Below are 543,942 nucleotides of genomic sequence, written 5' to 3' on the forward strand. Positions count from 1 at the left end.
TGATTTAAAGCTGGTCATGGTGATTTAGGGATGAAAATCCCCTTACTTTTTAGTGCAATTTGCCTGTCTTTAAGTGCCACTTTGAAAATATATTCCCTGCTGATTAAAATTGATGAGGTAGTCTGGGGGAAGGAAAACGGTGTTCAATATTCTCTACTTTCTGAGTTTTGGAAAATTGCCTGGGAATATTTCTAAATTTCAGAAGCTTTCTGAAAAAAATCTGTAAAACTGAAAAGCAAGAGGAGAGTTCGAGTGAGACAGGTTACTTCTCTGCCTAGCTAATGAAAATCAAGTAAATCCACTTGTTCTTAAGCTGCAGTTTCTCTCTGGGAAATCAAACCATAACATGATACTGGGTGCGATGCATAGCATCGCCTCCCTGTCTTTTGCAGGAGCCAGAGCAAGACCTGCCATCAGCAGCCCCAGTTTCATGTGGGCTTCATCTTGATTTTTCTGTCCCATCTGTGGTCATGGGTTTGTAGCATAACTGAGGTTGGAAAGGACCTCTGGGTGTCTCTGATGCACCATAAAAGCAGGGCCGGCCCCAGGGAGATCACTCATGGCCTTGTCCCCCTGGGTTTTTGGTATCTCCAAGGGTGGAGATTTCACAGCCTCTTGGGGCAGCCTGCTCCAGTGTCTCATGGAGACGCTTTCCTGGATTCGCCTTCTGGGTTTGTATATGGTTAGGGCATTGGCAGATTTGAGTTGCCTAAATATTGGTATCTAGTCCCATTTCAAGTGCCAGTGGGGCTGTCACCTCAGGTAATACCCGCTCACAGGGTTGTACTGGGGCCCGAGGTGGGGATAGCTGGAGATTATATGGCAGCCCAGACCAAGAAATATTTCTGATGGAGACCACCCTGCTGTGCAAAGCACCAGCAGTGCTCAGCCCTGCTGCGGTCCTTGTGGTACTGTCCTTCTGCAAGACTGCTGCTGTGGCTGGGCAGCGTGGGCTCACCGGCGGAGGTGCGGCTGGGGACACCATGGGGCTTTCTCTGAGGCATCGCCTGAGGAGCAACAGCAGCCAGAGGTGTCATGATCTTAAAGGGAAAGCAACTCAAGTGTCTGCAGGGAGCGCGGCAGGAGGGCATGAACAACCATGCCAATGGACAGCTGTGCAACCAAGTGATAAGTGGCATCTCCTGTGTCTGCAGGCTGGCCAAAGTGCCTGTGGCCTCGCAGCTTCCCAGCCTCTTGCTGCCCAGCAAGGGTCTGACCTCCTTCCCCGCACTGATGCACCGCGCTGATGCGCTGGGCTGCCTGAGGCACACGGGTGATGCTGAGCTTGGGCTCAGTCCCAGAGAGCTGGAGCAGGAGCCCCCAGAGCTGCCGGGTGGGATGGAGGTGGGTATGGTGCTGCCGGTCCGTCCTGCTGTGGATCAGCAGAGCTGCAGCCGTGGCATCGCGTTGGGTTTGGCTCTTCACCCAGTTGAAGGCCTGGCCTGTTGTGGCAGGAATACCTTGTAATTACAGGAGCTACAGCCTGAGCAGGACGTGACAGTCAAGGGTACAGCTCCGTACAGGTATAACATGGATAGGTGACATCCTCAGCTGGAGGGCTAACTCTGGAGCATGATGAATACTCAGATGAGCTGCAGGGGACAACCACAGTCAGGCAAGCCATAAATTTAAGCTCTTTATTCTCTGCTGAGGCTAACCTACAGTGATTGTATGAAAAAAGTGATATAGGTGCACACTCTACCTGAAAAGGTGGGGTTGACAACACTAAGGTTTCCCTGCACAGAGCATCTGTTTTCCTTGCCTGAGGTCATTGCAATAGACACAAACATCTGCACTTTCTGCTTCATGAGGTGACTACTAGGTGGGGAATTTTTCACCCAGCAGTGTGGAAATAAAAAATGTTTGACAGAGGCAGAGTCTGAATGGCATGTATTGATAATCAAAGGCACCAGCCTGCATCTGGGGTGTAGAAAATGCCGTAGCATGCTGAAGTTTTTCTAAACAACCTCCTTGAAGTTTGAATTCTTGAGCTTCCAGATGTCTCAAGGCCCAAAGGCACTAAAGATAAAAATAATAATGTACAAACAGAATTTTAAATAAAGCTCTCTCCAGAGAGGAAACTAAAAAAGAATAAGGCTTTGCTCCTGTAAGGGAGAAAAAGAGCTGAACACACAGGTCCTTTGTTGCATTAGACCTTGAACTCATCTACATGGTGCTATCACTTCCAGTGGCTCCGACTCCGAGTGTCTAACACCAGGTTAAAAACAATGCACAACTTTGTTAGTCAGCTTTATTTTGAGGGAGGCTTCCAGGAACTAGAAATCCTGCCTGAACTTTTAACAGTTTTATTTTTGTGAAGCAAGAAAGCAAAGTCTGGAGGAGGGACTCTCCATGGAATTAGTCAAGGGAGCAGCTCCCTCCTCGCTAGCACAGCCCGTGCCTTCAGCACTGGGCAGAAGACCCAACCCAAAGAGCTGGCCATCTGTCTGAATTCAGAAACAACTAGAGAATCTGAAACGCTCTGTAAATTTGATACCAAAGCTCTTGCCTAGGTGGGTAAGTCTCAGTCCTGATGGGAATGGCCAAATTGCAATTTGTTTGTGACGTGGGTCTGGGCCTTTAATTCCTATGGAAATCACTGGAATATGAGCATGCATCTAACATCACCGTCTAGAATATTTCACCCTGGGAGAGACCACCTGTGCCTGTCTTCAGACAGATGCAATTCAGCAAGGGTCCTCAGTTAGGTTTGATCCTTGGACACCTTCCAAGACACCTTTCCCTTTCCGTTGACTATGGAAGGGGTTTGGATACTTTAAGAGGATTTTTCATTAGAGATGGAGATTTCATATTCAAAACCCACCTGGCCATGACTCTATGCAACCTGCTTTAGGTGAACCTGCTTTACCTGGGGGTTGGCCTAGGTTGTCTCCAGAGGCTCCTTTTGACCCTGACGGTTCTGTGATCCTGTGATTCTGTGATTAGGAGTAAATATGTGTAGCAACTGGTTGATGTGTCTGGCACCTGTTGCTTGTTTCTGGATGGAGACTTGAAGGATGTGGTTATGGCCAAGAGACTTCAACAGAAATGTAGCAGATGCCTGAGGATAATCCTGCACCAATGACCCTAGGTAGGATGGAGCTTATTTAAAGAGGTACCCTTGGTCACATACAAACTTTGAGTAGGGAAAATAGAAGTTCCAGGCATCTATATAGGAAAAGCTTGTCAGCTGGTGCCTAAGTGAATTTTACAGAGAAAGTAGCTTGTTTCAGCACACTAAGGCATTGAACAACAACTAAAAGATTTATTCTAAGTTTCTGGCTCAGTGGCAATCTTATGAATGGGTAAAAGAATGAGAAAAAATGAAGAGGAGAAAAAGCTGCTAGCACCTCAAAGTACTCTAGGTTTAAATAGCTCCTTATGCATCGTTACATGAGCATTTTGATGCCTGACAAATAAAGGAGCACATACCCTTGGGAAAAAATGTAAGGAATTGTTTTCCAGGAAAACCCTTTTAAGGATGATTTGCATGCTAGAGGGAGGAAGCAATCTCAGCTGTGCAATTCCTATGGTATTTCAAAAATTACTCAGGATGTACCTGTGCTCTAATGACTCCCAGGACTATAAAGCAGAATGAAAGGAATAAAGGATGAGTCTGAGAACATTCCTTTGGGAAATTCATTGTCCTGTGATGAGCAAGAAGCTTTTAACCCTTGGAAAATGTCTCCTACAAACTGCAGATGTGAAAAATGTTCCCTACACAGTAGTTCTCATGTGGGAGCTAGTAATTAATGAGGTCATACTGCACGCCACACGGTTACAGAGAACTGGTCTAAGTGTTGCTGAATATAATTTAATTCCAACCTGGAATTAAAAATCACTTAAATCTGAGCAGAGGATAACACTGGGGATCCCCCATCTTTGGTAGGGAGATGCCCGTCATTTTTGTATGCCTCTCTTCCTGCATCTCATGTCCAAGGGAGAAGGAAAGAACTGACCACTGCCCTTCAGTACCTGGGATTTGGTCCTGCCAGGCTGCTGCAAGCTGCTTTGGGGTACAGCAGGCACCAGCAACCTGCTCCTCTTATTTGTCCTGCCAGAAACAGCAAAATCAAGGACCTGAAGTTTTTGGTTCCAAATGTTGAAAAAATCAAATGAGGACTACAAAACTCATGAAACAAGCCTTGAAAAAATAGCTTGAAAAATACTCTGTGGGATTGTTTTATTTTCTGCCTACAGCTTATCTATAGCTCTGGGGGCCAGCAGCTTTTGTTTTAAGGTGATAGATAAGCCATCCATGCAGTTGTGTAAGGTCAGGAGGCAGGAATATTAGCAAACATGCTAAATCTTTCTAACACCAAAGAATTTACTGTTATTTACACACAGCCCTCAGTTTTGTAGTGCTGTTGGTGAAAAAAAAAATAGGGAGCAGTATCTCTGGAGAGCTGTTCTCCATAGTGCTGCATTCCTAGGGAGCTCTTGAAATTTCCTTCCCTTCTGCTTCTCCATGGTGGTATCTGAATGACTTCTCATTGAGCCTAAAGCACATGAGTAAGATCTGTCAAAACCAATTACAGCTTTACTGCTGCTGAGACACTGTAATGTCAATTCTTCTTACATTTAGCTTCTCAATATCCCCACTCTGAATTCAGATGTTTGCTATAATTTAATAAAATACTCTAACAAATATATTTGTGTCAAACAGAAGTGTCCTCAGTGGTAAGTAATAAAACACTTAATCCAGCTGCAGAAGCATGAAGTGTAATATTTCCTGTAATCATTTCCTTTTCTGTGTTACAAGATGACCTTAAAATCTCACAGAATGCATCGAGCTCCAGTGCTGGAACAGTTCTGATTTCCTTTTCATCACCTAATGAGCATTTCTCTCTCCAGTTCAAAAGGAGAAGATGTAAAAGAATAAGCAGTGTGTCTATCACAGTACTGAATGATCTCAGCTACACATTGCTCTGTTTGTTTTAAGTAATTAATACTTCCTTTCTCCTTGTTTTGAATTTTTAAAATGCCAAAAAATCTGGAAAGACAATTTAAAAAATTGTTCTCATTTGAAGAGAATATATTTTGGTTTGATTTTTAATTCAGTTAAGAAGCAAATACAATCTTATGGAATAGAGCAAGAATCTCTTTCCTCCTGCTGCTTTTTTTCCTGCTTCTTTTTCTTTTATCCCAAACTACTGGGACTCCAGATCCTGGAGGAGCTCTTTATGTTTTACCCTACAGCTTGTTGGAAAGGCAGGAAGGATTTTGGGTGGCTTCCCCCCAAACTTTGGATTGGTTGCAAATAGGAAACCTTTCCTTTCTTGGCGTTTCCTCCCTGGAGCTTATCAGCACGAGAAAAATTTTGATTAGGAGCTGCGAGTAGTAAGTACACCAGAGTGCAGCGAAGGGCACCAAAGGTGTGAACATGCAAACACTGCCGCTCCAGCCTGGTATTGTTAATGACTGCTGCCGAGAGAGGGGGCTGTGCAACGTACTCGCATGGTTTTTTTCTTTGTCTGGTGCATAGAAATTTCTTTTCTTTCTATGCTGTGGAAGATCCTCTCCCAGATCCTCGTCTATTTACACAACCACTTAAAATACATATATTTAAAAAGTGAAAAATGAGAGTAAGAAAAAAACAAACAAAAAACTAAAAACCAACCCAGAGGGACACATAGATTAGCTAAACTTCAAAGCCATTCCTTCCCCACTGCCTCCTGTGTCTACACATTTCTCAGTTATGAAACACCGGTGCTTGATTTATCTCGCTGCAGCTAGCACAGCATGACCTTCCCGTGTTTATTCTGGATAAAAAGAAGAATCTGCGTCTCAAGGGAGCGCAATGGGCACTGCAGCTTCTAGGAGAGGTGGCTGAGGAGTCACAGCTTGGCCATGGCTTTATGGTGTATGCTCCTTCCCCAGGCAATTCCCAGCACTTGGTGTTCTCAGACGCTCTGCTTGCCCCTTTCAAGCGCATGAGTTCACCAGCCACCACAGGTGGGACTCACCAGGAGTCCGCAGAGACCTGGGAGGTCCACACTGAGTGGCAGGGTTTGCAGAGAGGTAGGTATCAATTGTTCCTCAGTGGGACTCTTCTCTCGCTACCGAGATGCTGGAGCTGTCAAGACCTAGTGAAGCTGATCAGAGAATTTCAGGCAAGCTGGAAAGAAGATAAAAACAGAGGTGTAATGGGAAATCAACTTCTCTGCTGTTTTTATGGCTATTGCACATTGGATGTTATCCAGCAAGTTTTGGTAAAGGTGAAGGAGTTTGGTTTCTACAAAAGCTGTATGTTCTGTGTTTTTGATATCCCCCATCTTGCTGAATTTGGTTGCCAGGGATCAGAGTATGGTCAGGGTCAGCACTTGGACAAGTGAGCTTGAGGGACCTCCTTGTGACCGGCAGGAGATGATGGGGATGTGACCTGGGGGCACTTCTTAGAAAAGCATCGTGGCCTTGGAAAGCAACTCTGAAACTGATGTTTGCCGTTTCTGGAGTAGCAGTAAGGCCTCTCCTGGATATCAGATCTACTTGCCAAAGCAGAAATTGATGTGCCTGAGAACTGGGACAAAAAATCCTGAAGCCCCTGTGCCCAACATAAGCTGAGTTTTGGTTGTGCTTCAGGTGTGAAACCAATACACAAAATAAAGGACAGGGTCAGATTTCATCCCCTGACTTATTGCCAAATCTACAGTGCTGTCTAAGCATCTAATTCCAATTTCCAGTGATTAGGTCCTGGGTTTAGACTTGGTAAGAGGGAAAAGCACTGGGCACAGCCAAATTTTTGAGTTGCATAGAGGATTAATAGCCAGCAAGTAGGTCATTCTCTCAAGTGTGGAAGAGCCAGGTGCTGGTCCCCCTGCTGCTTCGCTAGAAGAGTGCATTAACTCGAGGCTCCTGCCTCCCCAGGGACTCACCTGCCTCTTGGGCATTCAAAGATGTCGTAAGCTGTGTCTGTCTCTGCTGGCATTTATCCACTTTCCATGATAATTGAGATGATGGAGGAAGGTAAAATAAATGAGAAAGCCTGGGAGGGGCAGCAAATGTAAAGCATTATAAAATTATTATACAAATTTGAAAAGGTGTAAATTATCTAAAGGCTCAATACTTCAAGTTCCAGCTAATTATACGCCCTCATTTATTCTTAAAGAAAATTCAGGGCTAGATTTTCAACTGATACAGTCCATTTTGTTGCCAATTTTTTAAAAATTAATTATGCAGAACATCACTTTGTGAAGAACGGGTTGGCAGCATGACACCAGCTATAGCTTTAAGGCTGAGCTTATTATTCAAGCCACTGGCTTCTGACAGATGTAGAGGTCCAGGTTAAAACCTGGTTTTGTGGCCCTTTGGGTGCCTGGTGGTCAGGCAGAGTGGCCAGCAAGAACGACAGCTGGTTTACCTTGACATAGCTTCAAAGGTTTTAGCCTAACTATACTGTTGTGTATCAGCAGAAGAACTCAGCTGCTGTATTCAGTTTTCTTCTCTCATTTTCACCTACTCCCATGAGATCTGGAGAAATGTCAGCCCCCTGTAGGTAGGGCACTTTTTCTTAAAATATTAGAATAATTCCTCAAGATTCAACAGAGCCTGGTGTAATTGCAATCACAGCATCCAAGTGGAATTTGATCTAGACAGACTCTGCGGATCTGTTAATTTCTCTGCCCTGATTAAACAGACATGTCAGCACGTCTCTATTCTCAGTCACAGACTCCTTGGAGTTCATTCTTCGGAAACCTTAATTACTGCCGCGCCCAATTCTGGGAAGCCCCTTTTTCGTGTTCTCCACGTCACATTTCCTCTTCCCAGTGTCTGTGAGTGACTGAACAGCAGCGTGTCTCTGCAGGCTGCTCAGAGCAAAGGTCTGGGCTGGGACCTGTGTTGTTCTGCTGGTGCGTTGCCCTTGCTGCTCCTGGTGAGGAGCAGGCTGCGGGGGGAGTCACATACAGAGACAAGGAGACTGCCAGCAATATGTTCCTTCACTCTTTTTGCAGATACCTGCAATATATTATATGAAAATGAAATACACATTTAATTGGTGTTGAGGCTTGTGAAATAATTTGGCTTCCCTGACTCTGAACACATTTTTTTATCAGCCAGGCTGATAAAGGCTACCCCCAGACCTCTGGTACTGGAAGCCATTCAGATAAATCTATTTAACTGTGCAAAGATGAGTATTATATGAAATAAGATAGTACTTCATCATTTCAGCTTTTTTTTTTCAGTTGAAAAATTGGTGAAGTATAAGGAGCACTGTCTCCTCCTGTGCATATGCAGGCAGATGTGCACAGCCACCCACCCCTGTGTGTGCCTTCTGGACACGGTAAAATTCCTGCAGATTTTTTTTTGTATAATGTCCAAAGTAACTGTCTTTTAAGTCCAATTTGTGATTCCACCGTCTCTGGTTAAAAGAGGAAGAGTTTTAGCTACAATTTCTGTAATATCACCCGGTTCTCTGGAAAATCAGTATCTTACTTTAGGCAGTTGTGGAGGGTTTGGACCCTGCTGGATCCATAGCTGCAAACACCCAGGTGTTAGATGCATAGTCCAGAAGGGTCCTTGGGCAGCCGCTCTCTGGCCACTCACAAAACATCCCAAGTCATAAAACATCAGATACTTTCAGCAGACTTCTGAGCACAAGATCAAAAAGTACAAGCACAGATAAAGAGGAAGGAAGGGTTTTGTCAGCTTACGGCAGCTGTATTTATAACTGGAATTTTTGCCTACACTGATGTGTAAGGAACCCTTTCTGAAACTTGTTTCGCAGTTGCCAAGAAAAATGAAAAATAAGAAAATAAATTTTTCACCTTAGCTTTCCAAGAAAAAATGAGGAAGAAGAAGGTCATGTTAAGCAATGTGAAATTTGACGTGCTTTTCAAAATTAATAGCTTTAACCTCTTTTTCTGTTATGGGACAAAAATACCTTCAAATCCACTTATTGGAAAAAATTCTCAATGTTTTCAAGTCGTACCAGTGTGTGCAGACTGGCGCCCGAGCTGGTGACAGCAGTGGTGCTGCTGCTGCCAGCACAGGGTCACCACCTCCAGCCTGGCAGCTGAGGTCCCCAGCCCCACACTCCCCTCTGAAATGAGCTGCTGTTTGCAGTGGGAGATGAAAGCGACAAGCTTTTCTCCTGCTCAGCAACAGGGTGAGCTATTCAAATTATTTGGCAGAATTAAACTATAGCCCTCACCTTTTTCACTGACTCTTGAGCTGTTGAGTTTGACATTTTCCCACTACGAGACACATTCGTGGAAAGAAGTCTGTGATTTTTTAAAAGGTTTGAGAAATATAAATAATAGCAAGAAATAAGTTTTCTACCTGGCTTGTCTTTATGAGCCACTGGGTGGATGGTTCCTACCTCCAGGCTGAATTCAGGCAGGCTTCCCCCGGCTCTGGCAGGCAGGCTGGCCTGCTGCCTACAGCTTTGCGGCCCCGGGTATCGAGAGCTGGGGCCAGGGCTAGGGAAAAGGTGCAAGGTCAAATCTAGGGGAGGTAAGATGTCATCCTCTGCAGACACTGCTCTCCCAAAAGAGACGCAACTTGTTTTAAGCCCCTCTTTGACCACTGACACAGGAGCTTTGCTGTAGCAAGGAGTGATCCCCCATAAGCGTACTGCTGGGAGTAAATTTCATGGCTGGAAGCGGAAGCAGAAAAAAACCCACCTTACCTTGTCTTTAAATATGCCATCACATGGCACCCAGGCTGAAGAGGAAGTAAGACCCCCACTTCCATGTGCCCAGAGGCCTCGCCTCTCTCTGACAGAAACAATCCTCCCTCTCCTGTCAAAGTAATTGTAGGATTTTCTAGTGGGCTTCCGTGATCCCGTACAAACCTGCCCCTGCGCATTCCCCCCCTGTGCCAGTTACCCCAGGGCCACCCCTGTGCAGCAGTGCAGACACACTGTGCTCCATGAAAGGAGACGTGCCGGGGCAGAAGAAAGAGGGAAAAAAAGCCCTAATTGACAGGAGTGGAAAAACCCAATTACAGAGATGAAAGAGGCAGGCCAGGCATATGTTTCTCGGCTTTGGATCATCAGACCTGCCAGTTCTCATTATTTTCTAGCAAGCCTCACTCTCTCCCAAGAAGGGGCTCTAGCAATATACGGCCTTTTGGAGGATTGTTGTGCCTGACTCACCTGAGCCGTGCTAGCAAAGCACCAGCTGGCAGAAGCAGCAACGTAGGTGCATTGTTACCACAAAAAACAAAAGATGGATTAAAGGTAGACCAGAGAAAGGAGGAGGGAACAAGAAGACGAGAGGGGGAAAAAAGCATGTCCCAAGAGAATAAACTAATCAAAACCATGGCATTAAATAAAGCAAAACATCTCCCATTAATAATTGAGGAGGCACGCCAGCGCGCTGCGCACACTGTGGGTATCTCATTTGTCTGAAGAATGGAAGGAGCAAAAGACAGTGAAGCAGGTATGAAAAGCATCATTTCCCTGTATCTCTAATGAGCACTGCTGCTTCCTTTTTTTCCCCAACAACTCTTCCCCCATTACGCTCCTTTTCCCTCTCTCCTATTTGTCATCTACAAGCGTCTTACTCTCAAGAGGACTCTGTTGTGGTGACAGGTCTGAAGGAGGCAGCAGAGCTGCCTTGTCCTTGGGCGATATTCGGGGCTCGTCCCCTGATTAGGAGATTTCTCTGAAGGGAGAGGAGGGCTCTGTGTGATGCAGCCTTGTGATCCTGGAGAGTGGTCCAAGTGTCTGATATATGTGGAGACTGTATTTTCTTGAGGTGGAGAGACACAGGTATGGATTTGTAAATACCTAGCTTTCTGCACACAACATATAAAATACAGCTTTGAAACATTAATTGGGATAAATCAGGCATTTTAAATTAGGAGGGGGCAAGGTCAATGTTATAACCCAATCTTGTCCCTGTCAAGTGCACTTATATAATGCTTTCTTGTGTGATTGAACATCATTTTCACGCAGAGCAACAAAAGGCTGGGATGGTAGCTCATGGTACCCTGCCTTTCTTGCTGCAGCTGTAGGTGGTTGCAGACAGCACATGAGGTTTAATCCTGTGGCTAAAGGGGCCAAATACAGCCCTTCAGAGCTGTATCCCATGTGTCCCTAGGACAGCTCCCCACATGAAAGGTTTCATGATGGATAGTGGCACACATGTCCCTCATTCCAGGATGCCTTCTTAGGAATCTGTTCCCCGCAGCTCTGTTTAGCCTGTCTTTTTTGACACATCTGTGTTTTATGAGTCATAGGAACCACCACAGTTTACATGAAAGAAAGGTTAATCTTGTTAGAGCCTGACATTTTGGTACTATCCTTTGCTTTGGCATATCCCAAAATATCAGCACCAGCAAGGACATGCGGAGGCAACAGTGGGACCCTTGTGCAGGAACACCGTCCCTCTGGACAAGACCACCTCTGCCAGAGTGGCAGCCACGGGCTTCCTGGGAGGAAAGCTGAGGGACTAGACAGGATTCACCTAGGTCACCAAATATTTCCCCACAGCACCAGGCTCCTCTTTCAGCTATACACTAGTGTGCTTTTGGGAAAACAGCCTGACGTAGAGCAATCCTTTATTTGGCCAAAGCAAGCTGCTCCCAAGAGACATGTCTAAAGCTGTCTTCTCCTCCCATACAGCAATAAATGGTCTGCACTTCAGAACTAAACCCGAATTTGAATGACCTGATGATCTCTTGTTGCTTTTTGAATGTCCCCACAATCACAGTGAGAACCTCTTGTCCCTGCTGTGCAAACCTCTAGATTTTGGTGGCATCGCTTTTGCAGGCAGATGCATTGCTGTCTGCTACCGTCATGGTCATGCTGTTCTGACACAATGAGTGTGGGAAGTGGCATCACCCCAGCTCAGCAACACCCTGGGAGGTAAATCATGGCAGGCAGGAAGAGTGTCAGGGAAGCATCTCTGTTAGGCCCTTCCTTACACTTCTTTCGAAGAGCAAGATTATTTCTGCTTCATAGTTTTACCTGAAAAATACCTTGTGAAGGATCTTAGGTTATGAGACAAAAGTGGTTTCTTCTCATGCAGTAACAAGGAACAAGCTGTGAATGCATTGTAACTGAGCTTCATGCATTTTCGAGAGAGTTGTAGTAGGGCTGACCCTAAAGTCATTGAAGTCAGTGCAGAGACTCCTTGTCCTCCTCCTCCTCCTGCAGAGTTCTGGCCAGACCCAAAGTGTCCATCCACTGATACAGATCAGGAGTGCCTCAAAGGAAAGCATATACCAGTTTAGAGGCGCAGCTGGAGAACGAGCACCATTGCTCAGCTGAACTGCCCTATGATGGAGCTCTGGGAGGATTTATCCCTGCATCGCTCCTTATGCTCTCTGCTCGGATTGATCGAGAGAACCTCACCGAGAAGGGGAACTCAGCACTGTCTATAAACATATACCCATCTGAAGGGATCACAAAGATCCAAAAAAAGCTCATCTCCATTCAGGTTCCTGTTTGGGTTTCCAGGGTCTGAAAGCACATCTGTTGCCTCAACCTCCTGCCTGGTCAACAGAGAGGAACAGGAAACTCCTGCCATCAGCCTGCCATCAGCAGGCCCCGTGGGGTGAGCCCACCTCTCCCACCCCAGTGCAGGAAGCCCAGGGCCACCCAAGATGCCTACAGCTGGCTGCAGAAACACAAACAGTGGTGAAGAACAAAGTTGAGCCGGGAGCCGGGGCTTTTAACAACTCCTAGCACTGGTGACCAGCCTGTGGGCCGTTCAGGGAAGCAGGACTGTGCCCTGTTTTGTCTCCAGCTTCATTTCTGAAGCCATGTAGCAAGGCAGCAAGCATCGCCTTTCCCACACACCAGGACCAGCTTTCAGATGGGGAGGATGTGGGCAGACGCAGGAACCCTGCACGCCCATCCTGCTCCGGGCAAGATAAAGAAGCTGCTGTGCAATGCCATGTTGGATAAGGGCAGAAGTTTTTGGGAATGTTTCTACAAGCAGCTAATCTTCCAGCCATACATATGGGGATCCAATAGCACTTTTTGGACCCTGGAAATGGAGCTATTCCTATTTCAGTTAACAGAAACAGAAGCAAAACTAGATCTGTACGTAGGTCCCAATGGACAGAGTGACACTTCCAAGATCATAATGTGTACCAAAGTTGCATGCAAGAGACCCCAGCAAGGAACAAAGCCTTGCCCTGGTAAGGTGCAGACTCTTCTTCAGAAACCACATAGCCTAAAGCTACACCCACATTAGCCATTTGCTTCAAAGCCTTGGTGAGATTTTGAAGTGACTCCCCTGGCAGCAGCCCCCATGCAGGGTTTGCTTGGGTTTTCAGATTGGGTTCGTTGTGCACAGCTTGGATTCCTTCTGAAGGACATGCAAGCTCTGTGCTCTCCAGCTCTTCATGGAGACATATGGGTCCAGTGAGACCAACAATTGCTCTCCAGATAGCCTGAAAATGCCCGAGTTGTGGGGACATTCAGTGCAAGGCACCAGACTAGACTGAATCCCCCTGAGCTACCCATAGTAGAGCTGAAGAGCTTCATCACCAACAGCTCCCATCTCCTAATATCCCACCACACTGAATTACTTGACAGTGAAGATGAAACCTTGTAGGGGAATGAAGACAGTGGGTTGATTGACATTGATAATATACAGCTGTGGCCTTGCTTTGATGATGTGCAGCTGTGATCCTACACCAAAGTGGTTAAATAGCCCTGAGGAGTGTGGGAAAAGAGCCTAGATGAAACAGAGACAAGGTGGAGTATGGTCTGGCCTCTGGAGAATGGAGAAAGAGCATGGACAGTAGAGTTTGACCAATGGTAAGCTTTTGGCTGCTTACTAGTTTGGTTGTGTTATTTCCTGACCACTATAACTCAAATTGAAACAAAATCTTAAGTGAAAAAAGATAGCAATTAAGTCCTAAATGCCTGAATTGCTTCTGATGAGGTGTTTTCTGATGACACCCTGCTGTACTGATCAGCAGCTGTCTAGGATCAGAGAGCTTAGCGTGAGGGAAAAGAGCCCATACTCTTCAGCGAGTCCCAAATTCTTGGTTTTCAGTCCCTCTGAAGGGTATGTGGGTGGAAGTGAGCCAGAGGAGGCTTCCAGTTTAAAGGAACCCTGATAGGAAACTGCTAAACTACCCGCAGCAGTGTGTAACCTGTCACTGGAATCAATTGCACTAGTAAAGAAATTATGTTAAAAATCAGTTCCGCATTAAAAAGAGGCTCTGGGGAGCCCAGTGAAAAATTACTTGGACTGGAATAGCTAATTACTATACCTGTGCAAGTATGTCTGTTTACTAGTGTGTCTGTTGAGTGTGTTTGACTTCCACACCAGGAAAATCAGCTGAAAGTGTAATATAAAATAATTGGTGGGCACATGAATAAATATATTGGGGTCATAGACATGACTTTTGTAGAGAGAAACCACACACCCCAGATGCGCCAGAGCTCTTCAAGCATCTCAGAGAGGATGTGTTTAGGGTACAGAACAACTGAGCAGTCTTAGCTGGGATAGAGGTGTCTGAAGGGCCAGGGCTGAGCAGAGCTGTAGTGTCTTGGTGGAAAGCAGAAGGTGCCTCAGGCCCAGCTGCTTGCTCTTTCATCATCAAGAATTGCACCCCCCAGGTGTTTGAAAGCAAGCTAGTGGACATAAGAGGGCACAGCAGCAGGGGCATGCTGTAGTGACTAAGCTGTTTTTGTCACATAACATAGACTTAAATTGTGTGGCTCCTTGCTGCAGGATGATCGTGAAAATTTACAGGGGTTCAAAGAGAAATTAGAAAAGTTGATGGAAGGCAAATCCATTAGAGATTGTTAAATACGAAGGCTCTGAGTCAGGAAACCTATAAGCCGCATATTTCTCGGTCTGGGGAAAGTATTCATGGATGGCTCACAACCCTCTGTCTTACTTTTGTCCTCTTTCATGGAAAGCTCTTGGTCGCCATCAGACACGGCACTGGGATGGACCCTCACCCATATATCCATCCTTATGGTTTTATTGTGCTGTGCTCAGGGATCACCTTCAAAATGATTGAGAAGTACGTTTAAAATGAGCAATGGAAATGGGTATTCTCAAAGCACCAGTGAAACTGTGGCAGTTGTAATGAGTTATCAGGGAAACCAAAGTTAAAAATGGGTTTGAAAAGAAGCTGGACAAATTAATGGCAAATACATCCCTCCTGTACTATTAAACATGATGGCCCAGAAGCAGCATGGGACTTGGAAGTGCCTGTGCCGCTGGTGGTTAGAAGCTCTGTGGAGGTGCCAAGGGTAAGGATCACACAGTTTCTTAATCTCCTCTCTTAATAGCCAGTGTTAGCTGCTGTAAAATCTATCAGTTGAACTTTGGTCCAAACTATTGGGGCTATTCAAATGCCTTATGTCCGTTTCAGTAGACAACATTAGAGAATGTTATCTTAGCCCTGATACCTGCAGGAGCCCGTGCAGAGAGCTGCTCTGATGGCCATCCCATGAAAACCTACTTTTACCAGCTCCAAGCTTTATCATGCAGGGGAATGACTCCAGCCCAAATATGTGGGAGGGGGAATGATGCATTGCCATAGGTGTAGCCATGCTAGTAATTGCTGGTTGCCTGGACATGGTCAGCCCAGTTCAAGCAGAAGCCTGAGCCTTCAGTTCAAGCTGAACTTGCCAAGCTACCAGCTCTCCAGCTGACACAGAGCCAGCCTCCTCCAGCCAGTTCACCTCTGAAGCACTCGCCCAGCGCACAGCCTCCTCTAGGAAGGAGAGACCATGCCACAAAGGAAATTTTGCTCAAACTGAGCTTGAAGCACTGAGAACAATTTTTCCCTTGGCAAACCACAGGCATTTCTGCAAGCTGCACAAAAATCCATAATCGCCAGACAGCAAGATCAAAACCAGATCTTGTTGCAAAGGGAATCCATTTTAAAAGTGCCTTGGCATTATGAAGATACCACTATGTTGGGGTCTGCAGTGGGTCTGCAGACAAGTTAGTTGACTTCAAAGACTTAGCTGTGTACCTTTAAGACTGCCACAAATTGTCAGGTATGTAAACAGGGTGTGAAGAATCGGAACTTAGAACAGCAGCATACGGGCACCTACAGCAACAGCAAATAGCAAGCAAGAAGAAGGACACAAAAACCTGTCAGGGTTTAACACCTGTACTGTCTGAGATATATAAATAGTTTGTATAAACAATAAAGGTGTGATTTTGTCTGAACCCAGCCATGCAGACATAGTGTTTCTTTTCAGTCCGCCTCGACTTGCGTCACCACACCACTGCATTATAAAGCCAGAATATTCAGCATTTCTCTAAAAAGACATTTCTTCCTCAGGCTGCCATCCCTGCAGCCCAGTCTTCCCTAATCTGTGAGGGGGTGTTCGTAAGGTATGTGTTTTTTCAGTAGGGAATCTTTGACCCACTGAGCTCTAAGAAAAAGTCTTTTATTTCCATGAAAAGCAGGTACTGAGTTTGCTTTAAAACATGTATTTCCTTAGAAAAATGGATAGGGGGGAAAGTCCATGGTCTGCCTGGTGGTCAGCTCTGTAGAAACCAGTGGTATGAAATTGGAACTAAATGAAAATAAAAGATTTTATTGTTTTCATGTTTGTAGCACTGCAAACCTCATTACTATAGTAAAATAATACATTTTTTTCTAATCAAAAGGAGCATTAGATGAGAGCTACTGGAATTGAGAGGAAATTAAATATGTGTTTAAGTGCTATTTTTTAATATTTAAAAGGCTTTCTAGGAAATGTATGGGGTTCTCTTTATGACTGATATTACTAAAAAGGATGCTTGGGATTCCTACAAGAGTAAAATACCTTCACTCTATATGGCAAGCGTCAGAAGCGTATGTCTCAGTCCTGACATATTTTTGATTCTACAGCCATATATTCATAGTATGTCAGACACCCTAAGAAGTTGCTGAAAAAATGTGTTGATGGAAGAAATAAGAGTTGAACTCCTGTAGAGCCCCTCCAGAATACCAATGAGTAGACTGATCCATCAGAAATACCCACAAAACCCTGTTGTATTAAGGAAAACCCTGTTGCTGCAAGTCGTATGATTAACATAGCTGTCAGATTCTTATCTTTATCTCTCTCCCTTTCTCAAATCATAGTTTAAAACACATTTTTTTCACAGTCATCTGCCCCCAAAAGGCAAGCCAGTAATTCTATGCACTCCAGAAGCAGTTTCACTCAGAGGAGCTCAAAGCACCTTACAAATAATACCCAGGCACTGGATGAAATCAATAGACCTGCTCTGAAGTGGATGACAATGACATAAGATTGAAGTCCAAAGACACACAGCGACCTCACCGCAAAGCTGTTGACTGCTGGGCTCTCATCATCTCCTACCTCCTCTGTGAACAGGGGGGCAGTAAGAAAACATTAATATCAGCAAAGCAGACAAGATGGGATGCAGTTGTCACCTACATCTCAGTGATGACATTCTGCAGTAGATAAAGGCAATTCATAAAGGAAGAAAGTAACCAGAATTTTCCCCCATAGTTGGCTTCTTTCCGTGCATAAAAAGAAATCTGGAAGTTCTTTTGTCTTGCTTTTCCTCAAAAAGATGCCTTTTTTAAATGCATCTTCATAAATTAAGAAAGTACTTCTGTTCTTTGATTTTGGAGAGTGACTCGGCAATCTCTGATGCATATGATAAACTTTGTTCAACCTTTATTAAAAAGGTAGGGACAAAATGACATTCTATCAAAGGCTTTTTATGAGCACTTTTTCCCCCAGGTGTATGAAAGACAATTAATGGAATGACACAGAAAAACAAGGCAGAAACCTTGAGCCTGGTGGTGATATTTGTGTTCAGTATATTGGATTTCAGTAGTTTTAAAAAGCTGAAAATCATCTCTTCTCTTAGGCATTTCATTTGCTTGTTCTTTGATGTCAATTTTCCAGTCTTATAAAGACTTTTTAATAAAATGCGAGTTTTAAGAGTCTATAATTTCTAGCTAAAAAGACAAGACTTTGTTCTACTCTTCAATTGTGGTTGGAAAAGGGCTCCTTGGCCCTCTTTTCATTAATTCTCCTGGGAATGTCTATGGACTTCCCTAGTTTCAGCACTGATCAAAAACATCCAATGTGCCATTGTTTCTGTGCAGTCTTCAACTCAACACAAGTCATGACAAATCCCAGCTTTTTCAAAGTCCTTTGTGATTCCCAGACCAAGAATCTGAACTTCCATGCTATCAGATCTGTGCCCTTATGAAAACATCAATGAGGCCCAAGAGTTAAAAGGATTTTTTTTTTTTTAAATAAATCATAAATAAGAAGGCAATGTGATTTTGCTGTGTCTCCTGGATTTTACTTCTGTGCATTAACTGGCTTCTCTGAGCTTTCCTCTTTGATCTGGAGAATTATGGAAACTCTTCCTTCTTTAAGTCAGCTGAAGTTCTTACTCAGGGCAGACTGCCTTAAGCCTCACTGAAAAAAATAATTCAGATTTCCAGGACTCCACCTTATTCGTTCAATGCAAACTGCTGGAACAAGGAGCAATGGTTCTTAGCAGCACTTCTGGTCAATATTATCTCACACTTTTTGTGGAGCAAGCAAATTCTTAGCCAGGTAAAACTGTGATGCCAAGACTGTTACCAGCCACCATGAGCTCTTCCTGGGTTGATGCTCAGTGTCAACCCAAATTTAAGTTCCTGGTCACGATGCTTCTGTCACTGTAGAGTCTTCCTTTGGTGAATTGTCAATGAGGAGCTTCACAAAGAACATGCTTTAAGCTAAGGTCGGAATTCAGCCAAAACAGATCATGTACACCAACAGTAGGAAGACATCCCATCCATACAAGATACAACAAGATGAATAAAAGAGAGAAATGAGGGATTAAGGCAGATTACAACTGACAATAGGAAATGTTCACATGTTGTATGTGTTTGACTGCTTCTGTCTCACCTGTAGTTAGGTCGTTAACTCTTCAGTATGGAGACTGTATGTGTTGGCAGCAGAAGTAGGTCCCATTTTTTTACAATGAAGCCTTAAACTGCTGCAACCTCTGGAGGTGTTACATATAACCACTAATATTGAAAAAAAGATTAACGTGAGGGAATTTGAATAGTAATGGAAGTAGGAAAAAGCTGTGCAGAGTTTCAAAGGGTAAGTCTGAAAGGACTTAAGGAAATTAATCATTATTACTGTTGTTATTATTCATTTATATTGGGCCATAAGTGCATGTGTCAAATCTGTGAAGCGGAAGTCAGAAAAATCAATATTTTCTTATTGCATTTATATATTTTTGTCAAAGCTTCATAAATTTCTGCCATTTTTGGAATCAGATTTTGAACTTCATGCCAAATCCAGCTGTTGTGCATTTCTAATAGAAAGCATCGCTGCCATTTATTGTTAGGCATAAAATTGAAAAACTAACCATAAAAGGATGCTCAGCACTGTAACTGACAAATCCATCTCAATGAAGGCTGTTATCTAGGGATATATAAATATTGAATAGGGAGATGCTTGTTTCCTTTCAGCACATTCTCCTGGATAATCCATTTGGCATCGCAATATCAGAAGCTTTACTTAATATATTAAATAGATTTGTTTCTTTGGTCCCTACTCACTCTGACTGTGGGTTGCCTTCTCATTAAACTACTTGTGTTTCAATTGCAGGTGCCATGGGTAGGAGAGTTATTAAAATACACCAGGCTCTGAGCAGATCTGTCCCAGCCTGCCACTTGCCTGTATGAGCTGCCACTGTTCAAAACAGCTTTTCTAATTACTGTTGGGTTCCTTATCAGTTGGCCACCAAGGTGCTCAGAGCATGGCCAGCGACTGGAATGGGTGGGACCCTTGTAAGGAGAATGAACATCGGGAGATGTAGCAAAATCATTAACTCACACCTGAAACACCAGCAGATGATATACATCCCAACAGCCATCTGTGTTTGAAGTCCTTCTCTGTATGGAAAACATGTACTTAGATTAAACGTGACAGACTTTCTCAGGGGATGAAGATCCTATGTGAAGATGGTATGGAGGACTACTGTGCTATAAATAGCAGCCTTGGTGGATATCTCAACAGATGACTAACTGGTTTATCATACAGACAGGCACAGGAGAAAGCTGCAGAGTCCCGTTGCTCATACCCAGTGATCCTGCATGAGGCTCTGGCTTCGTCAGTCTTCTTTCTGCCACCTGAGTTGGTTGACAAATACAGAGTTAATAAAGGAAGAGAGAGAAAATTACCAAACTTTTGCATGAGATTATGTGATGCCATTGCCCATCAGAATGATGTCTGTCATCAGCTGGTGAGCCAAGGGGTCCCCTCTGCCCTGTATTCCTGTGAGTAGTGCCAAACACCCATTTGATGGCTTTTGGTGCTAATACATTCTGGTTGAATTTTCAAATCCCTTTCATCCTCACTGTCTGCGTTGCCAAGAGGAAAGCAGCATTTTGAAGGCCAGCAATATTGCCTTTATTTATGTGTATAAGATTAATCCATGAACATGCTTTCCCTATTCAATTCCAAATACATGCATGTAGGGTAGTATTGTGGTGTTCAGCATTGGGCCTTGCACAAATGCAGTACTAGGAAGGAATCCACAGCAGAAACATACATGATGGAGAGATGGAGAATAAGGGGTTTAATGGTTAAGCCAGATTTGGCCACTTCATTTTTCTTGCAGTTTCATAATTCTGGCAAAAGCTGAAGGCTTAAGAAGAGTTCTGTAAGTGTCATTCAACAGATGTCCCAACAAACCCTGGTAGGTGGGCAAAAGGAAAAGAAGAGGCATATAGGAGAGTGATTTGTGAGTCTGAAGACCTGAGTCTTATTTTTGGCTCTTCAGTTTACAAGTTCTGTGAACAAGATATTCCATTTCCCTCTTCTGTGTTTCTCCTTCCACTCCTGTAAATTGTGTAGCCTAGTTCGCAAGCTGCTTGGGCTGAATTCTTCGAGCCAACTTGGTTTCCTCCCGCAGGGAAGTGTGGCACCCAGAAAGCATCACCTCCTGACTGTGTGGTGCCTTTGGAAACTGTTATAAATTAGGAATATTAGCATTAGGCTACATATGCTATACATTTTAAAGGAGACACTATTTTGCAAATGTTTAAACAGATGTACCAGGAATATTTTTCTTTTTATTTTTACTGCCTGACCATCTGTAAAGCCAGGTGTCCAAATTACATGACTTAAGAAGATTAAAATGGAGACACATATAGCTAATACATTTGGAAGCTGATGAACTCACTTAAGCTGCCTCTCAAGCACACAGTTGTATGGCAGTTCTGAAGTGTGATGTCTTGGTTGGGTCTAGAAACCTTGTATTTCTACACCAAGGTAAGCATTTATTAGTAAACTGTGCAGAGCCAAACAGAGTGTCACAGATTGTTAGGATGCAAAAGTTATCAAGAGGCAAAAGGAACCGGGCTTGGCTTGGCTTGGCTCACTTGGAAGAGCTAAGTGAGGGTGTAAGAGCAGCTTCCTGATACTTGGAGGAGCTTATAATGGAAGATGAAGCCAGACTCTTCTCAGAGACAGAACGGTTACGCACTGGATGGATGAAAGTTCTCAGAAACTTTCAAAACTCAGTTGGCCACAGCCCTGAGCAACGTGACCTAATCAGGAATCTACCCCACCTTTGTACAGTGGACCTAGAGATCTCCCAAGGTCTGTCCAACCTGAATTGCCCTGTAGGTCTGTGCTTTTGCGATATGAAGCTCCTCTTTCTATTTCTGAGGGGGTGCATATGATGCTTATTTCTTGCACAAGATTGTTCTGTGCCAGAATAACAAAGTACCTTAAAATGCTTACTATGCCTCACAGCTCCTGATGGAATGTGGCGGTGCTATTATTTCATTAGCAAAATGAGGAACTGATGTCAACCTCTTTTCAAAACAGGAATTAATTTCAACCGCCTTTAGCCTTTAGTAAGGCGTCTGATGGAATTGCACTTTAGCAGTGGCTCCATGCAAGCCTTCGCTACACAAAATCACCTCTTTAACCAGGACTAGGAATAGAAGGTCTTTTAGGGCTGAGAGAGGTACCTTGCACCCCTCTGATGCCGGACAAAAATTTCTGAGTGGGGAATAATCGACTTAATGGACTTGTGTGATTAACTGCTGCCAATTATCAGGAGACAGCTGGGGCTACTCCTGCTGTCCTGTGGCTGTGGGGAGTGAATTCCACCTTATATTATTAATATATTTTTCCAAAAGGATCTTCCAAGTTTAAACCAAATTCCACACTTTTTCCCAATCTGTAAAATTCTTGTGGTGTTAAAACACTAGTATTGGTACTTGTTAGTGGGGAATTATCCATCCTCTAGAGCTCCTATGTGCTGAACCTGGTGTCCCCAGTTTGAGTGGTGTGTTAGTGGAGGGGGTTTGGGCTGTTTTTTTGCTACCTGGCAGAGGAATCAAGAGATGATTACTTCTAAGCACATCTTTTGAGAACTTTTTTTTTTTTTTTTTAACTTGGCAGACCTAAATCACTGCAGCCCTAGACCCACAGTAGTGTAATTAACTCTAGCTTTGCTGTGTCTATTCCTCTTCATTCTGGGAACCAGCTGTTTCCCCTGTGCTACAGAAATTGTAATTGTGTGAGAATAAGAAAATGGTTAGCCATCCTGCTTGTGTGTCTTGGCAAAACATTTTAGCCTGTGTCATGTGAAACTATGAAACATTTGTGGATTTTCCTTTTTTTTTTTTTTTTTTCTTTTCTTTTTTTCCTGATGACATTAAGACCCCCCCTGGGAAGCTCTCACTTAACAATGAGATGTGTACAGTACAGGGAACACTGATGTGGGTCACTCCTTATATGTGGCTCTAAGCAAGTCACATAGAGATGGCTTTCAAAGGCATTTTGTGTAGATCTATATGAATCAGACCATTCTCAGGAAGTTCTGAGATGAAAAGAAAAGAGCAACAACAGACAGGGACTCAGGTGTGTGGAGGCCACAGATTTCCTCCTTCCACAGCAAGACCTCCCCCATACCTTGCTGTCCAGCCAACACCCACAGAAACTGCACAGGCTACACGATGCTCTGTGGTTTGTGCTCTGTTTATGGCCCATCACTGTGAGGGCAGTGTTCGGTAACCTCTTGTGAGAGCTCACTTCAGCCCCGTACATGCATTGTGTGTGGGTTTCTTTCATTCTTTCAGCCTGCACTTGCTGGTAATAATGAGCATAATAATTCCACCAGGGAAATTTACTGAACTGATAGAAACATAACTAGATTAAGATGGAATTTTATAAGAGACCTGTTAGAAAAAAAAATGCAGGAAGAAAAGGACTGATGGAAAAATAACATATTAATTTATGCTAGTGCCATTAAAATCCTAGACAGCCTAATTTCCATTTCTCTGCCTGCCCCCAGTATGCCAATATGTGTATTTCTGTGGTAATTATGTCTGTGGGCTGACATGGGGATGATAAAAGTACCTTGAGAGAAAAACAGCTGAGCTCTTTGAACTTGCATGAAGGTTTTGCAATGGGCAAGCTATTCATTCGGCCAAAGAATGAAGCTGCTGTGTGGTCCTACACCTCTGCTCAGAGGAAGGTGGTCCGCATGCTCCCTCAGAGCTTGCCTGTCAGGAAAATGGCCAACAGCAAAAGCCAGTCGCCCAATGGAGTGTTGGTGTTTCTATTCTGCTGATGTTACTCTGAAGAATTGTCCCTTTCGTGTGAAGCATGGAAAATTTAGCTCTGTGGTCGAGCAAATTGGGTGAGGTTGGGGTTAATCCATCAGCTAAGGCTATTTTCCTTTTCTGCTGTGACCTCACCGCTTTCCTCTAACCCACATGGTGGGCTGTGAGAGCAATTCAGCCAGCTGGTCAGAAACACATCAGCCCTTCTGAACAGAGCTCGGATGAAACCCATCTGGAAGGCTTTGCTAGAGAAAGCAGCTCAGCTTTTGCTCAAGAAACTCAATGGGCGATTTCTAACTGCCTGCGTGTTGCGCTGTCTGGGGAGGTAAGTCTATGCCGTGGGCATTTAGGCAATGCCTTGCGGTATGTAGAAAAAGTCACTTTGGCCTCTGTGGGCGTTGGAGACTTACAAGTTCCCTGGTGGTTCAGAGAGTTTGTAGAGGTGAGATTTGCATAACTTTCAGGCAGAATCAATTAAGATTTGTGCTAGAGAATTGGAGAAGACACGTAGGATAAATGCCTGGGGTAGGAATTTGGCTGAGTGACTTAATGACCTCATCTATACTAGCCTACTCTTTTTCCTAACAGTGAATTGTCAGTGAGTCCCTTCAGTTGCAGAGCAAGCCTTGCTCTCAGCAGAGAGCCCTTTAGCTGGAGTAGTGACTTGCACATCACAACTCATTGTGTACACCATGTGGTGATGTTCAGTATTCAGTACCCTCAGAAACAGCCTCCTTGCACCCGCTTCCAGCCAAAGGACACTTTACTGTCACGCACACTAACAGAAGGACAAGCATAGAATTAGCCTATGCTGAGGCTAGCCCAAACCTCCCAAGTGTACCTAATATAAAAAAATAAAATCAAATCCCAAACCAGATTTTGAAGGAGACAGCTTCAAAAGCAGACTGCTGGAAGTGCCTGCAGCTTTGGAGGAAAACAGTTCCCAATCAGCTGATGCTCCCAAAACTGTGGTGTGTGAATTGACATCTGCACACTGATCTATAGATACTCTTGGAAAAAGGAAGCGCGGTTCCGCTCTGCAGATACAGGGCATGACTCATTCGCTAATTAGAAAGGACACTGAGAGTGTGTGAAATCGTATTGCACTGTGTATTTCCATTTGTGGGTCAGGCACGATCAGCAGACCATGAGACTTAACAGCTTGGGAACATGTTAAAATTAATAATGAAATACAGCTGCATTCATTTGTAATTTGTAATCTGTTATTATCTAGTAGGGGTAGAGGTTTTGTAAATACACGGTAGGAATTTCATACAAAAGGCATTTTCAGCAATATGAACTTTAAACTGTTGCAGTATTTTGCTTATGAATGATTTCAGGGCTGAACTTTTCTTGGGGGGAAGCATCACCCTGGACATGTGAATCCTGTTCTCAGTCCTAAGAGCTTTGCTTCTGTTTCTCCATCTTCTCTAGTAAGTGACTCCTACAAAATGAGCATAAAACCTCTTACAAGAATGGCAATGTTCTCATGGCCAGGATTGCACCTGCTGAAAGGCAAGGGAAAATCAGGAGTGCCAGGCTCTGTCTGCACCAAGGACAGTGTTCAAACACAGTTCTGTCTTTAAATTCCATGATTGGAAGTTAATATCTGAATGCCAGAATTCCTTCCCCTTCTCTTTCCTTTTTCCTTGCCCCTTTCCCTTCCTCTTCTCCTTCCCATTCTTCATTTCCTTGCTGTATTTGTTTGACTGAATCCCATTCATACTGATAGGAGTTGTACATAAAGGAGGAGAAAATAAACTGTGTTTCTTATTAATATTTCTGGAAAAACTATTCTGCTTACCAGGTCAGACAAGCTTAACCCTGAGCTCAGGAGTTAATAAATGACAAAATGAGGATAACTTTGTTAATCCTAACCCTGCCCCTTTTCACATATGCACTCTCACTATCTTTTAAAAAAATGTGCTCTTGGTGTGTGATGTAGTGGTTTTTCATTTCTTCACATCTTTTTCATTGTGTATGAAATTCAATGTATTTATACCTCAACTGAAAATAGACCCAACATTTTTCCTGCACTGAAAATAGGATCTTTCCCTATAACCTTTGTGGGGCTTCTCAGTGTGATACTCACAAATATTACTACTTCTACCCTAAAACAGTCCTCTTGAGTGAGAAATATCATTCTTACTACACTAGCAGGGAAATGAGGCACAGAAAGAAAAAAAAAAGACTTGCTGGAAGTCACACAGTAAATGTGTTGGACAGGTAAGAATGAAACATGCTTTGTCTTCCTCATCAATCTGGCTTCAGTCATCAGCCATTGTACAACAGCTCTCAGACTGCTCGCCACACAGCTTGGTCCTGTTGGCCTAAGAAAAAAAATCTGTATGGGCTAGGAATCCAAAAAAAGGAGGGGAGGCAGAGGTCAAAGAGCCAAAAGGGATTTTTGTTTTTGCATGCCTCTAGAGGTCTTGGTTTCCCTTCCTTGACTGTATATGGACCCTTAATTCTGAAGAAGAGCTTTACTAGCACCTAAAATCCAGATGCAATGTAGACGCCTGCATTAGATAACATGGATTCCACCCTTTGCTGCCAAACATAGACTGAAAACTCCTGTTATGAGTCATTATTTCTACCCCATGCTCCATGTTTGACTTTGAGGAAAGTGGCTCAGAATCACCTCTCTTGATTAATGACGTTTACTTAACGCCCTTGAGGTCTGCTGCCTCTTGAGACAGTTCCAGGAGGAAATGTATCTTTCCATAGATCTGGATTGCCTTCTGGATATGTCTGCCCAGTGACTAGGAAGTGAGCAAAGCTGCTGGTTTAGGATCACGGTGGGGCTCTCAGCTAAGAAGAGAAACTCTGGAAACGACCAGGATAGAAATAACATACACAATGTCTACGCAACATGGGTTCAGCCCCCTTGCCCTATTCCTGCGTTGCAATCCCACTCTGGCCAGAATGGTTTTGCTCCAGAAAATCACATCAGACGGGAAGATCGGTGATGAGCTCCTTGTAAGAACGGTCTGTTGCCCAAGTTTTGTGTGTGAGTCACCTTTTGTTACCCAGTGCACGATGCTGATGCACAGATCAGCCTGCTGCAGAGACTGTGTTTGGTCTCCCCTTTACACAGTGCTGAGGAAGTTGTGCCTCTTTTTGGCCACCGCATCCAAGCATGCGCTGTGGACTTGGTGACAGCAGATCCTTGCTCCTATTTTGACCGGTGTGACTTTGGTGGTGGTGTAACAGTCTAAATCTGGGACAAGGTGATGGAAAACAATGGGCTGCAGTTTCAAAGGGTGCCCATGAGCCAATTAATCAGTCTTCTTAGAAAAGTTGTGCTAAAGAAAATAGGTCAGTGGCTTCTCTCATTTATACCATTGTAGGCTCTTGACTCCGATGGACCAGAATTGATTTTTCAGCAGCAAAGTCTCAGGACTGCTGTCTGGCTGAAGCACTGTTCCCTCTATCGATGTGAAGTCTGCTTTTGCAAGGCTTTGCATCCCTTGAAATGATTTGAAAAAGGCTGTGGGAAGTCAATAAAGAACAGACCATTTTTTCTCCACACATTTCCTGTTTTAGTACCAAAAGAAAAAAATTACTCTGCAGACAATAGGAACGTTTATGGCCATTGAAAAGATAAAGTCTTGCCTTAAAGCAGGTATTATTGTTTCTTTCAGGGTAATGAGACCTCTGTGTGAGCACTAATAAAAGCTGCAGTATGTGAACCTAACTCTTTTTGTACCTATAAGAAAAAACATGTATATCTTAAAAGGTTATGTGGACATAAAAAAAATTCTAGCATAGAAGCCACATGAAAGTCAAGGTAACCTCATGAGAAATGTAACATAAAGTAGCAAACAGAGGGCAACATTTCATGACAGAACATATAGATCATATGGAGCACATAATGAAACACATAGATTTTATGGTGAAATTGCATTCTTTACTGATACATGTGTTATGTGTATGGGGTATTAAAAAAATGGATGTGCTTTCCGAGCACAACACTCCACGGCATGTAGAATTGAAAGACATGACATCAGTGAACTAAAACTACAGGGTCACGGAACGGGGAACAAAACCAATTTCAACTCATATGGTGGATGCAGGATAACTATGGCTTCCCCAAGCCAGTTCCCCTCCGCAAGACATACCTTTCACGCTTTTTGCTGCAAAAGATGTAGCTGGGAGACAAGATTACAGGGTGAAGCCTAGGGAATGGTTTGAGCTGGGGTAATCAGAGGCATAGGCAGGACCTGACAATTATGCATCATGCTCTGGATTCACTTTTTAACAGCTGATCCCTACTGTTGGGTTAACATATGTGCATTAACATTGTTTAATGTTAATATGGTTTGTGCTCTTGTAAGAAATCCTGGTGAATTCAGGCTGGGATGTGGGTTTGATGTAGGACTTCTCTTCCCGCAGAAGGTGTGAGGTCAGGGCACTCTTTCTAGGCTAATTTAGTCTGTCATGTGATGCAGAAAAACTAGGTCAATTAGTCCACGCTGAGCAGTGTGCTGCCATTTAAACAATGAGTAACACCTACAGCCTTTTCATTTACTAATGCTTGTATATCACCACCTTTTTCTCTCTTTTATTGACTAGAAATGCGATGTAGTTTCAGCTTTTGCTCAAGGGGTAGCTCACATTCTCTAAATTAAGGAGTAGTCAAAAGGTAGGTTTGGGGACCAAACTGGGTTAGTTGTGCCTAACCTAGTATGACCTTCAATTATTTTACTATCACCATGACTTGCCTTGAATGAGAGTCAGCAATGCACAGGAAATGTAATTCCTTGTTTACATCTGGATTAAGTGCTGTTGTGCATTCCTATCTTGGTATGAACTATCATGCATAGAAAAGGATTGCACTGAGATACTTACATCGCTCCCTAAGAGAACAGGGTTGAGTCCTTATCAGGATTTTCTGAAGTCTGTAGGATCTAATCTGCCCAAAGGAGTGCAGGCATTTCCTAAGTGAACACAAGCTTGGAGTGCGGAGTGCTGAACCTGCCTGCTGAGGATGTTAAGGACCAAGAAGAAACAGTTTGAACTGAAAGCCTAGGAAACTCCAAATAAATAACTGAATATGAAGATCTACTGCAAACAAGTGATTCCTCACCTGTAATTGCACTGTGATAGGCTGTATGCATGGAGGCTGGAGTACCATACACTAAGGTAGAACATCATCCCAGATGGACACAGAGAAGGCATGAATGAACTTAATCTTTGAATGAGTAGATAGTTTTGTTTTGTTTTGGGTTTTTTGGTTTTGTGTGGGGTTTTTTGTTTGGTTTTTTTTTATTATTATTTTTTATTTTGAGGTTCAGATTTATGATTAAGCTTCATTTTTCTATTTTAAGAGACTAGGCTAACATCAAGACGTTCCATAATTCTGAATGTGTTAAGACTGGTAGCCCAGTTTCTGAACCACCCATGGAGTTATAGGCTTATTTGATAATTTAGATTGCAGGGACCTCAGGAAGTCCATAGTCCAATCTCTGACCCAGAGCAGGTCTGACTTCCAGATTAGGTCAGGTAGCTTGGGGCTTTTTGTCCCACTGAATTCTGAAAATCTCCAGGGATGGAAATTGCACAGCCTCTTTAGGCATCCTTCCCCAGTGCTTAACCACTCTTATGGTGAAGAATTTTTCTCTTGTGACAGTTCTACCTTTCTTTGTCCCAGCTTTTGTTCAGTAACTTTTTTCCACTTTTCACTGTGAGAACAGACTACCTCTATCTCATCTCTATCCTCACAATTAGAAAAAACGCTGAGCTCCAACTTCCCAACACCTTCCTCAAAGCATCTGTGGCGGAATGGATACAACCTCTTGTGCCAGTAGCTTAAGAGCTAGCAGCAAAGAGGTCTCAGACAAAGGAGTGTCTTCACTGGTCTGGTGTTAGCCACACAGCCTTAAGGCATCCTGCAGCACGTGGGCTCTCTTGGAGCCTTAGTGCAGGTTTTGGCAGCTGGAGTATGAAAATATTTCTGTTTCGTAATGCCAGAAAATGTTGGTGTCTCTTTCAGTGGAAGGCTCTTAAAGAATACAGAAAATAGCTGCAGGCACAACAGTAGCTAGGTATGAGGCCGGTGAAAGATTTCCAGCTATTTGTGATCTGCAGGGAATAGGGAGCAAATTTTCAAGGGAAACCTAGACAAGAGCCCAGTCTGCTCTCTCTCTCTGGAGCCCCTGCATGTAGCAGCCACTCACTGTGCCTTAAAATCAGCTTTTTCCTCTCATTGTGCCTCCTGGCATTGCATGTCTGCTCCTAACAAGATGCTGGACATCACATTGCATATGGCTTTCATTTGTATCTGGGTAGTATTGAAGCAAATAATAGAAATTCTGCATGGATCTGGTCATGGAAAGATTTTAATTCTCCTCACATCCATCTCTACTGAAAGCTTTGATGGTCAAAGTCCTTGGCTTAGTTAAACCATGGAAGGGAATTGGGTTCGTCATCTGAAGTCCTTCCTAATGTCAGGATAATCATACCTGTTGGCAGAGGGACACCGGCAGGGCGGAAGGTGAAGAAGGACCATTCTTTTCTGCAGGGCAGTAGGGAGAAGTGGAATTGGGTCTCTGTCCATAAGTCAGGGCTAAACCCCCATTAGTGAAATGATGACAACCTATTAGGGCCATTCAGATGCATCCCTTTGGAGCCACGGAGAGCTGTTTAGAAAAGATTAAAGCTTGCTACAAAGGCTGTAAATGAGAGTTATCTGCACATGATGACTCCAGCCTGACCCCCCTGCCTGCAGCACTGCCCCAAGCCAGGGGCTGCACCGTGAAACACGTTCCCTGCTCTGAAAAAGGCGAACCCTGACACTCTATGTCCTATCTCCAACAAGTGTGTGATCACCCAAGGGCAGGACAGGCTATGGGACAAGTGCATGTTTGTGGAGAACCACTGTAGGCCTGAGACTTGTCAGAGCTGTGCAACCAGATAAAAGGGATCATGGTCCCTGCCTTGTGTTGGCAGGCAGGGAGTCTGCAAGGAGCAGTAACTGTGTCCTTTACTGCTGCTGGCTCTGCTAGCGCCATCTCCCCTGCTGCAAGCATCAGCAGGTGAAATGGCAAGCGCTGGTACAAGCACTTGATTTTGTTGGTTTGACTTGGGTGCGTGTATGCTGATTCTCTACAGACTGTGTGATGCCAGCCAGAAATTGCAAGCTAGTAGACTGAAAGAGTGGAAGAAGAACTTTTTTGCATCTAAAATACCTACCAAAGAAGTCTGGACATCTATGCAGAGCTGGGCCTTTTCTGCTCAGTGATTTTCCAGAGAGTTTTCCTTCATTTGCTGCAGCAAAACTGATAGTAATTCCTGGAGAGATGGAGCAAAGCAGAGTAGCAACACCACATGCTCAGCAAGGCACTTGATTGTTTTTACTGCTTTCATCCAACCATGCAATTCAATTTCTCACTGTGACTCAAATATCATTCTGTCGATCTGCTAGGGCTGGAAAATTCATAATGCACTGTGGTTGAGGAGAAATTTCTTCCTTTGAAAAACAAACCACTTCCACCTGATTAAGTTTTGTGGGTTTTTCCTTGACACAGCTAGTGATGGATTACTGGAGGAATGTACCCAAGTGTAAAAAGAGCAAGGAACTTTATTATAATATCTGTAACATTTTTAATAAAGGCACACTGAGCAAAGTAAAGGAAGTGCCTTGCAAACTTTATGTCCCCAGCTGACTTTGATATCTATAGATCTGCTTATGAATAAAGATACTCATCTGTATGAGAACTGGTAGGAGTGGGATACTGCCATGATTTAGAATTATGAGCAGTACAGATAGGAATTAATGAACTTAGGGCATTCTGCATCTACTTAGGCCCCTGGTGTGGCATTGTTTCAGATAAACTTAACCTACTTTGAGATGCCTAGCTTGTCTGCTGGAAACAGCCGGATGCAACAGCACTTTCTTCCAGACAGCACTTGAAAGCCACGCTGCAAAGCCCCACGTTAAGCCTGCAGAAATGAAAACATGTGGGCTGATCTTTCAAACTCATGAAAATCATGCGCCTCTTACAGTGTGGTTGATGTAAGTGGTAATAGAGGGAGAGTTCCCTTCCATTCGTCTAAATGTCTTGACTCTAGTGGAGGCCCTGCTGATTCACGAGCAGGTCAGAGGAGTAGGGCTGGGGCTTGGGAATGAAAAGCCCTCAGCAAGCAAGCCAGTGCTGCTCCTCTTGCTTTTCCATATGCTGCTTCTTGGCAGTGCCAGGCATGAGGCTGGTGCCCTCCCAGGTGACAGCCTTGGGGATGGCTTATTGAAGAGTGCCACAGAGAGGACTGTGACAGGGAGTAGTTTCCTCCTACTGACTGCCAAAAAAAGGGTGAAGACCTGAAAAGAAGGGGGTGTGACCCACAAATCGTGTGGACCTGGGTGTCTTTGCAGATATTTTGAAGCAAAGCTCGTACGGACAGGTAGGGTAGGTTGTCAGCTGGAGCTCTTTTCACTGTGCTTATTCTAACTCTGATTACTATGCCCTGTTGACCAAAAGAGATCCTGTAAGTCACTTTCCAGATGCCTCTCTCAACATTTTGATCATGACTCTGAAGTTTCTCAAAGGTCATCACTGATTTTTCTTATTTATCCAGATTTTGGAGAGCTTCATCCCATCCAACTCAAACAAGCACAAACAGCTCGAGGCTGTCAGGTGATGATGTGCAGACATACCTATCATATTACAAAACCAAACCATGTCTGCATTAATTTCCTTTTCCAGCATGATCAATAGCTATGAGGTTTATTGACTTCACGCAGCACCCAGCTTGACAATAAAGTATATATCACTGTGTACAGACCGGACACCACATTAATCCTTATCTTTGTAGTCAGACAGCCCCAGTCAGACAGACAGAGGCTGAATCTCTCTAGCAATAGGGTTAGAAATTAAAGGATAGGGGTTTTAAGGTAAGAAACAATAACACTCTTTTTTATTTCAGTTGCAAAAAAGCTTTTATTTGACCCTTCTTTTCTCTCAGTACAAAGTGTTGTGCAAGGAACTCATTTCCCTTTGCTTGCATTTGAACTCCTGAAATTTTATCTTTGGGCTGGGTACAGGGTTTCATACTCAGCACCACCTTGACTGCAGTCTTGCTGAAGTTCATCAGCTGTGATCTGAATGAAAGCAGTTCTATGCCTCTATTTGCTTAGGCTCTGAAAAAGCAATGTATTGAAACTTGGCAGTCAGCATATCTGTCTGAAAAAGGAAAGTTCTGGGATGAATGTCAGTGCTCAGCACCTTTTCTGTATTTTACATGGAACAAACCCAGAAATACCCCTGACTTGTCAGTCCCAGCCCAAAGCCTTGCTGCTTGCTCCTCATTTGCCTTGTGTTCCTCCCTGCCCCTGCGACCAGAGTCCTTTGCTTGCACTGGCTCTGCAGCAGGATGGTGCACACATTGCTCTGCCCCTGTCGTTGGGGTTATTTCATGAAAGACATAGGTTTGCCCTGCACATACTTCGACTGGAAGTCTCCCACAGCCCGGGCTGGCTGGGGAGTGAAAGACAGGAGGATGGACTATATCAAAAGATGTGTTTTAAAAAGAGAAAAATGCAATGTGCTCAGTTCTTGCCAGGGGTAGACATCCTAGGCTCGAGAAATGGTGCTAATCTGGATCCAAAGATGGAGATTTCTGCTTGCAGGCCTGGATGCAGTCCTGTGCTCAGCATTTGTGTTGTCTATCCATAGGGAGCTCTTTGCTTCATTTCCATCTCCTTTTGACATAGGTCTTCTGAGGAGGCTGACCCACCCAACAACACATTGCAGAGGGAACTGCCATGCCCAACAGTTGTATCTGCAGTGCAGCCTCTACAGTCTAACTCCAGAATCAGAAGCCAGAACAGCCCGGAATTAATATTTTCTTAGCAAATGCATTACCTGCATCTTTTTATTTTAGGAGTTCTAGGGAATCCATGATAACAACAGTAGAGTGGCTGGTTCATTTCTGAGCCAACATAAATAAGAAACAGATCCGCATTCAGTCTCTCGAGAGCCGTGGTGTGACAAGTCCAAGGAGGACCACTCTGAAGAACAGCCAGATCCCAAAGAAGTTTCATTTAGAGCTCAGTTTTGCAAAGCATTGAGCCACCTGGCCTCTGTCCAGCAAAGCACTTTAGCTCATGTTTAACATTAAGCATGCAAGTAATGCTATTGACTGCAATGGGCAGTTGGCAAAAACAGTCTTTATTGCCTCCCTTTGGGTGTTTCCTGACTGTATTTCCAGGGGTGTGACAAATGCTCATCAGCCTTTGCAAAGGACACGGAAAAAGGTGAGTACTGAATACATCTTCTAAAATGCAGCAAATACCTTTGCCACCCTCAAGGGACTAAGATGCTTCCACATGAGATACAGCTCTTTCGCATACTTGCAGGTGCTGTAATAATACTCTTCCTACTGTTTCTGAGGCCAAGCTGTAATTTCAGCAAATGTGTATATAACAGTTTGAAATCCACAAACTGGCCCCTTTTCCATGAGATTTTCCATTCCAGAAACTAAATGAGGAAACTTAATTTTAACAAGGATAATTTTAGAAGGACTCCTTTCTTCTCATTTGCAAAATGCAGGAAAGAGATGCATCTTCTGGTGTAGATTGTAGTGGAATTTAATTGGCTTCAGCTGAGCTACATCAATGTATATCCCAGCACAGTAGCTCCAGCCTTCATTTAGTAGCCATATATGTAAGTGCATGCTTACAGAACTAACATTTCTTGAGGGACTCACGCACCCATTTCTTCACCCTATTTTTATACCACAGGAGCAGAGATGTGTGGTCACAGTTGTACTGATATAATGAGAATAGTAAAAAATTACCACTGACTTCTAAATGTTTTATTGACATTGGTCATTTTACAGATGAACGTCTTTTTGGTGGTATTTCATGGATCCTCCTCATTCAGACATTGCTCCCAGTATAGATAAGAACCCTTATAAAATTCTTCTAGGTATTTCCATGTGAAGGTTAAATTTGGCAGTACAGCTAAGTAATTACACTTTGTCGAAGTATGTGTGATTTATCTGAATAAGATTATCCTTCTACCTTGTTACATTCCAGAAATTTGCAATGCAATGTTAAAATGTAAACCATGAAAACAGTTTTATTTGATTAACTCTGTGAAAATTTATATTCGCAGATGCTATGATCCCCTCTGTGTGTGCATGCACCTTAAGCAAGCCACCTCACTCCTGAATTGCTAGGATGCCCAGTTCAAAACCTTTCTGTTCAAATTTAGTTGATTTAGGAAAAACAACCAAACAGAAGGCTATGGGTGTGAATGGGTAATTCCTCCCATTGATCTTTTCAAATAATTACTGATTCAAATTACCATAGAGAAGTGTATTTTCAATTCCTCACCTCCTGCTTAGAAGAAAGGAAACCTAATAGTATTCAATTATTGTATAGCATTGCTACATGTTACAAAGGCTTGACTCTATTTTAGAGGCAGGAATGATTTCATTAGCAATATTGTTACCATGGTGTCACCGCTGCTTTGGAAATTTATTATATTGTAGTAAATAAAATTCAGACTCCACAATAGCTTTCACAGACAAGTTTAATAAAAATTCCACCTCGTTATGAATATATGTATAAAACATCTGTAACTCTCGTGGCTTAGAGGAAAGTGTCATGCGCTATTAGTACAGGAGCAGCGGAGGTAGGAATGACTGAAAAAAGGGTAATGAAAAAAGCAGTGATTTTCCATGAATCTTTCCCTCTTCCTTTTGGAACTGAGACATTTTTTGGTTTTTTTTCCCCTCATCTCCCTTCATCTGATGTGGAAGTCTGGTCCGGCAGCATTAGGAGGCTTTTTTGATATCACTTTGCCACCTTTTATTGTAAGTCTCAACCCTTGTCTCAAATCCTCAGCCCTTCCAGGAGCTAAGGCTGCACGAGACAAGGGATTTTAATGACAGAGGTGTGACTTCATGGATGAGGAAGGCTTGAGCTTCTTTCTGCAGCAGAGATCTCTGCAGTGGTTTCTTTGTGCTGTAAAGTTGCATAATGGTTAGTATTTTTGCAGTTTATTCCCCGTTAAAGCAGTTGTTTCATATCAGTAAAATAGCACCTGTTACAAATTACTTCATGCTTTTGAAATAATTTAGCTGTTTTTTCTGCCCTTCAGTGAACAAGGAAACTGTTATGATAGAAAGGTTTTCTATCTTATAAAAATGCAAGCATAAATCAATGCCAAGATGCAGTCACTGCGGGATTATTGCTGAAATGGGACCCTGCAGGCCATCTAGGTAATGGTATTGTGTTAAGCAACAAAGAAGAGTGATGTTATTAGAAAAAAAATAAAAGCAGGCAATGAACTTAGTGAAAATTATGGTTTTGAACAGGGGGATTTGCCTTTTACAACAGGTCTGTAAGCAGATTTGCACCCCTGACCGCAATGCTGTTAACTGCCATGTGTGTCAACATTTGTAAATAGATTTCTAAAGAAATAGAAAGAGTTATATTTGTATAGATCATTTTGGTAATAGAATTTAGATGCAGGTTCAAAGGTAGTTAGCATTCTTGGTACAAAGATTTCTTGAAAAAGAGTCAAGGGGGGAAGAACTTCCCCTGTGTTTTTCTCATTTGATGCCTTAAAATAAGCTTTAAAAGATGGAGGTTGGAGTTTTCATCTCCAGTGTTTCTGCTACACTCTGCATCTTTGTGGATGCACTTTCAGATATCTTAATTATAAACCTGTATTCCTGTAACTGGGAAAGATGTCAGAGAAAGTTAGGTCAGAATAAGTTAATACTCCTAATAAATAAGCAAACTTAAACAAAACAAGACCAAACTCCTCAATTCCCAAATGCCAAAGATATTTAATTAATGTGGGCCTTGCTTGCGTGCTGATAACCACTAATGAATATGAATGGCTCTGAGTAATCCAGGAAAGGATTGCTTAGAATTTTGTTTACACCTAAGGCATTGTTTGAGGGAGCTCAGCACAGGGGCAGTGAGCTGAGACACAACGCACAGGACTGCTGAGAAGAGGCTGATTTTGATTTCTCCCCTTCGGCCACATAATGCAGCGATCCCTTGCAGGGACCTCTTGCACGGCCACCTGCCACCAGACCCTTGATGCTGCCAGTGGGTCCCTCTGGGTCACGTCACAGCTCATCACCCCATGGGATGAACCTGTGACAGCCCGGAGGAACTGGTCACCTGGGATGCTCTGCCACAAGTGTGAACCAGCTTTGCAAATGTAAAGTGGTGATACAGCTGTGAGTGGGGTGGTTGGGTGTCCCCCCTCGGTTTCTAGAGGGAGAGGGCTCTGTTTTCAGCGAGCCTTGGCAAAGTGAGTGGGACCACTTGCTGCTTTGTCTTAAACGTCCGCTCCCCTGGTAGTGGACTTGGAGAATGAGAGAGGATGAAAACAAGCCATAAGTGGGGCTTGCTTTGCTTGACATTTACATATGGTTGAGCACTTTACTTTTGCTGATTTTCCTCTTTCCCATGTTTTATCGTGTTTGTTTTTTATAGTCTCAGGAGGGAGACTTCCAAATACACTGTATACCCTGATCAACCCCCCCAGTTTAAATTTTTTCATCCTTCAGTAGCTGTGGAAAAAACTATCTGTAATTCTTCTAGAGATGGGTATCTTCACACACCTGGCACAACGTGCAAGGTCTGACCCCAAAAACATGCATATATGTCTCTCTCCTACTTTCAGTGGGCATCTGGTCAAAGGAAATGTCCCGCTGTCTCCTTGCAAGCTCAGTGTAGAGGGTGCTCTGATTCAGATTGCTTTCATTAGGATAATTCCTTTCTTGTTTCCCATAGAAGTTAAAGGTTGTCCAATCAATAAGAAATTTATTCTACAAATCTCCACCACTTAATAGAGAACGCACTTTCAGGAGAAAATGTTCAACAACCTCTACCAGAGAACAGATTTTCAACAGAATTTTAAAAATTAGTTTGCAACCCTTTAGTGATTGTGACTGTTTCTCAAAGGATATATGGGAGATGAAGCTATTATGAGAGGACATGCAAGATTTGAAGCTAGCAGCAACAGCAAGAATAAATTGTTGGTGTTTATTTTCTCCTCCTCCTGGAACAGATGGGCACAGCACAGAGCCAACATTTGACTTGGGCTGTTTGGACACACTCACATACCTGTCCGCAGGGGTTTGCTTTCTGCCCGCAGTGCCTAAGCAATTCAGTACATCTATATCCTGTTACGGAAGGTATATAAATACCTGTGCCAGTTGCCACAGCTGCCAGCCTCGCTATGAAAGCTGGTCCTTACGTGCTCCCAACTCCAGCCCATGGCTCTCAGCTTTTGGCAAACTTGTGTCTTCATCACATCTCCTTTTACTCCCTGCTTTTCAGCTCATGCTGGCCCTGAGTATTTCACATGTTCTTCACCCGACATTTCCTTTTTGAGGTGTCTTCTCACTTCAGAGCATAACTTACGTGGGGGGATTCCTGTTGCTGAATTTCGGATGTCTGCAGAACAGATGACTCAGCTGGAGCCGGCTGGCTAGGCTGTCGGTAGTCTTTTCTATCACAGTCCTCCCTTCCTACCACTGTTTGGCAACTGGGAAAAATGTGCAGTGGTTCGGTTCATAAGACCTACTTACTGGCTGGGTGATTAATTTCATTCAGAAAGACTGGGCGAATTGTTCCTTTCAAATTCTTGTAACCCTCTATTGACTATCAAGGAGACCAGCTCACAGTAAGATGACTACATCTTTGAATTATGAACCACAACCCCCACCCCAAATGCATATCAATGGATGGGAAACGTGTTCCAGCACTAGGAGTGAATAGAGCTATGTGTGAAATTGCAGCTGCATGGGGGCCACTGCTGCAAAAGAAAGAGAACAAGAAACCCCCGTGACAGTGGAAGAAGAGGGTGGCATAACTCGAAACTACGCAACCTAAAGCTTGTAAAGAAATTTCCTTCCCTTTGAAAGGAATACACTCCACTTAGAAGCAAAATCTGTCTTTGTTAATGTTATTGCTTCTCCTATCAGCTGAAGTAAGCGCATCTTATTGGCTCAGCCACTGTTTTCCCTCGGTTGTCAGATGGCAGCAGAGGGGAAGGAGGGTTTTGCAAACAGACCATGGGCTGCAAAGCAAAAAAGAATGGGGGCTGAGGGTCAGCAGGGACTGCCTCATCCAGAGTTTGGCCACCATGAGGAGCCCTCAGCAGGTGTTTTAACTCAAACATTCTTACAATGGAAAATAAACAGTAGTGCTTGTCCACAACGACAGCAAGCGCTTGTCCACAGTGAATGCATCTATATGCAAAGGCCCTTCTTGCTGGATGTGTTCAGTGTAACGCTGGATAATGAGATGTATATTGCTTCATTGGCAATTCTCCACCAGGCAACAGTTTAAATCTTTGCCCCCCATTTGTGTGCTGTATTTGGTCCATAATGTACTTATTTTCAAGTGTCATTTTTAATTTAATGCATGAGAGAACTTATTACCCCTGGCAGAGTTAAATAGTTAAACTAGAATCTGTCAATTCCTCCTGAACTGTTGACAAGTGGAATAATATTGCACTGTAATTAGTTTATATGAAGACTTGTGGACTAGTTGAAGCCCTGGGAGTCATGCAGTGATTTCTGCTCTGCATGCATCAGGCAAAATGGGCATCTGGGTGTTTCTGTTTTAACTTCCTATGACAGAAAGAGGTGACTTGGACTTAGACAGGTTTGGGCCCCTGAGTATCCCAGAGTTTGGGGATGTTTAATTATTGAGTTTTGCAATGTTTGGAAGATGTTCCTATGTGCAAAACTTAACACAAACCTTAACCACAGCACTTCACTGTCCCTGAAGATGGCAGGTATGGGTCTAGGTGTGAGCTGCAGCTAATGCCTCTAAAAGACACCTCCATGGAGAGTGCTACAACTTAAAGAGTTTTCTCATTTGCATCTTTCATGATCTGAATGAGAGTCTGTGAAATAACCTTTTGGGGACCTCTCCCCCTTTCCTCGCCTTGCATGAGGGGTGTTGTGTGCTGTACCTTCTTTTGCTTGGGTGCCACTGTTGAGGTGGGGGCAGCTGCCAGTTTTGCTCAGCTGCTGGGAGCCGTGGCACACGCTATTCTGCCTGACAGAGGCTCCTCGCTGGTGTTTATTTTGTTCTTCCTATTAAGAAATGAAAGGTCGCTCTGGCTGAAGTAGCTGATACCTCATTATTGTTTATGGGAAAACATGCTGCTGCTGCTGCGAAGAATCCTTAAGCAGGAAATTAATGAGGAGGAAACCAGTATTCCTCAAAAAGACCCCAGTGCTTTGGATCGCTCCGAAGAAAAGGTGTCATGAAATGCTTTCATACAGCCCTACACACAGTGAACAAGATTGTCATTTCTTTATTGCTAAGGATATTTGAAAAAAGCATCACAGCTTGTGTTTGGGTGGGGGAAAATAATAATAGTACCAATTCTTATGTAAGATTTTGCACCAGGAGATCTTAAAACAAATCGGTACCACTGGCCGCATTTCACAGGAGGAGAAATTGAGGCACAGAGAAGAACAGCCTATTCAAGCTCACTCAGAGACCAGTGGCTTTGCCAGAAATTGAGCCCAGGTCTCCTGAAGCCTAATTCAGCTCAGCTGAGACTTCTGATCTCTGTGTATACTCCAACTTAGTGTTTTCATTGATTTTTTTTTTGTTTGAAGTGAGCAAATGTTTATTTCCCAAAAGTGAAGCTCTTTTGCTTCCCACATAGCAATTGTGATGGCAGATAATCCTACCATGCTGCTGTCTGAGAGCATAGCATCCTCTCAGGGTAATTTTCCAGTCTTCTGGTTTGCCTTATCCTTGGCAAACTTAGTAGCCTTGCCATTGTGATTAACTGCGGTGGTTGTTCCTGGGGTGGAAATGTGGAGAAGTGGGAAATGGCCAAGTCCTTCAGGCATGTCCTGTCTTCCAGCTCTCTTTCACCCCAATGCAATGCTCATGGCAAAGGTCTCATTCTCCCTCTGCGAAAAGTGACCCTGCCTGCTGGGTGCCTCTGCACAGTGGTGGGGTGGGACCCTGCAAGCCCTTCCCTCTAGCCTTGCAGGGTGGAGATGTAGCACTCCACAACCTCTGCTCTTGGGATGAGCAGTGTCAGGGCCCACTGTGGAGGGACCCAGAGAGAAGGAAGCAATGATTCTCCAGGAATACCACCAGACTTGGGTACTGCTGCAGGCAAGGACCTTGCTTTGGTAGCTTCACTCTGCTCGGCAGTGAACCCATAGCTATAAAGAGCAAAATTACAAGGGTGAGCCTTGCATTTCTGAGAACAGCTTTCCAGCAGGCAGCCGGCCAACTTTGTGAGACAGAATTCCCACATCAGGTGAGATTCTTGTTGAGTTCCTATTATTAAGGTGCAGTATTTTTAGTAGGAGACTGGTCTGAAAAGAGAAATTACTTTGAGCTTTCCTGGTTTAGTTCTACCCATATTAAATAAAAGCAGATTTCAAAGGTCTCTGTAATAGAAAGTGTGACACAGAAAGAGTCGCTGCATTGTGAAGGCAGTAATTGATGATGGTTGAAATTGTCAGATTTGCTAGGAGCACTGATCATCTAATCAAGGGAAGCAAAATAAATTTCTCTGAGACCATCATGTTTCATTGGATGTGACTGGAGTGAGCAAGCTTGCAGCAGTGCAGCCACCATAGGCTGGCACAGCAAGCCTGGAGCTACATTACAGTGTGGTGCAGCAACAGATGAACATGCCTGCATCCACACCTTTAAAATTTCAGGCTGAGGATATGGGGATGCAGTTGAGTGGAGCAATGTTGCAGCCTTGCTCCTCAGATATGATTCCTTCCTGCTGTTTGTGCTCTGCTCACAACTTCAGGCGATCACCTTCCTCTAGGGATGAGATCAAAGCCTGGGTCCTTTTGGAGGAACTGACTCATGTTGCAAGTATGGCTTCTGTTGAACCTCATGACATTTGCTTGCCTTGCCAGACTAAGTCAAAGCCCCATTCCTCATTTCCACTTCCCATGTTTTAATGCCAGGATGGCTGACTGCTCCCACAGTCCTAGGAGGATGTTTGTACTCCGTCACCTTTCTCACCACATTTAAATGTTGATGCTGTGCTTGTTATTGTGCAGTTGAATATAAAAAGTAAGGTTCAGGCTGTGGATACACTTCATACTGAGAGGAGGGAGGGGAATTTTACCCCTCAGTGAGTCAAGGACTGTTAAGGATGTGACATCTGCACTAGCAGGGCTGTTCTTGCATCTCCAAGGAAGTGGAACAATGCTTGTTTTTAAAGCTGCATCAGTTTTTTCCATCTGAAGATGCTAGAAAGAAGTACCTTTCAACAGGAAAGAGCAAATCTGGCCAGACATTCCTGAGGGCTCCTAAAAGGAGTGACATCTACCATGAAAAGGTTATTTGAAGGGTGCAGCCCAGACTGGACCCCTGACAAAAACTGTGTCTGGATGGTGTGTGCAGCATGTCATCAGGATGCTGAGAGCCAGAGAGACCAGACAGAATTAACCTCCTTATAACCAGATTGTTCAAGTGTGTTCTTTCATATCTTCAAACTATTTATTTTAAGGACGTTGATAACTACAATTTTATTATTTTTTTTATTTGTGTAAATAAAGATTATTTTTTTCGCTTTACCTTAATACAAGTTACAGGAGATTTCTGGTTGCATGCAAAGTGACAAGACATCCCTCATACATGACCCCACTGGGGTCAGGAAGAGGAAGAAGTGTCTTCTGATAACCAGGGCTGTCCGCAAGGGCCTTTGGGCTGGGGAAGGAGCCTGGACCCAGAGTGTCTCCGGGATGCCCCCTATAACAGACTTTCCAGACTAGTGTGCTGGTCTGTGTTTTTACAAACAAATGTCTCACTAAGCCTGCTGGTAGAATCTCTGCAGGTGTCTACCTGTCTGCAGGTGTCTTGCAAGCTCAGCTGGAAGGAAGGGAGTGCCTCTACATCCTCTTCAAGAATAGCTTATGTTCTCCTTTTGTACTGCATTTTATTCATAACCAGTGCTGCTGAGTGTCCCTGTGGAGCAAATAAGAGATTCAGCCCATAGATACTACAGATTTGATGTACAAGACTGATTTATAGGATTGGAAATTAATTAGATTGCCATGATAGAGTGTAAGTGCTCTGTCACTCTTAATAATTGTGTGATTAATGTCAGTTAAAAATAAAGCTACCATGGTAAAAAACAGTGGAGCTGAAGATAGCTATCAAGGACAGAGAACCTGATTTTGCAGAAGAGGTTGTTTAGTCAGGTATTATAAAACTATGGAGATGACCCATGAGCAACCATAAGTCTTGGGTGATGTGTGCCCATCCCAGCTGAATGTAATGTGGCCGTGCACTCTTTATACGGCATGCAGGAGATGGGTGTCAATGGCCAAAGCTGTGCTCATCCTTTCTTCCTGTGCCAGAGGACATATTGTCCAACATGTTGCTGGCACTAGACATATTTACTCACAGAGGTCATTGCATCGGCCTGAACAGCACATTTCTCACAATTAATGGGTTGCAAGGCTGATGTATAAAGCCAGACGTTATTTAACAGACCTTGGAACATCACCGAACAGTCGTACTGGCTGTACCTACCTGCTTTTCACCCTAAAGAAGTGAAGTATGACTATTAAAAGTATCTATACTAAACTACTGATGATTTGTGGCTTATTTCTAGTTGTGGGATGCAGCCGCTACATGTTTTTGGTCCTTCTCCACACCACATCTGTAAGCACACGTGCTGTATACATAAGCTCAGTTCTATACTTCACGTATTTCCATTTGCTGGATGAGGAGCCCTGCCCCAAGTGTAAAGACCCATTTGGCCCTGTGCTGTTGCGTAAATGTCACCCTGTTAGAGAGGAGCCAGGATGGCGTCAGGGACACGTAAGAGGCAAGTGAAGCTGGAGAAATGTGAACCTGTTGTTTTTGAAACCTGGTGAGTAGGAGTCTGATCCCTCAACTCCAATATTAGTTAATGGGATCTGAATGCCTGACTCCCACACACAGCTTTGAAAATTTACTCCATCTGCTCCGTTTCTTGTTATCTTGCTTTTTTCCCCTAGCAGCGAAGACAGAGCCCTCTCCTTTCCTGAGATAAGCTTTGAGAACTGTGACAGTTTCAGAACAAATGTTAATTTTACCAAAGTCAGTTTTAATACCATTTAGGAATTTGGTTTCTTCTCTAGAGGCACTGTATCTACATTTAAAAATAGATCTGTGTAGCGGATGAATGCACACATTCACAGATGCAAAGTAGCAGTAATGGCCAGATTAAAACCTTATACTGTACTGATTTTATCACCTAACTTTGAAAAATTGATAGAGATCGTCTAACAGGTCAAAGGGTTACATTTTATTGATCTCCTAGAGTTCATTTTATTTTTCTTCATGTCCCTCTTATTACATCTCTGGTGCACATGAACACATAAGTTGTTATAATTCCTTCAGAACATGCTGACTAGCGTCAGCTGAATCCAGAGTGACTTGCTGGTGCTTCTGATTTAACAGGAAGATTGTGGATGAAACAACAGCCAAAATCTGTATTTTTTTGCTAAAATATTTTTTCACCCTTTGTTCTTTCAACACCTTTCTTCACTCTTCAACACGAAAATGGTATCCAGCTTTATCTGTCTCTTATCTGATTTTGGTGGGGTATTTTTTTGTCTTTTCCATACTAATTTTTTGGTTTCTTTTTGTTCTTGTTGGGGTTTTTTTTGGCCTTATTAAATGGCTCTAGTAGCAATAGCAATGACATGACTCCCCATTTCACTTTTAACATTTCACAGTCTCAGATAAAACAGAGCAGAAATTTTAACCAAGTTATTGATTTCCACAGAGTATCCTAAAATGCTGCAGAAACTATATTCCTCTCTTTACAACTCAGTAAGGGAAACTCAGGCACTCTTTTGCTGAGGAAATGCATGACATCCTCTTCTAAGTTAGAGCCCTGAACTAAGCTTTGTATTAATTAGCAAAGCAATGAAGACATTCTGGCTCATTATTTGTTAAAAGGCACACAGCACTGACACTTTTGCAGCAATCACTCAGCCATTGGTAACACCAAGGATACAAATTGCTTTCTAGGTGTATTCCCAGAACATAAAACAAATACATCACATTTTTGTTTAACAAACATCACTAGCTAAGACAAGCTACACAGGCTTTTATTTATGCCATTTGCAGTAAATGTAGCATTAAATATGTTGTTGGGAGAAGAACTTGCCTAAGAACACTTGAGTCATAATGCAAGCTTGGACCACGAAATTGATTTTAAGTTAATCTGACATTTTAAAGGAAATTGTTATTATCTAATTCACAAGGAGCTATTCCAAATGACTGTAAAGAAAACTGTTTTCATTTTGCTTAGATCTGACACTGTAAAAGGTCATCTGTTTCTAAGCAGACCTCCTCAAATTACAAAATATACTTGGGAAGATTTGCATTAGTAGAGTTAGAGTATTTAACAGTATTTTAATGAAAACAGTCAGTGTTCTTTGTCTCTGAAGAAAGGGAGGATGGAAAGATAAATCCGAGAGGCTGAAGTTCAATTACCTGTTTCTGTGTGTGTGTCACTCACAAGGCTTAGCATATAATTAACTTTTTTGATTTTCTGTTTGTTTGATTAAATTCAGAAGTGGAAGGAACATTTTAGGTCAACCTAAAAGAAAAGTAATCTTTTTCATTTTCATTACTTTTTTTCAAATCAAATCAAACATTTGTGTTTTTTTTCCCCAAACAAAACACATGCATCTTTATTATGGACGTATAATATTAGGTAGATCTCTAAATAACCTCATCATAAAGTATAGAATATACTGATATAAAACATTCTGTTTCAATTTTATTTCCTTCTCATTATTTTTCCCCTGGATGCTGTGAGCCAAATGTGACTGCAGTTTGTGAATAACTTCAATCAACCCAGTTCTGTGGGGTTTTTGGTGTCTTTTGTTAATGTGCCTGCACTTCTCAGCGCTTTCATTGGAACCCATCTGAATACTTTCAGACTTCTCCCTTTAAGCTCGCTGGCTACAGAGTAGGTGTCCTGATTTTGGCTCGGATAGAGTTAATTTTCTTTTCAGTAGCTGGTGCAGTGCTGTTTTTTGGATTTAGTATGACAGCAATGTTGATAGCACACTGATGTTTTTAGTTGTTGCTGGGTAGTGTTTACACTAAGTCAAGGGCTTTCCAGTTGCTCAGGCCCTGCCAGCGATAGGGCTGGAGGGGCACCAGAAGCTGTGAGGGAACACAGCCAGGACAGCTGACCCCAACTGGCCAGAGGGATATTCCATACCTTGTGACATCATGCCCAGTGTATAAACTGGGGGGAGCTGGCCAGGGGCTGCTGGTTTCTGCTTTGGGGACCGGCTGGGCATCAGTCAGCGGGTGGTGAGCAGCTGTATTGTGCATCACTTGGAGGTTTTCCTCTTGAATTTCATTCCTCTCTCTTCTTTTCATTACAATTGTTGTTATAATTGTATTTTATTTTATTTCAGTTATGAAATTGTTCTAATCTAATTCCACAAGTTTTACCTTTTGCCCAGTTTTCCTCCCCATCCCGCTGCTGGGAGGCTGGGGGGAGAGAGTGAGGGGCTGCGTGGTACTTAGTTGCTGGCTGGAGTTAAACCATGACAGTAGGGATATGGGAATTTTCTTGCCTCAAAAAAAATGTTCAGCGACTTTTGTTAGGTTGTATTTGCCCTGATGGTCTCATGTACTACATGACCAGGAGGGGAGTGGGTTGCGTTTAGCATGAGAGCAGCCATGTGGACCTCCAGGGAGAAGGGAGAGAACTCGCGCTTCTGAGCAAGGAGTCCAGCTGGGGTCACGTGCAGAGGTCCTTGGAGGGACTATTTTGAAGCACTACTTCTTGGGATCTCAAGGGAAGGCAATGGCAAATGCTCCTGTTCTCTTCTAAAAAATACCATGTATTAGTCATGCAAATCGAGTGTCATCCCCTGGTGACACAAGACCCAAGCTAACACCAGATTTCTTTTAAGCTTTGACTATGTATTTTAATGACCACTCTAAAGGCACCGCTTTTCTGTGCTCCTACCTGTGCCACTCCACATTCTGCTGAGGATTTTGGGGAAATGACAGCTGTCAAGTTGTGATAGCAGTGCAAAATTAACAGTCTAAATATTGCATCTCAGCATGGCCTTTGCATCTTTGACCACTTAGGTGTTGCAGCACTGGGACGGGCACTGTCACAGAAATAACACTGCTCTCAGCGCAAGTGTGTACCTCCCCAGGTAGCAACATCTTGCAGAAATTAACAGGCATTTGCTTATCCAAGGAAAGGCAGTCCAAGTGCAATTCGTACCTCTGAGCTACCAGCTATCTGTGTGTGTGTAGAGAAGCTGAAATATATTTCCTCAGTGAGAAGCTGATCTAAATCATCCTTAATTTCAGTAGGAAAATCTATTGAGCTCAGCAGGCTCTAATTTAGACACCCAACATAGCTGAAGATGCGGAATAAAATATTATTTTACATTTGTTTGCTTTAGAAGGGACGAAGCACGTTTTTTCAGCCACTTGCTTAAGAAAAGTGGCATGTTTAAACTGCTGGTGCAAGGTTTACAGTACTTTGCAAATCAAAGAGCTGTGACTGAGAGGCAAGAGAACTTGGTGTAATAATACTGTGTTTGAATCTGGAAAATTAATGAAACACAAATGCAACAGAATGACACTATAAAGCATCAGGATTACCTGTATGTATGCAGCCAAGTGTTGTGCCACCAGTGTCCCTCGGAGTGTGTGTTTTGCCATACTTGCTTTAGGAGGGTGACACGCAGCTCTCCCATCTCCACCTTGTTGCTGCTGTTACGTGTTTTCTAGAAGCTCAGTGGCAGGTACCACCCAAAGCATACTATAATAATATGCAAGAAGATGTCTTCTACAGGAGGTGCAATGTCTCTATAGTATCTCGGAGACAAGACGGTTGGTTTGAGGTCCTTCTGTGGAGTGAGCAAGGCGGATGAACCTCCTTGCTGTTCTGCAGCTGTTGAAATCCAGATGAGTCCCTTTGGAGTTGCATCTGCAAGATGATGTGCCCATGCTCTGCAAGGAAGCAGGACACATCTCCAGGTAGCTGTGGGTGGCTAAGCGCTGCCAAGGGTTGCAAGTCCTGCAGACAACTCCGATGGGTTACTAGAGTCACAGAGTCTGAACTCCCTTGGTCCACTGTGGGCACCAGGCATGGCGTCCCACAGTGTTCGGGGGGGGGGGTCCCAGCCTCTTGGTGCTTGTCTAAGGCAAGTGCCCTTTAAGTATCTTTCATCTGTACCTTCCTCCACTTTCTGGGTTTCTGCAAACGGAGCCAGGATGCCTCAGCCCAGCAAGGGCTTTTGGTTTGTGGGCTCCTCTGGTACCACATCAACTTGGTTGCTGCCAAAATCTCTGTGGACAAGGAAATGGGAGAGCTTTCCATCTCCTCACTGCTTAGCACTGTGGGGTGTGCTGGCCCTCCATTGGGCAGTCCCAGGCTCTTGGGGGAGAGCTTACACTCATCCTGATATCCCTCGTGCTTATGCGATTTGAGATGTCAAGCCCTCTGTTGTCATCCCTGGGCTACACCAGCATCAAATAGCTGTCATCTCTCTGGTCCATGCCTGGGGTGAGGAAGAGGAGCTTGATAAGGTGATTTAATGGCAAAGCCCAACACGGGGATGGGGAAACGTCAGTAGTTCTCTTGCAATAAGCCATAGATGCAGGAGAGCTGGGGAGCAGCATTCTCAGCTGCAGATGGACACCAGTAACAGTTCCTCCAATGGTTTAATCTTTGATCTCATTGACTGTCTCCTAGATTGGAGAATAATTTCTTCAGATGTGTGTGTCAGGTACCTCACTCATGACCATCAAATGAGAAGTGGTGAGGAACACGTCAGCGTGCAGGTCTGTGTCACTGCCTTCATACCTGCAGTAGATCTGAAGGTGTGGTCACTCTGTGGACCTAGTTGTTCATTGTTGTGCTCCAGAAAGGCATTTAAATACTGTTATCTCTTTTATCTTTCCCCAGAATGTGGAATTTACTGTGAATAATGTGCACTATGGTCACCCCTGATTCCTAGGTGTAGAGCATCCCAGCCAGAGCTGTTATCTGCCCAGCTCACTCACCAGAGACACCAGATGTCCAGAAAACCCTGGCTGATGTGGTAATTTCTCAGTATCCCACCAGTTTATGTTCCTGGCAAGAAAAAAAAACCAACCAACCACATCTGGGGAAAACCGGACATGCAACATCCCTACATGGGCCTCAGCCCCAGCTCCTGGCTGCCCAGAGATGCTGTAGGGAGGACCTGGTTAGATAAAGTGGAGACCAGAAGTATCTTTCAAAATTGAGTTATATGGGCAACCATAAATATGTAACGACTAGACTCTGGGATTCATAATAACAGTATTCATTACGAAGCTGTTTTACTGTGAAGTCACTGTTGGCTCTTTAATACTGTTAAGCATAAAATACAGTAACTGTTTTGCAAACTAATTGCCGAGAAAGCAGAGGCAATCTATCTTAGTATTTGTTTATATGCAATGAGGTTTTATAATCTAATTTGCAGATTACCAGCCATGATATTTAGGACAATTAATGGACTGAGTTGAATTGCTCACTCCCTTATGTGAGGTTTTCACAGAAACATATTTCTGGACTAAGGAAGGGTACTTAAAAATCTGCACTCTCTTCTGTTTATTAATGGCCATAGTCTTCCAGAGCTGTAGATGTTACCTAGTGAGCACAGTTCTGCTTTTATTACTATTCCTATAAATTAGTTACTTGTAACAATAATTCATAAGTGAATAAAACCAATTTTCCTTTTTATTTTAAAATTGACTTCTGTTAAATATGACACTGCTAAACTCTGACTACATTATGAAATAGCAATTGAATGATAAACTCTTAACGTTCTGGCAAGCAACAATATACAGATTGCTGTGAATATTCTAAATGTGGAAAGCCTTTGCATCTTACTGCTGTGAGTGCAATATTTTTTTCATCCTTCTTAAACTACTGTTAGTCCCTTCATCTCACTGTGGTTTGTCAGCTCTTCAGTGTGAGCAATGCATCTTACTTAGGTCGTGTCATAGCAATCACTGATGAAGTAGCCATGGTAGCACAGGAGGTTACAGTACTGTGCTGGAAGCCAGGTGAAGAGGTTATGAAAGCATTCATCACTTTCCTCTTCTTTAAGCCCAGGCCTTGCTCTGATGTGGAAGTGGTAACAGATAATAAAATTCCTGCTCTAGTAATGTATGCATACAATGCCCAACACCGCAGGGTCATCAAAACCTCTGATGGATATCCAAAATGTAACTGTGGTACAAACAAATAATTTTGACAGAGATCAAGAGAGGATGTCCATGCTGACTTTCCCATGTGAGTCTGCGCTGTTTTTATTCTTCAGCCCAAGGCAGACGAACTACCTCTTTGGGTACCCCATCCTTACCACAGCTCTTGATACGGTTTTCTTGTTTGTCTAAGGGAACCTTACTAGGAATCACTTTTGCTTCTTTCTGGGCTTACCTCAAGTTCTGGCAGAAGGGAAGGGTAAACCTAAGGGAAGGCAGGCAACCTCTGGAAGATGAACCTGATGCTGGGAGCGTCCTGAGTGGTCAGCAGCCTCCAGGACCTGGGACTCGCTCCAAGCCTGTGATTTGCATGCATCCTCAAATGCACACCCAGCACCAGAGTGGTGCTTCCTGGCTCAGGCTGCAAGGCCTGAGCTGAGATGTCCACAGCAGGTGTGACCAGCAACATTGGTAGCTGGTAGCTCCCAAGGCTGAGGCTCAAGCTGAGGTTTGCTGACAATGTCAAAATAGTTGTTTAGGATTCTGTAGCAGCCAATGGAGAGATTCCAGGCTCTCCAGAGAGCACTCATCCCAACTGAAGATTAATAGGATGTGTAACCTACCCTCTGGAGCTGCATGTATTAGTCCATTGACTGGTGTGGGAGCCTTAATTGGCTATCTTTGGCTAGACATCTTTTACTCATACATTGTTTTTACTAGGTTAGGGGACTCCTGGTCTAAGGACAGAAGCTGTGAATAGACTGGCATTCAGTAACCCACTAACACTTGCCTTCAGGTAGATATTATTCAACTTGCCTGACATTCTGCCCGAGGGCATTATGTAGCAAAGTGACTTATTACCCAGCCAGACAAAATCTATATGAAGATATGAAGTCCACACTGTACAGAAGCTGTTCTGAGGCTGAAAGGTAGAAGAAAGGGGTTTCACAGGGAGGGCATAGGTGGTACTGAAGAAATGGACATCCAGTTCCTGGTTGCATTACAGACTCTCTTTGAGAATATAGGCAACACTTACAGCACTGCCCTAAAAGGACCTGCAGGGCCTATATTCAGTGTAGAGCCTTCAAACCTTCACTTTCCAGGCATTCAATACTGGTCTACTTGATGTGCTGAGGTTTTTGTTAGAGAAGTTTCAAAAGGTCAAATGTACCTTTTGGAGCCAAGGACAATGCATGGGGCAAAGACTGAAAGTTCCAGTCGCTCCATAATGCCCAGCCACTTCCATGTAGTCTGGTACATATGTACTCATCCCTGTTTGTGTCATGATTTTTTTTTTAAATGGGAGTTGTGTGGACTTAAACATGGATACAATGCATTAACCCAAACGTATTTAAGAGGTGAATGAGTGCCTAATAAGATGCACTGAGAGGAACCGGATTCGAATGCTCAAGCCTTGCCCAGAGGAAAAGGCAATTACATGACATGCACAAATATGCGGCATAGTATAGTGAAGGGTGTCAGGCCTCATCTGAAGTAACGTACATGGTGTTGGTCAAGGCTGTTCAGGAAAGACAGATCCTAGTTGGTGTGGGTAGCAAAGGGCTTCTAATGGAAAGAGACAGTCTTTTCCTTGGCAGGCTGCTAGAAAACCCATAGAGGGCAAAGAAAAGGCTCAGAAGAAAATTGGTACATCTAGACATAAATTGTCAGGAGCTACATCTACTTCAGTTAAAACATAATGTCAGCACAAAGATTAAGAACTGGTTATGAATAAATGTAGATTGAAAGTTATAAATGCACAGTAAAACAAAACTTGGCAGGTTTTTCAGCACAACTATGCAGAGGTTGACTGTAGAAGAGGAACTAACCTCTTTCAAATGAATGTTAGAAGAAAAAAAATAATTGAAAATGGAATCAGTTGAAAAGTGCTGCTTTATTTCACTAAGATTGTACTTGTGCAGGGGCAAATCAGGTCAAGTAGCACAAGTACAGCCCAACAGATCATGCAACAGCCCTAGGGAATGCATTTTCAGAAAATCAACATAACTGCAGCAGTGATGCACACTTGCAGACTCCACAGCCTGTGTTGGGCCTTTGTGTTCAGCTGGACTCAGGATATCTGAGTCTGCTGAGGCCATCATCTTATAAATGTCAAATTAATATTAAACAATCATTATATGAAACCTAGGGCTTTCAAATTGAATAAGATGGTTACTGAATGTTAATTACTATGTCACTATTAAGTCATATTTTAAGTTAAGACATGTGTTTTTTTTCTAGTTATTAGCCTTCAGGTTTTTAAAAATTAGGGTTGTCCCAGGGTGCCATTAGCGTTAAGTTCTTTCATGCTAAATTAAATAGAATATAAGCTGGAAGAAATCAGAGGTCAGCTTTTGGAATAATTTTATGTTAGATTTTTCTTTCAGTCTACATCTCTTCTTGCAACAGGTTGAAATGCCATAGGATGTTTCATGAAGTAGAAGAAATTCAGAGTTCTCTGGCAACTGGGCTCTTCTGGCTTGCTCAGTGTGGGCTGTGACAACTGAGGAATGGGAGCTCAAACAAAACTTCTAACTGGGTCTGAGTTGTATGGGTGCCACGCAGTTACAGAGGTTAGCCCAGCTGTGGGCTGAAACAGCTGCTCATGGATGGTGGGAGATGCTGGACAGCAATAATCCATGTCCAAAGCTGCCCAGCCCCTGCTGAGTTCAGAACAGAAAGGTGGTACTGATGGATGGGGAGATGCAAGAGGTGCTGCTGGGTGTCAGCTCCCACTGACTAGAGGTCAGCAGGAGATGCTTTGCCTCCCAGATGTCAGCTGCAGATGACCAGGGTTCCCAAAATCTTGCATAGCACAGGCTGAAGGGGGACCTGGAAGACAGGAGTCTTTCTCACATGGAAAGGAAGAAAAAAGTAGCCCAACTTTATCTCAAAATTGAGAGAGGCAGTAGCACCTGAGGCAGCTGGACTTGTGCAAGAGCGGTAGGTCTGCCCGTATGTCAGAGTCCCTTCACTGATCCTGATGGGAAGCCACCCTACTTCCAACAGGTATTTCTTGTATGCCACTGTGGTATACTTCTGTAAGCCTGTTACCGCTGGCATAACTCTCTGGAAACTTCAGTTCTCATACTTATATACAAGAGCTTTTTCTGGTCTGCTTAGGTCTCTTAAAAGTGGTCTCAGGCTGGGCATTGCCTCGTCGTTGGCACAGAGGCCACAAGAATCCACAGTTCTCTCCCTGGCCCAGGCAGTGGCTGCTAGGGGACTCAGAACTAGTATTCTTGCTTTGCCAGGTCTCACCCTCACAATTGTCGAAGAGGCGTGCAATGACCTTTTCTTGCAAGGATCATTGTTCTCCAGTGAGAGACACCATCATGAAGAAGTACCTTCAGAGGGTCCAAGAAATATCCTTGCCTCTAGCTATGGCGGTGTATCAGGAGAGTTCTGTGCTATCTTACCCTTGTCCTTACAAGAAGATATTTCTAGGACTCTTATTATTCCAAAGCAGTGCGTATCAAACCTAATTAGTTTTCAGACATAAGTCTTCTTGAGAGTGGGACTGCTTAGCAATGAGCAGCCTCTGGGTTGCTTGCACAGCTCTAAAGACAAATGGTCCAGAGAGGTTCAATCAAGGAAGCACTCAGCACTCGGAGGGAGGCAGAGTGTCTGGTTTATACCACTTGTGAGCTGCACAATTTTCTTAGTGAACAGCTGCCAAAAACAGCAAGGCAAGGGAAATGTGCCAATCAACAGCTAAACTGGAAATTAGAGATGAGTTTGAGCTTAATTCTTCTCTTAGATTGTGTCATAAACTGAGTGTCCACCTGACCAGGATAGATTTCTAACAATATTTTCCTGTAACTAACTTCCTCTAACAGAGGAAGGCAAGGAAATATTTTCCCAAACATTTGGTAGAGAACCCTTCACTAACTTCCCCCTCCAGAGAGAGTGGTGTGGAGCAAGAGGATGGCCAGTGATCCTTCCACATGTGGTGGCTTCCTTTGACAGTCTGCTGACTCCAGAAATTATGTTTCTCTTCCTATAGAGTATTTCTTTGGCAGTTTGGAAAACCAGCCTTATCACTGCAATTATAATTATCAAAAGCTTCTATAAGAGTTGCCAAAAGAAACAGTCCCAGCCCTGCTGGGATCTGTTTGTGGGGTATGACAAGTGATTTTTAGAGCAATTGGGTTGATGGAAGGGGGCATAGGAAGCTAAGGAGAAGAGCTAATGCAGCAAGTTCCTTCCAGATCTTTTTTAAAGCAGAGTGAATAATTCACAATGAATAATTTACTTGTGGGCATCAGGCTTTTATCTTCTTTGGGGATGTGCTATAAGTAAAATGTAGGTCCTCAAATTTGTCTGCTTGAATTACGTGTTTCTTTTTGTGTAATTCTCTGTTATTCTGGTTAGGCGTCTATAGACATCCCAGCTGTGTTGCTTTGTTGCAGTTTGTTGTATGAAGTGGTTCTTCCTTTGTGGATTAAAGCAGAAGCACTTCTGCCATGGCCATTCATAATGCAAATTTGATTTCTGTGATTAACATGTACTTCAAACTAATCACCTAAGTTCCAGAAAACAGTTGAGATGCATGAGGAACACCCGAATGGCTGAAGGAAATTCAATAAACTCAGACAGCTTTTCATACTCTTACATCATCTGTTCTTTTCACCCCACTGAAATCTCATTGTCCTTTAATTTTAAGGTTAAACATTTACAAGCATGGCATAGACTTTGACATATTTCAGGTTCCAGAGAAGCTTGTTGGATGGGCGAGGGTCTTGTAAATGGGTGTGATTCTGGTCACATCATTGCTTGAGGTGGTACCTTTAACTTCAGTTGACTATTTTCCTGCCAAAACAGTAGAAGGACTTGCTTTCTTGTAAGTCCTTGTAAATTGAGGCAAAGACTTTAACTCCTCTTGATCAAACAACTTTGTACACACCTTTGCTTAAAAAAATGAGCTCCTGGCAGTTGTCATATCACTAGACAGCATTTCACTCAAACACACATATGTGACGCAAGAAAGCAAATCAAAATTCATATCAGGATTTTGATCTCTCACAAATTTCACAGGTGATGAGAGGAAGTACTTTCATTTTTAGTGGTTGAAGTATATATGTTAGCAATAAATGGTAAATTTACTTTCATATCACTGAAAACTAGAGCTTCTGGTTGGCTCATGGAAGAAAAAACCTAGGAAATAAATTTAATAAGAAATACAAGCTCTGTACCAGCTGAAATCAAGTCTTGCCATTAACCCTGAGCTCTGTATTGCCTTCATTCATATCGTTAATAATGCCATCTTCTTCAGGGCCTGCAGAGTCACGTCTCCTGCTGAGGACAATTGGTGCCTATCAGGTTCGGTGTGTCCATGACCAGTCAACACAACATGCTTTTAGCAGAGGGTTTTCCTACCACACTGCGTTACCAGAACTTCAAATCACAGCCCCAGCAGCCACCAGCTCTAACGACGGTGACCCACGGTAGCATGGAATATCTGTGCCTATATTATCCCTGTCAAAGCACTGCCAGTGATGACACTGGAATTGGAAGGTGCCTCGCTACACACCAGTCTTCAAGTGCTTTATGTCTTCCTACTGGTATCAATTTTTCTATTAATCCAGACTTTGCCATGACAGGTTTTAAGTGATTGTAAGCAGTTACTCTATTCATCAGTTGTAGCGCCTGTTTCTTTTAAAGTGTGTGTGTGTGGAAATACAGCTAATAAAGTCTTTTCTTTTGCTAATGCCATAGCTTTGGGCCTTGAAACAAACCCACAAGTATGTAGTTTTAACCATCTATCCAGTAAGTTCCTTTTTAAAACTGTTCTTCTTACCTCTTGACAGCCTGCAGTGAATAATGATCTATATTTTTTCCTCTTGTGCTATGAAATTTATTCACTTAAATAGTAGAAAGTGGCAAACCTGTAGATAATTTTGCAAGTGTACCCTGAAGCCATAGATCATATACTTTTGCACAGATGGCTCCCTACATATGATCATTACCATGAGACTTGCAGAGTTCAGGAAAACCTGAATTTTTTTCAAGGACGCCACATATTGTAACTACCTCTTAGTTGCTCTTTGACTGGGATTTTGCCCTGCTCAACTGTAGAGTGAATTCAGGAGCTAGAGGTGGAAAAGACATCCACACTTCCAGACTCTTCATTTTAGCTGAGTCAAAAAATGTAGGGATAGGCCAGTTCCTTAATATCGCTTGGCAAAGGAGAAAACTTGCTTGTTAGACTCAAGAGCTACGGAGTGCATTCTTTCTGCAGCCACCTCCTTACAGTACTTCAGGTTGGGTTAGTGTAGGGAAAAAAATGTAATAGCCTTGGGATACTTGGCATGGTACTGCTGAAAAAGATTTAGTTATGGATTTTATAGTTAGATGCCTTGAGATGTTTTTTAAAGCTTACCTTCATCTTTTATTCTGCATATTTTCCCCTTTCAAGAGTCATTTAAGTAGCCTGCTTCTCTTCTCCTTATAACAGTCAACAACCTGTTCATCTTCAGGGGTGAAGACAAGCCTCTTTGGAGGGATGGGAGCAGATCACATCATATGGTAGCTCATACCTTCAGATGACTGTGAGGCGAAGAATAAACCACTGCAAACAGCCAAGATGGGCCTTATGGTTACAAAACGCTGTGAAACTGCCTCATCTCTCTGGTTCTTCCTTTGGTCTGATGGAAGCAAATCACTGCAGCCCAGAGCTCTTCGGTGCTTGGGTACCTAAATGCATTTGAGAAGCTGTGTCCCCATTCTCCATCAGTGGAGGTGACTTACATCCAAGAGTGGAGATAAGCATGGCTGCTGACCTAAGTGTGCTTTCACAGGAGATATGCTCACTGCAGTGAAGGAGGTGAGACCTCAGAATCAGTGCATCTCAGAAACCATGCAGTGAATGCTACCCCCAGGTGTGCCACAAGGGACTCTCCTTGAGTGTTGATATCTGTAACCCAAAACCAAGGAAGGGGGACCCCAGAAAATGCCTTCCCATGTGCCCATGAGTGTGTCTACACTTTCTCTTGAGGGGTGCCCCCTCTGTGTACAAGCAGCTTTCCCCTCCCACACCTCTCAGTGGACAGCCTGCTGGGGGAAGGAAGCCCCTGCCATCACCATGCGACACCCAGGCTTGGTGCTGCAGCTTGTGGGGAGCAGGGCAAGTCTCACTGGTCTGTATATTTACATGAGAAACCCCAAGCTCCTCCATATGCCACATGCTATACATGCCTTACAAGAAGGGCAGTCCCCTGGCTCAAGAGTAGTATGCTGGGAGGTATGGGTCTGCCACAGATGTCCTGAATGACCTGCCTAGGGCCGTGTCTGCAGTCTCCCATGCTTCCGTGTCCCCTTTGCTAAAACATGGTGACAGGTGAGCAACAAGAGGTTGGGCAAATAAATACTCCAGAGTGGTAAGTACCACAGCTGAGCTGCCAGGTGTAGCTTGCAGAGCACAAGGGCTGGAGTGCTTGCCTTCACAGAGATGGTAATTTGATTTTCTTCTCTATCCTGGTGCCAATTTCTACAAAAGTTGCAGGAATGTCATGTGTCAGAGATTTCAGCTCCGGTTGAATTTGTCTGAAACTTTTAATTGAGTTCCAAAATCACGGGGGTGGGAGTTGGAAGATGAACAGACATTATCATTGCATGAAGCCTAACATTTTAGGAAAGGAAGGCAAATTCTGCTTGTTCAGAGGGGAGATGCAAGAGCTGTTGCATTGAAGTCCAGAAGGCTTTTGAGCCCTAGAGAACGGGGTTCCTGCAGGTCCGGCAGCGCACATCTACATGGGAGTGCTGGCCTTTCTACCAGGATGCTCTGTTTATTTTTAAAGACTTTCAGAAAGCCATCTTCCATTTACAGCTAACATTTAAACAAGGGGCTTATTTTCAAGGCTAATTTGTCTTTATGTCTTAACCAGCCACATTTTCACAATTAGCCATCTCTGGCCCCCTGAGCCGCAGGAGCCCAGCGGGGGGACTGCAGCATGTTGCCCTAGGAAGGGGTGGGGGGTGGGGGGGCTGCCTGGCTGCCATTCCCATGTGGTGCAGGCAGCGTGATCAGAGCGCTAACACAACAGCCTGTGTAATTACATGTTTCTAGGAAGTGTGTTAGCTCCACAGGGAGCTGAGTCCATTTGGAGAGGAGGAGGAGGAGGAGGAAAAGACTTTATTTGGGGGGGGCAGGGGGGGTGAGGTGAAAAGGGTCAGTGCGTAACCCAGCTCTTGCTCGAACATGATAAAGGTAATTGTTGCTCTCAAGTGAGCGCCGGGTGCTTCCTGGTTCTGGCTCCTCTCCCCCGTTGCTCATGTCTGTATTACGCAGGCATCTGCTTTCAAAACCAGGCAAAGCAGGGCTTTGCAAGAAGAGAGAAGAGATTTGACCCTGTTGGAAGCGGTACGTTGCGATATTTGACACTGTTTCTGCGCTAGCATCGCCATGGCAGGGAGGAAGATGCAGAGGCAGGGACACAGCAGTTTTCTGCTACCTAGGCATTTATTTAGGTGGAGGAAGCAGAGTGGCAATTAAAAGCAATTAATTACAGTCCGCATGCTGGGGCAGGGGGAGGATGGCTTGGACCTAACCTGTCAGGTAGGTGTTTGATACGTGTCCTGTGTTGCTGCTGCTTGCTGTGGCGGTGTGCGCCTGAGCTTTAAATATCCTGCAGTTCCTGATATCTTGTTTCTCCAGCAGGCTCTCCATTTCATTTTCGTCCTCTCTCTAGTGTAAAATTTGGCCTAGCTTAAGCTTCTTTCCCTGGCTGAGAAGGTTATTTCCTTCCCTCCTCTCCTCCCCACCCCCTCATCCATCCTCTCCTCCTCTTGCAAATGCTCTCCGACCTTGATTTGGGGCTTCTCTCCCTGCAGTTAGCTGTGGGCTCTGTGGATGCTTTGCCGTGAGGGAGGGCCGAGGGCTGACCAAGTCGTGGGGAGGATTTGTATGTGGGAAGAGAGGAGATGGCTGTGCAGCGTGCTCCTGAATCTGCTCTGAGCTTGCTGATGGTAAGTGCTTGCTGAAATCTGTTTGAGGGGTGGGGGGGGTGGGGGGGGGTGTGGGGGTGAGGGGAGCTGCACCACACGGATTCAGGGCATCAAATCCACGGGCGGATTTTGCGTGAGCTGCCACTTGGCTTTTACACCTAGGTCCCAGGGAACTTTGCAAAGGGTTCATCTGGTGCTTGCACAGAGACGTTCCTCCTGTGATGGGGTTTAATGCATCTGGACCAATGTTCAAAGCAGGGTTTTGAAGTGACCTCTCTGGCAGATCTGACACTTGCATTTGGGGTTTATCCTGAGCTGTAGTTTTTCATTTTGTTCATCACATCAGAATTCTCACGTCCTTCTGCTTCCACCTGCTTTTGCCCTTGCTGATTGTGAGGCAACTTAAACGATGAGAGGGAGACCTTGATTTCTCTGTCAGCTGAGAGGCATGCTGTTAGCTGTGACCAGGTACTCAGATGTTGTCTCATTTGGAGAATGGTCCTTTAATGCAGTGAATCGCCGTTTGACTAGCTGCAGAGTGTGTCAGACCTGCTACCGACTGCAGTCCACAGGGTAATGACTAGTATTTATCTATTTGCTACAACATGTTGAGCCACTGACCTACTTCTCAAAGTTCTGCATATTTATAATATTTGAAAGAAGATTATTTAGCAAAACACGTGGCTCAGCCCAGAAACATGCCACTGTCCGGCCGCAATTAAAATAAACCCTTTTGGTGGGGTATTAGAGAGTTGTTTAGCTTTACTGATTTCATTTTTCTTTTTGCTCTCTCCTACTCTTGTTGCCATTTTCTATGCAGCAGCACCAGGGATGATTTTAGTGTAAGATCTCTGCTGGGTGTTTTTCTGCCTAAATGTCACCCTAATATTTCTGCTGGAGAGTTGTTACAAGCAAAGAGCATATGTCTGTGCACATGCGTGTGCGTGTGAGAGCATAGAGATATATGCATTTTGTATCTATATTTATGTAATTATTATTAGTGATCTCTCTTCTGATTGTATTAGGAAATGGTCCTTAGCACTAAGAGAAACGATGAGTTTAGTAAAGGGAACGCTGCAGGGTAATAGCCCTGTAGTGCCTAAGGTTGTTAACAAAGGTCAAGTTGAGAAAAACAAATTTTATGTCCATTACTCAAAATGCTAAACATGCTATTAAGGTTCTGCATGGTTCATTTTATATTTGCCAGTGACTGACTTGCTGTGTAAGCTCATTTCATTTCCTCTTGCTTACCTCCGGCCTTCCTGGCTTTTTTAAATGTCCTCTTTCTATTTCTCTTTCAAAGGTAAATTGATGGGTGCCTGGCATCCCTGTGTCATTGTTTGGGCTATATATGCTTTTAGTTTCCCTACCCTCTTAATTCCCAAGTTAAACCTCTTCTTCCCTGATCTCTGTACTCCCTGAACAGACCTTGTCAAACTCTGGTACAGTGCCAAGCTGCCCACAAATTTTCTCTCTTAGAACATGGCTTTCTGCGGCTACATGGCCTTGCTCCAGTTGTCATTTTGAGTTGGGTCGGGTGTTTCTACAGCTCTGGCCTGTAACCTGGACCCCTTGGGTCTCCCCACCTTGGGCATAACCCTGGGCAGGGCTGCTGTGGTCTCCCAGCCCCATGTGGACAGGCTGGCTGGGGCTGGAGGTCCACAGCCAAAGGAACTCCTGCCTTTGACCCTGTGGATGGTTGGGAGGGTAATGGTGGGGTTGTGTTTCTGGGTTGTGAGAGGACTCATGTAACTCTGTGGGCTCTGCTCCACGAGGGTCTGGTACTTGAGGCTGGTCATGGGTGTGGAAAAGATGATTTGATATGTCAAATGCCCCGCTTACTTTGTGAACTGCTTCTTTTGCCTTAGATTTTTCTTGGATTGTGAACTATATAGTTAACTACAGAAACCTTGTCCTTTCCCTTCTGCTCTGCCTTGGCTTTGATTGCATGCTTGAGCAGGCTCCCCTTGAATCAATAATAAATTCTTGCATAATTCATCCTACAATGAGCAGCTATAATGGCATCTCTTCTAAAACTGCCACCCTCCAGAGATTAAAGGATTAGATGTCTTTGGGAAGCCCACAGAAGTAGCTTTTAGTACTTTGATGGGCTTTCTCCATTGAAAGAGTTTTCTTTTAGCAATGAGGACCATTTCAGTACTGCATTCCCCCTGCAGTAGGATGCAGAATGAGCATCCAACCATCCACTTTTTATGTGACCTGCTAAGCAGCAGCATTTGGCAGCGTTGCATCATATCCAGTTTGAAAGTATGTCCTTCTCAATGGGGGACCTCAAAGCACTTTGTGTTGCAGGTAAAGGAACCAAGGCAGAGCATCATTAATTGACTTCCCTGGAATTTGATGCACTGAATTGAGTGATTGAGATCAGGAGTTTGCTCATCCTGAACTCCTTTCTGCTCGGTTAAGAAAGATGGACACCTCCAGGGTGTAAGGTTTCCTTCCTATAGGAGGACCTTCTATAGGACATGGGTATCTAGCATCAGTATGCCCCAGCAGGGAGAGCTGCACATGGGACCATGTGGCATTTCTGGGTGCCAGCCGTGCTGACAGCTCACAATTACTTATCTGTGCCTGGTGAATGCTACTCAGGACATGGAGTTGACATGGCCTAAACCAGCTCCCAGACGGCTGGTCAGCGGAGAGCTGCACATTGCTTGTGCAGCCATCAGCATGCCAGAGAATGTCATTAAACCTGCAGTCTTAGGTGGACAGGTATTTCTTCAGCTTAGTGAGAAAATATTGACCATACAATGAAATAATCTAAATTGAATCTGGTTTTGGTGTGATCTTGTTTTCTAGCCTGTTTAATATTCAGGTGGGTATTTTTTCCTGGGTTTGGTAATTATCTTTTTTTTTCCTCCCAGGCTAGGGAAAAGGCTCAATGAAGGAGAATTTCAGTCTTAAACATACATCTTCCTAACATAAAGATATTTTTTCATAAAAAGCCTACAATCTGAAAATATACCTACAACCTGTCCATTCTGGTAAATGACTTCTATTACAAATGACTCTGGATTGTGCTGGGTCTGTAGGACTCTCTATCTTGCTGGAGAGATAGCAGCAGATGAAGGACGTTGCCTGGTTCCGCATGGAGGAAACTGGGCTGAACTGTGCCCAAAGTGGCTCTGCCGTGCCTGTAGCATTATCAGATCACTAAAACAGAGCTTCCTCAGCTTCTCTGAACCAAAAGGAGGGAGCATCTAAGTATGAAATAGCAAATACCATGTCTTGTTAGGAATGATAACACCTGCCGTGTTAAGATCATTAATGCTGATGGGAGTAAGTGCAGTGCCAGTAGGATTTTATGTCTATCTTATTAGTATATTGTAAAATTTTAAAGCTGCAGACATATTGATTGTACAGATTTTAACAGCACAGTAAGTTATGATACCTGGTGTCTCTTGAGACAGCATTACTGCATCTCATGAAAACAGATCTTAGGGACTTGACCTTCAAACTACCGTAGGTCATAACAACTAACACTAATTAATCTGTGTTCTATGACAATGGAGGTTCAGATGAGCAAGGTATACAGCCCAGTGTATACCAATTAATCCAAGATGCTCTTAAAATGGTAGAGGAGCATGATTTCTGTTTCCAGAAAAGCTAGCTCCTCTCACCCCTCCATCAAAGTGAAGTTTTCCCCGTATTTATCATCCAGCTTTGCTCTCTCTGGTCTGTATATATAAATATTTTGCTTGAAGAAATAACAATGTACCATTTAGAAAACAAGTGTGCTTGTAAATTATGGTAACTGCTTGTGTTTGGAGGAGCATCTTTCCTTTTAGGAGACTGTGTGACGCTTTCATACTCATTCTTTTGTGTCTGAGTTGCATTCAAATTGAGGCTGGAATGAAGGCGCATGTGAGAGATCTTAGGTGACCTTCACTACACGGGACTCAGTTATCTCTATAGTTCAAGGGGAAAAGGGCTGCCAACAGGGAATTTGGAGCCTTTAACTCAGGCTGTGGCATTCACAATGCCCAGGACGAAGAGTGAGAAATTGGCCTACCGGCCCATCATCAGGGCTGCCAGCCTTGGTGTTTCCTTGTTCTGCTGGGCTGAAGGCATTGCAATGGATGTCTAAAGCAGACACCTGCAACACAAAGACACGTGACTGCTCCATTTCTAAACTTTAGCATAAATAATGGGCATCTGAGTGTTTTTCCACTGAAAATCCCAGTTTGCTGCTGTGCTTCCACCCCTCCTTTTAAAAAGGGTTCTGCTGAATCACCTTTCCATACCTCAAGCAAAGCTGGAGTCCTCAAAACAATGTGAACATCCTTGATCTGATCATTCTGAAATGTAGCACTGAACTCTGTCAGAACTCCCTTAAAACATGCTCAGGGGGTTAAATGTACCCTTACAAAATGCTGCAAGGGCCATGCCCTGCTTGGTTGGCTTCTGAAGTGTTGGACTTGACAATGTTCTGGGTATTTCATTAACCATTTCACATGTTTGATTGCTAAGTTTTTATGGCAAAAGTTTGCCCTTGTGAAGGCACATTTGATAACTAAGAAGATACAGAGCTTCTAAGACCCATTTAGACCTCGGACTGACCCACACATACCATAAAGCTATGTTCTGTCCCACTCAAACCTCTTGACAGATTGCAGCAGCTCAGCTTGGAGGATCATATTAAAACCTCTGGGAGCAGCAAGGTTACAGTGGAAGGATGAGGTCATTTTCTGCCTCTCTCATCTCAGGCTTAAATTATCTCTATGTTGACAGTATGCAAAAGCCCTTGACATTCAAACCTCCTTGCTGCGACCTTACCTACAGACCGCATTGACCTGGAAGGCAAGCTGCACTTGGCATGCTCCTTCCACGGAAAAAAACCCTACTCATTCCTTGCCATTGCACGTGTAGAGGTTAATGCAGCTCTCATCTGATGTTGAAGCAGTGTGACTTGTCAGCAGTGCGTGACCAATGCACGTGTCTGGGTGTAAACAGCATTGCTTGGGAATGAATAACGCCTTCCCCCAGGAATCAGCTGCACCGCTGACATCTGGCCCTCTTCAGCGTCATGCCCCAAATGAGGTCTGTGGAGATATTTGAACAGCGGAGGGAGAGTGATTATGCAGCCCGTTCCATGCTCCTTTTGCAGATATTTCCGCCGTGCAGGTGTGTGGGCTCCATCCGCAGCCTTCCCAGACGGTCTGGGTGGGAGATGATAATGCGCTGCGGCACCTGGAGGCTGCCAGGGAGGAGCTGTGCCGGCAGGAATCCCTGTCTCCTGGCTCCTTCCTTGCTCCAGCCAGGCAGTAGTTTGCTAATGGGCTTCATGAGCAGCAAAGGGCTGAGCTGGGCCAGTTGCTCTTTTAGAGGATGGGATGAGGCTGGCAAATTCCTGCTCGGCACTCTGTGGCTACTTGCTACTGTGGACCGGGAGTTTATCTGTTTCTTGTTTATCAGTTCCCCTGTAGCACTGGATTGTATCTGAACTTTACTATATGCCTCTTTAAACTTGTAGTAAGACTTCAAACACAGTGATTTAATTCAGTTGAATGAGATTAAACACTCCCTGGGATTACTCTTGGCTTCCCTGTGGTGGATGTCACCTTTTCACCTATCTGAGCTGCAGGACGACAAAAGCATTTTCCCTTCGATCCTGCTCTAGTGCATGCCATCAATTTTCTTTTCCTTGTCCCTCTGCGTGAATGTGCTGTAGAAGCAGACAACAATGTTTGCATATCTGAATTCTCCCATTTATTACTACACTTTAAAACAGGAGTAAGAGGGATTACTGGTTTATTATCTGGGTTTTTTTTTATTATGAATATGGCTCATGCCTTTTATTCCAGCTGCTCATTCTGAATGACTGATAAAATTATCTCATCAGAGATGTGACCATTGATTTTTATTCTTTTTTAATGACTCTATAGAGCATCGCTATTTGTAGAAGAGAATTAGTGAGCACTTGAGTAAATGGTCATTATGATTAATTGGAGCCTTTCTACAATTATGAGGAAAGTAACATATTATCAGATTGAAAAGATCACTAAATATGACAACTCTGTTTGACAATGTATAAAAGAATAAAGTCACTGACTTTTTTTAAGATAAAATGCATTGGAAATCTTGACTGATATCCATAAACGAAAATAAAACAAAAGTGCTGTAATTGCCACAATTAAAATGCAAGGCTATGAATAGCTACTATCACATAGGAAGTACTTGTAACATTAGGCAATTGCAATTTTTCAATTCTTTGCCTTCTGATTATGAATGTCATACTTCCATAATTACTGTACTCGTAATTTCTCAGTGTGGCACCAATCCAGCCTTGTGACAAGCTAATGTGGTCAGATCATCAGGGCTCAGAGACATACCGCAGTTTCGCGTGGATCCTTCCTTGTTACATCCCATGAAAATGCAGATTTTTGTGATTTGGTACCCTGTAGGTTGTGCTCCGGTGTCTGGTCCTGTGGGCTCTCATGAAGTCCACCAGCACCAGAGCCAGCCACTTAGTTTCATGTTTCCTGCCAAAAACAGAAGCCTCCAGAGGGATGTGGGGTCAGTCAGGGGGAATGGTCCAAGGTTGTGGGCTCTCCCCAGATGGCATGCTGTCCCCAGCTCTCCACAGCCACCAGGAAATGGATGTTTCCACTCCTGCCATCGCTGGCGAACCTTGGGTAAACTGCTCTCCTGCACCCCTCCAGGAAGATGCATACTTTTTTTCCCCCCACGTCTTATTTGTCTCTACTTTTAAATGTCAAGAAGCACAGAAACTTGCAGAAATTAGTTGAAACCAGTCATTTCATGAACAGGTTTTAACAGTGCTGAGTATCAAACTAACATGAACCCGTCATTGCCTTCAAGTGATATGAATTTTCTCATTTAAGTGAATTCTTGGGTTGGCCTGAAGCTGAAACTCTCAAAGCAGGTGAAGTGAGGCTCCTGTTTGCCTTTTTGAAGGGTCATATCTTAATAGGTGGTCCTACTGAGAGCCCTGTTAGCACATGCTTGTCCAGCAGCAATGCCTAAGACCAAGCGGCATTTCCAAAGCCTTGCTGGAAGGCAGTGCGGTACCTTATCTGTCTGGAGAAGCCTCCCAGACATGAAAAGACCCACAGAAGTGTCTGTCTGTATTTCATGGAAACAAAAGCCACAGTGAATGCCAGAAACCTATTTACAGGAATGGATCTACACATCAAATCTTACCGGCTTTTTACATCCTTCATGAGATTAAAACTGGTAATCCCCAAATTAAAGCCAGCACCTCCTAGTGCTAGTTCTAGTGCCTGGTTTTAGCTTTTCACATATCCAAAAAGCTAGTGATTGTGCTGAAACACCAATAACTGACCAGGAATGATGGACTTGTGCCCAAGGTGCTTTGTTTTCAGGGCGTGTTGCAAAAGCCTTCATGAAATACTAAAACATAGTGAACAGAAGTGGGAGAACATAAAGTGAGGAGCAAAAATAATCTAGCCAATATTCTTTGTAAATTGGTTACAGAGATACTGGTGCACCATGCCATTTGGTAAAAACTGAATATCCCTTCCCCTTCCTGCCCTTACCCCGGCACACACTGCCCATCTCCTGCCAATGATGGGTTGCTCTCTGCAGCACGTCCTTCACTGTCCTCCATTCTCTCAATCCATTTACAGACCCCAGAGAGCTGAAAATTATTTTTAGGGAGGTTTTGCTAGTACAGAAGCAGAATTCACACAGAGCCTTGCTCCATAATATTTTTCTATCTGTGGGCAGGCTGTGATAATCCTCGTACTGCAAGACACTCAGCTTTGGCTCCCCATAATTTGTGTGAAGTTAATGGAGGAGTGTTGTAGAACATATGTTTGGCTTAATATAGGTTCAAGCTTTTTTTAGTGTAATATCCTAAAACAAAATCCAGGACAGCTTCACAGTAAATAAGATTGATATGTTTTTCATTTTTGAGTAATATGAGGCTAATTGAGCAGTAGTGGTCGAAGCACATTGTATTTCCTGGTAATTAATAGCTGGATGTGATAGTTGACTGCATAAAACTATGCCTTGGGCCATTAACCCCAGGTCATTAATACTCTAGGAAATGTCGTGAAGGTCATTATTACTGTTGTTATATAAGCTATTGTAATAGAAAAAAAGTTAGGATGAGCTTTTCAAAAGCCCATTTTCCTTGTTCTGGTCTCATCTCAGAGATCTGGGAGTAAAGGCTGTTCTCAATTACTCTGCATTTATATTGATTTTCAGGGGATTAGAGTTTGCGCACTTTCTTAAAAACAGAGACCAATTAATTGGAGCGTTTGAGAGGATGATGATCAACCTTTACCTGGCAAAAAAAGAGCTGTCCTTCCCAAAGGGCTGGCAGCGGGTTGTGTTCTTATTGGCAATCCCAGGAGGTTGGGCGACTGAGCAAACCCCCGACTGATCCCTCACGTTGGCTTGTTTTGCAGCAAGGCATGGACACTGGTTAGGGGGCTGTGGGCAGATGGGGTGGTTGTTGCTACGTGCTGGACAAGTGGTGTTTGTGTCCTGCTACCTCAGGCTCGGACTGAGTTTCCAAGGTTTTGATGATGGTCCGAAATCATCCTTCCCATGAAAACCAGCCTTTGCTCTAGTTATCCAGCTACCTCCGGGGGGGGCTTCTAACTTCCAGATCAAGCAGGAGCTATAGGGATATTTCCTTTTGTGCTGTCCCTCAAGCTGCTCTGTAGGCCAGAGTCCCCAGAGCAGCAGGGTGATATTTCTACTGCAAGCTAGAATTAAAAAAGGACAGCTCTGAGAACTATTAATTGCATTTCCTCCCCTGGCAGACTGGTGTGGTTAAGAATTCATTATTTCCTAGTTAAAGAAAGTACTAATGAAACCATGAAAAACTTCTTTTAAAAAAATACCTTCATTTAGCAAGATATTAATAATAGCATTTATTTACTGTATTACATACAGTTTTATGTTGAATGCTGTTTTCTCTAGTCATGTGTTTAAAATAGGGTGAATATTTCACGTGGACTAAAGTCCTCAAATCATGTGGACTAAAGTCCTCAAATCAATATTCTGACTTTAATGAGATTGTGAGGAAGCACTTCAGCTCTAAATAGACAAAATTACAGATGGCAGAAGATACAGTGATGACAAGAAAAATGATGGGGAAGTTTTGTAACTTGCTGAAGTTACTAGCAGTGTGGTTTTTCGCCACTTTGATATTTTGCTTTGGAATCAGGAGTTAAATAATTCTATATGAAGAGATCTGTGCTGTGCTTTTGATCGGTAGGGAAGCTCATTTTGTCACTGTGCTTCTGCAGCATATAAGCAAAGGCTTATTCGTTGAGAGTCCTCTACTGATGGATTGCTCCTCTTGAATTCTCTTCCTCCTCTGTATCTAATATCAGATGCAGGCTCTGCTGTCTACTGCCTTGCAAGAAGGAAAAAACTAAACATGCTGTTCACATTGGTTCCAACACAAATGTTTTTGTATTGTGGGAATATTCTGACCCATTTTTTCATCAAAGTTTTACTAATAGACTTCTTTGATTAGGTTGTGCTTAGGTCATTTTAGGGAGTTTCTCATTTTTGGATGCATCATTTACATTTGAAGAGCTAAATAAAGAATCACCCATGTGAAATTTCCCCAACAGCTTTGATTCACCAACAGGAATTAAACCTTAGCTGCAAAGTCCAGAGGCTCCTGGTGTCTTGGACATGGATCCTGCTTGGCTTGTCTCTGTTTAGTGATTTACCTGAGATACCACTTCCAAATACAGATTTCAGTCATTAACTTTTTACATCTCTCCCAGGAAGATGCAGCTGTGCTCACATTGCAAATAAAATGTGTCTGTTGTGGCTAGTCCCAAACACATTTTGCATGATGAAACGTAAACCTATGTCAGAGTTACTGGACATTTTAAAACTGTAGGGCCACACGGATAAATGAAAAACCCAGCAGTTTTGTACTTAATGGGAGTCAGGAGCAAATCCTTGTATAATAAAGCAGGGGTGGCTTAAATGCTAAAGCCTATACAAACAGAATAGTATTGAATAGAATCTCTGAACAAGAGAGAAGTCAACTTTAATTTTTAATAATCTTTAATTAAGCAAGCATTCACAACACTTCTGGTATTTGTGCATTAACACAACTGTCTCTGGGTAGCCAGAGTCATTCTGTTGTATGTGGGCTGGTGTCAATTGATTTCTCTGCGGTCAGTAGCTGTAGCTGAGTCCCTTTAAGTTCCATAAAACTTCCCCCCTTGCAGAAAATCATTCTTGTCTGAGGGAGGAGGATTTGATCTTTCTTCTTTTAGGATCAAGCTGGGAGGAAAGTGTAAATCCATATTATTCTACTTATCTCCGTGACATTTCCAATTTCTACAGATGCAATCAAAAGAATTTGGCTCATTGATCTTCAAACTCTTTGACAATTTCACACTTTGAGCTGAGTGGTGTGACCAGCACAGTCGCCTTATTGCTTTTCAGCAATAAAAGTTTTTACCTAGATCAAGATAACACGGTTGCTGCATATGAGATACGAATCATGGAGATTATTATTTGTTTACTGGTAGGATACTTATTTTCAAACTGAAATGAACGCTTAGATGAGTCATTGCACACATACCCTGCCTTGATATTTTTAGGTGCTAAAGCCACTATTTCAATGAGGCTGGGGTGGGGAAAATTGTCCGTAATATTTCGGATGTACAATTAAAGTGCCATCTGCCTCTGTGATGCAGCAGATGCATAATTGATATTCACTGCTGATTTGCCACTTGATTTTCTGCAGACACTGAATGCTGGAATTGTTTATACGGTATGATCCTAAATACCCATGTGAGAACTTTCCTCCTCACATGTTCCCTACCAGAAGTATCACCCCCATCCCTGATACTCAAAATAATGGAGTCATTAAAAGGTAATTTATGGTTAGCTAAGGCAAAACCCTACAGGAATACAGTGAGGAAGTATGAAACAAGTTTTCAAAATGAGTGGCTTATTCCTGTAGAATCCTGGTTTAATATAGGAAAGCTTGTTGGGAAAATGGAAAATGCTGATCCCAAATCTGATTACCTTTGTGCACTGATTTAAATGTAGGATGTAGCTAGGATTAAAGGAAAAGAGGTGGATTTAATTTTTTCTCCTTTTTTTTCAGAGATGGGAACCTTCTTCAGGGGAAAAAATTTATGTAGAGTGAAACCCAAAGGTCAACAGCAACATCAAAGGAACAATTTTCTCTAGGGCAAAGACTATTTAAACAAAAAACGGAGGCAGAAACCACAGCAGTAAATTCTGAACAGATGGGAAAACAGAGATGTGCTACTTTTTTGTTTTGTTTTGGTTTTTTGTTGTTGGTTTGGTTTTTTTTGTTCCTCCCAGTGTCATTACTTTCAGGAAATGCAATCACTAAAATCGTGGTCAATCAGCAGGTGTTAATTTTACCCTGTGACTAGCTTCTAAGATTCTCCTTCTGAGAATATTCTAGACCTAAATCTGCTCATGCAGAAATAAAAGCAAATATGATCAGTAACTTCAATGGCAGGGGTTAGTGGCTCTATGTTATATTACTGCCCCTCTTTTTGGCAGCAGTGGCTTTTTAGCATATTAGTTAAAGTCACTATGAGGCAGCAGTGATTGTCCAGGGCTTTGCATTTGGCTTTGAAGGAAAGAAAAATTGGCGATACAGAATCTGAACCTGGCTTTGCTGCAAGTGACATTTTGGGTCATCATTTCTTAAGCCAGCACCTGGCTCGCAGGAAAAGTCAGCTCTCTGGGCACTCAGAGAAACCAAGTTCCATTTTGTTGCAGCCTGTTCCCTTTCTGCAAGCCGTTGCCTGTACATGGCATCCAGCACAATGGAAAAGGAACCCCTGGGTCTAACCAAGGCTGAACACTTGCTGTCATATTTCAGTGTAGCTAACGGTAATAGCTTAATCATATGTAAAGGGCATCATGGCTGATAGTTACAGCATGGAACTCAGGTGGCAGCATAAGCAAAGAACCAAGTGAGGGGCTAAGGATGCTGCAGAAGGAAAACACAGGAGATGCTGGGGAGTGTCTGGGAAAGGGGAGATGGGGTCAAACCGGAGGAACTGGGGTGCAGTGCACTGCAGATCAGCCTGCTTCTGCTCAGGTTTTCTTTCAGATCTCTATTGCTGTCTGAAGAAACTCACCAAGTTAAAGACAAACAGAGGGACAATGCAGGAGAAACTGTAAATCTGACTATGTTAATGCTGTTAAACTTTGAAGCAGGGAGAGGAATTGCTTTTCTCTGCAAGACATTTAGTCACAGCCATGCTAGGTGCTCTGTAATAAATGCACACAGAAATCCAGCTACAGCACAACGTATGGTTAATTTGACCCATGTAACTTCTTGTTGAGGTCTAGTTGGGCTCTAACGTGGAGAGATGACAAGATCTGAAGAAATTTCACACTGTTGCTTATGTGTGCTTGTGGATTTTATTTTATTGCATTATATTTTATTCCATTTTATTTTTCTTATTTTCACTGTCTTTCTCTGATTCATGTAACAAGCTTTTGGCTATGCTTGTTGCAGAAAGATTCATCTTCAAGTTTGGTTTATGCTTATGGAGAAGGTGATGCATGAAAGGGACAGTTGCAGTCTCACAGCACATGTAGTGCAGTGCTCGAGCTGAGCCTGGAGCGTGTTGGGAAGCACACAAGAAATTAGGAGACAGCTTGATAGAGAAGGATAGGCAGAGAGGACTGGACTGTGATTAAAGGGAGCTGGAAACTCACACAGATATGGGGGCAGCATAAAGCTGGGATCCCAGGTCTTGCGGTCTTGCGAGGAGCAGGCTGAGCATTTCCCTGTGACACACATCTGCTGACTCAGCACCATCGCTGTCTCGCTGCTACTCCCTTGGCTGAAACATGGCTTATTCTCTCAATTGCACTGTACTACAGATAAATAAATCAGCTATAGAGAAAATGGCCTTGAATGTTACTGACTGTCTGAAGTGTTAACACAAAGTGTCAACAAAATGAGTTTTCTATTGCTGTTTAATTCACATGCTTAAAAATAGAACTCCAATGACATATAAACTTTCATTCAAATAAAAAGGTGAAAAATAGTCTTCATTTGATACTTATCACCTTTGCAGTTCCTAAAAATGACTTGAATAGCACACCCAGGTCCTTCAGCAAAGACAATCCCAGGAATGGCTTTGCCTTTTCCCATGGGAGGAGCAGTCCCCACCACCTCCCCCAGACACTTCCCTATGTGCAGTGCGTGGACCTTGTGTCCCCCCACAGTTTGCAGGGGTTTTGTTTGGGCATGATGAGGACAGTTAGCAGATCCTCTGGTGTTAACCAGCCAAGTGGCTTCTGCTAAAGTTGTATCCCAGTGCTTCCATGCCCCTTTGTCCAACACTGTCAACACAGCCTTTAACAGTCCATTACAACTCTCAATCTTTCCAGAGGCCTGTGGGTGACAGGGGACGTGTTACACCCGCTCAATGCCGTGTTTCTTTGACCAGGAGTTTATGAGGTTATTTCAGAAATGAGTCCCACTGCCCAATTCAATTATTTCTGGGGTACTAGTTTTTGCCTTTCACAAAATTTTACTTTCAAGGCCTAAGATGGTGTTTCGGCAGTGACATGGTTTACAAGGGTATGTTTCTCGCCAACCTGTAGTTGCTTCCACCATGGTGAGTATGTAGCACTTGCCCTGGCATGTTCATGGCAGTGGTCCCACACTGTCATTTTGCCAGGCCTTGCCATATAAAAAAGCCAGCCACCACCTTCTATTTCAGGGAGATTTTTTTCATGTGGCTTGCTTGATTGCAGCATGTTTCACATCTCTGAGTGACCTGTGTGATGGCCTCCATGGTCAGGTCCACCCCTTGATCACGAGCCCATCTGTATGTTGCATCTCTCCCTGGATGTCCCAATGTTTCATGGGCCCATTGAGCTACAAACAGCTCACCCTTACACTCCCAGTCCAGGTCCACCTGAGGTACTTCAATTTTGGCAGACTTGTCTACCTGTTCATTGTTTTGATCTTCAGTGGTGCAGCTTTTGGACATGTGAGCATCTACATTATGTACCTTTAGAGTCATGTTTTCTACCCAGGCAGCAATGTCCTGCCCGAATGCAGCAGCCCAGATGGGTTTACCCCTATGCTGCCAACTGGTCTTCTTCCACTGCTGTAGCCACCCCCATAGGGCATTAGCCACCACCCAGGAGTCAGAATAGAGATAAAGTACTGGCCACTTTTCTTGTTCAGCAGTCTCTAGAGCTAGTTAGATGGCTTTCACTTCTGCAAATTGACTTGATGCACATTCTCCTTCAGTAGCCTCAACAGCTTGTCATGTGGGACTCCACACAGCAGCTCTCCACTGGCGATGGTTTCTTACCACATGACAGGACCTATAGTAAGCAAAGCATAACACCTTTCATCTTCTCATAACTCATTATATGGTGTGCCTCTTGGGCATGGACCACCTCCTCAGGCAATGTTCCAGAATTCCTGCCTTCTGGCCAGTCTGTGATCTCTTCCAGGATTCCTGGGCAGCTGGGTTTCCCCAGCTGGGTTTTCTGTGTGGTCAATGTTACCCACTCACTCCATGTAGTGTTGGTTGTGTGATGTGTAGAGGGGATGTTTCCTTTGAACATCCAGTGTAGCATGGGCAATCATGGTGCCAAGAGGAGATATGCTTCTGTGCCAACAGCTTCTGAAGTGGCTCAGACCCCCTCATGTGCTGCTAGTATCTCTTTTTCAGTTGAGGTGCAGTGGGCTTCTGATCCTCTACACCCCTGGCTCCAAATGGTCAGTCTCGGGTTTCTCCCGATGTTTTTGCCAGAGGCTCCAGATGATCACACTCCCCAGCTGAAGTGTCAAGCACATTTTGCACAGCTGGTCCTGTCCAGACAGGTCTGAGAGCTACCGCACAAGCTGTTTTCTGTTTGATATGCTTGAAGTTGTCTTGTTGCTCAAGGTCCCACTCAAAATAGGTCTTCTTTTGGGTTACCCAATAGAGAGGGCTCCCAAGCTGACTGTAACCTGGTATATGCATTCTCCAGAACCCCACAAGGACTAGGAAACCTTGTGTTTCCTTCTTGTTAGCTGGTAGAGACACAGTTGCTATCTTGTTGGCCAGAAGATAGGCTCATGGTGATGTCCATCCTGCCATTCTATTTCCAAGAACTGAATCTCCTGTGCAGGTCCCTTGACCTTGCTTTTTTTATGGGCAAACCAACTTTCAGAAGAATTTGAATTACTCTTCCTCACCTCTCAAACACTTCTGCCTTCTTGCCCCTAAGGACAAGTTCAGCAAAAAGCTTTGCCTTCTGGATCCTTCCTTTCCTTGTGGTCCTGGCAGGAGAGGGCAGTGTGTTCTCAAATGCTTAAATATGGATCCCTCATGAGAGCTCATGTTTCTGCAGGCTTAGGAGGGCCAATAATGGAGATTTCCCTCTTCAGAGGCAAAACCTCCATGGAAAACAAAGCAATGTGCTTGGGGGTGCTAGAATGGCTAATGGCACCTGCTAGCAATTCAGATCGCAGCTACCTCATAGCAGCTCTGGTGACACCTCATTCCTCTGAAGGCATCACCTGCAGGTGACAATGTACATTCATCAGGAGCCGTTAAAGTTGTTCTGGCCCTCTGCAGCACTGCTCAGTTTGTTAGCAAACTACAGCTTGTGATTTGCTTTGGATCTCCAAAAATATTTGAGCAATCCTAGGGGACTAGTCCCTCGTTCCTCCAGATGGTGGGCTGGAAGTTCCTCCCAGTGGGAAGAAACAAGTTTTCTCTCCTGCATGTCTCTTCCACTACAGCTTTATTAGATTCATTTCTGGTTCTGCCAGTCTAAATAAGGTAGCAGCTTCCCCTCAGAGAAGTGTTCAAAGCTTCACATAAAGTGTCTTAATTTTTATCGTGTAGTGCTGTACGTGGCAACTATGAGCTGCAGCATTTACAAAAACATCACAGCATGAGAAACCACACTGAGGGCTTCCAGAGCACAACATCGGGGGGTGTGGGGGGTGTGGGGGGTGGGGAGGGTGTGTGTGTGTCTGCTGTGATTAGAAAAAGCATTATGCTATTGCCAGAATCAAATTGTCTGAAGATGTCTTGGTAAGCAGCAAGTAAGCTGTACTGAGTACTAATTAGGGAGTACAAGAGAGGTAACATTACATCTTCAAATTGCTCTTTGGGTTACGCTGGGTTTTGTTAAAATTCTCATCTAAAACCTAATGCAAATTTTCTCATGATATAGGCCACTACTGAAAAAAAATATAAATTTGGTTCTACACATAAATATTATGTTGCCCAGCTTTGGGGAATGTTTCCATCAGAAATTTCCCTTAGAAGTGTGAGGGGCTTTGCTGGGAAGCAGAAATTGATGGCTTTCTTGTCCTAGGAGCTCTCTGTCTTTCTAAAAATAATCTTTTCTAGCTGTGGGGAAAAAAGCCTTCACAGGACAGAAGTCAAGATAACTGCAGCTGAAAATTAAGCTTGCAGGGAATATGGGATGGCATCCTGTGGAGCGACCTGTGCTGTTGAAGGGATCAGGCCATGCTAGGTACCTGCATCCCAGCTGAGATGCAGTAGCTGGCTGTGGGGATGCTCCCCTCCTTCTCTTTGTACTTCTCCTTGACAGTCTGAGTGAATTGATTTTCCTTTGCTTCGCAGCAGATAAAATTTAACTCCAGGGTGTCAGCTGGGGAACTGTAACCTCAGTGGCTTCCACTGTAACAGTTGAGGTGGTGTTATCATTCCCAATAGGGAATAATGCAATAGCACTACTCATGCAACCTTCTAAGAAAACAGAAATGTCATGTTTTGAAGGTCTGTCTGGTTTTTTTTAGCACACGATGGGGCACCCCTGGCAGAGGTAAGAGGATTGACTTCCTTTTCCCCTTAAAACCAGGAGTCAGCCTCCTGTTAGGAATTCACTGCCTTGTTCCTTCCCACATCCCAATGATAGCTGGGATCATCTAAAACTTATTCGCTTGCTCACAGTCATACATCTATAGGCTACCTCCCTGCTATTGTGTTTGCATTAGCATGACACTCAGATTTTCATTGGAGGCAGAAGCTTATTTTAACAGCAGCTTTGCAAATGTGGTGAAAAAATTTAATATTTCCTTTTCATCCTTGAGTCCTAATCTTCTAGATCATTGTAAATTGGACATTTGTCTCCCTTGGCTGGCCAGGATGACTGCATCCTTTCTAAGTTTTCGTCTGGAGAAATTTATAGTAAGATTTAAATATAAAGTGAGTGGTCCCCTTTAAAGTTACATATGCTAAAGGAATGTGACTTATGAATCCTGTTAACAGTAGCGGCTGCTTGGGAATGTCAAGCACTTTGTCAAATCAAGATTTTGCTGTAACACATCTTGCACTAAAAGGGTTGCTATAAATTTTGTACTGTGCCAAACATTTGTATGTACCTCCAGTATGTGGGCTGTGTTTGATGCTTATAGAAGTCGAGTGTGTTTTGCTTTTGTTGCTGACTACTGGAGGAACATGTGCATATGTTTGTGTAGCTGAACAGAATTAAAACTCATCTGGACTGGAGTGTTAACAACAGAGAATGCTGCTGCCTGCAGTAAAACCAGGAGATAATATTAAACTGCAAATAAACCATCCACCTTCTGTTGGGAAGACCAGTTTTATTTTCATAATTTCCAGTGGCCAACACAAGTAGCATCTTCTGGATAGAGCAGATTCAGTGGAGAGTAGAAATTTACTTTAAAATCGCCTCTATGAAATATTCATATAAAAAATTGCTTCATGCAGTGAATATTTGAACAATTAAGAGTCTGTTCACTGTCGCTTTCTGGCCTTGGGCTAAGCTAGGGGGCTGGCTTGAGGATGGTGGTGTTTGTAGCCTGCCAGCTGACTGGTACCTATGGGATCATACTGGAACAGACGGGAAGACCAGCAAGCCTAGAGGACTGTCATGGGTTAGCCCCAGCCAGCAGCTCAGCCCCACACAGCTACTCGCTTGCTCCCTACCCCCAGTGGGATGGGGGAGAGAATCGGAAGGGTAAAAGTAAGAAAAACTCATGGGTTGAGATACAGTTTAATAACAAAAATAAAATAAAATAAATAAAAATACTAAATTGTAATGAAAAGGAAAATAACAAGAGAGAAATAAACCCCAAGAAAAATAAGTGATGCAAATAAAAAAAAATTGCTCACTACCAACTGACTGATGCCCAGCCTGTTACTGAGCAGCAACCCCCAGCCACTTTTCCCCCCAGTTTATATACTGGGCATGACGTCATATGATATGGAATATCCCTTTGGCCAGTTTGGGTCAGCTGTCCTGGCTGTGTCCCCTCCCAGCCTCTTGTGCCCCTCCAGCCTTATCTCTGGCAGGGCTTCAGAAGCTGACAAGTCCTTGAGTTAGTGTAAGTAAGCACTGCTCAGCAACAACATAAAACATCAGTGTGTTATCATTGTTCTCATCCTAAATCCAAAACACAGCACCGCACCAGCCAGTTGGAAGAAAATTCACTCTATCCCAGCTGAAAGCAAGACAAGACAAAGCAGCAGCTGATAAGTCCCCTGCATCCAGGCACCAAGGAGTTTCTTGCATTTCGGTGTAGCTTACACACAGGACTGCACAAGTCCAAGCTCCACCAGGAAGCCTGGCTCTTCTCTGCTGCCCTGCTTGATGGTGGCAAGGGATGGTTATGGGGACCAAAGAGCCACCAGTGCCTGAGCAATGGCCAGGAAAGATGTCTTTGTGAGCCCGAAGGGATCTGAATAGCAGGGTGAAGTGTGGTCATGGGTCCAAATATTGCAGCAAATATATTCAGACCTTCTTGCATGAGGATGGGTTGTCACAGCTTCCCAAGTCTCTCTTGAGAAGGGGACGTGGTACTGCCATGGCTGGGGGCAGGCATGTCTTCAGATCACGTATTGACCACAATGTCATGTTTTTAAGCAACATTGGCAATTTTAAATGAAAATAAAACACCAACAAAACAAAACTAACCCCCAACAAACAAACAAACAAACAAACAAACAAATGGTTTGGGGATTCTTTGGGGGAAGCCTGTCCCCTAAAACCCACCCACTTTTCTTCCTGAAATGAAAATAATGGAAAAATAGTATTTTCAACTTTGCATGCTTCACCAGCAAAATTCTGCCTGTGCAAATTCCTGGTGCTCTTGAGCTCTTTTGTGGGTTTACTCTCTTTGAAAAAATATCTTTGTCTTAATATCATACTTATTGTTTGACCCCTGAAGGGATTAGGGCTTCTGCAAGGGGTGGGAGCAGCAGAGTGATCTTGGGCTCAGCCTGTCCCTTGGCACCTTTCTGAGTTGGGACATGAGTGTGCGCTGAAGTGGTCTGCTAGCAGGTTGGGTTTGGATGTTGTCTCAAACTACCTCTCTAATGATGAGGCCATTTCACAGTGAATCAGTGAGGTGGCTGCTCTTGTGGCTAGATCTGAAAGAGGTTTTAAAACTAAGTCCCCAACATGGCTTTAAAAAAATACGAGGGGAAGCAGGGGGCTGCAATTTTGCCTTCTTACTCGCTTTTCTTAGGAGGGCTAAAGGGTTGTGTTTCTTTTGGGTTGCCCGTTTAAATCCTGCTGAATCAGGACAGAAAATTACTGAACGCATGAGAGGAGTGCAGCAATCATTTGGGGTCAGTGAACTATAGATTGCAATATTCGGCAGAGTTATTGCACTTGCCTGTGAGCCACAGCCGAGTCCCTGCTCTGCCCGCCGGCAGCCGTGGGAGAGGAGGGGAAGGCTGCTCTGCATTTCGTGCACTTGGCCTTTTCCATTGTGCCCCCTGAGTTATCAGCCCTTCCTACCTGCTGAAGCCTTTCACACAGCATTATTGATTATTTTTAATTAAAGGGATCAGAGTTATATTCCCCGGTTGTCAGTTTGGTTTGTGTTACTCTGTTGATTATCGTGACTCACTGAGATGATGAAAATAGCCATCATGGTCATGCAGTTTAGAGGCAGAAAACCTGACTAGCCAAGGTAACTAGTTTTGTTTGACTTGGCGTTCGATTTTTTTTGCCTCCCTGGCTCTGCCTGTATTGTAAGAGGTATTTCACTGTTGCTTCCCTGAGGCAATCTACCAATAATTCAATGGCAGCTGCCTGTTCTTATTCCTTGGTTTCTAAGCCTCTGGATACTAGACTTGAATTTTGAGGACTTGTTTTCAAGCACTGGCATACATTTTCTGTATGCCTGTGGGCAGTCTCCTTCACTTCTCGGTCTCTTCTGGTTTTGTAAATGGGCTCAGTGCCCTTTTTGCAGGACCACTTTATGCATCTCCAGTGTGTGAGGTATTTTTGCAGTCCACTAATCCAATGATGAGAGAGAGGAGAAACATAACAGGTAGCTGACCTATGCACAAAGATGAACATACACCGAAAAAGGGGGATCTTGCTGGAGTGGATTCAAACTCTGCCTCCTCACCAAGGGAGACTGGTGTGAGCAGAGGTTCATGCCACAATGGGCAAGCCCTAGGCTGCTGTTGGCCATGCTAGATATGACTCCTAGCTCCCTAAAACCATTTAGTTAGCTGAAATAGACAATCTCACCATTGCTACCATGACTCAAGATATAACAGCAATGGGAACTTTCAAAGTAAACTTTATGACCAAACTCTGCCAGCCTGCTTACTGATGACATGCAAATTACAGAAGTTCAAACATTCACATTCAATGCTTATAGCTGTGTCTTTGATTGCTAATGATGTTGATTCACAAAGAAAAAGCTTTCTAAAATAGACTATTTCATGTACCACACCAAAAGCAAATGAAAGGATGTTGCATATAGCATTTTTTTGGGTCATGTTAAGCCCTGTCTAAACACCTCAGGACTCATAAATTAGGGGGAAATAAAATGTGAATTACCAACTAATGAGCTAGTCTTTAATTTTTAAACAGAATTGTAACTTGAACAACAAACATGCACATTTAGCTGTGAACTTCTGCCCTTAATTTTACTATGCAGTTGTCAGAGTTCTTTATTATTTATTCATGTTACAAGATCAGCACAAGCATTTTACACCTCCTAAAATGCTCATACTAGCAGCAGGTTGTCCACCTATAAACTTCTGATGTGAACTACCTTTGCTGCCCATCCTCGCAATCAGAGACTGTTTGAAGGTGAAAGACAAGATGCCAAGCCCCTAACATAGAAAAAGGCCCTTATAACCTGATACAAGAAAAAATGAAAGTGATTTTTTTTTTTTGAACTGCATTTTCAGACAGGCTTTCATCAAATATTCCAGCAGCCATTTTCTGTTTTTCTGCTGATTGTGAAGATGCCGAGTACTGGTGAAAGATAAGTAAGAATTCCTTTTTGTTCTGGGCTTAAATAGCAGCCTAATACTTTAGAAAAATCTGATCATCAGTGGCCTCGTTGGTCTACAAGAGTGAATGAAATTGCTTGGCTGGTTCAGAGTCTGGGCTATGAACATCACTTGACCCTGAGTAAGGAAATCGTGCACAGGGTTGAATTCAGCTGGTCTGATCATCTGCTCTCCAGTGAAAGCCAAAGAAGGAAAATGGGTATGTCTGGGACACTGACCTGTTTTGGAGAAATTAGATGTTTGAAACTGGACAGACTGTGACTTTGAAGTATCCATTTTCCTTTTATTTACCATAAACGGAATATAAGGGACTGGGTTAAAGCTAAAGGAGGGGAATCTGTCCTTGGTGAACTCTGGGTGCAGTCCCTGACATCTTCTTACATACTTTTGTAGAGGTGTGATGCCATAGAAGAAGCAAACTGCATCACTTGGAGCACTCTCTCAGTTCTAAACACTTATTCCTGGAGTACAAGGCTCAACACCAGTATAGCAATGCAGTTTGACCTTATGAGTAGTTTAGGCAGTAGACTTTTTAACCAATAATTCCATACTTACATTATCTGTCTAAAATACGCTTTCAGGCTTCAGCGTATCTCTGGTTTACAAGGAACCTGGCTAGCCTGATGCATGGGTATATGTATAAAAAGATGATGGCCCAATGGATAATTAAAAAAAGAAGAAACATCACTGAAATAAATGTGCATTTTAAAAAGCAGAGAGAAATATCTGATCTTGAAGCCCAATAAGAAGACTGATGAGCAGATCTTGATGAGTCAGCTAGGTCCTATTTGCCAAACTATTTGAAGTTTATATTATCAGGCAAACAGAGGAAAGGTTTATCCCCACATATTCTTCTTTGGAGTCTCTACAAACAATATGCTACAGCTGAAATAAAATTATGACAGTTGGGACTATAAGTACTGATGCTATTATTTGAGAAATGCAACTACATCAGTTTTCTGCTGTGTACCATATAGAATTTTGTTTGGAAATTTAAAGCCATTTTGCTCTTCATAATGTTGCCTTTGTCTTTTATAACACTTTCAATCTCTTCATAATACTATATTTTGCTGTGAAGAGGCTAAAACCCAGCAACAATTAATATTAATAAATGTAAACTGGACCAGGAAACTTGCTGTGGCAGACAGCCAAGTTATAAAATATTGTTTGCTTTGACTCTTAGACAATGCTGCTGAGAAAGGTACTATATAAACTGTTTTTCCAGATAAAATTAAATAGTTATCTGGGTGTCTGCAGATAGAAAATACTATCAGGATTGACTTGGTTCTTGGGAGTTTTTATTTTTAAATCTACCTTGACAAATATGAAATAGAGAAATAACACCAGAAATGTAAACAAGGAATGCAGAACAGCATTTCTTCAGTGGTTTTAAGCAAGACCCTCATACATAACTCCCAAAGGAGGTGATATTCACAGGCAACCTTAGCTAGTGACAGTCAGCAAGATGCTCCATTGTTCCATAGGAAAGTTGCTGCTGTTGTGGCAAATTACAGCTTTTCTGTAACAGAGTAAAAGGTTTACCCCATTTGGGAGCAATTGGCTTGACATGCTAAGATGCTTAGGACTTCACACTGTGTTCCTTCTCACATTGTCTTGGCAGAAGGACCTCATTCAGATTTGTAGGTCAACATGCCAGTGGCCCTGGATGTGCACAAGTGAGGGTAGCTGCCAGCCTACTAAAGATGCACTTGAGGTGCAGGAACTATAATGTATGGATTGATTTGAACACTTTGTTTTTGTAGGCAAAAAAATTCTTTGGCAACTTGGACACTCCTCTGATTTGCACTAAATTTAATGTTGTTTAAAGACAGTGTAAACAGCTGGGGAAAAATAAATGACTGCATGTTAAACTAACCTCAAAAAAACCCTGCATCTGCAGAATATTAAAATCTGAAGAAAATTGAAAAATCGCTTGTCAGAGATCATTTAAAGTCACTGAGGATGGGATCCATGTCCCCTAAGAGGCAACTCACAGATTCAGCTGCTCCGTCAGGATGCCTATACATGCAGTACAGGTTTATGTTATTGCCATTAGTGGAGACCTAGCCAGTGGAGCTGAGAGATGGTCTGAAGAGGCATCTGCTTTAGGTACAACTGAATCCCCACTTAAGGTATTCATTAATGTGTAATGGGTGTGATTCAGCGACTTAGCCATAGGCATCCAGATCCACTTCACATGCCTTAAGATATCCAAGGTTTCCATCCACTTGTGTCTGCTGGATGCGACCCAGGACCAGAAGGATACCTCCAGACCTCTGGAGTAGCAGCTGGTGGCAGGGCAAAATCCCAAAAGGCAGCTCAAATGGACCTATGCTCCTGTGGGGGGGGCACCTGGGCTGTGTTCAGAGGGTTATTGTGTGGTGAAAGGAGAACTGAGAAACTTCAGGCTCGCTCTTAACCATAAACCATAGGTGCTGAGGACATTGTCTAAGGTGTGAGTTTGCTGGCTCTAATTTGCATTTGTCTAGGCATTGATGGTTCTACAGGTGCAATTTCTGTGTCAGCCTTGCCCTTCTGTCTGGGCTGAGGCTCAAGTCTGCATCCTGTGGTCCAGGGCAAGATACTAGACCCATTCTGACAGATGAGTATTGGTGCACGTCTCTGAATCCCTGTAGTAACTCGGGGCAAGATTGCATCCTGGTTCTGTGCATCCACATAGGGCAGGCGTGCCACAACTTAGTCTTGGAGAATACTTTCCTGATACTTTCTCATACTACTACGTATAGGAGTGAATGGGGTGGAGACTGCAGGGACAAAGGATGCAGTTTATAGCTAAGGGGAAAAGCAATGGTTAGAGTGATGTTTCTACAGCTTAGTTCCCCACTGAGCAGGGCAGCTGAATGCCAGCTCTTTCCTGGGGAGGATGGAAGGAGATCGTACCCAACAACACATCCCAGCCTCTGTGAACAAGTACAAGTGACCCTCACTGCCCTCTTTCCTGGCATTAACACATTGATAGCTGCGTGTTTATTAGCTTTGAAAACAGATGCTGTTAGTAACAAGAAAATCTGTGGGAGGAAAATGGTAGCAACAGACACACGCTTTAAAAATTGTGCTGAAACGTTCTAATGTCGTTGTACTTTTTTAATCATTTTTTCCTACCATCTCTGCCAATGCCACAAGTAGGACATAGCCACAACATTGTACCTCCAAGACACGGAATCTGTATTGCGTTGGTGTTAGCTACTAATAGGATTCCAGTACAAAGCACTTTAATCCATTGCTAAGTAAGTGACAGTGTAGTAATATGGTTAGAGGAAAGGACATGGCTAACATTGCTACTTCTGCTCTTCAAAGACTTAGTTTTATAATCCTTTGCAAAAGCCTTTGTTCAGGTTTCTGGAAGTAGTTTGTAACTGCCCACACACGCCTTTAAATATTGTCTTAAGCCCTACCGATGTATTTGCTGCAAAATTCAGTCTATAATTAGTTATGCTTTCAGCCTCTGAATCACCATATAATCGTATGTTGTGTTGGAGCTGTAACTATTATCTTTAATATTTCAGTAGGGTAATTGCAGTTTTAAAAAACAGTGAAGTTGTCACCAGCAGATCCGTAATTTTATCATCACTGCTAAAGCTTCTGAACTTGAATATGGCACCTGGTCAAGTATAACGTGTCAGCCTCATGTCTGAGTAGGAGATAATGCATACTTCCAGTCTCGTTCTAACCTCACAGGTTTCTGTGCTTGTGTGGGCATATATTGGCACACTGTCTGCTGATCATACTGGTGCTTCTGAGCTGGTGGATTTTTCTGAGTTTAAAGCCATATGTGCTTATGTAGTTGAGGTCTATTGTAGTTGAGGACTTAACGCTTTCCTCACCTCAATCTTATACTGGGTCATTCAATCTGGATAAGTTTATTCCTTTTCTGTACACAATGAATGAGACTTTAGTTGTTTGAAGCACTTGGTTGAGATGCATCTGAAATTTTTCAGTGCCTATAGAGTATAAATCTAATGAGCCTGGGATGCCTGTATAATAGAAATAGAGCTGTTCAAATACAGACTCTTGTCGATGCAGCCTAGGTTTGGCTAGGTGAGTTGCACCCTAAACTCCCATTGAGTAGACTTCAAATTGTCTCAGACAATTTGGTCAGAAGCTTAGACCTATGCTGTAGATGTGTAATCTTAGGTGACATAGATCCTGTCATTGATAAGATTACCAGACTGGAAGCTCTTTCTCCATTAACTCATTAAAAATGCACATACAGCACTCAGCACAGTAGTCCTTGTGTTCTGTTGAAAGAGGTCCTGCATGTTTCTCTTTTCCCATAATGGTATCCATACGACCTGTCTGGATGCCAAAGTCTCAGCCTAAAGGAGACTTTTAATTCTGCCCAAAAATATATTCAAAACTGAGGTCTTACACAGTGCTGCTGAATGGGACGGTGCTCAGCATCCTTACTGCAGCCCAGTGAGACTTACCCAAGTGTCTGAAGCATGTTGGATCCAAGCTGGGAAATGGAGATCTGGGGAAGCCACGTTGCTGAGGTGTTGCTTTCATTTTCTGATTTTTATGAACTGCTAAGCTGCAGGGAAGGTGTGTATGGCAAATGGGCAAAGAATTGGGTATCATTGTATAAAAAATGCAAGTGCTAGGACAGGCATGAATTACACCTGTTCTATTGCTCTGCCTGCAGTGCAGTGGGAAATTGGGACACACTGCACTAAGTAAAACACCGGTTTGTCTTGTTCCTTGTTCAGAGACCCTGGCAAGGCCACTGAGCCTGTGACAATGAACATCTCTTCTAAAACTCACAGCTGTGTCTCTGCATGGCCAGATCATGGACTCGCAACTCTTGCTTCTTTTCTGCAATATAAATAATGAACTATAAAGGCTGATGCTTTCACAAATGATTTAGAGACCTTATTCCCTTGACGCTCAAAGAAAACCAGGCTGTTGGATTGCTGTAGAGCTCATGAAAATGTTGTCCCTCTAATATTAGTGGGTTGTATTAAGTAAATATCCTGGAGGTGTTAGCCTTACAGTCAATGGAACTTTGGCTTCTAAATGTCTTTGCGAGTCCATTGAGACAGGCTTTGTAGGAAGAGTTAATATCTTCTACTAAAGCAAGTGATATCTGAGGAAAAGAGAAGAGGCTTTGGGGCATATAAGCTATTCTTCAGGTCATCTGTATTGTGAGTCTAGACCTTAGTTTCAAAGTGATGTACGAGCCCTTCAGAATGTCACTCAGTGAGAAGATTTACAATGTCTGACTTCTTTCTCCCCCTCCTCTTTTTAGTGCTGGTGTAAATCAGAAGTGGTTCAGTGGAGCTAGGCTGTGTCAAGCTGTCCAAAACACAGCGGCTGTACAGTATATTACCAGTACTTGCTTGGACAGAGACAGTAACTCTTACCTTTTTAGCACATCTTTAAAGATGTTGGACAATTCTTCGCTCCCTGCCGTTTTCTTTTCTCTGGTGGTCTCAAAGTAGAGAAAAGTACATAACTCCTGCAGAAAAAAAAAAAAACAAACAAAAAACCATCAAAAAAACAAAAAACCAACCAAACAAAAAAACCAAGCAGCACCCACCCTTTAACTGGAAGACGGAAGCTAAAATATTTCTTTACAAATACTGTATGTTGCTAAATAAGGCCATGGCTATTTTTACCAAATACTGGCTTTTTGGAAGCTTAATTGTCTTCATTCTGCTCATATAAATCAAAATGATACTTGTTGGCAGGATAAGCCAAAATAGAAACTAGTTGTTGTATTGAGCTGTGAAAGTTTCAGATAAACCAATTTTGTTTCTTTTTCCTTTTTCTTTTCTCCTCGGGATATACCCCCCCCACCCCCACCCCCCGCCCCTTCCTCCCCTGCCCCAACCCCTTAAAGCAATTATAGCTATGTCCTGTGACCTGCCCTCATCTTTCGCTGGCTTGTCTGCATACTGCAAGGCTTGTCACAGAATGCATGGGTCTCTCTGCTAGCCCTGCATGCAAAGGCTGTGAGGCTAAATGCAAGCTCTGAGGCTGTGTCCTATCTTGTTGCCAGGGAACAGTGACTAAGAAGTGTCTGAGCTAAACTCAAATTTAGGAACCATCTTTGCAATGAGCTGCTTATGTGACCTTGGGCAAGCAATTTGTGTGGGGTGAGATTCCTCCCTTCCAGTGTTAGACTCTCAGTAGTTAAGACTCCAGTTTGATGGAGGACTTTATGGGAGGGGAGTGCAAGAGAAGGAGAATGGTCCTCTACTATCGATGTATGTCTAAAAATGGGACAAACCTCCCACTGGGGACATCTGCTTCTCTCCAACTATAGCGTGAGCCCAGATGTGTACCATAGACCAATACCTAACATTTGAACATCTATAGGGCTGTGAAAGTCTTTGAACTCTGTGTTAATTCCTGTCTGGCCCAGATATAATCTCTAAAGCCTCCACAGTCATCACAAAGGTTTGGTGGTAGGTGACACGTAGCTGCAACATCAGCAAGAGTTTTTTTGTACATCCTTAGATTTCGGAGGGTTGTTGGAGGTTAGCGCTGAAGGGATGACTAATTCCTCCATCTTCCTCACTGTATTTCTGAAGCCTGAGTTATGCTGTTGAAAGTAGTTCATGGTCATGGTGGGTCCTTATCTCTAAGGACTGCTGACCTGACCCACTCTGGAGATCCTTTTCTTTGAAGGTGGCAGGAAGGGAACTTTATCCAGCAGCAGTGATGGGGTGTTAGTGGATGGCTCATGGCAACCATTGCCCAGCAGCATTGGGAGCCAAATGAATCCAGGTGAGCAACAGCAAGCACAGGACCAGTCTGTGGCAGAAAGTTGATTCTGGAATAAATATAGCGAAAATCTGCCTTGAGGTGCCTGGAAGGTGGGACCTGCAGCTTGAATAACTTCTTTCCAAACTAATTTGATCCTGGTGGGACAATTCTGCAGCTGTAAGTTCATGTTCTGCATGTAAATGTGTGCATCTTGGTCTAAAGGATTTCAAGTGTCCTATGAAGGCATTTGGAGACATTTGGGTGAGAAAGTGAATGACCAGTTCACAACTTCTGATTTCAGATCAAGCAAGTTTCCCCCAGTAGGAGAATTAAGAGACTTCTTTCCTTATAGCCATTTCATTTCAAACTCTATTCTATTTGATAGAAACCTGTTTCATTCCACCAAAGGGGAAATCCTTTTTCTGGTCTCTTCTTATGAACTTAAAGGTGAAAAAATACTTCTGTTGATGCTTTGACAGTTTTCTGAAGCATCTACCTTAGCTTTGATTTTCTCTCCTCTCCCTATTAATTTTTAACACTTGTTAAAAGATTTGTTCTATTTGTGAGTTGTGAGAAGGTGTCTTAATTTACAGACAGCTCAAGTATACCTTGCTGTACTTTCAAAGTGTAATTTTTTCCCCACTTCAAAAATTTAATTCACGTCCTTAGCTACCATACAGAAGCATAACTCCTTTGAATCTTATGAAACTCTCCTGATACACACCTGACAAGGCTTTTGACCTTGTTAGTTATGAAATATACCTGATTTCTCAACAAGAACTTCACACTTGAAAGAGTCCTTTGTCAACTACAGCCAAAGCCTTGGTTTTCATTAGAGGAGAAAAAAAATCCACTTTTGTTTATCAGGAACTGAGATTGCAGGAAATACCAAAGTTATCAATATTTGAATAGACAAATTAATAATTTTTATCCAGAAAATATATGAAAATACAACTTTCGTTTTGGAAAACATAAAAAAAAATTTTCTGCCAACCTCTCAAATGCTGTTCTTTTGAAACATTTTATATATTTGAAAGTTTTCTCCTCTACTTACCTGTTTTTCCACACTGAGCATGCACAAGCTTGCCTGAGATACTAGTAGTAGACACGAAAATTAAACAAAGAACTCACAGTCCAGGCTTGACTGTGACCTATGGGAGAGATTAACAGTATTAACAGTAACATTCCTTGGGAGAGTCCTGATTTTGTTTTTATCTCTTTCTGTACATAAAATGACCAGAGTTTTGTCTCCTGTCTCCACCCGTCAGTAAAGAGGAGATATTTGGGGTTTTTTTTAATGTTTTTCAGTTGAAGAACTCCACAAATCACAGGACAACATGCAGGCACTTTTGGTCATCTCAGCTGCAGTCAAGCCAGGATGAGGATAAAGGGGTAAAAGGGCCACAGTTGCAGGCTGTTGTCCCAAGGGTAGTGCGCTGCAGTTTTAGTGCCAAATCAATCTGGTTTTGCTGGAGAAAGTATTTATTTGGATCTGTGCAATGCACAAAATGTTGCTAAAGTTTATTAGCTCAATGAAGGGCCATGCTGCTGCTGCCATATATTCTTGTAAAGCGAGGATGAAATACTCAGGCCATGGTCAAAGAGACCATGAGATATATCCTGTGGGAGGTTGATCAGGGCCTCTCTGAGAGGGTCTGGACTGGATCTGTACTGCTGATATTCTGCAACCCACTGGTTTCTCTCAAAGGGGAATTTGGTGTTTACGGGTAACCTTTGACATGAGGTGTGTCCCTTGGGCAGTTGGTGTAGGTTAAAACAGCAGGAGCAGACTCCATCATCCTGCCACGTGCTACCTAATAAATGGCAGATCAGAGAAGCACTTTAAAGATGTTTTTCAGCTGTAAAATTCACTTCAAGACTTCACCCGTTCCCCTGCTTTCTTCTACCTGCCCTCCCTCCCATTTCCTTTCCTATCCACCCCCCACCCCCCACCCACCCCAGCCTGTGATATTTGATATCAAAGAGTTTCGGTTGAAATGAAGCTTTCATTCACACTCTCAGTCTTTGCTTTGTTCCTCCCCAGACTCAGGACACTGAGAGCCTGCTCTGGGGACAAGGTATTTGCTGGTGTTTTGTTACTGGAGCATCACAAATGCACAATTCACCACTCCGGGGCTCTGCTTGCTTTGGTCCATCTCCAGAGACAGACCTGTCTGGTGGCCTATGACCCTGCTCCATCTACTCCAAGGCTCTGACAGGTGCCACATGGATGAAAAGAGCTTTGAATACCTGACAGAGTGCCTCAACTCTCACTTGTTTGTCATGTTGGAATCTTCTTTTTGGGGGCAGAAATACTCTGTCAGCATTTGTTCAGAAAAGGTGGCATTGAGATATAGTTGTCTTGCTCTGTGTGCTAATCTGGGTTGCAAATTAATTCCTCCGGAGCATGCTACAATTGTTCATGCAAGTACCAATGCAATGTACCATTGCTTCTGCAGGACTCTGCAACCAGCTCTCTTTTCTACTCAACAGACAGAGGCACAGGACAGTCTAGATGTAGAGAAAGAATCTTTCCTCTCTGGCTTCCCCTCCTTCCTTCCTCTGCACACTTGGGCAGTTTCGGTGGGATGCTCTGGTGGCACAAGGGGTTACTTTTGCGTGCACCTTTTAGCTTGAACCCCCCAGTACAGTTCCCACCATTTAGCTACAAAACCATATAACTTTTTCCCTCTTCTGCTCAAAGCTCTGCTCTGACTTTCTCCTTTTCTTTCTTCCTTTCTAAATCTTATGTCATCTCTGCTCTTTTGCTCTGCATGACAAATTTCTATTGCTTCATAAGGTGGGGGGAGAAAACGTAACAACTGCTTCTCCCACATCCAGATCCTTCCAAACCTGCTTGTGGTTGGTCTGATCTCAGCACAGCCACAGAAATCAAGTGCTCTGCTAATTTGAGTTTAGAATTGCACAAGATCTTGACAACAAAAGTATATAAAGACTGAAGCAGACACATTTCATAAAACTGCAGTTTTGCTAGAAAGTAGATCTTCATATATCCTGGAATGTATACATTTTTAATGGACTGATTTCCCAAATCTTCAAATGTGAGAGCATAAAACTTTTTGTTCTTCTTATATCAAGCACATCAATTGTCCAAGGAAATCACAATGATTATGCATTGTTGCAGTAAGCACATGTATACTTATTGACATTTGCTAATTAAATTTGTTCTAACAAGTAAGGCATACCCTGAAGAAGGTGTAGTGTAAACATGGGCTTGAGAGGGAGGAAGTGTTGGGAAGGAATAATAGTTAGAAATATGGTAATTATTTGTTTCTTGTGATCCATTTAAAAGGCAGCCAAAAAAAAAAAATTCACAGAAAGCTTTGAAATGCAAAATGTCCCTGTTTCAGTGGCCTAAGGTCTGCCCTAAACAAGCAGGAGAATCCCAGCTTCATGTATCCTGAAAAGTTAAAACCACAGGATGTCTGAATTTCAGCCTGGGTGCAGATGTAAGATAGATATCGACAAAAGTAAGCTGAATCAGTTTATGTCATCTTTTACGATGAGCACCAGTATGAAAGATCCCGTTCCTTATGATGTTCTTATTGATCAGTGCTTTTATATCAAAGCAGTTAATAGTAAAGCTGTAAAAATCAAAACCTATTTTTCTTCCTTGTTCAAGAAAGGGCAGTTTTGGTTGCATTTGTTGCCTTTAAGTAGATCTTTTTTAAAAAAAAAATTAAAGCAGTGAAATATCCCTTTTCATTGTCTCCATAAGATATGAAAAATTCTTTCTCAGGTATGACCTCAGCTGGGGGATATGCAATAGCACTTGCAGACAACCCTCCTCCATCTCACTCTCAGGTATTGCATCTTTTCCCTCTCTTCTCTCCTTTTGCTCTTCTCACTCAGATATGAGCCTCCAGGTCACCATCAGGCTCAGCTGGAAAAGCATGTCCCCTTTCCCCACCAGGTAAGGACTGTAGGGTGTAGTCCCGTGGCATCACCTTAGCAAGCCTGAGCGCAGTTCAGTACCTTCATCTCCGTTTTTTGCAGAGCAGCAGATGGTCTGTGAACTCTCACAAATCAAAGTGCCACTTGTTAACAAAAGAAATATCGTGGGAAGTTTATTTTAAAATTATAATGCCTTCACCTAAACTGCTGACTTAGCAAGGTGTCACTCATACTGCGCCAGAGCCCCTGTGTGTTGAGACGTTCTCGGAGAAGCCTCAGCCTTTCCATTCAGTCCGGTCTTCGCTGTCTCCACCTAAACTAGCTGCTCCGGCCTCCCCTTATAGGCAGCACAGGCAAACAGGTAGCTTTGAAGCATGGGTCAGCCATTTTATGTACCTTTTTAAGGTGAAATGACTTTGAAGTCGTATTTCTAACTAAAAAGGAAGCAAAATAACTGCCATTTATATGTGGGAGTGTGGGAGGGGTCTGATGGATATCATGCAAGTTGTCTTTATCTCCTTACCATCTAGAACATGTCCAATAAAGTTCAATATGTAATTTCTCTTGAACTAGGCACTGCTAGTTGGTGCTTTTTCAAGTCTCTTGTTAGCTCCTGTCAATATGAAGAGTCAATATTATTTATGTCCCAGAGCAATATTTTCTGTGTGAAAAAAATCTATATCTGACGTAGTCTATAAAGACTGCTCTTTCTAAACTAGGAAAAAGGATGTGTCAGTTTTAACACTAATATATTCCCTACATTTCTACTATTGCCATGTTTTATTAGCCTAATCTGAGTACTACAGGTTCACGAAAATGCTGCCACACCCGGCATAAATTTGCCTTTTCCCACTCTAAAGATGCAAACCACAACAGATAAGATAGTACCAAGAGTGAGAAGTAGTTTGCTTGACAGACAACAGTGCTTCCTAATTTAGGGCTACTGAGGCTTCAAAGTAGCATTCAAAATGGGGCAATACAACACTGGGAGGAGTGGTCGATACCCCAGATGGGTTGTGCTACCATCCAGAGGGAGCTCAACAGCTTGGAGAGATGGGCTGACAGGAACATCATGACTCAGCCAAGTGAAATGCAAAGTCCTGCATATGGGGAAGAATAACCCCATGTGCCACTACAAGTTACAGCTGACCAGCTGGAAAGCAGCTGTGTAGGAAAGGGGGGTCCTGGTGGACACCAAGATGACCATGCACCGGCAGCGTGCCCTTGCAGCAAGGCAGACCAGCAGCCTCCTGGCTGCGTTAGGCAGAGTTGCCAGCAGGCTGAGGGAGGTGATCCTTCCCCTCTGCTCAGCACTGGCAGGACACATCTGGAGTGCTCTGCCTAACTCTGGGCTCCCCAGTACAAGAAAGACACGGACATACTGGAAAGAGTCAGGCAGAGGACCATGAAGATGATGAAGGAAGCTCTGTTTAGATGCAAGAGTAAACTTTTTTTCTGTGGAGGTGACTGAGCACTGGCACAGGCTGTCCAGAGGGGCTTGTCTCTATCCTTGGACAGGCTCAAAACCCAACAGGACATGTCCCTGAACAAACTGCTCTAGGTGACCCTGTTTTGAGTAGCATGTTGGAGGAAATCATCTTCAGAGGTGTCTTCCCACCTCAAGCACCCTGTGATGTGATAAGCAAAGCTCAAGGTGGTGTGCTGAGTCCAGCCAGGCTTGGGCTTCAGATGCAGAATGTGAGACATGCCTTTGGCAACCTGCTGAGAGCATACGCTGATACTGCAGTTCCCTCTTGAGAGCATCTTTCTGGGGCTTGCACCAGTGCTTCTGCTGCTCTGAGGTGTAGGGCATGAGGTCAGGTGGTCTGATACCTTCTGGGCTTCTAGCTACACTTGGAAGTCTCAATGTATGTCAAATGTGACATACTTGTGCTCAGTATCAGGTTTTGCAGACTGCAGGTGCCTTTGCTGCAATGCAAGACTGGATGGAATACTCTTTTCATTGGCCTAAAAAGAATGTTTTTTGAGAATTCCTTTGGAAATATGTTTAGTGCAACTATTGCCTAGAAAAAGCAGAATTTCACTGTGTGGCATAAGCTGCTTTATACATTCCACAAAGCGGTGTGCTACCTGCAACTTAGTTCATTGTTTTAACTCCTCTGCAACGTGCCTTCAGACGGTGCTGCTGAATGTGTGCTGCATAGCAAATCGGTCTGTACAAAGCTTTACATTTCCATAGGGACAGAGGCTGTAGACATTCCAATGCATAAAAGAATACAAACTTAAACCTTTCTCTCCACAGATTAGATACTCTCCATTTATTCACCAGAGCCCAGAGTGCAGCAGGTAGTATAGGGAGAACTCCAGCAATTCTCATTGCTGTATTATTTTATGAAGATTAATGAACAGAGAAGTGAGCAGGAGAGCTCAGCAATCTGATAAATCAGGGTGTTCAGGCCCGTTTGTAGCAAGCAAATAGGTCTGGGAACAGCATGATACAGATGAGAGGTGTTCAAATGTGTTCACTGGTTTCAGAGAGCTCCAAACAAAAATCCTCCAGTGTGATCTGTCATTTGTTGTAATTACGGATTACAACCAGCAGTGGAAGGCATCTTTGGAGGGTACCATGAGGAACAGCTTGCTTTTACTGACAGAGTGAAGTCCATGAGGAACAGCTTGCTTTTACTGACAGAGTGAAGTGTGGACTCTGTGGACTGAAAGAAGCTGTTTTGTTTTATACGTGGAGCGAGAAGAGAAGAGAAATCTTTTGGAAGGTTCAGGGTTCAGTGGTTGGGTTTTTTTTAGTTTTATTTTTTGCAAGCATCTTCAATTTGAAAAGATTCAAACTATGTGAAACGTAAACCTTTTTTTTTTTTAAAAAAAGGGCTTATTCAATTGAAAGATCTGAATTGTTTTTTCATGCTGCAAACCAAACTGCTTGCGATGACATTTGAAAGACCAATACCTGATATTTTTGGAGAGTTCAGGAGGTTGCAATTAAAATAACATATTTAGTGTCTTGACACTAAATATTTCTTGCTTAGCTGTTTGCAAGATCTGTGCTTAATAGTTAACAGAACCAAGTTACAGCTAGGTATGCTGGAATAATGCCATGCCTGCAGAAATGTGAAGTCTGCGGGATTTTGCAGGTCAGTGATGACCAGTGCAGAAGGCAATGGTGGAGCTAGGCAGAAAGAACTTCACCCTCCCCTTCATCTTGCTGCTTTCCAGCCCTGATGGAGACCTGTGGTGACAGTGTCCATATATAAACCCCAGGTCAGCTCTCTCAGGTCCCAGGGCAGGGTGCGGCCACTAGCTCAATGCTCTCCATGACTGATGATCTCCTCAGTAGACACAGCGGGGTCAAGCAGTGGAGTGGTGTGGACAGCAAGAAGTCCCATTAAAGCCAATGGCCAGGTATGGGCAGTAAAGGGACATTCCTCAGTTGCACCATAGAAATAGAAGGAACCTGTTTCTTCACCTCAGGTGTGGGCTAGGAAGGCGTTGGACAGCCTCTTCTGTAAAGACTGTTCTAGAGCAGAAGGAATGAGATGCCCACCATGTGCATGTACAAGGCAATTTGTTCCTTTCATTAGATAGTGATCTTGTTTTGGGTAGAATCATATTCTGAATTCCAAATGATTTAATTCATTAGTTCAGAGAGGGAAGGCATATTAACTGACACCTGGGAATGTGAAGGTTTCTTGTCTGTTCACATAATCCTATAAGCAATCTCAAAGAACACATAGCCGTATCTGTATCTTCTCCCACTGGTGAATAGATGCTCCTTTTCTTGTGAATTTATCAGGCTGGTTTTGTTCTCCATCTTTCAGATGAGGACATGGTATTAGGACTACTGTGGGCCAATGTTAGCTCATGTGCTGCTTTTCAGCAATATGGTGCAGATATAACTGCTTTCTGCTCCCCTTGCTCTGCACAGTAAGCAGAGTTATTTGGACAACTATCTGATTTTTTTATCATTCAGTGTTCACAATGTTCATAGTAGAAATTGCAGACAAATTCAGACATATGTGGCTTATGAATGTTAGAGATACTTGGCTTCAAAACCTGCCTCTTGAAATGAAATCATTTATATGGTCAAAGAAACATTAATTTCATGAGGTGGATGATAGGAATCTTCCTTTATGGCACTTTAGTTCAATGGTGCAAATATACAGACTAATATATTCGTGTATGTGTAGATGTTTATTTCAATATGAAGAATTTTTACTGCCAACTGTACCAAAGCGATAAGTGAAGGTTGTAAAATAGGGAATTATTCCAATGTAATTAATTTTTCATTGTCTGTACATGAATATATGTGCTTTATTGCCTCTTCAGTAGGCAGAATGGAAAATGTACACAGTTTTACCTATGGGCAATTCAACACAGTAATGAAACTATTCAGGTATAAAAATGCATCTCTCTTCTTTCTCCCTGTCACACAAGTGAGAACTGGCCCCTGCTGAGGCGTTGACCCAAAGTTGGCTCTTCATGAGGGGAGAATGAAAACCAGGGTGTTTTTCTGCATTTAGTTCTATATTGTTGGGTGAGTTGAATGGTGTAGCTTTGGCAGACAAAAATCAAAGCACCCTTCTAAACCTGCTTGAACACTGGACTCCTCTAGATTCAAACATAGCTTTGTATTTGTTGATATATATATGATATATAAATACGATTATATATAAATATGATCTATTTTTTATTCCTTTGAGTTCACATTGGATGATATATTTCTGGTTTTTTACCTACAACTAGTAATGAAAGGAGGGAACTGTGAATATCTGAATTACTTGCTGAGGAGAAGTGTTGTTCTGACCCATTTTATAAAAGATGTATTGAAATAAGGTCACAGCAGGCTTGAGTGACCTGTGGGAGTCCCTGTAGATTGGACTGTCTTTGCTGGCTGCTTTGAACTCATACTTTATTGATTTGAATGCCATCTTCAGATTTAACATAATCTTCAGAAGACAATTTAACTTCTTCAATAATATTTTCATGTTGAGAGCAATGCTTAATTTCACAGAGGAATAATTTTGCAGAGAGAGATGGCAAATGTTAACCTTTAAAAGCATAACGATTTATTCCCCTAATTCATTGTGGACTTCTACTGATTAGCATTAGGAGCTGATGGAGCTGTTATATTCACAGGTTATTGCCGTTACTGGGTACACTGATTTTTCTAGACACACACCCTTGGGAATCAGGCAGAAAGTCTGGCAGAGTTATATTACAGAACTGCCCGTGGATGTTTATTCCTGCCTTTCTCTGACGTGCCTGGCACCAAGCACACTGAACACAGTAGGTCTGTGGTATGATTGATGATTGACCTTAACGAGCAAAGCGCTTCCAGTTTCCTTTGTTATTCTTTTCTTTAGCTGAAGAAAAGAAAAATAGTGCTGTATCTACTGTAAAATAGATCCACATGGTTTTCAGGTTTAGTTTGTCAGAGAAATTACATTCCTTTCTTGGTGTCTCTAGCTGCTGCTTACAGGAAATCTTCGAAAGAGATTTAACATTGCTGTAGCATCTGTCTGCCCCTGAAGTTTTCCTTGCCTTTGCTGCAGACCTCAGATGCAGTGTTGTGTGTTCCCCAGGTGAAGGGGGCTGATTCCAAACGCTGATCATATTTCCATTTACACTTGTAAGGGGTGGCAGTTTATCTAACAATCACCCCCTGCCACCTTGTCTCTCTTCAGAAGTCAAGCTTTTGACTTCCTTCCAAGCAAGCCCATGGGAGCTCTGAAAATCCTTCTTTGAATATGCCCAAAGGACACTTGAGATTTTTTTATTGCGCTTCATAGCCCAAATGAAACCAACTGCCTAACAGATGATCACATACACCTTAGACAGATCACTGAACTCTGAACTGCCATTCTCCATTTCACAAGACCTTTAGAAAAAAATTGTATGTCAGGAACTGTAATGATAATAGCTAGGGGTCTTCCAGCAAGTGCGCACAACATAATAAGCTATTAGGTAAAGTACCTATTGCAAAAACTTTTACCTGGTCAGTGACAATGGTTTAAATGGTTTCTTCTCTCCTCATCATATTTCTTCCATTTGGATGTCCTAAATCGAAAGAACAAGTTAATTAGAGAAAAAAGAGGCAGAAATCCAGGCTCCTTTAACTATGAATGAAGTCTGCGTAGTAAATTGGAGCGGCAGGAGGAAGAAAATTCCAATTGGATTTGCAAATTGACTCTCTTCCACTCCCATTTGCAGAAATAAGGTCCATATGCCCAGCAAGCGATTGCAGCTGAAGGTAAAGCTCTGCGCCACAGAGGGTTTCTTGGCAGCAAATGAAAGGAGCACTGCCACTCTGTTATGTATGCCAGCTCTAATAAATCTGTGGATTAGTTTCCTGGCTGCCACAATTGAGCCAACTCAAAACCATATGGTTCTCCTTTCTTAAACATTGCCATTCGAAAGGAGCATGACCGCCTCCCTTCCAGACTCATTTTTGTTTTGAGGAGAGCTCTGTAACAATAAGGAATCATAAATATAGGAGAAGTCTCTGACTTTATTTATCCCTGTTGCCTCGTCCAGCTGATGGTATGAGATCAGAAATGCATTTTATTGGCCTTCTTGCAATTTCCTTCTGTTTACAGTCTGCCCTCTGCTTCTCTTTATGAATTGGAGCGTGGCACAGCATTTTCATCTGGCTTATTTATTTGCAAGGAAGACTGCCTGGGAAGTATTCTGAATCATACTTGTTATAATCCTAAAGAGTCTTATGAAACAGTTCAGTGGCTCTCAGGCTGAAAATGACATTTTGGTTCAGGGTTTTATTATTTATTTTATTTTTTCCCAAAGATACAGTCTTACCTGTTAAGCGCTAATCTCCTTCTGCAAATGTGTCGGGGTCTGACCCAGCTGTTGTTCTCTTACAGATAGCTCTCACTTCTGGAAATAGTCTTGGTCAGCTATGGGACAACCCTCTGGCATGAGTGAGAGGTACAGGGCAAAGCCAGAGTAAAAGACTGGGTTACAATGGGTGTTTGTATATGATTCTGTATTCAGATGCTGAATCTGTTTGTCTGCAAGACAAGGTATACCCTGCTTCCTGAAATCAGTCTTGAACGTCTCTTCTAAATTACTATACTAAACCAAAGGGTCCCATTCTCTACATGTAAGTGGATGCAGCTTGGATGGTTGGTGTGGCTGCAGCATCAGCAGAGCTTTTTGTCAGGAGCTGTGAGCCTCCCATTGGGATACCTAAACAGGAGGTATATTCACTTTTCAACTACCACAGTTTAAAACCTTTTGTGTTCATGCTAGTGGAACTGACAACTCAAGAAATAGAAAAAAAGTCTATGTAATTGTAGTTCTATAGTGGTTTAACTTTTTTGGGTAGTGCTTTAACTGCTTTAGTTCAAGCTTCTTTTTTTTTTTTTCTTCCCCTCTTTTATTTTTTTTTAGATAAGAAAAGCTTAACCTAAATCTTGATACCAAGATAATCTCCAGACTGAATATAGCTATACAGGAAAGTAACTTACTCTCCTTTCCAGATTCCTGCATTTGAAATAAGCCTCTTTATTAGCAACTAAAGTGTATCCACATTGGAGGGCTTGCACACTTTGACCCAAATCGATATCATTAAAGTAGTTTAATGCTTCTATGGAGGCAAAGGCACTCTTTAGAGGGGCAGCAACAGATTTCATTAAACTAGTTGTGTTTTCACCAGGTAATCACTGTACAAACCATTTTCTGTTTTGCCTGGGTTGCATCTCTCCTCTTACCTCTCTTTTTTAATTTTTTATTCCTCTTTTTGGGCCCATCACTCTAAAAAATGCTTTCTCAATACAGCAAAGAAATAACTGTAGATTTCTAATCCCCGCCCCCCCCCCCCCCTTGGTTTTGTATATGAGATAAGCAATGACTTACCCTGTCTCCAAGCAGTGCAGTAGAGTCTGAGGAGTTTTAGAAGGTGAAGTGGAAAATGATCCCCCTTCTGTTGCCTGATACCATCTGACGAACTTGATACCTAGACTCACCAGCAGATTACTTTCAGCTGTAGAGTCTTTTTGCATTTCTATGGTTTCTCAGTGGACTTGCAGTTTTGGACAGTGCTACAAAATCAGGGATGTGTTATCTGAAGATCCTGCTGGCAAAAGGATGGTCCTGTGCTGGGGATGCTGGGATGTGGCATGCAGAAATTCCCATTTCTGCCACCGGATGCCTGTATGGTCTTTCTCAAATTCATATCAGCTATTTCCTTTTCCTCAGCATTTGTTAGTACTAATTGATCTCCTTCTGTTTATATTGTAAGCCTACTGGAGAAACAGTTGCTTACTTCTCTGTGAGTGCCTTGTACACACCTTAGCTAGTGGCTTCTGCGCACTGCAAAATATACGTAACAGATTCAGGTTTGCCTTTACTGTTTCCCTTAAAATGCCTTGATCACTTATAACTAAAGCTGCCACCAGATCGTTAAACTACAAGGACTGAAACTGAAGGCCAAGGTGGCCTGAAATTCTGTGCCTTGGATACCCCAAAAGGAAAGAAAACCCCACAAATAAAGGGAACTGTGATAAACTGAAGCAATGGCAGAAGAAGCTGAGCATGTGAAAGGTGGGAGACAACACAGAGAAAATGGGAGAGGTGGTCAAATTGCTCTGGAAAAAGACTGGAAGTCTGGCCTTACTGGGTGGCCTTGCCAGCTCTATGTCCTGGTGAGGTCTCACCCTCCCACCAGGAGAAGACCTGGGGCAGAAGTAGGAATCATTTGAACCCTGCACTCAGTTTTGCAGCTGCTCAATTTTAGTTGTCCCCATTTCATCCCCAGGTGCAGGGGAATAGTGAGGCAGGCAATGTGTGTAGCTCATGGCTGCTGTAGAACGCCAATTGCTCCTATAAAATGGAGCATCCCTCCGCAAACCTGGCTCCCCCAGAGCCCTCTCCTGCGCTGCTAATGCATCATGTTCCTTGGTTAATTCAGACAGCATGGTACCAGCCCTCCCCCATCATGAACATCAGAGCTGTTATTGCTTCCTCAGGCACAGTCTATTGCTTTGGGGCAGATAAACTCTTTAAGGCAAATATATGGGACCAAATCCATTCCTGGTGCAACTCCATTGAAGTCACCAGGGTTTTATACCTGAGAGAGATGTGAAGCTTATTGCATAAAAGTGGAATTTTTTCATCTTCCTTTCATTTACCTCTCTATGAATTTGAAATGAGCTCCTCTGCTCATGACTTATTTATGTTGAGCCATACACTTAAACACTGGAGTTCTTTTTTTTAAACATGATATACACTACTGTTCCTACTGGATATGCTCAAATGATTAGCCAGTAAAAGGAAAACATTGTGGGACAGCATCAGCTAATGCTCTCCTTTCTCCCTCTGAAGCACAATAAAGGGACTGCACAATTCGGATTTTTTTTTATTCCTCAGCTCTCCAAGGAAGAAACTTTCGTCATTAACGGGGAGGCTGTTGTACGTGAAAGGGGAACAGCATCCTGCAAAGCTGTTCTCAGAACTCTAAACACAGATTTGTCCCAGCATCACTGAAAAGCCCTCAGATGATCAGATGATCTCAGAGAGCATTTTTCATACTGTAGTGGATTTTACAGGTAAGGCAAATGGTTGCAGAGACACAGATGCAGGTTCAAAAGCAGCCTTTAGGCCCCCTGCTATCTATGAACCTGCAAAGTGGGAGTCTTTCATCCCTTTTTCCTTCAGTTTGAGCTCACATAGATATCGGTTTACAGAGGAATATTGCACTTCAACAGAAGAGGCCAAATAAATATCGAAGAGGAGTGAAGCTTGGGGGATATGCGTGAACATAAAGTGCATGGCTTTGCATGGATGTGATCGCCATGATCTGCATGGGAAGTCCAGTTTCAGTGCACTTCTCCAGCTAAACAGAATCCCCTAATCCCTCCCACCAAACCTCCCTCTCAGGAGTCGGCTCAGTTTGAAGGAATTTTTTGTGCTCCATTTTTACAATTTGGGCAGAGCTATTTCAGGAGATGAAAAGGAATCCCAGCATTTAGCTATGCTCCAGAGCCATAAGAAATGTAGTCTCTCTATTCATCTGGGAGTGTCCCAAAGGTACCATTTGACTCAGCGCCTTCTTCTGAAGAGGTATCTCTAAAAAATCATTAGAGCAAAACTGCTCAAGCCAGGTGTCTGTACTACCTTCTAAGCTGACCCACATTCATCAGTGCTACAGTAAGCCTTGGTCAGGTTGTTAACATATGTAACTTGTGTGTTGTCGGGATGTTGAAAGTCTTTGAGGTGTCTCTTAGGTGGTGGTGTGCACCCTAGGAATATCACGCCATAGGACATACGCATACAGATAGTATGCTGCTTGGGAGATGTCAGGAAAGAGAAACAACAGCAAAAAAGGGCTTTTTCTGAACAAATCAACAAGTGTTGCTATGGACAGCATTGCAGGAATAAGTTCTTGAGATGTATGAGCCAGGATGACAACTTACCAAATACCTTCTAGGGTTGAGTATGGAGGTGATACTTTTTACTACAAGGGTGGGATAGACAAGAGCAGAAACTTGGACAACCAGGTAGAATGAGACTTTGAGAAATAAGCCAAGTAAGAAGACAGACTTCTGTAGAAGTTCAGTATTTTGACCAAAGCTGGAAGCTTTTTAAATTTCTGTGTTAGGTTTTTATTACTAGTGCTAAATGAGGCTCATTTTGAACTGAACAGGGAAATCATCTGACCCAATGCAGTCTCCACAATATATATGCTTACACCTGTGCTATTTGTCTCAACACCTTGTTTTATCAGAGGAGAGAAACAGATGTTTTGAGGACCTGACTCATCATTCCAATTTAGCTAAAATTGGGCAAAATGGTTCATGACCTGAACACTCTTGTTTCCATTAAGAGAACAGAGAGCCCCAGCAGCCAGCTTGGATCAGGTGTCTCAGCTGGGAACATCCCTTTCCAGACTTGTGTTTCAATATTTTATTTTCTTTATTCAATGAAATTTGCAGGGAAAATCACATTATGAGTACTCTAGCTTGTGCCATAGGCCACAGTGGTTAGTTTAAATGTGTGCAATGCATACTTTAAATAATGACATCTGTATTTACACATGACTCTGGGAAATAGCTTTAGCTCATCCTTTAAATGTCTCTCTATATAAGAAGCTTCATCTTTGCCGACAAAGAGAAGATTTAGTGGGTGTTTAGTGTAACTGATTATCTGCTGATTCAATCAATTATGTGAACCTGGAGCCAAAGGGAACATTAGGTGGCTTTGTGCTGGTATTGCAGCTGCTCTGTTGCTGACCCTGTGACATGTTCGCTATCTGGTGTAAATATTTGCATCTGTCAGAGAAACCTGGCCTGTCCCCTACTGCCAAATTGTTCTGCTACAGAGACTGAAATCTTCCTTATTAGTTTGCATAAGGGCAAGTGCAACCTGTTCAGAATTCAGGTGGAATAAGTTGACTGGACAGTAAAAGAAATTTTTGAAAAAAATAAATGCCAGCTCAGCCTTCAATACAGCTGAAAAGGTTTCCAAAGTAGAGCCTTTTCAAAGCCTGCTCTTGCCTTTAGTGGCTTTTCTGTTCTGTCTTTACACAGTTACCTTTTGTACTGAAGATGTTTTCCCAGTTGCATGGATGTAAAAGCAAAGAAAATGAGGCTGACAGTGATCCTGTGTGGAGTAAATTGCAAAGGCAGATATCGATGAGGAAAATGACCAGCAGTTCTGCATCAGAAAGGCCTCTGAAAGTGAAATTCCTTCTCTGCAGCTGATCCTTCCCTCCACGCAGAGCAAACAGCACGACGATGCACGGGATCCAACCAACTGCTTCAGTTAGGGTGACCTTTCACAAGCAATGACTGACACTGGGACTTCAGCACAGCAATTCTTAGTGCGTTTTGCTTCAGCTGCCTGGAGAACGGGGAGAAATATTCATATATACGCTAACTGTATATGCTTGCTTCAGGCTCACTCTCACCCACCAAACAAGAGCGCAACCAAATGCACTTCCACCTGGAGACTTGTTACTGTCTGAAAGGTAGGTTTGGGAGGACCACATCTTGGCTGTCCCTTCCAGCTTAACCTGGGATGTTGAGGTTGAGGATGAGCCTGACCTCTTCCTTCCTGACCTCATCCTCTTTTGCTGACCTCATCCTCTGTACCTGACCTCATGCTTCCTACTGCCTGACAAGGAAGGGAGATCACAGGAGCTGCTTCTCTGTCCCAGATGTCCTTCCCATCACTGCTGGGGATCTCTGATGCTCAGGTGGTTGCTCCATACCTCTTGCTTCTGACAGCAGAGAGGGGATGGGGCTGGCACAGCCTGTGGCAGGAGGTGAAGCCCTTGCATCACCCAGACGCAGGAGAACTTCTCAGGTCACACTTCAGGCACAGCTCTTAGGAAGTGATGTCCCTGTTTTTCCTAATGAGAAACAACAACCCCAAGGGCTGACATTTCCAAGGCTCTGATTTCACTGGCAAAATATCTCAGCAGTTCATCATGCTTCTTTGGAAGAAATGGCCATGCCTGACAGTGATGTGGTGCATGGACCTGGCACACTTTGGTTCTGAGCAGGTGGCGCTGGGTCAGTGGGACGTGTGCTGTGGGCTGATACAGGACAGCCAGCAGTTCTGGCAGCTCACTGCTGGAAAATTGGAAAACTGGCATATCTGTTTGTCTCACAGTTCCTCCATTCTGTCTGTCTGTCTGTCTGTCTGCCCTTCTAGTATCTCAGACTGTAAATCCTTTAAGTAAGGAAACAACATCAAAAGTCTTTCTAGTGTCATAGCAGCATGGCAGCTGGAATAGAGCACAGATAATAATTGAGGCATGGGATCACTCTGATACAAATGGAGGTCAAAATCAGCATCTGTCTTAGCCCTCTGTTTTAACTGGCTTCACTTCTCAATTACCCTGATGAGACCGAGAGAGCAAAAAAGACAAAACCACAATACAACTGTTACAATAAAGTTCTTTTACTGTAAGGACATAATGCATTAGTTGTCATAGACTGGGAATAAGGGGTCATCCTGTGTTTAGAATTGAATTTTTAATGCTCACAGACTGACAAGCTTAGGTAAATCTTAGAATTATAGGATTGTTTCAGTCAGAAATCACATGGCAGCACAGCCTGCAAACAAACTCCTTTTGGGGGATGTGAGAAAGCATCAAAAAGACATTAGCACATTGGCTAATTTCTAATATTAGTAATATTAATTAACATAATAACATTAATTTCTAAGTACTAAGGGATACAAAATAAGAAGGTATATATATATAAAAGACATCTTGGGCTAAAGCACTTTGAAAGATCCCTTCAAATAGTCCTTTGCTTTCCTTTTTTTAAAAAGTTTTTTTTCTATGGGGCCAAATTATTGCTCAAAAAAATTGTGAGGACAACGAATTGTTCCAAGAGACTCTGAGTGCTTTGGGTGAAGAGAGGTGGCATTCCTGAAGGCTTCGGGGTGAAAGCCTGCAATATTTGCCTGGAGCCCCATGTCATCAGGAGGGCACTATAGAGGCTGATAATGCAAATTATTAGTTCTGTCAGTTGAAAGAAAGGGCTCAAGGTCCACCCAAGAAGGAGACCCAGTGGTCTTATAAATATGATGTTGTTTCTGGTTTTCCAGCAGCCACTGCTGGACTGCAGAGACTGCTCTGATCATGCAGAACGTAACAGCAGGGTGATACATGCCATGGGCTAAAAACAGAGCAGCTTGTCTGGAAATATGGCTGAGATACACATATGCTTTCAGTACTTGGAATAAAGGTTTGGTCATTTTTTATGAGAAGCTTTTGATCAAGAAATGGTGATGCCTTCTCTCCTTTCTGTCATGAGATCTGCCTGGATAATCAATATCACTCCTTTCTGGTATTAAAATCCTCAAACATCCATGGACCCTTGATGGGACAGATGTTTTGCCATACTTTCACAGATGCGAGGAGGCTCTGGGTGCAGCTTCTTGTTTGCATTGCTGAGCCATTGCTTGTGAGACTAGCATGCAATTAATTTAAAAGTGTTCATTGAAATTTTCTGCCATAGTCGAACTTAGAGTCCAGATGGTGCTGATGGAACCTGATGGAAAATAAAAGGGAAGGTTTTTAGATACGACTCCCTTTTAACCGATGAACCCACGCTGGTATGTCAATTAGTTGGAATTGGCTTAAACCCCTGAGTGCATGAATAGATAAACTCAGGTTTACCTGTGAAGCCAGGTCTGTCTGTAGGTTCTTCTACCAAGCTGCCAGTTCCAGTTTAGCTATATAGCTGTTGGCTCTCTCTGAGGTCTTTTTGCCTCCAGGTTGGTCTAACAGCCCTGTAACCTATCTGCAAGAGATTTTGCTGGGATGTCCAAAGGGGTCACTGACCCAGTTGCCCACCCTGCTCCTCTCCAAGCAGCTGTGGTCTCTGTAGCCACTTTGGCTGGATAGAAAAAGCAAGGAAAGCTGAAACTGCCACCGAGGAGCAAACACCCACCATGGGAAGCTGTCCTGGCTAAAGGAGTGGAAGCCATGGGATAGAGTTTATAAGTCCGTTACAGATGTTCAGCACTGAATTTGTTAAGTGCAGAAGTAATGACAGAGGATCACTTGAGGAACTGTAATCTTCCTATACGATAAGATCTCTCTTGCTGTCCAGTTTTTCAGGGGAAATGTTGCCTTGACAACGTAATCCACTTGGCAGGGGCCTGCTGTCTTTTAAGGGAGGCTGATCTGGAAGCACCTGAGTGAAACATTTCACCGCGACATCAGCTGCAGCACATGCCCCTCTAAAACCCTTCAGGACTGTCAGGAGAGAGAAAAGGAATGGGAGGGGGAGGGAACAAGACTGTAGGATCCCTCTCACAGGAGATGGGTGCTCAATGCAGGAGTGGGTACAGACCACAGCTCCAGGCTGGGGATGCACAATGCTGCTTTCAACCCCCCTGACTCAAAAAAAGCCAAGGGTGCAATCTCATGTTACCGTGCTATCAACATGGTGCAGGTGGCAAACCTCATGCTGCTGCTTTCTCTTGCTTTAAACCAGCAGTATGGGGGTGTGCTAAGTACAGACACATTCATCTGGCTCCCATTTCAGATTTTGCTTGTTTCCCAGTTTTGCATTTTAAGCTCTGATTGCATCCCATCACTTTCATTTCAAAGGTCTTCACAGAATAAATTCTGATATTTAAATATTTTTACAAGTTCCGTAGCAGGGCAGTGCAGCCTTTGCAGAAAAGTGTTTATGGTAGTGAGGATATAAACAGTGATTTACAAGCTGTCCAGAGAGGAGGAAGTATGTGGCATTTATTTGGCTGTAATACACGATCTCCCTAATTACCTCATATCCTAGGACATCCTTAATGCTTTACAAGAGAAGCACAAAGAAATGAAGGTACAAAGCATGCTCCTACAGCTTATGTTTTCTTGCTAATAAACACCTAATATTCTCTTAGAGTTGATTTATGCAGCTGTGAATGTTTTGTATGAAGTGTCTGTTCAAGTCTCCCTTTAAGACATCATAAATGCAGCTTTGTTTGCAAAGTTAAGACAACGGCATACAGTTTGGTAAATGGGTCTATAAAAACTACAAAAAGCATGAAGAAAATCCTGCCTTTAGTGAAGAGACTCATAGGTCATAGGAAATTAATCCAGCATAACCATACACATCAGCTCTTAGTTCCTGTCTTCACTCCAAACACTGGACATTGAAGCATCCAATCCATCAGAAAAACCTAGTATTTTTTAAAAGCCATAGCTGATGGTGAAATGACTGCATCCTTGGGTAAATTATTCCAATAATTAATTATTCTTGTTAAAAATATGCAGCGCAATTTATATTGCAAGCCTCAGCTATCAGCCACTGGATATTTTTACAGCATTTCCTGCTAAATAAAAAAACCCTCTTGAATAAAATAATTTATGTTAAGTGGATTCTTCAAGATGATCAAAGAGATAAATCATGTTCTGTTGGTGTTTAAAAGTCTACAAAGAAAAGAAAATAGCAAATAACACGTTTGAAGTTCAGTTTCGTTGAAGTCTTCTGAATATTGAACTGTTTTATACAGGGCTGTATCCTCCTTGCAGCTCCTATTGGATGTGTGTTCACAATGTTACATACTCTAAGCCTCAGCAACAGATTCCTCTAAAGAGTCTGAATTTTAGATCAAGTAAATGCAGAATTAATTTCAGCCCTTCCCTTTGCAACTTCATTCATTCAACAGAGGCTTTCGGTCACTGGAGGTTTCAAGACTGGCTATTAGTTGTTCCGACAGAGGACCCCGGTAGATTTGGTATGTGACAAAATGATGGAGTCACCGATATTTGTCGATGGTTACAACAACCTTGGAGAGATGCTGCAGTTTCCACCTCCTTGTAATGCAAATTACCTGTGGCACCTCTGTCCCACAGAGTAGCAATGGCAAGCACTGACCATGCAAAAGCAACTGTTGTTCCCATCACGAGCCATCAGCCCAAAGGTAGAAGACAAACTAATGTGGATGTAAAAATGTCATATTGCAGCCCATCCTTTGGTTTATTTGATCTTTTTTTCTTCTGTGAGGTTAGCAGTCAGAATGAAATTCCTTTTCATAGCTGCAGTTAATCACGTTTATCACTGTGATAGCTGGAGACCAACATGATCCCACAACCCAACAGGGTTTTCCTGTGACTGATGCTATGTATACAGCAAAGACATGTTCAATTAAAGGTCATCTGTATCTCACGACAGAATTCACAGCCTAAGCCAAGGAGCCAGACGTGGCTGTGAGCTGGGGGCACCTCAGGCGGCAGGTGCCACCTGCGGCCCCATCCAGGCTCTCACTGAGCAATAAGACAACCCACCACAGTGACCAACACTATGTGACACATCAGCACAACCCTGGTGCCAGGTCCATGCTGTTGGCATGGACATTGCAGCTGTATGGGACAGAGAAAAGATTTAATTTCTTTCCTTGGGTATAAAACCTTCCAGTTTGGCGATGGGAAACCCAGTCAGTAGCTGCCACCATCTTCAGCCAGCAGTTTTAGCTTTGCAAATGGATTTATTTAAAATATTGTTGCCGTGGTTGTGGCCACTACAGGACATCTGTATCTGCTTGCTCCTGTATCTGCATATTAAGCTTGAGTTTTTGGTCTGCTTTAGTGTGTCATGGGTAAGAAGTAAAATCAGTTCTTTTTTCATTTCATATAAAATGAGGTTGGAGGTTATGGCTGCTCTGTTGGTGTAACTATCGATCAGGTGCTAAGCTTGACTGCCTTGATGCTAACCTGTTTTGTACTGATAATACTAAAATCGTGGGATCTTATGAGAACCATAAATCCCTCCCAGTAGAGACCTGGTAGATATTTATGCAGTTGGCTTTGCTGATATCATCTTTCATCCGTACTTAGTTTAAAGTTTTCTAAGGTAATGCTGTGAAAGTAGTAAACTTATCCTGTTGGGGATTCAGATCAAACTCTGGCACTTCTGCACCCCCAGGAAAGCCTATACTGCTTAGTTGACGCTCTCAGACTTGAAATCCGTATCCAGCGATTAATAATCTTTGCCTGGTTTTCAAATCCTTTTTGGGGTGCTAGCATTCCCTCAATCCATTGCTATTGATCACGCTTCATGCCCAAAATCAGAAAGATGCCAGAAAATCTCTGAATGCAGACCATTCACTCATACTCTTATCAAGCCTGAGGCTCTCAGCTGAGCTGATAGTGAACCTGCTACGTAGTGTCTATAAACCACAGATCCTGGAGCAGGCTGCCCTGGAGAGGTCTGGTGGACCTCAGGTCTTGTCTGATTTTATCTTAAAAACTGCTTACTCAACTGCTGTTGCAACTGGAGAAAAAAATCACCTTTTTTTTCAGTGTGCTATTACAGTGTCCAATGTCAGCCTCGTCCTCATTGTAGTTCTTGAAACTGCTGCAGGGAATTGACAAGCCTGTCACATTCTGCTCTGATGGGATAAGGGCTCCTCCGCTCAGCACCTCAGTAGTAAACACCACAGAGGGTAAGGGGACTTGGCATTCTGGGTTAGCCTCCTCTTGTGTTACATACAAATCTTAGCAAGTATTTCTCCACTGCCACAGTTGAAGAGACTTCCCACTCCTCGTGTTTCCAAGAAATCCAACCAGCCCCATCCCTCTGTGCTATAGGGACTTGACTGTTAAGGACCTAGCATGGGATCCCTTTGGAACAGCCCGTATTATTGTGGCTTTGTCTCACCAAGCCAAGGAGCTTTGGGTTTGGTGGATACTGTGATATACCCACACGTCCAAAAGACTGTTTGTGAGTCTGCTGGTATGAACTGCCCTAGATACCAAACATGCTGCACAGGCATATGGTAGCAAGCCCCTGCACTGTAACCCATGTGCACTGATTCTTGCCCTGCTGTTGACCCACCATCACACATCAGTAATCACAGTATTAAATAGAGCTTTCTGTAACAAATCCTGGGAGATTTCTGTGAGAGATTTCATTGTTGCCTCAAGAAACTCTCTTGTTCTTTAGCTTTTAATACAGTAATTAGAAAAAAAAATGAAATGAGTAATATTAAGCAGCTCAGTCATGCACTTGAAAGTCAGGAACTGCTTCAAGCTTCCTTGGGCAACTGCAGCAACTAACCCACATAGCTGTGTCCTGCTGTCACCCTGCCCTGCCAGTATGAGCTCCTGCCTTGGGTTTGCATGGCAAGGTTTTGGCAGTGGGGGTCTATGGAGGTGGCTTCTGTAAGAAGCTCCAGGAAGCTTCCCCCATGCCCGATTGAGCCCATGCCAGCCAGCTTGTGTGATGGATTGGCCCCATCCCCATCCCCCTGTGCTGCTCAGGGGCAGGAGGGAGAGAAATCGGGAGTGAAATTGAGTCTGGGAAGAAAGGAGGAGCGGGGGAAAGGTGTTTTTAAGATTTGGTTTTATTTCTCATTATCCTACTCTGAACTGATGGGTAATAAATTAATTTCCCAGAGTCGAGCCTGTTTTGCCCATGGCGGTAACTGCTGAGTGATCTCCCCGTCCTTACCTTGACCCATGAGCCTTTCGCTGTATTTTCTCTCCTCTGCCTGGCTGAGGGGGGCAGTGACAGAATGGCTGTGGTGGGCATCTGGTGCCCAGCCAGGGTCTACCCACCACAGCTCCTACTCCCACTCCTCTGCTTGTCTCTCCCTCCCTGATTTTCCTCCGTGCCCGCTGATGGTCATTCCCCATAACCCTAACTCTCCCTCAACAACTGTCTCATCAGATCTCAGGTTTCTTCTCTTGTTTGGGTCCTTTTTTTATGTTCTTTGTCCAGCTAGACATATTTCTGTCATCCATACCTTCCTCTTGGTGGCTCCAGGTTTTCCCCAAATCCTCAGCTAATCCCATCTCTCCCTCACTTTCACCCAGTCCTCGTGTGTCTCCTCACCACCTCCACATTGTTCTCTCCCTCTAGGCTTTCTTTCCTTCTCCATTCCTTGTGCTTTCTCTCATTAAATCCCAGTTACTAGAAGCACACAGGAGCAATCACTACTAGAAGAACCTTTCCAAGCAGGTGGAAACGTGGGCTCTTGCTCAAAGAAGTGAGCAGTCTGGTGAACTTTAAAAGATATTCAAAGTTCAAGCATTCTATTTGGGATGCAAAAAAATATATAATCATACCTTGTCTTTCCCAAACAAATGCAAACTTTAGTTTTTTTCCCGAAGATACACAGTGTAACTGAGTGAGCAGATTTCCATGGAATAGCAAAACTCTACAGTGTGATCATGGTGCACAGACCACACTTAACAGCTTTCAAGTGGTTGCTGTACGGCCTGAGGTCTGTACAATTTTTCAGATTACTGGGGATATTGGAAAATGCCTTCATTACGCCCCCCTCACTGCCCTCCCATCTTACTCTCATAGACAACTCTAACTTTTGCCTGAATTTAAGGGGAGGAGGCAGTAATCATCCAGAATGGCAATTTCAGCCTGCATTATTAAACATGAGGAAACCATTAGCAGTCTGGAAAGAGTTTTCCAGCTCAGGGAGAGCACACGCCCTTAATAATGTATATCTCCATGGTGGTCCAAAAAAAAATTGTTCCTGACCTGCAAGTATCCATTTATACCAAATGTTTGGTGTTGCTTCTTCATACACCAAATACAGCAGCAGAATTTTACATGTTGTGCTTTACAGATTAGCACAAATGTAAGTGTTCTGAAAGAGCAGCGAAATGTTTTCTACTTCTGGCTTTTCACACCAGCAGTCATGTGGCCCCATATGTGAAGGCAGTCCATTTGTGTCAGCTATACTTTTTTCCCCTGAATACAATCAAGCTTCCTCTCTGTGCATTGCACCTTTTTTTCATCTTTCCAGCACCATGTTTAGATCTGCATTGATTACACCATTTGTTTTCACGTTCTTTTTATCTTCTGGGACATGCATTTCTTCCAGTGTTGCCCTGATGATTTAGGACCAGTTACTTTTTCCTCCTTCCATACAGATTTGGCATCAGAAAGGGTGATTGCTTTAGAGCCTTTTTAAACTAAAAAAATGCCAAACCAATATTGCATTTCAAATGAACATAAAAAGAAGGCCTAAGACTCACACACAAACACCATGCCTGAATGAAGTTCTGATTTGCAGATAGGAAGAGATGTTTTGATTCGTCTTTGAACAGAGGTGTAGAGTAATAAGAGCCAGCACCTTTGTAAAAGAGGAAAAAAAAAAAAAAACCACACCAAAAAACACACCAGCTTAAAATAATTAGTCTCTAAGTCCTGCCAGTATGTTTTTCACATTGATGCTCCAAGTGAATGTGGAGAACACTCACTTCTGGATCCAGCAGTCTACAATCAGATCAGTCTTCATAATGCAAATACCAGAGCAGACAGTAAAAATGAGTGCAAGACTGATATGCTTGGAAGCTGTGTGATGCACTCCTGGTAGTCTGGAAGTCTTGGCTGTAATATGAAGGAAGCAAGGTCAAAAAGCATGGCTAGTGAGCATTTTTCAGTGTTAGCAGACCATGTCTCTGTTAGACTGCAGTATGCTCTCAGAACTGTCTGGTTATTTCCCTGTGAACCTGCATTGATTTTCTTGCAGATTACATTAGTTCCAGTCACAAAAGAAATTGTATCTGTTCTGCAGCTAATGCAAACCTACAGCTAGCATTTTCCTGAAGGCTGCTTTTTCATGTCAAATGCAAGTAGTCAAGTACATCTGGGAGCATGCACGGCTTTCTAGAAAGAACTTCTACATGAAAGATAATGAAGAGTTGGTATCAGCTAGCACTGAGAGTTCTAGTAACTGTAATGTGTGCTATATTCATTATTGTATTCTCAAACTTATTTATATTTAGAAACTTCAGAGAAAGCATCCTTAAAGTCTAATTCAACCCATAGGTATCCTTAATTGCCAAGGGTAATTAAAAATAAATAAAAACCTAAATGAAAACAAAAAACCCTGGGGTTCCTGTGGGCATCTCAAGACAATTCTGTGACTGGTCCTCTGAGGTGAAGCAGTCTTATCCAGCTGAGACAGGGCATCTCTCTGCAAAGCTGGTGAAATGACTTTTTCAGCCCTGGCCTCCTTTGCCATTATTATATCTGACTTCTATCATGTCATTTTGTTCATAAGAGATATTTTTTCATGAACTATCATCTTCCTCCTACTTTTTAATATTTCTTTTTTCCTTCCTCTCTCCCTTCTTGATCCTTTTTTTTCTGGTTGTTTTTTTTTTTTTTTTTTCCTTCTTTTCATTCCATTCCATTCTTTCCCCAGAACTCAAATTGCTTTGCAATTAAGGCTACACAAATCTGTGATCACCATATAAATAACCAGGAGACTGCTCTCTCAGAAGTGAAGAACATGCCTTTCCCTACTCATTTCAATCGCTCATGATGTTCAGGGGAAAAGGGGTTAATACACTGCTTCTGCTGTTCCCATCACTTCCACACTTTGATGTATCCTGCTGAAGCAAGGTGTTTTTTCCTGGATAATTCCTCGCCCTCCTTTGCAGAGGGGTTTATGTTATGCAAAAGGCCGAGCTCAGCCCCAGAGTCCGTCAGACCAGCATGCAGAAATCCTTTCCAGGGGAAGTTTGTGGGCTGGGGGCTGTACGCCCAAGGCACAATCCTCTCCTGAAAGAGCTGGGATTCGTAAAGGCAAGACAAACACTGGGAGAAAAGAAGGACTTCCCCATTTTCCAGATGGGAGGGGCTGTGTCTAACCTTAAATTGCTTGTAGAATGTCACAATACATCTGAGATTTTATTTTTTATCTTTTATTTCATAGTCCTGCTTTTCCTCTTAGTGGTAAAGGGGGAGAGTTTTATCTAAATTTTGACACCTGAATGTTGAAAGCCCCCTACATCTCCTTTTATACCCAAGTCATCCCAAGGGTGAGGTGCTGGGTCTCATTCCTGCCATCAACTCTGAGAAGGGGTCGAGGGACCATCTCAGAGTTAGGTTGTAAGATCTGTGTTCTAGGGCTTTAAAATTAGTTGAGAAAATTCCTCCTCTAGTCGTCTCTGAAAGCTGTGAAGAAGGGGTTTTAGGCTCATTGATGTATCCTGAAGGTCTGATGAGGGCTGAAGGCTGAGAGATACAGAAGGATATTTAATCAACTGAGGTTGAGCAAGTGATGCTAATTCCAAACAGAGCAAAATGATTCCTTGCACAGCAAATATAAGCTTGAAATACCTGACTGGCTCTTGTAGCAGGGAGCAACAAGACAATCATGATTCAACTCTAGGATAAACAAGGAATTTCAAATCTAAGTCTGACATAAGAGCCATAAATCAACCGCTGATGCCAAAGTATTATGGCAAATAATATTTCATCTCCTGCACTGATCTGACAGCCGTGCAACTGCTTACAATGACGAAACCATCACACACAACTCTGACACGTCTTGCTCCTTTTTTGCTTAAATCTAAATATTGTTCCAACATGGAGCTTGGGTTAAACTTGCAAAATTTGCAAGTTTAAAAGAGATAGGGAAGAAATTTTTCCTAGAAGACAAATACAACACAAGGAAAATGGCATGCCACCTAATGAAGTAATTTAAATGCAAATGAGGAAAAAGGTATGTGAAAATTGCTGGGAGTTTTTTAAAAGAAGAAAAGTTTACTATTCATCAAAACGTTGTGATGTGATTTCAGGGTAAGCACTTCTGATGCCAAATTTCAGACCAGAGGGGATTTGAGCGTGGGGGTGGGGAGTGTGTTGGGTTTGTTTTAAGGCTGAGATGTCAACTGCCTCAGAACAGGGGTTTTAGAGTGAGTTGGCTGACAGCCTTAAGGACAGCAGTGGGAATAGCAACTCAGTAATTGATTTGGGATGAAATATTCATATAATCCCTGGGGAAGAGGCAGCCCAATACCCTTCTCAGCCCATATCACAGATGTCATCATTAAAGCTGGCGCTGCTCAATACACACTTTTGTTTGATTGGCATAGGACCCCCATCATTTTTTTGGTTGGATTTTACCAGATTTTTTTTTCTCATTTAATCCAGAAGACCTTTCAGTGTGGTGACATGATTTGGAGAGTTCTGGTTCAGAAAGACTGGCTGTGTTCCCACTGGGAAAAAAAAAAAAGGCATCCTGTAAAAACAGATGAATTGTAGTAACTCCTCTTGTGGGGGATGCTCAGCAATTAGATAGTGACATTAGGCTACAGTCAGAATAAAAAATTTAAGGAGCATTAAAATCATGTCTGTACTTTAGAGGCATACACATTGCACCATGGGTCTGGAAGTGCCGTGGTGACATTTCTCACCACGACAGTAAAGGGATTTCTTTGTGCCACATTATGGAGGTTCCCTAGCCCAATTTAAAGACAATGTCATGAATTTTAAACAGGCTGGGGAGACAACAAGGCTGTTGTGATCTTGCAAAACGAGACGATAGCCGATAGCCCTCGAGTGTGATAGGAGACAGGATACACATCATGTCCAGAATGGCCGCTTGAATCGTGCTAAATTGATAATTCTTTAATAATTGCTGAGCCTTATGCACTGTGCAGTGAGTGAGTCTCTCTCGGTAGCGTGGATTTGTGGAAGGGGGAAGGGAGGCTCCGTTTTCTCAGAGGTATAGCTGGAGCCTCCCTTGTAAGCCAGTAAAAGCTTGGTTGCTGCTGAATTCGACGAAAGATGCTGGATGCTGGTGTTGCCCCTAACAACCGTTGCTAAGAGACTCCTGCTGGCATACAGAAGGATTGAAATCGCTGCAGATTATGGCCCTATTTATCATAGTTGTATGAATAGTCTTGTTAAGAGAATGCATGACATATAAATTTAGTGTGCACATGATAGAAATGTAGCGCACACGTCACGAGAGGAGACTGCTATAGCAGGGTATTTGCTGGCTTATAAATAGTCATCTCAGCCCATACTTCCCTCTTACTGCTTTCGTGGTTCCTCATTAAAACTTTCAGGAGAGTCTATGAATTATAAAGCAGTGACTAACTGCTTAACAAATTGGCTTTTTATAGAAGAGTCTAGCAGGAGCAGGGGGATTAAAAATACTGACGGTGTTGGTCGGTGTACCATGACTATTAGGAAGTGGCGAGTGACGCATCATGATGGCCCAATTCTGCTGCCAGTTGCTGCAGCTTGGGAGAGGAGCAAGTCCCTTGGCATCAGCATCTGATCTGGAGGATCCATCCTCCACCAGCCTGGATCTTAACTGGCCGCAAAATGAATGGCTTCTTTTCATCATTAGATCACTTTATTAGTAAATTACTGTAGCTCTTCTGATATAATTCACTTCCTGGGGTGAGAAGGATTTATGCCAATACTTGTTTTGTGTTTAATGGATTCATTATGCTTTTCATCATAAAATTCATCAATGTTAATTGAACGGATTAGCTAAATGTAATTAGAAGAGGGGTATGTAAGGGGGAGGGAGTGTGTCTCTATGTCTCTACTTTCTCCTAGAGCTCTTTGCTTTTAACCACTGCCTGAACATTAATTCCCCTCTCCCTGTTACCCTCCCCAGTTTGGCTAATCAATTTAAAATCTGCGTTCATGTCAAGGCTCGTATGGTATATTAGATTGAAGGTTAATTCAGGACCAAAAGACACATTATTGAAATTTTACAGACTGTTATTTTTTGGTGGTGGTGAGGCGGGTTGGTGTTTTTTCCCCAAAAATGTTCTATCTTGTAGAAGAGTTTCTTGGTTAGAAAATTATGCCAACTTGTAAGAAATGGCTGCGCAACCCAGTTATTCCCTTCTTAGTTGTGCAATGGTTGTTAACACACCTGATAATTACTTGCAGGCCTTGGCTGAGGGTGTTCAGGGACAGAGTGCCCGGTACAGTTGCTGAGTGGTCTGGTTTTGGCCGGCTATAAGTAAACTAAGCAGTGATTAGGTTTCTGTAGCCACTTTTCCTGCAGCTAAGATAATTGAAGCTGCAGTAGCTGCCTGGGGGAGAAATGTCATACCTGCCTCACCATTTTCTTCATGTCAAGGATGCATTTATGTCAAAACTTTATAGGTCAATAAACAGCTACAAGGGAATTTCAGCTGTGGGATGTTAAAGTAATAGAGCTTCCATCCTCACAGAACATTAATGCTTCTAAATAGGCTAAACCCGGTTGTTTCAAATCTCAATTACATTTACTCAAAGATAGGAAGGTAGAACTCAGATCAATTCTTGCAAGGCAGAGAACACAGAAGAGAAGACCCTTGGGCTAGGTTTGGTAATGAAATTAAGTGCTTAAAATCTAAGTCCTGCGACTGCCAGATGTAGTGAGACCTTTGCAATAGGAGTGTTATAATGCCTCCAATCGTAAAAAATCTTTAAAGCTTAACTGTGCAGGGGTTTCACTATCATACATGAACCAAGCTTTGAAGGAAGCCCTGTGTCAAGTCAGCATGTGTCACAGCAGAACACAGCAGCCAGGAGAGAAAGAGCCAGCATCTGTGTCCTCAGGAGACCCAGCAACCTCACATCGGGTGAGGGTGCCTGGGGCATGAGGCAGATGGGAACACCAAATCCCTGTCGTCTGTGGAGCTGGCTGGGGAGCTGGCACGTGTCACAGGAGTGGGGCTGCAGTCAGTGGCAGGGCTGTCACTGCTGTGCGAGGCTGTGGAGTGTGCCTACATAGCATGTTCCTCTCCACACCGGTAGGCAATAGTGGGATCTAGAGAGGAGAAGGGGACCAGCCTGGATTCCTCTGATGAACAAAAAATACTGCTTGAATAAAGAGTCTGTAGCTGTTGCAGCAGAGAGGTGACATCCTGGCTCTGTTGGCTTTAGCTGGTTCTTCTCCCATCCCTCCAAGCGAATACAAAGTGGAGTTTGTCTACAAGGAAGTGTTAATGTTCACCTGTACTATATTTTAAGTACACATTTATAACTGCTTTCATTTTTCATTTTTTACAATAGTTATTCATGTTCTTTTCTATAGAAAGCGTGAGAGTGATGTTTTGTGTAAGAACAACTCCACTGTGGGCAGTCAGGAGTGTTTTTATTGTCAAAGCCAGGCAATAATCTCATGGAAAAAGAGATTTGGTGCCATAGTCTTCCTTCTAACATCCACCCAGTTCTGGTGAGAAACTCTTCAGCCATCTGTGCTGCTCAGCCTCTGAAAACACCCCAGGCTGTGTTTGGGGAGACTCTTCCAGCTGGGAGCTGGAGCAGACATCCATCCTTTGCAAAATGAAACTCACCTTTGCAAATGAGAGCAGGAGATGGTTGGGGCACAGAGAAGGGTGCAGTAAGGTAATACAAGTATGTAGGTTTGCTGGGGATCCCACAGGTGTGCTGTGAAATGCTGATTCCCACATGTGCAGCACAGTGTGCATTTGGAAGGAGGGCAGGATCTGTCTCAAGTCTTCTTGTGCTGAGACGTGGCAGCTCCCTCCCCAGCTTGTCCCATCTCCATCTCCATCAGGAGGGATGAAACTGCTCCATCAAGGAGAAAGATGACACTGATTTGGGGATAAGTCCAATGGAAGGGTTAAACGTTTTTCCAAGTCACCTTTCTCTGCTCGCTATAAATGTGAGCTCCCTCCTGAAAGGGGGCTGCCTTTTCCTCACCCAGTGATAAATACTAAAACCTCACAGGAGCAAATGTTGTCATCTTAAAACCTCATTTGTTATCCCAGGGACATCAAGGGGGTCTGCATGCATACATCTACCTATGAACCCTCCTGTCCCCTCTCCATGTGTCATGGGCAGGGTTGGCAGCATCCCTTCTGCCCCTTCTCAGCCTCTGCTTTTGGGCAGTGGAAGGTGTGAAAGGAGGATACTTTTAACCATCTGGAGGACAAGCCCGCAGAGGGAGCTGCGACACACGCTTTCCCGGAGGGTTGCCCGGCTCTCTGAGCCAGGAGCACACCCAGGTCCTCCCTTCACTGTTCCTGCAATGTGTACCCTGCTCCCGCAGCGTTGCCCTCCCAGGGCAGCAAAGCTCCAGTTTGCAAAGCCCTTTGCAAAGCCTGGCTTTGCTGCTCTTCTGGCTGCCAGTGTGGGCAGCGCGGGTGTGGGGACAGCTTTCCGGGGGGGACAACGGGGACTGTCCCTTCTCAAAGGTAGGAGCAAGGTTTAGCCTTCCGTTGCAGGTGCCAGCTCAGCTGCACTTCTTTTGGGGGACTCTTGGTCGCCTACGAAGTGGGCGACTAATTAAAAAAAGACGGGAGGGAATCTGCTGGCTCCCACCCTGTGGCAGTCTGTGCCAGCAGCTCTCACACTCGTGCTGCAGAGGGCAAATGTGGGGAGCACTGCAGGTCACCCTGGAGGGTGGATTGTGGCCAGCGCATGGGCATGGGGACGTACAGCAGTGAGGGACCTTTCTGACCAAGCCAGAGCAGGTGGCTTCACCCCCAAGCGCTTGTTTCATCAAGCGCGAAATCAGGAGAAGGTTATTTACCTTCTTTGAAAAGTGTGGTAAGGTTCTCTGTCGAAAAGAGCTGTGCAAGAGGTCATTCTTTATCTTCTGAATCTGTTTATGGGAACTTCTAATTTAACATTTCATTGCTGTTGTTCAGTAATAGACTTTTTTCAGCCCGTCTTGCAAGATCTATTATTGGTGTTCACTGGACCAGATCGAAGAGGGAAACTGATGTCTTTCATCACTTGATCTATACACAGTTCGCTACTTGGGAAGATAAAATATTCCATGCTTATTGAGAATCTGCATTATTGAGAATTCTATCAATGCTTGTTTTTATGCTTATCGACATTACATTTAGACTGGCTATTTGGCTGCTGTGTTGCATTTGACCGAGCTTAACTTTGTTTCTAGGTCACGGCAATCTCTTGCCCTGATAAAAGGTAAAGGGGGGAATTCTATTTTAAACACAAAATAATTATAATTTAATTTTTTTGAGATATGCACATTGATGCATACAAGCCTTGATATCTGCCCAGTCCACTGGGGAGTCATTTTGACTTTGAAGTGCAGAATTCTGTTCATATTTAATAATGAGTTCTTTTTAAAGTGAGGCTTAATGGAGGTTTGTTGATAATTATTCTGCCTCATTGATAAAGATCCCAAACACACAAGAGTTTCAAATTATTTCACAGCTGATTTATATGCACAAAGCATAATTAGGATCATGTAATTTCCTTGCTAGTTTGGTTCTCATTTGAATATAGAAAAATGTCACTTAGAAAAACTTTTATACTTTGTTGTTTGACTAATGCTGAAAAATCAAATACGAATTGCAACCAAAAAAACAGGTAGAAAGTGCTGCACGCTATTACTGAGTACTATTGAAATGCTGCTTTGAAGGCAGAAATATAAATTGTCTCGTGGGTGCTTTTAATGTACTCCTATATATTAACAGAGACCTTCGCAAATGTCAGTTTTATAAACACCTCTATGAGAAGGGAAGATGCTATTACCACCATTTTACAGATGAGGAGCTGCAGTGCAAGAGAGTTTAAGGTCAAAAATGTCCACTCAATTTAGATACATTATTGGAAGCACCTGGAACTTGATTTTTCACAGCATTATACAACACAATCTATATGTGAAGAACTACTAAGACGGACCACAGTATCAGTATTATGCCAGACCAAGTTCCAGGATTTTCTCTTGGCTTCAGCCTGGAGAAAAGGGAAAGCACAAGCTGTGGGCAAGCTGAGACTGAGGTACCCACTGCCATGTGGGAAACCAGTGGCAGAGGAAGGGGCAGAGTCTAGGTCTTCCCTGTGGTGTTCAACAAGACCTAACTGGGAACACTTAACAGTGGTGAGAAAGTGTGTTGTGATCAGTAAAATGATGGTTAGCAATTTTTTTTTTTTTTTTTTGGGGGGAGGGTGTAGAAAAAGGGTGATGTTAACAGATGTACACATTGGGGGGGGGAAGATGTAAATGACTGAAATAGGCATTTCTGAAATTTTCAGATTAAGAGTTCCTTTTCCATTGTGAAGTGATTTTTTTGCTTGGAGATTTTTCTTCATTTCTAACAAAGTTAAAAACCAACCTTACGCTGAAGTAGCAATTGCTGCATCCAGGGGAAGGAAGGAGTAATTGAATTACCAGACAGCAGCACTTTTCAGGAACTTATCTCAACATCTTGGCATGGGATGGAAAAGAAAATCCAAATTTTGAAGTCTGGTAAGACAGGAGCCCTTGTTCAGCTTTCTGTATAACTGCCTGCGCTTGTGTTAAGCCTAAACCACTTGTTTTCTTCCTGTACCTCTCTGCCATGCCCTTTGCAGACTTCCTGGACCCAGTAGTTCTACAGGCATCATCCTTCCAAGTTACTCAGCCACTGATTCATCATCAGCGATAGACCATCCTATGTCCTCAATGAAGCAACTTTCCTCCGGGAGAAAAAAAAGAAAATATGTGATCACGTAATGAAAGGCTGTTTCATAATATATAAGTACCAGGTGTGGGATTGAGCCTACCTAATTTAAGCTTCCAATTTGTATCTATAATTTCAGTGCCTAGCAACCCACTCCTGGGAGGGAGGGCTGAAAATCCCTGCGGCATTGGCAGAGAGGTAGGTGCCTCTGGACGTCTTCAGAGGGAGAAACAGGCTGCTGCAGTCGGGTGCCTGGGGTGGGCTGGCAGTGGAGCTGGCGCAGCCTCCTTTCCCTACATTTAATGTTTGCTTTTGCTCTGGGTAGTTTGCTCCTTGGGGTCCCTGGCTGGGGCTTCTGCTCGGACATGGGTACAATGCTCCTGGAGATGCAGATGTCCAGGGCTGGGCAATGATGCGCTGCTCGAAGGTGCTCTCAAATCCCACGTGGGTGATGCTTTCCCCACACAAGCACATCTGTTTCCCAATGCCTAGGTGCAGGGAGTCAACCAACCTGCTGCAGCTGTTCAGCCTGGGAGAGGGCGTCCAAGCAGTTTACATAAGACATCATTAAAAGCCACAAGAAAGCAGGGTTTTATGATAAGAAAACAGACAGGATCTAAATTAAACAGTATATGCAAGAGGCTGTGCATTTGTTTATAAAGTATGTTCTTACTCAGAGAAAAGGAAAGGTCTTGATGCATCTCCATCTGTGATCCTTGTCCTAATGTGCAGGGGTCAGACCGTGTATGAAGAGACCTCGGTAATGACCTCTTCTCTGTTATTTCTAACTCCGTGACATTTTCCTCTTTCTTGGAGGCGGATGGAATTAATTGTTCAATCTCGCTCCACCGTGAGCCCGCTCTGGCTATAGAGGGTCTGTTGAATTGTTGTGGGTTTTGTTAGGCAGCCTGTTTGACACCTGGGGTCAGATCTCAACCACAGAGAGAATGAAATTGAATTTTTCCTCCTGAACTTGCACTTTCTTATTTTTCTGCAAGTCCCAACTCTGTTCGTGCCGTGCTTCTACCAAGTGTCACAGAGTCTGACACTGCATGTATGTTAACTGTACTTCCACTCACACACAAATAAACTGTCATATGAGAAAGGGCTTATTTAAATTCTGTGCTATAATGGAGTGCCAGATTCATACACTCAAAATCATGAGTCATTTTCCTTCCCTAATGGTATTGGCTTAAAATTTATATTAGCAGGAAGGTTGTGTTCTGGTGTGCTTGGTTTTTGATTTTATTTTCTCCTCTGTATTTTGGACTTCCACATTTGAAGGCTGATTCCTCAAGAACAAAGTTTGGGAACTTCAATCCCATGTCTCGCAGAGTTCAGATTTTAAAAAAAGATGTGGCACAAAGCTAAAGGACCCAGATGATATTTTGAAAATATGGGCAATTCCACACTGCGGTACATTTCACAAAAGAAAAATGCTTGATATATGCTGTCTATAGTCCGTGCTCTGTTTATGCTACTCTGTTCCATAACAAAATGTATGGAGCTATCACAGCTGTGCCAGGGAGAGGAGGGCTCTCAGATCCATAATGAATTTTCAACTATCACACATTTTAACCCAAGCCCTTATTCACCAGCCTGTCCTTCCACTGGTTCTTCAGTTACTGAAACCAGAATTTTCTATCATGGTCATCAGTCAAGAGTACTTTGAGCTATTGACATCCAGACCTGGTTGCCTGATGAGACCTCCGAAAACTTTGGCAAGTCTTTGCCAACTTCAAGTGTTGTATAAAGCAAAAAAGGGGGGCAATTATACACCAATTCTATGATAAATGGGGTAACAAAAGAAGAGAAGACATAACAACTGGTTTAGCCTTTGCCAGCATACGAATCAGGAGTCTTTGCCATGCTAAGCTCATGAGCATCTCTCATGTGCCACTTAGGCTGAGCTAGCACAGATGTGTTATCTTGTATTGCATCCATGTCCTGACTTTAAGAGCTGGGATCCTCCTCTCTGTTGTAGGGAAAAATTGTAACCAGACTGCTTCATAATGTCACCCTATCATACAAATGGTGAGTTTTGTGATAGAGTCACAGTGTTTGAAGCCTTTGGCCATGTTTCCTTGGCAAGTAGGGTGACCCAGGAGCAGCAGGTCTATAAAGTGAAACAGTCGGTGCTGAGAACTTCTCTTACAGAATAAAGTCATTCCAAGGCATTTACTCCAGACGAGCTCTATCCCCATCCTGTGAACCATCTGGTCCCTCAGTGTTTGGAGCACATTAAGTGTGTCCCTGCAATGCTTCTGCAGCGTCTTTCAGTTAAGGTCCACCTGGAAGGAATCCAAGTCGTGCTCCAAGACCACTGTGTGAGGTGAACCACACAGCAGTAAGCTGAGACAAACAGAAGATTCACTGAAAAAGAGCATTCCCCATGTAAAATAGAACGTGACTTTGCACATACTCCATGTTGGTGAGGGGCAGTGGTTGGTCTGGACAGAGAGGGTTGGTTCCATGTTTGCGCATTCTGGCAGAGCTGCAAGGGTTGTGCTCCTTTCATTTGGCAATACCTGTGTTGCTGGTCCTCAGGCTGGTTGGAGAGGCTTCTGTTTCCTCCTCAGGATCTGTCACGGGTTGCGTCGTTCATGGCTTCACAGATGTGAGTTGCTAGAGCAGAGCATCACTAATCAGCAGGGATTGTCCTGCAGATCTCACTGAGAATGAACTTATTCAGGTACTTAGAAAAAGCCCAGAGTGGACTAGAAATGGACAGGGAGTCAGACCAAGGGTAGGTGAAACCATCTTGGTTGATTGTCCTGGTTGAGAAAGGCCCATGGGCTCCATCTTCTGCTCTGACTGTGACATTGGCCATGTAGTCAGCCAGGGGATATAAGACAGGATAAAGTTCATCTATACTGATAAAGACCAAGGTCACCAAGGATTACTTGATTTGTCAGTAACACCTTCAGGTTGCTGCGAAACTTCAGCTGACCTGGGTACGGAGGGGCAGACTCCAGATGTTGGTGTTGGTCTTAGCACCACCACAGAGTTTTCAATAGCCATTATGGTCCTTCAAGAGGTATGATTTCAAGAGGTTTCTTAGGCTTTTTGCTTTCCTGGGTCAAATTTATTGGCTGGATGAAACAGATTGCTTGTAATCTAGCTTGCAAGTCTGTTGCTCCCACTGATCATACTGTGAACGTGTATGTACCTTTGTCAGTGTTTTATCAGAGTATGGATATTGAAATTATGGACATTGAAGACTGTTAAAGACATACGGTTTGTGGGGTAAACCCTACAAGATGCAGCACAGGGACAAACTAATAGTCACATGGACATTCAGAGTTTGGCATTGATTTCCCAGGTTAGGGTTATTCAGTGATTTTCCAGAAGAAAAAGAGAATACTGATTATTGCATGGCTGCTTTGCTAATTCAGAGGTGGATGCACTCTCACAGATGTAATCCAAGCAATTTTAAGATGCCCCTGCCATTGTTGAGCCCTACCCCCGCCCCGCAACCTCGGTTGCCTTAAACAGATCATGTGAACGACCCTAGACCATCTCAGTATGAACTCAGTCAGGTTTAATAGCCTTTTGCCTCATAGCAATCCTGAGTTAGCCAAGAGTTATTTTTAATCACACGTGGCGCCTCTCACTACAAGTGATCCATGCAGCCCCAAAGATCAGGAGGCATCAGTCATTGGCAAACCACTCACATACCGTATGAAAAATGTAGCCCGTGACCTCCTGCTCCCTGAAGAACAGTCGATATTAAAAGCAATCCCACAATATTCAATGGTGCAGGCAGAGGTCAGATCAGACTGGCCCTTGCTAATGCACTGTGTCAGTATTTCTTTAGTGACCTCATCAGTCCTCTCAGAATTATCTTTCTTTAAAAGATGTCATGTCTGTCGCCTTATGAAGAAAACCTCCTAGATGAGATTTGATGCTGCGCGTTCCTGCATCCAGAGAGAAGAAATACCATGAAAGAAGCAGTCCGACCCCTTCAACTCAGGGGGATTTTAACTCTGAAACTTAATGACACTTTAATTGCTACTTGTCCTTTAAGAGGGAGAAATACAGCCATTCTGGGACTGCAGATTTGCGAGTGGTGTGTTAGGGAAGTACCAGGAGACATACATGCTCAAAAATGCTAAAAATGTTTCTGCAAGCAGCCAAGCTGAGATTGGAGAGCAGATGGTCTTCTATAAGAATGAGGGCTCAGCAACTGCGTCACCAACTCCAGTTCAGTCTTTGTTGTAGCAAGAGTAAGTGAATTTTGCTTAGCTTATATTATTCATCAGAGTGTGCATTTATGCACTTTTAAATAAAACATGATTATGTTTCTTTGGGTTTGGTTTTGCATACTTTAAAGCTGAGCATCTTTCATCAGTTGGTTTGGCTTTCAGACTGTGGCATTTAAACCAAACTAAATAAACTTTCTCAAACTCTCTTAAATGTATATGTAAAAATGCTGAAAAGTTAAATTTGCCCTAAATCCCATCTTTTCACAGAGTTCCAAGCTACCATTTTAATTTTGCTATCAGAAATTTCAAGCTGCCAAGCTCCACATATAAATCCTAAGGGAAGAGGATAGTGGGTAGGAAATAAGTTTGGAGAGGTTTAGGTCTGTTTGCTGCTTTCTATTTGTTTGGGTTTTATATTTGTGCAGTTATTTTCATTGTCTTCCTTGCAACAAGGCATTTAGGTCTATAAAAGTGAGCCTTGTATTCTCTGGGGCTTTCAGAAAAAAAATACGAAATGCTGTAAGATTTGCAGTACAATGATAGAAGCTGGCAGTTCTCAAATAGTATGAAATGATTTCCGTTTAGTCTTGTTCTTCTGTATCTCCTACTCATCTACTGCCCTCCCTCAGTCAAGCATTTTCTGTGGGTTTTTCAAGTGCTCCTCTGACACTTTTGCTCTCCACTTGACAAACGCAATCAAACTACAGAGCAGAGCAGAGCAGGTAAATTAAGGTACTTAAGAATTGATTTCAGAAAGCAGCCAGAATTTTGTCTGGTTTGTCCGGCAAAACCCACTGAAGTTCATACATGACCTTGCAGCCAGCATTGTCAGATCATTAGAGGAGAGCTGCGGTTGTGGAAGAGAAAGCAAATTGTTGCACTCATATTTCTGTCATCATATGATTTGGATTTCCCCCCAAGAAACAGTCTGGAGTTACTTAATTACTGCTGATTGCCTACTGACAAGAGAGGTTCTTTGTGAAAACACACATCTTCATGCCCTCTCCTACAGCACATACATAGTGAAGAAATAATTGCGCAGAACAGCTGCTTCCTCCTTACTCCAGGCTGGCTGTTCGTGGGAACAACAGCTCTTGAGAAGCCACAAAGTGCAGCCCACGCCCCCCACCCCCAACCATGTCACCCCATGGGACTGAGCACAGCTCTGCCCCTCACCACCCTGAAGACCAGGGCATTTTGCAACACTTCATGTTCAGATCAGCCTCCACTCCACTGCTGGTCAACAATCTGCTCTTGCAAAATCTTCCAAGGACAGCCTCTGAGGCCTGCAGACCTTAGATGTGCTCAGCCTCAGCAGGGACCCAGAAGCTTGCTGTTTCCTTCAGACCCTGACAGGGTGGCATTGCTCCTCTGGCTGACTCAGAGGCACACTTTGCAGCCAGGGGTCCCTGGGAAGGTCCTAGGTTTTGCTTCGTGCCATTTGGAAGTGACTCTTGAGTTTTTTGGCTATATTGCCCAAAGACTGCGGTCACAGTCCCTACTATAAGGAGGTGAGACAACAGCCTTGAACAAGTTTTGAATACCTCAGAGGTGAAAAATCCCCATGTGGGCAGCTTTCAGAGCAAGACAGGGCAAGGCACCTGTCATGAGGTGCTGCTCCTGTGCTCCAGGTGGAGACTGCCGGGCAGACAGAGCGGTTGGTATCAGGCACCATGAGCCACAGGGAGGTCCAGGGTGGACCTATCGTGTTATCTGGTTAAGCAGGCTTGTTTACACGTGAAGTGGCTTGATGATCTGGGGAATGTTTTGTACCCTGAATGTTAAATGACCCCTGATAAATAATGGAAGCCTATTAACAGGCTGCTCTGAAAGCAATCAGGCTTCATTATCTCAAAATACAGGGTTTTGTCAGACTATAAAAACCTGTTATTTACTTTAAAAGTTTTGAAAACATCTGTAAGCTAAATATATTTTAATGTGGATTTGTGTATTTACACCCATGTGTGTGATGATTATTCAAGGAGAATGGACTTTGCTCGTTCCAGCTGCTTCTTTTTTTGGCTCTGGTTGTATTTTCTGACTGTGGCAGTTAAATGCTTGGTGTCAGCGAAATGCATATTCTTTCCCTAAATTCGTTTTTCTTTGGAAAAAGAGGATTTGTTCTCACCCTCCCAAAACAAAATCCTCACCCACAGCCTACTTGAGAAGTCCTTTGATGTCCGCTTACTCAGTATTAATATACAGGACCCTGGATCTCAACCCTCCCCTGTTGCCAGCCCAGGCACTAATTCTCCCATCTAATAAAAGTCTGTAAGAGGGCAAAGTCGAATGCCACATCTAATCATTGATCAGACCATAATGAATCACAACCACACATATTATGTTAACACACACATGCTTTTATCTAGTGTGAGTATCTGCTTGATTTTTTTTCTTAGAAAGGGAGATAAAATGCAGAACACTTTTTGTTGGTGTTACCAAGAGTAAGGAGAGGAATTATTTCTTTTTTTTTAAAAAAAAGCAACCCAAACGCTGCCTTTTCCAGCTGCAGGATTCGCATACATAAAATGAAAATGCTTATCTGATGGTTCATGCTGAGTGCAGCATTGCATGCAGTCAGTAATGATCAAAATCTTTCTAATTCAGGTGTTAAATTTTAATTAAGTGACTGTGCTGATTAATACCAAAGAATACAAGGCAGGAATGACTGCATTTTGCTCACAAGGGTCTGGCTGCTGTGTAGATCTATTGGTGTCAGAGCACCTTCATTAGTGTAGCTCAGCTGTGCTGAGTTACCCTCCAAAATCCAGTGGTGCAATGACAATTTCCGGCCTTATGTACCAATTTGCCCCGTATTCAAAGCACTGCCCTCTCTGTCTTGCGCTGGATTAGCTAAATGGGTTGTCAAGCCTTATCTTTCTTTCTCTTTGTTGTTGTTTTTGCGAATGAGAAACACTTTACTTGTTCCTAAAGGTGCACTCGGTAGGGAAGAAATAGCTACCACCACCTTTCCCATCCTCTGGCCTTCTGATGGCCGAGCACCTTGCCTGAAATTACATGCCTCTTGTGTCACTTGCATGTATTTTGTTAGCAGTGTCAATCCCAAGAAGCAGGTCAAGACCAGCAGTGAAAGCTGCCACCTTGACCAGCTGCTGCTCAGGGTCAGTAGAGGCCATCAGACTTATGGCTCCCCTTATTTACCCATCCTCTTGAGCTGCCATCTAACTCGATTAAGTGATCCAATCCATCATGTTTGTGATAATCTCACTGAAGCCATTGCTTGGGAAAGAGTAGATGAATGTAGTCCCAAGAGCCCTGGTTTGCTTTGGCTCATGACACAGCCACTTGCTCCATGGCTCTGGCCAAGCCCTTTGGAGACAGAGGATGCTAAGGCTTGTTTCCTACTCTCTTCCCACATGTGGGAGAGCTTGCCAGACTGACAGCGCTCACTGGAAGGCACTGCTCTTCCTTCCATGCTAGTCAGCAAGGTGCTGATCGTGAAGTTCAAATATATACATTTATTTTATATCTAAACCACAATATACTAAAAAGAAGGCTAGTCATGCCTTAATCCAGACTCCGAATATCATTATGCCACCCTAATGTAATGAAACCCTTTACCCATTTTCCCTAAAATGCCCTTAACACACTATTTGTTAAACTGCAAGTAGATAAAACCATTTATTTACAAACACCAAAGTAGACAGCACAGGTGCAAAGCTAGTAAGAACAGGTGAAAAGAAGTAAAAGATGACCACCCCTTCTCTTCTGCTTCATTATCCACTCTTCGTGTGCTATCACCTTGAGATTGCATCCATTGGATAGATCCTGGAAATAGTGCACCCCGTTTGATTGTATATCATATAGAGTATATTTAATTATATAGTCCAGATCCTTCCTCAAAGAGCATTCAGTTCATCTCATTTGGAGCACAGGACACTCTTGTCCTTCCCTTCACCCAGTTGCCTCTTGCCTCCACCCACTCTGGTCATGCTCACGTGTCCCTTGAGCATTGGCACCAGCAGTTCAGCCCTCCCATAAGGGCAGGAGGCGATTTTTCTGACCTAGTTTAGGACATCTAAAAATAAGACATCTAATTCTGGGCTATTCACCCTACTGTCTCCCTATAGTTGATGAAAAGTAGTAGGTGCCTCCAACAGGTAGTTCGTCTCATCCTAAAATTGGCATCTAAGATCAGAGGAGTGGCCTCTGGACACCTGGGGCTAGAAGAAAGGATCATGTGGGATGGCTAACTTAAAATTAGGCATTTGATTTTGACATGTCTGAGTTCAGATGAGAGAAATCCTTCCCTTAATGACTATTTTTATTCAGAGCAAGCCTAACTCACAGCTTCAGGCTGGACTTGGGAAAGCTCTGTCTTGGACACCTGAAGCCTTTCCAGAGCTTATTATTTTGGGCTTTTTTTAGGAGCTAGATGATGACTGTCCCTTTTTTTTTTTGGATGGAGGAAAGGGGAGAGAAAGTTTGGGGACCTACCCCTTTGTCCCACTTGCAGTGGTGGGTCACAGAGGTGAGGGTCTGGGAGGTTGGTCAGGGTCCCATGAGGAAGGTAGGTCTCTCCCCCAAATAAACCACGAGGTCCCTTGGTGCTTTGGGGGGGCTCCTTTCTGCCCCATTGCATCTGTAGAGACAGATGGCTTAATGCCACTCTGTGTTGGCACTGTAGATCAGCTTCACCATCATTGAAAAGGCAGTTTTCTGGGAGCCCCTGGGCCATCATCAAAGGCCATGAACTTCCTACCTGATAAGCAGCGATGACAACCTAGGTGAGGCAGCAGCTGTACCTGACTGCTGAGTCTGAGCACACGTGACTGCCAGAGAATTAATCCCAGACAGTAAATGCACATCACGTGGAGCTGATAATTCCCTGCGTGTAGCAGAGCAGGTGGTCTGCTGTCAAGCAGAAGCAGAAGTGCTTTACCCCCTTGGAGGCTGGAATCCAAAAAGTGACATTTCTTTTTCTTTGGCTGCTCCAAGAGAGTGAAGGGGTTTCTGAGCTCCATTCAAGGGGTTCAGAATCAGGAAATATGGAGATGGAGATCTTTTGCACCCCTGATGCTTCATCCAGTGCAGAATGCGACCAAGTCTCGGTGTTGTCCCAGGGCAGCAAAAGCAGCGGCATGGGGTGAGAGACAGGCTGTGATACCTGTCCTGCCTTCTCCCCTCTCCATACATCAAGCACTGCACAGCATCCAAGTAAATACATTTTTATGAAATGCAAGAGGTAATGTAGGTGTAAATGTTATGGCTGAGGGCTGGTAAGCTTGCATTCACAAAAAAGAAGAAACAAAAAAGAAAAAAAAAAAAGGGGGGGGGGGGCGGCGGCGCGGGGAGGGAAGCAAAGCAAACCTGCCAGGGTTTAAAATTGCAATGACTTGTAATGTATTTCTTGTGCTAGTGTTTATTTAACTTTCATGTGTTGAAAGCAGCCAGGAGAAACTGTTAAATGTGCAGTTAGTGGCAATTGTCAAATTGTAAATCAAATGGGAAAAGCAGAGTGGGTCAATAAAAATAAATAAGAGCAATGGTCCCCTGGGTGGGATGGAAAAGCTAGTGCTTTTGTTAGTCTGAGAAAAACCTGTTTCTCCCCCAATAATCAAGGGTGTTTCATTATACAGAAAAACACAGGTGTAGGAGTGAAGTGACTTAGCCTGAGATTGCTCATTGTCCGGTGCACCACAGACACTGCATAAACCCAAATTGCTACGAAAAAAACAGCAAAAAAGGCTTTCCTGGCGCTGCTGCCCACCATCCTCCGACTGAAACATGCCACACACAGGAGCATCTTTTCCCCACGAATTTCTTAATAACCGTATATGACTTGTCCTAGAGATTCCAATTTCTTAATCATACTTACCGTCTTCCTGGTCAGGCAGTCTGGTGACACCACCGAAGTTACTCGTCTCTAACTGGAGCTCCTCCAGTCCCAGTGCAAAACTTCACATGCACCTCAAGTTTCACCTCTACAAACTCTGCACCTCAGCCAAGAAGGGATGATGCTTCATGGCTCCCTATGTGCCAGGGTGAACTCCTCAAGTCATTTTTACTCCTTGGTGCAGACAGATTTGACCTCTGGCCTCTAAAGATCAAAGGCTACAATCTGACACCATTGTACCATCCAACTTCCACTTCATTTGATCTGTTTATATGGCCACTATTTTCCACATCATTGACAAGGCACTGGGTGGGTGATTTGTCACAAGGTTGACAGTTATAGACTGTAATGTGTATAAATAGCCCTTGTTTTTTAACGTAATCAATGGAAAAACGATGCTCAAAGTCTGAAAGGTTACGAATAAGTGTATTTATTCCTGCTTTGTGCAGACGCAAGGGGCAGGAGACTTCACTGGAAACTTCCACACAAAATATTTATTTCATGGGCCACCCATGGGCCAAGACCTCAACTCGATGCAGGTACACAGCAGCTATGTTGGTGACACAGGGGCTGTCTTTTCATATCAGACTTTATTTTGCCGTCATGGAGAACCGTGCTTTGCAGTTTTGCTACCTCCATGGGATAGTGTCTGTAATGCAGGCAGGTGTATGAGGCACCCCACAAGTGGGGGGCAAATAGCCACCAAGCCCACCCTGCCATGGCCATTGACAAAGGCTTATGACCAGAGAGATGAATAAGGGTGTATATCACACTGGTTCCCAACAACGAATACATTTTCTTCCTAAGCTAAACGTTGCAGCCAGACCCTTGTGTTTAACAGCCATGAAAGGACTTAACCACTCTAGAATTATCTATTTCCTTTATCTATTTCCTTTTGAATCACTTACACCTTGGGCTCCATGGTATCTTTTGGCAATAGATTTCAGTTTAATGACATAGCGTATGAAAAGTGCTCTCTTAGGTTCATTTTAAACTAATGCTTGATGATATCGCTGCATGCCTACCAGCTCCTGTATTATGAGAAACAAACCAGTGCTATCTTTCTATTCCTTTTTGCTGCACTATTTGTGATTTTACATACTTTTATCTTTAGCTGCTCTTTATCACTTTTCCAAGCCCAAATTTTCTCTGTTCAGTTGCCTCTGTTTTGTGAAAGCCCTTCTCACTTTTGATCACCTCTGCCTCTTGTCTCTCTCTCTTCTCTAGTTTTTCAAGATGAAGTCATCAGAACAATACAGAGCCTTTAAAACAGGGGTGCACAGAGATTTGTACAGTGGTATCACAAAGCCCACATTTTATTCTCAACCCCTTCCCTTAGATTTCCTAATGTTTGCTTTGCCTTTCTCATGACCACTTGGAATGAGCCAATGTTTTCAGAAAACTATCCATAGGTTCTCCAGCACCTTTTTTGAGACTGACACCAGCACTTTAAAAGCAACATTGTTTACACACAGGTTTAGGTTTATTTTTCCTCCCACGACTCTCTTTGCACTAATTGAAACTGAATTTCCTCTGCCATTTTAATGCGGTATAATTCGGTGCCCCGAGATCCTCCCACAGCCACTCGCAGTTGGCTCTGGAGTTGCCTCTCCTGAACGATTCATGTCAGCTCCAAGTTGTGGCGTGTGAATGCCTGCCCTTCTGGGCTCTGCTAAGAGCAGGGGGGATATCAGAGGTGCCAGCACAGCCTGTGCCGTCGCTGTAGATTTGGTCTCCGCTCTTCTCCAGCTCTGTGTGGAGGAGGCTGGGTTTGCGCAGGGTGTCAGTGGAGGATTGCATAGTCCATAGAGACACAAAAGGGAAAGCGGCACCCGTGGCAGGCGGGATGCAAGAGGAGCTGTTACACATTGCATGCACACAATGGGCTTTTTATGGCCTCATTAGAGTCAATGGGAGCTTGCCATCTGCTTCGGCAGGGCAGCATCAAGGTATAAAAATATTATGCACTCCTTAGATGGTGTTTTTTCCTGAGCACTGGCTGATCCTTGCTGTGACCTCCAAACTAGGTATGAGTTACCACTTCTGTTTTTGAGGAGTGAAAGCAGAAACTGAAAGCAATGCAGAGATTTCAAAGATCATGGCTGTCTCTCATCTGGCCATATGTGTCTGTGAGCGGAGGGAATGAGAAGCAGACGAGAGAATTCTTGGCAACCTGTCTTATGTGACATCCCCCGTCAGCAGGTCTCTATTTCTGCCTGACTTTATGATCTCTTTTTCTCTGTCTTGCTACTCCAACACTTCACAGCAATCTGGGAGTCTGCCAGGAAGGTTGTGAGCTAACTAGGTGACAGCGATAGTGAGACACAATTGCAGAAGCTGTAATAAGCAGTATTGATTTTGAATAAACATGTGAGTAATATTGACTTGGAGAATCTGTCTCTTAACAAGTGGAAGGACTGACTGGCTCCAAAGGATGGAGAAGTGGAAGTCCTTTTCTGGAACGGGGTAAGGCAGGTTTCGGACACAAATATGAAAGCACAGTCTGTTTCCAGCATCCTTTTTCACAGTCCTGTTGGCAGATAAAGGCATAAGAACCACAGGGCTTTGTAGCCGGATGAAGTGTTTTAGGTGAACTGCTGGAGGGGGGACAATGAACCGAGCAGCGTAAGCAAGTGGGGAGTGAACCGCGGTCCAATGCTTGAGAAGAGGTTGGCATCTGAATGATACAGAAACATTAAAGGGAAAGAGAAGAAAGGCTTTGGTGAAGCACAGCTGGGAGAAGCTGGGAGAAAAAGCAGTGAAAGGTTAGGACTGTGATTTTCCATCCATGGTTGGCAGAGAACCCCCTGAAGATCTATGCCCTGTGGATGGATCCCTAGACATGAGTCATCTGGATAGAGCAAGCTGGATGCCCTCTCCCAGAGTTTCTACACCAGATTCCCTTCCTTCCCATTTCCCAGTCTTCTTTCTTTTATTTACAATGGCACATGCTAACAGTTCCCACAGTCAGTTACACAAGATTCCCATGGTGACACCATTCCTGGAAAAGTGACATGGAGACAATGTTTTTCAATCTCTTTAAATAATATTAACAGCCAGAAAACCTGGGGGTAAACCTGCTGCCTGTGATCAGGCAGCTCCCAGCAACCCAGCCAAGAACCAGAGCAGGGAAAACTGGGCTAACACAGACCGGCAAGATCTTACCCACAGGTGTAACCCTGCCTTTGGCTGCAGCAAAAAAGCTCACTTTGAGGTCAGTAATGTTTGTAAGTAGTAAAAACCAAAACACCAAACACCCTCTCCTCCACTGTTTCAGATCCACAGCAGCACTGCTGTGAGGTCCCTTCAGGGTCAATGGAGATGTGCCATGGACTCAGTGGACTTTGAGTTGGGCTCACAAGTCATGACATGATTAGCCCTGAAGCTGAGCGAGTGGCACTGAAATTAGTCAAATGATGGACAATGGAAATCGGTAACCTTGACAGGTTATGCCTTGAACAAAGGCAGAGAGGTGCCTTAACACTTCCCATTTCTTGATGAGCAGCTTCGGCATTTTTGGGTCAAGGATCCAACTCGCACCTCTGAGGCTTGCTTGGGGTACCTCTCTGTCCTGGCAGACAGCCTTAGAAATGTTTCTGCTTTGGGTGGTGATGTAAAATAACTTCAGGCCACTCACCCAAGCCCCAGAGATCAACAGTGGCCCATAGATCTCAACACGGGACCCTGTCGCCCTGATATCCCTTGGGTATGTGGATTATAATATGCATAGTAATGTCACAGATGCCTTGCATGGAAATAAAGAGCTTGAGCTCCTTTGCATAAATCACATGGAAAGGAAAAGTAGGGCATCTGGGAGGCAAAACCCCCTATTTCTTACAACTCCCTAGTTGTTCTTTCTGTATGTATGCAACAGGGGTCTGCTGAAATAAGGGCATTCCTTCCACACATGCATATTCAAAGATTAAAGAGAAAGCTTTGAAATATTTTCAGAAAAGGGGTCAATTATGTAGATTTTACATGGCTTGTTATTAAGGCCAAAACTCACATCGTTTTCACAAGGGCTGGAGGATACCAAGGCAAAGATGTAAAGGCCTGAGTCCAGAAGAAGGGAGGGAGAATCAAAACATTGTTAATTATATCCTCTCAAGAAAGGACTCATGGTGCAGGGAATTCATCCCAAGAGGGTAATTTCAGAGCTACAAGTTGTAATATATATTATTGCTGGTCTAAGCAGGAGCAGAGAGGGACTCCCAACTGTGTCACCTTCAGTGGCTTTTTGCAGGGGACTCCACCTGTAACTTAAACAGCCTGTTCGGGGAATAGGATATCCTTCCCCCAACCTGTCTGGAGTGTTTGGCACCAATACAATAATGGGGTGAAGGAAAACTGGTCAACAATTATTTCCTTGGACTTGGAAAACTCTTTGACAAAGTTTCTTACAAAGGCGGTTTGGTGAAAGGTAAAGCGTTGTGTCAATTGATTAAAAAGGTGGCCAGGACAAAAAAACAGAGCAGGAATGACTAGTTAGTAATTACAGTGCCAAACCCTAACAAAAGACTATCAGAGGGAACGTATTAGCCATCTTTTCATGCATAAATAAAAGGCTTCATTTAGAGTAATTAAAACTATTATGTTTCTTTGATATCCTACTAAAACTCCAGAAGTATTACTTTCCTCAATTAATATCATACACATCCACAGGTTATTAGAAGGTTACTGAAAATGGGGTCTCTTGAAGTAAAGGAAAAGGTAGATTTTATAATTCCCTGTGTGCAGAGTTTGGTGCATTTCTTGAGTCTGGGAAGGAAGGCTGTGTCTTGGTGTTGGAAAAGTGGGTTTGTGTTCATTGTTTCCACAGTGCAAAAAAGAGAATGGAGATGGGTGAGAGTGATCAACGCTTTATACCTGGACCAAAAATTCACCATAGGCACAGTGTTAAAACTGGATGGTAATGAAAATTTAAAATCCCAACAGAGCAGCTTGTTGTTCCACAGCTAATCTAAAAATGATTGCATAAAATAACTTCTCAGTGGAAAAGCAGATTTCAATTAAAGACGTAAAGTTCACAAACAAATATCACTTTCCATGAGAAAATATCCAGTGTTCTCAAAAAGCTAAAAAATTTTGGCCCAAATAGTGTTTTTCAGAGGAAACTGTGGTATCTTATGATGTACACAGCTGACATCAGGGGGAAAAACATTTTCTGATCTGCCTTGCAGATCCTATTATTCCTGACTTCTTAGCATGAATTAGCTAGGAGTACAGAAATGATGGTGTAGTGGTATATACCACTTTTCTTCTAGAGATGTCAAAACATTTCACAAAGGCGCTGATGTCTCTTCAGCACTGGAAGGCTGAGGAGAAGGAGAGCTGAAGGAGGTATCTAAAGCAAGCCTGAGACACTGGGAAGGAACCTGCACATCCCAACTTCTCATGCAAATGCCCTTTCCAGTAAATTGTGGGGTATGTTATTACCAAACTAAAATCTCTGAGCTGATCTTTCAGAGCTAGCAAAAAGAGGCAATAGTCACAATTAGAAAGCTACCTCTGACTTTTTCGAGAGAGGAAAAGTATAGGACTGCCCATTAATCTCCAAATTGAATCGAAGACTATACAACTCTGCATGAGCATTGTTGTTTTCCTCTAGCAGCAAGGCATTGTTTTGTTGCATGAAATCTGTATGTTCAATAGATTTGATTTTCCAAGCAGCTGGGTTATCTTGCGCTGTGAAGGCTCTCTCTTAATCTCAATTGCTGTGCTTTTCTCAGCGCCGTTCCCAGCTGCTCAGAAATGAGCACAGCGCTCTCATCTATCTTTTCGTGCCTTTATTAGGTGTGACAGTTTCAACAATACCCGTATGTAGAAAAATATGCAGGTTTTAATGTGGTGTTTAAAAATGTGATTGTCACAAGAATGTAGACAGAAAGATGTTGCTTTTAAATAATAAAAGCCCTGCCATGATCACACACTAACGATGTATTTCCTTAGAAAGACGGGCTTGGTTGGTGGTTGGTTTTTTTTTTCCTCCCAGTTTGCTCTAACACATAATCGCAGCTAAACCTTATTTATCCACAGGGGACAAGGGAACTGAAAAGAGATGAAATACGCAGAGTTGGGCCATAGGTGCTTTTCAAGTGATAGTGACACACAAGTGGGATTAATGTATGTATCTGATCATTTGACTTCTGGTAAATGTCTTTTGAAAGACTAGACTGTTCATCATCCACATTTTTTCCTGTCCTGATAAGCCATTTTGTCCAAAGAAACCCTCCCATGGCACGAGGGGGCCATGATTTTAGAGAGAACCTATTGGTATGACTGAAGTACCAGCAGAACAGGACGGAAGGGGGGAGCAAAATGACTTGGGTGGATGGGATGCCTCAATGGGAGACTCTGCAACTAAACAGTGTGCAATGTTACAAGCAAGTACTTAGCAAACCAAGCTGGAAATGCTTGAAAATTAATGTGAGCCTCACAGCTATCCTGGAGGCTGAAGATCTGTGATGGGAGATACAGATTTCTGCTCAAGTTACTCTCTTTCAACTCAGGGAAGCACTTTACAACCTGGCCCCCGTGGAGGCAGGACCAACAATTTCATTGCCCAGAGAGGGCCAGGAGCAGCAAATCATGAGATATGGTGAAGCAATGGCCATCCATAGCCTTGGTCCAGACATTTTTCTGTTTGCAGCCAGGGGACAGGGATATGCCAAGAAGCAGGAAGCAATGTGTTCAGGAGGGAGGATTAGATTTGCAAAAGTACCCACATTTGCATTTCCTACCAGTAGTTACAGCATGCAAGCCAAGTTCCCTTTTCCAAAGTTGCCTGGGCTGCAGTGCTGTCAATGGTTTAAGTTAACAAGCTGCACTTAAACCAGGGTGAGTGAGATGTCATCACACACCCAGCTCAGCCAGCCCTGCTACTGGAGTGCTAACCTGGGGGCCAGAAGGTCCCTGGCCCACTGCTCTAAATCCAGCAGATCCCAGGCACAGCTTCCATAAACCAAGCGTTGTTCTGTCAGGAAAACAAGAGAATGATCTCTTTTCTGGACCGCAGTCACTCTCCCGTCTTTGTTACAAAATGTCTTTGACAGGGAAATTATGACATTTATGCAGAAAGAGCATGTGTTTGCACTGGAAATGTCATCACCAGGTCTAAGATAATGTCATTTGGATAAGAGGGGGTTATTTACATTAGCTGGAATGTTGCCAGCCAAGTAAGGCAGACAAGTAGGTACAAAGCCAGCCTGCAGACTGTTCCCTTTGGAGTATTTTCCTATTGCACCCATGTTTATGAGATATGCACAGAGTACAGAATTGCTGTGGACTCTTTCAACATCTAGCCAACTGAGTATTTGACCCCTATATTTTAGAAGATGTAGTGACACTGAAATTTTTAGGTACCTGAGGCTACAATAAGGACAGTAAAAGATTTTTCTTTTCTACGTGAAACTCAGGAAAGCAGCTGATATGCACAATAACCTGTTCTGCATTATTAAAGGCTTATTGGTAAAGGTTTGATCTACAGCCCAACCCTTCTGGGTTGGGCAGCCCAGGGCAAAAGAGGCCTTTGATGTAGTTTGGTGAAGTTTTCTGACAAAACAGATTACCAGCAAAAGCATTATTTTGCTAGTGAAAGTGTGCCTCAGGACTTTGCCTATATAAGAAAAAGTGATTTAAAAAAACCACCCACCCACCCACCCAACAACACACAGTAAGCTACTTCTCACCAATCATCTGAAAAATGACAAGCAGAAACAGGAGTCCTGTGTTAGACTTTCTCTAGAAGGAGATGAAAGCCTTCCCCTTCTCACGGCTGTTTGCTCCTTCTGCTGTAACTTACTGCTCTTCACAGGGAAGATAATATAAACCTCATTTATTTCATTTTTTTTCCTTGCATGTTTTTTGTTTTTCTTTTAGCTGAGATTATTTTTCTAATCCAATATCTCCCAGATAAATAGGCACACCAGCTCTGGGAACTGGGGAATAGCTCTGGGTTTGGGGAGCCTGAGGAAGGACAGGAGCCCCTTCACTTACTGCTGTTACATAAATCATCACATGAAACATAGTCTGCATGTCTGACACTGGTGCTTACAGGCTGCAGTACTACGAGATGAGTTTTCCTTGGGTGAGATAATTTTCCCTCCCAGGTGGTTATCACTAGTGGGTAATAAATCCAATGATGTTTCTAAGTGACCTTTTAAAACAAGGACCACTTAATTATCTATGGGACACTGATTTAGAGTAAATCTATACAACCTGTACAGTTTTTTCAAAATCCCAGATGTTAAAGAGGCTCTTAAATGGCATTAGAATTAAAAATAAATCCTTTAATAGATTTTCAGATTACTTATATGAGGCCCTGCAGGGATAAAAGCACCTCGAGGAGAAACTATGTCAATGCAGCAGTGGTCAGCTTGGCACACAAACACACCCTGAAGATGAGAACGAAAGCCATGCTGCATACCCTCAAGGGGGTGTTCCCAAGCCCGGCCACAGCAAGGTCCTGGAGACCCTCTGAGGAGCACACCAGCAAGGTTACTTCAAAGGATCCTGGCTGGAGGAAGAGTAGCTCCAAGGGGAAAAGTAGAGAGATTCATTGTAGGGAAGAGGGAGGCAAGGAAAGAAATGTGCCTCTGGTTCTGGCTTTCCAAAGGCCGATCTATGCAATTAATAATAGCAATGAGACAGCAGCGGGTGGGAGTCAATGCTACAGTATTGGCACTGGCCTTGCTGGAGACCACTGACATGCAAAAGAGATTGGAGTAAGCAAGCATCTGAAGAAAATTTTGGTGATGTGGTCCAGTAGCTTCTCCTGAAACTAGACCCATTGCTATTGCTGTTTCATTACTACTAAGAACTTATTGCTGACACTAGTTCCTGTAATTCACGTGCTCAGGTGACTTAACCCAGGAGCAGCATCTGTCTTCTTAAGAAGACCCTGCCTTTAGCTGATTGCACCCTGAGGCCCCAGGAGAGCCAGGGACTTACACAAACTCCAGAATGTGGGGTCCCCTTCAGGTCATCCCACCTGTGAACACCAGCAGCGAGATTTCTGCACCTCGATATGGCTTTCTGCCTGGTTTAGGTCCATCTCTATGACAGAGACAAGAAAAGGTTGCTGTGCTCTTGGACACCCAGTATTTACCAGGCAAAGGCAATAGAGCAGTGGGCTCCACAGCTCACTGGTGACCTGGTGCCAGGACAGGCTGGACTACCCAAGTAAGGGTGCTGAGCCCAGGTGGCCTCTCTCCCACCTTTCCACAGTCAGCTACAGATGTAGCTGCCCCATTAACAGGTTAAGCAGGACTATAAGGAGCAACTTGCTAGTGACTTTCAGTTGCGGGGGGTGGGGTGGGCAGGGAAGGATCTAAAAATGTACTTGTGCCTGGCAGGATTGCTCTGCAGAACTAATCCTTTGCATTTCTTTTACATCTTCCATCTGTGATTTCATGGTTAATTGACTTATCCATGCAAGGTTCCTCTGAGGCATAGATTATCTCCACTTTCCGAGTGATAAAGTCGAGTGCGTAGGGTTTGTGACGAAACTTGCCCTAAAACCCTCAGGGGATTACAAGGCAGAGGACAGAGCAGACCTGGGTCCCAGCTCTGCACAGCCAAGGTGGGCTCCCTTTTCCCTTGGACACACACAAGTTGCCACACTCCACATGGGTAAGGGCCATCATGTGCTGCACCCAGTAGACTGCAGCATTCCCTGAGATGTTCAGCAAGGATGTGCTGGGTCTGGCCAGGGCATGAAGCGTGGAGCTGCTCTTGTCCCACACGTGTGAGCCCTGAGGCACAAGTCAGGCCAGTGCTCATGGAGAAATGCCACAGCCACCATCATGCGGTTGGCTTTTATTTTCAGTCACCCCAGCATCAATAACCACACCACAGCACTGGCTGTATTGATCACACTGATGCTTTGAAGGTCAATGTTTGTAACAGCCCTGGCTACAGCTCTTCGGGGGGTAGCAAAGCTCAGTCTTCCAGTTCTAAGGCTAAACTTCATCCCCTGGAAGCTATGGGAGACTTTTACCTGTTACTGGATAGAGGGAGGCACATGATACATGCTTGGGGTTCCGTCTGCATAACCTCTGTAAGGGCATAGAAGACAAGCATCAGCCTCCCTTAAATCAATATGAGACAGATCCCATGCTACAGATTTCCTTTTTTAACAAAACTGAATCCTTCCCTAGACCTTCCATTGTGTGTTTGAAGAATAATGCTTGCTTTTAAATTGTTTTTAATAGGCAAAGTAAGGTAAAGAGGGAAGGATAGTTAAGCAGTGGTGATGATGTCACAAACGTAGTAGCAGACAAAAAGCCTGTGAGGAAAGACTTAGAAAAATGGGGTGTCCAGCAGTCATTACATCCAGGTGATGTTGAGATTTTGGTATAAAGTGAATTAGCTCATTAACTTGTTGACTACTGACCATTACCTTTGCAAATACGCACAACAGGCAGATTTCAGGCAGCTGGTACAATTTGCACCCGTCTCCTCAAACCACAATTCCTGGCCTTTGCCCCATATTGAAGATCATCTACCAATATTTTAAAAAGTTTGGCTCTACCAGCACAGTGACTGCCTTTCTTACTGCATTGAAAATAACTCAAATGGGTAATCACGATGTGAGGACAACGATCAGACACCTTAATGAAGTGTTGTCATCCTTATTTCTGCCAGGTGTGTGGCACAGGAAACACAATAAATGTATTTCTGTTAGGCAGCTAGGAACATGTTACTTTATCCTAGCACCGGTCAAGGGAATTGGGCCTTCAGAGTGCCAATTCACTCCACTTAGTATAAAGAAATTGTAATGAACCATCTGAGCTGGAGCCAGCCGCACCATGGACATTTGAAGTTAGCTGAGGTGAATCGCACCTCTGAAGGCTGACCTGGCTCAGTGAGTTGTGTTGTTGTTTCCAGATTAAGAAAGGCTGAGGTCCCTGAATTTTACCAGCATCTAATAGTGGCATGAATTCCAGCATCAAATATTAATTCAGATAAGGCTTTGATGCAAGTGGGGATTGTTGCTTAGGCTGAAAACAGGCTGATATGTATTCATTATATGTAGAAGCTCTCCTGTGCCTTGCTGGGGATGCCGTACTGGCATCATTATTTTACATCTTTATTGACATTTTGGGAGATGGATAAATGTCCCATTAGCCCAGTAAAGATGGAGAAATGAGGCAGTGGGGAGACCTAGGAACAGAAATATTCTTAGAATATCTATATGACTGCAGTTCGTGCAGTTAGAAGAGCACCTGAAAGGGGCTAGCACCTCCGCAGACAGTGAAAGCCCCGGCCCCAAAGAGCTGAATCCAGGTGGTGAAAGGGTTTGAGAGGACCAAGAGTTTAAATGAGCTGAACGAGCTCAGAAAAGTAGAAGAGCAAGAAAGCAAAATGAGATCTCCGACCTCTGAGTGGCTTTAGCTCTCATTTGTTTTCCAGCACCAATGAAACCTTGCTCAGAGACCGTCACAGCTGGGACATGTGGTGGCCAGTATCTGGCTGACCAAAGGGCATCACCAGGGAGGCTTGGAGCTCACAGACAACAACCACCCAAGTAGGGGCTCAGAGGCAGCTGCTGAAACAGGCACATATGCATAGCTAGAAATATCCATTACAGGGTAAGGCAGAAACATGTTGCTGTCATCAGATGAATACAGCTTTTATTGGGAGAGCAACAGGGTCCCCAGTTGAGCTGAAAGGGGAGAGGTGTCTGTCCCCTACACCAGTAGGTAAATCTAACAGAGATAGCAACAACTCTGAATTTACAAACATTTCATGGGTGCTAGGGAGTGGAATTCATTAGAGGGTGAACAAACCAGGACAAAAAATATGTGAAATGAAAAAATGTAGGATCATCATGGAGAAAAAAAGGTATTGCTTGTTTCCCTGGGTCTTGTTTTCAGGCATCTCATCACATTCTGTGAGACAACCTGTCTCCATCAAATAAGGGGCGTGCAGGAGCTACCTTGGACTGTCATCCAGGTGAACCCCCTGCCTACAGGCTTTTTTCATGCAGAATTATCTTCTGAGATCTGGGAAGCTGCAGAATTTTCCCCCAGCCTTCACCCTCAGAGGGGAAAAAACTGCACAGACATTTTGGAGAAGAGATGGTCTCTGGTTGATCTTCTCATTTGGGGTTCTGATTTGCTTCAAAACTAACCCAACCTTTAAAAGAAGATTAAAGAATTTCAGCATGAAATAGTATTTCACAGGACTGCTTTTGGGCAACCCCAGATGATGATGATGACGATTATTATTATCATTGTTGCTGTTGTTGTTGTTAATATTATTATTAATATTATTATTAATATCATTATTTACTTTGCCAACACCTTTCCCCCCAGCCCCATCCCTGTCTTCTATTTCTGCTATATCCCAGACAAGCACTTCTGTTCATTCCATCCCCGTCTCTTCTTCCCCAGGCCAAAATGACTACAGCCCAGTATTTGCACAGTTGTAATGACACTACAATTCAGAGAAATGACTATTTCTCACTTACTGCCTTGTCTGCCATGTGAGAGCTGGGCATCCTCTCTCAAGACACATAAGAATGTGTCTATAGAGCATCAAGTGCATTTACGAGCATTTGCAGAGTATCTGGGAGTCACCTTGCATCAGAGGTTGTGTTTTTACAGACATAAAGTGGCTATAATCAGGTTTCTAACTGAGAGCATAATTGCAGTGTTTTAGCAGAGTTGTAGCTTTGGGAAACAGTGTTTAATTTGACAGAGATATTAACAGGGATGGCAGTGGAGCCCTTTACATTGGAAAAGCAGCTTCTGTTATTCTGTTCTGTTGATTTGTTCTTGCAAACCAAACACACTCAGTGTTTGCTGCTTTCTACACTGTAGTGAACATCGTGCCCTGTTTGAATGGTTACTGAAGGGGATGAATAAATCATGTATCTGACTGTTGAAAATGCATACATAGACCTAATGCTCTAGTAAAAGGTTTTGTATGTGTTTTGACTGTTAACATCCAGAACAGCAAAAATACCTAGCAGTGAAAGGAAGATAGAGCCCCAGTTAGTGTTTGGAGAAGGAAGCCCCATTGTATTTCCAGCACATATTTTGCCAGAAGACAGAGCAGGATGCTCAGCCCCATGGTCGCACCCACTGGGAGCCAGGGACAGCCAGAGGTCATTTTCTCTGCTGGGGCAGAGACCCTGGGCAACAGTTATCATTTTGAGCCTGGAAGCCTCATCTCTACAGCTCCCATTTTTCATCTATAGATCCTCAAAACATCTATATATCCTCCTGGTGAGCCAGGATGGAGGTGAGGAGAAACAAGGTGGTCAGAGCCTTGCCCAGGACACCAAGCCAGAGCCTGGTTCTGGGGACCCCACTGAGCTGAATGACCCCTTCTTCAAACACAGCGGTCCCCATCTCTGCTGGGGTGGTTTATTTGCATGGTTGAGAGGCAGATTTTCCTTCCTTAACTACCACACTGACTTAGCAGGAATCATGATAATAATGGCTGAGATCATTGATGTGTCAGAGATAAATGCCGTTCTGTTGTTGGAGGAGGATGGACAGACCCTGATGGCCGTGCCAAGTGGGGCAGGACACTAAACTGGTTTGTTGTAAGTCAGTCTCTCTCTCAGCCTTGTACAGAGACCGACGATCTTCAAATATGACTTTTTTATGTTTGCCTTCCAAGTCTAGAAGGCAGCTAAATCAATCTTATTAATACCTTGAGACTTTAATATTCATCATACTGCTTTACTTTTGTGGAAAAAAGCATAACTGTTCTGGAAAAAGCAGGTCATTAGAGCCTTAAAGATGATCTCCTGAAAAGTAACTGGTGTTTCCGGCCCCCTCACTAGAATTGGTGCTATATAAGGGTAAGTTGGCAAATGATTTTGACAACATTTACTCATGCAAACGCTGCATCAGTGGAACAGCTTGCAAAAAGCATGCGTCTGCCCCTTGTTTACTTCCCCAGAGGCAAACAAGTCCCTCTCTCTCTCTGAAGCCACAGGGCAAATCTCAAAGGACAGCACCAGCAATCTTGGAGAGGAAAACCTTTATCCATTTTGAAAATACACCCTACAACCAGCAACAAATAAACACAGCTCCAGTTTCTCATTGCTGCCAAAGCAACACACCCAGTACAGCACTGTTCCTCCCTTTGCATCACCGACAAAGCTGCCAGCTGAATTGCGCCTGTATCCTTGGTGTCTTGGAGTGGTACCAAGCAGGAAAGACACAGATAAGCTTTCAGAAACCCAGCATCTTTTGCAAGGCTCCTAGGCTCAAAAAAGACCCGTGTGCCTTGTCATGAGTTAGTAAAAAGAGCACATTTCACTCTAAAAATCATGGATGAGAATCTGGCTTTTCTGAGAACAAAGCTTTATATATGCCAGGAGATTACTTCAGAACAAGATCTGAAATATCCCATTTTTTTAACCCTGTTTATAACTTGATCTATAGCTGCAAAGGGGACTGGAGAGGTGGTGCCATCCCAGAAAGGATGCCCTCAGCCATCAGCACAACCTGAAATCTGTGCTTTGCCACATCCTACTGACACCTCTTGGAGAAAGGAGTCCCCAGCCAGGCAGCACTATGAGCTGCACCCACACAGGTGGGCACCCATGCCCCTTGCTGCCACAGCCAGTGCAGGTCTTGTTTCCCTTTGCCATCCTCAAAAAAAATCAGCTTGCTTATCACCAGGAAGGGCTCAGTCTGCCTGCACAGCCCTGGCAGTGGTGAGTGGGACTTAACTGCCATGCCCAGCACCTTGGCCTTTTGCTAAAGTGCATCGTATAAAAAAGGCACATAAAAATATTCATAATTTGGGTTTCTGGATGATTTTACTCCCTTTTTTCACCATTCTTTCTTTAGGGAAAAAAGAGAGAAGAAAGGAATTTCAGGACATTTTCAGGTTGTGTTTTTCCTGAATGAATGAAAAAAGTTATCATAGAATCATAGAATGGTTTGGGTTGGAAAGGATCTTAAAGACCATGTAGTTCCACCCCCCTGCCACGGGTAGGGACACCTCCCACCAGCCCAGGTTGCTCCCAGCCCCATCCAACCTGGCCTTGAGCACCCCCAGGGATGGGGCACCCACAGCTGCTCTGGGCAGCCTCTGCCAGTGTCTCACCACCCTCACAGTAAAGAATTTCTTCCCAGTATCCAATCTAAATCTCCCCTCTTTCAGGTTAAAGCCATTCCCCCTTGTCCTCTCGCTGCAGGCCCCTGTAAAACGTCCCTCCCCAGCTTTCTTGCCAGCCCCTTTAGGTACTGGGAGTTGCTCCAAGGTCTCCCCGGAGCCTTCTCTGCTCCAGGCTGAACCACCCCAGCTCTCCCAGCCTGGCCTCACGGCAGAGGGGCTCCAGCCCTCTGAGCATCTCCACGGCCTCCTCTGGGCTCACCCCAACAGGTCCGTGTCCTTTTGACGTTGGGGACCCCAGAGCTGGACGCAGCGCTGCAGGGGGGTCTCACAAGAACTGAGCAGAGGGCAGAATCCCCTCCCTCGCCCTGCTGCCCACGCTGCTGGTGATGCAGCCCAGGGCACAGTTGGCTTTCTGGGCTGCAAACACACATTGCTGGGCCATGTTGCCAACACCCACAAGTCCTTCTCCTCAGGGCTGCTGTCAACACATTCTTTGCCCAGCCTGTGTTTGTTGGGATTGCCCCGACCCACATGCAGGACCTTGCACTTGGCCTTCTTGAACTTTGTGAGACTCACACAGTTTTATTTTATCTTTTTCCACAATGCAGAGAAGTAATTTTTGAAAGCAGCTATTTTTAATCAAAAAAAAAAAAAAAAGAAAGACAGAAAGAACCTGATAGGGGCTGATTCTTGTAAGGCATAAGCAAATTTTACCCATTTTTAGATGACCCATGAAGAATTCTCCTTTGTTGTCGTGTCTGTAGACTTCTAGTAAAAGTCACAACCTAAACACGGCAGAATCAGGCAGGGAAACTGGATCCTGCAAATATCCCAGTACCCTCCTCAACCCCATGACCTGCTGCAGGCAGAAGTCTTGATTTGCAAATGTTACTTTTGTGAGGGCTGTGTGCTGGTTTTGACTTCTATTCACAGAAAAGAAATGAAAAGCAGGGGAAACCTGGTGAAGCAGTAACGAGAGAAGCACAGTAGCAGTAATATTCATACCATTTGGAGGCAAGTGTTGTGCTTATGGAAGGCATGCAACAAAAATAAAAAATGCGAGCATGAAAGGCGCTCCAAGTGTTAAATATTCATTAGTATTTCCCGCGCCGTCTGTTCTAAATATAAGACACATTACAGCGCAGCCCCGGTATGTGACTGGGATGTTTTCCCCTCCTTTATATGATGCCATACCCATTCGAATGGCGGGATGTCACCATGGCAACACCACGATGCTACCTTTTGTTTGCTGGATGAAATGACCAGTTACGAAGTTGGCCAGCAGCGCATGTATAGGGCTGCAGCAGTGCCTATTGTCCTGGCCACCAGCAGGCCTGGGGGGTGGCAGGCAGGAGGTGATGGCAGCTCTTTGCAATGGAGACGGTGTCTAAATCCAAACTGCTTTCACTTTACAGGACTAGTACAGGCAGCACAGATCGACTCTGTGTTGGGGTCCCCACTGGAAAGGTTAGGAAGGGTTTCAGTTTACAGAAGTTTTATCCTGGCTTGGAGACATCCACAGCAGGTGAACAAAGAGGAAAGCTGCAGGTTCAAATATATACCACGGAGTGGCTGTTTCTTGGACCCTCAGCCAATAGCCTAACAGTGAATATCAGGTGCTTCTTTTGGTCATTTTCATCACTACTAGGTACCTGGGGCAAGATTCAGAGTCAGACAGCTGAATTCAGCCATTTATGTCTACTTGGCTAAATGTCAGCAGGTATCCTTGCTTTCTTTCTGTTTCATGGAGGTTTGTCAATGCAGTCAGCAGAGCCTAGAAAGAGATTCAGCTCCAAGGTTGAATCCAAGTAGGACCTACCTGGCTCCAGGTAGACATCTGCCTTGGTCTGCTGTCTAGATTAGAGCAGATGTTTAGATTATGACAATATAAGGGGATTTCAAGGTATCTATCTCACTCCCATGATTAGTTAAGGACTCAAGAGTAATTATATTCCCAGCTTCAACACTTCTAGGATGAGGTAGTTTCAATCCAGGGCAGGATGAACCTCTGCAACATGTGTGTGAACCAGAGAAGTGGGTCCCCTCTTCTGCAGATGGAGAAGCTGAGATATGCTGGGTGTAACTGGCCAGGCTCTGAGTCAAATGCTGCTCCCCTCCCCAGAAAGAGAATGATAAAGCAAGTGTTCACATGCTTCTTTTGCCTCAGTAGTACCTTTGATCTGAAAATTGCGGGAGTGGAGGCTGTCAAACAAGTCTGCGGTAATTTAAGCATTGCCACGCGCTGCAGCCCAGGGGAGGAAGGAAGCGTCAGACCATGGCACATGCTATCACTGCACAGCTTTCCTGGCTACAGCAACTTAAAATTTCATTTTAGAGGATAAGCTTCTCTGGCTCCCACAGTTGTAAAGTTATTTATTGCTCTGAATGTGAAAAGGGTTTGCAAACAGGTTGGATGCATGCAGAGGGTGGTTGTCCTGCTCCTGTAGCACTCAAAGGACAGGTTGTCAGCTGCGTACACTAAAGCAGAGTGTCTAAGCAGATACTAGCAGAGCTTACATCCTACCTGGTGCCTGGAGATCAAGAGGAGGGTGACATATGATGCATGAATCCCATCCATCCACTGCCACTCCAGCTCTTACATTTGCTGGAAACTGCCATCCTCATCACCTTCCAGGAAGCCATGCTGGAATTGGCCCAGGCAGAGCCAGCTGGGTTTCCTGGCCCCACTGGTGAAGGTGGATGTGGACAGACCTTGCTGGCACACACCACTTCAACTGCTTCAACTGTGGCCCACACTAATGCCACGCAGGGGCTCATAACCTGCCCAGGGGCCCAGAGCATAGAGCATCCTCCGGGATGCAGCTGTGGGTCACAGCCCGGATGGGCAGGCTCACAGCCAACTCACAGCCATGGCCATGGGTGCTGCTCAAACAGCACTGTCCTCTTTCCTGTTCCTGCTCATCCTGCTGAGCTGGGCTCTGCTCTGACTCACGCAGTATCAGCACAATTCCCCAATCCATTCAGATCAGAAAGGCTTTGAGTGCTTCTGAACCAGAAAGGCCTCGGCTTGCTTTTCTGGTCCCAGACTGAATTACTGCCTTGGCCTTTAGGAAAACTACCTTTTTTTTTTGCTTGTAAACAAAGATAACACAGGAAACCTCATGAGGCACTGCAGTTTAGCCTAGTTCAAAGCAGACCTGAGCTCTGAAGGAGAACTGGGTGTTCGTACGCTACCATGTGTATACAATCCACATTATTGTATGGCATTAGAGTTTGACCATGTGGGCTGAGATCTCAAAAATTCCCAAATGCTCTTCTCTCTTTAGGTTCTTCTTGAGACTTTGGAGAGTCAAATTCCCCTGATGATTTGGAGATGATATTTCACAGATGCACAGACTTGTAAGCTTCACATCAGAGTCTGACACAACATTGTACAGCAGAAAAATCACATGGTTGTGTTTTACTGGAGCCTGCAATTCCTGCTGCCATTTATTCAAAGTGTTATTAAAGTCCAATAGCAAAACATATTTATATACATCCAGCAAAAAATAGATGAGCCTGCCAGTGTCGTACAGTGTCTCTTTAGCTCTGCAAAACTTATCTCTGCCTTCAGTATGATATGATCAGACTCAGTCACATTTAATAAGGAGCTGAGTTTGGCTGAGAACAGTTAATTATCTTTGAAATTAATATTAAACACTGTAGGGGGCACCTCTCCTCCCTGTTTTTGCCTCATAAAGAATAATAAGAAAAATTCCCTAAACCTTCAAGATCTACAGGGTCGAAAGGACTGGGGGAGAGAGAGAGGAAAAGGGATGTGTGGGGTGAAACACCCTCATCTGTGTCACTGCCTGGGTGCACTTCTGCTGGGGCTTGCCAGGGCAGGGGTCATGTCTGACACCTCTGGCTTCATCCCAGGGTTTGTGCTCTGTGTGCTCATATACCACCATGAAGATATTCCCCTGCATCCTCCACCTCAGTGTAGCTCCCAGGAGCCTGCGTTGAGCAGGAAGGAGGCATGTGGGCAGAGATGGTCTCTGGCTTGAGCAGCCAAAGCATGAACCCGCAGCAAGAGGAGAGGTTTATGGAGGGATGAGGAGCCACAGAGGACCCTAGGACAAGGTTCTGCTTGGCTTTGGACACAGGACAAATAACTTCAGGAAGGAGCCTGTATCTCTTGTTGGCCTTGGAGGAGCCTCGGTGGCTGGCTCAGACCAGAAGACAGAGTATTAGATGGAAAAAGCTAAATGAGGCAAATTCCTGTGGTCATCCAGGAAACGTGGCAATGTCAGGAGTTTAAGTGGAACCCAGATCAGTGCCTTAATCAGATGGGTGACTGTCCCTGAGCTTGTAGCTTTGGGGCCTCAGAGAAGAGCTGATGTTGAAGGGCATAAAAATTTCCACCTGTGGTAAGCTCCAGCCAGCTTGACAGTGATTTTCTAACACTGAAAATTAAGTTCTGGTGGTGTAGCAGGGTTTTTAATTTCATTTTTGGAAATAAATGAGGTATTGGCATGTGGAAGGTTATCCCCTGGGCTGGGGAAGGGGAGCCTTATTTGTGTCTGCATTAGGAAGCAGGGTGGCCCTGGAGGGGGCTGACCTTTGGAGCAGCAGTGGGCAGCAGGTGCTCATTTGGTGGTGTTTCCCATCAAATTGGGTTTTACTTTGGACTGGTCTGGTCTGGCCCTGTGGACCAAACACTGGTGTGTTTGCAGGTCCGAAGCTCATTTTCCAGTTGGATTTTTCTCCAAAAGAGATTCAGTCCCAGCATCATTCCGCGATGCGGAAGTGGGAGCAGTTAGGGCATTTTCCACAAAGGCATGCTCTGACCTGAATTAAAATGCTAACAGAAAAGCATTAGGTGAGTATCTTTTGCTGACCAACTTTGCAGGACTATATTCCTTTTGTTTCACTCTCCTTTCCTTTTTTTTCTCTTCTTCAATTCCCAGCTGACAACTGACAGGAACTCCCTTTCAGCGTGGGTTTGGTCACTCGCTGACAGCAAACGCGCCCAGCAGAAAATGCTCCAACTGCTGGCGTTTCCGAGCGGGGAAAGCCGCTTGGGCTGAATCTTGGGATCAGGATTACATCCCTTTAAGTCAGTCTCAGGGAATCCGCAATCTTTCCACGGCAACGAAGTTTTCTTGGTGCTTTCCTAGCAGCACAGAGAGCCGACAAGCATCAGCCCTGCACGGGGATGTTACCAGATTAGACCCAGCGGCACAATAGGCAGGGAAAAGTCCCACACTTTCCCATCACTGCTGCCGACCGGATCCCCACAGCTGGGCTGGGATCGCTTGTCCTGTGCTGAATGCATTACGTAAGGCAGGGATCGTTTGTCAGCCGCGATGGTACACACATAGCTGCAGGCAGATTATGCAGAGAGAGAGAGAGAGGAGGGAGAGGGAGGAAGGTCTCTCCAGGAACGGTGCTCCACGCAACTGAGGATTGCAAGTTGGCAGGTTGGCGGCTGGCCGAGCTTCCGTGAGGGTGTCGCTGGCGGTCCCTGACATGCTCTTGTTCGTGTGGGATGCTTGAGACAGGGACGAGAGACTAAGTTGGGGGACGAGGACTGGCATGAGGATCGGACCAAAATGGAAGGGCTTCTGTCTCCGATGAGAACGAAGGTAGGGGAAGATGTTAATGTCTTTTGAAGCTGCTTTTACCCGAGGAGGGGAAGGGGAGGTGCAGGGCTAGCTCTATGAATAGGGGGCTTGCCGAGCTTTTGTCTCTTTTCTTTTCTCTTTTTTTTTTTTGTCTTTTTTTTTTATTTATTATTTCTTTCTTCTTTCTGACAACTATGCTCATGAATGTAACTCGGCAGAGGAGCAACAGCAGTCGCCTCAAAGAGAGGACTAACCCATCACTGTTCCTCGACAGAGATGACCTTTGTAAATGAGTTTTGCCTTTTGGAGTAGACAGCCATATTTCTGTTTGAATTTCCAGTCGGAGGCTCTCATTGTGTCTGTGTGTCTGTGCGTGCTCCCCAGGGAGCCGCTCAGGGAAAGCGTACCTGCGGCGTGGGGAAGGATGGTGCTGGCGGGCTACCCCAGTACAGTATTTTCAGCAGCAAGGGATGCACGGACAAGCAAAGAAGGTGATTTTGTGCCCAAATACTCTGCCAGGGTGGGAGACCTCTTGGTGTGGATCCAGACCAGAAAGCTGTAAAAGTGAGTGTTCAGACCTAAGGGATTGCTGCACTTCTCTGCTGCCTTCTCAAGCTTCCAACTCTCTTTAAAGGCTTGCCATTAATCCTCGTTATTAAAGAAACTTGGATTCCAGCAGGGAAAAGCCAGAGACAAATACAGGGACGGTTTAGTTTGCAAAATCTCCTTCCATGCTATTATTTCTGCATGGTCCTGGGGGATAGACTGAATCCTGACTGAGTCACTGTCTCAATCCCATGTGGTAACTGCCTTGGGTAAATCTTTCTGATTTCGGTCCATCACTGCATGCAATTCAACCCTGTTGTATTGTATCTCAAGACTGGAAGAACTGGAATTCAATGACAGCTCTTGCAGGCAACAGAGTATCTTCGTGCATCTTAAATGTAAGCAGTTTTGAAGGTGTAGTCAGACCAGAGCTGTTTCATATAAATGCCAGACTAGAAAAAATACTGAGAAATACTCTGGTCCAGCTCCTGTGCTGAGGCAGATCAGCTAGTCTTGGTCTCCTCAATCACTTCACTGTCACCCACTATCTTAAATTAAAGGGTCTTCAATGATTGCAAGTATTTTCAGTATTAAAAGCTAGAAAAGTGCTCTAAATTTGCCAGCAAGTGGCTGTACTGTAATTCTCCAGGGGAGTAATTTATTTTTTTTCCTGTTTTAATTCAGTTCTTTTTTGTCTTGACCAGTAAGTTGGGGGTTAAAAAAAGGACCTGCCAAATTCACATAGCTCTCCATTACCAAGAATAATGTTAATGGACAATTTATAGAATGAAAGATTTACAAGGGATTGTAGACCCAGCCATTCATATCTCTCATTACTGAGGAATACGTCCATCAGTGTTAGCATTTGTAAGGCATTTTTCAGTATTTTTCTTTCTTAAAATCATAGGGGGGGAAAAAAACCCACAAAAAAAACCCAAAAAACTGCCCAGCAGATCTCATTTCCATTATTAGAAAACGAAACTTTCAACGGTTTAGTTGTTGTTTCCATTCTGCTCCTTTAACCAGGCTTGAAATGACTGCTGGAGGCAGTGTCTCCCAGAACTGGTGCGCTATCAGGTTGACGCATGGGTTACACTCAGATGTGTGTACTATCAGCACCTGCAGCATGCGTGCAGCTATAAAAATGACAGAGTAAGGGAAGTGGACCGGGACTGGGTATTATGTTTATTCATCTGACTTGCTTTGTAGCTGCAGCTGGAATGTAAACCCTAATAATACCATTCATAAAGTGTAGTCTCAGTTATCGCTATCAACTATTTATTGATCCTATAGAAGAATCTGCTTGGGAATATAGATTCGATCCTTTGGATCCCAATCTGCTGTAATATCAGAGAAAGGGACTGATTCTGACCTCCTCTGTGTATGAGAAAAGCTTCTCAAGCCAAAGTATTGTCAATTGCAATGATGTAAAACTGACGTGGTTCCTTTGAAGATCCAGATCCTGATGTCGGTGTTACGTTGCTGTTTAGCTGGAGTAGCTCCATGGCAGCCAATGGAGACATTCAAATGAACTCGGTGTAGTAAAGAACAGGATTTGACCCTTACATCTTTACCTTTCAGAGAAATAACAATGAGAAGATCATTTCAATAGATCTGAAAACTAATCTCATTTCCAAGACGCTTCGTAGCTGGCAGTGGCTCCCTGCTCATGTGCCAGAAAATTGAGCATAAAATCTCCAAATACAACCTTAATATGAGATGCCTACAAAAAAACTTGACAACAGCAAGGCTGCCAATGTGCCGAGACCCCTGCCTGTCACACTCCCTAATATTGCCTTGTTTCTTCCCCCTCTACTCCCCCATCTGTCTGATCCCATCTGTTGTCGCTTGGTTTACACTTAGGCTGCAACTGTTGGAAGGACATGAAGGACAGTGGGCTTCTGGTCATCTCAGGCAGCACTGCCTAGAACAAGCTTGGAGCATCTATGAGCTCCAAGACTTTAAGATTGAGGGGAAACATCTCCATGTTACAGTGAAATGCAAATAAAAGCTCAGGTTTATCTTTAGTGTCCCAGGCAGATAGATTCAGTCTGCTCAAATCTAGACATAAAATTAAAAGCCCAACAGTTTGCTTTGTTTCCATGAGTAGGTAGGAGTAAGGTCTGACTCTCACAGGCACCTCTCACAGTCTGCCACCAAGGGGCGAGGACAATGTGCATCTGCCTCTCATAGCCAAACATACAGAGCTCTCTGTAATTAAAATGAGGTTCAAATCCCTGCAGGTGTGCCTGGGTGAATCTCATGGTGGTGGACTGAAAATATGATTGCCGTCAGCTCTTTGGTCCCTTTTACATACAGGTTCCCACCCCACAGCAGAGCTGGCAATGGGGCAGGTGGGCACATCCTGACTTCAAAAGCCCAATTTACGGTGTAGGAGAGCTGGAGCTGAGGTGCTGTACAGAGCAGAGATGTGGGCACACGTCCTCGCCTCCCCATCCAGCAGGGCTTGCCAGGAGAAGGCTGGGAATACACAACCAAGAGCAGATTTCACAGGGGACTTGTTCTTCCCATCCCACAAAGTGATACCCATTTGATTACCGGGCCATGCTAGGTGATCATAGAGTGGGGTGCTTAATAACTTAGAAACTCTTTAAAAGTATTTGTTGAGGTAAATTAGGTATCAAACGTTAAGTGCATTACACCATGTAATGGACTCCACTGCAGTAAGTCGCAGGTGATGAATATATTTCCACTTCTGTGCAACTTGTATGCTCAAATGCAGGAATTTAAAGGAAAGTGGACAAATACATGGTAAAATGAGCTGGTATATCAAAATTGAGGCAGACAAGTGGAATGCCTTGAACAGAAAATTTACTGTATTTTTGGTGTTGATTAAATTTTACATGACTAGAAGTAATAGTGGGTTATAAACATTTGGTGAGTTAATGGTGATACTGATAAATATTGCCAGAATCAGTTGAATCCTGTAGCCTCGTACGTCTGAGCCCCCTTTTTAAGAGCAAATGAAGGTACACAATAGCAATGTCCCCATGCCACTTTAAGAGACTGTGAAGTTGATTGAGTACCACGGAGTGAAAAGAATGAAGAAATTCATAAATATTACACTCCTTTTGTTAGTCTCCATTTTAATTTGTTTTATAATCCTCAACACATGCACAATTTGCCTTAACCCTCAGTGCATTGCCTTCAGCAAATTACACTGGCATAAGAATTTCAGTAATTTCGGTTTCTCCGCTGCTGACACTTGCCAGTGCACGCTACTGAATTTGCAATGAGCACCTGGCTCGAACCACGCAGAACTGGCTAGCTGCTCTGTTTTCCTTTGAGAAGCCCATTTTTTGGCGCTTTTCTGTTTATCAAAGCAGTGCTTTTCTTTCAGACTGGCTGAAAGAACTTTTTCAATGAACTTTTTCTCTGTTCAGAAACACACACAGAGGGTAAATGGAGATTAATTACCATTGAATTTACTAAGCTTTGCATCCAAAGATAATGAATTTTGAGTGTTCCTGTGTACAAAGAATTCAGCAAGGGGACTCAGTAAATAATGTGTGTAATGTTTAGATAGTGCTCTTAAAACATTAATGGGGTTGTTCTCTCTTATTGAATCTTATTAACTTTATCTGTTTATTATAGATTTTGTGGATTAGCAAACTCCCATGGTGTTACTGTTCATTTGTTAAACCCTGTTGGCTCTACTTTCAAAGCAATTTAGGTTTTGACCGCTAGATTTCTCAGAAAGAATGGTTAAGTTGTCCTTTGTGCATTACTTAGAGAAGTTCACAGCTGCTCAAGGCAGAGAAACTTTGGGAGGTACTACACCCCCCACAAGCCTTAAACAGCAGAAGGCTGTGATGGCTGGATTCTGAGGTCGCCAGGGGTGGAAATGGGAAGGGAAGATTATCCAGAGAAAGGGAAGACTAGTGTCTGGCTTACACCTCTGGATAGGATTGTTGTGGTCTTCAACCTGCTTGGTTGAAAAAAGAGGTTTACACAAGCAGCTTTTTTATCATAGTGTGAGGCTGTACCTAGCAAAGCGTTTGAACAGATTCTGAGCTTCAAGCTCACAAGCTGTCCTGTGGAAATTAAACTTTTGGATCCTGCACTTTATGGAGAGCTATACATCCTAAAATCACCTTGTGGCACTCTTGTACAAGCCAAAATGCAGAGTAAACCCTTTGCATATCTCATTAAACCATTCCTGGTATTTTTAACAATGGCGAAAGGACCAAATGCAAAAGGGGGCACATGTCCCCCCAGCAACACATATGTCTGAAATCTCAGATCCCTCTTTTGATACCCCTGTATATTTAACTCCTATTGTGAATATCCCATTGAGATAGACACACACAGGTGCTAGTGACACTTTGGGATTTCCAAAGTCATTTTGGGGTTTCAGACCTCCCGGCTGGAGTACTTCACATGGGCAGTGAGCACCCAAAGACTTCTGGTTCCAGTGCAATCACACATGAGCTGACATAGCAACCTGAAGTCCATTTTTTGGACTGGGAAGTGCTGGTGCTCTCTCAGCAGCCCTTCCATGGGGCACTGGCACAGTCCACTGAGCAGCTTAGGGGGCACTTCCTTCCCTGCCTGGTTAGCAGCTTGACACAAAGGTTAGTGAGACCATATGTAATTCTCTGAGCTTGTAGATGGTTAAAAAGAAAAGCGAATCAAGAAATAATGAAGTCTTATGTCTGCTATTGTTAATCATAATTTTATAAATACCTGGGAGAGAGGATGTAGGGACATAACTCAGCAGAGTTTGGCTTTGGAATAACTGCCATAATATTATGCCTCTAGAAAAGCAGAGCCCTTTCAGTTCTGTAACATTTTCCTAAACCCATTCAGATTTAAAAACAATATATCACTGAACACAAACTCAAAAGGTTATTTTTCCTCCCCGGCTGTGCTTTCTATCAGTGCAGTGAGATACTATGCCTGACTGGGCCCTGCCCTTACGTGCATTTGCAGCAAGGGTGGGTTATTTACTGTGCAGGGCGAAAGCATCCTTGCATACCCAGGGCAGGAGCTGGACACTGCACCGTTAATGAAAATTGCATTGCAGTAGTGCTAAGAAGTCAAAGTCCAGCCTGGGGACTGGCGTGCTTAGCGCTAGCCATACATACAATGAGAAGACAATGTTCCCTACTGAATGCTGAGAGGAAATGGGGACGTTTTGCTTCTGTCTTAAGAAGGAAGGATTGCAGTGCAGATTCTGATATCTGAGCTGTGATTCAATGTCCAGGTGATGCCATCCTTTCTCAGCATCCTCAGCAGCACAACAGAGTCCAGGCTACACCATCCTAGCATGAGGCACCTTTGGGTGCACAACAGGTTGAGCTGGCTCAGCTCTTGCTGAGCGCTCCCATGATGACCATCAGGCAGACCTTGATATGGACCAGGAGGATCACAACGCTAGGATTGCTTTGCCTTGCACAGACAATATGGTCACCTGGTTGGGATCCCCAGTCTGCCATCAGCTGAACATCAGGACCCATGTTGCTGGGATATGCGGACAGGCTTGGCACCCTGTTGTGTTGGAGCCTGGAATGATCACAACATGTCTTGGTGACCAAAGCTCTCATATTGTGTTTCAAATGCCACTGGGTCCCTTCAGGGGATTCAAATAGAAACTGCTTCAAAGGGCCCTGCTCACCTCCCACTGTCCAGACACCATGTCCCAGCTCAAGCCACCCTGCACCTTGGCCTCAGTTCTCCATGTCTTGCTCAGCCTGTGCAAAGCCCAAGCTGTAGCAGAGGTGCCTGGGAACATCTCAGGTCCCCAAAACCTTCCTGAAGCTGAGTTTCTCCAGAATTGCCCAAGGACCTTCTCTTGGCTCCCATGGGACCCCACGGAAAAGAACACTGGGTGGTTATGTAAAGACCAGAATGATACCACGCTGAAATAAATAATAGCAACAATAGCAATAATAACATAATAATAAATAAATAAAAAAATTTAATTAAAAATAAATAATAAATTGAAAATGCAGTAGGACCAGGCATTGACTGGAGGAATCAAAGAAAAGTGACAATGACAGCATTGGGAGCATAAAGCTCACCAGCTCAGCATGTGGGTTACAGGTTTCAGGGGGGTTTAATAATTGCAGAGAAAATACAGTGGTGAGCAGCCATATTCCTAGTCATTCAATGAAGCAGTTTGCTGAATGGGCAGCTGTTGGTGAGACAATTGGTCATCCTTCTCAAAAGCAGAACTTGGACAGAGCCACCCGCTATTAGCAGTGAATCGCAGGTTGTATCTGCTGGGGAAGGTTGCAAAGTCTTAACTGCTGTAAAAATAGGAAAGCTGAAAAAAAATGGGAAAGTTGCAAGGATGATTATGAAACAAAAATGATGGTTGTCCCAAAATGCCAGCATAGTAGTTATCTGTGGAGGAAAACAGCTTTCCTGCACAGCTGTTTGATATAGAAGGTCATTTTGAAGGCAGTTATTTGTAGGGACTGTGTGTGTTTAATGTTTGGGACTATACAGAATGCAATAAAGCCCTTGCACAATGTGTATTTCATGTACAAAACATCTGACCCATGACCAGTGCATACCAGCATAGTTTGAAGCACCTCAGCATGCACTTCAGCAGTGAACAGGTATTCCTTGTAATATTTTACTGGGTTTAGATGAATGTAAAAATATGCACACAGCTGGGCGTGTGGGCTTTCTTCCTGAGAATGAACACCTAATGTACTTCAACTTTCCCATTCCTCTTTTACCTACATTGAAATACAAACCCCACCAAATCTATGAGATAAAAAACCTGACCCCATTTGTGATTCAACCAGCAAGACAAAAATCCCAGACCCTTCAGGCTGTTCTAGTTCAGAGGAGACCTGAGGACAGATAAAGGTGTCTTTTTGATGTAATTTATAAACATGTAATAATGTCAACAAACATACAAAGTCCAGTTTACCTCAGCACAGCAGTTATCAAACAAATGAGAGGGCAGTTTTCCTGCTCAAGGTGCCTTCTTTCATGCAGCACCCACCCACACCTACGTTTTTCCTTGGTGCCTTGGTCCTTAGCTTGGTTATACTATGAGGGAGGAATTTTTTCCCTCCCTGAGACAGCCACAGGTATCACAACACATGGAAGACAAGCTAAGGGAGTCAATCCCTTTCTCTTTTTAAGCTTCAGGTCCCCATTTGATTTTTTTAGGGAAGGTCCTTGTCCCTTTTGTGCAGGAGCTCAGCTTCTGTGGAGGTGCTGTGTTGCAGCTTCCCAGCACCCACACTCTCCCCGTGTTCAGAACAGCAAAACCTCCCCAAATGCAGCTGTCCCCAGATAGAGCCATTGACTCAGGTCACATATCACAGGCAGAAAGCTGCTATTGAAGGCTGGATTAATATTAAATGCAGCATAAATAACAGTAATACACACACACACCACCACCACCACCCCCCACTCATCTTTTACAAAATCTTGTTCACGGGTCTCCCATGCAACAAAACCCAGAGGGAAGCAATGGCTCTCATGGCATCTCATGGGGTCCCTTGGGTTGCAGTGCTGATGGGGCACAGCCCAAAGCATCACCCAAACCCATCCCAATCTTTCTGAAAACATTCAGATATCATCGCTCTTGCGCTTATCCAGGGCTTGGGAGCAGAAATGCTTGCAAAGTTTGACTCTGCTGAAATAACATTAAAGATAGAAGCAATCTCCTGGGTAGGCAGCACTTAAACCACTTAGGGCTTTGAAGACAGGAGGCCAAAACCAATATATCAAGTGAGTTATCAGCCAGTCCTGTCTTCCCTTCCTCCCCTCCCTCTGGCTTGGAGCTGCAGGAGCTCAGGTCCTTTGATGTAAACCTGTCAGACACTTCGGTCTCTCCCCCACTCTGCCCTGCCCTATTCTTCCACATACACATTTGTGTGAGATTTTAATTATAGGCATGATCATATTGGTAAGAAAACCCTTCCTTAATTACACGCTCAATTAATTCTAGTAGCTCAGGAGCTGAAAGACAAAGTTAGGTGAAGTCATTACTGCTTCATCTAAAGCTGGATCTCTCCGTGGCCAGGTTTGGAATAATACTGTGGAAGTAATTTTTCTTTAGGAAAATGGATTTCATTTAGAAGAGATTAAATTATTTTGGATAGAGGGAGTTAGAGTATTATCTGGTGCCACTGAAACTCTTTTCCAGCAAGACTAATTACTTACAGGACTAATCTTTTCAGTAAACACTCCTTGATCAGGCCCAAGAAATGCACAGTACAAATAAGGCAATATTCAGCCTCATTACGGCTGGTACAACCCCTCCCCTCCTGCACTGTGGTCTTTAGAGAGAGATCAAGTGAGATGAGAGATTAAATGTGGCTTTGTAACGCCAGATAACTCTCCACGGCACCAGTGTCCCAGTGTTTATCCTCATGCCTTTGCTGGTAGGTGGGAAGCACGTGTATGGGACCAGGGTAGGGATGCCTGAGGAACATCCAGGCTGAAGCCAGCTCATCTGAGCTTTAAGCCAGGATCTATCTCTGCCTCTGTTAGAGGGGTGACTCCCAACACATGGGGCAGACAGCCTGTGTGGCATCCCCGGGATCCCTGCTGACACCTACAGCAGCACGAAAACTAAGGCACAAGTGCAGGTGAAACAAAACCCAAGATGGGGCAAACAGTCTAGGAGACATGGGAGGATGGGAACAGAGTATTAGAGCTGGAGTCAAGAGTTTGAGAAGTGGCTTCCAGGACTAAATAGATTAAGTCTGGCATGGACAAGTGAGGGGTGGAAGGGCAAAGACAAGGCAGACAACTTGTGTCCCTGGTGTGGCAACCTCCTTCAGCCCAGACTCTGTGTCTCAGCTGGATGTGAGAGGTAAAATGTGCACGTGCAAAGCTGCTTTGTAAAGAGGGAACAACATCAAGATGCAAAGTTGAGAAATATCGGAGCAAGGGACATCCCTGCAGCCCTGTCCCATCTAATTATGCAGTTGCACACCATTTTTCCACAAGTTTCTTCTCATCTTGTGCATAAGAGGGACAGTGCCCAGGTAATGAGTGTCTATTCCTTATTTTGTATTCTCCTCATTTCTCAGTTAATAACCCTAGGTCTTATTTACTGAATACTGCCCTGAAAACAGAATTATTCATTTTATATTTCTGTAGCATTAATTGCAACAGTATTAAAGTTCATCAAAATCTTTAATCAGACTCTGGGTTTGTCTCCATTTAACGGATGCAGAATTGAGCCATGAAGGAATTGTTAAAGGTCTCCAGTTTTGGGCCATTTCTGACTTTTCTGCATCCTTAACATTATACAGCACTTTTTGTGTTCATTGTGCCCCTCACCCATTTGCCTCTGGCAGAGCCCAGGCTTTCTTCAAGTCAGTGCCAGGGATAGCACTCACAAACCTGAAAATAAACTTAGGTGTCAGGGATCATTAGTAAAAGTCTGGGAATATATGAATCAACATATCACCAGCTGTCTTCACCCAAAGACTATTTAATCTTCTGCAGTACTCCTCAGCCTCATTCCCTGTACACCTTCTGCCTGCCTCAAATGCCAAAGAGTCCTTCAGAAAGCAGACACCTTCACTGATTCATCCTTAAGACAGCTCCACCCTACACAAGGAAGAAGGAAATCATGGGGGCAGAAGGTAGGGTGAAGGCAGCATATGGTCATGCAATTGAAAATTGCATCATAAAACATCCATTTATGCCTGGCATTTTCGAACTTCTCACCCAATGCAGGTTCCATGTGTACAACACCAACATGCATAAGACTATTGTCATATGGCTATTCTCTACCCAACTTCAAGTTATATTGTCATATGGCTATTTTTTACTTAACCTCATGTTATTAATACCATCTAGGAGTTCAAGATAAATTCACAGCACTTTATCATTCCTCCTCACACTTTTTTGGAGTAGCCCAGACTGACAAAACAGACATCTGTGGGAGTAAACCCTCACAGAGCTGAACGGACTGTATGAAAAGGCCAGGCAGCTTTTGAATGCACAAATAAAAATACAGCACTGTGACAAAAACACATGCTGTGGGTGGGGGGTGAATTTGTGCCTTCCCATTTACATCTATATGCCATCTTTCCCTGGAATAAATTACTTTGTCCACAGGAAAAGCTGCATCTGATTTTTTGTCCTCATTTTGATAGAGTAGTAAAGAATGCTTGATAAAATGGGTGTGACTTTTACAATGTGTTGCAACTCATTTTTAGAAATATGTGTCTGCATACTCCAGTAGTTACTCTATTTTAAATCACTCATGCACATTTACTGATGGTATTTGCATTCTTGTTGAATGTAGATTGTCTAATTAGGAAACATAATATTATTATTAAGGTAGATTGTCAGGTAGATTAAGAAAAAAACATTAAGCAAAAAACATTGTTTGGCATTTCTTGAGCATCCAACCAGTGCTTTTCAGGTTTCAAAAAATTTATTGCTTAAACCATGGTTTTGTCACATATATATGCATTTCAGGGTGTTTTGAAGATCCTCTTAAAACGGGTGATAACCGTGTGCTGGTGCTTCAGCAAGCACAAGGGGAAACATCAGCCAAATATTTCAAACCTCTCCCACGGGCATCACAAACCTCTTTCCCCAAGTGAGCCAGCATTCCTCCTGGGTACAGCAAAAAGAAAAGGGAAAGGTAGCAGAACAAAAGCAAGTGGCTGAACTGACTCTGCATAGGGTCAGAGTCTCTGCTAACATAACTCCTGAAACGCAGCAGAGAGAAACTGGAACTTCTCATACATGCAACTCAGTGCCAGACTTATTTGCAAGAATGACTCACATTAATATAGGAACATCACAGATGCACAGAAAGATGGTAAAGCTATTTGGAAGGCCATCAAAGGCTGAAAACAACAAATACCAAAGGGAAAAAAATAAGGGGGGGGGTGCTGTTTGCAGAAAAAAAAACAATAAGAGGGACGCAGAGGGGCTGGAGCATGTCCAGAGCCGGGCAGGGGCTGGGGCAGGGGCTGGGGGGGGCGGTGGGGGGAGCTGGGGGGGTCAGCCTGGAGAGGGGGGGGTCAGGGGCACCTGGTGGCTCCCTACAGCTGCCTGAAAGGGGGTTGCAGCCAGGTGGGGATCAGTCTCTTCTCACAGATAACAAGCAATAGAACAAAAGGAAACATCAAGTTGCACCAGGGGAAATTTAGATTGGATGTTAGGAAACATTTCTTCACCGAAACGGTGGTCAGGCATTGGAACAGGCTACCCAGGGAGGTGGTGGAGTCACCATCCCTAGAGATGTTTAAAAAAACGCATAGATGCAGCACTTGGGGACATGGTTTAGTGATGGCCTTGGCAGTGCTGGGGTAACAGTTGGACGTGATGATCTCAAAGGTCTTTTGCAGCCTAAATGATTCTATGATTCTATAACATTTTTCAGTCTGGACAGGAAAAGAGAAAGGGGTTTGTGTTGTTTTTTTTTCCCTGTGACAAGTACATACACCATTAAATCAGCTTAAGCCATTAATCTTCCCCAGGAGATATCACCCACAGCACAAACAGGGAGATGAAATAAAGCTATGTTGCCTATTATGTATGTTGCAAAAGAATTAGTGTCAGTGAAGAAAAGACCAAACCCAAAGGAAATGAAATGCAAGACAGAGACTCAGCAATGCAAAAACTTGTGTTACACCACCAACCTTGAAGGAACCATGCCAGTTTGTATGCAGTCAGGAATGCGGCCACTCTTTTGTCTGTGTGATGCTCCAGGCAGTGCAGAAGGACCAAAAATCAGGCATTCTTTAAAACTTTCACTTCTAGAGGTGAACATGTTACAAAACATGATGCCTTTGTAGGCAAGTCATGAATTTTTTTAGCAAAGAATCAGAAATATTTGCACTGGTATTAACAAACTATCATGGTTTAACCTCAGCTGGCAGCTCAGCCCCACGCAGCTGCTAGCTCATTCCCCCCCTCCCGGTGGGATGGGGAAGAGAATCAGAAGCATAAAAGTGAGAAAACTTGTGGGTTGAGATAGAGACAAGCTTAATAAGTAAAGCAAAAGCAAGGAATTCATCCCCTGCTTCCCATGGGCAGACAGGGGCTCAGCCATCCCCAGGGCAGCAGGGCTCCAGCACCTGTGGTGGTGACTTGGGAAGGCAAACGCCATCACTCCGAATGTCCCCCCCTTCCTCCTTCTTCCCCCCAGCTTCACCTGCTGAGCATTTCGCCATAGGGTACGGGATATCCCTTGCTGGGGTCAGCTGCCCCCCAGGCCCCAGCTCCTTGTGCCCCCCAAACCTGCTCACTGTGGGGTGGGATGAGTAGCAGAAAAGCCCTTGGGTAGGTGTAAGCGCTGCTCAGCAATAACAAAAACACCCATTATCAATGCTGTTTTCAGCACAGGTCCACAACACAGCCCCATGCCAGCTACTGTGAAGAAAACTAACTCTACCACAGCCAACACCAGTGCACAAAGTAAACCAAAATCAAACCAAACTGAAAATCAGAACCAAGGAGAGATTCATGGCAATTCACAAAATGAGAAATCTTAGAAATATTTCCAAAAAACTAAGGAACTGCTTAAAGACTTCCCGAAGCAAAAATTAATGCAGAGCATTTGCATTCATTTGACAGAATTTATCTACTCTTCTGCTCCATAAAACCTAAGTGCAGTACTTAACCTGCAACCCCCAGCGATGTCTGGTGTGTGCTACTTCCCAGCCCCAGCGATGCTCAGAGACGTGCTCTGGAATGCAGAATGAAGTATATGGTAGAGTCTCTGGGCTGAAGGGAAATCGTTATTACACAGCAATCAATACTGTGCATCTTGCATGGCTTCTCAGCTTCTCTGACATCCTACCATAGCTGTCAGAGGTTGGGATTGGGTTTTTTCTGATTTGAATAAGGTCAGAGTTTGTTTGTGGGCTTTTGATTTGAATCAATTTTCTTCCTTTTGTCATGATGACAACACTCCTAAATTACCCAGCAGTGCTGAAACCTCTGTATACATCATTTTAGCACCTGGGGACAAATGTAGTGATGGTGGGGGTGAATGCTGTCCTCTCAAAATCAGTCCAGCTGAAAGTGCAGTATTTTGAATCAATTTGTTCCATATGCTTTGTGGGTTTTTAAGTGTACGAGTAAGACAGGGAGAAGGGAGTGGGATCAAGCACTTTCCTCCCTATCATGTGTTGAAAAAGAGGATAGACACAGTCCTGTGGATGCCAGACTTGCAAAGGCAAAGACTTTTACTATTCCCAGGTGGTCCTAGAAATGAACCGTCTGGACACAGCTTGGGATGGACCATGATGCCAAGATCCTTCTGCCAGAAAGTAATGGGATTCACTGAGTCTCTAAGACTCTCACAGGGTGGAAATTTGGCTTAAAATTTTCCTGTCAGAGCTCTTCCAGATTACTTGCTTCCAAGATGTCTTGGTCAAAACATGTTAGTCTCAGACTACACCAAGGTTTCAGCAGCATCGCAGAGTACACAGCTGGTGGATTCCCCAGGGCCAGGCACACTGTGGCTGCCCAAGGAAGCTCCCCCACAGGATCCCTGAACCCCAGCAGGTCTCTGGTGGATAGGACCTAGCACGGCAAGGTCTTGGCCCTGGTCCTTTGGAGCTTGTAGGTCCTTTGGTTTGACACTGAGGTCCTGACATGCACTAGTGTCCTTGCCATTAACTGTCTCAGTTCCAGGAGGGCGGAAAACCTTGATACCCTTTCTATAGTCAGGGCTTCACAGAGATGTAGCTGATGAGCCTTTCGCTGGGACTAGGGGTTACAATCATCCTGAAAAGTGTGGGTAAGGTCCTGGTGTCCGGGTCCCAGAGGGAATAGGCCAATAGGGAAACAGAAGTTTTCCAGTCCAGCACCATCAGTGCCCCATGCTACCTCATCTTCTTCCAGCAAACAGGGACTTAAGGGATTTCCACTGTGGCCTCAGAAACCTCTTTGTGTTGGATCTCTGCCCAACTCTGGATTGTCCTCACAGCTGCATAGAAATACTGTTGAAATAACACACTCCCATGGACAACACCCTATAAACTTCTGTGTTCTCCCACTGCATGTACTGTGAGACAAGAAATGTTAATGTCTCGAGGGCGTCCTCCTAATTGCATGGCGTCTGTCCAATGGAAGCATATGTACAAATTAGCTGCAATTGCTGGTGTGCACAGTGGTAGTGCGGCTGGGGAAGATCTCCGCTGGTATTAATGCAAATACAAGAGGCAATTCCATAAAGAAGTCAGCCATGGTTCGGTATTAATCCTCAGGCACAAGGCATAAGGATTTTCTAGCTTGACTCTAATGCAAAAGAAACCATGGCAATATTAGGGTCCTTCAGCCAGCTGATTATGAGACATTAATTAATACCTAGTGCAAGGTGAGTATATTCCATACCTGATGAAGAAAGGTAGAAGAAAGTGGAAGGATATTTTGATGAATGAGCAAGTAACTGTCAGTAAGGAACAGGTGAAAAGTATTGAATTATATCTGTACTGTTCTTAATGTGATTGTTCCTAGTGCCCCAAGGCCATGGAAGCCATATAAATGAATTATTAGAAAAGTAATGACAGGAATAAAGAAAAAATGCAATGGCTGTCAATTTGAAGTGAAGCCACTGTTGTGCTTGCTGCCTTGATGGGCAGGGCTCTCGTCTTTAAATGCATTTGCGGTGTGCTCAGAGCAAGTACCCTTCTTCACCAAAAACTCACAAAGCACCAGCCCTCCCCTCATCCCAATGACATATGAAAGTTGATTAGGTCCTAAAGATTGTTTATTCCCCTTTGAAACTGGTATCTCAAGCTGGCCAGGAGGGTATTTTCCGGGGATGTTTTTAAGGGAACAGGTCAGGCAAACAATGAGCACTGATATGTGCACTCTTGCTGTGTGCTGGCCAGACCACCTTCCAGGCAAGAAAGCAACCTCTTCTCCAGTCCCAGCCAGGTCATGGTCTGAGGCTCTTGACACCAAAGTTTTGGTGGTATCTTTGGTGGCAGCCTCTTGCCCTCTGGAGCAAAGGCATGGGTCACTCCCATGCTTTGACAAGGAATGACCTATCAGAACTTTGATACAGGGTATGAAGGCTGGTTAGCAGCTGTATTCATCTGTAATAAGGCAGCTACAAACTCAAGGTATGCAATTATTAATGTGGTGACCAGCAAAGTACTCAGGAGGAAAAAACATGGAAGCTGCCGGGCAGCTGCAAGAAAACAGAGACAGATGAAAAGCGAGCCCTGAAAGGTAGATGCTCTGAGAAGGGTGGGTGTGAGCTCCCAAGGACTGCTGGGTTCAGAAACACTTGTAGTTGAACCTTGCCTGACATGCTTGTTGCTTCCCTGGCCTCAGGGAAGTTACTTAAATCTCTGTTTTTATCTCCCCTAGTTTTCTAAATTGAAGTTGTAATACCTGCCCACCTACTCACCTTTCAAAAGAATATTATGAAGCTCTGCCTGTTCACAAACCGCTCAGGAAACAGCATATGCGAAACTCTTTCAGTACACAGCAAAATTTATTACAAAAATAGGACTGGAAGGCACTCAGGCTCAGGGACAAAATAGGCACATTTGCACTGTTCACAGTAGGAGTCTGTTCAAAATGTTCCACATGGAAGATTTGACCCCCAGGTAATCAGCTCCTCTCCCAGTGCTTAGCTAGTCTCATGGTTAAAGGGGGTTTCCTAATGCCCACTTCATTGCTCCCTGTGGAGTAAGCCAGATTGTCCTTCTCTTGCAATAAATCCCTGCCCTATCTACCACCTTCTCATGACAAACTGTTTCACAACCCTTCAGGCTTCTCTTTTCTGGACCACAGAAAGCTACATCATTTAACCTCTCTTCACTGGTCTCGCTTTTTAAACTGTAATCATTCCCATTGCCCTCTTCCAGATATTGCCCAGTAATTTCTTAGAAGGTGATGTGCAAATGTGGACACAATCTCCAGGTCACAAAGATGTCTACTACATCTTGAACACATTCTTCAGATGAGATCTGCCTTTATGATCTTTTTTGGGTTTTTTGCAGTATAGCATCATGCTGTCGATTCATGTGCAGCTTGGGATTCAAAACACTACAATCTAAATTACATTCTACATGGCATGGAGATTTACCTTACTGCTAAGCTGCTGCCACTTATTGTTGTTGTGAAACATTTCACATCTTTTCTAATATGCCAGCCTCCAATATTTTTCTCCCCTCACATATCCACATGCCAATTTTTATTGGCAAAGTGTTGTAAAATTTAACAGAAAATTCTATTATTGCTATAGGTTTATTTTAACCATCCTATAAAAATTAAATAAAATAAAAGCTCTTCTGTAAAGTGCTTTAAAACCCCATGAGCAGAATATTAATCTCTGTTACATTTTATAGGGGTTTAGAGTGACTCCAACAAACCCCTATGAATTTAGGGCTAAATCTTTAGTTGGCGTAACTTGCCATATCTGCTTTGACTTCATAACAGCCATACCAGTTCGCAGCAAGCAAGAAGCCAGCCTTCAATCTCTATTGCAAACCATAGGAACTATGCTCCTCAGGGCTGACTGAGACACTGCACACTTTGGGTTAGATCTTCTCTCACCTTGAGAGCCTCATGCATGCAAGGAGGGAGTAGCATCAGTGGTGGGAGGTGATGGCCTTCTTGCACTTCTGAAGTGTGACTTTGGTTTCTCTTTTCCGGGACCAGTAACAAAAATATGGCACAAAACAGCAGCTGAAACTCCCTCTTTTCCGAGCATGAAATAGCAGAGGGATCTTCCAAGATCTTCCTCAGTGCTCTGAATAGTTACATGAGGTGCTGATACTTTAGTGCTGACCACCAGATCCAGGTCTAGCTTGTAGGTAAAGACTAACCCCTAATCCCACGCCAAGGCTGGTTGGGGAACTTCCCATTATGCTTCCAGCAGCTCCATCACACCCAACAACAGCAGGAGCCAACATCCAGTCTTTGATCCAGGCTCAGACTTCTGCTTGGCTTGCAGTGAGGCATTGCATGCTGGGACATATAGCCCTTGCTGGATAATTAATGGAAAAGATGGACACAATTTGCTAAATCGCCCATAAATTAAACCTAACACAATGGCTCTTGGCAGGTTGCTAGTGCAACACTTAATTGAAGAAAATTTGGCCCTTACCATGGTACCACATGACTCTGTCAAGCACCTTGCATATTGATTATTTCCTAATCAGGAAATGTACTTTAGCAAGCTCCTGTATAAACCTCTCAGGCATGCAGAAGCCTTAAAGCAGGTTACGTTGTTACCAATCGTATTTTTAATTGCCGTGTTTACAGAATCTCATTGATCCAATCAAAGCTAAATAAGCCCCATGGTACTTTCCCATAGCAAAGTTTACTGAAGATGTGTTTCTTTCATTTGCCATAATGAAACCTTCTGCTGTGCTGTCACCGGTCAAATGCAATGCCAGTGAGCAGAGGGGAACACTCCACACTTTAATAATAATTTGCTGTTATTTCTGCAGTTCAGAAATCCCGTCACCCAGGCAGTAGAAAAGCAGCTGGGTGACATTATCAGTAATTGCTTAATATTGTCATTGCATTTGCTTACAAGGGAAAAAAGCTGCAGACTATCAATCAGCCCACAGAATATTCATAGTCTATGATAATAGTAAGTGCTTTTTGAATGTCATGGCAACAGTCACACAAGCAACATGATCTTGTACTTGATTACTTCGGGCTGCATTCCTGATAGTGTCCATATTGCTCCATTAATTTTGTTCTCTCTTTTTTGTGTTTTGTTTTTTTTTTTTAATTTCCTTTGTGTTTGACAAGTGTGCAAAACAGACAACACCTTTTCCCAGAGATTCCCGGTGAGCAGAACCTCTTGGGTAGCTCTTCTGTAGCCTAGATATGTCCTACACTGGACTCAGCATTCCTGAGTGCATTTTGGGAATTATGTCTCGATTATTACAGCAGGTAATCTCTGAAATCAGATTTGAGACTGACTTTTGAGAAAAAGATTTAGAATAATCTCATTAAATAATTTGTTGGAAGGGCTTTTGAGACAAGAGGAAATAAACTGATTTGTCTAAGACACATCTGTCTAAGACCTGACTCATTTTCTGTTTGTCCTAGTGCCTGTGTTTTTCAGTTGGTTTATCTCATTCAAATTTGTGAGTTCATGGCGTTTAAAGGCCAGAAAATTGTGAGCCTTTAGTCTTCCACTTTAGAAAATTATCCAGTGATTTCTGTATCAAGTCCATAACTTTTGAATGGAAAGTGGCATATATTTTTAGAAAGAGCTTGTTGGAGGTCTACAGCTGGTTGGTAAGCTGATATATACCCTAGTAAGTTGTTCTAGGTATTAGTAACCATTCTTCTTAAACAACAGAAAAAAAACTAACAAAATGAAGTGAGGAAAAAGCTGAGGTCCTTATTTGCGGTCTGAATTTTCTCAGCCTCCACTGTTGTCCCTTAGAGCTCATTATGAATTTCACTTCAGCTTGAAGAGCTGAATCCTGTACGAAATCTCCTCATGCAAGTGTTAAGGTTGTATTTGAGTTCTCTCTTAACTTTCCCAAGGATAAGCTACCGTAGATAATTCAGTTTAACAAAAGGGGAAAGTTCTACTGGTACATAAGTGCCTGAACTCATGATGAACGTTTTCTAGATAACCATTTGTCCTCCACTGTGTTTCACCTATGGACCATTTCTAGTTCCACGAGGACCTGAACTGCAGGGTCCCAAGTGAGTATACTCTGACAAGAACATGCAAAGGGGTGAAGGGACCATCAGGAACAGACTAAGAAGCACTTGAACCAATAGCCCAGTTCAGCCATCACAAAGGATCCCTGCTGATGCAAATTTTCTAGCTCAATCTGCCATCTAAATGTATCAAAAGTATTTAAACTACTTTGAAAATTTTGTTGTAATACTTTGGCTATTTTCTGCCAAACATTAAAAAAAAAAAAAAAAAAAAGAAAAGGGGAATGCAATGTTTGACCAGGAAAGTAAGGGGAATAAGTAGCCTGGTCTAGCCTCAAGGAAGACAGTTCCAACTTCCAGTCTTACTTTTTCTTTTAATTCCCAGGTCTATTAAATCTGCCTTATGCTGTTTCTTTATTCCTCACATACTTGAGTTTCTTGATGATCATAGCAGAAATAACAGTGGTGCTGTGGGCATTTGGTCCATCCCTGTAGCCATGGCCACTTCTGGGGCAGGTGACCACTCACATGATGATGTCCAAGGACTCTGCTGCTCCTCTGCCAATGGATTTTTTTGGTTGTATTATTTATAAAGTGCTTTGATAGGTTCGTTTACTGGGAGCTAAGTAATGGCAAGGCCTTTGAGGGCTGCATGTTTGTCAGACGCTACTACATTAAGTCTACAAGTGAAAATCAAACTGCCTGGCTTCAAAGAAGTTTGGCTGGTGTAAATTAACCTGTATTTTAGAAGTTCTGGAGCAGATGTCATACTTTGCCCTGGAGATCTCATTACTGCTCAAATGTATGCACAGATTTTGCCACATTAATAAAGCAGTGGGGGCCCCCCTCCCCCACAAAGTAAGATTAGCTGCTGGTGTCTGTAGTTATTTTTGTCAAAAACCTTTCGAAAGCCTGTGCGAGGAGAGGAGGAGGGAAAGTTCAGAAAAAGCCAGTATCTGTCTTTATTAATTACAGGATGATTAATTATTTAATCTGCCCAGATATCTGTATGCACAACTCTGCTGATTCTCATTTATCAGGTGTTCAGCACCATTAATCAAGGTATGTTTTAAATGTGAAGACAGACAGGTGGATTTAAGGTGTTGTGTGGCAGTGACCACTCCCACACACACATTGCTCGGCCCTGGGGCTGGGGCCATTGGTCACAGCAAGGGCTGGCCCTGCCTCCCGCTGATGAGCGCCCAGTGTTTGGGCCGCTCGGTGATTTGCTTTGGCCTCCTCCAGGGCTACTTCTCTGCATTTTGTCACAAGGTTTGAAATCCGCCATGGGCTCAAGTGAAAGAACAAGCTAGATAGGGAGTGCCTAGAGGCAGCATCAACTTAGGGCAGCTGGAGAGGTTGACCCACTTCAGCTGAGACCATGGTGGCCCCTCTTCCGGGGCCATCTTCTGGGACAGCACACACTTCTTGGGAGCACTGGGTGATGCCATAGCCTCACCCTGCTGCATCGTGGTTCGTTACCTTGGGAAGTGTGTGCAAGTTCCCAGCATATGCACCGTCACTCAGGAAATGCTCAGCAATTTGTTATGCTGCCACAAGGCTGATCATATCTATTCAGCTCCTGGAATACACATCCAAGCAGAAGTTATTTTCCTACCTTCTTTTAAACTCAAGGCAAGACCCAGGTCTGAGGTTCAGGGTGAGGAATAAGCATGCATGGACAGTAAAGCTTCCTACTTTGCCAGGGTACACTTCTCCAGGTGAACAAAGGTGCGAGAAAGAGGTAGGTAGATGTTAACTCCAACCTGGGCACAAACTGGGTTTTCCTTTTTTTTTTTCCTCCCCACCTTCTGCTTAGGACTTGGAAAGTGCCAGTTTATCAGGATGCAGTTGTCAACTCCCATAATTTTAAAATAAACCTTACGTTATTGGAATTTTTAGATCCTTAGCTCCTGGAGTCAAGTTATGCTGAAGTCGGCTGCCAGATTTCATTTTAAAGCATGATTCAGCTTTGCCATTGCTAGACAAAACTGAACAGTAAAATCCAAAAGATTACAGACTTAAAAGTCAGATGACACATACAAACTTTAATTTTTATTTTGCATGTACTACTTTTTCCTGATTTATGAGTATCAATGACTTCAGGTATGCAGAAATATTCATAAACAATTGAGCCAAGGTAGCCTGAGCACTTGCACACTCCTTTTTCATGGCAGAAGCTTCACATTGCTGAGGTTGTACATCCTTATGCTGCATTGATTGCTTTGCTTGCCACTGTGGACATACCTGGCATTGGCTTTGCCAACCTCTGCTGATCACTCTCGTTCAGCCATTTCAAGAGCTGGTTAGAAATAAAATAAAATAAGACCAGTGTCTGAATTTGCCTCTGCTACACAAGGTAAATATGCACCTTTCAGTTATAATTAAATCTCTGTTCAAAAAATGTAGTTGAATAGCAAGGAAGTCTTACATATCTATTCAGGTTTTATTTTAGAATAAGAAGTCGGTGACTGATTAGAGTTGCAACCTTTGCTCCAACTCTGGGTGCCAGAACATGGATGTACCTACAGTCTCCAGCCCACCTGCTCTGCTATTTCACATACAGCTTTCTGTTATTGGAGAAAAGACAAGAGCCTCAGACCCATTAGCCATAGCAATATCATGCATGTTAAACATATCCATAAGGCCAATCTCTAGGCAGCAGAAGGATGTGTCCTGTCTGTCAGGAGAAACAAGGATGATTTTCCTTTCTAAAGAGCATTAAAAATCAACTTTCATTAGCACACCGACAGCGAGTGAGGTGTCCTATCATAATGATCAGGGAAGGGCAGCTCATGTCAGCCAAAGACACTGTAGACCACACAGGACCCCATTACAAATTATTACTGGGGTTTTACTACACATTATTTGATTTTAGTCTTTTCCTTTCTAAGATGAGTCTCCCTCTTTCTCCTGCACACATCTCATTTTTGGGTATGACTAGGCATTAGTCATTATTGCAGTGTTATTTCACTGCATCTACCCATGCATTGCTTCAGTACCCAACAAAATGCACAGAGCTCTTAAGAAGCTATGCAGGATATGGTATGACTACTACAGGGATGGACAGGCAAGACCTGGTCTCCAGCAGATACCTGAATATAGGCTCTCACCCCGTCCCCATTCCCACCCATACATCACAGTAAGTAGCCATGGACTATTTCTTCAGATTCACATTCTATGAATTGAAAACTTCACTAGCCCACAAGTATTTACGTAGGGCCATAGAAGAAAGAACATAAAATCAGTATTTACCTTATGAGACAACAAGCTAGGACACAAGTCTGCTGCTGTCATAGCACTCTCCAAACCATCAAGCTGCAACAAGGTCTTTTATCATCTCATACCAGCATACTCTTCATGCCAATCCCTCTACTGCCTTCCCCTAGTCTCTCCTCACCCAGGCACTCATTCTCTCTGCTTGTTCCTCAGCTGCTCTCTCTTCATTGGCTCTCAACCACTTAACAGAACCAGCCACAGTTGCACCTTATCTACATCAGCCAACCCAACACCCCTCAAGCCAGCCCACAGTTGTATATTATCAATGCTAATTAACCCAGCTTCATTCCTCTACCTGCTGCAATTTTTTGGCAAACCATCTAATGTCGGTTTCACATTCCTGTCAAGGAATGATAACGCTTTTTTCTCCTAATCTTTGTTTTATGTAGGTAAATCTTCATCTTCACTCTCCACACTTCACTTCTGATGTGAAGGCTTAGTACCTCATTAATAAGACCTAATTTGAGCTGGGAATTTCAAACCAATGGACAAGCATCAGAACGTGTCTGTGGAGTATTTTTTGACCTCTCTTTCCTTTTTGTGTCTCAGTGATGGACTTGTGAGTCATAGGACTCACCAACAGAGCCTCTTCCCATCATAAAGCTCTAATTGCAAATTAACCTTTGTTTGATTCCTTGTAAAAATGTTATTCTCCCTGTAATTGAAAAAGAAGGGAGCACAGTAACAAAGCACCTGTTTATTGCTCAGCTTTCTCTGAAATGTTAAATGTTATGTTATCAACTGCTGCCTAACTTGTGAACTAATTAAGAATAGTTCTTTGCATAACGCAAGTACATAGGACTCTCAGGGATTCTATGAGTAATAATTGGACTGCCAAGATAGCCATCTTAAAAATGTTGCTTTTGCATGGAGTTAGTACAAAATGCTTTGGATTTTTAGCATGAATACACATTCACAGTAACGAGAAAAAATTAACAGCACTTGTAGTGAAATTATCTTTTGCTGTTAATCATTTCTTTACACTGACATCAGTTCACTTGTCTTAAAAGCATTTAAATACTGAGGACTGATTTTGCAATTTCCTTGCATGCAAAACTCTCAGTAAAATCATCTGAGATTTTTACGTACCATCAGATTGCAGGGCATTAATAATCAGATTTAAATCCTTGTGTAACAGTGGGAAGCCTCCTATTGATATCAAGTAGTTTTTCATGCAGCTATACTTGAAGACCACAGATATTTTTTTTTTTCTTGAAGTTCTTTTGTATGGAAGTCCCAATAGATGCCAATAAACTGAGCATAACAGTTGTTATGGAAAGATCAGAAAAAAAGGCTTTTAGTTAGTAGGGAATGATACCCAGTATTTTCCTGCCCTTTTTTGTGGGTTTAAGACAACATGTTTGATGATTAAAAACATCTGTGGGAGCAGGTTTTGAGTCTACTGAAGAGAAAAGAAATATTTCCACTCTATGTACTCACTGTAATAAACAACTCTTTTCCTGAGTCTATAATGGACTAGATCAATAAAACAATTGACGGTAACCATGGGAAAAGAAGAATAACAGCCTCGTTTAGCATTTATAGACTGACGCGCCTGAAAGACTTTCTAAATGCTTTAATTAAGCATCACAACAACCCTATGATGAACAGTGCAGAAAGAGTTATTTTCTGCATTTTACCAGTGGAGATCAGCAGAAGAAGTCCCTCTCTCCGAGGTCACATAGCAAGTCTTTGGCAAAGCCAGCAGTGGCAGTCTCTCCCAGTCATTCACCCCAAACTTTGGAGGATGCACCCTCCTCTCCACATCACGCCATTTACAGGCCAACCTTGAGAGATCCCTGTAGGTAGGCGTTCAGGTGACCCTGCCAGGGCTGAGATGCACAAGGCTTTCGCAGGACAATAGCAGACTACAGCCAGCATTTCATTAAGGGAGGGGTGAACAAGTTTTGGAGGTATACGAAATATCCAGCTCCTACCAGATCTCTGTAAAGTGGTTGGGGAAGGTCAGCTCCAGTATATCTTTCTCTCTCTCCTTTTTTTCCTGATTCCTGGTTTAGCCTGAATGTGAGGGAGGTTATTAAAGACATGCATAACTAAAAAGGCTCTGTCAGTTGCATTTTCAGGCCAGTTTCTTGTCAGGATTGCTGCAGCTAACCTCTCCAGTTAGTATATGTATGAGAACCAGTTCTCATACACTCCACCTTGATATCGCACACTGGGTGTTCTGGGTGACTCTTAACGGCTTTAGGGGGAATATCCATGTTTGTGGAGTGGCATTTCAGTGCTCTGAAGGCTTGCCAGCCACAGACTACAGACCAACAATTTCACTAATAAATCAGTGTCAGAAAATTTTGAAAAAAGCTATCCAAATGAAAGAAGCACTAATACCAGAGAAAGGATGTTCCTTCCCTATGAAAGGCTCGTAGCTCAACTCTTGAAATCACTGTCCAACCATTTATACAGAAAGCCTTTATATTTTCTTTGTATATTCCCAGAATAAATGGTCCTGAGACTAAGATGCAGATCTGAGAAAGGACTTAGATGTCTGGAGTGGAAAGTGATGCTGCTTTGAGTACTGAGGCTCTGGGTTCTGTGCAGGGAGACTGAGGAAAATCAGAACAGAAACTATGAGTGGGCTGAGTGGGGAACTGCCTGAAGCCAATCCTTCCAGAGTCACATTCAGACATCACAAATTCCACCTATGTGTTCCTAGTATTTTTTGTTTGACTCTAGGTTATCAAAAGGCTGATGGGGAGCAGGTGGGTGAGCTGGGGGGGTCAGCCTGCAGAGGGGGGGCTCAGGGGCACCTGGTGGCTCCCTACAGCTGCCTGGCAGGGGCTGTAGGCAGGGGGGATCGGTCTCTGCTCCCAGGGAACAGAGTTTATGGCATGTTTCATTACAAGCACACATGTGCCCAGAGAACTGAACCATGGCTGCTTTTCTATGTCACAGCCTCATCCAAAATGAGCTTCTCTTGGAACCATGAAATAGGTTGAAAACCATGACTGTGCTGATGCACCCTCTGCACAGTGGGAGACACACTTGGGTCTTCTGGAGTTTCATTTGGTCTTTCAGGCATAAGATATTAAAAGAAACGCTGTCCCCTTACAATGGCTAAGTGTGGGTCCTACTCAGTGCTTCAGAGGGGTCATTTGTTTGGCTTGCCTTGAAAACCTTTACTGACTGAAGGCAATCTCTTCCACAGCATTACGCTGTGGGACCAGCCTCTGGTTCAGGAAACTGTTGACCAAATTTAGGTGAAATTTTGGTACTGTTTGGCAGACATTTTTCTTCTTCTCTCATCTCAACTAAAAATTACTTGGACCCATCATGCATGTAATTTCTTCCATGATATTCTGCCTCTTGTAACAGCATATGCATCTTCAGAATACATCCAACCCCATCCCCCCACCCACCCCCCCCTACGGCATTACAGTCACCACCTGGGCTATGAGCCTCACACTTCCTCATCCCTGGCCAGACCATGGAGTACCTCACATGGCAGCTATGTCCAAGCAGTTGAAGTCCTGTCCCTGCTGTTGAATAAATGAGGATTTCTTATATACTGATCCTTTTTTTCTGCTAGGAGGCATGGCAGCCTGTATTTAGAGAGAGAAACTGATGGGGGATTTCTATTTCCCATATATTTTTTATGCAAGTAGTGTTTGGAGTAGATTGCATTTACAAGTATCATAATTGTCTAGAGTGTTTTTACCAAAGTGTGCCTAGCAAAAATGGCCTTTTGCATTCCCCTCCACAGTATTTTCAAATATCCCAGTGCAGAGTGCATACTTTATCTTCAGGAAAGCCAACCAAAGGATGGATTTTTAAGCAGGGATTTTTTTTTTTGTTTGATTTTTCTGTTGCCGTTGTTGTTGTTTGGTTTTTTTTTTTTTTAATTTATAAGCTAGTCTTTAGGGTTGGAGAAATGTTTTGACAGAGAGGAAAGAGATGATAATGGAGTAATCCATTTGTTGTGGCTGCTTTATCACTGAAATTTGTAGACATTGGAGACCGCTAATAAAAATGGAGCCATTTACACATAATTTAGTTGATTGAGTTAGTTCTAACTCTTTCACAGCTGCCTCTGAAGTGCATATTTACTTAAGGTTATCATTTTGAGAAGGTTTTTAATTTAGATGGATGCCAGAGATGCAGGCTACTCTTATTAGGAGACATTCTGTGCTGTCCTTGTACTGTGCTTTATATAATTAGTGCATACTGAAACAGTACAGCTATTTAATAACCCCTCTGTGTGTTCCATGTAATGATTATAATTATGCCAGTGACTGAATGCAGAACCTGAGTATCCAACGGGATGTCCTTGTGACACAGAATGGCATGAATTTTAACCAGTTCCTCACCCAGATTCGGCCAGGAGATTCCATGTGCAGGCTACTGGGCTGTCTGTGCAAATCACGCAGTGCTCGACCACACGTGGAAACAAAGGTCTTTGTGAGGCCCTTCCAAGGACTGACTCTTCTCCCAACCTACAAGCCACTCCAGTACTGGGAATATTCACCCTGGCTGCAGAAAGCCTTGGACCAGGCACATGGGCGATAGGAGCTGCAAGCAGTTATCCTCTGGCTGGGTCAGCAGTGGCTAACATCTAATGCTCGATCCCCAAAACAAATGTTTAGTTTAATTTTTTTCCCCTCTCTTTAACTGTTTGGATGTCACCAACACACTGCACATATTTTTTGGCAGACAGAACTCTGCCAAGAATTGCAGATAACAGTAAAAGCCTAAAGTGCATGGGTCTCCATGTGCCTACAGGCATTAAAAATTAGCCTGCTGTCTCTCCAGTTCATTACGTACTCCCCTGCAAGCTGTATTTCAGCAGCTGCTTCAGTGGCGTTTGAGTCAAAGAAGGACAAGACAAAAGTGTATTTAATAAAAACATTACTTCTTATCAAGATATTTTTCCTGTCAAAAAAATCCAGAAAATGCACACAGCCTTTAAAAATATTGTTCTGCAAGTTTGTGTGAAAATCACACTTTTTCCAAGTCCACAGGTTGTTCGTAAGCTGATCTGCATGTTCCTAGTGTAAACTCTTAGAACATTTTTCCTGGCAGGAATCACATCTTAATAGCAAAATGGTCCAGCAGGGCCCCATCCCTTCCCTCTCTGAGTTTATGCTTCCTGGTGCTGGTGACAGTACTTAGCCAGTTGAAAAGTCACATCAGGAGAAAGTGGTTTTCAGTGACGCTCAGTGCCATTGCTTTGAAGTCACTACTATGAAGAAGCATTTATATTGAAAAAAGAAAGCAGATGTACCACTCCTTACAGCTTTGCCCATTATCAGAGGCAGCAGCATCTCATAACGAAGGTGGTTGACACACACACACACACATATATACATATATAACTCAAGCTTAGTGTGCCGGGCTAAGCAAGGAGGCCACTGACCAAATCTGAGTGCCGTCCATAACTGCCTACGCTCTTCCTGGTGCCAGACCTTGCAGACACATCTCAGTTGAACCTTGGGCCGGGTGGATGCTGACCACAGCCAGGGCACCATAGTCTGCTCTTGCCCGCGGTAACGCATTACTTACGCCCAATTATTCACCAAACAGTTTATGCTAACAAACTTTGGTTGGTCTGTTGTTTCTAAGTTGCCTCACTCCCAGCACAGACCCTACAGCCAGAGGAGATGCAGCTGTTTTACACCAGTGGAGGACCTACCCTAAAAACGCTGACATCCCCCATTTACTGCAAAGATCTTCTTATTTTCTCCTTTTGAAAAGGAGAGTAGCAAAAATCAAGTAACATGCAAAATTATTCATGCTAAACTTCTTCAAAGCTCTTACATATTCAGCTGGTTCACAAACAGTTGTTAGCTCTTGGAATACTTTTGCACAAAATGTAATCTGATGATGATTTACCCTTCAGTTTACCCTCCTGCAGCCCACTCTGCTCTGTGAGTTACTTCCTTTGGCACCAAAATCCTTTCAGTCAGAATCTTTTTTGTGTTCTTCATTGGCAACTCTTTGCTCATTACAGCTTAGGTTGTCTAATTTCATTAACTTGCTGGTAAAGGAGGAGGACACTGGCACAGTCTGGAATGATAAAATAGAGCTTTAGATAGATTTCTAATACAGATTGTTGAGATGGAAGAAAATCATAGCTGTAGGAAGATGTACTCAGTTAAATGTATTTTGTCGCGATACACTTTGACAAAAAATTTGACCTTTACCTGTCTTATGTCTGACATCAGGCTCCTCTACAGCTAACAGAATGACACAGCCCATCACTCGGTGGTTTCTGTCGTTTGGTGGATACAGCCATTCCCTGGGCTGGGGAGGGCAGCATAAATTCCTGTGCTTAGCACACGAAGAGCATCAGAAACCTCTATTCTGGACTGATCACAGCTGTTGCTATCTGAAGCAGCTAATGGAGACATGTGGTCTGCCCTAGGCTCCTTGTACCACTCTGTGGAGGGAGACAGGCAGAGCAGGGAGGGGAGCAGAAGTTAGGCTGAATGTCACAAGTGCTGCTTTTTTCAATATATTTCTGCTCAACTTGAGACTGAGATCTCATGTAAAGCTCTGATGTAGGTCCTTCTCATCTTTCATACCTCCAGCATTATCACTACCTATCAACCGTGAGTGCCTTGAGAGTCAGACCTCAACACCCCACTCAGTGAAGACAGCTTTTATTCTAGGAATGACAATAATGTTGAGGGAATAATAGAAGGAAGATTTGCTAAAAAGCACTATCCCAGCAAACAGAGAAAATGTGTTTCAGAGGTTAGCATGCTGCCCATAAGCAGATCTGACAGCTTAATTTTCTAACATGGTACATGAGAAACTTGAAATGAGCTTTTCAGTTAAGTGCAGGGCACAGAGCATGTCTCCACAGTGTGTTTAATGAAGGTTTTCAGCCATCTCTCTCCTCTCACTCCTCTTAGGCTTCCTTGTTCTTTCTCTTTCCTTCCACAAAATGCATTTCCAGATATAACTGCCAAAGAAAGTGTTTCTGTCTATGTTGATTGGCTTGACAATGGCATAGCATGGACAGGGATACCCTTAGATGCTTCTTTTACAACAAAAATCTTCAGGACCTGAATTCTGGGTTTCAGTGTGGCACATACGACTGTTTCTAGCTGGGAGAAATGATACAAAACTGCTTCAGCACACATGCAAATAAGACACTATAATGGAGTTATCAAGCATTTAAAAAACCAGCTAATTTTCATATCTAGGATGTACAAGACTAGTCAGCACTGACATCCTTGTTCCTGTAAGGTTAGGAATAAATGGGCCACCTCTTCCTGGCCCTGGAAGAGGGAGCGGTCTGAGGATGTCATCATCAAGCATAAGACAGATATGGCTTAAAGTATGAGGTAGACACCCAAGTGCTGTACATTGTTTCAGGACAGCAAAGCCTTGCACAGTTCCTAGAAGAACAAAACCAGGACACCTGGACATGTTTAACAAAGCACTTAACTTACACTGATTTACAGCAGTTGACATTGCAGCACTTAAAATTTTACCTAGTATGCTAATGACATGAACTGTACATCCCAATCAAGGATGCCAGTGAGTAGGCAGTGACAGCAGCATTGCAGCTGTGTTCCAGGGTGTTCAAGGCGAAAAAAGGGAATCCAAGCAGAAGTCTCCAGTCTCATCAAATGAAAGGAAGGTATTGGAACAAAGGTTTTCCACGTGCTTGAGAGGCATTAAGGAAAGTCTTTTGCATAAGCCACATACTCAGAAAGGAATTCTGAAAGCAGGTGTCATTTTTTTTCCACCTAAATCATGTGTGTGCAATTATTTGCCAATCAAATAAATGGTTGCTGACTCATTTAAGTTTCTACCCTGAGACACCCATGGGTGGCAAGGATGGACTTTATTTTCTATGTGTGTGAGGGGGTGTCTGTGGCAAAATGAGAGACTACAACTTGCTTCCTTCTTGCTTTGACATGCTTTTGGTGACCTGCACATGACAATGCCCAGGACAACATGCCTGTGTGCCACTGCTCCATGTGAAGCCACATGAAGCTGTTGCAGGCATGACAGCAGATGTTTCATTCAGCTCTTCCCTTTGCTGCTGGTTTTTTTTTCTACCATGGAGATTTTTAAGGCTGAAAGGTCCATTTTGAAAATCCAGTGGCCCCTTGGTGTGCTGGCAGCAAGCAGTGGGCATTGTTGTGGCCTGGGTTAATGGGGAAAGAGACAAGTGTATATCCCCAATGCGTTACTTGCTCACTAAAGTCAGATTTAGGCCTCTGAAGACTTTGATCTGAGTCCCTGTGTAACTGAGGAACGACCATCCCCATCCTGAGATCATGCACATTTCTCTAGGAGAAGCTGAGGTGATCTATGTTAAAAATAAAAAAAAATTAAGCCTCAAGTGCTGGCAAATCCACAATACAGCCATGGGAGATCCATTCCCACAGTCAGCATCCTTCCCAGTCAGAAATGAGTGCCACGTTCCCAGTCCCACGCTGTCTCTGGCCACAGCCAGCTGTTGGATCCATGCGCTCAGCCCTCCCCTCCCCAGCACCTTTCCCCCTGCAGAGTGGTGGGTCATGGTGGTGCCGGCTCCTGCCACAGGCACCGTGTTATCGCTCCGTGTTGGAGGCCTGGGAAAATTACAGTTGACTTTCTGGGTTTTTTTAAGGTGGTAGCTGTTTCTCACTGCTCAGAGTAATTTAACTTTGCGGGCTATGAAGGGAGAGTGTTGAAGTAGTTTCATTCCTCCAAAGTACACAAATGTCCCAATCTTTGGCTGCAGCTTTAAACCTCTAGTAAATTGTCCTGGGACCCAGTTTGGGTGTTACTTCAAATGTGAGATGACAAGACGAGGAAAACAACCAAGCAACTTATTGCAGAAAAAACAGGGTTTAACTTCCATTACCAGCTTCCCCATCCGCAGAACGTGGGGTGCACCCAGCAGCTGCCCAGGAAGGGAGCTGGTCTGGAGAAGGCTGACCTCTGTTCTCCCAGCCTTGGTGAACACCGCGGGTGAGCTTTCCAGCGTCTAGAGCAGACACAATCTTCTCAGCGTACAACACAGCTGGAAAACTTAATTGCCATTTAGCCAAAATTCTTATTTCAATGACTTTATCAGTAGGCAGAAAACAAAGTTACTTCAAACAGCTCTGATTGTGTTGAGGTCCTTTAAAAGGAAGGGGAAATCCTTCAGGGCCGTCTTCATTGGCTCTGCCAACAAAGTGCTCAGGGCTTAAAGTACACTATAAACTAGCAAAAACAACAACAATAACAACAACAACAACAAAAGGAAAAGGGTAGAGAAAAAGTGAGAGGGTGGCCTGGCCCCACCAAGCTGTATTTTGGCTGTTCCCATCCCCTCCCAGGATCATGGCTGGTAGACCAGTACACTACACCAGAAGAATTTAGATACATCTTTGCACAGAAATGAATGAAGCAAGTATCAGGGCTTAAGTTTGTACATCAAGTCAGCCAAGCAAGCTCTCTGCTTTTATTTCTGAAAGTTTTTGACCCCTCTAGTCCAAGACACACCGAGATGAAACCAAGCTGAGATGTCTTTGTGCGTAAATTACAGTTTCAGGTACAAGATAGCTGTTGTATACGTGGGAGAAATTGATGTAACAGAGCATGTGTGGAGGTGCATGTATGTTTATAGTTCATAATCTTTTTTTAATAGATGCCTGTTGCTCTTTAAGCAGACTGTGATTCCAAGCATTGTCATGGCTTTCATGCAGCGTGAATGCTGCCAAGAACATTCTTTTCGCAGATGCAATGATTAACACAAAAATGAACGGTACAGCTAAAGAAACCCAAAGCTAAACTTTGTTCACCTGAACATGCTGTGCATGTGAACTTTTGGTATTTAGTTAGAATTACATGTTACACAGATCTTTCTTGCAACCACTGCTTTTGCCCACAGCAGTATGAAGATGTAAAGCTTTTTATTTTCTTGCTGGTATTTACCCCAAGGGGACACCATTTCTTACAGGAATCCTTCCTGGTGGAGTTTAGCTCCTGCAAATGTGTCTCACCTTTACATTAGACTAACAGTGAGCATCTTAGTTCTGGTTTGGGCTGTTACTGCTGCTTTGGAATCCTATCCTGCTGATTGCTGAGCACCTTGCACCCCCGCAAACATCAGGGTACATTAAGAGCCAGGGTGTGAACTCAGTACCGATCAGGATCAGACTGTGATGCATCAGTATTAAGGTCAGACTTACAATGCATTAATATCGCTCAACAGAAATATTAGCTGTCAAGAAGCTTAGAATTGTTCTTTTTATGGCTTAGGGAACTATGTTATAGCATGAATGATGGGAATATAAATTCAGAGGGTGTTTACAAGGTGGGAAAACAAGAGTCAACATAAATGGGCTATTATCTGTGTTTGGTATTGCCTGATTCTCAGTGAAATGAACGTGGACAATTCGTGCTGAGTAGGCTTTTTCAAGGTTAGCGGAGATGACGAGTTGTTCCCAGGGGAGGATGAGGAACAGGCGGTGATGGAGATGAGCAGCAATGCAAGACATCAGGTTTCACACCCTACAGCGGTGTTTCCAAAAGCAAGTGATGGAAGATGACCACGACACTGATGAAGCCATTTGCCTCATCATGATCTATGAAATAGTGTCTTTCTCCCCTGTCTCAAGCCCCCGGGAGGTCTGCAGGGGTTAGTTAGTGGGTCAGCTCCTTCTGTCAAAGACACTGCGGCTTGCCAAAAAAAGGCTGAGACAATGCAGAGAAAAGAGGTGAAATTTCTTCAGACTATTAAAAAAAGAAAAAAATATATGCTTCCAGAATAGTTCCAAATGATATAAAACCCATAATTTCATGATGGATGTTGCTTTTAGAGCTGTAACACCAACAACAAAATACCTGTCAAGAAATGTAGAGGTGAAACTGCAAGAGGCAAAGATGTGAAGACAGCCACTATTTCTTAATGAATATATTTATGAAAAAATATTTTGCTGTTAGGCACTGTTAAGTCTACTGATGACATCAATCCTTAAAGTATGTCGCATAAAGGTCTGGTCAGGTCAAAGGAAACACACTGGGCTGGCCTTAAAAGGGTATGTTTTGAAAAACTTTTGGCAGATTGGAAAATATAATGGCCTTCAATTTAAATAAAGATGGTGATTACAAATATTATAATATCTTTCATGTAATGGAACACCATGAAGTTATTAAAATACCCGTTTGGCTGAGGCAACAGTGAGCCAAAAAAAGAAATATTGTGTACAAAGAAAACCTGAAGTAACGTTTGGCTTGAAGGGCCATGTTGGGTATGCATATGGGTTGTGCTAAATTGCAGTCAGATACCAGCTTCTAGCTCAAAGATGGTTCATTTGATTGGAAACATTTTCCAATTATTCACCACAACCCAAAATGCAACAGCAAAACATTTTAGCATATTTACCAATTTTTCTGATTTTTTTTGAGATAAAACTACTCATTCAACTTTATACAAAATTGCAAATAGTTTTGGTTATTTCTCAGAGATGCTTGATCAGTACATGTTCTTATTTTACATCCAGGATAGGGTTTTACAAAAAAGTTGTAAGTTGAGTGCTTCTGGAATATAAAATGTCTTTTAAAGCTTCTGGAATTTTTTTCCTATGGAATACTTCAAAATAGTTCTGTGGGAATATGAAAGTCTTGTTATCTGTGGTTCTGCCACTGAATTAATGTAAAAATGGAAACGGTCTTTGAGAGCAAGAATGATGAGGCAAAATTCGATGACCTGGTGTGTACAGATCTGACTAAATAATGAAAATTACCAAACTTTAGCCTTAATAATCTATGAAAAATATCCTTCATATAATACTGTGAAAAGTACCCCAGGAATCCAACTTTTCTTCCCTTCTCAAAAGCAATTCTACCACATTGGGTTTTCCCTTCTCTTCCTCCTGATGAAATGCTCCACATTCCCAATATAGCATGATATTGCTATTGTCTCTAATTTAATCCACCAGTAATTGTATTATCCTTCCCCTCTCTATTGATCTGGATAAAGCACTGGCTCCAGCAGCTCCCTTTGGTGCTTTTAGGCCTCACCGAAGGGCTGTATCTCCAACCACTGGAAAAAAGTCTGGTGTAATTAAGGACCTGATGTACAAGTCAGCATGCTGAAGACTGTATTAAATGCACTTAATTGGACAGTGTGCTTGGTATGCAGACACGCCGAATGGTTAGTCTTTATACAGAATGGGACTGTACATGTTTGGGCTGCTACTAAAACAAAGCTCCACCACTGAAGAATTAATTTGCTTTTCCCAGACTCTGGTGCTGCCCAGCGCTGCTGTAAACACTCAATCCTGAGTGATTCTGCAATGCGCAAAGTACCCCCCGGTGAGGGTGGACCCTGACAGGGTTGAGTTATGGGGCTTGGCCATGTCGTAGGCATTTGGCTATGGCTGGACCTTCTGTGCATGTGAGCGCAGAGTGAGCTTGCAAAACCCTCCCACCATCTGATGATGGCTCTTGATAGGTGCTAGATTTAGAAAAATATTGTCCTTCCTTCTTCATAGAAACTCAGCATTGAAAGTATGTTTGTCGCACACCGATCACATTCACCTATGTATTCATCTACTGTAAAAACCCACCTCTAAGCATCCTTGGCTTTGCCTAAAATAACAGAAAAAAGCAAAATCAGCAACAGAACTTGAGAGCCCTCCAGGCCACCTTGCCTTAATTGGTAGGACAGCAGGTCTTTCAACCCCTCCACCTCAACGGTCACCCCTTTCTTTTACTTCATTGTGTGGAAGGATAAAATTTGGCCCCAAAACTTTCAATATTAACACCTCCAGACTTGGGCATTTCTTCTAAGCTGAGAGCTGAGTAGAGGCCACATCCCCTCCCTGACCCTTCCAATGCAGCTCTTAACTGACTGCTAACTGGGTCTAACACGATCCAGCCATCTCCTGGAAGGTCCTCAGTACCTTCAGCTCTCTCTTGACTTTCTGGTGCTAGGTTGTTCCTGTTTGTCTTTTTCATCTACCTCAAGTTCATCTGTCTCACTGCTTTGGGATAATAAGTCGCGTAACTGCTGCAGTCAGGACAGTTGCACAGTATGCAGGACATGAACCTGATCAGTGTTTGTGGCATAGTGTTACTGGTTGTATGTTTTTCAAGCAGATGATCCCCTGGTTGCTTCCTTGCTTGGAGGCAGGATGGGATCTGCAGTGCCCCGGTGCTCTTCATGGAGCACATAGGGAGAGAATTGACGCTATTGTGGCTTAAATTTCAGGATGCATTAAATTCAGTGTTGAGTGCTGGCTGGAAATGCCATGCTCCTTTAACAAACAGCTATTTCTTTTTTGATGTGGTAAATAAATATCTTTTTATATATGAGAAACAAAACATGTTGGCTACGATTTGATGTACCAAGCTCTTTATTTATAATAGAAGCCTTCTGATTAGAAGCTCTGTATAGTAAACATCTCCTCCTGTGTTCAAGGAGCTGAGGTTCTGGGTATCTTCCAGCCTTCAGCAGAGATCCCTTCAGACTCAACTCGTGTTTGCAGCCTGCCATTCCCTGGATCAGGTCTGGCTGTTGCAGACCTTTGCTCAGCACACAACCGCTCCCGCTTCTAGCTGCCCACAGCCCTCATCCAGATCCCCATCTTCTGACCACACTGGCATCCGTAATTTCATTCTAGAGATTAAAAACAGGGGAAAAGGGCCCAGCTCCATTTTCCTAACCTGTTTTAAGAAAACAAGCTACTTTGGCAGCTCCCATTCACCATTCCAGCCCCATGTCAGGCTCTCCACTTGGCTAAGTTGGATGATCCATAGCTTTACCTGTGCAAGTGGGATCCACAGGGATGATCACATGAACAAAAGCCATGCAGGGCAGCTGGTTAAACCACTCTGATCAGTAAACCTTTTGGAAGTGGGATTAAGTTTGCCTGAAAGGATATCCTCCTCCTTTCAATGTGTTTGGGAGGCAAGGGGAGGGAGTCTGGGGGGGAGGGGCTTCCCAGCAAGCTTCACTAGATGACAGCAAGCAGAGGCAAATGAGTTAGATCCCCCATTTCAGAAGAGCATGGTAAACCTCAGGGACTGGTTGCTTACTCCAGCATTACTCCCTAAAACAAGAGGCGGCTCCTGGTCTCCCTAAAAGACATCAAGATTTATTTACAGTTAATGCTTCTTCAGCCGTTTTGAAGGTTACGATCATCACAAGGCTAAGTCTGAGGTGGAAAACTCCTGCCTTTGCCAGTTCTTCTGCAGGGACACAGAAGCCTGGCTCCCAACCTCTTCCTGTGCAGGGTCAGCTTGTCAGGTCATTGCTCTGCTGTTCTGCTGTAGTTTTTTTACAGTTTTGCTGTAATACCCAAACAACATCAAAGGGTCTCCAAAGTGCAGGCACATTTTGTGCCCAGTACCCTGGGAGACTCCCTTCCCCTCCCCAGGGAACAGGGGCACAAGCCCCGCAGCAGCTTTTTCAGTGCCAGCAGAGTAGTTTGGCTTTCCTGCTGCACATCAGATGCTCAGCATCTGGCGTTTGGTTTGGGTGGGAAGTCTTCAGCTTGGCAGCGGCTGTAACCCTTTGATTTGAAGCTGGCCACCCAGCTTGCCCCTCTCCTTCCCTGGTGGCAGGGTGGCTGGTGGCAGTGCCCAGCTCTACACCATGTGAGCCATCTGGGATGCAGCACTGTGTCAGGCGGCATGCAGGGTTATCAGAGATTAATCCAACCGCTTCCCTTGTTGGACTAGAAGGTGCTAATTGCTGCCAGGAGACTTTTCCCTGCAGGTTCCCCATGGACACTGTCAAAGCAGGCTGAGGAGAGCTGGGCAGGAGTTACTGTGGTATGTACTGTCAGAAATGACAGATCATCAAAACCAGAATTTGTCAAAATAAGTGTGTTTTAACAAAACTTTTGACAGGAGACTTCCCAGGCCAGCAGTGGGAAGGAATGTGGCAGGGTGACTGGTCACTGAGTAAGGCACTGTCCTCAAGCCCCCGTCCCAGGCAGGACTTGCAGTACTGACCTGGGGACACCTCCCCAGGCTCCTGTAGGAAGCCCCAGTAGTCTCTCAAGTTTTGTTTCCTGCAGAAATGCAACAAAACCTGAATATGATATCTCATCATTCTACTCTGAAGGGAATTTTGTTTGGGGTTTTCTTTTCTTTTCTTTTCTTTTCTTTTCTTTTCTTTTCTTTTCTTTTCTTTTCTTTTCTTTTCTTTTCTTTTCTTTTCTTTTCTTTTTTCTTTTCTTTTCTTTTCTTTTCTTTTCTTTTCTTTTCTTTTCTTTTCTTTTCTTTTCTTTTCTGGCCAGCTCTTGTCCCAGGCCCAGCAAAGGAGCAAACCAACCAGCACTTCTGTGTCGTGAAGACACAAAGCACCCAGCTCCATGGCAGACCCAGGGAGCACTGCAGGGTGTCCCTGGTGCAAACACAAAGACTAAACGTTATTTCACATTTATATATTGAGGTTAAAAATCCAAAGAAATGTTTGCAATGAACTAAGACTATGTCAACACTGAGCTCACTGGAGCAGTGGACAAGGAGAACTTCTGAGCTACAAAGAATCATGTGCTGTTATTTATACCCAATTTAAATACGACCTAATACAGATCCAGAGGACCAAGGTCTGGAACACAGCAATGGTCTGGTTTGTCCCCAACATATCCAAATTAAAGGCATGAGTCCTTCTTACTGTCTCTCTTGCTGGATCTGTGACTCTTTCTTCATGGCCAAGGGAAGATCCATCTTCCATAGGACTGGAGATGGTGTCAGCACCTAGGAAGCCTGGGAGCCTGTTGGTGACAGCATTCATCATGGGCTCCACCTGCAACACCCCCCAGAGAAGCCGTGGAAGCCCAGTCTCCCAACCGCACAGCCTGTGTCTTTAACAAATGGCACGGGGTTAAAATCAGGACCTGGGTTAGTTTAGGTGGAGGATGCGACCTGTGAACGTCTCTGGAGGGGCCTCCCTCTCTCTGTTGGGTTTGGGGGGAACTTAGACTCTTATTTTAGGAGGCCTGGATGACCTGCTTAGGACTGATAATTTCATATTTCGGGGGTGTAATGGCTGAGGGAGACAGAATAGACACAAAGCCCAAGGCTATATGTCTCATATCAATCTCTCTTACAAACAGAAATAGCCTTGCAAGGCCCAGTTCTCCCTGGTTTCATTATAGCCCCAGAAGTTATTTTGAATTGAAACTCCTTTCTGAAGCGTGGTTTCAAACAAAATATTTGCTGCTTGGGTAGATGTACAAGTTAGGTAACACTATGCAGCAATTTTCTCACCTTTCAATATCCTTCCTTTACTGCAGGGCATTGCAGTGTCATACAGAAGTGTCATACAGATGAACAACACAATGTTATTTTCGGTTGCGTAAAATCAGCCTTAGTTTAATGGGTTATAACAGCCCCCAAATGCATCTTGGCTGTCCCTGGGGGTTGGTGGTGCGAGATCCATACAGCCTTGCTGACAGAGGATGACACTCCCATGACTTTCCAGGGCAAGTGCTGGGAAAGGGAAATTGCTCCTTTTGTTCCGTATGCCCAGTTAGAATGAAGTGGCTGTAATGAAACAAATATATTAAACCCAGCTATTCCTTATACATACTTGTTGTGAAACCATGAGGCATTGTCCCAGGAAAACTTAGCAATCTTTCAATCTCATTGCTATTAAGCCTGTTAAAATTACTATGATCAAGCAACACCAGTGCTTGGATTTGTTTAAAAATGAGGCAAAAATGAACTTTCAGCAATAACACCGGTATTGATAATATCAGACTCTCCAGTTCTGGGCATGAACAACTGTCTCCTGCTCACAACCCATCAGGGACTCCAAATCTGTATCAGTTACTTTGACTGTGAAGCTTTTGAAAGCACCAGCTGTGCCGTGTTAATTTGCTATGACAGGGCTTAGCAAGACCAGAGCACCGAATTGCCTGGAACACTCGTGTTATTGATGTGGCTGATCAAGAGCTTTCAGGGTTGGTTTGAGGTGCTGTAACCTACACCTCACTAAGAAGATTAAATGTTAGTGAGGTTACTGCAAGCGGTGGACTGTTGCATCTTCTGCAAGAGTCTGCTGCTAATTATTATTGCAAATCCACTCATCTCTGGTGTGAAGGTTGTTTCAGCCTTTGATTGCACTGGTTTAGGAAGCAGAGAGACATGTGGTGCATTTTAATATCTCAGTTTAAAAGGACTACGTGGAAAACTAGTGAAGAACTGAGAGTACAACTGAGAAATGCACAGCATCAGCATTTTCCTTCCATTCATAGGTGCCATCCTTACAAACAGCTGTTTTCTAAAAGCTTTTAGGTTGCATGTAGGAAGATGGAAACACAGCCTGCTACTTGCTAATGAGACTGCAGACTCCAATACCCTCCAGAGAGACCAAAAAATCCCTGTTCAGTAGAGGACTTAGAAAACAGAAGGAGGATGATTAAAAGTGATCTTTTACACAGCACTGTCACAGTGGCGCCTGTTCCCCCACAGGGACAACCTACTGTACACACCAAGGGATACCTGCAAATTCACCCATCCCACTGTGGCCAACCACATATCATAAATGCTTTCAAGAATATATTAATTGCCATTGTTTATGGGATGAAATAATTCAGCAGAGGAGGGCATCATACTGCCCATGGTACTAAGCTCCATTTTGGGTAGAGCAAGTCTAGATATTGAGTAGATCAGAACCAAAATTCCTTGCTCTCGGATCCCTTTCAAAACCCAAGAAAAGTTCTCTTAAGAATCCTCAAAGAAGTATGTTTACAACAAAGAACAGCAGTCTCCCCAGCCCCTGGTTTCTCTTCTGCATCCCAAGTGCCGCATGTTTCTGGCCATAGCCGCTTTAGGGCAGCATGTTCCCACATGTTTGGCAGCCCAGATAACACAGAACAAATAATGACTGATTTCCTGTCCAATTAATGCCAGTAATGGCACTGCTTAGTGAAAGAAGCGTTTCAACCGTGGTTTGGCAATGGGATTCACTGCAGTGTGATGGTTGGAGGCACTTATTTATCTCTGCTGTGATACAATGGGAATACATGGGAACATCTCTCTAGCCCTCAGCAGCTAGCACTGGAAAGCTACTTCTGTGCCTGATTTGCAGATAATCACAGAACCCTCGGGGCTGGAAGGGGCCTCTGGAGACCATCTAGTCCAACCCCGGCTAAAGCAGATTCACCTACAGAAGGTTACAGAGTCACATCCAGGCATGTTTTGAATGTCTCCGGAGGAAACCCCACAGCCTCTCTGGGCAGCCTGTCCCAGTGCTCTGCCACCTTCAAGGTAAAAAGGTTTTTCCTCATATTCAGATGGAACTTCTTGTGTCGCAGTTTGTGCCCGTTGCCCCTTGTCCTGTCACTGGGCACCACTGAAAAGAGCCTGGCACCGTCCCCTTGGCACTCATTCTTAAGGTATTTGTATGTATTGATAAGATCCCCTCTTGGTCTTTTCTCCAGGCTGAACAGCCCCAGCTCTCTCAGCCTTTCCTCATCAGGGAGACGCTCCAGCCCCCTCACCACCTCTGTAGCCTCTGCTGGACCCTCTCCAGCAGTTCCCTGTCTCTCTGGAACTGGACAGCCCAGAACAGGACACAGCACTGCAGATGTGAGATCGGTTCAATCTGTTTCAACACACACCTCTCCTGAGCACCACCGAAGAGACTATTTTTCCTGGCGCTGGAGCCTCCAGTGTTTGCAAAGGGAACATCTTCGGGGTGTCTGTTGGGTTAGCTGTACTTATTTTGCATATATAGGTCATTAAGTCAGATGTGGTCCAGTGTAAGATCATGATTTCTACAATACCATGAACTCAAGTTTTAGCAGTTTGTTAAAAGTACCGTGACATCTACACATTTCTATATATGCAGGGAGGAAGACACTGTTGGTATCTTTTATACTGACAGTCTCTGACAGCATAATCAAGAAGATAGGGCACAGTGTTATTAAAATAGTAACCTATGATGAATTGAATTGCTTATGGCAGCTATAATGATGAGAAATTGAAGGAGAGGGTTCATATCTCAGACCAGACCTCCTGGGATGAGACGTGAAGACTTAGTCCTTCCAGCTTTAAAGGACAGGCTGCTGCAAATGTGGAGCTGGGTGTCCACCTGTATTGGGCCTAAGTGGTGTAAGTCAGTGGTTTGGGTAAGTTAGTCTTTCTTTTTACTGCCATAAATGAGAGATCAGCTAGATTCTTTGTTTTCGTAGTGGGTATGCCAGTCTAAGTTCACTATTGTTTGAACTCAAAAAAGCAGGTGGCTGTTCCATGGAGAAAGAAGAGCCAGGGTCTGGCAGATCCAATTCTTGTTACTGTCTCCGTCCTCCTCGGTTACCCCAAGCAAAGTTCTCCCCATCTCTCAGCTTCAGTTACCCGGTGATAAAACAGGGGGAACCATCCTGCTCTTCCAAAGGAGAATGGCTGTAATACTTGGACTATACATCCTTGACCTGTTGGATCCATTGACATCACAATATGGAAGAATTCCACCTAACAAGGAGAAGAACATAGACTGGTGATATTTAATATTCCAGTAGTATCGGAGGAGAGGGCACTTCCAGCACTAAAGCCTTTGGGTCTTTCTCTTGGGATTACTTCTCCAGTTCCCATGGCCTCTGTCAGAAGAGGACATTTTCAGCTGAAATGGTGCAGACCAGAACTTGGCTGCATATGGACATGGCTGAGCTCTGCTTCCGAAGTACTTGGTAAAACTTGCTCTGAGCATAATTGTGCTCTTAATCTTCTCTCCATCACATTTTCCTGTTTCTCTTAGTATCACTTTATTTTGCCAAAGTCAATATTTCAGGTGTTGTTTGCTTTTAATTTGACATTTATTCCCAGTGTTCAGATTTTATTAATTCAAGCCCTTTTTATTATAGTATGTCAGCATTCATTCAGGAGTGTATATCATTTGTAGGTGGAGTAGCATGACTACTAAAAGGCTCCCTGACATAATTTGCTGCCCTGTTAACAGTAGCAATAATTTGAGCAATTAGCGAGGCCTTGACATGGGCTTTAGCTTCTCTGTCACATAGGAATACCTTCTCAGTGTGGCTGCCACACTATTTATACTTCCCATCAAGTCCCAGACTGAAATAGTGCCCCAGGAGAGCAGCCTGTAACCAGTCTCTTTACAACAACTATGACTGGATGAGCACTAAATAAGTCCTGGCCTTGATTATATTAACGAAGCTGTGTAGGGAGTGACGGTCTGGAAATCCCCAGACGCCATGCTGACAGAGCAGGCTGTGTGCTTCCAGCATCCCTGCCCCCTGCCCCTGCCCCAGGGAAATCCCCAACAGTCGCTTTGCCAATGACCATGGCTTTCATAACAGCAGGCTCATTTCAGCTTTTGGGGACTGAACCTGCTGGGAGCCTCCTCCAAGAGAAGCTGAAGCAACCTCCCAAGTGTTCATCTTAGTCCTCTTTAGTGGGTCTTGGCAGCAGGGACTTTGTCCCTGAGCTTAAACGTACCTCAGTGGGCCCTTGTATAAAGCCCAGGGCGGCAGCATAAATGGGACTCCCCTACCTCAGTCAGTACTGGACAGATTCCTGAAGACTGGCAGGGCATCGCTAGTACAGCCAAGTGGCACATCACTGTCACAGAGGATGTCTCCAAGGGACACAGTCCTGTGGTTTACCACCTCATATTTTAGATGGGGAATGGAGGCAGGGGTGTCTCACACACAGGAGAATGAAAACTTCATGATGGAGCTGGAATTGCCTCAGACCTTGAAGGGACCTCTGCACACTGAGACCATCCCTTCCCCTAGCAATGCAGGATTAGAGCATTAGAATCAGAGGAGCCATGAAGAACAATCCAAGTCCTTGAGTGGCCAGTCAGGCAAGAGTCAGCCCACAGGTCCCTTTGGTGCACTGCAGTGCAAAAAGAGGTGCTTTATCTCTAGGAAAGAACAGCTTCATCAAACACCCTGGAAAATTTCACATGAAAAAAAAAAACCAAACCTGTGCAGTCAGAGCTTAAACCCACCATGTCAAAGGTCTATTTTTGGATCTCATTAAAATAGATACAATCTGAGTGTAAAATAAATTGCTTGCGTTATAATTTTCAGTTCAGTTAGAGATTCACCAGCAAGAGAAGTAATTAACAAACTTGTTCTGCTTTTTGCTATCAAGACCACGATTCAGCACAAGGTTTTGGTGAGATTTGTGCTTGGCTGAGCTTCCCTTATGTGGCAGAGGGCAGGTCACAAGCATCCTCCTAGCCCAACGGGATGCTCCCCTCTGCCTTTGCTCTGCAGGCTTGGTGGGCTTCACACTAGGCAGTGCCCCACAAGCCAAATCACCCACACCTCAGCCCTTATTCCACACATCAAGACCCACTCAGGAGGATTTTAAGCCACCTCCTCACCTCAGCAGTGGCTGGGGTGCAGGCACATGGAGGTAATATTTGCAGGTCCCCACTTCTGAAGGATGCGGTTGTATGGCAGATGGCTGAGATCCACGCTCGTTAGCCGTTTGGGCCGGACGCAAGGTTGAGCTGGCTTATAGGTATCTAATATACCGTATTGATTAACTCTAGATTAGTTCAGGAGGGATCATTATGATCAGCTAATCTGCCCTACGACATGACACGGACCTGCAGCCTCACTCCTGCATGAACTGCCTAAGGAAAGGTCCACTCCTGAGAACTCTTGCAGGAGGGGTGCTTGGAGCCAGGCTCGAGTTGCCTCCTAGGCTTACCCTTTCCCCTAGTTGAAGTTCATCAGCAAGATTTTTGTATAAGCTTAAAGCTAAGCCAGGCCAGGTCTGGTGATCTCACAGCTAAAATAGGTTCAAGTCTGTATTTTACAGAAGCAGACCTCAGGACTGACAGGTTGGAAGACTGCATAAAATGAGGACAGAGTAGGCAAAAAAGTGCAGGCTGCTGTTGCTTTAGCAAGCAACTTGCATCTGCAACTAGGAACGATTTTGTTCTTTTCCTGTGAGTTGCTGCATGACATGATCAAACAGGAGTAACTATCTGAAATTAAAGGCAAAAAACCCAGTGCAATTGAATTGCTGATTTCTCTGTAAGGCTCCCTGAGATAAAAGAGTTGTCCCCAGGGAAAAGAGAGACCGGGAGAAAGCATGAAAGGCACGGTTGATGTCTTTTCTGCTTTGCATATAATCCCCTGAAAATTGGAACGTCCAAACGCTTGCAACGACACAAGCGGGACTAATACTCTGGGATCACATGTGCAATTATCTGATTCACAGGTGAAGATGGTAATAAAGTGGCTGAAAATCCAACTGCCAGGGAGAGGGCAAGAAACAGCAGGCTTGCTTGGTTATGGGTCATGCCACAAACACCTCTTGAGATCAAGCAGTAAAAATAATTAGGGCTGGGAAGGCAAGGAGTGAGGTTCCCAGATGGTGTGGGCAACAGATAAGAAGTCATCCTTTTTATCTACTGCCAGGCCATCCGTTCATCCAGTTTTGTGGCTGACTCAGATCTCTGTCAACACGCGAGGCTCTGTGCCGGTGGAGCTGTCAGGGCAGTGCTGCTTCCAGCCTGGATTAAAGGTTAGGCAAGCTGTGTCTTGCTTTAAGGTCTGGTTATTTGCCTTTGTGTTTATACAACAGAGAAGAGAGAAACCCTTGCCAGGGCCAAGATGGCTTGATACCCCTTTCTCGAGGGCTAGCAGCTGGGAGCTCGAGGGTAGGTAACCAGGCTCCGTCGCACACGACTCCCAGACCACACTGTGTAACACCAGATGTAGCAGGGATGACCTTTGCTAACCCTGCACGGTGCTTGTGGAAGCCTTGCCCAAAGACTAGCTCCATCCCTGTTTGCTAGTTTGTCTTATTGATGGCGGTCATCCCACCATAACCATGACGCTCTGCAAACTAGTCTGCCTTTCCTTTCCAGGTCTGCTGGTGTCCGCACACTAGCTGCACTTTGCCCACAGAGAATGTCACAAATAATCTTTTGTAGCTCCCTACATATCAGATTTTGTGCAGGAGATCTGTCTAATGGTCCATCTGACTGAGATCTTTGCTGAGGAGCATGTGGAAGGAGTGTCCTCTCTTGTTGTGTTTACCTGAATAGCAGTAGCATTTGTAATTACACTGACTGCAACAAAAATTTCTTGGGCATCTTCAGCCTCCCCGGAATAAGGTTATCAGCCCTGAGGGCAGGAAGAAACACTGTTCCTTAGGGCAGCATTGCACAGCTAGGGCTGCTTTGCAGTTTCGGTGCCTTTCTTTTTAAGCACATAGTCCTAAGCCTCCGCAGGTAGAGCCTTAGGCTTTTGCAGTGTGGAGATGTGTCTTAAGAAGGACAGATCTTTGAGAGTGGATGAATAACAGGGCTGGTCAGAAGTAGGTGCCTGTCACGAGGTCTGTCTGGAACACAGTAGTCAGAAGCTGCCCATTAAACTACCCAGATGTTTTCTGGCTGTGTTGGTGGTGGCAGAGCAGAACAGATCCAGACTGTCTTGCACTTTCCTGTGAGGGTGCTTGTGGTGGAGCCTTTCTCTGTGGGTCATGCTAACAGCAGGAAAGCGTGTGGGCAACCCTGCCATCACAGACACGTATGCCCACATCAGCAGTGTAGGATAAGCTGCTGATGGGCTTTACTTGAAAGGATGCCAAGCTAAACCAGTTTGCTTGAGAAGGAACTTTATGGATCCATTTTATATGCTGTGCACATACATTTATATGACATATTTATACGACATGCCTCATACTGTGTTTCGGAGAACTGGTAATATTACAGTGCGTGGCCTGCACAAGCAAGGTGCGGAGAGGAGAAGGAGCACAGGCACCTTCCCATTCCCTGCACCTCCTTCAACCGCTGACATTCACAGACACCTCCTGCTAAGTGCTCACAGAGAGAAAGGAAAATCTGCCTAAATCCCTTGCAGTGCAACTGTGAAGCAGGCTCCTTCCCAAGCCCATGCAGCTTTTGAACACATTCATGCTGTATGGGATTGTGTAAAATCCTCCTTCTTTGGACAAAGGGGAGAGATGCGCCAAAGGCAGAGATACAAACCTCTAGAGGGAGATACTGAATGGGGAGAAGAAAAGAACCTGGGGTTACAGAAGGAAATCCTGGTTTTGTGGGAGCTTGGAAGGGACAGCATTTGTAAGGACATGGCCATGAACCATCCATCTTCGAGAAGGAGCGCGAAGCAGAGGGAACACTAGGTCGTGCTGTTTCCCTAAATTCTTCTGCAGCAGTGCTGGGGCTGGGTTGCACATTTCTCCTAGGGACAGAGATTTTTTGTGCTGTGGGTTAGCAGGGAACTTTGATCACACTGTTTGGGTGTTCTTGCAAGGAAGCTAATTGCATTTGCTCTGTGAAATGTTTTGAGCATAGAGGCAAAGGCACAGGGCAGGTCTTTATAGGGAACCTATAAATTTCCTGCACTCAAACACGAGATAACGCTGCTTATATTATAGGAAAGGAATTCTGAATAACAGCAACAGTTTGGAGGTTTAATTAGCCTTCCTGCTTTTTCCATCAAAAGGGGAAAAACAAAGTGGGAATTCTCTTAGGATGCAAACTCAACTGCGTGCTGACGTGAGTCACAAATTAATGCCATCTGGGTGCAGACAGGAGGCAGCTCTATCTGGGTCTATTGTACTGCTTTAAGTGTGCTGAACACTGGAATTCACTCTACCTTAAGGCTGAGCATACAGTGAACTGCCACAAAGTAATCCCGCGTCTCAGTAGGGAAAGAGCTCAAATGAGTGGTGTATTGGCTTTGTTTCCCTCGCACGGTAAAGAAAACTCTGTGCTCCCAAAGAAGAGTTTCTTTGTGTTGCTGCTGTTAAACTGTGGCTTGTGCCCCCTAAGGCTTTTAAATGAACACATGAAATCAGTGTGGGGATTTTGAGCTCTGTAAAATTCATTGCTGTGTGTGTGCTTGAGCAGCATACAGGAGCTTTAAGCATTTTCCTTTAATTTAGCAGGGAGCTGCTGCAGCTGCCACAGCACTTCAAAGACCATTCTGTGTATTGCTCCTGCACCTGACAAACACAAGGCCATGGTGTTGTTAAATTTCCAGTTCAGAGGGAGATGGCTTTGCAAGTAGCAGCCAGTGCTGCCTCATGCTCTTAAGCCTGGCTATAGCTGCACCATGCCTGCGTGTTCTACCCTGTCACTCCACTCTGGTCCAGTTAATCCAGCTTCACACCAGCTGGAACCATCCCGAGCCTCCCGTCCAGTCTCTTGCCTAAACGTAGACCATGGTTGCTGGCTTCTGTCTGCTCATGGGTTCTCTGCAGCACTTCCTATTCAAGGAAGGTGTGGATATTTTCAGTGACAATGTTTTTTTCTGCAATTCACATCCTGAGGACTCTTTGCTTACTAGAGAGCATGTTGCAGATGGGCTGGGTCATGAACCATGTCCTCAGACAGAACTAAACCGCTAGCCTCCCCTAACAGCACACTACCAACCTCATGTGGCCTCAGAGCTACAGGACACATATTGTGGATCTCAGAGAACTGAGAAAAGATGATCCATGATGAATTTGCAGGCGATAAATGGCAGTAGCTCCCCAAGACCCAGTGCAGGCAGTGCTGGGCTAGCTCACCTGCTGCTGTCAGAGCCAGGGAGTCCGACTGACGGGCAGCCCTTTCCCAGGCACAGCTAACCAAATAACTTATATGCAAATGTAATACAAATCTGTGCTCTTTGCGCCTGTCTTTTTAACCCCATTCCTGAGTTGATGGCTGGAAAATACCTATGAGATGCAGAAGATGGTAAGAAAATGGGAGATTTCTGCTGCCCAGTAACTGTCCTGGAGGCAGTGTGGTCACAGAGCACACTGCCAGAAAAAGCCATGCTTAGGTTGTGTGCTTGTATCACAAAATCACAGGAGGTTGGAAGAGACCTCTAGAGACCATCTCACCCAACCAGTTGCTCAAAGCAGCATCGCCTACATACAGCAGGTTGCTCAGGGCCATGTCCAGCTGGATTTTTAATATCTCCAAGGATGGAGACTCCGCAACTTCTCTGGGCAACCCTTGCCAATTGCTCAGTCATCGTCACAGTAGGAAGCGCATCTCCAGCCCTGCTTCTACCAGCCCCATCCCTGCACACTGCAGAGATTTCCTGCCTCCTGCAACAGAAGGCTGAGGCACCTTGGCAAGACAGGCATGATTCATTTTGCCTGTGCTGTACCTATTTCATAAAGGGAGAGAAAACTTCAAATGCCAAAGCAATCAATCAGGTTTTAGAAGGTCCTCAAAGTAATGAAAAGAAGCACTGCTACAAGCAGCAGCTTTTAATGCTTTCTTCCTCCCTTCATTTCTATTTTTTCTCTTTTTTTTTTTTTTTTTTTTTTTTGGTTGTGTGATTAAAAGTTTGAAAAGGACATAGTTACCTATGCTTCAGCCTGCAGGCTACCTCTTACTAACAGGTGTCAGGAATCATGCTTTTTTTTTACTGCCTGGCTGTTTTTCGGGGGGGAGCTTTTGGTACAAGGGGTTGATGGAGACCTAGATACAGGATGCTTCATGGATCTCAGCTGTACCTGCCTTTAAGCTGTGTTGTGACCATTTATATCTCAAAGCTACTGAAAACAGGGTGTTTGCTTATAAGTACAATCATAGCTGTCAAAGACTGTAAGACTGTAGTCCCTTAGATGACATAATAACTGCACAAACAGGCACCAAGGCTCCAAAATAGAATAGCTTAATTGGTTTGCTTTCCCAAGGAAATGTTGCACCAGACAATGAACCACAACAGCTTAAACCTATGCTTAACAATAGCTTCGTCTATAAACAAGGTATTTTTAAGCAATGGGAAGAACATGTGGGGTAGAACTAGTATTCAGATGAATAGTTTACTTCTAATAAATGCAGTTTCAGGCTGACTGAAACTATCCACAGATTAGGCTGAATTCAGCTGCAAAGAGAGGGACCCTATTTTTCTTGATAAACCAGAAAAGCTCCATTCTAACATTTCAACATGAAACATTTAAATCATTCACTTAAAAAAAATCTTCATCTTAGAATTCAGCTATATTTTATGTCTTTATTTTGAAAAGCATACCCTCAAATTAAATTAATTACTTTATTTTGGGTCCATCCCAGATAAATCCTTTCAGCTTTATAGCAGGGAAATCAAATGATTTAGAAGAGACTCTCTTAGTCTGTTCCCACAGGTCTGCTCTGGGGCATTGCTTGCTTTTTCCAGTGGCTTTGGAGTGTGAACATAATGTACAGCTGGTGAGCTTGTCTTTACAGCTGATAAAGCAAGTTACACCAGTCATGTTGAAATGAACCCTGGATACAGGTCAAGTACATAAAATAGAGTTCTCCTCCAGCGGCCTCACGCTACAGACCTGATTTATGTTTCTAGCACTTGTGGTTCTGTTTGGAGCCTGGCATGGTTACATGCAATCTGCCCAGCCAAGCTTGAAAGCTCTTTTCTCAACTTGCTCATATAAGGTGGGGAAGGTAAGAGGCATAAGAATCAGGCTTAAAAGTCAGAGATTGATGGAGGCAACACCAGTGGGTCTTGCTGTACTGAATGCATTCACTGTCTGTAGTCTGTGGGAAGAAAAGTTGCCAAAATAATTCTTGCAAACCAATAAAGTATGCCTTTTCCAGGTGATCTAGCATTTGAAATCCTCATTAATAGTGGTTGCAATATGTGGAGAAACCATAGCTTCTATCTATGGGTCACAAGGCATTTTGCAAGTATTATGTGAGGTTCAGACGATAAAAGGGAAGAAATCAGTCTAGGCCTGATTCTCATAAAGGTTTCATGGTGGTGCTGGACAGGTTATTAAAAACATCGAAGCAGATCAAGCACACAAGTCCTCTTAAAAGCATGGGCTTTAGGCACCTAACTTGCTATTGCTTTTTGCAAATCACAGTCAGTAAAGGGAACATTTAAACTAAGCATCTTCAGGTGTCTAATGCACGTGCTTAAACCAAGCTGCCACATCCCTGTGTTGCTCTGCAGTCCGTGCAGGGTGTGAGAGGGAAGGCAAAGCTGCATCACACTGCCTCTGAATCACACTTGGGAGGGCTCTCTCTGAGATAATGTGACCCATGATATAACAACACAGCTCTGCTAGGTCAAACCAGGATTCACTTGCCCCAAAATCCAGCCACAACACTTAGGAAAAGCATAAAGCTGGGCATATCTGGAGAGATGCTTCCCCAGGATATCCTCCCACTGCTCAGGAGATGCTAGTTCAACCACTTACAGACTTCATCATGTTTAACAACCTTTTATGGACTTTTCCTATGTTAAATTGCCTAATTATATTTCCAACCTGCTTATGCTGTTGGCCTCTCCTGCATCCGCTGGTGACGCTTTCCCTACATTCACTGTGAGCTATTCAAATAAGAGCTTTTTCTCATTCTAAATCTGCAGCCTCATCACACCACTGCATAGTCTTTAGTCCTGGTCTTATAATTTTTAAAAAGAGTAATCATACTCTATTCACCATCTCTGTGTCCTTCATGACTCTACACTTCGATAATATCTTCCCTCTATCATCTTTCCCGGTCTGAATGCTCCTTATCTATTTAGTCCCACCGCATACGAAATTGTTTCCTGCCTCTACAGGATTAGCTGTGGTTAAAGCTTAATGTGGGTTGCTGCATCAGTCAGTGAGGATACATTCCCCTTGCCCAATTCTGAAGTACAGACCCCTTTTTTTGATGGCACACAGCAGGCACTGGACTATGCCTGGTGCCCAGGTTGAGCAGGGAAGGGAATGGAAAGAGTTGTATTCATCTGCCTCTGTGGAGGGAATGGATGAGCCAAGAAAATAATAAGACAGTGTCAAATACACTTACTTCTGGACATGCATTTCTGGACACAGAAGTGCTGCTTCTCTGGGATGCAGGGATCACAAAAAGACTGCAAGCATTTTAGGAGAAGCCACCGATCTTGGATTTTTTCTTAGAAGCCATGTAGACCAGAAGCTACTCTAATGATTCAGACCTCAGTCCATGATGTGCTTGGTGGTCACAGCACCCAAAGAGGCCCTTAGGAAATGTAGATTCTCAGCATTTATAATGATCAATCCAAATACACAAAATAACTCAGGGCTGGCAGCCTCATCCACAGTTTGGGTGTGCTTCTCATGCACTTCCCTGCGCTCAGGTGTTATTCTCAGAACCTGGATTTCTAAAATTGGTTGAGAAGGGCTTCCTTCAGCAACCCTGCATGCTGCCTTTTCCCATCCCATTTCATTTTTCACAGTTGCCTTTCAGACTAGAAGGGAACTTGGGGAGACAACAAATGAAAAAGGGAGACAGAACAAGAAAAAGTGATGGGTTGCAATAGGTGAGAAGCAAGAGGCAAAGTGTATCCTAGAGAAGTGGGAGATCCATACTCAAGATTTCCACTGCTGTCCTGCTCCATCTGCTCAGCACTCTGCTGGTTTGGCTGCTGGTGCACAGATTTTTCTCCTGTTTTGACAAAAACGTCCTGTGCTGGTCATAGAAACCATGCCATCACAAGTTTGTCAAAATTGGCCTATTCTTCCTAAAGCAATGAAGCTTTCTGTTCAATATATGTGTTTAAGAACATCATAAAGGTATTTTTCTAGGCAATGTAGAAAGGGAAACGGTCCTTGTATGTGAACGTCTCCTCATTCCCTCAACCCAGTGAGAGTGTTCACATAAACAAAGGGGTACACAGAGATGCTTGCAAATGACTGAATTATCACAGATTAGCAAGTTATTACTATTAATTCAAATTAATGTATATTATGTTATATTATAATGTGCTGGAAGCATGCACGTATCTTCAAGCTGATGACTAGTAATCTGTTAAGCCACAATAACTTCAAGTCTTGCAGTGTATCTCCCTTCTTGAGGCACAAGCTGACATGTTCAGTGCTCTCTCAGCCAGAGACAGGTGACTGCTGCTGTGACATAAATAAAGTTTGCATGTCCTTGGTGCTTGAGTCAGAACATACCAAAACATCCTTTTGAAATGAAGCAGACCATATATTTTAATGTCTGCAGACATCGGAAAGAGGTTTTAAAGAACAAATGGGTGATTTTCTTTCCTGGGGGTTAAATGTTCCTTGTGCCTCCCACCGTCCATGTCCTGGGCCAGTTGCATAGAGGTGCTGATCAAACCCAGCCCAGATCCTGTCCTTGGAGGGTCTCATGTATCTTCCAGAAAGGCTGAGCAGTTTTACCATGACTGCAACCATCTTCCACAGATGTGAAGTGGGATTTTCTCACACTTCAGCTGATTGCTCAGGTGGCATTGAAGGCTTTTGCCATCCAGTCCCAGAGCAGTAGGGATCTCCAGGGATGTGGTCCCAGACATTAGGCTGCTGCTTTGAGTATTTTCCTCTCACTTTTTAGTGCATGTCACATCTCTGTGCTGTATGTTTTTTAATCTTCAGCAGTCTCTAACTGCCCCATACTGTCAATCTTCCCCTTTGTGTCTCCAAGCCCTGTGATCGGGGCACTTTGCCCTGACATACCTGTCAGCATCAGTGGAGACACAGATGCATGTAACCATTGGGACTTCCCCCACTGATGGCAATGAACACCTTGATTTCCAACCTGCTTTTCCCTCCCATATCTGTGTCCCCTTCCTTTCATGCTGCTGCCCCTTGCTTTCACCTGGGAGACGGAGCACATCTCAGAGCAAAGTTGCTCTCAGGAGCTCAGAGCTGAGCTGGTGAGTCACTGCGAGCCATGCGAGACAGTACTCCTTGTGACAACCTCTCCCTCCTACCTCCAGGCAGCTAAGAAAACCACGTAGAGAAATATGAACACCAAGGTATGTGGCCAGGATGGTGAAAAGAATAGGGATCTTTTCATTTTGTTTAGGTCACTTTCCTTAAGGTGATGAATGAACACAAGTACCCCATCTCATACCTCTACACCTGCCTGTTTTCCTCAGCAAAACAAGAGTAGCAAGCACTGCCCGTATGCCAGATCTGATTTCTGTAGGAGGTGTGTATCAGTGAGGAATGTATTTCAGCTCCAGAACTAGCCCAGTGCCCCACAGACTTTCTCCATTTCTTCAAATTAACCAGCGGGACATTTGGGGCTTGGTACTTAATTTATGGTATCAAAAGTATGCAAAGATACAGAGACAGGAAGAAAACCCTTCTGTAGGTGTCTATGTGACACCTCGCACCGAGGGACTGCTCTGCCCAGCTCAGTGGGGTGCCTGCTGCGAGTTACTTAGATCAAAGAGGAAAGAGAAAAATGATGTGAATGGACATTGCTGAGAGGAGCCTGTGCCTCAGCATGAGCATGTTCACCTTATTAATAATCTCTTTTTTAAGGAGGAAGAGGTTAATCATGAAGCTGTCTGATGTCCGAGCTTTGCTGAGGTGCTGCTCTCTAACAAAGGGACACCACTCTTAGAAGTATTTCGGGGCTGAGGGAATTAAGGATCCTGGCTTGTACCTAGAGTTTAAAAAAAAGAAAAAAACAAACCACAAAAAAAATATGCTGTGGGGCTTAAACCTGTTTTTAACAAGAGTGTGTAGCCTGTCAGATCTGGTGAGAGATTAGCAATTTAATTATACAGGCTTTGGCTTCCTGCTTTCCACTAAGTGCCTAAAACCCCCTTAAAGAGGTCTATTACCTTGCCTTTTTTTTTGCTCTTGCATTAACCAGGCCCGTCACAGCAATATAAACAGAGGCAGGACAGGGGTTCCCCTGCAGAGATCTCAGGGGTTTATAGCTAAGTGCCTCCTGATGGATCTGCCAGAGCAACTGGCGGGAGCAAAAGCCATCACTCCCTGGAGCAACCATTAGCTTGATCACGAGAGTCCCTGCAAGCGCTTCCCGTTTGTCCCCTGTTGAACTCACCCAGGAGAGCACGGGCTGTGCTCGGGGACCGGCTGACCTTGAGAGAGGGAGGCAAAGCAAGCACCTGGGCTGTGGGCACGGGGATTTGGGGCAGAAAGCCCCAGCAGGAGCCTTCAAGGGGTGTTGCAGCTTGAGTGCTGCTTCATGTGGGAAACAGCGGAAGGGCAGGCAGAAAGATGCTAAGCAACATGTGACACTCAACCTGCTGAGCTTCAAAAGGCTGTTTGAAATAAGCAGCCAGGAGGAAGAAGTGGGAGCAGTGGCTTTTGTGTGTTTTCCATTCGTAGGAAGCAAATGTATTATGGATGGTGAGGTCCCATAGTATAAGTAATGGTAAGTAATAATAAAAACCTTTGCAACTTTTTTTCCTTTCCAGCACTGGCTGTGGAGCATTTTCAGATAGTCCTACTTCACAGATGCTCTTCAGAGGTGGCTATTGCTTGTGTTACTTGTGCCAGTCCATCCATGCACATAGCCTTTGCAGTCACCATGATTTGTGAAGGCTGTAGTGGCCTCTCTGGATTCAGCCCTGCTCTACCCTGCCACCATCACTCACATCCCCAGCAGGCACCCACTGAGACATGGGTTTGGGTCCCACCGTTGTATGTACTCAACACTGTTCTTGCTGTAAGGTCCCTACTAAGGAGTGTAGGGTGCAGATACCATGTGCTTTTAACAGATGTTTTCCTGATAAATGCCTTTATGACTCTGAAAAGTGGTGATTTTCAACCCCTACGCCTCTGTACATCCACAGGGCAGAGCTGGGAAAGGATCAAACCCCAGAGCACCTGGCTGCTGCCACCAGAGATGTTGGCTGTCTCTTTTACCTAAAACCCTTTAAAAATCGAAGCAAGAACATCTACTCTGCAGGCGGCACAGGAAATCTTGTGAGGATGTAACGAAGCATAATCAGTGACAGATTCGTCATCTATATTCCATCGTCACAGCATGGGGAAGAATCGCTTCTGATCATGTCAGCGAAGTGCCATGGCAGAGGAGACCGCTGCCTGTTCAAGCTATTGTTATGTTGTGTTCAGCCAGGCTTCAGTTTCTGGGACAGGGAGAGAGGAACACACTTCTCTTTGGTCAGTCGCTTGGCCCTGGGGGTCAGCCCAGTTTGGGGGTCAAGCTGGGGTAAGAAGAGGGTGTAATACAGGGCTCAATGGCGCTGCCCAAAATGTTAGTCTCGCCAGTGCCCGATTTCTGTGATCTGATCACACCTTCAGAGATAAGCCACGCTCCAGACTTGGGATCAGAAAGTCATTTCCCCAGATCGCATTGTCAGGGGTGTTGTGCCTTTACCCAGTGTGGATTCCAGTCTGCTCCCCGGAACCATCCGGGAAATGTGGCTAATGCATGTTAAAGTGGTGCAGGAGCATTGGCAGAGCTTTGGTGCCTCCTGCTGTGGCTTGCAGCCTTATTTGCAATAGACCGTTTGTGGGTTTTGGGATGATGGGGTTGCAGGAAGAAGATGCCTTCTGCCTCTTCCTGAACTAAACACCATTCCCAGGACTATCTGCAGTGGCAGGACTGCAAAGTGGCTGAGTCGACCAAGGTGGTCCTTCCCATCTCCCTCTTGCTACTGGCCCTTGCCAGACTTTGAGGAGGGGGCTCATCCCACTGAGCTGCCGAGGTTCTCTCCAGGAGTCAGTGGAGGGAAAGGCTGAAAGCCCCCAGTATTAATGGCCTAGTTTTGGAAGTGCTTGTTTGACCATGGAGAGCCAGGTGAGGCACGTGTTTGCCAAGGCACCCCCTACCCCACAGGGAACGCAGTGAGGGTGAAATGCATTAGGGGGACCAGATATCAGGTCATGGAGAATGGCATCCCCTGGGGGTCTCACACTTCCTGAACCCTTTCTAAAGCCTTGACTCCTCCAATCAAGTGATTATCCAGCAACACCAGGCTCAATCAGAAAACAAGATTTTTAACCCTTCACTGTCCTAGGGAAGTACAGCAAAGTACAACAAAACTAGGATGTAATGAGAAAGCACCCGGACAGTATTTTCTTTTTTTGAGTTCCATAGTTTTAGCAAAGACAATCATGCTGAGGTCTGATTCATGGTTTTTTAATGCCTCAGAAGTCTGCAGTGTCATTCTCCTGGTTTGTCATCCTAATTCAAAGTGAAATACACAAAGCCAAAAGGAGTGCGTCAAGGAGTTTCTCTAGCTTTTATCATCTTTTTTTTCCATGAGCAGGTGCTGTCCTTTTTGAACTGACTAGCAATGTGTAAGGAATCGAGGGAAGGGCTTGGTAATAAAATGTTGCAGAGATATTTGGATAAAGCCTTTATGCATGTAGTATCAGCTAAACATTCAACAACTGAAACTTGTGCTTACCAGCCATATAACCACTCACTGCAGTGTATTTGCAGTGTCCGGTTGTTAGGACAAATTAACAGCTATTAATAGGTGCTGTCAGCAACTGGATACATACAATTAGAGGAGCTTTATCTTTACGCAAAATAAGGATATGAAAAAATACGCAAGGATGAGGTGCAAGCTCCCGCGGCTCTGCGGACCCTCGCGGCTGCCAGCCGAGCTCAGGGTCTGCACACCCCTGCCCAAGGTGAGCTGCTGGTGCTGGGGCAGAGGTGGGTGCTGGGGGATGTGGAGGGCTGGCATGGGGCAGTGGCAATGGGATAAAATGTAATTATGGACTTGTGTAGGAGTTTCCCAAAACTGAGATGTTTTGAAGATGGGGGAGGGAGGGGGATAGAGTGGGGCGGGGAGGTGGGGACCTCTTCCCTGAGAGATGGAGACCTCTGGGACATCCTCTGCCAGGTTAAATGAGAGGTTGCTTCACTACATTAAGTCTTTTCAAATTCAGGCTAAAAAAGCAAGCACGCAGAGGCTGCTGAGAGTGGTTGGCTGGGAGCAGGTTGGAGAAACATCCTCCCAAATCCCCATCTGCAGTCAGGAGAGGCACAGCTTCCTGATCCAGCCTGCCTCTGGAAAAACTCCCTCTCGCTGGCTATGTGCAGAAAAGTGCCCTGTACAGTGGGGGTTAAAATCACTGAAAACCTCCCTGCTCCCCTCCATCCCCCATCCCCTCTACAACATTTTGTCACATGCATATTTGAAAGTTTCAGGACATTGTTTCTTCTTGAGTCATCAAGCTCGGCTGTCCAAAAGCCCTGCATCACATAGCAGGAAACATTGCAAATGTTTCTAAATGCCCAGCCTGACGGGAAGTGCTGGGGAAATACCTTGGCGTTGCCTGAGGAGAATTTCTGTGAGCTGTGTTGGCTGTGAGCTAGAGGAGGAAGGAGTCAAGGGGATGTAAAGTCTGGTGGGTCAAGCGCAGGACATTGTTTCACTATTTTTAGGTGCATCGGATCCTTCTGCGCCTCCATGTAGCTCACTGTAAGTGATAATGTGAGCTGAGAGCACCGTACCTGCAGCATCAGGCAGGTTAATTCACTTCTGCTTGCAAAACACCAGGGAATCTCAGACGGAGGTGGAGGGGGTGTTCCATGTTCACTGCAGAAGACCTGGGCAATAAAACCGTTCAGGAAACACAGCATGATGGAGAGGGGCTCAGCTGCCAAAGCCCCTCTTTTGTGGACTCCAGCCACATGGGTAGCACTGAGGATGAGGACTGCTGTTTGCGTTGCCAAGGCCCCAACCCTCTTGCTGTGCCAGACTTTGTAGAAATACTAATAGCAGAATTACACGCATGCATCACCAGGGGACCGTAAATACAATTTTTAATTAACTGGCTATTTTACAGAGGAGACTTTGTGCAGTACTGTGAGACATGGGAACAAAGTTCAGCCTGTCCCTGTGACAGAGCTCCAGATTTCCCCTGCTCTGTCCCGACCTAGTGCCAGCAAACACATGTGCTCTGTGCCTCCTATTTATGTGCTCCCAAGAAATTAGCACCCCGTTAAGCTACACAATGCAGTGCATTTATTTTTATTTCACTGCACTGCAGCCTTTCGATGTTAACTCTGCACTATTTCTTACTGGAATCAAACACAGACTAGCACCAAGAGCTACTTAAATCAACAGCCTATGAGGGCATGAATTTTGTGCAGCAGAACTAGCGCATATAGCTTAAGATAAAGCAGCCCCCAAGCTCCAAAGTCCAGTGTTTGTTCCAGGGCCAAAAAGGAAAGGACAGAGGAGGAAGATTTAACTTCCAGATACCTGAAGTTGGGACTTTTATTTGTCTGCAGACCCATTTTAAAGCAATAAACAGTTATATTTATATCTCCTGAATGTGCCTATTATTTCAAGGTCTCGCCCAAATGAGTGGAAGTGACATGACAAAGCAGCACTGTAGGAAGCCAAAAAATGTATAAAAAGCAATTGATCCATTATAGATGCAGTCTCGGGCAAGCTCAATCTATTTTTAATCATTTTAATAATGCAGCTGATTTGCTACTTCAAGGAGGGAAGCTGAAGAAGGATCCCTCCCAGCAAGCTAAATAATAGGCTCGTGTGGCTCAGTGACATCTGGATTACCTCCAAGAGCGTGCAGGGTACAGCGATCTGCTGGGGAAATGGTTTCACTGTAGAAGCCCTGCCCAGCAAGTCACCTTGAAACATGGGACACCCCAAAGATGAACAGATGATGCTTTGAGAAAGCAAGGGGAGAAGCCAGTGGGAGATTGAGCTGTGGCAAATAGGATTAGAAAAGGGGAGGTTTCTCAATAATTTTTAAAAACATTTCTGTTGCTGTGATTTGGGTAGGTGAATTGTGTTGCACGGATTGCTGCCATGGGAGGCAAATTTGGGTATGCAGAGGCTAACCAAGACAACAGACTCTTGATTCCTCCATGTTCTTCATGATCAGAGCCCTCTCTCTCCAGCTGAAACAGTCAAGACCCATCTGAGCACCACCTGCTCAGCTTGTCTGTGCCAAAGATGAAATGGTTTCTCCATCCTTGGGTGGCTCGTTTCACCCTGGAGAAAGTCTGGCAGAGAGAAAACATGAGGTTTCCCCTCTCCCATAGTGGCCTTTAAATGAAAGTACATGTGAGAAGGACAGGAGACAGATGCCTTCTAGTCAAAGGATGGCTTTCAGGGCACTCAGCAAAAGCATGAAAATAAAACAATATCTTAGTTGCAGAGAGCGGTGTGAGGCTGTCTGGGAAAGAGGGACCACCCGTGAGGAGAGAGTGATGCAATGGGGACAGTGAAAAAAGTCAGACAGTGGCAGCTGTGACCAGGAAGGAGACGAGTTGTTGATTGAATATGTTGACAAAAAACCAGAACTTATAGCCACGATTTTTAAACTTGAAAGCCAAGTGCTCTACAACACATGGGATGTTTCAGAGGCAGGGTGATCCAGGACTCCATCTCACTGATGCTAAGCTCACTCCATAAAACAAACAGAATCGTCCCTCTTAAAGACTGTAAAAAGGCTGGGGTGAGCCTAGCTGCTACACCTGCCAGGGCAGCATGACTCTGGTCATCTCTTTCCTTCGTTATACCTCAGGGCTGCTGGGCGCTTCCCATCTGGGGACTTTCTTATAAAAACGTTTATCTTCTTGTCGTGTGGAAGCGGCATTTTTTCTCCGTTATGGAGCTATGTCAATCCCACTGCAGGCGAGAGGTCAGGAATGGGACTCCCACGCTCATTCTTCATCTGGCAGCACAGGGCAGCCCCAGCCTGGCAAGCTTGTCAACGCAGGCGATGAGTTCTCGAACCCATTGCCAGCGAGGGGATGGACAGACACGTGGGATCTCGGCTGGCCATTGAGCAGCCCTTGGACATGTTGTAGTCTTGCCTGGCAGTGTGCTCTGTACCTGCAGGCTTGGCCCACGCAGTTGAGGATGGGGAGCTGCTCTTGAAGGACAGGCATGTCCGTAGCTGGGGTTGCCATCGGCCATGCTCAGCCCATTTCTCCCCAGATGGTCTTGCACATCAGATTTGCCAGCAGCAGTACAGCTACAGGTCAAAGTAGCTGCGCCTCCATAGAGCATCATCACTTTGGGACAAAGGCAAGACTTGCAAATAAAGGGAAATAAACTTATATAAATCCCTTTTATAAAAAAACAAAATAAATAAAAGAAAAAAAAAGCATACCTGAAGTGAAAGAGACAGGTAGCTCCTGTTCAGGAGATTGGAGTTACAGGTTGCTTAGGCCATTGATCAGCAGCCAGTGTCACATCACTTCCACGGCTTCATCATGCACATACCGTCTATGCAAGCACAGCAGTAGTCTGGTGATTTCACGGAGTCTCTGATATGCCTGTCTTTTGGGGATCAGAGCGTTTCATGGAGAACTTTGTTTGGCAGAGTCTGGAATTGGCTTAGGCATTTAGGAAAATTTATCCTAAATTTGGGCATCTCATGTAGAAGTCAAACTTAAAAGCAGTCATACTGGCTCAGATCACAGGTCCTTGCAGTGTCCCATCTCCAGCAGTGGGTATGAGTGATGCAGAGAGGAGAGTGGAAAACGTACACAATAATTTCCCTGGATATTCTCCCACCTTCCACATGTTTAGTCTGGAGAAGAGGAGGCTGAGAAGAGACCTGGTGGCTCCCTACAGCTGCCTGGCAGGGGCTGTAGGCAGGGGTGGTCGGTCTCTGCTCCCAGGGAACAAGCGCCAGGACACGGGGAACCGGCCTCACGTTGTGCTGGGGGAGGTTTAGGTGGGTGTGAGGGGAAATTCCTTCATGGAAAGGGTGGCCGAGCCCTGGCACAGGCTGCCCGGGGAGGGGGTGGCGTCACCATCCCTGGGGGTGTTTAAAAAATGTGTAGATGTGGCACTTAGGGACATGGGTTAGTGGTGGGCTTGGCAGTGCTGGGGTAACAGCTGGACTTGATCTTAAAGGTCTTTTCCAACCCAAGTGATTCTCTGATTTTGTTTTCAACTCAGGGACCTCCTGTGTTGGATGTGGCCTGTAGATGTCCACTATGCCTCTATGGATTTATCATCCCTTAAAATGTTCGGTCTTTTTCTGATCTCAGTTAAAATTCTGCATCCCTGCCATCCTTTGAGAAGGAGTGCCACAGACCAACTATCAGCTGTGCTTGAACTGCTTGCTTTAATTTGTTCTGAGTATGGCTCCTGCCAGCTTCTTTTGATGCACCCTTATTCTTGTATTGAGTGAAACAGTGAACAGTCGATCCCTTTTCACCCTCTCCGTGGCACTCACCATGGTTCTGTAGACCTCCTTAATTTCTCCTTCAGACACCTTTTCTTTTTCCAGACCAAAGAGTCCGCTTTGCTTACTTAGTATTTTCTTCACAGGAGCCATTTTTCTTACATTTAATCATCTTTACTGCCTTTCCTTGAATCGTGTCCACCATCTGTGTATCTTTTCTGCAGATAAAGGGATCAGAAGATATTATTCAAGATGTAAGTGAACTCTGGTTTGATTCAGTGATGTATTAATATTCCCTTTTGCTTGCCCCTTGATATTTGTTAATATTTTATTTTATTTGCTTATTCCACCACTACTAAGCAATGAACTGATATTTCATAGAACTATTATAAACCAAATATCTTACTTCTGAGTGAACCCAGAGCCCATAATTTTATACGTGAAGTTCAGAACATTTTTCCCGCTATGAAAATTACTTCACATTCAGCTACATTAAATTTAATTTGCTGTATTATTGCTCATTCACTTAGTCTCATCATATCTTTCTGCAGGTTCTTGTTCTCACCACCCTGAATACCATGGTTTCACCTGCAAACTGTGCTCCCTCACTGCTCACCCCTTTTCTCAGGTTGTCTATGAATAGAGTGGTGTGCATCCTCGACCACATCCCTGGAGAAAAACAAAAGGCCATCCTCTTGTTGCCTTGATTGCACAGATACAAAGTTTGCATGACTTCTTCTCTGAAGATATTGTGCCACAGCTAGATGCCTTCATCAGATGAAGTTATTGAGTTTCATCCTGGACCACAGCTCTGAGGCTGGGCCATAGGCTGATGTTCAGCCTTTGATGCAGCATTAGGTTAATGCATTCATAGGAAAATTATTACCAAGGCCCTCAGCTGACACTGAAAGCTACTGCAGGATGGGGTTGACTTGCAGTGTCATGAATCAAGGTGAAGGCAGATGACTGTGCCCTGGGCCAGCTGGAGCCTGCTAGGTTTCACACTTAGCTCCAAATTCAGTGAATTACTGCAATCCAACCAGGAGGTGTCAGGTTGATGAGTTCCTATGTCTAGGATTTTGTGTGGGAAGGAGAAATGGAGGTGGAAGGAGGGTTTTGGGAGCTGATGCTTCCCTGACATCCAAGTTTACCAAAAGGATGGGACCTCCCTCTCCACCTTCCCCAAAGAGAACAACTTCACACTTTGTTGCAATAGATCTATTATTTGCTTTCAAGAGGAGAAAGCACAGTAGAACCTGTGTAGGAGATCAAAAAGACTCATCTTCAAATCCTCCCTTTGATTATTTAAAGCAGAAAAGTTCATAAAGGTTCTGTACTAGTTGGGTAGAAGCACAGCCTGGCTTGTTGCAGCTCAGTTGCCATCCCATCCCATGCTTGTGGGATGGCAAAGGCACTGCCCCAAATGGGCTTTGACCCATATTTGTCATATGTGTTCATAATCCACAATTCCTGAGGACTTGACTCCTTGGCTAAAGCAGTGGATGTGAGGCAGGCTCCCTTTCCTGGTGGGCTCCATGACACAGGCATGCTTTTTGCCTCATACAAGCATAATCTGCCTGTTCTTCTCCCCAGACTCCTTAGCTCCCATCTTTGCAAGCTGGGCTGGCCCAAACACAGCATCCTGGGACTAAGGCTCAGATCTGCTTTTTAACCCTTTCTTGTCATCTTTTGGCTTTACTCACTAAACTTGGTGCCCTGTTTTTACACCCCTGTCTTTGTAAGCCAGCCCTTGGAGGGTGACTTTTTCCCCTACCATCAACAACCACCTTCACCCCTGAATGTCCCCTAAGAAAACAATTCTGGGACCCAGTGTGTCCCCACATAACATTTCAGCTTTTGACAAACAGCATGTTTTGCTGAAATCCCATTTTGGCAAGAATGTTCCAATGGTCTCTACTTCTCAGCTCTCTTCTAGTATCTTATTCCCAAATGGTAGAAGAAAACTAGGAAGGAAGTGAGGGGAAAATGTGGGTGTAGAAGAACATCCTGTTCTGCACAAATACCCTGGTGTGTTGTCAGATGGATGCTCTGCTTTAAATAGAAGAGGTCTCATGCTTGCAAAGGCCAAAATAATAAATTCTCAGGAATTAGAATAGATGGAAATAATGATTTAATAAAGAAAGGGTTTGGACTTACTGCATTAAAGAATCAACCAAGTTAGAGCTTCTCATTATCACACATGGTCTCATTTTTGTGTGTACCTATAATGCACACGCACACATGCACAGAGGGTTTGGGAATAATCCCTGGGGAACTCAGTGAAATTCTTTCTTGTTTATTGTATTTTAGAGGCTATTTCCATAAAAGAGGTCATTTGGGGTAAGCACTATTGAAGTTAGAGTTAGAAGGGAGCCAATGGGATAGATTTAGAGGTCCCCAAGCTTTGATGTGTTTGAAGAAGTTCTTTTGCTTAGATTGGATCTTGTGGCTCTGATTTCTGCTATCTGCTTTTTGCAAGGGGTTCAATGAAACAGCTTTCTGCACTCCTGTGACCTTTTATTTTACCACACTCACACCAACTGCTTTAGTTAACACTAGAACAAGAACACACTTTTTTTCTCATCTTCTGCACATTTTTTATGTTTCAGAACTTTTCCAATTGTACTTTGCTTTGAATCTGAAATTTTATTGCAATTTGAAGGCAAAATGGAAAGAGAGATACCCTTGTTCTATGGAAGGCAAAATGGAAAGAGAGAAACCCTGCGGTCTAGGAGTTAGGAAAATTCCACAGGACTTACGTCAGCAAAGCAACTTTTTACACCAACAGCATTTTTGCCAGATTTCTGACCGTCTCCAAAGACAGTTAATATTGATCAGCAGGAGAATTGCTAAGCTGATATTGCAAGTGCAAGAGTCTGAGAGCTGGTGTATCTCTGTTATTTATTGTTGGAGTAATGGAAACCCAGGTGGTGTAAAGCTGAGCCTGGGTGAGAGCCCATTCATCCTCCTTGCCATCGCCAGGGGAGCACCTGGTGCTTTTAGTGCCAGGTGTTTCTTGAGCAGAAATTAGGGAAGCCATTATGTGTTCCCTTAAGCCATTTTCTTGTGCCTGGCACTATTTTCTCCATCATTTTTGAAATAATCTTGAGGCTGATCTTTGTGAAGACAAAAATGATCCTGTGTTGGAGTCAAGAAGTCTGTCACATGGACACTGCATTCTGACCCTGGAAGATGTCTCCTGTTGTTTATCTCTCTGGCCAATACAATGCAGCTACAGGGACAGTCAAGGGGCATAAGTGACATGGTTGCCCTGCACTATTGCACAAAAGGATCCTACAGAAAAGGATCTTTAATTTCATATTTCAGCATGGAACACATAGCCTTTGTGCAATAAAAGGGGTGGGGAGGGGAGAAGTGATCACATGTCTGGTTCCAGTACAGTTCTTGTTGTGGTCAGACTGGTTGGACAGTAGCATCAGTTAGAGGCGGACAAATGCAGGATTCAGTCCTGGTGGACCTCTGTTGGCTCGTACTGACACAGCCTGAGCACTGCCTGCTGTGGACCAGGGACGGAGACCCACAAGAGAACAGTCACGTGCCCTTGGACCCAGCCTGCTCCTGTAGAAGCCATAGCTTCCTGGGATCTCTGAATTCCCACACATGCCAGAGGAGATGAAGGCTTCCCAGTGGTCAGGTCTCTGCACATACTTCCTAGAGAGCAAAGCACATGAAATCTTGTCTGCAGTGAAACTCATGTGCAGCACTGAGCAATGCACGCTAGCTAACGCATCAGTGTACTGCATTATGATTCCCTGAGTTTCAACCACCTTCTATGTAATACCCTCCAAATATGTTTCTTTGTGGTTTGATCCGTGCTCATTAAAACACCCCTCCACTCGGACTGGTGAAGGTAGACACTTTGTCAAAGCTTTAATGAAACGGCAGCATGCGGATGATGAACAGTCTTTCTCTACAGTAGACAAGCTTCCTGTGCTGCATTTATTTCTGGAGCAGCTAACCTATTATCTGATGCAGGGCCTTGTGTGAATGAGAGTTGGTCCATCCAGAAAATGAATTACATGCCCTTCTTTGCTATTGAAACTACCCATCATACCGTGTCCCAAATGGTCTATCATGTTGTTGTCTAGTAAAACTCGACCATCAGAGGCAGCTCCTGTTCACATGCTGATGCTAGATGTCTGAAAATGTGATTTCTGCTATAACTCTAAGGACATTTAGTTGGAATTTATGACTAGAGGTCCCTCTAAGCTCCATCAACTCTATCCGTCTCACACTTTTATAAATAATACCCAGTCTTCAGTTTCTGAATCCTTTAGGGCAGCCTTGTGGGGTTTTTTTTCCCAGTGTCTGGAATACACCACATGCAAGATTTCACTCTGAGGCTTCAAACTGTGTGGGTACATGTCAAATAAATAAAAAAGAGTTCAGCCAAGTAATGTGAACATCATGGAAGGCAGTTTGGTGAACTCAGCAGTGTCTAGGATGCAGGAGACTCCAGCATGGCTCCTGCCCATACCAAGACTTTCAGTATCCTCCTTTCTGTGCCTCAGTTTCCTTTCTATTTGGTTCCCAGCTAGCATTAAGCAAGATGCTTGAAGGATTTGCATTGGTTTTAGCTTCGGTTGGATCAGGTCCATCAGTACCTTACCACTACATGTGGTGCTGTGAGAGCTACAGGCAAGAAGTACTAAGCAAGCAGAAATGTCACCTTTTCTCCATTGACTTAAGTAGGAGCAGATGTGTGAAGCAACAGCGAGCACTTAGGATCATGCTTTAAGCTTTCCATAAATACAGTGCGAGGAAGGGTCTAGCCCTGAGTAGTGCTTCACAACCTGGACGGGGATGCTGCAGAGCGAAGGGGTTGGGTGGTGGGAGGACATTTCAGAGGGGGTGCCAGGGTGTTTGCCAAGTCAAACCCTGTAGGATTATTTGAGGTTGTTCCCCTTTGTACATAACCTCAGAAGTCACCACTGCCGTCCAATGCCTTGGGGAGTGGGTAAGGGAATCTATTAATACTCTTAGGAAAAAATTAGTATCCAAACAACTTTTGTTTCCTTGTTTTTTACATGTCTGTGCTCTCCTCTGTCACTAGCTACAGCACAGAGCCTGGTATGCTCTGACAAAGAGCTATTGATTGTGTGCTTGTGTGAATTGGCCCAGCACTGGTCACAGCCAACTTCTGTGGGACCTGCTGCCCCCGTTTTACAATACGCTCCAGTGTGCTGAGCCATTTGTGAAAGGTCAGAAATGAACAGAGAAATGGACTGGAGTCAAAACCAAGTAGTCCTATAAATATCAGTCATAGTCAAAGGCAGCTTATTCCATTCCTTCCCTCTCTCTCCCTCTGTGTGTGTCTCTCCCTCCCTCTGTTGTGGTTTCCCAGATATAGCTCCATGTTTCTGACTGGGGAGGTCTGAAAGGAAGGCAGCACGCACATTGCAGCTTCTGCTCCCATCTTGCACACATGGAATAATCCTCAGTCCCACAAGCAGGACTGACAGCTGGCACGGAGTCCAGCCATCATCTGGACTCAGATGTTAAGTTTTGATTTCTCAGATTTTCTTTATCTATGAGAAACTCATTTGCTACAGTTTGAGAACTAGCTTTGGCCACAGACATTTTGGATTGGGACTCCGGAGGGCTTTTCTCTGTCTGGAGCTTCACGATGACTTTGGCAGCTAAATTAGAGGATATTGAAGTGACGCTGGAGCACCTACTAATGGATGTGTTCGTAAGTAAGCTACAATTTCCTTTTTAGAGAGAGATGCTAATAATCCAGAAGGCAGCGTACGAATGTAATGGTGTATCCAAGTGTCGCATCGACTTAACTCCTTTACATTTCCTGATAAACCATGGGTCCAACACTACCAATGTGCTGTGGTATAGCTAAGGCATCTACTGCAAGTGGTAACATGCAGTAACTCCAGGGCAGGACAGATTCAGCATCAGCTCTGTGTATCATCTACAATTTTGATTAAGTATGTGAAAAGGGGGAGCTTTGGTCGGTTTGGGGAATACCTCTGTAAAAGCAGTGCATTGACAGAGCACTTAAACTGTGTATTGCTTAGCATCAGTGTCCTTGGCTTTAGGATTTTGACAGCTATTAGTTTACGGTCTTTTACCACTTTGCCATTTGGGTTAGTTTTTGTAAGAGATGGAGGAGCAAGCAAAAGTAGTCCTGTTTTCAAGAAAATCAAGTTTTTTCCTCCTGGCTAAATTGAACAGTTTAAACCAGGGTTAATCTGGAATTGCTTCCTTGAAGTCATCAAAGCTCAGTGAGGAAATGTATGATTTGCTTCTGCACATCTGAGATAAGAAAGTCTCTGTATCATGTCTTCTTAAAAGTTTCTTAAAAATATCAAAACATTTCAAAACATTCCTGCTTTTTGCAACACAACTTGATGGTTTTTGCCTAAAGGCCAGAGATGGCCATGTTTGGGAAGCTTTTTGGGGTGTGTGGGGAAAACTGTGATGAGGGATTGCCACATTATTTAACTTAAAAAAAGAAAAAAAAAAAAAGTCATGCCAAGGTGATCTGTACTCTCTGAATTCAAGCTGTAAGAAATAAGATGGCAAGTGATATTCTGAATTTTCAGCAGAGGTTTTTTGGCAAGTCTTAAATGAAATGCTTCAGATTTCAGGGTCTACTGCTGAGGAATCTTAGGCATCAACCACAATAGTGAAAAACAGGAGGGTTTGCCAGCTTCCTAGCCCATGGTCCAGTTACTAAGGTGTCCATCTGTGCTGTGAAATGGATGCAAGTCTCTCTGGGCTGGCATCTCCCCTCAGTGCTTTGGGGAGTGCCCTCTCCCCTTTCCCACAGGTTGCTCAGATAGGAGGTAGAGGAAAATAGTCGGAGGCTGCCCTGTCAAAGACTTTGTGTAGGGTATGAAATACTGAAATACTCTTTTGGCTGTAAGATTTGAATCAAACTAATGACTACTAATGAGTTCAACTCCTTTCCCCACTCTGAGTACCGTGCACCCCAGAGAAAATCTCTAAGGGTTTTAATCCCCATGACAAGGAAAGATGCAACAGCTGCATCTCATGACAGCACGCTGTGGAAGTTATTTTGTGTGGGAAGGAGCTGGTGCTTTCTTTGGAGTATTTGCAGTTGCTGTAGAATAAACTTGGCACCCCAATCCTGTTTGGTCTATTTGTAACTCAGCATCGCTTCATCGAGCTGGGTGCTTGACATCTGGGAGACTGAGGCAGGTGAGAATGGGGCAGGTGTCATTGAACAGCGGGTGTTTAAAGGCATTTTGTCACAGGGTAGCTTCAAGCAGTATCTCAGAGACTGGCAAGATCTAGAAAGCCAGGTTTTACTGACTTGATTGAGGCTGAACAACCCTACAAGTGTCTGACTGTGTATGAAGGGCATGGAAAGCCTCCTGCCCTGATGGGAACCACCCAGCCCTATAAGACAGGTCATAAGAAATCCTTTTTCTTGGCTCTTCATGTCCCATTGTGAGCACTGTTTCGGAGCTGTGTCTAGGCTTTCTGTATTCTTATGTCTATCCTTTTCTTCCACTCAAGTGTCTTTCCTCATGGGTTTTTGAGTTTGGATTTGTTGGGATTTTTTGCAATGAGAGTGACTGTAGATCAAATAAAACATGGGCGAAATTCTCCAGAGGTGCAGGTGGCCTCAGTTCGTGAAACCAATGGAGTTTTTCTCAGGTTGTGTTTTGATTCGAGGTTGTCCCTCACATATGTAACCCCAGAAACTCAGTGACATGTCCCCAGCTGGGACACTGCAGTCACAGCTGAAAGTGTGATGCAGGGACATGTCTATGCGGTGCCATGCCGTGCCATGCCAGAGCCCCAGATGGCTCTGCAAGAGCTGGTGTGTCTGTGCAGCATTGTGCAGGGGTACACTGCACTAGTGTCACTGCTTTGCTCCCCCTTGTCCCTCTGCGGAGCCTGAGGCTGCAAGGTTTGTGGATGGCATGTCCAGGTTTCACGTCTCACTTTGACCATCAGGACTGTCAATCTAATCTAGTCCCTCTGCAAATCAAGGACAGAAATTTACACTGGTGAGCAATCACGTTTGCAGCTAGCTGGGCTTTTCTAAAACCTACCTAGGAATTATGGCAGGAAGATTTTCAGATAGACCAAATGTTCCAAATTTTGTCTGACACTATCAGGCACAATTTTCAGGCTTTACTCATACATCACCTTGCTTTGTGGCTATGCTTGATCTTAAATCACCTGTCCATTGAGCGATGCTAAAAATAATCTCTAGTACTGGATATAGAAAAGTAAATATGAAACTTAATATGAAGGAAGGGCAAAACACAAAACTTTGGCTATTATAGATCATTCTAGCACCAGATTTGTCCGAGGTCATTAATCCATTACCAAGTGTTTTGCTGTTACCAGCAAGACCAGTGCTTGGGTGAGGAGCATGGGGCCATACCAGCAGGGCCAAATGGGCTGCAGGCGGATGGACTGCCAGGTAACAGGACCCTCCTGGGAATGATCTCCAAGTCTACTCTGTGCCATGCATCTTCATCTGTGTCAGGTTTATTGATGAAAGAGCAAAGCCATCTGTCACTATAATACTCTTCTTCCAGTTCTTCGGTGCCCTCCACTGGTCCAAACCAGGCGATTACTTGCAGAACTGGGAAACTGGTCTATAGAGCCTTGACTTGTCTTTTTTTAAACTTTGAAGAACCCTAGTTTTAGTGCTTATTGGACCACAGGGGCAGTAACCCATTCCCAGATGAGTGGGCCCTGACGAAGCCCAGTTTAACAGCACCTACCAAGCTAGCGAGCCCATTTTGTCACAGCATAGAGAAGTTATAGTAGACAGCAAATGAGAAATAACCACAGGGTTCTAGAGAAAACTGAGCCCTAGCTCAGCTCATACTAACTCACCTCAGTGCAGGTTGGCTTCTGAAGGAATACAGACTGAAGAAAGACTATAGATTAGGTCCAGTTTTTCTTTGGATAAGGTTTTTAACTAAGTTGTCATGCAGGAACTCACCTGGAGTGAGTTCAGCAGAGTTTTGTAGAGGGGGTAGCAAGCCTTGGCAGCAGGGATGTTTAACACTTCCACTGGAAAGTTAATATTACACTGGAACACTTATTATTATTATTATTATTATTATTATTATTATTATTATTATTATTATTATTATTATTATTATTATTGTTATTATTGTTATTATTGTTATTATTGTTATTATTATTGATTGTGGAGACTAGAAATTTGCATCTACATGGCATGAACTGCCATTTCCTTCCAGGACATGGTGTACTTGCCACGTTGTCATCCGCTATCAGAGAAGCAGCTGTTGCTGCAGTGATGCTTCCTTTTCCCTGTTACCAAAGGGCATTGGAGAGCTTTGCTGGGCTTTACAAGGCAAGATAAAAGGGAAGCCTCCAACATGACATTTCATAATTAGCTGTCATCACCGGCAGGCTGCCACTGAGCTGCTTGATGAGCTGGGACTTGGCTGGCTGGAGAAACCCAGACAGGGAGGCAGGGGCCAACTTAAGGAGGCAGAGCAAGGACAAGCTCAGCAGGTCCCTGGGGTAGGCTAAGGGGAAAAGGAAGGCTGGGTAAGAAATACAGGCTCTGAAGCTTTGTTTCACTGCATGCAAAAGGCATTCCTGAGCCAAACCCTCCTTGCCTCGGAACTTGCTAATTATTCTTGTGCAGTCTATGAAAGGAAACCTTTGAGGTACACCTCAGGACCAACCTTGCTGCCTTCCAAGTCTTGCCTTCAGCACAGCTAGAGCGAATCTTCACAATGAACCATGCCCAGCATGCCTGGGGCACTTTGCATGAGATGTCTGGGAGGGTTCAGGGGTGAGGTGGGGGGTGGAGCCTGCCCTGGCAAGGGATGCTTTTCCTTGCATTATGGATGTGGCTTTAGAGCTGGAAGAAACAGACTGTCAAGGAAACCAGCAAAGGGATAATAATCCTAGTGGAAAAATGAGCCTGAAGTAGTCAAACATCAGCGGCCTCAAAAAAGAGACTGGTTTCTGAAGGCAGGCATGAGGGAGCTGTAGTGGATGTCACAGGAGAGAAAGAGAGACTTAGATGAAGTCTTTAAACCATGAACAGTGTATACCTGGCCCGCTCCAAATGCCACCTGGGAAATGACAGGCATCCAGTGGTTCATGGGGTTTTAGATGTCATCCAAACACAGCCAAGCCTGCTAAATCCACAGTACTCTCCATAGCTCCATCTACAATCCTGCAAACATCTATTTCCACAGCTGGCTCCTCAGCCTTCCTCCCACCACACTCCACAGATAAATATATGTGTGTGTGTGTGTATGTATGTATACGTAAAAAAATACATTTTAGTATATTTTTTTAAAAAAATATATGTGTGTGTGTATACATAGAGAGAGGAGACTATCTGATGAGAGTGACATTTTTGGGGGCTTCCTGGCATGGCGAGGGGCTGTGGTTGTTTTGCCCTGCGTGGATGTAACAATCCAGATTTGCTATGCTCCAGCTGCCTCTGTTACCCTGAGAAACAGCTGCTCTTCTCTCTCCCCACATCGTCAAGTCCTGGCAGAGTTAACACCAAAACAGCAAGGACATGAAACTTAATCTCTGTTTCTAATACCATAGCAGTCAGAGGAAACCAGAGGAAATTACCTGGGATGCTGCAAGTGTTCTGGCTCATTCTTCTGCCAGCTGGCAATGAACAGGAACTAAAGTCCGAGTCAAACTCCTGTATCCAGCCAGACCTAAAACTGGATATTTGAAGGAGAAGGAATCAAGCCCTAACACCAAAGAGTCAAAAGTGAGGGTCAGGTCCCTTGGCCAGAGGTGCCAAAGGAGGCAGGGCTCCCTGGCAGACCTTGACAATGGGGATGGCACCATGAGGTGGACAAGGCCACTGCATCCCTGTGAGGATCTGGAGTGGTGGCTACTGATGCCCATGTATTCTAGCTCTTAAAACCAAGCTGCCAAGGGACAGGCATTTGAGTGACCTGGGTCTTCATTAATAACAGAGAAATGGCAACAAAAGCAGCAGCAGTAAGTGCCAGCTCTTCTCATGATTTTACAGGTAGGGAAACTGAGACAGAGTGACATGAAGCCATTTGAGCAGCATCCTCCTCCATCCTACCACTTAAAAAGGAGTAAAAATCTGACTTCCAGAACCCCACTTTAGTGATTTGTTCATGCCGGAGTGTAACATTCCACCACAGTCACAGAATAATCCAATCATCAACGTCTGGGACAGAGATCTCCAATGCCAAGGCTGAAGTGTGCCTTTGGATCTAGTCCTAGCATGCTCTGGCACAGACAGGTGTTATATTTGTCCATTCCTTGGGCAATTACACCATTACCTTCCCGTTTTCTCTTGCCATCAGCACTAGTAAACAGTAGCTGTTCTCATAGCTGGTACTGAGGACAACCTGAAGAAAGGAGAAGGGCAGAAAGGTGGTTGTGATGGACTTGCTTTGACCACCATTTGCACAGTGAGCCCTGCATACAGCGGTCTCCATCTCTGCTGTAATCAAACAAATGTTCCTGCAACTACTATCGACTCCTGGTGTCTCTGTTAAATTTTTCTTAATAACCATTGCAATAATAAGACATCATCAACATGTAAAGTGATCCATTAACCTCTATAGTCACAATATATTGTGTGGTTTTGCCAGGGTGCCAGGACTTGCTAATCGAAAAGCAAGCAGCAAGTTCATACTTGGAGCAGTCACAAATCATGTGTAATGCAATAGTGTGGATGCCAGCCTCACCCTCTGCAATATAATGGGTATTTCCAGGTGTTTATTTATCAGAGAAATCAGTTCTTTGAAGCAGCTCCTAATGAGTTTCTCTCTGGCAACAACAGCATCCTCCAGTTTACCCTCAGCATCCAGTTTGCAGGAGATTTAAAGCCTCATCTTCCACCGCTGAAGTCAGCCTGTGTTTTGCCAGTGAGCTAGGCAGGAGCAGAATCAGGCCCCTTGACCTGCATTAAAAGGTGAGGTTTCTCAGCCTGACTGTGCCATTAAAGAGATCCAATTAGGTAACTATTTGTCAGGTTTTGTTCAGACACTTCTGAAAATGAGAAAATAAAAATGATCATACCAAGCCTCTCCAATGAATGACCTAGACCAGCATCTTGTCTTGGACAGCAGCTGACATTGAGTGACTACAGACAAATGTAAGAACAGAGCAAGTACATAGCAACAGTCCCCACAGGTACCTTCCAACCACCAGCTGTTTGCACTCCAGGGGGAGGGGGGTGGTACGTGACCCAGAAGTGCTGTCTTTGAATTTAGCAGCCCATAGTAGATGTTCTGTCACGAATCTGCTGAGTCATTTTTTGATCCCAGCCCAGGGACCCAGGTTACTCGGCACAGCTGCCGTGAAGGCTCCCAGAGCAGGAGAAAAGCCAACAGTGCCGTGCCACAGCCCTGTACACAGTGCCACCAACCCCAGAGAACCTCTAACCACACTCCCATGAGAGTCAGCCACGATGTTGACCCTCAGAGAGCCTCTGTGGAACAGAAGAGCTTTGTGGAGCAGTCTAGGCTTGCTCACCTGTGCTTAACAGCGCGCAAAAAGAAGACAGTGAGAATGAAGAGCAGGGAGTGCAAATGCCATCAGGGACATTAGCAAGGGCAAGGTAAATAAATACAGCTACCAAGGGATGCAGCAGAACTTTTGATAGCTGGAGAGGTAGACCAAGAGTGGCCAGTTAGCAAGTTTATTTTATAGTTGCTGTTGAGATATTGATACTTCTAGATATCACTCAACCTCCAGTGAAGTAGGCATCCGAAGCTGGCATGGTGTCTTAAACCTTGCCAGTACCCGTTTCTCTTCACTGGTGACAAAAGGAGTCCAGATGATGGGCTCACATAAAGGCAACCAAAGTCGGAAGAGGCAAGTGCCACTCTAGATGTCTCCTACAGCTGGGGTAGGGTGTTGTTACAGCTTGGCAGACACAGGAGAACTGAAGCAATGAAATCAAAATTATAGGAATTTTGTAGGGTAGGATGTAAAATGTAAAATGATAGGAGGGAGAGACTCCAAGGCTGAAGAACCAGAGAGTCATACAAACTTTTCACATTTCTTAATCTGTCCATATAAATCCACAAAGTACATAACCAAATTGCTTTTGTAGTTTTGCCAAAGTTGGCAGTTCCTCTTTCAGCTTTGTGCACAGTTCTCTCCTCACACAGAGAAAAGTCATCATTCCATGACTGCGAGACTTCAACTATAAAACAAAATTTGCCTGAGAAGCTCTTTACCAGGTCTGGCAAAGCTGAAAAAAAAACCCTTGTGACATCTCTCAGGGGTCTTCTACCTCCCTGTTTCTTTAGGGACATGCTGGCCTCTCTGATATCCATGTGGCTTTCTCTTAGAGCAACATAACTCTCCCTCCTTCCCTCAAACAGACACATGTGCTTTCCCACAATATATTCAGATTAATCAAAGGAGTGTAACAAAGATGAAGTTTTAAAAGAGAGAAAATTACACAGAACAAAGAAGCATTTATCTTCACAGGGTTTGACATAGTCCATATGTCACATATCCTGTTTAAAGCTTAAATCTAGCTCAGGGCTGAGTACCTTCCATGCTGGGCTGAGCAAAACCCTATTTCTTCAGGAACTGAAGCAAATCAGCAGTGCTAAGCACTACACAGGAATAGCCCACTCACATTTTAAGACTCGATATTGAGATGCACCCAGTATTTGCACGTACCTTGCAGTTGTCACAACTTGCGGAGACTTTAAACCAGATTCCTGACAGAAATATGCACAGTCATACCCCAGCTGAGCGCATGACGGCCATTGCATGCATCACATCCAGCCTTTGCTACACATCCACAATGTGGGAATGTGATGTCGTTGCCAAATAACTCCTTTTTTGTTTATATAAGCCCTGGAAGTTAGACGTGGCCTCTGCAATCCCTTCATGATGTTTACAGGGGTGTGTCTCCAGGGCAATGGGGTCAGGCAAGTTCCCTCCCTAATTAATTACTGTCTCTCTGAGTTATGTGGGAAAAGAGCCGACCTAACGGCTCACTAAAGCACAAGGGAAATGTCATTCCATCTAGCAGAAGCCCCACTTGCTGTTATTCTTCTGGCCAGTGTTTTCTGGGACCCTGCCTGCCTGGATGCATGGAGGCTGGGACCACTTTCCCCAGCAAGGACAGCACACAGGACGGAGGATGGGGAGGAGAACTGGAGGTGGGATGGAAGCTCCTCCAAGAGAGTCAGCTTGGTGGCAGTAGGGACAGAGGAAGGGTGCAAGTTGCTCTGTCCTCTTTACTGGAGACATTTTCTGGGGTGTCTGCGTTGATGCCACGACTTTCACTAGAGGCTGTGCCAAGAACTTGCTGGCTTGGTGGACACACCAGCTGATGGGTCTAAGCTCTTGGCTAGGTGCAGGCTCAGCAGGTGACATCTTGGGTTTCACACTCTGCTCTGCCAGCCATTCCCCATGACACTGAAGGCTGATGAGCAGCAGATGAGCAGCCATGTGGATATTTCTACTGGAATACCAGTGAATGAGGGAATTTAGGAACGTCTAACATTACATTCTGGGTTAACCTACAGCAACATGCATCAGATATGAACTATTCTGAGTCCAGAAGTTCTTGGCTTTGGGTTCCTGTTTAGGCTTATGCTAGTCAGACCTACTAAAGCGTCTGTTAACTGTGGATGGTTAAACAACTGTGCTGTAGCACAGTGCAGTTGTCACAGGAGCCTGAAGTCCTAGTCGTCTCTGTCAGTACAAGTGAAGGACTTGCTGCACAAGCAGTCCAACACTGTGCTGCTCACTGCATAACCCAGAGCACCAAAACAGAGTAAAGCAGAACAAGAATATCTGTTCAAGTGTGGAAATGACCTTCATATTTAGTCTGGGCTGCTGCACCCAGCAAAGACACTCACATGCACTGCTTGCCCAGAAGAGACAGGGATGTGATGGCCTGTGTGGTCCCCAGGCATGACACAGCCTTGCCACACACAGGGGAAGCCCCCGACCTTTCTGTGGCTGGGGACCACAAACCTAGCAACCTGCTGGGTTATTGCTGGCTCTAATGGAAGAGGCTCATATGTGAATGGATTTCTACCTGGTGTGTTTTCCCACATCTCTCCCCAGGCTAGAGTGATCATAACATTTCTCTGTAAAACACTATGTAAGACTGGAAAATTGGGGGGTTTCTTTTAACTTTAAGGTGAGCTGGATTTGCAATGACAACCTGTGCTTATCTTTCAATCCCAGCAAGGCAGTGTCCTTTACAGTCTGATTCTGGGTGCAATAAAACATAAGACAAATCACTGTAGGGGCTGCAACACCAAAGCTGTCCTTGTCCCTGCTGTCCTTGTCTTCCTCTTGCTTTGCTTTGCCCCAAGAAATCACCTAGGGAGGATTTCTTACAGTGGGAAGTAAGAAATTCCACCAAGAATAATGAGAGCTGCTAAGGAGATCAGATACAAGTGGTTTCCCTATCAGGGCTCCAGGGAAGAATTTGACTTTGCTACTGATAGAGACCAGATACCATCCAGGATGGAAATACTGTCAGGACCTGCAAGTTATCCTTTTTTTCTTATTATTCTGTTGCCATACTCATGTCTTCATGGAGTACAGAACTTAAGTGGGGTTTGTTGTACTAAGTGATTTTTTCAATTTTGCAAAACAGTGTCTTATTGACACATCTGCTATATACCACATACTGCACTTCGTCTGCGCCACTGCTGTCACCGGTTTCCATTCACTGATCTCCACTGGGCACACACTGACTTGAAACTCGACTCCTCTGTTGTAAATACAAAACCCGCTTTGCAGCAGTAAATGATTTCTTTCGCCTTTTCATTAAAGGCCAAAAAAAAAAGAATTCTAGTCTAAATAGCAATCTATTGGAATGTACTTTCCTCTGATGCATTGTTACCGCAAACCACTGTTCCTGGCAGTCTGCAATTAGTACTGAAAAGCATCCACTGCTTTAAAGAGTTTCATCTTTCAGCATTTAGTAAATACGGCATGTCTCTTTTGAGGGTCTGTGCCGGCAAGGCCGGGACGTTCCCTTACGATAGTTTGGCTTCTATTTCCTACTGCGCTGTTCAGTTGAATTTTGTCTCTGCAGACAATGGAGTTGAATGAAGCCTCAGTGATGAGTCTGGTCATCTTCATCTGCATCTGCAGTCAACTACATGAGAGGGGGTTCTCCAGAGGGAAATTCAGAATCTGATGGGCTGCAATGCCTTTGGATGGGCTTACATCGCCAGACACACCTAAACCCCCTCTCTGGGAACAAACAGAAAGACCCTCATGAAAGCATGTTTTACATTGCTTATCCTATAGGCAAACTAATCCTACTAGAGTGCCCTATACACTTGCCTACCAATGTACCCTGAACAATTCTAAAAATAAAAAGCCAACATCTCATCCATCCGGATGTTTTCCAGTTCTGGTGACTATGGTTAGGCTCCCTGTCTGCAGGTTCATACCACCTGGGAAATGAGGAATGGGACAGAAGAAGGTGTCATAGTGGGTCCGGGTCTCCAGCTTTATGTGGTTCCTGGGGAGGGCACCCATAAAGTTGTGTCTGGGGTGCAGCACCAGGGAGGGAGGGAGGAGTCAGGCCAACTGGGATAGGCAGGGATCTTGTTGGAACTGGTTCCAATACCATGCAAAAGGATGGATTTCTTTCACTTTTCACATGCGCAAGAGGTTTCCTGCAAAGAATAATATTTGTATTATTATTATTCAGCTGCCTTAAGCAATATGCAGATTTGCATTTCATTTGCAAGACCTAAAAACCTATGCAAAGAACTTGTGGTTTGTGGAAATGACTGAACAAACACTTCCCTTTCCCCTGTGGAGGAATATCAGGCGATGTGGTGCTTTGTGCTGGTACCATGAGCCTGTCTGCCTCTGGTCCCCCAGCCCCGTTGCTTATAGACACAGCTGGAGATGTGCGCTAACGGCTCTTTGTCCCCTCTAGTGGGTAAAGTTCTATCTACACGGCTGGCCTTGCTAGGAGCTGGACCTGCAGGAGACCTGGCTTGCAGGAGTATGAGAGCTTCTGGTGGCAGAGGCTGGTGTGAGCAGAAGCTTCAGACTGGGTGAGCAGGGAGATCTTCGCTTCTCTGTTCTCCTACAAAGCACTCGCTCCCGAGGTCCTGACTCAGACATGACTCCGTTTTTATTCAGGAAAAGCTCCCAGTAAGGCAGATTGCAGCCACCTCTGCCTTCTTCCTCCACCAGTAGATCCCCAGTGGCTCTGCTGATGCTGGCAAGGGTTCCCTGGGGGCAGCTGGGAAATGCCAGACACCTCGTGCTTAAAAAAACCACGTAGGCAAAGTGTGAGATAGCAGGGGGGGCATTAATAACCATAAAAAAAAGCCCTGCAAGAAGCAAAGCCCCTAACCCTGCACCTATTCCACATAATGAACCTATATAAGTCAGTCATGCTTAAGATATTTCCATCTTTTCCTGTCTCTCTCACTCTCTTTGGCAAGAGACATATGGAACTAATTATGAACAAAGGCCGATTGTTTTAATATTTAGAGTTTCCCACATCAAGCTGCTGGGTTTTTTCTTTGACTGGTTTTAATGCATGTGCATATGCTGAGCAGATACAGAGTTTCTCTTCTTTATTTGAAACGGTTGCTTTAATGTCATGTCCCTAACACCTTCATCCTGGCTTTTGGACTTCGATCAAAACAAAGTATTTTTAGTTTTGCATTAAAATGAGAACAATGCATGGAGGAAGGGATTGGCTCCACTGCTCAGCAAATTTTGCTCTCCCAGATAGACTGCTCCAAGGAAAAGAGTGTGGGCCAACATCTTTTCCATTTTACTAAGCAAATTGAGAATACCGCAATGGAGTCAACAGATTAAGATGCTCCTGCTTCGCACACATTAACTCTAAACCGCATCTGGACCAGTACCTGTAACGTAGCATGGAAATGAACACAACATCCAAACCACACTTTTACAAAAGCCCAGAATAGTACCTGGCTGCTTCGGGACAACTCCTGGTGCTGCAGACAGTTTGTGGGAAGGGAAAGTACTTTTCTCATTTCTAAAACCCTCTTGTACAATTTAAAGTGTAAATGTAGTTTTGGACTTTTCTTTCAGAGAAAAGATCATTGGCTACTAGTCTCTGAAGTGGTTTTATAGGAGAAAAAGAGACGTAGATGTTGAGATTGACTTTGTAAAGACAACACTTTACAATGATAGACTCCAATATAATCATTTTTATAGGTACACATAGAAGCTGTAGGCATCACCGAGCAGGCTCTCACTGGCACATATGTGTACAGGCATGAGTGTGAGTGGTAACGTCTGGTCTCGGTTACCACTCAGATATGCCCGGCACTGTGCCGTACAGACCATGTAGCCTGAACCGGTGAGTGCTCGCATTTAGCTGAGCAGCCCAGAGGATCTGTTCAAGCCCTGTGCTCTGGGTATGTGCTTCCCAGCATCTAGGAGAGAGGAATATCTGAATGTAGGATTTAACATTAATCTCTGCACCAGATGGTGATACACCAGATATTCTTTTTAAGGTGAACATGTGATCTACTGTACAGCAAACCAGAGGGGTCTGCAGTCACATGGCAAAATGTATAATAACTCTGATGATAGAGCTTTGATTAGACAACTGACCTGGTTACCATCTGTAGCAACAAGAAGCGAGCTTGACATTTTTGGAACATTCTCCCCAGAAGCTTAATTCTTCCACCTCTGTGGCACAGCAATCCTGCTGAGCAAACTACACCGAGAAACAGAAGGAAGCTAAAGATACACTGCTTGAAGCATGTTGTTAAGGTTACAAGGCTTGGGTTTTCCTCATTTTTTTTTCCTTTTTTTTTTTTTTTTCCCTTTTCCCCCTCCTTCTTTCAAACAAGCCACATCTTGACTCATATGCTCTGATGTGAAAACCCACTCAGCTATTTGATAGTTGGGAAATCTAGATGAGACTGTAAGTTATTTCAAAGGAAGCCTGTGTGTGCTGTGCACTCTCACACACACACGTGCACACAAACGAGTTAGCTCTGCACTATGGTAGTACAGACAGCTGTGACTCCGGGTAGGAGCCGAAGACTTTTATTCAAAATACCATATGGATCACTGAGGAGACGCAGTGTGGAAAGGGTAAGCCATGATTTCTTTGTCCTGAATGCATGCCCAGAGGATGAGGAGGGTACTGATTGATAACAGTTGTCTGCCCCATTAGTAATCAGAGCTAATAGGGGTTATGTCATGGTGTGTAGAAATTACTATTGGTGTATGCCATGGTGTGTGGAAATTACTATTGGTGGGACCTGTATGGTGATGAATGGGAATTCATACTAGTCAGAGGCTGTGTGATAACTTCGGGTGGAAATTGATGCCAGCAGGAACAATAAGATAACGTGCAGCAATTAAAACTAGTTGAAGGCTCCATGGTAATACTTGGAGGTAATAATTTCTGAAAAGCATCATTTCTAACAATCAATACTTGTTGAGACATTGGGATGGCATATCACAGCACCAACCTGTAGCAGTGGGGTGTAAATAATAATAATGTCAAAGGCTGAATACCAGCAGAAAGCTCAGGGTGATGTGGAAGGGCTCTGTATAAGGGAACACAGATGCAGATGCCTGTTAGTGTCCGCCCCAGATGAGATGTACAGCGAGCAGAGGCTGCACAGGGCAATATGGGCTATACAGCACAAGACTTGTTGCTCTGGTCAGTGCCAGCCAACATGACACTGCAGGGCTGGCAGTCTCTGCCTAGCCAAGGCAACGCTGTTGCTTTCTTGCTGTGGCAGGCATAGCAGGGTGTTCTGGGGAAGCTGTAATTATGTCATTAATTTCCTGAAAGCACGTCACCTTCAGCAGCAGCACCCAGGGGACCAGGGGCATCCCAGTGCTTTGAAGGCTGGCAAAGAGACACTGGCTGGGACACGCGTCTCGGCTCAGAGTGATGCACACCCAGTGCACACCCAGTGCACATCACGCACTTTAGGCTGCCTTTGCCTAGTAAGCTGCCTCTGCCGGAGCTGGCAGGGGTGGCACAGCCCCCACAGGGCACAGGGACACCATGCACACCCTCTCTGCTTGCCACTGATGTCCCTGCAACGGTGCCTGTCTCAAGAGAATCGGCACCATCTGCACGCTCCTGGCTGCCAGGGGTTTGGGCACAGTGCCTCGGGGCAGGGGGGTGTGGGTTGGTGAGGGGTGTTGCACCCACTGTTCCATGGCTGGTGGCACGTCTAGAAGCTCTACAAGCCCAGAGCGGCTCAGAGTTGCCCCACACAGGAAGGAGGGAAACCTTTGGTGACGGCATCTCTTTTGCTGAAAAGCAGTTCTACGGCAGCTGAAGCCACCTGTGAGTTTACTACAAGTCTGTTGCATGTGTCACTCCAAAAAAATATCTGGTTGTGGACATTTCAAATCAAATTTTTTTTCCAATTTTTCTTTCAAATGGAGTGTAATTTCATTCTGGATGAATGCCTACAATTTTTTAAGGGACATGAAAAAATCTCAAAAATTAAATGCAGGTCAAAAACTGTTTCAGTTAAACACAAAGCTGCTTTTTTTTTTTTTTTTTTTTTTTAGTTTTTCTTCCTTCTCCATTTGGCAGAAGGGAAAGCAGAATAACTTTGTGTCAACCTGAAACATATTTTCTTTGCCTTTCCAGTCCGTCAAGCAAACCAAAGATAATCAATTATTCACACAGCTTTGGTCTGCTATTGTTTGATTGTTGTTTGTTGCTTTGGAGTGCATTCAGAAATGTCCCTCCTGGTAAATTTGGGCTTTGTGGTTCAAGATGCTGGTTCTGAGAGGGACCCAGGGCAAGCACTCCTGCCTGCAGCCTTAACCTTCCTCGGGGACAAGTATTATTTGTGTTCCCTGTACAGTGCCCAGCACTGCTGTAACAACAGGCAGGGTTCCTCACTCCAGAGGCACTGCTGTTGCTGACCCAGATCACAGGGGGTGTGTCAGCATCTGGTGGCTTTGCAGCTGCTTTTGCTAGCATGGGGAGGCAGAGATCCTGGTGTCTCCTTCAAAGGCAGCTTCCTGCAGGTGGCAGATGATATTTTGGCCAGAGCAAGCTCTCAGGTGCTGTGGGGCCACCATCCTCTGCTGCTGCTGGCCACAGCAGGTGCCTTTGCTCCAGTCTGGAAGGGCTCATGCTTTCATGCAGACTGTACCTGAAACCAATAAGCCTAAAAAAAATCATGTAACAGTGTGGAAAATGGGAAACCTTTCTCCTCCATGCACGCACATGTCCCCTTTGGAAACATGCTATCCGTACTGACCCACCTGAGCAGCAGCAGCCCAAGTCTTTGCTTTGCTGTGAGTGTTAGTCCATGTGATGGAGGGGTGTGAAAAACAGCAGTACTCTCACAGGGTGCTTCTAGGAGGTAACCCCATGGTGCGGAGTAACGGAGAGCATGGAAATACCTGCAAGTACACGTGTCAGAGAAGGTTAATATTTATACAGGAGGCAAGAACGGATGTATAACGATGACTGGCGCTGCAGGGGACTTGGCAGAGTGTACACACTTAACAGCTCCACACACGGCCCAAGTGACCAGCCACTGTCAGAGGGGGTTGTGTTGTTTTATTTTCACTCACATCCATGGTTTATTTATCTCCTTCCTACTTCTTGACCTAAGGTTGGGGTGCTTTAGGCTTCTTGTCAGACAGATGCTGGAGCCTTGCTATAAGGGTTGCTGAAGAATTTGGTAGGATGTTTTTTGCAGCTGGCTGCTTTTTGTCCTAAATCTCTGTCCTTGCCATTATTCTCTCTGCCTCGTCACATGGCTGTCCCACAGGGACCCAGCCCATGAGGCTGTGGTCAACCTGGCTGAAGCATGCATCATGCTCTCTCTCCCTGGATGCCCTCCACCAACTAGAGGTAGCAGGGCAGATCCCCTGCACTTGGGGTCCTGAAGCCACACAGAAGCTGTGTTTCTGCTAAGCTTGGAGTCCATAAAATCCCACTGCAGCGGTGCAAGAGCCTGAAATATGGTCCCGAGTAAGCAAGTTTCACATGTAAAGCCTGAGGTGTGAGGTCTGCGCAACACACGCCACGGACCCAGCAGAAGCGATGGCATTGCAAAGGCTTTTACAAGTCCAAATAAAAAAAAGGCAATGCTAAATTTTAGTAGGTATGGCACAGACACCACCAAACATGTCAGCTGAGGCAGAATCAAGTTTCGTGCCATGGGGCGCACCAGCAGCCAGTGTCGGGACTGAGACATGAGTTGGGTTCATCTAAGTCAATGCTGATGTCTATGAGACGTCTCCATCCTGGCCAGCACCTTGGGCTGCCTTTGGGATCGCTGTAGAGGTAGTCAAAATACTCTGCAGGGATTGCAGAGGTGGTCCCCTGAATGACCATGTTTGGCTGAATCAATAACTCCTCACATCCCCGCAAGTTCTCCTTTGGCCAGCATATACAGGGGCGCCTTGGTCAGAAGATGACCCCCCAAACCAGGAGACATGAATCCCATCCCTAACACAGTATTTCTCAACAAAGCCCACCCCACCAGATATTCCTTCTCTGGGGCTCCTTCCCCCACCACTACACATGCACATTAAACATGTAGTCCTTTCTCCCATTGCATTATTAATATGAGACGGTTTATGCCTGCGAGCTATCTTTATTACATCCATGTGCTGCGGATGTGTGCAAGAGGAAGATGAATAGAGTCCTGCTAATGTCTAACAAATGCCTAGCACCATTCAGAGATCTCTTTCTGCTGTTGCAAGGCACTGGTAAAGAAGAACACATATTTACTCCTTCTCTCAAGACCTCACTGGCTATTTTCCAGCCACAGGAATGTTTCCCACCACAAACGCAAGGCATTGTTTTTTTGAGTTAGAAAGCCTGGAGAAAACATGCAGCTTTCTTGTATTAAAAAAGAACAAGGCTGCCCTCTCTTCTGCCTTCAAGCCTCAAAGGATGGTACTGCAGATGCTGTGTGAAAAGGGAGGCCATCTCCAGACTGTAAGAAGTGCTGTAAGAAACAAATCAAGCTGGGAGAGATATGGCTGGAAAAGCTATTTTAAATTAGGTCTTGCAGTTTGCACCCCAGCTTTAGGGCCCAGCTCTCAGCTATGGTAAATTAAAGGCCCTCTGCCTAGTTGTGTCAGTGGATGTTTGCAGCTCAGTGGGATTTTAGTCCAGATGATTGCTTTTTTTATTTCTTGTGCCTCCAAAGAAGATAAGCTAAGATTAAAAATGTGGCCAGAGCCCCAAGTCAGAACTCCACTGTCTATTACGCAAGTGTAAATCTACACCGGCACGGAGCTGGGACTGGTCTTTACCTATGATGCTTCCTGTCTGAATGAATATCCATGAACACTCATTCATATCGTGACTTTAAAACACAGCAGACAGAGATAAATCCATAAACGGGTATTTATTGCCATAGAAAACAGATGGCAGAAGACAAAGCTCCCATGTTCTTATCCCAAGCTGCAAGTACGTTAAGAATGCGGCAGGAAACGTCATTCCTCCTATAAATAAATTTCTCTTGAGAAGAGAGAACCCAGGGCTGAAAAAAAAAAATAAAAATCAGTCTTTCTGCTCTGCAGGCCAAGTCTGAGGCAGGTTTTCCCACGCTATTCTGCAGCTTATGGTGACCTTTGCTTTTGGCAAGAGAGGAGGTTGCCTTCAAGCAAACCCAGTAAAAGACTTGGTGTATGTCTTGCCACTGCACAAATCTACCAGTGCTTTTACTACTCTGAGTTACTGGTTTTCTTTTTCTACTAGACAAAGAATGATTCAGTGTTTGGCTGGTTATTAATCATTTTTCTAGCATGGATTCAAAAGCCAAGTGGTTGGAAACCTCTCACACCAAGGGCTGTAGTGCAGGGACTAACAGGGTGGAACAAGGCAGACCTTACGGTGCTCACGGTGGAGTGGTCCTCATTTGTTAAACCTTCTCGTGCAAGCCTCTGTGAGTGATGCTGTGAGCACTCGCTCTGACACCATGACTAAGTGAGTGCTTCAAGGGAAGTTGATATTTCCAGTTCATGTTATTTACTTGCAAATTCTTACGCTGGCAAGCAGGTCCCACAGACCTCTGCTTAGCACCTTCAGTGACATTTTTTGGATGGGTGTCTTACCTTGACAGCAGCACTACCAATCTGATAGACTACCGAAGTGACAGTAGAGTTACTCAGATACTGTGGGTAACAAAAGATCAGTAGATATTTGAGCATAGAAGTTTCCCAAGGAAGAAGAGAGACCCTGAAGTAAGGAACTCCTGTTGTCTTAGCTTTTTTCTGGAAGTCGCTCAAGTCACAAGGTGATGAAACCAATATACAGACCTAGAGCAGTGATAAAAAATGTGGCATTTCATAACATACTTTATTTGCAGTTAATTATCCACCAGCCCTATAGACAAATAATTGTATCCAAAAAACCCAACCAATGAATAAGATAAGCTTAAGTAACAAAACTGTCACCTGTATAATGCTCTGATATAATCACTTGTGACTGTAGAAGCATCAATTTTATCTGCTTCAGCTGAGCTTTTTCTTTTCTGACCTGTTCACAAGTATTTTGAAGGAATTGGTTTAATTTGAACTCTACCTAGACAGATAAATGCTTGGTGCACCCTCTTGGGTGTCTGGAAATTGTAATATTTTGTGACATTTCCAAAAGGTGTAGCAAATCAAAACTGACTTTTCTGTGAAATGGAGCTGTGCCAGGCTTTATCCCCCCCTAGAATGCAGGCAGGCTAGCAGTGGAAGAGGCAAGAGCATGGCAGAGGCTAATGGGTAAGTGACTGGTGAACTCTGCAGAGTTTGGAGCCAGGATGCCACTCAAATTGGCTTTCAAATGGTTGGCATTTGATTTAATTGTCAGAAGCTTTCAAGGCCTGGAGACCTGAGGAGCAGAGGCTCTGCTGTGAAATTTCCAGTGCTTCAGATTCTTATTTTGATCAGAAAATGAAAAGCTTTTTTTCATTACAGTTTGGCATTTGTTGCCTTTGCACTGGCCAGACCCTGGGACAGCAAGGGTAGGTCAGGGGACAGGGCAAGGGCAAGCCAGGGAACACAGGCTGAGAGCCAGAAATGAGCCAAATGTTTTGGATTCGCATGAAGCATCGTGTGAATCCAGCTATAAAGCTTTGGAGGTGGTGGAAAGGCTCCTGTAGTTCATGGACCCTTTCGGTCTTCCAGGTAACAGAACGCAGCTCAAAAGACAAGAACCTGCCACCCCTACAAGGAGGTTCCTGGAAGGACTTTTCCACACAGAGACTATGTTTCATGGAAGATCAGCAATGAATAGATCATGCAGAGTGGTAGCCTGTACATTTGAAATACCTTCCAACCCACCTCACCCTAACCCAGCTTCCAGCCAGGACTTATCCCTTGGGGGGGGCAGGGGAGGGGGGGGCCTTAGCATGCCTTCAGCTGGGTTTTAAAGTCCAGGCATAGAAAGCCTCTAGACCATCAATTCATGATCCATACAAGGGATTGCTTAGACATTGCTCCAGTGTTTCCTGAACTAGCAGCACTTTCAGACATCAAAGTGCGATACACGCCTTTTCCTTAAAGTTCTTAATTTCTTGTTGAGCTTTTTCATCCATTTAGATCAGGAAACTGTAAGTGTATGGGGAAAAAAAACCGTGGATGAGCAGTAAACTTAGCCTTCACAGAGCTTTTCCATTTTACCTCTTGAGACATGTTGCGTCCAGAGAAGGCACCAGCACAAGTCTGGTGAAACACCAGCAGTGACTTTAGTGAAGCTCACAAGCACCAGGGTCCCCCTAACCAGCCTGACAGAAATCCTGAAAGAGGCTGTGCTGACCAAAAGGAAATCTCTTCTGTAGGTGGTCGCACAGTTTCTATTTTGCTGGTTCAAGAAGTTGGGAAAGTTGGATTTAGGTTTCAAAGCACACTTCCAAACCTCTGGTCAAACTTTCTGTTTGAGCTTAGCTTATTTCCTTGTGAAGTATATATTATCCTCATTGCCTCAATCATTTCTAATGGCTTCAAAGGAACAGTGACTTCAGCAGATGGATATGAGTGGTTCTTACACTTTTATTTTTCTTGTTGGGACCAAAGCATCAAACTCTCCAAATCGCACAGGCAAGGAGCTCAATTAGTCTCCACTTCCCGAAGACACAACATGAAAAGCTTTTGAAAAGATAATGGGCTACAAATGATGCCATTTAGTCACCTGCACACAGTCTACAAACCAGCTGTACTTCTGGAATATATTTAGAAGGTGTAACTAGTGTTGTGCATGCTTTTAAATAAGTGAGCAAGTTTCTAAACCAAGGTTAAAGTTCATTTTAGTTTCCAGCACTCCTTCTACAGAGGCCACCAAGTCTTGATGGGGTAGGACCATGGATATCTATTTTCTCAGGCTTTGCATCATCATAGATTAGGTAAACTCTGTGTGAAACAAGAGCTAAGGACTGATAACATGCAGTTAATGCTGATGCACTAAGCATCTGCCCTTTGGAGATCCACGTGCAGAACAAGTGCCTTTGTACTGTTTTCCATTTTAATTCAGAATAGAAATCACTGCAAGAGTGAACCGAATCGGCCCTAACTCAAAGGTTTCTGCCACAGGGAGTTTCCATCCTGCCAGCTCCCAACAGATGAGTGATGTGATGAGATGTTTTGGAGAAACTCATCTAAAAGATGTTAAAGGTAGGGGTTTATGTTCTTGCTAGTGTGTATTTCCCATGTCAGCTGCCTTCCACTTGTACCTTCAGCCAGCCTATGTTTACAAGTTTGTCATGCAGCTGCAATAATTTTTACTACCATTTTAGGCCTCCTCAGTAGTCAGAGAGAGTAATGTGTGTCTTCTGGTGACAACTTATCCTAATATCTTCAAAGACAATGTAGGATGGGATGAATTGCCTTCTGTGCTGACATCCATCTTCCATTAACTGTGGAGGGAACAAAAGCCTTCCAGTCAGAGGAGATAAACACAGCCTGCCATGCCAGCTCTGCATGCTTACTTCTGGAGACCAGATCCAGATGGGGCATCCAGGCTAGCCCAGCTCAGATGGGAGCGTCCCCACAACATAGGTCTGACTCCACAACTGTGTGTTCACTAGCGCTGCACATGGCCCTGTGAATCTTTGGTTTATCAGCCCAAGGTTTGTCCTGGGAAGCCCTGCACTACCACCTCCAATGGCGGTGGGACATGTGGGAGAAGTTCCCTGTCCTTGGAGGGGAGTGCTGGGGCTGGGCATGTGCACACACACACACCCCTAGTTCTAGGGCATGGGCTGCACCCCGCTGTAGAGAAGAAGTAAATCTACTTCACAGCCAGAAGAGCAATCCAGTTCATTCATGTTGGAGCTACTGTAAGCTTCTCACAGCTTTTACCGTGTGGAAGATCAGATGAGCAAAATTTGGCACTGTGCAGTTGCTCCTTCCATCAAAAGGAACATGTTAACAGAAAGTATGCTTCTTGCAATACAGTTTGTTGATTGTGCAGGCTACTGAAAGGTGTCAACATTGCCATCCTTTTGGTGGCCCTGCCCTCATAGCCCTGGTGCTGGTCCACTGCTCCTCTAGATCAGGCTGGAAACCTGCAGCACAGCACGATGACTGTGTTGTCTGTGGAGTCAGAGCTAGGCAGAAGGTTTTGCTGCCTTATTGCTTGGCATCATTAGGTCATCACCAAAGTCCCAGAAAAGCTAAAATCTGTGTCGTAAGGGCAGCAATACAGGCTCTTGTCCACCGTATGGATGACTCCACCAGATGTAGGGCAGGTGCTAAGCAGCAGAGCCCTGGGCTCCAGCCCCCTCTCTGGGTCCTTGAAGCCACGTTTGTAGAAGCAGTTGTTCGGTTTTAGGAGCTTCTGTGTTTGAATGACCCTCTGTTTGGGGAGCTCATGGTGCTCGCTGTTTCTTTTGGAGACAAGTGTGTTCAGAGAGCCTGAGGGAATGTTTGAACTTGCTCTGAAAGACAGCCCTATCGTCATCCTCTGAGTTAGTCTTCCACGTCTACATGCTTGCAGGCTAGAAGTAAGGGCACCAGAAGTAGATCATTGAAAATGCGCAGTGTAGCTTTATGACCGATGGCTTGATAAAATGCCAGGTACCTCATCTGAGTACAGGGTGGCTGGGGATATAAGGGACTGGATCCTGTATTTGCACCTGCTCAAAATGCCTCTCTTTCATTGAAGGATAGATATAATCTGACATTCAAAGCAATAAGTATCGCCTGTCAGCTTCTCTGCATAAATACCTGTATTTACTGCATCTGAAAGAGATGCTGAGATCTGGCTGGGTGACAGCTCAGAGGAAGAGCACAGGATCAGTGCGCTCCCCTGATTGGTGTGATCCATGAGAAATTACTTTTCAGACAGAGGAATGTCAATGTCCTTTTCCTTCTCCACAACACTCCAAAAACACTCTCCAACATCTTGCTTTTATTAAACCTTAACCCATTCAGTAGCCATGGTATGTCTCTAAGCACAAAACGGGTCCTGCATGGGTTGTAATATTATCCATGATGGTTTGGAGCATCTTAGGAAGCTGAATGAGGATGACAACAAGTGACTTTCTGTCTTTCAGCCTTCCCTTAATCAATCTTAGTGCATCAGCAGACAGCGGGGAGGGGGACAAGCAAGGTTAAAACTCCGCAGGTAGTTTGTCCTCATTAAAGATCCAGATTTTCACAGAAAACCAAGAAAAGAGAGTTGCAAATATTTGACAGGCTCTCCTTTCCTCAGAGCTGAGGTCAAAGCTGTTACTGCTGCCTGAGGGCAGAGCCTGGAGTTCCCAATTTTTGAAAATACCATCCACGAAAATCTCTCAAGGCTAATATGATGGATGGGCTGTTGTAAGAGAGAAGCTTGGCAATCCTACATCACAATTTAAAATTATTCCTTATAATACATTGGGCTTTACATATTACAAAGGCTCCACAGACACTGATCCTCTCCAGACCTCTGCAAGACCCAGCCAGTGCTGTCGTTCCCACTTGGCAGCCAGGATGCGTTCAGGGTAAAAGCCAAGGTGAACCGCCAACACCATGCAAATCTGGGTGTGTTTGAAGCAGAATCAAAGTTCAGGGCTCCCATTAGCTGGAAGTGCACATCCACATCCCCTTCCTCCCCCTCCAGCATCTCCCCACCCAACCCGTGCTTGCAAACCACACCAGAGACTGGGAGGAGGCTTTTTAATTTTCATAATTTCCACTCTGAAACATTGGAAAGCTTCCTTTTTCCATCCTGGAGTTTTCTGTAACACAGCCATTGTGTATCCTCCTGTAAACTTTCAAAAGCACCAATAGTGTGGCAGTTTCCTGCAGATGAAAAAGGGGTTTGCTTCAGTTACAGCAAGTGGGAACCTAGCCAAGAAAAGCCATAAAACCAGAGGACGTTGATTTTTAAAAGCACAGTTATGTTAGCGCATTCCAATGCATCCAATCACTCACTGGAGAGTAATTAAAGTGGCCCTGGAGCCAACCTCCAGCTTCTGGAGGATGGTGTCAAGGGAAAGATAAGCAGACTGATGCCAGCAGATGATCTAGCTCCTATGCCTTACGATCAGTCACAGAAGACTGTGCGGTGCTGGCCAGACTCCGGGTTGCAGCAGCATTTTGAAAACTTTCTATTCCTGAGCTTTGTTTTATACTAATCCACGGACGCTGTTATCTGCCCTAGACTGGAAGGGAAATTGCTGAAAGATTCAGGACAAGGGTGTAGGCAGCATGAATGTTTTCCTGAAAAGGCCAAGAGATGCTGTGAGGTCCCTGAACATCCCTCAGAGAGTCCTGCACTGGTGCTTTCTCTGAAGTCAGTGCCTTCCATTCCCCAGGCGTCCTCTAAGGGGCTCAAGGTGAAAGAACCCCATTTTGGAGGGAAGAGAGAAAAATATTTCTGCAAGTCAGCATCTTTTAGAGAAATTCCTGGTGGAAACCCACAAACCCTGATACGCTGAATCACTTGATGATGGATCAGACATCTTCCACAGCCCAGGATATGTACCACCATGCTCTTGCATGCAGCCCCTCTCCCATAAGGTCAGCACTTCGTGAGGAGAGACTGTAGGGCTGGCCTCAAACTCCCTGGCCACCAGCCTCTAAGAAACTTTCTGTTGTTTATCTTTCATAATGATTGCCCATCCGGGAGGCACTGACCGTCCCTCCCTCCCAGTTCCTAGCTTGCCAAGCCAAGAAATACCAGCATGAAAAGGTCCATATTCTCTTACCCTGGAATGAACTGACCACGTCCGGTCAGACAGGGACAGAGCCCAAAATCCCGTCTATGTGGGCTTTTCTTTCCCATGACAGTTTCGCAATCAGATCTTGAGTAAACATGAGGTCATCACCAATTTGTAATTGCTGAAACTGATGTCTCTCCCAATCACATCTCTTACAGAGGCAGCAATATGCTTTCATCCTTGCTGTTCTGTCCATATCTTAATCACTCCTCCGACAAAACCAAACACCCTATTTTGAAATCAAACAGATTCACAGTGGGTGTTCCCTGCCAAGGCAATGATTCTTGTCTGACTGGACCACTGCCCTGTACAGTGTTGATTTTGGTGGGCTTCAGACATAAATCTTCCCAACGACCGTTCTCTCACTGGGCGGAATAAGAGCCCTATTGTTGCAGCTACGACGCATTTGGGACACATCTCCACTGCTCTTTAGACCAAGGCAGATGCTTAATGGCGCTGTTCTCATAGCTGAGTGCCCTGTTTCATCTCCCTTTCGTGATGGAGTGGAGTGGTCCCAGACTCTGTACCTGGGAACAGTGAGGGTGGAGGGGTTGTTGCTCACTGTCCCCTCCTTTTGGCTGAGCAAAGGCTTGGGGGAGCCTTCATACCAAAACCTAGGCAAAAGCACGGTGATGGAAATGTGCAGTCATTTACGTTCCTCCTGAATCCTGCTATAACTCAAAGGGGGTCAGGCAGAACCAACTCTGTGCTGAAGTGCCTGGTTCACACAGACCGACCCCTTGGCTCTGCAAAAGAGGTTTTTCCTGCTCTGTAAGGTTGTGGTATGGCTTTGCCCACTGATGCCTGTCCATGATGAGGCTGAACCCTGGTTCCTACCCCTACTGTCAGGGCCCTTCAGAGGCTGCTCTGCAGCGCAAGTGTGCCTGGGTCCCCAAGGGCAAGGCATGCACTGCCAGCACTTGTCCACACGGTGAAAGCAGTCACACAAGGACCAAGAACACCTCTCTGTCCTAAACAGAGATGGAGTGGGAGCCAGATCAAGGCAACATAACACCAAGAGCCATAAGAGCAGATCAAAAGACCTTCAGCCCTGTGGGAGCTTCATGTCTGGATAGAGATCGTGCTGTGACTGGGTTGCATCTGGAGTCACACAGGGTGTGTGCTGTGTGGGACCTACAGGAGAGGGCATAGCATGGCATTTCAGGCTGACACAGAGGGTCTGGTGGGAACTGCCTAGAAGAAATGAGGGCAATCTCTCAAGTGGTTCAAAGAGAATTGTGTGGATAGAATATACAGCCCTAAGCAATGAAGAAGTGAGTTTATTTCAACCACATAAAGCTATTCAACTCATGAGCAACATTAGCTGGGTTTTGATCACTCCTTTTTTTTCCAAGCTACTGTGGCACTTGGGCAGAACTTCCAAGTTCATCGTTCTCTTAAAAGTTCCTATATTTGTTTTCCTTAGATTCAAGACTTCTTTAAAAAAAAAAGAAGAAAAAAAAAAAGAAATAAAATGTGCCATATCCTTCAGCTGCAAATGATTTAATAGTTCTTGGCTTTGTGTGATCTGAATATTTTCTTGTTCTCTTGCTTTGCAGCTGTGACCTACTTAATTACAAGCAGGAAACAAACCCCAGAATCATTAGACATTCTGCCTGGCTTGAAGAAGGGGAAAAAAATAAAAAATCTTGTGTTGTTAAATACTAGGATGTCCTTCTTAATAACAGGAAGTCAAGCTCCAGATAGCAACAGTGAACATTTGAATTCTTTGTGCATCAAGATAAGTACAGCAAAGAGCTTATGGGTTTTATTTTTTGTGGCATGAATGTTTTAGGGGCAGGGGAAATGACAGCTACTTCTAACAGCCAAAATGGGAATGAGTCATAAATTTCTAAATCAAGAGGGTAAATCCTCTTTGTTTTAACTTCTGAACAGCTTCAGTCTGGTGTCCATAAAGAGAATGAAGTGACTGACTTGCTGCTTCGATCTAGCAGCTTTGATCCATTTTCTCCTCTTTACAGGAGGTATGAGCAAACAAGCTAGGCAGTGAGCTTGGATTCCACATTGCAGATCATCAGGTTGGAAGGCAGAGCATGGGGGAGTTTGATTAACTCCTCTCCACCTCTGCAGATGGAGTCTGGGCTACTATTTATACCTCCCGAGGCTCAGCACCCAGTCTGGATATGCTGGTGGGTACGTGGGTGCAATAGCAGCTATAGAAAACAGCCAGAGAAAGGGAAAGCCAGGACTGCCAGCCTTTGTGACTGGCTGTCCCACACAGGCACTTCTTGTCCCTGTTTATCCACTGCTCTGGTAGCAGCTCAATAACACAAATCTCTCAATGCACCACAAGGCAATAGAAGCTGATGTTTGTACAGGGTTTTAAGCCGAGCAGCAACAGAAGTGCAAGTTATCATCTTCTGTCAACTGTGCATGCATTATCACTGTAGATGGCACGGATCCAGTGCTGTCCTACAACGCAAATGGAGTTTTTCCATTAGCACGAGCCACAGGGATCTCTGTTTCGGGAGCAAACGGGGTAGAGGTCAACTGTTATGCTCTACTGAGAAGGTCTGACTGGTCCCATCTGGGGAGATGTTCTCAGCGTGAAGATCCGCTGCAGTACAGTAATCCCCCTATGCTGACTCTTGAGTTTCCCATCTGCAAGTTATTTGTGCTATGGCGATAGAAACAACCAAAACGCCCCACGTGAATCAGACCCAGCGCAGATGCCATGAATGAGTGTGCAAGTGTGTGCATGCACCGCATTCTGTGGTGTTAACAGTTCCTCAGCATGGCTCGTTTTAGACCACTCTACCCCAGATTTAACAGAGCTATCACCTTCCCCCATGGCACTCTCCCTGCGTGCGTTTAGCACCACCTGGATGCATAAAGCACTGCTCTCACAGGGAGTGCCTGTATACATACATAACCAGTCCACCTCAGGGGACGTTTATTCACCCATAGTTAATGCTTATTTTGATAATCAGTGTAGAAGCTTTCAACACAGAGGATACACTATCGATCCGAGGTATCTTTAGTATTTCTGCTTTTTGCTGCATAACTCGTGTGGAATTATGACTAGTTGGCTTTCTAACAGGCTGAACACATGTTTACTTTTTAACGCAAAACAGTTCACCTAAGATGTCAGGGCACCTGGCAAATGTCAGTGAATTAATCTACTGAGGAAACGGAGGCCCATAAAGTTACATGATTCTTCTAATGTTGCTCAGGAAACTGATGACTTTTCTGGATTAGGACCAGATCCCTCCTCATTTCTACTCTGAAGGTTATATTTGACCTGCTTTTATCTTTCCTCTCTATCCAGTGACAATCACAACCTAACCAGCAAGAGCAGTATTTATTTGTAATGATCATTTATAAGGAGCTTCATAATGAATTTTATATGAGCTTTAACTGAGGAAGAGGCAGGTTTTCCAACCCATAAGCTCAAATGTGAGAAATCATAAGATCAAACATGAGAAATCTGGACCATTGATTTTCTAAAATAAGTTCCCTTTGCCCTCCTCCTTTTTAGTGAAATGCTCAGCTCTTGTCTGTGAACAGATAGGACTTTGTATTAGTCATTGAATGCAGTGAGTGTTACCACTGGGTCTGAATCAGACTACTTAAATATATCTGCAGGATAAGATGTAAGTAAATGTTCTGCTGAAATGGGCTGTTTGTGCTGTACGTCGCCTGGTTTTGCATAGACAGCAAGATTGCCCTTCATTAAGTTATCCATCTTGCCACAGGGCAAAACCTCAGACAGGCTTTTTATGAGCCACCAGATTTGTCCTCTCTCCCAAGCAAATAGTGCCAGTTAAGAGACACCCGCAACAGGGAGAAGCCGTGTGTCCTCCAAACCACAGCCTGCAGCCAAGGCCATTTTAACAGCTTGACCATCATCTTCTGATAAGGGGTGAGAAATGCATAAATCAAAATGGCATGAACACCGGGTACAGGGGAACCTCTTGTAAAGGCTAATAATCGTCCCAGTCGCCAAAGGAATAAGCAAAAGCTTGCAACAATGAAAGGGTAACTGAAGAAGTGCACGGCTCCTTCTGTGAGCAGTCAGGTGTGTTCTATCCACAGTTTGAAATTCAGCACCCACCTGATGGGCACAAATACAGGCTTGCCTTGGGTTCGTATTGCTTCACCCCTGAACCTTGCCAGAGGCTATTTTAGACACAGGCAAATAACATGGAAGGAAAACAGCTCAGCTGCTGGATGAGTTGTAGGTTGCTCCGGTTCATACCTGCCTCCTAAGCAGGCTGGGATTTTTTTTCTGTTTTCTTCTGGCCAAAAATAATTCCTCAGAAGATTTCTGCACGTAATAGCAGAGAGCAGCGTGATGATAGACCTTGTGGTGATGGGCATGTGTGAGCATGTGCTGCTTTGATTGGACACTCTGGTCACAGGACGTTACAGTCCCCAGCAGGATCAGAGTTAATCATAAGCTTGGGTTTCCAAAGTGAATAATCGTATTTAAGATCTCGCCATTCACTTTCTGTGGCTGTTCTGCACTATTTACTTAATACGCTGTCCTGACCTACATCCCCTCCCGCTGATTCATTCACCACAGCGTTCGCAGAGCAAGAGGATTGAATAGCAAATCTCTGCACAATCTCTTTCACTTTTTGGCATAGTAGAAATCACTTTAGCTTTAGTAGTGAAAATCACTTTAGCTGGTGGAATATTAGGGACAAGTACAAGCCCAGCTTTATAGGATCCACCTACTACCAAACCTTGTTAAATTGCTAACACAGCTTACTTTAGAAAATGAAATGCGTATGATGTGAGGATATGACATACTCTCCTGTGCCAGTCAATAAAAAACCCTCCAAAGGGAGGATACGTACAGCCTTACGCAGAAGGAGCTGCTGTTCGCATGGCAATAATGCTTAGCACTACCAGAGCACTTTACATTTTCAAAGAGCTTTAAAAATGTTATGATCAAGGTGGATGGCTGGAATAGTAAATTTTCATTCAGTATTACCATGAAGCAGCAATTCATTTCATTATGGAACATTTTAGGCCATATGGACTCATGAGAACATCTTGAGAAAATTGGTCAGGATTTCTGACTCATGATGTTCGTCCCGCAAAATGTAACCAGCAGAGAAGTCTTCCATTTCTTGAATTTTCTCTGCAGGGGGGTTGTAGGTCTGGCAGCAATGGCAGTCCAGGGGGTGAGAGGTGCAGGCTGTTTGTAGCTGTGGCATTGGTAGCATCTGATGGGTGAGAGTTAGAAGGTAACTGAAGTGGAGCAGACACAGCCATCACATTTGCATGGGGCAGCAGATCTCTGGGGAGACACTTCCAAGTTCAGTTTCTTGACCTAGAGCTCCAGAAAGGTGAGCTAGGGGTGCTGGTGCCTCCTCTTCAAGCCTGCAAAGGTTCAGGCATGATCATTGTCTGGGTCTTGCAGCCCAGCCATGCTGAGGTCATGATCTTTTAGCAATACATAACGATTACACAGGGTCAGCAGACCCTTAGCTGATCAAAGCTCTTAGCAGACCCAGTATGGACATACATACTTCATTTTCACTCTTTTTAAATTCAGGTGAGTTTCCTTAGCCTGGAACATGCATGTTGTATAATATAGCCCTCAAAGTCTGAGGATTTGCTTCCTCAACAGAAATGCCATTCCCAGCTCCTTTTAAAATGCTCCCCTCAAACTTTTCCTTATAGAAAGAAAGTACAAAACCTGCAAAGTTACGAGAAATAAAGCCAAAAGTCCTTGCACTCTGGGAAGCCCCTACCGGGCACACAGAAAGCCCCCATGGTCCCTCCCTGGATTTGCAGTGAGGCCACTTCTCAGTGGAAAGACAAAGAAGATAAATGGGTCAGCATGAGGGATGACACCACCTTGGCTGGGGTGGCAATAGGGCACTCAGAGGCTTAGGTTCTCAAGTGGATTTGGTGTCCAATGTCCGTTTGGAAATCTTGGTAGAGTTTGTGGTTCGGTGCAGTTACAGCAGGGAGGTCACTTCTATAGGTGCCCACAGAGGGCATATGTGAAGGAAGGAGGGTGGCTTTTGTCCATGTGTTTGATCACTTGGAAGTGGGTCATCTCTAACTGTTCCTGTTATATCAGCCACAAAAATGATGTGCCATTAAGACACAAGGAGGAAAATGCAACTAGTTAAACATTCAAAAAAACATCTTTAACATAAGAAAGCGTGAAGCTGCAACATGAAAGGGAACTTTAAACACAAAGATCTAACAACATTAATCCTCTCAACATTATAGAGAAATAAAGATCAAAAAAGCTAATGGTTTTGAAATAAGAGCTAGAAGACCACATCGGGCTGGAGCTGCAGGGACCGTTGGGGCCACATGTTGAGCAGAAGCAGGATGTTTCTGGTGTGTATACAACAAGCTACAAGGAAACCACCCTCCACCCGGCATGTCTGCCTTTCAACATGCCCAAATACATCCACACCCTTCCGAAAGTTGTGGATAGAGAATTACTCTAGAGCGTGCTGGAAAGGGATGCTGAACTCCTCCTGTGGAGGCCAGAATATACAGTCTGCTTAAAGGCAAAACACGGACCCATCTCTTGAGCTCGCAGTGCAGGCATCGATTTGCAGGGTCTGCAGTCAGGAGGAGCTGCCTGCTGGGGTTGGGTTGGGAAGTCCACCCCCAGCCTGCAAGCTTCAGTGACAGTCCCATGAAACAACCCAAAGGGCCTGGGGTTTTTCTGTTTGTTTGGATTTTTTTAATGGGAAGTAAGGAGCTATTTTTGTACTCGGGTAACAGCCTTTGGACTGTCAGTAAAACGTGGGAGGTTTCACAGCAAATGTTTTGCCTGACATTTTCTCAGAAACAGCGGGAAATAATCAGTGCATAATTAAAGAGGCTCTGTCGAAAAGACCTGCAAATGTCTATAGATCTATGTAAAGTGCAAAGGGTAAAGGGTTTTTTTCATAATTGACATTAGTGAAGGTGAAGCTCAGCATGTTTTATAGAATTGTAAGATGATTTTCTAGAAATTACTCAAAGCATACACCAGCAAAAAAAGCCAAGCTGCTGATTCTCAGTAATTTTTTCTCCTCTCTTCTACCATTCTGTGTAGCAATGACCTCTCCTGACCTTTTCAGATAAGCAAGAGCACCCTCTGTGGTGCCTCCCTGGAAAAGAGCACCTTTGGTGGTGTATCCCTTGGCTTTGGAGGGCATGGGCTGTCTTTGCCTGAGAAACGTCTGCAGTTGCAGTTCCCTCGGAAGCTGCGAGGTGGGACGAGTAATCTGTATTCAGGCAGCTTTTACCCCCTCAAAAATAGTATGTGTCTAATCAGCAGGAAAACCTCTGCAGGAAACCAAACAATCTGCTCTAATCATGAAGGTAAATCTACACACTGAAATGCTTGGGGCCTCCTATAGACTCCAGTGACTCCTTAAGGAGACTGCTCCAGTCTATCAGTTAAATAAATACATAGGGGAACTGTTTTCAGAAAGTCTGATTATGTCATCAGCCAAGTGAAAAGGCTCCTTCAGAGCTGCCCTCATCTACTGAGTAATTACCGAGTTGGGACAGGGGGCTGAAAGTCCCCTTTAAAGCGTAGGGAAAGACTAGATGCACATGTGGAGCAGCTAATTTTAAAACTGTGGCATATCCTCCATTTCCCCTTCTCTCCCCCTTGCAGAATACCAAAGGGGTTAGGTCACATCCCAGAGCAATCACTTGCTATGGTTTCTTTTCCCCCCTCCGTTTTCCTTTATCAAAAACATTTTTTTCTTTTCCTCACTTGTGCTCCCAGGCAGAGATCTTATACACCAGGCTGTAGCCTGGAGCAAATATTGTCAAGTTACATAAAACAAAAAATACCTTTCTTCCAAATGAGGCTTTATAATGGTGACGTTCCTGGTCCCTTGTCTACACCACTGTTAATGGAGGCGATGCATTACCTAGTTTACAGGCAGGTAAAGAAATAACTGAGAGATGATGAGCATAGGGGGACTAGCAGCTAAGGGCGGACACCAAGAAAAGAGATAGGCAGGGACGGAGAGAGGAGGAAAGAAAACCAGGCTTTGCAGAATGAATAGCTTCTAACAAGTTTGAAGGAAATATTATTATGATTTTATTACCATATTCTATGATGCCACTCTAAAGACGATGTCCTGAATAAGTAATTAGGCTGAGAATATGAAGTTTGCAGCTGTATTTTCCTGTCCCTCCACCTGTCCTGTCAACGAGCTGATGAGCATCCTTGTGCTGTTCTTGTGATGCACCGCTCACTTTGTGTTCTCCAGTCCTCAAAGATCAAAATATAGACGGGGTCAGGGTGGGACAGACCTGCAGAAAATCAACCAGAATTAATATTCCAGCTCCTTCCTGATCCAGGGAGTGAATCAGAGAAGACATCAAGGCTTTGGGAGATGATGGCTTCTCAGCTCTGCTACACCAGCAGCTTTAGGGGGTCAGTGCATGCAGGTCCCTCGTGATTTCAGGTCAAAGTCGTGTTGTCCTGTCTACCCCTCTAAAAAGTGCCTCCTGAGAAGTGCCTCCATGAGGCACTGCCCAGCTGATTCCCATCTACTCCCTCCAAGTACTGCTGCCTTTTTGTGCACATTCCTCTGAAGGGAGAGTGAAATGAGTGACAAACAGCAGTGACAGGCAGCTGTCTCCAAGGGCACTGGTTTGCACTGTGCCTTTTGGTGAAAATACTTCCACCTCAGTTTCCCCAGCTGGTTATCAAACTCCAGACCACAGGCAGAATGAGCATTCATGCGATTTAGTTGGAAAACCTGTAGTAATTTAGCTGCATGATTTTGTGATGATTTAACTGAACTGCGAAATCCTTGTGTTGGTAATGTATTTTCACCCTCACTGGACCGGTTTCCTCATCCCACCTCGTTGCAGATGTTGACAACATTGAAGCTTCCACTCAGACAACTGCCTCCAGGGGGAAATGGGCAGGGAACTGATCTCTTCTCAACACCTGTTTTAGGAAGTTGTGCCAGAAGTGAATCTTTGTGTCCATAGACTAAAAAGGGTGTTTTGGCATCCAGCTGAGATGGAGAGAACTGGCAATATATGTGTTCTGCTGAGCCTGTTCAGATGAGACCCACCCTTACGAATGCAAGCTCATCGAGGGCTAAAAATAAGTCCACACCAGCTGAATAAGACTGATTTTAGATGGGCATTGTTTAATATGTGCAACTTTCCAAGATACTGCTCCCTGGGTAAATAAGGTGCTTTGCAGACTGTTGCATAAGTCTCATATAAAGACCAAGTCACCTTCTGAGGCCAAAACATGTAGAGGCTGCAGGACAGATGGGTGGAGAAAAGACCAGAGTGTAACTGTGCGATAGCTAGTCAACACACGAAACAAAAGGATGAAATGTCGCATGTGGCAAAGCTGTCTTCTCAAATGCTCTTCTGGAGTGTTTGAAAGAGTTAAGCCCAATACCGGAATGTCTTGGGAATGTTGGCAGAGGGAGAGCTAGCAGCTTTTTTCCTCCCTCTGGATGGAGTCCCAGGACTGAGCTTGCAAAATGATGACTTTGGATCTGAGTTCCCTTCTTGGTTCTGCAGCGGAGAGCTAGGAAGTGATGCAGTGTAACCAAGAAGCCCTTTGAGAGGGATGTGCAATTGCCTTCCTAACTCAGGAGGGGTATTTTTACCTTTTCCCCGCTCACCCCTGGGTGCAGCAGAACTTGCTTTGAGAAGATACACAGAGGGAGAAACCACATTCTGAAGGGCGTGTGCGAAGGGAGAAAGGCACATCCCAAACAGTTTATTTTGGCTGCTGGTTTTTGTTGTCAGGTTTGGTTTGGTGGTTTGGCGGGGTTTTTTCCTTTCTTTTCCTTCTCCTTCTTTGATGGAAATTGCAGTGACTTTTTAACCTTGCAGTTCAGAAGGCGCCTTGGGATTATCCGATTGCCTCCAAGCAGGGAGTCCAGGGTGTTTCACACGGGGAGCTGGCATGGCTGCTGTGCTCTTTGGCTTTGAGGATCTGCTCTACAGCTGGGACAGCCTGGTGTGGAGTCTGACATCCCGGGCTCTGAGGACTTGTCGTTTTGGAAACCTGAGGGTCCTGCAGCTCATGCTGAAGCCATGGTGCATTTCCAGAGCCGTTTACCAGGTAGGGCTGCAAAACACCAGGCCAGACCCTCGGACCCTGGTGCTTCAATGGGGAAACAACCCCGAGGGTCGCACAGGGTCCTGTCCTGTTACTACCAACCGCTTTGGCTTCTACCACAGGCAGTGGGACAGAGGAGACACCATGGGCAGGGGAGGTCTAGGAGGACAAACGCAGCTTTTGAGTATAGTGGTGGTGGGGTCTTCTGTGGCTGAACACAGGTCAAAACTCTCCTTCCCACAGAGCAGAGGGGAATAAATGAATGCAAATTCAGGGTCACTCTGCTATATCGCCTTCCCTTGAGCTTTATACTCATAAATACAGCTAGCCTTAGCTGTTCCTCAAGCTGTCCCTGCGGCTGCACAAGAGTAATTTGTAACTTACCGAGAGGAAAGGACACCTGAAGGCTCCTAACCTGTGGAAAATGGGCAAATAAAGTGGGTCTCAAACTGCAGTAGCACTAGTTATGCCTGCTTGACTTGTGCAATGCCTTCTGACCGCTTAGTCTTGCAAAGTTGTGGCATCTGATTGCCTAAAACTTTTGTTTTATTTGGTGTGTGTTTTCTGTGGTGTAGAAAGGTTTGGAGCTTGGTCGACCGGCTTCTCTGTAAAGTTAAACTAACGCTTGCAGCTAGAGGTATAACTACACAGCTCTAATAAACTATGTTTCTGAGGCTGGCTAAACGGGGTTAAATAAACTGAACATCCCAGTGAAGGCACTAGAACTGGATGCCACTTTGAACAGAAACTCATCCTGGTCCATAGGTGAGTCCAGGTTGAAATGACACTGCAAACTATCTGGCATCCAGCTTGCCTGCTTTTTGATCAGCTACTGAGTCTAGACATTTATTCTGCTGTGGGGGCAAACCCGTTACAGTATTTATCAGCTTCACAGATTTGGCTAATGCTGGACGCTGGGTTGACTGATGGGTTTTTGCATTCGGAAAAGGCATTTTCTGCTACTCCCATTTGCTTGGTATTTTGCTTTTCCTGTACTTTGGAAGTCTCCACGTATGAAGCCAAGTTATACAGAAGAAGCCAGATTAAAAGCCTGTAGAAATTGTGTGTGTTGTTTAGAGGGAGACCAGGGCAAAAGCTCTTAGTAATTTCAGCAAACTTTTGAACCAGCTTCAAATTATGTTCTGGTTTCAGCTGACTTCAGGAATAGATTTTATGGTTGCCTTTGGAGTTCAGCAGGCATGGGCAGCATGTTTATTTTAAGTATTTGTTTGTTCTAGAAGATGCCTGCAGTCAATAACACAGACCCATTCCCCGGAAGGACCCCTCGTCCCACTGAGTGCCCTGGTGGCCCCAGGGCAGAGCTTTGAAACCCCCATGAGAGGTACACTGTGATGGCTCCAAGTGAACCAGCTGCTCTCCCTGGGCTGCACTTGGCCTTGGCCAGTATGACTGCCAGTCAGTCAGTCTGTGCAGAGGCTGCCTGTGGTGTGGGGTTGCCCCATCCGCTCTCTGCAGCTTGTTTTAGGAGCCTGAACCTGAAGCAAATTCACTGTCATGGGCCTGGGAGGGAGGAGCAAGAGGACTTAACACTGAACGCCCTTTTTACTCTCCACCTTTGTAGTAAAACCATCTTCAAAAACTAAGGAGACAGTTCTCAGATGCGCCCAGATTCCAGTCACAACTAACATCCCCAGCCTATGCACCATGCATCAGAGTGTTCTACTGCCTGTGATAACTCCTGGGACTGGTGGTCTTTTAACAGATTTACTCTCTTGCAAGCATTGAGCCCATGCACAAGTGCACTTTTTCCATTACAACTTGCACATGTCTTCAGCCATCCCCCATGGCATTATGTCATGGCCCTGGCATGTTATCCCCCTTTGCTAGAGTCACCGGGGAAACAGGGCAGGGAAAGGTGCCTCCCTTCCCATCCCAACGAGCATCCATGCAGCCTGACACTCACAGGGCAGGGCTGACTTGAATAGTTGTCTGTTTCTCAGGCAGAATCAGCGAACATCTGCAAAAGCTCAGTAAAACCATATCACTTTATTTGTCAATGCCCATGAGCTTCCAGTTCTTTGGAGAGGACCTGAAATGGTGGGTCAGGTACCAGGACAGTTGCTACTGGGTGGAGGTTTGCTTGGGAAAGGCAACTCACAGCTCATCGCCGCACAGAGCCAGCAGCAGCGATATTATTAGTAGCCAGTATGAGCTGATAGCTAATTCTACATTTATATATTAATTCTAACAGCATTTCCTCCAGTAGCCAGCATCCTCCGATTTAAATGTTGATGGGGTATTTTAGTAGAATATTGTTTGGACAGAAAGCCTGACTGTTTAATCACTTCCCAGAGACAGAGACTTCTCCCACTGTTTATTATTTAGATGAGCAAATAAGCTCTTGACTATGCTAGATTTTGTTGCTGCTTTATATTAATCCCTGCTGCTACTGCATCTTGAGAGCAAAGCAGATCAGCTGTAGCACCTCTGCCTGGTACCATAACCCTAAAAAAACCCTAAAAAGAAACATTAGTCAACTTTGTAAAATTAAGCAACACTTTTCATACTCCAGAAAGTATGCTTTATGGTTTTTTTCTTTGAGTTAATCACATCTCAGTGCATGTCTGCTTCTGGAGCCATTTGCTGGCTCACCCTTGCTGAGACTGACTTAGGAGTACCACCACGGATGAGCAGGACTCACGCTGCTGCACACACATCACCAGGGAGGACTCAGGTCCTCCTTTGCACCATGAACCAAGACCCTGGGTGCTTGGGTACAACCCTGACTTGGAGAATTTTTTTTATTTCTTTCCCTAGACTGATGTCTCCACCACACAAACTCTGAAAAACATCCATGGGTTTGGTAATTCCCTTTTACTGTCCCATCTACAAAATACATAGAAACAAAGATAATATTGTGTAGAGGGCACGGTCCAGATTTACTGCCAGTGCAAGAGGCAACGGGCTGTTGAAAAGAAAAGGAGTTCCAGGCATCAACATAATAGTGTAAATCCCCTTATGTCTGACAAGTGAGACTTTGTTTTCTTGGCTCTCGGGAAATCAGTGGCAATGCGTTAGCAGGGGTAGATAGAATAGCAGTTTTGGGGTGATGCTGGTCGTGGTGGTCAGGGTGAGATTCCCAACCACTTGAGATTTCAGTCTTCAAGTCCAAACCAAAGGAGAAATGTGAAGTCTGGGTTTGCTCAGGCTGCAATCTGAGCAGCAGTTGTTATAAAATAGATTAAAACAATCAAAAACTGTTCCTTCATTCTTGGTCTCCAGTCTGGATTTGACTCAGAGGTGCTGTGTAACTCCATTTCTCATTGCCTTTAAGAGATGCTGTGGTACTCAGGACATCTGAGAAGTAGAGGCTTCTGGTATCCTGAAGCAAGGTACCATCATCTGTCTCAGGCTGCTTTTCTCTTCCCAGCAAGCAAATCCTCCCACAAGTCCGCTGTGATTCCCAGGGATACTTTTGTCTGCACAGTCTGACCAAGCCACTTGCCTTGCTCTGTTTTCGGTGGGGCTAACAGTCACCAGTTGCTATATTTTAATTGTGGTGAAGGCTTGCTATATTTTAGCTGTGCTTTGTGATCCACCATGTGGCTTTCTGAGTGCATGATTGAAATTCATTTGAAAAAGGAGATTAACAAATAAAAAGCTTCCACTCAACGCTTTCGACAGTCAGTTGTACAAGGTGCCATAGAGCTGTCGGGTGTATTTTTACCAACGCCCAGAAGATGTCTGACTGCTCTGACCTACTAAAAAAATGACCCTGTGAACTAACACAGTGCCTGCTTTTGCAGAAATACTTACATTTCAAGAAGTGCTGGGGGAAGGCTGGTTTATTCTGGGATAGGCAGCCAGTTCTGCATTTTAACATCCTGAAGATATTTCACTATTTATTTAATCTCCAAATCCATCAACAAATGTTTTAGTTTCCCAGTGATGCCTGTGCAGTCTCAAAGAACATTAAGCAGGCCAGGACCTACATCTTCAGTAAAAATGCGTTTATGTGTCTGTCTGTTTAAAATCCCACCAACTGCTCCTACCAAGTCAGAGGCCGGCCACTGGACGCAGAGCAGTTTCTCAAGGAGCTGTCATACTAATCACAGACATTTAATTCCCCACACCCCCTACACAGTAGTGCCATGTACTTTTTGCATGCTGCTTCTTATCCACCGAGTGCTTGGAAAGGTGATTAGGTAGCATCATGCCTGTTTTACTGCCATAGAAACTAGGGCAGAGACGGAAGAAATTACTCATTTCAGGGTACAGACGCAAGCGCAGAATTGTCTTCAGCACCTCATTGCTCCCCGTATATCCAGTTATAGGTAAGGGGATTAAGGAAGGAGGTGTGCTGTAGCGTTCAGGGGCTGGATGTTTACCTGAAATGAGGAAGAGAAGAGAGCTTTTACCATGCTAGCTGGAGGATACAGGCCCAAGGAGCAACAGCAGGAACAAGTGCAGAAACCAAGGTCCCATGATGGGGGAAGGATACCTGCGGGGGCTGGGCACCCCCAGACCTTGGAGGGAGATTGCTGCTGCAAGAACCCCCAGTTCTTGCAAGGCAGATCCCAGCTCACTAACTGGTTTCCAGCTGTGAAAATCACCTATGACTCCTGGCCCAATAGTATGGAGATGTTTTTGCAGTGCTTTAACTGCCTGCCACTCCTCTCGGGCCAGAGCTGGCAGGTGTCATAGACCAGAAGGTGGTTCTTCATCTACGTACATGCAGGTGTGCTCAGCCACGTGAGCCCCCAAACCGCATCCTCCTTGGGCCTTGTGTTCGGCTACTTCATTGCCCTTATTTTCCAGATCTTGCCATTTTATCTACCCTCAGGAGAGTGCAGCTCAGGTGTGTTTCCCACCTGGTGCCCGCTGCTGGCAATGAGATGCTAATGGATTTTCACCCAGCTGCTGCAGGCACCAGGGAGCTGAGCTGAAGGACTTTTGGGCTTCTCCTCCATTCACTTGGGGGACTGCTAGCACCCTGCTGGGTATTTCATTGATAAAGGGAGCAGTTTTACCCACCTCGCAGTAGGTTTTGAGACATCCCCGCAAACCCATGTACCCCATCAGGACTGTGGTCATCCTCCTGATAAAGAAGCAGCTTGGGAAATTCATTCTTGTTTCAGCGTCATTCCTCATCCTGCTTGCCTTGACAACATCTTACTACGGTCTAAGCACAATTAGGGATTCAGGAGCAAAAGCAGCATTTTGCAAGCCTGCCCCGCTGCCGCAAAAGGCTGTGCAAATCAATGTCGGGCAAGAGAGAGGAAGGAAAGGGCTGAAATGTTAAACACATCATTTCAGATTGGTAAAACTTCCAGGATTTGATTTATAGCTTCATCACCAAGTAGATTAATGTGGAATTCAAACACAACCAGCTCTTTGCTTTCCTTTCAAGCCTGACATATTAGCATTTCCCATTAATCTAGTCAGCTCCAGAATGATGAAGGCTGAGGAAACAGGGGATTAGGCATGTGGTAGTGTTGGGTGGGTAGGAGGAACGAGCCAACAAAATTGGAGAGCATGGGACCTTATCCAGGTCTCAGGCTGTAGCTGAAGCTGTTTCTGACTCTCTCAAAGTCAGAAAACCCAGATCCTTTCTCTTCTGGTTTTGGGCAGAGGGGTCTTCAGTGGAGTAGTTGATTTTCAACTCATAAGGACAGCAGTGGGTGTGGGTACCAGTGCCACCCGTAGAGCTGTGCTTGCAGAGCTCTTTGCTGGCAGCCTTTCTGTCCTCGGAGCACTGCGATGCCACAGTGCAGCCGGTGTTCAGGAGGCTTCAGGTCTCCTAAAGACATCTCGTGGGGTATTGTAATGGGTCAGGCCCCTCCGAGATTGCAGCCTGCTGAATTCCCACTTTTAGTGGGAGGCAATTGTGACTTTTTTTTCCCTGGCATTCTTTTCTGAGCTAGTCCACAAGCTCTGGAGCTGCCCTGGAGACTTCTCAAACTTTATTGCTACATATTTAAGCATTTATGAGGCTTGAACTGCTTCCCTCAGAAAAACTCCAACAGCAACTGACACAAATCACACAAAAAGGAGGAAAATAACACTCCACCCAAAAGCCCCAGAGTTGCAGAAAGGGCTAATGAGCCTTACATGTTTCCGAAAGCCGCTCGGGAGCTTTTGGCTTGCAGAGTTTCTCACCCCATCTTCATTACAGGCAGAAGTAAAGAGGCTTAGACAGGCAGGGGAGGGGAGAGAAAACACAAAGGTTAAAAAATCATCTTTGCCAGAAAACATGTCCAAACAGACAGGAGAAAAAAGAGAAAAAAATCAGCCCATGGAGGAGCCTCAAGCTGTTTCTAATCAAGGCATCTATGGAGAAAGCACAAGAGGTGTTCAATAAGTTCCCATCCCCCGGTATTTTTACAACACACTGTAAAACTGCGCTCAGCATTTGATACGGACTTCCCCTGCCTTTCTAGAGCTGGGAGGGGCCAGGGCAACTTAGTAGGTGGGATCCGTGCCACTACCACCAGCCCCACTGTAGCTGCACGGAGCATTGATGTCAGTGGAGGGAATGTCAAAATGTTAACGCTGCAAAATATCCAGCTAGACATGAGTGCTTACCCCAGTCTGGGGCATGCCAAATCAGCCTGTCCAGGGCTGCTCTCCATCCCATGCTGCGTCAGGCGAAAGGGCAATAGCAGCCAAGTTCAGGTAAAGCTAGAGGGCTGCTTGGGATGTCTTGCCCAGGGCTGAGGATTCAAAGTAAAATGTCATGGTGAAGCTCACCAGAGGAGCACAAAGGGCTTAAACACCTGGGAAGTTTGAGGCAATAACCCTTCTGCCTCCTGGACAGTCACAAATGCCTACTCCCTTCAGCAGTCTGTGGGGTCCCATCTCTTCTTCCACTGCACCAAGGCAGCTGTGGGTCAGGGAGAGGGTCACAGGGGTTTCCTGGAGGGCAGGGAGAGGCACCAGTGGTGTGCTGGGCAGGGGTTGAACCTGAGCCATTAAACCACCACGGGGGCTGCTGTGCTGCCTTCCTGTTAAAGCTAACGTGGAGCTGCACTAGGCTGGGACTCATGCTCACTGATTATTTGCAAACACAACACTGCACTGCTTTCCACATGCTGCAGCAAACTGTCCAGCTCTGTTAGAAAACGAGGTAGACTTTAAACCCACATTGACCTTCCCATCTGTCTTTACATGAATCTTAGGGATGATAAGAGGAGACTGAGTGGTCAAGTCTCATGACTGAGCTTTTTCTCATTCAAGAAATACAACAGCCTCTTAAAAGGGGAGGCATACTTGGCGTTGTTTTTCTCCTGTGTGGATTTTTCCAACCTACCCCCCTGTGAGAAACATTCAATCTCCAGTACTAGTCTTTTTGTGAGAAAGGAGTATGGCTGCCCCGGTTATGAACATGGGCAAAGTCTTTCATGGTGTTAATTCTAGCCCACTAATAAATGGGTTAGGCTTGCCAATGCAGTTTATATAGGCCACCGGCCAAGGAGCAAACACAGACAATGCTGAATTGTTTCTAGCTCTGGATGAATTTCAATCTGTCCCAAATCTCAGCTCTCTTGAAGTCCACCACCACACCACAGGATGTTCCTGCCCCTGTCTTTGCTTTTGGCTGCAAGAAATGAAAACTGAGCTCTCTACAAGGAATACAAACCATCTCAACTAGGATGATCCCCAGCAGCTCACCTTGCTTATAACAGAAATGCACCCACCAGCAAGGCAAGGGAAAAACTATTTGATCCCCTGAGTTTGCAGAAGTCAGGTCTGAACTGCCTCTTCCTAGGCTTCGCTATTTTCTGCTCAGTATCTTGAAACGTGAGGTGGGATGCACCTCATGTTCCTTTAGCTATCAAAAATTAGGCATTTCATCTATGCTGGTTCCTTCCAAGATGGGTGTCTCAGTACGAGTCACTCCCCAGAGATGCCTACTCCTTTGTGCTAAAACCATCAAGAGCTGAGACTGCTAAAGCCAACTAGATGCCAAGTATTAAACACCCACAGTCCTCTAAGGTAGAGCTCAGTCATGTTGCTCTGGTTAAATAAATGTCATGCAAGGTCTCAGTGGAAAATGCTGGAAGCCCTCAGGAAGGTAGGCAGCCATCAGGACAAGAGTGCCCAGAAGCCTTGCAGCTCGAGCCACCCAGCCTCAGCTATTGCTGAGGATACAACACGCTCTGTCATGGGACTGCCCCTGGGAACCTGCTTTTGGTAAAGAGCTTTGCCTTCCAAAGAGGGACATTTGTGAACAATTCAACCCTTAAAGTAATTGAAACCAGCAGGGAGTTTTGCCTGAAGATTTTTTTGTTTGATTCAACCCCTTCTCCCTCAAAGAGAAATCCACCCTGAATATACGGCTCAAAGTAGCCCCAGAACAGGCCCATCCCCATCAGGCTTCCATGTGTTTCTTCCTTGCGTAAAATAAGATGGCCATGGGAAAAACCTGCTTTTCCCTTCTCTGTTTGCAACAGGCCTTTGTTGCTTCACTGAGGGCTTTGTGCGATGGATGGCATTTCTTTTGGATGTTCTCCTGGAGCAAAGGTGGAGCTGACTAGTGCCATTGATGCAATCCTGCCCTTACTGTGTTTGCAGCTGCGTTACGGGATGCTACCATGAATCATCTGTACTCTTGCAGAAACTCTCATAACATCCAGCGAATGGCATCCAATTGTTTAGAGAAAAACAGCTGCTCTTGGGCATGGGAGCTCTGGGGAAAAAAAAGCCGAAATTGTGCACTTGAAAGATGGCTCTCGTGTGATAGCGACAGAACAAAAGCTTTGAATGCCATCCAGGTCTCAGTACCAGAACGCACTGAGGTCAGGACATGTCCTGCCTCTCCTTCCTTCCCTCCATCCCTCCCAGGTGGGATGGAGGAAGATGTTAAGCCCAGGCACCTTTGACACCCACAAGTGGCTACAGCAAGTCTTTTATCAACATTTGCACATGAATTACTTCTGTAGTTTAAATATAAAGAGACATTTCTAATGTCCACTCATTTTGATTCGTCTGGAACAGTCTTTATTTAAATCTCCTATGCACTGCACGTGCTCATATGAGCTCGCAGCGGAGGAGGACTGCTGTTTGCCTAAATTGGAAGCTTATGGGCCCAAGCTGGAGGGAAATTGTCATGGGATTTCAAACCCTTCCTTCTTTCCTTCCTCTCCTTTCAGTTTGGGAGGTATTTTTTTTAACCATGTGAGTCCACAGAGGACTCCAAAACAGCTGACAAAGCACGGTTTCGGGCCCATCCTATCCGCCACTCCTGGAGAAGAGCTCCTTATGACAGCCAGTGCTAAGTCTCAAATACAAAAAGTTATCCAAGGTCAAATTCCTCCCTGCTGTGAACTTCCATCTGGCATCCAATGGGGGATTAGCATCCAGCCGGCACCTGGCAGGGGTCAGCCGATGTCTGTAGCATTGCATAACTTGCAAACCCTGTTGCATGCAATTGCTTATTGCTGGTCACTGCGCTGCTGGAGTTGCCAGCTACTGGGACTCAAGGGGCTCTCATAAAGCTCCAGGAGGGCAGGAATGTGGCTTTATAGTCATTGCAAACCCGCTTTGCTCCACTTCCATGGGGCCCAATCTCAACCCCTGTGTGCTTAGGGGCTTAACGCATTTGTGCAGTCACTTCCATGCTAGTAAAGAGGCAGCTCATGACGAAGAGAGACTTGTTTGGGGGCTGGGAGTTTTTCTGTCGCTGTAAGTTGCTGTACTTGAGTTGACCTCTGCTTTTTCTTTTTTTCTTTTTTTTTTTTTTTTTAAATACTCTTTAGAGCCCCACAGACAGGAACCTAGAGTCATGCGGGTCCTCGTGTATGTAGCCACAGCTGAGACAACAGCTTTGAGGCTCAGCAGGGCTAGCAGCTGAGCTGGGTTTTGCAAAACCTCAGGCGATCAACCAGGGGTTTTGCAAAACCAGACTGTAAATGAGAGACAGTTTGCACCAGACAAATTATATCAGAGCAGTCACCGGGATGAGGAGGTGGTGAAGAAGGAAGGAGAATAAGCAGCATAGGGGTTGGATAATTTCAAATTAAAGTGAGAATAGAGTCACTGTTCATCTTAGAAAAGAGGTTCTGGGAAGTTCACTGCATCGCATATTCTCAGGCATTCATCATCTGAAATGTCTCTTCATTGCCACTATTGTATCATATCACAAACATTTCCATGATTTATCAGTCATAATCTCCTACAAAAGGATTCTTTCATTCTAGCCATTTTCACAGAAATCTTTTCCCCCTGGATCCTGGTCCTGTAACACACTCAGTCCAGGAATCTGGAAGTGGGACTTCTTTTTCTTCTTTTTTTCTAAACACCCGTTGTTGCTTTGCAGACAATGTGTTTCAGTCAAGAGCCGTGTCTCATTTTCAAACTCTTTCCTCTTTGTCCCAAGATAATCAGCTCTTAGCAGCTCTTCTTCCTCTTATGGTAAAAGCTGAAATGTAAATATTCGGGATGTCCTAAGTGTCAGGATCCAGCCGAGCCCTGCTAGCCCAGACGAAGGGTCCCTGACACGGGGCTGCCTTGAACGCTTGGCTCAGCCAACAGACTGTATTTATAATGTAAACTCCCTTGTCGTTTCCGAACTCCTGGCTCCAGTTTTAGAAACTTTAACATTTCTGGGGATTGCATTTTCCCACCACTTAGTCGAGAGCCGAAATTTTTCCTTTCAGAAAATACACTTGTGTGTCAAAGGTCAATGACCTAAAAAATATCAGTAGTTTTGCAGCCTAAATATAGTGCAGGACTGAAATTCTGAATTCCTGTGAAGGAGCCAGTGTAAACAGCCATCGTCTGTGTGACTGAGGGGGGGGAGCTGCAGTACAGGGATTTTTCTTTATGTTATCACACGCCACAGCGCCTGGATGTCCCAGCACGGGTGAGGAGCCTTTTGTGCAGGGACCTCCTGGCCAAAGCCCCTCCCATCTATAGGCTTCATTATCCAGCTTCAGCAACAGGCACATGGCTTCAGAGTCACACCAGCCTGAAGATGCTGTCCTTCCACTGGCTTACACCCACTTGCTGTAAGGGGTTAGCTGTGCTCTCTCGACATGGAAAGCCCCAGGTTCAGGCGTTGCCACTGGCTTTGTCAAGGAGTCACATCACAGTGATAAGCCATGAGGACAATCCCCCCTGCGAATGCCAAACCAGCCAGGAATGACTAAGCCTGGACCTGTTGTTGGGTGCTTGTGATAAACACTGGCTCCAAGATGGAATCCACCACTATCCCCTGAGCGGGAGGCTGTGATTCCCAGCCACACCACTTTGTAGCAGTGTAACTAATCACATATTTATCCGAGGATGCTTTAACAAGCATAAACATTCCTGTGGTTTGTGTCATTTCACAATTCATACATAAAGCAGAAAGTTCATATGTAAAGTCTCCGCTGCCAGTGCTGACAATAGCCGGGGGTGACCAGAAGAGATGAACCTATCTGCCCTGCAGAGGTCTGGGATTGTCCAGGACCATTTTCCACCCACTCCACCTTCAGCCTGGGGCAGCATCTATCCTTTACTAATATGCATGGCTAATGTCTTAACCATTAGCTGTGGATAGAGAAGGCATGATAGCCATTAGAGCTTCCTCTCCTTCTTGTGTCGGACCTGGGAGGATTGGAAGTAAATGAAATCCAGCCAGGAAAACACAGCAGGGGATATGGCATGGTGTTGAAATGGTTTGCAAATGTTCAGGGGTGGGCAAAGCTGATTTTTGTCAGAGGTGATAACCATTGGTTTACCTCACCTCTTTTCAGTTCACTAACCCGTCTCTTGGTGGATCTCATTATCCTGGAAGTCATTCAAGGGTCTCCTCTCTTCTAGCAGGGCTCCAGACACCTTGCAGGTCTCCAGAAATTAATTGCTATTAATATAGGCCAGCCATAACATTTCTCAGTGGGGCACTTGCTCCTGTGTCTCACAAGTTTGTTGTGTTTTAAGGATGAGTGTATCTGGATGGCCTCTTGGGATTTTCTACAAAGGTTTTTCAAAGAAAAGGTCTTCTCCAAAGCTTTCTGTTCACATACAGCTTTTTCCAGGATCTGCTGTTCCTCTTTCATCCTTAGCCACTATTTGCTTTGGTGCAGCCAAGCTCCTGTTTGAGTAGCTGGTAGGAGACATGGGCAGGGAGATAGACCCAAGGCGATGACAAACCTGTGTCCTTGATGAGCTGCACTGCCCTTGTAACACCATGTACCTGCCCTCTCACAGACTCAGGCAGACCTGTTCCCCTTCCATTTGCTGTTTGTCCTCTTGCTTTTCAGTATTTTTTTGCTTTGGCTGTTCTTGCAATGAATCTTGCCCCATTTCCACCCTTTCTTCTGTTCATAAGCAAATTAAAGTGCTTGCAGATGACACTGCTTCTAGCCTCCTCTGAGGCAAAACCCAAATGCTGCTTAGGATGCCAAGTGCTGCTTCACATGCCCCTGGTGCACCCCAGGAGTGAGTGCAGCTGAGTGACTGGGCATTGTAGCGGAGCAGCTGGGGAGCACAGGACCAGCTATTTGAAGAAGGCTCCTATCTTAGTCATCACTGACATAATTTTGATCACTCACAAATACGCTCCTCCTTTCTATGTCAAACGATCTAGAAAGTCTTCATGCAGATTTGGAAATTTGGGAAATCTGCAGAATCACTAATCATTCGACAGTTTTGTAGTGATGAAAATAAAGGGACTTGCAAATTAGTACCATTACAGCAGTGTGGAATACAGAGGCAGACTGGGACAAATCTGGATCTCAGATCAGTAGTTGTTCTGATACTGGTTTGGACTGGAGGAGGCTTTTGGGGGGGTAGTTGAATGCTGGGAAGTGCTGGATAAGCTGCTTCATTTTGGAGGGGAGAAGGAAAAGACATAAATTAGCAATGCTGATTTAACAGTGACATTTGCCTTGGGTCCATTGTCCTGGCCTGAGACAAGGACACTGGGCTCTGCACCCAGTTTTGCCAAGGGGACTGTAGGATCTTGGGCCTTTGCATGTCCTTTGCCTCCTGTGTGTCATTGTTTCTCCTCCCCTTGTTCAGACGTGCTTTGGAATGATCACAGTTTAGAACAGTGCACTTCACAAGAGACTTCAGCCAAGCTATAAAAGCTGCACTATGCATTAAAAACAGATATCTCAATGAGAGAGAGCACAGCCATTCAGCACTGAGTTCACACAGGCAATATAATCTGCACCATGGGCTCCTGTCTTATGAAGCAAGAGACAGATGCCATACCATGGGCTGGCAGAAGTGAAAGTCATTGCACAGGGCTGAGGCCATACATCGGGATCAGAACTGGATCAACAACCTTTTTCTCTGCACAAACCGCGTACAGCAGGACCTGGTGTGGAAACAAGGGCAGGCATGTCATGCAGCACTGCTGCCCCTGGGCTGCTCAGGCTTTCTTGCACAAGCAAGCAATAGCCCCCTCTCCGAGTTCTTTTGAATCCCTTGAAATTGAATTTTTGCCAGAAAGCCAAAGGAGTGCAGTGAAAATCCAACAAACCTCTCCCTTGTCCTTTCCCAGGCAGTGCTAGGATGATAAAGATCTTTCAAAAAGCTAAGGGTTTCATTACAAAAAGAATCAAAGTTCTCTTTTCTTCCCCTGTTTTTATAGAACCGTCCCTGGTTTGTTTGGGTTTTCCTTCCCTTTCATGAGCCTGAGCATCTGGAGATGAAAGGTGTCATAACCCATCACCAAATGGCCCATCGAGGCAGCATTAAACACTTGCTGTTTGACAGCACAACCCCAAATCAGGCACTAGTGCTGAACATCAGCTGTGTCAGAAGTCTTTAACTGCCTTCAGCAATAAAATCGTATGAAGCCAGGAGTACATGAGAGGACTTCAACAGATTCCCTCTCTCAAAGCACAAAATTTACCAGCAAAACATGTAACCCAGGGGATGGACAAACCCAGCAGTGGAATTAGAAGGCACGAAGCTGTGATGCACAGTACCACCTAGTGACAGAGCCTGGCTACATAAGAAGGGCAACGCCACATTTGCAAAGTTCGGTGTCCTTTCCCCATCCAATCTTTAATCCTATTTCCCAGCTGTGCCACGTGCGCAACCGCCTCCCACGGGTGAAGGGACAGCACCGTTCAAGCAGCCCCAATTATTTTTTTCCTCCTTTTCGTGGCTTCCTTTTTGCAGAGGAGACTCGGGTTGCAATAGACAGGGCTTCTTGTGTCCAGCAAGAGGCAGCCCACGGATGCTGTTTCGTGTGCTACACGGGGTGTGCAGGTTGGGCTCGGCGTGCATTGCTCGCTGAATCACCCACGGGGAATTCCTCAGTGCATTGTGCAAACGGGGAAAGGAAAAATGCAAGGTCCAGTGAGTAATGCAGCAGCCTTTCAGAGCATCTGAAATGAAGAGAAATGCCACGAACTTGTTCCATTTGTAGTAACGATGTGAAAGAGCAGTGTGACAGGCTCTGCTCAAGAGAAGGCTTGTAACCTTTTCCATTAATTTCTTTTCAAAGAATTGCTTATTGAAGGCTAAACTGCTTTTTATAAGCCTTAGAGGCTGAGTGTGTCTTTGTCCTTTTTTATTATTATTTCTGCTCCTCTCCCTTCCTCTCTCTTTTAAGAGCAAGCAGTTACTGTACATTGGTGGTGTTTCTCTCTCTGTGCTATCTGAGACAAGCCCAGCATCAACATGGGAATTTTGGCACCTTTTGGCAACGGTGGGATTGCATAGAGCAAAGTGAACTGGAAGAAACCCAGATCTGTGGAATTTCCCCATACTCCAGCCCACAGATCTACCCACGATCCAAGCAGATGGGCTTAAAAGGATTTGATTTCTTCTCCTCATTAAGGTCCCTTTACACATATTTTTGAATGAGAGCTAAAAGGCTCTGCTCAGTCTCCATGTGTGGGTGAGCGAGCAGAGGCGACTCAGTGTCTGAGTACCATCGTGCAGCTCGTGGGAGGCAGTGAAAAAGCCCTGCACCTCCCTGCAAGGCCCCACACACCGTTAAGGCTTCTGCACATGGCCTTAAAAGTTGGCGTGAATTACAGCTGGGCTGGAAGGGGATGGGGCCACCACTATGCTCTGAGCTGCGTGCGAGCAGGCAGGAGGGATGCATGCGTAAAGTTAAAGTTAGGGTTAGGGTTAAGGTTAAGGTTAGGGTTAGGGTCAGTTAGGGTAGCCTTTTCTTCCTCTTACTCAGGATAAATCTCCCCAGGGAAATGACATTCAGATCCTCTCCCGGACCTTGGCTAGAAACTGCACTAGTTAATAGGCAGTCCCTTGCTTGTTCACCACGCAAGCTGAGATGGTTCTCAGAGGGTTTAAATCGATATCCCTTCCCTGACTTCAGTCTTACTCTAAAGGCTAGCTGGTAGCCTAAATGCCAACACCGTCCTTCCTTCAGTCACTAAAATCTGCTAAATCACCTGAGTGCAAAAAAAGAGCCTATTTGTCAGGGCCACCAGCATGATTCTGCCCTACAAAACACACAGCCACTGTGCTGCCTCCCGACACAAGCAACTGCTCACTGCCAGCCAAAGGATGAGGCTGTCATGCACACAGCCATCCCATAGTAAATATGGCATTTCCAATAAGATTCCTTCCTAGGCTTATCCCTCTGAGCTTATTGCTTTTTTTCTTTTCCACAATCTGTGGTGCTACAACAGCTCCCAAGCACAGCAGCCCCGGCAAAGCTCCTGCAGCTGGGTAAACACGCCTGAGTGAATAGGGCCCTTCACAATGGAGTCACCAGGATATCCAAACACTGCAAAGGCCAACAATTCAGTGGGGACATAGTCGTGTCATTACAAGACATGGTCCTCCCAAGCACCAGGAAAACACAGCCTGAATGCTGCCTAGTAGAGCTGCGCCTTAAGCAATAGGTTTTCCACCGCACAGGTCTCCAGGAGCATCTCCTTCTCTCTTGCCTTCTTTCAGACATTCACAGTGGTAAGGAGAAAGATGGGTTGCTGCAGAGATATTAGGTTCTTCCCTCCCACTCAAGATGTTTCAGCTACAACAGGCAGCACCGGCCCCATTCCTCTTGCAGGCCTGCAGTAGGTCGGGGGAAAGGATGGATGATAAGTGGAGAAATATTAACAGGCTAAATTCTGTCCATGGCTATGCAGGGGTAAGTGAGAATTACAACAGGGGGGTTACTTCTGATTGACACAGGAATGGTGGAGAGCTGGGTCAGGTCAGCTGTTGCCACAGGCATAGGTTTACACGGGCTCTTAGGCACTGGGGTGAGGAGCAGAGGTGGAGGAGTCTCCATCCCCTTATTTCCCTGGCATCTGGCAACAGGTGTTGGAAATATGATGTCATTTACTTCATTCTGCACATTTGCCTAGTGGCTTTGCCCACTGTGGTCTCTTCTGGCCCTTGGATTTGTTGCCTGGACCCATGCAAGCTCCCTTTTCCCTGGATCTACTAATCTTACATGTTTTCCTGAAATGTAATGGTTAGCATGAAAAGCAACTCATATTAATTTCCACTCATTGCTGCAAGGGAAACTTTTCCCTGCTGTAAATTGCAAATTTTACCAGGATCTGACCTTGAACACAGAAGCCAATGTAATATATGCTGATATGGGCAAACTGGCTACAAGTCTCAAGTGAACATACACCAAGCCAAATCCTGAAGTCAAGAATTAGGCAGCTTTACACTAACAGAGGAGCTGGCTCACTGTGTTATTGGCATACGTGAAAATGAATCATATCCTGCAACAACGTTCACAGGATGCGTTTGATTTATTACTAATCCTGTACACTCGTGCAGCTGCTGATCTGCTGCCAGAGGGTATCGTAATGATGCAGCTGCCACCCCTGTTGTGATGGCCATCAACACAGCAAATGTCACGTGTTGGACCGGTCGTCCTCAGCAATACTATAGCATTTGCCGCTTGAGCTGAAAAATAAGCCCTGTAGCTGTGGGTTTGAGTTTGTCTCCTATACAGAGAATAAGAATATATTATTCTTATATATTCTTATACAAGGATAAGAATGTATAATGTGCACAGACCAGGGGAGCATGTATAAAATCTAAAATATTTCAAAACACTCAAATCTGCAGAACAAAACTGATTTTGGCTTAGGCTAAGGGAGTTTCTATCGCCCAGCTGCCCCGTGCTAGGCAGTCAGCGGCCGAGGTGTGTAGGGAAGCTGTGCATCACCCTGAGGCCGACATGGTTCGTGAGCAAAACTGGAAAGACAGATACTGCAGTGCTGTCTTCCCAAAACACAGCTGACCCTCCTGAGATTACACCACAGAAAAAGGAAATGGAAGAAATTGCATTCTCGTTCTCGAATCTTTTCTTGGCTTGTTTTCGTCCTGGGCCCTGCCTGGTATAAGGCATTTCGGATTTTAAAATTCACCACCAAATGTTTGGAACAATTGATATACAGTGACCTTACTATGACAGCATTTCTATTACATGTTCCTCTTAAGCTTTAAAAAAACTTGTAAATTAAAGATTTTTTTAATTTTATTTTTTAGGGAAAAACAAAATAGATTGTTAGACATTTTCCCCACTTTTTCACCAGCCAGTATGATATTTAGCAAAACATGAGTTTGAAAGACATTTTGGCATGAGTGCTTTCTCTGCCAAAAAAATATTTTCATCAATCAGTTTCCAGTTTACCAAAACAGCATTTTTGCCCAGGGGCTGACTGTGCAGACAGCATTAAATGTGTCTGCTGACCAGGAAAGAGCTGTGTCCATCCTCACACCAACAGGCTTGTTAGAGGAACCCATGGCAAGAGACCAGATTTGCACAGTTCAGCTTGTTCCCTGCAGAAGAGCCTGCGTCCTGCAGACCAGGACAGTCTCGTTTTCACAGCAAGAATGATGTATTTGCAAAGGTGAAGGTGAAGTGTGAGGTGAAGATAGCTGCTCCAGAGGGTCCCACTGACCTCCAGGCTGACTCAGAAGACTTCACTTCACTGGGAGGCATAGTCATATCATGAGCTGGGCCTTGCTTTAATTCCCCCAAAATCAGGGATTTAGTGGTAGGTCTTGTTTAAATGCACATAACCCAGAGCCTTGGACATCGAGATATAAGCATTTACCTGTGTTTTTAATGCTGCAATAGCATTTTTGCTTAAACTCCCTCCCCATCTCCTTCCACCTTTGCCAATAAAGCAGGGGAAAGGTGCTGCACAGCAGAAGACCCCTGCATCATCTGCGGATCTTTTCTGGACATCTGTCACCCAATGTGAGTGACCCTGGGGCCGAGAGCCCGGTCAGACATCACCCAGCTGTACTGCTAATTATCCCGCAAGGAAAGGGAACTGGCTGCACAATCTGTGAAACACGAGGGCTGTCAGCATCAGAGAGGATTCACACTGGGGATGACAGGCATGACCTGCTTTTCCTGCTTTGTTTATTTATTTGGTGACATGCTGTCATTCGGTGAATAATCTGGAGTTTTCCTCTCGGGGGTTTCTCCCTTGTTTCTTCATTACTGAGGATAACCAAGGTGGGGATGGGGACAGACATCACACTCTCTGGCTCTGGCGGGACTGCAGTGATGTCCCCATTATACGGAGGGCACGGCACACGGTCCCCAAAATCCTAGGAGGAGACTAGGGATCTCCCATCCACCTCAAGGGAACACAAAGAATGTGAAGGGACTGGAGTAATCCCATCCCATCCCCCTGTTCCATTGTATTGAGCTAACTTCCAGCACAGTAGCCCGTTGCATTCCACTCATCCCTGTGAGCCCACAGTGTGAGCTCTGCGTGGTGCTCACCAGGAGGGGCTTCTCCCATATCACCACCTCCTTTTCGTTATTCACCTCCATTCAATGATGCAGAGGGAAGGGAAGGAGAAGTCCCGCAGCCTCAAAAGCCCTAAACACAATCTGTTGTAGCTGGGCAATTGTAGTGGTCTCAAATGCATAAGGTCTGATTAAAATGGGATGGCACCTAATGCTTCAGGATTGCCTGCAAAATTGCTTCAGCACAGTCACTCATTAGCCCTGGTTCTCACTGAAATACATCTGTCATTAGAACAACAACTATACATTAATTTTGCACATAAGCATATGCATATGTATAGAAAAGATTCCATAACACAAGCAAACTGCCAGCCTTCTTGAAGCGAGTTTTGTTTTTATTCCATGGGGAAGGTGGGTTCTGAGTTGGGACATTTCTTTTTGTGCCAAATAGGGAGATACCAGTCCAAGTGGAAAAAGCCAATTCAAATACTTCCAAAAAATGGTCAGTCTCTCAGCAGCTTTCATATAAAAATACTTCATAATTTACTGGCACATCACCCCCAAATGAGCTGCCTCAAGGTCACTGCAGCCCTGAGTCTCTATCTGGGCTGAACCCAGACCTGCCCTCTGTGCACCTAATGGAGTGTGTGTCGTGTGGCCACAAACTCCCCTGGCAGCGCACCGGGTCAGCCTTGGGCACCAAACATTTCGCATGAGATGTGGCAGCATGTGGAGATGTGGGACATTCAGGCCCCCCCTTAACTGATTTCCCAAGGAAAACCTACCAAGTTCATCAGGAGTCTTGCTTTCATCCCTTCTTGCTCCTCAAGCTGTCTGCTGATAATTATAAATCATAATTACAGAATTATAATGAGAAGCCAATTACTAGAGCAAGGCATCTTTTCAAAATCACATAACAGAAAGAGAAGTGCAAATGTTCTCTAAACTCTTGCTTTTGCAAACTGATTTTGACAGCCGCTTCTCTGCTGACAGCACTTCGCATCCACCACATCTAGCACAACAGCAACCTCAGTACAGGTCACTACCCACATGATGGTTGTATTTTTATTTTTCTACGTTGCTTATATTACAGTGAGGTCCAGGAAAGTGCAAAGGCACAAGACGTGGGTCCCGTCCTGCATGACTGCAGAGCTGGGTCTTCTCTGAGCATTTTGCAGGTGCAGGATGGTGAAGGGCACAAGTCCTGCGCATTTCATTTTCCAGACAGGTAAGCCTGCACTCTTTGCTCTTGCCCAGAGCAGCCACTGCTAGAAAAGCTCCTGACAGGCAGGTGATGAGCTGGGCAATGCTCTCATTCCTGTCAAACTCTTTTGTTTTCCTCAGCATGCATGCCTCAAGCATTCTGATTTTCCTTATTTGCACATGAAGTCAGCCAATCCTGCAAGTGGAGGTGGCATCCTGAAGCTTTGTTCCTACAATGTGTGCTTGTCTTTGCTCTCCTGAAGCCTGTCCTGGCAGGGCTGGGCAGGCAGCTTGCACATGGCGGGGGGGGGGGGGGGGGGCTCCCATGTGCTCGGATGGGGTGTGCCGGGACAGCCACAGCCACCAATTTCCAGGCAAAACAGCTGGCCACCAGCTGGGTGCTGCACGGGGATCTGAGGTGGCCCCATGCCTCCTGTGCTCTGCTGTGCTCAGCAGGGAGGACACTGCTGAGTGCACCTCCTCACCTTGCCTGGATCCCTCCCCTCCCATCTCTTTCTTGTAAAGGGGATTTTTTGGCAGCCAAAGTGGATGAGCAGAGGGGATTAGGAGAAACTCTGAGAGTCAGGGCCCCTGGCCATGCCCACGCCACCCACGTCTTCACAGGGCTGTGCCTGTGGCTCCTGTAGCTTCATCGACCACTGTGGCAAAAAAGCAAATGCCCTTTCACAAGCATCTTCTGTGCCCACATAGCATCCAAAATGCAGGGTCAGCTCCTCCAGCCTGGCCCATGCTGGATGCAAAGCAGTCTCAAGTGCTTTTTGGAGGCACAGCCAACCTAGGAGGTATCATACCTCCAGGAAACCTCAGGTGGATTTGGGAACCAGTGCTTCCCTGAGGAGCCAAGGAAAAAGCAAGAACCTCATGGATGCTCCAAAAAGGCAAAGCCCAGGGAAAGCCAGGTTACATTTATGCCTTTGGAGCAGGCTGATATCCTCCAACACACCACAGAGATGCCATAGCCATAATTCTTTCTGGTCCTTAAGCTGCTGCCAGTGGAGCCAGGGCATTTGGCTGAAGAAGTGAGCAGCAGGGCACAAGCCACCTGCTCCCACCCCATCACCTGAGCTGCCTGTGAGGTGCAAGGAGCAGCGCTGGAGAAACAGCCCCATCTGCTCCAACAGCCATCCTCAGCGGGCTGCGCAGCAGGGGCTCACTTTGCCATATTTATGTCGGTTTAGACTCTGCTGGCTTCAGCTGAAGAACAGGTTTTGGATAGTCCAGCTCCCCCGTGCTGCTCTGTAATTAAGTCTAAATGCCACTTTTCACTTGGAGGCAACCAAAGGCCACTGCAGGTTGGATGGGGGGTTAACCAGGACCTTCGGAGAACTATGGAAAAATACACTGTGTTTGCTGTCCTTTGTCAAAACACTAAATAACGGCCCTGCCAAAGTTAGTAAATACTCCACTGAAGGTGCAAGAGACCACAAAGAGCATGTTTTAACAGTCGCTAGCACGAAGTCTGCATCTGGCAAAGATCCTGCTCTGCGCTGAGAGCCACGTGAGCTTTCAGAGTTAGCATTGCGCCTTGAATGCATTTTTCACCAAGCCTCCTCGTTTCTAGGGATGCCATTATCAACAGAGGACCTGGTTTTATTATTAAGTAGCAAATCAATCTGGCTATGCTGAGTGCAATCCAATTATTGCTTGTAGTTGCTGTAGTCTGAAGAAGTCATAAACAAATGAGCGCGCTGGAGGTATTTAACATTTCAGTCCCCCGTAAGCACCATTGCTCACTCCACAGGAGTTGCTGGGTTTGGGGGGAATTTTGGATTGGTGTGGCAGGGCAGCACGGTCAGAGGGCAGGTCGCAGTGCTCTGTTCTGGCCCAGACAATTGCAGGATAATAGGGGTAAATGCAGACTCCTTTTTTCTTTTGTTTCCCGGAGCAGAGGCAGGGCAGGGGCCTCTTCCTGCTCCTCTTGCGTCACCCAGTGGGAGCAGAGCAAACGCAGGCTCATGTGTTGGTCCGTGGGCACAGGGAAGCCAAGAAAAGGTGCTTTGCAAAAGCCCAGCCAGCTCCCGAGGGGATAGGGCTGAACCCAGTGCTTGCTTTCCTCCTCTTACTGCTATTCCCAAAGCACCCCAGATGTTTGGGTTTGGGTTTCAAACCTGATTTTTAGAGGGTTTGGGTTGTTCAGTGGAAATAAAGCATCTTGCGGTACATAGGCACCTAGTTACTCGTTACCTCATTAGCACAATGAAGTATGAACAGCCACACAAGTAAAATGATGCTCAACAGAAATATAAACACAGTCACTGCTAAACGGACTCATTTTAAAAAGTGTTCCTTACATCTGGCTTTCTTCTGGGGCTTTCCCCTGCCCCTCTTCTTTCTCTTCCTTTCCTCCAGACTGTTTTTCTACTTCTGCATATTAGGATCATTTTGAAGCATCCACCCTCGGTTCTCACAGTTTGGTGGGCAAGTGCAGGCAGGGAAGGCGCCCCCATGCCAGCAGCCTGCAGGCAGCTGCCAGGCTCAGCCCCTGCCTGGAGTGGGGTCCATCTCCAGCCAAAGTGGCATCCGCCACCCACTGTGCCCCTGCTGCACGGATGACGAGGACAATTCTGGGGTTTCTTTTGTGCTAGAGGGTCAAATGAATAATTTTTTCTCAGCTATTATTGTTGTTGTTGCTATTATTATTGCTATTGCTGCTGCTACTGCTACTACTACTACTACTATTATTATATTCTGCTAACTCACTGTTTCTGCCAGGGAGTGTATAAAATTGATATTTACAATCAGGCACCATCATTTATGTGAGTTTGTCCCTGGTCATTAGGTATTGCAGAAAAGAGTTGTCTTCACTAGTTCGGAAAAACACAAAATAGCTGATTTTGCATCAAAGCAGGTGGCAGCTTCTCAATTCCATTTGTCACAAGCAGCAAGCCGTCTTCAGCCATGCAGCAGTTAAAGGATTTTGTTTTCAGGGAATAAAAGGATGAGAAGGAAATGGGGTATTTCCTATGGATTGCCTTGTTTATTTACTTGGGCTCGTTTGTTTCTCTGCAAGGGGAGATCAGCAGGAAAAAAAAAAAAAAAAGACTTCTAGGGAAAGCCAGGAAAGGGGATGACTTCAAGATTCCCCTCCAAATATTTCACACAACCCTACATAAAATATTTGGAAAGCTGTTACTGAATTCAGCTTCTCTCAAGGGTTGTGCTTTCTTTCCCTGATGGGAGCAAAATGACCTGTTACGGGGTCGCCACTCTCCATTTCTGGGTGCTATCTGAATTTCAGCTGAAATAACTATCTGAAACCTTGAGAAGCCTGGAGAAGCCATCCTTGTTCTTGAGAGGAGCCTGGTAGCCTCCTCCTCATTCCCATGGATGTGGTGCCATGAAAAGCCACCAGGCCAGAGACCAGCCACATCCTGATTTCCAGAGCTTCTCCTGTGGGATTGAAGAGCAAAGCAGTAGCTGCTGCATACCACCCCGGTTTCTCTAAAGGATCAAGGGCTAGAGCATGCTTCACACATACTCAGTGTATCATCCTGGACAGTTAAAAATCTAGTGACAGGACTTGAAAAACCTTCATCTTTCTTGGTAGGCTGTAGCCAAGAGGCCTGAATTCAGAGGTCGTAAGATTTCTCACTTTATTTGGGAAGTGGAAGAGGAAGGGGGAGGTTTCCATGGGGCATGCTGGCACAGCCCTTGGGTTTTATTGAAGGTCCGCACCAGCCCAGAATCTGTGTGCTCTTCCAAGAAGCTTTATTTATTTTGGCCACATGCAGGTGGAAGTACCAAGGTACCAAGCCTAGCGCTGGCGGCTGCAGGAATCGGCTCTGAGCTCTGGGAATAAGTGTGCAGAAAGACAACTTACGTGATCACCACTAGCAAAATCCACCGTTCACCACCAATTATCATACTCAAGGTCTCAAGAGAGGCTGCAATTATTCCCTGATCCAAGTCTAGCCCAAATCAGCATTTTCCCAGTAATTGCAGTGTAGTAACTGTTGTAGATGTTGGCTTTTTAATAGCAAACACTGCTCAAGCATTAGATTTACAGTCATGTTCGTTAGCTTTAGTGACTTGGGAATCAATTACCCCGCCGTACAACATGACCAAAGATTATAGGGTAGCCCGTGTAATAATTTATACTGCCATCTAGGAGTGAAACTGTAACTTCAGGATTTCACATAGAAAGACACTCTGCACAGCAATAATTCCAGAAATAATAATAACAACCATAAAAAGGGGAAAGAAGGAAAACAGTGATTACAAAATAGGGGAAGACCTGTGTACAAATAGGGCAGTGGGAGGTGTTGGGAGCTTTGCCATTCGCAATTATTTTTCAGAATTATAATAGCAGTAGCATTTTGTTAATGAATGTGTTTTACCAGCTCAATTCACTTGGGTTGGCAAGCGGGGCTAAACGGCTCTGCCCCGGCAGAAGGGTGGTCCCAGCCCAGTCATCGGGATGCATAGCCAGCAACACAAACCCCGCTACCAGCCCCCGTTAGCCGCTTGCCCCCTTGATTGATGCCATCACTGCTGATTTCTAGGATCAATTTTCTAGGCAGCGTTTTTTCCTGCTTTTGCCCACCTCTCTGCCCTCCCAGCACTTGTTTCCACACTTGACTCCTTTCTCCCGTTTGGGACAGGAAAAACTTGTGCCTATTTCCCCAGCCCCTCTGCACAAAGAAAACATCTTTCCTTCAGCTCTTTTGAAACAAGACCACCCAGGTCAGCTTTTCAGTCTGTGTTTCCAAGCAAATTATGGAGAAAGAACATTAATTAAATTTTTTTCCTCCTGCAAAGGAGTTGCCACTGTGACCCTTTAACTACTGGCTTTGTCCATTTTCCTCTCATCTATTTCCCATTTATTTCTGTCCTCACTTCACATGGAGCTGGCAGCTGAGCTTTTTGAACCCTCTAAGCACAGTGGTCCCTCATGAAACAAGGACCAGTGAAACTATATAAATACTGGTTACTATCACTATACAGTGGACTAGGAAGGGTCTTCCACATGCAAGTGTTCATCACTAGACAGTATAAAGTTTATACTAATATGTCAGACTACTCCCTTGATTCTAACCAGCAAAATACACTCCATTTTAAAAGTTGCTAAGGCTCAAAAATATTCAGACTGCTTAAAATATTGGAATTAATAAACTACATAGAGTTGGGCTCTACTTCACTTTCTGGAATCGACCCAGAAGAGCAGGTTTTCAGAAAAACATCATCTATCATGAGATTTGGCAACCTTGTGCTCTCAGATCGTAAGGTCACCGTCACTGCAGAAAGGCAGCCGTCTCTGGAATGAGGAGGAGAGAGAGAAGCATCTGCTTCTGAGCTGGGGGGATGGGAAAATTAGCCTTGTTCTAAACAAGGAGCCTGAGCTGCAGTGGGGAAATAGCACCACTGCCCCTCTGAGATGGTCCAAACCCCCTGGGGGTGCGCAACCCTGCTCCACCCACATGCCCATCAGATGGGGGCATCCAAGCCATGGTCCGCAAAGAGAAGCACAGCCCTGCCACCGTCCGTGGTGTGGCTCCCGAGCAATTTGCAAACAAGGTACAGGGGAGCCTATTATCATTAGTTTCCCTCGTTGGAGCTTTTATGTGCAATGTATAAATGCTGTCACCTCCTCACAGGTCTTTATCCCTGTTTTAGAGGTGCAGGTTAGTTGCATCCTGCAGCTCAGCAGTGATATTGCAAATATCAGTGACCATGGGGCATTTTGGTTTTACTCCCTTTCCTTCTCCTGTATAGCATACCATGAGAACTGCCTCAGAAATTCTTGTTTTGCCTGAAAATATGCCCTTGAACAACCATGCTTGTATTTAAGCCTGTTCAATGGCTTTAATAACAACCTTTCCAACACATTTAATCTAAAAATGTTTTCAATATACTCAAAATCTTATAAACAAAGGTTGCAGTCACCATCACAGTGTCCCTGCAAAGCCCAAACCCAAACATTAGTCTGTTTGTTTTGTAGCTTAATTGCCATATATCCTATCTGACTGCTGGCATGTGCTGCTATAGTTAATCTGAATATAATTTCTCCCCTTTTTTAAAATTAAACAAGCCCAGGGAGTCATTGCAAAAAGTACCACCTTAGCAAAAGTTGACTTTTGTGTTATGGCTGAAGTCTGCATTCACCTCTCAGGGTTTAACAAGTGACATTCCACAGTCCTCCTAGGAGAGAGGGAAGTGTGTTATGATCAAACTCAGGTTATATGTGAGGACAGAGGGATAGTGCAAGGCAAAACGTCACTGAGAAATGGGTGGGAGAGAAGAGACCCACCCATAAACATGTCCTGCCTCATCCTAAAAACAGGCACCTAGTTTTATGTAGTCCAAAGACGGCAACGACACTACAGAGCTGCAGAAACTACCATTATAAAATGCAACAGGTACTGGTTTTGCTGGTGGTTGAGCAGTTGATGGGGTTGATCTGTCTTCAGAGGCAAAAGTATTTCCTGCTTCCCACTTCCAGAAGTCAAGGTGGTCATGGGGAAAAGGTGCTATGGTGCAAGTCCCACATCTTGTGTGAAAATCCTAGCTCTGAGGTAGTGTCAGCCACATCAAACCTATTCTCAAAGTGGGGAGTGGATGCTTAATGTTGATTTTTTGTGAATCAGCATGCTGCCTGGAGGGAGGCACCTCCATCCTTTCATGCAAAAATAGAGCTGAGCAGAGGGGGCACTTTTGAAGCCACAGCTAGCAGGCAAAGCGTTCATCCTTTTCATGCAGGGGCTCTGTGGTTTGAGATGTCCCTTGGGATGTATGAACTTGAGCTTCTCGCCTCTTTTTTGTGGGGGAAGCATCAATACCACTTATCCTACAGCCTTGCATGTGTTTGGAAGACCTGTTAAGTGAAAGACATAAAGAGTCCTCAAAGCAGACATCGATACCCAAGACTCTCCCATCGCAAACAGCAGCAGCAAGGAAGCAGCAAGAACTGCTAATTCCCATCAATGGGCCACTTCCAGGCTCTCCTGCCCTTTCTGGGGCTGGTGCCTAGCAGCTCTAGGTCTGTGTGGCTCCATGCAAACACAGCCAGACTTTGCAGAGACATTGTTTGGAGCAAACCATGCAGGCCACAGGGTGCTCAGAAACCAAGCCACCACCACGCTTGGAGGGGAAATGAGCAACCTTTATAAAGTGAATTAATCAAGGTCTTCAATCTCCTTAGCTGAGGGTTAATAGTCTTGTGGTGACTGCCCTGGACAGGGTATCAGGAGAGCTGGGTTTTATTCCTGGTGTGCTTCAGTAATGAAAAGGAAATTGTGTTCAGACAAGCGATAGAAGACCATGCTCCCAGAGACGTCAGATACGTAGCAATTAGACTCAAGTTAAACAATAAATCAAGCAACACTGAGCCTTTGGCTCTAGCAGAGCACCATTATGACTAGCACTATGTTTATTTAGAAGATGTTGAGCCCATTTAAAATGTTTTCATATTAAATGTAATTTGGGCATTTGTTATTAAAGCAATTGACTGGGCCTAAACACAAACATTGTTGGTCAGATAAATATTTTTTGGCAAATAAGAACTGTTCATTGCACTTTTATACAATAGGGCTTACTTGCGCTGAGATTTATTTTCTGTTTGCTTCCTCTCTTTGCAAAGATTGCCTCATAAAGATTAAAAAAGCCAAAGTGAATCAAAGTGTAAAGTAGAAATTGCCGATTAAACTGTCAGAAAGGGAGCAGCCTTTGTTAATCACAGATTCATTAGCTGGGGGAAGAAGAGGGGTCTCCAGTTAGCAAAAAGGCTTTGGTGTCACAAGGTTTGTGATTTATTCCTGGGTCTCCCTCTCTCTCCAATTTGGTACAGGCTCTTACTCAGGTAAATTGATCTCTCTATGAGTCCATTTTCCCATCTGTTCAACTTAGGTAATGATCTTGCCTTACAGAGAAAGTGAAAAATTTCAGTAAGAAGGTTACCTTAAAACCCATACCTGCATCTGAAATTAGGCTACCTGCTACTAACACCTACAAGAGCTTTGGTTAGAACAGCTATTTCCTACTTCAGCCAGGAGGTTTCCCTGAATTTGTTTTGTGGACAAGCAATGGAGTAGAGAAAAACATTTTAAGAAATTAAAAAGTATGACCAAAAAGTAACAAAAATTGCAAAGCAAGCTTACAGCCCCTTTTTTTTCAATTGCTAAAATTGTCTTTTGGCTGTATCTTCAGTATCTCATGAGCCCTTTCTTTAAATGTTACAGCGATGTATTGAAAACATTGTCTAAGTGGCTTTTTATTTTGTCAAATTTATCTAGCAAGAGCTGTTAATAACTATTTTGATGCCATTTTGGAGTAATCTCAGGATTTTCTGGAAAATGTGGCACCCTTTGAAATAGAAGGCTGTTCCATCCAGTGTAAGTTTTGCAATCCTCAGTAGAAGGCAGTGTAAAACTACAGAAAATATTCTTCAGATCTGACATCATGCAAAGTACAAAGGCCACTTCAGTACAAAAAGCCAAACAAATGAGAACTAGTTTGTTTTATTGTTCTACACAAAAGAAAATACTTCATTGTGTAGCTCCATGCAAGAGGTACATGTAGATTTTGCTTAACAGGAGGCACGTTTCTGGGCTCAGATCTCTCCACTGGCCCATTTGATGTCCTTCACAATTGCCTGTGCTGCCTTCTGTTGCCCAAGAAGGCTTTTGGGTGGCTTTCAACAGCACCAGTCAGCCGCATCTGAGGACGGCGTGGGGGGAATAATCTTTCCTTTCTTCAGCCTTGTTCTCAGGTTCTTGCCATTTACTCACTTGCCATTTGCCCAGCAGTGCCCTTGCTGAGGTTGGTTCGGCTGCCTTTGGAGGAATCAGATTTCCTATAACTAGCTGCATTTTATTTTTGTCTGGACTGTGGTCATGTCGGTGGTCTGCAAGCATGTCTCCAGGTCTGCCCCAGCCAAACAGCGCCCTTTGCCAGCAGCATGAGGGTCTTCTGATTTCTCTCCATGCCTCCACCATCCACCTCCTTCCCTCCTCCCCACGTCCCACCACCACTCAGCCCTTTTTATGGATGGAAGGGGCCCCTGCCACGTCCACTCCTTCCTGAAGGCATTGTTCTGCCTTCACGCCATTTCAGGTGAAAATGGCAATATTCTGGGAATAGGAAGAAGTTCCTGAGGCAGTTTTGCTCAGCTTTGGAGAAAAGGGCAGTGGGGTCCCACGTGGCCCCTCTGTCCCATGGGAGGGTAGAAGAGATTGGTGAGGACCTGACCTCCAGCAGAGAGGAGGAGCCCTCACCCTTATTTTTCCTCCTGCAAGGACAGGGATAGCTCCCAACACTTTCCATTGGGAAAATTTCCTTCTCTCTTCCCCTTGCTCCCAGCCCCAGGTGGGTGCAAAATGGGGTGGGACTGCAAGAACAGCCCCTTTCCCTGGCACCAGTCCCCAGAGGCATGGCTCACCCAGGGAGGGCTGGTGGCACACCCGGATCATCTTTAGTCCCTTATGCACAATTCAGCTGTTTGCTTTGTTTGGCCTCTTGGATGCCGAGATTACCCGGCGCTAAGTGGGACACAGGCGACTTACGCGTGGCTCCTGCCCCTCTCTGCAGCAGCCCCAGGCTGGAGCTGGAGGCAGCAGGCAGGATTTGCCAGCCCAGGGGTCACAGCACCAACCAGCTGGAGTCGGCTTGTCCCCACCATCCATTTCAGCTGCCTCGCGAAGACCAGGATGTGTTTGCCTGCATGATAATCCTGCCGGCATGCAGTTTCTTTGCCTAATGAAAGGAGGATTTATTGCACCGGCTCTGTGGGAACATCGAGGTCTGCTTACTTGCCTCTTCAGCTCTCTGAGATCCTTTAAGCAGAGTCTGTGTGAAAATTAATCAGATGTCCTGGAGGCTTATTTTGTCCAAAGCTAAAGTCCTGCTTTCCCCCCTCCTTTTGTGCCCCAATTACTTAAGGGATTGCCCTGGAAATTAATGAAAGCACAGCATGGGAAATAGCACCCACAGTTCATCTCAGAAGTGAAGCATTTCTGTGGAAGGCTTAACTAGAAACATCTCATGGTTCACTCAGCAAACTTGGAGATCTTCTCAGTTTGAAGTGTGTTGCGCCATGGCAGTTAGTATCACATGTGCCCTGTCTCCTGAATTATTCGCAGGTCCAGATCCAGTTATATGAGTCAGGTCCTGCTCTTGAGTAATTGCATTTACTTTTCTGAATGAGGTCCCTGTGGTTTCCACCTGGCTTCCAAAGCTTGCAGCATGAATTATTGCAAGGTCACAATTCATCCCAACCAGTTATAGAGGGGAAAATGAGGTGATGGGGACAGGTTTTGCAGTGTACGCTCAACCCGCTATCTCTCTTTTGCTGACCCTGGTCTGTGGAAGAAGGTGAGGGCAGCCGGGCAGCTTAGGTGACCAGCTGGGTCATGTCAGTCCCTTTTCTACTTTCCAGCATTGAGGCGTATGCCGTGCATGGAGGATGCAGATTGTCTAAGCTGAAAAGAGATGAGGCCATGGCTTCTTCTCCAGCCAACCTACACCAGGGCTCATGGGCAGACAAGACCGTGCTGTACCCTGAGTTTCGGAGGAACCGCATGAGTTAACTCATAGGCTAACCTGACGCTTCATTTGCTAGGGCTGGCTGACTCTTACCCTCGTTAGAATAAGTCACCTGCATTGATTTACAGTGGCATTATTGTGCCTAACAGCTTGTATCACCTCTGAAAATGGATTTCAGTTCCTAAGTTCCCTAGGTCCATGTTGCTTATGAGTTAAGGGTTGTGCAATCAATGAGAGTTAGGCCCTTAAACACCTTCTGCAGTGAGGCAGGCAGTGAGATGCCTTCAGCAAATCCTAAATATTCTTTGAAAGCTTTCCCCTCACCTTCTATGGGTTTCAGATATACCATATGGGGGAAATGACATTGACTTCTGCAAAGCACTGCACCGCTTATGTATGCAAATCATTGTGTAAGTGTGAATATTACTTCATGACATGACATCTCCTCCAACCCGTTAGTGCTAATTAATGCAGTTCCGGGATAGACAATATTCATTAAATTTTTCTGAAAATACTAGAAATGTTCATGTAACAGCTCACACATTTTGATGGCACCCACGGTCCTATCACCACATTCCTTGTAAAGTATTTTGATACTTTAATTTTTGCTAACGGGAGTGGAAATGAATTGTCAACAGTAGTTCTCCAGCACAAGGCCATGGTGTTTCTTCCTTGCTTTGTTATCAGGGACCAATAAAAAGGAATAAACATGTTATCCTGGCACAGAGGCAGCTGGTTGCGGGAGGCTTCGCTCTGTGTATGTCAAAGTTAAATATTTGGGTTACTGTTCTCTTTTTGGGACTTGCCATGATATGAACCAGCTTGGAAGAAATGCAGCTATCACCTGCTTCTAATCGTTGCAATGAGAGCAGCTTTCCTGCCTCCAGACTTAATGTTTGTTACTAGGCTGTATTATTTGGGTATTGACAACTCCAGAGACCTTGTGAAATTACAGAAGCTCCTTGAAGAAAAGGACTCTTTCTATCGCTGCTGAATTATAACTAGGAATTTTAGAGAGGAATGTGCATGTAGCGAATGGTTTTGGGGTTTTTTGTTTGTTTGGGTTTTTTTCCCTGGAAGGATGCTATTGAGGAAATCTGAATTACAGCATGTATGCCTGGGAGAGGAAGAAGGGGATAAGGTGGCAGAAGGCGCTGCCTTTGCACTGCAATGCAGAAATCCTTTTGCAGACTTTAACTGATCTGGTGGGGGCTTCGGCAGCTGTTTCACTGTGCCAGCAGTGAGCCCTGCATGCATTGCGATGCTTTATCAGGCTTCAGTGTCCTCCTTTGACTTAGTGGTCCCAGAATTGGTGGTCTTGTAGCTACCAGCATCTAAGCAGCCATCTGAAGCTGTCCCAGGTACAGACACACCAGGCTGCATACCCAGTGGTGTACACCTACCTCACTGGGTGGTGCCCCCCAGTTTATCAGTTCGATTTCCCACACATTGAACAGCCCTGAGTGCCAGCCTGTCCTCACATGTGCTTGCCCACCTGTGAAAGGAGGCTGGCACCTCTCCCTGATGTCATGGGAGTGCTGCAGGGCTCGGTTAACTGCGGCTGCAGAGCTTTGCAAGCCATGCCATACCATGCCACGTCACTGCAGGCAACAGTTGCTCTTCATCCAGGAGGCCCTGCTGCCCCAGTTCACTGATTTACCTGAAATTCGCAAGGTGGGAAGGAAGGAAACGGGTCCCGAAAGCATGATCTTCCCCTTGGAGGCTTTTCCAGCTCTCCCACCTGAGATAGGTTATCTTAATGTTGAGGTCTGCAGCCACCCTGAGAGCTTCTGTTCCTCTCCACTTGCAGACCCCAAACAGCCTGCAGCTGCTGCTCTGTACCCTCCACACATCATCTTTTCCACTTCGCTGCACTTGTAGCTCAGGGTACCACCCTGATATCAGGGAATCAGCCAAGATCTGGCCCAGGGGGTTCTAGGAAGGAGCTATGCAATGAACCAATGAGAAGATCTGGAGCAAATTCCTTGTCCAGTTCTGGGAGAAAACAACTCTTTCTGGCTGAGATTTCATAATCAACCCTTGGCAGGGACAATGCCCCACTGTCTTTCCATGTTATAAGAAACAGTCCCCGTTTCTAAGATCTTCATTAGCTTAGGTACCTACAGGATGTTATCTTCACTCAGACCAGTAATTTATTTTTATTAGAAATGTTGCATCATGAATTAGAGGATTAAGGAAATGTAGCAGGAATATCTCCCACCATTGCAGGAAATGTTAAGGCTTTGTACCAAATCATACTGAATTTCCTTTTGGGGCAGTGTTCTGCATGTGATCCTGGATGGATAGGAAAGGTCATATCCTCACAAGGCATCCGAAGAGGATGCCTTTTGCAGTTTCCCAGGTGTAATGATCCAGGCTCTCTTTCTGCATGGTGAGTCTCGAAAGCTGCAGAGGTGCCGAGCCATTGTACCTGGGAAAACCATTTCTATCCCAGATAGCTTCCATGGCATGACATCTGTCAGCCCATTGGTCTGTGACCCAGGTCCTTCCCTGGGACATGAACTAACTGATGCCCTATAGATGTTAGGGGACACCATTAGGGTGACACAGTGATGGGATGCTCCTCGGCCACCTCTGGGAGACAACCCCAGCATAACATGGAGCATGAAAAAGAATACTTTCTTGCTAACTCCGGACTAGCCCAAAACCTCCACCTGTCTTTTGCCAAAGGAAGAGACCGGACTGTTGCAGGGAGCCTGTAATTTCAAGCTAAGTCTCATGAAACTTCCCCATACCTGTGCTGAAAGCTGAGAATTGCAATTCTGGGCGGAGTGAGCCTTGCTTTCCAATTTCTGCTGCTATGCATGAAAAAAATTACTTTCCAATTAGAGGGTTCCAATCTCTGTTGCTGCTTCTTTAACCCACCAGCTGAGTTCTATTATCACCAGCTGAATAACGCTGCACCACACCCTAGCTCTGCTCTGCCAGGAGAGGATGAGTTACCTCAAAGGGCAACATGTGCCATACAGTGATGAGGGGGGAAATTGCCTTGAGGCTTTGCTCGTTGAAGGATCATCCTGCCCCAAGGGCAAAGTCCGTTGCTTTGGCATATTCTTCTAGAGCAACAAGCACAAGCAGGCACCTGCATGGTGAGTGCACTTTTGAAGCAGCTTCACCTCCTGTTGTAGCGAAAGTCAACCTGGGAATGTGAATTTTTGTTGCTAGTTCTGGGCAGGGCTTGCGAGCAGGGCTGGACTGCTGCTGAGGTTCAGGCTTACATGCTTTTCTTCACCACCACCACTGAAGATGGCAGAAGCCACTTGAGATACGTTGTGACTTTCTCTGAAGGAAATGAGCAAAACAGGATTTGGGAGGCAACTTGAAGTTTTACCCCTCTCTGAAATTATGGGTTTAAAATTCCGGGAGGCTTTGAAGTTTGTGTTTTGGCAGCTTGACCCTTGGGGGTACTTCAGTGGCTGGACTTAGATGTGGGTTAGATGCATCCAGAAAACCCAGATCTGTATCCTTGCAATGTAGCCATGCTTTTCCTGGAGCAGAGATGAATACCTTTGTTGCCTTTTGCCACTGTGTCCTGACCTTAGGATTGCCTCCAGAGCAGAGCTGGGCCACCTCAGCTGCTTGCTTTTAACCCTTGGCAGCTAGAGGCCAGAACTGCCTCTATATTTATCCCCTTGATCAAAGCCAGCTTCTTGGGTGGAGCAAGCTGGATGGGTCAGTCTGCCTGTGGCTGTATACACAGCTGTTTTTATAATGCCTGTGCCCTTAAAGATGGGATAGGGAACTGTGCTTGTGCTCTAGTATTTAGCTATTGTACCCAAAAGGACTCTGCAGCCCACTGGCCCCCCAGGCACCTTGCAGAGAAGAGGACATTAAGGCTTATGGCATCTCCATGCTGGCACGACCTTGACTTTCAGTCTGACAGCAGATCAAAATCAGAAACACCCCCAGCTGAAATCAGACATCCAGCTCATTCACCACCACCACACTGGGAGAGCAACTTTGTCATCTTCCTATGGGGCACAGAGGAAATTTCCTCTGTACTGGTTAAACCCCAGCACCATGAGCATCCTCATGGTGGCATAAATGCCAATGGAAAACAAATGAAGGAAAGAACCGACCTCCCCCCCCCCAGCTCCCTTCCAAAGCAGACCTCCTCCCGGCCAGCCTGTGCCAGAGCAGGGTGCAATGGCACCTCAGGGTTTTACCAGGCAAGAATAGCCCCTCTCCCAGGAAGGAAACCCTGACGGAGGGGCAAAGCAGCAGCAGCGAGTCACAGCTCTAACCGCATGTGTCCTGGCGCAGGTGCTTTGTGCTGTGCTTGTTTAAACCAAAAATCAGCGCTTTTTGGAGACCCACACTATTTCCCTTCTTGATTGATCTGATTATTAAACCGTAATACCCTCGCACGAGGGCTATATAGGGCTAGTGCAGTCCTTAAGGACTCTTCATGGCCGGGCAGCATCCTCTGCCGGTGGGTGCGCTTCTACACCACCCCCAGCTGCACCCCTCTCCCGGCCGGGAGCGGCGGGGGGAACCACCAGGAGACGGGAGGGCGGCCCCAACCCCCGGGGCTGCTGCCCTCTTCTGCCTCCCTGCCGGGGCTGCCCGAGCACTCGCCGCGTCCCCCTGCTCTTGCCCCACTCCGTTATCGGCTCAACGCGCGGGTCGGGAGGGGGGCATGGCTGCCCCCGGCCCGCACCCTTCCTCCCTCCGTCCTTCCACCCCTGCATCCCTTCGTCCTCCTCCCAGAGGCGAGGGGGAGCCCAGATGCTGGCAGGCCCGAGCCGGGTTCAGCTGTTTCACATGACCCAGCGCCAACTGCTGCTCGCTGCCCTCCTCCCGCCTTCCTCCTCCTTCCTCCCCCCCCCCTCCTCCTCCTCCTCCCTCCCCGACTCCAGCCTCGCAGCCTCGTAGCGCGGCGGCGGCCGCGCAGGAGCCGGGCGCCGGGGGCCGGCAGGCGGGGAAGGGGAAGGAGAAGGGGGAAAGGAGGGTCAGGGCACCCCGGCACGGAGCATGGGACCGGCCTAGGAGCGGCCGGGAGCGAGGGCAGGGCCGCGCCGGCCCCGCGCAGCCCACGGCGGGGACGCGGGCGATGGACGCGGCGCGGTAGGAACGCGGCCTGCCGGCGCTGCGGCGGGGATGCGCTCGTCCCGGGCTCGGAGCTGAGGGGCCGACGGAGCCGCCGAGGGAGCGGGAGAAGGTAACGGGGTCTTTGTCTGCGGCGGGGAGGCGAGGCGGGCCGGGGCTCCCCTGCCAGCCCCGGCCCCGCGGGGGAAGCCCAGCCGCAGTGTGCGGGCGGCTCCACGCCCCCTCCCTCCATTTAGCTCAACCAGAGGGAAACGTGGGCAGCATCTGCCTTCGCTGTCCTTTCCAAAAACACAAAGCCCAGCCCCAAACCCCTGGATTTAGTGGGCGAGTAACGGCGGCGAGCCCGGCGGCTGGGTTTTTTTGCACGAGAGGGTGTGGGGAGGAGAAGCTGGTGCCGCGATTTCTCCCCCACCCCCCCCAAGCAATCTGGATGCCTGTCCCCACTGACTGCTAAGATGGACTGCTCCTTCCCTTTCCAAATGGCTGCAGCAAGTTTAACGCAGAGCTGGGGGCTACGCAAAGGGTAAAGCCCCCCTGGCTTGTGTTTCCTTTCCTCTATCCACCTTTTGCTAAAGCTCGGGGTAGAAAAGTTGCTACGGATCCAGGGCTACAAAAGACAAATAAATGGCTCGGTGTCCAGGCTGTGCCTGCACGGGTGTATCTAGCCGCACGCCTTGCAGACATGCTCCGTGTAAGGAGCGTCTCCCGGCAGCATTGTTAGCCCGCTGGCTGCTGGAGAAGGCATGAGAAAAGTTGTTTCAAGCCTCTATATAAAATTTCCAGGAGAGACAATTGTTTCTAATAATAGCCCTGGCAGCAGTTTAGCAATATAACACACACAGATACAGGAGCGAGCTAGCAAATCTCCTCTTCCAGGCAAGCCAGGTCACAGGGAAAGCTGAACTCCCAGCTTGTTGGTTTGGTTTTGGATTTTAAAACATCGTCCGGAACAAAAACCCCGGCACTGCTCGCCTTTTCTGCCGGGAAGGGGGTGTGGTGCTGGTTCCTGCGCGCCGCACTCCATGGGCACGGCTGAACTAGTGCTTCGGGTATTGAGAGAGGCTGGATCCCGGCTCTGCCCAGCCGCAGCTGGATATCGGGGTGTCTCAGACCCAGCTCCCTCTGGTTTGGCCCCCCAGGGTCTGATGAGCATCCGCCATCCGTGCATGGAGGGGGCTGTTACCAGCATGGGTGTCTGTGCCATTTTCCCTGCCTAGAATTGCCTGCCAGGCACCAGAGACATCTCGATGGAGCTAAAACTGTCAGCCTGATCCCCTTTTTCCTTGCGGTGGTGGCAGAGGGCCTGCGGGAGGGCTGCTGCCTGCGTTGCTGCCTGCACACTACCCTGAACCCGCGATGCTAACCCTGGCTGGGCAATGGTGCACCAGCTCGGCTTGGTGGCTCAGAGCTGCTTGTGTTGACCTTCCTGGCATGAGTTACTGGTAGCTTGTCCTCTTCCAACTATTAATATTTTTAAGGTGGTTTTAAGTACTGGTGTCAGGCAGGGAGGTGCCACGTGCTGCAGGAAGGAGAGCTGCTTCTGGGGCGGTTTCTGCAGCCCAGCTGTGCCGCTGAGCAAAGCGGACTGTGGCAGAAGCTGCGGGGAGCTAAGGAGATATTGCTTCTTGTAATGAGAGGGGATATGCTGAAGGGTCTTCAGCTCGGCACCACCTCACGCTGCTGCTAAGGGCAGCTGTGTCTCTCTGAGGATCAAACTGGCTGAAGGAGTTGGCACTTGTCATCCTTCACGCTGCAGGTGGCCCCATCCAAATCAGTTCCCACAGAGAGGGTAACTGTGCCAGTGGGGCATAGCATGTGGATTTATGCACTTGTGAAATAAACATTTCGTTCTTAGGTGAATTTTTGTTTTAAACACCCAGGCTAGAAATACGGGATCTCTGCCATTATTTGAGCATAGCTGCACTAGTGAGCCACTCACAACTCTTTGGGGCAAAGCTACCCATTTCTCCTGGTAGATGGTTTCTGGTGGTCCCATTGCCAGGCATCTGAACTGGTTATTGCATTAAAAATGCAAGTCAATACTTGGTGATACCTGTGGTCTCAGCATTGGTCACTCGGAGCCCGTATGGCAACGTCGCATCACTTGGTGAGGACAGCATCTTCCATAGACATCATGTCAAACTGTTTCACCAAGCCAAGAGCTTTGGTCAGTGTGTTGGGTGTTGTTAGTAGGGACATAAGACAGGAAAAGACTTCCCAAGCCATGGAGTCTAGTCCCAGGTATCACAGGTAATTACAGTGGTACATATCTCCTTCGTTGGTACTGCTGCTTGCTGTGTGAATAACGGCAGAAGGTTTGAATGCAGCTCAACAGACAGCAAAGTAAAACTGCACGGTATGGATGAGGGAGAAAAAGCTGTATTAGGGAGAATTTGAAAAGGGCTGGAGAGTGCCTGAAGTCTCGAGTGCCAGTGTGGTAGGACTGCGAAGGACAAGGAAGGGTCATGCACTGCAAGAGGTGAGACACCCAGGGGAGGTATAAAGGGGGGGTGTTGATCCAACAGCAACCAAATTCACCATAGGGCTTAGTGGTGTCCCCTGAAGACACGGTAAGGCACTGTGTGACACACTCCTTGTGAACTAAGCAGGAGCAGGCTGGATCACTGGGACAAGCAAAGGCTGCTGTCCGGCATAGGTCCATGCTTACGCTCGGCTCCCAAGGACCTTGGGTGTCTTTCATTCAAAACACCCTAGGTTTGAGGCAGGCAGTATTCCTGTGCCTTTGAGCTGCATCCAAACTATAGCTGGGAACCATCCCACAAATGACCCATCTCTTGGGGACCTGGAGGGAGGCCGTGCTGCAGGGTGAGCCATAAGAGCAGCGACAGTGGCTCCCCAGGGTCCTCATGCTTCATTGCAGGATGGGGTGTAATTGGGCGCACAGATGGACTCCAAGGTCACTCGGCAATGCCAGTCTCTAGTCATCCTTGCCACTTTGCTCCTTCCAGCGGCTGAAGGTGCAGATTGCCCTGCAGCCACAGTGCAACCAGAGCACGGCAGCCCAGCAGGCAGCAAGGTCTGACAAGGTTAAGCTGCAGTTTAATTGCTTGCAAGCCTCCTCCAGCTCCAAATCCCAGTTTGTCCCAGCCTCTCCCAGGCCATACGGTTCCCTAAGCCAGCCGCGGATTGCCCAGCATGGCCTTGGGGACCCCTGCAGCTGACAACATCCCCTCCTATTTCTCCTTCTCCCAGACTTTTAACAACTTAATGCCCAACCCTCCTGTAAATCTCAATACGTGCTGTTTCCTAGAAAGCCACAGTTTTCCAAGGCTGCACAATGAGTTGGAGCCTCTGCCTTCTGCTCTGGAGTCCTATCAATGACCAAAAAATTACTTTGACTGCTTTTCTCTCTGATCTGGTGCTGAGAAGAAACCCCAGCCAGCTATTTGATCAGCTCTGAGCTTCTGGGAGCACTTTCATGATGATGAATCACAGTCACATAGGGTTTGATCCTGCCTCTCTCCGCTCCAGATCACCTTTGCACTCCACCTACTCGTGGGTCGATGGCAGTCTGAAGGTTTGTTCCTTGCCTACATTGGGCTGTAGTAGGCTGCTTGCCAAAATGAGTAGAAGAGCCTGATGTACCTCCCCTTCCCAGTGCATCCCTGCTTCATGTCTCTATTATATTTTTCTGTGGCCCCATGGATGGTGCCAGATACTCTGAGTGCATCTCCACTGGGTGGGATGGGACTTCAGCCCTTGCCCAGCCTTGTGGTGCAAAGGACACCGAAGGAACAGGGACCATCTCGTTTCCAGTGGAGTTAACGATGCTCTTGCTGACAACCCCATCTGGCTCCTTTCCTGGCAGGTACACCATCCTTCTGCTCTTGTCCTGAGCTTCTGTGTGACATTTTCACGTGGTGTTAAACAGTTGATGTGTCCCACCCTCAAGAAAAGATCACTAGTGGGTAGCAAAATGCTCTTTTCACTCTCTGTCTGCACTGGTGGGATGTGGTGTGACCTAGAGTAGTAATCTTTGGGAAAAGTCTTTGAGGTCAGAAAAAAGGGAGGCAAGTTGACCCTTTTTAACTGAAATTCACTGTAAAATTCAGTGTCTGCTGAAAATCTCCTAGAAAGCTGCAAACCAAGAAGAGGTTGATATTCCCATTTTGGCTACAGAAATCCTTTGTGAGTACACTTCCACATGTAACACGTAACATTTTGACAATGGCTGTTGGGCTTGCCAACCCACAATGCTCATGCTCCGTGTTTAGATTATATTTGGGTTTTTTTATTTCTTAGAAGTTCCCAGATCTCCCAACCAAAATAAATCCACCCTTGTTTGGGTTTCCTGACCGCGTGGGATCGAATGAGGTTGCAGCCATACCACACACACTGCAAGCGCTGTTGGCATCCCATCCATCAGAGCTGAAATTTTCCATGCCGGGAAGTGCTTTGCAGATAGCAAAGCAGGCACAGGCTGACCTGGCTGCTTTCACACCAGGGTTACGCAGGACAACCCGGGGGTGGAAAGCTGCTGCATCAAGTGAGCAGCTTGGAAAGACAGCACACAAAGTCTGAAGCTGGAACGTGGTTCCTGTCCTAGAAAGGGGAGCATGGGTAGAACTCTTTTCCACCTTTAAAAACAGTTTTGTCCTTGCTCTGCATGGATGGTATCTCTCCTGGCTAACCCCAGCTAGGGTTTTGTGAAGATGCCCATCATCTCAACATGTGGCTGCCATGTGTGCTCTTGTGTACCACCAGACACTCTTATTTCCCAATGAAATGGGACACCCAAGGGGACACGGATGATTTAGGGGATATGTAATCAGATACAGTGCTTCCTTTGTGTGCTCGTGCACACCCCAGCGCAGAAGCATGCTGGAAAATAAATCTGGAAGGTAACTGCCAGTGTCTTCTGCAATTCTGAACTGGCGAGACCAAAAAAAGTCTGCAAAAAAGCACTGCCTGAAGTGGTCTGGGTTCCCTGGCATGCTTTGCGCCTTGTTGGGGGCCATTGAAGGTGTCACCTGGGCTTGTGCTGCAGGAGGCGGTGGGAATGGGGGAAGAAGGAGACTTGTGCCTGGTCATGTCCAGGGAGAGCTGGAGGGAAGCCCTGAGTTTGTCTTGCACTGTAGAAGATGATTTGTGAAACAGTCTGGGAGTACCGATGGCTGTTCTGGGGGCAATCTGCAAATCTAGAGGTACTGGGCTGTGTCCTCACTGTCTCAGCCCTGTCTCACAGTCACAGTCAATTGTGTACATGGCAGAAGGTTGGTCCAAAACACGTATTAAATCCTGGGAGCTTAAGGCTCAGGGGTGTTGGATCCAGCCGCTGAGTTTGCAGACATTGCATCAGGCTGTTCCCTCTTTGCTTCCCATCCTTAACTCTTTTGCGTCGATCCTGCACAGTATTAAAGAGCTGCTGTGTTTTCTTCAAGAAGGGAGCATCCTTCCCTGTCTCTTAAAAGGCAGAGGCATCTGCTACAAAGACAGGCTCAAGCTGAGGCATTTATTCCAGGTTCCTCCTGTGCAGAGATTGCAGGGTGTCTGTATTTATCGTGTTGTGAGGCGTCCTGATGCAGAGAGGACCCGGTCTTGCTGCACCAATCGCCGAAGCATTCTTGGTACAGGTGATGCAAAATCCCAGTATAGTCAGAAGATGAATGGGAGTATAAAAGCTCAGGCTATGTGTTCCAGAGGCAGTTTTCCCCACTTGAGCCCAGAGTGGGGCTAGCCTTAGATCTAGTCCTCAGCAGACACACAGGTGCTCAGCGTCAGGAGCTATCAGGACAAGAGAAGGCAGGTAGGACCCCTTCATGCTCCTCACCCACACAGGTGTGCAGGCAGAGGCTGTGGGGAGGTCTCCTAGTCCTGGCCCCAGCTCTGCCCTGCTCAGCATGGAGTACCCTCCGGAATGAAGCATGAGCAGAAATGGTCAAACCAGACTTTTGCAACCAGAGCTCATTTCTGAAAACACCTGCATCTCTGAGGATGAGTCAGCTGCTTGTCATTTGAATGTGCTCTGCACCTCACCCTGTCCTTCTTGTGAAACCCTGTCGGGGATGATGTCCACCCAGCACCGACCCTGTCAGCTGTCACAGCTCAGGCAGAACCGCTGGCGGCTGCCCAGCCTGGGCACCAGCCGCAGCCCCGGCTCTCGACATCAAATGTATGTCAAACCCACTGATTAGCAGTGGCTGGAAACAACCCGGTGACATATTTTTCCACTGGAAACATATCAGTTCTCAGAGTGTTATTCAAAACAAGGAAAAAAAACCCCACCAAACCAATTCTGTGTATAGATTAACTTTTTACTTTTTTTTTTTTTCACATCTGGAATGACTTTTGCAAGTATGTTTTCTATTATGTGTTATATATAATACTGCTTAGTGCTATCTATTGATTACAGAATATCTGAGTGATGCACTGCCCAGTGCCTTGGCTCCATTGATTAGGGCAATCACCAATCGCACCTCCAAATGCTTAGTGATACAGTAGGTATAAAACACTCAATGAGTGCTAAAAGGACACTTTGAGCCCTAAATCTTAATTTGTCCTTTAAAAATATTTCACACATACTATTGCTTCCACTGCCTTGGGTCACTTCAGTCATCTTCCTATGAACCTGCATTGATTTTTTTTTTCTCCAGCAAATCACACTAGTTTCAGGAGCAAGTAAATTGTCTTGTTCTCCTCTATAACTAAACCAAACCTCCTGCAAATGTTTTCCCAGAAGACTTGGAAGCTCTCATGTAATTACCACCCTGTCTGCATGCACAAACAAGTGATATCTGGAACAGTTTGCTGAAAATATGCCATGTTTGAAGTGTGAAGCTGTACCAAAAAAAATACATTTTTATGTATGTTTACAAGGAATTTAAAAAGTCAGATGTAGGAGAGATTAATAGACATGCTAACATCTTTGGAGAAAATAACAATAATAATGTATCACTATGTACTTTAGTGCCACATGGACATTATCGTGATGGTGACTCACGGTGCTTGCCGCAGTACATAGCAAGGAATGAACCAGAAGGACCAGGATTCCCCGCGGAGAAGCTGATGTGACTTACAAAAGGCTGCAGGGTCCATCATTGGGAAAGGGTTGCCCCGGCAGATAATTTAGAATCCTTTCCCTTAGACCATGCTTGTCCTTCATGCATAGCAAGACCTTCCCAGGACCTATCATGGTTTTCTTGAAGCATGGTTATGCTCAAAAGTTGATGAAGTACCTGTCCCAGGACCATGCTGCTTGTCTTTGTGCAAAGACCCTTTATCCTTTTTCCCTCTGAGCATCCCATCTTGGTTCTGCCATTGATATTTATTTCTTCAGGCTGCATGAGGGACTGGCAACCCAAATGATGGATCATGGCCCTTGTATGTAATGTCCAAACACTGGATGAAACTACAGAACTTGCCTTGAAGTGGTTATTATCTAGAAAATAAGTTCACCTGGAGGGGTCCAGGGGGAGGGGGGGCCAAAGAAAAGCTCGCAAAATCCAGATGATCACACAGTTTGGCTGAGCTGAGTTAGCTCAGGAGAAGTTCACATACAGGGCAAGTTTTCTTGGGTGTTAACTGGGAAGCTGGCAGCAAGGAGGATTGTCTACTTGTCTTACTCACCTAAATGTGAAGGGGGCTTGGGTTTTGCTGTTTTTTGGTGATAGTGGCACTTTTGCAGCCTTTGGGCATTACTTTGGCATACAGATGGATGGCACAGCACAGATGAACAGTTCCAAGGTCCGTAAGGCAGGATGAAGCTGTAGGCTGCCCCAGCCACTCACCTTCCACTGCCTGTAGGATGTGACCCTCTGGTTGCAATGGTTTCATATGGATCAAGCAGCTTCACAGCACCTAAAGATGCTCCTTAACGATCAGTGTGAACAGCTCGTCATCTGTTCCGTAAGGAACGATGAGCAGCTGAGCAGCACCACAGCTCTCTTCTCTCACCCAGACTTGGGGTCAGCTCCAGGCAGGAGCTGATCTACCAGGTCAATGAAGCTGTGCAGGAAAGCCTGGCAAGAGAGGATGGAAACCCCATTCCCTGCATCAATTAAAACACATTTGCACAAAAGCACTGAAAGCAGGGAAGAGCCCTGAGCTGGCGGGAGGAGGAGCAGCTGCGCCACCTCGATTGCACAATTATTTATTTATTATTTATTGTGCACACAGCCCTCACCCATCACTGGGTGCAGGCAGCATGCTGCACATGCAGAGGGGCTGTAGGAGCAGCACAGGCTTCCCAGGTAAAAGTGGAGGAGATACCTACAGAATCCCAATTTGAAGCAATGTTTTAAGAGCTGTGGTATGTTCTTTACCTAAAAACATTTGAAGCAGGTGTCTACATTGAACCACCTGCACAACTGACTGGCTGAGTCAGGGTTTATCAAGACACACTTTTCCTGAGTGCAGAAGGGGTTCCCACAGGCTAAAAATAATAAATAATACTGAAAACTCTGTCACCCCCGCTGTCATCAGCCTCAGCTCCAGAGCTCAGAGGATGCTCTGACCAACTATATCAAAGCTCCTACCCTCTCCACTCCTGTTTTGTAAAGAGTGGGGATAATGCTTGGAAGCTGATATATTTTTAAGCTGGCAACTGCTTTATTTTTTGGCCAAGAAAGGGAATGGAAAGAGTTATGAGGGCGAAAGAGTCAAATGTAGTGAATAGTATGTGTTGGGAATGCCCCCTCCTCCTCCCATCAACACCAGAAGGCAGGGAGGGCAAGAGACGTTCTGCTTCCCTTTGTATTTGAAAAGGTTTAGATCTGTATTATTTTTAAGAAAGAAAACAATACGTGACATAAACTAGCACAACCTCCATTCCAGTGAGGAAGCCAGCCTGTCCAGGAAAGGACTTTCTTATCTCAGGATATAAGCGAAATCAGGCCCCCGAGGCCAGCCGCTCTCAGAGAGGCGATTTAGGTGTTTACTGGGTAATACCCTGGCTAATTTAAGATGTTGGAATTAGATTTAATTCTAACTACATGGCTCAAGCACCAAGTGTTTTGAGGTTAAGACGCACCGTTCCCAGCTTTAAAGTTCGCCTGAGAGTTATTGCTTGATGTTGTAAATGGACTTAAGAACCGTAGGAGACGGTTTTTCATTTCAGCCCTGATACAGTAAGCCACTTAAACACTTGCTTATGTCACACTGAAATAAAAGGGATTTATGGACACAGCCATGCGCTTTGCTGAATCAGAGCATTTTTGCTGAGCGCTGTTTAGAGGAAGCGTGAGAAATAACCTGTGCAGATGTCCCCGGGTGATGCTGGAGCCTGAGCAAGGCTGGAAAGCACTGCACAGAGGAAGCGAGGAGCCCCTGGGCAGGCCAGGAATTCTTTTGTCAGCTCTCAAGACAAAACAGGAAAGTCACCAGATCACTCAGCCTTTAGCTCACCTTAATTTTTATCCCATCGCTCCCCATCGGCATCCACACAATGGCTGGGTCGGCACGGGGCGCTTCCACCGGAGTGACACCGAGGCTGACACTGTCCCTCCTCCTTTCTTGAGGAAGACTCTTGCTTTCCAATTACTGAAGCTGGTTGTTTTTTCCTTTCCTGGCAAATGAGCGTTTGCAGAAATGACTGCAGCACTTGATGCAACCCTCTTAAACGCATCCCCTGTGCAGATCCCCCATGCAGCGGGTAACATCAAGCTCCTCCAAAGGGTAGCAGCACTCCCTTCCCACAGGACAGGAGAGGGCTTTTTTAGAGCAGAATCTTTAACCGCAGTTTTGGCAACTTCATCTCCATTCCCTAGTCCATGGGTGAGGACAATGATTTTTCAACGGGTGGGATAAAAAGGCTGGCAGGGAAAGGTGGTACGTTCCGCCAGTCCTACCAAACCTGTGGGAGATGTTGCATCATCGTTGGTGTGGTGGTCATTCGATCCAGCTATGGACTGTGCATGTATTTCACAGAGCCTCAGAGCACTTCCATAGCAGGTAAACCCATGCTGCAATGAGAAGGTGGAGTCTGGTTATGCATCAGCTATCATCTACTTCTCTTCGCACCACCATTATCCACATCTACAGCATCTTTCCTGGGCCCATCTTTTCAGGTCCAAAGCTACATTTGCTACCAAGTTCCCTTGAAAGGGAACAGTAAAAAGGATGCTCCTGTTTCTTTAAATATCTTCATTCTGCTACAGAAGTACTGCTAGAAGGTGGCAGATGCATGAGGACACGGCTGGGATACCCTTCCTAGGGAAAAAACAACTGGCTTACAGCTAACCTTTCCTGCTCCAGAGCACCAAATAGCCCTTCCAATGAGAAATCGTGACATGAATAAATTGGAATGGCAGAAGTCTAATGGATTCCTACTCACTGCAGTGACAAACGTTGGTACTTCTGTATTGGCTTATTTCAGAAAGCTCAGCCCACATTATGTGCTGTGTCACTGACATTTACAGACAGGGCAGGCCATACAGACCTGTATTCCCTTTGCCAGGAGCCTTGAGCCAAATTAAAGTAATTTTCCTCTCTCTTGAAAACCAAATTGCAAACCAGACTTTCCACTGTTGGTTTCGGAAAGACTCATGGAAATAAATGATAGCAATGAGGATCATTCAGGAACAACAGTTTCTCCCAACTGTCTCCCCATCCTCCAAGCTTTGAGCCACCGAGACTTGGGTGGAAGCCAACCTGCCTCAGTGTGGCCCTTTCTGGTGAAGGGGAAGAGCAGGGAAAGTGAGTGTGCATGGGGGCTTAGGACCTGGACCATGAGGTGGCATGAGCAGTGCTGCAAACCACGGTGATGCACACACCAGCGCACAGTGGCATGCAGGCCCCATGAGTGGGGCAGATGAACTGGATTTGCACCAAGTCACCTCACTCCTTCAGGGATTGTTCCTGCTGAGACACAACTGCAAAAAACAGCACGCCCTGAGGGCAGGCTCCTCTGGGCAGAGCCTTGCCTGCTGCTCCCCACCAAGCACAGTCAGCCGTGGCCATGTAACCAGGTGCCCATGCAAGAATCAGCCATGCAGCTGAGCCCTTTGCAGGTCGTCTCACAGCCACCCTCATCCCAGTCACCGTCAGTATTATTTATTAGTGCTGATGCAGACCAGCAAATAGGGAGGATGCTCTGCAAACACATGACATAAAAAAGAAAGATAGTCCATTCCTCCAGGATTTTGAAGTGTGAGTGTAGGGCAGGAGATGACAGATGGAGACATGCAAACAAAGAGACAGTGCTGGTCAGTGCAACAGACGAACTCTTGCAAGACCAGCCCCAATCCAGCAAAGTGCTGCCACATGTGCGAGATAAACTGTGCAGACATCCAAAGCGTGCCGCTTTTCCTCCCTTTCTCTCCCTACGAGCTTAGGAGTTGCCAGGATGAGAAGGCAGTAAGAAGTGGTCAAGTGAGCGCAGGATGTTTAATCTAATAATTTATTGTAATCAGCAGGCTGTCATCTCTCCCTATCTCCTTTCAGTGGGTCTGTCCAAACGGTGAGCAAAGTGACACAGATTTCTGTGTATTCAGCACAGTAATTGCTTCCCATACAGGCAGTGAGCGTTTAGGAAATATTCTGCCTCCAATTATAATTTCTGATTTGATTCATGGAAGAATACGCCATATTCCTCTATTTCTGCAGTCACTGGCTAATGAAACATGCTGCAGATATTTATAGAACTGCCATTGTAAATAGCATTTGCATTTGGTGCCTTTGAGTTATTTAGTGTGATGGCGGTTTCACCAGGAGGGTTTTTTCATTTTGAAAGGGAAAGGTTCCCTTTGGAGCTGTTTCCTCCCATCGCCTTCACTGTTTGTGTTGGATGGGGTGGCTCTGTGGGCAGTTGCTGATAATTTAGTGATGAAGTGATGGGCGCGCGGGGATTAGCTGAGCACAGTGCAGGTTTCGGGCTATGTCGCGGGCAGTTTATAGGATTCTCCAAGACGATGTTTGGAGTTACAGCAAAGATGAGTAGAGAAGAGGGCAGCTGCCAGAGCAATTCATGCTGCAGAGCAAAATAACCACCAGCCTGCCTTCCCTAGAAAACCCATTGCGTAAATATTTGGGTAGGAGTCTCCAAAGGAGATTTAAAGTCTTGTGATACAGGTAACTAAAACGTCCTTTCCTTAAGAAAAACAGCTATGATTCAGAAGATCCCATGGGTAACCATGAGATAGTTCTCCTTTCTGAAGCATCCCCATGTCAGTCTGAAAAAGTGTGTATGTCAGGTCTTGTTGTCACTGATGGATCTTAAAGCATTTTGCAAAGGAGGTCAGCATCAGTTTTCCCATCAAGGTGCAGAAGCCAAGGAGAAAGCATGCATGCCTTGCATAGAATCAGCTCTCCTGGACACTAATCCAGCACCTCATTCACACAGACACATTGCTTCAGATCTCCACATGACTTACAAGTGCTGCGTTTGGGTATTGAAGATATGTTATCCCTAGTCTTAACACACTCATGTATATAAATGACAGAGCTTTTTAAAAGCACTTGTGTTCAGCTTTCCAAGCGCTCGGGGTTCATGCCGCATGTGCAGGCACTAAAAGAAGTGGCAGATTTTCAGAAAAATGTGACGTACTGAGCTGTTTTGAAAAAAAAAAAATCTGTTCTGTATTTTGGCGCATTATTTCCATCTGACTTCGTGATAAGTCTGGCCCATAAAATTCACGTGGCCCATATTCACACCCGGCGCGTGCAGCTCCCTGCCATATGGATGAACTGTTAGCACTCAGGAGTGTGTAACACAGTCCCACCTCTTCACACATCTTGAGAAGCATTGGAAATTTGGGGGGGGGGGGGGGGGGGGGGTGATGCAGATACAGCATCATCCTGGCTGAGTTGCAGATGAGAGAGCAGCAGGCATAACCGTGGAGCTCCCCTAGGAATTGTCTCACCTAACTTGAAATGTATGGAAGTTCTCTCCGCTTTGAGCATCAAGGGCATCTTGACTGTTAGATTGAACTAGACACTTGGCCTTTTACTTTCTAGAATTAGGGTGGAGGGCTCTTGCCCTCCAGAAGGAAACTGAGAGGCTGTCACTGAGCTCATGGTGAAAGCCAGGATTTGATCATGAGCAAGCTTCCCCACTTCTCTGCCACATCAAGCGTCCTCTTCTGTCAACAGCTCTACTCAACCATTGCCTCTTGTCTCTTTGCTGGGATTTTTTTTTTCCATGGTGAAGGGAAAGCTGTTCCTTGGCCTCTTTTAGCTCTCAGTTTCCCCCATCCTACTCTGAGTTAGAGCCTTGGGTGAGGAGAACTTTAATTCAATCCTTGGAGTCTTCATCCAGACGCTGGTGCTACTTATGCTTAGTTCTTAGTTCAACCCTCCCGCTCCCATGTTTCCACCTATAGGGCTTTGGTGTTGATTTCCCTTCTCTGGGAGAAGCAGAAGGGGTTCCCCAACTTGTTGCCCTAGAGCCAGCCACAGCTCTGTCCATTGCAGTGCAGCAGATAGCACAGATCAGCCAATTTGCAAAGCATCGGAAGCAGCACCTTTCACCCAGACAGACTGTATTAAATCAGTTCCTTCTCAATGTGCTTTGAAACGTTCCCATTTCTTGATCTGACAAACTAGCAGAGTTTGTGTTGATCTGATGATGCAAAAAAGCACATAGTGTGGGCTTCAGACACCTAGCGGAATAATAAAACAGAAAGGAGGGAGGGCAGGACAATCCTATTTTAGCTTAAATCAAGTAAGAAGTCTGTCCCTTACCTTCTTGTCTTTTCTCTCTTGGAAAGCATCATTTGTTTCTAAGGGAGGTAAGAAGCCCCATGGCTGGGCATCCTACTTTGTCTACAGAAGGAAATACCATGGCAGATCTTCAGCCACATACACTGTGGTCCTTCTGAGCTTCAAGGTGTCAGCCAAGACAAAACCAGAAGCTCCTTCACTGTCTGTGTTGGTACATGGGGCTGGGAGCAGGGGCCAGTACCGGGTCTCTTTCTCCCCCTGAGACTGAACGGTGGCTGATGCACCCTCTCCAGCTCCTGCACCAGCTCTTCACCCCCTCTAGTGCAGAAAAGCCAAGGTGAAAACTGCAGACCAGCAGCTGGGGTCATTAGCCTGTAGCATGAACCTTCAAACCACTGAGAGGCACAGAAACAAGGCGGTACTAAAGAAATAAAGTACATGCCTTAGCAGCGTGCTCACACACTGCATGGCCAAACTACAAAAAAGGATCGTCATCTTTGACAGCCACTTTGCTGATGGACAGAACTGCTGGGGACAAACTGATGTGAAAGCAGAGTGTTTTCCCTCCCCCTTTTCTGCAAGGGATGTTCCTGAAATGCCTTGGAATTAGTCCACCACCATGTGCTACATTTCAGAGCTTCACTTTATTCATATACTTCATGTTACCAGCTGTTTGCATTTGGGATTTTTTTAAGCAGTGAAAGCACTAAGGGGGTATGAAACTGGGTTGGAAAAGCATGGAGAGCTAAAAAAGCTCCACACAGAAAGCAAGCACTTTCCTGAAAGACTAAAACACAAACATCTCTGAAAATTTGCCCTCTTCCTTCCCCCTTTCACCTTCTTGCATTCTTATTTCAACTTTGTTATAACCGATGGAGTGTAACACATGAGAGCTGGACTGTGTTTCCATCCCTGCCATAGTATGTTACTGCCACGATAAACTCACTGCTGTATCTCTTGCCTTGGGTAAACACCTATTCAAACTGGAATATCAGTGCATCGTCGCTGTCTTAGGGATGCAGCAGATATGTGGCAGTAAGAGAATGAGAGAGATGCTGGAGCAGGTCTCAGCCACTCGGAGTTTTATCTGCCGGGGAAGCACAGCAAAGCAAACTTGCTGTTCCCTGTGCCCACGTGAACATGATCCACATGGCTCTTACTCTTAGCAGGACAAACCATTGCAAAGCCCTTCTGCGAGCCTCTGGCTTAGTTTTACAACTGAGCTGAAGGCTGTTTAATACAGGCTTCATAGAGAAAAACCTCACTCACCGAGTCATATACCTTATGAGAAGCCATATTTTGCATAACATTACTTACTGGAGGGAACTCTGGTAAGAAGTCAGATTTATTGCCATGACGGTAACTGGCTGACATTTATGAGAAGCTTTGTTTTACAAGGCTTCCCTTCGGCTGCAATGCCAGGGCTCCAGTGATGCTCACGGAAAATGAGAAGGAAAGCGATATTATTTAGCATGCACGATACTCTAGAGACATGCTGGTGTGAGTTAACAACGGGGGTGAAGTCTGCTTGGATCACATGGGGTTGTGCATTCCAGGATTGCAAATTTGGGGTGGGTTGAAGGGAAAAGCTCATTTTGACTGAAGCTGTCTGGTAATAAACTCCATATCTTGCATGGCCACCTTGAGGCTCGCTAGAGTTGTTGGCACATCTGAATTTCTGCTGTGAGGAAGATTCTGGGGCCAGGGTAAAACTCGGTCTGTCCTGGCCCCTGGAAAGGGGGAGATGAATGTGGGACAGAGCTGGCAAGGGGGAGGACAGGAGTACCCAGGAGAGCCAGGCAGGCTCATGTGCCAAGAGCCAGCAACCGGCAAGGTGAGGGCGATGCTGCTGGCGATGGCTAAAGTCGCAAATCCCATGGCAATAGCCACACACCACCTGGGCTCTCAGACAGGTGAAGTTGATGGTGGGGCATCCACCACCACCTCCTGGATGCCATCACATCCAGCCCCATCAGGCCACAGGAGCGAGTGGTTTTTAAGCTGCAAGCTAAAGCAGAAAGCTGAGCTGTCCTCAGTTAACCCCCTGAGCCCACATCTCCCCGCTCTCTGCAAGGCAGCTTTGCATCAGAGGCTCAGCTCAGCCTGCGCTGGTGGGGAGATGTGAGGCCAGAAATGCCCAGGGCTTTGCAATAGCCACGTCCCCAGCAGCCTGTATGTCCTCCTGCCACGCTCCTGTGGACCCTCTGCTCCCTTCTGGTGATGCTTTAGGACTCACCATGGCACAAAATATCATTAAATTGATAGAGAGATCCATGCAGGCTGGTGCCTTGGCTGGAGGGTGGTGTGTCCCTGGGGGACTGAGCCACGCCGTGGGGCTGAGCTGAGTCTGCGCTGCTGTGGGTCCAGACATGTGTGAGTGTCGTGGGGTGAGCCCACGGCGGGGGGGCTGCCTGCATGCTGCTAAGTCATGCTGAAGGAAGGGATTTCCAAGAGGCAAAGAAGCTTAGGTGGTCTACATCCCATTAGCAGATAGCGGGATTGTGCCTGTGCACACTGAAGGGCTGTGCGGGGCTGAGTCGGGATTCGTAACTCTACAAAACAGAGTTGCTTCTCGCTTACGGGGCTCCATGCAGGAGGAGAGCCAGGAAGGGCTTGGCCGACTATAGAGGCGTTTCCTCAGACCATGGTTCATTTATTTCTTAGCAGCCCAATATACAGGACCTTGGAAGAACCTGAAAGTGTTATTATTTGTTAACAGTTGAATAAACTATACTGGTATGGAAGCACCTTTACATCAGTATAATTATATCACAAGTGGCTCCTGCGGTACAGGTTAAATAGGACACCCTGGGCAGGACAAGCCCATTTTGAGATTCTGGGCCAAATGAGCAGCTGGCGCAACCCCAGGGAGCACTGTCAGCACAGCCCAGGGAGGAGCCTTGCTTGCTCTGTGCTGTCTCCAGGATGGTTGAATCACTGCTGCGGAGGGGTTTGGGAGAAACTTGTCTTGATATCTCCTCCGCCGGCCAAGCTGGCTGCAGAGCCAGAGGCTGCGGTATGAAATGTCGGGGCCCCTATGCTGCAAACCATCGCCCTGGCCCCATTTTTCACACTGGAACAACCTCCTCCCAGCAGCTGCATCCAAGCAGACACCACACACTGCTCCATGACAGCTACCGGGATGGCTTTTCTTTTCCAGCCTTTTCTTTCCCCCAGTGCAAAAAGAAAGGGAATTAATTATTAAAACAAACAAACAAACAAAAACCCACAACACAAACCGAAAGCACCGCTGCAGATGAAAGCCTCTTGCTTGCACTGGGGGAGCCGCATGCCAGGCTGGAAAGCTGAGCACCCTGACACATGTGTGTCTTCTCTCTTGCAGATGACGGAGGGCCGCAGATGCCAAGTGCACCTCCTTGACGACAGGAAGCTGGAGCTCCTCGTTCAGGTAGGAACCACGTGTTTCGCCATGCGATAGTTTGCTACAGGTGCCCATTTTCGCTGGGATGGGGAAAAATAAGGGTTTTCAGCTGGTTCTTTCAGCAACTTCACGCTGTAATTGCCTGCGGAACTCAGGGAAGAAGCATTAGTGCTGGGTGGGAAGGATCTGCAAAGACATATCTGTCGGAAGGACTAATTTAGGACATATTTTGCTTTATTCTGTGCCAAAACTGTCCCAGTCACTGCCAGTGAGATAGAAAAGCAGCTCTGGCCATTTCTGACACCGTTACTGTATCACTTATCTATTTTTTGAGGCATCGCTTAGCTTTGAGAAATGTGTTGCATCTGCTTAAAATACAGCATTTGTTTTTATCTTCTTTACTTGCCATCCTGGATTGCTGGGGCACGGTGCTGGGCAGCAAGCTGGAGGTGGCCATGCCCCACACACCCACCTGCACTCCGAGCCCAGCTGGCAGCAGGAGAGGCTGCGGTGGCTGTGCCACAGGCAGGCATCGCCTGAGACATTGCAGAGGTTGCAAATCATGTGTCAAACACAAATATACATTAAAAACAAGTGTGCTCTCCATCTGCCTTAATTTTTATTTTTAAAAAAAAGGAAAAGCAGGAAAAATGAAGGTCTGGTGCTGGCTGTGTAGTGACGGGCTGATGGGTTCTGTAGCACCCTGCGATTTTCTGACAATTCTGGCTTGTGTCTCAGAGATCACCAACGGGTTAATAATAAGAATTAGAAGAATGTCGTTCCTTTTAGAAAGGCTTCGAGCCAGCCACAGGCAGCCCAGAAGCAGGAAATGAAACTTCCCATAGCGCCCAAATCTCCGGCTGCAGCTGATAAGCAGGGAAGGGGGCAGGATCCTGCCCAGCACAGCCAAACCTGAATGGGGAGCGCTGAAGGCATCTTGAATGGCCGGAAATGTTCAGCCTGGCTTTCTGGAAAGTTGCTTAAAAATACCAGTAACAAAACGGGTAACATATTTTCAAGTACATCGTCACTGAGGAGGTGAAATCCCTCAGCACCCCGTGACGTTCGGTCAGAGTGTCTGGATAACCGTGAACGAGCCAGGCCAGGGCTGGAATGAGAACAACTAAATTGGAATGACTAATTAAAACAGAACACCACACCAGTGGCCTCTGCACACAAGCATCTCTGCACCAGGCTGCAGTGGGCTTGCTGGTGCTTAGCAGCTGGCTGGGGGAAGTTCAGCCACCTTCATCACAAGGATGCAGCACTTGGCTTCCTATTTCATACAAATGCCTGTTTAAATTTTTCTTAGTTGAATTAAAAATTAATGGGCTATTGGAGAAGAACAGCTCTGCTAAAGCACTGCTCCCAATATTAATAATCACAGTTTAAAATATACGGTGGGAAATCTGAATGAGCTGCCCTGGCCAACTTGCTTATTTGGGGGTTTTATCAATAATAACAAAAACCTGCAGTGAGGATGACAGTTGAGGAGGCCAGTTTGGGAAGCTCTGCATCCACTTCTGAGTGAGCAGAAACAATATCACATAATATTCTTTAAGTGTTTGATCACACCTTCAATGGGAATTTCTCGTAATCAATACAGGAAGCAAATTGCTCTGTAAATCACACTAACTAGTTTGCAAGTGACCCATGGCTGAATTTCATTTGTACAATAAATTGTTTTGCTGTTTTCAAGTAACATATGAATGGGGAAAACCAGGAGGGGTGATTATGAAAAAGTCATGGCCAGACAAAGCAGTAACCTCTGTTGCGTGCAGGTTGACCTAAATCTCTGAGTACCACCGTGCCCCTCTGTGTACAGGACTGTCCTCTGAGGCACCTCAGAGGCTTTTCTGGTTAAACAAGGCATGTCAATGCAGTTAGGTAGCCTCTACTCAGGGCAATATTTAGTAAATAAGTCTCTTTTGGGTGGAGCAGATGACAGAGGAAGGGGATGTTTGGATTCAGGTATGTCTCCAATATCGATACCCTTTGCAGGTGCAGTCACACTTTGGTTTGCCTGCCTGTAAGGCATGGGCAAAACCACCAGCTTTGGGGTGGTCCTAGGGCTGCTCTGCTCGGGGCAGGAGACAGCTGGTGCTACCCAGACAAGTAGTGCTTTGCCCTGGCAGGTCCTCAATCGCCCAGGCTCCCTCTGGGAGCAACGTGAACTTTGTCAGGGGATTTCTCACCAACTGACCCCTCTTGTTTGTAATTTGTGGTAACATTCCAGATAGAAGTTGCTTTGTAAGTTCTGAGCCCAGTTATTTTTATTATTACCATATCTTGTAGCCCAACTGAATAAGAAACTGTAAATAAAATGTTCAGCCAGCCCTAAGCTTCTGGCTGTCACTTCAAAGCTGTTTTTTTCTGTGGGTATCTTGCCACAGGCTGAAACAGAGGGCTGATTTGCTGGGTTATGCCATGAAGGAGGTTCATCCATAGCTGCGCTGGGCCTTAACATCTAGACATGTGTTGGCTTGAATTGCTTGGGAGCTGAGGTCTTAAACTCTCATGTGAAATTTCCTCCTTCTTGCCAACCTCAACCCTTCCGAGAAGCTTTTCCATAGCTAATTTCAGAGTCCTATGGCAAGTTTAGGAGAGAGCGCTGGGAATGGGTAGAACTGATTTCTCTGCTGTGGGTGAAATCCAAATATCATCCTAAGCTGGATCTGACTTTAGGAAGTCTTGCAGTGCTTGTGTGTGTGACATCAAGTGCTCTCCTTAGAGAATGGTTCAGGGATCGTGCTGCTGTATTTTGGTGTAGAAAAACCAGCAGAAGAAGCTGGGTTTGATCAAAGGAGGGAGATGGGTACAGCTCCCTTGAACGGATGGAAGAGGGCTTCTGGAGCATCATGAAACTGCTCAGGCCAGTGACTCCAGGGAGCTGAAATTATTTCCTCTCCTGCTGCCTTGAGTGCTGCTGGGCAGGAACAGATGCATCTGGGAACAATCAGGGTGTTTGCAAAAAGCAATGTATGAAGCAAATGTAGTCCTTTTTTTTGTCTGCAAATTAGCTGTGATCAGACTCAGGAGTTTATGAATGTGTCATTCCAAACATATCAACCGGTGGTTAATGAGGACCATAGCTCAGGCTGCAGGATGGCGAGTGCTAACGGTGGTCCTGCGGTGGCTCCCAGGAGTCAGCCTTGGCTCTGTGTGACAGCTCCGCCAGCCCAGATTGAAACATTTCAACACCACAGATTCTCTCCCAAAACTACAAAGACCCATCAGACTGGCCACACAGCTATTGCTGGTGAGACCCCCCATGCACATAGGTTTCATTTGCATTACTGAGCCCCAAAAGTGAGATTTCGGCTCAGAGGTAGCATTTATAACCCCTTCTGTGAATGCTGGCTTGCTTCGGTGCTGGCACAGAACACAAGGGCTTGGGGTTACCACCATCAGGAAAGTGATACGGGGTTTAGTCGGTCAAAGGCTCTGGACTAAAGCCTCTTCCTCCCAAGCTGAGTGGCTGTAGAGTGCTACAGCACCAGCTAAGGAAAAGCAGAAGCACAAGCTTTGGGGATAAAAGAAAGCCCTCCCCAATGTGTTTTCAGATAAATGCTGAAATTTAGAAGGGCTAATCATAAACGGAGACACAGGAGGATCATATGGAAATCTCTTCCTGAGGGTCTGAAACTCAAAGCCTGTTTGACTTGGGATTAGGAAGACGAGTTGCATTTGGTATGTGTTCCATTTGATAAATGCCTGTTGATGATCTGGGGTGTGTGGCAAGTTTACAGAGGGTATTTTTTTTGACAGCGTTTTCTTTCTGAGCAGGAGCAGAGTGTGGCTCCTTGGGTCTTCTTACAATCTGGTGGGTTTTTTTCCTGTTTCTGTTTGATGCATGTTTAGTCTCTAACACAGGTGGGTATTTTTAAAGTGTTTGGCCTAATCCAGCTAATCCTTTTCAGCAAGCTTGCCCATTTCCTTGCTTCTGGAAAATAGATTTGGATTTGCTCACATTCCCTACTCTCAGCCTCCCTATCTGTTATATTATTTTCCTGCAACCATGTATCATTTGTCTGCTGCACATGAAGGGTTTGCATTGCTTTATTTAAAGAGTTCTGCGTAATTGGCAATTCGTTCTTTTTCATGTGGGTTTTTATAAACACGGCTTTCTTCTGGGCTGGCTGAATCAAGTGGCCTGGCTTGCTCCTGGCTCCTGTGACGGCCGCCCATGCCTGTTATCTGACAGTGGCTCCAGCAACTGTCATCTGAAAGTGTTAAGTTTCCTAATTCTTTCTCTCTGGAAGAGTTACTGCAGAAATGGAGCTCATATGAGGCTCACAGCAGAGCTGTCTGTGGGGTCTGGAGAGCTCTGAAATCTGATCATAGGAAATAACTGAGCATTTTGTTTCTAACCTTCTCCCCGAGGAGCAATGAGCCCGATTTGGAAGAGCCAGGGAGAGATGTGGAGGTCAGTACCACGCTTCTCCATAGGTGTTTGAGTGGTTAACCCACCTGGATGTCCATGTTACCACTTCTTAAGTAACTCTTGCTACCCAAAGAGCTCAAGCTAAGCATGGTAAGCTTGCAGCATTTCAACCTCCTAACTGCGATTCAAGTGCATTCAAACACACGTTAACAGCAATACATGTATACGTTCCAACAAAATTAATGGATGCGCAGAACATCCCTTTCCAACCTTTTTGCCTTGTGCACCAGCTCTGCTTTGAGCAGGTCAGGAGCCCTTCAGGAGCCCAGGACTTGTCTCCATTGTGCCTGGTGTGCTTCAGCATCTCATTCCCAGGAGCTGCCGCCAAGCTAGACTGGGAGACACTGGTAGCTCTGAGCCAATGCCGAGCTGGCGAGGTGCCTCGTGGGCCAGTGACTCACTGCCACATGGATGGCTGTCATCAGCGTGGCTGTCCCGGTGGAGATGCTCAGTTTGGAGCACACAGGTATCCCTTGCTCCTTCAGCCTCAACCTTGCTGGGGCCAAGCTGAGGCAGGCTGTCCTGGGAAAGATACAGCATCTTTTGAGAGCATTGACTCCACTAATAATGGTTAGAGGGAGAAATAAAATGTTCCACCCTCCTCCTAAGATGCTTTTACAGTTTTTGCAGTATTTTCATTATTGCTCATGGTCAGGAAATTGCAGTCAATAGGGTTTTACTTGCGTTTTCTTGCTGCCTTATTTCTGTAGGCCAATAAGCAGAGTGGTTACCCAGCCTGGCACGGTGGAAAAACTGCAAAGGTTTCCCTTTAGGTGGTACCGAGGGTGGCACCTGCCTGCTGTGGGGGAGAAGCTGTCTAACTTTGGATACAGGTTTTGCATGAGGACCACAGCAATATATCCCATCCTCAGAGCAGGATAAACAAGCCCCAGAATGGGCTCAATCTCCCCTGGGAAGCCACGAAAAGCACAGAAAAATGGGGTCTAGCCCTGCTCCACTGCTGAAACTGGGGATCCCTTTAAAAGCACCAGCTCCTGGGGCTGATGCAGAAATGCAGCCGTGCAGTCCAGACCGTAAATGGAGATGTTTGGGTGCCAGTAGCTGTCCTCGCAATGCGGGAGAGCAGCTCGGTTCCCTGCAGCATTTGCAGGCTCTGATCCAAAAGCGCTTTTAACCATTGCTGTGGAAGGCAGCAGCAGCCAGCACTGGGCTGGGAGCGAGGAGGCAGGAGTGAGTAAGAGTGTGCGTACTGCCCTGCCGGCCCTGCTGCCCTTGCAGGAGCAGTGCAGTGAATATATTGTTGGGGGTGCTTATAGGGCATGCCCTATAGGGCTGGAGAGCTGGGATGGGCTGGTGATGATGCTCTCAGTGTGTGTGCAAGGGAGGCTCCTGCATCCCCTTTTCCCAACCAACCTCTCCATACCTGCAACAAAGCAGCTGGAAAGCGTCACTTTGTCTTAATGCGAGGGCTCAACATTGGCTTGACAACTCTCCTCTGAGTGGCTTTGTAGGCTGTGAGTTGGTGTGTTACTCCTCTCAAAAAAAAAAAAAAAAGAAAAAAAAAGCATGTTTTCTGTAGGGGAAACAAATAACTGGAGACCAGGCTGAACTCAAGTGGAATTTTCTACTAGGAATCTTGCAGGATCCAGTCTCTTGCACTGAGAAAATGTGCAAAAATTGGATTTGGATCATGATTTAAAATGGGTTGGAGCTGAAGAAGTGCTCAGATCTGCCTTCTGGAAAGGAGGCTTTATTTTCCCTAACTGCAATGTTAGGACTCTGGTATAAGACTGATTTTAGAAACAAATCCTGATTTACTACAGCAAGAGTGAGACTATATTCCAGCTCAGCAAGAGTCTGAAAAATTGCAAAGTAGATTTTTAAATATCTTTGGCATTAAAAATTATTGAGATCTATGGCTCTGGATTGACTGGGAAGCCATAGAAGGATCCTGCCAAGCAGTGTCTGAGGTGGGATTTACATCACCAGGACAAACCATGCAACTGCCCCTCCACAGCCTGTGGCCCCTGGCAGACAAATGATGTGAAGCCACCTCTTTTTTGCAGGAAAGATTCCTCCTGGCCTTTCACCACCTCTCAGGTCCCCATTGGAGAGTTTTGATCATTCTGAGCATGGATGCAAACAGAGCAAATGTATGGCTGGGTTTGGTCACCATGGGGAGGAATGAAGGAGAGATTGCTCTGCAAAGGGGAGGTAGGAGCCCAGACTGGCAATTCATGTCTGTGGTCTTGCTAAGCAACCAGTGAACTATGAGTTAAGATCTTTTCTGCTGAAAATTTGGCTGTTTACCAAAAAATAACGTTAGGAAAATATGTTTAGCATTGCTTCTAGGGGAATATGGTGCTGGGAGCATTGTTGGCTTTCCCAGTTAGCACATCTCCTGCAGAGAAAGTTGCTGCACTATACCTAGGTGTTGTCTTAGACTGGGTAAATGGATAAATGGAAAACAGACTAGGAGAGCCAGGTCTGCTCCCAAACTCAGCCTTTCAGGTGCAAGGCGTGACTTTATTGAGCTGCTCTGCAGAGCCTCACTGATTCCCTCAAAGAGCATCCACCGCCGTCATCCATGGCCTACAGAGCATCTGGTGTCAGGCTGGAGGGCTATATCTCTGGGGTTCATTGCTCAGCTTAGGCTCCAGTGAACCCAGAAGTCCACAGAAGTCAAGCCTGGAGGGGAGAGTGTTTGCTGGGAAATGGAAATAGAAGAGCACAGGGGCAGAAGAGAAAGAAATTTGATGTGCAGAGGTGGCCATTCACAATTCAGCTTAAGAGCCAAGAGGGATCTCAGGCAGGGTGAAGGAGGCAGAGCAGATCCACTCAAGGTTACCCCCAACTAAGTGCAAAACTGAGGGGATCTGGAACAAGAGGTGGAGTGAACATCTCCGAAGGAAATCCTGAGCTGGGCTCAGAAACTAGGGGTGGCAGAGTCTCTGCTGTGCACCCTGCCTTGGCTCCATCAAGGCCAACACAGTGGCACTGGCCCCAAAAGGCTGGTCCAAGCCCACAGCTCCCAGGTGTGCTGGGTGCTCCAGGCTCCCAGAGCTCAACGCAGGTGACCACAATGCTCAGTGAGAATGGACACAGCCCCTGTGTCCAGGGGATGGACCTGCCGGAGGAGAACATGCTCTAAGGTCAGACACCAGCAAGGCGGGTTGTGTGGAGCAAGCTGGCAGGTCGTGTTAGTCAGTGAGGATCACCTGGAGCAGTATTTGAAGAGGTCAGGCAGGGTGCACAGCTCCAGGGCAGGGATCAGCAGTGAGCCCAATTGGACAGGGAGTATGGAGGGCCTCCAAGGGGATCTGACACGCAGTGAAGGTCAGTCTGGTCAAGTAGCTCTAGAGAAAGCAAAGCTGCATGTAGCAAAGGCAAGATGAAATTAATGAAACCCAGCAGGGATAGCTCAGTCCTTCCAGATTTGTTCCTCAGCCTCATAGGCATGGGAGGAGCATTAGCAGAAGATGGGACAGGTGGAGGCAGGGGTCAACAGCTGCTGGGAGCAAAGTGATCACAGAGAATGAGTCAGGTCAGGGCTGACCTTGCCTGTGGCAGAGGTACTTCTGTGAGCTGAGGAGGTTAACTGGAGGGATGGTGTTTCCCCAGCACAGTAAAGCTGTGCATTCTCCTCTTTTCGAGCTGCCTGCTGGTTTCTGAACAGAGCTGAGAGCGGGTTCTGTCCTTTCCTGCCCTGAGACCCCCGTATGTGAACCCTGCGCGTCTGTCAGGTACCCCACCGGGAGACTCAGGGAACAGACTCCCCCAGCAAGGTGCGTATGGCCTCGTAAGAAAATAAACAGGGAATGCAATCATGCTCCTTCATGGCGTGAAATGAGGGTGTGATTTCCAAGGGCCTGCATAATCAATAGCCCTATTATCAGTCTTCCAGAATAAATTGCTTTTGAACTAATACAGGCTGGGGAGCTATCCATGAGCTGTCAGGAGAGAGATAAGCTGAAGACATATGTTTATTCATACTGCATGTGCTGAAAGCTGCATATTCCTTACAGCTGGCCAAATGTGGGTGAAGATATTCAGCAATAATTTTTTTTCAGTTGTTCTGCTAAAATTTGTCAAATACCCTTAATTTTGAGCACACATGGAGCTTTTCAGACCTACTTGGGGGAGGGCTGGTGACAATCCCAGTAAAGTGTCTGGTGAAGGGATAAAGCTCTTTCCTTTCTGATGAGTTAACTCCCAAAGTTTTGTAGAGCATCAGCAATTTGAATTGTCCTGGTGACCTCCCACCACATGCACCAGTACAGAAATGGCACATCCAGCATCTAATGGCCCCATTACAGAGAAACAGCTCATCCACAATTACTTGGGAGAAATGAAAAAATTCACTATTGTTTCTGCCTGGCTCAGCTGCTCTGTGGCTTCAGTGGAGCTTTTGTTCGTGTCTGGGCCAACCTGCAAGTGTCCAACAGTGGTGTGACATACATCATTGTACCCCATGAGATGCTGCTCCAGGCATGGGCATCCCAATGTCCCCCTCCCCAGGGTGACCGCAGGGCTCAGCCACAGGGCACAACCAAGGGCAAAGTTGGAAAAAAAATAAGGGTCAGTGGCAAGATGATGAGGCTGAGACGCACAGAGCCCCTTCTGCTCTCCACTGCTGCTCCTTCGTGGTAGACCAGCCCTTGTGTTGGGCCACATCCCATCTCTCACCTCCAACCCTGGCTTGCCTGAGCACCTGCCTGATTCAGCCCATGGCAGGCAGCGATGACATTCATCTCGTTTAACTTAAGGCACGTATGGTGTGAGAGCCTGTGCCTGAGGCTATACTTTTACAGGTGGTGGAGAGAGCAGGGCATATGTAGGGCACAGCTGAGCTCATCCTAAAATAGATCTTCTGAGATGAACTGTACCCCTTTCTCTCCTTGGCTGCAAAAGGATTCTCTGAAATTAGCTTTTGGGTAGGGGTTCACCACGTGGATGGTTATGGTTATGGTTATGGTTGCACCAGTCTTGCTTTGGCTCCGACTCCTCCTTTCATGTCCTCCTGGCTGGACAAGAAACCCAAACAGTAAATTCAGGTAAGAAAGTGCTAAATGTGGCACAGGACAAAAGCTTCCTCCTGGAAGGCAATGGAAACGGAAATAGGAAATTTTTTTTTTATTGTATGGTCTGAGTGAGCAATTTTGAAAAATAATAGCATATGTACCAGATGATTTCAAGAGATATTGAACAGTCTCTAGAGGAGCTTAGCTCAGAAGAAATGATAAGCAAGGCCGCATAGCAGATTTGCTTTCAAGCCAAGGCAAAAAATATGCATTTCCAATCCAAGTTAGCATTTCAGGATGGAGCATTTCCCCTTATTGCTGCTATCGGACTCTGCAGTACAAATACTAGGTTGATGGTGAATGAGAGATGCCAGACTTGATTGTCTGAGCTACGTTATTCAGCTTACAGAAAATTGTTTTCTATTCCCTTTCCTTTTCAGCCACAAGTGAATGCAGCTTAGACAAAAGATCTCAGCTTTTTGAGCCAAAAGGTTCTTCCTTCAGCACAGCACAGTGAGAGCCTCAGCCATGAATGAGGCTCCTGGGCTCAGGAGTTTGCACATAATGAGCAGAAAGGGTCTTAAACTGTTACCCATCTCACTGGGAAATTATTTCCTTTCCCTTTACTTTGCTGCAGATAACCAAAAGCGGCAGCTGGCCATGGTGCTTGGTGTCAGATTGGAATGGTTTGCCCCCAGCGATGCATCCAGGCTGGTTAATTTAGGGCAGCCTGCGTGTGCTCGCACAGACACAGGTTTCGGCATCATACTTGTCAATGGCACTGAGCAAAGCAAAAAGGAGCTGGGTCTGGCACCGTGCTGCTGCCAGCAAAGGTTGCTGGGGCCAGTTTGCCCCTCTGCCTGCAGCACGTGAGGGAAAGGAGACATCTGCAACCTTGCAGAGGGGGCAGGAGGCTGGGGATGGGCAGTATGGGGACGTGAGGAGACCACGCTGCCCTTCCCAAGGGAGACCTGGGTGCCCCCCAGCTCTGCCCACCCACCTCTCCCTCTACAATCCCCATCCATTCCCCCTGCCTTTGCCCATAGTGGGGGTTTTTTGGCCCAGTCTCTCTGGAAATGATGCAAAATGCCATCTCCAAGCGATAGAGCAAATCTCCCTCCCCCAACCTTCACCATATTTCCAATGCGTGGCTTGTCGGTCCTTTATGCCTTTATTTTGGGGAAGTGCCTACTCATGAGGAAGCTTTGGGTGATCTGATGTCGAAATGGATTTGTCTCTCTCTTCAGCAGTTTATCTTCCTGAACTCCCCTCCTCCCCCAGGGATGCGCTAGCTTGCTGACGGCAGCACATCCATGAGTTCAGTGCCTGAACGGGCAGGAGCGAGGCAGGCACAGTGCCCACTGCGAGCACAGAAAGGCTGCCTGTGGCATTTGTGTCGGCCACAATATGGGATGTCATCAGGAAAACCATCAGCTTTTCTAATTTTCAGGACAGAGGAGATGGCTCTTGGCTGATAATTGGGTCATGCCTTAAAAAAAAACCTGCATGACCTCATCGTGAGCAACAAGACACATGCTCGTTCTCCCCTTACATTCCTCTCCCAACGTCCCTCAGAGAAGCAATTCTTTTGGGTGAAAGGTTTTTAATACAGATAGGATGTCTTTAACTTCTCCATCTATCTGCACTCAGAGATGGCTCATCACCCTTATGTTTGAACAAAAACTCTTCTGTTATTACCTTTGTGGAAAATGAGGGAGGGGAGGATGGGAGGAAGAATCATAAATCTAAATCTGCCTTGGGAGGAAGCTTCAGCCTCTGTCCCGACTTTGAAGATGAGGCTGTCTTGGTAGCAGGTCAAAACAGACACTTGGAAGTAGAGCCAGAAAATATGTCAACTCTGGAAGGATTTTATCCTTGGGAAAATTGATTAATAGTATAGATTTTTGTTCAGTGATTCATCCCTATTCCTGGAGAGGAGTCTCCCCTCCTCTGGGCTGCCTGTCTCCAGCACTCCCATTAGCAGAACAAGAATAACCCCTCCTGTGCAAGCAGACAGCAGGCTGGCAGTGCAGCCTGGTCCCCATCACATCTGCCTTGAGCAGCCGATGGCCCCTTCACCCTCTGGAATAACATGAGGTGAGTGGTACAGGCACCCCCTCATCCTCACAAGGGCACAGGCACCTTTTGGGCACTGGGATCAAAAGGCTGCCAAGCTGCCGAGGTACCTCTGGCTCATTGCTGGGTGTATAACCCTGTCATTATGGTGGTGGATGGAGAAACAAAATGGGGCTGGAGCAGGAGGTGCAGCAGTGACTAGATGTGACCTGATGAGATGGTGAACAGGCCAGCGACTTTCAGCTCATCCCTGCCCTCCTGGTTTGGCAGCCCAGACAGATAGAGACTTTGACTTGTCAGAGTGGATCTTACAATGTCTGTAAGTTACACTTGTCTCTTGGAAAAGAAATGAATTAAAGAGATTTGCCTTTGCCCTTTTTAAGAATAAAATAAAATAAATCAGCTGAGCCATTTACACTTAATTTCCCCTCCTTGCCTTGAAGCCGGAATGAGCATTTCATGCACAGAGCTGTTCTGACCCACATGGTGATGTGGGCAATGCCATTGCTCATGCTTCCCCAGTCCTTCTCATGTTTATTGAGGGAAGCCATCCCAGGATCCATGCATCAGCCCTGCGGAGCAGCCAGGCCATCGTATAGGATGAGGCTCCAGCTGCAGAGCAGGTCACAGGCAAAAAGATCGAGGGGTTTGGCTGTGGCATTGGGCTTCTCTTGGTTACTAGGAAAAGTGGGGTTTGGGTTAATTTCACTTTCTTTAAGGATGTTTCAGCACTTGATGCCTAATGAGAATACTTCTCCACTTAGACTCCGCCTTTACTCCTTCTCCACCCCTACCACTAGTGAGCAGGAGATGAACAAGCCCATTTCTTGAGGTTCGGTTCAAGCTTATATTCTCTAGTTCTTTATTTTTTCTTGTCTTTTGAGCAACCAGAGAGTTTATACAGACAGTTATATGTACTAATGTGCTTTAAAGAGGAGGAAGCACCATCCGTGCCCCAACCGGGTCCATCTCATGGGGACTGGGCACACATTTCTGATGGGTCCTCACTCTGCTGTTTCCTCCCACTCCTCTCATGGGCAGAGCCAAAGTGGGACGACAGGCAGCAGCTGGGATAACTCTCAACCCCCAGTGACTCTAGTGTCCTTTCTCTCTGCACTCATGGCCCACTCACGGGCCTCCTGCTGCCCCTTCAGCAACCACGGCTTCATCAATACAAACATCTGGGAGATCCAGCACAGCTTTGGGTCCAGGTTTGGCAGCAGGATGTGAGATCTGCACCCAGCAGGACACGATATATTCCTGATGATGGGCACCCCAGAGCCAAGTCTTTCCAGAAACCAGTGGTCACTTTTATATGTGTCTAGGATTTTCTCAAATTATTCAGCAAATATCACTGAGATACAGACACTGATGGTCAGACACATTTGATATGATTCAGAGCTTGTCACAAGCATTTTGCACAGCTCTAGCTTCTGGGCTTTAGCAAATGGTTTTAAAGCAGTCCTTTCCCTGAAAAACACTATGGAGGCAGATAGCATGAATTATTATTTGTTTTCACTGTGTGGACAGTTGATCAGTGACAGATGTTTCTAATTGCATTAAGCAAGTGGAAATAATGAGAATTAGATAGCAGATTCTCCAGGAATTTACATTTAGATTGAGTTACAATTTGCTATTAAAAAAGCAAATTCAATGTAGACACATTGGTTCTTCAGCAGAAATGGGAGCCAATTATTTTTAATTATTATTTGATTATTTAAAAATGAGCTGTGTTACTGTACTTAAAAATATTTGACTCAAGGGGATGATTTAATATGTGCACTTTATGTCTCCTGATCAAGGTAAGGAACAATGAAATTGTTCATCAGCAAACATGTCCGCCACATCCCCATTAGGGTCACCCTGAAAGGCAAATGACAGTCAGGGGCTGCCACAACCCCATCGCCCAGTGCCTGTGCAAATTGTGGCCGATGTCAGGGTGGCAGTGACGGGATCAGGCTCACCCAAACCCTCTGCGTCCCTGACAAATTGAATTAAGTTGCACTGATGGAAGACAAGCTGCACGCCCCCCCTTAGACACCACGCTACGCTGGGCTTGGCAGGAATTTGAGGTTGATTATCTCCATGCCATGCGTTGCGTGTAGCTGATGTAAAGCCAGCCGCAGCAGAGCAGCAGTGGGTGCGCAGGCTGAAGCAGGGTGGGGGCAGGAGCAGGGCTTCGGCGCACGGAGAGGAGCAGCATCTGCTGCCTCCAAATGACACATATATGACAGTTATCTCCCAATTCATGCCAAGAGGAAATGAGCTGTGGTTCAAACCGCTGGAGGTTTTCCTTTTGGGACTCTCACAGCTTTTTTTATTTGATTTTATCTCCTAGATTTCAAGTTCAGCTTCAGACACAGAAATGTGTGAGTCCCCTGTCAGCAGAGAAGGGATTTATGTGCAGTGCAGGTTACTGTATGTCTCTGTTAAGCGCAGAGTCCAAGACATAATATTTTTTTAACTAACTAGCTGGATCAGTTTTTAATTATGGGGTTTTTTTCCTTTTGCCTAATGACACCCTTATCCAGAACTTCCTGAAGTCAGAGAGTCTGTCTATCAGCTTCAGTAGGCTTTGGATCAGATTTCAAATCACTGATTCATTATTAATTACATATCTGAGACTCCCTTTTCAAAGAGTTCATTGTTAAATAAATTCACTTTTAGACATTACAGACTTGGCATTCTTGTGCATTTAATAAAAGTCTGGCAAAGGAGCAAAGAGCCATAGGCCAACTTCTCTTCTGGTATTGATGGATACTACTCAACAGCAGTGGTGTACACTATAAGGATATAATATATCTCTGTGCTCTCATATAACAACTTTCTGTCTGAGACTAAGTCTGTGTTCGAAACTTTTGCCTTTTTTGTGATTTCTCCTCACTTTTTCATAACTTTTCCCTGGCAGCAAGAGCTCCTTTGTGGATTCAGACATTGCAGGGTGAAATATCTTTGCTATCATCTAGTTTCCCTTCAAAGAGATACTGGCATCTTCTTCCTAGGACAAACCACAGTCACATCTTTGGAGCCTCCTGGGAGAGCAGGCAGGCAGGCAAATGTTTTGCTGATCCCTATAGCAAGTGTGGAAAAATATCTTTCTAAAGATATATGGTCTCTCTTGTAGTCCTCAATAACCTAGTTCAAGTCTAGTCATTGAGATACTAAGAGTGAACAAGGAGCTCGTCTGGAAGCTCCATTTACACAGAGGGACAGTGTTTTGGCAGGGGAATATGCAGAAATAGGTTTTCGTCCTGAAGACTGTTCAATAGGAGGCTAGGCCCTAGATGAAACAGCAGGACGTACTACGCTGCGGTTTAATGGCACGGGGTGTTCCCACTTTGCAGCTGAAGGTGCAAGGACCAACAGCCCAGGCAAGTGTTTCCCACGCTGCAAGCAAGGATCTAAGCTGCACTTAGCCCATCTTTTGCTTCTGCAGGGCTACCTTGACACTTTGGGAAGGAGGGATGGGGCAAGCCCTTTTTTCTTCTCCTGGTGCCAAATCAGAGTTTAAAATGGCTGAATGGTCCCAGTTCATACCAATGTCGAAAGAGGCTGTGGGGACAGACTCAGATAACAGCTACCTAGTTTCCAAAGCATTCACTTAATTGACAACTGTTTAAGTTATTTGGAAAGGAAAGTCAATAGAAATGCAGCTCTCACCATTTAAATAATGAAGCTCAGAACATTTATCAGAGGCAGACATCCACCGAGTCCACGGCATACTTTCAATGTAAGGGATGAAAACCACCACACAGTTGTGGAAGGGACTGTGAAGGAAGAGAGGACTGCAGCACTGCAGCACTCGAATTCCTGAGTAGTCAAAGATAATTCCCCACTGCAAGTCAGACATCTCTCCTGTTTTATCACAGAGAAGGACAAAACCCTTCTGCCTAAATTTACCTTCTTCGGTTTTTCAGAAATCACATTAAATACAATTATTCTCTTCACCCTCACATATGTAGTACAGCCTTTTCCAGCACTGCAGCCCTTCAGCATTAGAAACAATAAAGGCATTTACTCCTTGCAGTAGGAGCAAGTTTTGGGATGGGTCCACAGCCATCTGGTAGAACATCAGGAGGGAGAGAGAGAACTGTCAAGCAGGCAGCATGACCACTGGCTGGTCGGCAGAGATGCCCTCGGTTCCCAGAGGGCCATCAAGATCTCCAGCAGCATTTTCTGGAAGTCTTTGTGCTTCTAGGAGCAGCACCTGCCACCAGCATGACTGATCTGGCCCAGCTTATGAGACTGTGGCTCCATTTCTTTGAGTGAAGAAATGGACTGGGAACATTTTTTCTGATTTCCATGCCTGCACTGCTGCCTTGGAACCTGCTCCTGCCCATCTTTCACATTAGGTTTAATGAAAGCATGAACAGATACACTTACTCGGTCACTTCGATCTCACTTTGCAGTGAGGATGTGTCTGGATGAGACACAGAAAGAGACTTTCTGGAAGCTGGCAAGAAGGTTCATCTCTTCCTTGGGGAAGAGGATGGGCTCCAGCATCCCTCGAGGGCAGGCAGCCACCATCCTGTCCATGAGGCAAGCGTGGTCTCAATGCCCATCGTGGTGAAGGACATCAGTCCCTGGGCCTGCTCACAGAGAGATGTGCTTGGGTTGGTGGCACTGGGAGCATTAGCTGCAGTGTAAGGTTTGTGTCAACATCATGCTGAGCCGTCTTCCTGTTCCTGGCAGTGCTGAGCAAGCTTTTAGATATTTTTAGGGACAAAGAGCTTTTCTGTCCTTGGGTTAAAGCTGATTGTGCATTTTGGTAGCTAACTCCAGCTGACTCAGCCCACGGATAGCACCTCCCTGTGCCTTGCCACTGCATGGCACGCTTGGCCTGCTCTTGGCAATTCTGCAGTGTTCCTCAACAGAAAACATCCCAGATCCCACCTCTGGGACACCAAGACTGTGGGCAGATGCACAGCATTTCAGGTCAGAAACAGGACCACCTTCAGAAGTCAGTCCCAGTTCCAAACGGGTGGGTAAAGACCACCAGTGCCTGTTACAAACCCTGTCCACAACCTTCCTTCTGCAAAAAGAAAAGGAAGCAGCCAAGGATTCTTCTACCTGAAATGAAAGCTAATGGGGAGATAAGCTGGTATGACGATTTCTGACCATCATCCCTTCTTCCAGGCTTGGAGGCACTCCTGCCTCCCAGCATGGAAAGTGGTGGAGCTGGCATCAGCATTGCCCCCTAGATCCTTTTCTTCAGCTGATCTTGTACACCCACCTACATTCACTCCTCCCGCAGACATAGCACCACCCATGGGCCAAGGATCTCTCCTCTTCAGAAACCAGGCTGCCTTTGCTTTCTACCCCTCCTGCTCAGAAAAATCTTCCCCAATTCTCCATAAAGTCTCCAAGCTTTTTCTTCCATGGTTCATTACATTTATTGGCTAATTCTGCTATTGCCCCAGTACATGGGTTATCACCTGCATTTGTATGCATTTACATTTTCCAATTATATCCTTAGTAGCTGTTTGTCACTAACAGTTTTTACCCTGCCTGAGTTCTTTCCTAATTGCTCTGTCTTATTTCTTCTTTATTCTTTCTTTGCAGAAAAAAGATTTCTTGTTTTGTTAATAAAGAAAAGTCACTATCTCATCCGATCATTCATTTCACTCTCCTTTTTAATGAGCCTGGTTTATCACCAGCACTTCTTTCTACAAATATCAGGGGAAATAAACCTTTCTTATACCCCCATTAATTCCTATGGTGAGCAAGTATTATTTAGCTTTCTTTTCTTTCGAGCTGTGGTCAATTATCAGTGCTCTCCATTGCCTCCTTCTTTATTTATGGGGGTTGCTTTGTGATGATGATGAGCCTGCAGTCAAGAATGAAGGCCAGCAGTCTCATCCCCCTCTCCTCCACCGTCAAGGTACCTTCAAGGGCATTGGGAGCAGAGCTGTTTGGAGGGGGAGTGGTAGGGCCCATGTGGGCTGCAGGCAGTCCTGACGTGCACCAGGATGGTCCGTGTGCTTCAGCTGCACCAAGTTTTAGCATTCCCTGTGTTAGTTCAACAGGTACCACAGGAGAAATAACTGAACGTCTGGAGGCAGGACTTGTCTGTGCCCAGGGTTTCTCCATTGCAACTTGATCTGCTCCTTGAATGAAATGCCCTGTACTGTCATTCTGTTAACACGAGTGACTGCTGGATGTGGTGACTGCCGTGACTGCTGGAGGGGACCGGCCCAGGGGACTCCAGCAGCTTCCTTGCTGTGTTCCAAAACATGCTGGACATGGAAACCTTTGCTTCTTAGGGACACACACAGCCATCTGGTTGGCCTTCATATATAGGCTCTGAATGCATAGACTCATCCAGGAAGACTGCAGATAATGCTTAATATGAGTAGCTGAAGGCAGGGCATCCTTTTGTAGATGACAAGTTGTTGACTTTGTCCATTCCCTGTGAAATAACCAGTTTTATCACAAGCCTAATCCTTGATTATATTTAGCACCTTCTTCTGACTCAAGAAGCAAAGAGTCTCCTGGGTTGCTCACCAGGAGTGGAGGGGATCCTCTCTCCTGCAGGACAAGGTGTGTTAGACCCTGCCCCGTGGCCCAGGAGCATCATTCTGATGAACCTGGGGGCACAGGAGATTAGAGGCCAGGCTATCAATGGGTATGTAAGTGGAGTAGCACTGATGTACTGTGCCTTGGGAGCTGGACCTGCACAATGCATCACTCTTCTATTCAACTTCAAGGTTAGAGCCGTTTGCTTAGCTAACCCATTTCTTGTGGTCTCTGGCCACTCGGCTCCCCATAGCAGCAGAGCTCTGCCACCAGGCATTAAGCAATGGAACCAGCATCCTGCAAGTGAGTTCAGCCTCTCTCCCCTGACCTTCCCAGGGGAAGAACTGTCCATCTGATGTGTAGTGTTTTCATAGCATGCTTTACATTTGAGCATGTTAAGCCACAAGCTTCAAAACATTGTGGTATGCTGTTAATATAGCAACTGTATATATACAGATAATTAAACTGATGAGAGCATCCGGGAAGACCAATATGCTTCAACTGCAAGCTCTTTAGGAGAGGGAATATCTAATATCGCTGTGTGTATGAAGAATCTAACAGTGAAGTCAGCTCTCTTGACTATATCCCTGGGTATAAGTACGGATAAAACAGATGAATGCAGAAAAGCCTGTGCACCCATTATGCTTCTGAAGGCATCCCCCTTTCCCAGTTTCAGCACATGAGGATGTAGCTCTCGTTAAGTTTAATTACTTTCTCTGCACTCACAATTGGTGTGTAGGATAAACCAGGAAGATCTAATTCTACACATCAGACCTAGCACTATTACTGATTTTATTTACTTTTATTGCAGTTAGATTTGCTAAAATCTGAACTAGCTTATGATTCATGAGATGGTCATGTAGCTTTTGCATGTTGGTTTTTTTTTTTTAATAAATGATTTTAATGTGTTTAGAAAATGTACTACAATAATAAGCATTTACTTAGCTTTTTAAATATTTTCGGCAATGAAGAAGTGACTTTGAGCCAGGATGGAAAAAACATCCTTATTCAGGAGAGATTTTTAAAAAGCAAACAGACCATAACAATGCAGCTAAGATAGTATGTCTTGGGAAATTATTTTTCCTTTTCCACATCAGCAATAAGAGATCAAGAGCATTTCCAAGCACCAATTTCTGTAGGGTGGAGGAAGGAAGATGGACATTTCTACAGTTGATTTGAAACTGGATGAACTAGAGTGCTTCAGAGGTTTACAGTCGAAAAGATAAATGGATTGTGTGAGCTGTCCAATTTCATTATGTGCCCTAGCCAAACTCTTTCTTTAAAGTTTGATAGAATTATGATCAAATATTTCAAAATAAAAATGCTGACCTCTGTAGAAATTATTGACCTTGTCAAGGTAGCTTTAATGCTTAAAAAGAATACCAACAATCTCTCAGTGATATAAAACTTCAACAGATGCTACCAAATCAAAATATATATAGAAGGCAGCTGGTTATTCACACTGGCCGAGCTCTTATCAAACCCTGTTGTCGGCTGAGTGTGAAATGGATTCCTGCCACAGAAAGTTGGCTCTGAAGCTCGCTTCACGTTCAGAGTTTGATTTGCTACATGTGATACGGTCAGATGATTTAAAACACAATTGACTTTCTTGCAGTAGTTGACTACCCTTTTTCAAAATTATACAGATCCCCAGAAACTGAAAGGCAAGCATACATGCAGACCCAAAATACTTTAAGCCAAACATTTATGATACAGAATATCTGCATAAATTTGTGTTGTTGGAAGCTCTTTCTTAAACTAGGCCATATAACTTTCAACCCACTATGCTGCAAAGAATGCCATATCTGTGTCTTTTTTCCTTTGCATTAAGACAAGGGTTTGAACCAAAGCCCTGTACACAAACCCTCTTAACTCCACAGCATGTGCAATTTGCATCTTGAGCTGCTTCAGTCTGTATTAACTTAGCACCAATCTCCAGTTGGAGAGCTCCATCTAATCTGGTCTCTGTACTCATCGGTGCTGTACCTTACATGAAAAGGAAGGTGAAAAATCCTCTGCAGACTCCAGTTCAGTGATAAAAGCATGAGATACACTTAGTTTCACTAATACCTTTGCTTGCTTAAATTAATTACAGATAATGGCAATGAAATCCAAAATTCACCTAGTGCCTCTGTTAGTACCTTTGTTGTGGTAGCAACTTCCACAGGCTAAATGCCTTTGTGATGCAGAATGAGACTTTTTTGACTCTTTGCAAGGATGAAGGAAAGGAGAAGAGTTTGCCTGGCTACCCAAGCTTCTTCCAGGACACTCAAAGATATTTGAGGTGTAGAAGCATGCTAAAAGACCAAATCACAATCACAAAAGACAAATACACAAATCAGAAAACTTGCAACCCAAGTAATGAAGTCAGCTGTGTTATGCCAATGTAACTCAGAAGGTCATCACATCCCTGCTTCACAGAGGGAAGCAAGTCGAGCGCAGCATTTCTGCTCCTCACCTAAGACAAATTAGAGGAAAGAGACAACAGCTTGAGTTTCTGCTGCATTTAGGGAGTCCATGTCTGGGGACCAAACCCAAACCAGCACACAGCTCTCTTGCTTGGACACGTTGCAGTCTCGTTCACCATGGAACTAAACCCAGGAGGAGGGGACTAAGCCCCTTGCTCTGCACGTTGGATTAAGATGGCATTGCATGGGGCTGGCTGGCTGTGGGTGTGACTAGGTGACAGGCAGAAAGGATGGCACGTGCCATGCACATTTGAGCTGTGCTTTGTAATCTGTGCAAAACATTGCTACAAAACCTGCTAACACATGAGCTAAATCTTTTGGTTTAGGAATATGTGACATCTGGGTCTGCTTATCTGACTACTGACCATTTTGGAACCATCCTTTCTCTGCTTTGGCTCACAGGGGAGGAAAATCAATGACTTTGCCTGTGCCTGTAGAAGAAACAGGTCAGAACTTGCTCACTTGCTCATGGACTCTGCTGGTATCCAGCTGGCTAAACTCTCTTCCCCTTGAATGAGGTGGACAGATCCATAATGACATCTAGGAGTGGTTCCTGGCCCAAGCCATCCCCCAGATGGTGCCTGGGCATTGTCTGGGAGAAGATTAGCTCCCAGAGGCCAACACTGTGCAAATGATGCTGCAGTCTGGAGACCACTCAGGTCCATGCTCTGGTCCTCTTCAAGTTACTGGTACTGACATAGCCAGTGCTGCTAAACCGTGGAGGTCCAAATGCCAAATATGCAGTTTATCTGGAGATGAGGTGAACCGGGAGACGCTTAAGCCACTGTGACCTTGAAAATAGTGTTTTGCTTTGAAGCACAGATGCTTCTGTCTTCTGCTTATACGAAACCGATGGTCTTCAACAAGGGCAAAGTCCTGCTGCATGTGGATATATTCCTTCTGCTCTGCTGCTCTGTTGTACCTATTTTTCTCATTTACACATAGAAATCTCATAGATGTTTCATACAGAAGGAGACAGGGAGCTACTGAATAGATCATTAATAGGCTCAAGACATTGAGAATTATTTGAAGGGCTAGTGAATCTAGCCATCATAGCTGGGAATGTGGTGGGTTTTTTTCTCTGAGGGAACTGAATTTGTTTCAGTTGATTGTTTGGGTCTACGTAAGGGGTACCTTTCTTGTACCTGTCTCTCTGAGTTTGTGCCTCATAGATTTGCTCTAAATTCCCGGAAAGCTCAAAGTAAATCTCAGTCAAAACTGTCAAATTTGGGATGTATTTTCATTAAAGCTGTATTAATCCATAGAATGCAGATCCTGACAATACTACAGAACCTCCCATGGAGTTCAGAGTAGTCTGCTGAAAGCACAGTATTTGCTAGAGTAAACACATAGCAAAGCAAGCAGCCAGCCAGGCTTGTCTTCAGGACTGTCTTGTAAAGGACAAAACAGATTTGATGTTGTGTTAGGTTTTGGGAGAAACCCAGAGAAAGATAATAGAGAAATGATCTCTTTCCTGCAACCATCCAAAAACAAACCTAGAAAGTTTAAATAAAGACTAATAAAAATTGCATGCACAAATTGACTCAGGGCAACTTTTTAACTTGCTTCAGTGATGTTTTCATGGCTGATTAGATGAGCTGGCAGTGACCTTGGCAGGGCTACAAAAGCAATTTTTACATCAGTCAGCATAAGGAATTCCACACTTTCCATCAAATCCCTCCTAAAAAGATGCCTGCTTGCCCTTGCAGTCTGGTCTTGCTTCTGTGATTGGCCAGATCGTCTCACTTGGTTCATGCCCTTGGCCACTATTCAGTTGGAAAGGACTCAGGGGTGGCCGCATGCGAGGTTACCCTGCACAACCTCCTTTACTGCCCAGAAGGATTACCCAGGGGGAATGTCAGGATTTTGACCGCTTGTCTTTGATTCTCAGGCCTCTGGAAATCCTGTGCAAAAAAGGCTGCTTGCGCGTGCACAGATCAGCACTCTGGCATGTGGGAGGTAGGTACACTGGCAGACAGTGGACCTCCTTTTTATCTAGTGAGGATATGTCAAGCTGTAACCCCCTATGTAGTACCACAGCTCCTCCGTGAAAGTGATGTGCATCTAGCCAGTATGTCCAGACTGCACAGCGCAGATATACAGGCGCTTGGGGAGTCCCATACCTTACAGTGTGCTGTTCCTGCTGACCCCCCCATAGCCAGGGCAGACCAGGACATCAGTCTGAATGCCAGAACGTACTCTCCCTCTCCCCAGCCCTACAGGAGACAGCGATGCAGAGTCCTACATGGGATGCACCGCCCTAAGCAGCCACCAAATCTCCTTGTGCTTCACGTCTATGGATGAAAAAACACATGAACACAAAGCAGGGGCCAGCCACAAAATTCAGCTCATCCTTTTTCCACCCTCAGCACATCATCCAGCTCTTTCAGCTGTTTGTGGGGATATTAGCTGCTCCCAGCAGAGGCAGAGAAGAGACGGAGCAGGCAGAAGGCTAAGGGAGGAAAGAGGGAAGCACTGAGGCTTTTGTCATGCATGAAAGAAAGGTCTGAGCACGGAGCAGTGAAAACTGGCAGATTTCCCATCCCAGCACCAGTAGCAGCTGGCTGGTCTCTTTGGATGCAGTCACCTGAAAACTCTGTTGGAGTCACAGGACGATACAGAACACAACAGAGAGGAATGGGGTCACTGGGCATCGATGCAGACCCCATCTGAATGGGGGAAGCGTGCAGCTGCCTCTGTGTCAGGCAAGAAGGGGAGGAGGGATGCTACAGACCCGAAAGTGTCTTTTTCCTCCCGCCAACTGCTTCTCATTTTGGCTTTGACATGAATTTGCCATGCAGATTTGGCCAGCTCATGCTCTTTGCTTTCTCTGACTAAAAAATATTTAAGCAGATTCACATTGCTAATATGTAGGGGAATTAGAGGTTGTCGGCAATGGCTTCTGACTTAAGACACAGAGCATCAGGTATAAGCTGAACCCAGAAATGCAGCTATCTGGGAATATTTCTAAGGCAAACTGTACAGTAGGCTGTTTCTAATCCTTTTACCAAACAGAATTTTTTAAAAACTTGGGAATTTTTTTTGTCTTTGTCTCTCTGACCCTAACAAATCTGAATTCCCACAACTTGCGGGTGTTGACTTTCCAAGAAAAACATCAATGGCACTCTGTCACCACCCTCCACATTCCCAAGGAGGCTGCTGGAGGCAAGTTGTCTCATTTTCCTATGTAAATGAAGAAAAGAGATTTTTAGAGCCAACCACTGACTCTGAGAAAGAGGTGCTGTGTGTGCCAGCGCAAGCAACGCTCCCACCACTGGTCCCCGACACTGATGGAGTTCAGCTGTTTCGTGATAAAAAATAAGGTGTTCCCTCTCCAGGCATCTTGCATTTCCATGAATAATTTTTCACCCAGCTATATCCCAGCCTGCTTTGATTATGTGCACTCCATATATTGACAAAGTAACGTGGAGTTGAGGAATAGGGGATCTATCCCATAAGGGGAATTGCAACACCTAAAGCCCGAAGCCTTCAGCCTGAGCGGTTTTGTACCACATTACGGCGGTGTATTCAGATGAGACTATAGCTGAAAGGGCCATTATTTGGTATTTGCTTAATATTACTATGGTGCGACTTTGGGCTTGTCTTCCAAGTGCTCAAAATGGGTTAAACAACGGGATGACAGAGCTGTTGGCAGAGCCAATTTGACAAGAGAATTGCAAGTGAGTGAAGTTCAATGGCCCCTGGATGAGAGATTTCAGTGTTTCGTGCATAAGGAAGTAGGGGCAGGAGGGAGTTATGATCTGTAATGTACTGCCTAAAGCATGCGGGTATGAGCATGCTGCTGGCCTTCAGCAGGTAAGGCTGCTGGCCTCTGAATAAGCAACACCTCGAGGAAGATAGTAGGAACACAGAGGCACCTTTACTGCCCTCATCACCGTGGTGTTGCAGCATAGCTAGTTTTAGTGTATGATCTAATGGGGAGGGGGCGCACCTGGAGTTTGCTTCATTAACAAATTGCAGTAGTTGGTGGAGGGGAGGATTTGTGCATGAATCACCGTTTTGCGCTCCTATTTCCTCCTCATTACGTTGCCCAAGGCTTGAGACCAGCGAGAGCTGCTGCCGGCTGATGAAGCAGCTTTGTACCCTGCCTGGCAGTACCACGCTGGGCACAGCCAAGGCAGGAATTACTCTCTATTCATGCAAACTGCTCTTTTTTCCACCTCACCTCTCCTACTGATGGACTGGCCACACCACGCACAACCCTCAGCCCACATTTTAACTCAAGCCACCTAAGAGACGTTTTCCAAACATCCATCCTTTGAACATTTAAGCAAAATTGGACCAAGTCAGCAAGACTCAAGAGGCAGGGTGGAACTAGACACACTTCATGGTCTCTCCTGCAGAAACCAAACCTGCTCGGGAGCTCGCCAGACAGCATCTGCTATGTCTGCGCTCATAAATAAAATAGGTCAGGGCTCGCTGGCTGGGCTGGAAGCCACATGGCACAGCCCATCTTGTGCTCCAAGGGGCAAACTCCTTCTTTCCCCAAACAGGGTGACCATCCTTGGGACTGTCTGGCCTGGGCTATGCCCTGGTGGCTGTGGCTTGGAGGGTACCAACAGGCCAGCCTGCACCAGCATGTGCTCACAGTTAAATACCAGTGATTCGAGTCCTGGAGCCTGTGCCTGACCACAGCTGGGTTATAGCACAAAATTAGTGTAGGCTGAGCACCAGTACTGCAAACAGTCTTTAGCATTGCAGCATTTAGTGTAGTAACATCTCACCTCTGTATTCTCGTGATGTATCTCTTTGTAAGTCCCCTTGGCAAGGAGACAGTGGATAGTAGCGGTCTTCTTAATCTAATGAAACGAGGCATTACTAAGTGTGAGCTGGTTACCTGGTTCCCACAGTTCAGCTTGCCTCTGTGCTGGATGGATTCAGGCAGTGCGCATCTGTCCATATGTTGAGACTATGGATTTCCCAGAAACATTCTGCCACAGAGAATTAGGGAAAAGCTATGAAGTGGGGGAGGGGGAATAGATAGGCTTGTTTGACAGTTAATAAAACAATAAAATGTACTTTGTGTGTGCCTGCGTTTCTAGGGACGTACCAGCAGCTGCTAATACCATGTCATCTGTTTTTTATTCATGGCACTGCTGGACTGTGGATAGATAATCTCTCTCTATAACTCACTCATTTCTAAGCTTAATGGGAAGCTGTCACTGAGAAGCATGCTTCTCTGCCAAAAGTGGGCAGCCTGTCTTTCCACTGGGGAAACACATGACTCTGGAGTTCCTCAGGCTGCTCAAATCCCAGTAACATTGTCTTTTAATTATATTGAATATTTAATACTGAAGTGCTTGTGTTTCTGCCATATTTTCCACAATGACTGACAGAACGATCTCCTGAAGCTACAAAGAAATCTTTGCACTTCTCTGATTTTGCTGGTTGACATAGGCAGATGTTTACTCCCCCGGCACTGAGCCAGCTGACACGCCCGTGACTCAGTGAGATGAGCTCCCAGTTGCTTCCGTGGTGGGGTGACACTTGGGCTACCTGGTTTGCAGTCCCCAAGGAGCTCCTCCCTAGATGGCATCACTGTCCTCTCAGGGCAGAATTTGGCTCAAGTCAGGTTAGATATTTACAGTGCTGATCTTCAGCTGAGTCAATCACCACACCCTTCTGGAAAGAAACAGGTATTTGTGGGAATTTAGAACATGTTTAGGATGACATTAGTTGCCCCTAGAAGCTTATCATAAAATCATAGAACAGTTTGTGTTGGCAGGGACCTTTAAAGCTCATCTAACCCAACCCCCCTGCAGTGAGCAGGGACATCTTCAACTAGACCATGTTGCTCAGAGCCCCATCCAACCTAATCATAGAACAGTTTGTGTTGGCAGGGACCTTTAAAGCTCATCTAGCCCAACCCCCCTGCAGTGAGCAGGGACATCTTCAACTAGACCATGTTGCTCAGAGCCCCATCCAACCTGGCCTTGAATGTTTCCAGGGATGGGGCATCTACCACCTCTCTGGGCAGCCTCTGCCAGTGTTTCATCACCCTCATCCTACAGAATTTCATCCTTACTGTCTGACTCTGCAGTCTGAGTCTGCCCTCTTTTAGTTTAAAACCATTACCCCTCGTGCTATCACTACAGGCTCTACTAAAAACTCTGTCCCCATTTTTCTTATAAGCCCCCTTTAAGTACCGAAAGGCTGCGATAAGGTCTTCCCAGAGCCTTCCCTTCTTCAGGCTGAACAACTCCAGCTCTCTCAGGCTTTCCTTCTAGGAGAAGTGTTCCAGCCCCCCGATCATTTTCATGGCCCTCCTCTGGACCTGCTCCAACAGGTCAGTGTCTCTCCTGTGCTGACCCCAGAGCTGGACGCAGAACTGCAGGGGGGGACTCACAAGAGCGGAGCAGAGGGGGAGAATTCCCTCCCTTGACCTGCTGCCCACGCTGCTGAGGTACACTTGGCTTTCTGAGCTGAGTGCACGTTGCCGACTCATGTCCAGCTTTTCATCCGCCGGTACCCCAAAGTCGTCCGCAGCCTTCATTCCCCGGCCTGTATTGACACCAGGGGTTGCCCCAACCCAGGTGCAAGACCTTGCACTTGGCCTTGTTGAACCTCATGGTTCACATGGGTCCACTTCTTGAGCTTGCCCAGGTCCCTCTGAATAGCATCACGTCCCTTAGGTGTCAAGTTTGCACGGGCTACAAGAGATTCTTCTCTCCAGAAACCCTCTTCCTCCTCCTCCCCCCACCCTGTGGCCCATAACATACCAGTATCACCACTAAACCTGTGTGACAATGACCATGACTGTTATGAGGCACCAAAATGGCTTTTGCATGTCACCTTGTGTAGCAAAGACTTGCTCTGTGTCACCTGTGCCTCACCTCCTCCTTTTCCTCTCGCCAGCACTGGGGAGGTATCCCGTGAGCAGATCCCAGCCTGCTCCCCCAGTGGGTCCAGCAGCCCAGGTCAGTGGGCTCATGCTAATGAGAACTCAACCAATAACTACATGGAAGAGCTGTGATTCTCAGGGGGTTTTGACATTGAATCAGTGTGTCTCATCTCTCATGCAGCCTGCATCTCCCCTTCCCAAGGTGCTCTCAGGCTTGTCCTTCCCCTCCCCACTTGCCATTAGTGCTTGCTGTGCTCTGTTGTCATTCAGGGAAGTTGCCTTCATGTCTAATTGGGAAAAGACACCTGCACAGAGTGCACGTGTATATACTGTCTCTGTACAGAGATGTGTAGTGCATGGAAGAGAGACTTGTCCGCTGTGGTTAATTTGTTGGTGCTGAATCTCCTTAAAATAGAGCCAATGAGGTACAGACAGCTTGGGCATTGCATGTGCTGAAGTGGTGTGGTTCTCTCTGGCACAGGCTGTGTCCACAGCCCAGGGTATGGGGGGCTCTTTAAGGAGTGGGGAAATGGAGGGGGGCAGCCCTGGGAGTGTCAGCCAGCTGTGATCCCTTACATACCTTCTTGCCCTGTCATTGGTGCCTTTTCATAAGCTCTCTTGGTGCAAGTTCAGGTCACAGAGCTGCTATTGAGGCTCAGTTCTTTCCCAGCCACATCCTGACACCACTAATAAAGCTCTCCCTTGCTCTAAGTCATTGTTTGAACAAACCTAAGTTGTTCTGGAGGGAATGCAGGGAATGAGTTCACTGCTTCGAGGCTGCAGGAACTGGGGTTGCAAAAAAGCCCTGGCCATGTGCTCACTGTGCTCCTCATGGCTGAGGCAGGAGTGCTTTGGGGTTGCAGAGCATTACGCAGCATTTCAGACAAGTCTCTCAGGCATGGCCCAGGGCACAGTGAAGACTGGCACATTCTGCTAATAAAGAGGCAGCCCCTAAAGAATCCACCTCTGCTCTCCTGCCTCTCCAGGCAGGAGAGGAGAAACCCCAGAGTGCTCCCACATCAGGTTTGACTTCATGGAAGAGTTGCCCACTCTACAGATGACCAGGAATCCCCTGAATGATGCATTGATGCCATCATGCCTGGAAGGTGGATACATTGACCAATTATTAAGGTATTAAGTTTTGTGGAAAGTGTCATGTTTGCAAGCCCAGACACCCCAGGCTGCAAAGTGTTTCTTGTCCCAGGCTAGAGTAGGAATTGGTGAGTGCAGGTGGGGGGCCAGAGCTATGAAAGCACTTGGCTCACTGCCCTGCAGAAAAGCAGTCACACAGAAAAACAGTGTCTTTGGCTATGAAATGGCTGGTGTGTGTGCCAGATACTCCGCTATATGGGAGCATGGGTCCCTCAGCTCTTCCTCCTGGCAGGGGTAGAGGGCTTACCAGGAGAAGGCTCTTCTCCCTCAGGGCCACAGCTCTGGTGCGCTGGGACCACACCAGGGGCCCTGCCGATTTCTCCAGTAAAAATAACAGTTGATTTACAGTGCATTGTTCTTCATGTGCTTTTTTGCAAAGAAGATCCTGTAGCAGGCGGGAGCAGCAGGGGAGACCCTGGCTGAATAATGTTGCTCTGACAACCCACCCCCACCAGCAAAGCACGCTCAGCTCTCGCTGCTCCAGCTAAAGGATTCCTGCTGGGGTATCCTGTCCTAAGCTCAGGCCAGTCAGCTGCAGCTCTGACATGCTCCTCCAGGCTGCTTTTCCAAATGCAGGTTACATGGAGGCTGCCAGGAAGGTGTGGGTAGGAAGGAGATGAAGAGCAGCAGATGCAGAGGGGTCTCAGCAGCTGCCTGAGCAACTCACAGTGCACCACGGTCCAGCCTTGCAGCTCTGCAGCACTGCAGACATGGTTCTGTTTCCGATTTGAATGCCACCTGTTATTCCTGATTTATGCCTGTGGGGTTCACTAACTGTCTTGCTGACCATACTGCTGTATTGGATGTAGAAGGTCCTGGGCCCACTTTCTATTGATTTCTCTGCTCTCAGGGACCAATCCCCATCTTCTTCGATGTGTCTGTGACAGAAGTTTTATTAATGCAAAATGAATATCCCTCTGGAAAATGAAGTCCAGAAATTAATAATGAATTAAAACAACTTGCCACAGGCATTGCTAATGAGCTCTTTGTCTGCGTGGCTCACATGAAAGGAGGTCATTGCTCAGCTGTTCCCATTGCGAATGGCAAGCAGATTAACTGCTAACATTGAGCACGTGGGTCTCTCTCCTGAGACAGCAGGATGGGCTGCAGTTCACTTGTGCCCAGCAGGGTTTTCCTGTCCTTATCTCTGCTGTGCAAGTTTGTCTTGAGGAGTGCTTGCTACCTGGAGAAGACGCCTTCCTCCTCTCACCTCTGAAAATTCAGGTTTGCTGTTCATGTTGGGAGGCAGTGGGAGTTATCCCACTGGAAAGGGTAACAACTTTGCAGAGCTTAAGAGGAGAGCTGAAAGTAATCTTGGAGGGGGCTAGCAGGACTTAACTTCACAACCGTAAGCCTCTTCAGGGAGTCTGGCCCGGTAACTAACCTGGCACTGCTCCAGTGCTGGGTCTGCATCTATTGTTCTTTTCCCTTATCTTGCAAGGCAAACGGTTATCCTGCCTTATCTGCCACCACAGGCTTTGGAGGAGGCAACAAAGGCAGTGGAGATCATGCCCGTGCCAAGCCCTGGGGGCAGGAGAGGGGCTGTGCTGGGAAAGGAGCAGCCACCACTGGGCAGTAGGGAGGGGAAAGCTGTCAGGCCATGCTGTCCACCTTTCCGTGGTTTTTTCAGCAGCCAGGTCTTACTCAGCAGAAATAAGGAAGCAGCACATTGCATTTACTCATCTTGCCTGTAAAGGGTGGCTGAAGGCAGGTACTTTTAGCTGCTGCTCCTCACTTGATAGCTGGGGCAAGATGCAGCAATGTGTGGGGCAAGAGATGCTGGGCATTACTTCTCTATGATGTGGCTGGACATCAGAAGGGGATTTTGCCCTTGTGACAGTGCTGGCTGGCTGAGGCCAAGGGACCCATCACTTCACCATGTCTTTGAGCAGCCTGTTTGACATCAGCTATTTATTGCTCTGTTCTGCTTTCTTGCAAAGTATGAAAGCTCAACCTGTTCCCTCCAAGTGCTTAACCCAGGCTTGAGAAAACGCTGCTGTGTTTGAGGCATGCTTTTTCACCACCCTTGCCTTCTCAGGTGGGACACCCAGAAAGGCTGGCTGATGCCTCGCTTCCTTGCTCGGCAGCACAATTGCTCATTTATCAAATAGCTGAGTCACCCCAGAGCACTGGGAGCCAGGCAGTGCCAGCCACACAGCGCTGCGCCTGCAATACACTCCGTCATGGGGATGCCCAGATTCACCTCCACCAACTGCTCACACCAGTGACCTTGGCCATGGAGGGGTCAGTCCTGGCCTCCTCAGCACCCATCACTGGCCATGCATTCCCACTCCTCCTCTTGTGGTAGCGCTGCACTGGGAAGAAGTCCCTTTTTGGTGCAGAATTAGTTTGGCCTGATAAGGAAAGAAAGGAGCAGGGAGGCTGGGGCAGGCGTTAGGCTTTCACACTGCATGTTGATAGGCACAAACCCCTCTTCTCTCTCCTTCGAAAGTCTGTGTTTGTTTGTTGTTAAGCTGAAAATTCGTCCAACTCCCCCCATTAAGTACCTGTGCTGAGCCATGTATCTCTGAATTCACCAGGCAGTCTTACCATCCTCTTCATCACAGTATCCTAGTACCTCATAAGCCACACTGTGGCTTGTCCTTAAAATGCTCCAGCAAAGGGAGGTTCATCTTACAGGAGACAGGGATGCTGGGAATGTCCATCCCACCCAGCACAATGCCAGGAGAGAAGTATCTGAGGAGTCTCCAAAGAGACTGGTGTAGCAGGTGTGCTCTTTGCTTAGGTCCCTGAAGGGACTCAAGGGGACAAAGGACATGACCGTGGCCCCATGCCTGGTCTACTCAGCTCTCAGCACCATTTGGGAGATAGTTCAGGAGGCTGTGAAAGGTAGTGCAGCAGGCAGTGTAGACAGCAAAGATTCCAGCAGTTGTGGTTGAGAAGTCTGACTTGGGAATTAAAATGAAGCTAGTTACATCCCACCTATTCGCTCTCCGCCAGGCTGTTTCTCCTACACGGCAACTTATCTGGTATTCAGAGGCTGTTTTAATCTAGTGCTGTATTTAGGCACATTCATTGCTTCTTTCTTTGTTGGCATGACCTAGAAACCACCTTTGCATTGGGTGCACAAAGGAGCAGCATGGACATTGCTGCTAACTGCGCTAGGACATAGCAGGGAGATGGATGGGTGGAGGGTGACGTAACGTTCACATGAACACCAGGGAAGCATCCTTCAAGTTTGTCTCAGCTGTGTCAGGTAGTATGACAGTGATGGGTTTAGGGACATTTTTAGAGAGAGGTTGAGACTCTTATCAATCTGTTTGGGAGTTAAGTACAAAGCGGGGTTTTTTTCAACACAAGCTGTGTTTGTATTTACAGGACAGAGCAGTCAATTAGGACAGCAGGGTTCTCAGGTCCCCACCATCCATTTTCTGCACAGCATCATCATTTCATCCCCATTTAACAACAGGTTCACATCTGGGATAACTCTGACTCAGCTGCTTGGCAGACTCATTGGGGCAGTCGAGCCTGCAGACAGCTTGATTTTCACTGAGGCTTGCAACACAGAGATTCGTAGACCAAATCCTTATGAGGAGTCACAAGGGAACATTGTTGGGATCTCTGACCCCAGCTGTGTCAGTGCTGCTGTAACCATTGCAGCTCTGAGATCCAGGACTATTACAGGCTGCATCTACCTGAATCCTTTGTACCCCTGTTTCCTCCCAGTGACAGTCAGGACAAGAGCTCTGTTACGGCCAAGACTTCAGTCATCCAGTAGGAAGCACAGGAGCTCAGCAGAGCTGGTGAGGATTCATAGAGGGAATTCACTGAGCCAAAATTAAGTTTAGACTTAAAAGTCAAATAAGCTTTTGCAGAAAAGCTAGTAATGCACCTTCCTCAGTATGGAGTGAGTAGTTTCTCTGAGCTTGGTTTTTATAGTCTCACAAAGGGTATTTTGAAAGTGTGTGTTACTTTCCTCTCTCTCCTTCCAAGTGCCTAAATTTGAGGATATATCCTTATCTCTAAATGACAAGCAACACTGAATGGGAAACTATTTTGTTCTGTCATTTACTTCTCATTTGGTCCTGTCACATCCTATCTTTTGGCACTATGTATTTTCTTAGTGTTATGAGCATATATCTGTGCTCTGTGTGTGAGAGTGGGCGTCTGAAATGTGTTTGCAAAGGTCCTTGATAAAAAGCTTTAACAACTAAAATTATCAGAGAGGCATGAGTGAGCTGGTCATGGTAGATCTGAACACCAGCAGGCAGCAAGTCATCTGTCTGCAGAGACATTAAGCACTAAAGAAATGAGAATCACCAGGTTTTTACTATTTACCTAGGAGGGAAACTGCTGCTCATTTCAAGGAGCTAATGTTGCTTGCAGATTTAGCTTGAACACCAGAGGGAACGTAAAAGCGACAGCAGTGGAGTACCTCCACAGATAATGTTTCCCTCTAGAAGCACAGTATGGTTCTATCCAAGATCTCCTCATTAATCCTTTCTCTCATTCTTGTTTTGCAGCCAAAGCTTTTGGCCAAGGAGTTGCTTGACTTGGTGGCATCTCATTTCAACCTGAAGGAGAAGGAGTACTTTGGAATTGCATTCACAGATGAAACGTAAGTGCTAGAAATCAAAGACTTAAGAGGCAACTCTTAGATCACAGGAAATTTTGGCAGATTTGTCCCAAGCAAAATGACAAGGGCAGAAGGCCTGTGTACTCCAAGGTCCTAGACCAAGGTGTAGGGAGGCACGGACCTCACATCAAAGTCTGTCCTGTACTGCCTCTTCTTCAGAGGGCTGGGGGCCTCTCATGATGAGTTAAGCAGGCCAGAGGTGTACACAGGCAGTAACAATCTCTTCCTAATCCCATGTTCAAAAAGTTGGTGTCATTTGGCATTGATAAAAGGTTACCTTAAGCTCTCATGGACTTCAAGATTCACTCGCTAGTTCAAAATTATTACTGGATTGGTGGAACTGTTCAATTAAAGTATTAATCAGTTTATTCACTCAAGCAGGCTTAAAACTAATGCTAAATTATTTCAAGGAAAGGAGAAAAAAAAAGCAACCTCAAAAGATTATTATTTCTGATGTTTTAGAATGCAGATTAAAAAAGGCAAAGAAGAAAGTGTGGGAAAGGAAGGGGCTGACAAATTTAATCTGAATTAAAAGCATTTTTAAATATAAAATTTCCATTGTGGAAAGAGTTTGACCTTACCAGGAATCACACAACAGCCTTATGGCTGAGCTAAACCAAATGATGGGATGCTGACACTGCAGTCACCTCAGGTAAATGTTGGTTGTTCGCCTTGAACCCCAGCTCCCAGAGTCACAGTATTACCACAAAATGGTAATTGAGGTTTTGTCTCAAGACAGGCCATTTCTACCCCCTGTTTAAAAGTCAAGTATAAAATTAGCACTGGAGAAACAAACATTAAAGGTCTGCCAAATGCTATGATTAGTCCTAGACTGTGACCTCTCAGTACTACTGCACAGTTCCTGATACTTTTTTCCAGCTGCCTGTTTTCTTTCTGTAGTTAGATTGTCCTCAGCATATGGACTACGTCTGGTATGCACACCCACCATACTCCACCTAGGTTTGCAATGGAGGGGTGGGGGGATGAGGGGTGTATATTAATCAGGAAGAGGCTTCCTGCACCTAAATTGTTTACAAATTGTTTTAAAAAACCAAGATTTTTCAGGCCAATGCTGTGTTCCCAGAGCAGCTGAGTCAGCAGTATTGCTGTCACGAGCCAACTCTGCTCTCCTGCTGAAGTGGCAGGGAATTATAAATTATCTGCTGGAATAATGATTCAGGATTGGGTAATCAGAGGCTTCTGGATAATTGCACAAATATCCATATTCATCTCAGCAACGATTGCCCCTCTAGAGCCAGTCCCTTTGGCAAGCACCTGCCTTGGGCAGCCTGAGGCCATCTCAGGACACAGCTCCCAGGATGAAGGAGTGCTCGGCATCTGGCATGCAGAGGCAGGACCCGAATCAGAGAAGATCCCAGAATCCACCCCATCTTACTGACATGAGCAGCTCAACCCTGCAGGAGATCTCCAACCCAATAAAAATTAATGAGACTGGTCCTCAAAGGAGGAACAGCAGGAGACACTGACAATTTATAAAGCACAAGGAGGAAATTGCGCCTCACCAAGGCGTTATTTCTTATTGGAGAGAGCAAGTTACTCAGTAGGTGCTGCCTGAGGGGTGCAGGAAAGCCATGCAGGGAAGCCAACACAGACTAAAAGATGAAAATTTTTCCCTTAGCAGTCCTAACAGCACAGGTTAAAAACAAGAAACACATGTTAGGGTGCAAACAGATAGCAGCTGAGCAAGTCCCAGTTCTCAGCTCAGCTGAGTGGGCACAGGGCTCCCCTGGGAGTGCAAGGAAGCTAATGAGGAGGTATCAGCAATTAGGGGGACCCCAGTCTGCCCTGGGGCTTCCAGGTTTAGCGTCGAACAGAATGAGCAAAGATCTGGGTTAGAGATGGGAGGAGGCATGAGAAGCTGACAGAGGCTGTCAAGGCAGTGCTCGAAGATGCACAGTGGATGCAGATGGATGCACACTGGCTAGATGGGATTTCAGAGGGTGAGGTAATGGCATCTACTCACCTGGTCACTTCCTTGTCCTGTAGTCAAGATGGAGCAGGGTGCGTTTTAGGAGATACTCAGCCAGTCTGGTTGAAAAATTTGGGGACACCCTCATTAAATCTATTAAACAGAACCCAGAAGCATGCCAGTAAGCCCTAGCTGATATGAAGCTTGGTCTGCAACCCTTCTGCTGTCCCATAGTGAGTCTGACCTTTGCATTGAGGCTGCTTCAGTGCCATGAAAATAACCTGGACAAAAATATTTCCTCTTCAGTTGTAAAAAGCTTTGAGTAGGGTTGGCACAAACAGCAATTTTATTTGACTGAACACAGACCAAAAAAAATACTTGGAGGGGGTTGGAATGGGTCTTGGAAATAGATGTCCCATATCACCTACAGAAAATAAATTGACCTGTCTGTACCACAGATTTTCACCTGCAATGTGAAATGGGAGTTAAAAAAAAAAATAATCTTTTCTTCCAAAAGTAGGAAAAACAGTGTCTTAATGTGTGTTTGCAGAGCACCTAACACAGCCCTGTAGCTGATACAGACCAGGCGCACAAAAAGAAACCCTTTAATCCAGTGATGCAGGCCCTCAGGGATTTCCTTCACTCTTCACTGAGTTTCCATGTGCCTTACGTGAAGGGAACTCATAACCAGCTAAAACAGAACAAGCCTGGTTCATAAACATAGTCTGGGGTTGGCTAAATTGCAAGTTTAGAAAGAAGAAAAGCCACTAAAGTATTAAATCAATTCTTCTATTTAAGAGTAAAAGCTCTGTGAGAGTAATTTATTTAGAAATTATTTGGACTGGGGATTTCCATTCATTAGTTGTGCTCTATCATGACAACCTAAGAAGAAAATCAATAGGAACAACCTTTGCGTTGGCGACTTAATAGTTTCTTGTGATAATATAGGGTCATTACTGCGTTCAGCATGACTAAGATTAGATTGTCAGACTATTATGGAGGAGAGAATAACGCCTCCTATTTTAATGATCATAGGAACGTTTTATGGTGTGAGCCATTAGCTACGGGAGAGCACAGGTCAAAAGGGTGTCCCTGTAAAGCACGTGGGGCCAAGCTTCACATGAATCCAGAAGAGCTATATGCTGGTTGATTAAGAGTGAAAAGGAATAGGGAAAGAGTTTGGGTCTTTTTTTCAGTTCAGCTAATCATGAATCTTCGCTAACCACTCTTTCCCTTGGCAAGAGCTCTCCCAGCATTCAGTGAGAGCAAGTGGTTGGGATTACCCTTCTGTTCACTGCAGACACCCTGTCTGGGCCACAGGCAGGTTCTCCATGTCCTTTAGCTGTCCTTAGATGTGAGCCACCTGCTCCATGGAGAACTACCAAATTTTGCTTCCCACAGGTTCTTTCTGTGGGTCCAACCAAAATCTGATCCAAACCCTTTTGGTCCCTCACCAGAGGAGAACCTGCAGAGCAGCTTCTTCAGCTAGCTAATATACAGGATCAGAACCGTAAGGTATTGAGACCCCTCTTTTTTGTATTACACTTGTGCTAGAGACTGTACTAACATGATAAGGTAATGACAGAGAGTGCCCTTGCTCAGCCCAGGATCCTATGGCCAAGGGGAGGGCAAGGGAAGAGCAGGGTACCACTCTTCCCTGCAATACTTTCTTATCTCTGGAAACTGGGGAAAAGCCTATTTCCACCCTGCAGCGATGTGGCAGAACCAAAATAAGGGGCCAGACATCCTGTGTCCTGGTTGAACAGTCAGTCCAAAGGCGGGTGCAGCTCTCAGAATAACATCCTGCTCTGGCATTAGACCAGTTCCTTTGTCACCAAGTCCACCGTTTTGCAAAATCTGTATAGTCAAACTCATATAGCTCCTTTAGCTTTACATCCCCTTCAAAAGTATTTCTGTTGAAGGATTAAGACCTTAAGCAAGAAAATCTTAAAAGGGTTTTTTTGTTTCTGTTGTGATCGATAGAAATGTAAAGTAGTTTATATGGTTTCTATTATGTGAGTTGTTCTTTCTCAGTGTCCACTCAATTCAACATGAGTTTGACATCGAAGGGGTGAGAGCTGGTTTGTTGGTCCAAATACCTTTATAACACAAATCAATGTGGATCCACTTTTCAGAAAAGTGGACAGTAACCAGTAAAACTGTATTAACAGTATCACCTGAAGGCAAAGTATTCATTGATGTACCACTCTTTAATGAAAGCCCTGATGAAAGAAAACAGAACTACTGCATGCAATTGACAATATAAACCCTAGCCACCACAATCCATACTCAGCCTATAACCTAAATGGACTCAGTTTCTTTTTCTAAAAGCGATTACATATTTGTTACTGATAGTTTAACTGCCAACATGAGTACAACCAACTGAGAAAAATTATCTGGCTTCCAATATTCAGCCTCCCTACAGGTCACCCAAAATTGTTTGTGCCATTATTTGTGAATACACGGCTATAAATAGCCAAATGAGCAAATCAATGGTGATAATGAAACAAAAGCTACTTTGTGTCTCTAAATTGAACCGTGAAGGAAATCCAGCTAGATACAGGCATGTATGAATGGAATCGCAGTGCAAGCTGCCTAAATTGGTCCATGAAAACTGTCAGGATTACTACATGCCTAGGGTTATATGCCTGTACTTTTCTCTGTCTTACATGGGATTGTGCTCCATGAATAGTTCTGCTGAAGACAGGAAGACGACTTCCAGAGCAAAGCGTTTTGTGGTGTAACAGCATTGGAGTTTGGCTCCCCGATAGACCACGTTTACAGATGGATGCCAGTGACTGTTCACTGCTGCTGTTCTCTACATGCCACACATGCATGCTTGAAAACAAGGAGTTAGGTGACAATCTGCAGTGCAGAAGCCCTCAGTGATGAAAGATTGTAAGTGGTAATTGAGTACAGCGAGCAGTTAGCTCCTGGCAGTGATTTAAGTGACCTTCCTCCTCTGAAGGAGCTTTGGAGTTAAGCTCCATGCAGATGAGAGCAACGGAACTCTTCAACCCAAAAACTTGGTGGCAATTAAATGTGTTATTCAGTGTGCACAGCCATGTAGGTGTACAACATAAATATGTAACCTGGTACGTATACATTATATTCTTTTCATACCGATTGTATCAATCAGTTTCTCAAGTTAAAATGCAGTGAGAATGAAAAGAGCAAGTCTTTTCAAAATAAATACCTTGAAGTGAATTATTGTTCTGCACACCATGGCTTCTCAGCCCTTCGTTGTACATGTTAGGCAAAGCCAGACACTTCTGTTGAATAAACACAGAGGTAGACAGTAAGCCCATTGTCAACAAATGGGTCTGGGTGGGAACCAGTGTGTAATGCCATCAGCTGCTGGTGGCTGCTGCTTTGGTGATACAAATGCAGCTGGACAGGTTCAGGGTAGGGTGTCAGGCAGTGTGGCTTTTCCTTGCTCTGACAGTGTTTTGTACCATGGTCTATATGGTTAAATGCTTATTTTGTACTTCGGGTAGAAATGGGTGAGCATGTCTAGTTTCAATCCCCACACATACTGTGGCCTCCACAGTTAATTTCAGCCTTCCTGAGTCCTGTTAAAAGAAACATAATTACACTTCAGGACAAAAAAAGAAAAAAAAAATCCATAGGAAAAAGAACAGATTTCAAGAAAGGTGATGCAGCAGAAAAGGTGGACACCTCTAATTTTTGGATGCCCAGATTAAGAATCTTTCAGTGGGGCTTATTTTCTAACAGCCTGGAGCATCTGTCTTCTAAAAACCAAGCCTTGTTAAATTATGTATCTGTGCTGAACAACAGAGCACAATGCAGGGATCCTGCACTAGCTCTGGGCAACTGCAACCCGGCAGCAGAAGTGATTATAGGAGAGTCCATCTTGCTGCATGCCTAACAATGCAGCCTGCTGAGAACAAGAACAGCTAGCCCATAGCCCCAGAACCATTCCCATGGCCGTCCTCACCCCTGATCCCAGGCAGTATCACTGCACAGCACTGTCCCAGGCTGGCCAGACTTGCCCTCAGCCCATGCACTGCACTAGAGACATATAAAATGACTAGCTGGGCTTGAAAATCTACATTGTGTCACCGCTCTCCAGCAGCCACACTGCTAGTAAGTCTATGCTCCTAATACACAATTCAGGCTGCCCTTTACCTAGAGAAGAATAAATAGAGAAAAAAATTATTAAAAAACTTTTATCTAGAGAAGAAATGGATTAAAAGTTAAAATATCTTTGAGAGAAACGAATAGGTGTCCAGAGCAGGGGATAAAAAAGGTTTTGTTCTTTTTTGCACACCAGAACATGTCCAGGATGAGTTTGAAAAGTCACCAGGTCCACATGGGTCACTTGTACCTAGCTGAGACATAGTACTCTTGCAGAATAGATGCAAAGACTGCTTAAATTGAACGCTTGACTTCTGTATGGCAAAATTTTAGGTGCGGTAGCTTCTTTATCAATGTCTGATCCTGAACTCACTGGAGTGATGAGAGGAGCTCACAAGTAATTTTGAATCCCTTAGCGCAAAGCAGCATGCCGCACTAAAGTGAGCACACCGCTGGTCTCCAGGGCAGCCTGGAGCTACCTGGGCTTGAAGATCCCAGAGCTGCCCCACCTCTTCTGCATCTACATAAGCCAGGGCAGCTGTACAGAAATTCAAACTGAACTCAGGTGATTCAGAGCCTCCTGAAACTGCTATTTCCCCCTTTATTTATTTTTCTAGAAAAGATGGAGTGGAGGAGCTACAAATCAGGTTAAATTGCTAAACAGATGTTGTTCCTTTACTTTCCAAAGGGACTTCTCAGTTGCCCAAAGCACACACACTGCTAAGGGCAGACCCTTGCAAAAGCTGAGTGTGTTTGCTGACAAGGTACACTGCTAAAGCTTGTAGCAACCCTAGAAGCTAATTTAATGCTTTTTTAAAAAAAAACAGCCTCCCCCCTCCCCTTTTTTTTTTATTTTTTCAGTGGTGTGAAGAATTATTCTTGAGGATTAGCATGAGCTAGCGAATAAGCACTGGAATATAGCTCAGGACATCTGAGTTCCATTTCCTGCTTTATTTGCTGCAAGATTCTCCCCAAAATCACTTCATTCTCTCTCCTGTTGCTTGTCTAGACAGCAGAGTACTGAAGGCAAGGGCTGTTTCTCCCTCTGGGTGAAATCTGGTCTGACTGAAATCAATAGCAAAACTCTCACAGGATGCAGCCCTAGCATCCCTGAAGGCAATGGCAACATTCGCCAGCTTCAGTGGGGCCTGAATTTTACCCTATGTATTTCCACAGTACCTAATTTAACAGGGCCTTTATCTCAGCTGGGGAGTAAGATGCCCCTGTAATACAAATAATGGTATTTATAAAATACTTTCCACATGCACACAGCACTCTACAATGTGGGGAACGTGACAAAGAACAGAGCTCCTGTCCAGGAAATCTTCCAGCAGCAAAGCACAAATGGATAAATTATAGGAGAAAATAATAGCGACAGGTACTATCTAGGCAAAAGAAAAGCAGTATGTGGTAATTGGAGCTGGAACGCTTCATGGAGCGGCTGTTTTTCAGGAGCTCTCTGAAGGAGGAATAACGAAGGCTGGGCAAACCTAGAGAGGCTATTGCAGGCATGTGGGTGGTAGATAAACTGTCTGAGGCTGTAGAGTCAGGTTTAGCCTTGAGTGAAATACTGCATGCATCGTGGAAACTCTTAGCAATAAGGATTTCTAATGAAAATCTTGACAGACTTTTAATGATACAACTGCTCCAGGGGGTTGTAATAAAAAGGTGAAGCCATAACATTTTGGGCTGTCCTGCCTGCTTGGTGCTGCCAGCTTTCACCCTGACAGATTGAACTTTAGCAGTTCAATTCCCAGGCTGAAATGTTGCCAGGATTATATCGCCTCCGCTCCTCAAACATTTATTGTGTGTTTTTCAAATATCATGCAATAGCTGAGGGCAAATAGCATGTGCTTCAGTTCATCTTCTGTAACACCTCAGACCTCATTTGCCATGAGTAGCGAGAATCCTCTTTGGTGCTGGGCTCAAAACTGTCTCTTCTCTTGCCAGGGGACACTTGAACTGGCTTCAGCTGGACCGCCGGGTGCTGGAACATGACTTCCCCAAAAAGTCAGGACCAGTTGTTTTGTACTTTTGTGTCAGGTAAGTGCATGATAGCAAGCCCTTCCCATGGGATGCAGCTATGGACAACCTGTTCCCTAGAGGCCAGGAAATGCAGCTGCCAGTTTCACACACTGTAGAAACACCTGTGGACAAATTAACACTTTTACAGAGGTTTCTTCTGAGCTGTAGTGTAAATAAGTGTAAGCTGTAGTGTAAATTTACAAGTATAAACAAGTAGTAGCCACACTAACACCCATAGCTGTCCACAGAGAAACCTTGTATGAGGGCAAGACCAGATGTTGTGTCTTTACATTTTTATTTGCGGGTTTTGAACTCCTGGGAAGTCCAAGCTGGGTAGGGCTGCAGAACAAAGACTTCTTTCTGCCAGCAGAACCAACCTGAGCCAGCCACCTGGAGGGAGAACACTTGCTTCCTCGCTGGTGAGCCATCCGTTTCCTCTGGATTGCACCCAGGGTGTGCATTATGTCAGGGACCAAATTAATACTGGTATAGCTCTGTTGTATTTGCCTTCCAGACTCAACCGCATAATGGTATAATGAATTACCTCCAAACAGCAAATGATGACATTTCACGGCAATCAGTTGGCTTCTGCATGAGCATAGAACATATTCATAGACTACACTGGACCAGACTACAAAGTTTTTAATGAAAATGATGGTAGTTTGGGAGAATTTCTCTTCATCTGGGAATTCTGTGAAGAACTGATAGCGTTTGGAAGCCACTAGAAGCTGCCAGTGCTCTTGTGTACACACTGCCTTGTCTCCAAGGGAGATATTTTCTGAGAAGACAAATTTGCTCTTGCAGCTTTAAAACACCCAGGGAGAAGCTGAGGGTTGGGATGGCATATGTACAAAATTAAGTTGAGGGGTTTGACTTGCTTATAATGGATAGCTCATGTCTAGAACTAGCCGGTGCAGTGTTACTGTGTCGTCTTCTGTTAGCCTTTCCACTCCAGTGTTATATTACATCTGGCATCATTCTCATTCATTCCATAGTACCCACAAAAAATGAAGACCTGCTTTTGAGTTTCTTCCCTCGAGTGAAGCTTTTTTCCCCAGCATAGTGACTGTCATTCATTTAACTTGAATTACAAGGGAAGCTTCTTAAAAGAAGAGACTCTTTGTTGTTATGTCCTCATATTTAGTGATGGATATACCTCAGAGCAAATCAAGGCTGCACAGAGCCCCATGATTCCAGAACTGGCCTGCTGTTTCCCAAGAGAAGAGCTTAGTCTACATTTTGGGTGCTTCAAACCATAAGGGTAGATCCATAAGCTGGACATTTCCCGTGTGTACAATCCAGATCCATCTGTGCTTAGAACTACACAAAACTCTTGGTGCTCTTCTGGAGAAGTGCTGGACTTCTAGGAAAATTAAAAAAAAAAAAAAAAAAACCAGCAAAAACTAACTCATTAAGAACAAAGCAGCTCTATTATCAAGCATCTTGCCTAGGAGCCAAATTGAGGAGCCTGTGCTAGGACAAGGATCCCATGGAAGGCAGGGAAAATCTCTGACTGAGCAAGAGCTAAGTGCAGATTTTAGGAGCGGAACTGCTAAATGTGTGAAAACCAGTGCTACTGAAGCACTCTCATACTCATTTCAGAGACCACTCAGTGAGCATAAATATTGCCATCTGTATTGTTTTATGAAAGTTGGCAGCACAGTGGAGACAAGTCATTCTAGCAGGATCTTAGCCAAGAGAGATCTTAGGACTATGGATCCATACAACAGTTGGTAAATGAGTGACTTCTCCTGTTCCGGAATCGCAATCCATAGGGGAAACCCATACGGGAAAAGTCAGCATTCAATGTCTGAAAGGGAGTGTGTGAAAACCAGACTGACTATGGGATTATACTCTTATTTGTGGTAGTAATGAGTGGATTGTCACACTGGGTTACAATTTGAATTGGACTGGAAGGCCAGATGCCTCAAGAGTTAGGAAACGGCATTAACTTTCTATGGCTTTTCTACTGTTTATTTCCCCTGTGGATGTCAAATGCTGGCAAGAGGTTGCAAAAGTTTCCCAGCACATAAAGAGTTCCCATGTCCATCCCCAAATCTCATCTGAACAGAAGGCAATTGGAGAAGAAATTCACTCCAGCCAGCTGGCTGATGTTGGAAAGACCCCACATACCTGTCACCCAGCAGTTTCAGTTCTAGCTTGGGAACTAAAGCAAAGGCTGAAGGAACAGTTGTTAAGAGACCCATCTATGGATGGGGGTTTATTCTCAGGTGCACAGAGGCTTGCAGAGCCATCCATATCCATACCATAAGCAGAATGTTCTCTCTCCCCTGCTGCCATGAGGTGGAAAGCAGAGACAGCTAATGCTGTACCATACCTAATTACAAATGTGTTAATTTTTAAGGGACAGGGTGCCCATGACACCTACTATATCATTGGTAAAGGCTTGCCTGTGTTTGCCGATACCTTTCTTTGTATTACCTCTCCCCAGCACTGCAGCTGAGAAAGCTTAGGTTAGTGCTGGGGGTCCTAATTGGGGAGATAGTAATACAAGTAACTGGATCTGCCAGATGTTCATCACAGAGAAATCTGTTTACTGTATCAGGATTTAGTAATCATGTGGGTTTTCCCTCTGTTCGAAATAAATGTACAATTCAACCACACTGGGTAACTACTGAAGACATGAAGCTTCAGGCAAGAACAGTAAACGGTAGTTTGTGAAGAGGAGAAGCTACAGAGGAACCATTTTCCCCTTTTATGTGACCATCAAATTGTTTTTACCCTTAGCATGCCTGCAGCAGCGTTGATGGGCAACATGCCTACCAAAGATACCACCGTTTTTAGATTGCTCTAAAAGTACATTTAAATGGAAGCATCCCTTTTTAAGTAAAGGCTTCTTGGAAGAACCGTGCTGAAAATACAAAGTTTCACAAGCTTAGCAGTGTGAAATTCTCCTCCCTTATTTAAATTTCTGCAGCACTGTTGAAGCTTTGTCTTTTGACACACATTTCCTTGGGGTCTGACATTGTTGAACATTGATATCCAGTGTCCTTACTCACTTCTGTAATCAAAGACCAAAAATTTTACAGTACTGTGTCAAAGGAGGAGGATTTTCTAAGGATGTTCTTAGCAGTAGTTCGGGAGAAATTGCTTCTGCCTTTGTACACTTGCATAGCTAACTGCAGCCTCTCTGTCTTCAGTTTGTCATCTAACGCTTCTCTGGAAGCTTTCCGCTGAGAGCAACATAGGAATCTAGAAAGCAATTCGGACTGTTTGGGCAGCTGTGAACTGCCCCATGGCTATTCTTGTACAATATTATTTTATAAGACTCTGCTAATGTCCCTTCATATAGCTTTAAAGCCATACATGAAAGCAAGAGGGAGCACCACGTGTCTTGCAGGGGAGGTGGGATGTCTGGCAGCAGGATGGGAGTAATATTACTTCTCATCTTAGAATTATCTTCCCCAGCTGGCTCTCTAAAGCCCTGGTTGCTTGGTTGTAGGTGAAACTCATTCCCTGGCTCAGAGGGTTTACAGTGCAGATAAACCAAGCCAGATGAGAGCCACAGCTAAAGTGCAGGAGAAGCAAAGGATGGGGATAAAGGAAGGAGGGATTGCTTGACCAGGTGATTTGACAGAGGTGCTCTGAGACCAGAAGAGGACAGCAAAACTGTACCTCACAACAAGAGCTGCATGGTAAAGGGCAGGAACCTAAGTAAAGTGTGGAGATGCATGCAGCAAGGAGATCAGAGGAAAACAGAGCTAGCAGGGGTCCAGTTTAAGGTTGTTGTATTTTTGGCAGTGAAGGCATTTTGCTCTGACTCACTCAGGCAGGAGAAAGAAGGCAAAGTTACTCCCTTTGAAGGAAGGCAGAGTTACTCCCTTTGTGTAAATCTTGAGGTGACAGAGGACCAGAGCATAGATACGCTGTTTTTTCAGGGAAAGTGAAGTTGGCCAGGCTTTGCAGTGAATTCTCACCCTCAAACAACGGCATTGCGGGATTAGCAATCGTTAGCTAGGGAACCACCAGCATGGGTCTGATCTCTTTATCTTTGGATGTTTATCATGCTGTTAATTTATATGAACAAGCTTAGCAAATATAATTCACTTCACTGGTGGATCTTTTCCCAGGAATGAATATATGTTTCCTCAGAGTAGCTCCACCAGCTAAACAGTGACAAGCCACTGCTGAAGTCGTCATGCTAAATTAGAACATCTCTCACGTGGAAAGGCTTTTCTTTCAGAAAAGCATGCAAAAAAATGTGAAATAAATCCTCAGTATCCAAATACACTCTGGGGCTGAGTTTGTATCTGTGGCCCAGCAGTATTCCCACAAAGGAATGCCTGTGTTCAGCAATGTCTGGCATGTGTTCATACATACTGGCTAGGCTGAAGTCAGCATGGGAGCCATGGGGGCTCAGGACTCTCAGTATTGAGGCCAGACATTTTGTCAGCTTACCACAGTTACTACAGACCAGTGGCCTTAAATAAGAGTCCAGCACTGAAACACAGAGCGCAAAGCTCATGTGTTTCAGTGCTTTCTTTAACCTCAAGGAACACAGCTCTGTGTGCACTGGCAGTGGTCCAGGTCTGAGGCAGGTGGGACAGATGTCTGAGACAGGACTCACCACACCAGACCTGAGATGTTTACCTGGTATATGGCTCTGTGTTAGGGCTAATTAGTGTAGCCTCCCTGTATAACCACTGGAAAGAAATAGGCACTTTTCAGGAGCAATTAATCTGACTCCTTTTAGATGACTGCTTTGGAATTCAGTAAGTTGCAGTCTAAAATGCCTATGTCTCTTCTCAGACCTCAGGCCCCTGCTCAGATGTAGGCTTCTACATTGTAGCTATGTCTTTTCACCTGATAAATCCCCTCTGTGGGCATCAAGGGCAACCTATAAATTCAGAATATTATTTCAGAGTTGGCACAGCCAGGGTTGAGGAGGCATTTCCGATCTACGAGGCTTTGCCTGACTACCTGAATGGAATTGGACCAGATTTCAGCTGCATTATTAAGGCCTTATGCTATTTTAATTCTTCAGCCCTCCTTTATAACCCAGTCTTTAAACCTGTATTCCATTAGAAAAGGACTAATGTTAAACTAAAAGAAGCAGGAGACCAAACAGTTGACCCTGGAAGGAAGAGGCAGTCGTTGCTAGTATGGGTTGTTCGTAGGGCTAGATGGACCTTACAACTTGTTGCTGAAATGCATTACTACTTCCCACATTGGCCAGAAGACATGTATGGGGTGCAGATTCACGGCACGCTGCTCCCACCTTTCCCGACTCACTCACACAGCGATGCCAGCCCACTATGGTTGTGTGCACCACTCACTTCCACTCAGCTTTGCTCCTCTCCAAGAAATTAGATTAGGGGGTGGTGATGACAGCAGCCTGCTACGGCAGGAAGAGTGGAATAGAACCACACTAAATTAACCAGAGCAATTTATTTGTCGCACACGTAATGGGCTGTGTTTCTCCATCCACAGTTCTCCGCATCAGAGGGGGGTATGTGGCACTCCACCGCTTTGCTCCAGACAGAAAATGAGGAATCACCAGCTCCTGCTTCTCCCCTCTGAGGAGGAAGAAGCAGCAGCCCTCTCTCTGCCCCATGGTGTGAGACAGGGGTTTACCGGAACTGGGGAGAGAGGCTTGAGATTATCAAGTACATCAATTTTGCAGCCAGGGGAGGGAGAGAGAAGTGGCAGTTTGCTCTGACCCATGGATATGCTTCATCTCACCTGCTAGCACCGAGGAGAAGATGCTGGGGGAAAATATACACAAATCTCTGCTCCTCTGTTCTTCCCTGTAACCTACAGACCATTCTGCAAGGGGAGCTGCAAGGAGGGCAGTGCTGGACACCACATTACCATAGAGCTTGATCATCCCAGCAGAGTTCGAGGAACTGCCCTGAGATGTTTCAGTACCTTGGAATGCTCTGTCTTCATCCTCACAGCTAGCTGGCTTTTCTTAGAGCTCCTTCCAGCTGTGCTGTCTCCTTCACCCGCTCTCACTGCCAGTACTGAGCCAGTAACTCCCCATAGCAAGCTCCCAGGCAATTTATGCTACATATAAGGGAACACAAAGAGCCATCTCCTACTCACATTATATCTCCACAGTTCCATGTACTGCTGAGGTGCTGCTGAAACAATAGCAAAAAATCAGAATATTAAATCCACATAATCAACCCAGTCTAACCAAGCTGCTTCAAGGGGTTCCCATGAGCTGCTCTGTCTCTAAAGTCCAGCAAAACTGTGCCATAACCTGAGTCTCTTTGTACAGCATGTGTTTTGCTGGCTGGTGTGTGTCAGCTGTGTGTACACTAAGCAGGAAGACCCCAAAAGCCAGCAGCCCTGCAAACCCCCTCCTCCCGCCCAGCCGCAGTGTATAAATACAGTCGCTCAGACCTTGTTTGTGCTGGAAGACAAGGCTCCCTGCAGACAATTTATTGCAGCCTTCTCAGGGTGGCCCCCTGCTCTGTTCACCCGGGGGAAGGTGTAATAAATTGCCTGCAGGGAGGCTTAGCTCCTCAGAGTCTCTTTAGAGATATGAGAAACTTCTGTCCAGTCAGAAGATTTACTTGTGTGAAAACTGACCTTTGCTTGAGGAAGGGAACTAATGGGGCTCTGCTACTTAGCACACAGCTCTGAGCTAAGTCATCCATTACACGCACATCTTAATAGCAGTCTGGCTCTTGAGTCCCATAACACCATTTCTGTTTTCTGCTTAACTGGGAATATATTTGTGTAAGTGAGCTATGTTTAGAGAAGGGGATAAGTTGTTTTTCCTTTCCATTCAGCCACCGAAGGGGGAAGAACAAACAGAATTCTAAAAATTTATTGTTTTGAGCCACATTTTGAATGTGTTGATGCTAGTAGCATTGTCTTGTCTAATTTTGGGAAGCATTTAGACAGCATGATAGGTACTATGCAGAAATGATGGATGCTGTCAGTGTAGGATTTGTACCAGATTTGGATCAAGCAGCAACAGCTATGTCAATGCCTACACTGGGTCAAAGCCATGCAGACATTGTACCTTACACCAGTGGGTGTGATTTGCTGTCATCAGTGAAGCAAGTAGAAAGGTCGGCTATGAGGGGTCGTCACTGTGCCATTGAACAAAGGAGTAGAGCCAGTAAGTAAAGCCCATGCAGCTTTCACAGCTTTGTGTGCTGCTGACAACACAGTGGAATGGCTGGAGGTATTTCTATTCCTGAAATGGTTCAAGATCCTCAGATGAAAAACGTTCCACAAATGCTGAGGGATGGTGTTATGCAAGACAGTGCAGCCAGTGAGTTACCTCTAACAACCAAGATGTCACCCTTGGTAAGGATCAAAAAGCAGGAAGAACTGGGCTGATGCTCAGGAGAGTCTGGAGAAGTTACCCTGGTGACGGAGGGAGAGGAGGGGAGGAAGGCAGTGAGATGCTGTGGTTCAGTCACTGCTCTCACCTCATACTTGGGACAGATAACATCACTCTAAGCCAAGAGGAGCTGCAACAGCCTTTTTGTACAAAGATGCACTTCCCTTGCAAACTAAGCTCCATGGGACATTTCAGGGGTGGAGCAATTTGCAGAATAAATTGAGCTGACTTGCTGCTTTTATGGCTTGCTCAGACCTAGTTCCCCACCCACTGGGAGGGCAGGGGACTGTAGTGAGGTCAGTGCCTTTCCAGGTGATGCTTGATGCTGTAACCAAACATCAGGAAGGAATGTGCCTGAATTACCACCTTGATTCCTTCCCTTCTCTGCATTGATATTGGAGCACTCTGCTGTTTGCAAAGACTTCCAGGATGTACAGCCAGGAAGAGAGATGGTCTCTATATATTTGAAAGCAAATCCCTTAGTGTTTTGTACACGGAGAAGATAAGGCATAGGAATGAGCAAGTATCCCCAAAACACATGGGTTTACAGGAGTTCAATGGGCCAACCTCTTACAAACACTGAGGAAAATGGATGGGTGGCGAGTAAAGATGCAAACACCTTCGCAGTACAGTTCAGTGTACATAGTACAGTGGGAAAAAGAGAGGGAACGGAGTCAGGTTAAAGAATATCCACAGCTTTTTTTTGCTTTTTTTTTGCCTTTTTTTTGTTAGCTGCAATTCCCTGTATTCCTGGTATCACATTCACCTACCATTTTGTGGCTTTCTTGCACATAAAAGTTGACATAGGTCTCTTTTGCTGTGTCCTGTTCCCTGCATACCAGTCCCAGGTGCTAGGTGGCAGGGGCCTGAGCATGGCACAAACACAGGGGACAGGACATGGGATCAGAATCAAAATAAATGCAGAAGGGAGGTAAATGGAGCTTTTTAGCACCACTGATTTTCATTCCTGGCTGATAATTTAACAGGTCAACTAGTGTGACCATTGTCTACTTTAAGTGTCAGCACATAAAAGTGTGTACCCATGACAATTAGCAAACAGGGATGGCATATAAAAGGAGCTCTGCAGCCTGAGCTGCTCAGCATACTCATTTAGCATGAGACACTGGACATAATGACATCTGCATTTAAGTCCATTATGCTGATGCATGTGATTTTTCTTTTCCTGGTTAGCCAATGGCTTCATATTTTTCAAATTATCCTCTCAGGTTTTGAATGACATGGTGAGGGATAATGAGCCAGACACCAGGATGGATGAGGCAGAAAAGGGGTCTTCTCCTTTATCTACTGCTTTGTAATAATGAAAGAAGAGGCAGTCCATTGACAGAGCCAAGGAGCTCTGCTGACAGCTCTGTCCTGCATCCTAACCAGAATAGAGTCACCCAGCTGGGAAGGACATGGAAGACACCCCTGCCCGTTTCAGTCCTTTCTCTTGTGTTGCAGTGCATTTCCCACCTAGGGCAGGAGGAAACACTGGGGAAAGTGAGTGCACATCAAAACCAAAATCCTTTTGCTTCATTCTGACTATCTTCCATGAAATCTGGTTTTACTCTTTTTTCTCCTTTTTCATGGGAAAAATAATGTTTTCACCACAAGAGAGAAGACCCACCTGGGATTTTTATTCTGGAATTTTTCCCATTTTCTGTTTATAATAGGCCCAAGAGGGGTGTTTTGCCTCCCTGCATGGAAGCAGTATCACAGGACTGGAGGGAAGGTACCCCGCTGGCCAATACTGAGTCCCCAGCTTCTGCCCTTTGGAAAAGACAGGAACTCACCCAGAAACCACTGTCACACGGTTGTCAGTCACCTTGATTAGCAGCAAACATCCTCAGTACCATCCCTGGCCTCCCCATCACTGCCTGGCACTGCTCACCTCTTTTGACCAGCCTTCTCACACACCATTGTACCAGCACAACTGGGGCATGTGCATTGCCATGTTCCTTGCCCAGCTGCCTCCTGTGTCCCTGCGGCCACCCCACTTCCTTCCTCTGAAAGCAGCAAGACTGCTGAGGAGTAAGGCTTCATAGGACAGTAACAAGAGAGTGGTTTGCTGTGCCCCTGCCTAGCCTGGGCTCTCCAGCTGGCAGACGACCCTTTGTCCTAGTCAGGGCTCCAGTTTCAATTAGTTTTTTCTGTTAGGGCCTCTCCTCAAGAAGATGCTGTTCCTCAGCGAAAGCAAGTGTTGAAACCTTTCTGAGGTCTTCCAATGCCCTTTCAATGTTTTCTTTTAATTTTCTTGGAAGAAAGCACCACTGCACCAGAAGGGGAGTTTTGGAGTATTTCTTTTTGGTGAAAAAATTGTTAGTTTTGTTGTTAGAGCCTTCTGGACCAGCTCATTCCCACCAGCATCAAACTTCACAAGAAGTAGGATGATATCACTGCTCCAGGACAGATCTACACCTAAAGTAGACAAGACATCCATTTGCTGCGGTCATGCTTCAAAATATGATTATGTTGAAGACCACAGTGAAATATTTTTACCATTTGGTATGTTTTGCTTGGAAGTATACACAGGGGCTTGTGATCTTGAATGCTACAACAGTATATTTACATAGTCAGGAACTCAGCTGCTCAGAGCCTGGTCCCTGGTAGGTGACAGATGGCCAAGTTTAGGTTGACAGTATATGTCCAGGGCTGTGTGTTAGAGACAATGCAAAGTATTTTTTGTTTGACAGCTTCTTTTGGTGTGTGGAGTTTGGGAGTGCTGCTCGTTTCAAATCTCATTGTCCACACAAACACACCACCAGCTCAGATGCTTCTGGAGACCTTTTACCTGATAAGTCCTCCTCCTGTCCCCCTGCAAGGATGAAGTGCTAGTGATCAAGCATCTTCCCAACACTGCTAAATTTGCTCATCTGCACACACACAGCTGAGTTCACGTATGAGGCCAGCACCAGTGGCCAGGGATTCTCCATCTCCTGAAGAACCAGTGATCAAACTGATGAGACCAGGGCCCAGTCAGGCATTTCTCCCTGCTGCAAGTCAGAGGTGGGCCTGTGTGTAGTGCAAGGGAGAAATTACGCTAGTGCCAGTTCCCCTTCACCCACGGACCAGGAGTTTCCACAGCTGCTTCTTACAAGCATTGCTGTATAAATGTCTGTGCTTGGCTGGCTACGATGGGAATTGCCATTCATCATGGTGTGAGGGGGCTTAAGCTGTCTCAGAGCAAATTGTCAGTTACCCAACACTTAATATAGAGCAATCTGGTCAGTACGAGACATGTCCTTGCAGCTAAAAAGCCCTAAACATTTCACATGCAGCCGCTTCTGAAGTCTTCCAAGACACTTTCTGCAACACTCATTATTATTTTCCTGCTGCTGAGAGGGAGCAGTCACGATATGCACTTTGTGTTCATTACCCAGCATAATATTCACTGGTCTATTTAATTAATGCTTAGAAAATGTATGTGATGAATTATAAGTTACTAGAGGTGGGGAGGGATGGGGAATGCAGGAACATATTAACATCAGCTGATCTTTTAAACATTTTCAAAAATTATTTCTTTGGGGTTTATACTCACAAAGTCTTGTGGGGTGTTCCTGCAGCTGCCTAATTTCTCACAGCAGCAGTTGCTGCTGGCTATCAAGAAACTTCTTGCAAGAGCTGCTTGAGGCAAAGCTGCTTGTTGGCTGTGTTGCAAGAGATGTAGGTAGCAGAGCAGAGGTGTTGGACACACTGTACTGCCTGTTTCTCTGTGCAGCCCATCCATTATTTCCTGGATACATCATCTTCACACCACATGGAGGAATGCTGCTCTCAGGGGAGCCCTCAACAGAAATCTGAGAGTTGCCTCTTAAAACTGATGATCTTGAAACATGCCATAAGAAAGGACTTAGAAGCTTAACAGGCAAAACAGACAGAGGGGAGCAGAGGAAGGAGGAGCATTTTCTAAACACAGCACAACAGCCCAAGAAGCTAAATGATTTTCTGAAGGTCATAAAGGAAACCTGTGTCCAAATCAGGAATTTAACCCAGATTTTTTCCTTGGTTCATTGCCTTAGCAGCTGTGTGCTTCTGCCTGCCTCCTTAGTCACTGACACTGGTCATCATGAAGTGCCGTTTCCTTCACTGTATTTGGAAAAGGTGGTAACAGGAGGAGGTCTGACAGAGGTTCACATCAGTGCAAAAGAAGGCTGCAAGGATCTTTCCCTCCCCTTTCTGTGTTGCAGCACCAGCTGTGAATTCAGGGGAGTCTGCACCAGTTTTGGCTTTCTGAGCTTGCCACACAGAAAATCCTGTAAGATTTCTCTCTGCAATTCTGTTTTAAGTAGCACCAATTTTCTGGTGCATGTGTTTTGCGTTTATCTGGGTGCATATGTGAGAGCCAGTAGCTCCCCAGCACACTCTTCACTCCGGAGATCACTTGAGAATTGGGTTTTCTTTGTGAAGATGAACTATCATGTGCAGGCTCTGTGCTCTGAGAGACTCAATTTTGTAGAAATAATGACCCATGTATGTGTCTTATGTGGAAAGCCTCAGGAAAGATCCTTACAGCCTTGAGAAAGGCAATATTGCCCTCTAGTGATGATGGGGACGGTCTCGTTCGATCTGATGAAACAAAAAGCGTTTTGGCTAACCTTCACTGGGATTCAAAAATAGAATAAATGTTCCTGTTTTATTCTGACTCTGGAATTAAAGATCATACCATCACAACTTGGAGAGCACTTGTAGTGGTGATAAGCAGAGGAGGTTCTTCAAGAATCATAGAATGTTTAAAATTATCATTTTTCTCCATGAATTCAGCAGATGGAAAGCCAGCTGCACTCAGAGAACAGATCTAGTAAGAAGGTTCCATTTTTAATGCAGTATCTTTTTTGCATTTCTAAAGCCAAGTATATTTTTATTTGGCGGGGGGGGGGGGGGGGGGGGGGGGGGGCGGGAGGGGGACGTAGCTTCAAGGACAGGAGGTGAAACCCAGTGGAAACCAGAAAAAAAATCAAGACAAAATTTAATCTTTGTGCTTTATGATCCCTACATTCAAATGCAGGGTTCAGGTTCTTTTTTTTATCTGGGGTTTATTTTTATTTCTCATTTGAGCTATTCTGGAGGAGGAGAAGGAGGGATAATAGCAGGAGCACTTCAGCAGATGAACAGGAAGAGCTCAAAATGTTCCTCTCACTCTAGTAAGCAAGTGGTTGGTTTTAACTGTCAGGAAATAAACTGTTTTGAAGAGTCTTCAGAAGACACTTATAAGCACTACAAAGCTTTGACCTTTACCCCTAAGAAGGCTACATTTAAGGTCCTCAATTCTGCAAATAGCTCAACATGGACAACCCCTCCAGTGCTTGTGTGAAGCCCCAGGAGTGTCAGCAGGTCTCTAGCCCCGCTCCCTGGCAGCGGGGTCAGAGGGTAAGGTTTCTCTGTAACTGGACCTCACATCTCAAACCAGATTTCTAATGTATAGCATTTTTTTAAGTTCCTGATGCAGGCAGTATTTCTCTGGCACCCTCCCTATTCTAATTGCCTCTGACAAGGCACGACAGTACTGGAATTTATGTAAGGAACACTGCTGCCACTGTACTGCAACTTAAAGATCACTATAAAACAGGGTGAGCAGACAGATGCATGGGTTTTTCCTTACTTAAAACACAAAGTAAATGCAAAATTCACCTTAATCATTCACTGAACCTATCCAGGCTTTCCCTGTTACTACAGGAACACACAACGTACTTGCATATACATATACATACATATGCATCAGTCATTAGCTTTGACAGTATCCTGAGCTTTTTTCCCCAGAAGGTCAGAAGGCAGAATTAAGGACTGGAGTTGATTGAAGCCAGTGACAAAACTCTTATGGAGTTCACTGCCAAAGGATCAAACCTTCAAAGCAGACAGGACATGGAGCAGTGAATTCATTCATACATATCATGGACTTTCAACATAGCTGCAAATACTTGGGGTAATTAGCCAATGCAGGAGAATATATTTTTCTGACACTGAGGGTTTGGGCAGGTCAGCTTTCTACTGACATCTGAGAAGTCATCTCAGCTCAGAAAAAGGAAAAAAAAATATATTATTGGCATTCCCAGTCATCGCCAGCACTGCTATTCATAGTACTGGTAGATTGTGCAAGGTCCTTGGTTACTCTGCATCCATAGCTACTAAAATATGTAAAGAAGTCTTTATAAAATTTGCCCTATGTAGAAGCTGAAGTGGGCAGGGAAGGAGCCCAGAAGGGGTTAGTGAATATTTCTGTTAGTGAATATTTCATAAGACGCAGGTCAATAGCACAGAAATGGGCAAGTTGGGTAAAGGAGTGAAGAAGAAATGCCAAGATGGGATGGAGAATGGAGTTTATGAGCAAGCAGAATAAAGGATTATTTGAAGTTTAAAAACAAAACAAAGGATTATTTAGAAACAAAATCATTCACTTGATGATCCGATTCCTTTCGTATGGCTGAGGTGGTGGTGACTGATCATGTCCCAGACCGTGCAACAAGCCTCTTTCACCACCCCAGTCTGCCATAAACAAAGAAACTTCATTTTTAGTATACTCATCATAACTGTTGACCACGTTTTTCACTTAATGAGTGCGTTTTCATGTTTTGCCCTAGTTCCCCTTGTGTCTCACCTCCCTTGCTTTCCCTTTCAGGTTCTACATCGAAAGCATCTCCTACCTAAAGGACAATGCCACCATTGAGCTGTTTTTCTTGAACGCCAAGTCCTGCATCTACAAGGTAAGGACTCGGTGAGGTCTGGATGGCACTGACTCAGTGCCACCCACAGACCAGGTGGGCTGAGACACCTGGGTCTGCACTCTCTGCCCCAAAATTGGTGTTGGTCGTGCTCAGACTTTGAGATACATCCTCCTCTGCTCACTCTCCCTCTCTCCTCTGTCTCTAACCGCTGCCGGCACTTGGCAGCACCTTCCCTGTCCGAGAGGGGTTCTGAGGTAAAACACCCCTGCAAGTAACTCTAGTGGTGTGCAGGAAGGAACCTGCAGCTGCTAAAATTATAAACTGGGTTCTGTTTAGAAGGAAATGACTGGGTTTGTGTTCGAAAGCCGCCGCGGGGATGCCGTTTGGCGTTCCCGCCCGAAGAGGGCGGCAGCTGCCGCGCGGGCGCCATCTTCTGGGCCCGGCGGGAGCGTGTGGGGGCAGCGGGCGGGCCGAGGGGGGGCTGTGAGGTGGGGGCAGGGGGCGTGTGAGGGTGCGGGGGGGGGGGGAGATGAAGCCTGTGTGAGTGTGCAAGGGACGTGTGGGAGTGCAGGTGGCAGTGTGAGACGGGACCTGTGTGAGAGAGTGTGCAAGGGACGTGTGAGAGCAGGTTCCTGTGTGGGTGCGAGAGTGGGGGTAGGCATGGGGGGCTGAGGGGGGGGGGGGAGTGACCGCACGCATGTGGGCCTGCAGCTGTGCAAGTTCGCGCCTCTCTGAGAGTGTGAGTGTGTAAACAGGTTAGGGATGCGAAGGACTACATGTGTGTGACCGAGTCTTTGTGGGACAGGGGGAGTGAGTATGTGTGTGAGCAGGGGTAAGGGTGTCTGTGGGTATGTACTTAAGATCACTTTGTGCAGGAATAAGCCATGCACAGAGAAATGTTTTTGTACCAGGAATAGCCCTGCCTGGTAGGCTACTGAAAACACCAGCCTGCTGTCACCAGCGCTGTAACTCAGAGCTGCCCCTTGCACAGCACTCCGTGGTGCGCCAGAGATAAGGCCATCCTGTGCCAGAGATAAGGCCATCCTGGCACGGCCTCTGCTCCCCTGCTGGAGTGCCCACCGCAGAGCTGTGAAGCTCATCCCTCCGATGCCACAAGCCAACCATAGAAGCAAAAGGGCAGGGTCAGACAAGTAAGCAGGCCCAGAACCCGCTGAGGTAGAGCTGGCTGCCTGTGGACTCAGCCAGGTGTGCTGGACAGGCAGCTTGGTGTGTGGGACTGGGAGAGGTTTTTCAGCAGCTGGGATTCCCTGGGAGGATCCCTCCTCTGTGCTGGCAGAGGCCATTCCTGGTGACTCACCTTCATCTGCCAGGGAGGAAGTGGTATGAAAAGACAGCTGTAATCAGGGAGTGATTGTACCACCATCCCAGAACCCTTGGCAGGTTTGTGACCTGCTAAGCCAACTAGCTTACACCCAATCTGCAGCCTCGCTTCCTGACATCAGCACGCCCTACAATGCAGGGACAAATTTCACATCTTCTAAAATGCGGGGTAGAAGCCAGAAAATGCCTTTTTTTCCAGTGCCCAGGAAAGAGGCAGGACTGCGGAGCTGAGCCGTACAGAGCTTTGCTCGCTGGCAAAGCTGCAATTAGATGTGCTTAGTCAGCCCTCTCCAGCAACAAGTTCAGTGAGCATCATATTTTGGTTCCTGGGGAAAGTTCCTTTTTGAAGTATTGCCAGGAAAAGCTTATACTGTTGTTCTTTTTTTGGAGAAACCTTAATAAGAAGAAGGGGCAGGGGGGAGGGCAAGAGAGAAAAAGTGCCTACAGATCTAGGTTGGTCTATTTTAGTCTGACCTCTCCTGAAACCATTACTTTGCACATTCAAGCTGACTGTCATCTATATCCAAAAATAGCCCTGCTGGATTCCCAGCTTCCCATGCGGGTCCTTCCCCATTTGACTTCCAGCCACAGTAATCCATGCTGTGCTATTAGAAAAGGTGCTGAATTTGAAAGTTGGGTGTAAAGTCTCTGCTAAGATGCAGGGCAAGCACCCAGCCAGTATGGCTGGAGGATTCATCTCGGCGTAGCAAGGGGGATTTGGTGTCTAAGCACAGCCAGTGTTCGTCGTCCCTGCAGCTAGCACATGGGGTCCCAAACCTTGAAAGCTTCCTTGGTGCACCAAAAGTTTTCTTGTTGGACTTCCCGTCATACCTTCACTCCAGGCTCCCCTGCAGCCCAGGAAGACCATACTGTGTATGATGCAAGTGTAGCTGATAATGCTATGCTAGCACCTCAGACCTTCCCCCATTGATTATTCAGATACCCCCTGCCAAACATCGCCATGCACAGGGCTGTTTGGGCTATTTTTCAAATTCTTTTGAACAAAACTGTGGCCTGTTTAGTGTGGAGCTGCTTGTCCACTGGGATGCCAGCTGGCTCTGTGTTGGGTGCTGCACTCTTCTGGCTGTGCCCACCACTCCTCCTCACCCACCTTTTTGTATGAGACATTCATGGACCCACACATGCAAACCCTTGCACAGGACCAAGAAGCCACAGCTGCCCAGAAAGGCCAAGCCACATTTGTACTACCAAATGAGACAGGGCTTGGCGGCAGGTACTGTCTCTCAGTCAGTTAGGCTGTTTAATTACTAGCACGTTCTGGCACAGGTTTTGGCCTGTGCCAACTAGCCCTGTCCTGGGCATTGCTTGGGCACTCTCCAAGGATGAGCACCTGTTCCCAAGAGGCAATACACTGGAGATAACTCCATCTGGAACTGGGAGAGAGAGGAAGAGTGTTTAGTCATGAGCTATACTGTGCCATGTACCCTTAGGGCCAGAGAATGGGCTCTGGCCCACTTTACCTACTAGTACAGACTTGCCGCAGCATCGACATGTGGTTGCAGAGGCAGGTTTGTCCATGCAGTGCCTGGTGCTTCAAGACGGGAGGAAGACCAGGCACTCTGGTTCTACGCCATATCTCCCCTTGCTGCGGGATATGCCTGACTGCCCCAGCTCTGCCCTGCCTGCAGCTGAATCCACATCTTGCACCAGCCGCTTCCTTTGGCAGATGCACATCGTTAGTGCAGGTGCCTGTGTGAATCAGACAGTTCAGCTGAATGAGGGAAGGTGTGTTTATTGCGCGTAGCAGGTCTGGTCTTCACTCCCCAAGGAGTTGTTATGAAGGAGGTGAAGGAAGTGCTTATTTTAAAAAGCTGGCACTGGTGAAAGCCAAGGACACCTGGATCTTATCCCCTGTTTTGTTCCCTTTGTTTTTGGTTTTGCCAGAGACAAGCCAACGCAGCAATTGTGGCTTGTAAATGAGGTGTGGTCATGACTTGGCTGGAGCATGGATCACAGCAGTGATCTATATTTAGATCACTCATTTCTTGCCAGATGAAATAAAGTACTAAAAACAGCAGCTTAAATAAATGCAACAGAAAAGCCACCACAGGAGTGAGCTGAACAGTGACCCAGTTTATATGGCCACGCATGTAGGAGACAACATAGGAATTCTAGCTGAAGAACAGAGGCCTAAACAGTATCTCAGTAAAAGTGCACTACCTTCCCAAGAGCAGGGACCGTAGACTTGGGGAGAGCACGTCTGGCCACAAGATTAATGCTCATGCCTCCTATCCCAAGCATCTTTGATGCCAGGTCTGCATCCTACACATTCAGACAGAGCAGTGCCTGGACCCCTTGGTTCTGTGACTACTCTCCCAGGCACAGCAGAAGGGTCCTGAGAGGATCTGATGGGACCACCCATGGTGTCCTTAATGTGACCATGGTGTCCAAGCAAGGCACTCACAATTTCATCTAACCTTCCAAGTCTGGTTTCATCATGGGCTGGATCCTATAGAATGATTCGGTGAAGATCTACCAAAAGATGTGCAGCCACAGCTCATTTTCAAAGCATCCCCAGCCCCAGTGCTCATGGGGATGAAGGCAATGAAACCAGAGCTCCCACCCTGCAAGACGGAATATGGCTCTTTTTCCTGAGTTTACCCTGGGCAAGGGCCAGAGGAGTTCTGCAAGGGCTTTGACACAACCTCAGTGAACACAGTTTTTTTCATTTCCTTGCTTCTGTGAGCCAAGGACAAGGCTGTGTTCCCCTGAAGCACAGGTGACATTTGGGAAGGAAAAAAAATTATTTCCCAGACTACCTTTCACTAAAACACACAAGAAAATAAAAATTACTGTGATCCTCTCCCTTCCACCTGCCTTTTCCCCCCTCCTCCCCAGGAATCCCTTCATGGCACATCCAGTTATGCTTCATTTACCAAGCCATTACACTGAATATTTGGCTTTCTCCACATCTGACTGGGCAGGTTCTCCCTCACTTTGGTCTCCAGAAGCACAGGGAATGCTTTGAAGCCTAGCCAGGGGAGAAAACTGGCAAAGCATGCTTCACCGTGCGGTAGCCAGGAGGAGATGCAAGTCCTTCTTGCAGGAGCTCAGGCTCAACTCTTTTTCTTTCTTGTTTTCTTCACCTTTCAAGGAACTCATTGAGGTTGACAGTGAAGTGGTGTTTGAACTGGCTGCATACATCTTGCAGGTAAGCACCCTTCTTCTCTTACTTTACACTTCCTTGTGTTGCATTAAATCTTCTGATTTGCCAAATCCAAAATGGTTGTATGGAAGCGTAGGCAGACCCCCAGTTGCAGCAGAAAAATGTCTTTACTGTTTTCATCAGTTACACCAATGCAAAATAGGTGCAGAAGGCTCTCAAACCAGACCTCCCCACGCACAGAGCAGATTCCACAGCCCAACATTTTTTATGTGTAAATGTTTGTCATGTTTCAACCAATACAGATATGCAAGACCCTGGGGTATGATTTAAAGCCAGAGAAAGTCTAAGTGATGAATGCGATTTCCTAGGTAAAATCCATATGCAATGGATTCTTCTTCAGTGAGTTGACTTGCATTTGTTTTCCCAGTGGAGCTTGGGCCCCTGATAATATCCATAAGCTTCTACGTATGCAAATGTCTGTTCTCCAACATGGGCAGAACGGCTTAAAGGTTTTCCAAAACACTTATCCAGAAAAAAAAAAATAATTAATTTGAAAGTCCTGCTCTACAGGAAGAGGGAAGGGGTCAGAGAGCAAATTACCAGCAGAGTTTGGTAAATCTCTGGTTCCCAAAGAGGATTCTTTTCAGGGTAGTGGAGGTGGGTTTTGTGAAACACCTCTCTTTAAGAGCATGACTGTAGCAGCAGATCAGAAATAACTGCTAGATGATCCTTGTTTCCCTTTCATGTAGTGTAGTTTCATTTTTTTTTTCCCATCAGCCATGAAGCTATGAGGAACCATGTGAGCAGACGAGCCATCTCATCAGACTGCTCTAATAAATAACAATGCATTGCATTTCTATAGCACTTCCCATGTTAAAAAAGCAATTAATGCATAGGGATTTGAATCTTCATTAAAATCATTTTATGTAACAAAAATAGAGTGATAGAGTCAGGATGGGGGACTCAATTAAAAGCACATTATAGAAATCACATATTGGCTGTTGGGGGAATACACATCAAAGAACAGGCTCATTGTGAGAAGCAGCAATAGGGTTATGAATCTATTGTCTGCTCATCCTAATGAATAACTTGAGTGCTTGGTAATTATACAGCCAGATCCAGATCTGCCACTGTAATCCTCCTTGCTGTGTTTGTTTCTCATCACAAACACAGGATGTTACGTGTATTCCTGTAGTAGTTTGACGTGTAACTTCATGAAAACAGTCAAAACAAGCCACACCTCAATGTCTGTAACCAGAAATTACTACAGCCCATGTTTGTGACAGGATCCAAGCAAAACAAGCGAAATCATACTGCATTTTGTTCTACTTCTTACTGCAGCATTTAGGTCAAAGAACCGAAGTATGGAGAATCTACCTTACAAAATCGTTTTTTAAATTTGGTATGCTCATCTCTGCGCAGGCCAGGCCATATTCTTTGGGTTTTGCTGTGTTGAACTATAATCATGAAATGTTTAGGGACTCCTTCCTATGAACCAGAGGAGAGCTTGTCTGCCCTTCAGGCCACTCAGAGGGAAATAGGAAGATAGTAAAGGACTGTCAGAACTCAAGTGATTTAGTCTGTGGCCTTATTTCAAATTGTTGTGTTACCAGAACAAATTGAAGTACCATCAAAGCTCTGAACTTTACCCCAGCCTCAGGACTGAAACACCACTGGATGCAAGCTGACAGGTTTTGCGGGTGGATGGATGGATATAAAGACAAAAGACCTGGATGCAAAACCCAGTCCTCTTGGCAGTGGAAACTCCCTTACTGCCCAAATTACATTCTTGCACTGTGCTTTCTGCGTAGCTGATGGCAAATGAGGTGCTTTAGCATGCATCATATGAAATGCATATCGCCTATGGAAAACGCAAAATGCTTACTACAGCTATTGAGGAGGGGACTCACCAGATCTTGAGGGTTTGCCAGATGAACTGTAAGACTCAGGTACTATTCTAACTACTGGAGTGGAACATTACCCAGCTCTTTAACATCAGGCTGTGATGATAATCAATAGAAATATCTACATATATAATTAAGGGAGCTAAAAACTCCCCCAAACACCCAGCAAGGAGTTAGAGAAACCTGTGTCTTGCATCCTCTTGAAAGCTGACAGTAAACTAGCTTTTTGAAAGTCTAGTTACTATAAAATACATAGAATACTTGTAAAAATACAAGTCAGGGAAGTTGCAGTCTCAGACACTGCAAAGTCATTAAGACTTCAGAGATCTAGTAATGTACCATCCACATCAATGCAAGAAGTTACTTATTTACTGGCATTAATTCCTGCAGCTTCTTGGGTATCCACTAGCAGAATGAGGAGTCATCTAGCCCTGTATTAGGCAAATACAGGGGGTTTTGCTTTTGTTTGTAACAAACTTTTGTTTGTTAATCTGCCCAGCTCACTGCGTGTATCATGGCACTTGACATTAAATACTAGCTCCAAAAAATACATGAGGAATCAATTACAACAGGAAATTGCTGCTAAATGAATTTTGCAAGTGGAAAATCTTGAACAGCCATTTCTTACATTTTTTCTGTGTTAATGATATATTTTTATTTTTTCTTACTCATTTTACAGGAGGCAAAGGGAGATTTTTTAAGGTAGGTGAACTTAAAAGTTTTTGCCATTGTGTGCTGTGAGAATGAATCTGGTAAAATCACTGAGTGATGTGACTCAGTTGTAGCTGTGTAGCGATAGGAATGCATTGCTAACATAGACATAGTGTTTCCTGAAATCATTTCTTCACAAAACACAGCCCTTGACCAGAGCATGCCTTGCAAACAGCATTGTTTGTGACTTTGTTGTTGACAAATCTCTTCATATGCCCATGAAGTTCAGGAAATAGACTAGTCTTTGGAAGGAAATTACTAAGGAAATGACTCTACAGTCATTGATATATCACAGGTCCAGCCAGAGGCAACATTACAATTCCTTCACTGATTGGTATTTCAGCTTGAATTTGGACAGAGTTCTCAAAATCACAATTTAGATAATTAGTTTTGTTGAACTTCCACTGTCCTTTGAGCCAAATCTTTAGACTTGCAGTAAGAAATGCAAAGAGGTGACTGTGCTTGGTGTTTCAGAAGATTGTTAATGCAATGCCCAAGAATTTTCATTTATGTTGACAGTCATCTGTAAATCTGTCAGTTACACATTAGTAGCAACCAAAGGTCAGGTAGCTGTTTGATGCCTCATGTGAGAAACACGAAAGTTCTTCAACTGAAGTTCAGGACAATAGTGTATGCTACAATTTCACATACTTCATATATCACTTTTGCTGACCTGAATGTGGTGAGTTCATCTGGAGGACCACAATATCCGTTGAAGTTAATTTCAGAGAAGAAAACAAGGTGTGAATGGGCAGTGAGGTTGAATTGCCGGGCGAGTCTAAAGAGCTGTCTTAATTTTGTCAGCATTGAGATACACTGAGAGAAGACTGTAATGATAACCCTATGCTCTCAGAGGAGGCTGTGAAAAACAGGCAGATTCCACCGTCTGGTGGACTGGGACTTCTAGCCAGCTAAAATCAAGACAAATTGGTGAAAAAGAACAATGTATTGCAGATATTACCTGTCCATTACCTGTGGAATCTGAGATGACATAAGGTAACCCTCGCTAAAAGGAAATTTAAGTTCTGCCTTATCATTTCTCAAAACCTTATAAACTTGCAAAATCCTGACATGCATCTGACCACAGGAACACAAGCCCAGTCTTGCTGCATTTTTCAGTTCCACCCAATTCAGAATAGCTCAACTATCAGCAGTATTTATTTAGGGGGTGCTGGAGTGCATGTGGGTCTTTCACTTTTCAGTCTACTTTCCAATGCACTGCCAAGTACTTAACCCAGAAGAGCTGGACTAAGCAGTGTTTTGCCATTCAAACCTGTGATAAACCACATCTTCCACTGGTTTTGCTGTGAAGAACAATCTTTAATGTTTCTCAGAATATCTTGAGGAGTGGCTGAGAGAACTGGGGTTCTTTAGCCTGGAAAAAAATAGGCTCAGGGGAGACCTTATTGCTCTCTACAACTACCTGAGAGGAGGTTGTACCAAGGTGGATGTTGGTCTCTTCTCCCAAGTAACAAGCGACAGGACAAGAGCAAATGGCCTCAAGCTGTTCCAGGGAAGGTTTAGATTGGATATGAAGAAAAAATTCTTCACTGAAAGGGTTGTCAGGCATTGGAACAGGCTGCCCAGGGAAGAGGTTGAGTCACCATCTCTGGAGGTATTTAAAAGGCCTGTAGATGTGGCCCTTAGGGACATGGTTTAGTGGTGGACTTGGCAGTGCTGGATTAACAGTTGGACTCGATAGTCTTAAAGGTCTTTTCCAACCTAAACAATGCTATGATTTTGTGACCAGAAAGTGTACATTCGGAGTATGAAACACAGAACAGAAAGGAATCAGATGGCTTGGAGTAATAGGACTGAAAGCATTTTATCTTCATGTATCAGTTTCCAGACCAGAAGTGGAAACAGCCAGTGGAAAGCATCAATCTGCTAAAAGCTGTTTGATGTCTCTTGTAAAAGGAATGGTTGAGTTTATCACAGTGCATTTCTCCAGGCCACAGAGAAATGAGGAATCTTCTCTGAGAGCACAGAAGATGCCTCGACACATGGTGTTAACTGCTTCCTCCCCATCAGTGTGGCAGTCATCACCACCCCCATTAAGACAGTTAGCTCCTAGTCCTTTTCGCCTGATGATCACAATGGTTTGGAGTGGAAGGGGGAATCCTTACATCCAAGTCAGGCAGAGAAGTGGTGTCCTAATAACAACTTGCTGACACTGCCAGGGAACTTAATTTATAAATGAGCTTTGATGGCAAAGCAATCTGCCATATTAGTGGAGTGTAAAGCCTGTACTTAGAGGAAGGTAGAAAAATGCTACCCTGACCCTCTATGGTCTAAAAGAATACTTAGCATCTCCAGGGATGTTTGTCCAGCAGCTCCCCTCTAATGTGCACTGACATGGGTTTATGTGCTGGGTGAGATCCAGGTGCTACTGAAGTCAACATGAGGTCATTGTGGTCAAGATTTTGCCTGCTGAGATTTGTGGTTGTTCATATCAGCAGTGTAAAATCTGGAAGTCAAATCAAGCCTGGGGCCAGATGGAGACAAATGTTCTGACTTTTCTTAGGCCTGAAGTTAGCTTCAGTGTTTGAAGTTAGTTGATGCTGAAATGCTGTTTAAAATAGAAGTGGCTACCCTTTGAAACAGAGAAGCTCTGCAGTTGTGAATGTCTTGCTGCTGAGATTTACAGATAATATGTTGTGCATGGCAGCGTACATTGCGTGAAGGCTGAACTCTTGAACTCCCGCTTTATTTTTGAAGAAATAAGTTGATTCTAAAGGGTTGTATGCTTGGAACGCAGACTGCAGATTTCCCACACCTGTCTTGCCTACTGCCACCATCAGATTTATAGCCTGTGAGACTACAAAGAGATCCAGGATCTCTTTGGCCTGGATCCAGAAAAGCACATAAGTACTGGCTCATTTGTAGTGATGGGAGAATTGCTGATCCCCATGGGAGCCTTCCTATGAGTCACTGCCTATCAGCTCAGGTGCTAGGATAGCCAATGCCAAATTGTCACGATTTCAGCTGCGGCTTGGCACCTGCCCATGGTGGCCAGAGTGTGATTACCTCCAAATCCCACTGCACCCGGGTGGTGGATAACAGCGAGCTGGTTCAGGACTTCTGAATGCAGCTGCAAGTCTGCTTTTTGGGCATCATAGAAGCTCAAAAAACTGATCTTACAAACTCTAGCAGTCAGTTTTCTACCTCTGTGAACTGATGCATCTATAATGACAGCAGCTCCCACTGCTGCTTTTAAGGAAATCAACCCATGCCTCAGAATAATGACTGTGCTCATAGTACTCTCCTTTCCCCAAAAGGGGATTATGTGCCTTTTCAAACATGTTCTGCATGTTTTGGTAGGGCATCATCATGCATGAGTCTCTTATTACTGATTCTTGCCACCTTGGGGTACCACCTAACTTGGGCATCACAATGACTGCCCAGTGTCTGGTAAGCCTGGAGAGCACACAGCCCAGGTCATACTTAACTGTCTTGAACTAAGATGCCTCTACAGCCCTGACAGATCAGTTTGACACTTACAGAGAGCAATTTGACTAAGCCATTTCTAATGTATGTTTCATTTCAAAACCAAGCCCATCAGAAACCCTGAGCTCCTGTACCCATTTAGATAACTAAGATCTATTTCTCGGCGTTTGCTGTTAAGTGGACTGGTCCAACTCAGTATTTTGCAGGCAGAGTTGTACAAAGGGCACATCTCTTAGCTGATACAGATTTAGGCAGTTAGAATTAAAATAAAAATTTATTCTCCTTAAGAAGTTCCTAGTCCTCTGCATTAAAGGAGAGTGGTTCTCATGTCATTTAAGAGAATCCTCAAATGCTTCTGCTGACAAGACTGAAAAAGGTTTACATTTAGGCTGGGACATACACTGAATTTAGAACAATTGAGTATTCCTGTTCAGCTGATTCTCAGGCTGAACAGGACACTTAAGATTGCATCTGTGCTTTTTGATATTAGCTGCAAAAAATTTACTTCAAAGGTACATAATCACATGTATAAAGCTCCTAAACTACTATCCTGCAGACAGATGTAAAGGTCATTAGCTCAAGCTAATCTTGTTTGTAGTTGGGAGCTGAGTCACACTTAGTTGGCACAGCACGGGCAGGACAAGTTTCAGTTCCTCAGATGAACACAAATACTACAGGTGTGACTCTCTTTAGGCCTACAGAGAGGAAGGAACCAGGGTGCCCTGGCTAATATTGGAGGGAGCACAGCATATTGTTAAGATAGTTGAGATTTTTCCCCTACATTAATCCTATCAGATTTAAAGTCCAGTCTGGCATTGACCAAAATCTTTGGGAAACTCACTAACTTTGGTTTTAAATGTTCAGAATCCAGCTCTTCAGCCTTACACAGCATCTGTGTCAAAGCAGCTGGAAATACCATATAGTGATCATTTGTCCTCAGTTTGGGCAGGCGAAAGAGAAAACCCTAAGTAAAAAAAAAATCCTGAACCACTGCAGCTAGTTCTTCAGACAGGTTCTCATTGCTAGATTTCTTCCAGTTTAGCAATATGAGATATTTCCAGTGAACTCCAAGTATTTCCCAGCAAAATATGAAAGAATAACAAGGGAAGAAAAAAATGAACAGTTTCCTGTTAAGCAGAATTTCACAATAATTTCAACATTTGGGCAGATCGTAATCTAACATATTTTCAGGCTTACTTTTCTTTCTCTGTAACCAAGAGGCATTTAACCAAGTAGATTGTAGGAAGGGGTTACGAAGCCCAGGCTGCATTCTTGCAACCTTATGGAGAAGATCTTAAACACTGTACTTCCAATGGTACCATTTAATCCAAGAATCTCAGACTCTGCATTTCCTCTCTCATTCAACAGAACGAATTACCATGCTGAGAAGAGTTAGTAACTCTAACCTGCAGTTTTGTTTTGTTGTTGATCATTGTTATTACACATACTGGAGAATGTAGGGATTTTCTGAGGCAACTGCATATATAATCTTGCTCAAAATTATCCAACCAGTTTGCAAAAATTTGTTTTTCACAAAATGCTTATGAAGTAGCTAGGTAGGCCTTTTACCCCCATGTGTAAATAGAAATACTGAGATGTGGTGACTAATTTATTTGGCAAAAACTCATTAAAACAGGCAGAACCAGAACTCAGGAGTTCTGTTTTCTACATCCATCCTCCAGTCGGTCAACTTTATTTCTGGATGTCTAACCAGGTTTCAGAAACCCATGCGGATGGCTTTTCCAGTTCAGTTTTCACATTGCTACTCAGTATTTTAAATTATTATAATTTCCACCACAGTGCAGGAATAAAGGGATCTAGAGGACACAGAGAAAGTGTGTTTGGAGCATTTCCCCTGTGTATTAATAAATCTGTATCAAAAGGACCCTTCCATATATAACAGCCCTGCAGGTTGGACACTTTGAAATACAAAATAAATGCAGCACAAGTGACCGGATTAAACAAACACTTTCTAAATGCAGTAATAAAATAAACACACTGAGATATTTCACTAGAAAGTGCGGGAAAGGCAGTAAGTACAAAACCACTTGTGATCCTGCTGGAAACGTTTTAAAAATTAAGAGGTTTGGTGTTCTAAAAGGAGCCAAGTGGAAAGTGGCCTCATGGTCACTAGTTCAAATGCAACCCAAGTCATTATTTTTTTTCCTTTTTCTTGATTTGACATCCTTTTGGGAGTCTAAATTCATTTGTCTTGAGATGAGTCTTTTGCCAGAAGACTTAGTTAATATATGGACCATGGAATGAAATGCCTTTTTGTTCCTGGAAGTGATTACCTGAAATAAATTTGATGCTTTGAAGTTGTGAGGCACTACCTTAATGATATTTTCTAGGTACTCAGCAGAAATGCTAATGTCATCCAATAACATCACTCAGAGTGCCTTTTTCTCTGATTCTTAAAAGAGTTTTTATCACAGCTACCTCTGCTCCTCAGTAACAGAAAAGGCGGAACTGACTGGTGCTAGCCCTCTCCTTTATGGGAGCCATTACTGATTCAGGCTTTTCCCAGACTCTCAAAGATAGTCGCCACTAATCTTGCCCTAATTGGCAGTTTTCTGGGCTCAGAATGTCCCTGTTTAGAAATTACTCTCTGTTTTCCCAGAAAAGTTTTGGAAATTTCTCAACTTCCTTCGACAAGGAGCCAGCCTCAAAAAAATCTTCACTTAGGGGCAGCGACTGCTGCTTGTGCTCTGATTGTGCTGGGTTCTGTTTTTTTGTTCCCAGTCTCAAAATGTCAAAAAACTTAGTAAGAGCTGAGTACGCACGTGCTGTGGAGGAGACGTCTCTGGGCAGACCCAGTAAACTCTCTAAACAGCAACAGCTTGTTTTCTAGGCTGTCAGTCACAGAACAGAGCAGCCAGATCAGCAGATAACATGGAACAGAGCAGCTTCTTGTTCAGACTTGTGCAGGTATTTACCAGCTATGGAAGAAAAAATCTGAATAGTTTTTGAGCATTTGCACTTACAAAGGAAGATCTATCTGACAGTCAAATGACCATGGGATTCAGGCAGAAGTGAGTTTTTAAACACTGTTTGTCAAGAGTCATTTGATTTGGCATATGAGGTACTACTGAGTGGTTTTCTATGTGCTTAGCGTGGAAATGGTTGCCTTAGTCATTTCTTCTAAGTGCTGTTCTACACATCTTCAGTCTGCAAAACTTGAAACTAATTGAGGTTTGGGCATCTCTGTCATAGATTTGTCTTGACTAGAGCTGGTGGTCCTGTTTTAAAACTACTTAATTGGATTGTCAGGGAACTAGCATGATAATAAATGCTTGTAGGCATACCCAAAATACCTGCTCCAGGATTTATGTTAGTGGTTTACCCAGTGGCCCAACCTAGCAATTAACCTGCAAACTCCAACAAAGACAAACCCACCTAGGTCTCAGGCAGAGCCTCTGCTGGGATGTGCAAATGTAAAAATACTGCGGGAAGATTTTTATATCTGAAGCAATATCACGTCTCCACAAATCACCATACAGACTGTTCCAGAGACAAAAACAAAATTCAGGGTGACCTGGAACATCCAAGGACCCCCTGGGACTTTAGCAGATGTTGGGATGGCTGGTCCACAGCTGGGAATGCCAAGACTACATGTCTGGCTGGTTAATGGCCCTGCTGCTGGGGAAGCCAGTGAGCTGGGAAATCTGGAGCTCTGGAAGAGGTACTACCACTTTCCACAGCTCCAGGACAGCCACACTTTTTGGCAGGATAAAGGGCAGGGTACAATATTGCTATTAGAAACTGAGCAAATAAACATTAATTCTTTGGCATTCCTCAGTGTCCTGTCTGACCCTCTTGGCTGTGTATTTCTACAGTTTTGAAAGTAACAGCAACACCACCTTCCATCCCAAGCCTTTGAGCGCTTTTTTATTTTTCATGCACACACAATTCCTTGTGTGTTTAAAAGTGAGAAGGGAGGCATTTGGGGTTTGTAGGAGAAAATCCCATGGTTTCATTTCACCTGTGAGAATCTGCCTCCCATTTCATGTGCTCTCTCTCCCTGCCCTGTGCAGTGATGCTGCTCCAGCCGGCCGGTGCGGCCACTAGAGGTTGCAGGGAGAAGCATGTTAGCGAAGCGATTGCGCCTGGTCCCACGGAGGGGTTTGTGTCTCAGGACACAAATTCAAGCTGGAGTCTTTATCAGTGAAGATTTTGTGCAAAGGCCAGGTCGCTGGGCCATGAGGCTAAGAACACCTTGTGTTGATAAGGAAGCACATCCTTATTTTTTTCAGCAGGTTGTAAGGCATTTAGATAAAGATGCTTTATTGCAGCTGAAAGCATCACTTCCTTCTCTTCCCCTTGTTTTTTTCTGTATATGAACATGTCTGTGGGACACTGCTCAATGAAATATGACATGGTGGCTTTTGTGTCCAGTCACTGGTAGGAAGTGCTTCAACATAACCATCTGGAAGAGCTTCTCTCCAATTTTGATAATAGAGGGAAAATGTTAACTGGGCTGCCATAAAATAAATAAAGAGAGAAGAAAAAGGAAACCCCAGTGCCTTTTGTTAAGGAGGAACAGATGTAGAGCCATAGCAGCCTGCCAGCTAGGTCAGGTCATATCAAATATTGTGGTGGTTTTCTTGTAGCCTGATCCTCCTTTTGAACTGTCTTTCAGCAATGAAGTTGTAAGGAATGAATTAAAGAAGCTGCCAGCCCTTCCAACACCAGCGCTGAAGGAGCATCCTTCCCTCGCTTACTGGTAATGTATCATTCTGCTGAGTAACTTTGCAGTATCTTATGCAGGACCTGACTCTGGCAATAAGTGGTCTGAGAGTGGAACTGGGATGCAGGGATTCCTGCCTTCTCACTCTGGGTCTGCCACTGACTCATTGCATGATTCAGCACAAGCAGAGCTACCACCCTGGGCCTCAGTTTCCCTGTCTGCCATATGGCTGCAGTAATGTCTGGCCAGAAAATTCACTGTAAACGTGCAAGTGTCCTGATGAAATCAGGAGGCCTAATGTGCCATTTCCTTTCCCAGCACTTTGCATCTGTGTTATTTTTTCTCTGTGTTATTTTTCTCTGTGTTATTTTTGAGAGATTGAGCTTCATCTTGCAAGTCCTCTCTGTATGGTATAGCTGAACTAAAAGGGATGTATTTCTCCTTTTATACGAACTACGTAATGTTTGGAGGTGGAGGCTTGGGAGCTCTGTCTTTATTGCACTGAAAATTAAATTCAGGGTAGGAGCAGGGTCACAATTAAATTTTGTATGCCCCACACATAGATTCTTTGTGCCACCCTGCCTATTCCTTTTATCTGTGCAAATAGGAAAGAATTTGGGAAAAGACTGTTCATTAACGGGGAGATGCTTTCGCTTGATTTTGTGCTTGTTCCTGTTTCATGTTTGCCTTTAAAGCATTAGATTATAAGCCTGAGGGTGGGAGTGAACTTCTTTATCTGCTGCTGTTTTAATTTCTGCATCTTGGTAATCTGAGGATGGCAAGGGGAAACAAATCAGTTTGTAGTTTGTGATCTCAATTCTTCCCTTTGCCAGGAAGGCCATCCACTTTCCCTAGCATGGTTAAATACCAGAATTAGCTGTACCTCATGTCAAGCCATAGCCAAGCCAGTCTGTGAGGTCTGCTAATCGCTTCAGAAGAGACTCAGGGTCCCCGGCTGAGGTTAGGAACACTTGACACAAAAGCTGTGCATCACCACAGTCTCCTGGTGTTTCTGTCTAAGAACCAAGCCAAATCTTTATGAAAAATTATAAACGTAGGCTGTCATTTCACTGGAAGAAGAATGGTCTCCCTCTTTGGAGCATCTCTTTCCTTTTTCCACAAACTAATCCACACATTGAAAAGCAGTACATTTCCAGCCAGCTCAGTGGCCTGGCCTGACTGACAGACTGGTAGCTCAAGTTAAAAGCCGTGACAAGAAGAGTGGTGTGAACAAGTAGCCATGGACAGGGAAAGGCAAACCTGACCCTTTAGCAGCAACATGAACTGAGGTCTTATTGAAGTGCCCACATAGCCTTTGTTTCAGTTACCTGTGATGGTGCCTGTACACAGGAAGGCAGTGACAACCCAGGCTGTCTGTCAGGCTCTGTCTGCCCATCAGGATCTGTCTGTCCCCACTCTTGGCAAGTGTTACTCACCATGCCTATGTTAAGGACTTCTGCTCGGAAACCTCAGTGAGGTCTGGGACTGCCTCTGCCCATAAGACACTCTCCCTGGGTTTGGCCTATGTTGAGTCACCTGAAGCAAGAAGAGCCATGTAAAAACCCCACACTCACAACGTATTTAGTTATACACAAGGTACAGCACTTCCTGCAGCTGTACTTAATTTCATGGGAGTTCTCACGTGACTGAGAACAGGTCGCAGGTTGGGAAGCTGGTTGTTGCCAGTGGGGTAATAAAACCAGTGGCTACGGTCCTGTGACTCCCTTGCGATTTCACTTCAGTAACCAGGTCTCAGGAACCTCTTATACATCAGTAGTTCGTTATTTTTTAATGGTGGCTTTTTCATAAACACCCTGTGAAACACTGAATGTTCTCAAGAAGAGGCTGCTGGTGAATCAGACAAAAAGCCTCTGAAGTACAGACCAAACATCAGTGATCTAAGAGGGCAGGTTTTTAAAACTGTATTTTCTGACACTTCTGCATCTCAGCCAGATTACATTACATACTGGATGCAAATTTCATTCTGTTCTTTTCTGTGTGCAATCAGTTTTAAGCTGCAGTTCTTCAATATTAGCCGAAGCAGTAACAAGGTAACACGTGAATTTCCAACTCTGGAAAGAAACATTTAAAACATTAGAGGTGAGATTGGTAAATTTCTTTAGTTAGTTATTTGTATCAACTGAAATGGACTATGAGGTGATAAAATGGATAATCAAGTAAATACTATGATACCCTTCAGCAAGATACTATGATAGATCTGCATGAAATAAACATTCCATCCACACCATAAAAAAGCATTGCCTGTTGCTCCTATTGAATGTAGTAGGACCAGTGGGGTAAGTCCTGGATTCCTAGATGCAGCAAGGGCTGAATCAGCACAGTTTGGTGCCTCTCACTTCACCTTCATGGAGTCTCCTGGTTGCATATCCTTGCTGCAGGCCTTTCCCTTCCCTGTAACATCTTCTTGGAGATGTGTAGGCATCACAACAGAGTTGAAGGTTGTAATTTTTATATCAAGTTGCTGGTTCCAGCTGCCTACAGATCAAGAAGAATCAGAAGTACATCTTGTTCTCAAGCATCTCGTAGCATCACTGATTACTGCTGAAGCAAGAAGGGGGGTTTTGGTGGCTTTGTTTTTGTGGTTGGCTTTTTTTTTTTTTAGGGGGGGGGATTTTTGTTGGGAGTTTTTTCCTTTTAAATGAAAGCTGAGATTCTGGTCCTCCCAGACAGCCCAGGAGCTGGGGTCCTGAGTTTTAATTTCTCTTGCCCATGCATGGCAACTGACAGTATTTATTATTTTAGATGCAAAACTAATCACAGAGACTGGAGAGAACCTTTAGAAAATGTGTTAACACACAGTGCCTCTTTCCAGCCACTGTCGTTGCATTTTTTCTCAATTCAGATGCTCACCAGCAAGCCAGCCCAGTACTAGGTTGTCAGTAAGAAGGCAAGGAGATGCAACAGCACAAAAATGGGTGCTAGAATGGGAATTCAACAGTCCAGGGAAAAGATAGACTTCTCCCAGGTTCCAACAGACTCTGAATGCAAACTTGTTTTTAGCAACCTAAAGCATCAGTGTTGCCAGAATATCCACCTCTGAAAATATCAGCTGAAAATCACTATATAGTTTCTCTAACATAACACAGACCTGAGGCTCTGATCCTGCTCATGGTCCCTTTGGCCCAAGTGATGCTCTGCGGGTTTCAGCACAACAGTGTATGACTGCAAATAAAGAGATTAGTAAGTTCAAGAATATAATCAAAATGAACAAATCAGGTTAGAAACAGAACAGTAAGGAACAATGAGTGGACAGCTGTTTGAAACAGCTCAGTGTACTGGGAAGAGAGGGGGGAAACAATTGCCTTTGAAAATCTGGATCTGATGATGAGAAACTCTGGCCCTGCATTTGCTTGCAAGTTGTCTGCCATCAAGTTCTGTAAGCTGCTGGGACAAGAGGGATTTCTTGGTAGTTCTAATGATCTTTATCAGAGTTGTCTGCTGAAGGATATCATCCATCTATTAATTTTTGCAGCTTTGGGGGAATGTTTTATGAGCTGGCAAACAGACAGTAGTGTTTCGGCAGCCTCTCTGTCTCCACATTACTTAAGTATCCTCTGTCAGCCCAGCATTATGAATGAGTTTCTGTGTCACTGACACAGCAACAAGCCAGAGCAGGGGGGAGAGGAGACATCAGCTGGTGGTCCAGGCAGTGTCCCAGCACTCTCCCAGCTGTCAATAGCAGCATGGCAGCCACTCGGAGATGAACAGCTGAAATGATAGGGGAGAATGTTTCTAAGCTCTGCTAATGCTCCTTCTGACCCATGAATGGTTTTGCTTGTTTTCCCTAGCACATGTTGGACTTACCTCTCTGTCCCAGAGCTGGAGGCAGAAAGTGACCTCTGTGCTGGATGATCCTTCTTGCACAGGGCAGTGGGAATGAAAAGGAAGTTCAAAGAACATAGAGGAGCGACTGTCATGCAGCTGGGGTGGGATTCATCTGACTATGAACATTTCTTCAGTGTAGACCTCTCCATCTGAGCTGGGTGCCCTCAGCTCCCTTTGCTGTCAGCGGAGAGAAGCCACAGTAACATCCTCCCAAGGAATCCATCTGAAACAAATCTCATTGATTGTGCTCTGGACTATCTGTTTCTTTCCCCAAAGCATGACTAGCCGAGTGTTGCAGAAAGGTGAAAGGCAGCAGATCCCACTGTTATTCATGGCTGGATTGATAATTCAGGCTTTATTTTGTCCAAAAGAAAGAGGAAACAAGGATGATATTTATCTGGCACTTAACATCTGTAGACCTCAAAACATTAAACAATGGAAAGGAAGATCATCAGCATCCTAACAGAGCAGTGAAGGCATAGTGTTTGTTTATGAGAACTGGGTAGACCTGGGACTGTCCCACATCTTTTAGTATGGATTGAGAACATAACGTTATTTATCCCACTGTTCAGGACAGCTCCCTGACATCTTATCTGTCCTTTTGAAAGAAATGAGGCATCAATTGGGTTCCCTACCCAAGGAGTATGGTCTGGGAACGTATTCATTATTTTATAATAATCATTTGTAAGAAGGCAGAGCACATCTGGAATCACATTAGGTAATCAGCATGTAGGTACATTTATCCTTTCCTTGAATGGCATCAATATGAGAGTTTGATCTGTACAATAAACTGTACAGAGTGGAAACCAAAGCTAAGAGTGTTTTCCACTGGAGAAACTCCATTTTTTTCTGACAAGTCATTCCTGGTTTGTTCCTGTCTGAGACAGAGAGGAATTGCATGCACATGTAATCATAGTTTTAAGAGGTAATTTCAAAGGGCTGTAAGCCCTCTCTGTCTATCATTTTTATTAAGAATGATGTTTTTTGGAGATCTTCCAGTACTGAACACTCATGTAATTCAGTTATTGCTCCAAAAGTAATCCCGTTTATGAAAATCATGGCAGGAGACCCGGGCTCTGCCTTCCTGTGCATGACATCTGTGGTACTTGCTTGGATCAGTGGGCTGTAATATGGTTTCATAGCTGTTGAATTTACAGCTTACAGATAATTTTCTAAGCATTAAAATTATTCTGAGTGATTCGATGGGGGAGCTGGACCATTCCTTTACCTGTGTAATTTGTTACTGACTCAGCATACTTACCTGCTATGACCTGCTGGTGGGACATTACTTCTCCTTGTCCCCCCAAAAAGCCCCTTTTTTTGTGCAGGATGAGTGGGAGAAATCACTTGGTAAGGAAAGCAATTACTCTCAGACAAATGACAGGCTTGTGGGCGAACACCTGGCTCTGCTGACAACCCAAGAGACCTACTTGAATTGCTCTGTGCTGTCCACACTGGTGTTTCTGGTCCTCTCCCTTCCTCCCTGCATTACCAGGGATGGATGCACAGTCCTCACCTCCTCTGTGCCAGGCCTCGTGCCCCATCTGTGCATAGCACATCTTGTCTTTCATGTCACGGTGCAGTTTGTCCTCATTGTGATGTCACAGAACAGAACATCCTCTGTGTGATGTCACAGCAGGCTCTGTGTGGTGTCTGCCTGTGACATCACTGAGGGCATTATGAAGGTTGTGCCTAGCAGGGGCAGGGGAACTTCTTCCTATAAGATATTCTGCTCCACACAGATCTCTCTGGCACAAGGACGCATATGGGGAAGGCAGCAATGAGCAAACAGTCGTGGTAGCAGAGCTAGTGAAACACTTTGCAGTTTTCCACAGAAGTCCCCATGGGCATCTCTGACAGCTGTGGTGAGGTCACCTACCAGACTACCCCACACTGCTGTGCTCCTTCACACTGTCTAGCAATAAAATCAGCTTCAGCTCTGCCTGGGGAAAGATTACCGCATGGTGGACAACCCTGTGGCTGCCTTTAAAGGCCTTATTAGAGGCCCCAGCTGGACCTGGGAAATGCAGGGAGGGAGGAATGCCAGTTCATATTGGCTTAGCCTTAAACCATGTGCAGCATGATGGCATTAGATAGACACTTTGGTACTCCAGGAAGCTTATGCAGTGCCAGGTGGGGAGAAGTAAAGGCACATCAGTACTTTAACAGTAAAGGGACCCAAGTCTGAGTGCCCTGCAAACATTCCATGCCACTGTTTAACCTGCTGTTACAGACATTGCCTCTGTGTACACGAGGAATTTAACTCGTTGCTGGGAGAGGTTTCTCCAGAGTACTTCCACTAGGGCTCCTGTACATGGTTTTGTGCAGCTGCAGTGAGGAGTAATCTGTGACTACTAAGTAAACTTAGGGCTATTACTGGCCACCAGTTTCTGAAAGCTTTGCTAGCTTTCAGAGAACATGGTGGGCTTGGAAAGAAGTTGTACCAGGTAGAGTGAAGCAGAGCTTGAGCAGCTCCAACATACATCTGATTGCCACACAATGTAGTATCATGGGCATCATTTGTAGATAAGGAAGGTAATGCAAAGAGGCAAAAGTCTGTATAAAGAGATACCATGTTTGTGAGTAAAAAAAGTTTTTTTCAGAAAACCAACTTTTAGAAAACTATTTTTATTCTCAGTCTGTGGATCCCCTTTTTTTACCCTGGGCTCCATCAAATCCCTTCATCTAACATGTTTGCTTGGCATATTTTGATTCCCTCAGTAGTTGTGCTAACAGAAGTACCTCTTCACCTTTTGGCAAGATTTTCAGTCATGATACTGCCGTTTTATAAAGCATCTAATTTCTTCCTTTCCAGTGAGGATCGAGTCATTGAACATTACAAGAAACTAAATGGTCAGACAAGAGGTCAAGCAATTGTGAAGTAAGTGAAATAAGAGTGATTTTTTGTGACCTTTTTTTACTGGAAAATATTTATACTGGACTGTTAAATACAGTATGTAACTATGCCTCCCATCTCATCTAATGCTTTATTTTGAAGTATTTATGTCCTTATTTATTTATTTATTTATTAATGCCGTTTTTTTGAGATCATCCTGTCAGCTTCTCAGACATGTTATTCTTTTATGTGTTCTTTTGCAGTTACATGAGCATTGTAGAGTCCCTCCCAACATACGGAGTGCATTATTATGCAGTAAAGGTACGTGCAACAAAAAAGGGACATTTATTGAATTAAACTGTTGTTGGAGGGGGAACACGAGTGACACAAGTAACCATCCTGCTTTCAGAATACAATACACTACTACTAAAGTCTTTTTTCACTTCCTGTGGTAGGATAAACATTTCAACTGTGTAGTGAATGTTTGGTAAAGACAGGTCCAAAGAGGAAAATTGTGTTCTTGGAGATAAAACTCTTGCAGTCCTATTGTGCTGGAGGTGTTCAGCATAAAAGCAGCAGCAAGCTCTGGTGATGCCAGTGAACCAGCACCAAAGGGACAAGCCAGCCACATTGCTGGCAGACTCGATGTCTCACTACTTTTTGTAGTCCCAGGAGGTCAGACTTTTCCCAGCCGGCAGATCCATAAGCAGCTAACTAGGGCCAGGCATGACCTGCAGACTGCAGCTCCCTTCACTTGAGATATAAGTAGGTTGACACAGCTACAATACATATTTTTAATGCCAAATCATTGTCCCACACTCTAGAGATAACACATTCCATTCCTCAAACAGCTCTTTGCTTCTACCCATGTGGTTTTCATGCAGGTATTCACAAAATCCCTCATTTCTTTTGTCTGATGATTTATCACCAAATCTTCCAGTCTCATATTATTATTACTTCCCTGCCTGACCGGCTCTGTAAGATTGTTATTTTTTTTAAGTAGAGAGATCAATAAACATATAAATAAAGCTAGATCCACACTCCCTGGAGCATAGGCTCTCATTTATCACCCCTGAAGTTTTGATGCATTTCATCATTATCTCTCTGCAGAGATCCTATGGTTTTTAATATATCTGTAATGTCTTGCACACATGGGGTACTATAAAAGCACGGATATCTGACAGTATCTGTCTCAGGGAGATGCGTTTCTAGTCTATTCCTGCTAATGTGTTACAGCATTTTGCAAAAAACATTAGCCTCTTCTTTTACCAGAGAGCAGGATCCCTCCAGCACCCTTTGCATCCAAATCTCTTGGACTGTTTTACAACAAGGAAGATCTAATGGATTGGGCTGGGTGTTCACGCCTGCAAACACTTGAGAGCTATGCCAGTGAATTCCCCATGATCAATAAGTACCAGTGAGCAGCAATGAGGCAGCAAATATCGCACATAATAGGTTTTGCTTCTACCTGATGTGGGGGTTTTGGTTTTGTTGCATTTTACCCTGCCATCCTCTATCACATTAACAGAACAAATGTAATTTCATTGAGGACTCCAGTTCAGTAAATTGCAGAGAGGCTGGTATCAGATATCAGCCATTACTCCATAAGGCCATTTTATTGCACTCAGACACAAAGCAGTTGGGTCTGAGCCTGTCAGACCTTATCACTTGGTAGCTCTCAGATCACATTACTGCTGCATTTTCAAGATTAATGCTAAAATCCCTCCACATAATTCAAGTCAGCTGGGTGATTCACTCTCCTTCCTCTCCAGACTGAGTGTTCAGACTGAATAATTTACAGGGAAGAGAAAGAAGATGCACCACTGACTGCACAAGGGACCCATGTCAAACCTCCTCACCTCCCCTGGCCACATTTTGAGTAACTTGATCATATGTGATGCATTTTAAATGGTTTTATGTGTCATGGCCAAAAATGAAACAGATCTCTCCTAAACACCATGGCACTTTGTGATGAGGAAATTCAGCAGGGGTAAATTTAACTACACCCATGACATTCAAAGATACTGCTTAGAAACAAATCTTCACCTTAAATAACAACCTAGGAATCTCCAGCATTTCCCCATTCCATTCAATATAACTCCCTCTGTTTTCTCTTCCAGGACAAGCAGGGAATTCCTTGGTGGTTAGGACTTAGCTACAAGGGGATTTTTCAATATGACTACCATGACAAAGTGAAACCAAGAAAAGTAAGTGTTTACTTCTCTGTCAAGGTCTGGGCTTGCCACGCATGTGACAGCTCAGTTTGAGGGTGTGATGTATGCCAAATGCTGGCATTGATTCACATGATTTTGAAGGATGTTAATTTTCTCCCAAAGTTGTCTGAATGTCTGCAAAGAATTAGCAGGCAAAAGTAGCTCTTAATTTATTAAATGTCGTTGTATGGAGGGGGCGGGGGGGGGCAGCGAATAACGCTTAATCTTGCAACTTATGCTTCTTTTGTGTGTGGTTCATAAGAGATAAATGGGAACTGAAAAACTGATCGTCTCAGGTGCTGGAGGCCTTCCATCCACTGGCTATGGTGGTACTGAGGGTGTTCAGCCAGCCCCTGATAGCATATTGTCAAGCCATAAGTGATCTGAAAGAGAGAGGGGAGAAGAGACAGGAAATCTCCCATTTATTACATTACATTTATTACAGATTTGCATAATTTTCCCAGAAGCAGCATTACATTTGATAAGCAACAATTTTACTAACTGAAGAGTTAAATGCCGAGCTAGCAGTGAAAGAGAACGGTCATCATATGCCTAAAAAAAAAGCATTAAAAAGTTTGTTCCCATTGTCTGATTTATTTAGGAACTTTACTCTGAAACAGTTCACAAATCAGACATGGCATGCATCGATCTGATCACAAAACTAGAGCTTGGTCAGTGATAACTAGCCATTCTGGTCTCTTTATTACTATTTTTAGTGAACCTTTCAGTGCACCTGAAAATCGGGATTTGTCTCAGTCCTTCCAAATTATCTTTGAGAAATCCAGCTACAGAATGTCCTGTTCCTTTGGGAGGAGGAAGGTTTTGATCCCCTGAGCTCATCCTACTGGGCGGACCCATGTGTTCTGATTTTCCTACCTAGGATGCCATCTAATAGAAAAAAGCTCATCTCTGAGCACATGCCCTGCAGGTGGGCATGCACGGTCTGTTAGCAACAGTGTTTGTTGTACTGCAAACCCATGGAGACATCAGGAGGCAAGGTTTCAGGCTTGTTTGCAGACTGCAGAACTGGATGATTTGGAGCAACTAGGCAGTTCTTCCATGGATGCAAATGCTTCCGTGCTGAATTAATGTATTGCATTTCTCTTGGCACTGTCACTGTGCCAAGGTCCCCCCTCCCTTTCTTTCACTTCCCCTGATCACATTCAAGTTGGACACTGCCTGGTGCTCACAGATAGCATCTTCTATTAAAATAAACTAGAATCAAGGTTTTGGTAGAAAACAGAACTGCTTAAGGAGGCAGCAGGAGACAATAGGTGCACTGATTGGCCTTTTATTTATCAAAGGCTATTAATGAGGCTTTTTATTCATGGAAGGAAAGGATGAGGGGAGTAAGGAGGTCTTCCCAGAGCATCTGTGCTCTAAAAGACACATCTGTTTGGGATCAATCATTACCTGCAGGGCAAGCCATACTCACACGTGACAATGCCTAGGCTTTATTAAAACATGCCTAGACTGGGTGTTTGCACCCACATATCTCCATTAGTGCCAGCCTCCCAGGGAAGACATGTCCTTAAAAAATGCCTTCCAAAGTCAGTCTTAGCAATAGAAACATTTATTGGGAGGAAACTAATGCCCTGCCATGACAGGACTCAGCCATTGACAAGCTATAGCAATTGTTATCAACCCTGATGGGATGAGAGGGTTGGTGGAGAGCATCGGAAGAAAGAAGAAAAGAGGTCAGCTACTCTGACTGCATGAGAGGAGACAGACATTTCCATGGAAGGGTCAAGCCTTCTTTCTCAGCTTCCCTACTTTGCTTCTCAGCTGCTCAAGGTGATCTGGTCTGTAGCACTGGTTTTAGAGCTTGATAACATCTTGGCCAGCTTCTCTGTGTCCCCAATAACCTACCTCTAACTCTCACATTGCTCCTCAAATCAGGGGCTGTAAGTATCTCCTACCTTTTTTCTGCAAGTGTAACCCTAAAAAATAGGGTGCCAGTTTTCTCTTTATTGGGATTTTTTCTTTTTTTTGTCTCAGCAAATTATCCAGGAGACCCAAAACAATGGTACTGCCTTATGAATAAACCACAGAGAACTTCTGTGGCTTATCAGAAGTGGTCATAAATATGGGAGGGAAGGTTGGTTGGGAAGGGAAAGCAGGAATTTCTGGCTAGAATTTGTCCATTGCCATAATCCAGAGACCACGGCAGTGAAAAGCCAGCCTAGATGAGCAGTTCTATTTGGAATAGCTGTCTGTTGGCAGAGCTATTCCAAAATGCACAGCCTAGATCAGGGACAGGAGTTGCACAGGGTGGCTGGGGCTTCATTAGTTCCCCACGGAGTGCTTTTACCCTCTGTAGAGCAAATAAAAAGACTTCTTACCCTACACAGGTGGTAAAACCCCTCTGGCGAGAGCAGCTTAACTGCCTCAGCAAGGTGCAATGTTTAATCCTCTGCTAATTAGATTGTAAAATTGCACTTCATACCACTAGTATCTGAAAGCTTACCGTAGTATCTGATTCATTTCACCATACCAGCATGGGCTGGATCAAGTCTTTGCTGTGCAAAGGGGAGGGGTAAACCTTAGTGAACTTTCTGCAAGGTAAAATTAGGGGGCGAGGAGGAAAGAGATTATGTCTTTTCCTATCTTTATTATTTTGTTCTTGCACATTGCCTGTGCCAGAAACAAATTGAAAAATTACAATGGAAAAATAAATCTCCCTGGAAGAAACATAAGCAGAAAATTGTAGCAAGAAAGCAGCTGAAACCAAGACATTTATATTAAATGCATATAAAAACCTTGCTCATCTTATAGGAGAGATTGTAATGTTTTCCTATATGTCATCCTAGATAGATTTCCATGCTTATTGTGTTTGCAAGTAAAACTGTAACCTACACTAAGCAGCTGAGCCTATCTCAGGCGATCCCATTAGCAGTCAGTCAAAACCACATTTTTATTAAATTGCTGGAGTAAATCAGCCATGTGTCTCTAGAAAACTAACTAGGTTTGTCAGCAAGTTAGATGAATCCAGAGAGGAGAATTGAGGCTGACACAGGGCCAGAACCTGATCTTGCTTGCACTATTCTCACTCAGGCATAAGTCCTCCAGACCTCCAGCATTACTGGGGATGCAGCTGAGATGGGTATCTGGCACCTACTCTGAGGTGGTTCAGATGGGAATGCAGGGCTATTAAACTGGAATGCAGCTTGCACTGGGTTGCAGAGACTAACTCGACTCTGTGCTCCTATTTTTATGTTCCCTCCTGCCTATGCTTGAATTCTGTGGAAGCCCTGAAGCTCCCCAAAGCCATCACTCTGAGGCTTATCGTTCTCCCTTCTGTTTTTCTGCTGTATGTTCAGGGGCTAGCTCACAGACTCAGCAAGCCCTGCCAAAGGCTTCTTCTTGAATGTTGCCTATTTGAACCCAGATTTGGTCCATATCGGTTATGGTCTGATAGCCGTTCATTCTTAAGTATTAAATAAATCCAAAAGTTTTGGTAGACTTCACAAAATCCATCACTGCAGCTGAACAAGAAGAAGGAAGTACCAAGTGTAGGAAGATGGCTGCTGTCCTGCTAACCATATCCTGAGGCACTCTGGAAGTTTAGTAGCAGCTTGCAGAACGAGTGTCATTTGTGTAGCAGTAGCACACAGCATCCAGGATGGGCAGAATCCATCTCCCTCTATGTCAGGCTTAGCTCCCTGTGGAGAGAAAAGGTCCTTCAAGGCTCAGTGTGACTTGAAAAAGCACAACAAAAAGGAGTCTTTGTCCTGCTGGGCTGTGCTCATCTTGGGTCAGCACCACCCAATATTCATGATAAAACAAGGCAAGCTCTTTGGAATCAGGTCTTCAGAGAGTGTGCACCAGCACCGTTCTCCCACAAGCCCCTGAGGCTTTAGTGACCAAAACCATCGTTTTCAAAGGGTAATTAGGGGGTTTTTTGCTTACATTGCAGAGCAATTGGAAAGAAAGAGCAAGGCACTGCAGCCCCCCTGTGTGACTATGTTGTCTGTGAGTGGTGTTTGTCCATTTTAACCAGCAGGTAGGGATGTAACTCCACTCCATCCCAAGAGACCTGTACCTGAAGTAGAAGTGGCATAGCCAGGAGCTGTGAGACCTGCATGCTCAAGCAGTTGTAGTAGCATTAGGCATACCTCTGTTGTTCTAGTGAGATATTCCCACCGATTTAAGAGCCCAAAGGCATCTTTAGGGCACACAGCTTAACAGTTAGTAAACAATTAACTCCAAGCTGAAGAGTGAATGATTAACAGTCAACCAAAGAACTTCCATATGGCAAATAAATAGACAGAGAAATTGTTTAACTTATCACTAAAAATAGCAGGACATTAAAGGAGAGTCTGGTAGTGTTTGGTTGCTTTGCAAGAAATACCTCTGTGTAGTGTTATCCCATTTTCTTGTACAGAAGTCTAGTGGCAATGAAACTTAAAGTGAGCCTTTTTTCTCAGACTCAAATATTACCAGTGTTTACTTTCTCTGGTTGACTGTAGAGAACACAAAGGGAATAAAGACTTTTGGAAATAAGATAAAATGTGAGGCATCCCAAAATTTGGCTGTGAATGTAGCTTGACAAAGACTTTTCTTGTGACAGTCAAACATCAGTTTCTGCCATTTCTTCCTAGTGTTATCCTTTTTCTGAGAGGAAATGAAGCATGCTATGAAAATACTCTGTCCATTGCCATAAGGTCTCCACAAAGCTCTATGGATTCTCACTACAAAGGAATTCAATTTGTAGTATCATTTTGAATCCAAAGCAAGGTAACAGATTGAATTCTCATTCAAATGTGCAAAAACAAAAGAGTTGGACCCATCTGACTAAACAATACAAAGCACATGTAAAATCAGTAGCTTTAAGTGTGTGATCGGAGAGAAATCACCTGCTTGTTGAAAGCATGAGCAAAGTAATCAGCACATTAATTGTGTCCAGAAAGTAAAAGATTGCTGTGTGATGTCACTTGGTCTTTTCCAAACAACAAGAGATGGAGTGAACTTCCCCCATTCAGAGGCAAAATGAGATATTTACACAGGAGGAGCGACAGCCTAATTAAGAGCTGCTTTATTGCAGAACAAATAGAGATCTTCTCTGCTTTAGGGCATAATGAAGCATTGTGGAGTCAGTAATTGCATTGATGGAGTGGTTAAACTTGTGCTTCCTGTGGTGAAGGAATGACAGACCAGTAACTTAAAAAAACATAAAGTAGGGATTGATGTGAAATGTATAGAAATGAATGAATGATGGGGAGGAGAAAGATGACAAATTGGTCTCTATCCTGACTGATCACAGAACATCATGACAGTCAAACAGGCGAAAGAAACATGACATTCAAATCAGTTACAGGGAGCCCAATTCACTTCTATAACTCCTTGCCACGTGATACAATAGAGGTCAAGGGCTTAGAAGAGTTGAAGATAAGGCTAAAAGTGTGACCTCCATCCAGTTTTAACATTGATTTGGTTGTTTCAAGCAGGATTTTAGGAGGGGTTATAAACCCTCATATCCAAGGAGGGTGTTTGATTTGGCAGCAAGTTGTTTTCTGTTGTCAGAGGTATGGATCTTGTGCAATGCTCCTCTCACTGGCATGCCACTGAGCCAGAGGGTATATTCAGAAAGGGCTGGCCTTTCTCTGGACCAGGGGTCCTCAAACTTTTTAAACAGGGGTCTGGCGCGCAGATTAAGTGGCAGGAAGTCATCTGTGGCTGCTTGGTCTCCCCCCCAACCCCCGGCGCGGGGGGTGGGGGTGGGTGGGGTGGGGGAGTGGGTTCTGTAAATACAGGGGGCTGGACTGAGGACCCTGGGGGGCTGTATCCGGCCCGTGGGCCATAGTTTGAGGACCCCTGCTCTAGAGCATCCAAAATCAAGTGGGGTCAGAGACAATGTATTGGACTTGTGTCTAATTGGGGTCTTCTTGGAACAGCATCATTTCCTAAGACCTTTGCAAACACCTTCACATTGCAGACAGGGAAGAATTTACAAATGATACAAGAGGAGCAGAAAACATTTCCAGGAAATACTGGTTTAAAAGCTAGTGGAGTCTCAGTAGCATTGCTGTAATAAATTATTCACTGTGATTAGCTGCCTGTTAAGGACTACCTGCTGACTCTTTCTGCTGAGCGCTTTTATTTCTCTTCCCATTGCTGATCCTTCATGCTTTTTGGATTATGGACTTGGCTGTAAACTGAACCAGTCTTCAGGTCACGGCAGGTTGAACTCATTTTATAGTGCAGTAATTCAGTCTTGGATTAGTATCTGGAAATGCAGAGCACTGGAGGAGGGAGACATATACAAAGCAAGGTTCCTTACCATGCTATTTCTTCTCATGGAAAGAGGTCTCCTTCCATATCAGTAACAGACCTGTGGCTGTTGAAGAGCAGTCATAGTTTAAGACCTGCTGAAATGTCTTATTCCATCCCTGTTACACAGGAGACCATGGCCTCACTTGCACCTTTTTTGCTGCTGCTTGTCCTTGGTTTGGGGTGCCTACCATCCAGCACCAGGCCGTTCCCCTTTCAGCACCCACTACTCCATGCTTTACCACTGCACTCCACTATGCTAAAAAGCTTTCAAGCACACTGGGAGATTAATAAATCAGATCAGAGCACATTGGGCTGGAAAGCAGGATTTTGTCCCTGACACTCAGGATTTCCACAGGATTTGGCCAGACATGCCACTGGGCTGTGATTCAGTGACCATTTCTTTTGGCAGCAGTGTCAGATGAAGTGGCCTTCACCACCCTCCTCTCCCATGGCAATCCTACCACTGCTTCTTATTTCCTCCCCCGGGCCCCTTCCTCAGTCACGCTGGTATAACTGTGCAGCTGGGAAGGAAACTGCTCCAGAGAAGGGATCAGAGCTCAGCATAACCCAGCCAAAAAAAGTGGTCACTTTTACCCTCAACCAGTTCCCAATCCCTTTCACCATCTGGCTCATGGTCAGTATCACACAGCACAGCTTTAGGAGCTGGGTATGGGTGCAAGCTGCGTAAATCACAGCACTCAGAGAAAGAAACTGCCATTAACCTGCACAATAACTTTGTGGTGCAAGACAAAGGCTCCATAGCTCGCAACAAGTCGAAAGGAGTTTGGCTGCATGGAATTTGCCATGGCTGAACCAGGATGAATTAACAGTTAGGTATAGGTCATTATCACCACTTTTTCTCTTTCTTATATAAGCTGGTAAAAGTTTACTTCAGTGTCTTTCCCAAACAGAAGGCTAAGTGCGTTGTCTAGGTAAAGCAACTTTTAAAAATTGTAGGATAGTCAAGTCAACTGACCAACAAGTCAGTTACCATTATCTAGGTAAATAAGTAGCTTGATCAACTATAATGCTTGTAAACACTAATATGTAGTCTAAGGCACTGCTCTTTTATAAGGAAACCTTCACTATTTTGGTGGTTTAGTGTATGTGTACAGTGGTGATACCATCAGGCATATAGTCCCCTGAGTTTTCTGCAAGAATTTACATACACAAAGACTACGTCATGACATCCTATTGGTCTGGTCCAGCCAAGCCAAGCCCATGGCTACCATTAAATAGAGGAGTAGTCCCATCAAAGTAAAACTCCCGTGTTCTAAGTGCTTTGTCATATTCAGGTCTTAAAGGGTAATTCTCTATAAAAGCAGCAGCCAAGTCTTAAATGATTCTGCAGCACACAGCAGGAACTTAAACAAGATGCAAAGACAAATCACTCTGACAGCACAAAGTGAAACAAATTGGACCTCAGCGCCCTGGAGTTAGGGTGGAGATCTGGAGCGAGACTGAAACCTCCTTGAGCACTTATGCTTGGCTCTGAAGTGGTAGCAGGCTCCCCGCATGCCCCACCCCTCTCAAATGCTGTCTCTTAGCTCACCAGGACTCACTACTCCAAAGGCCTGGGCATTTTTACAACCAGATGAAGCCAGGCAGGAGCCCAGTTAGTCAGTGGCAATGAACGTGAGACATCTTTAGGTCAGTGGCCTGGGCAGGAGACTCAGAATGTCAGGCGTTGCAGCCAATTACCATGTACATGGGGTAGCTGCTGCTGTGGCACCCCATATGCAGACACCCTGCATCACAGGAGTATTTTCAGTCATACAACCTGATACATATGTGCATCACCATAGCCTTGTGGGACAGAGATGGTGGTTTGGGTATTTTGCTTCCAAGATAGATGTACTTCAGTCATGCCGCTAGAGAAGACAAAAGGACCCTTAGGAAAAAGAGTAGCAGGAATGGTTTGTGGGCAGCATAAATCATTCTAGGGTGCCACAGCTGATTCATATGCTATAGGCTGGGCATCCTCTATGTAATACATAGGATATTATGTCAGAAAGGAGAGATCTTCAATGCAGAAAGATCTAGTCACTTTGATTTGCTTGCAGAGGATAAAAGCGGGAAAAAAGCCTTAACAGAATCAGGAAATAAAGTTCTCTGTAGACCTATGGATTTAGACACACCCAGCATGGTGAAAGCAATACAATATCTAACAGCATCTACCAGATACATACACATATATATATATGTGCGGCAAAGGTGGATTTGGTTGGCTATAAAGTCGAAGTCTGATCTCCCAGGGTATATACATTTATAGACACAAATATCAAGTTACATTATGTAGACAAATAATGCTTTGTCCAAATAGCAGTTCTTCCCTCTGTGATCTGATGCTTTGCTGCCTCACTGAGCCAATAAACCAGTTTGAAATTTAATAGGGAATTGTCTCTCCATAATGGAAATGAATGCAGTGGTGATTATATAGATCTAGATGCAATTTCTGTTTGGTCAAGCCAGAAACGTTTGTTGGGGTGGTGTGGTCCCGTGAGAACAGCACACAGCAGAAAGTATCTCAAATTGGACCAGAAATTGTCTGTTTGGCAAAAAAAGAGTCCTGAAGCCTGAGGGGAAGATGTAATTAGATAGTGAGCTGGGATTGCTGACAGACCACTGAAAGTCCCACTTAGCCAAGCCACTCTCTCATTCCATGGGGGAAGGGAGGACAGCAAGCCTCTGGGAAGATCATTGGTGGAGCTGTTTCCCACATCAAATCACACAGGAAACCTTTTATTTTTTCGTTTGGGGAAGTGAAAGAAAAAAACCCAACCCCAAACTAATAGAAATACAGGAATGAATGGAAGTGTGGCAGGATGGAGTGCTAAGTTGTGGTGCAGCAGCATCCCCATTTCATGGCCTGGGGGCACCCGCAGCAGTGGGTCACACTAATTCACAGGTGACAGCCCACAGAAATCTCTTGGTAAATCTGCCCCTGAAACAAGAGCCCATTTGTTTGAGCTAAGATGGTGCTGTTCTGGCTGGACCAAATCCTTCCTCATTCGCTCTAACTAGTTTGACAGAGGTATGATTGATGGGAGCAGGGTTGTCGTGAGGCAGAACACAAATCCATGCCCGGAAACCATGGCCCCACTGAAATCACTGGGACAAAACTGCCATTGACTTCACTGGAGCTGTGATTTCCATAGAGTTTAAGGCCAAAAAGGGACTGCTCACAACCTCCACCCTGACCTCCTGCATAACTCAGACCCTAGAATTTTGCTTGCTGGTTTGTTCAGTGGAAGGAATTGCATTTCCAAGGAGGAATTTTTTTGTTATGTTTGTTTTGTCTTTCAACTGCAAAACAAAAGACTTGGGAGTTTGTAGCTGCACTTATGCAAGCTATATGAAAATACCATCATTGTTTAGTTCCATTGTTTAGTACCAGTTTTAGTATCGGGATGTCATCCAGGGTTGCCTCTTGCCCATAGTGTAGGCAAGGGAAGGGGTTGCATTTGGGCTGTTAGAAATGTGCCTCATTATTTCCCTGCCTGTCCTAGAAGCCTTTCAGAGTATCCAGTCTGGGTGGTAGTCCGTGTATTTGGAGGAATGATTGTTCCTTCTGCATAGTATGATTTAACAAGGCATTAATCATCTCAGAAGCTGCAAGACTTGAAGGACTGGGAGACGCCATATAGGTCAGTAAGTCTGACAACAGTTAGAATTGGTCATTTATTAAATGCTTAGAATCAAAGAAAAATACAGGTCAAAAAGGCCTCTGGAGGACTGCAGCTCAACCTCCTGCTCAAAGTAGTGCCAGCTTCAGAGTTCGATCAGGCTACTCACAGCCCTAGTGTTTGACCACCCTCACTGTTTCAGTTTTGGGGTTTTATTTAACATATCTAGTCAGAATTTCCCTTGCTGCAACCCTGCAACTGGTGTCCATTGCCCCTTTTCTGGGCATCTCTGAGAAAAGTCTGTCTCCTTCTCCTTTGTAAATACCCTTTAGAATCACAGAATTATTTAGATTGGAAAAGACCTTTGAGACCATCAAATCCAACCATTAACCCAGCACTGCCAAACCCACCACTAGACTGTGTCCCTGAGCACTGCATCTATGCATTTCTTAAACACCTCCAGGGATGGTAATTCCACCACCTCCCTGGGCAGTCTGTTCCATTGCTTAACAACCCTTTCAGTGAAGAAATTTTTCTTCATACTCGGTTTAAACCTCCCCTGGTGCAACTTGAGGCTGTTTCCTCTTGTCCTGTTGCTCGTTACCTGGGAGCAAGAGACCAACCCCCACTGCCTGCAGCCCCTGCCAGGCAGCTGTAGAGAGTGATCAGGTGCCCCCTGAGCCTCCTCCTCTCCAGGAAGAATACCCCTAGTTCCCTCAGCTGCTCCTCATAGGACTCCAGACCCTTCCCCGTGTCCGTTGCCCTTCTCTGGACACACTCCAGCACCTCTGCATCCTTCTGGAAGTCACCAAAGAGAGCAGACATACAGCAGGTAGATCCTTTGTAAACTTCTGCAGATGGTTTGATTCTGAGCAGCCACCAAGCATGATATCTGAAACCCCTGAGAGCACGTGCATGGCTGAGTAGACCCATTCTGCCTCTGCCCTAACTCAGGTGCTTCAAGGGATGATATGCACACATAAAAGGGAAAGAAAATGAGACACCAGGTACTTGAGCATTAATATGTGATTCTTAATAGGCCCAATGCAAAACGGTTTACACTGCGTCCCCAGAAGATTGTCCAGTCACAGTGCACACTACCCAGTTCAGTGCCAAGTCCAGCTCTTCTGGGCCCATCAGGCAGAAGACAGGATCAGGCACCCAGTACCCCAACCCCAGGATAAAGAAGCCTGAGAATTATTCCAAAAGATACTATTTGGGCATGTTTCTCTAGGTACCATAATCCAGAGGGCACTGTGCACCAGTCACCGGTGCTGCCCTTCAGCAGCCCTGTCTGTCCTGTCCCTGAGCAGCAGGGCAACACAGGAGCCAAAATAACCACAGTACTGCCAGGGGTTCCCAAATGTATGAGATGGTCCCTCCACTGGATACTCAGGCAAGGCTTCCCGACCACAAAGGGACAGAGCATGGCCCAGTGCCTAGCACAGATTAACTCAGCTCCCCACACCTCAGCGAAGTCCAGGTCACCCAGGACATGGGTGGCCAGAAACATTCCCCGATGTTTCATTCAGGAAATACCCTCCCTTCTTTATCAGGAGCCTCTGGCATTTTTCAAATGCTCTCACACTGACCCTACCTCCTGCTGCGTGCAAACTCCACAGCACCAGCCCCACGGTCAATCAAAATGGTAAAAACCTTCTTCAGACTCATGGCTGAAACGGATGCAGATCCCTGCACCTCCCCTCCTCCAGGCTCAGCTTAATTAGGGAGCAGCCAGCAAACCACAAGTGTGCTCACAAAAGAAGCTTGCGTCTGAAGGGCTTTGACTGCAGCTCTTTGTAACTAGTCACAAACATCTGGTGCCTGGCAAGCTTGCCTGACTCTTGGAAAGGGTTTCCAATGAGAAAATTCCTGTAGCTTGCACCTGAATTCTCCACAGCGCACCGTGCAGCACTCGGATCCCTCCCTTGGCTCCTCTTCTAAGCTGCCAGCTTTGCAGAAAAGCCATTTCTGGCACTTTCTTCCCCACCATAGCCTCCCCACCCAGGCCAACACATTTTAAACAGTACACATGGTCCAACAGGGAACAATTATTCCCCTGAATAAGCAGGTTGATAAGCAGTTTTGCAAATTCAAGTGATAGTGTCAGTTCCAGTTTTATTGGCATGATAAAACAAAGCCCACGGTGGGGATGGTCCCCCTGGAGAAGGAGGGAAGAAGAAGGGTAATTCTTTTCTCCTTTTTTAGTAGCCCCTTTCCCTTTCACATGCACGTGTAAGCGTGCAGCTGTGCTCAAGAGCTGATCTCTGGGAGCCTTCCTTAAGTATCTATTGAAGATTAAACGATCTCATGTGCAGCCTGTAATGATGGCCACTACCAAAAATTGTTCCCATCTGAAAGCTGCCCAGTGCTGCATGATCCAAACTGTGCTGCTGACCTCAGAAGAGATCCCAGCAGGCAAACCGCCACATCACAGGAACAGCCCACCGCAAGCACCACTAATTGTCCCCTTGTCTGCAAGCTCCAAGAGAAGGCAGCTACTAAAGGGCAGGGGAGCTGTGCTCTCAGTTTGTGCTACTGACTGAGTTTCTCCCAAGCCTCATTTCCAGTGTGTTTGGGGAGATGCTGTCCCAGTCCCTGCTGTGAGGTACCTTCTGTCTGGCAAAAGTCACTACACTCCTAACAGAACTCCAGTAAAGCCAATACAGGTTGTCCCACCTACAAGGGCAGGCCTTGGATGCGGCCCTGCAAATAAGCCAAAGGCAATCCTAAGCCAAATAACCCAAAACCATACCCAGCCTCAGTGCAGGAGGAGGTAAATCTGTCATGAACATGGATGCTTTGACCCAAACTAGCCCCAAAACCAGCAAGCATCTGTATTGTCACTGCATTTCCACAAGACTGTTGAAATTATGACCAGCTCCTGCTGTGGCTCATATTCCCTAGGGAAGGTTGCAAGCACCAATGTGGTAAAAGGATCTTGATGGGTAAAAATTATGCTTCCATTTAAGAAGACCAACTAATGGCACCTTGTGCATCTGTCACTGAATTAACAACATCAATTTGAAACTGTCTGTAAGCTGGACAACTGGTGAGGGAGACAGCTTGCTTACATTAGAAGTTCTGGCTGAAGAGAGACCTTAGGCTTTGTTTCTTCCGAGGGGTTGTGATCAGCTAACAGGAAAGTGGATACTTTCTTGTGGGTATTCACATTCTTGCAGACCGGATTCTTTATGTATATGAAGGGTGAGACCACTCAGATCAATGTGGGCAAAACGAGTGGGAGATTGCAGAATAATATTTGAGGAGCAAAGGGAGCTCAGTTACAGCAATGGTAAAATGCACGTGTATGTTCTGGAGAGTAGCACTATGGAAAAAAAGACACAAACCCAAGTTGTGGGGTCACTTTCACCCCCTCCCTCCCAAGAGTCTGGATTTGCCTCCTTCTGCACCCTGCCAAGAAAAACAAAGAGACTAAATATAAAAATGCAGCAATCTGGGGAGCTGCTCTGGTGCCCAAAGTGTAGGTGGCTAATGCCGTTTTAGGCCCCGCTGGGGATCAGAGACATCTGCATGAGGCTGGCACCGGCCCCTCGGCAGGCTCCCTCCCTCCTGGGGCAGCAGCCGGGGGCCAGGCAGGGTACCCTGGGCCACGGAAAATGGCACTCAACGCCTACGTTTGGGCATCTGAACAGCTTCCCCAGAGCCCTGTGTGTTTGGACAGTTGGAGTTAATCATCGAAGGGAAATGGAGCTGCAGTTAATGAACTGAGTACTGTGACTTTGGGAGTAGAGGGTAAAATAGGAAAGGATCGGAGCGCAGGGGACAGTCTGGCAGAGTCCAAGGGAGGAGGATGGGTGGCAGAGCGTCTGAGGAGAGCAGCTGCCAGCAGCTCTGAAAAGGCTTTCAAATTCCTTCTGTGCCACACCGAAGTTTAGTCATAAATGACAACAGGGGACCCAGGGACAGAGGGATGTTTTCTGAAGGGTGTGATCTGCTAGTTTTTTAGACTCTTATGTGTTCCACATGTCTGAGCGCTTCCCAAACATGTCCTCTGCACATGCCATGCGGCACGGCTCCATTATTCTCCCTGCCTTGTGGATGGGCATCTGGAAGCACGGAGGGCTGTTTTCAGCAGCCCACACGGCAGTCTCAGGCTTGACCTCAGTTGTTGTCAGTGGGAGTTTAGGCTCCAAACTTCCTTTTCATGCCTTTGAAGCTGGGTGCTTGCAGGGCAGACAGACTTCAGTTCAGACCTCAGCTCCTGGCTTAACCCTTTCACCCCATGTCTGTCCTTCCTCAGTGAGTAAAATAGTGGGTGTTTCTGTGCTTCGTTTGGTGATTACAGCTTTTATGAAGTGATTAATTTTTCCAGTGGAGGAATAAAATAATCCTGTAAGGAAGGTACAGCCCAGCCCTTCAAGCATTCCATCCCTCCTGGACCCCTTCCTCTCCTACCCCTCTGCAATGCAGACAGCCCCAGAGTACAGGGCAGCTCAGGGCCCTCCTTACCCCACCCTTCCTTCCAAACCCCCCATTAACAAAAAGAAAAAAAGAGAAAATAAAAAATAAATAATAAAAAAATCTTGGTTGGAAACTTTTACAAACACAAGGATTTTCAATTTTGCTGCCCCTGAAATATTAGCACAGATAAAATTTTGGGTCCTTGCTGTGGCTTGTTTTATTTTCTAGATTTCACCTCCACCAGCAGCTTAATCAGTGCAAATCGAATTACTCCTCCTGTTTACATATCTCCAGAGCGCTGACACTGGCAAGCAGCTTATCTCGGCCTGTCAGGAGCCAGCGCCTTCCTTGGGGGTAGGACAGGAACTCTACAGAAGCTGCCTGTAGTAGGAGCAGGAGTATAAATCAAAGAGAGCTCTGCTGGCTGTGCTTCCCAGCAGCGAGGTTACGCTCCTCAAGCCCTACTGCTTGCTAGGGGCAGCACGGGGAAGCCGAGTGGGAGATGCCCAAGGGGTGGAGGCTGCCTCCTCCCTGAGGCAGCCAGGGTTTGGATTTTGGCTGGCCCATTCGTGAAGAGGAGGCGGTGGTGGGCCTGTCGCCGGCCGTGATGGTGCCTTGGTTTGCAGAGCTGATGCAGTGTTTTGCAGTCACCGCATCCTTCATGCTGCTTCTGTGGTCACTGCTCCCTCCTGCCTACTTGAGGGTCCCTTCACGGCAGAGACGTGGGATACAGGGACCCCGGGAGCGCACTGCAGGGCCCAGGAGCACGTACGCTCAGTGGGCAGGCAGAGACCCGCAGGGCTGGCTCAGGCGCGAGGGCACGCAGGGAGAGACCTGCACTTTACTCCCAGGACTGCTTCGTGCCTCAGTTTCCCCCCTCGGCGATGGTGTTGGCTGTCTGCGTGCTGCCAGCAGGGCAGCCTGGAAAACTGCGGCAGGAATTGACTTTCTTCCCGCCGGGAGCACGAGGGGGCCTCGGGCATCGCCCGCACGACTCCGCCAGCTGGCGTAGATAGGCTGCCTCCGCTCGGCTCACGCTTGTGCGAGCCTTGCCCTGGTTGTACAAGCAGAGCTGGGTACCCCACCTCAGTGGGGCGGGGGTCACCCCGGTGGGGGTCTCGCCTCCCCCGCCAGGCCACCTTCGTCCCTGCTGGGACCCGCGCCAGCGCACAGCCACGCTGCCAGCCCTCGAGGGGGGCAGCAGCCGCACCCCGGTTTTCCCGTGGCCTCGCCTGCGTTGCAGTCCTATTCCACCCCGCAAAGCGATGCTGGCGCCCTCCCCCGCCTCCCCCCCCCGGCCCCGAGCCCGCTGCAGGCAGCGGGGGAGGGCACCGCCCCCGGGGCTGCCCCGCGGCTCCTGGGCGGGGGGCGCGGGCGGGACGCGGGGCCGAGCCGAGCCGGGCCGGGCCGGGGCGGAGCGGAGCGAGCGGAGCGGGGCAGCCCCGCCGCAGCGCCGGGAGGGAGCGGCGCGGCGGGCAGGGCTGGGTGAGGGCTTCGCGGAGGCGCCTCACCCCCTTCCTCTGCCCGCAGATCTTCCAATGGAGGCAGCTGGAGAACCTCTATTTCCGCGAGAAGAAGTTCTCGGTGGAGGTGCACGACCCGCGCAGGTGAGTGCCGAGCCGGGCTGAGCCGTGCCGAGCCGTACCGTACCGAGCCGTGCCTTGCAGTGCCGAGCCGGGCTGAGGCGTGCCGAACCGTACCGTACCGAGCCGTGCCTTGCAGTGCCCAACCGGGCTGAGCCGTACTGAGCCGGGCTTTGCAGTGCCGTGCCGAGCCGGGTCGTGGTGAGCCGCGCTGGCCCGGGGCTTGCTGCGCTTGGTATCTGGGGAAGCAAAAGGCAACGGGTACCAAGCCGGTGCCTGTTGCTTCCTTCCATCGGGACGCTTTGGGTTCGGGTGGCTGTTTGTGAGGATGTGCTTCCCCTCGGCTCTTAGCGGTATTTTTTTTTTCCCCTTCCCTCTGTTTTGGCACCTACTGACCCCCGGGGCTGTGCAGCTGCGGTGCCCCAGCTGCGGTGCCGGCAGACCCCGTGCGTGTTCCCCTTTTGCTCTTGGAGCCTGGAGATGGGCGCCAGATTTTGTACTCACATGCTTCCTTGTAAATAAATATTCAATAGTGCAACTGAAAGGAATGGCACAGTACCAGAGGTTTACCGGCAGTCTGGATGAAAGCCCATCAGTCTCTTTGGCACAGGAGTCTTTTTTTGGGGTTTTTTTTTGTTTGTTTGTTTCCTTCTTACTTCAGAAATCTAATGTGGGAGAGGGTGAGTTCAAGTGACTGTGCTGCACCTAGTCAGTGCATTCTGCACCCCTTGCTCGTTTGTGGTAGTGGATGGCTACTGCAGACAGTGACCAGCGTGTGTGTATTGCTCTGTAAATTGTTCTCACTAAAAGCAGTGTCCCACTTTTCAAAGTGTGGATACAACTGATGAAAACCAACCCTTTTCCCAGAATGATTTTATGTGCTGCTGGTAGTAGTGTGTTTTGCTGATCACCCAGCTGTGATCCTGTTTCACCTGTTTCCCATGCCTATCTGTGTACTAATATATGTACTTTTATTAGGGGAATTTTGCATGCAGTTTCTGTGCTTATTCGCCCTGATATGAACACTGTCACACTAATACAATGGTGCCTATTTCCATAGGTGCGTTTTGTTAAAGCAAAAACTGAGTCGAGCAGCGCGTGTCATTGTGCAGCTCCAGGTCAATGGAGCCTTGAAGCATCTGCTTAGTATTAAGCATGTAAATAGTCGCATGAAATCTAGCAGAGCAAATTCCCAAAGTTGAGAATACACTGGGAGATCTTCCAACAGCAGGACCTGGGGGTGGTACACTCCTTCCTCCACTGAGCCTCTGGCAGCGGTCAAGGCGTCAGAAATGCGTGCTCCAAGCAAACAGTAGCAAGAAGCCCCTAAACAGCCAGGCTGTCCGTTTCCTGGAAGCAGCAGTTGCAAGGAAAAAAAGGCAAATAGCTCTGGGACATTAAAATCATTATAATATTTGCAACTCAATGTTGTGCATGAAATGTGACCACACAGAGGAACCTCTTCTGTCTCATTTGTATTTAGATGATAGGAATTACTGACACAGAAGAGATTCTGGCTTTTTATTCCATTGCATTGTTTCTCTGAATCACTTGAATCAACACCAGGAGCACAAAACCCTGTCCCAGGTTGTCAGCCTGATAATTTCTCACTACAAGGGAATTAATTTGGTTGATTTTCTTATCCAGAGAGTACCGCCACCCAGGGCAAACTGGTACACTGGCTGTAAAGCAGCAAAGCACATTGTAGTGGCGTGGTGGGAATACAGCTTGGACTGTAGTCTGCCGGCCAAGTGGGATGGACTCCTGCGAGGAGTTGTTCTGCATGTGGAGGTGGAGGAGTAGCCAACACAGTGCTCTTTCCACATTCCTCTCTTCGTAGCCAAACCAGAGCCTGAGTCAGCAAACCACAGTCACAGCAAGCACGGCTCCATGGCTGTGGCCAGGGCTGGGCAGCACAATGTATGTTTTTAAGCCCTGCCTCTGCTCGTGGCTTCCTGCCCTGAACAAGCCATTTAACCTCTTTTCATCATGGTTACTTATCCCATAAAGGAGGGAAATTATACTTTTTTGGGGGTATCAACAAGGTTAATTCCATAACATGTGTAGCATCGTGAGAGGAAGTAATGGAAAGAACACCCATGGGCTGTCTCCCACAGGTCCCCCAAAAACAGCTGTGAAAAGCAAGTCCACAGCACTGATCAGCTAAGTCTGCAGACTTTCTAACAGGGTCTGCAGTTCTGATGGAAAATATGTACAGATCCCAAAAAGACAAGCAATTGGAAATCGCTGCTTTTAAGATGAGAAGATGAATGGCTTGCAGAGTATGTTTCTGAGAGTTCAAAACAAGTTACTGTGTTAGAACTGAATAGGATTGCACAAGAATTAAGGCTTTAGCCCATGTTGGAGTGCCTTAATGCCTTAGAGCCTTGTATGCCAACATGCTGCAGCAGTTTGTGTCCCTTTAACCAACACAAAGCATCCAGAGTTAGATCCCCTCTCCAGCCTCAACTTCAAGAGCACCTCCCAGCATAGCCTTCATTCCCTATCTGGTGACAGGGATGAGGCAGCCCAGCACCCATCTTCATTAGGACCATCAGCCCCTGTCCTATTGCATCCATGGAGAGTTTTCTCACAAGAGCAATACTCATAATGGGACAAGGTCTTCTGCTCCAGTCGTGTGGAAAGGACTCAGCACAGGGTAACGCTGAAACATGAGATTCCCCACTTCTCTCAGACCTTGTTGGCTGTAGCTGTTTACTCAGAGAAGTCAAACTCCAGTTTGTAGCTTCACAGTTTGGCTTAAACATGTTTTGCAGCACTGAAAAGGCCCTGACTCAAGAGTGGTCAGCCCTCTCACAGGCTGCACCTGGACAGCAGTTCCCATTTTGCTGCAGAATTTTTCATTTCTTTCATTCTTGGCTCTGTCACAACTTTCTTTGACCATGTGCCTCCCCGCCTCATGTTCACCTCCAATTTTGGACAGGACAGCAGCCCACAGGCACCAGAGGAGGAGTGGCCAGTGCAGGTGCAGGAGGGGAACCGCTGCCTTAGCAGCCTTGAGGACTTCTGAGTGCTGCTAAAAAGAGTCCACTACCCCTTGCACTCCACAGTAGAGCTCCCAGGCTGTCCTGCAGTGTCACCTTCACATCTACATCGCACAGAGTGCCTGCTGGCTACAGACTGTGACAACCCCTCCGTAGCACACCCTGCTCCCCAGGCTGTCTCTTGCAGTGGCCCTTCTTCACCATCCATCTTCCTATGTGAAAGGCTATATTTTTTAATATATATAAATATATATAACATATATAAAATATATGTATGTGTATATAAAGCATCATATTTCTGAGCTAGCCTCTGTACTCATGCTCACATTCATTTCGTAGTCCTCCACCACAAGACTTTTCTTAACAGCCTAGAGAGGACCTCATTTCTTTGGGGCTCTGTAGATGCATGGCTTGGTTTACTGCAGCCCGTGCTACATCCCTGCAGTGGGAGGAGTTCTGCAGACCAGGACTGTGTGAGCCTGTGGGTGCTGGTGTCAGGGGCTCTGCTGGTGGAGGCAGAGTTGAGGGGTGGGGTGGAATAATCAAGCAGTTTTGTACAGCTGTGAAAGCACAGGGAAACCTAACCTGTATTTTTTGCTAATATTTGAGGACAGTTGGGAGTCCCAGAGAGGAAACATTTAGCTCTTATTTTTCCTGGTTTTATATTCACTCAGCTAATCACCCAGTCACATACTTCTCTCCAGGGCACTAGGCAGCCCTCTCTGAACCTCACAACTCCACTTTTTCGTACCACATGGCAAGTCCTGCTATATCTGTTTACATGTGGGGAATTCAAGGTACCTGAACAGTTTATACCATATTCCCTAAAGCAGCCATTGTTCCTAAGGATCTTTAGTTGCCATCTGGGTCCTAATATGTAAGAACCACTGTCCAAAGCCAGAGGTAGTACAGGGTGTGAGGACTTGACCTCAGGTGTCTCAACATATGATGAGACGCAGAGGATTCACACATGCTTTGGCATTGTTGACTCCCCTGGAACACATAGCAGGTCAGCATCAGCTCAGCCAAGCCCAGGAATACAGTCTGAACTGGACAAACTGGATGATCTTTACGGTTAGTCCTCTAGAGCTTGCTAACTTGAGGAGTTATTTAAAGTACATGCTCTCCTGACTTCATTAGCTATTTATTGCTGTTCTCTAAGCATTTTTTTGCCATTAGCACAAGGGTGTGCGCAGTAAAGGCAGCAGCTTTTGCTATGAGGTCTGCGGTAGGTTCTGCCACAGAAAATGATCAGAGGAAACCTTGGTGTAACCTCAGTTCTTTTCTCCTCTCCAGGGCATCTGTGACCAGGAGGACTTTTGGGCATAGCGGCATTGCTGTGCATACGTGGTACGCCTGTCCAGCACTAATAAAGTCTATCTGGGCTATGGCCATTAGTCAGCATCAGTTCTACCTGGACAGAAAGCAAAGCAAGGTAAGCCTGTTGGAGGTGGGAAGTGCATGTTGTAGTGGGTGAGTGCTCACACCCCACAGTGCCAGCAGGGTCAAGCCCAGACGGTGCCTCCTATCCTATTCTCCCTTCCCACTTAAGATCAAAAAAAAGGCAGACTGACTCAAAATAGATGCTGGCTTTGACCAGACTGAGGGAATTTGTATCAAATTCACGTCTATGGGAGTAAGGATTGAGGGAAGGACTGGAGGAGCCAAAGTCTGCAAGCAGATAGGGTCACATCCCTGTCTGGACAGTTTCCACATGTCTGTTCGTTCTTGAACGGTCATAAAGTTAGGGCAGCTTTCAATAACTGAGTTCGAAGTAGCTTCACACTCTACACCTGTTTCTGAATCCTTGTTGTCCCTTGCTTTTTACTACCAAATCTTCCTAGAAATGAAGGGTAGGGATATTAGTTCTCTCTTCACACAGAATCTCACAACAGAAGGAGGGAGGCAGGATGCTGACAGCCTGGCCTTACAAGGAACTGTCTTGATCTGGTGCTGCACAAAGGGTCACTCAATACGCAAAAGAAACCACCTTGAAACCACAGGAGTATGTGTTCTCTTTATAATTCCTTTCATTGACAGTAATTTTAGGCATACTCAGAGCAGCAGGAGATGGCTTTGGTTGTTTTGAGACAGAAGAGAGACTTCTTATGCAGATGCCCCTCTTCGTATGGGCAAGCTGGTGTAAAACTTTACAAAGAAGACAGAATCTGTATTGAGTGAGTACCTTCTTATACAGCTGCCTGCATTGCTTCCCATCTCTGGTGAGATGGCAGGAATGTGCAGGGTAATACTCCTCCAAATGGCTGAAACAGTCTTAACATCTTGCTCTTGCTGAAAGTGTTGCCTTCATTTTCAGGCCGGGGCTGCTCCCTCCCTTGCACAGGCCCTGACCTTATTGCGTCCCTTTGTGAGCCAGCTCAGCCCAATAAACTGACGGAAAAGTATTTCTTTTTCCTGTTCTTCTTTGTTGCATTATTTTTCTGCCAGTTAAATGTATTAAATTGACTTGCTGAAATTACGTGAAGGGCCAACAGCATGCTATTAGTCCAGCTCACTCTAAACCCTTCTGACATCGCTTTCCCTGTCATGATCTCTGTGACTTTATTGTAGACCGGGTAGGACTTTCGGAAGCCTTGGCCAGAACACACAGTTACACTCACTTTGGCCATGTCCCACTTAATGCAAAAAACCAGGATTCATCTTAGTTGCTGTGAGCTTTATTGAATTTAGGGATGTAGGTAACTTCCCACCTCTGCCTCAGGGCCAGCTGTGAATGTGGACAAAATTGCACACTTGCCTGATAGCAAGTAATGCTGTCCTGTTCCCCTCTGCTGAGGACCACCACAGGCAAGGCATTGCCCTCTCTGGTTTGCTATCAACAAAACCAACTCAGCAAAACAAACAGTAGTTTATTTTTTTTTTACTTTTAGCCAGATGGATTTGCTGATATAGCTGCAAGTTATTTAGGTCACAAGCAGCCAACAAACAAAAGGAGATTCCCTCCTCCTCCCATTTCTTTGGTAAGAAACTGGGTCTCTTAAATGCCCAGGACTTTCCTTCAGTGACTTCTTTTGTTGTTGGCAGATAGTGTTTCAATCTGATCTCCCCTCTCTCACACTCCTACAGACAGCACCACCCACCAGCCCTCATTTGTCAACCTGTCACGTCTGTGACCACGTCAGTGTGCTTTGTCACAATAATCCCAGTGGTCACGCTGAGGCTTTGAAGTTACAGCATACAAATATTTTTGCCTCTTTCCCTTAGGGGAGCTGGTATTTTAGTCTGTTGTCCTCATTTTTTACATGACACCGTTGAGATTGATAGATTCATTCATTTTAATTTTAATTGATCTGTTGAGCTCATCCTGATGGTCACTTGAGGACACTGTACACATGTGCGCTTTGCTTTTGAAAACCAGTAAAACATATTCCAGAGTGAGGCAATGTGAAAAGTCTTCATTTCAGCTCTCAAGGGCTTAGACAAACATTTGAGTTTCAAGTAACATGGGTTTGCATCCCCTTAAATCTCAGCCCCCACTTCAGCTGAATCCCCAACTTCAAAGCAAAACTTAGATATTCCTTCCTTTCATGTCCAAACTTGGAATTTAATATCGTTTTGACAAAAGAAAGAAAAATAAAAACAAACCTAGAAGAAAAAGCCTGCTGGAGCTCACTGCAGCTGAGCCTTCACTCCAGTGATGTATATTAGATGGCTGGAGATACAACATAGTGATAAAGCAGCTTGAACTCTGTGCTTCTCACATAACTGGGCACCAGTTGGATCTGGACCATCTGCACATCCCCACAGGAAAACCCCCTTCACATGATTTTACAAAGAAATAGAATCAGCTTTGCCTGGATTTTGACCCTTTTGCAAAGAAGTGAGGTCCCAGTCTTCTTTGCATCCTCACTCCATGTTGAACTCTTGCCAGCTTGCCAAATTCCCAGCGTCTCGCTCCCCGCTGATCTGTCTAGCTGTCTTTGCAATTGAAGCGTAATGTGGAGACTGAAAAGATCCCCAGCTTTCCAAGTGAACATGGCAGTGTGCAGAAATCCTGTCAGCTTTCTTTTTTTTCAGGAGACAGATGCAGCAGGACTTCAAGGCATGTCTTTGCTCTGTTGACTGCACTGAATCAATCATTTTGGCCTAGAAGCCTTGAAAAGTCCCATTTTGTGGGAGTTTCCAACAGCACGTTGCTCCAAGCACAAGGCTTTTTGGCTGAACGAACCAGTAGAAAATAGGTCAAGGGTTTCAAAAAATCACCTGCAGCAAAGACCCATCACTGCAAGCAAGAGGGATAAATTCATCCCTAGTGTCCGTCTACTCTTGCATTTCACTGATGGATTTTCCTTCACCCTCTGACCCTGTCAGAACAACACTGGGGATCAGTTTGGCCCCATGCTTTGAAATGACTGGTGAATGAGCCGGTCTCCCTCCATGTAAATGAGACTTGGCAGGTCTGTGCTAAGTGCTTTAAAATTTTTGAGCCTGGAGGGACTGAAGGGCCCGAGGGAGCGCTAATGGGATGTAATCTAGCTTTCCACTATTGTGCTGTCAGTACAAAGTCTAGCCCAGGCCTTGCGCTGGCTGCTGCTCAGTGGCCTGGATGAAATGAGCTGTTGGTCTGATTCCTGCTACTGATGAGTGGCTGTCCAAAGCACAAGACCACCCGATGCTGATTGGCGTTGCTGTAGGGAGCAGAGGCAGCAGGGACTGAGCAGCATGGAAAATTAGCACCATTCCTTTTTGGAGATGCTCTGTCCCCACTGTTCGTGCAGGGCACTGTCAGCACAACTGCAATTGGATCTAAAACCTTCTCCTATGGCTTCAGCACGTTTGGGTTATACCCTCTGGAGAGAAAGCTCGCTCTGCCCTGCTCATTCCCTGGCTGCTCTCTTTTGGTTTGTTTTTCCTCTCTCCTGGCTCCAGGGATGCCAGGCTTTGGTCTTACATCATTTTTTCATTTGCCTTATGTAGGGCACACTTCCAGCCATTGCTGGCTTGACATACAGGCCAGGACCACAACAGCATCCAGCTGCATTGCCTTTGCTCAGCACTTTAGTTGGTGCCTGGTCAAATAGGTAATGCCAGAGTGCGCCCTAATTTGCAGTCTGAATGAGTGGAAATAAACTGTAGGGCTTCTTGCCATAACTATCCTACAAATACAGGAAAACCACTGCCTCACAGAGCGGAAGGGCAGGATCTGTCAGTGCAGACTGGGAGCTTGTACCTTTCCTAGACATCTACCACAAGGACTCAGTATATTGGGTTAGGCAGACACTGGGTTTGATCAGTATGGCTGTTCCTGGGGTTATACAAAGTATACATAACCCTACCTATATGCAGGGTGCATACAGCATGTATACACCTGCAGGGGATAAATCACCAGGACAGCAGCAGTCTGAAGACTCGCTACCTCCAAAGATCTGGCATTGCAGCAAGACAGTAGTTCATGCTCAGGCTCCTTATCAAGACTTCAGGAGCAGGAAATCTCATTAGATAAAAGCAGTGACTTTCCTCTTCACCTAGAACTAACCTTCCAGAGCTATTTGAGGAACATGTTTCACAGACCTTGTTTCTGACCAGAAATCTCAGATCCAGAAAGCTGAAAGAATGCTTTCCTTCTCCTGGGGCTGATTTTGGGGGAGGAGCTGCTGGAAATGGGAAGTATGTAACTGGTTGTAGCATTAGTTTTAAGAAGGTCAGTACCAGTTGCCTGATCTGCTCTGACATCTTGGCTGGTAGTTCAGCCTCTTCACTCAAATCAGTGAGTGCACACGCCCTGTTCTTGGAGTTGTTGTGGCAATAACCTTATGATGCATTTGGGTACCTCTGAATGGTAACGATAAAGCCCATAAATACCCAAGAATATTAAATTACGATAATACTTCTGAGCGTGTTTTCAGTATAAGGCTCTCCCAGTGCTGTCTTCATCTGCAGTCTTAAATTAATCTTAAAAAAATTAGTTGCAACAGGGAGACATTTTACTTGCCTTATTTTTTCACTGATGTGCAAACAGAGGCAGGGGATTGCTAAAGAACTTAGCCTTAAGTGTCTTACACAAAGCCCCACAGCAAATCAGTAACCAGAGCTAGGAGCGAAGCTCAGTGTGGTTAGCCTTCAGCCATGGTTTCTGCTTCCTGAGGGTGTGAAATAACACCAAAAATCCCATTGTGGCAAGCATTCCTTGTAGTCCCACCTCATGTTAGTTACAGTAGGAATAGATCACACCTGGTAAGTGGATGTCAATCAGCTTCAGATTTATCAGCACTGTAATGATATGCCAATCACCTGAACTGTCTGACTAGGGCTGAGAGTGTCTTCTTGCCTTGAGAAGGTGCAGAGGTGAGTGATCAGGTGATCCTGAACTGGGGCTTCGCCACCTTCTTGAACAAAAGGTCGTGCAGCTGGAGAGCCTTGGCACCATACGCCAACAGATTTCTGGGTTCTGGGAAATCAAAATTGCACATCAGTGGCCCTGTGAGGCCAGGCTAATTGAAGCTCAGCAGTACAGGCCTTGTGAGATTTGGGTGATGGGCTGAGCTGCAAGCTCCCTCCACCCGTGACTGAGGAGCTCATGTGAGGGTCAGCGAGCAAGAAGCTAATTTCCAGGTTGGAGGTGAAATAGCAGTCATCCTTGTGTGCTGCATTACAGACAGCGAGCTTCTTCCTGGTTGTGAGTTCTCTCCTTGTTAGCATGGCTTGTTACCTGAATTCAACAACCAATATATAAAACAGAGCTCAGAGCATAAGCATTAGTGCAGAAGAGGCAGGAGGAAATTTCCCATGTGGACAGATTATTCCACAATGGCTTAATGAAAAGTTTCCATATATTTTTTTTCTGAAGTACTTGGAGCTGCCCGCAGTCTGAAATGAGATAGAGGACTACAGAGGGTTGTTCTGATGTGGCAGTTGCTATTTTAAGGTGATCCTAAGGCTGTACTAGTCAGAAAAAGGACTGAAAAATTCAAGACACGGTCTGTAGGGTTCTTCTTCCTGGTAGTGCTAGGGATATAACTGAAGGGCCATCCCCAGCAAGTTTGATCAGTGTTCCTGATGCTCTTGTTGATGTTAAGCACTTGCTAGAGGCTGTCAGGAGAATGGACTGAAGATAGGTGGTGAGCTGCTACCAGGAGGGTTTGTATCGCAGAGGCAAGGCAGCCACTAGGGCAGAGTGAGCCCAAGCCTGCAAGCAGCTACCATGCTCTTTTCATTGCCAGCGCTGCTTAACCCCCTTGCCCTGAACATTTTCTACCTTTGTTGGTTCTGTGGGCATAACCACATCAGAGCTCACTGCTTAATGAAGAGGAAGTTCTGGAGTTATCTCACATGAACTTTCTGGGCATCTTGTTGTCTCAAATCCTTCAATAACCAATGGAGAAAGGATGACATCTTAGGAAGTCAACTTATTCCCTCCTAAAATTGGAGAAATAGGTGATCGCTGGAGGTCCCTTCCAGCTGAAATGTAATATTCTATCCTATTCTAATTCTTTTCTATTCAATAGGTTTACACAGTATGCATGTTTACTTTCCCCTGGAGGTGCCTAAGTTGTTGACATTTGGTGGTGTACAATGGGTGACTCCTTGCCCTAGCGTGGCCAGTTACTGACCTGGGGCTGGCTGCTGCTTCTTATTGAAGTAATGCTTTGAACAGGTCCCTTACAGCAGGGGCATTGCATGTGGCATGTTAGTCTGGACCATAACCTGAGCATGTTTTCCTGCCAGTATTTTCTTCCAGCTTCTCATGACAGCCCATTTAAGCCATGCCCTCACTGTGTCTTGGTCCAAAGCTCACTGTAGATTTGGAAAGGCCTCTCCTGGCTTTCTTTAGATGCTAGAGATGGTCTTTAGCTTTTGGGCTTTGCAGGTTATTACATTGGCATTTCTTATTGTATGTGGTAACACAGTGACTCCATACATAGTTTGTTTAAGAGGGAAAAATGTGCTTGGCAAAGCAGAGAAAATAACAAACAGCAGGAAGCAATGCCAGAATTGTACCCACTTAAGAATGTAAGAAGTGCAGCAGTAAATACTGTGCCAGATTTCTTCTATTCTTGTAAAATAACTCAAGCTTGCTGTGGAGGCCTGTTTCCTGCCTCCTTCTTGGAGGCAGGAAAGCAAAAAGGCTTTTTCCTTCTGTGAGCTTTAAAGAAGCACTAGATCATTACTAACTCCTGTGTCTATGTCCAGTCCAAGATTCATGCTGCAAGAAGCCTGAGCGAGATTGCGATTGACCTAACCGAAACTGGAACGCTCAAGACCTCAAAGCTGGCCAACATGGGGAGTAAAGGCAAAATTATCAGCGGCAGCAGTGGGAGTCTTCTGTCATCAGGTAGGTCCTTTATCCTGCAACTGGAGACAATATGGTGGAAAGGGTCATGGCCATGGTATAATGGGAAGCAGCCAGAAGCTGCACTGCAGAAATGAAAGTCACTTCCCTTTAGCCTTTCTGTCTGTCCAGGTGTCAGTCTGTCTCTCAGCATGTTGCTCCACAGACAGCACAAGCAGCAGCCTCCCCCTCTGTTACTGCCACTCATTTCCTCTTTAGCCTCAGGATGTCATCTCCAACCTCTCACTTTTCAGCTGACACCTGGTATCTCTTCAGTTTCTACCATAATCACACCTTGGCACCCAGCTCATCCCTGGGCAAAAGCTTTTGTGAAGGAACCCCCAACCAGCAGTGGGGAAGCAATCAGCCAGTGCAGCTCACTAGGGAAACTGAGGCTGGGAACTGGCAATGTCTCTCCACAGTGTTGAGGCATCTTTTGATCATCATCAACATCTGTTGAGGTGGCTTCTTCAACAGAGTGCACATCTGCTTTGCCTCTCTATTGCTGGAATTTGGCTGGTGTCCCAGGCTCAAAAGAGCTGTTCCCCAACACTCTCTACCAAACTAGTGTCAGGGATCTAGAGGTTTCTTTTTGTGGCTTGGAGCACCTTCCTGTATGAGGAAGACATAATCTGTGAAAGAAACCCAAGAGAAGTTAATACAGAGGAGAGCTAGAGCATGAGAAGGACCAGAGAAGGGGAGTCAGGAGGTCATCTGTATTTCTTTGATACGCTTCTGGGTGGGCAGGCTGTGTGCAAAACACTGCTAAAAGTCTCCAGGAGCAAAGCAAGGGTTGATAGTTTGCAAAGAGCTTGAAGCTGTTCAGGTAAGAAGCTCTTCAGGAGGGCAAGGTTGCTGATGTCACTATAATCAACAGTTCTGGTCAATTAAATGCCTTTTGTTAAATATCACATCAAGCTATCAAAATGGACTGTGTTGAGATGAGTAACACAAGAGAATAGCCTTCTCATGCCTGACAAGAGAAGAGTCCATCTAGGAACACAAATGCTTTAAAACTGAAACCACACCCACTGTAGTAGATCAGCTTTGCATCATTGTGTTCTTCCTTATCCCTTAAACGCCTTACTTTCCTGCTTGGAAAATGTCCAGCAAGGGGTTAAAATGTGCAGTGCTTACAGAGCTCCAGAGTAGCCTGCTGTGCAATTCCTTGCCTTGCCTGCAAACAGAGATGCCTTTCTGCTCCTTAGGTCTTCCTGACAAAGCATACAATCCACCATCTGTACCTCCCATCACTTAGGGAGTTGCAGTAGCCGAGCAGCTCCCAGACTGGTGTCGGGTTGTTGGAGTTCTTTATTTGTTTGGCATTTTTTTCCAGCTCTCCTGCTGGAAAGTAAATACGTTAAGTACCCCAAGGAAGTTCTTAAGGTCTTTCCAAGATCTTAGCCTCCTGGGCACCATTCCCAAGTTTGTGAGAGCTACTTGGTAGTAATCGTGTTTTCTTGTTAATACACTGACTTTTCACCTTTCTGGAAAAAACATGGGGGTCTGCTTCTGCTCTCACACCGGGAGAGAGCAGTAGCCAGGTGAAAGCCAGGAGAAAATCAGTCCCAGAAAAGCTTCTGTAGGGCCAGCACCTATCAGGGTTATGTGGATGGAAATCCCAGACTGGGAGCTGCCCTGCCCATGCTTTTATTTCTGTATTTTTTTGCTCTCTGCTCAAATCCCTTCTCACTGAGCATGGGATTTGTAGACTCAGCAGAACTGCACTAGTGACTAGACCTGTGGAGAGTTCACTGACCAGGTGAGTCATTTCTTCAGTCCTGGGTAGGTGGATCTGTTGACCTGGATGCCTGTGTAGGACTGTGTGAACCTCTGTTTTGGTCAAGGTGCTGCCTGTGGGCCAGGCGAGCGTGGCTCCCTCTAGGTTCCTGTGTTCAGAGCTGTTTTTTATGTCCTGCCAGCTGTGAGGACAAAGCTTTCCCCAAAATGTTAAGGAGAGCTGTGGGGTTTGTTGCTGCTGCTATGTGCCTTCCAGAAGCTACAGACAGCTACAAGGAAGTATAGAGAGAACTAGTCTGGCAGAGGAGGACAGATACCAGGGAACTGGAGACCCTGAATTGCTTCCACAGAGCCACCCAGACACCTCTGCTCCAAGAGCCCCTTCCCCAGCTGGCAGAGGTGACCCAGCCCTGTCCCACTGGACAGGAGGGGGCATTTTCTGCCTGGCCCGCTGGCACAGTCACTGGCTCCGTCCCAGCCTTTGCATTTCCTCCTATTGTGCCGAAGATTATCGGCAACAATGATGGGTTATCGTGGTACAGCCTGCACACTGGAGAGAATAAGTGCAAATGATTAAGTGGCCACAGTAGATTTGCAGGCTATAAATACCCCAAGTGACTCAAAATCACAACGGCAGGACTGAATTTCTGTTTGCCCCCACTTCCCTTCTGTTCTCAGTCCTTTCTTCCTGGAAATTACTTGTAGTCATTTCCTCTCTCCATCTCACTCGTCCTCACTGAAGGGGCTGTCAGCACCACAAGGAACATGCCAAAACTGGCATGTCTCCCCTGGGTTTGCAGCAAGGCTGCAAGGAAAAATCCGTTGTTGCTTCCAGCTGTCACACTCTCTGGTGATGATCCTGCTGTGCAGTGTCATGCAGTTGCTGCCACACATCACTTACAGACTCAAGACACAGCAGAGGGGAGATGCAGTCTTACTGGGACAGTGACTTCCAAAGCCTAAGCTCCTCCATGTTTCCCAAGCCCTTGATCTCAGTCTGTGTCCACTGCAGTTGTAATTTTGATACCTGATGCTCCCAAGTTCATTTCTGACAACATGACTCTTTAACTGTTGTCCTCATTTTGACTCTGAAGGGCCCCCCCAGAAGTGAGATGCTGTGATTTAGCTCAGGGACCTTCTCAGGATCTCTGGGCCATCCCTGGACAGCTGGAGCAAGATTTGCCTGTGAATAAAAGCTCTGCTTTTACACTGGCAGGAGCTCTAATTAAAGCCAGCAGAGGTAATTATCAGAACAAAATCAAGTTAGGTCTAAGGTGAATTCTCAGGGCAGTCTGTGCCATAAGAGCTCTGCAGGGCTCTGAGCTAGTGAGGAGCCCCATTATCGCTGGGTTATTGTTGGACTGAATGCCAGACTACTGCCTTCTTCTCAGTGGGCAGTGGAGACACCACAGAGGAGCACCTCTGATTTAGCTCTGCAGATGTGTTCAAGGAGCCTCTGGCCCCCTGAGCCCCATTCCTTCAGCAGCGGTGGAGGTGTCCTGTGCAGGGGCCTGTTTATGTTTGAAAATGCCACGACAGAGCCCAGCCAGCCAGTTCCCAGCCCCTGCTGCTCCATCCAGCAAGCCAGTTCCCAGCTGGACTGCCCCAGCGGCTGTCGGAGTAGATAAACAGCACCCGTGCAGCCTCCAGCGCAGGGGCTTGTGAAGACGAGTTGCCCACCGGATATCTGAGTGCATCCTGTGTGGAGCAGCTCCAGCTGGTCTCCTGCACGCCATGGAGGATATCCTATTTGTCGGGCAGAAGAGATAGCAGCTGTCTGAGGTTGCTGGCTGTTGTGTGCTGACATCCTGGCACGGTGAGTCAGCCTGGGCTCTGGCACGGAGCAAGCGTGGGGGGACTTTCCCTCCCCGCTCAGGGGACAGCCTTCCATGGGGACCTCAACCAAACACCAGCAAGCTGGAGCCAGCAGCCGGATGTAGCATGAAGGGTTTGCCATATTTAGATGTGTTTTTCCTGGAGTAGGAGACTCTCAGAATGAGATGTCTGGATGCTTTTGCCTTGCTGCTGCTCAGCCGCGTTGTTGCATCTCCCCTTACAACTGCGATCACCAAGCCTTGGCTCCCTTTGCCTTTCAGCATCCCGTCTATCCTGCCTGCTTGTTTTCATCCTTCTCAGTTATCCCTTTTCCAAGCTGACTCTGCTCTGCTACAATAGGTGGAAGAACTAGGGACAAACAATAAGTTACTGGTAGGGCTTTCCTCTCCAAAATGGTGGCCCATGTTGCTGGTCTGGTCCCTTTGACAAGCTTTAAAGCAAAACTTCTCTTGAAGCCAACACCTGGTAGCCATGAGCCCCTGCAGATCTGCACAGGCACAGCACATCACCTTGGTCAGATCCTTTGGGGGTGTGGCTGCTGTGACTAGCTTCATCAACATCATCAAGACTGTCACGACCTCACCAGCATCGGAGTGATCAGAAACCAGCCTGTTAGCACTGGTGAAGAAGCTCAGCCATGTATTCTGCTGGAGGAGTGAGTTGGACAGGAAGGACCATGTTCTGCCCCCGTTTCACAGCTTATGTTATGAATGTCAGTAGATGGGAAAATTGCCCAGAGAGGCCAAGTGGGTATCAGAAGATGAGTAGTGTATCCACAAACTAATAGGGTATTAAGTGGATGTTCAGGTCACCAAGACCTGTGTCGCATCCTGTATACTAAGGAGGAAAGGGCATGTACGATTTCCTTTCATTTGAAATTAAACCACCAGCAGCAGCTACAAGAGCAGCCCCCAATTCAGTAGGTTCCTGGTGCCCACCAAAGAGAAGGTGGCTACCTGGCGTGTTTTTCTTTTAGGGACACCAAATGGTTTTGCAGAAGTGTGTGTTAAAATGCAGAGTTTGGTAAATCTTGGCACAGCAAATGGAAAGGAGGATGAATAATAATTTTCACAGAAAGGTTCAAAAGCCATACAGGGAAATTACATACTTCAGCAACATTTCTCCTGTTTACTGCGATAGGAATTAGCCCTAATTGTGGGAGATAAAATACCTGAGAAAGCCTCCCAGTCAACCATTACTGTTGCAGCAGGAGTCTCTCATGTTAGGACTGATCTTTCAGGACTGATTTTTCTCTATTGACGATCCCCTTTGGAAAGCACTGGGCAGCCGTGACTCAGTGAGCATCATATTTAATAAGGCTGATTGAAGGTAGCATCTGCTTGATTGGTTCAGTTTGTGCTGGTCTTTGATTATTCCTTTGGTTGTTTTTATGCTCTTTTGATTTGTTCTGACATTTTTGGGTCAGTTGCCATTGGATTTAGAAGTGGGTCTGTGGTCACAGCCTTGCTTGAGGCTGGATTAATAGATATTCATAAATAGAGAGCCTCTAATGGAAGCTGTAGGCACCCTTGCAATACAAAGCACTGTTGTCTGCTTGTTTACAAGCATTTCACATGGGTGCAATTCTCTTGACTGACCAAGTTTCCATTTGCTTTTCACCTGTGAGAGCAAGCAGAGAATCCAACCCATAAAAGTCTAATAATATACCCCAAAATAACTCAGCTTTTAAATAAAAATAATATTAATAAAAAACCCCAGCTGGAACAAAATAGTTTCTGAAGGAGAGCTTTCAGGATGGTCTGAAGAAATGTCAGTCCTGCAGTATGCCCAACGAATCATCCAAGTCAGTATAGTCAAGCTAACAAAAATCAGCATCACAAGCCATGAGCCCTGTTCCCTGGCCTATGAACCCTTGATCCACTAGTAGAGTCTGGGATACAAAGATACACTTGGAAAAGGACAATTTGAGCTGGTTCATTAGTGGCAAGGAGTGGCTGGCTTTGGTTTCAGCAGTAATCCTGTTGCTTAACTCAGAATGTGACAATGCGCTTCCAGATCTCCCTCAGTTCCTTCACTTTCTGGGAGGAGTGAAAAAGATGGCAAAATGTGCACTCAGTGGACACTGCCACCGACCACATCAGGGCTGAGACCAGCATGGTTCTCACACAGGGTAAGCACAGCTGGAACAAACGCCGTGAACTGTCTGTGCTTGATTTGGGTCCGTACCAGTTCAGCCAGAAGCCATTTCTTTCCTTCTTGCCAGCACACCCCAGATCAGCGCAGACGTCTGGCCAAGGTTTAGGCTATTCAATTTTAGGCTATTTTAAATGTTACAGCATCTATGTAACTGCTGTGGCAACCCGCAGTGCAAAAACGAATAGCTTTTAAAAATAAATTCAAGGCTGGTGTGGAGGTAGGGAGCAGAGAGAGGAAGGGAAGGGGAAGAGCAGTTGAAAGGAAAATGTAGGTCATTAAAGCTGTCATAAAAGAGAAAAAAAAGGGGTTGAAACATCTGCTTGAATCATGAGCAACTCTTTACCAGGACTCAGCAGTTTGTTGGCATTTCAGTGAAGAAATTCAGCCGTTCAGCTTTCGCTAGTAACTGCTCACGAGAGTTACTATTAAGAATTACTAAATGCTAGAGAGGGCTTTCCCTGCCAGTACAAATACCAGGCTCCTCTAGAAGATCCTGTCAAGTTCTGGCAGCACAGATGTGTGTACAGAATTGAGTTTTGTTGCTCTGTGAGGCAAACCCAAATGAAATGGGGTTGACTACAGCAACAAACATCTTACTGTGAGGTTGTCCTCCTTTTGTCTGATGATGCTCAACTTGGCTGACGTTCATAGAGCCCTTTTTCTACCTTCCCCACTCCCAGACAGCCCAATATAAAAGGTGTTACAAAGCGGGGTGGCGTTTCACAGAATAAATGCCAGCTGTCTTCCTGTATGAAAAGCGCAGAAAATATTGGTGGAAAAGACCTGTGAGATTCTCTGCTCCCCTTGGGCCAATGTGGAACTGTTTCATGGCATTGTTTGCCTCAGTCCTCTTTCAGTTTAGCTTTAATGGTCTGCTGGAATAGTAGCAATGAAAGGTGAAGCTGAAAGCACAAATTTCACTGTGTTTTGCTGCCAAAACAAGGAGTTGTTCCCAGGTTCCTTCTGTAGCTCTGTGAAACAGCAGCAACATTTTCAACCTCCTTGGGCTGAGTGATTTCACTGTACACATGGAGGCCAAGCTGCAAAATGTATCTAGAAGCCCCCTCTCACCCCCATCCTACAGGTGCACAGAAAATTCCATGTAGCATCCTGTTGTATGTGACTCCTGCAGATAATAAAGGTCTGCTTTCTCTCTGCTGTTGCTCTAGAGGGGTAGGGGAGCCCCCCCAGGGTCACCATGGGACAGCGGGTGCTGAGACCACTGAGGAACCACTGAGGACAGGGAGGAATCCCTTTGAAAGCATTGCCAAGTCAAAGGCTTTTCTGCAGGCGTAAACCAGGGAACGCTGCCTGCCCTGGTACGGCCCTCAGCGGCTGGCAGCAGGCGGGGTGCACCTGTCTCAAAGCAGGAAAGGGACCTTTGCACAGGAGTTAGCAGGGCTTACTGAAAAAGCTTTAGATTTGAAGGGGGAAAGGGGTAAAACCAGGCTTATTAGAAATATGCCTGGTGGCAGCACACCAGTGTTTAGGGTCAGGGTGCTAGCAAGGTCCTTCAGTCTGCTGTCTCAGTGGAAGTAGGGGATGGAGATCCATGCAGCAGCAAAGATACAAAGGTTAGTGATGTGTTAGACTGAGAACGGTCACACAGGAGTTAGGGCCTCTCCCCTCAGAAAGGTGGTGGGATCGATGGCCCAACTGAGGTACATCTACAGCAATGCCCACAGCATGGGCAGCAAACAGAAGGAGCTGGAAGCTGTTGTGCAGCAGGAAAACTGTGACACAGTTGCCATCACGGAAACATGGTGGGATGACTTGGACAACTGCAGTGCTGCGGTGGATGGCTGTAAATTCTTCTGAAGAGATTGGCAAGGAAGGAGAGCTGGTGGGGTAGTGCTGTATGTCAAGGAGTGTTTTGGTTGCCTAGAGCTTAATGAAGGTGATGATAGGGTTGAGTTTTTATGGGTAAGAATCAGGGGGAAGGCCAAGGCAGATATCATGCTTGGATTCTGTTATATACCACCCAACCAGGATGAAGAGGCAAACAAAATATTCTTTAAGCATCTGGGAGAAGTCTTATGATCATCTTCTTCTCATGGGGGACTTCAACTTACCAGATGTCTGCTGGAAATACAACACAGCAGAGGGGACAGTCCAGGAGGTTCCTGGAGTGTGTGGAAGAGACCTTCCTACACAGCTGGTGAGGGAGCCAGCTGGGGAAGGTGCCCTGCAAGACCTGTTGTGGGTGAACAGAGAAGGGTTGGTGGGTGATGTGGTGGCTGGAGGCCGTCTGGGGCACAGCAATCATGAAATGGTAGAGTTTTTGGTTCTTGGAGAAGTAAAGAGGGGGGTCAGCAGCACTGTTACCTTGGACTTCCCAAGGGCAGACTTTGGCATGTTGAGGAACCTGGCTGACAGAGTCCCTCGGGGGCAGCCACAGGGCCCAGGCAGGCTGGATGTGCTTCAAGAAGGAAATCCTAAAGGCAGAGGAGCGGGCTGTCCCCACGTGCCGAAGGACAAGCCGGCAAGGAAGGAGGCCGACCCGGCTGCACAGAGCTTTGGGGGGAGCTCGGGGGAGGGGGGGGGGGGAGGGGAAAGGAGAGTTTGTGGCCTTTGGGAGAAGGGGCAGTCAGCTCAGGGGGCTGCAAGGGTGTCATGAGGTTGTGCAGGGAGAAAGTGAGAAGGGCCAAGGCGCAACTAGAACTTCATCTGGCCACTGCCATAAAAGACAATAAAAAGTGTTTCTATAAATACATTAGCAACGAAAGGAGAGCTGAGGAGAATCTGCACCCTTTACTGGATGCGGGGGAAGCAGCGACACAGGCTGAGGCAGAGGCTGAGGTGCCCAGTGCTGCCCTTGCCCCAGTCCTTAACAGTCAGAGCAGTTGTTCTCCAGGCACCCAGCCCCCTGCGCTGGATGGCAGGGATGGGGAGCGGCATGGAGCCCCCGTAATCCAAGGGGAAATGGTCAGCGACCTGCCACACCACCGAGACACACACACGTGTACGGGGCTGGATGGGATCCACCCGAGGGCACTGGGGGAGCTGGTGCAAGTGCTCACAGGGGATCGGGCCCCGCCAGCGTGGGGCTGTGAGAGGCAGGTCCTGCGTGAGGAGCCCCATCTCCTGCTGGGACAAGGGGACCCGCTGGGTGGCTGAGGGAAAGGCTGTGGCTGGCGCCTGCCTGGGCCTTAGCGAAGCCTTTGGCACCGTCTCGCCCAGCATCTCCTGGAGAAGCCGGCTGCTCCCGGCCGGGCCGGGGGGGCTCTGCGCTGGGCACAGCCGCTGGGCAGGAGCCCCCAGCGTGCCCAGGTGGCCAAGGGGGCCAGCAGCGCCCTGGCCGCTGTCAGAAGCGCTGTGGCTGGCAGGGCCGGGGCAGTGCCCGTCCCCCTGTGCTGGGCACCGGTGCGGCCGCCCCTCGGGGCCTGGGCTCAGGGTCGGGCCCCTCAGGGCAGGGGGGACGCAGAGGGGCTGGAGCGTGTCCAGAGCCGGGCAGAGAAGCAACCCCTTAGCCCTGTCTGCTCAGCCCAGCTCAATACCCACTGTGGAGTTCATTAAAAAAGGATCAGATGCAGACTTAGGCTGAGCTCCAGAGCTGTGTGTGGGGCAGAGCTTTGAAGTGTGTGGAGCTGTAGCTCTCCATGTTGTCTGCGGGCAGACATGGGATGCTGCTGCTGAATCCACCACAGATACCAGAACTCAGCTTTGCATAAACCTAAGGTGGATGCTTTGAACTACAGCTGTAGCTGAACAACAGCCAGTAATACGAATGAAAAGCATGTGGAGATGGTGTTTACCCATTCCTGAGCTTGCTTTTCATCTCACAGTATGGCCATAACCATCATGTCCTTACTCTGTGATGAAAGAAGGCGCTCGGCTTACGCAAACAAGGTGCTCCGAGTGAAGTTATGACTTCACTATAAACTCATTCCTGAACCTGGAGGTGGATTAAAGAGGGCAAATGCTAAGCACATCCTGAAAAATCAGCTGCTCAAGTTGGGGACCCAAAAATGGATGCAACCAACATTGCCCCCTTGATCTTGGATAGATCTTGAACAGCGATTGATGCACCATCCCAAAGCAAAATAAAATCAGGAATCCCATCAGTAAGTTCCCCTAAAGAGCTGAAGTTACAAATGCTGTCATGACACCTGAGCAACAGAGTCTGACTTAAAGCACGGACTTACTTCAGTGGAAGTTGCTGGGTAGTTGCCACTTGAAAAGTCAAGCCATTTGGACATCTGGTTTAAATGTCTTGACCTCCGTCTTCACAAGATACATCTACTATCCCAGAAGGACCTATGAGTTATTGTTCTGGTGTGTTTTACAGGAATCTTGCTAGGCAATTTTGTTCCATTACATTTTCTCATAGAGCAGATACTGTAAGTGGATTGAATTAAATGTTTGCTAGTAGGATAATTACACTTCTTAAGAAATAGGCTGTACTGTCAAGTGGTTTCTCTTAGGCCTAATTTCCCAAAAATGCATCTCCAGGGCTTCGTAAACTGTACTGTTATTTGCCATTGGGCACTTTCATGGGAATCATGTCTTTTCTTCTAACGTCTTTACCTGAATAATTTTGTTGCTTTTATTTTTCTGAATGACGATTACAGGTGTCTTTGTATGCCCCACTGTCCAGTTTCTGTCTGTTAGCTTAAACATTAAGAATTTGCTGTAAACAAACATGACTGGGTAACACCTCCTTCATATCATAATCTGATATTTTTTTTTGAAGGACTGCGTCCAGGCTTTGGTAAAATTACAAGTGCTCCAGATGTGCATTTTGCTGTCAGCTGGCCTAGTGAAATCATTGTTTATTGATAGGTTCCCAAGAGTCAGATAGTTCTCAATCTGCCAAGAAAGACATGCTGGCTGCACTGAAATCCAGGCAAGAAGCTTTGGAAGAGACACTGCGCCAACGCCTGGAAGAGCTAAAGAAACTGTGTCTCCGAGAAGCGGTAGGCAATGGACATTTTATAACCTGTAACACTTTGGTGCTTGCATTGTTATAGCATGCTCATGGTTTGGAGGTGGTGTATAGTTAGAAGAGTGACTTCCACAGTCATGTCTCACAAAGCCCATTGTACAGCTGTCATAGGACATTTCTGCCCCTGAGAAGGGGACCTCATGTCAGCTGGGTAGCCAGTTGGCCTGGGGCTAAGAGGGTGCTCAGCACCCATGCCTGCTGTTTGAATTTGTGTTTGAGATGCATTCAGCCAGGCTTCTTACTGACTTTGGCGGGAATATGCAGCAACCTAAATGGCATAGGAAGGCTGTCATGTGTACTGGTAATCACTTCTGAAATGCCTTTGACTTCATTAGCAACCCCCCCCCCCCTCAGGCTGATACACTGTCTTCTTGGAGCAGGCCTGACCTTACGTGCTTTTCTTCTCCCAGCACGTTCTTATGTACAGCACACGAGGTCTCAGCTGCTCCATGTAGGCTTCCTTCATCCAATAAGCCATGGCCTTGCTGGAGAGGAATGGCAGTGTCATGGCAGACCTTGGGAAGATGAACCACTGAAGTCATCCCAGGACATGCAGGACAGCTCAGGAACTCAGCTCATGACCTTCTCACTCGCCATCTCATTCTTGGAGTACACGGGAGGCTAGTTTAGAGATAAATTTAATGTTTGGGGAATTACAACCCTGCTGCAGCTGTGCGTGGAGATTAGCAGTGGCGTACACTTGGGTCATTCAGCAATCCTCCTTTGTTTACAAGCCCTAAAAATCTGAATTTAACAACAAATTGTGATATGTTACACAACAGGAAGCTTGCTGCAGACAGTGCCACTGAGATCTTCCAGCTGGTGCTTAATATTTGTTGTGTGTCTCGCCTTTGACTAAAATGGGGGAAATAGGTCACTGATTCATCTCATTGCACTTTGTTTCAATTAGTCTATAGTTCTGACACCAACAAGAATAAGTTGTGGAAGATACCTCTCAACAAAGAATGTCAGCAGAAATCTCTGCTGCTCCAGTTCCTGTCCTTCACTCCACACAAGCAATCCCTTCCCACCTGGGAAGTCCTGGTTGACTTCCGCAAACAACTTGTGCTGATATAGGTCACAGGACCAGATGCAGTCTCGTAAGTTCATCGGGTATGGAGCTAAGGTCAGCTGCAGGAACCAGTCGCATGCTCTTCAGGGTCTGATGGAGAAGGTCTGGAGGGCTCTACTTGCCCTGGAGGAATCTGCCACCCTAAGCTAACGCTGCCTGACTGCTGATGACTACCTTGCAGCCTTACCGAATGTGAGGAAGACTTGTGGGGAAGATATGTGCCTGTGCCACAGTTGCAGGGGCTCACAGCCCAGTGCCTTCGCTTTAACCTCAGCCCTGGCTGTGGAGCAGCCTCAGGCACTTCACAAGCAATTGGGATGCAGGCAAAAGCTCCTGCTGGGGCATGGAGCCGGTGGTAAGGAGAAATATCTCCTTAATGTGCTGCAGCAAGTCTGGCCAGAGCCCATCTGTCAGCACCTTAAGAGCTGGTAGAAAGTGTTCGCGCTTTCTGTAGATGATCCAAGAGAGGCAGTTGATGGACACTTGGAATCTGTCCCTGTCTTGCAACCCTACAGCTCATCCATCAGCAGCCTGTAGTTGGAAGTATTTCCTCTCAGGCTGCCCTTCATCCTTTCTGCTTTGGTGTGGAAATGGCCAAAACAGAGGGAGAAGGTGGCAAACCAAGAGGTAAAAAAGGGTTAATAGTGGGGGCATAATCAAATAAGCATGGCCAGAGCCATTCCTAACAGTGGCATCAGGTTACTTCGGGCCATCGCTACTCCAGTTACTTATTAATTTAGATTACATTTCAGGACCGTGCCTGTGAATACTTTTCAACTTATGGAGGCAGCATAGTAGCCCACATTAATTTTGTCTGGGCATTTTACAAAAGATATTAACTCTTTCCCCACTGTCCTGCTTCATATTAAGTTAGGGGTTATAAAGAAAATATCCTTATTTCCCTCAGGAAAGGATACAGGAATCTCTCTCTTGATGCAGTGCTCAGAGCCATGTCTCACTAGAAGGAGCACATTTTGGAAGAAAAGCTGAAATAACCCTGCAGGGCTGGAAGGGGCAACACAGAATGGGACTCCGAGACATCGTGCCTCTCACAGAAGGGGGTTGTGCGCATCAGTGTGCTGCAAACCCATTTTGTTGGGAATTGCTTAAAGGAAAGATTTGAAAAGGCCAGGTCCTTGTTTCCTAGTGACCTGAAAAGAGTAGAAAGAAAAACCCCATTAGGGAGCGGGGGAGAGGCCAGGGCAGGCAGGGGCCTGAGCTGCACACTCACATTAAGGTCAGCTGCTGTTCTTTGGGATTCAGATGATTTAGTTTACTCTGCCAGCTGGATCCTCTCAAGGCTGATGCTAAGGAACACAAAAGCCTTTTGTCCTTCGTGGGGAGATTTTGAGTATAAGGAGTTGGGTTGTGCTCCTAGTGAGGCTCCTGCCTTTTTCTGTAGGCATTTGAATGCCTTCAATTCAGAGATGTGTGGCTGTATTGTGTCGCCCAGGGGAAAACCCCCACAGCATTAACATCAGCAGTGGCCCTCACTGCTTCCTATGTTCCAGATATTCCTCAGTCTTATGGAGTTCACTTCAGATTTTGAATAAATCTTTGCAAATAACCTCATCAGTCTGAGAAAACATTATCTAATATTGCTCCAAAGCCGCCCATGACATCACTGGGGCTTGGAAGGGGGTCTGATACATGAAGTGTTATCAGACAGGTAAATGAGGTACCAGGCACTGCTTTTAGTGACCGTTTTGACTGCATTCCTCTCGGACACATCATGAATCAGGTGGGAATGGCTTTCTGTGTGGGTCGTAACCTGCCCGGCTGTTGCCAGTGGGGCTTTCTGACTCAGCAGACCTGCATCCTGCATGAAGGCTCTCAGATCGGCTCACCCCCTCTCAGAAGCAGCTACGCAGATAGAGGCTCTTCTTTCCAGCTTACCCTGCAGCAGAGATGAAAGCATGTGTGCTACAGTCTGTTTACCTCAGGCCCCAACGCCCTAGGGATGGGCACCACCTACAGACCTACCCTGGGCAGGCCACAAAAATCTGTGAAGAAAAGTTCCCCACCCTCAGTGTCAGGTTCTGGGAGGAGTTCACAGGGCTGGGTGCTCTCCTGTGCCTTCATCAGCTGGCTGAACTGGGTATATGTTGTTAATGTGTGCCTGTCATTTTATGGTCACAGTTCAAGAGCAACGTTGTACTTTGCTGCAGGATTTCCCAGATCACCAACAGCATTTTCTGCTTACAGGAGCTCACAGGAAAGCTACCACGAGAATACCCGCTAGACCCTGGGGAGGAGCCGCCAATTGTAAGGAGAAGAATAGGAACTGCCTTTAAACTGGATGAGCAGAAGATCCTGCCTAAGGGAGAGGTGAGGCTGTGCCCTTCCCTTCCAGCCCTGTGTCCCAGTGTCAGGTCTCTAAGACGTCACCATGCATCGCATAGGAACCACAAGTCCTACAGTCATCTTTACTTTAGATGACTGTAGTTGGTCACTGGTGCCTTTATATATATATATATATACATATATATATATGTATATATATACGTCCATCAGTATGGGGAAGCAGCAAGAGAGTTGGTGGCCTTAATTCAGGCTCAGAAGGTGAGGTGAAACGCTCAAGGTTCAGCCCTGGCTTTGCTAGAGGTAACAGAAATAGCCTGGGTGACCAGTTGGACCATGACAGTCCCAGGCGCTCTGGTGACCAAGTGCAGGGACTTGTGTGAGGCGGGGAGCACATCAGGAGCCCCTTGAGCCATCTGAGCCCCACTGCTACCCTGTGTTGTTATTGCAAACAGCCATTTGCTTTCCACTTCGGTAGCGATCCGAATTCAAATCTCCCTTCACCAGGGAGAAAAGCATCACAATTATCCATCTTTGCCCTGCAATAGTAAGATGAAAGCATTTTGCTCCCCAGTCCTTAAACAAAAGAGCCTTCATGCCTACCTATGGGGAGCTGGAATTACGTTTTTCTAAGTTTGCCAGGGAGTGTTTGTTCTCTTCTCTTGCTCCCACAATGTGCTGGGTCAGTGCCCTGAACCGTGGCTGTGAAAACAGGCCTGCAGCAGCTGTAAGGCGGGACCGGATTCACAGAAAAGCTATTGTCTGCAGAAACGCATTTGTCTCAAGACACTTGTGTATATTCCAGTCTTGAGTTTCCTTTTAGTTTTGTAAGAGGAGAGAACGAAGCTGGTGTGACTCTGTGGTTTAAGGCTTGGTTCAGCCAGGGAATTAACTGTTTGTCGTTTTGTTGGCATTTTCCTTCTGCTGAAAAAAATAAACAGCTGGAGCTCTTTAGTTTTGTTCTCAATGGAGCCTGGGAGAGGAATTCCACTGAAGTCAAATATTCATGAACTAGCACATCTAATTAAGCTTTTCAAAGGGAAAGCACGGCTTAGATGAGCTATTCCTAAAACCCCTGCAGTCTGTTGGCTGCTCAATTATAACCTGATCTCCAGCTTCCCCAGATATTACTGCTACAAGGCAGCTTTTGGGGCCAGTGGGTGAGGAATTTCCTTACTCCAGTGGCAAGGTTAGGTGGGGAGAGAGTGAAGGTAAAGCAGCTCCTCCCCATTGCAGGCACTCTGCCTTTTGGCATCAGCAATCCAAACATGCTGACTCAGCTTTTCTCTACCTCCCTTTTCATCTGTCAAACTTTAAGACTGTGCTGAAAACCATGAATTTCTGTTCTCAAAGAATGATGTTGAGCTGTGTTTATTTGGCTACCCGTTTGAGAGCATTTAGAGAGGCCAGCGATGGTTTTCATGGGCTTTTCAGCAAGTGCAAGCACTAGAGACTCATTTTAAAACAAAAGGTGAAATACTCTCTCAGTCGCATAAATTCAGGACTGATATTGCCAACTGTGACAAGGATCTGAAGCAAGGCACTGCCATCTGAAGACAGATGATAGCCCTCATTTTCTGAGGCTTTATTTATAGGGGCCTCACTGGAAGAAAATAGACAATTATGGCCAGGAGGAAATTTAATATGTTTTTTTCTAAGATATACTGAATGATTTAGAACTGAATTGGTGAAGGTCTGAAATGACAGCTCACATCAAACTCACTGTACCTTTAGAAAGAGCTTTGACAGAGCAAGACTTGCAGGGAAGGATCCTATTGTACTGCTTGGTAATTAGCTCTACCTGGTCCATAGTTCGTGACTCTGGGAAGGATTTTACTAGAAGACAACAAATCAGGTTCCAGGCCTTAAAACTCCATGGCGTTAAATTCACTTTTAATAAGTTTGGCCTGATAGAGCTTATAAACTCTTCAAAGCAAAAAGGGATCTGTTAAAAAGATGGGGGTGGGGGGTGGGGTGTCAGTCTTCAGTAAAGTGGGGGAAATGATAATTACAGTTTTAAGGCAATGCTGACTCACCACTGACAGCGAAGGATTTTTTTTTTTACGCCAGAAGCTTGGAATAAAAACTTCAGAGAACAACTTCAGTCTGATTAAATCCCACAGCATCAGCTCTTGCAGCCTATGCTGCTGCTAAATGAAGAGAAAGGATTTGAATTTGCATTAAGGGGATATCATGAATATATGGCTGTCAGTGCCTGTGATCTGAACTCCCACCATTCACTAAAAGTAAAAAAGCTTGTCAATTTTTCCTTAATTTGCAATGTACTGTGTTCCCCTTTCTAGCAGACTAACTAAAAACTTCGTCAAGCTGGGGAAGGTAGCCAGATCCGTTGCAGATTAGCAAATACCTTTGAAGGTCACAGCCTGGTCCCAGTGCAGACCAGGAAGCTCTATATCAGCTTCTGCATTGGCATAAATTGGCCTAAGTCCCTTGACTTTGGGGACAACTGAAAATAGGTAGGTAGCTTCCAGGGTACACCTGGTGGCATTTAAAAACTCTGCTGAGACCCTGCAAGGGCTAATGTTGGAGGCTTTTTGGCATATGGAAAGCTTGCTGTTACACACTGCTCACTCTGAAATCACCCTCCTGGCTTGTAACTCAAGGAGACAATTTTCTGGTGCAATCAGTTGCAGCAGCCCATAATTACTTCAGTTTATACTCTCCTCTGGATTTTGACAGCCGTACACCAGGGAGGAATTAGCACATCTTTGGCTTTTCTACCCCAAAGAGTTTGGTGGGTGCCAAGCAAACCTGTCAGAAGGTTAAATCTGTAGCTTTGCACCAATACCTAGCATTGATATCAAATGGGGCTCAAATATGGAGACAGGAAACAGGGAGAAGGAGCAGGTGGGAGGCAGGTGTTACCCATAGATGGGTGTAAAAGGATGAATGTGTTAGCAGTAGAGCACCACCAAAATAGGCCATATTGAACTGCATGAAAAGTCAAAACAGCACAGCAGGGTTAGGGCCGGAGCACCCATGTCCTTCTTGCGTGGGTCATGCCTTCCACCAGCTGTGCTCTCAGGTACCTGTGTGAGTGGATGAAGGTGAAATGGGTATCAGATGAGGGGAGCAGTGTGATCACGGATGCTTTGCTGGTGGAGAGCCTTGGTTGGAGGCCACTGGCCAGGTTCAGTGGGAGTTTCCCCATAGCTGGGCCAGGAGTTTGGTGGCAGCCAGAATCCACTTGCCTTTCCCCAGGAGGCAGAGCTGGAGCGCCTGGAGAGGGAGTTTGCCATTCAGTCCCAGATCACGGAGGCTGCCCGGCGCCTGGCGAGTGACCCAAACGTCAGCAAAAAGCTGAAGAAACAGAGGAAGACATCCTACCTGAACGCACTGAAGAAACTACAGGAGATTGAAAATGCCATCAATGAGTATCGCATCAAATCTGGAAAGAAGCCAACCCAGAGAGCCTCCCTGATCATAGATGGTAAGCAGGACTTGGCACCCACAGCATCACAGAAGGGTCTGTGGAGGGTAGGGAGAAAAATTCTTTCCTTGAGGCACACATTTCCCCTCCCTCCTCTTCCCTCTGCTGTCTGGAGGACTCCACGGGTGCTGGCAGTCAGGCTGCCCTTTCCCATACCAGTGTGCTGTCAGATGGGTGTCTGGCCTGTGCTCCATGCATTAGAGACGTGCTGGTTCACAGCACAAGAAGCAGCATCACGCTGCAGATTGTAAGCGTGTCAGGAAAGCAGACTGTGCTTCCTTTGTTCACCTATAAAATCACTCTGTTAACATCTCCTCCGGAGTGGTGCTGTACAAATGTAATTAATGTTAGCAGATTGGGGTGAGCTCTGTAGCTGAAAGGCATCTTTAAAATCAAAGTGGTAGCAGTGTCATTGCTGTGTTCAAATGCTTTTTTTCTTTTTCTTTTTTTTTTTCCCCCGGTGTAATTCTCAGGGCACTTTATGGTTTACTAAGTTGTTGATTGGTTTTTCATGAAATCCATTAACTTTCTGCTGTGGTTCTTTCTCCCTTGCTGATTTTGCCCTTTCCCTTTGACTTGCAGAGCTTTTCTTTGTGCCTCTGTAGCAGGAACTGAGATTAAAGCTGCTGTATTTGTGACCTGGGTACCAAGTTGCGCCGCAGTCAGGGATAACAGACAGCCACGAGGACATGAGATGGGGGAGGCAGCTCAAATGTGTGCACGCCAATGACATGAGAGCTTATCCTGCTGCTATAGAGGATGCTCAGAAAATGTTTCCCAGAATTACACCAAACTGGTACCTAGTGTGAGCCTTTAGTTAGCAACAGGATGAGCATTTTAAGAAGGTAGAGATCAAACCCAGAATCCTTAAGGCCAGGGATATAAATCTCAGCAATGGCACCATGCCATTTTGTATCCTCTGGGGATCTCAGCTCTCAGCTGTGACTCATAGTCTTAATCCTCATTAATTGAAAAGAATTAGCAGTTCCTTGAAAGGCAGCCTGCTAGCGAGAGACCTGGCCTGCAGCTCTGCCCTGCGAGACTGAGAGTGGGCTAAGTCTTTATAGGAATCTTGCCTCTTGGCTGTGTGAGGAGGGAGATGAAGACTGGGTAACTACTTAAGGTTAAGACTCAGTGGATGAAGATCACGATGCAGTTCAGCACTTGGTCACTGTGATTCTTGGGACCATCTGACCATCTTTATATTCTCTTCCCTTCAGAAGGAAACATTGCCAGTGAAGACAGCTCCCTCTCGGATGCCCTTGTTCTTGAGGATGGTATGTTGGCTGCTAAGTATGTTCTAGAGGGCAGGAAGGAAACAGGTGGGGATGTGTGAACTCCTGATTGACACTCAAAATGGAGGAACTGTTCTGTATAATCCACTCGAACATCCCAACAGCAAAAATGCTTGGTTTCCCATGACTCTGCCTTGTAGTCAGACATCAGGCCTGGAGCAGCCAGTATTGCCATGGTTACTGCTCTGAATCCTTTCAAAAGACAGTCCCAGAATGGCCCCTGATTTTCTTCTAAGGTTTCAGTTGTTTTAATGCATCACATACTCTTGCTGGCCATTCCCTTCCAAAATGGGAATGTCAGCCAGTGCACTTCTGAAAGTCAAGTCTTCAGGTTGATCCTGAACACAGCCAGGGGAAGCGGGGTGAAGAAGCAGGCTATGGAGGTCCCCCAGGGTTGTGCTGCCATTGGAGGCATCGCACAGCCATTGCCTCTCTCCTTTCTTCTCTTCACAGAGGATTCTCAGGTCACCAGCGCAATATCCCCTCTCCAGTCCCCACACAAAGGACTCCCTCCCCGGCCACCCTTGCACAACAGGCCTCCTCCTCCACAGTCACTGGAAGGCCTCCGCCAAATGCATTACCACCGCAATGACTATGACAAGTCCCCCATCAAACCCAAGATGTGGAGTGAGTCATCCTTGGATGAACCCTATGAGAAGGTCAAGAAACGCTCCTCACACAGTCATTCCAGGTGAGCCGGCTATCTTGAAGCTCCGTCACAGGGGTACCCTCTGCTCAAGAGGGATGGGTGTGAGCCCTTTCAAAATTTACAAAGCCATCCCTTACCACAAGGAGACATTTAGGTGTTTTGGCCAATAGGCATCTCATAAAAATAGTCTGCAGCCGCATGACTGCAGCTTGGTATCTCAATGTTATTTTAAAAAACATTTAGAAAGGAAGGATGGTGGATCATCTGAGGGCTTTGACAGGGCTTGGCCTTGACCTCCAGCTACCACAGAAGCACAAGTTCTGGGACGCAGCTGAGAGCAGCAGCTGACCCAGCTCCCGCTCACCCCTGCAAGATCACAGGCACATGCCTGAGATCTGGAAAGAGGCGTGGGAGCCCCTTCCCCAAATTCCTGCCCGGGAACTGAAGCAGGGTGTTTGCTCTGCAGCAGTCACAAGCGGTTCCCCAGCACCGGGAGCTGTGCTGAGGCAGGAGGGAGCAGCTCGCTGCAGAACAGCCCCATCCGGAGCCTTCCGCACTGGAACTCCCAGTCCAGCATGCCATCAACACCGGATCTACGGGTACGCAGTCCACACTACGTCCACTCCACGCGGTAAGTCTTCCCAGCTCCAGTCTCATCCTGCTTCCCCTGAAATAAATATTCTTTGCTTTACCCTTCCCCCAGGTCATGAATTAATTCCCAATCCAGGAAAGGACACAAACCAATCCTATTGACATAAGAGGCTCATGTACCGTTGCCAGTAGGGAATCTTTCCTGAAATCACTTCAGATAAATATGATCCTGCCCCTCATCTCTCCCTCAAAGTAATTAAGCTTTTCTTCCTCTGGGACCTTTCATCTCAGGGACTGCTTATAGGTGCTACCAACCCCATGCCATTTTTAAAAGGGATGTGGTGCTATGGCTAAATTCTGCAGTAAAATTCCTCCATGGATCCAGCTGGAGAGAACACGTTGTTTCCTGTCTGATATAAGATGTTGGGTAGTGTTAATTCTCTATCATAGATAAAATGTTTGCACAATGTGTGATCTTATGCGGAGAGAAAGCCTGTATAAAGCACTCCACCTGAGGATCCAGGCAGCAGTGGAATAAGCCCAGGATTGGCAGATGAAAGAGCTGAAGGGTGTACAGGAGGTGATTTGATGTGCATTGGCCATTTGACTCCAATTTTCTGCAGCTTTTCTACAAACTTCAGCTTCACTGCTATTTTGCCCTTGTGGCAAACGCCATGGACACTGCAGGAAGCAGAGCTGAGACAAAGCTGCGTGCTGTTAGGTATCCTGCCCTAAGGGGAAGTGCTACCATCATTTAGCTCTGCATAAATCAAGAGTCATGCCAACACATCAGGCAGAGATGATACAAGGCATTAAGGCCCTGGGTTCAGTTTGTTACAACTTTTTGGCTGAGAGTACCTTTCAAAAGAGTGCAATGTTTGTTAACGCTGGAGCCAAGCTGTGTGAGAAATGAGCCTGGCACAGGGCTTGAGAAGTGGCCTTGATTGGGTAGGGGCCATCTGGGTGTTTGAAACAACTATTGCTTAGTCCATGGCTCATTCATGAGCTGCATGCCTTGGCCTTGGCCATCCATCATGTGGGTGTGTGACTCGTTGCAGGGTGTTTCTGCTCCTTGAAGGGATGGCTGAAGCTCTCCAGACAGCTGGGGTGAATAGGGACCACCCAGACCTGGCAATGAATAGACCCCCTGTAAACTGCAGTTCAGGGTAGTTGCCTGAAGGGCTGTCGTGCCCTGACAGTCCTACACGTGCTGCCCGTGGCTGGGCCCCAGTAAAACCTAGCTGCTTGGCAGAGGCGACTTTCTCAATGGACCCATGGAGAAATCACTGCATTCTGGGCTAAGTATGGGCAGTCTGTCTGTCTCACACTAGGTGGATTGTACCCGTGCAGGGCATTCGTGGGCCACTTGCAAGGGAATCTCACCACCACTGAGGCTAAGATCTTGGGATCTGCAAAGCTGGAGAGAGGCGACCCTGGTAGCACAGGGATGGTGCTGATCCAGCAGCTCTGCCTTGGGACTGCACCAGCAAAGCTGGGGCTTGAGGCCCCCCAGGTTTTGCCCTTCAGACTGAGCCTTTCCCAGGGTGGCAAGCCACAGGAGAATTGGTTGAGCAAGGGTTTCTGTCCCACATGGTGCTGCAGACTGAATGCCACCACCAAGGAGACTGGAGAGCAACAGGAACAGGACCTAATCTCCCCAAAGCCTGCAGCTGCGAAGCTGGTTGCTTTGCAGACAGCAGCACCTCGCCGTGCTGGAGGGGTACAGGTTTTCAATGCCCTCAGATTCCTTTGCTTTGGAGCTGGCCTTGTGTGCAAGGGGATGGGAGTGCTTTGTCCTGTTGACTTACCAGCCTGGATTTTTTTCCTGGTACTTGCAGATCAGTAGACATCAGCCCTACCAGACTGCACAGCTTAGCTCAGCACTTTAGACACCGGAGCTCCAGTTTGGAGTCACAAGGCAAGCTCCTCGGCTCGGAAAATGAGACAGGGAGCCCGGATTTCTACACCCCAAGGACTCGTAGCAGTAATGGCTCTGACCCCATGGACGACTGCTCTTCCTGCACCAGCCATTCCAGCTCTGAGCACTACTACCCTGCTCAGATGAACCCCAACTACTCCACCCTGGCAGAGGATTCCCCATCGAAAGCCAGAGAGCGGCAGAGGCAAAGGCACAAATCAGCGGGCAACCTGGTCTCTTCCAATTCAGGGAGTATGCCCAACCTGGCTGCGAGGAATGGGACGGGACACCATCGCGTCTACCTGCACAGCCAGAGCCAGCCCTCCTCCCAGTACAGGATCAAAGAATATCCCCTGTACATCGAGGGCAGCTCCACACCCGTGGTGGTGCGGAGCCTGGAGAACGACCAGGAGGGACACTACAGTGTGAAAGCACAATTCAAAACCTCCAACTCCTACACAGCAGGGGGGATGTTTAAGGAAAATTGGCATGGGGATGAAGTGGACTCCGTCAGGCTCACCCCCTCCCGTTCCCAAATCATAAGGACTCCATCTCTGGGCAGGGAGGGCCATGAGAAAGGCTCGGGTAGGACTGCCGTGTCAGATGAGCTGCGGCTCTGGTACCAGCGGTCCACGGCCTCCCACAAGGAGCACAGCCGCCTCTCGCACACGAGCTCCACTTCCTCAGACAGCAGCTCCCAGTACAGCACATCTTCGCAAAGCACCTTTGTGGCACACAGCCGGGTCACGAGAATGCCTCAGATGTGTAAAGCGACATCAGGTGAGAGCTGGGCCTGGGCAGAGGGGCAGACAGGGATGGGGGCTTCATGCAGCCTGGATTCGTGTCAGGCGTTACACGCAACCTGGAGAGCAATGCCAGACCATAGCATGTTATCTTGCCTTCACAGGCTGCGCACCAAGCCTGTAGGCATAACCCTGCGGGGCAAGCTTTGTCCAAGACACTCACTGGGTGAGAATTTTTTTCCATGGAAATCATCACTTTGCAAAGATGCGGTCAAAAGACAGGGAGGGACCTGCTGTTTCCAGGTCTCTTCTCACAATGCAGCTGGGTTTTGGTTGATGGCACTAGGGGCTGAACGTGGAGAAAGCGTGGGGGGGTCACTCAGTAATTGCAGCGAGGGGAGCAACGAAGCAAGTGGGGACTCGGCATAGACTAGGAGAATGCATGTCCTCACTGAAACACCAAAAGCATGGGAAAGGTTAAGTGGGGAGGATCCCAGCCCCTCCACCCCCTGCTAAAATGTTTGGGCGATGACATCTTTCTGCACTGCTGGGGCATGGTTTTCCCATGCAGCTCCAGTACCTCTGCTGATAATACCCTGAAATTCAGAGCACTTAAGTGTGTGGTATTATGCCTCTCTGTCATGTACAGAGCTTTGCACTCCTCTGTGCTGTTAATATTAAATGGTAAGAAAACAGCCTAAATCCATTAAACTGAGGAGGCCACTATATGTTGTGAAACAATCCAAGGTTAAATATTTACTGGCCATCAGTCACTGCTGGACAAGCCAGTGTGGACAGATCAAGGACTTGCTGAAAAAACTGAGTCTGGCCCCACGTGGACGGGCTTGCTGGTTTATCAGAGCTTTGCACTGTGCCTGTTGCCACCCTTCCACATGCCTCAGCCTTGGCGCGGGAGACACCATTGCTCCGATCTCGCTTGCCCTAAGCCCTCGCAGCCTCCCTGAGCAGACCAGCGCGTCGCCCACCCATGCTGGCTGTTGGCCTTCAGACAGCCCGGCATGGTGCCGGCCCATGGCGATCACCACGCTGGCAGCAGCGGGGCTCGGTGCTCACTGCCAACTCCAGCATGGAGTCAGAGCGGCAGTTTGACACCAGGCTCCTCATGGGCCATCAACAGCTGCCTGGGAAGAGGTTGATTTATGCGCAATGCCAACACTCGTAGGAGGCCCAGATGTGGACCAGGACTCAATCAAGTAGCTGCTGCACCCATCCTGTGTCTCCACATGAAAAATCTGTCTTCCCCCACTTTGATTAATGGGCATTTCCGTTCCACCCAGCAACAGAAAATGCTTGAACACTGGAAAGCTTTGCCTTGCTTAGTTTTGGAAACCATACAAGTTCAGTTAAGTAATCTGAAAAGGAAAATGCTGGGGTTGGGGAGAGCACCTAAAAACTGCTGTCAGTCAGTCTGTTCCCCCACCCAGCTGGGTCTTTGAATCTAAATGTGCTATCTGGGCAGCACAGTGTAAGTGTGTTCAGTAATCACAGCTTGTCATGGCCAGTTGGCAGCACAGATTGGTTTTGCGTTCAGACTCAGTTCCCAATTACAGCTGAGGGAGGATACTGACCTCAGGAGGTCAGCTCCAAGGAGTAGATTAAAATTTGGTTTTCTCTTCAGATGTCATTTGGCAGCAGCTAAAGAATTTAACAGCATGGAAGGGGATGCCAGTAGAAACATCCATCGTTTTAGCTGATTAGCCCTAGCCAGTAGGTCTCCTGGACTTCATGCTGTCCTTCAAAGAGGATCCTTCTAGGCCCATATTACATTTGGAGGGTCAACACTATATGGACTTGAGGCGGAGGAAAGATTGGTCAGGTGGATTTCTTAGCTAGACCCTTCACCAGGGAAAGTCCTCCAAGAACCACTGCCAATGGTACATTTTTAGTCCAGATTGCTTCTGCCTTCACTGAAGTAAGAGAATGTGTCCTCTGGTCCCACAGCACAGTGTCAGCAAAGCCAGACTTCAGCCTTTTTACAAATGCACAGTGAAAGGTAGCTGTAGCTTTTGAAATCTTCAGAGCTGTCTTCCTCCTTTGCACAAGAAGCAGCGTGCTGGTCCAGACTCTCACCACTGCCAGCACTGGCTCCTAGGGACACAGCCCATCTCCCACCACCCAGGCTAGGCTCCTGCAGGTCAGGTCCCATGGAGCGGCGCAGGCAGGCCCCGCAGCCGCCAGGAGAAGGGTGCTGTTTCCCAGGCAGCTCAGGAGAGGCTGGGTGGCTGTATTCAGCTGGAGGCCGGGCTGAAACAAAGCATTCCTGCAGAGCTGAGGACGGATCCAGCCCGTGACACGCAGCAGTGTCAGCAGTAGGCTGGCTGCTCCTGTGCCGCATGCGGGCACAGCCGTCCAGGAACAGGCTGAGGTCTGACTCCCAGGTTGTGTTTGCTCACAGCCAGACATGTTTCTGCTGGTCTGACCAGCTGATGCTTCTGAACCGCCCTAACCCTCGCGCCCTCACCTCACCTCACCGGTTCTTTTTCTCCACCCTTTGGTTTTCAGCTGCCTTACCTCACAGCCAGAGGAGTTCAACGCCGTCGAGTGAACTAGCAGCCACGCCACCGGGCAGTCCCCACCACATTCTCACATGGCAGACTGGGTGAGTGTGTGGGAGCGGGTTAGGGAATTCAGCTCGCTCAGTGCCACTCAGAAAAACCTCCCCACACACAACCAAAGGGAGAGCACCTCTATGGGGAACATTTTCCGGGTGCTCCATAGCCTACACCTGCACAGAGCATGTCCAGCCTGCCACCCATGCTCTCGTAGTGGTGGAGCTCTGGTTTAGGCTGACCAAGACATGGCCGTGCCACCTGCACCCAGCAGCACTGCTCCAAGCAGTGCCGAATCCACAGGGAAAAAAGCCTTGCAAGTTCTTCCTGCTTGGAAAGTCTCCTTCCTCCAATTTTCCGTATGTTGAAACAGCTGATCTTTTTCAACCGTGGCATGGCATGGTCCAGACCAAGGAGATCTTTCCTGCAATGGCAAGGTCAGGTGCCTACCATATTTGTGTGTGCAGCAACCACATTTTTCTGCTAGGTTTTCCCTAGCAATGTGTCTTAATGACTACTAAGGTGTCCTTTTTCAGCTACCACTAACTTAAAATGCTTTGCCAAAGCATGAGTGAGTCATTACGTGCAGGTAGCCATTACTCATGTAAATATAATAACTGGGTTCTTTGGCATTTCTTCATGGGGCAGGGAATTCCAGGAGTTAACAAAAAGTCTTTTGCAAGCTCCCATGAGTATTCTCTAGCGATCTCCTGTAATTCTGTCCTGCCACATGAAATAAAGATCATTTCCAGATCCCATCTTAGCTCAGCACATCCCAGATCTTTGCATCTAAAATGAGTTTGGTGAGATCAGCCAGAAAGTTTCAGACTACAGTCCTCAAAATACCATAGGCCCCCAAGCAGGAAAACAGGTATGATCCTCCAAGTTGTGAATTGGGACTGGTAACTTTGCGAACATTCCACTGCGCAGCCACCGGAAAATCTTATGTACTTTAATTTCTTCTGGTCACCTGTGACTAAGTTTGACCTCTGCTTTCACTCCAGTACTGTTCGTGACTACAATTTAAAATGGAGATGAGGAGAACCATAACCACAACCTCCTTAGGCCTACCTTGGATTTTAAATTCACACATTTGACGTATAGCCTCACATGGTCTTTGCATGTGCTTCTAGCTTTAGAACAGGAGAATTTTCCTGTTCCCATTTCATAGAAAGTCAAGGGATGACAAGATAGGCAAAACGGCAGCTGGCTTTACCGTACACCAAAGTTTCCACTGTTAAGGGTTTAAGCCTAGACTCAAATCTTAGTTTCATTCTCTACCCCAATCCTAATTCTTCTAAATGTCTCCATGATGATCAGAAGTAAAACTGTCGAGCAGCCAGCTGAGAAATATGTTTGGAAAATTCCAGCATTTCTTATTTTTCCATTCCAGAAAACTCCTGCATGCTGTCTCTCATAGCAGAAAGGCATCAAGCCAAATTCTCAGCTGGTGAAAGTGAAGTTATCTAGATTCATAGCTTAGATTCATAGATTAGCTGCACCAACAACCAGTGCAAAAAGAACTGGAAACAAATCAGCGCTTCTGTTGTGCCTGAGCATAACACCCAAGGCATATGTATAAGTACAGTAGGAGCAGATAAAGTTTGCCATTAGATGCAGAACACAGACTCCCCCACTGTGCAGGAGCAGGCTGTGCCCTGCCCACACAACCCAAAAGACTGACAGTGCTCCCCAACATGTTTTTGTGTCACTAACTTTTTCCACAGATGATTCATCAGCTTGTTTCCCCACTGGATTAATAAGCTCGTAACAATGTCTGTGTCACTTCTTTTCTTTAACATTTCCTCTCTCCTCTTTCCTCCTTTTTGCTCTCCTTTGTTCAGAGAAGCAACAGACAACTCACCCACTATGGATGAGTCTCAGTCTCCAACCCACCAAAGTACTGATGAATAGAGGTATAGTAAGGGAACGTTTTGTTCTTTCATCCTTCTGCCTTATAGTCCGTGAACACAGTGCAAACGCCCGGCATCCCGCTGTCCCAGAGGAGCAGCCCTTTTAATTGTGTGCCTGTTTGTTGGGCAACAAGGCTCCCTTCAGCTCTTGGAAGAACAACTTGAAAGCATCTCCAAGCCCTCTCTGTGCCTTCTCAGCAAGTGTGTGGCTGTGGCGCTTTCCCCTGCAAAAGAAGGCTTCAGGCCAGCCCGCTCTGCATTCGTGCAGGGGTTGAACAGGCACAGGGAGCAGGCAGTAGCGGCAAATTTGTGGCTGGGGATGTTTCAAAGTAGTGTGGGCAAAGCGCTGTGGGGAGAGCCGGGGAGCAACGTGGTGGGGAGACGAGCTCGGGTAAGGGGGGGCCTTGGAGGACCCAGACTGAGCTCCCGGCAGCACTGCAGCCGTGGCACCAAGCGCCCCTTTCTCCTCTTTCCCTACCGCAGAGCAGAGCTGTGGAGCAGAGGCTGTTGGCAGCAGCCAGCTTTCATGGAACGAGGAGCAACCCTGGCCCAGTTCCTGTGGGAAGACAGAGGGGGAAGGATAGAGGGAACAAAAAAACCCTCAAAGTATTTCTATTTTAATTAAACTGCTTCCCTGTCTGACACCCTCATTTGAATCTACAACCATTCACAGCTGGCATCTGTCAAGTATTTCAAGCCCAGCTTTCCAGAGATAACCCATAAACCTCCCTACCCTGGCACAGAGCTGGGAAACAAAAGGCTCTTTAACATGCAGATGGTGATGCCCTTGCTCAGGTTCCTCCCAGACACCAGTCCCAGGGAAATCAGGTCGAAAACAGAGCAGAGGGAGCAGGAACTGCCAGGCTGCATCAGATGTGAGATCAGTCCCGAGAGGTGGGGAGGGAGCCAAGGAAGGAGTGAGAGTCCCACAGTAAACAGAAAGAAAAGGCATCTCCCACTTTTGGCCTCAAAACAATCTCTGCTTTGGAAGTTGGTTCAAATCAAAGTATGAGGGAGAGACATCAGCTGTGAATATTATTATGCAGATATAGCAGCCACTTTTTGAAACGCCAAGATTTTGACCTCCTCTGGCAAGGAGCTCTGCAGATTAAGCCAGGAGCTGGCCCTGATTGGAGTTCTTAAGACAAATCGCAAAGAAAATGCTCATGAACAGTCTCATCTGCTCAGTACAGGCAAACAAAAGCCATGCCACAAAAGACGCAGGAGCTTGTCAAGGGAGGTGCCCCAAGGTGAGGACTAGGCTACCAACAACAAAACCACAGTCCTGTCTACATTGGAACCCTCCCACTAGCCATTTCCTAGCCCACCCCTGGAAAGCCATGTCACTCTGAGCTTGCCAGGTGATGCACAAGCCTCTGCCCGGAGCAGAAGTGCTACAGGGAAGCGCCACCACCCTCCTCCTTCCACATTCCCACTGGGTTACATGGTCTATGGCTGAGAAGGCTGCTTTTAGGACTTGCTCCGTGGAGAGTAACCTACTGAAAAGCTCTATACCCCAGCTTACTACCCAGCAGGAAAGCAAGGCAGAGCCCCTTAGGCAAGGCAGGGCGCTGCTGCTGTACCAGAGAGGGAGGAGGCCACACACAGAGAAAGTGGAGGCAGGTGTGGTGCCGCGTGTGCTGGGATGGACACAGCCGGTGGGGTCTGCCGCAAGCTCCTGTGCCCCCCCAGGAGCCACTCTGCTCTCCTGCGGCACATCCCACCAGCAGCAGGCTGAAAGCACAGCCGCTCTGCCTGCTGCCATCCCGGCATCCAAAGCTCAGGGCACCCTGGCTGCGAAGGGGCTGCCAGAGCTCGGCGTTCCCCTGCCTCCTCGCACTGGGTTTGCCCCTTGCAGGGGCAAACAGGACTGCCGGGTGAGAGCAAACTGGGTCAAAGCAGGGTCCTGCATGCTGAGCCCACCCCAAATGTCAGCTCTGGGGGTACCTGCAGAGTGCAGCTGGGTCTCTGAATATCCTGCATTCCTTTCCACCCATAATATGATGTTTTATGCCCATGGGTGAATTTCCAAGAGCCCTCGTTGTCCTAACGAAGTTTCCTTTCACCTGCAGGAGCTACAACGATAGCTGTTTCCTGGATTCTCCCCTCTATCCAGAATTAGCAGATGTCCAGTGGTATGGGCAGGAAAAAGCCAAGCCTGGGACTCTAGTGTGAACCCCTGACCTCAAGTTAATCACATCAATGCCATTCTGAGATCACCGCACTGCCTCTCATTTGCCTTACCCAGATGCACTGTCACCCAGCACCAGCTTCAACTCTAAGCACTTTTCTCACGATGCAATTCAAGACGACATTTACAGAACACTGGCCCTGAGACATCCACCACGACAGTGACAGCGACGGACCGCAGCGCATCCCATTGCCAGACTGGTGCACGTCCCTCCTACGGCCCGCAGGGCAGCGGGTGCAGATGAGCAGCCATCCCCACAGTCAGTCGGCAATCTAAAAATTGATTTTCCTTTGAAACGATGTAAGCCTTTCAAGGCTTACATCAAATCTTATTGTTCTGCGGCATGTAACAGCAGTAAGATTTCCATGACCTGAGATCTGAAGCCAACAGAGTATTAGTTTAAGGGGGGGGGATGGGGGATAAAATTGGACAGAGGCTGAGAAATGGATATCATAGTCCTGAAAGTGCGTCTCTTATGAAACAGTAAAATCCCGTCACTTCAAAGATGTGTCAGAGTCTTGCAATCTGATCTGCGCTGCCAAAGATCGCCACGCCAACGTCGGCAGGATGAGTTTGCTCAGCAAGTTCCAGCTAAAGGAACATCTCTCATTTAACTCAACGGCAGACACAACCACCTCCCGTAAAACGGCATTTCCTTCGTTGCTTTGAGTCCACCTACATGCAAGTCCAATAACTCTGTGTGCTGAAGACGCACTGGAGGTCTGGGCTGGTATCACAGCATCGCTGGCTACAAGCTACTATGAAACTGGACAAACAAGGTTTACACAGGCATTATCAAAAGCAGAGGCAAGCACTGCTGCTCACAGCATCTCCGTGGCTGGCAGGGGTTGCACACCAATACATGGAGAAGCTGGGGTTGCGTTGGTTGTTTTTCAATACTCTGGTCAAGATAGAAATTGCCAAGAAACCTTTCCACAAACAGACAGAGCCAATAAATTCCTATCGATTTCTGCACAAAGCGTGAACATGAAATCAAAGGGAAAGCACATCACAATCTAATTGACACAGTAAAGCTGCATTAACATATCTGTTCCACTCATCTTCCCTTCGTTAGCACCAGTGTAGCAAAGGGCTTGTCACCCGGTTACTGCTGTGTGGGAGAACCAGTCTGTCGGGAAATGGAAAGGCTTCCATAGAACAACCGGCAGACTAGGCAAATCTTCCCGTTGCAAGAAGCAACCACAAGAAAGAGAAGCAACTAAATTAGGTGTTGGACACGAGCAAGAGCTGCCTGCTGATACCAAAAGGAATTGTACAAGAGCGTCATGGAAGGAGCTGCAAGTTTACACATACTTTTGAGCAATGCTTTATACATGTCAAGCCATGGAACTTTAAAAGGCCTCAAAGACACTTTTATAACGAACAAGTGCACAATCTAGGTGGATGTTGAAGCTGGCACATCTAGTCTTCATTGCGGTGCTATGCTGTTTTTATTGCCACTAGATGGGGGGAGGTACCCGGCCTTCCCCCGTTTGTGCGTGCAAACGATGATTTCCTATGGGAAAGGCATTAAAAGAAACGGCTGGAGGGGGTTACTTTGTGAAAAGCAGAAACTGAAGTTAGCTTTGGTTTAAGGAGAAAAGGAAAAAAAAAAAAAAGCGAGTGTGTGTGCGCGTGTTCCAAGAATAACAATAGCGTCTACCAGACAAAGTAGGGCGAAACCTTTAAAATTAAACACCGCGACTTGGGGGGCTGCCACACCTTTTGGTATCAAGATTGCTGGAAAACTGCATTCCAGGCTTTAAAAGAGAATGGGTTCTTAATTGGGCTTGGAAAGATGATGGGGTTTCTAAAAATTTATGCAAGCAGCTCATGTGAAGACCTTTCTGCCACAGATACTAGAAATGTTTGCTTCAGTTCTCTGCGCTTGCCTGCTGTGCCGCTGGCGTGCATCGCTGGTCCAGGACAGGGAGGTGGCAGCGATGGGCAGAAATGCTGTTACTTGTCCAGGGAAATCCACGGCAGAGCCAGGAAGGGAACTCTTCCATGTTCACACATGAAGCATAACTGCATTATCCTTCTAGGGGTGGGGGCGCATACTTTTTTATACTGGCAAGGGGGTTTTAAAGGTGGCCATGCAGGCCTGGCACTGCTGGACCCACACAAAGAACCACCATCGGAGCACATCCCCCTTCAACGGTAATCGAAGCCCCCTAACCGACTGCTGGAAGAACAGACAGCGGTGAGATTGCACCCTTTATCTAGACTTCACCATCTCTTTGTGCTTTGGGGTCTTTAACATGGGAATTATTTCAGGCTTCTAATTGGATTTTTAGCTGGATAAGAGATACTACCGATTAGTGACATTTACTGATAAGATTCAGTAGCTAAAGTGAAAGGATTAAATAAGGACCAAATTAACCAGCAGCGAGTAATTTAGCCCATGGATTTTTAGGGGCTCTGAGCAACTGTCTGTTTTCTTTTTAATTTCACTGGTAAGTGGTTTTGGTTTGGGTTTTTTTTTTCTGTGTACCTTCTTTTAATTAAAAAGAATTCAACAACAGCGGCACTATGAGGCCTCTGGGCACCACAGGAAGAAACATTAATTCCTCTGAGACCAGATCCGCAGTTTTGCAGCAAAGGTTAAAAGGTGGCAGCCCTGAAATTAGGGGGGGGGGGGGGGGGGAATAAAAATGGTTAGCCTGAATTGCAAACAGGCTCGAGTAGAGAAAAAGCTTTCTAGAAATGGATTGAGTTTTGCTTTGTGTTCTGCTTTTCTGTTTTGCAATCAAGGCACACGTGAGCAGCCAGTCTGGTAGTAAAGACAGATTAAGTAAAACAGGTTTTACTGTTTAGCTCAATTCAATTAAACACAAATGTACATAAAATGTTAATCATATGAGATTAACATATTTAAGTATAACATGGAGGGGCATATACATAGCTATTATATACAAGCACTTGACTACCAACTTAACCCCTCCTTTACTTTTTTATTTTTCAAGGCTCCATCTGACATAAAGCCACAATTGCGTTCTTAGCCTACATGTCTGACGCTCCCTCTGTTCAGCCAGGAGCCGGGTGTACGGTCTGTGCACTGGGCCATGCTGGGAGGCAGGGTTTATTTTTAAATGATATTATATGCAGTCGAGTGTTGAAAATGTTGAAACAGTCCAATTTGTTTTCACTCTGTATTAGTTTTAGTTTCAGGCATAGCCGATCCCCATTCAGGTGCTATCAGATGACCAGTTACTGCTTAGTTAACTAGATGTAAAGTTTTACATATATATTAATGTCAATAGTTTTATTACAAGTTGTGTAAAAGGGACTCTCTAGTTTAAAAAAAAGGAAAAAAAAAAAGAAAAAAATTAGGTCTCTCCTGAAATTGACTTTAGAGCATGGGAAATGATTTTACTGGATTCTGTTCAATTGTAATCAAGGAAAAAAAATATGTATGTTGTAGAAAAAGTTGCAGAATTAAAAAAGATCTGCTTTTAATTTATTCTTTTTGTATTAAGAATTTGTATAGTTACCTTTACATTTTGCAAAACGGTGTTGTCAACACTTCCTTATTAAAGCATTTTCAAAATGAAACCTTGCCGTGGTGTTTTCAGGGCACAGCGCCTGGGCAGTCCTTACCCTGGTGACCACACCACCACATCTGCGAGACCCTGACTCCAGATGTGTGCACAGCTGGCCAGGTGTTCCAGGAGGGACGCACTCCTTTGCTGTCAGGGGGCCTGACTGCAGGCAACGCAGGGCATTCCCCTCCCAAGAAAGCCCATCATTCAGAGATCCCCTGGGGTTCAGCGCTGGTGCTCAGCAGATCCCTGCTGGCTCCATTGCATGTTCTCTCACACACCGGCCCCAGGAGGCATCAGGGCAGTAAGAAATGGTTCGACTGACTTCCCGCCCCTGTAGGAAACACAGTCTTGAAAATATGTTCATTTTTAATGCACATAGCTTGAAATAACGCTCACTTACCCAAGTTGGGTGCTAAGGGGCTGCGTGGCTGTTCGCAGCACGCCAAGGCCCGTAGGACAGGCTTGATGGCCAGCACTCTCACCCCTGGTGCGGTGAGGAACTGCCTACTCCTTGCACTAAGTTCCTGAAGAAACCCTCCTTGTGCCTTCCATTAATTCCCGCCGTCCAGGGAGCTCCCTTCCACACAACAGCATCTTTTCCACCACCCACCCAATCCCCGCACCCTGACGCCCCAGGAAGCTACCAGCCGTGCCAACCCAGAGCCAGGAGGCCATCCCCACCGCCACCCAGCATCGCTGCGTGGGGGGCAGCCTTGTGTCATAAATCCCCGGAAGGGTTTGGCATGGGACAGAATGGCAACGATGACATTTTTCAGACATCCCCCTAACTCTGGGACTTTGGTTCAGATTTATCGCCAGTGGCTCCAACACCGCTACAGGCAGCGCTTCAAGCTCTACACCACCTCAGGAGCCGTTTTCATGACAGCCTGCTCCAGGCCCGATACCAGCCCTGGCACCCCTGCAGCAGCCCTCCGGGAGGGCACCATGCTGTGTGCTCATCCCCTGGGTCCGGGAGGCGGGGTGCTCTCCTCCCCCCAAGGAGTGAAGCCATTTATATCCCAGCCCAGCTCATTCTTTGGGCAAAACTGGATCTATAATCATAGGACGGTTTGGGTGGGAAGGGACCGTAAAGGCCATCTGGTTCCACCCCTGTGCCATGGGCAGGGTCACCTCCCACCAGCCCAGGTTGCTCCCAGCCCTGTCCAGCCTGGCCTTGAGCACCCCCGGGGATGGGGCACCCACAGCTGCTCTGGGCAGCCTCTGCCAGCGCCTCACCGCCCTCATGGTAAAGAATTTCTTCCCAGTATCCAATCTAAATCTCTTTCAGTTTAAAACTAGAGATTTTATATAATAGAGATCATATGGCAGCTAGCAGGACCGGAACCCAGTTAATCCAAATGAATTGATCCCACATACGCCGATCCCAAGAGGCTTTCCAGCGGTACAGACAAATGTCAAATAAGGAATTAAAGGCATTTAATGACCATCGGGCACGATGACACCGACACAAGGCAGAGAGCACGTGCTCCGAGAGCAGCACTGCACACAGCCCCTTCCACCGCCGGGCTGGGGAAAGGGTCAGGGGCTGCAACAAATGACCAGGGGCATTGAAGTCCAAAAAACACTCCAGACATCGCCATGGTGAACGTATGACTTCATCCCAAGGCTACAGGTCTTTGGATTCAGTGGAGTTATTTCCGTCTAATGAAAGAATTATCAGAAATAAACATCTGCAGAAGCCCAGAGGGAGAAGTCTGAATCGCTGAACTGAAACATACCCTCCCCACAAAAACCATCAAGCAGTGTGACAGCTGCGCCGCACCCACTCGTCCCTAGACTTCAGTCGGATGGGGTTTGGATTTTTTTGGCTAAAAGGCATTATTAACTATTTGATCATGGTCTGGTAGCTGTAATTTGGGGCCATCCAGCTGCAAAGACCCTCCAAGCAATGATGGAAAGCAGCTGCCCTAACCGTGTCCCCCTCAACTGTGATCCCCTGAGGACTGAAGCTGGCTCTCACGTGCCGAACAGCTGGAAACTCTTACCCAGATATGCCGTGAGAAAGTACTTTTCAGTTCCTTGGTTCCCCATGCAGCGCCATTCCACGAATTGCAAGGGGATAAAGTTCTTCCGTCATGGGATTCATTCAAGCAAGGCGGCTGTATTTCAGGGACTGTCAGCAAGGAGGCACATTGCTTACATTACAGTCTTTAAAAACCTGATCAGAATAAAACATTCCAACCCCAAATTCACATCCCTACAGGAGGCGCATCCCCACTCAAACCGGTACTTGGGGCACCATTAAAACTCTCCTCAAGAATCAGCTCTACAGCAGGAGGGAAAAATCTATCTAGTACTATTACAGATGCCCTAAGAAATCCAGCTCCCGCCAAAGCAGACGTTACAATGCTCCCTAAACCATCCCCTGGCTACTCACTTGCTGCATTTCCCAGGGAAATAATAGCTCTGCTAAATGAGGGACAATATCGTTCCCTCAATTATTTAAAGAGTTCAAAACTAAGGTCAGGACAAAGATGTAGAAACAGCTCAGGAAATCATCTGGGTGGGGAGAGGGGTAAAGTTGCAGCATTACAAATGTTTCCTGTCGTAATAATGCCTCCAAAGAGTATCTCTATAAAGCACTGCAAAAAAAGTTACCAGACACCACTGTTAATGAAACTCTTCCATGCTCTTGGCATCTGTCCAGCTTCTCCCCACAAATCCCCATCTACTCCCCAAAGGTCCCTCCCCAGGCATCAGACAGGTCTCATCCACCTCATTTTTATTACTTCTAAACTGTTTAAGGTCTTGACATTTTCTCTGGGGTCAGACGCTCCAGACTGAAAAACTCCTGTATCCAAAGAGGCACTTCAGAATCCAGAGAGTCTCTGGAAGAACCTGAAGTTCCTCAAGATACTCCTCCAAACTCAGTGCCAGCACAAATCTCTCAGCAGCACATCCCACTGTGCCTCAGGACACTGTAAAAACCCACAGGAGACTGGTAACTCCTTCAGGAGAGGGTGCCAGTTCCTGCTCTGTGCTTCCAGTCAAGGTGAGGACTCGGGACAAACCAGTACGCTCAAACGCTGACCCATTTTTTCAGGAAGTGGCTCTGCTCGCATTGCGCCGGGCCTACCGCTCCGACAGCCCACCGGTAGCAAGCCCACTGCTCGCGAGTGCCAGATGTATCAGAGGACCTGCTGCCTCACAGGAGCAGCAACAGGGTACCAGATTCAAATACCTGCCTGAACCCCACTGCGAGCAGCCAGGACCAGACCCTGCCCTCTCCACCGACTGCACAGAAGAGGCTTCTCCAGAGGCTGAGGAGTGCACTCTGTATGGCCCCACAGATCCAGGAGAGCCGAGACGGATGCGAGGTCTGGATTCTCGCAGATGTGGGTAGTGGCGGTTATTAGCAGCCGCTGCAACGACCAACAATCTGGAGCTTCACTGCAGGTCCTAGGAAGGCCTCCTTAAGAGAAGAGCCTGTTACTACTGTTGCAGAGGTACTGCAGTTCTTGTAATTTTAAAAAGTGCATTATTTCAGGCTAAGACTTTCAACCCACAAAGCTTCAACATTTCACTGTTTATGCAGAATTAGACATCATCGTTTCTGTGAGTTTCCTCACCATTCCCAGTGAAGATGCACAATGGCAAAGATTTGTGGCTGCTAGAAATACTGTTCATGGTCATGGGAGGTCCTAATTATTTTCTCTGCAATGCCCAGCAGACTGAAATTTTCTCCAGATGTATAAAAATGGGATCTGAAAGCCTCAAGAGCCATAAGATTACTTCCCCCAAGCCCAGAAGGTTTGTATTAAAAACGTTGTTAACACAAAAAAAAAGCGCCAAATCAGATGCATCATTCAAGATCAAAAACTCTTTGCACTGAGGCTGGCAGCTGAGAAATATATAAACTTTTTTTTCCCCCTCCTGATAAATACCACATGAAAGATTAGCCAATAAAGTCTTCATATTTACAGAAATAACCAAGATTCAGATTCAATTGCTTCCCTCTAATCATCTCCCCACATCAGTATCCAATGGCAAAACAGCCCAAAAAGTTCTACATACACCCCTTGCAGGGCTGAGTCTCACCTAAAGCTCTAAGACATGGGAAACAGTTCAATCTGTACATTCCCTGAATAACAAACTGAAATAAAAGCAAGGGTCATGTTCATTGCCCCCAGTCGTTGTCCTGATCATAACATCTTCAACCCCCCCCGCCTCTGCACTATACTGGATGTGTTCAGCGTAAGGCATAGATTCTACAAGAAATCTAAATAAATGGGGCTTGTAAAAAGGAAGCTGTAGAAAGTCTGCTGCTTTATGCTTCTTTGCAAAGCCCACCCTAGGTTCCTGTTGGTGTTGAAGCACAATCTCTCTTTCTTCAACCCTCTCTGGGTCTTGGAGATCAAAATATGAGTCATGCCTTGGACACCGCAGCCTCATAAAGCATTGTACTCCACACATTTCGATGGGTCTGTTGGGAAGTGCTTCTGGCAAATGGTCATGAGCCTCTTCAGCCCCTAGGAATTCACAGAACAAGGACAATTCTGTAATAAAACTGCAGCTGTCTAACAAACTTCACAGTTTACAGTATTTTTAAGTTTAATAAGAATAATTAGAAAGGAAAGGCTGCTATTTTGGGGTTGGGTTGGGGTTTTTTTGGTCTTTTTTTTCTATTTTAAGTTTTATTAACCTTCCTCCCTGCAAAGTTCCAAGTTATCTCCAATATTAGAAGACTCTGTGGCATAACCAAAGGGACTACAGATCCAGTCCTGTCTGACAGATTCATAGTGAGGAATCACAGTGATGCTTTAGTCTCTCTTCATCACCAAGGGAAAAAACAATACTATCACAGTAAAAGATCTTTAAAAGACACCCAAATATTAAAAGTCATTCTAAAGAGAAAAAAAGCCACTTCTGACAACAAAACAAATAGGACAGCTAAGAAAACCAAACAATTCCTCAGGTGCAGAGGTGTCATTCCTCCCCATGGTGGTACCACAGCTGACCTGCACCGTGGAGGCAAACTGAAGAAGCGATCAAGGAAGAACGTGAACTTTCCAGTTCTTTCAAAGCATCAATTGCCAAAAAAGAAAATGACAGAAACCCTGTGATTATTTTCCTTCAAATCACGCACAAAAGTCTAACAAAGCAGAAAACCGCTGTGGTGGTAGTGTAATTGAGCAGTGACACTGCTCCGAGACGGCAGACTCATGGGCCCGTCATTAAACACTCATCATGGGACACAGCTCCTCGTTGAAGGGGAAGATGATTCAACAGGCAATGCTCTGGCCTCTCCAGTGCAGGCACAACTGGAAAACATGTCCTAGCACCGTAATGTCTCCTTGCTTGGGATGCCACGATCTCAGGTTCGTTGTAGATCAGAAACATGCTAGCTTCAGGTAACTGCTGGGAGCACAGACAGTATCTCACGCTCCAGTTTGAACCAGACCAGCTAAGCCAGACCTGATACTTAAACATGGAGAGCGTACGTGTTTAAAGCCAGCTTTGCCTTGGCACTTCAGTACGTTGTGTCACTCAGAAGCACAGGTATGAAATTAGTGGGAATATGAACATGAGGATTTCCTTGACCAACAGATGTAACCCCAAAAGCAGAGAACAGGACAGACTGTGGAATTCATAGACATTGTATCTTCTGCAAGGGATGTTACAAGAGATCAAGCAACACTACAGAATAGGGATCTTTCTGCTACAACAGCAGCAAATGGACGCAGATGGCCAATTACGCACCAAAAATGGAAAAGCAGCATTATGGCCATGCTGAGGCCCACACCAATCTTTCTTCAGAGTCCAAATCCCTTTTTTAACATGGACTAACAACAAAATTATTTAGTTTAACATAAGCTATTTCATCCATTCCACACTTTCAAGCACGTATTACACTAATTGGAGCCTGTCTCTGAAGATGCATAATCCACATGCTAATTTTCACCTTAAAAAAGAACTGGTCAGATTTAATTTGCTGGTGCTGTAAGTGACTGGAGCTCCCTGTGACTTCACAATGATATTTCCTCAGGTTACGCGATTAAAAAAAGATAGCTGAAGACAAACCAACAGTTATACTTGTAGCCCAAATACAAAGGGACTCAAAGTAGAAGGCAAAGTTGCATTTTGCAAGCAATCTGCTCGCATGCTTGCAGACATCTGCAGAAGTTGCAAAGCAACTGGAGTCCTGCTGCTGCAGCAGGAAGACATTTATGTAAACCTCCCCAACTCCATGATGCTGCTCTGGAGGCTTCAGAGTTAAGCCAGAAGGTCTTTATCTCAATTAAACTGCAACTGGCAAGAGGCAAGTACATTTACCAATGCAAGGAGAGAAGACTTGCTTCCTCAGACCTGCCCACCCACTACACTGAAAGGACAGAAAAGAAAAAAACACTGCTACTAATTCCACAGCCAGAAGTTCATGGCGGGAATATGAAAACGCACAGGAGGAACTAAACCTGGAATTCTGAGCGCACACTGTTAAAGAGGCATGTTTGTAAAATGAATCCATTTAATCTAGTTGCAGAAACAGTCAGAAGGACTGTATGTCACGGTACTAAATTCCATGCACGATATTTAAACCATGAGTTAAGCAGTGGAACAACTCGGGAGAATAAAGGATATCTTCACAGCTACTTTGGTGTTCACGCAGGATTACAATAGTTGAGACATAGAAAAACCCATCAGACCTCATTCCTAGCCCAGCACCGAAGAGCCTTAAGGTCCAGGATGAGCTAACTATTAAATGATGTTATATTTGACCCAAACTAAGGCAATTGTCCATTTCTAGGACTGTTTTATCACATCACCTGAAACCAGTATTTCTCAAAGATCCCCTAACTGCAAAAGCAAATCTGTTGGATTTCCAATGCTAACATTACCTGTATATATTTCCTTTGAGTTTCATCATTGAGAACATGGGCTACATGCTTGGAGAAAATCTTTTCACGACCCGTTCGAGCGTGGATGCCAACCATAGTGACGCCAATAGGCCAGGGAGCATTTCCAATAGCCATCTGAAGATAGGCATCGTTCGCCTGAAGAAAAACAGCACATGCACTCTTAGCAAAACAGAAAGAGCATTAGAAAGCAGAGCATTTTTGCATTGCGGGACACAGGAACATCATCTATTCTGGGCTCTCCGAATCAGGTTTCGTTGCATGCTATTAACCAATTTTACAACACACCTTCCCAACAATAAACAATTCATGTTTATGCTGAACTCTGAGGGGAGCAAAGACTATGGACTTTACCTCATGAAAGAAAGCACTGGATAAGGCAGTCTAATTACCTTGATCAAAACTAAAGTTTACTAGGACTATTTTCAACTCTGCCTTCTCAGGTTCCCATAAGCTTTTCTGCTGTAATCACCTATACAGCCCTTGCTGTTCTGCTGCAGACTAGATCAGGGAGCCCTGTCTGTAAGCACAACGCACTGCAGCCCAATGTCATGTGTGCAGGTCACCCAATACACGGGAGTGCAGTGGGGCCTGACAGCTCTCGGGGAGAGGAGCTAGGTTCCAAAGAGGCTGACAACCAGCTCTCCAGAAAACAGGATTAAACAAGCACATTAGTAGCAACAGTTACGAACAGAGCAATAGTAGCAGTAAATAGGAATCTGAAATCTCCCGATCAAGACAGCAGATCCCGTTTCTAAAGCTGTAGCAGACAACATCCCTGCAGAAGAACAGGGATAAAACTTGAAGGGAAAATTAATAGAAAGGGAGAAAGGAAGTACAGAGATTAAAAAAAACACGACATATTATAGAAACAGCTTCAAGAAAGATGTGGAGCAGGACATTCCTCCACCATTAGCAAGTAGCAACAAGACTCACTGATGAAGAGTCCCTTTATAATCTCCTATTTAAAGAGCAGACAATAAGAAATAGCAATTATGACCAGTGGGTGCAGTTTCTTCCCAACTGGTACTGAGCAAACTGGAAGGCGAGTAACTACCAAGGTTGGGGGTTGCAGACAGAGCTGCAAGTAAGCCTGAAGAAGGGACAGGACTTAGTCTTCACCTTCATGAGGTAGAATCTGAACAAATACCTACTTGCTGACTTAAATATAGTTTTGTGATGAAACATAGGATATGAACATCCAATTAAAGACCCTCCCAGGACTGTCACAACAGGGTTAATTAAGGTTGAAGGGACAACTGGCATTCTGGCATTTGCCTGCTGTCACATGTTGATTTCAAAATTTAAATCTTTCAAGCATTTCATCTAACTAAGCAGTAAGGATTTGTGGCTGACAGTATTCACTAGGCTGCACAAAGCAAAAAAGCACAGAAGACAACAGCAGGCAGAAAGAAACAAGTCCCTTAAGAAACAAAATGGAAAAGGACATGAGTATCTTTAAAAGCACACGGCTCATTAGCCTAATTGGAAAAAAAAACCCAACAACAAAACCCACTTCCAAATGTGTACTCAACTCCTCCAAAATCAATCTGTGAATTCTACATAAAGCCAAGCACCTCCAGGACAGAGAAGCAGAGCCGATTAACCCATGACACATACCACATTCCCACACACTCATTATTTTGTTCTAGAGGGCACTGGAAAGGGAATTTCAACATAATGATGACAACCAAAAGAAAAAATTCCCCAAACAAAACCCCGCTATCATACATCCCACACTTTCAGTTCTGCTTTCAGATGATTTGGATTAAACTTTCCTTAGGCCATCTTAATTTTTTTCAGTAACAAAAGCAGGTTTCCTTGCTTACTTGACAAATTATCCCAAGTCCCCACAGGAATGGTAAGAAATACTAGAAATTTAAAGGCAAAACGTGGCTCAATTTCCTCTGCGTACACAAGGTTATTTAAGCAAATGCTATAGGTACTCAAGTTCCACTTCTGAAGGCAGCTACATACAAAACGTAACACTGTCTTTGATCCTGTGTGCCAAAGTATTTCTGCCTCCCTCAGTAAGCAGACTTCACCCAAAAAACTATTTAATAATTTACCTCAGCCCTACCAAGCCAGCTAATGTGAGCATAGCCAAAGAAGGGACAGTGTCTCAAATTCAATTAACTCAGTTCGCCTCAATTAATTCCTAATTAATTAATTGACAACCTATTACTATTAATTCAATACCTTCGTTTAACTTTACAATATCAGGTTTCCCATAGAAGATTCCTCTGCAACTTAATATAACCATCTCTGAGAAAAATTTCTCTTGGTATTTGCAAAGCTCAAAAGATCTGACAGGCTGTGGATCAAACGTTACTTGGAGCCTAACCTTCAACAGCCATTTTTCATTTTGTCTGAATATACGTTGCATGCATTTCCAGCTATGTATCTTCCAAATAAAAAAAAATAGGAACGTTGAAGTAATGAATTTCATCTATTAGAACCAGACTGAACATGCCAGAAGAGTGCAAACAAACGTACCTTCACATATTCTCTTTGCAACATGAATTTAATAATATCAGTTATTGATTCTTTGATGTCTGCAGGAAGTGTCTACAGGAGAAAAAGACAAAACCCAGTATTTACTTCAGAATAGCAGCTCAGGAAAATCAGCCTACTCAGCATTTATACAAACTTTAGCAACTACCCTAGCCTGAGGACTTTAAGAAAGGAAAAGATCTTCATTATTTAGATGAAGGATCCAAAGCAAGAGAGGTTAAGTGGTTGTGCCTAGTAGCAAGTGGCAAAGTGCAAAATACAACCCCAGTTCTGTCACGTTTGCAACCCAATGAACAGGTGATACATTAAGCAACACCTGGAAAAGCAGCGGGTAGGCAGAAGAATCTGCTGACCAAGATAAAAAGGTCAGAGCTGGGAGTCATGGGCTCTAGTCCCAGAAAATAACCAACCTACCCTCTCTTCTTCTTACCTTAGGAAAGGGCACTAAGCACTGGGTACTTTGAAAGCAGAAGTTAAAGCAAGTCTTACAGGATAGTGACATTTAAAAGTGATTCACCCTTTTCCGAAGTTTTCTGAAGAGTGGCCTCAGGTACGATTCTGTCTGCTTTTGAGTGGCACTATTCAGCTTCCCTTGTACTCCCCGTTTCACGTAGTCTTCTCTGGCATTCAACTCCTTAGCCCAAACTCCAAGGAGAAACTGTAGGAAGAACAAGCAAATTTATGTCATAGTGCCATCTAGTGACATCCTCAGCAAAACAGATGGGAACAGTGGTTTAAGCCACCAAGGCAAAATGAGGTTTTTGGAGAAATCGGAATGAAGAAGGCCTCTTTCAGAAGGACAGGCCAGGAGGGATAGTAAGAACCCTCCCATCATAAAAACACGTGGGCAAGGGAGGAGCATGTATTAAAGGCGTGTACAAAAAACCCAAGGAAACAAGAGTGTAGGTATCTGCGCTGGGCAGGAGGAGGGCCACCTACAAAGAGCACAAGACACCGATGTTTCAGGGCAACTTTTGCAATGGAGCCTAAGGAACGGTGCAGATCACAGTGAAGACACCAGAAGGCAAACATGTCAAATGTACCTTCCCTCCACCCAGAAAACAGGTTTTGAGCTTTCTTTGTCTGACTGCCCAGCCCAAACTATATTAAAATGCTGGTGTATCTTACATACACATCAAAGCTTTAGCTCTGGCTGTGACTCCTGATCATCCCAATAGTTAGACAGGGACCAGCTGACTCAAATGAGGCAATACAGGCTTCTTGCCAGGAAACAAGGGAACAATTTTCTGCTATCCACTTGAACCTGTTTCCTTAGCAAAACCAGAGGACTTCCCTTAAAATTCTCTTATTTCACATGACAGTACCAAGTGACATCTCATTTCAGCTGTTCCTGGGGGAAGGGAGGCAGGGACTCCACAGAATTTTTTAATGCTGTAGTAGTACACAGAAGCAACTAGATACAACTGCCTCAATTACCATATAGAAATCAAAACCTGTTTTATTTTGTCTGGAAAAGTAGGAGCAGATTCTGCAAAACACCGCTCTCCCAACAGCTCTTTCCCAGGTCTAGCAACATTAGTCACTATTGTGACTAACCGAGGCTGTGGAGTACTGAACATTTAAAAACCACTCAAATCTTAAGCATAATGTGTCAGTTTTTCTCTCCAAGCAGCTGAAACCATCCCTTCTGTTACAAAATGTATCTGAATGACAGTAAAAAATATGACATAGCTACAGAATAATTAATCTATTGGAGTTTGTTACCTTCAAGAACTTTGTTATGATGTCCATATCATAGTGATCGTCACCCCGTCCTAAGGATTCTCCCAAAACCTAGAACAGGAGAAAAAAAAAAAAGGCTATTATTTCCACACTGTCTAGAAGTTTGCCGCCACCACCACCACCACGCTTCAATGCTCTAGCTTCCTGCCAAAACCTCAGAACTGTTAATACTAACAGCAATTTTTAGAAACATTTTCCAGTAGACATAGTTGGATTTATAACCTATTTCCATTGTCCTCACATTTCTAAACTGAGTTGTATTTAAAAAATCTCATAGATTTGGAACTCATTTCAGTGTAAGCCTTTATGCTCAAGGGAATGCAGTTAAAGTAGCTTAAAATTAAGACTGCAGTGTCTTCAAACTTTTCAGAAAAAGATTACTTTCATGGCTCAAACCAAGCCTGTCCTACTACCCCAAAAAGGTAATACTTTGAGAACTAACAGACTGATAAAACGCAGCCCCATTACAACTAGTACCCATTCTGGTACCACAGTTATTTTAAACCAGAACCCCTGGTACCCTAACAAAAAAACCAAAGACTGTCTCCTAATACTAATACATTCATTTAAGCTCTCAGTTATAAATCAGATTATTTCTTAAATACACTTGTGGAGGGGTGTTATGAAGATCAACTCCTGCAAAGAGTTTTGAAGATTAAGGGCAAAAGACTTCAGCTCAAGTTAGTGTGCTTTTCAAAACATTACCCTAAAGTACCAAGGGCTGAATGCATTTCATGGCATTCACACAACTACCATGGTATTCTTTCAGAACATGGTACCTATTTGCACTGAAGTTCCTGGGACACATCATCTCTGCACTTCTTATATTTCCTGTGATCCGATGCCCACTTTTTTTTTTGTCCTAGATGTTTTTATATAGAACATTCTCTCTGTGTGTCCATTTTTCAGAGTCCATCTCTCTTGTATAGGGAAAATTCATTGATTCTATGCTTATTACCCTCTCAAGTACTCATTGAAAAGGCTTTAGAATTTATAACCAGGTAATGTTATTTTTATCAAATTCTTTACTTCCAACCCCCCTGCAGAGGGAATCCTAACTATATCACTTTTCTTTGCAGGCAACTCCTGCCCCCTTTCTGATGAGGTGTAGTAAACAAAGACCACTTGAGTTTTCACATGTCTACTGTAGGCACTTAAGAGTGCAACTCAAGGCTTCGAAACCTCAACTCCCTAACAGAGCATATTTAGGGATACTTTAGAATGCCTAAGTTAGATGTGGAAACAATCCTGAAGCTTTCTCACAACAATACACTACATCTAAAAATCCCTGAATTAAAATCTACCCATCACACACTTCTAGTTCTTCAATAGTAGTATTCTCCTCATGGACTTTCAAGTCATTCTGTGAGTCATCATCTCCTGCTTCTTGGCCGCCTACAATTTCGTTCAGATACTGCTGGTCAATCTTATCCAAAGCAGCCTTCAGGTCATTTCTCAGGCCCTAGAAAAGAGAAGAAATTACTAATCTACAAAAAAACCTCGAGCAAATAAAAGCAGTTCAGTCCTGTCACTGTGAGCATCCAACTTCTGTTTAAAAAAAAATCAAATTCTATAAAAACATGCATAAATCTTTATCTTTGCTGTCTGAATTTAAACCAAATTAGAAGAACAGTTTCCAGATTGCTTCAGCACTTAAAAAAAGACACAGGCACATTAACATCTGCAATGCTCACACCTATGAAAAAAGACTTTTTACCAAATTTTCACCAGAAAAGCAGGGAGTACTGAACCAACTTCTAGGACTTCCTTCAAGACATTTTCTCCAAGCAATGCACTGAACCACCCCAAAACAAACAGAAAACAGAACATAACCATCATCAGCCCTACAAGTCTTCACATCTGCCCTGAAAAAAAGCTGTAGATGAGGTAACACTCCTTCAGTGCCATCATATAAAACATTAATGCAGTACCAATGATTTAAACATAGCAGAATGTTTTATATAAAGCGTTTAAAGTCCCCTACTCTAGAATAGGTGACTAAAAAACTTTATCAGTTTGAAATTGTGTATACAAAGTTAAGAACTACTTTTAAATAGAACAAGAAACTCAGCTTAGTCACAGTTACAGCACTTGCATTCTTGAGACATAAAATATAAAGCTCTATAAAGGAGTATGGCATTTCTTACCCTAAGATAAATTCAGCCACTCCACTGGGAATACATATGCACTTCCCCTCCTCCATCACTATACTTGACTGTCTGGAGCATTTCTATTAATCATTTAGTAGTCTAAAAATGTCTGAACCATAAACTGGTTTATAGTGAGTATCTACATTTTAAGCAACACAAAGCAACAAGAGTGGCTGAAACATGGAACACAAAAATACAATACAACCCTATTTATGAGCTATTTCTTAATACTTCTACTACTGTCATTGATGTCACTGGAGGGGAAGCTTTCATTAGCAGAATTATATATTTATTTTTTAAAAAGTGTTGAGATCCGTTTATCTTTTTTGAAAAGACTCGAACAAGAAAAGGTTTTCCTTTTACAGGCAGCCCCAGTGAAGATGTTTCAAACAATTCAGTTTGCCATAAATTAGGGAAGAAAATCCAAATCATCACTCTCTTAGCTGGGATGCAAATTTGGTTAACAGTGAAAGCAAAACAAACCCCAACTGCATCTCCTCAATTAAATGATCAATTCTTAATACAAAAAGAATAAATCAGTTAACTATGATGTATCTTATAGTCATTTTTTTAATTGATGGCTACTTTTAAGGGAACAGGAGAAAAAGCAAGTTTCCATAACAAGTAATAGCTCTGGAATCAAGGGATTTGAAAAATCCTTTACATACCGGAAAGACAGGATGCAGTCCTCCTCTTACTTACCTGTACCTTCTCAGAGAAGCATATAATCATAAAAACAGGATCATTTTAACAGTAAATGACTGTCTTCTCTGCTGGTTGAGAAGCTGCTAACAGCACAGGCTGGGGTATTATTGCTACCTGGAGGCCCCTTTTTTAACTGAAAAGGGCCTAGAAGGTTTCAAGGTTTTAACTAACATAAGGAATTGTAATTGTGCACAAAACTATGACACTTAACATACTTACTCAGGTGATAAATGAGACTGAGCAGATATTTCTCTTTGCTCTGTACTACCCCTCACTCCTGAAAATCAGCAGTTACTGAAACTGATTTTCGGTAACTTTTATAGGGTTCTTGATGGGTTATCCCACCACAAATAAGTAACTAATAGCCAGCCAGTCTTACCTTGTTCACTTCAGGTGCAAGGATTTCTATCTTCCTCAGACGTTGAAATGCATCATAATCTGTTTCTCCAAACAATCTGATTGGCTCACCTCTCTCACGTAACCTCCTGATAACCTGAAAAGAATTAAAATATTCCCTTACACTAACTCCTAAAGGAAGCAAAACAAAATCCAGAATAACAGATTTATTTACTTTGCTTAGGATAACAAGCTGAGCTGGACTGGGGAGGAAATGACAATATTTTAAGCAGTAGAAAAATGTTCCAGACACTTTACAATCTAAATAGAGAATTCCCACGGTATTTCAGTGAAAGGTCATTCCAAATATTACCAATCTAAATTTTACATAAAATCCCAAGTTGTTTGATACAGCCTAACTTCTTCCTCCTTCTGACTTGTTTAAACAAATACACCAAAATCATCCCTCTGGCACAGCTCAAAAAAACCTTTTCAAAAATCACAAAGGGACTTGACAATAATATCACTCACCTACTTGTCTAGGGCAATAAAAACACTCTCTTAACTAGGCTGCAGCTTGTCACTGATCTGCAAAACAATTTGCTGAAAATTCACATCCTTAAGCATCTGGTAAATATTAAGTCCCATAGTCTAATGGGACAGTTACTTTAAAACAGATGTAACAGGTGAAAAAAATCTCCGTCAACTGATTCTTAAAGTCACGGGCAGAGCCAAAACCTAAACTTTATTCTCCCGATTCCTCCTCTCCTGCACTGCTTGCTAAATCTCTTTAGTCTTACCATTATTCATCTAGTGTATCAAGCAATAGGCTTATTGGTATATGAATCACCACGCAATACTGTGGTGATCAAGAGAAGGGTTTAGACTTCATTTCATGCCATACACTTCATTATACCAACGCTGGTTGGACAACAAGAAACTAAGTGAATTGAGACATTAATTCGTTTATTCAGTGGCAAATGTCTTGCCGCATGTTAGGAAACATTTGACTTGCAAGTGTATCACACTTGGCTGTGTGGTGGATAGCACACTGGCACTGCAGTACCTAAACCTCCGCCAAAACATGCACCCAAGTAGATCAATAGCAGTGAGACACTGCACATTACACAGGTCTGTATGACCAAACCTCAAACCAAAACTCAAACCAACAGCCCACATTACAAGTCCTGTGACACACTCCCGTAAAAAACGGCAAGTATCCAGCAAAATTAAAGGGACATGATGTCCTTGGATGTTCTCAGCTGTGAATTTCAGTATTTCCAAGAGCAGAATTTATTCTGTGCTTCTGAACTTCCTGCTTCTCTTCTGTTTTGGGGTATAGATCTGTTTGTGAACTCGCATTCACATAGGTATTTTTATCCTTAGAAAGCACAAAGAATGCACCAGCCACTCTGGCTTCAGGACTGTTCCTTCTAGAAAACAAGGTGAACATCCAAAACTTTAGTTTCTAAAATCGGACTCAGACCAATGAACTACTCAAAAAAAAAAAGAAGCTGGGAGAAAAAAACTTGGAAAAGGTCAGCATCAGTGCAAATCCATGACAAAGAGGCTCTACCTATCTGTATCTCCCTACACACTCAGTTGAACAGCAGATCCTTGATAAGCAAAGATGATAATTTATCGTTGACTGTAAAAATGGAGGCTTATTATTTAATACAAATTGCCATTAAAAGTACAGTTCATTAGAAAAAACAGTCCCTAAACAAGACATTTCAGAAGCATTTTCTGTAAACTCAGGTAGTCTGTTTACAACGACTGATTTTACCTCCTGCCTGGAAAGAGTCATTGGTAACTTTTCTTCTGCCAGTTCAAGTTCCAGCACAGGATTTGACGCAGTCAGTGGTTTCTCTTCCTCTTCTTGCTGCTGTACCTACATTCAACAGACAGAAGTTACTAATGCACCAATGGAAATAAACCTATAAATTGACAGCAACAGTGAAGATATAGAACTCTGGAATGCAGATTTTAACATGACAATATAAACTTTGAGTTTCGTAGTTTTTATAGGCTATAATTGAATTTCACAGAACAATATAAGCTTTTAAAAGTATCAGTAATTAACTAACACTTCTGTAGGTTGCAGGAAGCAGTCTCTATAGTAAATAGAAAGGACAATTGCTAAAGTTTAGCAATCACTTCAGCAGGCACACGCCAACATTGGTGCCAAAAATAGCAGATCCACCCCCTGCCTGTTGATTCCTGCCCCTGTTCTACCCTCTTCACCCATGCAAAAGCCTTTGCATCGCTATGTGATGAACCAGATGTAGGAAATGATTCAAACAGAAAATAATCTGGCAAACACAAAGAAAGGTACCCTTCGCAGACCACTTAACCTCCTCATCCAGCTCAACACACATAGCACATGCATGGACACAAGGGCAGAAATGAAAACCCAACGGAAGGGAGAGAGTGGGGCTGCTTCTTTCGGTGGCAGCGTAAGCTTAAAATGTTTATTACCTACAGCTTCAGTGAGCTGAGTACAATTAGCAGTGATCCATTGCTTCTAGCTGGGTTTTGAAAGGTGCTTGTTAGAAAGACATGTTACCTTAAACAAGTTTGCCATAGTTTCTTGCAGGTTTAAAAAAAAAAAAAAAAAAAAAGAAAAAAGAACACCTACAACTCCTCACAGGGGCAGGATCTCATTAATGATTCCTCTTAATCTAAAAGAAGGTCCCTGAATCAAACAGAGCTTTCCTGCTTCATTACTCAATATTTTAATAATGCAAAACAACTCTTTGATCAAAGTAACTTTGAGACAGTAGTCATGTAACTACAGTTCCCTTTATAAGATCAAATTTGACACTTATGACAGCATGAGCAGATCGCTCTTGGTAATATTCCTATAATAAGGGAACATTTCCAGTACTCACTCACATCTTGGGTTTTTTCCTAGATTCCTTACTAGAACTTATTTCCTTTCCATACTTGCTGAAAGGGAGATGCCCCACTTCATCCTACAGCACCCTGCAGCAATCTCCGTGCACGAGCAGCTCACTGTCATTTCCAGTCTGTATTCAGGTTGATCAGTTTGATCATTGTACGAGACAGATTTTTCTAAAGAATGTTTCCTATTCTTTCAGGCCAATTTGCCAGTCTTGCACTCAGGTGTTGGTATAACTCCATGTGGCTGCAAGGATCCACCCCTGTGGCTCCAGCTACAAGATTCAGCTACAAATCCATATTCAATGCTATAATACCAAACACAGAAATCGATCCTACAAGTACAGGTGTTTGAGACAAGCAAGGGAAGGACAATCAAATCAATGCTTAACACAAAGGGAGGGGGAAAATAAAACCTCCATCAATGCAGGAAAGGGAGAATTGGCAGGGAACAGAAAACATGGAAGAACTGTGTAAATTTATATTACCTATATAAAGAAATACACTCCCATAGCAGAAGGATACATACAAATTTTAACTTACAAACATTCTTGAAATCATAAAGAGACAGCAGCATTTGGGGGAAAAGATTTGATCCATTCTGTCAGCTGGACTCCAAGTTACAAGCGATACCTTTACCACAGTTATTTTTGTTTCAGTGCTTTCTTCAAGCAAGTCAAATTATTACAACTTATAAAGTATAAAACTGCACAATTTAAAAAGAAATCAGTCCATATTCTACATCTCATCAACAGATCAAATGCAGAAATCTGGGAGGCTCTAAAAAGGTACTAAATGAAAGGAAGTAACTTATTTTAAAACCATTTTCAGGGTTACATTTCAAACCAAAACTGGTGCTGCAGCAGCACAGACAATGCCATTTTAACTGCCACATAAGGTTCTGAAGAATGCAAGCTAATGCTCAAAAAGCATCACATAGTCATTTCCACTTGGAAGAGCAACTGGATTCACAGAACACATTCTCACAACTATATGCTGCACATTCTGAGAATCGTTTTGGCATTGACATTCAAATAATCTACCAACGGATCACGGTTTCAGAATAAGTCACTAACTGGGTAAAGTTCAATTGAAAACAAAGCTCCTATTTGTGCCCAGTAACAGCAAACGAGATTACAAGCCTATGTCTTCCACAAGGGAATGCACACCCCCTCCCACACACATATAATCAGGCAGGCAGGCAGACGCACACTTGTAAAGAAAACAGCATTCTTCCCATTTCAGTAAACTATTGCCCTGACACCATTACAAGGCAGGTAAAGCCTTCCAGATCACTCATTTGTTGCTAAATGCGCCCTAGGTTACCAACTGTTTTCTAATATTTTGCCAGCAAGAAAATAAATGCTGTTGTCACACACTTTCAATGTTGAATGGTTGGTGGTCAAAACCCAAATACAAATACATACAGTTGGCAGATTTTTTCAATATGCGCCCAAGCTACACTGATTTCTTTTGGACATTTTGACAAGATCATGAAAATTATCTGAATGGATAAACCTATCCAAATATATCCATTTTTTTCCAGTAAGGGGGGGTGGGGGGAAGGTAGCTATATCAGATCCAGTTTTCATGCCTAACAGCACAATTTAAAAAGAAAGGAAGACAAGCTTTGACCCCAAGCCACTTCATGCTTTACAAAAAAAAAAAAAAAAAAGCCAAACCATAACACAAACTTAAGTAGCTGTATATCATGCATATCTTTTCCTGCATTGCAAATGGGTTTGGAAACTCATACCTCTCCAGGTGGCTTCTCATTTACAGGCTAATGTATAACATCAACAGATTGAACAAAGAACAACAATTATCATTAACAACATTTATACTGTTGATAATAAAATGTAGACTTCAAAGCAAACATAAAAATTCCTGGAAGAACAATTACCATACCTTGTAGCCACATCTCTGGAAGTAGGCCTCCTCTTCTTTTTTAGCTAACTCACTGCGTTTGAAATATTTCTTATTTCCCTAGAAGAGAGGAAAACTATTAACAGCTTACAGTTCTTTGCACTTGGGCAAAAATGGCTCAAACTTCCTTACTTGATTTGGTGAATTCAGCTGCATCTTTTCATAGAGATGACTACCTTGTCATGTAAAGGGAACTAGTTGAAAGCACCTCTGAAAATCAGCAACATAGAGCAACTTTGGAGCACATAAGCATACTTAAAAGTACAATATGTTCACCAGCGCTTTAAACAAAACATTCTTTGTCATGTAAGGCTGTGGCAGTTGTTGGTGGACAGCTTCACTTCAGATGCACACAACAAAGCCCAGGTTGGAGTACAAGGAAGTTACTTACATAAACCACACAAAACATGTCATTTTACACCAAATCAAGGAGGAGGGAGAAATCACCTTTGTACAGAGTATTTTGTAAGCTTGTTTGGGGCACCTACGCAGAAATATATTTGATAAGACCTTCCAGAGACATGACAGCTGGTGATTGTGGTCACCCTAAAGCATTTCCTTGATTAACATGAGCTATGACTTCTTTCTTCACACTTTGTCTGCCTGATCTACAATAGCCTCCGATCACAGCTCCCTACTTCAACTGCTAATGCCAACACCCAAACTCAGATGTCAGTGAAAGTGCTCTGCTCTACCGCGAGTGCTTTTAAGCACACGCGCACACCTATGTGACCCTGCTATTGCTACAAAAAACACAGCAGCGGTGAGGAGAGGCAACCACACATTGTTCACTAAGGGTTGCACAGATCTTTCTCTTGCCTCAGTACCTGAAATAAATAACTAAACTAGCTCCAAAAGGCCTCAGCACACAGCGAGGCCCTGAAGCCAGGCTGCTCCTGCGCCCCCAAATTCCTTCCAGCCCCTGCCCGGATCCCATCCTGGGCCGCTCCTGCTCCTCTTCCCCCAGCGCTCTCCCGGGCCGCCGCTCACCCCACACACCTCATCCCGGGCCGCCCCAAAGCCCACCCCGGGCAGCTCCGCAGCCCCTCACCCAGGCCCCTGCCCCATGTTGCTCCCGCTCCCTCTCCCGCCCGAGCCCCCCCTCAGGCCGCTCCTGCCGTCCCACCCCGGGCGCCACCCCGGGCCCGGTCCCCACCCCGGCCGGCTTCCTCGCCCCCCCCCCCGGCCGGCTTCCTCGCCCCCCCCCCCGGCCACCCTCACCCCCAGCAGCTCCTTCTCCTCCAGCTGCTGCCGCTTCCGACTAATCTCCCGTTTCAGGATGTCCATGGCGACTCAGCCGCCTACACCGCCTCCGCTGCCGGAAGTGACGGAAAAAAACAACAGCGTTACTTCCGGAAGTCCACGCCGCGAGCCGAGCTGCAAGGCCAGGCACACTCGCAGCGCCCCCTGGTGGGCGGGAGGAGCGCCGGGGGCGGGGGCGATGCTACGCGCTAGTGTGACTGTGCACAGGGGGAGCTGTGACGGCTCAGCTGCCCCGGGGAGGCCGCCGGGCTGCGGGCCCAAGGGGAGCGGGGCGCTGGGCAGGGGGCCTGGCGGGGCGGAGGGCCGTGCCATGGGCCCAGGGATGGCGGGGGCGGGGGGGCGGCCTCTGCTCCCACTGACAAGCGCCAGGCCGAGAGGTAAAGGCCTCAAGTTGCACCAGGGGAGGTTTAGACTGGAAATTTAGAGGGGAAATTCCTTCACGGAAAGGGTGGCCAGGCGTTGGAACAGGCTGCCCGGGGAGGTCACGGGCTCCCATGGCGTCGCCATGCAAAGCGGTGTGGACATGACACTGGGCTGGGCAGTGCTGGGGTGACAGGTGGGCTCGAGGGCGTTAAGGTGTTGTTATGATTCCGTGATGCCGGCCAGTGGCCACAGGACTGCCGTCAGAGGCATGCCCTCAGCGCCGCTGTGCCACCGGCCGTGCCCTCTGGGAGGGTTAGCAGCCCCCCATGGGCAGCCACAGAATAACTGAACCGCTTAGGTTGCAAAAGATGTTTAAGATCGTTGGGTCCAGGTGAAACCACACTGGTGAAGTTTAATTGCAGGGCCCTGGCAAGTCCCCTGCTCCTTCCCCAGGTGCTGGTATTAAAAATCACCCAGGAGATGGGAAGGGTCTGTGCTCCCTGTCTCCTGTGCTGTCTGTGGACCTGGGGCAGTGCGTTGGGATTTAACTGTGATGCCTGGTTTCCGCTTCCTTTGGGCCTGGAGCACTACTGAGGTAGCTGGCAGGGACTAAGCTCCTTAGCGTGTATATCCTGGAAGTAAAAACTACTTGCCTTTGTTAGCCTGAGCCCTTGTCACCAGGCATACAGCATTTGCGACACAGGTAATAACACAAAGAAATCTTGGTTTGCTTATTTACCTGTTTTTGTCCAGCGATTCCCATCCCATGGCTTGTAAAGTCCCAGAAATCCAGAAAAAGTCTTTGAAGAATGAGTAAGAATAGCCAGTTCTCATTATGCTTAAGTTCATCAGGGCTACACCTTCACAGGAAACAAATACCACCAGTGAAGGGTGACAGCCACTGTAACTTTAGCTCCTCTGTTTTGCTTAGGAGCAGTCTGGCTGGTGGCAGCACCTCTGCCTCCTCTAGCCTCATGCTATAGCACACAGCACCTTCTGCCTCCCTAGGTCCTCCCAGTTTGGGGGTATTTTTTTCACCTGTAGGTCTTTTCCCAGATTTTTTCTTTGCCCTTCCCCACTGTAAGCTCCGTGCTCCAGTGGCTATTTTGGAGGGCTGTAACCGCAACTGCCTTTTCACCTATGTTAGATAATCTGAGCCATGTGCTCTGGCTCTTTCTTGCAGAAAATAGTTTAAGGGTGTTGTTTAAACCCAAGCTGGAGGGGTATTGATTTAGAAATCATACCCTGCTTTACCTCAGGCTTGAATGCAATTACTTTGCAATGAGGAAGCAGGAACGATCCTCCTATGCTTTTTCGTAGTTCTCCTAAAAGGAAATTATTTCATATCTGATGGTGAAAGGATCCAAGAAGGTCTCAGTGGAGAGGCTGGGGGGAAGTGCCCACACTTGGGTAAGGGCATAGATCAGGAAGCTGTAGGAATGCTCTGTAAAGGACTTTATGGCAAATGAATCCAGATGCTTGTGTCCGAGTGCCAGCTGTCCGCCCCTCGGCCCCAGTTAACTGTAGTGTAGACATAACCTTAGACCTTGCTTCATTTCCTGCTGTGGTCTAACATTGTCCTGGTTTTGGCTGGAACAGAGTTAATTTTCTTCCTAGTCACTGGTGCAGTGCTGTGTTTTGGATTTAGGATGAGAATAATGTTGATAACACACTGATGTTTTTAGTTGTTGCTAAGTAGTTTATACTTAGTTTATACTAAGTCAAGGACTTTTCAGCTTCTCATGCTGCCCTGCCAGCAGTAGGGCTGGAGGAGCACAAGAAGCTGGGAGACGACACAGCCAGGACAGCTGACCCCAGTCTGGCAGAGAGGATATTCCATACCATGCAACGTCATGCCCAGTATACAAGCTGGGGGGAAAGGTGGTTGGGGGCTGCTGCTTGGGAACTGGCTGGGCAGCAGTCAGTCAGTGGTGAGCAATTGCATTGTGCATCACTTGTTTCATATATTCTTTATTTTATTATTATTGTTGTTGTTGTTTTTATTATTACCCTTATTATTTTCTTCCTCTTCTGTCCCATTACACTGTTTTTACCTCAGCCCACAAGTTTTCTCACTTTTTACTCTTTGATTCTCTCCCCCATCCCACTGGAGGGGAAGGAGTGAGTGAGCAGCTCTGTGGTGCTTAGTGGCTGGATGGGATTAAAAAGACAAACATATCTCAATTAGAGACAGTACAAAATGAAGGAGGAAGGCCAACTCAAACAGAGTAGTCACAAGAATGATTCAGTTACTGTGAGGTGACACCTAGACCAAAGTTCTCCCAGTTTATAAAAATCTAAACAACCCAACAAGGTGGCAGGGATGGGTATAACAAGCAAGGAAAGCAGCTGAAAAGTTTATGAAATGAATGCTGTACTTCTAAAAGGTGTCTACAAGTTCACTAATGATGACACAACCTTCCACGATTTATTTGGTGCGTTTCTTCCAGTGCCGGTTCTGTGCACTCTTGCCTCCAAATCAAAGCATCCTGGAATGTAAATCCCCTCTGTGATTAAGACAGTTGTCTTGTCCTGTGGAAGAGAAGTGGCAATCTACAAAGTACAGTATCTCCTGAAAGAGTTACTATATGCATGCAAATATGTATATATCCTGGCTCTGTTTTTCTGTGAGGGCATTCACCAATATCTCCCTGAAGAAATAAAGGGGGAAAAAATGTTTGGTGTCATCCACCTCCTCGAGATTTCTTTTTTTGAAAAGAGTAGAAAATCATCTGATGTGCAAGACAGGGTGGTACCTTCTTTTTCTTTCACTGACAACTCATGAGGAGACCCACTCTAACTTGCTGTCTTATTTCCAGGATGGCAAATCTGTTTGACCCTCTTTGCCTTGGGGTCAGGGTAATGTTTTCTGAGGGACATGAACTGTTGAGATGATTGGGTCAGGTCTCATCTGGACTCTGTTCAAAGCCCTTCTGTTCCTCAGAATATCTTCCCAAGGTATATCTATGCTGGCAATTCATTACGGTCCCTGCCTGCTTCGTTACGAGTGTCTCGTCCTTTGACTGTCTCCATTCACACATGCTACTTGGCTGTAGGGTGGATATCTGGAGCACTGTTTGCCAGACAAACTGGTGGCGTGCATGAAAGCTCACTCTGTGAGCTCTGCTCCTTGGACCATGCAGTGGAAACCATTCCTCAATGCCACGAGAAGGTTTCTTTGAGTCTCCGTTGATCCAAGGAGCCCTTAGACTGTGGAAACTGCTTAGCAGTGCATTACGAAAGTGAACAATTCCTTCCTGGTGCCGGTCCCTCATACATCAATGATCCTTTTGATGACATCAGTGCATAAGATATTTTTAACAAGTGAAATGGGTGCTTTTCTGAGCTGTATTTCAAACTACCGATTTATCATATATGGCATTACTCTACTCATTAGAGTCAATTAGATCACTGCTATAAATCCTTAGCTTGACTATTTGTTTTCTACTGCTCCTGTTTTGCTTTTCAGGGCAATACTCCTGGTTTGGTATCACGATGGCTGTGCATTTCAGTCTCACATGTGATCAATCAATGTTATATTTGCTGTCAGGGCTGTAGCCAGGCTGTTAAGCTCTCCCAAAAACACTTGCAGAGTCTTGAGAGCTCACTGCAGCTGAGCTCGGGTCTGGAAGCAATAGTGTTACCCATGTTTTCCCTAGATCCAGGTTTCTGCAGACCTCTGGAACAACCCCACAGAGTTAACCGCAAAGCTACTTTGAAGTAATGCGCTTCACAACATTCCATATGAAATCAAGACTGAAAAGGGAAATTTAGAGGTTACTTAAAATCTTGGAACATTTGTAAGAGCCTTGTAAGTAATAGAAACACAAGCTTAAAACATACATGAGGTGTTTCATTCCAGTTTCTTGATGATTAAGTGATTGCTCAGCTTTATCTGCTGCAAGCCAACTGTCAACTTACAGGAAGATTATTGAAGGCAGCTCAGAAATACGTCATTTCACTCAAACAACCCAGATGTCATCTATTTGCCGACATTGTAAAGCTGATCAGAATTATTTTAGTTGCACTCAGTTATTTTACATCCAGTTTGTATTTAGCTGTTTTCAGGTTGTATTCAATACTTTATGAGTATCCAGTTTCACATTTCTATTTGATATTAAAACAGGGGAAAACCCCAGCTCAGCTACTTGCACACAGGAGGCAGAACTGATGCCTTACAGCTGACCAAGATTGTGAAAGAACTCATTTCAAGTAACGCAGGGCACAGATCAGCCTTGGAAACCTTTTTTGCATAGATACGTGGTTTCTTTTACCCATCTTCAAAATAGTATAACAAAGCAGATATGTGATAGAATTGCCTTTATACCATGACTAAATATGTCCACTTCTGGCAAAGGCAGCTCTGCATCCAGTCTCACTCTTTTCTTCATTTATTAAAGCAGTCCTTAACTTTTTGGAAGGGATTAATTCATCCAGCTCCCCATTCTTTGCCCCCATATTTACTTTGTTTACAGGTATCTCTGGATTGTCACATCCACAGGTCACATTCACATGCAGACAATTTATTCTAAGCAGGCACGGTAGCACTTCTGCTAAGCTATGCAAATTGCACTTCCCTGCAAGTTCTTGCATTGGGGATGTGCCCATCCCCTCCCCTCAGTGCATTTAAGCCACTCATACTAGGCTTGTTATTTCTTATTTACCTTTCAGAACTGCCTAAACAGTAGTGCATGATATCCAGGAGGCCACAGACTGGGAAACGCTCAGCCAGAGGGAAGACTGAGGAAGAAGGGAGGGGTAGTGATCCACCACGGGTGTCCAAAAGCCACTGGCAAAGACAAGAAAAGCTCAGAGGGGAGGCAATGGCAGAAAACAGTTCCCAGCATTTCTAATAAACAGAAGTCTTTGAAAGGGTATGACATCCATGCATTGTTAGGGGTAAAAGAAGCAGGTGACGTATTAATTTGGTTTGTTTTGCTTTTTAAAGTATTGCTTGATTAGTTCTCGTGGCAGGTCAAGCCCTACAGTTCCTGTCTGCTGAGACAGACCTCTGTAATGCACTGTTAAAATACTTCAGAAAGTAGTGACAGCTCTATGGATGCTACTCATTAGTAAGGCTAGCATGGCTTTTAGAAACTTGCTTGAAATAACTGTTTGAATTATAATTATCCTCCGGTTTTGATAAAGGAATATTTAGGTGAATTGTTTAGGTTGTCTAAAGGATGTGTGGGTCAATTCCTATCCCAGCAGCTTTATTATCTGTAAAATTGAGTCTGTAAAAACTCATTATTGCTTTTAAAAGCTTCACATTTAAGAACAGCTAATTATTGCCAGACTGGCTGGTACAGGAGGTGTTTGAGAAAAATTTTCTTGTTTCAGGGAACAGTATTGGTAACTCAGCTTATAGCACTGTGTCATCAGAGCCCCTAATGAATCAGTCCCAAGATGTCACTAGGGAGACTGTGCTCTTTTGACAGCAGTGTCCATTTGTGACTGGTAAAGAGTTCAGAACACATTGCAGGAAAATGATCATACTGCTTTTTTTTTTTTTAATATATATATATATATGTAGATGTTCTTTCTAACACTTCAACAGTATGGGACAAATGACAGTAAGCAGGGAAGATACTCACTCTCACCGTCAGACCACACTACAGATATCCAAGCAGCAAACTCTTTCCAGGAAAGATGCAGTAACAGGACTAATCCCTGCAAATGCAGACTGGTTTGTCAAGTTCCAGGCACTGAGTTTTAGATCCATACAACCTTCTATCTCCTCAGTCTTCCCCAAAGCCAGGTCTATACTTCACAACCCTCATTTCTGAGGCATTTTAGCTGTATTCAAATTATAGCTGAATAAACATAACAGAGACACCCCATACACCCCCCAAATACCAAATAGATCTCACTGGATGGTAGAAAAGCTCATAAAAGCATCTATTTTTCTTCTATTTTTACGTGTACAGAAGATAAATGGTTGAGTGTATTGTACTAAGTTTGAGTTCATTAGCTTCTATTCAACCCAGGCAAGACATCTCTCAAAGCTGTTACTAAATGATCATACTTCTGTGTTGTCAGTTTGATCCCTGCAGGATACGTTCATCTCAGAGAAAATACCCATTCAGGTGCATTGGCTGCCTCAGCAGAGAGGTCAAGGATTGAATGGGTGATGGAGTCTTCAATATCTACACATCTCTGAGGGTAAATCCAGGGGGGGGCACATTAATGAAAATGGTGCTGCATATATCTTACTGCTGAATAAAAGCATCATTTTCAGATGTTGTCAGCCTCCAGCCTGACACAGATATTAAATTCACATAATCTCTCTTTAAAAAGTGGATGTGTGAGTAGATTTTGAACTACATTGTACCTTGCAATGAAATTTCATTTTTCAGAACTGAAAAGCAGGCAGGTGGTTATGAACATGTCTTAAGCTATTTCTCCAGCCTGAAATGTAAGTACTGTTTGAAAATATTTAGGGAAATAGAAAATCTTAGAAGCCATGGCAACTTTTCATGAATTTATTTTAGCTGGCATCAGTATTCTGAGCTACAAGAATTATAATTTAGTAGAGAGACTCTCATTGGGAGAGGGGATTGAAGGCGTCGAGGCAGCAGCCCCGTGAGTTGACAGGGATGCTAATATAGCCACAGCAGAAGTTTAGAGAGCAGATCAGAGCAGCTGGGTGGGCTGATAGAGAGGATCAGGGCAGCCCAGAGGAGCAGTAAGAGGATCCGAATAAGTGGATTAGTAGCATACCAAAACACACATTACTTTTAGTTTTCAAACTCCCATTGATTTTAGTGCAAGTGCATATGTGGCAGGAGAAATGGAAGAGGATCAAGGTAGAATCGAGACACAGGGAGCAGCTCTGCGTGGCAGGCTGGAAACAGCAAGAAGAAACAGTGAGAAGGCTGGGCTGGGGAGGCATAGCATAATGTCCCCACACCAGCCTTAGTCAGGACTTACAGGAGCATGGCTGTTGTGGGGGCTTCCTCAGCCCGCAGCCTCAAGGAGCTGTCTATGTTGCTAAATGCTATTGTTCCTGCAGCTGATTCTGCATTAATTTTCCATCCATAGCTCCTCTGATTGTCTCTTTCAGTTGCTGCACTCTCATCTGCCTTCAGTGGCTGTGACTGAAGCAAACCAACACAAAACTGTAAGTATGATTACATACTTACACAAGCCTCTTGAAACTCTTCCTAGCCGGTGACTTGCTGGGCTGCTGGACCCTGAGCTGAGCTTGCCACAGTTTGTGCCCGTAGCATTCATCAGAAATGGGACTGCTTACCCTAGCTGTGCTTGGGCTACTACAATTAACATCAACTGAACTACCCAAAGCTCAAACATGCCCTTTCCTGGAACTGGCTTTACACATCATCTCTTTAGACAGAGGTGGTAGCCATGCAAAGACACATCCAGATTAAAAATATTAAGCACTATTACTCTATACAGCACAAACCCCAAAGTTCTAGGGAAAATAACAAGCCCTACTACATTGCCCTTGCTTCCCTTGAAGCACCTCGAGTTGTAAGTGGGAGGCAGGGCAAAATTTGTGCAGCTTATTGTCCTGGTTTAACCCCAGCCAGCAACTAAGTTCCACGCAGCTGCTCACTCACTTCCCCCCCACACACACACCCACCCAGTGGGATGGGGAGGAAAATGTGGGGAAAAGGTATAACTTGTGGCCTGCAATAAGAACAACCTACTAACAGAAATAAAATATAATGATAATAACAATGATTGTAATGAAAAGGAGAGAGAGGGAGAGGAATAAAACCCAAGAGAGAAAAAAAACCCCAAGTGATGCGCAATACAGTTGCTCACCACCACCTGCTGACCAATGCCCAGCCAGACCCCAAGCAGCAATCAGCAGCCCCCAGCCAGTTCCCCCCAGTTCATATACTGGCCATGATGTTCTATGGTATGGAATAGCCCTTTGGCTAGTTCACGCCAGCTGTTCTGGCTCTGCTCCCTCCCAGGAGCAACTCCTTGTGCACCTGCTCACTGGCACAGCTCGGGAAACTTGGAAAGTCCTTGGTTTAGCAACTACGTAGCAACAACTAAAACATCAGTGTGTTACCAACATTATTCTCATACCAAATCCAAAACCACGGCATTGTACTGGATACCAAGAAGAAAATTAACTCTATCCCAGCCATGATCAGGACACTCATGAGTTCTCCATGTTGCAGAGAAGCACGGGACATGCATGTATATGGGCAGACTTCTTTTACTCTTCCACATTAGCTTTCGTAAAAGAATTGTTGAGACCTTTTCTTCTTTATCCTCCAGCCACATCTGTGGCTTAGACACCTCAGTCTCCTCACCCACCCTTCCCAGAATTTAAATCCAAAAACTGGTTTGTCCTAGAGAAGAATTAATACCTCAGTATCCAATTATCCTACAAGTATTTAATCAGAGTGGGTGGCCAGTAAACTTTGATTCTTAGACTATGATGCTCTTCCTTGCAGTCTTAGTCCAACCTACACATAAAATGACAGAGAGGAGGAAAAGCCCAGCCTTACAGTCAAAATGGGTTTTGCATTTTGATACAGAAATATACAGAGGGTTTGTAACTGCACACACAAAGAACACTTTGTACACAGATTCAGTTATGTTCTTCATTGTTGAAACAGTTCTGGAATGTTTTGGTCTCCCTGAGCTGGCAAACATGAAAACATTTGTCCATCCTGTAGTTTTTTTCTTTTAAATTTATAAGAGGAAGCAGCAGAATGGACAAGAAACTATTTCAAAACAGTGTCCCAAAGGAAAAATAGAGTAAGGATAGAGACATAATAAGATGTCAAGTACCATAACTGAAATGGTACAGAAAAAACTTAAGGGAGGTGGTCATAAACAAGTTAAACTGCACTCCTAGCTTCAGACTTCTTCAGGACATCCAGAAACCTACCTCTGTAATGACCCAGTCCTTGGATGTGCCAACATGAAAGCCTCCTGAAAGGGAAGGTTTATAGTAAGACAGTGTAGCATCAGGATGACCTGTTGTCGCCAGGTTGGGAGCTGAGAAAAAGTATTGCCTGCATATTGTGTATGATCACAAAAACATCACCGAAAACCTCCAAGGAAAAAACGCTACCACAGTTTCTAAAATCCTCAATGACATTTATTACACATAACTAACCAAAACAGCTAACCTATTAACCTGTCACCTCTGCAGCTCTTGATCTCCAATTTACCTCTTCACCCTTCTCCTGCTTCCAAATACTGCACTGAACTTCTTCAGGCTCCAAGATGAGTAGTAATCACGGTGCTATTTAATACGACAGTCGGCAGTCTCCTCCCACTTCACCCGGCCTCAGGTGGATTCCTTGACATTAGACTTAAAGCTTCAGATCAAAACACCTGAGTTTGTGAGAATTTTCCAAGTATAATTTTTCCAACTGAAAAGTTGAAGGAGTTCTTAGTACAACCATATAATTCTCCTCAGCTCTAGGATTCTTCAGTCGCCTTTGTCCTACACCATCCTACTTTCTGAATAATGATAAAATATTGTAATTAACTGGACAGATCTGTGAGCCTGGAAGCAAAGGAAAAGTCTGGGACATCCTGGTTTGAAGAGCACTGCTGCTGTTAATGCTGAAGTATTACTAGATTCATTATATTTAATTGGTTAGCTCATGATCTAGCATCTGAAATGAAAAGAAAAAAAGAAAAAAAGAAAAAAAAGAAAAAAAAAAGAAAAAAAAAAGAAAAAAAAAAGAAAAAAAGCATTTTACACACCAGAAAATTGTTGGGAGAATTAATGCCAGTTAGAATGGGGAGGTGATATTTTGAAAGTAACTTGCAGCATAATGAAGTGGTAACTAGGAAATAGTGATAATCATACTGACTTGGGATATGTTGCAAGATAAACCCTTATTTAGTCAGCTAATTTAATGGCATTTTGAAAAACACATTACTCAATTAATGGTTTGACTGAGGAAATACTTTGTGACCATGAATATATACAAAATGCTCCGAATTTGCTGTATTATCACCAGAAAAAAAGGAACTATGGGTTCTTAATGTGTAATAATACCAATCCAATACTGAGACATTAACTGAAATAAAAGATAAAATTAAAAGCTGACTGCCCCTCGGAGCCAGCGCACTTTATCCTCAGTCACTTGGCTGCCACAGTGATGCAGCCGGTGACTATCTAGGGTGACACAAGGCAGCCATTCTAGTGAGATAAAGACAACTTTGATCCCTGGGTTTCTCCAGCTAGAACAACGCAGTGGTGGCTGGTGACAAATGAGCACATGCTCCCAGTCCAGTTGTAGGATACCCACCCCATGGCAGGCTCCCAGCTTACTGTACACAGGAGCCTCTGAGTTCTTGAGGCAGCTTTTCCTAATTCACGGCTGATAAACGTTAGCAGGACAGGACAGGACAGGACAGAAAGCTTGGTTTCAGCTACCGGATCCTCCTACGTGTTGTGTGGATAACTAGAAGACTTTGACCTAAAGTCACCTTGTCCTAGTTTCTAATTCACTTTTATGCAGATGAGATGACAGGATTGAGGCCTAGGTATCCAAACTGGATAATACTTCCTAATACTAGAAATGAAAATCACAAGATGTACTTATCTGAGTAACCATAATTAGGTTTGCTTGCAGGATGAGGCTTATTCTGCATGTAGAAAAGAATGAATCTCTCTAATTCACAGAAAGCAAAATGATAAATACTAATGGAAAGGGGGATGTGCTAACTCTCTTAAAATGTTACTTGAAACTGCAGTGTCCAGTGTGCAGACTGAAATGTCATTTCAAATCATGGGTGTCCCTTTAAGCAAAAAAATCCAACACAGAGAAGAAAGGACTAAGAGGAGAAAGACAGTCGCTGATAAAACACTGCCATCACTTTTCATAAATTATGCCCCAAAATGCTTCACAAAATGGAGCTAACAGAGGAAAACAGAAGAGACCTTTTTATTTTTGTGGCACATTCCTTTGGCAAATGCAGGGTAAGGCCTATCATGTGAGTTGAACAGTAAATGAAGGCCTTATGCTTTATAAAAATTCTCCTATTGTCCCAGGAAGGACGAGAGTCAAACACAACAGTTTCAGCAATGCTCTAAGTCTCATCAATAAAGTTAGCAGAGAGGAATCAGCAGTCTTTGGGCAGGGTGAGAGAAAAATCTCTTTCTCCACACAAAATATAGGCACACTCCTGCTGCACTTCAGACCCGACTTCACTGCACTGTACCAGATTAATTGGACCCACACAATTTAGCAAACAGCGTATGACATCCATCTACCTTTGCTGCTTCAGCATCCTCCCAAAAATATATAATGCAGGATTTTAAATAGTACATTAGCCCAGTTTCCTTTCACGAAGTCTTACAGCGAAGTTTAGGAAAATTCCGAAAGTAGCATATTGATTGCCTCTGGGATTTTCCACTTAGCAATTTAACAGAAAATTACACCCTTACCCAATCTGTGAGGCTTCCATAACCTCCCTCATTAATTTAATTTTCCAGAGTCTAATAAATTTTACCATTAGGCGTGTTTTCTGATATTGCTTCCCTATTAAGCCTATTTCCTGATTTTGCCTTTCAGAACCAGGTGCACTCTCTGTGTGGCATCTGGACGGCACCTCGCACAGAATTCCAAGCCTGCCTGCGCCTGTGCACAGTTAGGATGGAAACCACTATTGTGAATATCCTATTTGCTTTCCTCTTGTTAATTTGGTGTCATTATTCCAAGCGATAGGGCCGGTCTGTGTGACTGGAGCCAGCGGGATCCTCCTGGTGGCTCTGACGAGATCGAGGGAATATCGGCATCCGCATCTGTGCGAGTAGGCGTACGCGAGTCTCACACACTCTTCTCCTTGTCATAACACAGCCTGGCTGCACGGGAGGCACAGGATGATGATGGGCAGGTGTGTTTTCAGTCAGCGGTAGTCACATCATAACAGCCTGGGTCCTTCCTCTACAGGCAACAGGCGAAAGCACTCTTGGCTGTAAAAAACCCGCCACGCCAGGAGCGAACCCAGCACAACTAACCGCACTGGAAGCCTGGCTGAAGGCGTCAAGTGGTGAATCCAATCCCGGCACCGCTGTCAGTGCGCCTGGGCCCTCTGCCCGGCTGGGGTGACCTGCTGCCCGGCGGCGGGCGGCACCGCACCCGGCCCCGGCGACCGGCGGGCTCCTTCCCCGCGGCGCTGCCCGGCGGCCCTCGGCGGCGCCCCGGGCCTGGCTCCGCGCTGCGAGACCCGCTGCCAGACACGGCGACGAGCGCCTGGCAGCGCCAAGCCGAGCCCGTCTCTGGGTCTCGCTACTTTCCGCACGGCCGCGGCCCCACCAGCGTCAAGTTCTGCCCCATCCCCGCCGGCTCTCGGCCTGGGAACGCCGCCCGGTCCCGCCGAACATGACGAGACCCCCCGGCCCTCAGGGGCCCCACGGCCGCCGACGGGGCCCGCGGGCAGCGCAGCGGCCCCGAGCGCCCGGCGGCGGCGCAAGGCCGCGCCGAGAAGCCGCCGCCCGCTCCCTGACGGCCGGCCGGGCACCCCCTGTCCGCCGGGGAGCCGCGGCGCTGGCCCGGGGGCGGGCAGGGGAAGCTGCGGCGGCGGCGGGGCACGGCAGGGGGAGCACGCCCGTGCCCGTGAGGGGAGAGGGGGGCCGGGGACCGGCGGGGGGGGGGGCGCGGCGGGAGGCGGGGGGGCACACACACACAAAATGGCGCTGCCCTCTCAGCCCCTCTCCCACCAGCCCCCCTCTCCGCCGCCCCCGCGGCGGGGCCCGGCGGCGCCGGCCGCCTTCCCCGGCGTGCCGTGTGGCGACGGGCCGGCCTCGGGGTGGCGGCTTACGGCCGGGGCTGGCGGAACAGCCGCGGGGCCGCCTTCCCCCAGCAGGTGGCACCGGGGTCCCGGAGCCGGCGGCGAGCCATTGCGGGCCGCCCTTCGCCGCCGGGCCGCGGCCGCGCAGCCGGCGGGGGGGAAGGCGGCGGCGGCGCTGCCCGGCATCGCCTCCGCGGGGCTCCCCCCGCCGCACCCCGCTTTCCCTCAAAGTTTGAGGCGGGCGGTGAGGGGGGGAGGCTGGAGCCAACTTGTCCCGGATCCCTTTATTCGCCGCCGGAGCCGCCGTCTCCCAGCCCCCGCGTGTTTTGCTGGTTCAACGAGGCGCACCTCGGTCCTACCACCGCCCGGCCCCGCTCCTCCCTGCCCGCACCATGGAGTTCACCCAGAGGAAGAGAAGCAGGAAATCCCAAAGCTTTAAACTGATCAACGAAGGTAAGGCGGGGGCGGGGGGGCGGCCCGGGCTTTGTTCCCTGCCCGGGGGCAACCCCGACTTTTGCACCGGGGGGAGCGGGCGTTACGAAACGCGGTGGCCGCCGCTGCCCCCGGCGCTTCTCCCTCCCCGGAGCGGTTATTTAACTCCGCAATCCTCTGTTGGAACTCCCCGAAACCATCGCACGCCTTTTATTTATTTTTTTTTCTTTACACACCCCCCCTTGTGTTTTTTTGTGTTTTGTTTTTTTTTTTTTTAATTTATTTTCTTGCATGTGTGTTACGTGCTGTTGCAAAACGAAGGCGCCCCGCCGCCCCCCGATCCACCCCAGGAAGGTGGACGTGGGTTTGGGCTTGTTGTTCCCCAACCCCCCGGCAGGTCTTGCAGAAAATAAAGTTGGATCGTGTTTCGTGGTAAATCCTGTTTGGGGGTGGGGGGATAAGGTAAAATCGGGAAGCGAGCAAAAAATAATGACACTTGGGCAGCAACGGACCTTCTTAGTATTCAACTCCTGTGGATTTATTTGGTTTGGGTGGTGGTTTTTTTTCTTTCCCCTCCCCTTGACTGTGTACATCCGCGTATTTCAAAGGCTTGCCGAATAGAGGTTGCTTTATTAAAAATCCACGCAGCTAATTAATTGTTCGTGGGCAGGGGAGAGCCTCTGGCGTGTAACTTGTTTGCTCGGGGTGTGTTTGCTGTTGGAAAAGAGGGTATTTTAAAAGGGATCGCGGGGGGAAATACTTGGATTCATGTCAGGGAAGAAGAAGCACAGCTCTGTGTTTCAGTCTTGGTGGTTGTTTTTTTTTAAATTAAAAAACGAAAAAAAAAATGCCACTGGTAGGCATTTTAACAGGTGGACTTCCCAGCCAGCCCTAGGGATTTATTTTGGTTGGGGATTTAACCCTTCTCTGGCCAAAGAGATCTTTTTGCCCTAACGGATTTGACTTGAGATCTTTTCTCCTTTTGTGTTTCCAAGTATTAGACAGAAATATCTCCATGAAACGCTGTGTGTGTCCTGCATACCAAGTTCAAGGCAGGTGACTGCTTGGGTGTCATGTCACACTTGGTGAAGGGGACACACACGCACGCACGAGTGTCAAGACTTGCTGTCTGAAGAGCCATGTCTTTGCAGGCACTCAGCAAAATCGCATTTGATGCAAAGAAATTTAAAGATGGAAATAAACTCACTTGGTAGGAATAGTAAATAATGCCTGCTGTACTGTTGTAGAGGGGTCTAGAGCATCGCACATACTCCCTGTTAAAAACTAGAGGGGCAGCGACCCATCAGGCTTGTCTGAAACACATTGGAGGTCTGTATGCATTAGCAAACCTATCAAGGATTTAACTTCTACGGACCGCAGGTTTGGTTTGTGGGGGTTTGATATCAAACATGCTCCTGACTCGGAGGCAGAGTTAGTGCAGGTCTGGGCTGGAGCCTGGGGGTGTGTGTGAAAGTGAAACGTGGAAAAGCAAAACTGAAATTGAAGGCATGGTTTTATTTCTGTCCTAATGGAGCTGTAAAATGAATATGTGCACTATCAGAAATAGATGACAATTTTGTCAGTTCTCGGTTGACGCTTGTTAGAGGTTTAGATATGCCCCAATGTATTAGGCAATCTATGTAACCTTGTTTTAATAGGTAAATTCAGTTATGGTACATTATTAGTAATTCTTGTTTTACCTGGGGTCTCTTTTTGGATGTAAAAGTCAAACAGAAAGCTACACTAAAATCACATCCTAGAGAGAAAATTCTGTCTTTGTACTTTGGAGAATGGAGGAGATAAAAATCACATTTTGCATGTGAGTCTGCACTTGCATACTCCTTCTTTTTTTTTTCTTTTTCCTATCAGACTTGATTAGAAAGATAATTATGTATAAATAGTTGTCTCTTGTAATTGGCCTTTGCCTCTTGCAGGAGTCATTCCGTAATGTCACAGTTTAGTGTTTACTGTTGTGAAATTGATACGGATTTTGCAGCGCCTGGACTGTGACATCTGAGGCAGAGGAAGAAAACCAAAGAGAAAAGGGTATGCTGTGTCAATTCGTTGGTAACGCACCATCTGTTAACAATGTGCACCCATACAGTGCTTAATCTGTCCAAAAAACCCCTTCAGAGCACCTACCTTATCGAGATGATCAATCATGACCAGATCGAGAGGAAATCCATTCCTTCACTAAAATGCAGAGTGAAATGTGGTGACTTTAAGGCGGCAGCTGTAGAGCAGAAGAATATTGTGACCAGCTGGATGTATGGAGGGGAGTGCTAGAGAAGAAGGCATGTGTAATCTATATATCTAAGGACCAAGAGTCTGTAAGTCATTTAATTCCTACTTCACACGTATACTTACTCCCAGCAGATCTTGAATGCCCTTGAGAGGATGAAAATGCAGAGTGTGGTGGGTTGACTCTGGCTGGGCACCAGCTGCCCACCGAGCCACTCCATCACTCTCCCTCCTCAGCAGGACAGCTGATGACCATGGAAGGCAGTCAGCATAAATCCCGTAGGTTTAGCCTTATGAAAGGAGCTTTTACTTCCTGGATGTTGTATCTCAGACTTCACCTTTACCCGTTTCACTCGCTGGGCGTGCTCGGTAGGCAGAGGAACCCTTTGTGTGGCACCTTGTCGCTGACCTCTCCAACTCCCTGTTGTGTCTTTTCCCCCTCATTTTCTTTCTGGGCCCTTCTCTTTCTTTTGTGTTGCTGCCTTAGGCTCGATTCTAGTTTACTTGTTGGGTTGTTCCTCCTCTTGTGCCCTCGAGACAGTCGTACTGTACAAATAAACAGCACATAACAAAAAGTTTCACTTCCAGGAGACCTTTCCAATCCTGTAGCTGTTTTGTCAGAGGTGCAGGTGTGCTGCTGGCGGGAGGAGGGGCTGCTTATGCTGCCCTCTGTTTCCATTGTGCCTTTTAAGTGAATTCCCCCAAAGTGCTCTTCCATGATTTAATCTCTACCTTGCTTTTTGCGAGGCAGGTAAACATAACCAGTTTATGGATGGAGTAGCTGAGAGCATTGGGAACTAGGAGGGCGTTAAAGGCGTTAGATGGGAAGGCAGCTGTTTCAAGACACTGAATATATTGTTCAGTCTTGAGCGATTTGCCGATGGACAAAGTGTGTGCCAGTAGTAGAGTTAGAAATAGCATTCAGGAGAGCTGCCGTTAGACATGTTTTTTTCTCGGACTTACTATTCCCTCTGTACACACATGTAAACAAAGCTCTGGTTTTACTGAACACCTGCCTGAGATTACAGTAGAGACCTTCACTGCAAAATATTGTTATTTGAAATAGAAATTCAGCAGTAAATCTTGTATTTGTTGTGTTGTTTGGGTTCGGTTTGTGGGTTTGGTTTTTTTTTTAATGCTGTAACATTTCTGAATAGCAGATACTAATGCTTATTCTTAGGGTCATCAGAGACGTTAGTTTCTATAGGTGAATATCCTAAGGTGTCCCTGATCCTCCTTTCTTCAGAATTCAGAGGCTAGTGGCACCAACATGAATCTGTATAGCTGAACAGTGCAGCCCTAGTGCATGTTGCTGATTTTCTTGATTGAGGTGAAGTTTGAAAGTTTCCCTTGGTCTCTGGGAAGGTAAATTTTTCATTATAAATCTGCTTTCCATCTGTAAAGCAAGAAGCCAGATAATTGGCATCTGGTGGGATAATTTGCTGTGAAAATGAACACAGTAATTTAGGGCAGGCATAGCTATTCCCTAAAATCTGTGAAATATTTGAGCTGAGTCTCTCCAGTGTGAGCAAAGTTTTTTTAGGAGGTGCTGATACAGAGCACATTTTCTGTGGTTAATTTGATGTACATGAAATAAACTGCAGATATATTGATAAATTACGTAGTAAAACTGTAGCAATGTGTTCAGTGTTCATTTTTTCCAGATCACTTGAGTTCTAATTTTTTTTATCGTTTTTCATTCCAGATTACCATCATGAGATATATAAGATCTCTGACTACAGCAATGATGTTAATGGGGAGACCAAAGAAACACAACCAGTTTTTTTAGGTATGTGCTTGTGTTGATTAATTTCCGAGCAACATAGCGTGGCCATTTGCAATTAGGGAGGAAAAAAACCTCTATGCAAGCACAGGAAGCGCCTGCCATTGTTTAATATGACATTCTTTTCAAGACCCTTTTATTCTACGAATTGCCAATATATCCTTTATTAACACTGCTAAAAGTTGTAATTTCAGACATAAATGTTTATTAGTGTCTACACACAGTGCTAATTATCACTCACTCAGAGAGCCAGATGCTGACTCTGCAGTTTTGCAGCTCTGTGCTCACCCCATTTACATTGCATATTCGCTGGCATGCTTCACTGGCAATAGTTTGTGTAATTGGGGTATTACATCTTTGACATCTGGATAACAGAAATTCAATTTCCAGGAAGCTGCTATTTGTTTGGTTTTGCTTCTGCCTTGGGTGGGATAGAGGATTAATGTGCTGTCTTAATGTAATGTCCTTTCACCTCTGTAGCTTGCCTGCTAATCCTGCCATGGCAAAATTAAATTAAATCAACAGTTAAAAATGTGTAAAGAAAACAGAAGTAATATAGAGTCTGCAGCATGATATATACTACAGCATGATAGGACTGGTTATCGGCGAACTTTAGCTTTCTGGTCTGTGTGCCTTTTGACCCATGTAACTCCCCAGCTCAGCATCAGTCCCGAGTGTGTGAATCAGCACCTGAAGTCATCCTGCATGCAAAATGCCTTTTGTTTCCTTAGTTCGTAGTGCCACAGCCTCTTCTAGAGGTCAGCAGCAAATGAGAGGGAACAGGAGAATGTCTGGGGCGGTGTGGAATCTTTTGATGGTTGGAATATTTACACAGGGGTGAGAGCTGCATTCAGTTCCCTTCTCAGCTTCTTGCTGTTAGGCTTTTGAGCAAATATTTCTTCCCTGCACCCATTTCTGGGGAGAACTAAAGGTGGCTGCGGTGCTTTGTGTTTGGATTTCGTGTTCTGGAAGCACTTGTGGTGAAGTCTGATAAACCTGAAGGAGTGAGCTCCACCAGAGGTTTACATAGAATGCTTTCTCTTCCAACCCTAAATCATGATAAAGCTTTGGCAGGAGTTAGGCATCTAGCTGCTTTTAGCCAGGATGCTTCTAAGCAGGAAGTCTGTACTTTGACGTCTCTGCCATGAGTCAGGCCAATTGATTTTGATTTCAGTTTGGCTGTGTTGTCTTCAGATTTGTTTTGGGTTGGTTTTTTTTTCGTGAGTATGCCCAGCTTTTCATTGTGACTGAATGTGCTCTGGCATTTAAGTGCCTAGAGTTCACCTATTTCAAGAGCTGGTCAGAATTTAGAGAGTGAGTCCTATCAAGGATGTTCCTTACCAGGTACTGAAGCATAGAGCTGCAGTCCTGGGAGCCCACCTTTAGTTGCTATGAAAAGAAAAAGATGCCATTTCCTTGCTGACTGTCCAACTTCCAGATCTCCTCAAGGAGTGCTGGTTTTGACAAGGCTGAGTGATGTATGACTGTGCAAGATGTGTGGATGACTTTTTTTTTTTTTTTTTTTTTCTTTGGGGGTTTGGGTTCAATTCAGTAAGTTACTCGGAGCTCACATAACCTTCTCCACTTTATCTTCAGTAGGTTATTTTGGTGTCCGCTTTTATCCAGATTCCTAGTGACAAAGGCACTGATCTGAAATGTAGAGAAAGCAGTAGCAGGGACTGAACTCAACTGGAAGCACTTGAAATCTGGGCTCCCATCTTTTGGCAGGGATCTGGGATGAGTGGTGTTTGGCATTCCAGGTTTCCTTTTAAAAAAAAATAATCACATTGCATAGAGGAATATTCCATTGTGCTTCAGGGCTGGTGGGATCACAACACTTTCCCCAGCTCAGAGTCCTGTCCACTGTGAAGGAGTTTCAGCGTATAATTGCCATTTCATTTGATTTTATGCCAGAATTCATCCAAGAAGGATGTTCACTCCAACTTGTTGGTTTAGACTTAAGTTTATTCTCCAATTTAGGTTTGTTCTCCAATGCAACTGACCCATGGGGTCAGCTGTTGAAACCTCAGTGTGATGCAGCCTTTAGTATGTGAATAGCTGCTAAGGTGCATCATTAAACTATTGCCTTTAGAAAAGGTGAAATGTTAATGCCAGTATATAAACGAAACGAGCAAAGCTTTGTTGTGAATGGGATGTGCATATGTTCTGGTTGCACAGTGCAGAACGAGGAAGTCAAATTGAAGAGATGCACTGTCAAGAAGAGGGGAGCTTCTAGGGTAAATGAGTAAATCGGAAGAACCCAGTTTGTTTAACATGCAAATAAATTAAGGACCAAACATCAGGAAAGACCTGTTGAACCTAGATGGCCTTTTTTGCACTGGCCCAGATGGGAAAAATATGACTTTGTCTAAATGTAGGCTGAAAATTGGAGGAAGCTTCAGCGCAATTAGAGGAATGTTGTACTGGACGTGAGCTTTGATGGTTGTAATGGTGTAAAGTCCAACTGCTTTTGGAATGGAGCTTGATAAGCTTGGGAAGTTTGCTGGTGTGATGCAGTGCTGGAGTGGGAGATGTGGTGGCTTGTCCTCTCCTCCCATCCTTTGTTCTGAGATGGTAAACAAGAAGTCACATTCTTCTAGATGAAGGACATACTAAACACAGCCTTTACAAAACTGGGGGGCGGAGAGGAATCTTCCTACTTTATTTTGCAGATGAGAACTGGCTTCTCTTTTGTTTTGAAGGGGAAGGGCTTAGTTACCTGATACCAGGAGAGACTGCTCAAGCTGAAAAGGAGGAGGCAGCCCAGAGTAGAGTGCTTGTACCTCAGATATGGACAAGATTTAAGACAGACCCGTCTTCCACTTTTGCCAATTATCAGCATAAACCTTCAGTCACAGGGCTGCTTACCCCAGACTCAGAAATACAAGCCCATGAGAAGGCTGTACACCTATGTCTTGTGGACGATGTTGGTTAAACCTAGCCTGTCTATAAACAAGAATATCTTTTGCATACACCACATTGGTTTTTTTCAGTCTTAATATTTTATTATCATCACAAAAAAGCAGAAATATAATGTACCTCCAGACTGAGTGTTTTTACAATGCTTTCAACTTGAAATTCAGGCTCTATGTTTGAAAGGTTAATGTAGAAAACTAATTATATTATCCTGGTAATCAAATGTGTGATGAGACATTTGTCTGTGTAATTAACAGTGAAGAACTTTTATAGTTTCATAAAATCGAATGCTACGCACAGTGTGCTTGGAGCATTTGTTTTGAAGAGATGTCCAAAACAGAGATGTTTATGACTGATATAAAGTGGAACTGAAATGTACTGTAATGCAGGTGTCTGTGCGTTTTACAGCATTTTGCATTGTTGAAATGGAAGGCAGCAGATTAATAACTTTGCTATGCCATGGTAAAAATAAATAATGTGTTCGTGGAGCAGGGGAGCGATGCATAAGTTACTCGCTAATTTCAAGAATTTATTCCGTCCTAGAAATAATATCCTTTGCAATTTATTCACAGAGAAAAAGTTAACATAAGTCTGTAAAGTTACTTGTTACTTTTTAGTAGAATTATATCCCAAGTCTTGATTGTTGCAGTAGTAGCTTCTATAATTAAGACTGCATAAAAGTTTATGTTTTCTGCAACAATCTAACTTTGTAAAGCATTTCTCTTTGGGGCTGAAGCATGATCTTGACCTGGGATTTTCCAATAACTGGGGGAAGTTGTTGCATATCTGTTATTACTTTTTTAATTATATGACCTCATTAATATATACATTGATGGAACAGTTGCTGACTTAACCTTTCCTGAGTGATTTAGTTATTGCAGTGTGGCATGAAGGCGAGTGACTTGGGCTTCTGTATCTCTTCCTGATGGGTGTCTTGAAACTGTTTCACCAGACTCTACAAAAGAGTTATTTTGTGGTGGTGGTGACCAGGCCACCTAAGCTGATCGAGCTTCCAGAGAAATATCCCCCCAGATCCTGAATGGTCCCAAGGTCTGATTCTTGTTGTGATTCTGCAAATTGCTTTACTTACGTTAGTGTTTGTGATGCTTATTACTGTTCTGTGTCTTGTCATAGGCAGGGGTGTCGATCAACCCACGTACTTCCATGCTTGGTTTGGGAGTAGGGGGTCTGGTTTGAGGGTGATCTGGTTTTCCTGCAAATACAATCTTAGTGCTTTGTGTGGTGACATGAAGATGCGTAAGTGCTCTTAAAAGGTGTTTTAGAGTACTGCAAAGATGCTTCACTTAAGACAGCTTAAATGTCCCTATGTTAGCTTAGGGTAGTTAAAGTCCCCAGCTCATAACTCATGTTGCTTGTGTGATGCTCTGACATTGTTCATGACAGCTGCTCTCCCTGCTGACTTGGGGTCTAGGTTTTTAATTTGCAAAGCGTGTTGTTGCCCGTGTTACTTGTTCAATGTAGGTTCTTATATGCTAGCAAAGGCTGGGCATCGCTTGTTTGAGAAATGCGGGCTTGCCGCCTTGATTTAGCTACGTGATGCCCAATTCAGATTATACACAGGGCAAACACAACAAGTTTCCACGTGATTTGGGAAAACTTTGATCTGGTAAGGAATCATGCACATGGCTCCTCTATTTTCCTCATGCTGACCTTCACAGTCTTCTCTTTCACGACCACTTGTAGTGCAAGGTGACAGTGGCAAAAATACTTTCAGTTTTGAAAGTTACAGTTTGGTGGCATGTAATTTTTGCTGAGGAGGGATGCATAGCTCCCTTCTAGGATAACTGTCTTTGAAGGAAATGCTTGAATATGATGTAACATTCAAAAAGGTGTTTTTTGAAAACTCACCAGGCTGGTGAGTTCAGCCTGGCTGTGCAGTGAAGGCATGTGCCCTGCATGCATGTGCCTCCCAGTTCCTTGAGCTGCTCTGAATTAACCCTTAAAAAAAAAACTTCAAACACAGCAGCCGAGTTTTGCTGGCCCTCTTCCAGGAAGGGCAGCATTCAAGTGGCATCTAGTAAACTGGTGTTCAGTACATTTGGTTATATAACCCATTGCAATTATATATTATTTTTCTTTGAGCATTCAAGCCATACACATTGACTTCTACTTTTCCTCACCTCTGAAGCCTCCTTCCCTTACATACCAGGCTGATGTCAGCTCACATGTGCTTGTCTAGCTGTTTGGCACTGCTCTTCCTACCCTCCTGAAAGCTCCTGTACTCATGCACCAATTTCAGCCTAGTTTGACACAAAGGTGGAAATCTCTGACATATGAAGTACCTTGAGTACACAGCCTGATGCAGGAAAAAAGCCTTGTTTGTATAGGCAAGAAGGGAAAAGTTTCCATACGAGTTTCATTTGCGTGAACACAACACAAAAAATAAATTAGACACTAATTCATAGAAAATCAAACTGTATTAAAAAAGTCAATTACTCATGAGTATTTCCCAAAACATATGGGAAATATAAATGTTAAAAATGAATAAATTAGTTGCAAAACATTGGGCTGAAAGAACATTATGGTTCATTGTTTATATAAGTCAAGGGAAGAAATACAGACAGCTGTCCAACCTTAACTCTGTTCACTTATTTATACACTTTAAAACAATTACATTAATTACAGATATGGTCACCACTTCTCTAATACTGGAATAAAATTAATATTTTAACATATGAGTGTGGTTGCATATCATGTTATAATTCTTTGTAGCGGTGTGATAATATTTGACAAATTACTTGGGAAAAGTATAGTAAGTTATTTGTGGGCAGTGTGGTATATTTATATTAAGTTTAATAAACATAATAGTGAAAAGATGGTCAGGCATCTAGGGGCAAGGAACGGAATTAATGGACTACCAATAATATTTTGTTAACTGGAGTTGTTTACAGGTCTGTTGCTTCAGACAGGTGCACGCTTAGCATGTGGATGCTACTTCATCCTAGACAGTTCTGGTTTACATTTGTGTGTTTAATTTTTTAACATTTTTACAGCTTTCAAAGCAGGCAGTTTTTATGCTGTGCACACTTTCAGTAAGGAAAGAGATTGAAGTGAATTTTGGGGTGATTATTCCCTACGACTATTTAATGTAGTATTTATGAAAGGGCTTTGTTTTGCTTTTTTGTTGTTATTTTACAAGATTGCAGTCAGGCCATGTGGAAAAATAGGTTGTATATAAAGGACCATCTTAAAAACAACTATTTTTAAAAATTATTAATGTGTTTTTGTTATGACTATTATAATCTTTACATAGAAGTTCCTAAATAGATCTGTAATTTGCTGTGCTTATCTATTTTGAGTAATATTTTGTAAGTATTTTAGTGTTTTGCAAGTAACTTCCATGGTTTCAGGTAAAACCAAAGGGATTACATGGGCAATCCAAATGGCAAATCCTATAGCCTGCCCTTCAGAGGCATCCTCATCTCCTCGGGGGTAGTGAGGACCCCAGCTATGTGTGCAAGGAGAGGCTGAAACATGCACTGCTCCTCTCAGGCCTCAGCATCTGTCTCAGGGGGCTTTTCACAGATAGGTAATGCAGATTTTTATGTAATAAACTGGGTTTTTTTCCCAGTGCTTGATTATCCCATTTGGCATTTAAAAAGGGAGTCTGTCTTTTCCAAAGGACATAGTAGTTTAAGCTGTTTGGTTTTCTCTGTGCCCCAGCTTCCTTTTTTTTTTTTTTTTTTTTGTCTTCTCTCTTCATTTTTAAATTACATGGTTATCATCTGTGGAAATCATCAGTGGAATAGCTGATAACAAAATGCTATCATTGGGCTCTAGAGCTAATAGACAAATGAGATAACCAGGGAGCAAGAAGTTAAATCTGTTACTGGTCTTGTGCCTGCCTGCAAATTCAGATGGTGTAGTATCAGCTACTCTCCACTCCTGTCGGGAAGGGTGCTGCTGTCCCTAGCTCAGCCAGTTGCAAATTAAAAGCTGTAAAACGTCATAACTGGGAGAGGGGCGATGTAAACTTGCACTGAAGACTTAAGTCAAGCTTATAGCCTGTATGTTTTTAATGGCCTTCCTTACAAAACAGAAGATACACTTAAATAAACGAACCAAAAAAACCTAAAAACCCAACCAACCAACCAAAAAACCCCACCAAAAAACAACAACAAAATCTGAATAGAAGAATCCCCCCCCAAAAAAAAAAACAAACCCCAGCCAACAAACAAGTTCATAAAGGGTGAATCTCCCTGTTTTAAGCAGGGAGCTACCTAAACACAGACATGCTTACATGGGATGCAAGTTCAGAGTTTGTTGTAACATAAAAACATAAAGCATAAACAGAAATACCTCTATTTGGAGGTAAGTATGCTCATGTCACTGCTTAGGAGGACTTCTGTATGAACTAATAAGGGACCAGAATCAAGGCTGAATAAGCTCAATTAACATTAATACTTTATGTAGTTGGGTAAGGGAAATTTAATCTGTCCAACAACACGTCACCCGACCAGCCGCGTAGCATGCAGCCACTACACCCGCCAGGGGGAGGTGAGCGGGAAGCTTTTCTGATGTTCGGAAACATTTTGCTGCCAAATACAAATCCAAACTGCCAACTTTGAACTCTGAGAGCTGACAGTAAGGGGTTGCTTCATGCTGCGGTGTGGTGGGAGCATTTGGAGCCTGGGTATGGGCAGGTAGAGCCACGTGCAGGAGGGAGGCGGTCTTCCGAGTACAGGTCTGAGTATCATGGTAGTTGGAGTCTGGTGGTACTCTGCAGCTTCTTGAGGTTGGGAATTACAAAGAGTGAGCCTCTGGTTGGGTTGGGGCCCAAAAGTGTCATTTTAAAGGAATCAGTGCTGCAATTTGTTAATTAAATCACACCCGTGCATATAAATCCACAGGCAAACTAACAAAATAAATGCAATGCAGAACTTCCTTGCAAAAGGTTTTTCTCGACGCTGTAGCTGGGGTGGAATCAGTGCTGGAGTATTACTGTACAGGGTTGACGGATATATTTCTAAGTTTGGACTAAAAGCTTTCTTGCAAACGGCCCATCCTCCTCACTGGGCTGGGGGGGCTGGAGCCAGCTGGTGCTGGCCCAGGGCACCAGTGTGCCAGGTCAAGCGGGAGATGCTCTGATTCAGCAGAGGCTGGAGCGGATTGTGCAGCTCATCTCCCCTTCTGCTTGTTCACCTCCCGGAGCAAAAACTCCCTCTTCTGGGTACTGCATGGCCCTGGGTGCACCGGGCTTGGAGCCTGTCCCAGCCACGCTGAGCTTGGCCCGTGCCAGGGAGGGGGTTGTTGCTCTTTTAGCTCTCTGGTTTAGCCCGCTACCTAAGCGTGCACCTAAGTTTAGGCAACTGAGTGGTTGTGCTGAGTTGATAGTGATTCACATGCCTGGCATTAGCACACTTTCCAATATCTTGTTGAACCAGAGATGATGCACATTGCATGCTGATTTTTGGAGGGCTGGGTTTTTTTTTTTTATTCTGAAGTTTCCTTTGCACTGTTGCTTTGCCAAAGATAGCTTTCTTTTGGAAAATGCAAATGTAAATAGGGTAAAGGATACCAAGTATTACTGTATTAAGTATACTATAAAGGAAGGTTGATTCATCAATTTCTTGATCTTCGTTACTTCATTTGCTTAGGATGTTTGATTTTTCTATTACCAGTAAAAATACAGAATCTTCTTATTTCAGAAGTGACTATGAACACTCCTTATTACTAGTGAAATGTAATGTATGCTTTAACGAGCAAAATACCTACTATCTGCCCAAGACGCATATATTCATTGTGCAATCAGCAGTTTCGTACGTAAAATTAATACTTAAATGGTGCCAGGAGTATTAAAGTATGTAATTGTTATTATTTAAATGCCTTGAATTTATTTGGAACAGTCACATTTTTCTTGTATATATTTTCATTTTGTTTTCGTAATCTGCATTTTTAACACATCCAGCAGTTAGTCTATACACGGTTATGCACGTATTAGCTGCTTTTAATATTACTGTATTATACAGGAATAAAGTAAAATTCTGTGGACTAAGGAACTGATCCTGTTCATTAAAATCAATAGATGTAGTGTTGCTCTGTGTATGTGTGGTGTGGTGCTTTTTGTGATTTATTTATTCTTTCTAGGATCTGTCCTTCAGCATATAGCAAACTGACATACAAAGGATCTGATCCTTTAGGCTTTACTTGGGGAAAATATCCACTGATGTCAACGCCTGAATAGGATCAGTCTTTTAGTTTATTTGAAACTGCTTTAGCTAATATTATTTGCTTCTGGAGAAATATCTTAACTCATCAAAGCTTTAGAAATAGCATCAAGAAAGCCAAGTTCAGCAGGTCTTTCAACCATGAGAGATGTCAACCATCGCTGCGTTAAAGCATAGCCTGTTACGTACCAATGACCCCTCAACTATCTCTTTTTCGTTCTCGTCTTTATTTATTTATTTTTGTACTCTAACTCTTACTGGCATCTAAAATCACTAATCTCTACCCATTACCATTTTTGCTAATTTATAGTGATAACTGTGGCTCTGTTTTCATTAGGAGATGAAAGCCGGGAAATTAAAAAACAAATTACAGGGATGAGAAGATTCCTGAATGACAGCACTGGAAGAATCTATCAACGAGTTGGCAAAGAAGGAGAAAAACTGAAGGAGGAGCCCCAAGATTTAGACTTAGCCTGGGCCCAGCGCCTGAATCCCCCTGCAGAGTCCCAGGCGAGCCTTCATCCTTCACAGAGCAGTGCATGGAATGAATTACCACCCCAAGCTAGCCATTTTTCAGGGCAATACGGAACTCGATCCAAAACGTTCCAAAATCAAACACGAACCGTGGCGTCCAATGGTATGATCTGCATTAGATACTGAGAATAATACTTTTTTTTTCTTTTCCTCTCCTTGTACTGTACTAAATTTCTGCCTTTGTTGTGATGATATATTGTACCGCTGCACTGAAAGCAGTTATAGTTCAGAGTCTACAAAATGAGCACAGTTATCACTTTGAAAAGGTGTGAAAGTGGGCACAGTGCATTCTGCTACCATCTGTCTTAGCTTTTAAAATGGATTCCTGGTGATAGGGCAGAATTACTCAGTGCTGTTACAGGCTTAATTTCTGTACAGTACTTATTAAAACAGCTTTTGCCATTGTTATTAAATTCATAGCTAATTAAATGTCAACCTCTACCACTCCTCTTTGCAATGAGTAATGTAGCACTGTTGTGCCACCACTTGCAGAGCAGGATTCTACTGACTTCCATAAGGGGATGGCATCAGCCTTATAACTGACCGCTGAACTTCAGGTACAAAATCCTATCACAGCCTTAGGCTTTATTCCGATGGGACCATTGGAGAAAGTGATGATGGTGTCTACCTATGAACAGCATGTACTAGACCACGGTCCATCTTGTACTGGCAGAGAATTCTGCCCAGAAGTAGATGGCAGTGTGCTCTTAAAATACGTTTCTGTTGTTATTTTAAGTCCCAGAGAACGGATAACTACCAGATTCCTGAAGGTCTTCTTTAATGATCTAAATTCAATTCAGGAAGTTTTTCTCCTGATACTCAGCACCAAATTTAGCTGGGGGTGTGGGTGGTGGTGGGGTGCATTTTAAAGGGGTACCTCAGTTCTAAATTCAGGAAAATAAAAAATTGTGAGGCTGCATCTGAAAACATTATCAATTTCCAGTTGATTCTGAAGGTATTCATAGCTCCCAGTAGGAGTATCTGCTGTGTATCCTTCTCTAAAGGCATACAAGTTCTCATTGCTTTTAACAGTTAAAAAGAAAAATACTGATACTATTCTCAGTACTGTCCTTTAGGAAGTATTGTCACTGCACTAAAAAACCTGCAGCCTTAGGTTTCCCCAGATTGACTGTTTCTCTGTGGAGGCAATGATTTACACAGAGGTACTGACTGACTTGGAGAAAGGTGTTGCAGTAAGTCATGCTAGTTTTATTTATTTTTTAATTACCAAAAAAAAGGAAATAATTCTGTGGTTTTGAAAGGTGCAGACCCAGGGGAGAGGGGAAAACACTTGATGGGATTTAGCATCCTTGTCTAAAACTTTGCTCTCAAAATTCCACCATAACAACGTCCTAAATGTGGAAGGACCTGAAACTCATCAGATGTCTGCCTCTTTGCCCTGAGAGTCGCTGGGCGCCAGCTGGGACAGTTCTCTACGTGCACAGAAGTGCCCAAGCCTGCACAGATTAGGTGCCCGCTTCCCCGATCCAGAAAGTAGGTGGAGCAGCACCTCTATCCCTGCAGGGGCCTGATTCAGCATGTGAGCTAAAACATGTTGACAGGATTTGGCCCCATATGCAAGAAAATGTCAGCGCTTTTAATCTTTCCTAGGAGGAGGAAGGGTTTAGCTGATTTGTAATCTCTTATAGGTTAGAATGATCTGTGAGACAGTAGAAGGGTTGGGTTGAGTGACCTCCCGGGCTGGACAAGAGGAATGCCCAGGCTCCCAGCTCCTGGGGACGTGTACCGGGAGGCACCTTCCTCCCCTCCCTCTGCAGCTGTTCTGTTACAGAGAGGAATGCAATCTTGTTGGTTATTACATAAAGCTGGGTGTGGGCACTCTCCGCTGGCCACCTTTGAAAAGATGGTCTGCGTAGCTCTTTGGTTCAAGGTGGCTGCCTCCCGTGGGGTGTTGCAATCCTGCCAGACAGTTCTGCTGCTTTGGTTCACAAGCCTGGTCTCTAGGGGAGGAAACTTTCCATGTATTTCTGGGCTGTGAGCAAGCTCTGAAACTTCTCCGGGTGGAAGAAGCAGCTCTTCTGGGCGGCCATTGTAACATGCCTGATTCCTCCCCAAGTCTTGCACTGGGAGCCTGAACATCTAACTGAGTATTTAGATGTTGTTCAGAGGATGGACAAAGTCCTTAAAAGCTTGAGTGTAGAAATACTGAACAATGCCTCAAGGGAGATAGTACTCCTTAGTACTTACCATGGTGTACTTACCAGGGTCCAGTGGAGGGCTGTGAAGATGATGATGGGGCTGGAGCATCTCCCTGGTGAGGACAGGCTGAGAGAGCTGGGGCTGTTCAGCCTGGGGAAGAGAAGGCTGGGAGGGGACCTGATCAGTGCATGCAAATACCTTAAGGGCGAACGCCGAGAGGGGGCTGGGCTCTTTTCAGTGGTGCCCAGTGACAGGACAAGGGGCAACAGGCACAAACTGCAACACAGGAAGGTCCATCTGAATATGAGGAAGAACTTCTTTACCTTGAGGTTGGCAGAGCACTGGGACAGGCTGCCCAGAGAGGCTGTGGGGTCTCCTTCCCTGGAGATATTCAAACCCACCTGGATGTGACTGTGCAGCCTGCTCTGGGAGAATCTGCGTTAGCCAGGGTTGGACTAGATGGTCTCCAGAGGCCCCTTCCAGCCCCAACCAGTCTGTGATTCTGTGCTTAAACTCATCAGAGCAAAACTGTTCAGATAGGAGGTAAGCTTATTACCTGGGGCTGTCAGGCCTAGGTCATCACTGGGGAGATGTCCAGGCATCTAAGCAGGCAGTCTGAGTCCAGAAACTGTTTCTGTCCATTGTGTATAGAGGGAGCCAAGATACATGTTGAAGAGTCTCTGAATTACTCAAATTTGAATGTAATAGGCATGCTACATCCATCTAATAGTATAGTTATCTACTCACAAGGCAAATGTGGTTCAAGGAGAGGCTGGAATGGATGTTTAATAGGTGCTGGTGTAGAAAGCAGTTGTGAAAAAGGTACTGGCAAAAATAGACAAAGAGAGAAAAGGACGAATGTGGAGAGTATAGGCATTGCTGCAACAGGGGAAGAGTAGAAGCATGCTTGCAAAGCAAAGGGATTTTTTCCAAACCAGATTTAAGGTGGCAGTTCCACAAGTCAGGATGTTGGGTAGACGTGTGACCCACTGTGTTTAGTGGGAGCCTCTTGGGGCTACAAACAGTGAGTAGCATGTCTGCCCTGTTAGGGCCAACAAACTCATAGAGTCCATCTAAAAGTTTTTAGGTTTGTTTCTTGTGTTCTGTAGCAAATCCAGCAGCGATGCAGCAGCTGAATTGCTTTTTGGTTATGTCAAGATCATTTTCAATGGATTACGCTTGCATGCTTTTCGAATACAAACTTGTGGTAGCAATGTTACACCAGGTGAATTCGCTCTCAGCAGAGCCAGCTGCAAGAACCAGTGTCTTGGGCTACTTGCTGCTCACACAGGGGAAGCAACTAATGTATTTGTGTCATCTCCTTCTCTCAGTCATGCAAGCTGGTATCAAATTTGCCTGCTGGCTAGCTTCCAAAAGAGAGGGAGATGGCTCTTTAAAGACTCCTTCATAAAAATAAGAAGTCTGTTCTCCTTTTAAAATTAAAAATTGATTTATAACAAGTTGAAAAGGGTTGCTTTTGTCCTCTAAAAATGATAAAGATAGTACTTGGAACAATGACTGAGAACACTCTACAAGATGTTTCTTACAACACAGTAACTGATCAGAGGAGGGAGGATAGAAAGAAAATAAAAAATCCTCATGAATATGTATGAAGTCAGTAGAACCCTGCTTTGATTTGAAATATGGGTGGTCTCTTTTCCCATTTCCAGTACCTATGGTAGATTTACATGGGTAATTTCTATCAGTGCTAATGGGGATTATAATGTAAATCCCCCATGCCTCAATGGGAAAACAGACCCTTTGGTTTTCCATCAGGAGCCTGCATGCCTGCGTGCTTTTGTTACGAACATGTTATATTACAACAGGAAAGATGTACAGGTATTTACTGATATAATTTGTCTAAGTTTTCACGTGCAATTCACCACCATGTAGAGTCTTTGTTAAGAAAGAAACAAAAGCCACCAGCCCTGCCTCCCACTGTAGTCTTTCAGATACTGTTTCTAGAAGCCCACTAAAATGTTGGATTCTGATTAAGAGAGAGGATAGGCTTTATCCCAAGGAGCTTTATTAGTCTAAAACAATTGAGAAAGCGCTAGAGGAAGGATGTTGTTAATATGTATTTGTCTTCTGTTAATAAAACTCTCCTAATTTCCTGGGACCCCATTTCTGGGGTATCTGCTTGTCTTACTGAAAGGTACAAAGTTACACTGATGCGATTAAATTATAACTAGTCTTGAAACTGCTCTACTTAAAAGTCTACCTTTAACAGATAGGTAAAGGGTGTTGGTGGAGCCAAGGTGAGGGATTCTGAGTAACCTGCTGCAAACCGAAAAAAAATATTATTTTGTTTTCTCTCTGTACCTGTAACAATGGGCTGAACATTGGAGAGCTTTTATGGACCATTGAAAAGATAAAATCCCATCCATGCCCCAAGGAGCTTTCAGTGAATAGGCAGTGTACAAAGGAAGGGTGAGATCAAACTAGGCAGTCCTGTCCTACTGAGTCAGTAACCTCTTTGTTTTAATTTGAGACTTAGCCTGTTTTCCAGGTAACACTTTGCTCTTTAGAAGTTGTTTTTACAGCTGAAACCTTGGAGAAAAGAAGCTGGTGGAACTATTGCATTTGCATTTGCTAGATTTGAAGAGATTCTTAAACTACTCCATTTAGCTTAATGTAGTATCAACAGGTTTATCCATGGATGATGTTTTAAAAAAACAAAATTTGTAATTGCAATAGTGTGGACCATCTAAATATCTGAGGAAAGAAGGAGAGAGACACCTGGAAGATGTGACCAATCTTTAAGTGATGCATCAGTTTAGCTTCACAAGTATCTCACTTTTGGGAGAATGACCACCAGTTTGCTTAAGCCTGATAGATGTTGCTTCAGAGCTGAAGGACTGAATGGAAGAAGGTAGAGAACAGGTGCCTGGCAAGGGAGAGCTGAGGATGGAGGGACACACTGGAAGAACTGGGAAGAGGTGGGAGCAATTGAGCAGTGGGCAGATTTTCAGCCATTTCAAATGAGGATTGAAGTCAAGGGATCTGTGCAGGTTTGACATCAGGGAGCTCTGATGAAAGAACACAAACCAAACCTAAAACGGTATTAATAAACTGGTTTGGCTTCAGAGAAAAGCTAAAGTAATAATGAAAAATGGGAGGATTTATGAGGGAAGATTAAATGAGTTGCTTACGTTCACTTTAGCTAGGTAATGATTAAAGGGCACCTGATAAGTGTCAGGCTATGGAAGAAAAAGGGAAATACACGCTCTGAAGTCCACCACGTGTCACCAAGCAAGATGATTTTTGTTAGATCCGTTTTTATCTATCTTCATAAAATGATCATCTCTCCTCTTGCATGCTTTGAGCAGTAAAATAGCCATCAATTTAAATGAATGTAAGCACATTTTGAAATAAAGGCAGGGGGGTGATCCCATCTGGCCTCAGTTTCAAGCAGATACTGATAGGTGTTTGGTTGAATTTTGAATTTTTTATTTGTAGCGTTAAAGCTAGGTATACAGCTATTCTAAAAACGTGCAGGATACAACTATTCAGCTAAAGCTTGAAATCTCTCAGCTGTTACAGAGTGTCCTAATTAAGGACCTGTGGTGCAAAACTTTGGGAAAACAAGGCAGTAATAAAAGCACTGCTAAGGGCTAGAACTAGAAGTATGTAAATTCAGTTAAACACTGGTAAGAATTGCTAGAAAAGAAGAATCTGTTGAACTCCTATATTAATTTTCCAAGGGAAACTATGGAAAGCCCATCTTGTAGGTCACAGTCCTGGAAAACATGCCATAGAAAACAGTCTCACCCTAGCGAACAGAAGAGCAGATTTGCAAGCTTTCCTTGCTGGTGGTTCTTGTCCATCCTGGGGTTTTTTAATTATTTATTTATTTATTTTCCAAATAAGGTATTTTATTTTCATTCTCAATTCTTCACATGGTGAAGAATCACATGTAACATTCAAGCAGTTTAAAAATTCTTAGGCCCTCATTTAATGTACAGTATAAACCTTTATTACACAGACTGTCTTCATTCTTTGTAAGACTGTACCGGGAGATGGGCTTTTTTTTGTGTGCGTGATAAAGTGAGCATGTTTATAATGAGGTTTGGTGCTATTGTTATTCAAGATGAACTAGCCTGACAATAGAAAGCCCTGCTGTGAGGAGTGCATTGTATTCATGCTCTGAGCTGTCTTCTCCAGCCCATGTAACGTTGCATCCCCTGCCGTATACAATTGCACATACTAGTAATTGGATAAAAACTAGCGGCCTCTTCCTCTTAAAAGAGATCATGTTGAAAATTATTTGTTTTCTTGCTTTGGATCTTATTTCATGATCTGGTATATTGATAATAGTTTCAGATGCCTGCTGGTAATTGTTTGAGTTGTTTTTTGTGGGTTACATCGTCTCTCCCCTGTTTCATTCCTCTCTCAGGAGAAATCCCAATGGTGAATTCATCGATTGGACCAAACTGCTGTACATGTAATTGCCAGTCAACCCTACAGGCTATTCTTCAAGAGCTCAAGACCATGCGAAAATTGATGCAGGTTCAAGCAGGTACAATGACCACAGTTCCATATGTGCATATCCATGACAAGCATGGAGTTGAAGATGGCCCTGCTTATTCCAGTGGGGTTGGACTAGATGATCTTGGGAGGTCCCTTCCAACTCAAACTGCTCCATGGTTCTGTGACATTGTTAAGTGGAATGGTCTAGAAAGACAGAAATCTATGTAGAGACTCAGGAAAACCTGGACTTTTTCATGCTTTCTTGACAGATCATTGAAAGGCAAATGTTCACAGGCTTCTTGGAAATGTTGTTTTTACTTCTCAGGTCCTTACATGTAACATGGGATGTTACCTTGTAGGAACTGTCTGAGGCTAAACTGAAATAAATAAATAAATAAATCTGATGTGATTAGATACTCTAGTAATGGGAGCTGAGTAGGCAGGTCATGCCATAACCACCCCCTGTTTGTTTTTGCAGTGTATTCCTTCAGGGGTGCAAAATGCTACTTAAGCTGTTACCTGCTTACCAGTTCACTAATCTTGGGGGTGAAAAAAAACAAGTTGGAAGGCCACTAAAGTTATTAAATAACACTTCTTTCAAAGATCTTTGAAGTTACAGCTCCGAAGTAAGCTCAGCTGAGCTAGCCACTGCATGTTGTGGCCTCCACCCTCCTTCAGGCTGGTTTACCAGTTCTTTCTGCTGACTGAACCAGCAATAATTTGTTCATTGAGGAAAACTATTGAGCTTTGTTTTCTGCCAGGTTAGGAGGTGAAACAGAGCCATGCAGAGCCAGAAGAGCACTAGAGCCAGCAAGATAATGACACCATGGCAGTTAGAAGTTAGGTAGACCATCATAGGCTGCTGTGAAATTGCAGCCTCCGTGCTTCCTAAAAATTGGTGTTAATACTAATGAGGAGTTGGGAGATGGAGATTTTGTCGGTTGAGTTGCCCATCCAGTGTGAGCGATGGGGAGTGGAGCCATGGAGGTCTTTCTTGTAAGAGTGGCTGGATAAGACCTCTGTAAGAAAAGGGAGTGTTGAGTAATTAACTGAAGTATGGGTGGAGTGAAAGGCTGACTGAACTCCTTGTCTCCATGGCATATGTTTGAGTGAGTGATGGGAAGGATCAGACAGGTTTTGTAATATAGTTGATACACATAAAAATGCTTTTCTAAAAGTCACCGATTCACAAAGAAGCACACAAAGGCCCAGTTTTACAATCTCTGCTGGGACAGGGGATTCTTTACACGGTTGCACTGATTTCATTGAAATGGTGTGCATGATTACAAATGGGTTGTGGGTGAGAGGTCCAGAACTGGGGTTTATGCCAGAAGAACTGGCTCCTCAATAGCAGGAACATTTCTTATTTATTATGTGTCTACAGTATAAGTACCTTGTTAATTAGTGCATCTCTTGATTTGCTGGGAATAGCTCATATTTTCTGGTAGACAGGAAATGATGGTTTTGCAGAGGAAAAAAAATCTGTTTGGCATTCTTGTTAGTAAAACAAAAAACCTAAAATGCAAACATGTAAGTGAAAGTGTAATAACGTATTTTAGTGTTCATTCTTATGTCTAAGTGATAAACTACAAATTAAGTCTTGGAAATCCTTGCCAGAAATTAGATATCCCAGAAATCTTTCAATAAACAGTATTCTGAGGTTTGTTTTTTTCCTCAGGCTTTGTAGATGAGGACTATTTGTAGTTCACTCATAGCTCCAGTGAGTTTGATTTGCTTGTGTAGTAATTTTGCCTTTCTTTTTGACCTTGATCTTACTGATTCTTCCAGACACATAATTGTATCTGCATAGCACTGTGCTGGAGAACTCCCCTATATTCATACAGGTTCAGGATCGGTGCCTTAGTTTATACAAATGACTGTGAATACTGGAAGATGCAAAATATTGATAAATACAGAATACGGTCTCTTTAGATGTCAGAGATAACACATGAACTGTCAGTTTCTGTGTATGAGCAAAACAAACTGATGCAACTTTGCATTACTTTTTCCCCAGAAATTAAACTATTGAGTAGTGTTTTCCCTCATTCTTGACATAATGGTACTTGAAATGTTCTTGCTGAGCTAATTACATGGTGACTACATTCGTAAAAATAACTGTAATTGCATTAGCACTTTTATTATCTTACTTTATCAGGAAAAGACATTCAAAGACAGTGAGATTCTCAGTCATTCAAGAGGGTATACAAATGAATCATTGCTTAAGTCCTTCATGTCACCAGCTGTCCAGTGGTCACTGGCAAAAAGAACCATGTATTCCTAATTTTCCTGAAATGCTATTCATCAGTATGTCTTGAAAAACCTCGTAGTAGAACTCAGTGTCATTATCCCCATTGTACAGACTGGAAAATTATGCAAAGGTAATAAAATGTAAGTGTTTCACATGCACAAACAGCCCTGAAAATTGTACCACTTATCCAGAAGATAAGTTCAGTATGTCAGTAGTTTAATGGTATGTCTGTGTGGTTATAGGTGTGCCTTTGTCTATAAATTTAATTTGTTACTTTCTTTCAGTCGGGACTCAAAACAGACAGCAGCCTCCTGTTCCTCTGATTTGTGCACAAAAGTCAACAATATCAAGAAAGAGAAATAAAAAGAAAAAACTGCCCCTCAAAACTGTTGAACTAATTACCATGAATAAGAAACCCAGCTCTGCAGAGAATGAAAAGAAGCTATTGGCAAACTCGGAACGATCGAGTCTGCAAGTAGTTGAACCCCCTATAAAACCAGAAACCCCTGTTTCAGGATTTGGAATTATCCTTGAATCGGCTTCATCAGATGTAAGTTAATATCTTAATATGCAGGATCACAGGATTTTAAAGCACTAACTCATTCAGGAGAATCAGTACTTAGGTCAGGTTGATGTGTATTCCCAATTTTTGTTAGGATTAAATAAGCAATCTTGGGTAGGGTTGAATGGAGACAGTAGCGTTAAGCATGGGAGTGCAGATTAGAAAGTGTTGGGTGTTGCGTTTTTTTTCAGCTGAGTGCTGGTTAAAAAATTTTGGGTTGTTTGGGGCTTTTCTCCCCCAACTTCCATGAGCGTGTAGTTCTCCCTCGAGTTCAAGGCTGCCTGTTGTTTGAGCTTGCAGTGGAAACTTGTTCTTCATCTCTCGTGTTGCCAAGAGCCACCGTGAGATCAAGAGCCGTGAAAAAGTGCTGCGTGTATAAACCATTCAGAGCCTTGTCATTTGCTGACGAGCACACATAGCCCACACGTATGCCCTTATCCCGCCAAGGTGTATTTTACGTGCTGTGTTTCATGCCTGACTGGTCCCACTGGCTTCAGGGGACTCCTCACCTCTGTGAAGTTCTTACCTCAGTCTTTGCTGAATCGGATCATTTGGTCTTCGTCGCTGTGGCTGCCGGGTGAGGGCCTTGACACTGCTGGTGATGTTGGTGTGACTCGAGGGGCCAGAACCTGCCACTCTAAAAATATGTACTTTTCACATGTGAAATTGCAATAAGCGTCTTTTCTTGATTCAAGTAACATGTATGCATTTGGTAGAAATTTCTTGTATCTGATGGCTGATCGGCTTTGTTTAATGACCAAATAGATGTTGTCTGAACGAGTTCACTGATGACTAAACTGATCATTAATTTCTCTAATACATTTTTAATTTTGAGCAGGCAGTTTCCAATTTCCTAAGTACTATGAGCTAGAAAAACATAATTAAATTCAGTATCAATAAGCGTAAATGAAAACAATGCAGCAGATAATATTCTACCTTTCTGGAAGAGGGAACTAATAATAAAAAAGAGCAGTCATGATAATTCAGTTATATAGATGCAAGCCACACCACTAATTAGATTGCAGTCTCATGCCATAGAGTCGGTGTAAGTGATACAGAGTAACTGGTTTGATGCTTTTTCAGAGGTTTTCCTTTTGTAGTATTATGCTTAATAATGTTTGAGGAAATGGTTTGGGGAGGGACTGGTAATTTATCTCCAGTGCGCAATTTGTGCTTATAAATTTTCTTTGCTTGTGGCATTCTTTTCAGCTTGGAACACAGTTTTGAAAACAGTTTTGTGCTTGTGATGGAATTTAATTTGGCTTTATGAATGTGTTCCATCGCTGGACACAATTCTTTGTAGGTACCAATTTGACCTAAGAAAAAAGACAAGAGAAAACATGTAGCTTATAAATCAGGTCCTCATCTGCCCTCCCATGCTTTGGCCCCTGCTTGCCACAGTAGTTGTTTGACTAAATTTGCAGAGCCAGAACCCTGAGACAAACAAATCGATTTTGTCTTTGGAAAGAAAACTGTTGAGTTCTGAAAATAGATATATTTAACAGCAGAAATAAAATGTGACCTTAAACATTTTAAGAAGGCTAAAGAAAGTCACTTCTTTCAGAATGAATGGCAGTATTATCTTTTTCTATTTATTCATAAGGATCTCTACTGTGCTCATGACCAGCGTGTCTGAGTGCCTGAAAAAACTGAAAGACATTTTACACAGCGCCATAAATAAATGATCCCTTGAGAATATTGCATGGTTTGTGTGTAGTGTGTGCTGTGTCATACGCCAGGACTGCCACTGCTGTTACTTTGCCAACATTTATTGAACTTGAAGAAAAATCTCAGTTTTATGGGTATAAAATTGGGGCTACCAAAACCAGGGCAATTAGTTCAGATTTGCTGAGATGAAATACCGCTACTTAGGGAGGTGGAAAAAAGTCTTTGTGAGACCAACTCTTAACCTGGCCCACAAATCAGAGAACCTGCTTTTTAAATGTAATGATCTGTTACTCTTGGTTAAACTTTGCGTTTATTTTACTGTTAAAGTATTTAATTTATAACCTAATAATTTCTAATCTATGTAGTACAGCCTGCTGGTCCTAGTACAATCCTAATGTCTAGGATTACATCTAATTTGCTGCCTGTTAATTTCAGCATAGCAAAAGCCTTTGGCATTAATTTTATTGTATACGAATAGTTTACCCATGAGTTCCTTATGCCGTGATCATTGTCTGCTAACAAATACTTTTCCTTTTGAGAAATCGCATTCAAAGTGATCATAAAGTTCAATTAGATAATGATTGCCTTTCATTGAATAGTTTACTACTAAAGGAAAGCAAGAATAAATGGGCAGTTTGCCTTCAAATTATTTTGCTGGTATACGAGTTGATTCCTATACTAAGAATAAAATAGGGAAAATTAAAATAGTATTGACTCCTCCACACTGGTGCATTGGTAAGGTTCAAAATTTATTTTACAGCTGTATTAGCGAAGATGATTTGTCTGCCCTAGGCACCTTGTATCATCAAGGTCATCTTAAATTGCTATCATAAGACCCAAGACCCAAGTAACAGACTAGGACAGGATACCTTCATCACCATGACAACTACATCCTGGGTTTTGATTAACATGAAGGAGAATTTTTCCCAAGTTGTAAACCCGGACTACATTTATTTATTCCTGAAAATCTTTTCTGTCACCAGACAGTTTAGAAGTAACATATTAAAAACCCACCTACATCAGAAGATTGTCAAATGTCAAATAGAGTAACTCTTGACTGTTTTGCTGGATCCAAAATTTTGAAAGTTCTGAAGGTAAAAAGCAACTTTTCATCCTTGAAGATTAACTTGAAGAACCGCCCACTATAGGAGAAGATCAGGTTCGAGGTCATCTAAGGAACCTGAAGGTGCACAAATCCATGGGACCTGATGAGATGCAGCCACAGGTCCTGAGGGAACTGGTGGATGAGGTGACGAGGCCACTATCCATGATACTTGGGAAGTCATGCCAGTCTGGTGAAGTTTCCATTGACTGAAAAAGGGGAAAATAACCCCCATTTTTAAAAAAGGAAAAAAGGAAGACCCAGGGAACTTGCAGGCTAGTCAGTCTCACGTCTGTACCCAGCAAGGTCATGGAGCAGATCCTCCTGGAAACTATGCTGAGGCACGTGGAAAATAAGGACATGATTGGTGACAGCCAGCATGGCTTCACCACTAAGGGTAAATCATGCCTGACGAATTTGGTGGCCTTCTACAATGCAGTCACAGCACTGGTGGATGAGGGAAGGGCAACTGACATCACCTTCGTGGACTTCTACAAAGTATTTGACACTGTCCTGCATGACACCCTTGTCTCTAAACTGGTGAGACGTAGATTTGATAGAGGGACCACTCGGTGGAGAAGGAATTGGCTGGGTGGTCGCAGTCAGAGAGTTGCAGTCAGTGGCTCAATGTCCAAGCACAGACCAATGACGAGTGGTTCGTCATGGTTCCTCAGGGGTCGGTATTGGGACCAGTGCCATTTTAACATCTTTGTCAGTGACATGGACACCGTGATCGAGTGCACCCTCAGCAAGTTTGCCAATGACACTGAGCTGTGCGGTGTGGTAGACATGCTGGAGGGAGGGGTTACTGTCCAGAAGGACCATGAGAGATGAGCCCATGTGAACTTCCAGAAGTTCAAGAAGGCCAAGTGCAAGGTCCTGCATGTGGGTCGGGGCAATCCCAACAAACACAGGCTGGGCAGAGAATGTGTTGACAGCAGCCCTGAGGAGAAGGGCTTGTGGGTGTTGGCAAGAAGCTCAACATGGCCCAGCAATGTGCGTTTGCAGCCCAGAAAGCCAGCTGTGCCCTGGGCTGCATCACCAGCAGCGTGGGCAGCAGGGCGAGGGAGGGGATTCTGCCCTCTGCTCAGTTCTTGTGAGACCCCCCTGCAGCGCTGCGTCCAGCTCTGGGGTCCCCACCGTCAAAAGGACACGGACCTGTTGGGGTGAGCCCAGAGGAGGCCGTGGAGATGCTCAGGGGGCTGGAGCCCCTCTGCCGTGAGGCCAGGCTGGGAGAGCTGGGGTGGTTCAGCCTGGAGCAGAGAAGGCTCCGGGGAGACCTTGGAGCAGCTCCCAGTACCTAAAGGGGCCGACAAGAAAGCTGGGGAGGGACGTTTTACAGGGGCCTGCAGCGACAGGACAAGGGGGAATGGCTTTAACCTGAAAGAGGGGAGATTTAGATTGGATACTGGGAAGAAATTCTTTACTGTGAGGGCGGTGAGGCGCTGGCAGAGGCTGCCCAGAGCAGCTGTGGGTGCCCCATCCCTGGGGGTGCTCAAGGCCAGGCTGGACGGGGCTGGGAGTAATCTGGTCTGGTGGAAGGTGTCCCTGTCCGTGGCAGGGGGGGTTGGAACTACATGGTCTTTAAAGTCCCTTCCCACCTAAACCATTCTATGATTCTGTGATCCAGAACAAGGTGAGAATTTTATGTGCTTTTTAGATTATTTTTTTGTTACTTTCTGCATAAATTAAGTGTTTTCATCCCAGCTTCCCAAAGCAGTGTAATCTTCAGGTTTACTGCACAATACACATGCATATCCAATGACAGTGTCTGCTTTGAAAATATTCTGCTTGCTGTTACTCTCTTGATAATTATTTTTAAAAATCCATGGGAGAAGCGTTACACAGCCAAATCCTTCTGGGATTGGCAGCCCTTTCTTCTGTCTAGACTCAAGACATTTGCAGGTGATGTGATGGGAGATGGCATTTGCTCTTGTTCTATGAATGTCTTTGAAAATCCATCACCGGTGGATGTATTTGGAGGGGGAGGGGGTGGGTAGAGCAAACTATTAGGAGCAAGGCTGTAATGTTAGTTTATTTTCTTACGTCATGACCACCGATTTTACCTCCCCTCCCTTGCCAACGTCCAGATAGTATCTTAAAAAAAATTGTTTATTCGTTATGTATCTTCATTCTGGATATATAATTATTCCATAGAGACATCTTGTGTAAGCACTGTGCGGTAGTCACAGAAGAAAATACTGCAAAATGCTGTTTGTGTAATTTCTGATATGTACAGACAGGGGCAGCAAAAAGACTCTTGGTGAGGGGACTGCCTTGAGGGCCTTGGTCTGCTTTGGCTCACAATGTACTTGAGGCGAGACTCTTGTGAAATATGGGATGGTTTTGTTTCATCCTCTTGCCCTCCATCTCACTTTCCAGCAGTCATGTATATCCCTGTGATTTACCACTGAGGCTTTTTGTGCTGAAATAAACTGTCTGTCTAAGATCATCCTCTTCTAAGGATGCATTTTGGGAATATGAGAAGGAAAGAGAAATGGATGGTCAGTAAGTGCTGGCTCAAAGGGCAACCTCAAACTCATCATCTGCTTCTGCTCATGTGGGTTGTGTCTATGGTGGAAACCCTCTTGGGAAACCATGTGAAATGGGCAGGTAGCCCTGCATTTGTGCCTCTTGGAAATGTCTGGCTGCCCCACAGCATGCTCTTTCACGTCATTTGACAATGAAATAAATCCATAAAATGGTTAGATAAATGTCCAGAAAGCATCGCATAGAGTATTGCTCTGGGATCGTCCTCTGGTTTGTACCTATTATCTGATATCGAAAGGTATCTCTTCTTTTTTTAGCTGTATGCCTAGAAATAATGTTGGTAATTGTTAACTATTACAGTGGTTAGACATGAGTATGATTATTTGATTTGCCTTTAAGGTGCTTATTCACTGATGGGGTTTGATTTCAATGAAGTAGGCTGCTGTGGTACTGAGTAGCTGGGGAAAGATCCACGGTTTGATTAAGTGATTGTAAAGTCTCACCAGATGTGTGATTGAAGTAAAATAATATCTTTGAATGCTCGTTTAATTAAAACATTTGCATTCTTTTGGTAGCCAGAAGTGCAACTTGCAGAAGGCTTTGATGTCTTCATGCCGAAATCTCAGCTGGACTCTATATTATCAAACTATACTCGCTCAGGAAGTCTGCTCTTTAGGAAGCTGGTCTGTGCATTTTTTGATGACAAGACTTTGGCTAACTCTTTACCAAACGGCAAAAGGAAAAGAGGGCTGAATGACAACCGGAAAGGACTAGACCAAAATATTGTGGGTGCAATAAAAGGTATGTTATTTGCTTTCTTTCATATGTGTAATTAGAACATATTCTCAGCTAAGGAGAATGTAAGTAGATTAGAATGTCTGACGTGTGTTAGGTCTATTAAAATATGCAGTCTTATTTTTATTCCCTTTCATTCACTTGTTAAAAATAGCTTCTACAGGGACGGCTTGTGTTAATTTTAAGCCAATGATCCCAGTTTCTGAAGTCAGGATCTAAGGTTAGAAACTCAGTGTTCGTGTAAGATTTTCCCCCCCTCCCCGGATATCAGAGATGCAAAGAAATCTTGGAAACGTAATGACAGTGTTACTGATCCTCATCAATCAAAGTTCTGAGGCTTGCACTGCATCTGACTGTGTCTGCTCTGTAAACAGTTTAGTAGCTGGACTGGGGAGAGATGGAGGAAGATAATATTGGAACTGAGATGAGTTTGATGCTTGTAAGAATGGTGGTGGTCCTTCTTTTGTGGCAGCAAATTTCTTAGTCAGTGTGAAGATCCTGTGCTGGGTGGTTTTTCTTAGTGATCACTGCTTCTAGCTTCCAGAACATGTGTACCTTGAAATTGTGTGATCACAACATATAAAGAGCTAGTATTATGCTAGAGATTCTGAACTGGATTCTATTATTTTGAAATCTGATATAGTAGGGAAGATACCCAAGTTACCAAAAGACAAGCTGTGTTGCAAAGTAGAGCTTATTTTAGAGGCTGTGACTCGTCCTGAGGTACAGATTGCTAACTTAGGAGACATACAGCAATGAGAAGAGCTTCTCTAAGTCCATTGGCAGCAAAAGGAGGCAGGGGGAGCCTTTGGCAATCACCTCTGTGTCTGTGTTTGTCCTCTGCCCATGCAAGAAAGACATTGACATACTGGCTTGAGTCTAGTGGAGGGCTACCAAGACTTACAGTACTGAACCAGGTAGGTGGTGAAGTGTGTATGTCAAGTGACACATGAGGGTGGAGAGGCTGAGGGAACTGAAGAGAAGATGATTCAGGAGAAGCCATATTGTCCACAACTACTGAATGGGTTGGTGCAGAAAAATGGAAGTCAGAGTCTTCTCAGAGGCACGAGAGGCATCGGGCACGTGGAAAATTCCAACATGATATAAGGAAAAGCTTTTTCAACTGAAGGGTGGTTGAACAGTGGAATAGGGGCTCAGAGGGGCTGCAGAATCTCCATCCCTGGAAATGCTCAAAACTTGACTAGTCACAGTTCAGAGCATCATGACCTAGTTTGGCCATGCTTTGAGCAGCAGGCTGGACATGGACATCTCCAGAGGACCCTTTCAACCTGTGCAATTCTGCAATGAATATATGTTGTGGCTATGTCATAGTTCTAATACATCTTACAGAGTTGCTGGCAGACTTCCTTACAGTTATTCTTAAAATTAGGTTTAAATCACAAATGCTTTTTTATACCTTCCTTTCTTGACCTCAGTAATCTGCAAAAACCCAAAATTGAATTCAATCTCTCTATGTTTCATTCTTCCTTAAAAGCTTTAATAAATAAGTTAAATGGAAGAAAAATTAATTCAAAATTTTTTTTAAAAAAACCCAACAACAAATGAACAAACTCTCATTTGAGCAGCACTGTGATAAAAGAAATGTTTTCTCAGTAGACACAGCAGCACTATTAAAATAGCAGTCGTCACCCACTACGGAGAGCAGTGTTTCTCAGTAGCTGAGCTCATAGCACGGGAGCAAATTCTGAGGCTTGGTTTAACCTCTTCCCTTGAGTTTCGGAGAGGAAAGGTGGGAGCTGTAGTTCTGACAGGTAAATTTCCCCTGTGATGGTACTACTAGGTATGCCTGTAGTAACAGTGATCTTGATTGATGTTTACAGTATTGCCCAAATGCTCTTGCCTGAGCCCGTTGCTAAAAGCTGTGGTGGAATAAGACACCAAGGGCTAACGTCCTGTGGATTTTTCCTCAGCCTGGCTCCAATAGCACCCTTCTTCCCTCCAAAGAGCTAAGCTATCAGACACTGTGGTTTCATTTATTCCAAGAAATAACTGAGCCAGTATGAAATCTCCACAAGAACAACGTCATGTTGTTTGCGTTATTATCATTAGGACATTCCTCTACCACGTGCCCAGATATCCTTTGGTGGCAATTTTAGTCTTTTTCTATGACAGAGATACAGAAGTGGAGAAAAGGCTACATTCATGACAAAAACAAGCAGAGAACTTAAAGGACCAACTGTTTGCTTGAAAATCACTCTTCCTGTCTGAAAACATTTTAACCGCTGCCCTTACAAGTAATTTAATGCTTCTGCAACAGTATGATTAGCCGGGGAGAAATTATTTCTTTTGACTTTGGGTATTCAGTGGCACTTGCTGAATCAGTTGCAGTGTTTCTCCTGGGCAGTCAGTTTCCCTTGGGAGTCACATCAATCTTTCACTCAGAACTGGGGGGAAAAAGATGAAAAGAAAAAGATCAGAAGCAGTAAGTTTTTTCCTCTGTGTCATTGACTAGAAGTCCAGCCAGTGAAGTCCTTCTCTGCAGAAGTCAACGAGCTGTGTTCAGATGTAAGTGTGATGTGGCCCTCAGGGATCCATGCTGGGACCAATACTATTTAGTAGTTTCATCAGTGATGTAGTGGTTTCTAGCACACACTCACCAAACCTGCAGATGACACCAAGTTGAGCGGATTTGCTGGAGGCTGGGAGAGCTGGGGTTGTTCAGCCTGGAGGAGAGAAGGCTCCGGGGAGACCTTACTGCAGCTTTTTGATATATAAAGGGGGCTTATGAGAAAGGCATCTTATGAGAGAGACATTTTACCAAAGCCTGTAGTGACAGGGCAAGGGGCAGCAGTTTTACACTGAAAGAGGGTAGGTTTAAATTGGGTACTAGGAAGACTGTTTTGTTGTTTGGGGGGGAGGGGGGGGGGGGGTAATGATGGTGAGGGTGGTGAGGCATTGGCACAGGTTGCCCAGAGAAGTTGTGGCTGCCTCAGCACTGGAAATGTTCAAGGTCAGCTTGAGCATCCTGATCTAGCAGAAGATGTCCTTGCCCGTGGCAGGGGCTTGGACTAGATGATTTTGAAAAGACCCTTTCAACTCAAACTAGTCTATGATTCTGTGACAGAGAAATTGTTAGCACCATACAGCTCAGGTGAAATAGAAAGGAGAGGTCCCACTTTCTTCTGCCTCATTCCTGTTGCATTCCCATTCCTTTTTGCCCATGTTGGTGTTTCCCTAACCACACATTGAGCGATCAAAGCTACTTTGACTTTAATTCAAGAGAAGAACAAGCAGGTTAGAGAAGGAAGTTAATGTCTTGACTCAGGCTGCCAGACTCTGGCTTTCTGTGCAGGCAGCAGCAGGCAGGTGCCATAATTCCTGCAGCAGGCACTTGCAGTGGGTGGCCTGGGTACAGCCTAGTGTCACAGATTGTCCCCAGGCCCTGGTCACAAGCAGGAGCTGCGCTGGAGTGTTTGAAGTAGGAGTCTTAAGTCATGGCTCAGGTTCCTGTTGTCGGGTACCGTATGGATTCAGAAGGGAAAGGCTATTTTTACTTTCAGAGAGACCATATTGTTGTAAATCGGACACTGGCAATGTGTGGGGCTGCACTGGCTTCTGTGGGAAGCCCTTGGAGTTGGTCTGATAGCCTTGCTGAGCAGCCTGCAGGGGAGAGTATTGCCTTCCAGGCAATGGTTCTGCAAAGTTGTTAACATGGAAAGAGTTTCAGAGGGTGTGATTGCTTTCGGTCCCCTTATACTTACCAGCTAGTGCTGTTCCAGAAGCGTGTGTGTACTGAAATTGTCGTTTTTGTGTTGCATGCTTCCCCATCCCATTTGTGTGGCATTTGTTCTCAAGGATTACAGACTCCTTGAGCTGGGACCAGTTTTCTTTTTTTGTTTGCCGTCTGTAACTGGACAGTGGGCTCCGAGACCTCTGACTGAGACCACAATGGCAATACTAACAGTGATAATATTTTTTCTTCTCTTGTTTAATTTTGCACACTTCTCAGTCATGTGATGAAAATCAATTGCATCAGTTTCACTCCATTTATAATTTTGTCTTTTTGGTATAGCATTGTTAGGTTTGCTGTAAATATGGAATTAAAGGTAACGTTGACCTTCTACATACCATTTTTACTAAATGCAAAATTGGACCTGTAGGATACTTCCTTTTTCTCAATGATGGCTTATTTTTTTCTAGTACCTTTATAAAAATTCTGTGCCATCTGGTTCAGCAGTATGAGAACTGTAGAGGTTTCCACAGTGGTAGGACTTCTGTCTTTCATCAGTTTGCCTGCAGCCTTAGCAACCTGACCAAGAGGCCACCGAATGACCAGATCTTCAGCTCTCTACTGTACCATATGGAAGGCAGCATTTATAAGTGCTTGCCACATCTGGAGGCTCAGTTCAGCGTACACTGTTATTTTTCTCTGATGTTTTTGTGTGAAAGTCATAAATGGAAAATGTCAGGTATAGACTGTTTGTCTGGGATAGGCTTTCATAAGTAGTGACTATGGTATTACTGTGACATTTATACACACAAATGGCTTCTGAAGGATAAACTTGCGAAACACAGAGTTAGACTCTGTTCTCATAATCCTAGATTTGGCCATTTAAATGCTTTTTCATAAGTGGATAATTTGATATATTTTGTTTATAATCCTCTCCAGTCTCCTTTTCTCCATTCTGGTGGCACATTTCAAAAAGATGTTATCTTTTCATTTCAGTCTTTACAGAAAAATACTGCACTGCTAACCATGTGGATAAACTTCCTGGTCCTAGGGACTGGGTCCAGATTCTTCAGGATCAAATTAAACTTGCAAGAAGACGATTAAAAAGAGGCTCAGGTATGTATAAAAATGTAAGGAACAACATGTGATTGCCAGATTAAAAGCTTAGAGCCTTTGTATCCACCAAAGTGGTTTTGTTGTTAGCTGTAAAGTTGTACATGTTCACTCTATGAAAATTAGAACTCTTAAGATTTTAGCAGGTTTCTGTGTAAAGTTCAGTGTTTCCTTGTGTTTGGTATGGTAGCAAGTTTAGGAGCTGTCCTTGCAGCCAAGTTAACTTTGAGTCTTTCTCAAATGTTGTCTCCAACCCCTTTCCACTAGCACCCAAACTCTTCTTCCCAGAGTTTGATGAAATTTGAGCCCGGAGCTAGCTGATCCATTCGGGATTGCAGGTAGACTTTTTAAATTCTCTGTTATTTGGTCTGACACGCCACTCACTGTACTGTTAAGACATAACTCAGATGACCTTCCCCTCTACACTCTATGTGTCTGGAAGGATAGATGAGTTTTCTCATGTTCCTTGTGAAAGAATCGGCATCACTGTAGCAAAACAAACCCAAACCACCACCCACCCTGGTTGTGCTAGCAAGGTACTGCAGTACATGGGAGGGAGATTGCCAGCAGTGAGTAACAGGTAATGTAAGTAGGGTTTTGCAGCAAAGCTGCTCAACGTTGGGGATAACCTGCACGCTGGGGGCTGGGACCAGCCTATGGTGAAGGCTCAGCGCTAAGCTTTCACCCCGACAGCATGCAGCTGGTGAGCTCTCAGCTCCAGCAACTAACAGCAGCGTGCTGTCTCAAAAGCCCTGGTAGAATTTGTGGGAAAGCAATATCACTGATGAAGAGATGTGTAATTACTTTATAAACCTTAACTAGTCTCCTTCCCATCCTCATGCCTCCCATCCTACAAGGGGCTTTCTTTGTACCAGACTTCACTTACTCTTCCTCATCCTAGTGTTTTCTTAAGGCTCCCTTGTGGTCTTATTTCTTGCCCATCGTTCCCTCAGAGCATCTGACACCATTGTCTGAGGCACATCACTGGTGTCAACATCCTTAAACACAGTCCTTCACTGTTACCGTGTTTAGCTGCCTGCCTTCTCCCCTTTTCCCTTCTGCCCATCACCACAATTAAGTGCCTGTTAGCATCCGTGGGTCGACAGGATGGGAAACCTGATGGCTCTGCAGGCAGGGGATGCTGGTGGTCCCAGTGGCTGGGGGGGGGGGGGCGGGGCAGGGCGGGGAATGTGAGTGAGGCCACAGGAAATGTCCTCTCTAGCTCCCTGTCTCAGAGAGCCGACGTTTTCTGTCCAAAGCTGTGTCTTTGAAATGCACACTTAGACTGGCATCTGAAATCATTCTCCACAATGTTATTAATGCCAGGAGGGAAAAGCGCAAGACCGAGGAAAATGAGAAACACCCAGAGACAGAAATAACACAGGGGGAGGAAAAAAGTGCAGATTATTCATAGCATAAGCTTCCCTGAGTAGAGAAGAAAAAAAACAGTAGCAATGGAAAAGGTTTCTTGTGCATGTTGGGGGAGGGAAGAGAGAGGGATACAAGATAATCTTGTTAAAGACAGCATCAGATTACTGGTGTTGTACAACAGGACTGCTTCTGCCCCTCCCGAGGCTGCCTGTACCCCCCCAGGACAGGGGGGTGGAAGTGGGATGCCAGGCTTCCATAAGGTGAAGAGTGCAGTGTGGGATGCGGGGAGCAGAGGGTCCTTCGGCTGTCTGCAGAAGATCCCTCGGGAAAGAGGATTGACCTAATTTTGTTTTGATTTTTATTTTCTTTCATCCTTTTTTATTTGCTTTTCTTCGTGCCTCTGCAGGATATTAATTAAAATGACAATGACTTTCAGCTTTTGCCTTTCAAATGGGGCCACCTCCATCTCTGGTCCTTTCTCAGGATGGCAGAATCTAAGCAGAGGATATTGTCTTTAGAGACAAGACTAGCAAGACTACGCAGAAAAATAAGTGAAGCTGAGTATAGTGTGACTGAATAAGACAGACTCCAATATCTGTCCCTGCCTGCAGAGGGAAGGTAACTCATTAAGCGGTATGTGGATGAGTAGTGAGCAGCAGTGTACCTAGCAGCCCCTCGGGTTGATTTGCTGAAAAAACGTACACAGTACCTAGACTGGTAGAAAAGCTCTATTTTTGGTGGTGTTTAGTTTACTGGCCATTCCCTGAAGTGCACTGGTTTCTCTCTGACACAAGGCCACAGGCAGACATGCTCTTTTCAATCTAGCAGGAGTGATTGAACACACCACTGTGGCCACCCGCACCTTCCTGTCTGCCTCCATCTCATCTCCTCTGGTGGCTTAAGCGAACCCAACCTGGCCTTGCACTGAAGCAGATGAGAATCTTCCACAGCCTTTGTGACAGCAAAGCAGTGGATAGCAGCAGAGAGGCAGGAGCAGACAGCTGGTTGCACTAACATCTTCATCTTGTTGAAATAAGATTTGTTAGTACTTCTGTGTTACGACGGTGAGCTTTTGATATGAGGGATGTAGAGCTGGTCAGGTGACAGATCCATCTAGTCTCACATTTTGTTTCCAACGATGGCTGTTAGCAGATACCTTGGGGATGTTGGGAAGGATGCTCTGATGTTTGCTAGCATAGTCTCACAGCCCTCAGCAGCTTTATCCTGATATAACACTGGTTGCACGGGAACTATGCACATTTTAACTATTCATTGTGAAGCCGTACCAAAACTGTTAAAGCTGTTGGTAACTTAGAAAAGACCAAAATAGGCAGGTGTGGAGCGAGGTTTGATCTGCTGTGTGGAGAAGGTGTCCCAGGACTTCACTTTGCAAAACTTAGCTTTTAAGAATCCAAAAACTATGGGAATTGTAGCCACTGGGATGTGGGACTCATCACTCTTCCAGCTGAGCTCTTGAGCTCTTCCAGTCCATGCGTGGCTGGTGGTGCAGAGGCTGAGCCCTCCAGAGCAAGTGTCCTCATCTCTGTACTCCCAGGTCATTTGCTTCTCATATTGTCTCCACTTGCTCACTGAAAATGCCCGCTAAGTTGTGGGTGTAGACTGAGGTGCCCAAAGAACAATCTGAGCCAGTGGTAAGCCACATTCACCTGAGACCTTCTGAACCAATGTGTCTCCCTGCTGCCTGGTGGCACTGATGTATCTGCATTGGTTTCTGGTTTGTCGTGACGCACAGGCTTTATATGGAGAGAGCTTAGCATGATCCATTTGTCTTACAGAAGCCACAACACAACTTTTTAGTCACCACTGAGTTGGGCTAAATTTGAACAGCAGAAATATTTAAGAGAGGAGGGGCAGGCTTTCCATCCTGCTTGCCTTCCCCTGAGCCATTTAGTACATCCTCTTGATTAGTTTTTCATTTCAAACCAGTCAGTAAGACACTGCATTCTTGAGCAGCCCTCTCTGCTTTATCCTGCGAAACATTATTTCAGCCTGATAACGTAAATCCTGCTGTAGCTTTCAGTGATATTAATAATTTCAGAGAATTCCAGCAAACAACTGGGGTGGATCTGCTTTTCATACCCCTTTCTATAAGGGCATACTCTCCTGAGTGTTTCCAAATTAAATGAAATCATGATCACTGGATCATAGAAGCTGCCCACCTTCAACCTTATTTATCATGCTTGGCTCATCTCCTAGAATTAGGGATAGAAAAGCTCCCTACTTGGAAAGCTAATCAAAAAAACACTTAAAAATTCTGCTTTCTAGAAAATAGTTCCCCTGTGTAGATTTTGAAAGGTTGTTATCCTAAGCCAAATAAAAATTCATTTAAGTTCTGACTCAGTGACAATATTTTTCATAGCTGGAAATATTCTTCTTTTTTTAATTTATTTATTTTGCTTTGGCTTTTTCTTAGTTCTTTTAGATTATTGCCTGAGATCTGAGACTTGGGTAGGTTTTTTTTATTTGTTAGATCTGAGAATAAAGCTGTCACTGCCATTAAATTTTTATTGGCCTTGTTCAATCTTTTCAAAATTTCACAAGTTGGCTGTTACAAAGGGGAGAAGAGACTGCGAGGTTAATGTTACAAACAGATGTTATAATTAAAATTAAAGAGTATGATAATATTCCTCAGCCTTGACTACTGGTCCCATTTCATGCTAACAGTACGGCATACTGGGGCACGGCTTCGTACTGCCAGGTCTGTCTTCTCCCAGCAGAGAAGCTGAACGTTTTTGGCTGCTGGCATGGGATGCAAAGTGGCCCCAGAAGGGAAGAAGTCAAAAGAAAAGGCATGTGCATAGATTTCCTCTCTTAAAGCAGCATGAATTACAATGCAAATTGTCTTGTAATTTACAGCGGTGGGTTTCCCATGGCATGGTCTCTTCACCCTACAAAAGAGAATACGAGTAGATGGCTGGTGGCCTTGCCAGCGGCAGCACAGAGGGAGACAATCGACCATTAGCACAGAGATCTTAAAGCAGGCAAAATCAGAAGGAACCGACTCGCTGTTCATGTCACCTCTGTGCCAGACATAGCATCCGAAGCCTTTTGATTACTAAACTCTCCATCCATTAATAAGCGGTAGGTCAGGGGCCACACATCTCTCGCAGGAAGTTCTTCCTCCCTTTTTATGTTTTGAAGAGCCTGTAAGCCATGATTCTGTGGCAGCTGTCCATTGCATCAACAGGAAAGCTGATCCTGGGTGAGTAATACTCCCGAAGCACACAGGGTAAGAGTTGTTCATGCAGAGTGGTTGCCTTGTGCGTAACGTGGAGGCTTTTGATTGTCTTACTCCATAAAGGAAAATACGGCACTGTTAGAAAACATGCTGAAATTTTTCAGGCAGGATTAATTTAAAAAAATTACATGCTGTGACGCTTCATCCTTGAATTGTTGTTCAAAATTAACATTACCTTGTTGCAGTGTAAAGTAGTGGGAACGAAAGAAGAAAAAATGCTTACCTTTTTTCTGGAAATATGCCTTTTCTCCCATGTCCGTGTTCAAACCGCTGCTCCCATTGTTCCCTATGACAGGTTTTTTGCTTTCTGTTTCTCTTCATCCTTCTGATTTCCCTGGTTCATTTTTGATACAATATCTACGCGGCACAAGAAATCAGGTTGATTTTTTGCTTTGCAATACACACAGGGTAAGGAAAGATGTAGGATGCAAGTCCAACATGTGGTGTGGTGCTTTTGTGGCCACTGTCTTAGACAAAGACAGCAAGACTGAAATGAGTAACTGCTGCGTTCATCTTCCCAGCCCTAAGCATACCTGTACTGCTGTCCAAGGAGTAAACCAACAGGTGTACACTCAACAAACATGTGCATCAGAGGCTAAACAATATTTTTTTGGGAGGTGGGTGGGAAATTCTAAGGAAACGACTACCAGGATTGTTTTGTAAGAGCTACTGAGCTCTATCTAAGCACAGGACAGAAAAGAGGCTCCAAATTCCCACAGCAGGATCTGTTCCTTCTTGCCCTGGCTTGCAGGCTGGCTCAAGACGAGTAGTTCAGCTGGCAGTCTCTGGGTGCGGTTGTTGAAGGCAAACTTTCTTTCCTGCTTGGAATGACATGTGAGAAGCTGGTGGGGTTTACATCCGTGTTAGGAGGGCAAGGTGTTTGTCATGTTTTTGTGTCATACTTCACCTGGAGGTGCAGTTACACATCCAGTTTCATAAAACAAATTCAGGCAGCTACTGAGAAGAGTGAGTAGGCTCTCCGGGCATCTGCCATGCTCCCACTCCCTTTCTGGCTCTGGCACAAGCATTCATGTGGCAATGTTGTCAGTTTTTAACTAGATCTGATCTTGGTGACCATATAAACGTTTGTGCTGGCATGAGGAACAGGATTGGAACAATTGGTGGAGAGCTGGAACCTCATCTCTCAGTCTTGCACCAGAATAAAATGACCAGGTAGCTTTGTTACTGAGCTGCTTCTGCAAAGTTGGAGACTCAACTCTTCTGAAAGCGAGGTCCTTCCTAGCTCCCGTTGGTTTCTTTTTGTATTACTGCCTTCCTCAGAGTTCAGTTTTAGCCGGGTGTAAGAACAACCGTTAGGGAGGAAGGTAACTACATCTCTAGACCTACTTCTAGAGTTGTGGCTGAGATTTCCAGAAAACCTGTTGCTTGAGTGGGCAGCCCAGCTGGCACCAGCCCTGGTATGGCTAGAGGGAGAACATTCCAGCCCATGGCCAGCACTCAGATCTGGCTTCCCCCGTGTTCATAGTTTGGGTCCCTGCAACCCAAGGGGCCGGTTACAGCTTTGTCTCTTGTTTGCTGAGTAGCTGCGCTGCTGAATCGCTTGGTGCAGGTAGTTCTTCATAATGTAACTAGAGGCTAGCCTCAGACTGTCACTCCAGACTTTTTAAGGTGTGTGTATCCTGGCGGCTGTTTCTCAGCTGCTCATTTTGCCGTGCTGTCTCCTCCCTTGGACATCCAGTCCTTCCACCACTGGGTGTCCTGGTCCAGGTTCAAACCAGCCTAGGTAACCTATTCCCGTTTACTGTGCCCCCCGGTCCTTCCAAAATTCAAAATTTTTGCAGTAAGCTGTGGCAAGCACTTGATTTGTTTCTGGTCAGTGTGCCACCTTCTCACAGAAAGTGGAAAAAAGTAAATGAGTCAAGGCAAAGGGTCACTTGCAGGTCTGTGCTGTGTACTTGTCAGGGCTTTGCATTTGAACCTGCTGTGGGAGGAAAGCTGCTTAGTGCTAGGGGGGTTAGTTTGTTTCTGTTTTCTTTAATTCAGTTAATTTTGCAGAACTGAGTAGAGAGTATATAGCTAAAAACTAAACTGACATCCACACACGTGGGAGGTGGAGCAGCCTCTTGGTCCAGGGACGGATAGCCAAGGGTGATGGATCTATGTGAGGAAACTAATGTAGATCAGGAGCTGGGTTCTTCTTACATACCATCGTAAAGGCAAGAACTCAATATCCTCATGTGTAGAGCCATGATGAAGATGACAAGGACAGTCAGCCTCGTTTCAAGTGGGAGCTGAACTAAGTTGCTCAGTGCATCTGTAACCTTGATTGGGTTTGGTCCCTATGGATATCGTGCACTGAATGAACGTGAGCAGATGTCTGTCCACCACAGTGACTCTGAACAATGTAATGGGCTGGTCCTTTATGACCACACCGAGTTTGCTAAAGTGCTCTCAAAGATCTCATTGTGTTGTAAAGGCTTTAAATATCATGCTGAAGTGCCAGAAGACAAAGGTAGTAAGACTTTGAATAGGGCTTGTGAGGTTAGGCACCGAATTCCTGTTACTCACCTGTAACTTACTCGAGGTTCACATGCACACTGCAGGGTACTGCAGCCCGACAAGTCACTGCACATCTGCTGAGCCAAATTAGCTATTTATCTTTTATTTATCAGCGCATACCCTTGGCCTGTGGCAAATACGAGATGAACAAATTAGGCTTTTGGCCTTCCTTCACCGTGGGCTAAATTGAGTCAAATGATCTTGCATAAGGTGTGGGTTGAAAGCACGTGTGTGTGCATACACGGTAATGGCCTGTGTACCTGCGTGCTTCTGTGCTTTTTAAATTACACTGGGTGCCCACCTGCATCTTTGAAGACATTTTACGCTCGTAAATCTGTCCCCCGCAAAACGAGCTTGCCTGTGGTGATGAGAATTTGGGTGCAGAAATGCAGGTATTCAGCTTTTCCCCGGCGGCGGTGGCAGCAGATGGCAGCTGGCGGAGGGTGGGTTACCAGCCTGAGAGGCTCTTCCTCCCAGGCCTGCTGGGGGCTTTTCCTAGCTGATTTTATCAAATGATTGCAACTCCTTTTATCATGCGGATATCCTGATACCTTAAAAAGAGCAAGTGTTACTCCATCCCCTTGCTGGCACAACTGCTGCTTAATACCCGACTCCCTCTTCTAAGTTTGCATTTTTATTGTATGACCTTTTCCTCCAAGCAGTGAGTTTTTAACTGAGCAATAGCAAATTGCAGCTGAGGAAAGTAGATAGAAAATGCAAAATCACTCTACAGTATGTAGCTTTTTAATCGCATTCCTGTGTTCAGTAAAAGTAATGAGATTTCTTGTTTATATTTGTAATCAGCAGAGGCAACTGACTGTGATGAGAAGCCGGACATTTCTCTACTACAAACAGGTAAAATGCATTAAAATTTTTATCAGCTTCCAATGTGCATTTGTTTATTTATGGCACAGAAGCAGTTTTCAATAATCCTGGTGTGCCATATACAGTCAGGTAATTGCACACAGGACCCAGCTATCTTAAGTTTTGAATGGCCTGTACTAAAAAGCAAGTGCATCAGAATCTCACAATTTTCCCCTCTATTTCATATTCATAAAACCTCAAGGTTCATGGTAGCAGCTAAGCTAATAAGGCCAGTAAGTTACCCTTCTTATGCCAGATAGGGAATTGTGCTCATCCCTGTTTTTTCTGGGACTTTTTTTGAATCCTTAATGGCGCTATTGGTAGGGGCAAACACAACAAATTGTATCGTAGCATCTGTTCAGTTGTCCAAAGTTAGCGATAATATCTTGGGTCCACAAGAGGATTGCAGGGATCCTCACATGCTAGTTAAGTGTTGGTTTATTTTTTCTGTAAGTGCAGCCACCCTGCCTTAAAAGCCTGACAGTTGCTGAACAGCAGCTTAGCAATGCAGCTGCGTGGACTAGGAAATAAGATTTTTGGCACCCTGTTGAACATGGTCTTGAAAGCATGTTCAGGCTGAGACTGAAATTTGAAGCACCCTGTCATTAAGAGTCAGTCCATCAATAGGTGCCTTGGTGGCAGGAGCTGAGCTGCCATCCTCTGAAAATCCAGCAGGGCCAGAGTCTGGGGAGGTGGTCATTCCCCTGCAGTGCAGTCGTTTCCCTGTCATTTCACCAAGATGCTGGCTGTTATCCCCAAAGCCAATTCAACGGGAGGGAAGGTCTTGAGCAGACAAATAAGGTCATGGATTATGGTGCCTTTTTATCATATACCTAAGGTGCAACAGCAGAGGGTGGTTGTGGATCACCGATGCTGTTGCTGTGAAGAACAGGATGGGGCTGATGCTGGGTTGCTGAGCGTGTGGCACAGTATCTGGAGGCTATGGGGTGGATGGGAGAGCACTAGTACCATTGCAGCATCTGTCTGTTGTGCAAGGGCTTCCCAGTCTCTCTTGCGTAAGGGCCGGAGAAGGAGCTTGCACACACCGCTGCTGTGTGCCGGCACAGCAGATGCCAGCCGTGGAGCGCTGTTGTTGAAATCCCGCTGTCGGAGCACGTGCAGTTACTAAGGAATAGGACCAGCGAAGCAGTTGGGAGGACAAGCAGCTGTAGTCTTGTTCTGGCATGGACCCAGTGGGGGCTGGGAGCACACGCTGGCTGGGAGCTGCTGTGCTGCTTTCTTGGCCAGCCGCTGGGTGATGTTTCAGGGTACGGTTGTGATAATAGATGCAGGAAGCTCTGGCTTGAAAGGTCTCTTCCAAGTGACATCCTGTTCGTTTCTTTTATCAGGGAGGGCAGCAATTCTGTTGCAAGAGGACATTCATAAAGGTTGCTAATGCGACGTAGTGTTATCTTTTCATTGATAATTAATTGTATTAAGGAGCAGAATTATCGGATTGCTGTGCTTTTCTTTGAGCACAGTTTCTGTAGTTGCTACTTGCATTGTACATCATTGTTGGAAACGGTGTGCTGAGATGGTTGTGGTAGGGACAACTCCCTTTCCACTCCACAGCAGATCACCATTGCGGTCTGCCTGCTGGTACACCTTTGAGCATCCATGCATGCAGTTTTTGAGCCGAAATACCTGTTTGCAATGTATACTTCTTTGTACTATCTGTGGAAGGATGCCTAAATAAACCACACTGCAGTTTGCGTTGGTGGGGGAGGTGATGCTCACAGGCTGTAAGCCAAGTGTTTGACTCACACCCATTATTAGATGTGTGTGAGTGCCTCTTTATAGTACGTATCCATGTAATATCATAGTGTTCTTGGAAGCAAATGATTTAAAGTGATATACAGACAGTATAATGACAGTAATTATGACAAAGAACCAAACTACAGATGCTTTCTATCAAGAAGTGTAGCAAAAGAGGTGGGATACAACTTTTACAGAAGCGTTTCCCTGTCTTAGTACGACTAGTTTTATAAAGGGGTATTTCTGACAGGTTCTTTAAAGAGAGCTTTCATGCGATTTATTCAGCCTGTCTTCTCTGTTTAGCTTGAAAAACCTTTGGGGAGGAGTCCCCCTGACTGCGTGTTTGTACAGTGCCTGCGCAATGGGCCTCGGTTGCAGGTGACAGCTAGTGTCAGCTAAATCACGGCCTCAAGCTGCGCCAGGTGAGGTTTAGATTGGACACAAGAAAAAATTTCTTCACCAAAAGGGTTGTCAAGTCCTGGAACAGGCTGCCCAGGGAAGGGCTTGAGTCACCATCCCTGGAGAGATTGAAAAGACATGTTGACATGGCCCTTAAGGACATAGGTTAGTGGTGGGCTTGGCAGTGCTGGGTTAACAATTGGACTAGATGGTCTTAAGGGTCTTGTCCAGCCTAAATGATTCTGTGACCAGTGGTTAACCTGGTGTGTTGGCAGAGTAAAACCAGACTGAATCGGATTGCTTGAGATGGGGGGGTCTTGCAGGAGATTGTGTGGGGAGAAGAGGTCAAGTATGGAAGCTATCTATGACAGACATCAGGTGGTTGTTCTCTTGGTCTTTTTAAATTTTTGAATTGAACAAATTTTCAAAGCAAAAGCACCCAGAGTGAACGATTTGAATCAGCAGTTAAGTGTTGGTGCCAAAAAGCAAGGGAAAACTCAGATGCCTTGTCTCTGCCTTTCCTGCTCAGTCAGTTGTGCCTGTGACACCGGCGATGTTAGGAGCAAGATCAGGGTATGCGTGGACTGGTGATGCTGACATGCATCGTTGGATCACAGCCTGTGGCTGGCACTTTGTTTGAGACACCTCCATCAGAAGTGTGGCTGCTCTCAGCTCCTCATCACTGGTGGGAGAAGGTTCAGATCAGTTAAGGTTGTGTTTGGAGGTGTCTCTCCTCTGGTGCTGGCAGGACTGGGCGCTGAGCACGGTTGGTTGGCGTAGGTGCCTACAGCCAGGTTTGAACCTGCTCCCGCTGTGTCCACGGTAAGCACAGTCCTGGACTTTGAGGAAAGCAGGGGATGTTTTGTTTTCAAAGCCCTCTTTTGGAACTCAAAAGCCTTGTAGAAAAATGGAGCTGATGTATCCTCATAAAACTAAGGAAGACATTTTTGCCCAATTATATTTTAGCACTTCTGAGCAGAAATCATGCTCCCATTTTAAAATTGCCCTCAACGCTAAGAGGGCCTTTGCTTTAAAAGCTGTTGATTGAAGGGTGTTTAAAGTAAATTGAAAGAACTGTGACAATTAAACTTGCTGGGAACTTTGGTGCATTGACAGATAAATCTCAAGAAAATACTAGAAGAATTGTCTTTAAAAAATGTTACCAAAGCTTGGTCTTCCACAGTTCCAGCTTTTGCACCTAGCAAAAGCTGGAGGCTGTGTCCAGAGCTGAGCTGAGACAGATCGGGCAGCTCCAGTGGTAATTATCTTGAACTGAGTGGAAAGACTGATCAGTTCCTTGGTGATACAGGCACCTGGAAGGTGTGAGATAGGTCTTTATCAAGATGTAGATGTGACATCTTTGGGAGTTTTTCTGGCTAAGTTGCTGTTGCAAAAACACTTATTTTTGCCTACGATTTACATGAAGCACCTGGATTTTGTGTTTTAAAAGAAAAACCAAGGAAGGCATAACCCTAAGTTCTGCAAGTGGAAATAAGTGTCAGCCAGCTGCAACACCCTTTTCTTGAATCCTTGTCTTGAAAATTGGATTTGAAAGATATATACAGTCCCGGACCGTGAGAGAGCCCTCCTTAAAGCCATGCTTTGGACCACAGCTGTGCTGAGATTTTCTATCGTTTCTCCACACTGGGGTTAATTTCAAGATGAGAAAAAATTTTGATATCCCTAGAAGAAGCCGAAACACTAACAACCCAGTCGTCAGGTCCAGAGGTGATACAGCTTTGTGAAAAGATGAGAGCAATCCCTTAGCAAAAAAACAGATGATAAGAAAACAGCAACGATCCAATTCTATATAGGTTGTCTCCTTTTCTCTTGAAATACATTTTCAAGAAAATGAAACTTCAAAAAAAAAATCTTTTCGAAACCTTAAATATAAATCCTTTATTGTAATACAAATCTTTATCCTTTCAATGCATGATTGTATGAGTCTTCCCTTTTCATTGGGTCGTATTTGCCTCTCAGGCTGATTGATGTCTGTCTCCTATTTGCCCTGTGTTCTTAGCGTTCTCGTTGTAATTCTTCTGTCCATCTTTCATTGTTCTGTTTAGAAAAAGCACATTCTTAAAGTGCTTTAAGAAAGATGGGTTATAATCATACTGTGCACCTTTTTATATGTTTTTTATATATATATAAATAAATATATATATATCCTCCCGTATGCATTTAGACTGCTGTGGAGGGGTGGGGTGGTTAGTTGTTTTTTTTCCAAAGAAGATCCCAAAGTATGTACTGTAGGTTTAAAATTCATGTGGTGCTTTTTTCATTTCTTCAGAACCATAACTTCAAAGGGGTGAGCATCACAGTGTAGTTTGTGCCTAAGTCAAATGCAGCTCTTTACATCTGAAGTGGGGTGCACTGTATGTTGTGTGAAAAACTTTGCTGGCAAATTTAAAAAAAATTACTTAATTTGCTTTTCTTTATCCAGTTGAGCTCTACTGTAAATGGAGTTTAGCAGCCACTGCCTGCACACACACCAGCAGTTCAGCCTCATCACAAAAAAGTTAGAATGGAAATATGTAATTTCCATCGTTTTAATTGTTTTGGGTTGGTTTGGGGTTGTTGTGGTTTTTTTGCAGGTTACTGATTTCTTAAATGTTTGTATTTTTGAACTGATTTCTTCAAACTGTCTTCCTTCAGGTAACCTTTTCGACACCACAACAGATCATCTGATAGACACAAACCTAGATTTTTCATCTTGAATTTCACATTCTGCATCAGCGTTCTGAGCGGATAGAAACTTCTTCTCCCTTGAATAATTTTCCCACAAGATTGGTGCAAGAACTTCAGTGTACCGCAAGACATGGACATTCATACAGTTTTCCCTTCAACTTTGTGTTGTTTCATGTATTTTCCATGTAACCTCAAATAACGAAACCACCAGATTGCTTCACTGTTCTTCATCTTAATTAAAGATGATTTCCCTCTGTATTCAATGCATTATTTAATTTGCAGGGTAACCACTCTGAAGACATTTTCTTGCGTTTGTTTTTCTTCCATGATTGTATTTTTCCATGTGATTGTATGCTTTCCAGCAGTGTTTCATCTTGAGCCACGCAGAGGTGAATATGCACAGCTGGGTGACCCGCCCTGTCCCCGGGGATCTTGGTGGCATTTCTCTCCATCACAAACCCCAGGGGCTCGATGAGCATTTGACTCGGTGAAGCTCTTTGTTTCTGCAGACCCACTTTTCCTTTTGTGGCTGCTGTGTACCAATGCCTGGTCATGCACAGCTGGATTTAGCAGGAAATAAAGCAGGATTCCTCCCAGCAGTGCCCGGTTTCCTAATTATAGCAAGGAGAAGCCATTCCTCAATTTCCCCTACGTGCTCCTATTGGGATGGCTCTGGAGCATCTTTCTGGTGCAGATTGCTGGAGGTGGTCATTCTCCACTCGCTTCCCCCTGCAGCCTGCCCTACCACCTCAATCTCAAAACCTATTAGTTTGCTGATTTCCAGGAGGAGGGTCTGCACACTGTGATTTTTCAACCACTGTCCTTGGTGAAAATATTCACCTATTTTAAAAAAAAAAAAACCTCACTTTTTCACTGGCCCTCTATTGATATCTCAGCAGTTAAGATGAGTGAATCGATCAAGAAATTGCACTACCCTCTTAGACGTTGAAAGGGTCGGTCCTTTCAGGTCAGGGCTAAGGTAAAATTGTACGTGGCCCTCCATGCAAACCTTTACTTCTGCACCTTTCATCAGCACTAAATTCACTTTAAAAATGGCGTGAAAAAATCTAGAAGGTCTTACCTACAACATCTATCAATCACCAGGTAGTCTGAGCATCTTTCTGCAATTCGACAGAGAGCTTGCTAGGGCCGTTACCATTATGTTTCCTTTCCCTCTGTATATTTTAGGTGATTTGTTTGTTTTTAAAACTATTTGGCCTTTTGAGTGTCTCAACAGAAGTGCTATTACAGAGTGGGATGGCTTTCAAAATAGTTGATCTCTTTTTTTAAACAGTCCTAAAGCCTGTTTCTCAGATGTTGCCGAATGCCCACCAGTAAGACTAAAGCCAGCAGGAGCGGTTTGTTCTCTCGGCACCTGAGAACCAGGCTCCCAGCCTTTCCCCACCCACCTGCCGCGGACTTTTGGGAATGACCATTTTCTCTCTGAAACTGTGGAATAGATCGAATGTGCACTGCAAACCTTAAATTTTGAGTCTTTCCTTCCTTTGTGGCTTGGGGTTCCCTGCACTGGGCAGGGGGCACTGGTCCGTCGTGTACGTATCGTAACCCTTCAGCAATGGAATCAGCATTTTGTAAATTCAGAAGATTGCATTTGTGTTTACTTACTGTGACTGCTGTTCAGAATTTCTTCAGAAATCTTTTTATAGTGTTTATTAGAGAGAAAAAAAAAATCATTCCATATTTAGGTAAAAATGTCTCAATCTTCTGTATATATGTTTTATTAATATGTAAATATTTAGATATTTTTAAATTACTATGTTCTTAATAAAGCGACAAGGGACTAGTTGTGAAATGGTGTATAACATTGTGTTGTGTTATCGATCTCTGGGAAACTCTCTTTGTCAGTTCAGAAAAGAAAACCTACAATAAATAACTTTAATTGCATGTGTGTTCCTGTGTTCTGTGCTGGGCTTCCCCACTTCAGAGGACTTACCTAGCCGTTAGTGGACTACGTAGAGAAATGTATAGGAAGACCCCAAAAATTACCACCATGATACCATTTTTCTGGCTGTCTCAGATGGAAACCATGCTGCCTGCCAATCACGACAATGTCTATATCCAATCACATAATAACTCTTGAGTATTAAGTGCTGATATGCTTGAAGACTAATTCTAATTGAATTAGGTGCCTTTATAATCTACACTTAAAAGGTTAAGCTCTGCTTCTATGGAAACAACACACAGGAAGGACAAACCAATACGCATAATTTGGAGTAGCTGCAAAGATATATGCTTGGTAATTTATTATCACATCCTCATCAAATGTTGTTTAGCCTTAGAAAGTATTTCCTGCACAAACATGTTCATGGTAATCTTCCATCAATTACAAGGAGCCAGTGAAGTGAGCGAATGGCTCGCCACACCTTTTCTGCTTTATATAAGGAGGGATAGGGACAGATAAATAGCCAGTAAAAAGTCTAGCAAGAGTTGCCTTTACACTTGGGTGGCTGCGCAGATCAGCTAAAGCCAGGTGCATGTCTTGCAGCCGTGTGTCATGGTGAGTCAGCATGGGCCCCCTCCTCTGGGGGCCACTGAACAGCTAACTCAGGTCACAGAAGAGTTTAGGTGGGAAGGGACCTTAAAGACCATCTGGTTCCACCCCTGTGCCACAGGCAGGGACACCTCCCACCAGCCCAGGTTGCTCCCAGCCCCGTCCAGCCTGGCCTTGAGCACCCCCAGGGATGGGGCACCCACAGCTGCTCTGGGCAGCCTCTGCCAGCGCCTCACCGTCCTCATAAATTTTTTTTCCTGATGTCCACCTAAACCTACCCTCCTTCAGTTTAAAACTGTTGCCTCTTGTCCTGTCACTACAGGCCCCAGTCAAAAGCCTCTCTTTCTTGTAGGCCCCTTGTAAGAATTGAAAGGCTGCAGTAAGGTCTCCCTAGAGACTTCTCCAGGCTGAAGACAGAAACCCTCAGCCTGGCCTCACAGCAGAGGGGCTCCAGCCCTCTGAGCATCTCCACGGCCTCCTCTGGGCTCACCCCAACAGGTCCGTGTCCTTTTGACGGTGGGGACCCCAGAGCTGGACGCAGCGCTGCAGGGGGGTCTCAGAAGAGTGGAGCAGAGGGGCAGAGCCCCCCTCCTCGCCCTGCTGCCCATGCTGCTGGTGATGCAGCCCAGGGCACAGTTGGTTTTCTGGGCTGTGAGCACACGTTGCTGGGCCATGTACAGCTTTTCATCCATACATACCTAATCATGGAATTATTTATACTGGAAAAGACCATTGAGTCCAACCGTTACCCTGGCACTGCCAAGCCCACTACTAACCCATGTCCCCAAGCACCGCATCTGCACATTTTTTAAATACCCCCAGGGATGGCAACGCCACCCCCTCCCCAGGCAGCCTGTGCCAGGGCTCGGCCACCCTTTCCATGAAGGAATTTCCCCTCACACCCATCTAAACCTCCCCCGGCACAAGGTGAGGCCGGTTCCCCGTGTCCTGGCGCTTGTTCCCTGGGAGCAGAGACCGACCCCCCCTGCCTACAGCCCCTGCCAGGCAGCTGTAGGGAGCCACCAGGTGCCCCTGAGCCCCCCCTCTGCAGGCTGACCCCCCCAGCTCCCCCCGCCGCCCCCCCCCCGCCCCTGCCCCAGCCCCTGCCCCAGCCCCTGCCCGGCTCTGGACACGCTCCAGCCCCTCTGCGTCCCCCCTGCCCTGAGGGGCCCGACCCTGAGCCCAGGCCCCGAGGGGCGGCCGCACCGGTGCCCAGCACAGGGGTGTCCTGGTTTTGGCTGGGATACAGATATTTTTCTTCCCAGTGATTGGTACATGCTGTGTTTTGGAGTTAGTGCACTAAAACACCCTGATGTTTGCTGGGTAGTGTTTACACTAAGTCAAGGGCTTTCCAGTTGCTCAGGCCCTGCCAGCGATAGGGCTGGATGGGCACCAGATGCTGTGAGGGAACACAGCCAGGACAGCTGACCCCAACTGGCCAGAGGGATATTCCATACCTTGTGACATCATGCCCAGTATATAAACTGGGGAGAGCTGGCTGGGGGCCGCTGGTCACTGCTCAACGTCTAGCTGGGCATCAGTCAGTGGCTGGTGAGCAGCTGTGTTGTGCATCGCTTGGGGGTTTTTTAGTGTTTGGGTTTTTTTCTTGAGTTTTATTTCTCTTTACCTCCCATTCCATTACAATTTTTATTAGTAGTAGAGTAGTAGTATTATATTGTACTTTATTTCAGTTATTAAACTGGGGTTTTTTTCTATTTTTTTAATGTATTATTTGAGCTCACAGATTTTACCTTTTTCCGATTCTCCTCCCCATCCCACCAAGGCAGGCGGGGAGCAAGCAGCTGTGTGGCCCTTAGCTGCCGGCTGGGGTTACACCATGACAAGGGTGATGATCACTGCCCTGGTCCTGCTGGCCACACTATTGCTGATGCAAGCCAGGATGCTGTTGGCCTTCTTGGCCACCTGTCCTTCCCTGCAGGGCTGCTTTCAAGCCCTTCATCCCACAGCCTGCAGTGGCATCGAGAGTTGCCACGACCCGGGCACAGGACCATGCACTTGGCCTTGTTGAGCTCCATGGGGTTCATGGGCGCACTCCTTCAACCTGCCAAGGTCAACAGCCAGCGCCAGCGCCCTCCACATGCCCACAAACTGGCTTCAGATCTGAATGCAACTCATCACTCTCACAATTAGGGAACTTCCAGCTTGACGGAACAAATCTGTCTTTCGCTGAACAACAAGTGTTTTCAATCAGCTGCTCTGCGCTGTCACCCCCAAAAGTGTGCCTTTGTTTGGCTTGGTTTATTTAGGCAGGGCGCAGGTTAATACGCTGCTACTTGTAACTTTAAGTGGAATGCCCAGTGAACACCCATCTTTAAGATACAATTACGCGCCAGAAATGCTGCTGTGTGCCGGGATCCACCAGGCACTAAACCTCCTCTGTGCTGCAAAGCCACCAGCAAGCACTGCTGCCAGGTTGTCATTTCACCTATTGAAATGGCTTTGGGATGGAGCAAGCGTGTGGCCGCACCCACGTGTGGGCTTCAGTCAAAGTCCAGCAACCCCGCCAGGCTGTTCGGCCAGCACGTCCCTCTGTCCTGTGTACAGGGCACCAGAGATTAATACTTTGGGTGAAAAAAAAACCTTCTGAAGCTTAAAAGGAAAAAGGATATCCTCCTGGTAACATGAAAGGAAACTGGAGCCTGGGCTTTATAAAAAATGCATTAATTGCAAGACAAGAAGAAAGTAATCTCAAGTGCCTGTGACATGTGGGTTTAGAAATGGCTGGCTGAGTCTCTTGGGGGAAACACATGCTGTCACATTGGAGTGGTTTGGGGATGGGTGGTCCTGATGCAGCCACCCCTCCTGGAGAGAAACCTCCCCCCAAAAAACAACCCTCTGCTGAGGTCATGATGCCGCCTTGCTGGGAAGCTGTCTCTCCTTCACTGGGGAAGGGAGGGAGCATGATCCTAGGAAAAACCCATGGGGCCATGTCCTCCTAGAGAGACAGACGTAGCCAGGATTTTGCAAGACTTTTCAAAAACACACCCTTCTGCATGTTCTCCCCTAAAGCTAAAGTAGCAAAATGCTTTGTAGGGGGTGCCCTTCTCCCTCTGCTGGCTCTCCCACTGCTTGAGCATCCCCACAGCCGGGCTAAGGCAAGCACCTTCACCCCTTCCCACCATGCTGTCATCGCGGAGAGGCACAAGAAGGGTTTGTACAAGTAGGTCAGGTATGATTTCTTCTCCACCGAATGCTAATAAAAGCTACCGATGTGAAACCTATAACATTATGTGTATAAATAATTTAGCTCCAGTGAGTAAACATTGATTCTGGGCTTTTAAAAAAATGAAATAATTCCATCAGCTTTTTCCCCTCCCCTCCATGCATGTGTTGTTATGCCCAGCTGCTAATGGGGGCAGAAAATAGCTAATACTTGGGGAAATTGGAAATCAGGGAGACACAACCCTTGCGTTTCTATGCTGGCTCCTTCCTCCACCCAGATCCTCAGAGGTACAGAGGAATCAGAATGAGCGAGGCAGCTAATTAGGAACAAAGATGTAATTCTGGCTTGTAATTGCAAGTAACTGTTGACCTGAGGGATGGTGGTAAGAGGAGAAGAGGCTGCGTTTTGTGACCCACGTTTTCCCCTTTGCTCCTCTCGCTCCCTCAGGCAGATGGAGGCACCAGGCTTGCCCTGCGTAGCATCCCCTGCAAGGTGTCCAAGCCCACCTTAAGCTGACCTTGTGGTTCTCCAGCCCTGGAAGACCTCACTGCAATAGAGAAAGGAAGGTAACTGCCAAATACCAACAGCATCCCTTGGAGAGCAAATTCAGCCATCAAGAGTGGCTGCAAGGGGCGAGTGAGGCCCTGTGGCTGGAAACATTGGGCCAAGGCCAAGAAGGAGCCGCTTTGGCTCACCCTTGCCCCATGAGACCCTCTGGAGGGACCTTTCTTGAGGATTAAGAACTGGTGTGGTGGATTGCTCACTGTTAACTGGACCCTGGGCCCCAAAGTTGCCAAACTGGTCCATAATCTTTCCTGAAGGTCTGGGGAGATGAATGGTCCACTGATGGCAGCTCTTTCAAGCAGCTTGTCCCAGCATATCTTTCCATTAAGGTGTTCACAACGCTGTGGTTGCCCCTGAAGCAACCAACTGGCATGCCCAGCAAGAGCCATCATGGGTGGCAGGACCATGGTGGGCCATGGCTCCTGCTGGAGCCTGGCTGTGGGGCCAGCTTGGGGTGGCAACCACCACTATGGCCAGGGATGTTCCCTGGCCGTGTCCATCACCAGCATGCCTGGAAGAAATGTCATCTTCAGGTGATGCCTGGATTGGTCAGTGTGGATGGAAAAGGCCAACCCGTGCAGCTCTGGCACCCACTGACAGTCAGGTGGCCTCAAGGACCTTCCCTGCCCTGGGATGGCTCAGCAAAACATCATATAGACAGCACAGGCACACACTAGGAGGTAGCCCTGCACTCAAGGAAATCAGTCCAGGGGATTTAAAAAAAAACCTCAAACCTCATTGGCAGCAACTCTCCCAGCCCCACAGCATCCCTGCTCCGCTTTCGCCCGTGCCCAGCACTGCCTCAGAGGCACCAGGGGAAAGCAAGTGTGGGCTGGAGGGGGACATTCGCGTGTCAGGACACTGTGAACCCATGCCAGCTCCCTGACGAGTTGTCATGAAGTTAGCACAGAGGGATCTGGACAGGAACCAGCATGTGGCTATTGCTGTTACTGAGGCTTAGAGAAAGCAAAGATTAATGTAATCATTTAATCCTGAGAGATTTCAGGATTCACCAACTGTATCGCATGTCTCCATTCACTGTGGCACAGGGGACGTATGTTAACTGCTCTGCTCTTGGCTGGAACTCTGCTCCCTTCTCATTTCCCTTTCTCTGAGCTCCTGCACAAGCCCTCAGTACCCAATGCTCCCCACTGCCGCATCCCTGCCTCCTGCTGCTGTGGGCCGCAGTGGTGGGTCCTGCCCACAGCATCCGACCCGCTTTTCACCTGATGAGAAAGCTAATCCCATCCACCCTTGGTTTTCTTGACTTTTTTCCTGGTGGTGGTTTGGTCCCCAAAGCCCACTGACCTCCACCTCCACAAAGCACATATTGCTTTGCCTGATGTTGGCACAGCACCAGTGGGGTGTCCACTTCCTACCACTTCATCCACCCCACCCCTTACTGGGCTGATGCTGTGAGGAGAGCTGAGGTGGCCAGACTGGGCTGGGCACCCTGCAGGGAATTAGAAACATCCTTTGCCTGCATAAAATTTGCCCAACCATCATGGTCTGGCCAGGCAACAGACAGCATTGGTGACACCTGATGACTTTGCAACACATTTGTCCTCTCTGTCTTGCTGGTCCAGGGTGCCACACGTGATCCAACACCATGGAGGGGATGCTATTGCCCTTCACTCCGTCCCCTGGAGCTAAAATACAGGCAGAGGCTGGTGAGCAGTCCACATCCCTCCTGAATACTCAGGTGCTGCCAGATGCCAAGGAAGGGAGCCAGGGCACGGCAGCTGATATGTTGCATCGCACAGAGACAGAGTTTTGGGTGCTGCTGCAAGACCTCCTCCATTTCCTGGCTCCTCTGCTCATCAGGGCATCACCTTCTCAGCTTCATCACCTGGAGTGCATAAAGTATGCCAAACGCCAGTGCATTAACATAGATTTTACATTTAACATTTATTACAGCAATGATCTCCTGCGCAGTTCCTCCACTGCCCTTCACTGATCATCCCCTGTCCCTCATTTAATGTCCCCTTGGGGAAGCCTTAGAGCAGCGGAGACTCCTGCCTCAGCCACAAGTCACCCACATGCAGGCTCACGGCACCCATCCTGGTGGAGTGGCATCCCTGGGGTCTCCATCCAACCCTGTGGCCAGGGCCAAGCAGTGGGGACCTGCTCCTTCTCCAGGCTGGCTAGCCTCTCCCTTGGGTTTTGTTTCCATCTCCCACTCTGCAGCCACATTCTCCCTTTCCCCATCCTTTCCCGCAGCAAAGGGGATGCCCCTTTGGGATGGCAGGGAAAAGCCCAGGCTGAAGCTGTACCTGCAGGTGTGATGGGCATGTGGTGAGGATGATGGAGACCTGCTTGCCCTGTCTGTGACACCCCTGTCCTCCAGTGGAGCTGCAGGCGGAAGCAGGAGGTGCTGCCAATGCAGCAAGGCCACAGCCACAGACCTCATCCAAGGCTGCTGGGCTTTCCATGCAAGCCAGCTCTCACTTTAATGAATAGAAGTGGATGCTTTCTCCAGAATAAAATCTCTTATGGCTGGGGATTGCTTTTGGAGAGCTTCTGGTACCTCCACTTGCTGCTGTTCAGCTGGGAAGCCCAGCTTCATAGGCAAGGTTCATGCCCTTCCTGCTGTGTGCCAAACTATTGCACTTCTTCTCGCAGTAGGCAGAAAACAAACCAGCTCAATCGGGGGAACACGAGGGCTCTAGAGGAGGGACTTTGCTTGGAGGAGGACGTTGCCAAGGTCCCAGCTTGCAGCTTTGCTGCTTGGCAGCATCCCAGGTTAGCTCCAGCCCTGGTGTAGATGGAGGTGTTTGGGGAGGATGGAGACCTGCAGATCTGCTGCCCCATCCTCCCAAGGGCACATGCCTCTCCTGTATGCCCCATGCTGGGCTCTGCATTAACATTCATAAAGTTTCACGTGACAGGCACATCTTTTTCATGAGCAGAAAGGTCATCAGCTTCACTAGCACAGTCAGGGCCAGGGCATGGAATCACAGACTGGTTTAGGTTGGAAGAGACCTTCTAGTCCAACCCCCTGCCAGGGGCAGGGACACCTTCCACTAGACCAGGTTGCTCCAAGCCCTGTCCAACCTCCCTTGAACATTTCCAATGATGTGGTAGCCACAACTTCTCTGGGCAAGTGGTTCCAGTGCCTCACCATTTCTTCCTTACAGCCTAAACCTACCCTCCTTCAGTTTAAAACTTGCTGTTGCTCCTTGTCCTGACACCACAGGCCCCAATAAGAGTCTCTTTTCCTCATAATCCCCCTTTATATATCGAAAGGCTGCAATAAGTTCTCCCTGGACTCTTCTCCAGGCTGAACAACCCCAGTTTTTCCAGCCTGTCCTCACAGGGGAGGTGCTCCAGACTCACCATTGACGTGGCCTCCGTTGGACCCGCTCCAATAGCTCCATGTCATTCCTGTGCTTACTCCAGAGCTGGATGCAGCGCTGCAGGGGGGTCTCAGGAGAGTGGAGCAGAGGGGGAGTATCACCCCCCTTGCCCTGCTGCCCACGCTGCTGGTGATGCAGCCCAGGGCATGGTTGGCTTTCTGGGCTGCGAGCACACATTGCCAGCTCATGCCCAGCTTGTCATCCACCCATCCATCCCTCCATCCATCCATTCATCCCCAAGTCCTTCTCTGCAGGGCTGCTCTCGATCCTTTCATCTGCCACTTTGCACTGAAACTGGGGGTTGCCCTGACTCAGGTGCGGGACCCTGCACGTGGCCTTGTTGAACTTCAGGAGGTTCACATGGGCCCACTCCTTCAGCCTGCCAAGGTCCCTCTGGATGGCATCCCTTCCCTCTAGCAAATCAACTGCACTGCCCAGCTTGGTGTCATCTGCAGCCTTGGTGAGGGTGCGCTAGAAGCCACTGTCTATGTCATTGATAAAGATATTAAATAGCACTGGTTCCAGCATGAATCCCTAAGGGACACCTCTCGTTATGGATTTCCGCTTGGACATTGAAATCTTGACTGCAACTCTTTGGACATGGCCATCCAGCCAACTCCTTAATCATCTAATAGCCCATCCATCAAACCCGTATCTTTCCAATTTAGAGGCAAAAGTGTTGGTAGGTGACTGTACCAAAGGCTTTACAGGAGCTCTGAACCCCATTACTGCTGTTTGTAGGTCATACAGGATCTAACATTGTTTGAGGAGTAGCAGCCTGTCTTGCCCAGGCTCTTAGCCCTGTCATGGGGCCAGAGATGCTCTTAACCACTGCACCCCACTTTGTGTTGGGTCTAGGGGTGCTGTGGGACCTAGACCTCTTCTCCTGACCCCACAAATCATGCGTTGGTAGATGCATGCAGCTTGCTGACACAGCGATGTGCCCAGCTGCCACCTGCCCAAGAGGCTCAGACCCAGCAAAACCCAATCTTTGCCCCCACAGCCAGGACTCGGAGGCTCCATCCCTGGGGGTGCAAACCACCTGTTTCATGCTGCAAGTGATGCTCCACGAAATCGTGAGGCAGGACGCTGCTGGGCCGACCTTGAACAGTTCTCACATCTTTCCGTCCTCCTCCATCCTTGTCTGCACGGGGGTGGTAGGGGTGGTGGGGAAGATGAACCCACCCACCCCGCGCACAAACTACTCTGCTTTCGTCCATCACAAGCCCCTCTGCAGTGCGAAGGTTAATGCACAGGCAGCACCTTGCCCTTCCAGAGGAGCTTGGCTGGCGAACCCCAGATCTCTTCCTCCAGAAACAAATTGCTCTTCAACTATTGCCATCTTGTGGCGTCTGTGACCCGTTACTTGTTCCTTTTATCTGCTAATGGTGTTGGTGAGAATCAGCAATATACACAGGCAATTTTAAAATGAAATGTAAATGAATCAGAAATGCCTACGGAGGAGCTATTAGCATAAATCCAATCAAAGGGCTTTGTTTAACTTGTTAAAAATGACTAAATATTTAGTGAGTGTGGGTGGGTGAGGTGATTCTTGCTCACACGCAGGAAGTTTTAGAAGCAAAACCAACGCTGATATCTTAAATGGCTGAACTTAAAAGCAATTTTCTACCCCGAACTCTGCCTCCTCTGTCTATAACTCACTGGAATGTTGTTGCCTGTTCAAGGACATCACCTTTACAATAGTATCTTTGCTTTTAACAGCAGTTGACCCACTCAACAAGGATATTTGGACTCTATATCGTGAGCGTTGCAGGGGTCCCCTGGCAGCGGGGAGTCCCTTGGAGCAAACCCTGCCCACCGCAGTCATGCCAATGGTCCCCCCGGGTGGGATGGCAGGGGTGCAACCCAAGATGGCACCACCACCTGTGCAGGACCACCCTGACCCGCCCATGTTATGCACCACCAAGATTACCTTGAGCACAATAGACTAGATATAAGGAAGAAATTCTTTATAATGAGGGTGGCAAGGCACTGGCAGAGGTTGCCCAGAGAGGTGGTAGATGCCCCATCCCTGGAAACATTCAAGGCCAGGTTGGACGGGGCTCTGAGCAACCTGGTCTAGTTGAAGATGTCTCTGCTCAGTGCAGGGGGCTTGGGCTAGATGAGCTTTAAAGGTCCCTGCCAACCCAAAGGATTCAATGATGCTATGAGCAAGAACCATTCCAGTGCCTATAGTCTTTGTCCAAACTGGTAAGACTGGGTTAGGTCCACTGCTTTGTTCCTGGCGCTGCCTGCTGAGTGTCAGCAGGTGCACGTGAGGCTGATGTTTGGTGGCAGTTCAAGTGGCATGAGCAGACCTGCCAGCAGCCCCCCGTGTTTCTCTGCTGCAGTCCACCCGTCCTGCATCCACTCCTCACCCCCTGATGGTCACAGCGGCTGTTGCAGAGCCACCTAAATTAAACCAACCCCCCAAAAAAGGGTGGAAAACCCATTTTTTTGGAACCCACATCTATTCACTGACCCATCAGTTATACCATAGACATATGGATAGTGCTAAAAATATTAGTCATAGCAAGGTTTGGCTCTACAGCTTGGATTAAATCAAATAACTGAGTTAAAAACAACACTCAGTCTTGGCTCTGCAGTGATGCCTTGGACTCCACAGGCATCACTTGAGCAAGTGGTGGATGGGGCTTGGGGAAACGCTTTGCATTTGGGAAGAGCTGCTCCTTCCTGCTGGTTCGCTCCCTGGTGCGGAGTTGCATTGGGGCAGGTGTTAATTGCCTTTCTGGAAATCAAAGCAGCCAGCGCTGGGGGTGTGTTTGCTGGGTTTCGCTTTGCTGCTTTCCCCCCAGCACTGCCCATCAGCTGGCTCTGCTTTCCCATCTGCACAGGAAAATACTTCACTCAGAGGGACCTCCCTACCCCAGGACCCCCATGCTGCCCTGAGCATTCACCCCTTTCCACGGGCTTATCCCGCTGCCCGAGCGTGAGGTCTTGCAAAGGCAGATGCTGCCATGGAGAGTTTACTTAATTCCAATCCTGGGCACAAATCCTGGGAAAATATTATTGGAATTGGCTGCAGTGGGGGGTATGTGTGTGTGTGCTGTGCTGGGCAGTGGCATGCAGACAATGGGAATGAAATGGAGAAATGGGAAGATGTAACAGTATGATCATTGCTCCCCCTGTGTGTTTCGGTGGTTCCTTTTTTTGTTTTAAATGCTGGAAAAAAGCCCTTTGTCACAGCAATCCCTACTACCACCGGGTGTGCCTGCTCGGTGCAGGGCTGAATTTGGGGGTGCAGAGGCTGCAGGGAGCCCCGATACCCTTCTCCACCCATCCCCATGTCCCAGCACGGTGGGAGGTCCAGCCTCACTGGAGGGGTCTCACCTTCTGGCAGCTCCACTGATCACCCCCATGAAACAGCCTTTGCACCTCTTGCTGCATGTAAATCAGGGGCTTTCCAGGAGTTTCTTGGGGAAGTTGCTACCTGGGACCTCAGCTCAGCAAACCTTGCTTCCCCCCAGCCAGCTGGACTGGATGCAAGAGAGATGTTTAGGTTCCTCCTCTGCTGTGAAGCTGTTATGGCAACACGCTCACATTCAGCCCAAGGAGAACAAACCACCAAGCCTCTGCTAAGAGGTTTGGGTTTGGTTTATTTTTGCTTTTCCAAAGGGAAAAATACATCACTGCACAGTAGCAATCCCCACAGAGACCAGCGGTTGCATCAAGCACACGTGGCTTCTTCCAGGGCACCTCACCCACAGCCCTGAGAGCACTTTGCTGACGTTACACCTATTCCCCAGAGGAGGAACTGGGTATGTAAACCACTTTTCCCCATTTGCTCAAGTTTTGGGTGCCCGGTTGGCACAATCCCAGGGCAGGATTCAGCTCTGCTTCAGCAACCAACAATTCAGGTGTGTTTAATGGATCCTAATTAGATGCTCATCTAATGGATACTTCTGGGGCAGAAGAGGGCACAGAGGTAGGGACAGACCAGGAGGGCTGCCTGTCACCCTACGGAGAAGAAAGGGAAGCGGGGGGCAGCAGCACCCCCTCCAGCTCCCACCCTGCTGGTTTCCAGCAGGTGAAGCAGGAAGGTTGATGAGGTCGTTTTGCTCCTTGCTGCAGCCACCTGTTTGCCCTGGGAGGTGTTCACTGCTTTGCTTGTGTGTCCAACTAGCCTCAGCTCAGCACCAACGAGTGTCAGGCACCTCAGAAATCAACACCCCAAAGCAAGATGGGGTCCAAGCTGGGGCCATTCAGCCTGTCAGTGGCAGATGAGAGGAGCACATCCCACCTTCATCTTGATGAGACTTGATAGTCTCCTCTGGATGAAGCCCCATCCCCTCTGCATCAGTCCTGCTGGAAGGTCTGAGAAGTCTTTTAAACTGAAGTAGGTTTAGGTTGGACATAAGGAATAAATTGTTTATTATGAGGGTGGTGAGGCACTGGCCCAGGCTGCCCAGAGCAGCTGTGGGTGCCCCATCCCTGGGGGTGGTCAAGGCCAGGCTGGACGGGGCTTGGAGCAAAATGGTCTAGCAGAAGGTGTCTCTGCCCATGGCAGGGGGGTTGGAACTAGGTGAACTTTAAAGGTCCTTTCCAACCCAAACCAGTCTGTGATTCTACAATATGGTTTAAACAGCACATTTGCCTTCTGCTGTGCCCCACGAGTTCACCTAAACTCCTACCCATCAGTGCCAACCCCCCATAGCTACTGGGTAGGGCTGACAGCAGTGGGAGGCAGAAAGATCTTGGATGGAGAGTAAGAAGACTCCTTGCCAAAGAAAATATCTGAAGCAGGTGGTTTCAGCTCAGAGGAACTCAATTTATATTCCCAAACGACACACCAGGAGCTGCTCACAGCTCCATCAACAAGCACAATGCAGGCGAGGCAGATGTTTCAGCAAGTGCCAGCAGCTGGAATAGGACTGCTGGCTCAGCTCAGCTGCACCCATCACTCCAGACGGTAATTTGGGAAGTCAGTGGCGGAGGCTCATCCCACAGCAGCCTGTATCGGGTGGCTGCAGGTCTGGCTGGCAGGATCGCACGGCCCTTTCTGAAACAAAGCGGGGCAGTGGCGCATGAAGCCAGGCAGGAGGTAAGGCTCCTGGATTATTTATAGGCTCAAGCCTTGGAAAGGATCTCAGTGCAGAAAACCACAGGGTGTATGGGCCGTCGCAGAGCCAAAGTAGCCCCATGACGGTGAGAGTGGGGTTGTGCTGGTGCCATCTGCATTGCAGAAGAGGCTCTCCCTAGGGCATGTCCATGCCAAAGCTTTTTTGGCATTGGGGAATGGCAAGTTTCTGGGGATGCCCAGAACATGGCTTGGTGAAACAAAGCCCTACAAAAGGTGAAGGACACAAGGAGTGTGCTAGCGGGCAAGGCAAGGCACAAGCCTTGCCCCAAAGCAGACATTGTCAGCACAGGTGAACTTCTGGGGAAGGAAGAGGCTCATGTGTGGGCTGGGCAGCGGCGCTGCAGGGAGCATGGCAGGGGCCGCTGCATCGCTCAGCCCCATGCAGTTGTTTTATTCTCCATGTCGTGACCAAATGGCCAGTAACAAAGAGCAGCTCTGCAGTGTCTGCTGCCCCAGCCTGGCAGAAGTAAGGGGGTCGATGACATTTCCCCAGGTGGACACGGCAAGGATGCCAGAAAGGCCAGGCCAACAAAGGCAAAGGTGGGCATACCAACTCTAAGGCCATTTGGAGAGGTGTGGGTAAGGCCAAGGGGGGGTCAGCAGAAGCCACCCCTAATGCTGCAAGCGGCTCTTGCAAGGGGCTGTGGGAGAGCACACAGGCACATCTCAGCTGAAAAGTGCTCCATTCCCAAATTGCCCACAAGACTTCCGAGAGCCAGGCACACTTCCATCCGAGGTGCAACTCAGCCTGCCTGCCCTGGGGAGAGCCCTCGCCACCCCAGCCCAGGGCTGATGGCTCTTCAGACACACCATGTAGATACTTGGGCAAATAAGTAGGTAGAAACTGGGAAGTAGAGTTTCCCTTGGGGCTTTCGGGGTGGCTGAGTGTGGAGGCAGGGTATGAAACACTGCAAAAGGGATGAAGAAGAGACAGGTGTTGCAAGGGTGCCTCTTTATAGGAAGGGATAGAGCAGCTTTAAAGAGCAATGGTGTTCAACTGCTGGTGGAAAAGCAGCCAGCAGCCTCCGACCCGGAACACAGCAAGAGGAAAACAAGCACCAAGATCGCCACAGTGCTCACATACGCACCACCCTCTCCATCTTGCACCAGAAGTCATTGGAAAATGGGGTCCAGATGAGTCCAGTCAGACTCTACCAACCACTGGCAGGCAGCATCACCTCGTTTGACTGGTACATAGTGCAGGGGGGTTAGGGGTCAGTGCTGGAACAGCACCCAGGGCTGCAGAGCCCTGCTTGGGACCCCTGCCCATCCCTCCACAGCAGATGCTCACCTGGGTGCAGGGGCAGGGAGCTCAGCCCAGCCTAAGGCCACCGGCGCTGGGGAGAAGGCTGCCGGCCGAAGGGAGCACTGGATAAATACAGCCTGCAAAGCCACAGAGGAAACTGTGCTTCCTTGAACTGCTGTAAAACACAATGGAACTATTTAATAAAAGCTGCTAGATGGGTATGATTTCTTCAGCTTTTGCCAAGGCTTTAGATAAAATCTCACGTCAGAGACTATTAAAGTACCTTATCAAAGGTTAAAGGGGCAAAGTCCCTGTTTGGTGACAGAAAACAAAGACAGGGAACATCTGCTCCTCGAAGCAAAAAGAAGCAAACGTGAAGCACAGCAGAGGCCACTTACTGGCATCATTATTATTTAACACCACTTGTGTATTAATGAGACACAGGACAAAGAGAAAAACAAGGCATGGAAAGCCGATGATAGCACAAACTTACTTTGCTTTGTCAAAACGGAGAGAAGTGGAGGAAAAGCGATGCTGTGAGGTGTGTTTTACAATACAACATGAGAAATTAAATTATCGCCCCAAAGTTACAAGTTTTTGTATCAAAAGCATATGACTGGCCCCACATACCAGTGGAAGTCGTTTCAGTGGGATAAACCCAGCATTCAGCACAAGTGGGGTGAACCAGCTGGTCCCATTTCATCAGCCACTTCATTGTGAATTCTGCAATGAGAAAAAAAATATAACTTTCACTGTCATTTCTTACCCTGGTTTTAATCAGCAAAATTTTCTCATGCTTTTGTGATGCAACAGTTTCTTGGTTACAAACATTGCAAGGGGGAGGCTGCATTGTTTTATTTAAAAAAAAAAGTTTCTGCTGACATTTAAGAAACAGAATAGGGAGAGTTCAATCACTGATTGTTTTGTAAACGCCAGAGATGCAGAGCCAAGTCAGAAGCCTACATGGATCAGAAATATTGCTTCGATTTAACCTGGATGTACACACAACAAAGCACTTTGGCCAAAGAAATCTGAACTGCTAATAATCCATGCTCTGAGTCATCCAAGGAAAAAAGACTGAAGAAGGGCAGGCCCTGCACCTGTAAAGGTTAAGGACACCTGTCTGTCTCATCCCTGTGTCAGCACAGGAGGCAACTGGCTTTGATATGACTGAATGATCAGGCAGCACCCAGGTGCCATAGCATGGAAGGCTCTTACCTTTTTTTCTTTTTTCTTTTTGTACTTCCTAAGGTGTGCAGAGCAGATTGTTCTCCTGGCGTTGGACCAAATGACTCAAGATTATGGAATTTCTGTTGGAAATTTTGCATGCAGATGGGGGGGGAAGCCATTATTTAAGTCCAGGAAAATGTTACATGAAGCAGGTGGTTCCAGCAGTCCAGGTCTACCCAGGGCTGCTGGATCCATCACTACTCTTCTAGGGATTTGCTTATGATCCTGCACCAAAAAGACATTTCCTGGGATGCACAGGATTCCCTTTCTGATCCTACACATCCTCCAGCAGCTGTTTCAGCCGTGGGGCCTCAGCAGACATACGGGGTATATGCATGCTGGGTGCAGCAACAGCGACCTGAAGCTGCGGCTGAAGGCTGGCTGCTCCCTCTTGGCTTGCTTTGCTGGCAAAGCCACTTTCCTGCCTGCTGCTTGCCCACGCAAAGACTCACCCCAGTGCAGGCAGGAGGGACTGGTGCGCATGTCCGCTGGGACACGTGCAGGGCCACCTGAGGATGCTTCACCATCACCCATGCCAAGAAGTGTGCTTTTAATTTATCAGTGCAGCCAGTTATGCACAGCACCGACCTCCGTGCCCTGGTCCTGCTTAGTTTCAGCTCTAGAAGGTCACATCTATACCAGTACTAATGGGCTTCATGGATACCCCTGCATGTGTTTTCCTTCCTGGAGACCCCTTCCCCCATCTCTGTCTTCAGATGTGACCACCCCACCCCCAGAACCAATGGGAAGGAACAGGGGCAGCGCCTGGCACGGCATCTGCAAGGCAGGTACCTCCTTCCCGCCCCTGTGCATAACACAGGACAGAAGGCAGTGCTCCCAGACCTCACCACCTTGGCAGGAGTTTCCATGCGTTCAGGTTTTCTTTTGGTCATGCTACCACCCAGACTTCTCAGCATCTTTCTTCTCCCTGTATTAAAGAAATAAGTGTCTAGCCCCCACGGATGGGGGTGAGGGGGGGGAGGGGGATGAAGGAGATTAAAATATGATTCAGTTCCCTCCCCCCTTCAAAAAAAAACAGAAAGGACAAATCTGTAAGTTGGGGCTTAAAAATCAACAACATTCATTTTTTTCTCTTATATCATAGTTTTCCTTAAGTTGTTTGTTTTTTTTTTAAAAAAAAAAAACCACGTCGTGCTGCTGGTAGGGATGATGGCTAAATGCTGGAGAAATGTTAGATCAGAGCATCTGAGTACCACCTCTCAAGATGCTTACGGGTTTGGGTTTTTTTCCAATTGAAATCATCTGTCACGGGGCACACAGACATGATACAAAGCCAATGCTCAGCACATCAGCTCGGATCGATGGCAATCAGAAGATCCCAAGATCTTCCGCCCCCTCTCCCTCTGAGAGGAAGGACAGGCATGGAAGAAGAGTTCACATTCCAGGTCAAGACTGTGGGCACTGCATCCTCAATTCGCCTCTACTGCCAAAACCATCTGTCAAACGCCCCACAGCTGCTCACAGAGAAACAACTTCTGTGTGTTGAGCTGGAAATGCTTTAGGAGAGCAACACGGAGGAGCGTGAAAATCCATCAGCGATACAAATAATATTAATGACTTTCTAAAGACGCTGGGAGCTCCTGTGCGCCTCTGGTCCTCTGCACCACAGTCCACGGGTGCTGCGTTCACTCAGAGATAAAAAGCATAATTAAAATCAGGCAAGAAAAGCAACATTTTAATTTCTTCTCTTTCTGCTCGTTTTTAGGCAGGACTTTTCCAAAGACAGTTGCACAAAAGGCAGTCTTTGAATTAACAGGCAACTACTTAATTAGGTACTTAATTGCAAATTACAAGAAGCAAAGTGCTTTTTTTATCTATTTTGTAATACAAAACTGGGCCCTATGCTACCTGCAACACTGAAATCCCCGCCTTTCTGAGGAAAACTTGTCTCACATGTAAAGCAACACAAGTTTTAAGTGAGGATTGTTTGCCTTTTGGCCTCAATCGTTTGAGAAAAGGGCCTTTAGAAGCACACAAACCACTTTCAGGTAGAAGAATTAACTGAGACGACA

General features: G+C 45.2%; 3 protein-coding genes and 1 long non-coding RNA gene across 17 annotated transcripts; 2 read left to right on the forward strand and 2 right to left on the reverse strand.

The window, feature by feature from the left end:
- The first annotated feature begins 57,722 nt into the window (after positions 1 to 57,722).
- Positions 57,723 to 443,957, forward strand: FRMD4A (FERM domain containing 4A). Of its 6 annotated transcripts, none has more exons than XM_037390648.1 (24): positions 57,723 to 58,070; positions 58,541 to 58,675; positions 304,545 to 304,610; positions 337,568 to 337,662; positions 345,659 to 345,751; positions 359,671 to 359,755; positions 364,173 to 364,229; positions 366,768 to 366,790; positions 374,886 to 374,969; positions 381,595 to 381,660; positions 381,879 to 381,936; positions 383,736 to 383,822; positions 399,683 to 399,759; positions 404,037 to 404,175; positions 410,892 to 411,033; positions 421,546 to 421,679; positions 424,986 to 425,108; positions 428,304 to 428,532; positions 429,753 to 429,809; positions 430,281 to 430,518; positions 430,943 to 431,107; positions 432,906 to 433,765; positions 436,252 to 436,348; positions 440,284 to 443,957. In XM_037390648.1, exons 2-24 carry the CDS (start codon positions 58,631 to 58,633, stop codon positions 440,384 to 440,386), a joined length of 3,123 nt encoding a protein of 1,040 aa, XP_037246545.1. In that variant the 5' UTR covers positions 57,723 to 58,070; positions 58,541 to 58,630; the 3' UTR covers positions 440,387 to 443,957. The 6 variants fall into 6 exon arrangements, with proteins under 6 accessions (XP_037246545.1, XP_037246546.1, XP_037246547.1 ...); XM_037390649.1 differs by lacking the exon at positions 57,723 to 58,070 and adding an exon at positions 58,114 to 58,265; XM_037390647.1 differs by lacking the exons at positions 57,723 to 58,070; positions 58,541 to 58,675 and adding exons at positions 251,668 to 252,204; positions 438,143 to 438,214.
- Positions 68,198 to 96,833, reverse strand: LOC119149417. Its single transcript, XR_005104684.1, has 3 exons — positions 96,539 to 96,833; positions 85,308 to 85,402; positions 68,198 to 68,923 (listed from the first exon to the last, which is right to left on the reverse strand). It is a non-coding gene; the product is annotated as an uncharacterized LOC119149417 (long non-coding RNA).
- A 1,410-nt stretch (positions 443,958 to 445,367) lies between the features above and the next one.
- Positions 445,368 to 464,429, reverse strand: PRPF18 (pre-mRNA processing factor 18). Of its 3 annotated transcripts, XR_005104683.1 has the most exons (12): positions 464,319 to 464,429; positions 463,080 to 463,157; positions 462,928 to 462,954; positions 460,057 to 460,161; positions 458,314 to 458,427; positions 456,395 to 456,541; positions 455,062 to 455,130; positions 453,854 to 453,994; positions 453,319 to 453,390; positions 450,805 to 450,960; positions 445,954 to 448,437; positions 445,368 to 445,609 (listed from the first exon to the last, which is right to left on the reverse strand). XR_005104683.1 is itself a non-coding variant. In XM_037390653.1 (11 exons), the coding sequence occupies exons 1-11, from the start codon at positions 464,382 to 464,384 to the stop codon at positions 448,357 to 448,359; spliced, it is 1,056 nt and encodes a 351-aa protein (XP_037246550.1). In that variant the 5' UTR covers positions 464,385 to 464,429; the 3' UTR covers positions 445,368 to 448,356. The 3 variants fall into 3 exon arrangements, 2 of the variants coding, with proteins under 2 accessions (XP_037246550.1, XP_037246551.1); XM_037390653.1 differs by having other exon boundaries at positions 445,368 to 448,437; XM_037390654.1 differs by lacking the exon at positions 462,928 to 462,954 and having other exon boundaries at positions 445,368 to 448,437.
- A 13,063-nt stretch (positions 464,430 to 477,492) lies between these two features.
- BEND7 (BEN domain containing 7) lies at positions 477,493 to 526,621 on the forward strand. Of its 7 annotated transcripts, none has more exons than XR_005104396.1 (10): positions 477,560 to 477,920; positions 481,846 to 481,929; positions 491,365 to 491,664; positions 498,118 to 498,240; positions 500,724 to 500,989; positions 506,837 to 507,062; positions 511,744 to 511,863; positions 512,128 to 512,198; positions 519,815 to 519,865; positions 524,684 to 524,712. XR_005104396.1 is itself a non-coding variant. In XM_037388697.1 (9 exons), exons 1-9 carry the CDS (start codon positions 477,860 to 477,862, stop codon positions 524,743 to 524,745), a joined length of 1,293 nt encoding a protein of 430 aa, XP_037244594.1. In that variant the 5' UTR covers positions 477,567 to 477,859; the 3' UTR covers positions 524,746 to 526,621. The 7 variants fall into 7 exon arrangements, 2 of the variants coding, with proteins under 2 accessions (XP_037244595.1, XP_037244594.1); XR_005104394.1 differs by lacking the exons at positions 477,560 to 477,920; positions 512,128 to 512,198 and adding exons at positions 480,305 to 480,419; positions 516,109 to 516,454 and having other exon boundaries at positions 524,684 to 524,702; XR_005104397.1 differs by lacking the exons at positions 491,365 to 491,664; positions 512,128 to 512,198 and adding an exon at positions 516,109 to 516,454 and having other exon boundaries at positions 477,493 to 477,920; positions 524,684 to 524,703.
- The last annotated feature ends 17,321 nt before the right edge of the window (positions 526,622 to 543,942 follow it).

This window comes from Falco rusticolus, chromosome 5 (genome assembly GCF_015220075.1).
Source record: "Falco rusticolus isolate bFalRus1 chromosome 5, bFalRus1.pri, whole genome shotgun sequence".
In the NCBI taxonomy this organism is placed as follows: Eukaryota; Metazoa; Chordata; class Aves; order Falconiformes; family Falconidae; genus Falco; species Falco rusticolus.

Bases quoted from the DNA above. Each gene is read 5' to 3' on its own strand.
- FRMD4A (XM_037390646.1), top strand. From the start codon at position 252,046: ATGGCTGCTGTGCTCTTTGGCTTTGAGGATCTGCTCTACAGCTGGGAC. The intron at 404,176-410,891 runs GTAAGCCTGTTG...GTCTATGTCCAG, and splicing joins TGGACAGAAAGCAAAGCAAG to TCCAAGATTCATGCTGCAAG. The intron at 421,680-424,985 runs GTAGGCAATGGA...TTCTGCTTACAG, and splicing joins AACTGTGTCTCCGAGAAGCG to GAGCTCACAGGAAAGCTACC.
- BEND7 (XM_037388697.1), top strand. From the start codon at position 477,860: ATGGAGTTCACCCAGAGGAAGAGAAGCAGGAAATCCCAAAGCTTTAAA. The intron at 498,241-500,723 runs GTACAATGACCA...ACTTTCTTTCAG, and splicing joins ATTGATGCAGGTTCAAGCAG to TCGGGACTCAAAACAGACAG. The intron at 511,864-519,814 runs GTATGTATAAAA...ATTTGTAATCAG, and splicing joins ACGATTAAAAAGAGGCTCAG to CAGAGGCAACTGACTGTGAT.
- PRPF18 (XM_037390653.1), bottom strand. From the start codon at position 464,384: ATGGACATCCTGAAACGGGAGATTAGTCGGAAGCGGCAGCAGCTGGAG. The intron at 456,542-458,313 runs GTAAGACTGGCT...TCTCTTTTCTAG, and splicing joins TTGCACCTGAAGTGAACAAG to GGCCTGAGAAATGACCTGAA. The intron at 448,438-450,804 runs GTAATGTTAGCA...GTGAATTCCTAG, and splicing joins CTCAAAGGAAATATATACAG to GGGCTGAAGAGGCTCATGAC.